General features: G+C 39.4%; 3 protein-coding genes across 3 annotated transcripts; 2 read left to right on the top strand and 1 right to left on the bottom strand.

The window, feature by feature from the left end:
• Window positions 1–23070: 23070 nt before the first annotated feature.
• On the bottom strand, window positions 23071–56493 carry CNST (consortin, connexin sorting protein). Its single transcript, XM_054393070.1, has 10 exons — window positions 56091–56493; window positions 49256–49461; window positions 45164–45194; window positions 42550–42636; window positions 41981–42095; window positions 38586–38607; window positions 38330–38426; window positions 30872–31740; window positions 24237–24372; window positions 23071–23380 (listed from the first exon to the last, which is right to left on the bottom strand). Exons 1-10 carry the CDS (start codon window positions 56476–56478, stop codon window positions 23175–23177), a joined length of 2157 nt encoding a protein of 718 aa, XP_054249045.1. The 5' UTR covers window positions 56479–56493; the 3' UTR covers window positions 23071–23174.
• A 13038-nt stretch (window positions 56494–69531) lies between these two features.
• On the top strand, window positions 69532–78734 carry TFB2M (transcription factor B2, mitochondrial). The gene is made up of 8 exons (XM_054393097.1): window positions 69532–69853; window positions 70793–70881; window positions 71816–71969; window positions 72367–72515; window positions 73934–74023; window positions 75023–75085; window positions 76176–76327; window positions 77723–78734. The coding sequence occupies exons 1-8, from the start codon at window positions 69532–69534 to the stop codon at window positions 77901–77903; spliced, it is 1200 nt and encodes a 399-aa protein (XP_054249072.1). The 3' UTR covers window positions 77904–78734.
• Window positions 78735–86828: 8094 nt separating this feature from the next.
• On the top strand, window positions 86829–505943 carry SMYD3 (SET and MYND domain containing 3). Its single transcript, XM_054393109.1, is given in 15 exon segments — window positions 86829–86998; window positions 87301–87303; window positions 142881–142944; window positions 150767–150874; window positions 152047–152104; window positions 154911–155047; window positions 388244–388296; window positions 388298–388334; window positions 412733–412800; window positions 415249–415351; window positions 430353–430463; window positions 449948–450035; window positions 454350–454524; window positions 498445–498553; window positions 505842–505943. Coding segments are annotated over 15 exon segments (1386 nt in total).
• Window positions 505944–525385: the final 19442 nt, after the last annotated feature.

Raw genomic sequence — 525385 nt, 5'->3', positions numbered from 1 at the left:
AATATCACTGGTTTGCGTTGCTGAAGTTACTACATAACACAAGAAAAACAGAGCGTAAGAGTAGGCAGAGGTGTTGGGAAATTAGGCCAATTAACAATGCATGGATAATTCACTGCAGGGTATGAATAATTATATTGGTGAGTATATAAAGGATTAAAAAAAACCAAGGCAAGCATATACATACCTGCTACAGTTCCTCTGTGCTGTAAGACCGTGAGAACAAGTGTTTCTGGAACAAAGGCTGCAGTTCTTAGTGCCATGATGTATCTTATCCTTAATTTATGCAGAATATTACTTTATAGTCAAGAGGCAATAGGCTCCAAAGATCTACCTCATACAGAATTTAAGAATTTGTAATAGAGCAAACAATTTAGACTGGGACAAAACAGAGGAGCTTGAAATTAAAAACTGCAGAGAATCCCACAGAGTTGCTTTCCACATACGGCAGTTCAGTAATGCTTTATACATTTTATTTTAAAATCAAAAGATCACCTTACCTTTTCAAAATTAAATCATACAATCCCAGAATCATTTAGGTTGGAAAAGAACCTTGAGTTTGAGTCCAACCGTAAACCTTGCACTGGCAAATCCACCACTAAACCATGTCCTTAAGTGTCACATCTACACATCTTTTGAATACCTCCAGGAATGGCAATTCAACCACCTGCTGCACAAGACACCTATCTAGGCCACAACATGTCATCTTCTCTAGGAGAAAGTTGTAGGGAACCATGTCAAAAGCCTTGGGGAAGTCCAGGTAGACAATGTCAACTGCTTGCCCTGCCTCGGTCAAGCAAGTTATTTTGTCATAGAAGGTGATCAGGTTTGTCAAGCACAGCTCGACCCTGGTGAATCCATGTTGGCTTTTACCCAATTATGTGCTTCAGCTGACTTGTGACAGTCCCCAGGAGTATTTGTTCCATAATTTTCCCAGGGACTGAAGTGAGGATAATTGGTCTATATTTACCTGGGTCCTCCTTTGAACCCTTCTTATATATAGGGGTGACATTAGCCTTCTCCAGTCTTCAGGGATGTCTCCTGAAATTCATGACGTTATGAGCTCATAGATTATTGAGAGCAGCCTTGCAACAACATCAGTCAGCCCCCTTAGCACCCTGAGGTGGATGGCATCTGGGCCCATCAATTTGTACCAAGTTTCTGAAATAGTTAATGCACAGAATCACACAGAATTAACCAGGTTGGAAAAGACCTTCAAGATCATCAAGTCCAAGCTATCACCCAACACCATCTAATCAACTAAACCATGGCACTAAGTGCCTCATCCAGTCTTATTTTAAACACTTCCAGGGACAGTGACTCCACCACCTCCCTGGGCATCACATTCCAATGGTCAATCACTCTTTCTGTGAAGAATTTCTTCCTAACATCCAGCCTAAACCTCCCATGGCACAGCTTGAGACTGTGTCCTCTCACTCTGTCACTGGTTGCCTGGGAGCAGGGACCAACCCCCACCTGGCTACAGCCTCCCTTCAGGCAGCTGTAGATGGCAATAAGGTCTCCCCTGAGCCTCCCCCTCTCCAGGCTAAACAACCCCAGCTCCCTCAACCTCTCCTCATAGGGCTTGTGCTCCAGATCCCTCACCAGTTTTGTTGCCCTTCTCTGGACACGTTCAAGCATCTCAACATCTTTTTTAAACTGAGGGGCCCAGAACTGGACACAGTACTCAAGGTGTGGTCTAACCACTGCTGAGTACAGGCCAGAATGAATTCCCTGCTCCTGCTGGCCACACTATTCCTGATACAGGCCAGGATGCCATTGGCCTTCTTGGCCACCTGGGCACACTGCTTGCTCATGTTCAGCCTACTATCAACCATTACCCCCAAGTCCCTTTCTGCCTGGCTGCTCTCCAGCCACTCTGTCCCCAGCCTGTGGCACTGCATGGGGTTGTTGTGGCCAATGTGTAGAACCTGGTACTTAGACGTGTTGAATCTCATGCCGTTGGACTCTGCCCATCTGACCAGCCTGTCAGGGTCCCTCTGCAGAGCCCTCCTACCATCTCTTCCTTCACTGAAGGCGGGTCTGTGTCTGCAACACCCACCTTACTAGAACCTCTTTCCCAGTAGTTGTAGACAGTGATAAGATCTCACTTCAGCCTCCTTTTCTCCAGGCTAAACAACCCCAGTTCCCTCAGCCACTTCTCTAAGTCTTTTCCTCTAGACTCTTCATCAGCATGTTAAACCCACTGCAGCACCTCAATATCCTTCTTGTAGTAAGGAGCCCAAAACTGAACTCAGTATTTGAGGTGCAACCTCACCAGAGCTAAGTGCACCAGAGGCTAATCACCTCTCTAGTCCTGCTGGCCACACTATTCATTATAAAAGCTAGGATGTTGTTTGCCAGCTTGACCACCTGAGCACACTGCTGGCTCATATTCAGCTGGCTTTTGACCAACACCCCCAGGTCATTTTCCACCACAAGTGCAGGACCATCTTAATATATATGTATACATGCAGATATGTGGTTTGTATATTGTATACATATATGTATATTCAACAAAATATATATGCAGCCAAATAAAAATAATAAATTAACAAACTTGTTTCCACCTGTTTTTCTTATTTCTAAGTTGGGAGATTACCAAACAAAAGATGACAGCCTATGGCACCTGCAGATCACACCCTTTTATTTTTTAATAAGATGTGTATACATTCCCATTCATACACAGTGCTAAACAGTCTCTTAAAGGAAGATAAGAAGGCACCATTGACCCATAAAAGGACAGAGCAGAGGTCAAAGATTTTGATTATCACTGGAGTTTACGCTCTTTGTTCAATATTTATTGCAATTGTCATGGCCTACATTGAGCAACCCAGGTAGTGCCTGAACCTGCATATACAACTCAAGATGACAGAGCTCTGTCTAATGAGTTCTGATGGTTTCCTTGGCTCAAAGATCCTCACCAGCTGCCATAGACCTATTGATCTCATAGCTAAATTAAAATCCAAATACTTATAAAACAAATAAACAGGCTAAAGTTCTTTTTACTTGTCCTGTAACAGTTCACATCAATGCTGCTTCACAAATCTAAGTTCTTTTCAGAAGTTTCCATAAAGGTAGAAAAAAACATCAAATGCAGTTTTGAGGTGTTAGAGACAAATTGAAATTAGACTGTTTCCAAGGAACTTGCAAAACAAAAGCAGCAGGCTTGTATACCTTCCTACTGCCAAAACCATAAATATTTTTGCAGATGACACCAAGTTAGGTGGGAGTGGTGATGTTCATGAGGGTAAGAGGCTTTACACAGGGGCTTGGATAGAATGCATCAATAGGCCAATGTTAATAGGATGAGCTTCAACAAGGTCAAATGCCAGGTCCTGCACTTGGGTCACAACAACCCCAAGCAATGCTACAGGGGAAGTGTGACTGGAAAGCTGTCTGGCAGAAAGGGACCTGGGGGTTCTAATCAACAATCAGCTGAACATGAGTAAGCAGTGTGCCCAGGTGGCCAAGAAAGCCAATGGCATCCTGGCTTGGATGAGAAATGCTGTGTCCAGCAGGAGTAGGGAGGTGATTGTCCCCTTGTACACATCTCTGCTGAGGCTACAGCTTGAGTATCGTGTTCAGTTTTGGGCACCTCAATACAAGAGAGATGTGGAGGTGCTGGAGTGAGTGCAGAGGAGGGCAAGGAAGCTGGGGAAGGGCCTGGAGAATAAATCTTATGAAGTGCAACTGAGGGAGCTGGGGCTGTTTAGTTTGGAAAAGAGGAGGCTGAGAGGAGACCTCATTGCTCTCTATAACTACCCATAAGGACGCTGTAGAGAGGCTGGTGCTGGTCTCTTCTCCCAGGTAATTAGTGATAGAACAAGCTGCAACTGGGTATGTTTAGACAGGACATTAGGAAAAAAATTTCATGGAAAGAGTGGTCAGGCATTGGAATGTGCTGCCCAGGGAGGTGGTTGAGTCACCAACCCTGGATGCATTTAAGGGTCATTTGGATGTGGTGCTTGGGGATACGGTTTAGGGGTGAACCTTGTAGAGTAGGGTTGTCGGTTGGACTTGGTGATCCTGGGGGTCTTTTCCAACCTGAATGTTTCTGTTATTGTGTGATTTTCTAAAACACAATAGGGAGTGTGGCAGAGGGCTTTTTCCACCATGAATGCAAAACAATGTTCAGAAATAAGGCCAGCATACGATCTGCTCTTAAGAGTAAGCAAATGAGTAAATTACTTACTTTTTAAAAAAATGCAGACTGCTCAAGTTTTCTCCATGACAAGTTCTCCGTGAACTCTAAAACAGTGCCACTGTGAGCCAAAGAAGAAGATTGTACAATTCATTTAAGTGTCAAGACTTGAGGTCCCCCATGACAACATCACCTTTGCAAGCTTCTAAAAAATGTTTAAAACTGTTTGATTTTTAAAGTAAATAAAAAAACCACACACACACACAAAAAAAAACCCCACCAAAAATCCCCACAAAAAAAAAAAAACACAACAAAACAAAACAAAAAGCAAACAAACAAAAAACCCAAACCCACAAAACCACAACAAAACAAAATATTCAAATAGACATTAAAAATTCTCCTGGAACATGCAGCTTGAAACATGTGTGTTGATCTTGATGATATTTTTCTGCCTCACAGTTTAATTATTTTCTTCTGGAATGAGGAATGGAAGGGGCCTTTGTGTGTAGTGAGCTTAAGCTACAGAGGCCACAAAGTGTTGCCCCAGCTCCACTGTGCAGGCACACACATCTACCCACAACAGGGAATAAGGAATACTTTTACTAAATCAATGCTCAGTTGTCTTGTGGTCAGCATAAGTCCTCCAGCTCTACTGGTGATTAGCTGTGAATTTACTTCACTTGTATCTGTAGCATGTGAGACCCTGTGTTTTGGTTGTAACTTCTTGTCTAGGCACTACTACTACAGCAAGCTGTGGATATCAGCATTGTTTTTTCCTGCTACCGCTGTTCTCTGTCTTCTTATCATTTGTGCTGTATTCATGGGACTGATTTTTATTGCATCATTCAGTCACAATCACAGATGAACTTATGGTCATCTTTTTCCAACATTCCTGTGTCACCAAAAAAATGTTAAAAATTTTTTAAAAATCCCTGTCTCCTGGATATATGCCACTAGCAACCTTTTACATTCCTGCCCCTTCTGGGTTCAGCAGAGTGGTAGTTTCCTCCATAGTTCCTGTCCTGGCACTACCCTGCCCAACTGAGAGCTCATTTCCTGAGTTCTCAAATCTAAGTACACATTTAAGAGTGGGCATGACAGCAGCCATAAAGTTAATCAGAGCAGGATGAGAAATTGTTATCCTATCAGCCAAGTATGAGAGAAAGCTGTAGAAAAAGTTAGTTTACCCAAATGAGGAAGAGAATGAAGAACTGGAGCCTTGCATTTAACATTATTGAGCAGCAGTATTTCCCTGCTCACCACATCAGGCTCATCATAGGCCTATAGAGGACAACGGAAGACCAACAGACGTCATCTATATGAACTTTTGTCAAGTCTTTGACTCAGTCCCCCACAACATCCTTCTCTCTAAGCTGGAGAGATATGGATTTGATGGGTGGACTGTTTGGTGAATAAGGAATTGGTTGGATGATTGCATACAAAGGGTAGTGGTCAATGGCTTGATGTCCAGTTGGAGACAGGTGTCACTCAAGGATCTGTATTGGCACCAGTGCTGTTCAATATTTTCATCAATGATATTGACAGCAAGATTGAGGCACCCTCAGCAAATTTGCAGATTATATGAAGCTGAGTGGTTTAGTTGATAAGACTGAAGGACGGGATGCCACGCAGAAGGACCTGGACAGGCTGGAGAGGTGGGCTGAGAAGAATCTCATGATGTTCAGTAAGGCCAAGTTCAAGGTCCTGCATCTATGTTGGGACAATCCTCAATATCAGTACAGGCTGGGGTATGATGAGATTGAGAGCAGCCCTGCAGAAAAGGCCTTGGGGGTACTGATGGATGAGAAGCTGGACACGAGAAAACAATACACACTTGCAGCCCAGAAGGCCAGCAACATCCTGGGCTGCATCAAAAGAAGCGTGGCCAAGAAGTCAAGAAGGTGATTCTGCCACTCTACTCTGCTGAGATCTCACCTGGAGTACTGCATTAGTTCTGGGGCCCCCAACACAAGAGAGATATGGATCTGCTGGAGCAGGTCCAGAGGAGGGCCACCAAGATGATCAGAGTTCTGGAGCACAGACTGAAAGAATTGGGGCTGTTCAGCTTGGAGAAGGGAAGGCTCCAGGTAGACATTATAGCAATATTTCAATATCTGAAGGGGACCTACAGGAAGGCTGGGGAAGGACTATTTAGAAGGGCTTGTAACGATAGGATGAGGGGCAATAGTTTTAAACTGGAGCAGGGTAGATTTACGTTAGACATAAGGAAGAACTCCTTTACAATGAGAATGGTAAAATATTGGAACAGGTTGCCCAGTGGTTGAGGCCCTGTCCATGGATATATTCAAGATCAGACTTGATGTGACCCTGGGCAGCCTGATCTAGTTGGAAGCGTCCCTGCTGACTGCAGGGAGTTTGGACAAGATGACCCTTCCAATCCAATGCAATCTGTGAAACCGTGAACGGTATTTTTCAAAGCAGCTCTGTCTTGTCCTAAAAATTCAGTGGTAACTGAGACTTCCAAGGGCTGCAACAGCCCCAATCTGCTCAGTCATCAGCTCCACATGCTGCCTACAACATGGAAAGTATCTAGCTTTCATTTTAAGCTGAAATGACTAATGCTGAATGTGCTGTGATACATAACAAGGAATAAACCATGTGGAAAGAAATTTGGACCACCCTAGTCAGAGTCTGTATCAGAGGAAGCAAAGAAATTTGGACCACCCTAGTCAGAGTCTGTATCAGAGGAAGCACATAACGTTGATACCATTTGGCCTGCAGCTATGGAAGGACAAAAAAAAGGGCATAAACCTAAGCTAATGGCCTTGTTAAAAAATTACACATTGCTAAAACAAAGTAAATGCTGATGTAGCACCACCAGAGGCTCTTTAATGGTTCTGGAGACAGAATCCCCTAACCTATCACTGCATAACTAAATGCAATACCTGACCATGCAGAAGAAAGTTTATTTCTAATGACCATTCTCCTATGTCTTATGATGGTTCTGTACCTGTGGTAAATATTAAAAGCTCTTAGTTGTCTTTCTTGTCTTCTATTTTTTTTTTAAATACTATACACTGGAATTTGTTTTTTTCTGAAAAAAATACCAGCCTTCTTTTTTTGGAATAAATAACAAGATGCAGCAGGTGAAGCTGAAACTGAAAGTAGGACGTTCTAGCTTAAAAATAATAACTCATTAGGATTTCAGCAAGTAGTCTGAAAACATGCCAGAGATGTTCATCAGAATTACCAGTTAAAGACAGATGCTAAATCTGCAAGTCAGGTTCAGAGAACATTACACACAACCTGGCATTTGGTCCCACGCATTAATGAGATAAGTGGATGGCACACGGGCGTGCACTGAAATAAGCCAGCGTGGGGCAATCACCATTCGTGGCTTCGACCTGAGGAGCAGGCTTGTGCTGTGATCAGGATCAGCTGTGATAGCCACCCGCGATGGGCTTATCTTCATCTCGATAAATCTTCCGTCTTTCCCTGCACTTGCGTGTGACCGGAATGCAGACAAAAACAGTGTGTCGTTATTCCATGCAGTTCCGTTTCCACCGAACCCAGCATCCGGCTCGCCGGGCCGCCCGGCGATGACGCCGCAGAACAGCGCCCGGAACAGCAGCGCTGAGCCGGGCGGCCGCAAAACCAGCAGGTGGCAGCGCTCGCTTGTGTCGCCTTTGGCGTGCTGCAGCTTGTCCTTTGTGTGCTCTGCTGACGTCGGAGTGCGGGCCGCGCCAGCGTGCTCTGCCCTATTTAGGACGGCTTTCCGTCCTCGGAGTCAGAGCTGTTTGCTTTGATTTAAGTAGGGAGGGAACAGGAAAAATCCAGAGAAGGATAAAGTGTGTAAAAGTGGCTATTTTTAAAGCAGCAGCCTGGAAAGTACCTGCTGTGCAGAGGTCTTCTGTTTTGAAATAAAAATCTGAACGCTTGGATTTGAGGTGTCTGCTTAAACTAGGTGTTGGTGTTTCACTTCTGATCAGCATTCACAGAGACTACAGTTAACTTGCTTTTTGTAGGAGCTCTCTCAGGTCTCAGCCCACACACATATCCCACTTTCCCTGTCTCAAAGGGACAGCATGGAAGAGGGAAGGAATGAACATGCAAATAATAATCTCTGCCAAGAATAAGACTGAAGATGTACACACAAGTAGACTAAACACAATAAGAATGCACTCTTGCTTAAACAAGGTTGACTCTAGCTTGTTCCTCTGTCATCCTCCAGTTCCTAGAAGCCATCGAGTTGTGCCTAGAGCTCATTCCCTCTGTCTCCAGTCTCTACTTATGTCCTCTTCTAATTTGCTTCCTCTTTGCATTCTCTCTGGCACCCCTGAAACTGCTGCATTTGCAGACAGAACTCAGATGACATGACCTCACACAGTTACCCATATTTTACTGATGGACAAAGTGGGAGAAGACGTCTCCTCAGTTTGATGTGGCAACATATTATCAAGAATTCATTTTGTCTTTCAAAAACTGGAAGCACAATTTTTTGGTTGCAAATAACCCAAAAAGTCTTTCTCAGGTATCTTCCTCAGATAACACCTGGGGCATTTCCAAGGACTTGGGGGTTAGGGCTTGATGCAAAACATCTTAAAGTCTTAAGCATTGCAACATCTGTTTTGCTGGCTAAATTATTGATTTAATGCTGTTTTATGGATATGAACAAGTAATATCTGTGTATGCTACAATGGACATTAAATGCTGACCCTGACATATTCATATTCAGTGAATTGGTAGTAAAAATAATCAAACAAATCTAATGAAGATGAGGCTTTTTATATTTAATTTGTAGTTTCTGCATTGCCAAGCTTCTTAAAACATTTGTTTCTCCATAGCCACAAGGGACAGAAATATTTTTATTAAAAAGATTGGACTCTAGTAAGAATATACACCCATAAGACAAGACTACAAAATACTATTGGATCTGGGGTGAAACATGAAATGCTGGAAAAAAACCCACACACAGGAGGGCTTCAGCCCTGATTATTAATCTTGTAGAAGCAAGTGATTGCATAAAATATCTGAAATCTCAGCTAACATATTGTGTAATCACTTAGCAGCAGATAAAGATTCTGGACTGCAAAAAGGATTCCCCTAAATGACCTTTAGGAGGAGTTTCTCATTCAAATCCAAATGACATAGCTGCAATGTTTCAAATTTTATTCACTCCCATTCCCCTGGGCACCTTTTCTTTCTCCTAGGCTGAGCTAGCCTCACTATTAAATACAGCTGCCCCTCTCCCACACTCCCAGTTCCCTACGGCACCTGAACAGAATGGCAAGAGACTCTGGTGGGTATGGGTGGCACAAAGGTCTCCATGGGCTGTTTCTAAATACATGCTTAGAAGGGAAAACAGCATAAACATTTATAGTGAACATGTTATTTCAACTGCATTAATCACCAAGCAATTCCAGGAATGTTGCTCTGCGGATCTTGCCACCATAGAAACCTCCTTGAGGCACTTGGGGAATTTGTCCAAGATTCATTAAAACTTCTGGCCAAGAAGCAATATCTTGGACCTGCATCCAAATATCAAGCATAATCAGAAAAAGATGAACTTCCCTGAAGTCTACTAGCATTTATAACTACTAACAATTTAGCTTTCCTTGCCTATACAAAAGGTTTATGCTGGCTCAACTGTCCAGGAAATTAGCCATGCATTGATAGAACCTGGACAAATTCCTATTATAGGAAAAGTCATAGGCATCACCCTGACAGCTGTAACTTCTTGCCCAAGGTCAGTTTGATCCAGCTACTCCCCAAAACCTGTTGGGAGTTGAACAATTCGCTAAGAAACCTTGAGGGAACTGATTGATCCTCTGAGGACTGCCAAAGGAAAAGCAAGAAAGCAAGATTCAGTCCTCTAGAGGGGTTGGCAGGGCAAGCAGGGCAGGCAGAGCAGGGAGCTGTCAAGAATCACCCAGATAACCTGTTTTTGTCTTCCACTTTTTAAAAGGGATGCTCATTCTGCACAGTGTAGCAGAACCAATTATACAACATAGGCCTTCAAACTTCTAAATACAGCGGATGCTTCTGCTTCAGTGTTGCTGGAGGGAAACATCCATGCAAGGAAGCCATGGTATCTGTGACTGCAGCATCATGTACCATCCTGATCAAATACCAACTCATGGCTAAATTTTAGAGTCACGCTTCCTGGAGGTAATTACACCTTACAATTAAAAAAGAATTATCCTCAAGGCTGTGTACAAACAAAATGTGTTCATGTGACACGAGGAACAGAATAAGCAAAATGCTGTAACGTTTATTAATATTCTATAGCATATATGTTTAAAAAGGCTAATTATTTTAAGGGCCAAGTGATGACACTTCTGTGATAATGGATAGTCTAATCTTTCATAACTGGAACTCGGTCAACAACAAATTAAATTACCCAGCCAGCATGAAAGAGATGAATTGCAGGAAAATTAAAAGCTGCTATTAAAATAGATTTCCAGCCTGTCTTGCTAACCTACCTGGAAGGGAAAACCCAGTAATATCTGGATGTCAGCGTCATGAAAAAGAACTAGGCAGTGTCATGCTACTTTCCAGTGCCTGAACTGCAGTGTTGTAAGTATCAAAGACGTGAAATTTACACCAGGATAGTAAGATATAGAATCATAGAATACACTGAGTTGCAAGGGACCTTTAAAGGCCATCTGGTCCAAGCCCCTTGCAGTGAGAAGGGACATCCCCAACTAGATCAGGTTGCTCAGAGCCCTGTCAAGCCTGACCTTGAATGTCTCCAAGGATGAGGCCTCTACCACCTTCCTTGGCAACCAGTTCCAGTGTGCCACCACCCTCATAGTAAAAGCACTTCTTCCTAATGTGCAATCTAAATCTACTCTTCTCTAGTTTAAAACCATTTCCCCTTGTCCTAGTGCCTCATGCTCTTGTAAACAGTCTCTCCCCAGCTTTCTTGTAGGCCCCTTATATAGCACTAATTTAACTACAGTGTTTGAAGACTTTCTTGTAAATATTGATGTGTTGCCTTACAAAGATTGAAGACTTGATGTCTGCCAACAAGTTTGCATAACTTGAGAGAAGGCTGCACCACAATGCGCCTTAAACTACTGCAAGTTGGGCCAAGTACAGGTATCATGCATAGGCCATTTGTTGGTTTGAAGACAATTTTTGAAATTCAGTTGTAGTTACACTGGAAATTTGCAGTATGCCTAAATAAAATTATTCTTCCTAAGGAGAAAAACTCAGAAGGAAGAAACTAACTTATATAATAGTAGTATGCAATCCTGATGACATTTTAATCCTAGTCTATCAGTAATGTACTTTGAAAAACCTGATGCTGCTCACAGTAACAGAAGCAGCAGGAGACTGTGACTTTTTTGTGGAATGAGGTATCTGAGGTCAAGAGACAAGGAGGAACAAAGCCTAAAGAAAGGACAGCATAGTTACATCTCTTCCTTCTCCTGTTTGAATAAGTTGGCAGCAACGAGTATTTCACCACAAGGAGAATCCCAGTCATGCGACCTATTTTCATCTAATTACATGACCTACCTGTAACCTCCTCAGCTAAAGGTATTCTTTCCCATTTACTCACGTGTGCCTTGGAAATCATGACATGTGCTGAAAAGCAGTACCTCAGGGAGTTGTGCTAAGTACCTCAGCTCATGAAGATCTAACAATAAATTTTAACAGAGGTGATAGGATTATTTATCTAACATCCATTTCTGGTTTTCCTATATGACACAGGGATGGGCAGCATTAAATGGTGGCTTCTCTTTATTTGGTATTCCCAGCATCAACTGAAAAGAATAGGCCATGCGTGGTTCCAAAAAATGAGTGCACAGAAACGTAGTGACAGCGCTGAAAAATGGGTGATCCCTGCTGTGAACGTATTCTTTTTCTGTTTCAGTAAGAGATCAAGATGGCATCCCTGTTCTCTGTCACCAGCTGGTACAAGTTTGGAAGGAAATGGGCAAAAGTTGTAACATCTAACTTCACAAAACCCCACTTACAAAAGGGAAAAAAACACAGAACCAACAGGCAAGATGGCTGAATCTTTCTGCAGTTAAGGATAGTTTCTGTAGCTAGTGTCTGTGACAGAAGGGTGCTTCTGGAGGTGGCTGCACTAGGGATTTTCTATGTTGTGTTTGGACCAGAAGCCATATCTTAATTTGGTTGATTTTTCCTTTTACACCAGCCTTTTGACACTGTTTTCAAGATTTCCAATGAATAGCTTTTTATGGCCTATTTCTCAGTGAACTTGAGAATCTAAATTATTAAACCCCCATGAATCCTGTAACTACACAGTCAGTCACACAGCAGCAAAAAGCTTAATTGCTATAAATGCCAATAGTTTTGGGGGTGGGGGGGGTGGGGAGACTTTCTGAACGATCTCTCAAAGTTTCTAGTAAGAACATTTTAAAAAACAGCCTGATTGAATTTTTCACAGTCTTCCTGCCCTTCCCCTGCCCCATCTCCCAGTAACCACTGATAATATTAAACCATTAAAAGCTCTGCTCCATTGCAGGTAGTATAAAGTGGAAAGAATTAACAAGCCTATATACTGCAGATACCAGATACTGAAATCTGTGAAGCAACTGGTTTTACCCCTCACTCCCACAGGGAAATGTTAAGATGCAAAAGCAGTTTTAGTTCTAAAAGTAGTTCAATACAGCTGCAAAATCTCACAGTATAGTCATTATCTTGTTTAAAAAAAAATAAAAAAAAAAGGAAAAGACAAAAGGTAAAATCAGATGCAAGTTACTCACCTGATGGCACAGCACAAAACCTGGCAGGATTACTAAGTGTATCTTCCTATTTTTTTAATACATCTTTCCTATAGCCCTTCTGAAACTGCTGTCATATTCATAGAAAATACAAAGAGGAAAGGTAGACCCAAGAATTTTCTTCCCTTCTTTTTGTAGATGGCAGGTTCATTGTAATCGCTTGTGACAACGCAGAGTAACCATTTCAGACTGAATAACTAGGAAGTTGCTGATTTTGCTTCAAATGTTTTCCTTCTGAGGTTACCATTACCCCACTCACTATAAGGAACATTAGAATGTGTATTGCTACTTCACTACAGGGAGCATCAGAGGAGAACTGTCCCTCTTACATAGATGGGTTACTGAAACAGAGTTAAGTCACATGCTTAACATCACATAAGAAATGTATGGGAGGCAATTGAATCAAACTCTCCCAAGTTCCAGTTTTTTGTTCTTATCACGTAAGCAACTGTTTCCCATTTATTTCAAACCATGTCACAGAACAGCCTTTTTCAGCTTCAGCCTATTTTTTTCTCCTGGCCATATAAAACAACCAACCAAACAAGCAAAGACAAGAAAATGGAATAATTTGGTTAAAAGGGATGTAATTCAGATGCAGGAATGAAGGCCTGAGGAAAACAAAACAGATAAAAATATAAGGACAGAAAAGCAAGTGGCCTACTACTTAAGAGTGCAGTTCAGAGCAATAGGCAGAAAAAAAAATATTAAACTTGCCCTGTCTCTGTCCTAGTGTAACCTCTTACACCATATTTGAATTAATGATTGTGATGCTGAGTGCTCTGTGATGGCAAGTGCTAGACACTATATAGCCTTTTCCCCTTAAGGAACTATTTGAAGTCTGCCTTTCTTGTTCATATTTGATCTTGAAATTCTCAGGCACTCAGCAGCACTGCTTCCATTCAGAAATTTCTGCGAGTAATTTTTATGGTTTCTGTGGTGCCTTTGTTGTGGGATGCTAAGGCTTTCAGTCCCTCATAATATATATTTCTACTTAAGGTAGACCAGCAGGTTTAGATTCTTAAAACATTTTTGAGAATGCTTAGGATAGCAATTCCTTTGAAATACTTCTGAAAGGACCATAGGATGTACTTTGCAGTCTTGTATGCTAGTCTAGGCAATACAATCTCAGGACACTGCTTGATCTCCTGGTAACAGGGCATCTGCAGTCATAGCTGCTACTCTCCTACAGAGGGAATCATGTGGCAAAGAGTATCTCCTCCAGGCTTGCATGGAGGCATGTGCCACCTACCTCAACTCTAGCTGCAGGAAGTGCATGAACGGAAGACTGTTTTGGAATTCATGACTGAAACGCCAGAAGTCTTTCCAGACAACTCATGGCTGTTCTGTTTTGCTATGAGAGACCTGCAGCTGCTGGAGAAAAAGGAAGAATACTTGCCTCTCTGGCTGCTCTATACTGGGAAATTGTAGCTGCGAAAGGTCCCAGTATGAAGATGAATGAAGTGCCGGACTGAGCTGGCAGCATGGGTGGGCTGTGCAAAGTTTGCTCTGCATTGCAAAATTCAGCCAGGTCACTGAAAATAGTGTTTCATCATCCTACTGCATGAATCGATTGAGGTGGCTCTTTTTAATGGGGCTGTTTTATAATAGATGAGTCACTTACTGCTAATGGCCATCTAGGTAAACCATGGGCCATTACCTAGCAGTGAATTGGCTCAAAAAAGCAATGCCCTATTTATAGAAAAATGTAAAAGAAAGTACATTGCAAATAAAAAAAAAAAAAAGGAAAAAAATACCCTGCTTAATTTTCCTCTTTGCTTTCAACTAAGAGAAAGGTTTTAATAATGCAATAATTGAACAGGAAATAAAAAATACTGTTAAAGGCATTTTGAGGGATGCCAAGGACATTTGAAATTATTTTCATCTTTCACATTTCTAGACAGTGATGACAACATCCACTTTATGGTAAAAACATTTCTGTGCCTCACAAGACCTTCATTTCTGCTGGGAGGCAGAATCTGGTGATCGCTCTTTCTTTCCACATCACTTTGTTTCCTCACTCTTGGCACAGCAATAGTTATTGTGTGAAGCTCAGCAGCGCTGCAAGCTTGGGGCTTGAGTTTTTCAATAGGATTCTCAATAGGGCCTGATCTGCTGAGCATTGTTACTTTCCTGGTACAGAGCATGAGTAGTATGAGCTAGATGGTGAAACATGAAGTGATTGCAGACAGCCTGAGCCTCATTTTCTGATGGTAAGAGCTGCCATTATACTATGTGTTTCCATGCAGTCTGTTGATACAATTTGCTTTAGTACATGTAAATAGCAACCAGCTATCATGGGTATGATGATATCAAGTGCTAAAAATATGTTAAAATAGCATTGGGACTTAGGGCTGCATACTAAAAAAGGAAATTACTCTCTTGAATCAATTTTATTCCTTAAGATCACCACAAAATTTATGAGAACATAAAAATACCTTTAATGAATGTCTTCAAAACTGTATGAAGTCAAAGATATTGTGAAAAAAGAGAGTACTCATTTATCTTCCCTAATCAGTGTTGTCTTAGTGGAAAGCAGAACCAGGCACAAGATCAGAAGATAGGATTTTTAGGTCCTGCTTTGCTTCTTCCTGCTATGTAACCTTGTGCAAACCACTTGAATTCCTCGTATAGAGACCTGCAAGGAATTCAGCAATATATTAACCATTAGTTTCTCCCCTCCCTGATGCCATTAAACTATTGAGCATTTTCCCCCATTTTTATAAAATCTGATTGGAAAAAACCCAGCATCACTGATCAATATCATTTTCAGAAATATTTGTAATCCTTTACCAATACATATTTTTTCATAATCTTTGACCAAAAGTCTTTATTTTATCCTGCAGCCTTTCTGCCCATAATATAATCAGTCTTTAGCTTTCAACAACCTTGAGAAGTTGTTTCCCCTTATTTCGTTTACTAATGTACATGTAAAGCCTCAAATCTTTGAATAGTAAACAAGAAATTTTAGTACAGAAATTTTTTGTTTGTAAGTTTCTTCAAATATGCTCTTGTCTGTTAATTATGGTGGGCCTTTTTGAAGCTACATTGCTAGTTACTATGATGGTAGACACCAATATTTTGTCTTCCAGAAATCGACTGAATAGATCCCCAGTGATTCAAACCTTTTGCTCTCTTCTTTTCTACAAGCCCTTCTATAGTGCACTGAATTCAGCTAGCTCAGGAAAAGTAGTGTGAAAATATTCTTGCTACTCCCATGGCCCCAGAGACTATCTACCAATTTAATTAAAAAATCTGACAGAAATACCAGAACTATTACGCTGTACAAGCGTGAGGATTCTCAGCACATGGCAAGCTTCATGTTATCCCTGTCAGAAAGCATGAACTACAGGTCCTGGAGAAGTGGAGGGATTGACATAATGCTGTCTCTAATAAAAGATGTTAGGGAAAACTGATGAATGGTTCCTAAATGAAAGTAATAAAAGTACATATTCAGGTGTAAATTTATGCGGAAGTAACAATGTCATCCTGTCACTCAGCTTGTAGTGTGTATATGCTTTCATCGCCACTTCCTGGTGCAACTGTTACCTTCTTATGCAAGGCTGCCAGTTCAGGAGAACACAGTGAACACGGCCAGGTGAAGGGGTGCACCGCAGGAAGCATTGCACTGGCACTGCTTGCATGCACTGCAAACAGCAGTTGTGGAATCTGCTCATGGTTTAGCAAAACTGTGAAGACCAGTGAAGTATTCATTGCAGTACTTAGCACATAGCACTTTCTGAAAAAACAACAAACATATAGCTCTCACTCTCAAAGTTGTTTTTGGTAACAGCTGTAAGGTTTATCAGCCTATGAAAGGACTAGAGTGGAGCTTAAACTCATTTTCAATGCCAGCCAATGAAATGGGACACAATCATTAACTGCATTTGACAGAAGAATTACTGGGAACTTCCCCAACAGCCTAACAAATGAGCCCTACATAAGGGGCCCATCTTGACACTTTTGCTAGTTTCTTGGCAAAAAATAAAAGGAGAGCTGACTGGTCTATTGTCATGTGAAGCTGGATTCAGATTTGTTCTCAAGAAAGGGCAGCTGAACAATTTTAGATTAACAGAGGACTTTGGTACTAGACATGCCTTTGAAATTTTGGGTATGCTTCAGTGCTGTCTCTAAAACTTTAATTTTAGCTTGTTTGCCATTAAAAACAAGCTCGGGATGAACCCAAGTCCAGAATTAGACCTTTGGTTGAAATTTGTTCATATACATTCTGTAACATCTTAGTTGTCATGGAGCAGCCCTGTGAAACAGCACACACCTGCTCCCCATCACTGTCTTCAAGACATGACCACAATTTCTGAACATTACTGCATACAGCAAGCCCTAGGCTCATGTTATGCCAAAGAAGGATCATCATGACATGCAATTCAAAGTAATACAAATCACAGATGACATAAAGGAGCCTCAAAGAAGCAATCTCTAAAACCCCCCCTTTTTTTTTTTAATACTTTATAGTTAAATACTTTAGGCTTCTTTAGGTAGCTATTTTAGAAGGACCCCCCCCCCCAACATTTAGATTGGTAGTTTTTAATGTCATAACAATTGCGACTGCTATTTCAGTTTTGCCTGTGGCCTAATTACTGATTTGAAAATCTTGATATTGAATTTGAGAGTGTAAGGTCAGAAGAGGAAAGGGAGAAGCATATAGGAAAATACGAGAATGTTCAATCTCTATCAAGAAAAGATGATGCTGCAGACAAGAGAGAAGGATCAGAAGAACAGTGCTAGAAAAGCATGTTTAGCCTGGAGATGAGTTTGGTGGATCTGGTAGCAGCCTTTCAGTAACTGTATTACTGAAGCTATTCACAGCAGTGCATGTCAGGAGGATGAGAGAAAACAAAATGAAGTAGAGGTTCAGTCTGGGTACAGAGTTTTTCACCCTGAGGACAGCCAAGCAGTGGAATATGCCCAGAGAGGTTGTGCAGTCTCCATCCTTGGAGGGTTTCAAGACCTGACTGGATAAAGCCCAGAGCAATTGGGTCTCATCTCAGTTGACCCTGACTTGAGCAGAAGGTTGGGCTAGAGACTTCGACATCTCTTCTTAACTCAATTACCTTATGATCCTATGAATTATAGGACACGTTATTTCATACTGGGAAAGAAATGGTAAAGGGAGAGGAAAACAGAAGGTATGAAAGAGGACATGGTTAGAGACTGAAGCAGCTCCTTATAAAGGCAGGTGTAGAAGAATGTTCCTGAGAGTTATTGAGGAGTGCCAAAGAATCAAAGTGGTGCCTGACAGATTCAGTGAACTCAGTCTGCAGTAGTACTGAATCAGCAGAGATGGGTCTGCAAGGCTAAAGCCTAAGGCGAAACCTGTTTTTTTGGTCAAAAGAATTTACTGATCAGCTCCGGAAGCCCATCCAGATTCCTCAAGATTACCAATGCTTCTGTTCATTAGTCAGATCAAAAGGCTCAGAAGTGGAAGATCAGCTGCTTGTCTTCCTGAAACCAGATGTCAGTCTTTATAGAAATGTTTACAATAGCAATTTACTTGTACACATAAAAATCACTCTTAGGCTGCAGCTCAGGCTGCCAGATATTACGTTATGTTTTAGTTTGATGCTGTGACATATTCTCTCACAAGTTTCAGTGAAGTTATATGAAAATCTCTTATTTTTTTTCTCATTTTTCATTGTTTTTCTTCCTTTTTCTGACTGTGAAGAGTAACTTGAGAACAACACAAAGATTAAAGAAACCAAAACAGAATGTATAAAACTGCCTCATTTCCTCTTAGGATTTCAGTACTTTTTTAGCAGTCTAAAATTCTGGTGGCCTCATTCTGTGGCTTTTTAGGGGAAGAGCTGGATGGGTTGAATGTTGCAAAATGTAGGCAGAGGCTGTTTGGTTTAGTGGGGATTTTTTTTTTTAAGTAATTTATTTAATCAATTTCAAAGAGCAGACTGACCTGTGACCACTATTCAAGTCACCCACCCAGTTACCAGGAATTTTGAAACTTTATGCTTGTCAATTTGTTTTCAGAATGATGCAGTAAGGGCAACATTTTAGTACTTTAAACCTACCTGTCTAAAGAAATCAGGGTCTGTAGGAAAGTGGGGTTTTGTTTAGCAATTAAAGGAAAAACAAACCAATCACCCAGGAAAACTATGTAACACCAAAACCCAAATCACACCTTATGTATTTGATACTCATTTTCCGTTTGAGTTTGACCATGAAATTTTTATTGGAAGTACTGCTCATTTACTTGAATTTCACAGAACATCTTCTCAGTCTTTTTATACATATAGAAATCACAGTACCCAAAAAGGTTCATATATTTTCTTTGGGACAGTTTTTTATTTTATTTTATTTGTATTTTTTGCTACAGTATTTAAATTACAAGCTTAGGAGATGGTTTCAAACACAGTTATTTACTCCTGTTGCTAAAGGATGCTTAAGTTAAATTTATTACAAATAGTTACTAGTCCTTTCAGATGGGTTTGGTTTTACATTACAGTACAAAGTAGGCAAACGTTTTCTTAGAAGGGTAATATCCCTTTAGGTTATTGAGCCACACAAGAATCTGCACTTCCATTCTACTCTGCTTATTTGAAAAATAGCCCTTTACTTCTGAAAACCCTTAACAAGATTTTCCCTTTTCCTTAGACTACTTCTTACTGCTGGTCACCAGGGCTATGTGTTTTCAAAGTATGAAAGCAAAGGTACTGTAAAATGCTTTAAACATGGGCTGTGTCTAGATTACACACTTCTGCTGGCATATCTGGGCTGTGGACTATCTGCTTCCTTACTGACACTGCTGTGAAAACAAGCCTGTAGTATAGCATGGATATGCTACAGCACAGCACTTTTCTTGGGGCAGTCTGTGTTAGCTGGTGTAAGGGTGTGTTAATTACGCCATCAGAAAGCTCTTTGTGGCAGCGTATGCTGAATCTACATCAAAAGCCTGGTTTTGTTCTATTGTGAGGATCTCTTCAAAATAATTATGCTCAAACTGGAAGGAGGGGGTTCTAGTAGAGTGCTGCAGGTGATTAAGCAGCCACAACTTCTTTGAAGGTTTACTGTTGGCCTGAAATCCAGTCATATTTTAATAAATTACTTTTAACTGTTGTCAAGTACTGAATCATTTCTTCAGTTTTCCTACCAATTACAAACGGTTTTATGCTGGTGTAGTATGTTTCCCCTACTACCAAGCAGATCAGCCATAATGATAGTGGTAGGAAACAGAGTAAAAACTTACGACACGAATGGGTTTAAAATGCGCAAAGAAAAGCTTTTTTCCCCCCCTCTGTTTCCTTCCTCCTTGTAATAACACCAGCTGTTGCTCAGTATTATTTTATCTTGAAATACTCACAACAAGAGGAATAACTATTCAAATCAACTACTTCTTTTAGTCTGGATTTACCTCTAAGACTCTAAGATCCCAACCCCTCAGGTCACCCAGGCAGAAGCAATGTCACCATAAAGAGAAGAGAGCATATAGGAAGGCCAACATCAGGCCTACCTGCACGCTGTCTCAACACAAACCAGATTTGGTTACACTGGTAGCTCTAAGTTTGATAATATATTACGCACAAAATATTTGCACTAACAGAATTGTCATGCAAAGCAAGAATTAGTACCGTCAGCTTTGTATAAAGAAATGCCAACAGAAATTAGATCCAGACTGAACCACTTGGTTGCAACTGAGGAGTGAACAGCTCGGATCAGGAGCTGGGCAGCCTGTGCATATGTGCCCCTTCTGCTCCCTCAAATCCTAAGAGACTTTGCAGGCATGGTACCTTGGTATAGGCAGGGAAGGCTGGAGAGATGCTCCAAGTTACAGCACAAGTGTAAGTAGCTGAGTTACACAGAACGCCAAACCACTCATTCTTCATGAGGTATGCGTTGGCAAAGTGGTACCCAACCTCTTCATGATCTTCTTGTAGGCAATTCTGCTGATACTGGTGAGTCTTTGCAGTGGGAATATAGCACAAAGCAAACATACCAGGATTTGGACCACTGATTTTAAACTGAATTGCGCATTAAAAATCACTTTGACTTTAAATAGCTTTACAGTTATAAATAAAATAATTATTTAAAAATAGTTTTAATTAAATGAACCTAGAAGTAGAGGAACTTTGATGTCCATATCTGATATACTTTTGAATAAATAGTTCTATGTATACCTCTTGATTTTTTTTTTTTTTTTTTGGTGATGAAGTGCACAAAAGCTTAAGATTTTTAACCTGAAATGAACCGTTTTCTCTTTAGGAATAATCTTAATATCCTGAAACACTCAATGCAAAGTTACAAAAAGTCCAAAATATATTCTACTACACAGTCACTATAAATACGTATTTTAACTGAATGCATGCTTTTTAATTACTCTGTAAATTATAAAAAAATTAAAATTAAGATTCTTTTTAAAAGAAAAACTGAATAAATAAGCAAACCCAGACTTCAAATAATAAACTGAACCAGCCAGTAACACTTTAAAATAGAAAAGTGTCTCTCTCTTTCTCCGTTAGATTAGCCCAGCGTTATAATACTCTGAGGGTAACAAAAATTATACCAAACTACTATTCTCAAATTTCATTCTGAAAGCAAAAGTTTTCATTAATTTGGGCATTTAAAATTTGCCAGTCTAATATAAAGCTGCACACGAGGCTCCCTAAGGGATAAATAAACTAAGCTTCTATAGTAAAAATGAAAAGCTAAATCATACATGCAATTTATTCTAGGAAAAAAAGTGATTTTAACTTTCACTTTAAAACCTGTTAAGTATAACAGTGCATTAGGAACAATCAAGCTCACTAGAGAGACAATTTGCTTGCAAATGCCAGAAAGCATGATCAATTAACGTTATAATTCTGAGCAACATCTTGAAGATTTCATTTCATAATACGTTACAAAATAGTATTCTAAACCTGAACACACTGCATCATACAGCGTTAGTAAGCAGGAAACCATGGAGTGGAGTGAAGTGGACCTCTCAAAAATGCTGTTTCTGGAGGTGTAAAGGAGTCGTTTCACACTAACACCTTCAGCAGGGTTAGGCCATTATGCTCTGTGCAAGGACAGTTGTCAGAGTTGACCAGAGTGTGGGACCTTCACAGTCATGTCAGTGTTTCTCTCACATACCCCACAGGGAAGGCTGAGCACCACGTGATAGAAATAACTATTTAAAAGGACTCTTTGACCTGATTTGTTTGTATAGCTGATAGAAAAGTAACAGAGTTTACAATACAGAAACACAGAGCAAACAGATGCAGATGTGCTTTATCTGCAGGAGTGAGTGCCCTGGGCTACTAACATGCTGCAGATCGGCAGTGAGCCTCCAAATCTCTTCTCTTGGACCTGTCCCACTTTACGTAAGCATTCGCTCACTGAGAGAGGCTGCAGCCACACAGTTCCTGATCCTGTGTACTCATCTGGGATGAATCAGACATAAGCCCTAATTGCAATAAATATTCACAGACAAAGGCAAGGATCATTATTCCCCATTTATGGAGGAGAAACTGAGGCACAAAGTGATTACTGCAAGTCAGTGATAGCTGGAAAGACAAACCAGTTAGCCCCACACCTGCTACCATGTGCTTTAAAATTGGCCAAAGCCACTTTACTATTTAACACAAATAAGTTACTATACATCTTATTTTTGTTTCTGTGTTTAGTGAGACCAATGATTTCTCTTTTTTTAACCTTCCATTTCAATAACAGCCTGCAAAATACTGGGGGTAAAATTCCAGGAAATTTAGTGAAATCTGCCAGCAGATTTATCCCACTCATGATATCCACCATAAGCTGTAAGATACAGGGTCAGCCTGTTAATCGCCAAACGAGGGCTCAGTGAATGCTGCTGCACTCTTCTCACTCCACCCAAACAATTACGGGGTTCACCAGGAGAAATAAAATGGAGAAAACCAGAAAGACTTAGAAGAAAAAGAATGTTTCCATAAAACACAGACTTATTGCATGATAGCTGGAGGCAACACCTTTGCACAAACAGCTGTAAATGAAAGCTGTCCTTTGAATAAGCTTCCAGAGATTGCTTACACAATGTGTGGCAATGGGAGAGCATACAGAAGACAGTTAATTTTCTTCTTTGCTTTCTCAAGTTGCCAAAAAGCTACTTGCCTACTCTTAAAAGGGTGAAGAGAATAACTTTATTCTCCCATATCGCACTGCTACAGTTTAAGACGTGAACATTTTGCCACCTGATTGCTAAACTAGAATTTTCTAAGTAAAAGTGTAAGGACATCATCAGGTAGCAAATTTAGAGAACTTGAAATCACAATTTTTTTCTACCCTCTCCAGTAACCACTGGTGACCTTTCAGTGTGCTGCTTCCGCTCATTTCAATTATGAGAAGGCTATCCAGTGTTTAAGTTCTTCCATACGATGCAGTATCTGGGTATAATAGAAATCCATGTTGGCTGCAAAATCAGTACACACAGGGGATTCCATGTCACCAAAGGTGCAGTACAATGCAGTTCCTCCAATGCTAAGGAAAACAGTTGCTATGCACAGCAGGATCAGCAAAATACAGGAGCCACCCGCTACTTCTTCTGTAAATAGAAGAGCAGAAAAGGTGGAAAAGGATGATGTACAAAACAACATGAACATGTGTGATGATCTCTGAGATAGATTTTTACCATGAATAGGTCAGGAGGAACTGTATATTTCTCTACAGTCTTTTCAGAAACCTACATAATTATATAGCTTCATTTCTGCAACCTGTGTACCTGCCTTTGCTGATGTCACTTATGGGGACATTCCACACTGAAGCAAAATACACTTAACAATGAGAATGTTGCACAATCAAAGCCTTCCTTCATTGAAATAGTTGAAATGAAACAAAAAGCTTTGAAACTACAACAAATGGAAAGCTTCCTGCTTCCTCTGTACTAAAAGACTGCAATACCATGAACTGTTTGTGGTTAGTCTCACATTCCGGCAAATATATAAGGTTGTTTAATTATAAAGCAAGGTTAAAACCTGACGCCCTCTAATCCTGTGGTCTGCTAGAAAGGGTTGGAAAGCTACCTGTGCACAAAGCACAACAGACTGCTTTGTTTTGCATCCCTCTTTAACTACAGGGATTAGATTTAGGAAGAAAGTCTACACCTTCTACCTCTAAATATTAATGAAAGAACATCTATTAGATATCACTTGCAAATTATTCAGCCAGAGGTAAAAACCTGTGGCTTCAGCCTCAATCAAGTTTTAAAACAGAAGTGTACTAATCGAATCCTTCTGTAGCCTGGTGTAGAATGATCCTCAGTCACCTTCACTTACTACTTGATTAAGTTTTGAAAAGCCAAGAATGTATGTACAACAAATGCCTACTTTGCTAATGTGAACAGAAAGATCAACATCATTTGCACCCCAAAAGTGCACCCTATGAACTAAGTTTTAAATTACCTTGATCCAATGTGTCTTCCATCTCTTGGAATCGCACTCTTCTCTTTGTTTGCCTTTGTTGGACTTGAGCAACTGGTTTTCCTTCCCTGTCATCTCTCTTCTTTAGTATAGACACCAATCCTTCTGCTGGGGCAATCTATGAGAAAAGACAGTGAGTGGCACAGGAGATGTGAGAAATCCAAGCATGAGATCTACTTAACAATGACTCTGAGAAGGAAATGAGCTAAATAGTTAAGAAATGTTTTTCATTCTACTTTTCTTAAACATTGCAGCATTCATGAAACACCCTTCTCGAATACATCAATTCCTTAACTTGTAGGGCAGCTGCCAAATCATTCTGCTGACAGTACTTGCTCTTAACTGCTATAAAAATGAAATACACGTCAATTTATTGTTTGGATAATACTTAGTATTCACTGCAGCAGTTCCTTTGTAAGCTCACATTATTAAATCACATGGATTGGAGCAATGGTGAGGAGGGTTCATGTCAAAAGCACCATCATCAGAGAGCAAGGAGGAGTCAATGACACACTTGCTGCTGCCTCTCCAAAGACATAATCCTGCAGACCTCAAATACTTATTGTGAGATTAATTTTCCAGCATTGCAATTGGTTTTCCAGAGTGGACTACAAGCCACAGTGGGGTCACAAAGCCAAAAAGATAACACCAGGGAAAAACAGGCTTCAATGCGCTGGGTAGATTCCAGCACCACAACATAATAAGCTCTCTGGATAGAGCAGCAGTTTGGAATTCTTTCCCTACAGACTGGTTACTCAAACAGCTTGCACAAAGAGCAATACAGTCAACAAGTCAATAAATGATAAATTCGCTTTCCTTTTCTACAGCATTTGGCTTAGCTGGAAGAGTACATTCTAAGCCATACTAGGATGTTACATCAGCCTGAGCAGTTTGCAATTTCCCAATTAGAGAAAGCAGAGGAAGAGTATGAGAAGAAAAATGCTTTCCTAAGCAAGCAGTTCCTGATATGCTAGAAATAAACAGGAATTAAAATAGGAAGCATATTTAGACATGCTTTTTTAATCTTAGCTCATCTTTACCTGGAAAAAAAGTCTTAGTCATCTCTCCATAAACCTAAGTAGCACTTTAAAAAACTTATTCTGTAGATCAGCAATAATATTTGTTACATTGAAAAGTAATCTGCATACGTTTGTGCTACAGATAAGAAAACATACTGCATTTTCAACTGTTTGCAACTCATCTATGTAGATGATCCACATGCCTATAATTTTCACAAAAACTCAAAAGTGAAAAAAAGCCTTCCAGATAACACTGTAATTGCAGACCAATGACTGCTTCACTCTTTCCATAATCTAACAAAATGAGAAGACCATGCATAAAAAATAATTTGCATTGCAACTGTAAAAACTGTAGAAAACCAGAAAACCACTGACATCATAACTTACACCCCTAAACTTGCTTCACTCCACAAGCTTATACAATGCATGGATGCATGTGGTATCGGAGAGATGGTGCATTGAACACAGCACCACACAGAGCACAATCCAAGAGGCACTGCACCAACTATAGCATTTAGCATTTGCAACACTTGAACTGGGAAACGTGGCAATTACTTTTGCAGGTCTCTAGCCTGACAGTATTTTATACTCCTCAACTGCACAAAGTGTTGCCCTGAACACCTTACCAAGTTGGTCATTGTTGGTATACGCCTAGGCTCTAACAGTTTTTCTTAAAATCACAGCTGAAAGGATCTCTGCCACACTTCCCCTTTTGATACCCACTTCCCATTTTTATTACCAGCTGAGGAGCTTGAATGGATTATTTAAGGAAAAAATGCAAAGTACTTACAAAGTAGTGAAAGCCTGGAGGTGGTGAAAAGAAATTGTTTCTAACATATGGAGAACCACTATTTGGCACAAATGAACCAGAAATAATAGTCCACAAGTGTCTCATCACAACAGACAAATGTGCTGGGGTGAAGTTTCTACTGGTAATGTTACATTAGCCTTGCAGATCTTCCATGAAAATTTATCAGGCCAGACAGAAAATCAACACTTGGGCTTCCTTGTTGTGACAAGGAAGGAGGATTGTGTAGGAGTGCATTAATATGACTTTTATTTGGGAGGGTGGAGATGAAATTACATCCTTTAAAAGAGCATTATTTTGAGCTTCTGTGTATGGCATTGCTTTCACAAAGAGGATCAATGGCTCCTCCTGCACCACCCACGTGGCAGGCTAGTTGTTGCCTGCCACATGTGTTTGCCAGTGGCTCGGACTGCCCTTGACAGGAATGTCATCCAGGGACAGCAGGACATTTGTACCAATCTTCCTTAAAATTAGTATGTCGTCACCCATTCTGCAAGTAGTAATTTCAAACTGAGATACTCCATTTTGTCTGCTGGCTTTTGGTAGTTTTTGAATGACTGTGTCACAAGCTATGACTTCTCCAAGCTTAAAAGCAGAGGGCTATCACTGACAGGATTATGTGGAAATGTGTTTCAGTTATGTAAAAGGCTTGCAAGGAAAGTCTTGCACCACTGAAGTTCCCTTACTTTCCATGGCAGCCTACATGGCTGTGTTTTGGGTTTACTTCTAAGTGTATAAAGAACTAATTGACACAGTACTGGTTTCTCTGTTCTGAACATCTTTTGCTCAAAAAGGGGGAGCAAGGGCTTTTGATTTTGAAATAAAATCAGTGTGGCTAGCATTACTCTCCTGTCATGACAAAAGCCCCAGACCACATATTCCCAAATGTCCCCTTTATGTGATGTGTAATTCACACCTAGAATATTTTATCTGCCTATGCACTTCACTAGTCAAGTAAATAAGCTTTTTTGTTTTGTTCTGCAAAGGACCTACACAGTTATGCCTCCTAGTCAGGATACAGTTTATTGTTACAATGCAAATACAAGCATGGAATTATGCATACAGCAATATTTATACCTACTTTTCTACCATATTCTCAACTGCAGCTTGAAAATAGGTCATATAAACGTGGGTTGTGTTCCTTATTCAGTTACTTGGCAAAGGCCTGTAGTTTTATTTCTAGCAATACAAGATTTTTTTAAAGCAGTAATCTGTAACTGTACAACAATCTGACAAAAAGCAAGCCTGCTTTGGGTTTAGCTGTAAGTAGCAGAAAAACCCCTCTGCTAATTAAGGACATTAGATACACAAATAGTTTGATTTTGAAAAAGAACTAACTTAACAGATTCAGTATTCACACCACAGCATCAGACTCTAACCATTTTTCTGCTGATATGCCTGCCGTGCAATATTGGGGCTCCTCTGTACAGCAATAAATAGCTCTGATACCATGCAAACATTTTATACTGAAGTGAAATTCTTGCCAACTCAAAACTACAGGACCCAAACCATACAAGAGAACAGGGGATCTCAACAGGACATTATCTCCAGAGCCAGTACAGAGAGGTGGAGACTTCAATTCTGTGACCAAATCAGCTGCTCATCAGCACACACTCAATAATTTAAAAAAAAGTCTTGGTGTACAAACAGTGCCAACCAGAAACTTCTGCCTCATCTTGTGGTAGAAAGTCTCACTACCTTTGCTGCCTGAAAGACATTTCAAATTATAATTCTTGAATACGGAAAACTATTTTGATTTCAGTAATTTCCCTAATCCTCACTCAGACAAAAAGTTTCTCTCATAAACTTCATTTGGCAAAACACAGCTTACGTTACATAGGTTACAATTTGTTTGACTGCTGGTGTGTTATTTCATTCAGAAGTTATAGCAAAGAGATCTAAGATCTGTTACCTGCTGCTGCCAACTGCTGACTGTGCTTTGTTAGCTGTATGAATCTAGTTTCTATAAAATGACACTGATTTCCTGTCACTTGCACGTTGTTGTGCATGGTTTCTACTAGTGAAGAAATACCCAGTAGAGGAACTGTAGAAAATGCAAATTAATATTCAGCAGAGGGACTGTAGAATATGCAAAGTACTATTTTAATTTTGCAATTCTTTAAACACAGAGTCAGAATTTAGTAGATTCTTCAATCTTACAAACAGTTATAAATCGTAGACTAAAAGCAAGTGATCAGACCTAAATTAGAGAACTACATGATTCTTTGATCTCTGTATGGGTCTTTGATTTTTTGACCTCAATATGGGATCAAGCAAAACTTCCTAACCATAAGTACATACACAAGTACTTATCCTTCCCCATTTTTAATAAACTAATATTACACCTCCACTGGTGAATACTGATGAAATTTTGTCGTACCATATGACTTCTGTACTCAAGTTATTAATCTTAACTTCTGCCTTCCATTCTAACATATATATGGCAATTTTGCAAAGACTTATTCCCTTACATGTGGGGTCACAGTCAAATCAGTTTATGTTTTGGTTTTGTGTGGTTGGTTGGTTGGTTGTTTTTTTCTGCCACACAAGTACATTTAATGTAATTAAATTAATTTAATTCCTATGGCTACTAATGAATTTTCTAGGTGCTTTTTTCATAACTAGTGTAAGAAAGTCTGAACAATATAACTTCGAAGGCTTCAGAAGGACAAGAAAGGAAGATATACTACAGCTGGTGCAAGGATCAATCTGCTTGTCAAACATCAGTGGAATCTTGTTTTAGAACTAACCCAAAATCCGTGAAAGCAAATGAACAGTGACGCTTTCTTATGGGTGCCGAACTCTCACAATTCCTGGTGCCTGCCAGGGAAGCTGTAGGTGCTCACCACTTCTGAAAAGCAACCACTTAGGGTAATGATAGATAGTAAAATTAACTGAAAAAAACCCCAAATATAAGTGCAATATAAGTGTATAATAAACCAATACAAGCTCCCCTGTCATCCTTTGCTTACCCTGCTGCACCTAGGTATTTCAAAACACTCCAGATGCTGCATATTACAAATTTTAACTGATACTGAGATCAATCCTTCTTCTTATCTCCATGAATTAAACTCCCTGCATCTCAAAAAACAGACTTCTTGCTAAGAAAATTCAAAAAGACTCCCATCAATGCCAGCCAACATTATGCCTTATATGGCCAGAAAAACTACTATGAAAGACTTAGGGTACTTTTTTGTCTCCAGAGACTCCATTGGCCATCAGAGTATTGACAGTCCTAGCACCAGGATAGCAAACTAGAAATGAAACTGGATTCCCTGTAAGCACCATCATTGGTCACTGAGCCAATCAATACAAGTGTAATTTTTCTAACAGCATCAGTATGCTGCTTCCTATCCCATCCTCTAAAATGCAAGTGCCGTAAACACAGCAAATTATAGTTGCTATAGGATTGAGAATTTTTTTATGTGAAACAGTACAGTTCTCTCCTGTAGATTAAAATGCTGAACTTTCAGTGGGCTCAAAATAAACCTGATTCTGAAGGATGATATTTAAATTACTATTCTATTATATATGTATATAGGCTTAGCACAGACTGTCAACAAAATACTGTTTCTCAAAACCATCCTGCAAGTGAACACAAGCCAGTGGATTTGAATTTAGTGCAAAAGTTTGACTGCATGTATGAACATGTATGTGGGTTTCCAGACTTGCATGTTGTCAAGAGCCTGTGTACCTGGTCCTCAGTCCTGGTATGTGATATACTTCCTGGCATCACACAGGAAAATAAGGTGTTTTAGGGACAGGATGAAGAACCTTGAAAAGGAGGTAATAAACTCCTTAGGTGAGGAGAAAAAAGAAATGCTCTTGTGTCAAGCTCTGGAGATTTTGCCAAACATGTAGTAACATCAGCATGGATCCTCAGTGTTTTAGTTCCCTGCTTGACTGCTGTCCTAGAACAACTGTACGTTTTTGGTCTCTGTGCATTAGCTTCTCATCTCTAGAGAAGTACTGCTATTCATTGCCAAGGGATGTCGTGTTGTTAAATGTATTTAAAAGAAAGATGAACTAAGAAGATACCTTTTTAACAAGTTTTCCTCCTCCAGCATCTGGAATCACATCATTTCACAACAACCTCAGTTTTTTACATGTAAAGGAAAAGCTTTTAAGGTCTCATGGCTGCAAATGTATCAAAACCAGAAGACAAACAAAGCAAATGTCACCATACACTTTCCAAAATCTCCCAAAGCAATAAATCTGTATTTCCAGAAGAACTACTTAGATAATGAAGTACTAATTTCTTATACTCTATCAGCAGTACTTCAGAAAGGTGGGTTCAGGCTTATAAGGTCTTTCTTGAAAGAACAAAACTTGTCAAAATTCGAAGCCTGTGAATATACATATACAGAGTTGGTTACATATGTAGTTCTCACCTATAAGGAATAGGTACAGAAAAAGCAAATTTTACTCCATGAATAGAAATGAACCACATGTTACATCATAGGCATTATGTAGATTTCTGAAGTGAAATAGTGATCTAACAGGAATTGTCAGGCTATGTCCTAACAGTCTCTTTCAGAATAAAAAAAAAAAGGGTGTTCAAACTCATATGTAAATTCAATCTAATTTTCAGAAACACAGAACACTGCTAGACAAGGAGTCAGCAAGCAGGCAAAAAGAAACATTTTTTTTCCCTGAATCAACTCAGAACAATTAAATAAGTATAGACTAATTTTCAGTAATAAAGGGATATTTAACACATTTTGAAGCTAGCAATATTTAAAATACTTTGAGATAAACATGGAAGGTTTTGTAAGATTCACAGCGTTTACCTCAGCAATCTCTATCCTTCTTGCAAGTTCATCGAGAGAAGAAAAGCTGTCATCTAGTGATAAAGTTTCCAGTGAGTTGTAAGATGCTCGTTCAGGTGAAATATCTGGAACAGTGTCAAAGTCCTTCTGGTTTTCAAATGATTCTTCAGTGTCTATTATGTTACCATTTAAAAATCTGAGAAATAAATCTTCTTGTTCTTCATTATTTACCTTCTCCTCCTGTCCTGCTGTTCTCTGTATTTCCTTGCATACTTGTGAATGGGCAGTACTCTCATGTTCTGACACTTTATTACACTCAGAGCATACATTTGATACAGTCCTGTCCCGCAAAGATTTTTCATCATCATTGCCATGCTGCTTCTGTTGCTGCTTTAAATCACTATTTCCAAGGTGGCCACTAGCAGTTTCTGAAGAGCCAGGAGCATGTTTTGATCTGAGCAGATTTCTATCAGCTTGCACATCTTTATCGGTAGGAACCAAATCAGTAGGCATATAATCAGCATCTGTTAAAACCAAAGCCTCTACCATTGGCTCAGGAGAGAGTTTCACTCCAGGCTTCCCACCCGTGTCTTCTGTTTTTTCTGCATCCTTAGAGAGCTGTCTTTCTCTTAGCTGCAAACTGTTATCTTTACCGGCATTTCCAAATGATGAACAGCCTGAAGAAGGCCGGCCCACTGTCCCTGTGGACTGGGTGTGTGGCTCCAATGTTGATTCAGCACTGCAGTGCTGCTCCTCCATGTGGTCTTTTCCTGCAGCTAACCACAGGCTTGCAGCCTCTGTCTGTCTCTCGCGTTTGTTTTCACCTGGAGAACTAGTGCTCAGTTGTTTATCTTCTTTCTTTGGTCCGATGCCAGGACAAGTTTCAGTACCTAAGTGCAACAGGAAAAACAGTTCCAGTGTTTTTAAATGATTCAAAGCATGAGCCCGGGGGGAAAGAGTATACTGTGATTTGATAACGTTGTAACCTAATGCTTTAAAATGCACTCCCATGAAGGGCAGGTATTTTATGCTCCAGAGTAGAAGTTCCCTTAGTAGTCTGCAAAGTCGACTCCTGATTCAGCAGAGTTTTTGTACACATTCTTGCAGGCAAATCACATGTTTTAGTGCCCTCCTGAAAAGAGTTACTCCCATACTTCAAGCATTATATGCATAGAAGTATCTTTCTGAACCGCCAAATTTCTTCTAAAGCATATTTTAAATGAGTGCATCTCACAAAAGCCTGGAGTTCAGACAAATGCACTTAATTACATAAAACTGAATTTTGATGCTGGTGTATCTATCACACAGGAAGATACTTGCATTTCCTATAAAGAAGATAAAGCCATACTAATACAATAAATGTTTAATTGATTCATTTTAAGTGGGTAACTAGCCTCTTTGGTTAACATTAAATTAAATATCCACTTACAATATTTCACATAACGGACTGCATAAAAATATGTTGCTTTTTGCATACATAAATTAGTTTACATATTAAAAAAAACACCCAACAATTAAATACAGTTTATTTCTGCATTTTTCTTATCTGAAACTTCAGAGAGAGATGAGGTGAAATCTACATAGCTCATGAATTCACCTACTATTGGCATGATCTGCTTTTGAAGGACTATGTGGTTAGCCCAAGTTGTAAATAAAAGTATCTAACATTAGATATATGAGAAGCTCAAAGCCAAATCTCCCCTTTTAGGCTTATGCAGAGATAAAAATGGTATTTAGAATTAGAGCACCAAAGCAAGCTAGCTGTGGTGGAAACTGGTTTTTATTCCATATTTCAATAAAAATTGAGACTAAAAATTACAGTAGGACTAGTGTTATACAGTAGTAGTAATAAAATTACCTCTAAAACTCACTCATTTGCATTTTTTTGGTCACAGCAAAAAAGGAGAAAGGTCTTATCAATAGATTAATGAAGAGATCAGACAATGCCCTTATTAACAGTGTGCGTTCTCACAATGACTGAAGACCTTAATGCCAATCTTACCCTTCCTCACCTGTTAAAACCTCACTTAAAATTTGAGCAATTTCCTGAATCTGTTGCATGAAACAGGGTCATATTCATTAGTTTTTAAAAGAAAAGTCTGCATGAGTTCATTGTATTGAACAACTTTATTAAATTCTAAACTATCCCCATTTTAAAAGGTAATGAAATATAAAGGTAGAATTGAAAAGACAGGCTTGGACAAGATTGAAAAAGAGAGTATCTAACCATCTCAAAAGGCAGGAAAGAAAAATCAGAACAACATTAACAGTTAGAAAGGGTATGGGGAACCTAACTTCTACAAAACACTGAAAGAAGAAATGGGTATGAGACAGGGACTTTTTGCAAATTAGACACAGATAAGTAGATAGCTCAAGGGATTTGTAACAGGATACTGAGCCCCTCACATATAGGTCATGAGTTCAAACACAGCCTGGATTATTAGTACAAGATTTTGTTACCATCTGTCAATTTTTTATAGTGGATACATCCACATTACAAAAGGAATCTTTGTTGGCAGCCCCAATTCCAACAAAGATTAAATGGAATAGGAAATTAAAACATATTCTTTACCATAAAAGGTGGCCCTTGAGCTCAGGGCTCTGTTCATAAGAAAGTAACAAATGTTCCTAGCACTGTTATCTAACTACAGATGTACAGGAACTGAGATGTGATGATCATTGTTACATTCCACATCGAATTTTCTGTAGCTTTCAGTCTTTTCCTTACACCTACTTTGATACACCTGCCTCAAACAACTCATGCCCACTGTAGAATCAAGACAAGTACTTGAACACTTAATTAGAAAAGATGCTTTTTCCTAGTAGGCTAAATAAAGATATACCTGCCAACATGGCAGTAATTTTTATCTGATTGTCAGAGATATAACAAAGCGTCTACTGAAAAGTTTATCACAGAGAAAGCCATTGTGATAATTTAAGAAGTGGTTTTTTTTCCTCCTTTCTTCTTTTTTTTCCCCACAAACAGAGTTACTTTAAAATCAATACTTGCTTGGTTCATAAAAGAAATCTGTAGCCACTACTTTTAAAATACTGTTAATCCAAGGCAGCCTAGCAGACAGAGTACTGACCTATGGCATTCTACCAGTGGAGAATTCACATTTCTCCATCTTTGTCCCTCTTCCCACTGAAAAAAAGTCCCTATGATGTAAAAGAAAATAGAGTATAAGCTGTTTCTTTCCACCTTGGAAACAGATCTTTATGTACACACTACAAACTTATGCTAACAATTTTATTAAATTCATTAGGAAAGGTTTCATGAAACTCATGAATTTGATTATCTTTAGGTAACACTAAGGCTATTAAGGCTTTCAGTCAGAAACTGAAGAAATTAATGGATGTAGGATATATCAAATCTCTCCAGAAAGGAACAGACCACTCCACAACCCTTGCTTAGAAGGGATTTGGTGACACTCCTAGGAGTCTTGACTAGCCAACTTATAAAGCTGTCTCTTGGTCACTCTATCCCAAGGAGGGAGCTTCTTAGGCTCAGCTGCCTACAGAGGCTTAAGCTATGTACCTAAATGCCTGCAGTTAGTCAGTGGAGTAATGTTTGCTTCAGATTAGTATGGAAGTGCGATTTTACTTCCAAGATTGCTACCATAGTCCAGTATAACAATCTCTACAATGCCATATCTATGTATAAGTTAATGCTTTTTATCGATAATTGAAAGATAAATTCTTATTTTGGGCATATAAACTCATATGTAGGCCAGTCTTCAAACCATTTGAAAATTTCCTTTCCCTGTCTTAGTGTAAATCAGACCTCTACTACCAGCAGCTGAGTTAAGAAGGTCTCCCTGCAGACTGGCAGGAAAAGAAAGTTTACACATTTACTTCTCCTTATTTGTGTTGTAGAGAAAAAAAAAAACACCCAGAAAGCAGAAGACAAGCATTCAAAGTGTTCACTGAGAAGGCCCAAGCATTTAGGCTAATTCTAAACAAGTTAGTTTAAATATTAGGAACTGTAATGGGTATTGTATTATAAGGTTCTGCTATGGTCCAGGCAAAAATCAAGAACCAACCCCAAACAGCTGTATTGCTTTAGTCCTGAGCTGGGTCACTCAGCCACAGCTTCAGCATTTTTTGCATAGCACCAAGTGGTCTACACAAATTCTGAGTTATGGATCATCTTTGTCCAGTTTCTGTATTTGTCCATACCAATGCCTTCCCTATCTGAAGTCTTCTAATGTCAACGACAGTGTTCAGCCCCACGCTGCTGATGCACTGACACGGTGAGGGACAGCAGTAGTTAACTGACCATGCACTGTGACGAGACCTCTCAGAGTGAGAGGCCATTGCTTCCCCGCCAACGGGCTGGTCTTGTGAAAAGTATCTTTTGCAAATCTGAAACATTTAAACTTGACTTAGACTTAAAAGAGTCACATTAAAAAAGCATTTAGCACTGCTCAAAAATTCTCAGCAGAACCACTTTCTATGGATGACATAGCTTTACTAACTTACTAACATTTTGCAGGAACCCAAACATTATGATAACACTTTGACAAGAGTTACAGTAAGAGAAAGGCATGAAAAAAATTCCATTTATACCATGAATTACTTCCAAATTAAGTTTAATATATCTAGATGTTGTACTACAGGATTTTAACAGTGACATAAAGCACTCTTTAATTCAGAATATTCAAATGTTTAGAAATTCTGCTCTCCAGAAAGCTTTTGTTCCCACTTGGAACAAAGACAATAGAAAAATTTTAAGTGCCTAATTTTTTTCCACAGGGATTTCCAACCATCTACAACTAAAAAGCAGGAAAAAAAGCTTTCTGAGCTGTAGAACATGTTTGTTTTGTCTTTTCAGTGTTTCATGTTTAGTTAGGTTACAAGAACAAAGAGAGAAAAGGCAGTGTCGGAGTCAGGGTAAAAAAGGATGAAGAAAGGACAATCTGCACAACATAGAGAACTGTGACCGTGTCTGTTAATTCCTGAACATCTTGGCTGATACACGCTTAAAAGGGACCTCTTGAGGTCACATAGATCAATCCTCATCTGGTAAGAAATTCAAGCTGGTTTTGAGGAAAGGTACTCAACTTAGGCCAATTTTGGGTACTAGAACGTGGCAAAAGAAAATTTTTACTTAGAGGAGAAAGCACAGCCTGGTGGCCTACCAATGCTCTCTCCTACTCTGTCTCCATTTTAACAATTCACTAACTTGTAAATATTTCATAAACACCAATGTTTTTGACAGAGTACTCAAATAAAACAGCCACTGCCCCAAGGCAGGACGAGGAAAATGAAGCTGACATGAATGTGAGTACTGAAAATAAATTAACCAAAGTATGTTTTTCTCTTCAAGATCCCACCAAAAGCTTCTAATTTTCTGTGCTGTTACAGAAAAATGTGTCTCAAAATCAGTATACTGCATGTAATTAAAAATATTTGCTAGTACTGATAACTGTACTGAATTGCAACAACTCAGAATATTTATCATCCGATTATTTGCCTTATATTTCATATGCATTAATTATGTATCTCTAGTTGTACATAGTTTTGTAGTTTCTGTATGCTGTTGCAAATGCATGTGCATTTAAAAGGCATTACATTGTTCAGAGAGGCCAGGGGCGAGCAAACCTACTGTCAAAACATCTGCAGTCAATAAGAAATGCCAGGTGCTTGTCATCAGGGACTCTCTTCTGAAGGGCTGTGAGGGTCCTATATGCAAGACCTGATCCACTCTTTAGGGAAGTCTGCTGCCTACCTGGGGCCAGGGTCAAGGACGTAGTAAGAAAACTTCCTACCCTGATGCGCCCAACTGACTACTACCCATTGTTGGTTTTCCAAGTAGGCAATGATGAAATTTCAAAAAGAAGTTTGAGATCAATGAAGAAGGACTTCAGAGCCCTGGGATGAATGGTTAAGGGGTCAGGAGCACAAGTAGTATTTGCTTCTGTCCCCCCACTAGCTATGCCTAATGGTGGACTAAACATGAAAATCCAGCAGATTAATGCCTGGCTGTGGGACTGGTGTCAATGGCAGGTTTTAGGGTTCTTTGATCACAGGCTACTCTACAAGACTCTAGGCCTGCTGACTATAGAAAAAAACTGCTTATCTCTGAGAGGAAAAATAATCCTGGGACAAGAACTGGCAGGGCTTTAAACTAATAGGTCTTTAAACTGATAGGTCTGTAAACTAATTTTGAAAGGGGAAAAGGGAAAAACGAGCCTCACTGAGGACATTCCTGGGACCATTGTGAGGCAGGGTACCAGCTCCACTGCTATCCCAGGGGCTGTAGGGGATAGTGGATTATGCAACACCCACAATGGTAACAGATACTCCTCTGCTAAGTCTCTGAAGTCTCTGTATACCAATGCAAGAAGCGTGGGGAATAAGCAGGATGAACTGGAAATCTGGGTGCAGTCACAGGGTTATGATCTTGTTGCAATTACAGAGACATGGTGGGACAGCTCCCATGACTGCAATGTGGTTATGGACATCTATGCTCTTTTCAGGAAGGACAAGCTTACAAGGGGAGGTGGTGGAGTTGCTCTCTATGTGAATAAGCAACTGGAACGTGTTGAGCTCAACCCAGGGGGAGATGCTGGAAAGCAGATCCACAGACAAAGACCTTGGAGTGCTGGTGGACACCAAGTTCTCCATGGAACAACAATGTGCTCCTGTGACCGAGAGAGCCAATGGGATCATGGGGTGTATCAAGAAAGCTGTGTCCAGCAGGTCTAGGGAGGTTCTTCTACCTCTCTACCCTGCCCTGGTGAGACCACACCTGGAATACTGTGTCCAGTTTTGGGCTCCCCAGTTCAAAAGAGACAGAGCCTCTGGAGAGAATTCAATGGAGAGCATCTCCCCTATCAAGAGAGACTGAGATCCCTGGGGCTATTTAGTCTGGAGAAGAGAAGACTTGAGAGGGGATCTGATCAATGTCTATAAATATCTGAGGGGTGGGTGTCAAGTGGAGGGGGCCAGGCTCTTTTCGGTGGTTCACAGTGATAAGACAGGGAACAATGGGTTCAAACTTGAACATAGAAGATTTCAAGTCGACATGAGGAGAAACTTCCTTACAGGGAGGGTGACAGAGCACTGGAACAGGCTGCCCCGGGAGGTTGTGGAGTCTCCTTCTCTGGAGACTTTCAAAACCCACCTGAATGCATTCCTGCGTGGACTACCGTCAGTGATCCTGCTCTGGCAGGGAGATTGGACCTGACGATCTCTTGAGGTCTCTTCTAACGTCTCATATACTGTGATACTGTGATTTCTTGATGGAGGCAAGAACTACTTTAATTACAATTGTGAATATCAATGACTAAGTAAAATTGTATAGTAAGTCCATTGTGCAGTTGCGGAAAAAATAAAAATAAAAAATTGCACAAATGGATGAATCTGCGTGAATCCAACAAATGCTGTAGCTTCAAATGAAAAGCTTCATAATGTTTATAGGAATATGCCATTACAGTACAATACTTAAACATGTTCACATACTCACACACATACCTGATTTAAAAGCAGCAGCTTCTCTTTCCTTTAAATTTTTTGATTCCATTAGCTGAAGCAAATAACTGCTTTCCCATGTATTTTCTGCAGCTACTAGCTGTAAAATATGATAGTACTTCCTGTAATTTTTGGAATTAAACAGACACTCTATGACTTTTTGAGACATCCAAATTTTAAACATATTCTATTTAATAGTATTAGAATATATTTATTAGTAATGTTTGACAAAGCAGAATTCAATTAAACAGCTGCTTACCTTATTTTTGGATACCTGTGGCCTGCAGGAACAAAGAAATAATGAAATTACTTAGTTGCAACATTCTTCGTAGTAAATGTCATAGAAATCTTGTAAGCCTTTGCTCTGCTCTAATATTAGCACACAACTTTTCTTACACTGAAACAGTGTCAGTATGCTATCATTCTTTCAACTACAGATTTGTACCATATGTGAATATCTTCAGAAAGTCACTTAGCCCTAACATTGCTCCATCTTTTCGAGAAAGCAGTCAAATGACAATTTACTGCAACATATCAAGCAATCTAAATTCCTGTAAAACTTTATGCTCAGAGGAAACTAGCAACTAAAAAAAAAAAAAAGACTCAGTATCTACTAGTATTAAAAATACTGCTCACTATAGCGGATTGAGGAATGGAAAGAATCCCACAAAACGTATTTCTCTCTCCACTGGGACACGTTCTCTGTACTGAAAGGTACAACTCTCACTGATTCCACTGGGATTCACACGTAAGTCTATGTATTGGTTTAAGCTGCCCCTGGCCTGAGTGAGGTTACACCAGTGATGAGTGCTGCTGTGCCGACATGCTGGAGCTCCATTACCAGCTGGAGTCAAAGGCAGCCAAATGGTATGCCACAACTGACAGTGCAAACACGTTCTTCTCCATTCCTGTAGCACTGGAATGCAGGCCACAGTTTGCTTTTACCTGGAGAGGTGTCCAATGCACCTGGAATCGACTGTCTGAGGGGTGGAAACACAGACCTAGCATTTGCCATGGAGTGATCCAGACTGTACTGGAACAGGGCGGAGCTCTGGAACACTTGAAATACATTGATGACATCATTGTGTGGGGCGACACAGTAGAAGTTGTTTATGAGAAAGGGAAGAAAATAATCCAGATTCTTCTGAAAGCTGGGCTTGCTATAAAGTGGACTAAGGTCAAGGGACCTGCACAAGAGATCCAGTTCCTAGGGATAAAATGGCAGGACAGACGTCGCCAGATTCCAATGGATGTTATCAACAAGATTATAGATATGTCTCCACCCACCAATAACAAGGAAACCCAGGCTTTCTTGCATATCCCAGACAACAGTTTGATTCTGAGCCCCCTCTACCAAGTGACTCAGAAGAACAATTTTCAATGGGCCCTGAGCAGTGACAGGCCTTTGAACAAATCGAACAGAAGATTGTGCATGCAGTAGCCCTCTGGCAAGTCCAGACAGGACAAGATTATAAATGTGCTCTACACTGCAGCTGGGAAGAATGGTCCCACATGGAGCTTTTTTCAGAAAACATCTGGGAAGATGTGAGGTCGACCCCTAGGATTCTGGAGTCAAAGCTACAAAGGAACTGAGGCCAACTACACTTCAACCAAAAAAGAGATACTGGCAGCATATGAGGGAGTTTGAACTGCCTCAGACATGATTAGTACTGAAGCACAACTCATCCTGGCAGTCCGACTACCAGTGCTGGGCTGGATGTTCAAATGAAGAGTCTCCTCTACTCATCATGCGATTGATGCCACATGGAGCAACTGGATTGTATTGATAACACAATGCGCTCAAACAGGGAGTCCCAAGCACCCAGGAATCTTAGAAGTCATCACAAACTGGCCAGAAGGCAGAGATTTTGGGATGTCATCAGAGGAAACAAGAGGTGATGTGCTGAGGAGACTTCTCTGTACTACACATTGCCAGATAATGAAAAGTGCTATGCTCTGCTCACTGATGGGCCCTGCTGCATTGTGGAAAAGCAACAAAGCTGGAAAGCCACTATATGGAGTCCCACACAGCGTTTTGCAGAAGATGCTCAGGAAGAAGGTGAATGAAGTCAGTTTGCAGAGGTGAAAGCCATCCAGCTGGCTTTAGGTGTTGCTGAGCAAGAAACATGGCCAATGCTCTAACTCTATACAGACTCCTGGATGGTGGCAAACGCTTTACAGGGATGGCTGTGGCAGTGGAAGAGAAACAACTGGCAATACAGAGGTAAACCCGTCTGGGCAGCTGAACTGTGGCAAGATATTGCTGCTTGGGCAGAGAACTTAGTGGTCAAAGTCCGTCATGTGGATGCCCATGTACCCAAGAGTCAAGCCACTGAAGAACATTGCAACAACTAGCAGATGGATCAAGCTGCTAAGATTAGAGTGGCTCAGCTGGATGTGGACTGGCAACGTAAATGTGAATTATTTCTAGCCTGGTGGGCCCACAATACCTCAGGCCAACAAGGAAGAGATGTGGCATACAGATGGGCTTGAGATTGAGGGGTGAACACTATTGCACAGGTTATCCATGAGTGTGAAATGTGTGCTACAATCAAACAAGCTAAGCAGGTAAAGCCTCCGTGGTGTGGGGGGTGATGGCTGAAATATAAATATGGGGAAGCCTGGCAAATCACACTGCCACAAACCCGCCAAGGCACACACTATGTGCTTACGATGGTAGAAGCAACCACTGGATGGCTGGAAACATATTCAGTGCCCCATGCCACTGCTTGGAACACCATCCTGGGCCATGAAAAAACAAGTCCTATGGTGACATGGCACCCCAGAAATAACTGAGTCAACTAATGGGACTCATTTTCACAACAGGCTTATAGACACTTGGGCCAAGGAGCATGGCATTGAGGTGTGTATCATACCCCCTACCATGCGCCAACTCCTGGGAAGGTCGAAAGTTATAACAGCCTACTAAAAACCATCCTGAAAGCAATGGGAGGAGGCACCTTCAAAAACTGGGATGCACATTCAGCACAAACCACTTGGCTGATTAACACCAGAGGATCTATTAATTGGGCTGTCCCTGCCCAATCCGAACTGCAAAGTGCTGTAGAAGGTGAGAGTGATACACATGAAGGACAGTACCATCCCCTATGTGTCACTACCCTAAGTACTGTCCAAGTTCATGATATACTGATTCACAAGGCTGATCAATCAAGCAAAGTTGGTATGAAGTAAGATTTCACAACTTTTCAGAACACTGCCACACTTGGGAACTACAGAATCACTGCTTCATAATGTTTATAAATAAATAAACAAAAAGAAAGGAAATATATAGGGTAAATTTGAGTACTGGAGTCTGAGATACTGGGCAATCGCTTTTTAAAACAGTGATTAAAACAACAGGTACAGTTCTACAGTCTAAGTTAACCTTACTCAATTTTCACTTTCAAAATACTAAAACTCAAAACTCACTTTCTGGCAAACTAAGGATTTGCCAAGAACAGCTTAGATCTAGTCCCTATACATTCCTCAAACCATATTAAAACATTTTAGTTACATGCCAAAAAGACTTGATAACCAAACTTGCTGAAGTCAATGGGATGCAACTTTTATTTTGACATTGACTATTTCAAAAGTTATATGAGCTGTGCTAACATATTAGTATTGGGAAAGGTAGTGATATTTTCTTATGCTTACTGTTGATGTGAAGAGCAAACTCTAGAAAGCTTTTCCAGCTCTTCACCGCTCAGTTCTTTAGCAGAATTCCTCACTGTTGTAACTGGACTAGGAACTGCTGTTTTCCATTTTCTTTCTAAATTAGAACAAAATAATTTTTACACAAAGTCACAATAGTATTTACTTAACATAAAACATAACTGAAAACAAGTAACAGAGGAATGTTGAAAACTCCTCTGTGGATGGTCTACAATCTTGCTTCAAACTATGCAAAGCACTGTATTTTTTCACAATACACTTTATTTTCACCACATTATAGTCACCAACTCTAAATCAAAATAAACTCAAAACTGTGGATCAATCAAAGTCTCAACTAATAGAATAATGAATGAAAACCCATTTGCACCTTTTAATGAAATCTGTGAGAAGAAATCTAAAGCAGGAATACTTATAACGATCTCAGAGAAATTCTCATATAAATGCTCCTTTTGCTAGGTGGCATTTTTAAGCTGGCAAAATACATGCTCTATTATTCAGAAATACAAACCAAATTAACTTTCTCTGACAGTACTAGTTTAGCCTGCACTCACCCCACTGCTCCTGTATGGAAGAAAGATTTGCAAGCAGCTGTTCATGATACAGCCGTTCGAGCTGAATGAACTTCATCGCCTTCTCATCTGAAGGGAAGATTTAAGGAAAATGTGCACATATGTGGACATGTTATAGTTTATGAATATTTTGCATCATATTTGAAAATGCAATGATTATGTACCTGAAATTTGACATAATTAAATCAATATGAATAATGGCTAGCATCCGTATTTCTGTGCTAGGAAGAAAATAATACCAGACACAAAACCAACAAGTAAGAAGTAAAATAAGTTGAGGAAAGTTCCATAAATGAAAATCCTATTATCTTCATCAATTACCTTTTCCCACATACCTTAAGTCCAACAAAAGTTTTTCCAGAAAAGCAAAATCGTATTACACAGACAGTTCATAACAGAAAACAAAATCTCTGGGAAATAAAAAGCAAAACAATTATACAAATACCAGCATGTAACTCTCAAGAAATATAGTTATATGCCAATAACCATGACTACTTGAAAATATATCTCCTTTCTACTGGCTAGCTGAGAGTATTTAAAAAAATTTCCCCAAACCAAACTTCCTCCTTTTCAACCACTGTATTCTACAACTCTGTTGGACACTGGAGTTCACCTTTTGTCTGCTTTCTGAAGATTATGCTTACTTTTCTTCTATATGAAGAACTCTTTCCCTTAGGGTTATAAACATATTCTCAGAGGTATACTGAGAATTACATATTTTGTAATACTCAGGGTATTTCTAGTTTCATCAAGCCCAAATTATTAGTTGTTCTGTTTAAGGTCATGTTTTGCCAACTGTTTGATTGGAATACAATTCTACAGTACAATGAGAATAGAAATACAGTGAATGAGAGTCTTAATAGTATAGAAAAAATATTTTCTATTATTCATGCTAGTTAAAATACTGCAGTAATTATTACAAAAGCACAACCAGTACTTGTTATTCTCGTTAGCCTCATGCAACATATACATAGCATGGCTTTTGAACAACAGTATTAATGGAAAAAATATTCTTTGCTTCAAGAAATCTGTTATTAGAAATAGAATCACAGATCACAGAGATAGCCGTAGAGGATCTCAGAAACAAAGCCTGAATTATTGTTGATATGAAGTTCTACACTGGACGAATTAAAATGCTTGTCATGGATAATTAATATAGTGCAACATGATCAAGTAAGTTCTTTATTAACCCCTCAGGAAACTGATGGCTGCAAGTACGGAGGAGATATCCTTCATAAATATGTATTATATAGTGGTGTTCAATTCCACACATCAGGTGTATATTGCATTAAAATATTTCCTTTGATCAGCTTCCAATTACAGCAACTTCTATGAAAGAGAAGCTGTCTATCATTGAATGCATTTTAAGTGTACTGCATTTCCCCCTCAGAGCCATAATTTACTACAGAATTTTTCCATGCCTTTAATTTGTGCTATGTATTTTCAATACTCTGATAGATGATTTTGAATTAGGATGACCATGACTGAAGTACAGTCTTCTAAGACAGTGATGCACATTTTTTTATATATATATTGATTTTATAATATTGCAACAGTCATTTCTCTGGTTTTGTAGTACAAGCTAATACAGTTTAACTAGATTTCAAGAATACCTTTCCAGATTTCCTATGCTTTGTTATTTAACCATTGCAATTGTGTATTTACTATACTTTGTTTGCAACAAATTACATAATAAAGAAATAATCTGAATGCACAAATTCTGTGTTTTATGACACATCTTAGTGAATCACATACACTTTAAGAGCCTACCACTCCTTTAAGTGCCTACCACTCTTGGTTCCTCATTTTGTAGTCTGATCGCTTTGCCTTAAAAGCAGACAGAAGAAAACCCAGTACAACTTTTCTAAAATTATTTTACTTTATGGTTTAATATGATTATTCTCTCCCACAATTACTGAAATCAGAGTAATTAGCAGCAGCTCAACTATTATAACTTTTGGACCAAACTTATTTGTATTATCTAGGAACAAATCAAAATAAACTACGCCACTGAACTAGTTGTTCCCAGAAACAATTACTCGTATTTTCCCGTGACAGCTTCTCAAATGACCTTGATATGATTTTCACTAATTAGCATTTGCCAAACAACATGTTGCTATTGTTTCCTGGTTGCTGATCTCCCTTAGCTCAGTGTTTGGTGTTTTTATTCTAATCTAGACCCTTGTAGTATGTATTCTAATCATGTTGTCATGATTTTGTTCTTACTGTAACAGTGCCCTATTTGATACAATAGAATAGATACCTTACCTAGATCGGACATATTTCCAGTGACTGATACTTAAAACAGAACTTCTTTGAAAATATTTTCTTACTTCTTTGTTTGTGCATGACTATTAATGATTGTAGCAGCACAACTTTAGGAAATGGATTTATTATTTAACTCATATTTCACCTTTATGATTAAAAAGGACTCTCTAACATATTGTAGATTGACTTGTGGGTAAATCACAGCTGTTGACTTCCTTCTAACCCTGACCCACCACCTGTGAGACAAGGGTAAAGCATTTGTCTTTTACGTTTTATCATGCCAGATCATGCTAACACTGTGTAACAATTTCCACAAGTAAAAAGATACATTCCTCCTCTTGAAAATAGGTCTCAGCTATCTGCAAAAGTAAAAAAAAAAAGAAAAATTAGGATTCTGTGATTTTTATGAGAGCAGTAAGGATGTAATGTGAACTTTTAATCATATTTTTAAACAAGTTTTAAACTGTTTTGTAAGGTCATATTAGTTTGGCTAAAATACAAATGTTGAGACTAAAAGACATGCATTCTTATTTGATGAAAGATGTTTAAAAATAATAACAAACAAGAATGAAATATGAAGTACTCTCTTGCAAATGGATTTGACTAAACATTTATTGGGTTTTATCTTGTTTAAAAAAAAACAAACTACTTTAGAAATATTTTTATTGATCATATTAGTAAGTTTTAAAATTGCATAGAACAAAAGTACTGTGTTTACTGATAGGACTCAAACAGTTTGAATTCTGTTACTGACCATTATTTCCTTATGTTTGACCAAATCAAGATCATTCCTGAGCCCTCCTGAGCAGTGTAGTGTGATAAAATGGAAATATGGGTTTCCTGACTGATGAGAAAAGACCAATCTTTGGATAAAAGACACCTATCACAGCATCAAGGAAATACCAGCGACCTTCCTGTTTATATGCTATTTGCAATAAATATTTACAACAAATATTTCAGATGCATAGAATTTGAAATATTTACAATGTGAATATTTACAGTTCATGAGATAAACATATAAGGACACAAGTTCTTAATTTTTTAATGTATTACTCCTACTCAACCTGCAGAAGCTAGACAATACCAATGCAGCAGCTTTCTGCCACTTCCTTTCCTGAAGCTGCTCTGCTGTTTAAAAAGATTTAAAGACTTAAAGATTCTCTACCTCATGTGTCAGTTCACTAAGCCTAACACCTTTAACAACAGAGCAAATCAGGGAGTCAAGTCAGATGGCAGTTCTTTGATTTGCACTGTGGTTGCTATGACATGGAAGAAATATGTGGCTTTTCCTCCTTGGGCTGACATTTCTGTAACAAAACAATTACAATTAGATTTCTAACAAGACAGCTCCAAAGACAACCATTGGGGAAAAAAAACCATGAATACACAATTCTTCAATTAGACAGATGTTGAAGTAATAGAGATATATTAAAAAAAAAAAGGCAAATATTCCTTGTTGCATTTAGAGCTCAAAGTGCTAAGGAAGTTTAATGTAGAGAACAAAAATCATTCCAAAGCAGTTATTGTGGACCAGGAAAATCCACCATACAACTGACTACATATAAAATACTTGAACAGCTAAGTCAACCATCATTGTATAAGCTGTAACAGCTGCTATCTTAGCCAACGGACAGGAATTGAACAAGGGGTCTGTCTCTATGCTTAAGCTGCAGCACCTTAAAAGACTACTTCACTCTGCCTAGGTAATTTTATAATTACACTGTTTAACAGATCACTGCAGAAAGGAACAGAAAATACATGCTCACCAAGAGTTTATATACTGAGAAGCTGTGTATAAACCAAAAACATGGGCATGCAAAAATAAGAGAAAATGATATTCCAGTATACTGAGTCATTGCTATATCAAATCTATGTATTTTATTTTCAGACTGCTGAAATAGATTTACTAGCTCCTTCCTAGTGATGCTTTTGCTTTTAACCAGCTGTTTCAAAGCCAAAATTACAAGCACAGAAATGGCAAAACTTCCAGGAGAAAAGTGAAGATGTCAGCTCGAAAAAATACTTTATCTGTTAACCATGTAAAGGTATCAGATTTTTGATTTGGTGGTTTTGTTGTTGTTGACAGGGTTGGGATATTTTTTTTTCTTTTTGGGTTGGTTGCCCTTTTCCCCAGAAATGGCGTAACGGATTGTTTCTTGGACTGGAGTCCATGCAATCAACTCAGAGAACGCAAGCATCCAAGGTCAGTCAGAAAATGAGCGTGTTTCTAATCAGAATCAAAATGTTGCTTTGGCTCTCAATTGGTGATAAGGAGTATTATAGAAAAGATAGAGCTGATAACCTGGAAAGGAAGAGGTGTAACCATAACATTTTTCTTCCAATTCCCGAGTGTAGAAAAAAAAGTCTTCGAGATTTTTAACAACAATTTACCTGTGCTTTCTAGAAAACTTCAGAATATCTAGAAACCTTAAGAATACCAATGGCTTTGTTAGCAAATGCAATAGAACAAAAAAAAACCCCATATAAATGTCAAAAGTACCAATATTTTGTTCCACAGAACTCTATGGTATTAGTGACCTTTAAAAGCACTAACTAATCAGTCTTCAAGGACAGTGAATATTGGCAGTCCTTCCTATTTGCCAGGCATGGTGTGGCAAGGGCCATGCTTACAAAATGTGTCCAGTACTTTTGAGTACTCTGATCCCTGAATGTTCAGGATGAGCACCTCTTAGCTGATACTCCAGTGACTTCTGTGGGAGCATACAAACATTCAGTCTCAGAATCTTTGGGCATATCATAATCTGAATGTCTTAACAAGTAGGCACCTTTCTGGAGAAGTCTACAGACATTTTCTCAAAAAAGGCAGCAGCTTGATAGAGGAGTCTAGATTTCAAATAACATCTTGCTGGCTCTCAGCCTTATTTCTAATCACTAGACCATTCTGAGCACTGTACCTCTGAAACATAATTGTTAAGTGACTTTTAAAATTCTTCACTTGCACATGTTGTCTTGTTATCCACAGTAGCCTCCTAGGGATTTCTGGAGCTGCAAAGCTCAGTATCTGTGTTTTGTATGTAACTACCACTTAGATTCTGTAACAAATGCTAAACAAATCACATGAATCCCATTCAAGACAGGAAAAAAGTTACATCCTATTTTAATTAAAAGTTAATCCTTAGAATAGCTCCTAATAACCACAGCTTTTAAATATTTAATATGGACTTCCAACTAACAATGGGGATTGTTAATACCCTAGAACATCTGACACAGCAATTTATTTTACATTGAATTTTGTCATACAGAATATAAAGAGAATATGATAGAAGAGTATTTGCTAGGCTTGGCATAAAACACCATTACTGGCAGGCTGTACTAACAATCAGAAAAAAAAGACCAAAGATGACAGCTTAATTTTTGCCATAACTGTGTTATACAAAACAGACCTTTGTACCGACTCATGAATAATTGCCAAATTCAACATGGCTAGAAGTAAAAATGCTTAAGCCTCATACTAAGTTTCAAATAATCTAAGGAACAATATGAATTGTCTTTGCTCAAACACAGATTAAAAAAAATAAATTTAAAATTCTATGTCAAATGTAAATTATCTATTATTTGGAATACTAAAATGAAGCTTCCTTTTCAAATGCAAAAGTGATGATGCAGGTGTGTCATCACAGTTTGGAAGTTTAAAATTATGACAGTTGTCCAATTTCTACAATAAAGATAATGCAACCAAGCAAAATCAGGCACTGCATGGTATTTATATATATAACCGATATTAGACACTACCATCAAACAAAAAGTATTCTAGTCTACTGTGAGTCTGACACAACTAAACTATGTATTAATACTGTGCCAAGTCCTATCGACATATTCATCTTACAGCATAATCTCCAGAATGAAAAACATCCTGGCCAGTTAGTGAAAAAAGACTGTTTTTCAAATCACTAGCATTTCCTGTGGTCTTGCAGGTGTGGCAACTGCACAACAAGCAAGTATACACTAAGAAACCTTGAATCTTAGCATTCATACGTGGAATTCATGTTAGAAAGAAGAAGTCTGCAACAGTAAGAATTATTTCAGATTTAAAATGTTATTTAGACATCAGCTGTCTTTTATCTACACCAGTGTTTCACAAAAAATATTCAAGCTTTGTTGAAGAGTGATTTTCCTAAATCTTCCTGCCAAACTAGAATGTCATTATACAATGAATTAGAAAACCCACCCTTAGGAGTTTCCTTTAATTGTGCAATTTACTTTTGAGGAAATTTATAATTAAACATAGATTAGAAGACCTTAGAAATGATACTTGTTTTGAGGACCTGTTATACATCAAAATAACCTGTCCAAATAAGAATAATGGCATGTATTGAATTAATGCATCTTTTTTCCTAATGAATAAAAGTCTTAAATAAAACCAAAATTGTGTTCAACTCTCTAGAATCATAGGAAGTACCTGATGGAGACACAGGGGAAGTATCTTTGAATCCATCTGCTCAACTTCCTCACGGAGCAAAGAGAAAAGAGACTGCAATGTTTGTTTTTGTTCTCTTTGGTGAAAGTTTTCATTTGCTTCAACAGCAACTTCAGCATGCACAAAATCTGTATCTCTAATAAGCATATTTTCCTCCTTGATTGCTGTGGTTCCCACTGTAGAAACTCCTTTAAAAAGAACAAATATTGAAGTTAGAACTAAAAAAACCCAACAAGCCATCAATTTGGTTTTCTAGATTTCTATATGAAAGCTATAAATAAAAATGTATTCTCTTACATAACATCTATGCAAGTAAACAATACATTGGTCTTGTCAAAATTAGCTGTGGTAGGTCTGTCTTACATATCTGAAAAAAACCAGTAACATAGCAACCTAATCTAGTTAAAGAAGTAACTGCAGGGGGGGTTGGACTAGATTACCTTTAAAGGCTTCTTCCAAGCCAAACTATTCTATAATACATCAGGTATCTTTGTACACTTCTAGCTGGGACCAGATCTTAACTTCAGGAGAAGAAACTCCTCATCTAGTCAAAACTATTAGAGAGTTTTTATAATGAGACTAGAATAACCTAAAGTAAAAAGTGTTGCAAGTAATGTTACAGCTTCAGCTAAAATAATCAATACTTCGACACAAATGGACAAACTCCTATGTTAAAATTGAATTTCAATTATAGCAGAGACAGAAAGCAGGGCTGTTTGTAAGACAATTTAGCTCAAAAAGGGCAAAAACAAGGTAGATGAAGAGTGTGAATGAGGTTCTCAGTTTGTCTCTTCACACCTGCCAAGGGTGTCTTACAGGGAGATATCCTTGGGAAGGAAGGAAGGAAGGACAGACAGACAATTTGACCTGTTCCTCAGATGGTAACTCAGTGTCAGGATCTTAAAGGACTGAATGAAGGAGATGATGACAGTGGGGGATTCTATTATGGGGACAGATGTCTAGGGGGACTGTTCTGCTGAATGAAAAGAAAGACCTCCCCATGACAGTAGTTTGTATTTCAGAGTCCAGGGAATGAGCCAGTAGTGGAGATCTACGTTGGTAATGAAGACAGGAGCATGTGTAAATTCAGTTTAGTCTCCAGAACTTCTTGCTGGGCAGAAACCCAGGTTTTCCATGCTACTCACTCTGGTAGTTTTCTGTTACCTGTCTCTAATTTTTATGCAAGTCAAAAGTCAGACATGCAGATGGAGGGCTGGCAACATGTATGAAGACTAATGTAAAACATAACAGTATAAAATTGTTACAGGAAAACCCTTCTGGGTGAGAGTCCCACATTTTATTGTAAGAAATGCCATATCTGTAGTACATTGCTGATCATGAATATGGCAGCTATTAGGAAATGTTAAATGAGGCTAGTAAAGAAGCATAGAGCAGGAGTAGTAGTGGAAGAAATTGACTACCCAGAGAATAAAAGCATAAATGATGGCATCCTATAACACAGTCTTAGGAGTAACCAGAAAACTACAGCTTGTTCCACTAACTAATGAACTGTTCTTCCCCATAAAATAACATTGGATACATTTATATAGACTGAGCTTAAAAAAAAAAAAATCCCATAATTAAAAACCCCAACAAAACAGTTTTAGAGAATTTGGCCACTGAAATGTGCACAATAAACTTTTATAAACTCAATATGATGAGTATGTTACTCTTCCTCAGCTACATTCATTTTCTGAAAAGCATGTTATCATTTAAAAGCAGAACAGGTGAGGGCACTGTTTCAAGGAACCATCACACTTTCTATGGCTTGGGCACTCAGAGTATTTCAGACCCCCTCGTGTTTATCACAACTGAAGGCTTACAGTGATGATTCACATTAAAAATTCAGGGCTTCAGAAAGGAATTAGCTTGTCCACTGAAGGCTCCACCACTCTAATTGTTGTTATTTTAACTCTTTATTAAGTAAATTATCCAGATCACGAATACTAATAATCTCTGAGAGTGGCTATTTTCACAGGGCTTACTGCCAGACAAAATATGGGTGTAATTTAACACTGCCTTTTCAACATTAATGCATGTCTCCATCTTCCAGAATTTATTTGGGCTTGTTGTGGGGCAAAGGCAACAAGAAACGTATCTGGATGCAAGACAGAAACCAGGAAGTACTTTTACAGATGGAATGAAGGCTGCCTTAATACGCCTTTCTGTTGAGCACATGATCATGAAACCAGAAAAGAGGGTCCATGTGTTCTGTTGAAGCTTTTCTTGCAGAAAAAACACCCCAAAATGTTACTTCAATCTGCATTTTATTAAGCACTTAATAATCAGCTGTCATATAAAAAAAAGAGTTCACTGAAACATGCTCAATAGCAGCTATAATGAAAAACCTTTATTTTCATGTTATTGTGGTACTGTTGCTTACAGTTACTGTTGCTTTATAAACTGCCTGCTCTTCCTGCATATAGTTAGGCTGTCACTCACTTGGAATCAAATTCTGCTCACAGATTACTCCCCTGATTCTGAAGTGAGGCCTTACAGCCATTCAGGTTAATTCCACTGTGTTCTATTTAAACACAAGACAGCATTTGTGCCTTAGTAGCACTGTAACTGTTTTTTAGGCAGAATCACTTGGTATATGCTATTCCATTATAAAGGTGTTATGGTCTTTTTCTCTAGGTTCTTGAAAACAGCATACAACACTGGGGTTTTTTTTGTGTGTGGAATCAATCTTAATTGTCCAAAGCAGATTTTTATTTTTTAGTGAAGACTGGTATCTTACATATACTTCTGGTATTTTAAGCAGCAAGGCAGAAGGTTTTTCATTTTGCAAAGCATTGATATTTACTCCATACACTGATATTTGGTTCCATATTAGAATGGAACCAAAGCCTTTATGAAAATAAATCTCAAAAACTGCAGAAGAGAGCAATTCTCCAATGTCCAGAGCACTCACTAGGAATGTGGCAGAGAGCTGTGTTCAACTTTCTGCTTTGTCACTTAACAGAGGTTTCAGCTGACATCTTCTATGCTCAGTTGTGTGCCACTGTTTCCTAAGACACTGGAAAAAGCAAACTTTCTCAGAATTTCTCTAAGAGTTCACAGAAGCAGCCACATGTTTGCAAAAGATTCAATTTTGTCAGAATTTGAATAAAAATGACACACACATTTTTCAGTATGTCTCAACTTTTTTTTGTTTTGTTAGTACTGCAGGTATGTGCTTGCCACCTGAGTGAGAATGAGTCAGAGACTCAAGTATGAGGCATTTGATATAAAAAATACAATTTCTGGATATTATCTTTGTTTTTTTAAATTTAATTTTAAATTTCACATTCAGTAGCATTAGCTTAAATCATCAGTAACAGAAGTTTCTAGTACAGAAAACATATGGTAATCTCTTTTTTTAAACATCCTTTGGTACTCAGTTCCAGAAAGCTGCTTCAGACTGATTCATTCAAGAACTACTGAAAAACCTCCAAACCAAACAACCCCAACACCAGCAAGTATTTTAAAAAAAATTCATTTTTAATAGAAAAGATTTTAAGACATGAGTGCTAGCAGTAAAGATAGAATCCCAACTGAGCAAGCTCAAAATCTTTAGCATGGCACAGAGCTTTAAATAAAATAACACTGCTTGAGTTTTCATGTAACTTGACTATTTATATTCATATATTTTATTTGCTGCAGCACCAATCATCCGAACCACTCCCATTTTCTTTCCTCATATTCAAGCTGCTCCAAGGAATAATTTGAATAATTTACAGAAAAACTTTATGTTGCAGAATTTAATTTGGGGAAAAATTAAGTGCAAGTTAACATGCTATACTACCTTAAGTGAGTACACATTGTGATCTTATAATATTAAGTTATTAGTTATGCTGGGACTGATCTTTTAGAAAAAGGATAAAATTATTTTAATAAAATAGAGATAATTTGAAGTTCATGTTTACAAAAAATACATTGAAGCAAGTGATACTTCATGAGTCACTATCTTTACTGCATTAAGGTTAGTACAACTCATTACAAGGAATCAAAGTATGAATAATAACCAAGGTTTGGTCAGATTAAATTTACATCACTTCTTGGATCACCAGTGTCCTCTTTAAACAGATATAATCATAGTAAATTCAAAGCTAATATTAGTGTACAAAAAGAATGTGAGAGAAGTATGGGACACGGAAGCTACAGGCTTGTCAATTCACTGTAATGAGTCTACTGCAGCATTCAGACAGCTAAAAGGAGATGCTTCTTCCAGCAATGCATAGGTGAAATCTTGGAACTAGTTACGCCAACACACTGAGATGAACTCAAAAACCAACTGCAAGTCAGGTGACAAATTCACTGTAAGCTATTACAGTCTATTGGCTCCCACTTGGGGATGTCCTGAATGGGTAACAGTGATTCCAAAAGGTTTGCTTATAGGGAAAGGAAAGAAGATACATAAATCTCTTTTTTAGCTATAAGTCAAAGTACCTCATCCACGACTTCTCAACAGTTAAAAAAATAACCAGGATAGCACATGCCATGCAAATATTTAGCTCATGGCATTCTGCTGTCACCCCCTCAGAGATCTTCCACTCTGGTTTGATTATTCTCCTGTCTACCTCCAAGTGTGTATAAAGACAAGAAAGCTAGTTTGGTTCTTTTATGTAAAGGGATACTCAGAAAATGTTTAAAATATTTGATGCTAAAAATTAGATGTAAGATTCTCACCAAAATGAAGATATCTGCACTATCAAGAAATTTTGAAAATCACTGCATTTTGTGAAAACAGGACAACTGTCATGTGAGGATATCTAAAAAGCAAAATGTAAATGAGCCTGTAGTCAATGGGAGATATAATTTTATATTTTGGTCCACCTTCTGTAACAGTCAAGGTTCTTTATTAATAAGGTTCCAAGAGTATGTTCATAGAAATTCAACAAAATTCTTGTAAGTTTTGCAGGCAGGACATTGTTGTGGTATTTTCTGTTGCTAGAGTTTTCCATAAAATGTTCTGTATTTCAGATTTCTGCTTTTTTGCCTTAAAGCAGCGATCTACTGTGCAGGGATAATTTTGTGGTACTTCTGCACCCAGTGACTGCATTTATCAACAAGAAGACACACTAATAGAGAGAGAATACAAGCAAAGTTTGTAACAGTGTGAGAGCTGAAATCCCCCTCCCACACTGACACTAACCAGGCTAGCTCAGTCTGGAAGCAAATGAAAGCTGTATTTACAAGCAAAACTACAATCTATGATGAAAGGCAATGAATATGTACAAATATACAATATTCACAACATTTACAAACATGTACAATCAACAGAAAAGCACAACCAAGCCCCCTTTGCTTCCCCCAAGGGGCCTCCCCCCCCCAGCCAGAAGGACTCCCCTCAGACCCCCCTGGCAGAAGGCAGAGAGTCAAGAAGCAGGGAGGCTGTTAGACTTAGCTTGTCAAGGTCAGTGTGTTATCTTTGGCCAGAAATGAAGAAGCAGACAGGCAGAAGCCGAGCAAGCTGAGACTGCGACATTTTGCTTTTAGTAGTAGTTCTTAAACATTTCTATCTCTCCAATGGAAGTGTTTAGAATAATCATTATTTTGCTTTCTTACACCCAATAGTGATTTATTTACATTCTTTCACTTTCTCTGCTCAAACTTTGTGAAGAAAAATTAAAAAGACAGTTTTAAAACCATCACAAAGTTTAACTTCCAGTGTTTGGGTGAAGTTCTCCTTTTCTTCCTCTCATCGTACTTCAGATACTTCTGCCCACATGTCTGTATCACATTTCATCAACTCGTTTCCTGTTATTCCCATCATATAGAAGACTGGTTCTCAATTACTCCCACCAATCTCTTGTTTTAATTATTTTATTCTATTTTTAAACATTAAGTCTACAGTTGAAATATATACTTAATGACTTTCTGCATCTTTTAATGAGAACTCATTCTCCCTATAATGACAGATTTCAGGATCCTCTTTTCTCTGCTAGAAAATATAAACTTTCTCTTCCTGATTTTGGCTGTATGTACAAGATATGGAATGCAGGCTTCCTTCTTTTCCCTTCTTTACCTATTCTATACTCCTTTAAGATCACAGAATCTTAGAATGGTTTGAGTTTGAAAGGACCTTAAATATCACCTAGTTCCAATCCTCACTGCCGTGGACAGGGACACCTCCCGCTATACCAGGTTGCTCAAAGCCTCATCCAGCCTGACCTTAAATGCTTCCAAAGATGAGGTGTCCACAACTTCTCTGGGCAAACTGTTCCAGTGTTCCACCATCCTCATAGTAAAGAGCCTGAAGCTTCCTAAGGTCCAATCTAAACTCACCCTGCTATAGTTTAAAACTATTGCCCCTTGTTCTACGACCACATGATCTTAGAAAAAGTTGCTCCCCAGCTTTCTTGTAGATCCCCTTCAGGTACTGGAAGGTCACTACAAGATCTCTCCAGAGCCTTCCCTTCTCCAGGCTGGACAACCTCAAGTCTCTCAGCCTCTCTCAACCTCTACTCTTGCACTTGAACCTGACATTCAAATGAACAAAACTATATTGCCCAAATTTCTGGCAATTCTGACTTGGAAGTCAGTCTAGTTTCCATACCAAAACCCTGCACCTCCCTCAACATCTGCTTCCTTGATTATGTTCCATTTACTACATAGTCAGTGTTTAAATACAGAAGGTGAAAACATCTAGCACTGAATCTGATTTAGGACTATTAACACTCCTGAGAAAAGACAAAACCAAACCTTTCAGCAAAACTTTAAAAACAATCAGTATGACAACTGAAATATATCTTTCCTGTTAGTTCACAGGTAATAAATACAGTGTTATAATTTAAATAAACAGAACAACAATTTTTTTTTTTCAATAAAGTACCTTTAGATTTTTTAGTGGAGCTTCTTTTGCTTCTTGGACTTCTTTTTCCGCATGGCTGTTTTTCTGTAATAGGCTTTTCCTCCAGCTGGGTATCCATATGGACATTTTCAGATCTCCTCTCGGTCTCACTTTCCTTACAGCTCGGGGTACAGTCTCCAGTGTCCATATTCTCATTATTATTGATGCTGTCCTGCTCACCATTATGCTGTTGTCCCATAGCAATGCTACTACTGGTCAGAACCTCATTCCCATCATTGTCAAGTTGATTTTCATTTTCATCAGCTGAAGAAACCAAATGAGATGACAAACTTTCCACCCTATAGTCAGCAGGAAGACTGTCCTTTGAGTCTATGTGTACATCATTTGGTGGAAATTCGCTGTCATCCATTAGAGCGTCACTTGTTGAACCACTTAATCTCCCTCAAAATATTTTTAGACCTGGAATATAAACCCAGAAGAAGCATTTATAATATGTGTATTGTAATGGATAAATAAACTTGTATTTAATGCCAGCCAATAAAGAATCACATCAGCCAAGTGACACATTTTATAGGTATGGGGAAATTCTTTCAAACAGTAATTCATTGCTCCATCGCAGACTTTAAAGCAAAGCATATCTACACGCAAAAACCTATTTATAAACTCGTATTTTTATCCAATTATAATCGCTTCTAGTTACCTGACCAATAGCACAGCTGATCTTTAAGGCAGTGCTCATAGCATTACAGCTGAGCTAATGAGAAAAACATGAAGATAAACAGAAATCACCCCCCTCACCTCCCTTTAATCCATGGCTAAAACAAAAACATTCTTGTCACATAAGATCATACTTTGCCTGAAATAAACTAGGCAGGAATAAAAGCAGAACAATTTTTAATTCTGCATCAAACATGTAGGTATGTGCAAGTGGAACCTGTTTATTGACTCAGATTGGCACTTTACAGAAAACATTCAACATGTCTTCAGTATGCACAGAGGCAGATGGTTTGTTAATTAAAAAGAAAATTTAATCCTCCACCTACTCTCAGAAGGGGTCAACTTTCCTTTTTTGTGAATATGCAACCCTAATCAATGTTCACAGGAAAAAAAAAAAGCGTAACAGCAGCAGAGTTACATAGTACTCTTATTGTATCAGTTTCTGGTTTTAGCTTTTAGAAGCATAGTAATACTTCTGTTTTATATTACAAACTATATAGATGAAATATAGCCTCATTACCTACATCTCTTTAGGTTTAGTTCACATATTGGAAACAGTGAAGCCAAAGACTGGCAAGTGCTCTTGTATTATAAAGGAGCTCAGACAAGCCTCCTACAGCAGTTTCCTACCCTTTCCTTTAAATCAAGAGGCATTTTAAGAAACCTGTTTTCATCAGGCTTTCTTTAGTCTTATGTCCTGGTATATGAAACTGAAGTAACTGAAACAAACACTTGCTAAATATGCAAAATAATATTTTATTTTATTCTACTAGAAGAATTCAAATTGAAGGAAAATGCAAAAAAATGCATTAGAAAGTAAGTAGGTCTTCTTCCACATGTAGAAACATATTTATGTTAAAGATTTTCTCCAAATTATTCCTCCACAGCCACTGTAGTTGCTACAGAGACAGGGGAAAAAAAAGAAAATGTCATTCCTATCTCAGAGAAGAACAAGAAGGGGGACTTCCTGAGTGGTCAACGCCCCAAGCCTGTCAGTGTTTAAAAGGCATTAGGAAAATGCCCTTAGCAACGTGCTATAGCTTTTGGCCAGCCCTGGCTTGGTTAGGCAGTTGGACTAGATAATTATTGTAGGTCCCTCCCAATTGAAATACTCTTCTCTAGAAGAATAATAAATTGTACACTAGAGACACAAATGGTATTCTCATTTGGCAACCAAGTAAGAAAACTGTCTTTCTCAGACCACCAGAAAGACAAAGGGAACTCTAGAGCCTCTATTCATTACAAGGATGATTCTTAATCAAGCCCTTTTTTCTCAAAGGGAGATAAACACAAAATACAAGGTTAAAAGGAGGATGGAACTTTAATCAGACTAGCAATAATCAGAACAAGAAGATACTATTTACAAACACCCACACTATATTTTTGTTGATTTATTGATGGTAACTGTTCTAAAGCACTAACAAAAGAAAAAAGAATCCCGAACAGTAAGTTAAACAAGTTCACTTCTCACTCTTCCTAGCCTACAAACTAATAACTTCTGCTGCCCTCTTCAGCTCATAAATTAAATGATACATCAGACAAAAGAGATTGAAGTAAATTACACAAAGCCAATTAGGGATCACTTTTAAAAGCACTGAAAGTCAGGATGTCCTACCATCATCATCTTGCTTTTATCAGTAGACAACACCTTATCCTTTCAACAGCTATCACAGGGAAACGGAATGCGTGAATGCATTTGAACAAAGTGTTTCCTATTAGATTGTGCAGAATGAGGAAAAGATGCTTTTGGCAAGTGACATTTTCTATAGAGGAAACAAACATTTTGATAGACAATACTAACTCATTTCCTTTTAACATGTGTCTAAAATGATAGTACCTATCTGAGAGGCTGGAGAGCTTTTACAGCAAGCACAGACCAACATTTCTTGGTTTACCATTTGAAATCCAGTATTCTCCAAATAAAAGTAGCCCTGAAAATCTATTCCTTTCTGTAATGCTTATGACTTCTTAGAAAATTAAAATCCAGAAAGGGCTAGTTCAAAGACTTTAGAACAGTCTTGGCCTTGATATTTTCAAAAGGAATCTTTTTTCCCCCCCAGATGAATTTTCCCCTCGTTTTCAATGTTGCCATCTCCAGTTCTTTTTGACTTTACCAAGGCACCAGGCAAATACCAAATACGAAGCTAAATCCTGCAAGAATTAACTTCAGCTCTGCCTAAAAACACATGTAGAAACATTTAAACATTTACTTAAAAACAAAAATTCCAACTAGTAATTCCAGCTGTATTTGTCAGATCATTAACAAGCAGTTACTCTAATTACTCTTCTGTCACAGAAATTACTCAAATTACATAAAAACAATGTGCTAAGAAAAAAATATGTTCATCTCTTCCCAGGCACATCTCTCCTCTCTTCACTGGTTGTCCAAAATAGAAATAAAAGCTAGTACCGAGCAGAACTTCGCTGACCTCTGTTAAAAGGTGTTGATGGAAGAAAGTGCTTTGGTGGCAGTTGCCACACAGATTCATGCAACTGGCATTATATAATCATGGCGTTTATAGTACAAATCAAAAATGAGATGGAAAATACTTGCCAAGTGGCTAACAGACAAAGTCTGTATTGAAGAAATTAGTTGAAAGTTTGTTTGCTTTTGGACAACCATTATGTACATTACAGAAATATCATGGTGTTTGCTTCTATTTTAGGTTGATTTCAATTTTAAAAGCCCTCCCCTTCAATGTTGTCTTTCATGTAGTTCGACATTTTTAGTTGCTCATTTTTGTGTGTATAGAGTCTTTCTTTAACCTATCCTTATTAAAGAAATATAACCTTAGAGTTGTTTGGATTGTTTTCTGAAAAACAAACAACCCCCCCAAAAAAACCCCACAACTTTCCCCCAGCAACAACAACAAAAAACAAACCACACCAAAAGGTGAAACAACTGAGATCTTTCCCAACCTGCAACAGCCAAAATTTGAAGAGGGCATTAAAAACCAAACCAAGCCAAAACCAGAAACAAACATCTCCCACCTTCTAACACTCCTACAGAACTCCTCTATCCTGGAAAGCTGGTGGGGTTTCATTTAGGAATGTTCACTGAATATGTAGTGTAGTATTTAATTTACTGATCTGGTAAGTATCTGGCAGAACAAATTAAGACCATAACAGCGTATCTGCTGACAAAATTCTGGAAAGGTTGCAACATTCAAAAAGTTTATTGGCAAATTACTTTTTTTATTCCATTTGACTGCCTTCATATAGCCCTCCTGCCAAAGGCACTATTTCCCCCTGCCTCATTCTCATGCCATTTAATTGCTGTATGTTAAATAGGGAGATTTAAGTCTTTTAATTCTTTAAAATCCAGTTTCCCCATTGTATCACCTATATTGCTCTATTCAAAATGAATGGGCATTTCAGATTGGTTCCCAGAGTTGCTTCTATTCAATCTTTTCATTAACTTTGATGATAAAACACACAAAATCTGCAGTTATAAGCAGTTACAAGCATTTTTTAGGATTTAATTAAAAATTCATTGTAGCAATAAGTACTCCAAAAGGAGTAACAAGAATTTCATTAAAACAAACACAACCCACTTTATCTTTTAGAATACATGAAGCACATCTCTATGAAATCAGGAATAACTGGTCATTCTGCTCTGATGAAGAGCATCTCATAAAGAGATACTGAACAGAACACTGACCCCGAGTGCAAGTGGTTTTTCTCTGCTTAGATGTAATACAGCAAGAGCTGTGGATACAAGAGAATTAATTATGTCCTACCAGATGCCAATCAATTATGGTCATGTATTTTTGCTTCATGCACAGCCTAAACAAACCAAGATGTACACAAATAAGAGAATGTAGATCACAGTGACATAAGAATTTCAGAGAGGAAGGGTTAGCACTACACGTGGTAACAGTTATTCAGCCTGTAAAATGTTGTCATATAAACAACAGGATGTCTAGAGATGTTGTGGATTCCTCATTCTTTTAAAGAAGAAACTAAGGAAGTTCAAGGAGAGGTGAAAGAAAAAGGCAGTATTTGGGATTAAGGAAATTTAATTTTCTTTATTGTTGCAGGGGAGTTGTGGGGTGTTTTGTTTGTTTGTTTGGTTTTGTTTTTTTAATACAAGCAGCTTCAAAAGTCCAAGGAAAAACAAAACCCAACAACAAGCCCAAGAAAACTGTAGATGACAGAGTAGCTACATGTAAAAACAATATACCATTATCACTTCATTAGCTTGCAAGAGAAAGGATGAAGCCTACTATTCTGTTACAGGAGCTAATAAAAAGCCTGTATGTTCTTCTGAGAAAGTTCAAGTACAATTTCTCTACAACTGTTTGCTGCTTCTCTTGATGTGGAAGTGTTGTGGCTTAGACCCAGCCAGCAGCTAAAGCCCCATGCAGCCACTCACACAGAGTTTTCCCACCCCTGGTGGAATGGGTTGAGATAAGGAGGGTTTAATAAAACAGCACAGAGAGAGAAGAAACAACTGGAATAGCACTGACCTGCCCCATCACAGCTACCTACTCAAAGAACCCACACTTGCCTTGTGCCAGCTGCACATCCTGCCTCCCCTCCTCCCCCCAACCCCTATATAGCGGGCATGATGTCAGTATGGCATAGAATATTCCACTGGCTAGTTCAGCTGCCTATCTTGGCTGTGGCCCCGCCCAGCCTCTTGTGGTTTTAAAAAAAAAAATAAAATTAAACCTGAAGCAAAGATACACCTAAAGAAACCTGGAATATCATCACCGAACTGCCTCAGAGTGCCCTTGCCTCAATGCAGCCAAGAGAAAAATCAGAGAAAAGCACTAGTTGTTGAAGATGTACTTGACCATCACATAATTAGCTGCAGAAGTGACAGGAGATAAGGTAGGCAATTCATTTAGCTATAATAATCTCACAAAGTCAGATCACTTACAGCTAGCAGAATTCTGCTCTCCATTGTGTTTTATGTGCAACAGTTAAAGCCTGGAATGCTGCCATTTCTAGAGAAAGAAAAATAAAAATATTTATATATACACTTCCATTATCCAGCCTCACAGCTCACCAGAAAACAATTACCATGCTGTTGTGCTGCTTATAGAATGGACTCATTAGCAGTTTATCATTTCACAAGACAGTCTTACGTACAATCTCATTACTGGATAGCCTTACTGTGAGAGAATCTCATTAATATCCTCCTGACTGTTCAGTTTGCCCTGTTTGGCTTTGCAATAATGTACTAGGAGTAAAAATATCTTTATACATGTTTTCTGCTTCTGTGTCAGATACATGATTTAGCAGGTCTATCTCTTCAAACATCTTTAGTCTGCTGTTCTTTGAGAAGTATTCAGATGCAGGAATTTTTTATCTAATTTCTCTCAATTTACAAAAATGTCTGAGCATGAACACTGCGGTGACTTGGCACTTTCTGACATTGAAGTGACATTTCTCAAGTGGCAGTGGCATTTAAATGCATGCTGATCTTTATAAACAGCAGGAATAGTGAGGTTTTGAGAGGAAGTTCCATATGCTATTTCCAACTTCTAAGCTTCCTAGTCATACAGCATACTCACAGCTTTAATAAAATATGATAAACATATACTGCCAGGCATAAGCTCCTCTTCCACATTTAACATTACAATAACTGTTTCAGTCATCAGCCAAATATAAGAAGTTGTCTGGGAACAAATAGTTTCTTTTGATGAACATATGACAGAGTTCAGATGACAATTTCACACAAACAAGCTCTTTTTCAGAACTCAGACTAGACAACAATCAGTCCCTCAAGTGTTTGAATATGTTTCAAGCTTCGCTAGAACAAATTACACTGAATGGTACAAGAATAAAAGAGGACCTCACCATTTAATGTATTCATTCGTTTCTTCTTGTCTGCAGCAAAACACCAGAACCTATCTCAGGTAGTGGTAACAGGTAGTAGAATAAACTGGTTTAGGAGGATAGAGAACTCACATCACTGCCTTACTTTTATAAACAGCCTAGACAAACATTGGTTAGGAATAACTTATGAGTGACTTGTCTTGCCTTGGTATGCATGAATCCCATTCCAAAATCTAGTTCCTTAATCCAGTTCCCATCTGACGCTGAGCCCAGTCTGGGACTTCTGTCTCAGCATCAGTGGTGACAGTGACTGTCGTCAGGGAGGTTGGATTCAATATTGGTTTTGTATATAGTTGTTGTTTATTATTATTACTATTATTAACAATAACAACAATTATAGTTTTAGCTTCTTTTTCCAGTTCGTAAGTCTCTCCCTTATTTAATTTCTTTTCCCTTTGGGAAGAGAGAGGGATTAATGGAGAGTGTCCGTCATTCATTTAGAGGCTGGGCCAGCCCCAAACCTTGAAAATAGTGAGATTGAATTCCATAATTTACACCTGACTGATGAGCAAGTTTTATAGCCCTCATTAATACAAAGAAAATTAGCATGGTCCAAATACTAAGTTAGGCCTTAAATCATATGAAAGCTAAAAACAACCACCAATAGAATGGAAACCTATCCATAATATTTATGAAACAATTCTTGTCCCCAAGTATTGTCTTGAGGACATGAATTGTTTGATAGATTTTATTTGCATATTTGCAGTCCCTTTGTTATCAAACCTGCAGATCCAATGGAAAGTTAATTAGGAACAGAGCAAATTGTCAGAGCTTCAGTAATTGGCATCATGAAAAAATCAGAACATCCAGCAGCTCTACCAGTACATTGCATCAGTTTTATATTTCAGAGAGGAAGGATGATCTAGTAGCGACATTACTCAGTGTCAGATACAAATGACGGAGATGAAATCTTTTCTTTGCTCTGAATCTCCTTCATGAAGTTGGTTAAACTGTGACATCAGCTGTAAAGCATTTCTTAACTACAAAATACTGCTTTATTTTACAGGGAAGTAACAAAGATGAATACATTAAAAAGACTGCGATATAAACTTTTTGGTAAAAGGGGACCATACAAGGACTGTAAAGAAGTACAAAATGGACACTTATATTTGCTCAATTTTTTTCCCCTTAAATGCATGAGTGAAAACTCAATCCATGTATAAACCAAAAGAGGCTCATGTTAAATGAATCATAATTGTCCCAAAATTAATCACTGGATAAATTTGATTGAAATAATGAAGGTGCTACAACTTAAATCCGACGCTGAGTTTTGCCTTTAGAGCAGTTTCAATTCTCCTCTTTGAAACAGGAAGTTATTAAGGTAATTCATTTCAGCTCTAATTGTGTAAACATGCCTAGTATATGAGCTGTCTCTATGAGGTTACACACACTATTTATTAACAGCTCATACAAGGTTTTCTGAAGCACACAGTTATCATGCTTTCTATTAGAATTTGAATGCATGTTTGTAATACCTGAGCCTGTAAAAGAGATCTAATTTAGTTTAGATCAGTTTTTCAGAAAACTCTTATTACCAAGGCCACTTTATGTGTAGTTCACATTAAAAAGGGGCATTTTTCCATTAGAAAGTCCTAAATATCACAAGCATTAATAAACACCAGCATCAGTAGTGTAAGAGGGTAAAATCTAATTTTACTTAAAATTCAAGCTATAATAGTTTAAATGATACCAAGACCAGAAGAGATTACAGCCTATATTTCTCCTTGTTCTAATGATGCCATATTTCAGTGCTAAAATAGTAGACTTTAATAGTCTTCCATGAGAAAAAGAGAAATCCAGATAAGAATCTAAGCAGCTACCAAAACAACGCTGGATAAAAGCAATTTCATATGCTGGTTGTCATAAAATCTTCCTGGCATCAAATGTGTAAGCTTGGCACTGTGAATATCATTTTATTTTATAAAGACAGGAATAAAGGAAGACACCAAAATATTACTGAACAACTTATAAACTAAGTTTCAGGACAGATGTGCCCCAGTTTGTTTATTGTTGCCATTATTCATCTGTGTAACACTGTAATAACAGAATGAACAAACACCTAAACTGTGATGAAGGTTGATCTAAAGTGATAAGATCATCATGCCCTCATTTTGAGCCTCAAAGCACACAAAATTCCAAGTTTTAACCATTAGGAAAGAACTTCCAAAAGGTACAATGCAAATTTACATATTATTGCAAAGACTTATCCATTCAGGGAACCTCAAAATCTTCCTGACATGCTTATATTACCAAGATAAAACAAATGCCAGGATTAGATGTTGGGGTTTTTTGTTTTGTTTTGCTTTGTTTAAAATCACATAGTTACTTTGAATTAATCTCAATTTGTCCTATGAAAAATTAAATCAATCCCATGGACAGAGCAAAGCAGTGTTAAAGCTCACATTGTAAGGCCACGTTAGCAATTTAGTTTGGAGAGATGGAGCAACATGCAAAAAACCTACATGCTCCTAGCCAACTCTGTGCCAAAAAAAAAAAAGCGTGCAGCACCCCAAAATTTGTCTACAATTTGTCTACAAAAATATTACACACTGACATAATTTATCCTCTACACTTTCTTATAAGCTAGCAATACATTTGCAAAGACATCACAGTAATACAGCAAGTAGATAAATAAGTAAAAAAGAATAAAATAGTATCTACCACAGCTAGTTCTTGAGCAAGCTAACATTGCCAGTCTTCAAAAGACATGACAAGACATACACAGAAACACAGGCTGAGTGAGTTTAAGAGCCAGCAGAATGTTTTCATCGGAATTCAGTGGAGACGAATTCTGAGAGAAGTAAACAGACGATGCACCTATTTGTATGTTTTCACTCCCGTGCACAAAAGTTTAATAGCCTTTTTTTTTTTTTGCATGCGCACAAAAGAAATATTTGCAGTAAATTTAGCACTGACGAAAGATGCCAGATTGATAGCCCTAGGGACCGAGTTCCTCTGTGTACACAGAATGGATATAGCACAGACTGAGAAAGTTTGTACCCCTGCCAAAATGCCTTACAATACACTGCTTATGCAACGATCTTCACACTACAGAACCCTTTGCCCCTCCACCGAAAATATAAAAATTAGTGCTGCTTGGTGTTCATTATAAGGGAAAATAAGATGTGGACACTGTTAGCATCAGTAGGGACAGAATTCATGACATCAGCTCATTTAAAAGTGCTTAGTTTTGTGCTGAATGGCTCTTTTGTCAGTTGTGAACTTTGCTGTTGTGTTTGTAAGGCTGCAAAGTTAAACTGCACCTGGTGTGAAAATGCTTTCCTGTTAAACGGCATGTTATTACAACACAAAATTTGCAAAGGAGGAGTGGTTTAACACAAATCTTTTCCAAATAAGCTTGTATTATCATAACCATAAAGCTAGTGCTCAGAAAGGATCTCTAAGGAGAATTTGATAGTTTCAGTTAATTGGTACCTGAGCACTCACTCTCCAGTGATCTGCACCACTTTTGATCTAGACCACTTTAAATGGACAGTATTTCCCCATTAATCAGGTTTTTAGCACCAGACTAAGAACTTTGGTTTCTTACTTTCCTTGGTACTAATAAGTTGGCCAAACATAAAAAAAATACTTTGCTCACCCCACCATCCCAAATCCAAGTGTCCGTTGTCAATTGACTGCACATAGAAAACCATAAATTAAGGTTTATAGACCTCTCAATACAAAATTGCTGACCTCTTTGTATAGACTGATTTTCTCCTGGAAGGAAGACGTTCAATACAACCCATAGGTTGCAAACTGACCAGATTTCAAACCAGACTGTATAAGATTAAAATGCAAGTTCATTCTTCAACATTCCCTTTATGCATACATGGGTTTGTAACTAGGGACACCGATGACAAGGGAACAGAAAGAAGAATGCTATTCTCTAGTTGTAAATATAATTCTTTGTACAGACTATTTTCCTGAGCCCTTTTGAAGAAATCTTTTACCACTGTTTTTATTATTTTCTTTAGTCATCACCCAAAGTATTACAACAAAATTGCTGAAGTATGCTGAATGTTCAGTATATACATCTTGGATTCTTTCTGTGCAAGATGGGAATTCTACTGAATCTATACTTAAAATGAAGTATGGGCATAAGAGTTTGAAAAACTGAGAACAAGATGTACATTCTACCACAATCTCCCCCCTTACTGAGAAATGCTGGTCAATATTTAATATGGCTAAGTGGTTGCTATATAGCAAAATAATACTAAAAGACAAATGCTTTAATATTAACTTAAAAGCATGTTTTACATGAAATAAAAAAATGGTAAATGCAAAAGACCACTGAGATGAAAAATACCTCTTAACTGATCTTTTTGACTCACAAAACTAATGAGCTCTTTTTGTTTCAAGCTTAGGCTGGAATCCAATCACACAGATAACCCTTTTGATTCCTGCTCCGATTTATTAAAAAAAAACCCAAATCCAAATAATCAGGAGGAAACAACAATTTTATACCACCCAACAATGCACTTAACTTCACAGAGCCTTATATCTTTGTAATTTAAGACTGCAAATAGCATGGCTGGAGTGGCAATAGCTGGAGTAAGATGGAAAATACATGCCACAATCCGCCATTAACTTAAAAATAACTGTTCAAAATGTCCTTGGGATATGGTTCAATGTATTAAATAACTTTCGTCATTGTAATTTCTAAACAAAAAAAAAGTACAAAACTTACCATTTTCCTAAGTTTTGAACAGTTTCTCAAGGATAATGACCAGGCCAGAAAGAGGTAATCCTTTATGTATGCAAGATTCAGTACATATGTGGTAGTTCTAGGGAGGGGAAAAAATATAAATTCCTATATTTATCCTGTAGAGATAGATGGTTAAATGCTAAGCTAATGTAAATAAAAATATGAAAAAAAGCCTATAATTTCTCATGTATAAATAATGTCAAGGCATTTTGCCTTTACTTAGAAAACACTGCTCTGAATAATCTCAGTTACTCCTAAATCCACTCAAAGATGACCCTAGCCTTCCTGAGTGCTCTGACTGGCAATAAAAAAATCCCCAAATACCTTAATTGACCTTTAAATAAATGAATTATAACATGGTAATATAGTAGCTATACTTAATTTTCTATGGCCATAGGTATCAATGAACTGTGAAAAGGAATGCTAAACAGAACATTACTAAACACTTGCTCTAAGAAAACCAAGTTCTGCTACATGTTCTGAAAGTCCTATGAATTACTGAATTATCAGACTAATTAGTAAGGCAGCAAAAAAGCTATTAAAAACATAAAGTCCAGTTTAAAAAGGGATTGAGGTCTATCTAGATCATCATCCAGCTGAACAGTCTGTCCATTTCCCTTAAGGCACGGGGAAGGCTATTACAGCACTCAGAATAAAAGAGTATTTAAAAATAAATTGCAGCGATTAAGAACTGCTGCACTTGAACATGCCTTTTGCAATCTTTCCTAAATTCAGCCCAGCCCCTCTTGATGCCACATGCAGACCTCCCACACAGAAAATAACAAAGCCCCAATATTCTGTCCCATCTTCTGGTACTAACAGAAATGTGTTGAACAAAATTACTTTGTTTAGTAAGCAGGCATGTGTTAATTTCTCACTTTATAGACATAAAAACGAGACATAAGAAATTATGCAATTTGCACAGAAACATAGTCTGGTTTTGACCTGTTAATTTGAAGATCTGTATATGCTCTGATTCACAGACCCCTCCTTCCTTGTGCACAAACAAACTAGTCAGGGAGCAGAGAAACGCGTCTGGGAGGATTCTCATCCTTTCACCAGAACTCCCATCATACCGTGGCCACTCACCTGCCATTGACAGGTTTTAGCACAGTATCCCTGAAGGCTGAATTCCAGTTTTGCAGAACTTGAATAATTTTTGAAGATGGTCTTAAAATTATTTCTCGTTAAGGCATTGGGGAAACTGTTGAAAGGACAACGTCGCTGCTACTGAATTACTGGTTTTACCTAAAACGTAATTGCAAGGCGGTACCGGGCAGAAAGATGCCGACGAAAATGTCAAAGATCTGCCGGAGCAGGATCCTGCACCTGCTGAGGGCGGCAGGGCGATCCAAAGAACCGAGTCCCGAAGTGACTATTTAGCTGCAGACGCGGAGATCAAAGACTCCAGTGAAACACCCAGGCAAGCCTCAAACTAAATACTTAGCTCCTGGGACTTCCACCAACAAACTGTGCAGGCGTCGCTCCACTGGAGCCCGGCAGAGCGTTTCTTACCGGCAGAAGCCTTCCCCTCCTAAACGGCCCACCGTCGCCACAGGTCTTCTCCCTCTGGCTTGTGCCAGGGGCACGACTCTGGGTGAAGGAGCCGCAGCGCCGGTACCCGCCATCCCGGATGAGGCGGGCAGTGAGCCCATTCCGCCCGGTGCTGGCCCCCGCGCGTGCTCGTTCGCTTCACAGGGAAGCTTCGCCGCCGCCGCCGCCGGGCAGGCAGGAAGGTGTCGTCCCCGCCGTCTCGCCAAGGCAAGGCAAGACAAGGCGGCGGAAACGGCACCCTCTCGCCGCCCGCTCTGCGGCCCTCCACTCGCCCCGTAGCCTCCAGTCACGGCCGGGACTGCGTGGAAGGCGGCGGCGGAGCGCGGCACCGGGGGAAACATTTACCCTTCTGTGGATAAGGCACTGTCAGCCTACCTCAGCTCCGCTGCGGCTCGGGCGGCCGGGACCCGCCACCCGGCATGGCGTGAGGATGAGGAGGGTGGTCCTGCCGCGCTGCCGCAGGCTCCTGGCGGTGTAGGGCTGGCACCATAGAGAGGACGGCGAGACGAGAGACCTCCGACGATAGAGCGGAAAATCGCTAGAGAGGCCGGGAACAGGCGGAAGTGACGCTCCCGTTGCCGCGGCGATCGCGCACCCGGTGGTTGCTAGCGCGGGGCCGGTGGCGGCGGCGTGGGGATGCTTGCAGGCTGGGCCTTGCCGGGCACTGCAGGCTGCCGCCGCCTTCTGGCGACGGCTCTAGCTGCGGGGCTGCGGCCGCTGCTCTGCGGGCTGCCGCTGTGTTTCGTGACAGCGAGGCGGGCGGCGGGGCAGTGGCCGAGCCCGGGCCTACAGGTGCCGGAGGCGGCGGAGGCGGAATGGCTGGTGCAGCAGGTGCATGGGACTGCGGTGTCGCTCCGCCGCTTCATCGCCTGCCCGCGACTGGCGTGCACCGTGCAGCGTTGCCTGCAGGGCGGCGCCAGTCCCGGCCCCCAGCCCGTCTTGCTCGAGTGCGCACCAGGTAAGCTGCTCTGAGGTTCTAGCCGGTCTCCGCTCGCCTTACCCCTGCCCTCCGGGGATTCACTATCCCGCCAGGACGCGGCGCTGTTCGGTGTGTCCAAGCGACCTTGCTGGGTCATCTATCCCGCGGCTACAGGCCCCTGGTCCTGCTCTCCCGGGGCTGTCGATGGGTGGTGGTGTTGAGGCAAGAGGACGAGGCCCTGTCTGTTCCGGGATTTCGGGCGGGGGCAGGCAACTGCGCTGCCTGCTGGCACTGCCTGGGCCCTCTGGGACGGGATACATGGCCCTGGTGTCCTCCCCTGGGTGGGTGTTGACGGACGGCAGGGCCGTCCGGATGTCGCAGTACTGCGATGCGCTCTGGGGCGGGTGCTCAATATGTACAGAGCTTTGTAAGGAATGAGTGATTCTGGAGACTGGAATCACTCGTGTTAGAACTTTGCCATAAAGTTGCGGTGTAAATTTCTGTTCAGGTAGTATTTCTGGTTTTGTACGTGAACTTTGTCAGTAAAAGCATGCCAAAGACTGTGGACTATCACACGGATAGCCCTTTGCAGTTAATGTGGGTTTTAGTTTTGGTTTTTTCCCCCAAAAAATTCTGCAGAGGGTGTTTTAACTGTAGAGATAATATGGGTATATTTTCAAAGTATGTTTCAGTTGGCAGAAGAAAAAGTAGAAATATTTGAAATACTGTATCTAATGTACCTCAGTATCTAGTGCAGCGCTTAGTGTAAATCACAGCACAATCTCAAGAAGGCTGTGTGTAAATCTTTTTTTCTAACTCATTTTGAAGTGTGTTTAAATGAACACGTTACCTCTTGTTGAAGATGATATGTCCCAACTGTTGCATTGGGAAAATCACTAAAGGAAATCACTTAGAAAAAATGGACTTAAAATATTTTTTAAAACAAATTTTAAACTTTTTTTCCCCCCCCCCATTCAGGTCCTGGAATCTTGACTCGGACTCTGCTCAATGCAGGTGTTAGAGTGGTAGCTCTAGAAAGTAACTCAGCTTTTCTTCCAAACTTGCAGGTACACTTTTGATTTGGTAGCACATTTCTGAAGTTTAATTAAGGGCAAATTAAGAAAATAACTTCAAATTGTGTAATAACTGTTGGCTCAAAAAAAGAAATTAGCTGGTCATTGTTACTTGTAACATCTGAAATAATGCTTAACAAGAGTAAGTATTGTTTTGGTTTACGTCGCACATCCAGCAACAGAGTATTTTATAATCAATTGGTTTACATTGTGTGTAGGAATTCAAATTCATAATCTTCATTTGAATAATGCATAAATTTGAGGCTAGTACTAGTCAGATTCATTACAGTTGTGTATGTTTAAGTAAAATGTCTGTATGTAGCCTTAAAAAAAAATCTCTAAAAATAGTCTTGGTTATTCTCATGGCATTCTTTAATCTGTTGTCTTGCAATTGCAACTGACTGGTAATGTTAAAACACTTAAATATGTTGTCCTCTCCTGTTCACCTTGGTGTTGCGTGGTTTCAGAGGTGGTCAGACACAGAGCTGTAGAAGCTGCGCTACAAGGATTATGTTGTAGTGCTGTAAAATAGAGGTTTGAAACGAAAGACTCTCACCTGACTTAAAATGTTTATGAAAGGCATTTTCTTTGTATATATGAAGAATTCCCATTGTAAATCATTAACCGCAGTGGATTGCTTAGTTTGGTATAGCTTTTTTTCAAAACATTTGCAGAACATCTTAGTAATGTAAGAATGTGTTTTAAAGCTCCAGTTGAACAGCATAAATATGTCAAAATGTCCTGCATAATGAAGGAAGCTATTCTCTTTAACAGCTGTGAGAAGTAGCTCTGAAATTTAACTCGGGTTGACTGGGTAACAATTATAGGTAGCGCTTGAATGTTTGCTTGGGGGTTTTTTTTGGATTGGGTGTTTTGCAAGATGGAGTACTACATGCAGATTTTTTCAACTGAAACTAATTGTCTTCAGTCCCTAGAGAATAGCCTGGATGGACAATTAAAGGTAATTTATGGTGACTTCTTCAGACTGGATCCTTTGGGGACTGGAACAGTGAAACCACCTGCTATGTGTTCTGACAAGCTTTTTGAAACCATGGGTGTAGCAGCAGTTCCTTGGATGGCAGGTACATGTATATGTTCACACATTATAAATCCATTCAAAAGATGCTTAGGCTGTTTAGCAAAGTCTTCGGGATTTGCTTGAGAAATATGTTCTATTTAATATATATGATGGATTAATGGATACTGTTTCCTTCATTTCAGCTTTATTTAGGTTCTTGATAGTTTCAAAAATCCCTTGTGACACTGACATTTCATGTATTTGCTCACCCATATTAAAGGTTTAGTAGAATGCAGATTTGGCTTAGCTTTGATTAAAGCTTGAATTGTATATGTTTTTGAACAGCTTGAGCTGATGGACATAATTTTCTTAATTGTTTGCAGTTTATACATTATCATTAATGAGAATGTCTAGTACATATTGCAGAATTTTAAAGATACTTTTACACGCTATTGAAACAGATGTACCTGTGAAAGTTTTTGGAATCTTACCACACAGAAAGGAAAGGAACACACTTTGGAGGCTCCTTTTTGCCCTTTATGAATGCAGTTCCATATACAGATATGGAAGAATAGAACTCAACTTCTTTATAAGTGAAAAAGAGTACAAGGTATGTGTAAGAGATTTTAAAGGTAGTGAAGAATAAAATAGTGCTTCACAGAACACAACAACATTTATATTGTATAGTTAACATTTTTGCCAGGCAATTTCTTCTTCTGCCAGACTTCTAAAGACTTGTCTGTTTCCTACTTGTTCCTTTTAATACCACTGTCAAGAAACATTCTGATGTCACATAATCACAAATCTTAAAAATGTGAAGATTGGTCCTTGAGAAGGATGCAGCAGCAGACTAGTTGCTTTCCATTGTAGCTTGTGAGGTGCTTGTATTCTGTAACCTGCTTTTGCAACAAAATTGTTTACAAGCTGCAGGTAATAGGCAACAAAGGCTGAATTCAAAACACCTTGTGAAAAGAATTCAGAGTTACTAAATGTACTCAGTGAGATGCAGTTGTTCTCTTGAACCATTGTTGTATGCAGCATGGAAAAAAACTGAGGTCCATACAGAGACACAAACCTTTAATTGCTTGAAGCAAGGAAAGAGTTCCTGGTGTACATACAGGACCTGTGTTATGTCTAATATCCTACTGGAAAAAAAAAAAAAGAAGAAAAAGGTCTTGAGTATAGAATTTTGTGAAATGACAGATTAGATAATACTGAAATATCCACTTCAATGGATTTTTTTAAATAGCCATTTTTTTCTTAACAAATAGGCTGCAGCCTATTTATTTAATGTAGTCACTTCATTCTTTTAAATTAAGTTTACTAGTTTTATTGTGAACCCTGTTAAATGAGGTTTGTGTACCTAAGTAAAAGCAATTGGAACCTTCTTTTAGTGGGCGCTGTTGGTTCCTTTTTGGTTTAGCTTGGGTTTTTTTGATTGAGCATATGATGAGGCTTTTTGAATCTGAGAGTTAATTTTCCCTGCTACAATATACTTCTTTCTATGCCCTGCTTGAGAATAGTCACAAGTTTTTCTTTATTTTCTTGCCCTGTGAGTTGTCCACTCTGTAATATTGATCAGGATGATTGTGCAAGCTGCTTGATGTTCAGTGAGGTCACCTGATGTTTGGCTTACTATGCTTGTGTGTCTTACTGGGAAATACTATCAGTGTGAGCTGATAACTACATACGTTTTGGCTTTTATACAAAATACAGTCCTTTTTCTCTTCTGTGTGAAACTTCTCTGTCTTAAAAGCGATCAGAAGGTATAAGGTAACAGAACACAGTTCAGTTACCTAAAGAACTGCTTAGACTGCCATGATGTCTTCTAATCGTGTTCTGACAGGATGTACTAAAATAGCACAAAGTATGTATTTGAGGCTGAATGTAACTTTACCTTGGAATTTTAGGCTTAACTTTGAATTTCTTAACACTTATTATATTTATGTATCTATATAAAATGATTTTGTTAGATAAGGCATTTTTGTTGCAAAAAGATTTTTTTCTTTATCTTTGCTGTTTTGTTAGGTATTAACTGCAAAGCCTGAGGGTACAAAGGCTTACCAAGCACTTACTGTGCTTTGGCAAGTAGGATGTGAAATTCAACTACTGCATATGGTAAGTTTTTTCTACTAGCTGCCACAGTCTAATGCTGTGGATGTGTTTTTAGAAAAGGGTTTATAGTATCTTACTACAGTAAACTGTAGTAAGAAGCTAATTTGACATGTAAACTAGTTGGAGAACTATTGAAAACTTTATCTAGGAAATCTACTATGTGGATGCAGGAGTTGAATGCACCATTACCAGGTTTACCAATCTGGGAGTGCTGTTGATTTTCTTGAGGGACAAGATGCCTTGCAGACTGGTCTAGATAGATTGAGCTATGATTAATGGTATGAAGTCTTAATAAGTTCAAATGCTGGGTTCTGCATCTAGGGCAGAGTAGCACGGGGCACAAGTATAGATTGGAAGAGGAGTGGCTGAAAAGCAGCCCTGCACAAAGGGATCCAGGCATGTGGGTAGACAGCATGCTCAGTGTGGGCCAGTGGTGTGCCCTGGCAGGCAAGAGGGCAAACCACATCCCAGGGCACACATCAAACACAGCATAGCCATCTGGTTAAGAGAGGTGATTATCTTGCTGCATTCAGCATTGGCATGGCCTCACCTGGAGTACTGTGTGTAGTTCTGGGCCCCAGAATTTAAGATGGATGTCTTGAATGCATCCAGAGGAGAGCAACAAAGCTGATGGAAGGAATGTCCTGTGGCTGAGGACTTTGGGTATGGAACAAAGGAGGCAGAGAGGTGACCTCATTGCTTTCTACAGCTTCCTGAGGAGGAGGTTCTGATCTCTTTTCCCTGGAATCCAGTGATAGGACCTGTGGGAATGGTTCAGAGTTGTGCCAGGGAAGGTTTAGACTGGCCATTAGGAAGCATTTTCTTACCAAGCATTCAAACATTGGAACAGGCTTCCCAGAGGGGTGGTTAATGCCCCAAGCCTGTCAGTGTTTCAGAGGCATTTGGACAAATGTCCTTAATAATGTGGTTTCATTCAGCCCTGAATGTGTTCTGTTCTAACAAAGCACTTTCATTCTTTAATACATTTGCCCCCTCCCATAGGAACCCTGGTCATCATTTGCAACTAATTTGAAAAATGGGGGACTGGCAGTACCAAAAACCATGGTAAGATTGTTGTGTGCACTTTTCTCCTTTTGGAGATGCAACTAAACTTTTAGTTAGAGGTTAAAATAACTTTCTAACAGCATTTACACATGTGTTTTTAATAAAGTGTTCAAATTAAAACTTAAAGGCAGTATGTAGATGTATCAGAAGTGGGATGAAAAATTGCTCTATGCTTAGAAGATGAAACAAACTATTGTCTTTGTTGTCTGTGATGGAAAAGGATAAATTCTTTTTCAGAAGAAATTACTGACAAGGTCATGTCTACCTGCTTGAACAAAATAAATGTTTACCATAATTAACAGCACAATCAGTATACTGCTGGTTTTGATTAAAATGGTTTTTCATGTGTCCAGTGGAGACTCTGTGTGCTAGTTATTTGCCAAAGAGTGCAAGTCCCAAAGCTTAAATTTGAGAAGTGGAAGAATACCTTGTATAAAGTTCCTTTCTTTAGAGAAGTAATGATGTTCCTTTGTATAGTATAAAAATATTTCTGTTTAGTACAAATAATATAAAAGCATGTTTACTTACTATTTCATTAAACTTTCCCCAGAAAAATGCTATGGTAGTATACTGAATTTTGTTTGAAATGTTACTGTACAATATAAATGACTGTAAGAGAATGGAAGGGACTGGGTATGCCTTCCACACTTAGGTGTGTTGCTGTAAAGCCACATAGAGAGGCATATCAGGTACATTATGTAAGATGCATTGTCACAGCCTTAGGAGTGTGAGATATATCCACTGCTGCCAATACAGAAGTTCATATATTTCAGCTAAAGACTCCACTGCCTCCCAGTTTCATAAAATCCTCAAGTTGCAACATTGTGTTACACTCAAGTTCAGTCCTTAAAAAATCAAAGTAATAGCTTGACTATTTTGTTTCCTATTTCCTTTCTTGTTTGGGGCATGGGGGAGGTAAAGTATCTTTGTTCTAAAACAAGCTTACAAAGCCTTAGCTTCAAATGAAATAGTTAAGATTTGTAGACCTGTGTAAGAAGTGTTTCTGGTGGTACATATAAAACACTCTTAGCTTAAGACAGACACTGTTTTAAAGATGACTTTTCATTGATTTGTTTTGTTTTTCTTGCAGTGGCTGCCAAATGACCATTTATGTTTGGTACGACTGACTCCTCAACAAGATCTGTTCACAGGAGGCTTGAAGCCCACAAATTCACTTGCCTTTGTTTTCATGGTGAAACAGTGTCTTGCTAAACCTAAGTCTAGACTTATTGATAGACTAAAGTAAGTAAGAATTACTCTCTTCAGAGAAATACAAGAAAATATTAAAATAAATTCTCAAAACTGTACTTATTTGTAGCTGAAATACAGCTTGCTTTTTAAAAATTATCTACATGTAGAATAGAGGATTTCATTTTTACACCCTTTAACACAATATTTTGGGCACTGTTTGTGGCCTGTATTCATAGATGTTAAAAACTTCAGGTTTGTCAGGAAAGTCAACAAATATTTAGAATGTAGATGTGCAGTAACCATCTATGACTCCACAGGAGGTGAAGTCATATATCTGCAAGAAGTTCTCACTGACTACAGACATAATAATTAAGTCAAGTGTTTTGCAGGTATAGAAATCAAAAGCTGAGTGAGTTTCAGTTTATAACAGACATCAAAGGCCAATGAAAACAGCTGAAGGTTATGGAAGGTGGAGTGGAGATGTCCTTAAATGGCTTTCTATTATCTAATTAAAAAATTAGGCTTCAGTCTTATTTATGAATTATACAACTCTAATTATTCTTTTTGGTATTTCATTGGAGCTTTATGACTAGTAGATTTCTGTTTCCCATATATGGCAATTGTTTACAGTCTGGAAAACATTGATTTCAACTTGTTAATGAATATAATTCATGTATTTCTCATTTGCTGCTAGTTTCTGGAAGTCAATTTCCAGAAGGGAGTTAAAAAACAAAACAAAAAACCCAAAAAACGCGGTTAATAAATTCTAGTAACTCATTTAGTGATTCAGTGTAAAGAGCCTTAATGGATTTCTTTCTTAAAGCTCACTGGTGTGCCTAAAGTCCACTCAATCCTTTGGCCAGAAAGTGGAGCTAACCTTGAAGGCTTCTAATGTGTATCCTCTGTGTATTTATATACCCTTTTCTTGTCTGAGTAATAGTTAATGTATATGCACATTTCTAAAAGGTCTAGATTTCATAGCAATGATGGAAAGACAGTGGATATATCTGTTTATATATAGAAGAAAATGCCTATGAAATGTGTCACTAACTCTTGCTGTACTGAATCATCTTCTTGAAAATGACCTTGGCTTTCATGTCTCAGGCATTGAAGAACACCCTCTTTTAATGCTGTAATGCCTGTTACTGAATTGATGTAGGTGGGGTGGAGAATGGAGGGAGGGTACCCACCCTCTAATGAGGAGGCTTATGTGGCTCAGTGTTGTCTGTGTCTGCTGGTGGCTTTATTTGGTATTTGAGTATCTTACTAGCAGAGCAGAGGTTTATTCTTGTTTGCAGCGTGGATTGCAAATAGCTTCTGTAGTAGGAAGATGCTAACTTCCAGAAGCTGGGAAAGAGTGAAAATGACCTTCAGATACTATTTCTTGTTCTTGATTTTTTCACAGAAAGAGATGTTCTCTTAGGACTTTTTGTTTGTTTGTTTCAGTTCATGGAGCTTGCACAAGGGTGGCAAATTGCTGAAAGAGCTAGAAATTCCAAAAAATGCTAAAACACGTGACTTGTACCCAGAAGACTACAGGCGTCTTTTTGAGGCTTTGCAAACCTCTCATCTGTTCGCTGAAACCTGGTTCCATGATGAAGCCTTGGAAAGTATAAGGAACGTATAAATCTACAGCTGCTGTCTTTTGGAAGAGCACCTTTGCTTCTGGAAGATTTCTTTGATAAGTAATGATTTAAAAATGGGAGATGCTGTTAGCTAGGTGATTTCCTGTCCAAATGGGAAATTAAATTTAGTGAGTAACAAAAGCCGTTTTACACAAAATGAAAGTAACGGATTCAGTTATTTGATCACAACCCTATGTAGATTAGACAAACTTTGCATCTTTTCCAGGAGCTTATTAGCAACCTGCTGCTTTTGGATGTACCACTTAAATGGAACTTTTTGTTACATGGCTGTATATTTAAATTTGAAAAAAAAAAACCCAACAGACCAAATATCACTATTTGTGTGGTTTGTATTTTGGTGCTCAGTGATTTGAATGCCTTTTTACATATGTAGGTCTTTACAACCACTGCATGGGTTATATTGTCTCCTGATCTAAAAACCTTGCAGTCTGAAGTCAGTACGAATAAATCAGTAGTGGTGGGTTAGCAGAAGATAAGGTAATGACAGCATGATAAAACACCAACTCGGAGCTGTTTGGTGGTTGTGTTCTTTCTGTTTGCTTGGTTTGGTTTAACTGAGTATTACTGTATCTCAGGGGGGAAAAAGTTGTAACAATCCTTTTGAAAATTTGAAGACAACACTGGGCAGCCTGTTCTAGCTTACAGTACATGAACATCTATAGGTACAGCTTTATCTTATTTTAGGTCTAAGCCCAAAGTCAACAGAATATTCAATGCTGTATAAATATTTTTTTGGGAAAAAAAATTTACCTGTAACCTTTGTCAATATGTATTTGTTTAATGTGTATTATATGTACAAAATAACTTACTTTAAAAACATATGCTATTAAAAATTCTCTTTTTAGTCATAATACTCTATAATGCAACCTGTCCTAGTTTCTCTTCTGTCTTACTGTGTACCTGTTCTGTTGTTGCCTGAAAGTCCTGGTAGGCTGTAGTAGTTTTGTGTTCTATACTGTCTTCTCTGGCAGAGCTATGGCCAAAAGCTTCCTTTTTTTTAGCAGAGCATGAGTTAATAAAATGCCTTTTTAGTAAAGGTTGAGCTATTTTCAGGCTTTGGAAAACAGCAGAATCGTATTTCTTAGGTGTAGTGTGAAGTATAGATGTGACAAACTTTGGTCTCTGTCTTCCTATTGCAGTTCCTGCTGCATAAGAAAAGTTAGCTTCAAGGAGCCTTAGTTCACTCTGCTAGTAAGTCTGCAGCAATCTGTGTAAGCTGCTGGTAAGCCTTTGTGATGTTGTGATGAAGCTACTGGAAAGGCTGAGGTTTAGTTCGCAGTCTGTCTCAGAGTGTTACTGGTATTCTGGTGTAGGTTGTGAAGTTTTGAGGCTTGCTTTCAGTTTCCATCTCTTATTGTTCCAGATAACTTGGATTATAAATTGCCTGAATGGCAAACTTGCAGTTGCACATTTTTTCAGTCTCAGTAGATGGTGTCTTACTTACTGGTCTACAAAAATACAGCATCTCCTGGACTGATTTTCACAACCTGTCCCCCACACCAAATCAAATACCTCACTGTTCTTGCAGCAAGATGTTGTATATCAACACACCAAAAGCATTCAATGCATAAAAGACCTTAATTGACTATATCACCTTCTTTAACTGTGCTGTTGATTATATTTCAAACAAACTGAAAAAAAAAGGAGAATTATTGCTGTGAATTTATTTTTGATGCTATTGAAAACCAGCCTATACTGAGCTAATGCAGAGACTCCCAAAGTAACAGCAGAAGTCAGTAAGGGAAAGGAATATTACATAACCAGGGACTTGAAATGGGGACATTTAATGCTAACTAGAACTATTCCATGAAGCCTAAGTGTAAGCAATATGTTTAGTCCTGATCACAAATGTGAAATGGCTGTCATTATAAAAACTGGTTTAGTACTGATGGAAGAGATGGAAAAAAAAAAGTGAAAATAACTGGTGTATGTGAGCAAATACAGGGAGTGAAACTGAAGCACGTCTATGGATTTGATTAACTGATGCTATTCACTCAGTACTTCCTACTGTTGCAGGTTTGCAGCTTCTGTAGGATAATGTCGAATGCAAACTTTCAGTGAAATTTAAAATAGCATATAAGGCTTCTGCATTTTTGTTAGGGTTTTAACCAACCCTGTGCTACTTTTTGTCCTTGCCTTCACATATCTGCATTTGCCATATTCCCTGATACATCGTTAGAAAATTGAGGCAACATCTCTTCTGATGCTCTTGAGTCATGTAAATGCAAAGACAAAGCTTCCAACTAGGAAAACAGTATATAAATTCAGGTTAGTATTTACAGTTCATTAACCATCAAAAAATGCTATTGAGGAAAAAACAACTGCAAATTCACCCAAAGTTTAAAATTCTTGACCTTTTCAGAAAAGAAAGTCTTCATGTTGACTTTGACACAAAAAAAGTTTACAGGAACTGCTTTTTTTATGGTGTGTAACACCAATCTGTGAGTTACTGTGTCAGATGAGTAAGTAATAAAAAGTATTTCAAAATTAGCACCGAGATTTGAAAATGTAGCACAATTCAGTTTTACAATTTTGCATAATCACAGAATCAACCAGGTTGGAAGAGACCTCCAAGATCAGCCAGTCCAACCTATCACCCAGCCCTATCCAATCAACTAGACCTCAGCGCTAAGTGCCTCATCCAGTCTTCTCTTGAACATCTCCAGAGACAGCAACTGCACCACCTCCCTGGGCAGCCCATTCCAATGGGCAATCACTCTGTGAAGAACTTCCTCCTATACCTCCCCTGGCACAACTTGAGACTGTGTCCCCTTGTTCTGCTACTGGTTGCCTGGGAGAAGAGACCAACCCTCACCTGCCTACAACCTCCCCTCAGGTTGTTGTAGACAGCAATGAGGTCGCCCCTGAGCCTCCTCCAGGCTAAACAACCCCAGCTCCCTCAGCCTCTCCTCATAGGGTTTGTGTTCCAGGCCCCTCAACAGCTTCATCACCCTTCTCTGGACACGTTCCAGTACCTTAACATCTCTCTTGAGTTGAGGGGCCCAGAAGTGGACACAGTACTCAAGGTGTGGCCTGACCAGTGCTGAGTACAGGGGAGGAATAACCTCCCTTGGCCTGCTGATACAGGCCAGGATGCCATTGGCTCTCCTTGCTGCCTGGGCACACTGCTGGCTCATGTTCACAGGCTACTATCAACCAGCACTCCCAGGTCCCTTTCTGTCTGGCTGCTCCCCAGCCACTATTTATATATAAGATAGTAATAGATTTTTTAAAAAAATTGCATTAATTAGCTGCAAGGTTTGGGGCAGATTTATTTCTTCCTGTTGTGCTGTCTTTGTGATCTTGAATAAGATTATTGTTACACCACACATACAACAGTTACTGGATGATATAGAGCATATCATATTCCTTCCATTTTTTCCAGACTCTGAGATTGTGGTTTCTTTTTTTGTTTTCCCCCACAGGACTGATTTAATTAATGACCCTCTAAAACATGAACCACACATGATACATCTATCAAATAGAACTTTTAAGCATTGCTCCTACTCTTGAAATATTGTTTCTTAGAAAAGCTGCCCAGAAAATGGCTTTTGGCATGCCATATTAAAGCACCAACATATCATAGTTTGTACACTGATTGTAACTTCAGAGGTGCTAAGTCTTTTCTAAGGGCCCTCATCATTTGTGCCATCCATCTGCCTGTAAAAGAAAATTATGTGATGGTGAGGGAGTTGCCTAAACTTTACTGCTTTATTAAAATCATAGTAAATACAAACAGAAAGAAACTTGGTCTTTGTGGTTAATGAGAAATTTTGCCACTTGGAATTAGGAGATCGGTCAAGTTGGATACTATAGTTAGTAGTTTGTTTGATCTAAGGAAGGGTCTATGAGCAGGTACTAATTAATACAGTAGATGATGTGATGAGGGGTTGTTAAGATGGAAGGTGTATGTACTGGCTACTAGGTTTGTTCAGCATTGGTCATTGTAGTAATTACAGCTTAGTGTTGCAGGTAATAAAGATGTTGATAGAAATATCAACATGAAACTTGAGAAATAGAATATGTGATATAGTTTAAGATGTGTAAATGTCATAGGCAGAACCTGAGGTTTCCTGAGAAACATGTTGAATTACTAGTTACAGCAGGCTAAACAAGTGCTATGGGGCTGTAGATTGAAAACTCTAATCTAAACTTTGTAAACCTTTAATTAGCAAAATGTACCTTTCTTCTATAAACACTGAGAAAATAGAAATAACAAGTGACTTCTCCAGAAAGGACAAGTAAGTGGGAGGTGTTTATTCACTTACACTGTATCTATTGCATCTTTCCTTATGTATGTTGTTTTAAGATGTCACTGCTAAAAATAGACACACTGGCTGTCCCCAGCTGATAGCACACAACACAGTAAGCATATGAAGCCCAAAGGAAATTCAGGGTAGTTAAGATACACCAAATGAAACAGTCAGCTATTCCTAATGCAAGCAAGACTTATGACTTCATTTAGCTCATCCCAGTGATAAAACACCCCAGTATACAAAGAGCTAAGAAATTATGCTGACAAATTTTGGAAGTTGGTTTCTGCCATCTGAAAGAACTTGATGTGTTCAAGGCAGGGAAGACTCAAATAAAACTAGAGAATTATAGAATGGTTTGGGGTGAAAGATCATGTAGTTCCAACTCCCCTGCTGTTGACAGGGTCACCAGGTTGCTGAAACCTCCATCCCAGCTGGCCTGAAACAATTCCAGGAAGGGGGCATCCACAACTTCGCTGGGCAACTTGTTTCTGTGTCTCACCATCCTCACAGTGAAGAGCTTATTCCTTACATCTAATCTATATATACCTTCCTTCAGTTTAAACCCCTTGTCCTAGCAATAGGAAAAAAAAAAAAGTAAGAAACTTTTTGTAAAGTTCCTAGTCAAAAATCAACAGGTAAAATCTATGTTAATGTGAGTGAAATTTATTGTGAATTTGTGCTTAAAACTGCAGTGAGTTTTTTTTTTTTTAATCTAGAATCAACTTTTAATGAGCGCAGCAACACTGAAGACCACATCAAGAAGTTCCTATGTGTTCATAAAAGATCTGTATATGCTTACAAGCTATTCTGTACTGTTAGTGACAGATTTTGTATTAATCCTGAATTTACATTTTGGTTTTTTGAGCTGTATTTTACTCCCAGGAAAAAAATCAATTTAATGTCACAGTGGTGGGAATGGACATTGCATATTTATGACTGAAGAACAGCATTGATTATTTCATTACTGCACTTCCTGTGAATTCATGTTGTAAAACATGCTGTCGTGATATAGCTAAACTTCCACTGTGATGTCTCAGCTACTAGCAGTAAGGAAGTATGACTAATTCAGCAGCAACAGGCACAATTAAGTGGTAATTCCCACAAAAGTGCCTCCATTACATGCCTTGACAGCTGCTTCTGTCTGGTGTGTGTCATGCATTTCAAATAGCTGTTGGGAAGTCTGACCAGTCTAGGTCAGTGGATGAGTTAGTCATACAAAAATCCCAAAATAATAGCACAGATTAATTGAACTAAATATGGTCAAGGGATAAATGACAATTTACTGCTTATATAACAATACTACTATGTTTTTCAGAAAGTTCAGACTGACGTTTCCAAAAACATCTGGGTTGGACGTTCAGTTGATCACTATTGCTTAAATACTGTGTTCAATGGCTCTCATAGGCAGACCATTCTATAAACTATAGCTGTAGATATCAAGAATTAGCTTTCCAGTCTCTCATAGATGTCAAAATAATCACTGTCACAGCAAATAAAATGTTTATGCTGCGTTTCAAAGCTTATCTATATTAGAAAAGCCTCTGTTATTACAACTATGTCATCATACCATTTCAAATGCAACATCAGCCAGAAGTTGCTCTTGGACTTCTGTGGCTTATTTCACTGCACAAATTATGCTAAGCTGTGCGAGGCGCGTGTGCAAAGACTTGTCACTCTGTTGGACAGATTTTTGTCCTTGGTGAGATGTTGTTGCGCTAGACAAGTGAGAAAACTTGACTTGGAAAACTGAGAAAATAATGAAAACTACGGCTTGTATTGTATGTTAATATTAGCTCTTCCCTGAGTGTACTTTTGCAGTTCATGGGTGGAACTTTAAGTTCATGCATATTGTATATTTGACCGTTCATCTCTTTAAGTTAATGCACCAAGAGACAGGTACTAACCTGTGTTATTACTGAGTTTGCTTATGTTATAGGTTTTGGGCAATGCCTGCTTAGAAAATAAATAAAATTGACAGGGAAATTCAGAAGATTAAATAGGTGAAGGGGAAAAGCATAAGCCAAATACAGAGGTAGTCGTTTAACATTTTAGTAACTGCTAAGAATAACTCTTGACTATCTCACATTATCAATGAAATTGAACACTTAAAAATGTTAGGAGAACTAAAGCTAAGCATAACCATGTGCATACCTTTCTAACTGATAGGCAGATTGCTGTGAATTCTTTTGGTAATGAATTATCAAAAGCAGCATTTAAATGAGAGACAAAACACATATTTTCTGTGGGAATCCTGTGGCTTGGTGTACCTTGGCTCTTCCCAACAGCAGTGTTTTGAATTTGCATATTGCTATTTCTGAGGTTCCTGTTGCAACTTAGATGAAAACAGTTGCAGACTGAAATAATCATTACTGAGAACAAAACAGTACATTTGCAGAACTGGTAGGGCACTCTTCTTCCATAGGACGACTGAACACTCCAAAACTCGAGCTCTAACTCCCTCTGCAGGCATAATAAGGAAAACCAGACTAAGTCTATCTGCAGTTTAGCGTATTTAGCCCACATCACGTGTGTAATCTCATCAATGAATGAAAGCTATATAGACCCATATGGAAAGCACATATTATCTCATGGGCTTTGAGCATCACCATTTCAGAGTGGTGCTCTTAGTTAATTCTGTAAGTGTTTTGCTTTTCCCCTGTCATTTATCATGTGCCTTTAATTGATGGCTCTGACAAAAAGCAATCAAGTATGGGGTGCATTCCCAGTGATACACACTGCCAGAACCTGGATGCTGCATAGCTTCCGGCCCAGCCATACTCCTTTGTATTCACATCACAATGAGATCCAGAAATATCTCCAGCTATTTCATGCTACCTCATAAGTAAAATGCCCCAGTTCGGGATGTTTTTGGCAGAATCATTCTCTCTTCCTTTGTGAACGAAACTTTAATACTTCGATCACAAAGAGAAAAATATATAATTTTCTGCAACAAATGGGGTTATACACAATGAAGCCCTTGCCCAAGTTCCAATTCCTTTACATTATTTTCAGTGTTGCATTAGTGGAGAAAAGTTGCTGACAAGCCCTTGAGTGTCGGTATAAAATAAGCATGATTTTCCCTTTGCAGTACATCGAAGGATGAAGTGGACTTGCTGTGTTCATGGTGTCAAGACGAAGGTGCCAGTCTCTTTTCAGTGGTGCCCAGTGATAGGACAAGGAACAATGGGTACAAAGGAGAACACAGGAGGTACCATTTCCACACGACGAAACACTTCTTTATGGTGAGGGTGATGTTGCAATGCAACAGGCTGCCCAGAAAGGTTGTGGAGTCTCCTTCTCCAGACAGTTTCAAAACCCACCTGAATGGTTTCCTGCGTAGCTTGCCATAGGTGATCCTGCTTTGGCAAGGGCATTGGATTCAATCTCTGGAGGTCCCTTCCAATTCCTAACTTGCTGGGATTCTGTGGTCAGTCATATGGCTGGAGGGGCTTTCTGGTTTCCTGTGGCCCCATGCAGAACATGGCCTTGAGCTGGAGCTCAGGAATGCCACCCACTCTGCATCAGAAGGCCTGGGGAAGTTCCCTTCATTACATACGAAGCTGTGAGTATGCACCCTCCACACGTCCTCATGCCACTTTCATTTTTGTATTTTTTTTTCTGCTTCCTTGTTGAGACTGAGTCTGTACGGCAATGAAGCAGTAATGGTGCTGGACAAGGCTAATGAGACAGCTGGAACTTCCTTTTGCTTTGCATTTCTTCTGAGGTCTGACAGCTGTGTGAGGAGTGTGTCTGGAGGGTCTCCAATGCTGCAATTAACGTTTATGATTAGACGTTTTCTCCTTACCGCATTCCTTTTAAAAACAAATTAACCCACAGAGTTACAAAGTATCTGAAAAAACGCAAACAACATACTCCCTATTTGTAGTTTGCCATAGAAACATTTATAGCCACTTTGTTTAGCATCACTGAGTGATGTGTTAACATGTTAATAGCAGCACAAAATCATAGAATGCTTTGCTTTGGAAGGGCCCTTTTAAGTGTCATCTAGTCCAAGCCCCCTGCAGTTACCCAGAGCATTTCAACTACATGAGATTGCTCAGAGGCCTGTGCAGCCTGACCTTGAATGTTTCAAGGGGCAGGGTCACCACCTCTCTGGGCATCCTGTGCATGTTTTACACCACCCACATTGTACAAAAATTCATCCTTACATTTAGTCTAAGTCAACTCTCTTTCAGTTTAAAACCCTTACACCTGTCCTGCTGCAACAGGCCCTACTATAAAGACTGTCCTCGTCATTCTTCTAGACCCCTTTTAAATACTGAAAGACTGCAATAAGGTCTCCCCAGAGCCTTCTCCAGGCTGGACAACCCCAAATGTCTCAGCCTTCATTTACAGGAGAGGTGTTTAAGCCTTCTAATCATTTCCGTGACCCTCCTCTGGCCCTGGTCCAACAAGTCCACGTCCCTCTTGTGCTTAGGACTAAGTAACTCCTTCTTCAGGCTAAAGGGCTGCGTTCTGCCCCGCGGGCTCTCAGTACAGGCAAGAGATCTGGTATCGGTCAGAGGTACATACTGCAATGCCCGCTCAACCCTGGAGGGGCCCTGAGTTAAGATGGCGGCGGCAGCGCCGCATCACGTGGCGGCGGGCGGGGCGGTCCCCCGCTCTCTATGTGGTGGCGCGCGCGGGAAGATGGAGGCGGTGGTCCTAGAGCTGGAGCGGTTCCTCAGCCCAGGCAAAGGCAGCGGCCTCCGCTCATGCCGATGGGTACTGCCTGGCCAACTGCTTTACCGAGCTGAGCCCTTCGCCTACGTCGTCAGCAAGGCGCAGCTAGGCAACGTATGCGAACGTTGCCTACGAAGGTACTTGCGAGCGGTGGGGACACCGTAGCCGTCTCTCTCGTAGGCCCCGCCCGGCCAGCACCTCCCCTTCCGCTGAGGCGAGGCAGCGCCGGGGCGCTGGGCTGGGGTCACGATGGGGAGGGAAGGGGAGGGCAGGGCGTTTGTCGGGTCCCGGTAGCCATGTTTTGTAGGGCGGCGTGTGCCGCTTTGCCGCTTCCTGCTGCTCTTTTTAGTGAGGTTTTTTTAAAAGAGTCTTTTCTAACAGAGCGTCTCTTCCTGGGTGCGGAAAGTTTGGGCTGCCTGCTGGGGGCGGGTGGCGGGAGTCGGTAGTGTCGGTGGCTTGGCGCTTCACTGGGTGGGCGGTGTTTAGAGGCGCCAGTCTCCCCTCAGAGGTCTTCCTCAGCCCAGCGAGGCATAAGCGGCAAAATGCGGCGGCGGTGGTGGGGGCGACCGGGCCTTGGTGAGCATTGTGATTGCCTCGGCCCCGGGTGTAGCTGGTTGTTATGGTGAGGGTAAAATTCTCACCCCGTGTATCTCTATGGTCACCATCCGTATGACCATGACGCTGTAGTCTACTGATAAACGCTTGGTCCTGAACATTCGTAGGGGTGAGGACAGCAGTTACTCGTCAGCCCTCATGAAACGGGCAGCGTGAGGTGGTTGAGTTTACTGTCACCGGGACGAGGTGCTTCTCTGTAAGGAGTATGTGGGTTTGAGACATGCATTGAAAAAAATGCCTCCCTTCTTCCCCAGAATCCTTACAAGTGAAAACTGACAAACCCACGGTAGCCTTCTGTACTTGTTTAAACAAGCAAACATAACTCCTCTATCCGTTAGTACTTTCCTAGCAAGATAATTTGTGATAGACCTTTTTGTAGGAGGTCTGTATATTAGTACCTGAAACATCTAACATGGTAGATAATCCAAAGCTATATATAGTTATGAGACTTACAGAGCCTAGCCTTTTTTTTTTTTTTTCTTTTGGAAGTATTTCAGCTGATGTTTAATTGAAGATTCTGGGGTTTTTTTCTTCATGTCCTTACAGGGTGTTTCAGCTTTTGTTTAAAGAAATGATAATGTGATCATTTTCTGAGCGAAAAGTTTGAGTGCGTTCTAGGTTATGCTCAGCATATAAAAAGCAAAACCTGGGAAGTTTTTTTAGCTAATATATCTGTGAAGTCATCTAATAAAAGGCAATGGCTACTCATTCAGTGTTAAATTAGTGAGTGATACCTATATCTATACATATGTCTCTTTCTATGTGTCAAAATTAGACAATTGGTGAACTGCTGAATTGGGATGTAGAATTGAACTGTTTTGTGACTATGCAGTGTGATCTTAGAACAAAGCCAGAAAGAAACATTAGTGCTAAAAGTCTATTGTCTTCTATTGTTCCTGTTTTTCACTTTGATCTTTAGGTGGCAGTGCAGGTACACAACAACAACAACAAAAGTTGACATGGATTTAGGTTTTTAGCAGTCATGTATCTATGATTAAAGTTTCAGGCTTTATATTGTAAACTAATTCTGTATTTTGTCTTCCATCTTATAATAAGTGTTGTTGGCTTTGCGAGAAGTGCTGGGTGAAGCAGAAGATGGGTAACGATGTGCAAAATATTTTTGGACTGCCTCATGAGAGGAACCATGGTCTCACTGAGATTTACGGTCAGAGGTTTACTATAGTGCTCATTTACTATGACTTTGGATGTGTCCTTACAGTGAGGGTCTGAGGTGCCTGATCAGGGTAAGGATGACTGTTTGGGACAGGGTTTGCCGCTTAGATTCAGAGAGCAAAGCTTGGCAAGTGCCATAGTTCTGCTTATTACTGTTGATGGAAAATATTAAAATTTTAATAAATATATAATAAAGAAATATATATATATATAGTTGGTGCATTTACCAATAGAAGGACTAACATCACTACTTTGCCTTATTGGGCTACTGGTACTACTTACGTAGTTAAATTAAAATTTTTGGTAAGTGTTATTTGGGTCTGTGTTGTATGTAGACCAGATGGCTCCCCTTTTTGCGATTTCTTTTCTTCAGAGATAGTGCTCTCTTTTCTAATGAATAGATTCATGTTGTTTTTTCACAGAATCACAGAATGGTAGGGGTTAGAAGTGATGTCTTGTAATAAAATATATATATATTCATATATTTCATGTTTCTGGCAGTGGTATCCTCAGACACTGCCATTATTTATTTACAAAGTATGTTTAAAGGTTCTGTTATTTGGTCATACATGAAGACAGCTAAACTATTTAAGCACAAATCTCAGAATTTCTAATACAGTGATTTAAATTGGAAATAGAGGTGCTACGATCTGCAGTTTCCCACATGGGGCGTTATGTAGAAAATTAGCTGGGTACTCATGGCTTGCTTTTTTGTCTGGTATCTTCCCAGATGCTGTAACTATAATTCAAGCGACTCTTGGCTCTGAGAGGGCTGTCTGTCTGTCTGTCTCTCTCTCTCTCCCCCCTGCTGGGGCATATCCAAACATGGCAAGGGACACACTTCACAAGTGTGTTGCAAGGTTAATTACACATGCTACATGTTTATCTGGACCCTGGGAAGTGTCCAGGTTTGCACATTTCACAGGTGCTTAACCCATTCTCTGGGCTAGGACATTTGGGCGTTGTCCCTTCAGGATAGCTCTGAAGTTCATCTAGTCCAACCCTCCTGCTAGAGGTAGATCACCTAGAGTAAATCACAGAGGAACACATCCAAGTGGGTTTTGAATGCCTCTAGAAATGGAGACTCCACAACTTCTCTGGACAGCTTGTTCCAGTGCTCTTCCACCCTCAAAATGAAGAATCTTTCCCTTATATTTACGCGGAACCTCCTGTGTTTCAGGTCATGTCCCTTGCCTCTTGTCTTTTCACTGGACACCACTGAAAAGAGTCTGTTTCCATCCTCTTGACACTCACCCTTTAGATATTTACAGCTGTTTACAACTCCCTCCCATCCCCCCTAGTCTCCTCAACGTAAAGAGTCCCAGCTTTCTCAGCCTTTTCTCATACAGCCTTTTTAATAGAAGGCAGCGCTAAAATATTCTGCTATAGCTGATTTAGTATGATACTGTGTCTGTTTTGAATTATACTCCATTAGCAATTAAAGAAATACTAGTCTGAAGTAGGATATGGCAGTTCAGGCTGGGTGTCTCCTGTTACTGCCACATAAGCTACACCTCTGGTGTCCTGGGTGTCCAACCCAATAAGGTGGGCACAGGAAACGGCGTATTTCTACCCATAAATCCTGCGCCTTATAAATCCATCTGCAAATCCATCCATCGTTCTCTTTCTCTTATGAGGAGAGGCTGAGGGAGCTGGGACTGTTTAGCCTGGAGAAGAGAAAGCTCAGGGGAGACCTCATTGCTGTCTACAACTACCTGAAGGGAGGTTGTAGCCAGGAGGGGTTTGGTCTCTTCTCCCAGGCAACCAGCACCAGAACAAGAGGACACAGTCTCAAGCTGCACCAGGGGAGGTTTAGGCCGGAGGTGAGGAGAAAGTTCTTCACAGAGAGAGTGGTTGGCCATTGGAATGTGCTGCCCAGGGAGGTGGTGGAATCGCCGTCCCTGGAGGTGTTCAAGAGGGGATTGGACGTGGCACTTGGTGCCATGGTTTAGATAGTCATGAGGTTTAGGGTGACAGGTTGGACTCGATGATCTTTGAGGTCTCTTCCAACCTTCTTGATTCTATGATTCTATGATTCTCTTTCTTCCCTCTCTGCTCCCGTGGGAGATGTTTCCCTATCAGGTAATGGTTGTGGAGTATCTCAAGGCCTCTGTGTCGGTGTGAGCTGAAATTCCCCCCCCACCAACAATAACCAGGCTAGCCCAGTCTGGAAGCAAATGAAAAGCTGTATTTACAAGCAGAGTCTAAAATCTACAATGAAATGCAATGAATATGTACAAATATACAAAATTCACAACATTCATAAATATATATAATCAACAGAAAAAGCACAATCGATCTCCCTTTGCTTCCCCCCAAGGGGACCCTCCCAAAGGGGCCTCCCTCTCCCAGGAGCTTCCCCCCCAGACCCCCCTGGACAGAGAAGCAGAGTTGGTTAAGCAGAAAATTGTTAACTTAGCTGCCAAGGTCAGTGTGTTATCTTCAGACAGAAGAGAAGAAGAAACAGCAGCCAGACAGCCCAGCAACTGCCCCCACTGCCGAACGCAGAATGTGCAGAATGCCTACTTTGTTTTGGGTAATAGTTCTTAAACATTTCTATCTATCCAATGGAAGTGTTTAGAACAATCGTTATTTTGCTTTCTTACACCCAATAGTGACTTATTTACATTCTTTCACTTTCTCTGTTCTGAACTTTGCAAGGAAAAATTAAAAAGACAGTTTCAAACCACCACAGTCCACCCTTTCTAAACAATTCCATTGGCTGCTACTATCATTTATCTAACCTAAAATAATATCTACAACAATAGGTGAATAAAGACCATAGTTCATTCCGGCTATTTCAGATGTAGATGATTCAAAAGAGTCAAATCACAGGAAAAACAGCAAACAGCTTGTTTCCTCGCAGATGGAGCGAAGAAAGGAACAGGGACTCTCAGGTGACTCAGGGCTCTCAGGGTTCGTGCACCGTAGATCTCATGAACTCTCCTCTTGGGCGCGATGCTGTATCTGCGCAACACTCTGAATTTAACCTCTCTCAGCCAAAGTTAGATTTCTTTGTGGAATACACTGAATTTCACCATTTTCTTGCATCACCCAATAGGTGTGACCAGGACCTTCAGCAGAAACCACCCCTCGGACAGGTTTGGCCTCTCCTGAAGGAGAAAATACCCAAACCGTTTTGCCTAACAGATTCTTTTCTCTGATAACAGGAACTCTATCACCTTCTTCCTTTCGCAACAAATCTGATTGGGCAGGTCCAGCTCGATTCACTGAACCTCTACTATTCACCAACCAGGTTGCTTGTGCTAAATGTTTCTCCCAGTTTTTCAAAGATCCACCCCCCATGGCTTTGAGAGTGGTTTTCAGCAAACCGTTGTAGCGTTCGATCTTCCCTGCAGCTGGTGCATAGTAGGGAATGTGGAATATCCACTCGATGCCGTGCTCTTTGGCCCAGTTTTTTACAAGATTGTTCTTGAAATGAGTTCCATTGTCCGACTCAATCCTCTCTGGAGTTCCATGTCTCCACAGGATTTGTCTCTCCAGGCCAAGAATGGTGTTACGTGCAGTTGCATGAGGAACTGGATGCATTTCCAGCCATCCAGTGCTTGCCTCTACCATAGTCAGCACATACTGCTTACCCGATCGAGAACGAGGTAGAGTGATGTAGTCAATCTGCCAGGCTTCACCATACTTGTACTTGGACCATCGGTCACCGTACCACAAGGGCTTGATCCGCTTTGCCTGCTTAATAGCAGCACAAATGTCACAGTCATGGATGACTTGTGTGATAGCATCCATGGAAATGTCAATGGATCTGTCACGAGCCCATCGGTAGGTTGCATCTCTGCCTTGATGTCCTGACGAGTCATGGGCCCACCGAGCTAAGAACAGCTCACCTCGGTGTTTCCAGTCAAGATCAGGATCAGGATCAGAGTTTGTGTCCACCTGGGAAACTCTTGCAGCTAGATCTGCCTGATGGTTGTGTTGTTGTTCCTCTGTAGCTTTGCTCTTAGGAATGTGAGCATCGATGTGTCTCACTTTCACTGGGATTCTCTCAATGCGAGCAGCAATGTCTTGCCACAGATCTGCAGCCCAGATTGGCTTTCCTTTCCTCTGCCAGCCATTCTTCTTCCAGTCTTTCAGCCAACCCCATAAGGCATTGGCTACCATCCACGAGTCGGTGTAGAGATAAAGCTTTGGCCATCTCTCACGTTCAGCTATGTTAAGAGCTAGCTGGACAGCTTTTACCTCTGCAAATTGACTGGATTCTCCTTCTCCATCTCTCGCTTCTGCAACTCTGCGCGTTGGACTCCACACTGCAGATTTCCATCTCCGCTTGTTCCCAACAAGACGACAGGAACCGTCTGTGAACAAAGCATATCTCTTGTCATCATCAGACAGATCACTGTAAGGAGGAGCTTCCTCAGCACGAGTTACTCTCTCCTCTGGAGGTTTTGCACAGCTTGTGCCTTCTGGCCAGTTTGTGATCACCTCCACCAAACCAGGCCTTTCGAGATTTCCCATTCGAGCTCTCTGTGTTATCAGAGCCATCCACTTAGACCAGGTAGCATCTGTTGCATGATGTGGTGAAGAACCTTTGCCTTTGAACATCCAATTCAGAACTGGCAATCTAGGAGCTAGAAGAAGTTGTGACTCAGTTCCAATCACTTCAGAAGCAGCTTTCACTCCTTCATAAGCAGCTAAAATCTCTTTCTCTGTTGGAGTGTAGTTTGCCTCTGAGCCTCTGTAGCCACGACCCCAGAAACCAAGAGGACGTCCTCGTGTCTCCCCTGGAGCTCTTTGCCATAAGCACCAGGTTGGACCATTGTCACTCGCGGCCGTGTACAGAATGTTCTTAATGTCTGGACCAGTTCGGACAGGTCCCAGACCCATCGCTTGGACTACCTCTCGCTTGATCTGGTCAAAGGCTGCTTGTTGCTCAGGACCCCATTGGAAACTGTTTCTCTTTCGAGTCACATCATAGAGAGGTTTCACAATCTGACTGTATCCAGGAATGTGCAGTCTCCAAAATCCCACTATGCCTAAGAAACGCAGAGTTTCTTTCTTGTTGGTGGGATTTGCCATGGTGGAGACTCTGTTTATCACATCCATTGGGATGTGACGGCGACCATCTTGCCACCGCACTCCCAGAAACTGGATTTCCCTGGCAGGTCCTTTCACCTTGTCTCGCTTGATAGCGAAACCAGCTTGCAAGAGAATGTCAAGGATTTTATTGCCTTTCTCAAAGACTTCTTCAGCAGTCTCACCCCAGACGATGATGTCATCGATGAACTGAATGTGTTCTGGAGCTCCACCTTTCTCCAAAGCATCATGGATCACTGCATGGCAGATGGTTGAACTGTGAATCCACCCCTGGGGCAAACGATTGAATGTGTACTGAATGCCTCTCCAGGTGAAAGCAAACTGAGGCCTGCATTCCTCTGCTATGGGAATAGAGAAGAAAGCATTAGCAATGTCTATGGTAGCATACCATTTGGCCTGCTTGGATTCCAGCTCATATTGGAGTTCCATCATGTCTGGTACAGCTGCACTCATGGGTGGAGTTACTTCATTCAAGGCACGGAAATCAACTGTCAGACGCCACTCTCCATTCTGCTTTCGCACAGGCCAGATTGGACTGTTGAAAGGTGAATGAGTTTTGCTGATGACCTTCTGACTCTCCAACTGACGAATCAAGTTTTGAATGGGCACCAAAGAGTCACGGTTGGTTCTGTATTGTCTGTGATGCACAGTTTGAGAAGCAACCGGCAGCTTTACATCCTCTATCTCATGTTGTCCCACAACTGCAGATTCATCTGAAAGCTCAGGTCTGATAGACAACTTCAATTTTCCTCCATCAATTTCTACAGTTGCTATTCCAAAAGCCCATTTGTAACCCTTAGGGTCTTTAAAACGCCCTTCTCTCAGAAAGTCAATTCCCAAAATACAAGGTGCATTAGGACCTGTTACAATAGTATGTTTCTTCCACTGCTTCCCAGTTAAACTTATATCAACCTCTATCTTAAACAACTCTTGAGACCCACCAGTGACTCCCTGAATAGTTATAGATTCTCCCCCTTGATAATTTGATGGTATTATGGTGCACTGAGCTCCTGTGTCAACCAAGGCCCTGTACTTCTGAAATTTTGAAGTGCCAGGCCACTGGATGTACACATCCCAATAGATTCTGTTATCTCCATTATCCCTTACCTCCCCCTGGCGGAAGGCAGGGCACCCCTAATGGTGGGGATTACCTCCACATGTACAGCTGGCACAACGTCCAGCACCAGAATTAGGATCACTGTTGGAGCTATCAGAGTTGTTCTGGGAAACTGAGGAAGCGACAGCTACCCTCCTGGTATTGCTACCTCGGGATCTGCCCCTCTGCAGCTCCCGTAACCTCTTGAAAAGATCAGAAGTTGGTTGACCATCCCATCTGTTCATGTTCTCACCAAACTGATCACGCAGAGTTATCCAGATACTGCCACGTGATTGCCTCTGCTGTCTGTTTTGGTTTGACCTATTCTGGAATGGCCTTCTTGGAGCACGTCTGTTCCTAACAGCTGAAACTTGTATCCATCTGGAGGAAGAGGAATTAGAATCATCCCCCTTCATCAAGTTGGATATGGAGGTTTTAAGTTCCTCCTTCAGCTCTTTCATGCAATTCTCCATCTTTCCAGACAGAGTTTCAATGGCTGAAACCAAAGAAGTACGTGTGAGACTATCCTCCAACTGCCTCATTTGGTCAGTGAAATGGCCAACAGTAGGAGGTGCTCCACCATAATTTCTTGCCACAATCCTGCTTGCCAGAATAGTAGCATAATTAGGAGGAGCAAGCTTAATGAGCTTTTTGGCAAGGCCTGTTCCAACAGGAATTTCATCAGGATTCAGAGTCTTATGATCTCCATACATTACTTCTCTCACAGCAAACTCTCTCAGACGCTTGATTCCCTCAGCTATTGTGGTCCAAGGCTTAGGGTTCCATGGTAAATCATCTCTGCTGGGGTACCTCAGCGAGACTGCCAGTAGGAGGCGTGCCCACAGAGAAACTTTACCAATGCACTTGCCTAGGTGCCTGTCTATGCCTGTATCCTTTGAGAGCATCCCCAACTGAGAGGCCGACTTGTCACCTACCACCAATGCTGGGGCTCCCATATCAAAACACCTGGCTAGCCAAGACAGGACTGGCTCATTATCTCCTCTGATGTAATCCTTCCTCACATGTCTAATTTCCTGTCTGGGTGCATTAGCTGACTGTATGTCATCCTCATCCTCATCCTCATCATCATCCTGAGGTCGCTGTCCCCATAATCCTATTTTAATCCTCCGTTGAATTTCTTTGAGTTCAGAGGCACTACCAGCAGTTGCTAATCTACTAGGGTCTACATCCTGACCTACATCTCCATCATCCATGTGGGGTCTCAAGAGGTCTACCAGAGTTTTAAGGCTAACCCTCTCTTCCTCATCAGAAGGATCTTTCTTAACAGAGGGACCCTGAGTAGAAGGACCCTCATCTCCATCTGCACCATCTCCTGCAGCATCTGCATCTCCTCCTGCAGCTCCTTTACGCTTTCTGGTTACAGTGGCCACCAAATTTACTGGCTTGGTTTTCCCATTCACAGCAGAGTTGGAAGAGCAAGTAGCCTTATGTCTTTCTTGACACAGTGCTATCAGTAGCCATATGATTATTCCAAGAAGCAACAAAATTAAGATTAAGGCTAGTACAAGATATCTAGGGTACCACTGGTTACAAAGACCCTCTGTAGTTGTAAGAGGAGTAACAAACTCATATGTGTCTGCTAGCAGATCCATAGTTGAGTTACCATAGCTTCTTAGCCCAATAAGACCATAACAGAATTCACCAACATTCAGTAACTTGTTCTTAACCCAAAGAAACGACTTATATGCCACATATCTCACAATCTTGTCTATCATGCAGGAAACTGCCCATCTGTAGACAATCACACTGATAACAGAGGAAATAAAATTACTCAAAATCCAAAACAGCTTCATTTTGCTTCCTAATCTGAGCAGAAATAAATCAAACAAGCAATCGAGCCCCACGTTGGGCGCCAAAAATAAAAAGTGTGTCGGTGTGAGCTGAAATTCCCCCCCCACCAACAATAACCAGGCTAGCCCAGTCTGGAAGCAAATGAAAAGCTGTATTTACAAGCAGAGTCTAAAATCTACAATGAAATGCAATGAATATGTACAAATATACAAAATTCACAACATTCATAAATATATATAATCAACAGAAAAAGCACAATCGATCTCCCTTTGCTTCCCCCCAAGGGGACCCTCCCAAAGGGGCCTCCCTCTCCCAGGAGCTTCCCCCCCAGACCCCCCTGGACAGAGAAGCAGAGTTGGTTAAGCAGAAAATTGTTAACTTAGCTGCCAAGGTCAGTGTGTTATCTTCAGACAGAAGAGAAGAAGAAACAGCAGCCAGACAGCCCAGCAACTGCCCCCACTGCCGAACGCAGAATGTGCAGAATGCCTACTTTGTTTTGGGTAATAGTTCTTAAACATTTCTATCTATCCAATGGAAGTGTTTAGAACAATCGTTATTTTGCTTTCTTACACCCAATAGTGACTTATTTACATTCTTTCACTTTCTCTGTTCTGAACTTTGCAAGGAAAAATTAAAAAGACAGTTTCAAACCACCACAGCCTCCCAGGCCTGTCTAGGCCTAATGCCAGGAGGAGAAAGGGGGGGATGCATCTCAGACCTGGCCAGCCTGAGACTAGTCTACCAGTGCGGGGTGAGGGGGGTGGGGAAGAAAGAGCTCTGGGAGTTTTGGGTGTACCCTCAGGTGGGGAGAAGGGAAGAATTGGGAGGCCTTTGGGTATTATGTAAGGGCCTCTGTACACTTTGGAATATTCTTTGCCACTATGCTTGCAGTTTTTTGTAGTTTCACCAATTGCTTTTCCATTTAAACTTTCCATCACTCTTCAATTCCTTTGTGTGAGTGTCATTCTTTTGTCCCTCTTGGGGCAAGAGAGGACCTCTCTGGCCTCAAAACAGCACAGTTATAAAGATCTGCTTGGAAATATAAATGTTGATGAAGGATTTCCTGCCATTCGGCATGACTTAGGTTGGAGAGCTGGGCAGAGAGAAATTTAATGAAATTCAACAAGGGCAAGTGTCTTGCACCTGGGAAAGAACAACCCTGTGGATCAGTATAAGCTGGGGACTGACCTGTTGGAGAGCAGTGAAGAGGAAAAGAACCTGGGGGTCCTGGTGGATGGAAGGTTGACAATGAGCCGGCAATGTGCTCTTGTCATGTCTGAACAACCTGATAGCCTTTTATGAAGACATAACCAGGTGGACAGATGGTGGTAGAGCAGGGGATGTGGTTTATCTTGATTTCTGTAAAGTATTTGACACTGTCTCCCACAGCATATTCACAGCTAAACTGAGGAAGTGTGGTCTGGATGGTCAGGTAGTGAGGTGGATTGGGAACTGGTTGAAGGAAAGAAGTCAGAGAGTTTGTGGTCAGAGGGACAGTCTAGTTGGAGGCCTGCATCTAGTGGAGTCCTCAGGGGTCAGTACTGGGACCAGTGCTGTTCAATATATTCATCAATGACCTAGGTGAGAGAGTAGAGAGCACTGTCAGCAAGTTTGCTGACAACATAAAACTGGATGGAGTGGCTGACACACCAGAAGGTTGTGCTGCCATTCAGCAACACTTAGAAAGGATGGAGAGCTGGGCAGGGAGAAATTTAATGAAATTCAACAAGGGCAAGTGTCTTGCAACCTGGGAAAGAACAACCTCATGGATCACTATAGGCTGGGGACTGACCTGTTGGAGAGCAGTGAAGGGGAAAAGAACCTGGGGGTCCTGGTGGATGGAAGGTTGACCATGAGCCAGCAATGTGCTCTTGTGGCCAAGGCCAATGCCATCTGGAGTGTATTAGAAGGGCTGTGGTTAGTGGGTTGAGAGAGGTTCCCCTCTTCCTCTACTCTGCCCTGGTGAGGCTGCATCTGCAGTATTGTGTCCAGTTCTGGGTCCCTCAGTTCAAGAAGGACCTGAGAGAACTGGTTGAAAAGAGTCCAGCACAGAGCCACAAAAATGATGGAGTAGAACATCTTCCTTACGAGGAGAGACTGAGGGAGCTGGGGCTCTTTAGCTTGGAGAGGAGGAGACTGAGGGGTGACCTCATTCATGTTTATAAATATGTAAAGGGTGAGTGCCAAGAGAATGGAGTCAGGCTCTTCTCAATGGCAGGACCAGGGGCCATGGGTGGAAGTTGAGGCATAGGAAGTTCCATGGAAAAATGAAGAAAAATTTTTTTCCACTGTGAGGGTGAACGCTGGAAAAAACTGCCTAGGAGGGTTGTGGTGCCTCCCTCTCTGGAGATTCTCAAAACCCACCTGGATGCATTCCTGTGTGACCTGTTATAGGTGTTTCTGCTCTGGCAGGGGGATTGGACTAGATGATCTTTTGATGTCCCTTTCAGCCCCTAACATTCTGTGATTCTGTGAAAATGTTGACAGTGTATATTTCTGTGGAAGCAATTTCTTGAGAGAACACAACATTGTGTTACATGATGGTGCCCTCTTTGCAAAAGAGTATTTGTAGTGTTAGTGTCAGTGCCTTGCTGAGAAGAATACTGTTTGTGCTTTTATGGAAGTCTGACAATATTTCTATGGCCAGCATTTTCTTCCAACACCTTACTGGGGAAAGCAATAGAATAGATTCTTCCTTTGTCATTAATTACAATTTTCTTTATGGTTCCTTCTATGCTAAAGACTCTCCCACCCCCCCCTTTAATATGGGGCCAGTGGCAGTACAGCTTCGGTTCAGGTTTATGTAGCAGGATTGAGGGGATAAAGAAAACTTCTTTATTTACAAGCTTAGGAGATTTCACTGTATTTTCCATTTGCAGGACATTGGTGAAGATAGTGAATAAAGCTAATTGCCAGTGATCCCCAGAGTCTTCCACCCACTTTCTCTTTTCTGGACAGTGACTGTTAAACCTTATTTCCACGCCTCTGCTATCCTTTACTGGGCATTCAGACTGAAGAACTACCTTTCTTCCAGTCCTGGGCAACTGAACTTTATTTAGCCTTTCCACAATTATGTTCAGTAGGTCCTCTTTATTCATATACCTGTTGATGCCCTCATATAACTTGGGCAATTTAGAAAAGCAGGCTGTCCTTGCTCTGTCCTTGTAGATTTTATTCATTCAGATGATTAACATTCCTATTCCTGATCATGGTCGTTATTGTTTTGGCAGGGTCAAAAACCAGGCTTTGTTTTGGCAGGGTCAAAAACCAGGCTTGCCATTAGTATAGTCCAAGTGAGTGTGATGACTGTGGAATTTTTTTTTTATTTCCTTAAAAAATATTGCTGCAAGCACTGGAATACTGAGTTGCCTATATGTTTGGAGTTCTGCTCTTAATGTTGCATAAGATTATAGATTATATCAGAATAGGTCTGAAAATACTGATACTCTCAACTTTCTACACAAATTTTTTAAGATTAAAGAAAAATACTGTTTGACCTATTTTTCTGCCATTAATTGGTACTATTTTTAACATTGTTGCTTTTAAGTCTATTGTTCATTAGAATTTGCTTTTATGTGGTTGGTTAGAGCAGAAGTTCTGTTAAAAGCCAGTTACTTCTTGATTTAACAAAGTAATCCTGAATCACTATTGACTCTTAATGTAGGACAATTTAACATTGCAAAATTTGCTTGCTCATGCTCATTTATCAGGCTGTCTGTTTTATCTGGTGATGTTGGTCAGTTTACTCAGCTTGTTGAACCTTTACATAGGTTTTAAAGATGTTCTTTGTTTGAAAAGTGAATGCAGAAGTGGCATCTCAGTGCTTGGCAGTTCTTGTATATTTGAGATTCTCTCGACCATAAATGCTTGCTGCTCGTTTCCTGAAAGGTACCATGGTAGCAATGGCTCTGCTTGGTCTGACTTGAGTTTGAATTGAAAATACACCCAGTCTGCTATAGAAGGCTGCTGTTAATGCCTTCTACTGACAACCTGACTTTACCACTATTAATAGCAGAAGAAATAGAGAAGGGAGAGGCATTGTTAAATATAAATTCTCCCAGGTCAAGTGTTTATTGCCGTGTCTGTCGTTTACAGAAATGAAGATTTAAGTTTATCCATGCTTTAAAGGTCCCTAAAGGTCTTACTATGGTGTGATTTTGTGTTCACAATTTCTGTGCTTATGCTGCTATGTAATTTAAAATGTATCAAAATTGTCTTGTCAAGCTGTGACTGACAATTTAAGTTGTAGTCATCTGGTAAATTCTTTTGAAATTAGGCTTTACAGTGTATCTGCAATCCACATCTGATACTATATTTCTTTTTCTGCATGATGCAGTCCATAATATTGTTTTAAAATATTAATACATCCTGCATGAATATGCTTTGCATGTGGTAAATGATAAAGCCATGTAAATAAGTTTGTGAATTGGATTATCTTTAGTATAATTTTCTTAGGGTGAATTGTAATTGTGCAAGTACAAAATTAAAATTAGCACTACCAGGGAAAACATAAGTGATTAAAATATAGGTGGCTATGTAAAATATAATGATACAATTAGTTTAAGATACCTCCTGGGATGTTTTTAATTTTGCCTAAGTTGCTGGACATTTTACACTGTATTAGGAAATTAATTCTTTAAATTCTTTAAGAATAACTAATGATACCATGTCTATAGGCATTGGAATTCATTAATTGTTAGTGATTGCTTCCACTGTGGCTGTACTGAAAAGCTATTACGTACTTCTGACTGTGTGGTGTATGGGATGATGCTATTTTCCCTTGAAGAATCTACTCTCTTCTCCAGAACCAGCTGCAACACCTGTTTTTAATTATTCAAAATTATATAAATGAGGCTTACAGAATTTTTTGCATGTCTCTCCATCTCATCTATTCATGTTTTGAAAAAGGATACAGGTCTGCATGACAGCCTACCTGATGTATTGGCTAGGATATGATGAAAGGTGATGAAAGTCCTTACTCTCCTTCCTGCCTGCTCCTTCTGCTCTCCTTTTGTGTATCTGCTGCTTATCTGACCTATGAGATACTGGTGCAGAGAGATAAACTGGCATTTAGGAATGTCTTCAGGAGAAACAGGGCTTTTTGGAACTTAGCACCGACTGGCTTGTTATTGTGAAGGAGGACTTTTTCCACCTCGGAGCCCTGGGCAATCATGCCCCACTTTAATTCCCTTACCCAGTTGTTTTTCTGCCATATCCTGCAGACATTTTTAGTTGTTTCTTACCACAAAGAAAATAATTCCTCTTTGTCTGCTGTCTTGGTTACATAGCAGTATCTTGACTTTTCTGACTTTATTTTTGTTACAGATTTTACTTAATTCGGGATCTATGCTTATTTCCTGCAGTTGTAACTCACAGCGTGCCTCGGTAGCTGAATGGGAGATTTTCTTTAGAGACTAAGGTAAAGTTTTGAATTGCTCCCAAGGGCATCCCAGTGACTGTAGGGTTATCACCAGGTGGCACAACTGGTCGAACGCCAGTAATTCCTGTGCTAACTCAAGATGTAATCCCCTGTTCATTCAGTATTTAGCTTTCCTGTTTGTCATCTTGGCTACTAGCTGCCTTCAGCTCAGAGTTTGTTCTGCTCTTAGTTCGATAAAACTCTGTTCTTATTTGAAGTTTAGGGAGTATTGATGTGGAACTGTACTTTGTGTAGCTTGCTTTGATTTCTGTGGTGCATTGACACCAAATACTCTATTAAAAGTTAGTCTAAATTTCTGAAGAAGCAAAAACAAATTCAAAATTTAAAAATAAAGTTTGAATTGGACAGAAAACCACATCAAAGATTTATGTTCATAAGTTTCTATGTTATTTTGGCAAATGAGACTGACTATTCAACTGTTTACTAATTTTATCCACTTGTCATATTAGAACTGTCTTATGTTACTGTATAACAGATGCAAACAAAAAATTTCTTGAAATACGGTATGAATCTCAACATGTGATGGGAGATTTATCTGATTTTCTTTTTCCCCGAGGGGAAAAAATCAATGTATGACATCAGATATAAAACATATAGCAAGAAATTTATTTTATCTTTAATAAAATCTGTTACAGAATTATACAAGTTTGCCTTTTTAAATTATTACTATTTTTATTTTTCTATAAAGCCTATAGTTTTGGTTTTATTCCCCCAAATAAACGGAATAGTATCTCTTAAGAATGTCCTTTTCTGTGGCTGAGACTGTAGATGAAAACAATTAGACCCTTCTAAAGACTTGGGAAATTTGGGATGGGATTGTTTTTCAGGGCTCACCTTTCTGCTGAAAAGTGTGCTGACTCAGAATCCTGTTGCATATATATAAAACATAACACAGGCTGGATTCACTTGTGCTAAGTTAATGCCCCTTGTAGGATCTGTGATAAAAAATAAATAAATATTGGAAAATGGTGTATATGTTTGTGCTGGAATATATATTCAGATAACTTCTCATTGTTTAGGGAGTTACTGGATCTATCAAGACTTAAATGAACATCACACAAATAAAACTACCTTCAGGTGTTTCAGGAAAAGTTAATTCTTCTGTTTCTGTTCACTGTCTTTCTAGGAATTCCCTTTGGAATAATATATGTCACATCTGAAGAGCCATTGTAAGATTTCTCACTTTAAAGGGCTGGTTGTTGTTTTCCTCCCTTTTTGCCACAAGACAAAGCCTTCTCAGACAATCTTTGAACAAATTCTGGGACAGGGAGTCTATCAAAGCAAAGAATGGCAGCACTTACCTCCTTTTTAACTTCTCCTGCTCATATATAAAACTGATGGGTGTATTTTAGTGCATGTGGACAATCAAAAAGGAATTCAAGGCCCTCGGACGATTGATGGGGAAGGAGCTCAAGTGGTGTTCTGCTCAGTTCCCTCAGTGGCAAGATTATACACTGAAAGGAACAGGAGAATCCATGCCATCAACAGATGGCTCAAGGGATGGTGCCAGCAGCGGAATTTTGGGTTCTTTGATCAAGGGTCAACTTTCACCACACCTGACCTGCTGGACCTAGGTGGGGTGACGCTGTCTAGAAAGGGCAAGAGGACTCTAGCACAAGGTTTGGCAGGGCTCATTGGGAGTGCTTTAAACTAGGTTTGAAGGGGGTGGGTGATGAAATCAGCCTCTCTGGAGAGGAGAGAGTGGGACATAAACTAGAGTTAGTTGAGAAATCAGCAGCCCAGCTGAAGTGCATGCATACCAGTGCAAACAAGAGGAACTGCAAGTCTTGGTTCACCAGCAAAACTATGATGTAGTTGCCATTACAGAAACATGGTGGGATGATTCACACAATTGGAGTACTGCACTGGGTAGTTAAAAGCTGTATAGGCGAGACAGGTGAGGGAGAAGAGGAGGAGGGGTGGCCCTGTATATTAAGGAATCTCTTGATGCCATAGAACTTGAGGTAGAGGATGAAAGGATAGAGTGCCTGTGGGTTAAAATCAGAGGGAAGGCTAACAAAACTGACATCCTGGTTGGAGTCTGTTATAGACCACCCAACCAGGATGAAGTGGTCGATGAAATATTCTATAAGCAGCTGGAGGCTGTCTCAAGATCATCAGACCTTGTCCTTGTGAGTGACTTTAACCTGCCAGACATCTGCTGGGAACTTAGCAGAGAGGAGGCAGTCCAGAAGGTTCTTAGAGTGTATGGAGGACAGCTTCTTGACACAGATGTTATGTGAGCCTACCAGGGGTCAGGCCCTGCTTGACCTGCTATTCTCAAATAGAGAAGGGCTGGTGGGAGATGTGATGGTAGGAGGCTGTCTAGGGTGCAGCAACCATGAGATAGTGGAGTTTTCAATGTGCGGGGAAACAAGGAGGAGCAATAACAGAACCCTTCCTTTGGACTTCCAGAGGGCAGACTTCAGCTTATTTAAGCAACTAACCCAGAGAGTACCCTGGGTAGCAGCCCTTAAGAACAAAGGGGTCCAGGATGGTTGGAGCTACTTCAAACAGGAACTTTTCGAGGCACAGAACAGGCTGTGCCCATGTGCCAAAAGATGAGCTGCTGGGGAAGGCAACTGGCCTGGATGGGCAAGCATCTCTTGAAGGAATTAAGGGGAAAAAAGAGGGTGTGTCGCCTTTGGAAAGGGGGGGAGGCAACTCGAGATATGTTTACGGATATTGTTAGATCAGGTAGGGGAAAAAATAGAGAGGAAAAAGCCCAGTTAGAACTCAAACTGACCACTTCTGTGAAAGACAATAAAAAGTGTTTTTATAAATATATTAATGCCAAAAAGAGGGGCAAAGAAAAGCCTCCACTCTTTAATGGACTTGGAGGGGAATATTGTAGCCAAAGATGAGGAAAAGGCTGAGGTACTAAATACCTTTTTTGCCTCTGTTTTCAACAGCAAGGCAGGTGGACTTCAGGATAACTGGCCTCCTGAACTGGAAGATGGGGTCAGGGAGCAGTATAATCCCCGTGAAATCCAGGATGAAGTAGTTAGGGACTTGCTGAGCCACTTGGATATTCACAAGTCCATGGGACCAGATGGGATCCATCCAAGGGTACTGAGAGAGCTGGCAGATGAGCTGGCTAAGCCACTGTCCATAATTTTCCACCAGTCCTGGCTCACTGGAGAGGTCCCAGATGACTGGAAACTTGTCAGTGTGATGCCCATCCACAAAAAGGGCTGGATGGAGGAACCTGGAAACTACAGGCTTGTCAGCCTGACCTCAGTGCCAGGCAAGATTATGGAGCAGATCATCTTGGGGGCAATCACAGTGCACCTGCAGGGTGGCCAAGGGATCAGGCCCAGCCAACACAGATTTAGGAGGGGCAAGTCCTGCCTGACCAACCTGATCTCCTTTTATGACCAGGTGACAGCCTGGTGGACGTGGGGCAGGCTGTGGATGTAGTCTGCCTGGACTTCAGCAAGGCCTTTGACACCATCCCCCATAGCAAACTCCTGGCCAAGCTGTCAGCCTGTGGCTTGGACAGGAACACTCCACACTGGGTTAAGAACTGGCTGGAGGGCCAAGCCCAGAGAGTGGTGGTGAATGGTGCCACTGCCAGCTGGCAGCCAGTCACTAGTGGTGTCCCCCAGGGATCAGTGCTGGGCCCTGTCCTGTTCAATATCTTTGTTGATGATCTGGATGAGGGGGTTGAGTCCACCATTAGTAAGTTTGCAGACAACACCAAATTGGGAGCATGTGTTGATCTCTTAGAGGGTAGGAGGGCTCTGCAGAGGGACCTTGACAGGCTGGACAGATGGGCAGAGTCCAACAGGATGGCATTTAACAAGTCCAAGTGCTGGGTGCTGCACTTTGGCTACAACAACCCCATGCAGTGCTACAGGCTGGGGACAGAGTGTCTGGAGAGCAGCCAGACAGAAAGGGGCCTGGGGGTGCTGGTTGACAGCCACCTGAACATGAGCCAGCAGTGTGCCCAGGTGGCCAAGAAGGCCAATGGCATCCTGGCCTGTATCAGGAATAGTGTGGCCAGCAGGAGCAGGGAATTCATTCTGGCCTGTACTCAGCACTGGTTAGGCCACACCTTGAGTACTGTGTCCAGTTCTGGGATCCGCAATTTAAGAAGGATATTGAGACATTTGAATGTGTCCAGAGAAGGGCAACGAGGCTGGTGAGGGGCCTTGAGCACAAGCCCTGTGAGGAGTGGCTGAGGGAGCTGGGGCTGTTTAGCCTGGAGAAGAGGACGCTCAGGGGTGAACTTATTGTCATCTACAGCTGCCTGAAGGGAGGCTGTAGCCAGGTGGGGGTTGGTCTCTTCTCCCAGGCAACCAGTGACAGAATGAGAGGACACAGTCTCAAGCTGTGCAAGGGGAGATTTAGGCTGGATGTTAGGAAGAAATTCTTCACAGAAAGAGAGATTTGCCATTGGAATGTGCTGCCCAGGGAGGTGTTGGAGTCACCATCCCTGGAGGTATTCAAAAAAGGATTGGATGTGGCACTTGAAGCCATGGTTTAGTTAGTTGTGAGGTGCTGGGTGATAGGTTGGACTTGATGATTTCTGAGGTCTTTTCCAGCCTTATTGATTCTATGATTCTATGTGAGGAACACAACAGGTGAAGGATGACTTTGTAGTCCAGTAACACAAAAGGGGCTTAGCGTGCTTGTTGCTGCCTTCATCTGTGAAATTGAATAAAGTCTTTCATTATTTACCTATTTGAGTAAGATCTGAAGTTCATTGCATTTACCTGTGTACTTAGAAGTTGTTGATAGGATGTAAAATAGAAGATATTTTAAGTATATGTTTATGTATCATCTTAAGGGCAATTGTTGACCTCAGCTCACTTGAACATCTTAAAAAGAGATTATAGGCAGCAGAAGACATCTGCTATAAATTTAGTAGTATCACTAGGGGATATGTCTGTTCAGAGCAACTAATTTTAAATTTTCTTATCTTCTTTTTTAACCTTCCCCTGTTGGAGTCTTATAAGCTGTAACTCTCTTTACACAAACTATTTTATGACCCTTGTGGTTGGGGCTGCTTGTGAAGCATGTATTTGGTACTCATTCTCACATGTTTGTGTAGGCTTTAATTATAAAATTAATTTCTACTAAAAAGTACTGTACTAATAGCTTTTTGTTTTTTAATTGAATTATTTTGCTTGATATTCTGCTTAATAACACATAAGGGTTCAGTATCAGCTTTAAAGACTGCATTTGTTAGGACATTTCAGTGTCAATCCATTTTACAGTCAGAAGGTAACAACACTTTTAAATATTAATTTTATTTTCCAGATACAAAGTCACCTGCACTGTATATACCTTTCTCCCTTTTTCTGTGAATTCCCTGAAGCATGAAATAGCTTTCCAATTGTCTCTTATGCTCAGAAGTTAATGAATGGTTATCAGTCTATTGCAGATGATAACTTAGATACAAAGCATGCATAAGCTCATTGTGTAGAATTTTTGCCTTAAGATATTGTTCAGTCAGTGGTTGAGGGATTAGTAATGTCAGCCCAGGCTGTACTTTCCACCATGTCTCTACAACCAAAATATCCATTTTCCCTGCCATCCTGCCCCATTCTATGAGCAGAGGAGTTTAGAAACCTTTCTCAGCTTCAAAATGCTTCAAATTTTGCCACAAACTTTTAGTAGCTTTCAGTATAGCAGTTGTTTTGGCTTTATCTTGCGATGAATCCCGTTGCTCTGACTAGGGGAAATAAATTAGCTTAGTTTTTTTCTAGGCTTGTACCTATGAAGTAAAGTCTATCCTTGATGTGCATATTGCTTGTTTACTGCTGCTGGAAATGTGAGTTCATAATCAGAAACAACAAAATGTCTCTGAACTCACTTCTGCAGCTTTCTCCAGGGGTTTAAAATTTTTTTTTAAACTCTTGTGTCTCCTAGAACTAGTTATTTCCCAAAGTGCATTTATATTTTTGTTGTTGTTCATGTATGTTTTGGTTTTATGCCAATGTATGCTTCTTATGCAATTAAAAAAAACCCCTGGATTAACAAACAGAAAATTATGTTTTGACAGTCTCTAAATAATTCAGTTCTTATTTTTGAGAATTTATTTCTCAACCAAGTTCATCTAAAGCAAATTTTTAAAAAGTCCATTAATTCCTTCTTCTGGTTTTTTATTTTTACAGTTACTGAGGAGGTATTTAACAAATAAATATGGTGTGCATCTGGGGAAACAGAATTTGTTATAGCACCATGGGTACTGCTTGCACTGTGTAATACAAAGTAATGTGGTGGCAGGCAATCAAATGAGTTTAATGAGAGTTACAGCAAAGCTTTGCATGGTAATGCCTTTAATATCAAGATTTTGGAGGAATCCTTCATTAAAATAATATTCTATTTTTTACATCTATAGTAAAATAAATTTCACCAAGGAGTCATGCATTTATTTCAAGATAGGCTCTTTTGGTGTGATTATTTTCCATTCCTTAAATGTTTTCTATGTGAAAAGAGATTGGATTTTTTTTGTTTCGGTTTTGTTCTGTTTTTCTAAACTGGGAATACAGTCGACAAAAATATGACATGACTAAAATAAGAAAAATGCAAAGAATGGAAAAAAATTGTTTTTATAACTGGAAACAAAGTTTAAATGAAATACATGCATAAGCAAGAAAATGCCTACTTAGTGATTTTTTTTTTTTTCCTCTCAGTCTGGAAACTTAAAATATATGCCTGGAGAATTCCTGAGTTGTTCGTTTCTAGAATTAGCATAACACAAGAATTATCCAGGAAATATGATGGCTTTTCTAGGTCAGACAAAGCCACGATTCTGTTTGCTTCTGAAAAGGTGTAGTAGTATACTCAAGTTTTTTTTAATTGCATGCTCAGTTTGCTGGAAAAGATGTGCATTGAAAAGGTCAATGGCTGATACAGTAGTTAGGTAGAATGTAATAAGATGTTGTAAACATACATAATGAATTAGAAACTGACTCTCAAGGATATGAGTTATGAATTGATCAGAACCACTCTCCTACATAACTCTAATTCTTCTGTTGACCTCATGTGGAAGCCACTAGGTTTACTTCTGCATAATTTGTGGTTTAGAAGTATACATGAGTCTAATCTATGGGAATTGGTGATATGAAAGTCACCCTTTTCCATTTGTGTGGCAAGACTGAATATTTGCATACGGTACTCACGTTTGTGGGTTTGAACTATTTGAGTGTGTTTAATCACATCAGAAATGTAGACTGCAAATGGACTGTGTTTGGGAAAAGTATTCCACAAGTGCAAGTATGTTCTACTGCACACTGGATACGCTTAAGGATATTGTGCGAAAAGTGACCTGTTAGCAGATGCATCTTTAGGCACTATGAGATTTAAGGAAATCTGTTACAGTTGATGTAAAGCCTAATGTTTTCCTCATTGCAAATATATGAATATCTTACTTCAATTACTGTTTTTCTAGATAAGATCTGAATTTATTTATTTCAACAATTTGGTGAGATTTTTTTTTTAATCAGTTGTGCTGGTGACTGATCTGTTACTTAGGGCTGTAGGACGTAAGACTTAGCAACTCCATCTTTATTTGATGGGTTTTCAATTTCTCTGAGTATGTAGGTAGATAAGTTAAAAAAAAAAAGAAGAAAAAAGAATGAAATAACAAATGAAATTTGTATATCCACTTGAAAAATGGCCAAATTAGTCAATGGCAAGAAAACCAAGTGAAAACTACCAACATTAAATTATCTACAGCTTGTGGTTTTGTTTTCTAGGTAGCCAGAGTATAGTTGTATATGGTCACATCCAGAGGGTGGTACTCAAGATGGAGTGCAGTGACAAGTGGTATCCCTCAGGGGTCCGTACTGGGACCTGTATGGTTTAATATTTTTATCAGCAATATAGACAGTGAGATTGAATGTACCATCAGCAAGTTTGCAGATGACACCAGGCTGAGTGGTGTTGTCGATAGGCCAGAGGGATGGGATGTCATCCAGAGGGATGACAAGCTGGAGAGGTGGGGCCAGGTGAACTTCATGAGGTTCCACAAGAGCAAGTGCAGGGTTCTGCACTTGAGCTGGAACAATCCTCACTATCAATACAGACTGGGGGATGCAGTGATAAAAAAGCAGCCCTATGGAAAAGGAATTGGGTGTACTGATGAATGAGAAGCTGGACATGAGCAGGCAGTGTGTGCTTGCAGCCCAGAAAGCCAATCACATCCTGGGCTGCATCAAAAGATGTGTGGCCAGCAGATCCAGAGAGGTGATTCTGCCACTTTGCTCTGCTCTGGTGAGACCTCACCTGGAGTACTGCATCCAGATCTGGAGCCCTCAATAAAGGAAGGGCATGGATGTGATGGAGAGAGTCCAGAGGAGGGTCACGAAAATGATCAGGGGGTTGGAAAACCTTTGCTATGAGGATAGGCTGAGGGAGCTGGAATTGTTCAGCCTGGAGAAGAGGAGGCTCTGGGTAGACCTTGTAGTGGCCTTCCAGTACCTGAAGGGAGCCTACAAGAAGGATGGAGAGAGACTGTTTACAAAAGCCTGCAGTGACAGCATGAGGGGCAATGGCTTCAAACTAGGGAAGAGTAGATTTAGATTGGATGTTAGGAACTAGCTCTTCACTGTGAGGGTAGTGGAACACTGGAACAGGTTGTCCAGGGAGGTGGTTGGGGTCCCATCCTTGGAGATATTCAAAGTGAGGCTTGACAGGGCTCTAGGCAACCTGATCTAGTTGAGGATGCTCCTGCATACTGCAGAGGGGGTTAGACTAGATGATCTTTGGAGGTCCCTTCCAATCCAGACCATTCTATGATTCTATGATCTTTTTCGAAGAGAGTAAGAGCTGGTGCTTTAGAACAGTGATTTTTGAATGATTGCCTTCGTCTTGCCTCAGTGGTCTAAAATTTGAAATGATAGTCTATTTTGGAGATGTTTTTGCAGTTGCAAATAGATTTTTTTTTTTTTTCCTCAATGAATATTAAGTTTGTAGCTTTGTCTTCCTTGTGAACACCAGGTCTGACCTTAGGAGATGTGGAGGTGTATCTGCTTCTGTTGAAGTGACTAGACATTGGACATAAGGTGCAGGAAATGCATCATCTTGTAACACTGAGCTGTTTCACTTCATTTGTAAACTAATCAAGATCTGAACTGAAGTTTCAGGAAAAGAATGCTTGTTCTTGCAGTTCCGTTTCCAAAAGATCCTGTGATGAATTAGAAAATTATACTTCAAGAGTACATGAGAACTCAGAACATCTGTTACAGCACTGGTGAAATGTCCATTTCACCAATGCCTGGCAAAAGTAAAATAAATCCTTTGCATCTCCATATATTTTGGTGTTGCATTTTTGTCTAACCTCTTTAGCTTTTTGCTTTTCCCTTGTAAATTTTTCCTCTGTTATTGGCAAAACACCTGAAACAGGAAGATTGCAGCATTTTTCAGGAGCATAGGATTATTTAAAAAAAAAATCCATTTTCTAAAGTTACTTCTGCTTCAAATTTGGACTCTGGATTTGGATTTCAATGCCTGTAAAATCAAGTTTTAATTTTTAAAGCTTCATTTATATGCAGTATATGTACAAGGAAGATCTACTTGTTTGGTTTGGGTTTTTGATTTTTTTTTTCCTTCTTTCTTCTTCTGTTCTTGTGAAATATCACAGAATGTTAGGAGCTGAAAGGGACATCAAAAGATCATCTAGTCCAATCCCCCTGCCAGAGCAGAAACACCTATAACAGGTCACACAGGAATGCATCCAGGTGGGTTTTGAGAATCTCCAGAGAGGGAGGCACCACAACCCTCCTAGGCAGTTTTTTCCAGCGTTCCATCACCCTCACAGTGGAAAAAATTTTTCTTCATTTTTCCATGGAACTTCCTATGCCTCAACTTCCACCCATGGCCCCTGGTCCTGCCATTGAGAAGAGCCTGACTCCATTCTCTTGGCACTCACCCTTTACATATTTATAAACATGAATGAGGTCACCCCTCAGTCTCATCTTCTCCAAGCTAAAGATCCCCAGCTCCCTCAGTCTCTCCTCGTAAGGAAGATGTTCCTACTCCATCATTTTTGTGGCTCTGCACTGGACTCTTTTCAACCAGTTCTCTCAGTCCTTCTTGAACTGAGGGACCCAGAACTGGACACAATACTGCAGATGCAGCCTCACCAGGGCAGAGCAAAAGGAGGAGGAGAACCTCTCTTGACCTACTAACCACAGCCCTTCTGATACATCCCAAAATGGCATTGGCCTCTTGGCCACAGGAGCACATTGCTGGCTCATGGTCAACCTTCCATCCACCAGGACCCTCAGGTTCTTTTCCCCTTCACTGCTCTCCAACAGGTCAGTCCCCAACCTATAGTGATACATGAGGTTGTTCTTGCCCAGGTGCAAGACTACACTTGCCCTTGTTGAATTTCATTAAATTTCTCCCTGCCCAGCTCTCCATCCTTACTAAGTGTTGCTGAATGGCAGCACAACCTTCTGGTGTGTCAGCCACTCCATCCAGTTTTATGTTGTCAGCAAACTTGCTGACAGTGCTCTCTGTCTCCTCATCCAGGTCATCGATGAATATATTGAACAGCACTGGTCCCAGTACTGACCCCTGAGGGACTCCACTAGATGCAGGCCTCCAACTAGACTGTCCCATTGACCACAACTCTCTGACTTCTTTCCTTCAACCAGTTCCCAATCCACCTCACTACCTGATCATCCAGACCACACTTCCTCAGTTTAGCTGTGAATATGCTGTGGGAGACAGTGTCAAATACTTTACAGAAATCAAGATAAACCACATCCCCTGCTCTACCACCATCTGTCCACCTGGTTATGTCCTCATAAAAGGCTATCAGGTTGTTCAGACATGACTTTGCCTTCGTCAGACCATGCTAACTGCTCCTAATGACCCTCTTGTCCTTAATGTGCTTAAGGATAGTGCTGAGCTTGAGTTGCTCCATTACCTTTCCAGGCATAAAGTTGAGGCTGACTGGTCTGTAGTTAACCTGTGTCCTTCTTCTTACCCTTTTTGCAGATTGGAGTGACATTTGCCTTCCTCCAGTCCCCAGGCACCTCTCCTGTCTGTCATAACTTACCAAAAATGATGGAGTGTGGTCTGGCAGTGACATCTGCCATCTCCCTCAGCACCCACAGGTGCATCCCATCAGGACCCATGGATTTATGGATGTCCAGATTCCTTAACTCAGTGTTCATCAACCAAGGAAACCTCCTCCTTTGTCATGCTGTCCTCTGGTTCCTGAGGATAGTCTCCAGCAGTGTAGGCAGAGACAAGGAAGGCATTTAGTAACTCTGACTTTGTATCCTCTGTCACCAAGGCACCCACCTCATTCAGCAGTGGGTCTACATTGCCTCTAGTGTTAGTTTTTTCCTGCAATGTATTTGAAGAAGTCCTTTCTTTTGTCCTTGTCCTCCCTTGCAAGGTTGAGTTCCACTGAGGCCTTAGCCTTCCTGGTTGCCTCCCTACATCCTCTGACAACAGTCTTATACTCCCAAGTGGCCAGTCCCTCCTTCCATGGTCTGTAGACTCTCTTCTTCCACTTGACTTTCCTCAGCAGTTCCCTATTTAACCATGCAGGTCTTCTGACTCCCTTTCTTGATTTCCTACTTGTTGGGATGCTCTGATCTTGAGCTTGGAAGAAGAGGTCCTTGAATATTAGCCACCTATCATGGGCCCCTTTGCCTTCTAGTACCCTGTCCCATGAGTTTTTCCCTAGCAATTGCTGCAAAAGGCCAAATTTGGCCCTGCTGAAGTCCAAGGTTGTGATCTTGCTCAATATTCTGCTCCTACCAGACAAGATCTTGAACTCCACCATCTCATGATCACTGCAGCCAAGGCTGCCCTCAACCTTCACCACTTCAACCAGACCCTCAGGAGGTTAGCTCTGAAGGATTTCTCAAAAAATTCACCCAGCTGTTGAAACAGAAAGATGAAGAGAGAGTTCAATCACTCTGTGTAAGATGGGGCTGGTTGTGTTCAGACATGCACTGGTTGATCTGCAGGTTCTTCCCAAGATGTGAACATAGCCTTAGTGCTTGTCATTATCTTTCTGGCAGACAAAGTTACATTTAAATGATCTCTTTTATTGGGAATTGTCTAGCAGAATGGACACAGGCCACTATGGCTAGAAGATGCTCAATTTTAGAGGTCCAATCTATTACTTATAGTGCTGAAGTGTTTAAAACTTTTGTAGTCACTAGGTGTAGTCTAAATCTCTGTACATGTCTAAGAAATAATTATTTGCTTGATCTGGCTATTGATACTTGATGCTCTGCCAGCCAGGAAATGAAATGACTAATGAGAAACAAAATGGCTATGAAGAACTGAAAACATGGAGTATGATTGAGGTTCTGAAGAAGCTGTGTGGTTTCTGCTTTAAATAAAACCACCCTCATTTGGAATGTATGATGGAAAATATAAAATTTATGCTGTTCTTATGTGGAAAGAGTAACAGGTGTACCTGTGATGTGAAAATAAACAAACCTAAAGTGTGGATTTTATTAAAAAAATATTAGATGATACTGTACTTCAGGTATAACATTCTGTGCACAAAATCTATACGTATTTGCTGCAGTTGCTGTAAATAACTGGATATGTTTTACATCATTTCTGTGTGACCATTTCTGTGATCACAGGACATTCTGTGAAATGGTTTTGGTATATCAGAATGAATGAATTTAAAGCATATAGAATATAGTGGTTCAGTTTCCTCCTGCTAGTATGTATTACATGATTAGATGAGATTTGATTAAAAAAAAAAAAAGACTTTGTTCTTAATTAAGGTATAAACCTTAGAATTTACTTAGATGTTTAGCTGTATCTTATATTGCATGGATCCTTTCTTCTTATGAGTCAGGAATTTTAATGGTATTTTTAAATGAGTTTTTGTAGTGTGTCTTGTTTTAAACCTAGTAGAATTATTACCCAAGATGATCTATGGTTGTCCTCTCCTATAGACAATCCAAGTCAATGAGTATATATGCAAATTTATTAAAAGATTACGGGAAGTTTTCTTAGATATGTTTATAGCTGCAAGTTTTCTCTATTCATAGTCAACCCTATGCAGTGATTTTACTGGTCTGAACCATGGGCACTGCCCCACTCAAAGACGGTTTTGATTTCCTCAAAGAATAACTGATATAAATAAATTATTGCCTAAGGTGTGTATCTTTAACTTGAAAACCGTATTGATTTGGTTCCAGGAGTGGCAAAAGACAAAGGATGAAATAACTTTCGTAGAATAATGTTCAAATTTCCAGTAGTATAGACTGAAACTGCGTCCTCTGCTAAGAATAACCATTCTGTTTTAAAGTCACAATTAATATTTTGGTGTTGTTAGGAAGTTCACTTCTAGCTGTTAAATGTGGACGTTTCATCACTCAGCTGCATCATACACTGATGCAGCCTCCATGGTACCAGCATGGTGCTGATAATCACAGGTTGTGTATCTGGAACCCTGATACCACTGATGGCTGATGAGTTTTGGAGTCCCACAAGTAATTTGGGGGATAGAAAGGATGGCTGTAGTTTGCAAGAGAAAACTTTGCTATCTAACCATTAGAATTTCTTTTGCTGTGCAACTGTTATTTCAAATGTAGCTCTGCATTAAAAGACAGACTTGAGACTCTCAGTAGTTTCTGTTGAAGAGCTATCTGTTGTTACAAATGGAGACATTTTCAAGGATGTACTTACAATAGTAGGGAAAAAAGATAATTCTCTTTCAAGTTAAGTGCATTAATACAAGGTAATGTGTTTAGTTCTGGGCAACAAACTTATTCAGATTGAGTATTCCTTTCATTTTTTTTATTAAGAAAACTATCTTTGTGAAAACATGATTGACTTTCTAATTGATGTGAAATGTCTAGAGTTCTTTCACTGAAGCATGACTTTTTTGCTTACAAGGCAGATTTAAACTTTTAATCACTCTTTAGCGCATTTAAAATACGGTAGTGACCATAAGTGGGAAATTTCGATAGGCTCTAGGCATTTCACAATTGCTACTATCATTGTGTGAGCTCTTCCAAGTAAATGGATACAATTCAAAGGTAGTCTAAAATATTTTTATATTCTTTTAATTATTCTAATCTTGGTCATATGTAGACACTGGGTACTTTTTCTGCTCTATGGTCTTATTTTTAGGAGATGTGCTTTATTTTTTTTTTTCCAACTGAAGTAGAGTCATAGAATCAGTCAGGGTTGGAAGGGACCACAAGGATCATCTACTTCCAAGCCTCCTGCCATGGGCAGGGACACCTCACACTACATCAGGCTGGCCAGAGCCTCATCCAGCCTGGCCTGAAACACCTCCAGGGATGAGGCCTCAACCACCTCCCTGGACAACCCATTCCAGGCTCTCACCACTCTCATGGGGAAGAACTTCTTCCTCACGTCCAGTCTGAATCTCCCCACTGCCAGCTTTTTTCCATTCCCCTTAGTCCTATCACTACCTGATATCCTAAAAAGTCCCTCCCCAGCTTTCTTGTAGGCCCCCTTCAGATACTGGAAGGCAACAATAAGGTCACCTCGGAGCCTTTCCTCTCCCCAACTCTCTCAGTCTGTCCTCACAGGAGAGGTGCTCCAGCCCTCTGATCATCCTGATGGCCCTTCTCTGGACACCTTCCAGCATGTCCATATCCCTCTTGTAATAGGGGCTCGAGAACTGGACACAGCACTCCAGGTGGGATCTCACCAGAGCTGAGTAGAGGGGGAGAATCACCTCCCTTGACCTGCTGGCCACACTTCTCCTGATGCAGCCCAGGATCTGGTTGGCTTTCTGGGCTGCAAGTGCACATTGCCAGCTCATGTTGAGCTTCTCGTTCACCAGCACCCCCAAGTCCCTCTCCTCAGGGCTGCTTTCCAACCAGTCACTGCCCAGCCTGGATTTGTGCTTGGGATTGCCTCGACCCAGATGCAGGATCCTGCACTTGGTCTTGTTGAACCTCATGAGGTTGGCTTGTGCCCACCCCTCCAGCCTGTCAAGGTCCCTCTGGATGGCATCCCTTCCCTCCAGTGTGTCTGCTGCACCACACAGCTTGGTGTCATCAGCAAACTTGCTGAGGGTGCACTCAATGCCACTGTCCATGTAGCCGACAAAGATGTTGAACAAGACTGGTCCCAGGACTGATCCCTGAGGGACTCCACTTGTCACTGGCCTCCACTGGGACATGGAGCCATTGACAGCCACTCTTTGGGTGTGGCCATCAAGCCAGTTCTTTATCCATCTTGTGGTCCACCCATCAAACCCATGTTTCACCAGTTTGGAGACCAGGATGTGGTGTGGGACAGTGTTGAAGGCTTTGCTCAGGTCCAGGTAAATGACATCAATTTCTTGCCCCTCATCTATTAATGTTGTGACCTTGTCATAGAAGGCCACCAGGTTTGTCAGGCAGAATTTGCCCTTGGTGAAGCCATGCTGACTGTACCCAATCACCTCTTCACTATTCTGTCTCAGTAGTGCCTCCAGGAGAATCTGCTCCATGATCTTACCAGGCACAGATGTGAGACTGCCTGGCCTGTAATTCCCTGGTTCTTCCTTCTTCCCCTTTTTGAAAATGGGAGTAATGTTTCCCCTTTTCCAGTCAGTGGGGACTTCCCCAGACTGCCAGGACTTTTGGAATATAATAGAGAGGGGTTTAGCAACCTCACCTGCCAGTTCTCTCAGTACCCATGGTTGTATCCCGTTGGGTCCCATGGACTTGAACACTTTCAGGTTCTTCAGGTGATCACGAACCTGACCTTCACTTATGATGGGCAGTTCTTCCTTCCAGTCCCTGCCCTTATCTTCCATGACTCCAGGAGTGTAGCTGGAGGCTCTTGCCAGTGAAGACTGAGGTAAAGAAGTCATTGAGAACCTCAGCCTTTTCCATGCCACTTGTGACCATTTCAGTAGTAAGTTTTGCATATGTGTTAAATATTTTGTGTGCCTCACGCTTGGTAGCAGTATATTTTTAAAGTGGGTTTCACCCCTCATGGTTGGTGGTATATCAGACTGTGCTGTGCACCTGTTATCTACCCAAAGCTTTATACTCTCATGGGTTGGAGGCAGGGCCCCTCTAATTCTGACTGGAATCACTTGCATCATCTGAACATGCTTTGGGAGTCCCTTCAGGAGGACCAGAAGCAGTGTCAATTCTGCTCTTTTTGGGTGACTTTCCAGTGGAAACTGAGGCAGTGTTCTTCTGTGGAGAATTTCCCTATAATTCACAAACTCGCACAGCTAGGACTGAAGTGGGTTTTCCATCTTGCTTCCTCATGTCCTTCCCGTGGTCAAGTAAGTAAAACCACAGGGTATTGCTGTGGTGTGTACCTCCCAGATTCTCTCCTTTGGTTGAGGAAGTACTTGCTTCCTCCTGGCTGAAACATGGGAGCATATAGGCAGGGAATCAAACATGTTCTCTTCGATTTGCTTGACCTTCCAGGACAGTTCCTTCACAACTGAAAGACAGGCCTGTACATGAGAAGTGAGACCACTCATAGTGCTGGAGCAGTCTAACCATTTCATTCACTGTTTGTTGTTGGCCATATTTTATGGCCCAGGTTGCTATTGCAAATGAGCTGGCATATGATGGTGGTGCACTATGTAGAAGCTTTCTCCACTTGGCTGGTGTACATGCAACTTCATCTAGGTCTGTAGGCTGAAGGTTGTAATTCATGTCATTGTAGAGCGTTTCCAGACAGCTCCTTCCCTCTAGTACTGGGTGCCTGTTACAGCAGATTGGTCATGGACTCCAGTATGATAATTGAAGATGTTTATTATAGTATCTGAGGGCCTTTTATACCTGCCCAAAAATAGCTGATGTAAAGCATAAAAGATACAAAGACCAGAGCTGTGTCAATTAGCTCTTTCTAACATAATTTGTATAATATATGGGTAAAGATAACAAGTCTTGCAGCTACACTAAAATAAACAAGCATACATTCCTTTCCACTTATCTTACAAGGTCAAGACACAAACAGGACAGTTGCCTCTCAGACAGATACCAGAAAGGTTCCATCCCACAGTTTTGGGCCCCAAATACTACTCTTTGTTTTATCTTATCTCTTAAAGGGAACTTAGAAACTGCTAGTTCCAATCCCTCCCCACAGATGCCTTTCTCTGTGGTGATCCATCTTCCCAGAAGACCCATCATGTCTTCCTTGAAGGGGTACCTATCCCTTACACCTGCTAGAAATAATCTCCAGAGGTTGAGGGTTTGTGCCATTTTTCCAATAACCTTGTGAATGCCCCCTTCCCTAGACTAAAACAAAATGCTTATACATAAATCAGACTCTTGATTATTGTAGGCAGTGATGCAGGGACCATTTCTAATAGAATTTGCAGAGAAGTCATCAATTGAGTTTCGACAAGGGTCATGTAGGATCCATAAACTCCCATGAGGCAGTTATCAAAGATGTAACTGTGAGCAATGGAGCATAACAGAGCAAATGCTTTTTACTTGCCGATTCTTGATCGAACAATTAATTTGACAGTGGTCACCATGCACTGTGCCCTTATTAGATAGGTTTGATAGTACAAACAATCTTACAAGACATTTATGACTGTCAAGGTGATTTTAAATTGTGGTAGTTTTCTCGCAGAGTTCTGAGCAGAAGGTAGAAGAATGTAAATAAATTACTCATTGGGTGTACGAAAGCAAAATAATGATTATTCTGAACACTTCCATTGGAGAAATAGAAATGTTTAAGAGTCACTACTCAAAACAAGGTATGGGCAGTCTCTCTGTCTGGTGTTTCTCTGCTGGGCAGTTCTGCGTTTCTCCTCTTGCTTTTTTGAAGATAACACACACCCCGCTTACTGACCTTGAAAAGCTAAGTTCCTAACAATCTCTCTGCTTCTTGGCTTTCTTCGCCTTTGCCTGCTAGCTCTGGGAAGCGGGTGGGGTGGGGTGAGGAAAGATGCAGGGCCCCTCTGGAGCCAGGGGACTTTGTTGTGTTTTTCTGTTAATTGTACATATTTGTAAATGTTGTGAATAGTGTATATTTGTGCATATTCATTGCATTTCATTATAGATTGTAGTTTTGCCTGTAAACAGGGCTTCATTTGCTTCTGAACTGAGGTAGTCTGGAGTTATTAATGTGGAAGGAGAATGTCAGCCCACCACACCACAACATAAGTTCACAGGTAATTCTTAAAAAAAGTGAGGTATTGATTATCAGAGATGTTACTTTTGCTTTATAGACTGTAGTTCATAGTCTGTGTTTGTTCTTTGTACTATCACTGTTTTATAAAAAGTCATCACTGTTTTATAAAAACTTAAGTTATGTGTTTGCCAAATGCCATTGTAAATTTTTGCTTTAATTGGTTGGCTGGGCTGCTGCCACATGGCCTCTGAGAAGAAATAGAACATGTATATTCATGCGTGGGTGGGCATGTTTAGTTTTGAACAAAAATTTTCCTTCAACTGACACATTTTTAGTAAATGGAAGAAACCCCAAGCAAACAAACCAAAACCAATGCCAAATTTCAGGGTATAATCAACAGGCACAGCATGAAGTAATATCCACTGAAATTTTTTTAAAGGTTTACAAAATAATTGCCAGTTTACTTTGGGGCTATTTGCCATAGCTATTTATGCCTGCAGTTAATGTTTACAAATGGTAATACTTCTGTGACTAGAACATTACTGTATTGACAATCCTTATGGCAAAATTGGAATATGACACATAGCTTTTATTTGTTGCATTATAATTCGTGTTGAACCCATTCGTTCTTGATGTGCATGTGTGATTATAATTTCTCATTCAATATTTGTGATTTGATCCAATGTTTATTTTGTGTGTCTTATGTTTAAATGGGTAAATAGGAAGGAAGACTAGAAATTGTGCATCATTTTCAATTGAAATTTTATATAGAGAATCATTTAACAGATTGCTTTTAAAATGCTTTCTATAGCTTCTACATGTGTGATGTATTTCTGGCCAAAAATAGTTGGGTAGTAAATATTTACAGGATCACAGGATGTTAGGGGTTGGAAGAGACCTCTAGAGATCTCCGAGTCCAACCCCCTTGCCAGAGCAGGACCGTAGAATCTAGCGCAGGTCACACAGGAATGCATCCAGATGAGTCTTGAAAGTCTCCAGAGAAGGAGACTCCACAACCTCTCTTGGGAGCCTGTTCCAGTGCTCTGTGACCCTTGCAGTAAAGAAGTTCCTTTACATCCATTGCCCCTTGTCCTATCACAGGACTGGTTGTATTTCACTGCACCAGGATGGTGCTGCTCTCCTTCCTGTTCCTTGGTGTGTGCCTGTCTCTTTCATTATGAAGATGGCCTACAGTTCTGAGCTATGACCTCTGCACAAGCTGGTACCTTGCGCTGACTTGCTGTAGGACATCTCTGAGCCTTAAAAGCTTTTTGGTACCCAGTGCTGTTTAAATGGTCCTGCCAGACATGGCAATGAACACAGCATTGAAATGAACAGCGAAGGAAGCAGTAAGTTGTAAATTGCCCAGCTGCTGTTATGTGGCATCTGCATTCAGTGCTGTTAGTGTTATAGCTTAGTGGGGGTAACGCAGCGGAAGCTTCAAAATGGCCAGAAGCAACTGTAATGTACTGTTTCCTCCTTTTGCAGTGATTGTACTTCTGAAAATGTTGACTTTTCCTAGATGAGTGAACCAATAATTATTAAAGAATCAACAACTTTTTTCTTCCTCTTCAAAATTAATAGAATGATAAAATCTTGTGAAAAAGGTTCATTGTGGAACATTTGTTCATGTGTTCATATGTTTTCAGAAGCTCCTGCACTTATGAAGCTTGGAGGGTTGTAATGGACATTTTAGAAAAGCAGAAAAGTAAACCAAGGAAGATTATTCAATAATCTGAGTGCACAGGATGTGTAATGCCTCTAGTTCTTTCCAGAAGTACTGTATTTAAAAATATTTTTTTAAAATATGATTTTTTTTTCCAGTAAAACTGTCAAGTTTTCCTCTGCAGCTTACAGCATCTGGTATATTTTTAACAGCTTTAATAATTTTGAGGCTAAGCAAAAAGATGCTTTAAAAATGAAAATATTTTGGTTTTTAATTGACTGAAATGGTCAGTACCATGGTTTGCTGTAAGATTCTCCTGTATCGTTGCAGCTTTGTTTGTTACAGGGGACGCTCTTAGGTCCTGGGTTATAGTAAATCACTGTACACCAATGGAGTACTGTGAAAACAGCAGTGATATGTGAAACAATTTAATGTCTCTGTGATCTTAAATTGTAAATTGTCTTTGTGCTGTTTATGATTATTAACCTTGATCTAGCAGCCAGATGACTCTTTGACAGGTCTTGCATAAGCAGTAAATGCCCAGTTCTCTGTACTGGGAGAGGGAAAGAAATTGTACTCTAGATTAGTTCTTGCTATTTTTGATAGCAAATGGTTGAACCTAGATGCAAACTCTATGCTGATAAGGTAATCTTTCCATTTGCAGTACATTTTTATTATTCATTCTTTATAAACCATTTACAAGGAGTATTGACTAATGTAGATTACTCCATAATTAGTGCTTACAGGCAGTATGGTTGGAGTGGTTGGAGCCATGTTGGAGGGGAAAATTTATCAGCTGTTAAAAGCCACAAGACTTGCGTAGAAGAACTGAAGTGCAAGCTCTAAAGTGTATTAAATTGCTGTGTTTGTCATCTACCTAAATGCTACTCTCAGTTCTCCAACTGCTTTATGTGCAACTGTTCCTCAAAGTGAGGCAGGAGTATCATGCATTTTATTTATAACAGATTGAACATGAGGCTATTATCAGTAAGCCATTTGATGGTGAAGCTTACTCCCCAAGTCAGGAACCTAGAAACAGGTATTCTGTAGCACATTGGGAAAGGACTTTTCAAAATGACCACATCGCAGTGTAGATGCATAATGGAGCATCTGTGCAACCATCAAGGAGTCATTTATATGCATTAGTGAGAGCATTGGTCTTTGTGTGACTCCTGTGGGGCATGCAAACACAGTTTAGCTGTTATTTTACTGGAAGATTTTTCTTACCAAATTTCATGAAAGTATGTGGATTAACATGCAAATGAGATAAGATGAAATGGCTTAAAAAGTCTACCTGCAAGTCTGCTTTACTACTGTGACTTGTGTTTGTTCTAGAGTTTTTCTTCCATTAAAGTATAGCTTGGCTACATTTGTCTTCCTTTAAAGTGATTACCTTTGTAGCACTAACTTTAGTATAGCTGCCCCCTGTATAATGCCAGCATTGCTGGCAGGGTGTGGTGATGCCGTTGGAATTTGAGCTTAGTGAAGCTTCGGGCGCATAAAAGGATCTTGTGGCAGTGGTGGTCACAAGAGGAATTTGGAGAGCACTGAATTGCTGCTGTGGAAATGGGAGAGACAAGTGCTGTTGCTCCAGGGCCTGCCAGGTCTCCTTTTTCTTTGGATACTGGCCTCCTGCCAGGACAACCGGCTGCTGTAGCTCTTCCCCTAAATCACTGCCACCCAGGACTGCCACCCAGGATTTTGAACTTGGATTTTCAAAAATTACATGGTTTTCCTGTCCGCTTTGCCTCATTTCTTGCTGTCTGCTTGACATTTTTACCTTTGTTTGTTACTTAATTATGTTGCTGTCCAAATAAATAAAAGTTAAACTCCCAGGGTTCAGTGAGTCCAGAATTTACAACAACGCCACGGTACTTAAAAGTTCATGAGTCTGACCCACTGTCTCTTACAGGCTTATGGAAAATAACTGGTTGCACAGAACTCAAACCAAAGAAGTGAGAGAAATTAATTCTTACTCATTTGCTTAGAAGTTAATTTGCTTAGTGCATGGAAACCCTGACCTCTAGAAGAATCAAACATACGGGCAATTAGCCACAGGGGAGAAAAATAAAGAAATCTCCCCTATCCCTACAAAGTGAAGAGAGGAGGATTTGGGCAGAAAGCTGTTTTGCATAATTGCAAATATTGTATCAGAAAATGCAGCATTTAATGTGAAAATGTAGGTTTTGAAGATACATTTTGTATTTCAGCCATCACTGATATTTGAGCCTCTATTATATCATGTTCTGCAGTGAGCATTTGTATAATTTTTCTTCATCATTTTATGTCCTGAACATGAAGAGAATGTTGGTTCATACAAACTTTGCAACAGCTCAGTGATCATTGGAATAGATTGTGTCTGTTGTGAAATACAGAAGTCAATCATAGTTGTTCTGTGTCTATTAACCTGTATAACCTTTCCTGTGGTATGATGAATGAAGAAATCTCTGCCATGAACATGCAAGGAATGTGGATCTCCATCCTCTTCAGACGGACTTGGTAAATAATTTCAACACACAAAGAACTACTTTATTTTTGAACAATATTTCTGTAGTTATTGAATGTGAGAGGATTGATCTGTTACTAATATTCATTAAGTTTTGTACCCAGTGGGTTATTGCAAACATTTTGGGTTTCTGTTCTAAACATAGTAAACTTCCTGGCTATATAACAAAACATTGCATAATTTCTGCTATATATGTATATACAAAATATTTTTTTGTGTGATTATGTTTGGTGATTATTTTTTTTAAGATGTCTGTATGTGCTGTTACCACTTCTTCTATCTTTTCCTCCCCAAATGCAATTCTTGAATGTGTGGATATATAAAGGGATTTTTTTTCCTGCCTGCATTCCTGTCTGCACTTCATCTTTTATTTTTTTTAAATTTAGTTTTCTTTTCAAAGTCAATGTCTCTATGAAAACAAAAGCACCTTCTAAGGCATGTAAAAGTGTTAATGAATTGGCAATCTGTTGTCTTGTTTTTTATCCTTACCTAAGGCTCTGATTTTGAGGAATTAATTCTTAAGTATTATACAGAGTGCAAGTACAAAGTGGGGTGTTTTTTTTGTTTGTCTGGGTTTTTTTTCTGTTGTTTTGTTTTGGTTTTCCACATGTAATTTTTTAATGTGGTGATCACAGGATGTTAGGGGTTGGAAGGAACCTCCAGAGATCACTGAGTCCAACTTCCTTGCCAGAGCAGGACCATAGAATCTAGTGCAGGTCATACAGGAATGCATCCAGATGGGTCTTGAAAGTCTCCAGAGAAGGAGACTCCACAATCTCCTTGGGGAGCCTGTTCCAGTGCTCTGTGACCCTTGCAGTAAAGAAGTTCCTCTTCATGTTGAGGTGGAACCTCCTGTGCTGTAGTTTATATCCATTCTTGTCCTATCACAGGGTGCAACTGAGAAGAGCCTGTCCCCTGCCTCTTGACACCCAGCCCTTCAGATATTTATAAACATTTATTAAATCCCCTCTCAGTCTTCTCTTCTCCAGACTAAAAAGCCCCAGGGCTCTCAGCCTCTCCTCATTACGCACATGCTCCAGTCCCTTAATCATCCTGGTCGCTCTCTGTTGGACTCTCTCCAGCAGATCCCTGTCCTTGAACTGGGGAGCCCAAAACTGGACACAGTATTCCAGGTGAGGTCTCACTAGGGCAGAGTAGAGGGGGAGGAGAACCTCCCTCCATCTGCTGGACACACTCTTAATGCACACCAGGATCCAATTGGCCTTCTTGGCCACAAGGGCACATTGCTGACCCCTGGATAACTTGTTATCCATCAAGACTCCCAAGTCCTTTTCCATAGGGTTGCTCTCCTGAAGATCGCCTCCTAACCTATACTGGTGCAGTTTATTATTCCTTCCCAGATGCAGGACTCTGCACTTACCCTTGTTGAACCTCATTAGGTTCCTCTGTGCCCAGCTCTCCAGTCTGTCCAAATCTTGCTGAACGGCCTCACAGCCTTCAGCTGTATCAGCCAAGCCTCCCAGTTTGCTATTATCAGCAAACTTGCTGAGCAGACAGTCTGTCCCCTCATCAATGTCATTGATGAAGATGTTGAAGAGGACTGGACCCAGCACTGATCCCTGGGGAACTCCACTAGTTACAGCTGGACTCCAGCTGGACTTGGCACCATTGACCACCACTCTTTGTACTCTATTTTGTAACCAGTTTCTAATCCATCTTGCTGTCTGTTTTTCTGTCTCATTTCCTGAGCTTCCCTGAGCTTGCTCACAAGGATCTTATGAGAGACAGTGTCAAAAGCCTTACTAAGGTCAAGGTAGGCTACATCCACTGGTCTCCCTGCATCTACCCATTCAGTTACAACATCATAGAATGCTATCAGATTAGCCAAGCCTGACTTCCTCCTGGTAAATCCGTGCAGATCACTCCTGATCATCATTTTCTCTTTCAAGTGCCTAGGGATGACCTCCAGAATGAGCTGCCCCATCATTTTTCTAGGGATGGAGGTGAGGCTCACTGGTCTGTAGTTTCCTGGAACCTCTTCCTTGCCCTTTTTGAAGACTGGATTGACATTGGCTTTCCTCCAGTTCTCAGGCACCTCTCCTGTTTGCCATAATTTTGCAAAAATGATGGAGAGTGGTAGAGCAACAACATCAGCCAGTTCTCCCAACACTCTTGGGTGATTCTATTAAGTATATCATATTCTCACTCTTAAAGAGAGTTGTATCATGTTCTTAGTAAAACAACTGTTTTGACTCTGCCTAGCTTATGTTAATCACTGTGATATTTTCACAGGATATATACTTTGGTTTGGGGTTATGTGTTTATATGTATTTAGTTTTTGCAGATGACTGCATATTTATTTATTTTGGCAATATCTTTAATTGTTCAGAAGACTTTTATCCCCAGATTCCTTAGTTTTTCAGACAGACCTAGAACATCTGTTTGTAATTCTATGTTGAACACTGCCAACACAAATTAGTCTTGGAACCTCTGTCTATAGTTTAATTTAAAACATTGACAGACATTTTTTCAGGGTTTGTGAGTTGTACAAGAATGATTAATACCAAACATACACTAATCTGGATTTCCACCCAAGGTTTTGAAAAGTTTTTAGAAATACAAACCTTGCAGTTTCCCAGTCCGGCAGAGTAAGGAATTTCTGCTGTCTCTTACAGGATGAGACATTGCTGCTGTACCCCTAACCCATAGTTTAGGATGAGAAATGCAGAAAAATTATTTTAAATGATTGTATTTTTCTCTCTGTGTGTATTGATCCAGCAGTACTTGGCTTATCATCTTAGGTGTCATTGTTGTGGGTTTTTTTGTTTGTTTGCTTGTTTTTTGTTTGTTGGTTTGGGTTTTTTAGTGGTGCTGTTGTTTGGTTGGTTTCTGTGGTGTTTGGTGGTGGGGTTTTTTTTTGGTGTTTTTGTTTGTTTGTTTGTTTCCCCCCCCCCAAAAAAAAAAGGAACAGTAAACTGAACTTGTATTTTTTGAATTTTAATTAACTAATAAATTAAATTAATTAATGCAGTGGTCAGAGCCTTGCTTTTTTTGTCTTCTGCAGAAGGTGTCATCCTCAGCAGCATGTCACCATAGTATTGTGCTTCTTATCAAATGGGATGGCAAATTAGCTTTATATGAAGTGTAAACACATGGTCCTAACTCAGGAAATTATTCTGTGTTAATGCCTTCTTTATACTCTCCTAGTTTAAAGTGGCTTTGTTTGGAAACATCTGGCATATATATGTAGCATATATTGAAGCTTTTAATCTTTTCTGACAATTCTCGATGTTGTGAAGAATTTCTACAAAGTCTAGAGGTTACTGCTGTGAAGTTAAACAAATTTTTCTTCTTTGTCTAGTCCAGAGTTGGGCCACAAAGATGATCTAAGGGCTGGAACACCTCTGCTATGAGCATAGGCTGAGGAAGCTGGGGTTGTTTAGCCTGGAGAAGACTCCCAGGGGGACCTTATAGCTGCCTTCCAACACCTGAAGGGAGCCTACATGAAAGCTGGAGAGGGACTTTTCATAAGGGTGTCTAGTGACAGGACAAGAGGGAATGGCTTCAAACTGAGGGAGAGTAGGTTTACACTGAATCTTAGGAAGACATTCTTCAGTATGAAGGTGATGGGACTCTGGAATAGGCTACCCAGGGAGCTTGTGGACACCTCTTCCCTGGGGATGTTCCTAAGGCCAGGTTGGACGAAGCCTTGAGCAGCTGAATCTAGTTGTGTGTCTGTCAGTAGTGGGAAGGTTGGAGTAGATAATCTGTGAGGTCCCTTCCAACCTAAGCCATTCTATGATAACCAGCATGTCCTTAGCCTGACCTTGGTAACACTAGTGCACAGCAGAGAGGGTGCCACTACCCAATCCCTGACTGTGGTTATTTTAGAACCATTGAAATGCATACATAATTTTAAGAAGAAAGCAAGAATTATTACTAAGTAAGAAAACAGCTTAATTGAAATGCATAATTTTTCAAATTGACAGCCCTGAACAAACATATGTTCTTTAAACATAACCTGTTCAGTGTGGCAGCAAGCATACCATACCAAATGCTGCACATGTAATTTCCCTAATTTAAGTTAAATAAGTAACACTGAACTGTACGGATTGTCTACAGGTTAGATTTTATATTTGAAATCTGAGTGATTTCTTGGCTGATAGGAATTTTATTCCATGGTCTGGACCCACTGGCTGTCAAATCTCATCTCCTCCAAAGCTGAATTTTTCCACATGAATAGGTAGGTGCATGGTGGTGGGTCAAAGGTATTGTTTTTCACCTTTTTGTCATTATTTTTGGCCTTCCTGTGTTGGAATGTTTTAATTTATTTATTTTATTATGTATTAGTAGAAGTTATTTCCGCAAGCAGCACGTATAAGTGCAAAAGAGTTTTCCTTGAGGCATATTTTAGTACTAGAACTAGTTTTAGTAGAGGACAGAGATGTGTTCCCTTATCTGTGTTCACTGAGAAGTAGTGGATATCTTTTTCAGGTAGTATATTTTGAAAACTCCTGTGAAAGGAGATGTGGAGTCTTTTTACATTGAATTCTTACATCCAGACCATAAAAAATACCTGCTTCAGCCATCTCCTGCTCAGCCTAAGCAACCAGAATGACAGAGGTCAGATGTTTGCATCATGGTCAGCAAGGTGCTTGCTCTTGCAGCTGGAACACATTCTCTGCACCTCTGGTTTACAACCGATGTTGTTGGTGCTTTCATAAGAAGTGCTAAAATCAGCTTCATCTGAAGTACCTTTTGCAGTCATGTAAAAATAGTGGAGACTTAGCATGAACTACTTAAAGTAATTGGTGTGCTGTAACATTTTGAATGCAGTGTGCACAGCAGACCAGTTATAATGGCAGAGTCTCTGATTTGGATGTGAATTTGACTAGAAACCAGCATTTGGATGGTAAAATGAGCTAAATGAAGGGCTTATGTAAATCATTCTGATGCTGTACAGTCAGTCGCATATGCACAAGGCACTTGTGTGTGTGGCAACAGAGCTGTGTTTCAGCTGGTGAGTGATCTCTTCTGAGTTTCATTGTGTTGCCGCTGGGGTAGTGGCAGATATTCAGAAAAGGTGATGAGTTAGAGTGCAGCATTTTCATGAGACTTAGGAGGAAGAAGCAAATATGAGATGAAAAATTCAAAATAGGAATAAGCAGGCCAAGAGAGGTTGTATGTATGGGTAAAAATATATACAGCTATATGCACATACTTGAAAAAAACACTTTTGCTATCTCAAAAGTTTTTACAAAATGGTGTGATTGTGATGGATCATTCCTTCTGACACTCTTTTTCAGTTCATTGACTTTGGTTGACCTTAGAAATTACCAGAGGCGCACGTTTTCCAAAGATGCTACTGCCAGCATTTCTTTTATTCTGCAAAGCAGAACATTGCTGTTTATTATGTAATTCTATGGATGTCTATAAACCATACCAGCTCTGGTATACATTAATAAAAGCTCTCTCTCCCAGTGTTTGTCCATTACAATAAGCTTTCACTTTCTTCTTTTGCAAATAAGGAATAATGTGCTTCTCATTTTCTTGTACTTTGTTCTGCAAAGTCTCATTCCATGGTTGTTGAACTGAAACAAATAATCTTATTTCACTCTTGACCCGTCACTGAAGCTACAGTGTGATGATTAAAGGCTCGTGTTTCATGGCCATGGAAAAAAATGTGTTTAACTGAAGACCTATAGTGATGTAAAAGTAGTATTTTCTGGAATATAAAACCATTTTTAACTGCATAATTGTGCAAAATCCACGGCTGATCTGTTGGAATGGAACTGCTGGAGCAAGTACAGAGGAGGGCTGCAAAGATGATTGAAGGGTTGGAGCACCTCTGCTATGACAGGCTGAGGGAGCTGGGGTTGTTCAGCCTGGAGAAGACTCCAAGGGGACCTTATAAGCTGCCTTCTGATACCTGAAGGGAGCCTGGATGAAATGAAAGCTGGAGAGGGACTTTTTCATAAGGGTGTCTAGTGACAGAATGAGGGGGAATGGTTTTAAGCTGAGGGAGAGTAGGTTTAGACTAGATTTTAGGAAGAAGTTCTTCAGTATGAGGGTAGTGAGACTCTGGAATACGATGCTCAGAGTGGTTGTGGATGCTCCCTCCCTGTAGGTGTTTCTAAAGCCAGATTGGATGAGACCTTGAGCAACCAAGTCTAGTTGAGAGACGTCCCTGCCCATGGTAAGGGGATTGGAGTAGATGATCTGTGAGGTTGCTTCCAGCCTAAGCCATTCTATGACTCTATGATAACCTCTATCAATTTGTGGTTCTCTGTGGTAGTTCAAACCTCCATGCGGTGTCTGTGGTTGTTTAAAGCTTCTTCGATACCAGCGGCAATTTTAAAAATGGAAATGTTTGCACTGATGCATTGAGGTTAGGACAAGTCCGCAGGAAGGTAGATGACAGTCTCTCATCTTATGACAGTTGTTATGGCTCGGTAACTCCTTTCAACATTCAGTGTGGAATGCTGTTCTAAAGAAAAAAAAAAAAAGAGAACCAGTATCTAAGCATAAGGAAACATGTTGTGTTTTGAAATTCCCATAACTTAATCAGGAACTTGATTCTATTAATGAAGAGAATAGCTTCAGATTTTTAAAAGCACATAGTTGATCTCATCTTAATGCAATGTCAGCATTATGTTGTGTAACAAACTAAGATACAAATGGAGAGGCTTCATTTAAAAATACATGGCATCTTTTGTTAAAAAAAAATAGGTGAAAGAACTAAATGATTAGTTCAACAGTTATTTTGAATTTTTGAATTTTGAAAAGTACCACATTTTCACATTCTCTGCTTTTACATTTTCAGCACAATGTATGAATTTTTTTTTGCTGTTTTTAAGTACTATCTGTGCTCCCTCTCTAAAATAAGGACTATTTTTTTTTGGGAGACTCTAAATTATTTGAACTCTTCCCTAGTTGAATAAGTATCATGTAGGAAGGTATTGACTACAGTTAGAAATGTAGCAGTACTAGTAACAGAACTAGTTTGTGAGAGAGGGCTGCCATTTGCAGGCGTGTCTAAGCATGCACAGATCTTCAAGCATGTCAGTTTGTTCTACTAGTATTTTCAGGGATACTCCTGGGGTTAGATGCCTTCCTTGTCAAACTGTTAATTCTTCATGAGGAAAGCTTGTTCTAATGATGACGGAGTTCTAAAATACACTTCTGAATTGGAACTAATTTTTTTTAAAGACCTTGCTGTTGGAAATGGACACATTGGAAACCATGAAGGGTGTATATGTTTTGCTTACTAATTAATTGCTATGTAGAATGAGTGGGCAGTGGACTGAGGCAAATTACACAAGTGCTCTTGGCTGGTAAACTCTAATTAACTTTTTTTTTTTTAAATATATATGTGTTGCAGTAGGCATAGAGGCATTTCTTTTGATTTGTTTTTTTGCTTCTCTACAAAATGGACAAGGGAAACATGGATGACTAATCTTTGAAATTTAAGAAAAATTTATTACACTATTAACCATCAGATGTCACCAGAGTACAGAGAATAAGTATGAGGTTATGTGGAACTGATGTATGGCTTGCTTTGGCTGTTTATTTCGGAGTGGAAAGACTCAGTTTCTACAGGGGTTTTCTCATATCAGTAGTCGCAGCATCTTGGCCAGCTCCACAATAGCTGTGACTCTCTTAGATTTAGAATACTGAGCAAGAAATGTGTTTGGGGCCTTGTCCTGCTCCTCCAGGGATGTTGATACCAAATGAAGTGGGGGGCAGAAGGAAGCAAGAGGTGAACAAATACTACCACACACTTCAGCCTTTATAGTGGAATGCTTAGCAGACACCTTCAAGGTAACTTGTGTCTTCACTGCCCACCTAGCTACAGAAGTGCTAATTAGCTTGTGTACCCCCATTTGCTTTCCACTGTTTGTGTAGTGTTTTGTTAGTGATCTGTTTTGATCTGTGATACGCCTGGGTGCCAACTGCTTTCTTGGGCAGCACTGCACGCTGCCTGTGCTTTCCCATAGGCATTCTGCCCACAATAGTTGTGGCTGAGTTTGGGGCCATTTTCAGGACTTCCACTACAAACAGATTATCTGAAGCATGGAAGTGTCACTGTTGTGGCAGACAGAGCGACACGTACACACTTGTAGTTGTAAACAGAGTAGAGCCTTTATTGCTTTTAACAACACCTATTTATATGCTTTCTATGCTATTGTGGATACTTCTAATCGGTTAACAAATTGTTTTTAGTATTCTTATTGGTTATTGCCATATTGCTATGGTTATTGCTATTTGTGTCGAGCTACACAAAGGTAAAATTCAAACTTTTTATCTCACAGTTTCCCAGGCGCTCTTCATCCTTGCAAACTATCTGTATCAATTCTGCTCCAGGACTTTCCAAGTCTTTATGGATACACAGTGATCTGTCCAAAGTTAATTTCTTCTTTCTCAGGCAAGAGATCCACAGTCTCACAGTAGCTTCCCACAAGGAAGAACCTTGCAAAAATCTTTGAGAACAAGATGGAGGCTCCAGTGACTCTTAAAGCTCTAAGACTCTATTGTTTGAGATGTGAAAACTTTAGTGACTACATCTTTTTACAGTAAAATTTCATTCAGCCAGTCTGGCATTATGAATGTATTTTAGGGCAGTTTAAAGGTTTAACTTCAACTTTAGCTATTATATGCTTAGTCCTGCTTGAGGATCTTGCTTTCCATTACTAATGATGCAAAGCAACTAGTGAAAATAACAATTTGACTTTAACTGCTCTATCGAAGTCGACAGTAGGTATTTAAAGATATCCAGCATTTTCTGAATTGCTGTCCCAGTGTCAGTATGAAATACTTTCAGTCTTCATGGTGAACATTAAAAAAGTAAAACTTTAGAGTGGGATTCACAAAATACACTCTTCAGTGACACGTACAAGAGGGAGGTAGAAGGGGAGGCATTCTTTCTGTATTGACATCCAGAATCTTTTGGAGATAGGAGGGAGAGATGTAAAATACAGATTTTATTTAAGTACTTGCTAGGAAGAAATTCTGTGAAATGTGCTTACATCAAGTTGCTTTAATGTGAGAATGTGATCATCCTGATGTGAAGTGAAAATTGTTGTAAGGAATATAAAATGAAAAATCGTCATTCAGTAAAGTTATTTGGAACTGTTCTTTATAAATAAAAGCCTACTCTTTTCAGGTATTTCCAAGCCATATTTTGTTTTGTTCTTAGAGAGAAATCACTGGGAGAAAAAACTTTTAGGGGCTGATGTGGAACAAAGTGGAAATTCTTTGAGAAAAAACCCAAGGCCTTTGCAATCTAGAAAAGTGGAAAGAGATTCCCAAACAGGGAAGTTCTTAGAACACAGAAAAAAATTAGGGAAAAGAATATAAATAAACTGTGACAAGAAACCCAAAATGTCTGCAAAGCTAGATATAACAAAATGATGGGAAAAGAACTGATGAAATATAGTTTTGAAGAAAAATATGTTTAAAATAATGGTGGAAGATGTGTGTTAATGGTAATTTAAAAGAATGGCCATCTAGCTAGACTGAGAGAGGGCAGTTTGGGCAGCTTTGGTTAAGTTTACTACAGGTTTCTGTAGATCTGCTAAACATGATCATTCTTCAGGTTTCTCCAATGCCTCACAATTGTGTAGAACAGTTAGGAAAGTAAACAGTGATACTATCAGGAATATTCTGCATTTCTAAGAGGTGAAGGTTAGACTTTGTTATCAGAAATGCTTTTATCTGAGGGAATTTTATGTTTAAAGCGTATTCCAAGGAGGACCAAGAACAGCAGAAAGCCATCCTGCTCTGGAGGCAGGAAGTGCAGTTACTGATATGAAGAGCACTTTTGCATTCTTCCAATGCAAAAGTCTTCAGCAGGATTTTTGAGCATCCAGTTCATGACAAGAATGCTTTGGATGTCTTGTAAAACCTCATGATATCAGATTACACCTGAGCAAAAGGGAAACAAGCTGCTTTCTTGGGCTCTGTGCCAGTATATGCATGAATCTCCCCATCAGCCTTCTCTGCTCTCTTGACAGGAATATATATATGTATGTTGTTTTTTTCCCCTTGCATTTCACTCGTTTTCTGGCTTTGTGGGTTCTTTAGTGTGTACATAAGCAGAATTGACTGTCCTGTTCCAGTCACCTGTATCTTAACTTAGGTACAATCTGAACATAAAGGCTAAGCAGGTAAAAATGAGGGGTTAACTTGATGTACGTCCTTACCCAATTCTAAATCTACAAGACAAACTACATCATGATTTATTTTGAGCTCAGCCATATTGCTGTCTGTCCAAGTTTGTTGACAGAAATATTTTATTTTAGATCAGCTCTTTGCAGATGTGTTCCATAGGGAATGAAAGCACTTTCTGGTGTAACTGTTTATATTTAGAAGCAGAAGAGCAAGAAGGACTGCTAAAAAGATGCATATTCTAAAAATACAAATATGGTTAAGAAGGGAAAGGATCTAAGAAAAAGGAAAGCGAATGAAGATATTCCTCTCTGAGAGGGTCAGATGGGGGTTGTATTTCACTGGAAGTCATAGATCGATATAATCGAGGCTGTAATACAAGCAGGATGTAAATATTTACAGCAATATGATATTTTAGAGTAACAACTTTAATTTTGTGGAATGTCGAATTACAGGTCAAAGAAAAAATGCTTGGACGTACAGCAGATTAATGACCAATTTATCATTTTCATAGGGAAAAGTGAAAGATGAGATGTTTTGTTATATTTGGCTTCATTGGATTATAACCACATATTCCAGAAATGAGCATTTCAAAGTATTGCATGTAGCTTTTTTCACATATTTCTAAATTATAGATGTGACTTTTTCATCTTGTGAAATATAATCTTAGTCTTCCTCAGTATTTGTCTGTCTTCTCTGATTAAAATCCCAAGGTGGAATGAATGCACTGTGTGGCTGAAATTAATCTGTTTAAGCCTGAAATTGATGGAGGCATTTTGGCATGCCCACCACAGGTAAACACTGGAGATGGCCTTTATTTGAGGCTAATTGTGTCAAAGTACCTTTGCAAGACAAGTAGGTGTAGGAGACAATTAGTAGTAGTTGGGTTGTGCTCTTGGAGCCAGCTCCTGCCATGTTTCTGCTGTGGTGCTCTCAGTGGGGGATAATTTTGAGTTTCGCTGAGTGGATAATTACAGTATTTTCACACAAATGTTGATTTCTGTGGTGATGGCATTTGTTTTATTCATCATGCATATTGATACAGTGTGTGTCTGTGTGTATGCACACTATGTGTGTGTAATTTATATACACATATACAAATGTAAGAGGTATTTTATTCTAAAGGTAGTCTGTCTTCTAGAACAAAAAGTGGCTGTTTTGGGAGATGCCAAGTGCTTCTCCCAAGCATCATTTTGTTAAAGGGCCTCATACAATTGAAATTACTTCTGAAGTCTCATCTTGGTTTTATTAGAGAGATTTTCTTGTATTTCCTTGCAAATGTTAGGGTCAGAAGTAGAATTCATAGGCAAGATTATTTTTTTTTGCCTGTTTGAGGGCGATATTTTTCATTATTTTTTAATAAGGTCCTTCAGTAATTTTGTAAAGCACTGCATCTAAAGCTTTTTGTCAGTTACCAGCTTAATGGAAAGGTGTCTAATTCTGTTCTTGGCTGTATCAGAATAAATGCTGTATTTCTAGTGGCTCTATTTTCAGAAAATTACCGTGGGTTTTTTTCCAGTTTAAGCAAAGGAGAATCTCTTTGCAGCTCTAGATAACTTTTCAGTTTCAGTGTAGAATGTTGTACCATTCTGTGGGTGTTAGATATTTTAAAAAGAATCTAATATTTTTCAAAATAGAGCAGAAAAGTTCTGAAAAATAAATATTTTTAAAATCAGATTTTAGCAGTGCTGCTATCACTGGACGAACACAAACACTAGCTTCTACATAAGAGTAAATGAAATAATACCCTTTGGTTGTATTAAAATACAACATGAATTGTCAGAAAGTATGATACTGTAATGAAGAAATAGGCAATGAAAAAGTTTTTTTTAGAAAGCATTTTTCACAATTTTGAAACCAGGTATTCTTCAGAAGAAAAATCAAGCTGCAGAATAGTTTTGCATGAATTTTAAGGGCATAGATTTTGATTGGTTTTAATTTGGTTTACTCCTTTTTATTCAGGGTTGCATGGGACCTGAGAGCTGTGTGCAGAAAAACTGGGCAGCCTTATTTCAGAGGCCATTGGCTGTGGGCTACATGGGTAACTTCTGCTCTACCAGCTGATCCACAGTTGCAGAGCCTGTCCAGCGACCTGGCAGAGTAGCTGGGGGAAGTCCTGACCCTGTCAAGCTGCCTCAAGTCATCACACTGGCACCAGAGGTGCTGGTGTGCTGGTTTGGGGCCAGACAGATCGTCTCTTGCCCCGAAAGGGACAAAAGAATGAGACTCACACAAACGGATTGGAGAGTGATGGAAAGTTTAAATGGAAAAGCAATTGGTGAAGCTACAAAAAAAAAAAAAAAACAAACTACAAAGCATAGTGACAAAGAGTATCCCAAAGCGTACAGGACCCCTCACAGTATTCCCAAAGCTTCCCAATCCTTCCCTTCTTCCCACCTGGGGGTAAACCTAAACCCCCCAGGGCTCTTTCTTCCCCCTCCCGCTGCTAGGCAAGTCTCAGGCTGGCCAGGTCTGAGACTGCCCCCCCTCCATTCTCCTCCTGGCATTAGGCCTAGACAGGCCTAAGAGGCCTTGAGGATACTCCCCCGGCATTACCCGATAAGAAAGGACATCTCCCGTGGGAGCAGAGAGGGAAGAAAGAGGAAGAGAATGACTTTGCAGATGGCCTTATAGGGTGCAGGACTTATGGGTAGAAATACGTCGTTTCCTGTGTCCACCCCTGTGGGTGGGCACCCAGGACACCAGAGGTGTATCTCATGCGGCAGTGGCAGGGGGCACCCAGCCTAAACTGCCACAGCTGGGAACAACTGCTGTGGGCATGATTCTCTGGCTGCAGAGGGCTGTTGTTTGCCAAGGGCTTGGATTTGGGATGTTGAGGAGACATACATCCCCAGGGTTGTTACTGACTGGCCCCCAGCACCCTTCGTCCTTGTTCCCCAGAGCTGTGCTATGGCTCTGAGTGTGCTGAAGACAAAACCTCCCTTCTCCAGTGCCTGGTGCCCATGTGGCTCAGCTTCTGCTAGGAGAGAGATGAAGAAAGAAAAGTTGTAGTTGCATTTAATGTAATTCCTCTGCTCTGAAATCTACAGAACTTAAAATGGCTGTTAATTACTCACGTCATTATTTTTATTATTAGAAGACAGAAGCGTATTATTAAAAGAATGACATATTTGGTTATTGTAGGTATTGATCACTTTCACTTTATGGCAGGTCTGAAATGCACACACTTGAGAAAACCCAGGTAGACTTTATGCACTTGGCATGTTCAACTGAATTGCAAAGGTCTAAGAATTGGTTCAGGAAATTAGTTCAACATGACATGCTCTTTTGTTACTTGTATTATAGGGCTGGATTATTAACTGGAAAACAATATCAACAACAAAAATGCAATAGAGGGTTTGTGTGAGATTGCCCTTTTTTTCCTACAAGCTGAGGCAGAAGTGGAAGTGTGAATAAACCACACAGAAACAAGTGTTGAGATATAACAGATACAACTCTGTTACATCTGTTCTGTTATATCTGACACTTAATCATGTACATAGGGCTGAAAGTCAAGTGCCTACAATCAGCCAAGAAGTGTGATGCATTTTCAATATAAACTAAGTAGTCTAACTGTATTTAGCTGTCATTTTACCTTATTTAAATTTAGCTTAGTTTAGCTTTATTTTATTTTGTTTTGTTTTGTTTTCCTTTCCTTTTGTGTTTATATTATACTATGGTCCTTCCCTGGCAAGCAGAAATATTTTACGATGTTTTTAAAAAGACACATTTTATACATTGTGAGAGTTCAGGTGTGGCTCTGATAGTTCCTGACAGTCCCAGGCAAACCCTTGTTAACCTCTTCACTCTGTGATGCAGACTTGGCATGTTCTTCTTAGGATTTTAGCCATGTGTTTTCAGGTTGTCTCTCTTACTGCACTTATACTTGGGAGCGGTTTTCCATAGACCCAGCTTCCTCACCGCTTGTTGTCAGCCTCTCTGTGCAGTGCTTTGCTCTTCTCATACCTTTAACAAAAATAAAAATAACAAAAAGAAAAGAAGTTATTTTCCTGGGGAGAGTGTGTGTGCCACCTATGTTTTTTTCCCTATCGCATAGGTTTTCTTTTGTCTCCTGTCTATATCAATCCCTTGGGTTTTCCTCCATCCAACTATATATTCACATTTATGTTTTTTACTTCTCAGTATGCCTTGGTAGAGCTTATTCCATGAATAGTGTTTCTAGATGATAATCACAGAATCATAGAATCAGTCAGGGTTGGAAGGGACCACAAGGATCATCTAGTTCCAACCCCCCTGCCATGGGCAGGGACACCTCACACTAGATCAGGCTGGCCAGAGCCTCATCCAGCCTGTCCTTAAACACCTCCAGGGATGGGGCCTCAACCACCTCCCTGGACAACCCATTCCAGGCTCTCACCACTCTCATGGTGAAGAACTTCTTCCTTATGTCCAGTCTGAATCTCCCCACTTCCAGCTTTATTCCATTCCCCCTAGTCCTGTCACTACCTGATATCCTAAAAAGTCTCTCCCCAGCTTTCTTGTAGGCCCCCTTAAGAAACTGGAAGGCAACAATAAGGTGAAAAGATTTCATAATAATCAAATTCCTCACAGTAAAGATTCTTCACCTGACCTTAACACCATGCCAGAGGACTTATTCTAATGGACCTTTTTTTTGTTTCTTGCAGGCCAAGATCCTCATTTGTGCTTGCTGTTTCATAAGGGGTTGTAGCTATTTGGAAAATCTTGTTGAAGCAGTATTGGAAAATCTATAATTTATTTTCAATTGCTGCATCTTTATTTCCTTTTCTCTTGCAGCAGAACTTTTTTTTCAGAGATTAAAGTACTACTGAATGCATTAGGTCGAATTCTGTGCATTTTTGCATCCATGAGATTGGGTGGGATGCAGTAGATACCTCATGAGTATCTCCAGATAGTGTTTACAGGTAATGAGAAATGCATGGGAGTATTTGACAGTGACTTTAAAATTGTCTCAATGAAGTCTATAACGTCAGTAAAATACTGAAGACAGGAATAAACTAGGCAAATTGTCTAAGTTTTAAAAATGTTCTAAAATACATGAATCCTATATATGTGAATAACATGAATGTTATTCTTAAATTCTTTATATTCAGATTATTTTAGAACACGCTCTTTTTAAAATGTTATATGACAAGATTCATAGATGATATACTTTTAAAAGATTTTATTTAATCTGAGAGGCAGGAGAGGATTGGAAGAGAAAGTAACAGTTTAATCAGTAGCTTTACTGTTCAGCTCTGTATTTGGTATTCTATATCTGCTTGTCATTTAAAGAAACCCCAATAGATGAATGGATAGTTCATTCATTATACAGAGCCAGCAAGGAGTCACCTTATTCAAATGGTCTGACTGGTAGTGTCTGTTTGAAAAAAATCTAGGTTTTGAGTGATGGTCCTTAGATTTTTGTATGTATATGTGTTTGTTACTGCAGCATCCTTAACCCTTAGGGACAAATCATACGAAGTATTGAAACTTTGGTGGGTGCCGGAGGAGTTTGGTTGCTTTTTGGCAAGAAGTCTACTTACTGTTTTACCAAAGAAGGAGTGACTAAACAGACCTGTAAAAAGAACAGTAGGGACATGATGCAGAGAAACTGTCTTGAGGACTGTGCATGTGAAGAGTTGAAGAGCAAACTGAAGTTCTAGGTGCTTGGCTTTCCTTTTTTGTTGTAGATTGGTAGACAGATTTTTAGAGGATTGTTTTCTTTCATATTGTGGATGGTTCACTGGCAGACTCAAAAGGCAATAAAACAATAGCTAGAGAAGTTAAAGTTCTTACAGTATCTTCTTTCAGTAATTTGAAAGATACGGCTTCAGCAAACTTTTAATCTATTCTGTTAATTGTGAAATATTTAGAAAGAAGGTGTGGATTTCTTATAAATTATTTTTTTCTGTCCTTGATACAAGATGCTGCTTAGTATTAAAAGATATGTCAACAATTGTCTCAGTAGGAAAGAATTTGCACAGTTTACAAGCATACAAACATGTGTTTATACCCAGACTGTTTCTGATAGCCAAATACATGAGCAGGTCCAAGCAGTTGTTTTTGGCTTTGTTTTGGATTTTTATTTTATTTTTTTGTCTACAGTAATTATTCCACTGAACTGTATTTTTTCCAAAATTACTCTGACGTAAGCTTCTAATCTAGAATGAGAAATATGTGCTCCTCCATTATATGCTGGTTAAAGTTGTGTCATTGCTCAACCTTGAAAATGAAGCAGCTGTCACCAGCTGATGTGAAGAAGATTTCACACTTGTTTCTAACTCAAACATTACACATTAAAATAAAAAAAACTGTTGTGCATGTACAAGATCGTAGATTCTGTTTACAGGCAGTTGCTATTTTCTTTCTCTCCAGTTTGCAGATAGGAAGGTAGAGAAGGCACTAGCCAAACATGTTGATATCTGAAATATTTCTAATTTATTTTTCCTCTAGTAGTTAGTGGGAATGCCTACAAATTATTGTGCAACAAGGCAGTGATTTTTATGCAGTAGAAATTAAAAGATTGTTGCTTCATTGTCGTGATCTGAACACAGTGCTCTCTTAATCTTTGACTAATGCAGCTAAACTCCCCAGCTGCTTTTGAGCCCTAATGTAGTGCATAAACTGTTATTTTTACTAACTCAAACATATAAAAACTTGAATATATCAATGAAATACATTTCCACTTCTAGGACCTAAGGGAAAGGAGGGGTTGGTATTCTGCCTGAACTGACATATTTGGTATTGTGGCTGAAAGCAGTGGGCTAAATTCGTCACCCTGAAGTTATGGACTGAGGTTTTGGAGCACAGTGGTGTTTTCTTTTTTTTGGATGTGGCCTTTGGAGAGTGTTCCACCATTGTGAAGTCACTCATACAAATTAAAATTTGAGGACAGCTGAGTGGTATAAATAGAAGAAAGCAAGGTCATGTCATAAAGCATTTCAGCTGGGAATCTGAGTATGTGGTATGCAGGTTCAGGATCACTGATGAGAAGTTTTCTTTCGGTGTCAGCAGAGACAGAATTACACCTTTAGTTGCTTCATTTGGGAGTGTGAGTGAAAAGAGCACACCTAGTACTGATGTGCAGACACTGGGAGTCTTGCAGAAAAAGGCCTTTAATCTGATCATTTAAACTTGCCTATGCAGTTCAAAATGGGCTGTGTTAGATGCTTAGTTATCTCCTGTGGGAATGCCACAATCTTCCAATTAAATTGGAAGGCTCAATTAATCTGTATAATACGATTTGAGGCAGATAAATGCAAAGCACTATAGCAATGAAATAATTACATTACTAAAATTGCCTTTTGAGAGGGAGAGTGGTGTGACTGACATATACCTCCTTCCTTACCTTGCAGAAGGATGGAGAAAGGGGGACTAGGGAGTAGCTCACAATGACAGTTTCTTGGGTGTAATTGAGCTGTGTTCAGCCACAGACAGTGATGCCCAGTCAGGCACTGTGCTTGGACAAGGTCAGAGGGATGGCCAGGAGGAAATCTGAGGAAAAGTAAATGGGAATTGTGCCATCCACACAGTCTAGTTAATTGTTACCTGTAATGTACCTCTCCTGCCTTCAGTTTTAACAAAACCAAAAAATTAGTGTACTATTTTCCCAGCCTAATGAATGCCCATAGTAAGTAACTTTACAGGTTAAAAAAATCAAAGTAAAAACTTCCTGGTGTTATAAGAATAATGTAATTTGTTCAGCATTTTCTACAGGAAAATAAGAAAGGCTTGAAATCTGTCATGTTTTGACTCATCTGAAGTAAATCTCTTCTCTTGAGCTTATATATTTGAGATGTAAGATCTGCTCTGTGTGTACTTTCCCATTTAAAAATTCCTCAGTGTCTAAAAACTTAGAGAACTTCAGTGGTAGCTTCTTAACTCATGTAACTGTGAACTAAGCATCAGAAAATGGTACTAATCAGGAGGTGTTTATCATCTTCAGATTTTGGTATATAGCTCTGATGGTTAAACTTCTAAGCTTTTGCTGAATTTTTATTCCCCCTCCTCAAGTAAATTTTTATTTTGGTCTCACTGTCCACAAGTCAGAAGTAATTTTCTAGAACAGAAATTTCTGTTGACATGTCAACTTAAGGATGTGCTATAAAATTATAAGTTGATGTCAGAACTGCAGGTTTGCAGCAAGGTCTTGCTTAAGATGTTGACACTTGCATAAAAGAAGACTAAAGACAGAAAACAAGTAGATTAACTACCCTTATTGCACAGCTCCATCTACAATGTTATCTACAAAATCAATCTCCTCAGGGATTTAGCTATGTGGCCCAAAAAAGTCTTTTCTGTTGATCCAAAGTAGCCCCAGAGGTGCTGAGTCACATGTAAACCTAGCTTTGTACATAACCATGCAAAATTACCCCTTGTGTAATGGTGTGGTTTTGACTGCTCTTGTTTTTCAGGTATTTTTCTTATCTTGGAATATTTAAAAATTGCTAGTTATGTAGGAAGGGTAAATTCAAAGCTGTATTTGTATTTATAACTTTGTTTTTTTTAAACAGGAATGAACATCTGCTCAGATGCTCTCAATGCAAGATTGCAAAATACTGTGGTAAATCTTGTCAGGTAAGATGAAGAATATCAACTATAAAGTGTTAATGAAAACAAGCATTTGAATACTTTTTTTACAGGGTCTCCATGCATTTTGCACATTGTCATACCTCCACACTGCAATTTCTTATTTGTAGTTATGGACAGAGTGTGTAAACATGCTGCCTTATTATACTTGAATATTTTTATAGTTAAAAATATAAGATTATAGTCAGTGCAATAGGCAAAACTAAGATGAAATGCATGGTATTTGGCTCTGCTTGATTAGACAGGAAGGAATATTTCTTCAGCTTTCAGGCTGTAGACTGAAGGCACTTATTCAATTTTGCAGTAATCCATAAAGGTCAAGAATGTTCAGAGAAGGCCTTGGGTAAAACTGCATCTCTGAGGAAGTTTTCAAGAAGTTAAGCCAGGCTTTTCACAGTGTTGCATGGCAGAAGGATGAAGGACAATGGGCTTAAGTTGAAAGAGTAGAGGTTCATGTGGCATGTACTTCTAAGACCAGCCCTCAGGAACCTCAGTCTCTAGAAGCAAGGGAGCAGAACTGGAGAGATGTGGACATTCCGTTGGTCAGGACAGGGTTAGAGATCTCTTATACCATCTCAAGACACACAAATCCACATGCACCCATGTGGATGCATCCACGGGTGCTGAGAGAGCTGGCTGATACTGTTGCTGAACCTCTCCCCGTCATCTTTGAAAAGTCATGGAGAACAGGAGAGGTGCCTGACGACTGGAAGAAAGCAAATGTCACTCTAGTCTTCAAAAAAGGCAAGAAGGAGGACCCAGGCAACTGCAGACCAGTCAGCCTCACCTCCATTCCTGGAAAGATGATGGAGCAGCTCATCCTGGAGGTCATCTCTAACCACATGGAAGACAAGAAGGTTATCAGGAGTAGCCAACATGCATTTACCAAGGGGAGATCCTGTCTAACTAATCTGATAGCCTTCTATGAAGTTATGTCCAAGTGGGTAGATGAGGGAAGAGCAATGGATGTCGTATATCTTGACTTCAGTAAAGCTTTTGATACTGTCTCCCATAACATCCTCATAGCAAAGCTCAGGAGATGTGGCATAGATGGTTGGTCAGTGAGGTGGATCACAAACTGGCTCCACCACAGAATTCAGAAGGTCATCATCAGTGGCACAGAGTCAACTTGGAGGCCTGTGGCAAGTGATGTCCCCCAGGGATGGGTACTGGGTCCAGTTTTGTTCAATATTGTTATCAATGACCTGGATGAGGACATTGAGAGTACCCTCAGCAAGTTCACTGATGATACAAAACTGGGGGGGTTTGCTGACACCCCCTCAGGCTGTGCAGCCATCCAATGTGACCTGGACAGGCTGGAGAGCTGGGTGCAGGCAAACCTCATGAAGTTTAATAAGGACAAGTGCAGGGTACTACATCTGGGGAGAAATAACAACAGGCACCAGTACAGGTTAGGGGCTGCCCTGCTGGAAAGCAGATCCACAGAGAAAGACCTTGGAGTGCTGGTGGACAGCAAGTTCTCCATGGAGCAACAATGTGCTCTTGTGGCCAAGAGAGCCAATGGGATCCTGGGATGTATCAGGAAAGGTGTGTCCAGCAGGTCGAGGGAAGTTCTTCTACCTCTCTACTCTGCCCTGGTGAGACCACACCTGGAATACTGTGTCCAGTTTTGGGCTCCCCAATTCAAGAAAGACAGAGACCTGCTGGAGAGAAGCCAATGGAGAGCCACAAGGATGATTAAGGAACTTGAGCATCTTCCCTATGAAGAGAGACTGAGAGCCCTGGGGCTGCTTAGTCTTGAGAAGAGAAGACTGAGAGGGAATCTCATCAATGTGTATAAATATCTGAGGGGTGGGTGTCAAGTGGAGGGGGCCAGGCTCTTTTTGGTGGTTCACAGTAGTAAGACAAGGAACAATGGGTTCAAACTTGAACATAGAAGATTTCACCTGAACATGAGGAGAAACTTCTTTACAGTGAGGGTGACAGAGCACTGGAACAGGCTGCCCAGGGAAGTTGTGGAGTCTCCTTTTCTGGTGATTTTCCAGACCCACCTGGATGCATTCCTGTGCAGACTGCCCTAAGTGATCCTGCTCTGGCAGGGGAGTTGGACCTGATGATCTCTTGAGGTCCCTTCCAACCTCTGATATACTGTGATACTGTGATAATCTGCAGTGTTCTCAACATTGCGGAAACCTCTTCTGTCTGGGATTAAAACATATGGAGAGGGAAAGGAGGAAGATATGTCATTTTGATTCATTGTATGACAAAAGTATGCAGCATACATTAGGTGCTTACTGTAGCATCAATAATACTGCCACAGGCAGATTTATTATGGGCGATCATAAGGAAAATATGACTGTAAAGAATATAAAAGACTAAGATATTTGCATGGTAAGTTTAAAGCAAATATCTGCCAGGAGAGTCATAGGTAAAGCTCTTTTTGGCAAGTCTCTGATGTGAAATGAGACTGTGCTGGCAGTGACCTGCACAAGCAAATCTTCAAGGTGTAATGCAAGATCCTGTTCCAACTTAGGTGTATGCAGTAAAGGCTGCATTATGCCCCGAATTATTCCCCACTCAAACTCCACTACCCCCTCCTTCTGGAGTGGGTACTCAGCCCAGAGCTGAGAAAACAAAGGGCCAGGTGTCAACAAGCCAGGGTAAACAACCCAACCTGCCTTGTTGGGGTAAACAAGAGCATGCACTCACCGTGTGAGATGCTTGTGCTGTGTTTGTGCTTCTTCCACGTATGGGCATGTTCTGGCCATATGCTCTGCCCTTGGCTAATGGTGTTTACCAAGATTGACTACTGGCTAAATCCAAGCCTTGAGCAAATGATAAATATTACCCAAATTGTAAACAACTTGCTCTTTTGCTCCTTTGCTCTTTTGCTCTGCTTCTGCTCTTGCTCCTTGTACATGCTCTGCCCTCGTGCACGTGTTCTGCCTTTGTCTGCAGTCTGGAGAGAAGCCTTGCTACCCGGGAAGCGTCGTTGTGCCTCAGTTTACCTGGAAACCAGCAGAGAGTGCTTCACATAAGCTGCACTGAAACTACAGCCAGCTTAGCATCATACCCCAGTCCCTCTGGTAGGAAGAAGCTGCCTAAGTGCACCCTGCAGCAACAGAGATCTGGGAAGCCAAGCCCCAGGGAGAACTTGCCTTTCAGCAGTTCTAAGCAGTTCAGCAGTTCTAAGCATGTCTGCTGCAAGCACAAAGCTGCAGACCTGTGAGCCAAAGCTGGCCTGTTTGCCTGCCACTCGCAAAGCCAGAACCAGGCCCAGCTGCTTCTATGCTGGCCTCTAAGTTGTGGGAGAAGGGAGTGACTGCCTGTTGCTCCACAGCCCTGTAAGCCAAGCGCCAGAGAGATCCAGAATACCATCCGTGTCCTGCCAGACTGCCTGTGAGTGCCCCAGACAGCCACAGTGTCCTGCAAACTCCACAGTGCCACCAGCACCAGGGGTATCACCTGAGAGCCTGTTCCAGGTGATCAGCCCATGATGCACCCCTGCAGCCGTGGGGGAAAGCTGCCTCCCCCGCATCTGGAAGGGACCACCCCTGGAGCCTTAGCAGTGACCAGTTTAGCAACAAGGTTAGCAACGAGCCTTCACCAGTGAAACTCTATCTTTTCAGTGTTCACATGTTTCACACCAGTTTTGGTTCTGTTTAAAATCCTGGGGCTTTAGTGTGGTATTGTAATTTGTGGATTATAATTCAACTGCCCTTGGTGATGCCTGGAGCCAAAACTCGTGAGTAAAAATTGGATTAAGTCTTTGCAAGGTTCCTTTAATTGTATGTGTCTGACACCTAGCCTCACCGCTGTATTCAGCGTCCAGTGCCTGCCGAGTTGCCCCTAGTGGACAAATGGCAAATTATACCCTAGTTCTCTTGCTGAATAACTGTTTTGTATTTTTCTAATTTCACAGTATCACACAGTATCACAGTATATCAGAGGTTGGAAGGGACCTCAAGAGATCATCAGGTCCACCTCCCCTGCCAGAGCAGGATCACTTAGAGTAGTCCACACAGGAATGCATCCAGGTGGGTTTTGAAAGTCTCCAGAGAAGGAGACTCCACAACCCCCCTGGGGAGCCTGTTCCAGTGCTCGATCAAACTCAATGTTTGAACTGTTCCTCTCACACGGGAACATAGCTCAAAAAAAAAAAAAATGGCGTATGATGCCATGTGGTACTGCATATTTAATCTCATTAGGGCTTTATTGGTTGGATAACCTATTAAAACCTTTTGATGGCACCTCTAGTGTGTTTAAAATTCTGTGCAACATTTATGTAGGGGGAAAAATGACAGATAGAGGCTTACTCAAAAGAACAACTTTAAGTGGGACAAAAATACCAATATAATTATATTGCAGAGAACGATTTCTGGACATTTACAATCATCACCTTGTTTCTTCTAGACAAGAATCGTTGTATTCAGCACTAAATACTTAACTTTTATTTGTCAGACATCATGTGACACTAAGTGTATTTGGATTAATTCCTTCTTGGTGTCATATTTTCCCTCATAAAATTAAGGGTAAAGGAAATGAAATCACAAATCTCCCATGTAGCTGAAAGCCAAAGCAGGAAAAAAACACTGAATGAAATAGAATAAATGCTACTGCTGCTGAAACAATTTTCCCAGTTGAATGCAGTTTAAGAAAAAAATTGTGTGATAGCCTTTGTAATCTTTATATCTAGCATGTCAGTGTCTACAGGTGTGATGTGCAGTTGCACATATCACTGCCATACCCTCTTTTTTTAATTATTGCTGAACATGTAATGAATTTTTTTTAACATTAGAAATGTAGACATTTTATCATTTTCTGTGTGGCAGTTACCTAGCAAAAGCTTCTGAGTCTTTGTCATTGTAGCAAGCTTTTGTTGTGCCCTGTTTTTTTCAATTTGCTTTTAAAAAGTATTTGGTCCATTGGAGTGTCTTGAAACATATCCTGTAGGTGTGTAAATAAAATGTGTAAATGTACTGTATTAATAGGATGGGATTGGAATTTTCACAAATTATAAACAGAATTTGTAAAGATAGACGGCAAAAAGAAAAAAAAGATGATAAATTACTGTCTTTCAATGTTTCTTTAGCTGAAGACTCATTCTTTTTGCTCTTTCACACTGATTTGTGGGGGGACAAAATAGGGGGTGGGGGAAGACATATTTCAATATATATCAGATTTCCCTCATCTTATCGTGCTGTTGCTTCTCTGCTATGGAAATGCTAGTCCTTGTCTGCTAATCCTAATAAAAGTGTCCATGAAACAGAAGTTGCAGGTACATGAAACAAAAATATTTTTGTTTCTGTCTTCTACTTTGGTAAATTTTGTTTACAGTTACTATTTGTCTTAGTTTAAAGAGCAAACAAATTATTTTACTCCCAAAGGAAGTAAAATAAAGAAGTTCTTGTTGAATTGGAGAGAAATGCAGAAATTGTATTCAAAGATATACAGGAAGATACAGAATACATGAATCCTTAACATCTACTATATATACAGGATACATGAAAACCCAAAAAACCTTCCCCCCAACCCCAGCTGCTCCTTTTCTCCCCACCTCAGGTTTAACATATGCCCCAGGGCTCGTTCTTCCCCCCACCCCCTCCCATTGCTAAGCTGGATTCAGGCTGAAACTGCCTTCCTTTAGTCCCTGGCATTAGACCTAAACAGGCCAGTATCACACAGTAAAAATTAGTTTGGTTTTCAAGGCCACAGATAAAACTGGAACCATCCTCCTCCCACACCAGATAAGGAAGCTCACTGTGTCCAGGGAGGAGAAAGGGAAGAAAGAGAAAGAAAACTTTGCATCTAAATTTATAGAGATGCAGGTTCTATGGGAAGAAATACAAATATTATACATTCCGGTCTACCTCCTGGGCACTCTACCTTCTGGAGAACTGCAACTTTGTGGTTTTTTTAAGGGCAACCATTTCAAACTGGGATGCTATTCCTGGTTCAAACTCTGAAAATGCCATGACCAGTCCTACCAGCCATGGGGATTATTGACCATTGTGATTTTGCAGCATGGAAATCTTGACTGTTGCTTTAGAGCAGCTGTATTTTGGTGAAGTGATGAAGATTCTTGAAGGTCTTTGTGATCCTGATTGCTGGGTGAATGTTTGCCTAGAGTGTTGTGTATGTTGTTGGAATTAAGATAAAGGAAATTTCAGCTTCGCTTCTATGCGAAGTATGCAGCATTGTGTCTTCTTCCTGGAATGAAATGAGAATCAAAGCTCCTTTATTTATCTAATAAAAATTTCAGCTAGCTGGAAGGGTGATACCAGTTTGAAGTAAGCTGATGATGCTATTTATAGCATGTTTCATGAAGTTAAAGATAATTCTTTGTGTAAGAGACATGTGGGACAAAAAATGAAGTTATTTCTTCTAGATTTTTGTGCAGGTTTCATCCTATCTTTATATGTTCCTTTTGTTCTTAAAAAACATCAGATGCAATGTTAAGAAAATATGGTACAAACTGTGTTGCCAAACAGGAGCGTGTAGCAGAGTGAAGTAAGATTTGTATTGGCAAGGAACTGAACTGGGAACTTGACCATAGAGTTTTTTGTTTGTGTTTCTCTTAGGTTTTCTTAAAGGTAAAGGTAAATTCTGAGGTAACATCATGGTGATACTGTTGTGTCCTGACCCTGCACTACTGTGGCTCCATTTTCGGTAATATCAGCTGCACAATTAATTACATTAGAGGAGGAAGTGACATGATATGGGATTGGTTTGAGTGGATATCCTAGCCTGTCCTTTTCCACAACACTTTTGTCATATCTGCAGTCTTAGACTGTGCTGCTGTTTGTTTGGCAGCCAACATCTGTGGTGATGGTGTTGAAGGCTGCCACAGCTGGTGGATAACAGTATCCAAGGAAGGTCTCCTTCCTGGTCCTTTAAAGCTGACTTTTGCCTCTGCAGTTGTTCCTCCCAGTCCGACTCAACAACTATGATGCTGTTGTGGTTCTGGATTGTTGTGGTTTAAAACTTTCCCCGGTGTCCAAAAGCCCAAAAGGAACAGATTTATATTTCTTCCCCCCCTCCCTTTTTCCTGGTAGGGTAAAAGCAAATTAGGCAGGAGAAAGAGGTAAAATCACAAAAGAAAGGGTCTGGAATTGTTTTGGAAGTAAAAAGGTAATTTTAAATAATATATATATAGCATTTGAGTAACAGGGAAGGTTACAAAGGTATAAGGAAAAGCGTAAATAGAAAAATACACAAAACCAGGCCCAGCTGGCATTGGGTTCCCTTGATGTAAATGGATCCCGTTTGGATGCTGTCCTTAGAAGTCTGAAAGCAACACGGAGGCAGACCATGTGGTAACTCAGGAAGCAGGAGCAGCAGGGATCCTTCTGTTGAGCAGGTGAGGCAGGGGGAAAAAGACTGAACCAAGAAAATGGCTCCCTTTGAATTCGCTTGCTGGACAGGAAGGGGGAGTAGAATAGACTTTTGACCAAAGGGACCTCTGCACCTGGGAGGGGGAACCCCAAATCTCTCTCTCTGCCCACCTGAATGAGGTTTCTTTAGTCCACCTGGGGGACTGGGTTCTTTTCAGCCCCCTCCAAGGATGGGTGTAAGCTGACACGTGGATCCCCAGGTCCAGCCCATGGCAAGGCTAAGCATGCTTGTTTGTGTGCATATATATGTATAATAAGTAAATAAATATGTATTAAAAATATGTGTGTATATATATCTTAAAAAGTATGTGTATATAAAAAGTATGCTTGTGTATTTACATATTAAAATATTTATATATGTTATATATATATATATATATAAAAAGAAAATATAAAATGTTATGTAAAATAACATTCAGTTTTTTCTTTTTCTTTGTTTTTAAAAATCCTAACAGAAAGAAGCTTGGCTTGACCACAAGCAGGAATGCAGGTGTCTTAAGAGTATCGAGCCTAATTTTCCTCCAGACTCAGTCAGACTTGCTGGCAGGATTGTTTTTAAGCTAGTAAGTGACATTCTTTTAGATTCATTCAGTGTAGCAGAGTCAAATAAATACCTTTTCGCTCTACATTTTTAATGTAATTAAGAGCTACAAAGCTGAAGTGCCTGGGATTGCTGAACAAAATTGGACTGCATACTGCATTACAAGATTTCTAATTAACTTGCAGAAATGCTGAAAGGATCAAGAGATACTAAAATGGACATAATTAAGCGCAAGGGACCTGTTTATCGACTTTCTTTTCCTATGACTGTAGGGTGGCATTGTAAACTTAATTCTGCCTAGAAGGAAAGCACATAGCAATAATGTTTTCTTTCTTTGATACTATTGAAGTTATTGATACTTATCTATTAACTTGATTGGAAACCTCATTCAGCCTTTGAATGAGTGGTACAGGCAGAAATACTGTTAGCTACCCCTCTCTTTGGAGGGCACAGTGCCATGCTTTTAATGTGGGGTCTTTTAATCTCAGTTACTTCTTTTATTTATTTATTTTCTTTTCCTCTAAACTCCTTTGGAAGTCCTGGGTGTTTAGCGTTCCTATGGTTTGATTAATATATGTCACAACATTTTCTGTTATGTTAAGCAGCTTATGACTGTGTAGGATTTTAAAATCAAAAAGGATTTGCCCATTTTTTTTTTTGCTAACCCTGCCTTGGTGCTGTTTGTCTTGGATAAAAATGTGCATTTATTGTGGTGCAAGGTGATTAAAATATGATTTAGTATCTTAATTTATACATTTTTGGGAAAATAGTGTGAATGATTGTTTTTAAAGGGCAAATATGTATCTAGCTATAGTATGCGTTAATTATAGTCACATGAAATCTGAGACTGCTAACCTAGTAATTAGCTTTCACATTGAGTGATAAGGGCCAAAGTAAATTACTAAGGGTAAGCTGCCAAAGTAAAAAAAAAAAAAACAACAACAAAACAAACAACAAAAAACCCAAACCAACAAAACACCAACCCCCTCAAACAGTAGGAAGCTTTATAACACCAAGAAAAATTTAGGATTGTTATGATAATTTACAGAATGTATGAAATGACCAGATTAAATCTGATGCTGTTAGTCTTACCTCATAATCTTACAGGCATATCATATCACATAATCAGTCTTGTAGAACATTTTCAAGATAAAGCATGCTTTGTAAGTGTTAATTATCTGTTTTTCTGTACAGCTTAGACAATCAGGATGTCTTTCGGAGAAACTCTACTCCTTTTCGGATCTTCAGTCAAGTAAGTAATTGCCAATCATATTGCACGAAATGCTTCCAAATTCTGCTTTACAGAGTGGCCCTCTGATTTACTTGCAGCTTGCCTTCTGAAGGTCTGCTCTGTATAGCAGGAGAATCAAAGACAAATCCTGATAAAGCCTCTGTGAGGAGGAACATTTTTCTTTTTGTCAAAGATCGAGGAAAAAAAATGTATGTTTTATTCTACCAAAACCTGATTTTTTGGCTTTAATATATGTTTGGATTTTACAGTGTACATCTTGCTTTACAGAATCACAGAATTAACCAGGTTGGAAAAGATCTTCAAGATCATCAAGTCCAACCTATCACCCAACACCATCTAATCAACTAAACCATGGCACTAAGTGCCTCATCCAGTCTTATTTTAAACACTTCCAGGAACAGTGACTCCACCACCTCCCTGGGCAGCACATTCCAATGGCAAATCTCTCTTTCTGTGAAGAATTTCTTCCTAACATCCAGCCTAAACCTCCCATGGCACAGCTTGAGACTGTGTCCTCTCATTCTGTCACTGGTTGCCTGGGAGAAGAGGCTAGCCCCCACCTGGCTACAGCCTCCCTTCAGGCAGCTGTAGATGGCAATAAGGTCTCCCCTGAGCCTCCTCTTCTCCAGGCTAAACAACCCCAGCTCCCTCAGCCTCTCCTCACAGGGCTTGTGCTCCAGTTCCCTCACCAGCTTTGTTGCCCTTCTCTGGACACGGTCAAGCAATTCAACATCTTTCTTGAACTGAGGGGCCCAGACCTGGACACAGTACTCAAGGTGTGGTCTAACCAGTGCTGAGTACAGGGCAGAATGACTTCCCTGCTCCTGCTGGCCACACTATTCCTGATACAGGCCAGGATGCCATTGGCCTTCTTGGCCACCTGGGCACACTGCTGGCTCATGTTCAGCCTACTATCAACCAGTACCCCCAGGTCCCTTTCTGCCTGGCTGCTCTCCAGCCACTCTGTCCCCAGCCTGTGGCACTGCATGGGGTTGTTGTGGCCAGTGTGTAGAACCTGGTACTTAGACGTGTTGAATCTCATGCCGTTGGACTCTGCCCATCTGACCAGCCTGTCAAGGTCCCTCTGCAGAGCCCTCCTACCCTCTAAGAGATCACCATCTGTCCCCAACTTGGTGTCATCTGCAAACTTACTGATGATGGACTCAGTCTCCTCATCCAGTTCATCAACAAAGATATTGAACAGGATGGGGCCCAGCACTGATCCCTGGGGGACACCACTAGTGACAGGCTGCCAGCTGGATGTGGCACCATTCACCACCACTCTCTGGGCTCAGCCCTCCAGCCAGTTCCTAACCCAGCACGGAGTGCTCCTGTCCAAGCCACAGGCTGACAGCTTGGCCAGGAGTTTGCTATGGGGGATGGTGTCAAAGGCCTTGCTGAAGTCCAGGTAGACAACATCTACAGCCTGCCCCACATCCACCAGGCAGGTCACCTGATCATAGAAGGAGATCAGGTTGGTCAGGCGGGACCTGCCCTTCCTAAATCCTTGCTGGCTGGGCCTGATCCCTTGGTCATCCTGTAGGTCCTGTGTGATTTCACTCAAGATGACCTGCTCCATAGTCTTGCCTGGCACTGAGGTCATGCTGACAGGTCTGTAATTCCCTGGCTCCTCCTTCCAGCCCTTCTTGTGGATGGGCATCACACTGGCCAGCTTCCAGTCATCTGGGACCTCACCAGTGAGCCAGGACTGCTGAAAAGTGATGGAGAGTAGCTTAGTGAGCTCATCTGCCAGTTTTTTTAGTTTTTCATTTACCCGTTGTCTGCCTTACTATGTACAGTGTAAATATTTTTATATACATACACAGAAATGCATGTTTTTACATTTTGAAGTTTTACATCCTTATGTGCTGCTGCATGAAGCTTCAAAATAACTTCCAGAAAAAGGAATAAATCTAAAATTTACAAGAGATTTGTGTATGCTTGCCATCTACATGGCTTTTCAGTGGAGAAAAAAATGGACTGGTTTTGTGATTTCACAAGTTTCAACTGCTTGAGTAGGAAAGGGTGCTTGTTATAATCTCTCAGCAGAGCTAATATTGAAATATTTTCTCCAGATTTTGTAGTAGCTTCAGGGTTAAAGACTTGACAGAAATACATCCTTAGTTCATTCTTGCATCTTGCTTAAAGAGATCTTCTAGTGAGTGATGTGAATATTTTGATTGTTTCAGTATTTTTTTTGTGTTATTTTGAACTTTGGCTATAAACCAGCTTGATCTATAGATATAGTCAAGTAGAAATGAAAAACACATAAACCTAAGAAAAAAACCCCAACAACTAGTATTATGTCTTACTTCTGTATATTCTGACATTCTGCCAGGGCAAAATACCTCAATAAGCCAACAAATTAAAAAGGATAGAGGGAATAGACTTTCCCCTATGATCTACTAGCATACAGTGTTTCTGATACATCTATGGACAATACAGTATAAAAATAGGCACTGCTGCTAGGGGGAAGGTACTACTGCATAAATTTTAAATGATATAAATCTAGATATCTAATTTTCATATGTAATGACTAACATCTGCTTTTCTACCAGCTCTTGATCTTTAACTCACCATTCTATTCATATGATTTGGCAGTAGCAATCTGGTAAAGTCTTCTATATGTTGATGTGTGGCTGTACAATGACAAATGCCTGCCTTCTGTCAAAACTGGCCTCTGTCAAGATTCATTCTGGGACTGGAAATGTCTAGACTGTATGGCTACCAGTGGACGTTTTCAAAATGTTGGTGAAAGGTGCTGTTTATGACATAGTATACTTTTTTTTCCCCCCTTCACCTTAAGATATTGAAGAACTAAGTGAAGAAATGAGAGACGGCCTCAGGCACCTTGCACAGACATTGCAACTGTATTTGAAAACAGAGATCCAGGACGTGTCTCGCTTGCCACCTGCAATTGACTTTTTTCAGATCTTCGCAAAAGTAAGTGTTAATTATGATTGCCTAACAGCTCATAAATTCTTCTTTTCTTGGTTTATTTTTTGAGTAGGAATTTAGTAAGTACATCCAGAACATGATATATGACAAAAATGAAATCAAACTATTTAATTTTTCTATTTAGTCAGTATTTAATCATAAGTATAGCTTTTATATAATTGTATAATTTCAAAATTTCATTTCTTAAATTATCATGTCAAAAGTCTTTGAAAAAAATACCAGTTGCATTTGAAAAGCAAACAAGTTCAAAAGCAATTGAGTCAATCAACACGAGTAATTTTCCCACAGTAATAAAGAGCATATAGCATCACTTTTCAGCCTAGATTTTTTTGCAGGGTGCATTAGCTTGCATTTGCAGATATACTCCCATCCTGTTTTGTCATTTAGTAGTATGTGCTAACAGGTGTTTGTGGCAGTACTGTCACCTGCCAACTGTTTTCTCAGGGGTCAGGTAGGATTGTCTGTTCTAAAAGGCTAAAGGTAAAGTACTTGAAATTAATTTCCACAATATGTGAGATGTTTATTATGTTAATAACTAAACTGTGTTGGCTTCTGCTGTATGTATTTTATTGCTTTCAATTCAGAAAGCTTACTTTGAACAATGCTAGCAGAAATGCTTCATGTAGAGAATACTCATAATCGTAACTTGATTTTATTATTTTGGTTTCTAATTGATTGACAAATTTTACCATAACAGTTACCTAAACTCATGAATGTTTTCATTGTTTTAATAAACATTTTCTTGTGAGGTATGTAAAACTCATAAATGTTTTACTTCTGATATAAATAAAAGGAAGAGCCTTCAAAAATTAAATAAAAATGCAATATATGATTTTTAACCTTTTGAAAATAGGTTTGCACAATTGTGGAATCCTTTTTGCTCTGGGCAAAAGAAGTAGGAGTAGTACATTCAATTGCTGGTTTTCTGGATTTTTTTTTTTTTTTTTTTTACTAGTGAGTAGACTGCTATGAAGTAAAGTTGCAATTTTCTCTGAAAAGCTACACAGGGTAAAATATACCAAGTCAAAAGGACTTGTAGATAAAAATCCTTATGCAGTATGTAGTGTTCGCTCAAACTGCATTGGCATGCTGGTTTGGTCTGAACTTCAAGAAGCATTTCACATGAAGTACATGCCATGTTACCTGATTAGGGAATTTGTACAGCTGAGGATAAAGCTGACTATCAGAAGATAATCACTGCCTAACCCATTTGAACAGACTTGCAGCTTGCAAGAAATGCTTTACAAATGTTCTGGCTTTCTATGCTTTCAGCTTAAGATGGAGACTGAGTATAGTGCCTTTACAGGAACAATGTGATGATTGCTCAATATATTGAAACACTGGTGAAGAAAACATGGAAGCTTAATTTTTTTTTAATGTACATGCATGCACAAACATTTGCACACATATGCACCTCCTCATCCCTCCCACGTATTTTACAAACATGATGCTAGGGGGCATCTAAGGCAGGGTGAAAATCAAGACTTTAGGCTGGGTGCCTCCTGTAACTGCCAAATAAGTTAGACCTCTGGTTTCCTGAGTGTCCAGCCCCATAAGGTGGACACAGGAAACAGCCTATAAATCCTGCACCCTATAAATTCATCTGCAAAGTCATTCTCTTCCTCTTTCTTCCCTCTCTGCTCCCATGTGAGATGCTTCCTATAGGGTAATGGTGTGGGAGTATTTCAGGCCTCTTAGGTCTGTTTAGGCCTAATGCTGGGAGGAGAAGAGGGGGGCAGTCTCAGACCTGGCCAGCCTGAGACTAGCCTAGCAGTCGGGAGAGGGGAGGAGCAGGGAGAGGGGGGTGGTAGAAAGAAAGAGCCCTGGGGTTTTTGGGTACACCCTCAGGTGGGGAGAAGGGAAGTGTTGGGAACCTTTGAGTGTGGCATAAGGGACTCTCTATGCTTTGGGATATCTTTGCCACTATGCTTTGCAATTTCTGTAAAACACCGATTGCTTTTCTGTTTAAACTTTCCATCTCTATCCGATCCATTTGTGTGAGCGTCATTCTTTTACTCCTCTCAGATCAACAGAGGATCTGTCCGGCTCTAAACCAGGACAGCTTCCTAGCTCCAAGTCCTGTTAACTGGAGGACTAGGAATGCTCCTGTTAACAACAGTTGTCCTACTATAGCTTTGCTATCACGAAGATGTCTTTAAGTCAGCATACTCCTGATGTTGAGTGTGAATTTTTCCCTACTTCCTTCAGTGTTCTGCAAAGTGATGAGATTTTAAGTTATTCTTGCTATATGTTTTTCTGGCCCCCTCCTCCCACCCCTCCCCTTTCAGAAATTCAGAGACTCTTAGACCATTATAGTAGGTCTTTTTTATTTTGCTCATGTTACTGAGTCTGTGTGATGGTCTGCCCAAGGAATATGGAAAGCAAGTGACATAGACCTATCAGGGGTTCAGGTACTTCATATCACTTTTAATAAAAAGAAGTGACAGAAGGGACAGAAAAATTTGACTGAAGAGGTGAGTTGGTTGGGAGAAAGGAGCCACCAACTAAGTATAGCCATATGCTTCACATGTGAGTAAAATCAGGATATTGTTCAGAGTTCTGTCATGCACAATGCTTTCTGGAAAGCTCTATTGTCATTCTAATTTTTTCATGTGGTAGTTTATAGCTTTCAGAATTTGATTGTCAGATGAGTGTGTTATGAAGTATGGCATTATACTACAATAGGATTTAAATGTGTCCCCATCCCTAGCGAGATAGCTGCACTATAGGCATTTTCTGCAACTCCCATAGAATGTTTTTAGAAGTGAAATGTCAATGGAGAAAACACTGACTTTTTTTTTTTTTTCCTTTTAAGATCAGGAGGGATACTTGTTCCCAGTAGGTAAAATGTAAGGCTTTGGAACTCTGATAAAAGACCTATGTGGTCTCTTCTCTGTAGTATAACTCTAAAATGCAGACCAGCTGGGATGACTTCTCTGATGTGGTCATAGAATAAAGAAATACTTCAGATACATGACTTCAAGATGTAATCTTGTTTTCCCAACCTCTTCAGTAGGTGCCTATTCTGACACTGAACATTTTTGGGTCAGTTCTTTAATTGCATGCCACAAAAAGAACCAGTCAAAGGTTATTTTTTTATTCTGTTTGATGCTGGTTCCTCAAGAAGGAAAATAAGCAGACAGCCAGACAAAAGAGAAAAATGGCCTTGCAGTGACATGACCAAGTTGCAGATTTCTTGGAAAATCTCCAACCTGATTCAGGTCAAAAGACATTTGTCTTTCTCTGCTGGCTCCTGCTCTTGTCTTTGTGAAAATTAATTATAGTTATAAAAATCTATAATTATAGAATTTTCAGTACAATTCACTTGCTCATGACACTTAATAGGCAGAGAGTCCAGTTGAGTGCAAATTTCTGGAAACTGTACACTGAAAATCAAAGAAAATTTTGCCATTTCTTTCCATGAGAACAGAATTTCACCCCAATATATTTTTGGTTTGCATAAAACATGTGGAAAATATCAGCTGTACTAGATGGGAAAGTGTTTCAAAGGGGTAATGTGCCTTCTTTTTTCACAGTGTTGCCCTGTCCTTACTAGACAATTTGCTTTTGTATCAACTGTCCTTTGAGGCGGAGTTGGATTTTTTTTTCATTCTTGCTATCTGATCAGTCTTCAGAAGCTCCAGTTTATTTAACATGCCATGTATCAAGGTTGTGACTGTTTTAAAATTCTGATCCTCTGTATTAAACAGAATTATCTGAAGTTAATTACGTGATAAGGTTTTAACTCCACTGAGACATTTTCTAATGTCAAGATAAATTTTTGACACCATGGTTTTGTGGTTTAATGATGTTTCCATAACCTTGAGATAAAATCAGTCCTTGCTGTTTGTTCTTTGGCTTTTACTTACATGTGTGAGGAGGTGGCCTGGAATCCTCTGAGACATTTAACAGATGCAGGATAAAGAACTAAATTTTTTTTTGGGGTGTAATTTGTGGTTCTTTTTTTCATAATAGCCAACAGAACTACATAAACTACTGAAGGCACTGAATGAAATCTGTCTCTAGTATGTTGAGTGTAAAACCACGAGTGACTTTACTGACTGGAATAAGGCCCAAGATTACTACTTTTTAATTTTTTTTTTTAAAGACCAAATAGAGACTTGGTGCTTTTTTTTAAAGACCAAATAGAGAATTGCAGCTACTCATCTTATCTCAGAATTGACTTGGAGAATTTTCAAATTGTGTGAAAACAGATTGTTTATTTATTTATTAAACTACTAAGAAAAAAGAAGAGATTAAGATGGCTACCATTTCATCCAGCATCTGAATGATTTCCTAATTTCAGATTCTCACATTTATTAAAACAGTAAGATATACACAACCTCTGTCATTAAATAACAGTAAGGTAAAAGCCAGTGGCAGTTAATGAACTGTAACATGGCAGACTTCTAGAGAATGTTAGTAATCTTAAAACAGAATTCTGTTGGAAAATAAAGGGTTTATAAAGGATGTTTTGATGAAACAGCTGATAACAAGCTTTCAGGAAAATTATGCTGATTTGAAGATTCCTGGGAACTCCATAGAGTAGAGATGATACTTTACTCGCTAGACAGCTATTGCCTTAATTTTTTCTGCTGTGCAGAATTTCACTTTTTGGACAGTATCTTAAGTGTTCATGGGGTGATAGAGATTAGAGAGAGAATTTTTAGCTTTCAGAAGGTTTAAGTCTTTCCTGCAGTTCTCAGCTTGCCACTTTCCTTCCTGTGTGCAGATTCTACTTGTGTATGAGCTCTTCAGTGAACTGGATGAAAGTAGCAGATGATATGCTCCTCACTACTTTCTTGTCAAGTGCTATCCTACTCTTTCCTTTTCAGGGTCAGTTTAAAATTGACACAGATCAATAACAGAGTAAAAACAGGTATAAGTAAGCGTGGAGCTACAGGATAGGCCAAAAAAAAGATCAGTGTCCATATACATTGGAGATATGCATATTATATATGTCAGACTATTTTTTCTGCCTTGTTTTTTTGGATATTTGCAAAGTTGAAATTAAAGTGAAGAAGAGTTGGATGCTTGAGATGCTTTATGTTGTCTGCTAGTCTGTGTACCCACAGACATCTTTAACTGGAAGACCGGTTGTCTACTTAGACTTTTGGCATAATTGATTTTATTTTTACTGTAAGAAGCAAAGAGGCTACTGTAATGTACAGAGAGGTACATCTCTCATGAGACAAAGTGTGCTGGTTTCTTTAAAATCTTTGTTTATTCCTGATATTAAAGTTTAAATATATTTTGCTTGTTCTTCTAACTGTTCAGTAATTCTTTTTATTCCACTCAATGCTTTTAAAGAGTTTCTTTTCAACATAAAGAATATTCTTACCAATTAAAAAAAAAAATCTCGTTAGAGCAGTTTTGGTATGTATCTGCACAGGCAAGAGAGAAGAGGAAGTTGAGCGGTGTCACTTGGCCTTTTAAAAGTCTGAATACTGGGTGATGGTAATCGATGGGAAACATTACACCCATTTTTAAAAAGTGTAGAAAGGAGGACCCTGGAAACACCTGATCTGTCAGCCTCACCTCTCTGCCTGGGAAGATCATGGAACTGGTCCTCCTAGAATCTTTGCTAAGGTGTATAGAGGACTAGCGACCACCCGCATGGATTCACCAAAGGCACGCCTGACTAACTTAGTGGCCTCTTGTGATGGAGTGACTACATCAGTGGATGAAGGAAAAGCTATGGATGTCATCTGTCTGAACTTCTGTAAAGCCTTTGACTTGGTCCCCCACCACATTCTCTTTAAATAGGAGGGATATGAATTTGATATGTGGACTGTTTGGTGGATAAGAAATTGGTTGGATGGTCACATCCAGAGGGTAGTGGTCAATGACTTGGCAGGGTACAGGTGGATGAAAATCTGGATGTGAGCCAACAGTGCAGCACAGAAGGCAAACTGCATACTGGGCTGCATCAAAAGAAGCATGACCAGGGAGGTGATTCTACCCCTCTAGTCCACAGAGATACATCACCTGGAGTACTGTGTCCAGCTCTGGAGCCCTCAGCACAAACAGGACATTAACCTGTTGGAACAGTTCCAGATGAGAGATGCAGAAATTATCTGAGGGCTGGAATACCTCTCCTACAAGGACAGGCTGAGAGAACTGGGAGAAGAAAAGGCTCCAGGGAGACCTTATAGCAGCCTTCCAGTACCTGAAGAGGAGCTGCAACAAAGATGGGGATGATATCTTCAGCAAGACCTGTTGTGACAGGACAAAGGGTAATGGTTTTAAACTAAAAGAGGGTAGAAGAAATTTACAGAGAGGTTGGTGAAACATTGGATCAGGCTGCCCAGAGAGGGGGTAGAAGCCACATCCCTGGTAACATTCAAGATCAGGTTGGACAGGCCCCCCAGTGCAAGCTGAACTAAAGATGTCCTTGCTCACTGCAGGGAGGTTGGACTAAATAGCCTTTAAAGTGTCTTCCAACCCAAAGCTTTCTATGATTCTCTGATTCTCTCTGGGTATATTTTTAAGTGTAAGTTGAAGGAAATTGTCTCACTTAATGATATGAACTGGAAAAAGTATGTTTGATCTTCACATTTCTCCCTCAGGTCTTATAGGAATCAGGTAGCTCATCTTTTCCGAGAAGACCTTTGAAGAAAAGATAGGTCTGCCTGGTCAACATATTCTTTATCAGGACTTTCAGCAGGGTATTCTTACTTAGGTTTCACTATTTAAATTAGTAATCCATGTTAGCAGGGAAATGCAAGGAATTTATCTCCAAAAAGTTAAAAAAAGTATCAGGATGAACTTTAAAGTTAAGAGCAAGATTTGTTAAAGGTGTACAGGTATAGATTGTTGTCTGGTGCCAGATTTGGTAATCTAATTAATTCTGGAAGCACTTGTTTGGTTTCCCTATGATTAGAAGCCCATGAAGTTCTTTTTCTGGAGGTGTGTGTATATCCATCGTTACTCTTTGTGTAGTTTAGACATAATTGCTACCCTGTGTCATGGAAACTTGTATGTTTATGATAAATTTAAGATGAGGCCAGTGCTGAAAAAAAATTATTTTTAGTTGTGGCCCAGGAAAATTGTTTTGCAAAAATGTTTTGCTTTTGATAGTTCTTTTTCTTATAATTTCCAAAGTCTTGTGATTTCTGGAAATCATTATACCTGAAAAAACAGTGACTAAGCCTAGATGCTCAACATAAAATTACACTTACATCAATCTTCTTGACTTGTCTGTTTTTATTTTTGTCTTGGTTTGAGCAGACAGAAAGGGATTTTACTCCAAGGGAGTAAAATAAAAACACTCTCACAGAACTGGAATACTATTTACAAATATATAGGAATACAATACTATAGGAATACTGTTTACAAATATATACAGAAATACAACAGGTATTTAGGGGAAAAAGGGAATTTATACACAAACAGAATCAGTTTGGGCCTAGCTTCCCAGCTGAGCCCAGCCAGGCCTCACTGCTAGGCCAAAACCTTCCAAGACCAACCCCTGCACACTAAGCCTCCGTAGGCACAGGAGTAGGGCAAACTGCCCCCAGGCAAGGCAGGCTTACCAAACCACAATGCCCCCACTAGGCCTCACTCACCCCCCACACTAGGCCCAAACTGCACAGCAGGAAATTAGCTTTCTGAGAAGGCTGCAAACTCCCCCACAAACCATGGGAGATAACAGCTGCCTCTCGCCGGGAGCAGAGAGAATGGAGAAGGAGAGAGAACTGGCTGTGAGCTCTCCTTATACAGGGGGATGCAGGATTATGGGATGGAATAACGATTTCCTTTGTCCACTCCCTGGGGATGGACCATTCAGCCCCTTGTACTTTCTGGCACTCCTGGAGGAATTTCTCTGTGGTCCTCAACCTGTAACAATTTTGGAGTTGGAGGGGTATATTCCTGCTGATCAAACTATATTCCTCCAACTATTGCCATCTTTAAATCTGTTACATGAGTTTTGTGATTATCTGTTTATCTAAAGTGTTATTTAGTATTTGATAAAGTTTTGTTTGGTGGAAATATGGACATAGTGTGGTCTTTCTCCTGTTCTTCATGTAGTTTTAAGCCATTGTAAGCTTCACACTTTCCAACTGTTAAGAACCGACTTGTGATCATCAGAAATTTTTTCAGCAGGGACATCCCCAACTAGACCAGGCTGCCCAGGCTCTCGTTGAGCCTCACCTTGAATACCTCCAGGGAAGAGCCTCAACCACCTCCCTGGACAACCTGTTCCAGTGTTCCACCACCCTCATAGTGAAGAACTTCTTCCTGATATCCAATTGAAATCTGCTCTTCTCTGGTTTGAAGCCCACTGCCCGTTGTCTTGTCACCGCAGGCCCTTGTAAACAGTCTCTCCCCATGCTTCCTGTAGGCTCCCTTCGGGTACTGGAAGGCTGCTATTAAGTCTCCCCAGAGCCTCCTTTTCTCCAGGCCGAACAATCCCTGCTCCTTCAGCCTATCCTCATAGCAAAGGTGTTCCAACCCCTGATCATTTTCGTGGCCCTCCTCTGAACCCTCTCCATCAGGTCCATGTCCTTCCTGTATTGAGGGCTACAGACCTGGATGCAGTACTGCAGGTGAGGTCTCACCAGAGCAGAGTAAAGTGGCAGAATCACCTCTCTGGATCTGCTGGCCACACATCTTTTGATGCAGCCCAGGATGTGATTTGCCTTCTGGGCTGCAAGCACGCACTGCCTGCTCATGTCCAGCTTCTTGTCCATCAGCAGCCCCAAATCCTTTTCCACAGGGTTGCTTTTTATCACAGCATTCCCCAGTCTTTATTGATAGTAAAGATTGTTCCAGCCCAAGTGCAGAATCTTGCGCTTGTTGAACTTCATGAGGTTCACCTGGTACCACCTCTCCAGCTTGTCCAGGCACATCTGGATTACATCCCGTCCCTCTGGTGTATCGACAACACCACAGAGTGTGGTGTCGTCTGCAAACTTGCTGATGGTGTGTTCAATCTCACTGTCTGTCATTGATGAAAATATTAAAACGGTACAGGTCCCAGTATGGATCCCTGAGGGACAACACTTGTCACTGCTCTCCATTTGGACTTCAAGCACCACCATCTGGGTACGACCATCCAGACAATTTCTTATCAACAGAACAGCATCTTAAACTCACTTTTTGGGTGATGATTCAGTAACTAATATGTTAGAAAGATTCAGGTATCTGCACATGCTTCCTGCTGAAATGCCTCCCTTTGGTTTGTTAGGCAGCCTTGCAGAACCCTGGATGAGCCAGTGTCAGCTGTTTGACCCCCCACAAACTGAGTTCAGCACTAGAAAAATCCATGATGCAGACTAATTTCTGGCACAACTTTAATTCTGCATCTTTTGAGGAATAGTGACGTTTTGTAAATATAGGAAGGGTCAAAAAGTTAGGTGATTGGATTTTAGTGAGGAAAGGGTTTTGAGCTGTTTTATAACAGTTCATTTGCTTGGTCTGGAATCACAGGGTTGTCTACCTGGTACCCTTTGTTCTCCATGTTAATTCTGCTATTCTTGAAGGAGTGGTAGGACATAGAAAATCTGACTCTTGTTTTTTGTTGATATTTACCAATGATTTTGGCATGTTTATTAATGTTTATCACTTGCTTAACACTTCTGCTAAGTTTCAAGAAGACCTTAAAGATATACCAATGTTTCTTTATAGTTATCTTCTGTAGCAGACTAATATTATTTCTAAGAAAAAATATTCAGGTTAATAGAGAATAGTCATATCCCTGTCTTTTTGTAAGAGGTCTATAGGACAATCAGAACTAAGCCATATCCCTTCCATCAGACACTGTAGCAGTTACTGTGTTTCCTGTTTCCACAACATTGCAACGAATAATAGTAGTGACTATTGGAATAGGAACAGGTCTGAATGAGTCTTCATCTTAGGCTGTATCTTTATAATTTTGCAGAAGTAGTTCTATACTGCTGCTAAGATCCTTACTATGTTTGGTTAACTAGATGTACATTCTTAAAGTCAAGATTGCAGAGGAAGTGGCATCCACTGTGCATCAGCTCTGGAAGCAATGGTGTAAATAGAAATTATAGAAAAAATAGTAAACATTTTAATAAAATGGGAAGAGATGTTGCAGCAATAGTCCAGAATGAGGGTGATATTCCAACTCTCTCTAGTTCACAAATGAAAGTTGCATTTTCACAGGAATATGTTTTTGTTTAACATGATTTTTCAGGTTTAGTTATTTATTGTTATTTCCCCATTAAGTTTCTCCTGGTTTAGAGCAAGACAGATCTTCTATTGTCCCGAGAGGGGCAAAAGAATGACACTCACACAAACAGCTTGGATAGTGATGGAAAGTTTAAATGGAAAAGCAATTGGTGTTCTACAGAGCTACAAAGCGTAGTGATAAAGATATCCCAAAGCTAACAGAGTTCCCTTGCACCACACCCCAAAAGCCCCCAACATTTCCATTCTCCCCACATGAGGGTACACCCAAAACCCCCAGGGCTCTTTTCTTCTTCCCCCTCCTCCACTGCTAGGTTAGTCCCAGGCTGGCGGGAGACTCCCCTCCTCCACACCCTGCCCCCCTCCCCCTCCCTGCTCTTATCCTGGCATTAGGCCTAAACAGGCCTGAGATACTCCCCCACCATTTACCCAATAGGGAAGGAGCAGAGAGGGAAGAAAGAGAGAGTGACTTTGCAGGCCACCTTACAGGGTGCAGGTTTTATGGGTAGAAATATGCTATTTCCTGTGTCCACCTACTGGGTGGATGCTCTGCACACTGAAGGTGTAACTTACGTGGCAGCCCAGGAAGCACCCAGCCTAAACTGCCACAAAGTTATAATTTTGGGAGATATTTTTCCATAGCATTTATCCCATCTTTTAGTCACAAGAATTACTTTCAAGAGCCATAGGGTATTGTACCAGACCATGAAACAAGGCTTTAATCATCCTATCTGATTTTTAAATTAGAGCAGTGCAATTAAAATTAAAATGCAAGCTTTTGCTAACAGAGCTTGGTGCAGTGGAAGTAACACCGTAAGACTACAATACTTCAAACTGAGTTTATGGTATAATTTGAATGCCCTTATTTAGTTGTGTGCAATATCTGTTGTACAAACTGCCTGTAGTATAACAAACCCCAAAATGGGATAGAAGGGTTCTGAAAACAGAGAATGGATAGAATTTGTAATAATGTGGTTGTGTGTCATAGGAAAGAAAGCTTTGTTCTTGCAGGGTGAGTGGTAGAGAAGAGAAGACTTTTTTAAGGAGTTTATTTCGGCCCTGATTGAAAAGCACAATCTCATAATCTTCTAGAAAAGTTACTTTTTTGGGAGGGAGAGAAAGTATGTCTGCTTCTTATCCAGTTGATGTTTTTTCTGTTGTGCTAAGGTGGAAGTAATGATAGAAGAGAGTTTGGAGAAATAAATCGGAGGGTAGTGTATGCTATTTTGTAATTCTCCACTTTTTCCATCCTCTGGTTTAGATTTAGAGCTGTGATAGTGCTGTGCAGAACTGAAAAGGTTCCGTGTGGACAGGGTCTTAATTGCCATTATTTTGCTTAATGCTGCTCGGAGCAGTTTCAAAACTGCTTAAAAAGCTAATGGTCTTTGACATGTCATATATATCAGCCTCTTTTCTGGCACCCTTATGGAAGTGAACTGGAAACAGTAATGATAAAAAACTTTAGTAATTGTGGTGATTGGAGTATAGGCACAAAAGTATGCAGGATGGTGCACTATTTACGAAAAGCCAGCATGAGACAAGTTCGTGGAGGCATTTAGTAAAGATCTTATTAGTAAATTAAAAACACTTACATCCTTTATCAGCAATTTTAAAAGCCTGTAATTGAGGAGGATAAGCCTGATAACTGCTCCTAATGCTGTTGGCAGCAAACTGTTCTATACTTCTCTTTAGGATGACCTGCAGTGGGGTTGCTTAAAATGGTTTGCTTGTTTGCTTTGGCTGTAAGTAGAGCTAGAATTCTTTGTGGCAGGATTATTAATCATCTCTGAGTCTTGTTTAACATGTTTAATAGATCAAAAGGATAAAAATTGTTTTCCTTCAAGAATGGTGTTGGGAGTAGATTGACAGTATGTGGGAAAAATGCCATGCTCTCTGAACATAGGATGTGGAACCATCTATTTGTGGGCTTATTATTGACTTGCTGTTATTTCAGCTGTTGCAGAGCCTCTTGATGGGTGAAGGTAACTTTCTCTAAGATATCCTGTAGAGTTAGGTATCTCTATGAGTCTAATTATCAACAGAAGGTGAGACAACTTGTGTCACATATAGACATTTCAGTTGGTATCATTTAAATGACACCTACCTACATGAAATTTAGCCCATAAGATTGTGTTCTCTCCCTATTCCCCAGTATATGAGTGTATGTATATTTATTTTATTAATACTGTAGTGATGTTACTTTTTTTTGGGGTGGGGGGTGGCCTTTTTCATTAAAAATACTCCTAAGTTTGTTGTGGAAATAAGGTAGAGAAAGAAAGAATAGTCATACTGGGTCAGAATCACAGTCTAATTGGTCAGCTATGCTGTATTTTAGTATGAGTGAGCAGCAGTCACAAAGTGGTTGTATCTCTGTGAGCTGGACTGAGATCACTCAGCTGGTACGGTAGCTTCCTGGCATGGCAGTGCATATAGCTATTCTGTAATAGTGTCTGGTAGGGTAGATACTACTATGCAGGGTGCAAGAACTCTGCAACCAAGAGATGTGATGATCTGTCATTGCTTTCATGCTTGCATCTCTCTGGAAGTTTTCATGCTATCCTCAGGTAGTTAGATGTCAATTAACTGGCAGTCAGATCCAGGAATATTTCCTTTGGGAGCTCTTCTCATTTGCCTTAGTGATTTTTTGTTTGTTTGTTTGGTTTTTTGTTTACCTCCAGGGCCACCCTTTTCCTCTTGATTTTGTAAATATTGACTAGATTTTTCATACCTATAACCATCAGTTAATTGCATTTCTTCTTGCATATCCTTTGAAACTTCATGTGCTGGTTGTCGGCTTTTTGAAATTTTAAATGTTTGCTCAGATGTGTCCCTAATGTTATCAGTACTGCAGGTGATGGATTTGAACATATCTACCTTCTGAATTTTAAATAATTGTGGGCTGTTATTAAGGCTTTTATAATCACTTTTGGAAATTTGGGGGCATATTCCTAATTTAAAATAGAAAAACTGGAGGATTAAAGCTCCCTTCCTTCTCCCATTCCACAAGAACATTTTTCAATCTGTCAGTGAATGTGGTACTTGCCTGTACTCACAAGTATAAAATTAATCTTCTTTCTACTTCCATTAGCATTAAGGCCAAGGTTTCACTCAACTTTCAGAGGAAACTGGATTGGACATCCACTCATTAGTGGATATTTCTATGCATCACAGAATCACTGAAGTCAGAGTTGTCTACACTCATCATGTAAATAGGATGTGGTTATGCGTTGCTATTAATATAGCTAGAAATGGTGTAAGTGTCAAGCAATTGGTTTGTCAACATTCATTCAGTGTTGTGTGAGAGAAATCTTCACCTATTTTTGCATCTAGCCTGGGAAGATAATAAAGGAGGGAGGGGCACAAATGGTTTGATGTCCCTAACATCAATCTCCTCTGCCATGCAGAAATTATGTAAACTAAGTAATGCTGCTGTTTCTCATTCTGTAGTTATTTCAATTTTACTGAAAAAAGTTTGTACTCAAATAAAAAAAACAGCAGTATTTAAAACAGCATCTGGCACTGTGTGCATTTGTGCTGTCTTAACTTTTGAAGAGTCATGAGGTTTTTTATATTTTGCATATAGAGTAGAATTATAGAATTGTAAAGGTTGGTAAAGACCTCTAAGATCATCAAGTCCAGCCATCAACCCAAAAGCACTATGCCCACTAAACACTAAACCATGTCCTGAAGTGCTATGTCTATGTACTTTTTGAACACCTTCAGGGATAGTGACTCTACCATCTCCGTGGGCAGCCTCACCACTCTTTCAGTAATGAAGTGTTTCCTAAGATCCAATGTAAACCTCCCATGGAGCAACTTGAGACTATTGCCTCTCATTCTATCACTATTACTTGGGTAAAGAGACCAACCACCACCTTGCTGCAACCTCCCTTCAGGTACTTGTACAAAGCAAAAAGGTCTCCCTTCAGTCTCCTCTCAGCCTCCTCTTCTCCAGACTAAACAATCCCAGTTCCCTCAGCTGTTCATCAGAAGGCTTGTTTTTGAGACCCTTCACCATCTTCACTGTGCTCTGAACATGCTCCAGCAACTCAATGTCCTTGTAGTGAGCTGCCCAAAACTGAATACAGTATTTGAGGTGCAGTCTCACCAGTAGAGGGGCATGATCACTTCCCTACTCTTGCTGGCCACACTATTCCTGATACAGGCCAGGATGCTGTTGTCCTTGTCCACCTGAGCACACTGCTAGCTGATGTTCAGATGGCTGTCAACCAGTACCCCCAGGTCCTTTTCTGATAGGCAGCTTTCCAGCCCCTCTGCATAACTTTGTATGGGGTTGTTGTGACCCAAGTGCAGGACCTGGCTCTTGGCCTTGTTGAATCTCATACAATTCACCCCGGCCCATTGATCCAGCCTATCCAGATCCCTCTGCATAGCCTTCCTACCTTCAAGCACATCAATGCTCCCACCCAATTTGGTGTCATCTGCAAACTTACTGAGGGTGCACTCAATTCCCACATCCAGATCATTAATAAAGATATTAAAGAGAACTGGCCCCAGTACTGAGCCCTGGGGAACACCACTAGTGACTAGCCACTAACTTGATGTAAGTTCCAGTTAATTTAACTGAAAAGCCACGATTCTGAAAACAAGCTTCAGTAAAGCTTAGCGTAGTACTTCACCAGTTTGCCCCAATCTGTCAGTTTGCCAGCAATGACATACACCACCAAAATTTTTGCCATTACCTGGATGACGTAACTAAACAGATTCTACAGTTGACTGATGGCAGAAATGACCTAGATTGGAATTCAGCCTGCTGTCTTAATACCCTTGTATCTGTTAGTTAAAACAGGAATAAGTGTATTTAACCATCTCCTGTAAAAAAGAATATACTTGAGATGAGTTAGCTGTGGGTGCTGAGAATTCCAGCAAGATTTGTACCATCATCTTCAATGTGCATGAACGACTCAGTATAAAAAGTAGAAGCAATTTTTGGGGTAATTGTCTTAACTGTAAATTTGAAAAATGTCTTTTCCTGGTTAAATAACTTTACACAGTTCTTGACTTAATGAAGATGTTAGTGCAAAAGGTTCTTTTATTTAAGTATCCTTGTAATATCTTGCTGTGGCATGAAATTAGAGAATATAAGAACCTAAGCCCAAAAAATAGTCTGCGTAGCAGCAGAATGTTATGCAACATTAATGGCTCTTATTTGTAATACTTACATCTTTTTGGAAGCAGCTGAATTTGGGTAGATTTGCTGGTGCCTTACAATGGCTCCTGCTGCTGCAGGTGGCATCAGTAGTGAATCATAGTGCACGTTCTCGTGTCAAAAAGACGGAAGCAAATCTGTGTGTTGGGTAGGAGATGAGAGACATAGCGTATCTCTGTAACCAAGCAAGTTGTGTAGATATAGAGAAATCCTGCCAAATAAATAGAGATGTGTCTGGTAGCTTGTGTATTCTGGAAGATATTATGATCCATTGATATGGCTTTGCTGGGTCAGTGAATCAAAAGAGCCAGGAATGTTCACAGCTGTGAACAGTATGTTTTTAGCAAGAGATTCATGTCTATGAAGCAGCTTACTGTTTGGGAGAAGAGTAAGCACATGCACATCTGCTTTCCTAGAATGTGGCTGCCAGGTATATTTCTTTGAAAGTATTTATCTGCTAACTGGGGAATTGCACCACAAACAACAAAATGGATATAAATTATGATGGCAAAACTGCCTGTGATATAAACCAACCAAACAACTCAGTTTAGTAGGTCCACAGTTGTGTGGTTTCTAGCAACTCTTTTTAATACTATTTAAGTGTTGTAGAGTCACAAGAATTTAAATTTGCAAACTCAATTTTCTGGTCAGTCCATTTCTAGATAAGAGGCATGAGGGAAATGTGTAGTCCCATGTGAAAGGCACAGAAAGACAAACCCAAGCCTGGTTATCAAGGGAGAATGTGCTGTTTTCCAGTTAACTTTGACATATTTGAGCACAGTTATTTGCTGCCAAAGCATGTCTTGTTTGGGATGAGAATACAGATATTTCTAGAAATTTAATTGAATATGTCTAGTGTGACAAATTAGGATGCTGAGGGAAAGATTGGGCTAGTGGATTTAATTTTTGTAGTTCATATTTGTATAGTTATTTACTAGTGTTAAACTGTATATAAAGAGGGAAGTGGGAACTTGTGAGTATATGTCACAATATGGTTTCAATCCTTCTGTCTTGCTAATACAGACTTGACTGGAGTTTTGCTGTCAGTGTGCAGTTGTAGAAGGATTTCCCTGGACTGCATTTTTGCATTGGTGGGCTGGAGGGGAAGGATGCTACATAGGCAGAAGTGAGCTGAAACCTTTTGTACCAAGCTTGTTGGATCAAACACATGTATAATAACAATAATTTTCTATTTATTTATCTACTGCTGCCAACTGAGTTGCTTAACTTCACAGTTCTCACAGTCATCTTTCCAAGGTGCAAAGGTAGGAGTGTGTCAAAATTTGTCATTCTGTGGCAATTGATATTTAATTCAGCTAGGATTAAATGGGGAATACTTGACTGTCTGATGATAATTCTGTAATTAATATTGTTAGTGATTAGGAATCCCCTTGGGTTTCATGCAATGATTTATATTTTCATGTAGTAACGTGAAATAAGGTGTGTAGTTGCAGTTAGGCAAGGTTTCTTCTGGCATCTAATATTTTCAGTGGGTATATGTTGTACATCTCCTACTATTTTAGTGGGGAGATATTAATTGTCTTAACTCTTTATGGCAGAAAAAGGAAAAACTGTTTTAGACAAAATTTCTCCATCTACCTTAACCTGTCATTACAGTGCTACCAACAAAACTACTCATGAGTGAGTCCTTGGTATATGAATGCTTTTTGGCACTCTTTAGAATAAAAATTGCACAGAAAATTTGGAAGTGGAATTTAGATTACTGAGGCAGACTTGGATATATTGTTCCAAGTAAAGGTGAGTTCTCAGAAAAAAAGACAAAGTAAAAGATCTGATCATAGGATCCTGCAAATTTAATTTCACATTTTTGAAAACTGTAACTATCTTTTAAAAAATAGTCTTAACATTGTTCTTCTCCCAGTAATGCTGATTTTATAACTAAGTCTAAATGGAAAAAAGGACAATATATTTTATATCCAGAATACCTGAAAGATTTTTAAAGCTCAAAAATGAATTTTGCGTAGTGATGTTTATCCAGCATTCTGGCTTAGATTGTGAATTCACTTGCAATTCCACTTGATTTACTCTTTCTGAATTCTGAGAGGCAGGGGTGATTTCTACAACTTCTTTATTTTGCCCATGTATTCTGAAATTTTACTCTAGGAACATAGGCCTTGGCCACTGGATTATACCTGCACAGGCTTTCTTCTTCTCAAGATTGTGTGTAGCCTTTTTTTTGATGAAAGACAAGCAACAGGAGCTAAAGCTAACAGTAATTCACTATGTTCATATTCAAATTCAAGAGAATTCTCCAAAGCCCCCAAACTAGGGTTCAGATTTTGACCTTCCTGAGGTGTACCCTCAAATTTCATATGCAAGGGTGTGCTTGTCTGCAGTCTTTTCCATGTTCAACAGTGAGGCACATTCATTTGCTGCATTTACAACATAATATTCATCTTCTCAAAGACCACCACGTGCTAGATACAGACACAGGGAGTCTACCAAAGCCTCCTCCATGGGATCCTGGAGGAGGTGCTGCTGTGCAGCTAGAAGGCTGTCCTGTTGGAATTCACAAAGTCCAGCTCTTTTTGGGCTTCAGGGATCTTGCTGTGCTGTGTGCCTCCATGTGTCAAGGCACAAGTTTGTCCTGGGCCTATGTGCCCAGACGTGTATGTACTATTTGACTGGCATCCATCACCAATGAGTGGCCTTACGTTGAACCTTGTATGCTGAGATTTCAGTAATGTGAGATTCAGTCATTGGGAGTCCCCATCATTGATCTCATGGGATTGGTAACAAGATCTGAACGTACTCATTGCTGCTTAGGAACAGCTGGAGAACTAAACTTGAATTTTCCCACTTGATTTGTTGCCAGAAGCTGCTTGCATCCCCTCACATGTCATTTTCTCTTGGTAAGTCAATCAGCTTCTATATATCTGCTTTAGCTCTCTGTGTTCTGGGAGATTTTATATTTGAATTCTATTCAGCACAACGAGAAGATATTCAGTGCGAGATGCACACTGGGAAATAACCACTAATGCTAGCAACACTATGCATACTCTTTTGCTATGGGTTGATGAATTAGCTATTATTATCCATTCCTTAGGATGTCCTACCTATGCCTACCAGGCATTGGAGTAGGTTGCCCAGGGAGGTGGTAGAGTCACTGTCCCTGGAGGTGTTCAAGAAATGTGTGGACATGGCACTTCAGCATGGGGTTTAATGGCCATGGTGGTCTTAGATTCATGATTGATGGTTGGACTCGATGATCTTAGAGGTCTCTTCCAACTGAAACAATTCTATAAATCTATAACATTACTAATTAGTCTTACCCTATAGTCTTGTGCTATAAAAAGCTTTCAATAATCGCTGTTTCATGTAGGTAACTGGAACGTGTCAGGCAAAACAAAAGTAAATGAAAACAGAGTTGCTTGGGGTTTTTATTTGATGTAGGATGCATTTTCAAGGTGAAATGAAATTCGAATCTTATAGAGCACAGGAGAATTCTGTACATGTGAGTTATACAGAAGGGTATATGTGAACCTGTGAACTTTGAATCTCTAAGAGGAGACCTTTATAACTGTCAGGAAACTTGATTTCATGCCAGGACATTCTGAAAACACTTTGAAAACAGTACTGATGTGTTTGTTATGAGTTAAGGCACTCAGCAGCTTACAGAAGTGCTGGTGTATTTTGGAAGATAAGAGGAAAACTATTTAAAACCTGTCTCCTCTGCAAAGACTTGCTCTCTAGTGCTTCCATATGCCTGTGACGTGCTGCAGCTCATTTTTCTAAGCTGTGAGGGAACCTGTAATTAAAATATAGAAAGATACACTGGAAAACAAACTCAGAATGCCACCGGATTTCCTAGCTATGGGGATATTTTTATTTGTAGAAAAGTAAGATCTGCTTGGAAATGCAGAAGGCTGCTCTGATACTCTCTTGAGACATCTGTCCTTTATTAGCTGTTTTAATCAGTGGTGGTCTGTGTTTGTGTCCTGTTGACAAGGAAGATATCACTGATAGTTTCTTTTGTGAAAGAATAAGCAGCAGAAGAAAATGTGCTCATTTACTGCTTCATTTCAAGGTTGAAACATTGCCCAAATGAACTCTTAAGTATTTCAGCTTTTGAGTGCTTTTTGGCTCTGTGACTGAATAATTGGGGAATAAATTTGAAGACTTTTATAAAAAAGCATAAAGCATAGAAAGTACACTGATCTTAAAAAAATGAGCTAGGGTTCACACATTTGTAACTACCACGTGGTCTAAAAGACACCTTGTAAACAGAATTTGGTTGTGCAGTTATTTATATTAATGAATTTTACCAACAAAAGAATTACTTTTAGAGATTGTTAGAACTTGCTTGAGTATAAAGATCTGGCAGTGCCTAAGCTGAAAATTAAATAGTGAAATAATAGTGGAATTAAATAGTGAAGGTATTTGCTTCTTACTTATTTCCAGGCAAATGGAGAGTTGAAATTTTAATAGATCAATGGCAGTGAAATAAATATTTAATTTATTAAAGCTTATTCATTTTTATAATTTTCCATCAGTTCTCTCTTATGCACATGTAGAGTCAAAGCTAAGATGATGAGACTGATATTCTTAGAAGGGTGAGTTTATTAAAGAAGAATTGCCAAGGACTTTCAAGCAGTATTTTTCAGCTGAAGTACACCATCTTCTTCATAGAAGAGGGCCATTTTGTTACTTAAAACTTCATAAATAGTGTTGGTATCGTTGCTTTTATATGAAAGATCTGTCTGTCTCTTTGGATCTAAATGACATACTCTTGGGTCTGTCTGAATGAGCCTGATAATACCACACGTACAGAAATGTGTTTGGTGGGAATTGCTGGCTGCAGGAAAGCCTCGTTGCAGGCAGAACAGATCTGTAGGCAGGAGTATCTCCTATGGGCTGGAAAGGACTGAAAACAGCAGAAGGGGCAGTCCAAAGCTTGACCATGGTTACAAAAAGGGATTTTTATATTGTTCAAAATAAAACAGACATTTCACTACAGTGTTTAGTTTATCTTCTTGCAGTGTTACTGCATTACCACAAAATTATTAACTTTATGTGTGTAGTGGGATTATTTCTGCCCTTTAGAAAGTATCTTGTCACAGAAGTGACATAAGACTTAATGGGTCTCTTCTTCCTATCATTTAAAATGTATCATTGACTTTCAGTGGAAGCTGAGCTAGAAACAGGAAATGCTGATCATATGTGATATGGTCTAGGATTGAATCGTTTGTGTTTTTAGCCCTTCTATATGTAGTATTTCTCTGAAATGTGCTTGTTTTAGCATTAGAAAACACCGTAAAACACAATCTCAATATAAAATTATTATAATTGGTATTTCTGTGAAGGCTTGGCTTTGTCAGGAAAACTAGTTGTGACTACTCGATAATTATACAGTTGAGCTTGCCCTTGGGAATCCAGATGCAGTACATAGCTGTGCATGACTTAAAAGCTGGTGGACTTCTTTAAATGGATGTTGTTGTTGATAGCGTCTTTTTTGTCTTCTTATTTCCCCCTTTTTTCTTTTCTTTTTATTAAACACAGTCCAATGTGATATATTAGTTTTCAAGCTCATTTGCCTTCATTAAAAAGGGACTATTCAACTTGCAGTCCAGTTGGGATTGTTTCGAATTACATGACTGATGCTTAAATGGTGCCTCCAGAAACTGCTTTGTTAAGGGAGGCTCTGTTTGTTCTTGTGCTGTTATTAAACAATTTGAAAGGGGTTACACTAGTTCCCATGAAAGCTCTGGTGTCTCTGATGACCTGTAAACATCATAAAAAGTAAGCTGAGCTAGTCAGTATATTGTGATCGTATCATGATAATGCAATGATTTACTTTTGTTTATTGCTGTTATCATTTAAAAGATTTCTGTTTCCTGAACTTTGAACTTGAAAAAATAAGCTTGTTTGTTTGACTCCAGCCCTTTTTTTCTGTTTCTGTTAGGAAAATGCAAACTGTTCTGAAGGTGAGAGTAGAAAGCCAAGAAACCCTTTGACACACTTGGGGAAACAATGAAAGAAAGTCAAAACTAAGGGGGAGGTGGCTTTTTCCTATTCTCCAACTAGCTTCAGGTAGAAACATAGCAGATCACTGAGAAAATGGCTGGAGTTCCAGGCACAGTTGCATTTTGTACAGCATTTCACAGTAAATGACCTTTAGATCTTACGGAAATGTTTTTATCAAGGTTCTTTTAAAAAGAAGTAAAATTTTGCACTTAAAGAGTTTAGAGTTTTCAACATGGAGTTCTTTCCTGGATTGGTTACTATATCAAGCAGACCAAAAGATTTATGAAATTCTGAAATGCTATAGAACATTTTAGAATATTTCTACTTACAAGTATTTTGGAATGCATGATACAGAATAAATTTTATCAAAACAGAATCTCTTCTTTTTATGTTCCTCTAACAGTGGAATTGTTAAATCTGTGATAATTTACATTGGTTAAAATTGTGGAAGAAAAAAGCCATTGATAATATAAAGATACCACATGTAGATTGCAATGTGATCAAGATGCAAATCAGTGAAGCTTTGGAGAGTCTATAAACAGAGTTTCACCCAATGTAGCACTTGTCTTGTTCATCTGTTCTTCCCTTAGACTCATGTGACTGCTGAGATGCTGATTTGAAAAAGAAGTCATGATCATTTTTAAGATGAATACAGCCTTCAGCTCAGGGAATTCCTAAGGCAGAGGTTGATAGGTGCTGGGATGAACACATCAGTGGAAAGATCCCTCTATATCTGTGTGATTAGTATGCCTTTTCACAAAGAAGCTGATGTGAGCAGGTCAGAAATGTGATATTGTGTGCAGATTGACCTGTAGTTTGACCTGTAATAGATATCCTTAAATGATGATTTGTTAATCCTCTTCTATCAAAATAGAAACCCGGTGTTCTGAGTGCCTGCCTCTGGAATTCCTCAGGTCTCTTTTAAAATAAGAGAAGAATGATTTTTCTCCATATTAGTGAGCAAAGCAATGATCTTACTTGAAATGGTTCCACCCATCCTGTTCCAAACCCTGCTTTGCTTACAAGACAGAAGATTGACACTATCTTTTGACTATGTTAGTAAACCTATTTGGGCTGCTTGCTTCGTTCTCCAGTTTACATCTCTTCCTTCAGTGTCTTGTGATGCAGAAAGCTAATTATCCTGTAATGCTTATCTTTTTACCTTGATTTGAAATCAGAACTGATTGAGACCTACTGTCTCATTACAAAAATGCCTGCAAGTATCCATAGTTCTTAATTTCAATGTCAGGGTTTTTTATTTGAGAAGATCACTTCTGTAACAGATTCCTGAAGTTGCATTTTATTATTGTGCTGAAAAAAAGGTGAATGGCACTGTAATGATTAACCTTTGGTGGTAGATTTAGGGGGGAAATTAACTTAAGGTGAAAATTGTGATATACCTACTTGTATTGGAACTCACACTTGTAGCAATAAGAATGGAAACTTCCTGACAGAGTGAAATTAAATTTTATACATTTCAAATACTTTAAAAAAATCTTTTAAATAAATGGCATTATTAAACAGGAAGGACAAAATTATAATGATCACTGTAAATCCTTCTCCTTATAACATGCACTGGTCATTTTTATAATCTAATGTACTCTCTTTATTACGTGAAAAAATTGTTAACTGATATGAATTCAGATAGCTTTGCTGATGTCAGTGGGTAGCTGTAATAACTGGCTTTAGGATCTACTGCTGTACACTTTTGTCCCCCAGAAACAAACTATAACGGTTGCTAGCAAGAAGGCAGCTGATTAGTAACATGAAAATTTTATAGTCACTAGGTGGAAATGATCTGCATTTGATTTTTATGTGGGAAAGTGAACAAATTAATTACTTCACTTTTGTTGTTTCACAGAAATCATGTACATGCCTGCTACACTATGCTGATCTCTGGATGAGAATATAGAGCTTTTGGATAAAATATCAGCAGTAACTGTTATATTTATGAACAAGGGACTGTTAAATGAAAAATAGTTTGATTGTTAAATATAATTATTTATTTTTTCTGTATGTGATCTTAAAAAAACCAGCATATCACATTTTCTGTGCTTGCTTTAATGCCACATTATCATATTTGAAAAAAATGGACAAAAGATGACATTCAATCAGTATTTAAAACAAACAAAAAATATCAGACTTTTTGTAACAGAAGAAATTATTGAAACCAGTCAGCGAGCAGAAATTGTCTTCTGTTATAAAAGCTAGTGTGGTAGATAGTATTTCCTCCCTCTATCTAACACATTACCACAGAACTGTATCTTACTGCAGCTGAGTGTTTCCATGATGCTTGGAAGACCTTTCATGGTCTTTATTTGCATTTGTTAATGTTTTTGTTACTTTTTAACAAGGACATGGAGGTCAGAAGTTTTATGCTTCTCACTCTGAAGTTAAAGTTTTAATTAATAGCTTCTTGTTACTCTCTTTTGATGATTCTTTACCAAAATATCATATGTGCCATAGCAGAAATAGCTGTGACGCTTTCCCTCTTAAGCTGTTCCCTAGGATGTAAAGATTTCATTCTGGGTGTTGATGAGAGTACCAGTGATTTGTATTCATCAAAAGCAGAGGGGGTGTGTGTGTCCTTTTGTCCAGCTTTTTTCACATCATGGTATGTATATCTGGGGGCAGAGAAGGAAGATATTTTAGGTAACTTTAGATAAGACTAGCTTGCTGTTTACTTGCATTATAGATGTTGTCTAAAGTGTTTTATTTCGAATTAATTAAAATGTTCCCTTCTAGTAAATGAAAGACTTTCCAAAATATTTGACTTCTTTTCCAGTTGTTGTGATAGCAAATCATGGACTTGTGTAAATATAAGCCTTTTCTATTAGGAAGTCACAAAACTGCTTGAAGAAAGGATATTATATAATAGCTTTTTAAAAATCTGTAAAACCTGGCTCATAGAAATAATTAAATATGAATAAGTTGCACGATTTCTTAGTGGACTTGAGACTATCAGAAGAGTTTGAAAAATACAGTAACATTTTTTTCTTTTTTTTGTGGCTGACTGTCTAAATTTATTCTGAGGCCATAGTTGGAGATAAGTAATCTTTTAATGTTCTTCCAGATAATCAAATTGTCTGGGAAAATTCTCTATGTTATCGTAAATTCATGTCTGTAGAGTTATTTTTTGCAGGCATTTAAAAAATAGCTTTTTGACCTGATTAGAAATAGAAATATTTTTTAGAAGCAAGAAGGGAGCATCACTGAGGAATATATGTTTGAGATTATACACTACAGCTTCACATCTCAAAGAAAACCTGGACAATCTCATGCAAAGATGATTAATCAATTTTCATAATAAGCCATTCCCTATCACTTAAGGAGAAAATAACACAGATTTGGTGCTGGTAAATTTGGCAGGCTCTCCCTTCTACAAAGTGAGCTCTGAACTTGAGGATATTTCATAGAAAACACCTGAACATTAATGTTTTTTCTCTAAAGACAGTGATACTGCATAGTGTTAGCTGGATATTTGCTAGCAAACAAAAGGTAGCCTCTGTAGAGCTTTAAACAGTAGATGGCATTTGAAAAGCAATATATAGCTAGAGGCCAGTCTGCAGAGAAGTTCAATTGTGTTACCAGCATATAGGAAAATTAAACAAGCAGCTGTTTATCTGCACTGGCTTCAGTTTTTAGCTGGTCTTGTGTGGTCTGGTTGGATTATGTTACAATTATCTGTTCCTGAAGTGACAGTCTTGGGTAAGATGTAATGGTTTTGCATAAGGGCTAAAATCCCTGCTCCCCCAACACAAAAGTGAGAGGAAATGTAACACACAAAACTCAGGATTGAGATAAAGTAATATGAGTTTAATATAACATGAGAGATCATAATCGCAATGCATAGTTACATTAGCTAATAAGCTAATTAATCTAATAATACAATTCATGATTACCTTATTTTAGCCTATTTGCACAAGAAGCACAGTGAAATACAGAAAAAAAACCCCAGCATAAAACAGAAAATCAAACCCAGCAGCTACCCAACTCCCACTCTTTCTGCTGCCTTGCCTGCAGGAAAGAGCCCACACTCCAGAAGCTGGAACCCAGAAGCAGCAAGGAGAACAGGAAGCCTCCTGTGTTGCAATCTGAACTTCAAGCTCCATAATACTTTGCTCCAGTTAGGACTTTAATTTTTGAAGCTGTCGTGACTGCAGCATGGTATAAATAACAGCAACAGGTTCAACTCAATCCATGACATGTGTGTAACAATGAATCTAACTGCAGCTGTCTTAAAGATTTATTTGAAGGCATAGAAGAGGTGAAAAAAATGGTGCTTACAACTCATGGCTATCCATCTGACTAGGAGTGTCTCAAGGATTAATGTAACCTCAGGTGCGATCCTTTGGGAAAAGAAATGAAGTCTAGCTTGTCCTTAAGGCAGTCATGTGCATATGGATTGGATATTAGGCTGGTTCTGGGATTTTTGTTTAGTATTTACTTAAAAGTTGTGAAATACTAATCATGTATGTACTCCAGATAGAGGAAAATTTCCTTCTGTCCTGTTGGAAATCCATTAAACCAGCTTAATAACAGGGACAATATTTTCTGCATTGTTTTCACCTGGCCACTGTTCCTATTAAGTTTGCCTTGGTAGAAGCTGTGGCACTGTGACTTTACTGCTTCAAGCAAGGCTCCATACTCTTATGACATTTTCTTACTATTACTGCAAACAAAAACACTTCTGCTGGTGTTTTGGTTAATTTCCACAATTTTCTGGTGGTATTTCAGTTTTGCCTTAGCCAGTGGCATCAAGTCCAAATTCTGTCTGTATTCATGCATGAGGTCAGTAGCTCTAGTGAAAGACAAAGGTCTGCTTCAGGTGCTTCAAGCCTGAAGAAGTGATTGCAACCCTTTGTTCTTCCATGATATAGTCTAAGAGAACTAAGGGTTATATTATATCAGTGTAGTAAAACTGTACTCGGCAACAATTCCTTTCAAACATACCAGTTATGTCTTTATTGAAGAGTGCCATAAAATCGTTTGCCTGTTGGGGTGCAAATGCATTCAACCTCTGCTGGGAACTATTTATATGTCAACGATTTATTCTTGTATGAAACGACTTAATGCTTCTTTTAAAGCATGTATGCATTACATGGATGGAGGTCAATTCAATTTGTCCTTCTGAACAAGTGATTGCAAAATCTCCAGTAGCGATAGTCTGTCTAAAGTTCATTGGATCCCTATAAGACATGACTGGTTTAGTTTGTATTATGAATGTATGTTTGGTGGATTTTTATGGTGACATTTTATGCAGCTTTGCTTTTTGTTTCTTAAACGACAGAGGGGAACCACTCCCTCCCTCAAATTTTTTTTGGTGGAAAAAAGTGCTCTGTTATATTGTAGGTGGTAGGGTGTGGAATATGGTGGATGCTTAAAATGTGGTCAAAAGTCACAGAAAATCTAAAAGAACAGGGAGGACAAAAAGACTTAGTATACTAGCTTATACTTGCTGTACGATTTGGCTAAGTATTTCAAGTTTTAAGTTACGGCAGAGTTCTACTGTGCTGATTACATGCTTAGTAATGGTTTTTCATGGACTGCTTGATTATAGATTATATGGATGAAGCTTCATGCCTGAAAGGCAAAGTACTGAATTAGTGTTAGTCCTTAGTGGTGCTTTTCCTTTAGGCCAATGCAGAGTAGAGCATTTTCCAAACTATTCAAAACTCAAAGAGCTGAAATAACTTCCTATATCTTTACCACCTCATCTCTCAGGACACAGGTCTCTTTCATCTCCATTTAATTCCTTAATGAGAGGAAGAGGTAAAATAAGCTGTTGCTTCAATCTTCCTTTTTTATCACCTTACTTTCTAATATTCTGCATATGAAACTCCAGAATGAATTCATGCTAATTCTTCATAGATCTTATTTTATTGCCAATTACTTATCTTCTCATATTCTCATTCCTTTTCTTGTTGGTGCTTCAGAAAATGTGTTGTTGCCAAACTTCGGTATTCTGCAACACACAATGCAGCCTGTCACACAGAAATACCAGAAAAAGTGAGATTTGTTTAAGAAAAATAGAGTACTGAAATCAGTCCTTGTTAATCAACTGAAAGAGTGTGTTCCCTCTGCCATTAACATTCTTCTATTAAAAAAAAATACAAATTCTTGAGCTACTTGAATTAGCTTTATTTCCTAGTTTATATCCGTAGTTATGAATAAAAAATATGCCTTGATATTTCTAGTCTGTTACAGTATGCTGTATCGATTTGTTTCTAGCAAACACGATCAATGATTTTGATATAGCAGAGACAGCAAATTATAGTCTGTACTCACAATCTTATTTCGAAATCTCAAACAATGAAGTGAAACTGTTGAAACGCACATTTTCCAATTAGATTTCTAATGCATTCACTATGATGAAAAAATCTTGAGAGCTTGCAGGTGAAGACAGATACTATAAAAAGTGCCAGTCAGCTACCAAATTAATATTATTTTTGGATATTGATCTAATGTTCTTTAATTATATCAGAGTGGAATTGACAGTTTTCAATTATCTTGTTATAGGACTAAAGGAACTTTTGCTTGCAAGGGATTACTTATCAGTGTATGTTCCCAGATGAGCCTGTATGCAAATCACCATTGTGAAGTCATTTCAAGTGTATGTTTTTAAGTCTGGGTTTTTTCCATAGGTGACTATAAAATCATAAAACAAAGATAGATGAAGTCTGTCATGGAAAAACTACTTAATCTTTATTCTACTCGACTCTTAAGGAACAGCCCCCCCAAGATAGTAGTGCTTTCTACTAATTAGTGTGACCTTTCAGTAAGTTAATTGGTCTCATATGTTTGCCTTTGGTTCATACCAAAGCACATTCTTCCTGTTTTAGAAATTGTTTATCAGGATTCTACATTATGCGAAACAAAGTGACTTCAAGATCTGATTCTAAATGTCTTTTGTTAGAAGTCCCATTGACCATACTGATATTTCTGAGTGAAGTTGAGAATTTGTTAAATCTAATTCCCTTACATAGCAATCACCAATTGTGAAGTGGCAGGGAAAAAACCCATGGTTGTTATAAATGAAGTGGTATTTCAGTGTTTTTTGACTGATGGGAGTATTTAAAAGTAAAGGTAAAAATACTAAGCTTCATGGTGCTTCATTGAGAGGAATATTCATGAAGCCATTTAAGGTGGGACTGGTGGAGTAGAAGGTCCTTTGAACAAGAATTTAGTCCTATCTTGAACCAGTGTTAGAGAAGATTTCAACTGTTGGTACTTCCACTTACAAAGAGAAATTTGATTTAGTCATACTAAAATTAGTAGATACTTTCATGTTACTATTGGGTGAGTTCTTATGGGGTGGCAATGATTGTAAGTAAATTTTCTGTTCTGCTTCTTTGACACTAACCTAAACTTACAAGGAAAAAAGAAGTCTTGTAAACAATGTCATGAAGCCTTGTAAGCAATGGTAATGCATGTGGGAGACCCATCATTTAATTTGTGTATTTGCCTAGGGCTTTTTTCACTGGAGCACCATCATGTGTCAGCTATAGTAATCACTGCTGACAAAAAGTGATATTGCTAGTTGTCATGAAAGTGAATATTTATTAATAACCCTTCAACAATAATAAACGATATGGCAAACGGGTATTAATAAAAATAGTAACCCTTTATTAATGAAAATTGCCAAAACTCGTTGAATAGGATTGTTGTATGGTTGGAATATATATTTACAATGGGAATATACAGTCTCTGGGCAAAGTACAAACAATTCTATGCAAATTAGGAGGCAATAACTTGGAAAGAGAAGGTCCCCGAGAGCAGATAGCGCTCAATTACATTGGAGGAGGCTCAATAAGAACCTTTAAACCCAAAGGCCAATGAATTAATTACTCACAGCTTGTTTTACCCATACGGGGATGCTGTTGCTGCTGCTGTGTTAGCTTTGGGGCGCTCTCGTACAACGCGGGCACGGCAGATTGCCAGCAAGGAGAGTTTACTGTGTGGTCCCAGGCTGATCTGGCTTCAGTGGATGGCGGGCAGTTAACGATGCTCTTCACAACGGGTGCTTGCTTGGTTCCTGGGTAAACTAAGGCACAGCACGATTCTTCTAGCAAGGGGAAGCAGGCTAGGCAGATCTGGCTTCTAGGCTTGTGGCTTCTCAGGCTTGCTGTGTATGGCTCATGGCTTTATCCCAGGCTCTGGACCAGGCACTTGAGGCAGGGCAGGGCAACTCGAGGCAGCTTCTACAAGGCAGGTCCAAGTAGGCTTCAAAGCAATGTAAGGCTTAAGCAAGGTTTGAGGCAAGGCAAGGGTGACTACCAAGTCACTTGTATATATAAAAATTGCCAGGGATCGATTAGTCCAATGGGGCACTGAAGCTAACGTGTATCTGCCCAATGGAAAGGCGTTCTGCCAGGCCATAACCATAAAGGGCAGAAACAAAACTTTGTTTCTGGGGAGCAGTGGTCAGCTTACGTTCTCTCATCCCAGATAAACATCTTGTTTACCAGACAGGCAGGAGTCCTGTCCCCTTTGTTCTTTTTCCCACGTTGCCCTGTCTTTCTGCAGGAAGGAGGGGAGAGAAAGGGACTCTGTCTAGACATCTTAAGGCGTGTCTGGGTTTGTACTGGGCCATGTCATGGCCCTACCATGACACTAGTTCATTCTGGTTTTTAAATTTTATTTCAATACTATATAGGTAAAAGAAAACGAAAACACCAGCTTTGCCTTAATTGAATACATCTGGCCTTTTACAAGACTTGTGTTTGATTACCAACTGAAAATGTAGTGCAGGTGCATGCAAGTTTGGTAAACACTCTGAATGGGCAGTTTCCTTACCTCCCATGATGAGTGTGCTTCTTAACAACTTGATTTGTGTTTCTACCAATTCAATAAATGGGAAGCTTATTATTTTTCTGTGTGTTTTACCCGCAGATGCTGCAATTACTCTGTGTAACTCTACTTAGAGAAGTAGAGCATGAAGAGTTTAGTGAAAAATTCATTGATTTTGATCCCCATACTGCTTATATGTGCAATGTCTACAATGGGGTGCAAAAAGCCTTTGATTAAACCATACAGTTCAGCAAAATATATCTGTAATAGTTTTCCTTAACATTGCTCATTATGACAGGCTTGTGAGCTTACATGGCATCATTAGCTGTTTTTCTGTTGTTTTAGTTGCCATGATTTGATTTGATTTTTATTTAAAATGGAGAGAAGATGCATGGCTGAACCTTAATGATTTACCTGACAAATATTTTTAATGTAGCAAAGAAATTTAAATAAGACTTGGCAATTTGAGCCATGATGTATGACAGAGAGAAGAGAAAAATACTTTAAAGGTACTGTACTGCTAAGAGACATTCAGAGAGCTCCGCAAATGAATGCTGAGAGTGACGGACTCGTATATCAACCATGACTCTACATCTGCTTGAATGTAATAAGAACTTCAGTAATTTGGCTCTGCTATGGTTGAATGGTACTTCTGGGTGAAATTTCATGAGTGTGTTAAAAGTGAGACCAGGCCTCTTCTGTCTTAGCAGACAGAGGTAATTTTCAAAATAGTAATATTTGCCCTAGAAATAAAACATGGGTGAAGAGCAAACTAGTTGTATGTGTATGTGAAAATAAATGTATGCGTTACACTTCAGCTGTTTGTTTCCTTCTTTTCTCTAGTGTTTTTGAATTACCATTTCCTTATCAGATTGATTTGAGGGAAAATCTGTAAATGAAGGGATTAAGAAAAGTATTGAGAGGTGAATGATGAGAAAATGTTAGGGTTTATATTCCAAGTTAGTGGAATAATTCATTCTGTTGGAGATGTTAAAAAAAGAAGAAAGACAAATGAAGAGAGAAGAGAAAGAAAGAAAAAAAAAAGGAAAGAAAAGCAAAGAAAGGAAAAAACAGTCCCTTAATATGTGTGTTTGCTTTAAGAAATTCTCCTAATGCTGTAGCACACAACCAGTGCATTCTGATAAGGTTAGAATTACTTCTATGTAAGTATTCTCCATTGATCTATCAAAATAGATCAAAAAGCAAGTGATATTTGCATAGCTGTAACAGTCCAGCAGGGAGCCTCTAGAAGCCTTATGGAGGAAGAAGATTGACTACTGTTAACAAAGACAAGCTATAGTTTTAAAAATTGGCAGGAAATCATGTTAGAATGGGAAATCACTTGAGTGAATAATAGGAGGGTATGGTGTGGGTGTCCCCGCCATGGAAAGCATCTTTCTGTGGTTGCCAAGATACAGCTTGTGCTGTGTGGGTTTCACTTACTGCTCTCAGATATCCAGAAGGCTCCTAGAAGTTACAGAAGTTTTTCCCCATGGGCTGAAAAGTGGTCTGTTTCATCCATTCCTGTGTCTTGTGCCAACCTTAGTTTTAACCAATATAAGCCCAATCTTGAAAATTAGATCTGAAGGTCATATCTCATTGTCCTTGATACTGTTAGTGCACTTCCCAGCAGATGATTTCTCATGAGCTAGTGCCTCCCTGACCTCTACAGACGGCTAATACAACGTGCTTTGTAGTTTTTAGTAAGAGATGGATGCCATTTACCACCTTCCTGTTCAGCCACCTATGATAAAACTAAGCGTGCAAAGCCAAAACTAAATGTAAATCAAGCTGCATTAGGAAAAGGTGGTGTGTTGGGGAGAGAGTTGACCTATTCCCATTTGTTTTCTTTTAAGAAACACTGCTGGGGTATGAAAGATTGCTACTTGTCAGGGATCTATCTTCTGTTTCATCAGCATGCTGTTGTTTGATTTCCAGTCCCTCACGTTTTGTGACAGGCTTCTAAGAATCTAATGCTGCTCAGAAAGAAAAAATGAAAGGGATGTTATCTAGAATTGTGTTGCAAATGTTCATTCACTTAAGAACTCCACTGTGTTGTTTATGGCTCTTATCTTCCAAAATGTGCTTTGTGTTTTAATCAGACCACATCTAATTCAGTCTTGGGGATTTCTTTATTTTATTCAGCCTCTACTGGAGAAGATGATTAATGAACAATATCTATGGGTTGTTTGGTTTGTTTTTTTTCTACCTGCTGTGTATGCAGTGCTGCATACCCCTGCAGTTTGTCTCTTCATTTATTTATTTTTATTTTCCCCCTCTTTAGGCTTGCTGATAACCTCCCTGGAATGTTAAGCCTCTCAAAAAGCTTGTGTGTGCACATGTGTGTATACATATAAAAAACACACCTGCAGATGTTTGTGTGTATTTTAAACTGAATTCATACAGTATTTAGTATTCGGATGTAATAGTTTGTTTTGGACATATAAAAATTAATTATATAACAGATTGTACTTGTCTTTAAAAATGGAGCACAAAGCAAAAGGCTACTTATTTTTTTTTCCTACATTAACTGTTGCAATAAAAATTCAAATTTGTAGAATATTTGTCACACAAGCAACTGTTCCTACAGTAATAATTCATAAATAAGTGCAGCAATTAAATTTCAAACAGCCTCTTGGCAGATGCAACAAAAGGGAAAATTGTCTAGTTCTCTAATGGGGAGGCTGTTGTCCTCTGAGACAAGGCTGAGAAGAGATAGCGTGCATATGGGACTGATATGGAGGTCATGTAAGGAGGAATCTTTTAATTTAATTAAAAGCATAATTAACCCTGGAGAGATTCTGTAGCCCTCTACAGTCAGATTTTATGGGCTTTCACTGTTTGCAAGACAAAAAGCGTGAATGAAGTTTTCACATTTAAAGATGAGAATTTATCACTTTTTGGCCAAGAAACTTATCTGATGGAGAAAGAATTAGGAAAACATTAAATGCCAATTTGCTGGCAGATACAAAACAGGCTATATAAACCTTTGCCTCTTACAGTGAAAAGATAATGATAAAACCAGGGCATTTTTTTCCACATTGATTTGTTCTCCTAAGTTCTGCTAAGGGATTTTCTATAGTAGTTATATGCTACAATATTTGTAAATGGTGGTATGTTCCAGTGTTCATTAAAGCTAAGACATTAAGCATATATTTTCTAAGAGCTAAGGTGTATGCATTTTAAATCAAAATGGTAAGAATGCAACAAAATAATGTTTGCATTGTGATACTGCCTTGCATTTTCTGTGAGCCTGCTGAACAGTGTGCCCTTGTGGCCAAGAGAGCAAATGGTATCCTGGGGTGCATCAAGAAAAGCGTGTCCAGCAGGTCTAGGGAAGTTCTTCTACCCCTCTACTCTGCCCTGGTGAGACCACACCTGGAATACTGTGTCCAGTTTTGGGCTCCCCAGTTCAAGAGAGGCAGAGACCTGCTGGAGAGAATCCAACAGAGAGCCATGAGCATGATTAGGGGACTTGAGCATCTCCCCTAGGAAGAGAGACTGAGAGCCCTGTGGCTGTTTAGTGTTTAGAAGACTGAGAGGGGATCTCATAAATGTCCATAAATATCTGAGGGGTGGGTGTCAAGTGGAGAAGGCCAAGCTGGTTTTGGTGGCACACAGTAATAAGACAAGGAACAAGTGTTTCAAACTTGTACATAGAAGATTTCACCTCAACATGAGGAGTGAGGGTGACGGAGCACTGGAACAGGCTGCCTAGGGAGGTTGTGGAATCTTCTTCTCTGAAGACTTTCAAAACCCACCTGGATGTATTCCTGTGTGGACTACCCTAAGTGATCCTGCTTTTGGCAGGGAGGTTAGACTCAATGATCTCTTGAGGTCCCTTCCAACCTCTAATGTGCTGTGATACGATGATATTGTTAACTATTTTAACAGGAACTGTTGCCTATGATGAAGTGAGAATTATTTGCTTGATGAACCTTCATTGTATCAACTGCTAATGAGCCTCAGCTTCACTTCTCCAGATGAGAAAAGAGAAGGGGTTTGTTGTTTCACAAGGCTGAAACACCTTAGCTACTGTCATGCTGCTGGTTCAAAATTTCCTTAATTGGTCTGGTAACAAAGGGTCATCCTTTACAAAGCTACTGTTCTTCACCTCCATCTTGCTAGAATTACATCAATTTATGTATCTATCATAAAGTTACTGGACCAGCAGTCTTGAGACACTGGTGGCTTATTTCAACATATAAACATCCTGAGATGTAATGGATTTTACTTCCTGTATTTCTCAGATGCAACAATAGTGAAATAGTGATTAGCAAAATTGACATGGTGCAAATTTGTTTTGTAGACTGTAACTTTTTAGGCATAACATTTACATATTTTACTATGTTGTAAAGAATGATTAAAATGTTGTTTTTCTTTCAAATTCTGGCATTGCATCCTGATTGCTAAGAAAAGCATCAATTCTCTTGAAACTATTAACAGAAACTGATCATTATCAACACTGTTTGGAATAAGTTACCGTGACTGTAGGAAAGGCCAGACTCCTGATCTTTCTAGCACAGTATCTTTAACCTTTTAGGGTGACTCCACAGTAACATTAGCTCTTGTCAAATCACAAAGATTTAGCCCGAATTCCTGGTACCAAGGATAAATGTCTGTACTGACTAAGGGAAAGGAGAAATTCCTCATAGGCCATGATCTGGTTGCAATGGGTAGCTCCTTCTCTCCCCCCCACATTGTGCTATGTGCTTTTGCAACTCAAAGAAATTATTCTAGGTTTCTCAGGCCAACAAAAAAATGTATTTCTTTTCTGCATCACTGCATTTTGATATTTTCTGCATTTAAATCTTCTATTCTAAGCGTAATTTTGTATTTAAAGTTGTGGTTACTCTCCATGGTTTTTTTTTTTAACTAAAACCATTGCATTCTTCTCAATCATTATTAACAGTATCTAAAAATTGAATAACAAGCCCCTGAATCTATAGTGTGGTTAAGTCAGTTCATCAGTCTTGGGTTTTGGACAATGTTGGAAGTGTACAGAAAGAAGTTGCAAAGTGTGGATTGTTAAAATAGACCATCACAGGATCTTGTCAAAATGGATATATTGGCACACTTAGATAATCTTGTATAGTATATGTATTGTGAAGAGAAAGAAACAGTGGAACAAAAAGCCTGGTGATTTTCATCCAGGTACCAAGAGGAGTCTAGCTCAAAAAGGGCTGTGTATGTGCATCCATGCACCAGCATGCAGGCAGCATGTGAGTCTACAAATGGAAATGTTTTTATGCTCCCAACTTTTGAGGAATGGAGCAAGCTTCCATACCTATGCTTTATTCCTCACCCATTTCTTTAGACACATTGGACAGCTTTAGGTTTAGTGATGCCAGTGCTGCTTCTGTTTCCTCTGCCACTGTAGGTTCATTGAGGGTTGAAAATGAGTCTGAGTACTCAGCATGCCACAAAGCTTGCGTCCATGTTCCTGTGTCAGGAGGGGGTTTGGAAGAAAATAAGGAATTATTACCTCATATTACAAACAGAAACTGAAATTTTGCACTGTAAAGCACTTTCAGTACAAAGGAGGATCACAAGTGTCACATTTGGTAACTTGCTGCAGCCTGAATTGGTCTTTGCAGTATATTTTATCTGCAAGAGAATTTTTTTTTGGAAGGTTGGGCAGCAAAGCACGAGAAGATGACACTGATGTGGAGGTCAGTAACAGAGAACCTGTCAAAAAGAGTGGGATTTGAGTAAATATCAGAAAAGGTTGTTTCCCAGGGAAAGAAGAGACCATTTGAAATATAGGTGGCTGTTGTAGGGGAAACACAAAGTAACATGTGGGCCTAGGAGAGAAAAGGAAAAAGCGGAGCAGAAGGTGGAAGAAATGGGTAGCAAGAAGAGCTACCCAGGTTACAGATTGTGATTGGAAGTGATACAAAAGAAGACAGAAAACATGGAAAACATGCTAGATGAAATGATAAAATTAGGAAGGTAGTAAGAGCTGAGGAGAAATATGATGGTAAGAGATGGTAAGATAGGAGAGATGCTCCTTGCTTAGTTTCATGTGGAAGTGGGAGGATGGCTTAGTGGATTTCTGTGTTAGGCCAGCCTAATCACATTCTGTGATTCTGTGATTTTCAAAGCCCTTAGTCAATTGGTGTACTACGTAGTGTGTATACTGTCAGTGTGGTTTGACTTACAAAAACTCAGCTGTGTTGATGCATTTACAAATGCCATTGAAATATTTTTGAAAATCTGTTTGAAAGCTGGGACAATCTTAAAGCTAAAAAGCACATCTTAGGGTGCAAAAATGAGCTCTGCTTGTAAAATTTGTGAGAAGAGCAATTTTTAAAATCTCTGATTCCTCTGAGCCTCATCTTTTTGTTCTGCTTTTATGAATCCAGATCCTTTCCTCCTCCCCCTCTTTGGAGCAGCCCTCAATTGTTTCACAATTTGTCTTTGCTGCCCAGGGAATCCAGCTGTCTGGGGCTGGTGGCCTCACCCTGCCTTGGTGTCAAGGTTGAAATCTTTTAATTTTGCAGGTAAAGTTGGTATCATGACCCCAGGGTCTGCTGCTGTATATTTAAATCCTGTCAGTGTTCTCAGAATGACAATATCATGGCTTTTTGTCTGTCAACTGCTTTACTAAGCTCTTTGGCAATATTTTGTCTAATTTCTCTCGGCAAATATATAGCAATGTTTTCTCATTAATACTAAGCTGTGGCATTAAAAACTTTCAGATAAATAGAAAGAGCTTGTTGCATCCTTATTTACAGATGGTGAACCTCACAATTTTGGTAATGTAATAGAGTTTAGTTTGCCTTTTCTACAATTTCTGCATCATCTTTAATCAGTGTTGGAAGTGTTAGCTTTGTTAAGAATGCCTTGTGTTTATTGCCATTCATGGAAAAGTCATTGCAGGAGGGAAGAATTTGAAATACCTTCTACATCTGCAGAGTTTGGGATTTTAACAAGAAATTGAGTTTGTCTTCAGTCAATTTTTACCTGTGAGGAGCCTAAGTACCTAAACTTTGTGATTGGATTTGCCCCTCTTTGGGCAATGAGGTGTAGTAGGAATGTAAACTGAAACACACTCTCTCTTGTGCAATTAACAGCGGTGCTTAAGTGTTAACAACGATCACAATCGGTACAAATTCACTGAAGTAAATGCAGTGGCTCTTTTGCACTAATTTGGTCAGCATACTGACACATTCTGAAAAACTACGAGATAAGTAAATTAAGGAAGGTCACATGGAAATCAGTTACTCCAGAAGTGACAAGTGTATCTTCAGTTGCACACAGGAGTTGAGAGGCTAATGCATATTTGGACCAAAATTAGAGGAAATTTCAGCTCTTAACGAGTTGGTAATCAAATTCTTTATGCTGATGTTTTCTTCAAGTCTTATGAATTTGGCTTCTGGTGAATTATTTTTAGACACCTCTAACAGATTTTATCATTGCTCTAAGGTGTAGAAGCAGTACAGTAACCCAACAAAATATGATTTTTTTTTTTCTTCTATGGGCAGAAGAAAGTATTTCTGCCAACTTCAGAAATGTTTGAAGTGTTAAGTCTTTCACTTCTGGTCCCCCACCCCCCTCCTATCCGCTTCTCCTTTCCCCAGAAAAAGAAAGCCTGAGCCAGACAGTATGATTGGAAAATTTCAGACAAAACAGATGACTGATATGGAAGAATTACAAGACTCTCAGAATAGCTTATAACTTCAGTGGCCTCAGATCTGTAGTTGCTGAGAACTCTGATATTAAGCAAAGGAAAAGTAGAACTACAATTTCTTAAAATTATTTAGATAGTAATCTTGTTGATATGCTGTTTGAACTGCAAGAAAGCAGTTAAAAAGTCTAAGTTAGACATTTATATGTGCAAGCTGACCAAATATTTTGAAAGGTTGTCCGCAAGTTAGGAAATGTTAATGTGTTTTTTTTGTGTTCTTGTGAATAACATACTTGCAGAAACTAAAAAATTGTGAATTCACAGATCAGCCTTTTCCAAACATTTCTGAAGTTGGCAGAAATACTTTCTTCTGCCCATAGAAGGAAAAAAAAAAAGTCAGTTCAAGAAAGACAGGGAGCTACTTGAAGGAGTCCAGCACAGAGCCACGAGGATGATTAAGGGAGTGGAACATCTTCCATATGAGGAGAGACTGAGGGAGCTGGGGCTCTTTAGCTTGGAGAAGAGGAGACTGAGGGGTGACCTCATTCATGTTTATAAATATGTAAAGAGTGAGTGCCAAGAGGATGCAGTCAGGCTCTTGGTGATGCCCAATGACAGGACAAGGGGCAATGGGTGGACGTTGAGGCATAGGAAGTTCCACGTAAACAGGAGGAATTTTTTTTCACTGTGAGGGCGATGGAACAGTGGATCAGGCTGAAAAAAACTTTTAGAAACAGAATCTGTAAGTATCCATAACCCCCCCCAAATCCTACTGTTTTGTTCAGTTGAGTAGCTGTGTTGACTTTTAAAGAGTGTGGCGTATTTATGTGGGTAAGACAATTTATTTCTGGCCAGAAATGGTTTTGTGTCTGCTCTGTTTGGAATAAGACAAATTATTCATGCTGTATGTGCAAATTGTGGTCGTACTCAGCAGTCCAGACATATGGCCATTTTTGTTGACTAAGCTATCTTATCAACTCTTATCAAATCAGCAAAAAGTTTACACATTTTTAATGTGGTAGTATTCCAAGTTTCACAGCATTCACTACCTTTCTTATCATCTGTAAAGAAGATTGCTGTGTATTTTTTTAAGAATTATTATTATTCATCTTAATTTAGGAAATTACCTTATCTGAAACTGAGCTGAAGTCCACATATAAATAGGCAACAAGACCTAGATCTTAAAGAGAGACAGATGCAATGGACCTCTTACACTCCTAATGGCTTCCAAACGTGTGATCTGGGACTTCTTGCTAATTACAAGTTACAAATTAGGCTTTCACTACAAGTTTTGCTCTGAACATGTAAATGATATCTACAGAGCAAAACATTGTATCTGACCTAGTCTTTAAATGTCTCCAATTAAATGTGTCTTAAGGTTTTCTAAGTGATTCAACCTGGTAGTTGTTGGGTTTGATTTGTGTGCCTTTTTAACAGTATTAACAGTATAAAATATTTTTAAAATAACCTTAATTGACTTAAGTTTGCTTGATGCTCTGAGCAAAATTAGCCTTTCTGAAGACATCAATTCCAGCATTTTGGTACAGTGTTTTCCAGGCAGCTTTGAGTACCTTTCAGCTGTAAAGCCAAACAGGAGTCTCTGTGACCAGCACTATTAGCATGAAAGGGATCCTAAGCTGTTCCCTGAGTAGGGTGGGTTAGCTGGGATCCAGTGCCAAGGCAGTCCTGGCATCTGAGTTGGAGTATGAGCAACCTAAGCTTGTGCTTGCTTTCAGAATATGGTTTATCCGTTTGAGAAATGAGGCTTATCTTGTCCAGCAAGGTGCTTAAGCTCTAATGCAACTGAGCTAATAGGTGAGAAGACTTGCTTTCTCAACTAGCTGAAGAAGCATTTGTCTTCTGTAATTCAGCAGCTCAGCACTCTGTTATATGAATCTATGTTCTTACTCATGTATTTAGACTTTAACCTTTTTTTTTAGGTAGAGTGTGATTAATAGAAGAATCAAGATGACAAAACAGAGACAAAAAAATAATTAAACTTCTGGTTTTTACTGTGGAATGATTTGAAATGTTATTTGTATCTTCAGAATGTTGCTGTTTAATTTGTTGTTGCTATTATTTACTTCTTCAGTATTTTACTCATATTGTTGAGAACCGAAGCAGAAATGTGACTGACAATACAGCAGAAAGCTGAGTGTATTGGAAAATCAATAATGTAAGCTAGAATTCATGCTGACCCATCTTGTGATTGTTGGGTCACTCTGTCTTTAATTCTTGGCTTGTTGAAGATGTTAATATGGAATATTTTTTTTTTTTTGGTGGGTGCGAGGTGGGTGTATGTGTTTGGACTTTTGTCTATTTTTTAAAAAAATTAATTAATTTTTTTTGAAAAGTTTATTTTGCACTATGTATTCTCTCTGCTTTGGCTTTTCCCTTAAGCTGTGGTAGTTAACTTTAGGCTGTTCTTAACTGATTTTCTTACTCTACATACAGTTCCACTTGAACGCTTAGAAATACAAAATACTTACCTCGTAGAAATGAGGTTGACACATGACTAGAAAAATATTACAGCTTCTAAATGACAGCAGCAAGCTTTTATTATACAATTTAAGGAGGTTCATAGGTTTTCCCATATCTCCCATTAGTTTGTATTGTGGTATTGCAAAAAAAAACTGGAGTATGCATGAAAGGCATTTATTTCTTTGTATAATCATTTGTAAGCATTTTTGTAGACAGCTCACTCTAGTAATGGGGCAGTTTGCAATCTGATGTCACTTAATCAAAACAGAATTTGAATCTAAACCTCTCTGGTCTTTTCAGTACTTTTGCACCTTGCAGACAACTGAGAAATTTTATGTGCTGAATTACTTCAGCATTTGCCCAGGACGATTGGAATCCTGCTAGACATTTGTATTTGCTGTAGTATATATTTGTTCTGATTATATATGAGACTGGATATAGGTATCTCCAGTAGTATTCAAAATGTGGAGTAGAAAATGTGCCTCTTGAATGAAGAAGCATGTATCACTGGCTGGCTGCTAACCTCAGTGAATAAGACTGAGTTCAATAATTAATTGAATTACCAAACTGTAGAAGTAAAACTGAATACAGTATCTTTAAAATAAACTAATGCTTAAAATCATGCTTTTCTAAAAAAGTATGATAAATTAATAAATTTTTCTTTTTCTACTAAAGCATTTTTGATATACAGGGATGACTTTCAGTCTTCAAGAAGCAGCAAAATTTGTTATCAATTGGAGAAGCCAAGAAATGATTCAATAGCTATGTTTAAGTTTGTATGCTGGGGCAGCTTGCAAAATGATGGATGGGAATAGTTGTTTATCCAGAAAACAGATTATTGTTTTCTTCTTTTTTCCTCTTTTTGCTAAATAATTATGTTTAAAGCTTTTTCTTTTTTACTTCAGTACTTTATGAAAGGAGAGAATGGATATGCATAACTGATGTCATCTGTGGGGGGACAAATGTCCCTCAGGTATAGGGAGCTCCTCAGTTCCATATATGAAGTAATTTTTCCCCATCACTTCTAAAGATGTTTCTGTTCTGACTATTGTTTTTCCTGTGCATGCACTATTACAAAGCCTTGATAGCGTTTGTATCAATCTTGAAACAAAACAAAACAAAACAAATCTTCATTTAAGGTAAGAAGTTAGATCGTCCTAATAATTTCATCATAACATTTGTTTGTGTGAGTATGTATTAATTCTCTGTTGTCAGCCTTAATATTCTTAAATGCTAAAAAAGAGTAGGTAGTATTTCAGAATGTCCAAACACACATGTGATAACCTACAGATCACAGTAACAAACACAAGGCCTGGCTAAAGAGTGTTATTTAAACTCATTTATAGGGTTGTGGTCACATCTTGTAGCCTGCATCTAGCAGTGCCTGGGCAATTGTTTGTTATGAGGGCTTAGTAATGCTTTGCATTATCTCAAGCATATGCGTGCCCACAAATTACAGGTCATCGATCCCCATCATCCAAATGTTTCACGTATATTCTTGAAGCTTTTTATAATTATACTTCGCACACACAGGGCTGTGACACTCCAACTCGTATATGACAGCTTGCCTGTAGGTTTTTGGGGAGATATGTGCACTTACGTTTATAATAACCTACCCTGAGCAGAGTAAATCAGAGCAGAGTAAAAGCCTACTTCACAACATGAGTTCTTCTTCTTGTTTTCCCAAAAGTGTCTTTGAAGAGTTTTAGTCTATAATTAAACTTCAGCCCCCATCTTCCTGTTCTTAGTATCTTTGTTCCCAAGCATATAGAGCTTCACCTGCCACAAATGCAATTGTTTGAAAGGACTAAAATGTATGAATTGAATGATGATCTGAGTTCTTTTTGAACTTATTTGAGATGTAGAAAAAAAATGAGTGCTCTGAGAAGTGGAGTGGTTTTCGACACAACACTGTTATTTCACTGTTTTCAGTTGCTTTGTGCTGTTGTACTGCTTTCTTTAATAATTCTGTTCTAAGGAAAAAGAACCCAACAAACTATGACTTTCTAGTGTTTTTCATCAATAACTTCCTTTTTTGCTTCTTTCTCGGTCTTTATTTTCAGTACACATGCATTTTTGGCTTGGCTTCCTAAGAAAATATATGACTTGGTTAATGATGACCTGTGTTGCCTAACAGTAATATCTTCTCTCCCCAGTTGCTTCTGGAACTACCAACCCAACACCACTCGCATTTCATAGAGAAACAGAGGTTTCAAAGCTATTACTGCAAGTTACACATGTAGGTGAGAAGGAAAGAGCCCCTTCAGTGTTTTGAATAGAAAATGACTGCGACAATATAGTAAGAAACACAAGATAATTCAAAGCAGAGACATGCTGTGAATAAAAGACAAGGAGGCTAGGCATTGTGAATTCTGTTGCTTGTGGATTCAGTTTCTTTGTCAAAGTTTTCAGTGTCAGAACAACTCTGAAGTATGAATGTTATAGAATCATAGAATTGTTAGGGTTGGAAGGGACCTCAAGGATCATCTAGTTCCAACCTCTCTACCATGGACAGGGACCCCTCACACTAGATCAGGTTGCCCAGAGACACATCCAGTCTGGCCTTAAAAACCTCCAGGGATGGGGCTTCTAGCACCTCCCTGGGCAGCCTGTTCCAGTGTCTCACCACCCTTGTGGTGTAAAATTTCTTCCTAACATCCAGTCCGAATCTACCCACTTTTAGTTTTGCTCCATTCCCCCTTGTCGTATCCCTATCTGACACCCTAAAAAGTCCCTCCCCAGCTTTCTTCTAGGCCCTCTTCAGATGCTGGAAGGCCACAATAAGGTCACCTCAGAGCCTTCTCTTCTCCAGACTGAATAGCCCCAACTCTTTCAGTCTGTCCTCATAGGAGAGGTGCTCCAGCCCTCTGATCATCCTCGTGGCCCTTCTCTGGACACGTTCCAGCACCTCCAGATCCTTCTTATAATAGGGGCTCCAGAGCTGGATGCAGTACTCCAGACGGGGTCTCACCAGAGCAGAGCAGAGGGGGAGTTATATTCATATTTGTTTCATCACAGCTACCATGTTTATTGTGGACTTCTGGAAAGCATTGTGTGCCTTTAATTGTACTTGTTTTTTAAAAAAAGAGACGTGGACCAATCTATTTACACATGTACTTCTGTACATGAGAAGAAACTTTGTTTTAGCTCAGATTGCCTTTTCTGTGCATCTTGGAGGCTCCCATTTAGCAGAGAGGAAATAGCAAGAAAGGAAATTTGCAGGAAAAGAAATGGGGGAGAAGTGCAATCTGACTTATTAAGAAACACGACATTTCAAGACCTGTAGAAAAATATGGCAGAGCTTTCTCAACTTTTGCATGGCCTTTCTCCTGATGAATATTTTTATTTGCATGGAGTGCTGAAGCTTGGGCCAGGCCCACAAAATCAGCTTTCCCTTTGAGTTTTTAACTGAGGTTATTAACTGAGTCATTATTTCAGAGAAAATTTTGTAATACTATCTATTTGGGAGAATTTTTACTCCACAACCTCCTTATGTAAATGTTCTCTGGGAAAACTAGCCTAACAAAAGAAAAAATCTCAAAGAAAAAAAATCAGTTTCAACACTTGCTGTTGACATTAAGATACTTGACTTTTTGGGGGTTTATTATAATTCTCAAATAACACAACTTAAAGAATATATGGTTTGATTTGGTTTGGTTTTTTTTAAAGTGACATAATTTTGTTATGGTTTAAAGTTTGGGTAGAACATATTATCTTTTATGCACAGACTTGCTGAATAGACACATAATCTTGTATATCTGCCTTTATTTTTCCTCCCTATACTCTGGTTGCTCCTTTCTGGCTCATTAGAGAAATTAATTTAGTGAGTTTTGTGGGTGATGAGCATTTGTATAAGGAGGTGGATTAACACAGTCTTGGGTGCCATGCAATAATTATCTCCATCCTTGTAAACCTTTTTAAAAACCCAGATGTTTTCAACAATTACAAATCATGCCAGCAGGGGGCAGCTTAGTACCAACGGAAGTTGAAACTGCAGCCCTGTACGCTTGAACAGTTAGAACTGATGTGAAGCTTGTATGATCAGATTACAGATAAACTGCATATAACTTGATAGATAGCCACTAAAACCATCTCTGCTATTCCCACTGGATTTTGGGTTTGAGTCTTTTTCTTAAAAATAAACTAACAAACAATGTTTTCTGGAGTTCTGTTGATTTCCCACAACATTTTCACTATTTTGTCCTTTAAGTATTTGAAGAACACTTGCAGAAAATGTGCATATTATTTAAAAAAAATAATATGAACAGTAGGATGGGAAACAGACTCTTTTCTGTGATGAATGACATATAAACAGAAAGATTTTGACCTAATATAGGTGCCTGAAGGTCTTCAAATATATACATATATATTTGTACATATATATAAAGGCTACCCACCTACTGAAGTTTCATATCCTTTCTACCTTTATTATGCACATAAAGAAATCTGCATTGACTTTGTTAGGACTTTTGAATTTCTAGTGTTTCCCTAAGATCACAAATAGCCATCGTCATTCATTAAACTAAGCATGTGTGACATACAAAATCAGAAGGCAGGAGGAGGACGAACCAGAGAAAACTATTAAACAGGTGTCTGATAAGGAAATTCCCTGTTAGATTAATGTTTCTCATGCAGTTGTTTTTTCTGCAGGTATCTAGCTTTGTATTCTTTTTGCGCAGCCCTTGCCGCTTTGATGCACACTGTGTGTATTGGATAGCTACCTAAGTACATCCATTTTATAGATGATTGCATTCCAGGGAAAAGTAAATGGTAGTGTATATATTTCAGAAAGGCTTAACTTTCTTCTTAGTTCAATAGTGACACCTACAGAAATTCAGTTTGCTCTTTCCCCCCATGAACTTTAAAAGCTTGAGTGAATATCAAGAGCCATGTGAGACATTTGAGCTCAACAGAGTAACTAAACTTAGCTTGCTGTATATTGGTTGATAGTGTTAACTAATATTAACAATAAGAATGTTAAAATGATATTTACAAGGTATTTTGAAAAGGAGTAATTCCCCAATTTTTTTCTTCTCTGTGTTTGTGTTTTGTTTGTTTGGTTGGTTGGTTTAGTGTGGGTTTTTTGTTGTTCTGTTCTGATTCCTAGCCATCATAGTTCACATTAGGTGCAGTATTTGTTTTAATAGTACCATTGATTCAATGTAATGATGTAACTGAGGCGAGGAATATCATTGATTCAATATAATGATGCAACTGAGGCCAGGATTACAATGGGCTGTGTTTCAATGAAAGTATAGGAGGAAATATAATATTGAAAACATTGAAAAATTGGGGTTTGATTCAAGCTTGTTGCTCAGTCAAGAGTGCAAGAACACCATATATCGCAAGATTGAAGAACTGGAATAACATCATATTAATGGAAAGTTTTACCACTGTTCTTGCAGCAGCAGCAAATGTAACAACTTTGAATTAATTTTGATTATGCTTTTTAACCTCCTTTTAAAAAAATCTCCTTCCCCCCCTGTATATTCCTTTTGCTTTTCCCCATACTTCTATTTCCACTCTATCAGACTCTGCAGATTATGTAGCTGAAGTGGGTATGACTTTATACATTACAAAAATATCTCTAGATTACAGAGAAATTCAGAGAGAGAGTATGGCAGGACTTAGGGACTTGGCTATGTTTCTCTAAAAAGAGGTCATGTATTACAGTACAGCTTTATTCATTGCTACCTTTTAAATATTTTCAAGGGAAACATTTTCCCATTATAATATAGTATTACTTAAAATAATCTTAGGTGAAGTTTTGCTTGGTACAAAATGGAATAAATTAGTTTTGACCATTTAGAGGCAAATAATTTTGCTTTTTAAAAACTACACTGTTGATTCTGCAGCTCTTGACTGACTTTCCATTATAAAGTTAGCTTTGGGAGGCTTATGAAAAATTGCTGGTTGAAGGATTGCTAGTGCTTGCAGTATATTGCAAGTGTTGAGTCCCATTTTGCTTCCTGAATTTAGAGTGTAGACAAATCTTCGTTAAAAAAACATCTGAGAGCTGTTGCCTCTCTCAGTTGTCCCATTGAGCTACCACAATTCAAATATCTTCGCCCCCTTCATGTCATTCCATGTGTTATGTGTCTGCATTGCCCCTTGTGGGTTTTTTTTCCTGGACAGACAACAAAAGGATGCTTTTCTTGCCAATCTAGTTCTCCTAGCATGGAACTAGCGGTCTTGGACACAGGCCCTAAACTCTTTCGAGTCAGCTGAACCCTTGAACAAAAAATTAGAGCTGACTTTCCCTCTCTCCCAGTATTTCATCTATTCCTTCCTCCATTATGCCCTTGCACTGTATTAAGTATACTGGGAGCCAGCCTTTCAAGATTTGTCCTCTTATGTGGTGTCTTCATCTTTGTTTAAGTCTTAGCAACAGAGCTGCTTGCTCATAACTGCTTGTAGCTCTCAATTTTACCTTCTGCAAAGTACAAAACCTTCTGTTTCTTGACTGTTAGTCTCCCTTTGCATCGTTAAACTTTATCCCATAGCAAGTATTTATATTTCAGTTCCTTAGTTACAGAGAGCACCGTGAGTGTCTTGAACTAGAATAGCTTCAATTAAAAAAATTCCAGCAATTAGACTTATGGACAACTGTCTCTCGTGTTTCTGTTCATGGACCCAAAATGGGCTAGGGCCTGCCAGTGTTGCATGCTAGGGTGTTAAAGGACTTCCTGCATAGAGGAAGTGAGAAGGAGTACCAAAACTGCTAAGAGTCTTGAATTCCTGTTCCAACCCCTGCTATTACCTTGAATGTCTCATCAATCGGTACATAACCTAAGATGCTTCAGGCTCCACTCTGTTGCAGAGCTTTTTGCTTTGCAGAACATATGTCAAGGACCACAGAAAGGGCTTCTTCAAGTACATTGCAGGGAAAACTAACACTAGAGGCAATGTCGGCCCATTGCTGAATGAGGTGGGTGCCTTAGTGATGGAGGATACAAAGAAGGAGGAGTTACTAAATGTCTTCGTGTCTCCATCTATATTGCTGAAGACTGTCCTCAGGAGCCCCAGAACCCTGAGGCCCCAGAGGAAGACATGACAAAGGAGGAGTTTTCCTTGGTTGATAAGGACTGGGTTAAGGAACAGTTAAGCAATCTGGACATCCATAATCCGTGGGTCCTGATGTCATGCACCCATGGGGAAGTCATGTTTGACCAATCTGATAGCCTTTTATGAGGACATAACCAGGTGGACAGATGATGGTAGAGCAGTGGATGTGGTTTATCTTGATTTCTGTAAGGCATTTGACACCATCTTCCACAGCACCCTTGCAGCTAAACTGAGGAAGTGTGGTCTGGATGATCAGGTAGTGAGGTGGATTGGGAACTGGTTGAAGGAAAGAAGTCAGAGAATTGTGGTCAATGGGACAGAGTCTAACTGGAGGCCTGCATCTAGTGGAGTCTCTCAGGGGTCAGTACTGGGACCAGTACTATTCAATATATTCATCAGTGACCTGGATGAGGGCACAGAGAGCACTGTCAGCAAGTTTGCTGCCAACACCAAACTGGGTGGAGTGGCTGACACACCAGAAGTTTGTGCTGCCGTTCAGTGAGACTTAGACAGGATGGAGAGCTAGGCAGGGAGAAATGTGATAAAATTCAACAAAGGCAAGCATAGAGTCTTGCACCTGTGAAAGAACAACTCCATTATCGCCTCTTGAAATCGTCCAGTTGTCCATCCATGTTAGGGTGCCAGACATTGCTCCTCTGGTCTGGGGGAGCTGAATGTAGTTATAGTAGCCCCTACAATGGGGCACCATTGGGTGACGAATGTACAAACCTCATTACTGCTCTAGCAATGGAATTCCAGAAATGCAGAGAGCAGAGAATCCCAGAAGTCTTCTTGGAAATCCTTTATTACAGAGTTGTAGAATGCCCAGCATTGCAGAGTTTCAGTGTCCTTAACAGCAGAAGTCCCAGAAGCCCTTAACAGATAGAAGGAGCTAACAGAAGTCCTGAGCATATCCCTAGTAGCATCCCTAAACTGAAGCCCTAACTGAATTCCCTAACCAACATCCCTAGTGAAGCCCTAAACCCCCAATCTCTGGTATTGCTCTGAGTAGCTGCTTAAATTGTCTTTCTTATCAATTACTTAACCAACAAAACCCAACCACATATATTAGCTAAAATATTTTCCCAATAAGAGGGGCCAGTGTGGCAAGGGGGTGGCTTCTGCAGCACATTCCAGTCAAAGGGTGCCAACATGTGAAGATGTTGCTCTTGACACACATGGAAAGTTATTGTTTTGCTCTTCACAGCATGCAATTGGTCAGCTAGAAAGTATTTTGCAATCCCATGCACTCTGCATGCATCCCAGCTCTTGTTTGCAGATTAGTGGCTGCAACACCCCATGTATCAGTATAGGTTGGGGACTGACCTGTTGGAGAGCAGTGAAAGGGAAAAGGACCTGGGAGTCCTGGTGGATGGAAGGTTGACCATGAGCCAGCAATGTGCTCTTGTGGCCAAGAAGGCCAATGCCATCTGGAGTGTATTAGAAGGGCTGTGGTTAGTAGGTCGAGAGAGGTTCCCCTCTGCCTCTACTCTGCCCTGGTGAGGCTGCATCTGGAATATTGTGTCCAGTTCTCGGCCCCTCAGTTCAGAAAGGACAGGGAACTGGTTGTACAAGTCCAGTGCAGAGCCACAAAAATGATGGAGTGGAACATCTTTCCTTACAAGGAGAAACTGAGGGAGCTGGGGCTCTTTAGCTTGGAGAAGAGGGAACTAAGGGGTGACCTCATTCATGTTTATAAATATGTAAATGGTGAGTACCAAGAGGATGGAGCCAGGCTCTTCTTGGTGATGCCCGATGACAGAACAAGGGGCAGTGGGTGGATGTTGAGGCATAGGAAGTTCCATGTAAACATGAGGAAAAAGTTTTTTCACTGTGAGGGTGATGAAACAGTGGGTCAGGCTGCCCAGGGGGCTTGTGGAGTCTCCCTCCACAAAACCTGCCTGGAGATATTCAAAACCTGCCTGGATGTGTTCTTGTGTGATCTGGTGTAGGTGATCCTGTGATGCTGCTCTGGCAGGGGGATTGGACTAGATGATCTTTCGAGGTCTCTTCCAGCGTCTAACATTCTGTGATTCTGTGAGGCATACAGTGTAGTACCTTCAAGATGCAGAAAATAGTTCAAGAGCATAATATGTTAAAAAATTGGCAAAAGTCTCAATGATATGGAAATTGATATGGATAATTTGCTATAATCAGCAGGTTTTCTGTTGCAATCACTTGATAATTGCATACTTTAACAACGTATAGTAACAAAGAACAGGAAATCACTACATCTGTAAGTGGAAATGTTGGTTGAAAATGTGTGTAAGCCCACAGTGCATAAAATGCCTCACAGGCTGGGAGGTGGTATGTGGGAACTTCTTTTTCTATTTCTTTTCAAATCAGATTTAATAAGCTAGGTGGTCTGAGAAACAATTTGTAAGGGACTCTGATCCTTAGGACTTTGGCATTTCAGTGCAAACCTTGAAAATGAAGCATTTCCTTATGAAAGCATCTAGGATAGTGAAGTCTTTACTGCTGGGTTGAAGGAGTTTTGCACAGGAAAACATAAGACACTACTATGTGCATTAAAAGCACAAAAGCCACATGTATCCAACAACCATTATGCACCCATACACCATTGTAACTGGAAGGTAGCATATTTCAAGTGACTGATTTCAGTACCTTGCAGTGACTAGTGTGTGCTTGTGTAAGCTGGAGGACCTACAAGGCATCAGTAACAATGTGTAACTTTTGTGGCTATTAAAACTTAATTTTTCGGTCTTCATCTCTTTATATCTATAGGGCTAATAGTCTGGGAAATCATCTTAATCAGGACTTAGAAAGCAAGTAAGCCATGATCTAAGGTACGTAAGAAGATTCTTGGAAAGAGAATGCTTGTCTTGTTTTTGTACTGAACACAGTGTGGGCTTCCCTCAGAAACACAAGGAAGCTATATGCTGGAGAAAATATGAAATTAAATAGGATAAAGGAGAGCAAATGGACTGTAATGCTGACAGGATTTGCCACTGCATTTCTTGATATTGCCAAATGTTCCTTCAAAGTGGGTTAGGGTAGTATACCTCAAAAATGACCTCCTGCGTGTGGAGAATGCAACGGTCCTGGATGTTAGCATTCAATTATGTTGATAGCTCCTCCCATCAAACAAAATTCAAAGATACTTGCTCAAGGAGAAGACAACAGAAAAAGAATATGGAGACATACTGGGTAGGAGGGCATGTAGAAGCACTGAAGATAGGTACTGACAAACCTAGGGCAGGATTTTCAGCAGTTGTTCTGCTGATAGGTTCCATTAAGAAAGCACCCTGACTTGTGAATTCCTCTTATCTAAAACAAAGCAAATATATTGACCTTCATATTTCAGAAGTAATCTTAGTTAACTATATTGGTGCTTGACATTACTTCCAGTGAACAATTAATTCTTCATTTTGGAGCAGGTATGGTCTCTTGAAGAGCGAGGAATTAAGTAAGACCCTGGGATTTTCAGCTGTGATCTGAGTCAGAGAAGCTCATATTTTCACTAAGGTCAAGCCAAAGGTGGGCAAAAATCATGAAGAATGTCTAATGGCTGGAGAACTTCAACATACATTTTTGACACTGTATGTAAGACACTTTTAGACCTAATGGTTTAAGCACCTCTGTGTTTTGGCCCTTGCTGTGCAGAACGAGAAGTAACTATCTGTACTGCCTGTAGTACAGTCCTTTATTTTGATTTCCAATGCTCCTTAAGCACTCTTAGTAGAATATATGAAAGGCAAATTATGAGACTTATTTTTCTTCTCTGCTTTAACATGCTGGCTAACCTAATGATTTAAATTTAACCTTTAAAAAAGTTACTCTCCAGACATCCTACATGCCAGCCCATGTACTTCAGAAGTGTAGCTTCAGGTGAGACAGAAGTGATAGTACCCACAACTACCTTGTGTGGGAGTTAAAAAAGAGATGCTGACAGACTTTACAACCTTTGGGATAAATTTCTTATTAAAACAAAAAGCCTTTATAGAAAACTGTGCTTTGAATTGTCCTCTGAAGAGTAGATTTTTTTTTCCCCCTCGACTAGTGAGAAGAAAGACTTCACTAATATGAAGCCTGTACGTGTGATGTGTTCTTCCTGGCTTTACCTTCTCATTTTCCCCTTAATGTTGTTAATTAGTTTAGAATAGTTGTATTTCTAAGGCAAGGACAAAGAGTTCTCTGTTTTTCTGTGTATGTAAAAGATGTGTTTTGTGATAGTATAGTATAGTGTTTATGTAGAAAGATAATTTTTCTGTGGGCTGAAGGAATATTCTAAATTGTATTAGAGGATGTCTTCAGAAAAAAAAAATCAGAGAATCACAAAAACATTCAGGTTGGAAAAGATCCTCAGGATCACCAAGTCCAACTGATAACTCTACTCTACAAGGTTCACCCCTAAACCATATCCCCAAGCACCACATCCAAATGACCCTTAAACACATCCGGGATGACTCAACCATCTCCCTGGGCAGCCCATTCCAGTGCTTGACCACTCTTTCCATGAATTTTTTTTTCCTAATGTCCAGTCTAAACCTACCCAGTTGCTGCTTGAGGCCATTCCCTCTTGTTCTATCACTACCTATGAGAAGAGACCAGCACCAGCCTCTTCACAATGTCCTTTCAGGTAGTTGTAGAGAGCAATGAGGTCTTCCGTCAGGCTCCTCTTTTTCAAACAGAACAGCCCCAGCTCCTTCAATTGCTCTTCAAAAGATTTATTCTTGAGGCCCTTCCCCAGCTTCATTGCCCTCCTCTGCACTTGCTCCAGCACCTCCACCTCTCTCTTGTATTGAGGTGCCCAAAACTCAACATAATACTTGAGGTGTGGCCTCACCAGAGCTGAGTACAAGGGGACAATCACCTCCCTACTCCTGCTGGACACAGCATTTGTAATCCAAGCCAGGATGCCATTGGCTTTCTTGGCCACCTGGGCGCACTGCCTGCTCATATTCAGCTGCTTAGAACACCCAGGTCCCTTTCTGCTAAACAGCTTTCCAGCCACACTTCGATGGGACACTGCTTAGCTACTAGCAATAATTTGTGTAACCTTGTGTTTTCCAGCATTTACACGTATTTCATACCAAACTAAAGAAAAAAAATCCAAATCAGTCTTAAGGCAGTGTCATTACATTGATTATATACATTATTTCCTGCATTGGATTAAATTCATGGGAGAAATCCACTGGTTTGGTCCACTGTTTACCCAGCTATGCAAACAAATATGTAAAGAGAGAAGAGGTATAAATTAATGCTGAGTACAAGCATGACCTTGCTTTCTTCATGCAGCAACATTTGAAGTCCAGAGACAAATCAAAGCAATTGCTAAAGTGACCAGGATGCTGATTAATAAGAGAAAACACTAAAGCATTACTGATCCAGTAAACTGAAGGCTTTTTAGTTTATTCTTATTTCTTTATGCTTTATGCCTGATGACAGATTTTCCAAGTATAAGCAAAAGAAAATTTGGATTTTGTTTTCCTTTTGAATTCTTTCAGAGCAGGAATGAACATTATGATGGTCATTGCCATTCTGACAAATCTGAAGGATCCAACTTCCTCCTTTAGTTAAACTAGAGGAAAATCTTAAGTGAACACGTCTAGATTTGTTTATGGCTGACATGAGTTAAATCAGTATGAACTACATGTGCTGCTTTTTTTTTTTTCAACCAGATGTTATTACTTCAGCTTAACAAAGAGTTTTCTAACTAATTTCAAACTTGTACATTTCGATTTTGACGATGTACAGAAGTCTGTTTTCAACTCTTTTATTGCAATTCAATTCAGCAGAGAGGTATGTCAAGTAATGAAATTTTTCATTTTCTCATATTGTTTTTGAAGTTGAAATATCAAATTAAATTTCATTGTAAAAAGGAAAGAAAAGAAAAAACAACCAACAACAAACCTCACTGAGTCATTTCAAGCTGTGAGAGTGTAAGCATTTAGACATATGAAGAAAGAGCATGTTGTTGACTGCTCCATGGTAGCTGTCTATAAACATATTTTCTGAGACTTCAAGGTAAAACATTGTTAATGATCTCCTATGTGGAGACTGGTTTCTCCAGTAGGAACTGATGCCCTTTCAACTTGATCTATGATCAACTTACCTTTGTAATGCTGTCTCCAATAAATATTTTTTTAAGTATTTGTGCTTTGAGAGCATGAAACAGATAAAATATCTAGCTATTTGAAAATTTATGAAGGCAGTTTGAACAAACATTTTCTGTTGTTTCTGCTGAAGATCAGAAGTTGGAGTTTTTGCATCTCTTCCCTTTCTACCTTGAGCTGTTGGCGATCCTGCAGGGAGTATTGAAATGGATGTCTGTTTGAATGATTGCAAGACCAAATTAGTTTAGATCTGGTGGCCATCTACAGCAGTCACTAAATTCCATAACTAAGCAACTCTAGCTACATTGTTAGAAGAATAGATGAGGTTTTATTAGACAGATATTTGGACTTATTTTCACCAAGGGTTGATTTAAGGGACATTAACACCTCTCTTATAAATTAATTTGAAATTCTAAGGGTATTACTGACAAATGCCTGACTCTCCATTTGTGTCTTGAAATCTGTTAAGTTCTTCTTTTCATTTACTTTTTGGTGGAAGAATCACATAATTTGAGGATATTATTTGTTTTATCCAGTTTGAGATAACTCTCTTTTGAATGTTCTCTTCAGTTTAGAATTCTTTGTTGATACATTATGAGAAGCTCGTGACTGATTTCTAACTTTTCACAATGTGGTGGGTTTTGTTTGTTTGTTGTTTTGTTGTTTTTTTTTTTTTTTTACTATGCTTTTGGGTTTTCCTTCCAAAGGTAATAGTCACAATTTGATTTTCATATTATGTGACTTGGAGTTATTTTCTTCACTCTCCTTTTTCATCTATTAATTCAGTAGTATCCTTCAAATTGTAATCTGCATGCTTTTCCATGGCACTCCTTACACATTTTTTTTTTTAACCATAACTAACAGCTGATATTTTTTCTCTGCCATTGGTCTCTCTGGTGCTGGCTTTCTTGAGTTGATCATTTGGATGGTCATTTTTCTTCCTTATTTTGCATTCATCAACATGGGTATATTTTGGTTTTGCTTTACAAATTCATTTAGTGTGCTCTGAGGTGCCTCATTGTATTTTCTGGCTCTGTGTGGAGTGACTTTCTCATCTGCGACTACTACTACTGTTTTTACTTTCTTCTTTTTTCCACTTTCTTTCCTCTTTTAGATCATTGGTAAGCATGCTAATGATGAGAGATCTAAAGTGTCATCTGAGCTGAGAAGGTACTGCTATGCCTCTTTCTACAGCCACTGTTTCTTTCATGTTGGCATACACGTATGCATTAAAATGTGACAGAATTCACCATGCAGCAGATCTGTTGACTTGTTTCTGTGGTAAAATGTGTGGGAGGGCTAAAAACTATGAAAGAGAATAAAGCTGCCATTTTCCTTCTTCCAAAGCATGAAATAGGTAACAAAAATTTTCAGTTTTAGCCTAAAGATTGTGTTTCCCCATATGTAATTCAACTGTATTGCATAATAATTTTGTAAAGCCCAGAAAACAGGAAATAGAGAATTGCTTTAAACAATGTCAGCTAATGAATTTGGACTTGAGGAATTGCTCTGTTCCCCATGTTTGATTTTCTGCATCAATTCAAAACTTTTTGACGTTTCACAGTCTCTGAAGCAATTAACAGTGGTGTCTCAAACTGCAGTTGTGAATTTAGATGAAGTATGAGCTGCAGGGACAGAAGAGCTATGAACCAGTAGTCAAGATCTTGGTTTGCTGTTAATATTTCTTGTAATTAAAGAATGAATAAGAAAAAGATCTCCCAGCCCAAGTGTCCAAAAGAGTCGTTTTTCCTAATTGTTTCTGTGCCATCAATAGCAGTTTTATAGTATTGTTTGTATGTTTCATCTCCTTTTTCTACTAAATGTGTGCCTAAAAATACTGCTTGCAAATCATAGACCAGTCTGCATCCAAAGACAAAGCAGATAAACACAAACACACAGGTGTATTTTCATTGATTCAAAGCACAGCTCTGTGCTATACATGTGTGCTGCCCTGTGAAATTTCTAGATGGGAGGCAGTTTCCCATGTCCAGTAGGTTTATTTTTAAGTGACAGCTGCAAAAAACAGTGCTGCTGTTTGTATCATTAATTAGACTCTTTTGTAGACTTGATTTCTGCTGCAGTTTCTAGAGAAGAAAACCAGTACATATCCAGTGAAAAGGAAAAGGGATGACTTATTTGTATTTCCTAAGCTCGGCTCATAAATTGCTCATTTTGTTTTACTATTTCTTCTCTTCAGCATTATTAACGTTTCTTGATCTTTTCCCCTAATTGTTATTGCTCTCTATATTGTTTGATACACATTTATTAAAACTTGGAAATAGATGTCCTTCCTAGTGAATGTCATTCTTTGAAGATTATATAGCTTTGATGGGAGAAAATAGGAACTTTATTTCTGTAAGTAGGTTTATTGGCCATTTCGAGATCAAATGATGGATTACTAGCAGAACGTGGTTTAAAATAATTATTTTATTACAGCTTTAGTCCATGCATTTTGTAAGTAGTTATAGATAAAAATATAATACTACAATACACAGCAGGTGAAAATATTATCAATTTGCTTCAAAGATCACAATGATATTCAATATGAATATGTCAACTGATGTAGTACTGCCTTTGTCCAATTGACCTAGTATTTTAAAATTATATTGGATATGAATTTGACTTATTATTTTGAATATGATATTGCTGATGGTCTGTTAGCTATTTTCATGTGCCTGATTTAAGCTTTATTGGTAAATCATTTAAGACCCTTTTTATAAAGATCTTAAAGTATAGAAGTTCTCCAACTTAGTTATATTAACTGGTACAATTTCTACTGGAGTTTTTACTGATGATGTTAAAGGGAACTTTTATCTTAACCTTTGTGTTTTTCCTGCTGCTTTCCTGATGCCCTTGTTAAAAGTCCATTTTTTTTACCTATGCCATCCTACCAACTTCAGTGAATCATGGTGTGGTATGGAATGATAGCCATCTTCTAGAGGATGGTTTGAAAGCATGACTTCCCTTGCTACCTTCCACACCCCATTTAATTATTATAAGTTATTACGTAAATCTTGCATGGATACTATGAAACTAAAAAAATTACTTGCAATTTTTCTTATCTATGTTCTTTATGTGAGACTTTAGTCTTTGAAATGTTATGTTTGTTTAAGTGATATTTTGGATATGTAATCTGAAGGATATTTTAACAGGAAATTGTGCTCAGGGTTACCAACTGGAGTAATTGGGAGAATGACATCATTGTCCAGAGTGTCACAGAAGGAACCTTGGTTGGAAATAAAAGGCAAAGGACTTTGTTGCAGGTGCTGTAGTTTGTGTCTTCCCAAGCATAGCTGAATATGGATTTGTTCAAGGGGCCTAAATTTACTTTTCTCAAATTAATTAATTATTTTTCCCCTGTAATTTTTTTTCTGCAGCATTCTACAGCAATACAGTTTGTAATGTGATTATATAGAGCTTAATTTGTTGTCTGTATTTGGCATAAAATACCTTATTCGTTCCTATTTCTAATATGAAGTATTTCTTCATTCACTCCCTTCTGTGTATAATTTTGCCTCATATCTTTTTCAACAGAGGTGAGTCTGTTGAGCTTCTCTCAATATAGACATAAGTCCATAACTTCCACCCACAGTGCTACTCCTGTATGTAACATTTTCACTTCTGTTACATTCCCTTTGAGACAGGATGACCACAGCCTCATGCTGCATTAGATCTGGATGCTTTAGGTAGTCATTCATTGTCATATTGACCTTCTTTTACTTTGCTCTCTCTTCCATTCCTAATAGTACCTGTCACTTTTCGTGGCGGACTGAGTGTGACATGTACACACACAGACCGAGTAGGGTATCATAGAGCACATCTTATTATTATTAACAACACACATTTATATGTTTTCTATGCTACTGTGGCTACTTCTAATTGGCTAACAAGTTGTTTTTAATACTCTTATTGGTTATTGCTACCTCACTATGGTAATAGCTATTCTTGTTAAATTACACATGGGATGATTCAAACCTCTTATCTTAGGGTTTTCCCAGACACTCTTTGTTCTTGCACCTCTGGGGCCTCCCATATCTTTACTGATACACAGTAATCTGCTCAAGACCAAGGTCTTCTTTCCCAGGCAAGGAATCTGCGGACCTGCCGCAGTCCCCTACAGTACCTACTTCTTAATTCGCTGTTTTCACTGATGCTTGGCTTTCAACTGATATTTTCAGAGAATTTTAAGCAAAGACAGAAAGATCTCTGTTCTGGAAGGTGTCAGGATTTGGACTGTAGAGCCCACTATGGTACATGCCTTTAATCTGCTAGTTGGATTTAATCTGCTTGTTTATTTTCCAATTGCTCATTATAGAGCTTCCACAGATTTTCATGGTCAGCCCTTGGTCAAGCCATGCTGACTGTACCCAGTCACCTCTTCATTATTCTTCTGTCAGCAGTGCCTCCAGGAGGATCTGCTCCATGATCTTACTGGGCACAGAGGTGAGACTGACTGGCCTGTAGTTCCCTGGGTCATCCTTCTTTCCCTTTTTGAAAATGGGAGTTATGTTTCCCCTTTTCCAGTCAGTGGGGACTTCCCCAGACTGCCATGACTTTTGGAATATAATAGAGAGGGGTTTAGCAACCTCCTCTGCCAGTTCTCTCAGCACCCGTGGGGGTATCTCATTGGGTCCCATGGACTTGAACACTTTCAGGTTCTTCAGATGGTCATGAACCTGATCTTCTCTCACAATGGGCAGTTCCTTCTTCCAGTCCATGCCATTATCTTCCATGATCCCAGGAGTGAGGCTGGAGCCCTTGCCAGTGAAGACTGAGGTAAAGAAGTCATTGACAGTTTGAAGGTGTTCTTTTCATAGATGCTTGCTGAAACTGATTTGAAAAACTATTCCATATTATTCACCCTTCATTTGTCTATTTTCTGATGTTACATAAAAAATTGGATTTGTCACTGACACACTGTGTTGTGTGTGTATGTGTATGTCATTTTGGTAAGCAGAAGTTAATTTCTCTGTGTTTCCTGAGCAGCATCTGTTACTGTGAGAAACACCTTTGCCAGAGATCATTCTTCTCCCAGAATGCTGTGGTGGTTGTAGCTCAGTGATGCAATGGTTTTGCATAGTTCCAAAGGTGTTTTCTGCTCTGTTGTCCCTGTCTATCTGTACCTGCTGTACTGGGGTAGACTTCATCCTATTTACAGCAACTCTGCCATAAATTCTTTGAGATAGTGTTCTGGATCAACATGCATCCCTCTAAATAATTTTTTCGCACAAGTCTCTCTCTTTCTGGTTCATAATGATTGACATCCTGTGCCACATGCCATATGACCAAAGATTATGGCTGGGAACAGGGGAGAAGAGTAGAGAGTCGATAAAATGCTATTGCCATCAAAGTCCTTGTATTGTCAAATGACAGCTTGTATGAGCTGCACTCACAAAGAGTACTTGATTGGAAAAAAGAATTTGTTTATGATAGAGCATAGTTATAAACACTATTCTCTATCACAGTGCTTTTTACACCTAACCAGAATACACTGTTAAAAGCTGCAGTGACTAATAAATGTTAGCAATAAATTATATAGTTTATAATTTACAATCTCTTTGTAACAATAGCCTGAATATTCAGTGTTAGGGTTATAAAAAGTTATGAGTATCTAAGAATGGCAGAAAATACTCTGCTGAGCCCTAGTATCTGGCGAATCACAGAAAATTCATGTAGCAATAAGACCTCTAGGTCAAATTCTAAGATGGTTGTGGGTGTGGTGACTGCCTTGTCAATAAAACCTTTCTGATGGATGTTGCTCGTTCAAGAGTTGACTGCTAACTTGGTTAAGGATCAATATTGCTTACTTTCAGATTCCCTGGGTGGTGATAGATTTCCCATAGCTACAGTGCATTATTTGTGCAGATCTAGATGCTGTAAAGCTGGTAGTTACAGTACTGTATGTGGAGCTTGAAGGTCAGGCTGCATACCAACCACCTGCACAACACACACCTTGATATAAAGCACAGCATTTTTTAGGAGAGCTACCAAATATGATTGACAACTAAAAGGTAAACACTCCACGGATACATCTCTCCCTATGGTGGTAATTGACTAGACTGAAAAGAGAACAGTTGTCACAAGAAACCACATTAGCTGACTAAAAAGTCTTTCACTGTGTAGTGACATGGTCAAAAGCACCATGATAGAGAAATGATGATTGGTAAGAACCCTCTTTGCTTGGAAAAGAAAGTGTAACCATACCAGTACACTCCAGCCATTTCATGTAGTTATTTTACTTTTATTTGTTACTAATTTTTATTGATTTGTTTTGTGGAAGGTTTTCTCCTTCTGGGCTGTTGTGCAATTGTTTAGGTTGAGGGACTACTCAGAAACAAATGCGAGTCTTTACATAGAAGTATTTTGGGTTTGTGGTTGAAGAGTTCGGTTAAAGAAATGCTTTGCTTGTATAATAGAAAATGTCACAGAATCACAGAATGTTAAGGGTTGAAAGGGACCTCTAGAGATCATCTAGTCCAAGCCCCCTGCCAAAGAAGGACCACCTAGAGCAGGCAGCACAGGAACACGTCCAAGTGGGTTTTGAAAGTCACCAGAGAAGAGGACTCCACAACCTCTTTGGGAAGCCTGCTCCAGTGCTTCGTCACCCTCAGGGTGTCCTTGTCTTGATGTGGAACCTCCTGTGTTCCATCTTATACCTGTTGTTCCTTGTCCTATCACTGGGCACCTTCATCTTGACACCCACCCTTCAGATATTTACAGATGGTGATATGATGCCCTCTCAGCCTTCTCTTCATAAGACTAAATGGCCCTAGTTCCCTCAGTCTTTCTTTATAGGAGAGATGTCAAGTCCTCCAGATGTCCTTGGAGGTCTCCACTGGACTCTCTCCAGTCAATTATTCATTAACAACTAATGCCATATAGAAAAGCTGAAAAGTCTTCTAAAGCTCTGAAAGTTTTCATGGTGCTGTGTTGTTGATAAGGGTTTGGGGGGTTTCTCAGGTTGTTTTTCGTTGGTTTGGTGGGGATTTTGAGACCGTCACCAGTGACAGACAAACATCATAATCAGTCAAACCCTTATCCTAGATAAATTAGAAGAGATAAAATGGCATCACAGGAAAACATGGATGCATCTCAGTGCTGCAAGCAGAATCTGGTCCGAGGTTGGATCAGGATTGTTAGGCCCTTTGAGGACAATGAGACAGCACAGCCTCACTGAGCAGCCTGTTTCGTAACCTGTAATCTAATGTGAGGCTGCCATTGCAAACTTTTTATTAACTTTTTACATTTTCTCTTGTATTTCATGACTGCTGTTTATGTTTGTTAGTGTGATGCTGCACCAGCTGCTGTGCATTTTTGAGTTCCTATATGTTTCAAGAAAGCTCTGTTAGCATCATTCTTAGTTATGGCCGGGTAGTACAAGTCAGAATTGAAAGCTTCACATTTTCAGTGATGCCAAAAGGCATTTATCAGCTTTTGTGAATTGTGTGTTGGATTTCTAGACCTTACTATATTTATGGCAAAGAGATAACTATCTTGTGTAGTTCTGTTTTGTGCCTGAACTCTACTCTTCTACAAAGTTAAACTGAAGTGAACTTTAAGGATTGATCCTCTGTAGAGGTAGCCAAACAAGATTAATGTTAATTAATTTCAGGCAAATATTAGTCCTAAATAATATAGTTAGATTTAATTTTTAATATATTTAGATTTACAGTTATGGATAGATGAAAAAAAAAAGATTTCAAGTACTTCCTTGCCTTAAAAAGCTTCTAGCATTTCTTGATTTGTAAATTTAACAGAAGATGCTTTATTTGTGTGGACTGTTTGTGGAAAGAAAAAAGCAAATTATTTAAAGTCTCCTAGAAAAAATTACCCTAGAATGTTATTGAAACTGAGGAGGAAAATCAAGAACAAAAAACGGCACTAGTGCAGTTGTTCTGCAAGTAAGAATTATAACTGGTAATTAGGAATTTTGATCAGTTACAGAAATTATTAAATTATAAAAAGTAGGTACATATAAATCACCAGAATACCTTCAGTTTGATTTCCAGTAGATTTTATGCAATTAGAAAAATTACTGTGATAAAGCAAATGTTAGTGTTTGTTGAATGTAGGTTAGATTACAATGCCTTGATATTTGTCTGAATGTGAGCCAACAGTGTGCCCAGGTGGCCAACAGCATCCCGGCCATTATCAGGATCAGCGTGACCAGCGGAACCAGGGAAGTAGGGAAGTGATTGTGCCCCTGTACTTGGTATTGGTGAGGCTGCATCTTGAGTACTGTTTTTAGTTTTGTGCCTCTTACTACAAAAAAAGCATTGAGGAACTAGAGCATGTTCCAAAGAAGGGCAACAAAGCTGGTGAAGGGTCTAGAGAAAAAGTGTCATGAGGAGCGACTGAGAGAGCTGGAGTTGTTTAGTCTGGAGACAAGGAGACTCAGGGGAGACTTTATCAGTCTCTACAACTACATGAAAGGAGGTTGTAGTGAGGTGGAGGTCAGTCTGTTCAACCAAGTAACAAGTTTTAGGACAAGAGGAAATGGCCTCAAGTTGTGCCAAGGGAAGTTTAGATAGGATATTAGGAAGAATTCTGTTAGTGAAAGAGTTGTCAGGAGTTCAAATGGCTTGCCTAGGGCAGTGGTGGAGTCCGGACGTATTTAAGAATCTTGTAGACATAGTGCTCAGGGATGTGCTGTAGTCAAGGCCTTGTCCGTGTTAGGCTAATGATTGGACTTGATGAACTTAAAGGTCTTTTCCAATTCTGTGACCTTTTAAACAATGCTGTATCTTTTTTAAAAAGATAGTTATTATTTATTCTATTTGTTTCCTGGTAGCCTCACTTCCTGTCAGACTTGGGTTTGTGTTTCTTAAATAGCATATATATATATATATATATATATATATACACACACACAAAAACTTTTAAAAAACTTTTAAAAAATAAAATAATTGTAATCACAAGTCTGAATTTCCAGTAGTTGCAATTCCCTGGGCTTTTAATAATTTTAATGCCTTGCATTTGTTATTACCACTAAGATTTGATTTACAATTTTTGCTTTTACATGTAGCATAGCTTATTACTGAAATGTACACAGTAACACTAAGTCAGAAATTTTAAAGCATGCTGCTTTATGGTCTATTCAATGACTAGGAGGTATTCTAAAAGTATTTGTCTCTGAACAGCAGAAATCATGCTTAGTGCTGCACTCTCCTAGCGTAGCACTAGCCTCCTGGCCCCATTGTGACATCAAGAAAGTTCACTCTTTGCACATTAGTGTGCTGTCTGCTAAGTGTGAGATGCCTGAGCAAAACTGCAGCCCACTCTTGAACCCCCTTCCCTGATTTATACTTGGCTGGTCCTAGAGATTCCTTTTTCCAATTTCTAACACTGAGTTCCTTCATTCCTACCCAACTGTCAGAATCTTGGAAGGAGAAGATTTATTTATATTTTCTGCATTAACCAAATACTGCTTTCTGTGAGAAAAAGCAGAGTGGAGGAGAGGAAAACTTGGAAAAAAAATATCAGAAAGATTTATTCTGAAGTAGTTACAGAGAACCACTTTTCTACAACTCTGAACAGGAATATTCCCAGTATCAAAGTTTTAGGGTAAAATAGATTTTTTTTTGTTTAATAGTGACAACTTTCTGCTCATCACAAGTGTGTAGGGCCCAAGCTGTTGGAGCATTGAACATCAGCTGCTTCTGTTTGTAGTGCCACAGTGTGTTTGCCACATTGCTATCTCTGCCACATCGTCTGCTTGTAGAAGTCAGCTCTTGGGCGCATTCTATAGTTTTTCTAATTGACTTGTTGTTAGTTGAGTTGCTAGGTCCATGTTGACAGACACTTGTATTTCATGGCTGCCAGGTCCTGGCTGCAGCTCTGTGGGACCAGGAAGCTCCTGCAGGGTTTTAGAAACCTGGGACAGAAAGATTTTTTTCTGCTGGCTTCAGGAAGGAAGCTGCTGAATCTGCCTCTTTGTGCATTTTTAGTGCTACCAGGGATGCCACAAATGTTCGTGAGACTTACCCAGTCTTGCTTCTACTATGTCATGGTTTGACATGGGTAAGTTTATGAACCATAAAGTTGAGGACCTTCAGGAGGTCCAGAGCATCCAGGGGTAGACAGGAAATTTTAATCTTTTGTTTATTGCATTCCCAGAATGCCTGCATCTAGCCTTTACAAGGGGACAGCACAAGCTGCCTCTTCCCCTTCTCCTCTCCCTGCTCCCTTCCCCTTCTCCCGTTTGGTAATGGGGGAAGGTTTTGCCCTTGAGAGGCCTGCTAGTGGCCTAGGCCAAGCTAATGTTAAGATGCATCATTTTGGGCCTGGTATGGGGGGTGGGCAGAGAGGCATGGTTGGGGGGGCATTTGTGACCTGGATCTTTGGCCTGGTTTGGTGGAGGCTGGGGAGAGCTTTGGTTTAATGTGCTTCTGTATCAAGCCCAGACTATGAATTTTGTGTATTTTATATGCTTTGCACTGTGAGTTATGAATAGCACTTCCATTTCGAATTCCATTAATATTCTGTATTTCTATCCAATCCAGTATGGAGTTTTTCTTTGACTACTTTAAGAAGAGTTAGAGAGACTGTCTTGCTCCCTATAAAACTAAGACCTACTAAAATGTGTGTCTTTAAGAATCAAACGCAACTGCAGAAAAAACTTCCTGTGTGCTACTCCAGCATACTTTCTGAGTAGGTAGTTTTAAACCGTGTTGGTGTCAGCATACAAAACAAAGAGGTTATGGTGTCTGGTTACTTTCTTTAAATGAGGAAATTTCTTACTACCTGTGACCATTAGAATTTTTTTTTCTCACTGCAGAAGTGCTTTCCCCTCTCCTCCTTTGCCTCTGTCTCTTTGCATCTGCATCTGCCCCTTATGCATTGTGCACTCCCATTTTCACATGTAAATGCAACATTAAAATACTGAAGGCTATGTGTTTTTTCCCTTCTCATTCTCTCTTTTCAGGCTTCTGCTATTTCTTTGATCCTCTAATTCTGTCTTTGCAATCTTAGTACTTTTTTTTCCCTGCTTGTACATTTCTGTTGCATACCTTTTCCACCATTCATGTCCTGTGAAAGCTCGTTCTATAATGTTGACTGACCTCATTATCCTAACATTCCTTTCCCTCCCTCCCAGCTCTCATCCCACACAACTTATCTGTGCTTTGCCAGTGCCACTCCTGTGCTGAGCTGCATTGATGCTGTGCTCCTTTAGCCGTGTATCTGTGTCTTCGAGGGTTGGGGGAAAGGGAGCAAAGCTCTCAGCAGTGGCTGTGTCTGGTGAATTTGGACAAATTTTGCATGTGGTAATTTAGTCGTGGTATGTGACAAGTATGCAGGACAAAAGGATAGCTGCCTGCCTCTTGTACTTAACTGGAGTACTAGAAGTATTTCAGGAAGTTGCTTGGTGGTTTTGTTGTAGTTTTGCTTTTGTTTGTTTGGTGTGTTTGTGGGTTTTGTGGTTTTTTGTTTGGTTGTTTTTTGTGTTTGTGGGGCTTTGTTTTGGTTTGTGGTTTTTTGTTGTCATTTGTTCTGGAGTTTGTTTTTGTTGTTGTTGTGGGTTTGGCTTTTTTTTTTTTTGTTTGCTTGTTTTAAGCATTTTATAACTGGGAGTTGATTAGGCAAAACAAAACCCAAAAAAGTGAATGTAGGATTAATGTCCCTGACTATGCAAGTCTATTGATAATAGGAGGACTATTTTTATGTCACTTAAGTTTCCTTAGAGCCATCACAATAAAATTGTAAATGAGAATGTAAAATGAATAATTGTCATAGGTTCAACAGGCAAAATGCTTTTTGTGTGACTGAATAAAAATTAAATAGAAGTATCTAACGACAACATTTTTTAGTAGGGAAAAATTTAGCAAATATGTTTTGTGATGCCTGATTTTATAGTGTTTTGGATGAAAAATACTTCCAGGCTGCTGTGTTTTGTGAGATAGGTGAACACTGAATGTTAAACTGCCTGAAGTCCCTGTTTGGCGTGTTTCATTGAAGGGCATTTCAAACTCATACTCTGAAGCAAAGCAGACAGAAAATGCAGCTAATAGCAGTCATAATAAAAGTGATATACTATAAATTATTTAGTTGTGAGGGAAGACTAAGCCTTTGTTGACAACTACAGGTTGCTTTTACACTGCTGCTCCTTGGGAAGGAGGCAGACCCTAGAAGGAGGCCCGGTGCCCTTGGACCTGGGTCTGTCCTGGGAAAGCACATACTCTCATGTGACCATGGGTGCCTCTTTGGAGGGCTCTTCGTCAAAACCCCTTGCTGCAGGCAGCTCACAATCAGTCTTCTTTCCTGTCCCTTTTCACTCCCATGCATCTCCCAAGGGAAGCTTGCTCTAGTTGCTGTGCTGTCTGTGAGCTTGATGTGTGCAGAAAAACATGTAGGAAACAAAATTTTAAAGTTAAACAACTCATTAGAGCTGAAGCAGATGTATTATTTTGCAAAGTAAGAGAACAAATATGAATTATTTACAAACATCATTAAGGAATCTAGACAAAAAATGAGTTTGTGAGGTGCCTAGGCTAAGTACCTTCTTCTTCTCCTTCCCTTCCCTCCAATGCTGTAAATGCACCTTGAAATGCCATTACCTGCTATAGCTGAGAACAGGGTAATTTGTAATGTGGAACAGCTAATTTTTCATTGTGGTTCCACTGGGGCTTAATGCAAAACATTACTGTGGTAGTGCAATAGCCTGCATTCAGAGCAGGTACCATGTCAGTTGCTGTATCCTGTCACCTTTGGCTAATAATGAAACTATTTGCAAAATTACTGTGGGCTTTTGAATGTATTTGACATATTCTAATTTTTGCAAAGTAGAGAAGCCTGTGCTGGAGTTAAAAATTGAGCTTGGCCCATGATAAGAGAATAAATGAAAATGCAAATTATAGTTAGTTGATATCTGCCTTAATCACATTAAGGAGCTAATTTGGTAAACCAGTGAAAAAGAGAAAAGGAACTGGGAAATGCCTGCTCTTCTAAGCTGGCAGCAACCTGTGATGTACTAGCTTTATGAAGAATTCAACTTGTGACTACTTTCAGTAGGACAGTGAGATGCTGTATTTCAGAAGTGTTGGTGCACAGTTGCCCATGAATATTGTTCTGCTGCTTGGAAAACCAGCATTCAGGTTAAAAAAGAAAAAAAAGTGTGGTGAATACGGATGGAGGAGACTGGTTATTAATTTATGAATTATGAATTATGAAATTAATTGTTTATTAATTATTACAATTATTAATAACCTATTAATCACCTTTATATATTGATTCTAATGCACGGTTGTAAAAATATATTCCATAACTGGTTTAGTATATATAATTTGGCCCAATTATAATATTTACAGAATCAATTTCGATTAAGGGAACAACAGGTGCAGTTCTGCCACTTGCCCACTAGATGGGGAGACTCAACAAGATGCTTGGCGGCTGTAACTATGTACAGACATAATGCTATCAAGAGGTAAATCAAACTGGAATACCTCACGGCCAGGCAGGGGTGCTTTGAAATGAATGTTACTAAGTGTTGAACACGTGAAAAGATACACTGTGTCTTTCTTTGTAGCGAAGGAAGTTGCTGGGTTGTGCTGGCTGCTTGCTGTCTGTCGGCCTGGGGCTGGTCCATCTGGGTGGTGACTCTCTTTCTCTTCCTGCGGCTGTGGGTGGGGCGAAGCTTTCCGCTGGTTGGCAGTTTCCCTTGGCAAGGCTGTCCCCCAGCGCAACTGCGGCGGAGGGGACTGGCAGGATTGGTGTGGCTCCCTGAACAGGGTCAGCCCAACAGGGCCAGTCCGGAGGAGTGGTCCTGCACCGCAGGGTCGGGTCCTTTGGGGTCGGCCCTCATGATTGAGGTGACGGTTCCCGGTAGGCAGGGTTGGCTGTCTCCGATCCCGGAGACGGGATTCAGGGAAGGGGCACAGTGGAGTGACTCTTCCCCCTTGCTTGGCTCGAAGTGAGCTGACTATGCCGATCTCCGCGACTGCTTCCTATTTAAGGTTACAGTACAGTCCCTGGCTTGATCTCAAAGGAGAGGATGTCTCTCTCTCTCTTTCTCTTGGGAAATCCCGGGTTACATTACCCTGATGACACAGGGCTGTGGAGTGGCGACAGTGGGCAGCTCCATTTATGTACTGCAAATGGCGGGGGTCACGCAAGATGTGTTGCTGCTTGGTTAGCAGCTTATGGCTGGACTGCCAGGCTTGGACTAGTCCCTCCCCTTCTGGGCCAAAGCTAACCCTCGGGGTTTCCAGTCCTCTCAAAGACACAACTGGGCTTACGACGCTGGCTTTCTGTAGCATCAGCGAAGGGATCTCCTATGCTGGTTCCTCGAGCGGCTCGGGGAGCTGGCTTCTTTCAGTGTTGCAGAGGCCTCTAGTGTGCTTGCATATGGGAGTGAGAAGACTTAGGGGCTGTGAGCTGACGTAGCTCAAGCAAAGTGAGAGAAAGCAAAAGGAGAGAGCAAATTGGTAAACAAGAGGGGAATACTTATAGATTTCTCGAGGCTGGATCTGGCCAATGGGCACACTTGTCAACAACCTGCTTTACCCTATAGTGAGAGTGAAGCTAGAATTATGCCCTTAGATGGAAAGAGCATGAGCATGCCATGCGATGGGTGCATGCAGTTGTTTACCCCTGAGGAGACAGGTTGGTGCCTGAGCCTTTGTCCCCCTCTCCAGGAAGGAGGGTGGAAAGGGGGACTTACCAAAACATGCTGGGACAAGTTAGCTGGTATCTGGGGGCATAATTCTGGGCATGTGGTGCCTTCACCACAAAAAGTAAATCCTCCTCCACCTTAGAACTAGGTCCAAATTCCATTTGTTGCATTTTGGGTCTCTTCAAGGTCACCTAAGTGAAAAGCACAAAGGTAGCACACCCTGTGTCCAGCCAGAGCACTGATACCATGATTTTGCTGAACATTCCCTCAGAGGGACGATTTTTATATTTCTCCTGTTTACCAAGACTCTAAACTTCCTGTTAACTAGCTGATATGCATGGTCTTACAGACCATTGTTCTGTTGTCAAATTAAGCTAAAATTGGCCAGAAAATTTGGGAGATACACCTGATTTTGTGTACCCTATGAATAAACAACAACTCCAGCCACCAAGAAAAGGAACCCCTTAATTTTCCTACAAAGGCAGTATTCAAATATCACCGTGTGTTTGCATGTTTGGATTCAGCAGTCAAAATATTTCTGTACACAGCAGTATCCATATCATTAGTACACTGGTACTCTGCAGTGGATTTTTCTTCACAGCAGAGCAAATTTTACTGTATGTGATTGAATTCCTGGAGAATCCCTGAAAGGTGACTGAAATTTTAAATCTCAAATTGCAACATAATTCCTTCCTTGTGAGACAGTCAGAAAATCCATTCTGCACAGCCAGAGTCTATCTCCTTTCTGCAGATAACAGGAAAGACCATATTTTTTTAAACTGTGTAATCACAATCCTCTTACAAGGCTGCCTGAATTAGCAGTTCTGATAATCTTAAGTGTTATACTTTCTCAACCCCTGTATTTACAAATTATTTGCTTATTCATGGCTTGCATACCTGAATCAAAACTGACTTATCTGTCTTCAAAGAGAAAAGGATAACAGGCTCTGAAATCTCCTTCTAGTATCAATTCTGTTGTATGGAACCAATTAATATTTTCCTGGCTTTAATCAAGGTTGAATTATTTCTGGTATCATTTGATATGAGAAATAAACTGAAAGCTCTTAAAAATAAGAGTAGTAAAGATAAATTCTCATTATAAGTTGCACTCAAAAATTTAAATCAATGTAAGTTAGCATGCCTCGAGTGAGACTGTCTCATTAATATTAATCTCTGGACCCTAATGAGAACACTAAGGTACTACGTAATGCTACAAGGGCACAGGTGTGACAGTCTTGGAGGAGGTGGGAGCCCCAAATCCCATGGCCTATTAAACTATAAATTGCACTACCTAATTATTAGGCAGGTTTTGCCTTGTTATTGAAAGGGATGAGGGTTTTAAGTGTTTTATCTGTGAAAAATAAATGCCCACAGAAGAGAATTTATTGTACATGGAATGACAGATCACTGAATTCCCTCTAACAGAAAAATAGGATGGAGAGGAGTCTGTGAACCGACTGCTTTATAAGTATACTAATTCATATCCTAGGCAGGAGAATCTCATGGAATGTTGTCTTTTCCTCTTTTTCCTTCTATGGATTCATGATAATCCTTACTGCTCTGTTTGGGTTACAGTGATGATGGGCTGGCAGTGTTGAAACTCTACAGCTCCCAATTGCAAGCTCTTAAAATGAAATGCATCAATTATAAACATTTTGGTAGAGGGCAACCATGCCAAGGAAATTACAGGAAAAAGCAGATGCTTATATTTGGAAAAAGTGAGGATATATTTTCAAACAGTAAACAGGTTTTAGTTAATGTTTGTTTCTATTTTCTTTTCCAAGCAGCTTGCTTATTTATTTATTTATTTATTTATTTTCCATTTCCTGTCTTTCCCTCACGGTGTATCAAGGTGTTAAGAAAACAAAAGTTTTGGAGCTTGGGTGTGCTCTCCATAGCTGAAGCATCCATCACCTGGTTTGTGATTGACACTCAGTAAATAGCATGATTTAGTGTCAGGAAGGAAAACTCACTTCATAGTTTCCCTGCTGTGCTCAGATTTGTAGGGATAAGAGAAAATGGACTCTGCAGTTGCCTGCCTGAGCAATGGCAGTGACAGCAGGCTGGATGCATGCAGGGAGCGTATGTAACCTGATTGTGCTCCTGGACTTTGCAGTGATGGATTTCATACAAATAAATAATGACTCAGGAGATTTAGTAAAGTGCCAGAGGAAGGTAATAACAATTTGTCTTTACTAGAAGCCTTGTGGTAGAAACATCCATAAACTGTATACTAATATGTTGTCCACTCTCCCACCCCCCACCTACCCCCCATTTAAATAAAATTGAAGGAGAAGAATAAACTTTTTTAGGTGTATATGTCCTTTCATTCTTCTGCTTTCTACTGTAGCTCTTGAGTTAATTGATAGTTTTTAATAAAGCCTCTGGTGTCAGAACAGAATTGAGGTGGGAATGTGCTGTGTTTGTTAAAGCCACAAGTGAAGTATGATTTGGTTGCCTTGAACAGAGAATTATTTACGTGATGAACTGTACACATGGCTTGTAAAGGAAAATTACTCTTCCTTCCTGAAAAACCACTTGATAAATTACAGGCTTCTCTTTATGTTTACTTCTCTCTTAATGTCTAGAAAATCAAAATTATGCAAATGTGTGGTACTCCAATCACACTAAACACCTGGAAAAATGTAATAAGTACTCTTACCAGATTACCTTAATATTCACCTTTTTTATTCTTAACATTTGTTGAAAAACTCATGAACTCCTAGGCTATGTTTTTAATTGGAAATGCAGTTAGTGAATATTGCATCTTTTGTAATAGTCAGAACCAACCTTTCGGAGTGGTCTAGTAAATGCAGCTTATTAATCTATTGCTTTTTTTTTTTTTTTTGTTGGTGGTGGTATTTTTTTTTTTTCTGTAATAGGCAGTGGTAGCACAAAAAAAGTCAATCCACAGGTTTTTTGCTACTTAAGACTGGGCTTGATTTTGATTTATGAGCAGCGAAGTGATGTGATTTTCAGGTAGGGCAAAGATTGAGATCCTAGCTCCTGGTTGTTAGTGAGCACCAGTAATGCAGTGGACTGCCTTGGAGTCAGGAGGTATTGCTGTCTTGCTGGTGGGTGGGGACACACCACACAATTGGTACCTGCACTAAGAATTCCTCCTGTCATTCCCTATGGGAGTGCAGTGTGTTTGGCTGCCTGTCCTGAAACATTTGGTGTAGTTCTGCCCCCCTGCCATTGCCTCACTCCAGGGCAGCCGATCTTTTGGACATGCATTTGAAACATGGTAGTTGTGACACTGGTATTTCTGCTCTGCAGTCTTTGAGTGTTTCAAGGAAAAAAACTTTACCCACTGAACTGGAGTTTATGAAGTGAATTTTAGGATAAGGTCTGAAGGTTGTTTCTCTGAGTTACGGAGAACAACTGAAGTAAAATATAGTGGATTGTTACTGCATCAGGATTGCTTTTTTATGCATGCTGGATTTCTGTAATCTCAAAGAGAATCCGTTACTAGTCTGTCATCTGTGCCTATCTATCTCCTCTGTCCTTAATTTTGCCATGATTGTTGGGCTGGCTTTAGCCAGATTTTTTAGGAATATCAAACTTTTAAAAATCCCTCTGTGTTGCTGTCTTCTTCTCCAGGAATGTTTTAAAACCATCAATTAATTCTGAGTGACTTTTGCAGGAGGATGGAGGTCTCACAGTTATATTTGCACAGGCTTCCTCATTTGTGATAGATTGGATGAGGAGTGTCAAATGGAGGGAGATGTTGTGGTGTGGATTGCCTGTAATACCTGAGATGACAGTAAATCCATGTGAGCCAGGGCCTCAGTACCAGGCTTTGTACTGCCAGACAACCAAGGACTGCCCTGGGCTCTCTGACCTTTGAGAGGTGGGACAGACCTCATGGATGGGTTATCTCCTTGTTCATTCAATTCAGTCTATGTATGAGCAACAACTTCATTCTCATGAATCTTCCTCATGAAATAAGCATCTGCTGCAGTTAAAATACGTGAATTTAGTAATTTACTCTAGCAGATTTTTATTTCATGATGTGATGAATCTTTATTGATGATGTGATGATCTTTTTTTCATTATATGAAACCACCAGTGGTTCATCTTGTCCTTTGGTATTCTGAAATGAAAGCAAATTGTAGCAGGTCTAGTCATGATGGATCATATAGTGTCTTTTCCCTGCATCTCCCATCCTCACTTGTCGCATCCTCAGTGGGGCTGTGACTTTACTAATCCCTATGAAAACAGAAAATATGGGCATGTTCTCCACCTTGCATTCCTGTCCTTCCATTGCCACTGAAGTCCAACAAAATTCCGGTATGTAAAGATACATGCTCTAAAACAGATGACAGCATTAAATCTGATTAATATTTGGTGAAATTTGTTTCTTCAGTAAATGTTTCGTACTAAGGACTTTGTAAACAGCTTGCTGTTCACATCTGGTGGGAAAAGTGAAGAAGGAATCCTATTATGAAAAAAAGCTTCAATGATTGTTAATTGCATTCTTTAGAACCTTCTGCTCTTAGCATAGCTGGTTAAAGACAATCTTCCCCTTTAAGCTCTGCAGGAAAAGTATAATGCGCTTTTCACTTCCCTTTTGTAAAAATTAAAAAAACCCAAACAAACTAAATCCCTCCCCTCCCACTTTTACTGAGAATGTGTCAGTGCCACATCAAAACTAGATGGACAGGATTGGAGGAAATGTTAAAATTTGAAAATAGCAACCCAAAACCATGTCGTGCCTTTACTTACCCTAGATTACAGCTGACTAGAGAGTGTATGAATAGTGAGTCAAAATGTCAGTAGTTTATATCTCAAGTTGCAAGTCAAGATGCTGCACATGCACATGCATTAATATATGCTGTGGACTGATTAGTTGGAAAGCAGTCCTGCAGAAACAGGCCTTGAGATCCTGGTCTACAACAAACTGCCCATGAACCACCAATGCACCAAATGCGTTGTGGGCATCATTCAGAAGAGTGTTGCTGGCAGGTTGTGGGAGGTAATCCTTTCTCCCTGTGCAGCACTGGTGAGGCAGCACCTGCAGTGCTTTGATCCAGTTTTGGGCTCCCCTGTCAATGAAGCGTATATGGACTTACTGGAGTAGGATCAGTGTAGGGCCACAAAAGTAAGTAAGGGACCCGAGCATCAGTCAGAGCAGGAGATGGTAACAGAGCTAGTATTGTTGAACCTGGAGAATAGAAGGCTCAGGGGGATCTTATCAATGTGTACAAATACATGAAGGGAGGGAATGAAGAAGAGAGAGTCATGCTCTTCTCAACAGTGTCCTTAGATGGTACAAGAGACAATGGGCACAAATGAAAACCCTGTGAAATTTTACCTGAACACTAGAAAAGTCTTTTTCACTGTGAAAGTGATCATGAGATTGCCTATAGATATTGTATAGTCTTCATCTGTGGAGATATTAAAAAACCTTATGGGACATGGTTGTGGGCAACCTGCTTTAGACAACCCTGTCTGAGCAGAGAGAGATTAGAAAATTTCTAGGTCCTTTCCAAACTTTGTGTTTCTGTGAATTACACTGTAATGTGAATTACACTGTAATTCATTATATGTGGAAGATGTCTAAATGTCCATGTAGTGTGGTATAGGTAATTGTTTAGGAGGACAACAGTTCGTTTTCAGTACTTTCACGCTTTCTAAGACCTAATGGCTTGAATTGAGATAGGCTCTGAGAACACGCTACATGTTCTGCGTGTGATGCACATCACTGAATTCATACCAGAGTCCTCCCAGTGGTGCACAGCTGGCTGGGCTTCTTAAGAATGAGAGGCTCAGGCTTTTCAGAGGTCGTGCATGTTGGTCTGAGCTTGAGCTTCTAGATAGTGCTAGACAGATGAAAGTAAAGGCCTGTGCACAGCAAATGCTCCTTTGATTGTCTGACCATAACTATATATTCCACAAATGAGTCTTTGGGAAGTTCAGGCTGAGACCTGAATTAACTGAAATCTTCCTTCAAATGCAGATGCTGTGCTTATTTCTTAAAGAGTGATATTAGTAGTGGTTTCAGAGAAATTCATAGTTCTGTACACAGAAGTGTGTTTATCTCTTTCCCAAGGTGATTGGTGGTATGATATGGTACTGGTTTGGGCTGAGATAGAATTAAATCACAACAGATACATGCTCTGCTTGCCTAAATCAGTTTATTTAAGGGTTGCTTGTTTGTTTGATTTCTCATGAATAGCTAACTACCAGCAGAACAACCTTCTATATTAGAAGCTTATATCAGCCTGAATTTTTGTCCTCTTTTGGCTTTCTGTTATCTTCTTAATGTTATCTTCTGCTGTTCTTATAACGAAAACTCAGTACCTCCTGTCCAAACTTAAAAAATATCCTCCTAGTGAAAAAATTTGGAGCAAAATGGTCTTTCTTCAGATTTATATCACTGTACATACTTCTAAACACATATTTACATTGCAATGAGATTCATTTTGAGGGCTGCTAAACACATATTGTTTCGCAGGCTGTATGCAGCATTCAGTAATGGAGAGAAATATAATTTCTAAAAGCTAAAATGCATACCACTATATGCAAACCAATAACCAGCACAGTATGATTTGAAGAAATTACTTCCCTCTATATAGTGCATGTTCTTTAAGCAGAGCAACCACTGCTTTTCTAGCTCATTGTAATTCACACTGCATCTAGCACTACTGGAAAACTAATGAAAATGCTGGGAGTACAATGCTTTATTTTACTGTTGAGAATTCTCAGTGGTTACAATATTATGTTGTGCCTAATTCTCATGGTATCACATTTTTTTAACAGCGATTTTTATTTTCAGCCCAGTGATCCATTTCATGAATTAACCCCCTCACTACTGAATGTGCCATGTAGCACAAAGGAGCTTTCAAAGCAAAATACCTTTACTAAGTTAATTATAAATCGAAAAAATCTCAATCAGGTAGAAGTCTTACATGCATAGGCTCACTGGCTTGGAAATCTAGGAGGCAGAGGCTTTTAAGTCCACCTCCAAGAAGATCAAACTGCAAGGATAGGAGGAGGAGGTGATGGTTTTATTTTTCATCTGAGACTGTGTGATATAAAGCGATGCAACTGTTTCCATAGTAAAGTTATACTGAATTGACTAAAAGCCAGTCAACAACACTGTGTAGTCTGTCTCCTCCCCAAAACCAACCAACCAACCAAACCAGAAGGATAAACAGGTATCAACTGATTGTTTTCCTTCCAATAATAGGGAATTATAGGAGCTGATTTTAGAACTCTCTTTAAATATATATATATATATATAATTGCTGTCAATGAAATATCTAATATCCTAATATTTTTAGAATTTGGGGTATATTGTGTTTCAGATACAATTCATGTTTTTTCTAAAAATTGTCATTCACAAAGCACTTTCATCTGTCAACTGTGTGATGAAAGAGTCATCTCTTCAGTTAACTGGGGGAGTAATAAAATGCAGAAGATATTATCATTAGAATATTATAAATGGCATCTTTACACATCCATTTAAGTTTTGGAGGCATTTACTTTCATCCTTGCCTTGTTACCCCAAAGTAATTTATAATGCATCTGAAGAATTTCCTTATCTGTACCTAACATACACATATTTGCAGGGACTGAGAGACCAGAACCTTCACATGTTTTGGTCTCTGCTCTTCAGCATCCAGTTTTAGGCAGACATCTAGGAGTGTGTGGCAATGAAATAAAAGAGAAAATAACTTTTGTTTGTGTTAGTATTCATACTTGCATGGTTCAGGAGTTCTTTTAAAGGTATACACTGAAGCCAGTATCTGAAGCATTACTACACTATTAAAAGAAGCCATTAAAAAATCTAACAAACCTGAATTCTTGTGACCAGTGCTGCCAGACACACAACACGATGTCTCTTTCAGACATTGCCCTCTGGTTGTGTAGGAGGTGAGGGAGGAGAGCCTTATTATAGACACCTTCTTTTAATTCAGAGGTTCTTAATTTCCCTTTGTTGCAGCACTTGGAAACTTTAAGTAACATGTAAGTGGCCAGGTGATGTAGTGTGAGCCTAAGCATTCACTGCCACTTGGGATGGTCTTGAGCATCCTACCTGTCTTGAAGTTGCTGATTTCTCTCAGGTCCTGTCTCTGTCATGTCTGCCCGCCTTGGAGGTTGTTTGAGATGCTTGCTTCAGGCAGCTAATCCCCTCACTAATGTGATTTGCTCTTTCAACTTTTTCAGAGGGGCAAGTGTACTTTGAGGAGCTTTATTTTATTTGAAGGAGTTTCATGTGTTTATTTTGTGCTGTGGCTTTAGGGGGAAGGCAAATTGAATAAGTATTTCTTGTTCACTGAACGCAGGGATGCTGATGTTTCTCATAAACTTGTCAAGGAATTATCTCACATTTCTACAGACATTATTCTCTGTTAGGGCTGAAGGCTGGCCATGTCAGGAGACTTGATCATAAGCCCTTCCTTTTGAAGAGCAGGTGGTAACTTCCATGCATAGAACCTGTGCCCTTGGTTGTCCCAAATGTCCAGGTTGAGAAGAGGTAGCTCACCAATTTTGAAAAAAGAGCACTCCAGCAAAATCCTTCCTAACTTATTAGTGTCAGAAATCACAGGTTTTTCTGCTTTGGCTGTGAAGTCATGCAGGTGTTAAAAGCTGCTACTTTTTGACAGAACTAAGTATCTTAAATTAGCAGCAACATGCTGAAATCTCTGCTCCCATTTGGCCCCAAGACCAATTGAAATTGATTTGATTCTTTAAAGGGAGGAGGCTTTAAAACCAGATTTTTGTATTAGAAGCTTAGAGTCCACCTAAAAGATGAGAAACAAGAAATTAAAGAAATAAAAATATTAATTGAAGTGGGCCAAGGAGAGGGGGAACAACTGAAGATACTTGTGGCATACATCATGTCCTTCAGAGGGTGCAGTGAAACACAACACTGTGATTCAGCATATTGCATGGTGATAGCAAAGCCCTAGAAAGTGAACTGAGGTACATATGTAAGTGGAGATTTGCAAATTAAACAAATAGGCAGAGGATCTTACTATCATTGGCAACTAAAACATCAAGGATTTGCAGAGATAATAGGCCATAGAGTACTTTGACACTTTAGGAGTTTGTGTCTGAGTGGAGAGGAAAGAGGAAACCAAAGTGAGCCCAAAGATGGATACCGTGGCCAAATGGATGGAGTTAGGATCCTGTACAGCACCATGTGGGAATGGATAAGAGTAAGGAACAACTGCATTTGTCAAAGGCAACAAAAAAGACTTCTTGCAGCCTGAGTATACACCTAACAAAGAAGTTTTTATTGCTGATGTCTGCACAAACAGATAAGGTTCCTGCTGTGAAAATATTTGAATATGCTTTAAAAGAATGATCGCCCTGAGTGTGTTTCCATTTCAGTTCAAATTATTTGAAGCAAATGTCTGGTAAATAGTTTTATCATTTTTATTTTTCTCTGTATTAGAGAAATCAAAGAAGTAGCTACTCGGATGTCCCTTTTCTCCAGGAGCTGACATTCCTCTGCACTCTCTGAATGCACATCAGAATGCTGCAGTATTCAGCTGCTTTTGTCAAGTTACTCTATAAGTCCATCTGCCTCATTTTAAAATAAGACTTTGGTAGTCAGAACTGTCTCTTGACAGTTATTGTCCAGATAAAAAGCTAATTATCTGCAGTATATGTTGAATAAACCTTGAAGACTTCATGTAAGGGTTAGTTGTAAGCAATAAAATACACATAGGATATACTGTTAGTTTTCCAGGTTTCATCTTTACTAACAAGTTTTCAATTGCATACTTTCTTTTTTTTTTTTTCATTTAGAGAAGGCTTGTTTTTAGTGAGCAGATGCAATTCTTTTCAAATCAGTGGATTTTTCTAAGCTTTGTGGTTTTGTACCTTTTAAAAATAACTAATTGTTCCACCGTTACAGCAGATCTTTCTTCTGCAAAACATAGAACAGATTTTGTCATGAGTAGTAAAGGACATGGTCCTGTCCCCATTTCTTCATCCTGTTGATCTGTAATCCACTAAGAAGATTATTTACAGCATTGGCCTGATATGATTGTACTGGTGAGTTAGGAATTGCAAAAAGAATTGTTGAAGAAACATCTGTTATCTAAATTATCCTGACTTATCAGTATCGATTGGCAAGTGCTTATCATGCTTGCTATTGACTACTTTTGTGGACTGGCTGTTTTAAGGCATTATTTTATTTTATGGCATCCTCTGGCTATAACTGGTAAGATAAGACCTCCTCTATGTAAAATAAGCTCATCCATTATTTTTCATTGTCTTTTCTATTATAGCCAATTACCTTAGATCATGTCAGTGTAGTAGAAAGAATATTTAGAGGAGACAGTTCAATCCTTTATATTAAAAGGAAGCCTTTCCAGTTGTTATCCTATATAAGAAGGAAAGATTGTTGTTCTCTTGTGGAGATAAAAAGGGAAAAAAACCCAAAACCTGCCCCAAACCCCACATATGTATTACAGAAACACTATCATGTTTTTATATATATATATATATATACTTATTTCTTTATTATCTTACTTTACTATAAGACTTTATTACTTTTATATAGGTCCCTCCATATATTCTTTATATATACATCTTTAAGGCAAAATTTGCACTCTTAATTTTCATACAAAACACCATTAACATCAATGGGCTGACACTGGATCAGAATGGTATGTGAAAGTTTAGCCTTCATCTGGGTAAATGGTGATGTTGGTGGAATATATATGTTAATGAAGAGCTCTGTTTATTTCATGGTTCAGATTATATTTTAAAGATCATAATGTACCTCTGTATAAAGAACCCATTTCTCCCAACTGTCCCCACCCCTGCAAGGATTTTCTTAGGTCTTTTTTCCTATTACCTCACTTCACTTATAATAAGAGGGATTGTATAGTGTTGTCATCTTCACCATTAAACCTTACTGGATTCAACACTCATATTCTGGAGAAATAACTCAGACATTAAAAAGTTAGATGTCTCCTGTGGTTAGTCGTGAGAGCTATATTTTGGGTGATAAAAAGCAGAAAAGATGCAAAGGGTTCCTTCACTAGAAGAGGACAGCAGGAACAAATCTCTTGAGGACTGTTGCTGTCTGTAGCAGTCGCTGAGAAAGAAGACATTGCTAAACCCTGTACATAGGTCAGAGGCTTTTCTCAGCTTGAGAATTGTTAATGGGAATCCATTTTCCTTCTAGAGATAGCCAAGCAGGAGTGAACTGACTGGCCTTTAAATGAACATGGTTTTAAATGTAGACAGGCATTTAAAGTATTCTGATATATAAATTAGAATTGCTGCTTTCAGGATCACATTTTCACAGAATATCATTTTTAATAAAAGATGCAAGAAGTCTAACAGCCACACTTTTAGACATTATTTAGAAAGAAGTGTTATGCTTTTAGAAAGGAAAGTAAATGTCTGTTCTTTCATGTACACTTTTGCTTTGCAGGCTTTCTGCATTCACTGTTTCATTTATTGCAGGAGAGTATGGTTTGTAGCAACTTTCTCTTCTTATAAGACATAAAAATAAAAGAAAAATCAAGACTTTTTGGGTCTTTGTTTGTTTGGCTTTTATTTTATTTTTTTCATTAATTGGTCTGGATAAAGAATATGCTTCAGACAATAGCTATCTGCATCACTGATCTGTCTGCACTTAAGTGAAACTTAGCTAGTGGTAATATAGTTCTTTAGCTAGTGGCAGTATCGTTCTGATTGCTCAAAAAAGGACTTAGAAAAGACATTTTTTTGCCAAGAAATACAGAAGATTAAATGGATTTTAACTCCTTTATGAAAAGCTGTTATGTCATTAATTCAAAACTTTTGTGTGATTGATGAGCCCACATGTTATACAGGAAAAACTTGTCAAATCTTACAGGAAACTCTCATAGAAACTCTCCGTATGGAAAAGTGCTACCATAATAACTTTTTCAGACCAAAGAACTTAGAAGTGCATGCCATCTGTATCTAAGACCACTGACAATCAATACAGAATTAGATCCCAGTTCTGCAGTTTTGTCTTTAATTTTGCAGATGCTGGGATTTGGCAGAATTTTTTTCCCATTCAAATCTCACCACAATAGGCTAAAGGATTCTTGCCATCCAGGGAGGTGAAATAGAGGGCACTAAAATGTTGGTAGCCTAGCAGTTTTCCCCCTTGTCATGAAGGTTTCATTGTCCTGTGATTCTTTCAGAATTTTCAGGCTGCTTGGCAATGTAATACTGACATTTCTCTAAATGAAATAAGCTTTCTTTTAAAATTATTGTTATTTTGCTTTTTCTTTATTTTCTTCTCTTTATTTCCCCTCCTTTTTGTCCTTTTTTCTTCAGTGCTAATAAGTGTAACAACTCCTGGAATATAATTTAGGGATTATGAAACAAAGTCTTGAAAGATTTCTGAGGTTTGAAAAATGCTGAAATGTCCAGCAGACCAGAGAGGCTGATAAACATTTGGCTATAAAATATGAAAATAGCTGTTTATTCCAAAGTTATTGTTATTCTTACCTCTTCAGCATTCTTCAAGAGTACTTTCATGGTTGAGTGGCCTTTGTCATTTAAAAGAAGTTGTAAAATATTTTTGCTGTGAGGACTGAAGCTACTCCCACAATTGCCTTGTCTGTCTGTACTGGGATGCAGAGGGTAATTCTCTTGCGTAGGCCCTTGTCTTGAGAGAGAGAGAATAGTTGCTGTGGGGCTGGTATTTTGTTTTCTCTGTAGGAGTGGACAAATGTATGTGAGATAGGATAAGGTGCTGGAGGGTTTTGTCCTGGTGAATGAGAGAGGCTGAAGCAGCGTAACTACATAAGAGGGAATTTTCCATTGATTTAATATTTGCAAAACTGAAATATTTCTAAAACCCACTGCAATTTAGAGATAAAACAATATGTAAGATTTAACTCGAGAAAATTTAACTTTTACTTCAACACAAAATTAATTTTTACATCTATTTAATTTTTATATTATTAGTGTCATGAAAATAGTAGTTCATAACATGCTTGATGCTGTGTACAGTGTCATGGATTGAGTTGAAAACCTGCTGCTGTTATCCATACCATGCTGCAGTCATGCCAGCTTCAAAAATAAAGTGCTAATTGAAGCAAAGTATTATGGGGCTTGAAGTTCAGGTTGCAATATGGGAGGCTTCCTGTTCCACTTGCTGCTTCTGGGTGTGGTCTTTGGTTTTTCTGGTGGTGGCAAAACGAGTGGGAGTCTGGTAGCTGCTAGGTTTGGCTTTCCGTTTTATGCTGGGTTATCCCTGTATTTCACTGTGCTGCTTCTGCAAATAGGCTAAGCTAAGGTCATCATGCATTGTATTATTAGATTGCTAGACCCATGTTTTATTATGGATTATTAGATTAATTAGATTATTAGCTAAGGTAATTATGTATTGTGCTTATGATATCTCACGTTATATTAAACTCTTATCTCTTTATATCAACCCTGAGTTGTGTGTGTTACTCTTCCCCTCACTTTTGTGTTGGGGGAGCAGGCAGCTTAGCCCTTGTGCTAAACCATTACATACAGTCGAAATGATAAATTGAAATAATCAAGTGGTTGTGGTGTCTTGTCATCCTTCCACATCGGTGGAAGTTTATCTATACTATCACTGTCAGTGATGGTATGAAAGAATGTTGGGAACACTCCTGAGTGAGCAAAGTGAAGTGTTTTGCAACAAATGTTGCTGTGAAATAAATTATTTTCATTTAAGAAAAACAATTTGAGTGTTATTTCAAATTAGTCAATAATATTTAGCAAAAGCACAGTGCCTTCAAAGACATACTGTACTAGAAAATTGTTTTAATTGAAATTTTTCTGTCAGCAGTAGTAGCGATTTTCTGTTGCAGGAAAGCTCTTGAGGTAATTTATATATATAATTATATATACTGAGTCTCTGACAGAATTGTGGAAGTCAACAAGACAGGATAGGTTAAGATAAGAAAAGCAAGAGTAGGATCATTTCTCCCTTATAGGGTTAAAAAAGTATGAGGGAAGTCACCAGAGATAAAAGAGAACAAACAAATTAACAAAAAAATAAAATAGTGAGCCCTCCTCTGTCCTTTCTTCTCAGGCATCCTATGTCTGGCATCCTTTTTATTGTTAGGAAACTAATTATATGGAGGTTGCTAAGCCAGTTGTCTTTCAAGTACTAGAATAATGGAAAATCTTTTTCAGTCCAGGTAGCTGAATTAGCACCCACCTACTTGTAAGGCTGGTGCTATTCTTCTGGCAGTCAGCTCAGGGAGTCCTTCTTCCTTGATTGGAATAGGAGCCATAGAAGAGGACTTCCAATTAAGTCCTGATTAAATTTTTGAGTTCTTTATCAGATGCCTAATTTCCATGGCAGGACACTGTTTTTTCTCATGTCACCTCTAGCTACTGTTCCTTTTACTATCTCTAGTGTAAATTCACTCACAGAGATCATGGTTCTGTGAATGTGTAGTCTTATCTGCCTTTGCAGGCTCTTTGGCACCATCAGACCCAGGTCTGAGGACTGTTCCGGTCAAGTAGTTGTGAGCAAGAGGAGCAGTCTGGCTTTCCTGTTCAGTGTGAAATGTGCTTTTAGTACCTCATGCGATGGTAAATAGATAAGCTGCAGTTTTTTAGCATGTAGCCAAATAACTATGTCTAGAAGCCTGTTCCATATTCTTAATGTTTTTGGAAAGCCAGAGGTTAATTAACTCCACTTCTGCTGGAAATAAGAAATTTCAGCAGTAGCTACCAAACATATATTTAATTATTGCATGCTCTGAAATCAGAACTGTACATGGTTGTACATAGTTTATGAGTCTAGCTATTCTTCAGAAGTATCTATTTTAATTAGTTTATTGAAATGAAGTTTGAAGACTCACCAGTGGAGCATATGGTTATGGTTGGCCTTGTTAATCATAACTGGCTGGCATATTCCAGTGTGTCCTTTCACATTCTCATTCCTTTCCTCTTTACCCAGGGACCATAATTAGTAGGACACTTGTGCTAACAAGGGTATTTACAGAGCTTTAGGGCTGATCGTGTGTCTGTCTGAAAACACAACTTCATGCACCTGAAATCAGTGTCAAGATTTCATCAAAATTCTATAGCAGATGGTCTGTAAACATGATCTGCTTGATGAAGTAAAAAATTAGATGAGTGCTTATAGTCTTTAAAAAAGAAAGGATTATTTTTTACCCAAATGACAGAAGAAGCTTTTAAATGAGTGAAAATAAAATAATTCATAGAATTTTTCATTTCATTTTGAGCTGCCTAATTTTAAGACTCGCATATTACTGAGAAGTCTGTGACTGTAGGAAAATGTGATAGAGAGGAGAGACTGTAGGTAAGGCCATGCATTCTCTAAATCTCTAGAAAAGAAGTGGAGAAAATGAAAGGGAATCATGTGTGGAAAAAATAAATATAAAATTATTTTTTATACAGGAATAATGTGATTTTCATGTGATTCAAATAACAGCAGAAATACTTTGGTTGCCTGAACTTACTTTCCCTTTTATTCTACTGGTACGTATTTTATGGAGATGACATTTGGTGGTATGGATTACTAGAATATGCATAAAAGTCCTGGTAACATGAACCAGTCCCCAGGAATTTGTGGCCAAACACCCAGCCTTTTCTGGGTCTGCTGTGGAACATCATGTGCTCCTTTTTTTTGCTGTTTAGCATTGCTCCATTTGGAGAAGGAACACAAAAAGTGAGAAGTCTGTACTATACTTAAGAAAGTCAATGTCACTGAAGTGCTTTCAACAGTTTCTAAATTTTGTTTTCAGACAAGAGTGGCTCATGTATTTAACTTCTTTAATTATTTATGGATTCGGAACCAAATGTTAATTTCTCTGTAAATGATTCTTCAGGAAAACATAGACTCCCTGAGGACCTTGAAACATGGACCACTTTGTGGCAGTGCTTTCTATTGAAAGTCTGATTTGGATTGCTGTCTTTTATCAATTTTAATATTTATGTTTCATACTGTGAAAATCAGTAAGTCATAATTCTCAATGTAAATTGTTTTGAGGCCTCTGGTAGCTTGCCTAAGGATTTTTGAAAATTGATAAAAACTTCAGAGGACTCTTAAGGGGAGAGAGGGGAAGGCAGCAGGCAGCTTTACCAGCACTAGGCTTGACTGGGTGCTTTTGACTTTGTATACTTGGGTAAGCTCTTGTATATGTACGGTATTTATCCACAATGCACATAGATGTATCTTGGTTCTGCCTTGGGCTATTCTGTAGGCAGGACCATGTTGCACCCTTTTAGCAGCAGTAACAGCAGCAGAATGCGGAATCAGTGTGTGCTAGCAACAGGAGGCAGCCACAACAGACAGTCAGTTATCTGGTAGCTTATGTGAAATGCTTGATATTTCTTATCCCAGTTTCAGTGTGTAAGTAACAGGTAGTTAAGAATCACAGAATCATAGAATTGTTAGGGTTGGAAGGGACCTTAAGGATCATCTAGTTCCAACCCTGCTGCCATGGGCAGGAACACCTCACACTGGATCAGGTTGCCCCGAGCCACATCCAGCCTGGCCTTAAAAGCCTCCAGGGATGGGGCTTCTAGCATCTCCCTGGGCAACGTGTTCCAGTGTCTCACCACCCACATGGTGTAAAACTTCTTCCTAACATCCAATCTGAATCTACCCGTTTCTATTTTTGCTAATTTCTTGCTGCTCGGGCAGCTTCCTTGTATGCCCTCCATTCTAGTTGTCCTTTCTTCCACTCCTTGTAGAGTTTCTTTTTGTGTGACGTGTCCAGGAGCTCCTTGCTCATCCAGGCAGGTCTTCTAGCATTCTTTCCTGCTTTCCTCTTTGTGGGCATACTTTGCTCCTGGTCACGGAGAAGGTGATCCTTGAACACTGACCAGCTGTCCTGGGCCTCTCTTCCCTCTAGGGCCTTGTCTCATGGTACTTGGGCCAGCAGATCCCTGAACAGAGTAATTATTCATCATTAGCCATTCTGTTGCCAACCTAGAGGATATGGAAAGCAACCCACTTCTCTAGGTTACATTTAATTTTCAAGAGCAGTGCTTATACTTTATGCATTTTTATAGATAAATATGTGTTGGGCTTTAAACAATGGTTACCCTACTTCTCCCATGAGCAGTGTGCTTATCTTAAAATACATGGATAAATAAACCCCTCTTTTCTTTAAGCTGTTTTGATTCTCTAGTTATTCTTTGGAGATGTAAAATGTGCAGCTTTGCCTGTTCCTATCTAAAGAAGTATATACTTCTAGTGATTGAAGGCTTTAATAGTATGAAAATTTTTAACTCTGACATCCATAAAAATTGGTATAATATATATTCAGTATTATCTTCTGGTTTTGGTGTTCTCGGTGGTTGTGTGGGCTTTGGGGATCAGCTTTATGCCATTATAATTGTTGGCAGGTATTCAAGCCTTAAAATAATTGCCCATCTGTGTAACTTCCAGTAAAAAATTCAGAAAATGTAGCTGTGACATAATGTGAAGTCTGATTTGACAGCATGTAAGATAACAGAGAAAAGAGATAGGTTACACAGTATATAGTCTATCAAGTAAGATTGTTCACGCATCTCTGAATTTACAGAGATAAATTCAAAAATCAAAAGCTAAAAAAATGCAGGCAGAATGAAAAGAAAATTCTGAACATCAAAAAGAGGTAATTTAATGTTTCCTGGCAGAAGGAGCCATGTGGGAAGGAATGCAAAAATCCAGTGGGATGAGGGGAGTGGTGGAGGTGTGTTATAGTTTATGATCAAATTTATAAGCTGGAAATCTGATAAAATATGAATATGATTTATTAGATATCAAAATTATTTTTCCAAGCTAATTTGATCCAAGTTCATTTGCCCAGTTGATGATAGGTTGATTACACATGATAGGACACTAATGAACAATGGAATAACAGTCTGGAAAAATCAGAAACTTGGAATACAGAGGAACAAACTGGAAACTTTTATAATGCGAAAACAAACAGCAATACCGCCTCGGGAGGCAGGACAGACCCCCTCAGCCTCGCTGTGGAGTTAAGCTATAGAGAAACAGTCTGTGAACTTTAGAAATAACCAAGTAAATTAGCTTTAGTTACTCGTGAACCACTGAGCTTCTAGTCACCAAAACCTTTGCCGAATGAAGAGATACATGGAGCTGCAATTTGTAATCCAAGGGCAGGGGTAATCCCAAAACAAATCCCAAAACTGGAAGAAGTGAGGGAGAGAAAGAGAGCACTGCTGCTGTGGTGTGGCTCTGGACCCAACACGCTGCTGCTAGGACAATAGCAGGTAATCGCCCTGAAGCCAGGCACAAAGTGGGTGCTTGTCACCGCCTCGAATTCCGCTAACGAACAGGATGTAGGCTCTCGAATCATCCCATATATATTCCCCTTTTGAAAACTGAACAGCCCAATGGCAGATTACCTTTTCAAATATTGCAAATCAGTTCAAAGTGCTGCATGGCAGGCAAACTGCACACGCCTTCTCGACTAGCCTCTGACACCTGCAGTTGTCTGTGTGAAATGTGAGGCACAGGGTCCAGCTTCCACTCCCTCCAGGCAGCCTCAACACTGCCTGCTTATTGGCTCTCGACCTCAAACCTGGATCCTGCAATGTGGAGGGAGGAGAGAGGGCAGTGGCCAAACGTGTTTAGCTGATTCATTAATGCCTTTTCTAGGACAAGGTGATAGTGAGAGGGAAAGAAAATGTAGTATTTTAGAGAAATGGTGAGAGAAAAAAGTGTGTGCCAGTGTGGGCAGCTAAAGTTTTGTGAGAACCAGCTTTCTGATAAACAACTGTTGTTTCTACTCAGTGATTAAAGGAAGATAATACCAGAAAATGCTCTTTCTCTGAACTTTAACTCATTATTTTGATAAACATGAATATGCTGAAACAGGTTTCTTCTGTGGCTGTACATCCCAATATTACCTGTTTGCTCTACTCCATTCAGAGTGAACTGAAGAAACCCAGACTTGCCCCTGGTAGGGCAGTCAGTGCTGTGTGCAGCATCAACACATGTTTGAAGTGGATAGACTAAATAGGAATTTCTGTCTTACAGAAATCAAAACTCTTTTACTATTCGTGTTCCTTTCCCCTCCCCCTCCCCCCCCCCCCCCCCCCCCCCCCCCCAGTATATAACCTGATGTTTCTTCAGGGGCTGAGGGAAGCCCATCATTGAAGAAAATGGAATGGTTAAAGACAGAACACAAGGGTAAGGAGTTCCAATATGTGGCCTTCATGAATTGAACGATTATTAGTAAAATGTCATCTAGGTCACAAGAAATACATGAGGAAAGAAAAAAAAATCCCTAAGAAATCTACTTACTAACTAATAAGTAGCTTTATATGTTTACTGACTTGTAAATTTGTGTAGTTTTACTAAACATAAAATCACTGTATTTCAAACAACTTTTATTTTTTTCTTCATTAGACTTTTAAGGAAGGTTATCCTGTTGCATTAAGTAAACAGAATAAAATGGTGAAAAGAATTAATGATGTAGAGATACTAAATATACCTTGCAATAAGCGGCCAGAGCTCTCATAAGGTAGAAGTAGTGAATTATTTTCAATATATGATTGCATTCCAGGTTCTTTGACCAGTGTGTCAATCCCAATCACGGTTTAAATAGCTCAAGTGTGTGCAGGATTTTGCAAGAGCAGCACATAGTGAGTATATATATATATAGTACATTAATTTAAATATTGGTACCTTATTGTTTCTATTCCATTTCCAGGAAGATATGTATTGGACAATAGAGATTACAGTGGGATAGTAGTTACTGGTAGTTACTGGTTGTAGTTACCAGTAGTTACTGGTTCATTTTTGTTAAGATTATAGATCCTTAGTTATTTTTTTCCTTTCTCTCTTATATGTAGTGCACCATCTGAGGTGTTGCACAAGTTTGGCAATAAAGGCCAAGCAAACTTGTAAGAGTCATTCTGTTTAACCAGTAATGATATTTGACTGATCTGTTTAGACATTCCCAATGTGACTAGAAGCAGTAGACAGCCTCACAGTGATATAACCACATGAAATGCTTAGCTTAAAATCACATTTGCTTGCATTGGCTTAGCAGAATTATTCTGAATATATGACCATGTTCACCTCATTACTCATCTCTTGAGAACTAGAGTGATGCTTCTCAGAAATTGTGCTTTCTTTCACCATCTATGCAAATTACAGAAATGGGTTGTTTTAAGAGATCCACAGTAGTAAAGGTGTCACTGCAACACTGTAACTGCTGTGTTAATCATGTTAACTGGATCAGCTGTTATTTGAGATGTTGAACACATGTATGCAGTAAATAATGCCATTTAAAAACTTCTCAAATGTGCAAAAAGGATCAGGTTTTAACAAAACAAACCATGTTCCAATTTAACAGATGTTGACCTAAGTAGAGCTGTAATGTCCCACCACCAAAGAGTACTGATGAGCTTTCTTTCACTTGTGTGAACTAAATCAATAAATCAGCAAGAAGCATTTGTTTTAGAACAAAGAGAGGATAATGTAAGTCCTTGGATGTTGGATTATATAATGCCACTGACAAGCCAAATAAAGCCGTCTTGTAACATTGCTTTATGTTCTGAGCAATATAACCTACTGATTTAGATATAAAACTGTTTGGGTTTTTTTCTGATATATTTATCTGGAGTCCAGGTAAGCTGAAGAAAGTAATGTTCCATTTCATCTCTAAAACAGCACATGTCAGCATATTTCTATCTGCCTTATGAGCTTCAGATGGGGACTTATGCGAGGGATCCCTCTGAGGAGAAATTTCTGTTCAGAAAGGTTAATGGTGTGCCCCATTTGCTCGTATTTTATAGTTCCAGTGAGTGCCAGACTTTTCACATGACTGGGAGTTAACATGAATTTTCTCTGGCCTCTCGCTGTTACTGCCTTCTAGAAGCATTGCAAACGCTGCAGTAAGTCTGGTGCTTGGGTGCTGTGCAGTTTGGTGGTGGGGTGCTGCCCCAGCATAGCCACGCATCCAGCCCTCTGCTAGTAGGGCTCCCCTGCACCCCAGAAGGCTGCCACACTGTTTTACCCTTGGCTTGCTCTGGCGTATTTCCTGTGCCAGGCCTCTCATCCAGCTTCAGAAATGGTGTTTCACTGTCCAATTTCTGTTTACTCCTTCTGTGGCTCTGGCAGGGAGCACAGCTTGTGATTTGCATGGATTTCCAAACACTTTTCTAATGCTATTAAAGGGTAAACATAAGATACCATGGAATGGCTAAGTAAAAAAAACCCAAACCTTTCTACATATAGTGCCATTCCTCTAACTCACCAGTGTCCTGGGGCACCATCTGTGCCCAGGAAGGCAGATTAACTTTCTCCTTCTAAGGTGCTGAGGAGCACCTTGGGCATGAGGGTGCATGCCCCGCTGGTGTTGCTCTGTCTAGAGGTGGTGGTCACAGGTACCATACTAGTGAGCAAGCCACCAATGGACAAACTTCTTTAGTGCCCCATTTCTCTCTAGATGAATCAGTCTGAGGTGAGAATATCTGCTCCAGGGATGGATGCTTGGCCAACCCTCCTCCTCAGGTCCTGGATGCCAGCACAGGGTCAGCACATACTACTGGAAAAGCAAAGTGGGCCTGCTGCCATCTCCCATCTCTGCAGCATGAGAAGCTACAGCTCAGGGCTGGCACTCACGGCCAAAATCAAACAGGGTTGGCACCTGACCTTGTGCAACAGGCCACTCAGTTTCTCCCTCCTTACAGCAGAAATGCAGTTGTCTTTCTCGGCTCTATGCAACTTTCCTGTAGGGAATAGCTTTTGTCTCCTTCTCAGCTGGTAAATCTGTAGGTGTTAATAACCTGAGATACACTATTTTGCTAATTTTGATTAAATCATGGGTCACCAAGCTGTCAACATAGAAAAATTTGTGCTTTTCATTGTTCTTCAGAAAGGACCACAAGAAAATGTGACAGGTCATAGTTTGGTTATTAAAGATATGAACTGGAAAAATGAACTATATGAAAGTTATTGGATTAAAAAAAAAAAGAACTTGTGAAGATCTTAATATAAATGTTTTAATGAAATAATAGAAAAAGTTAAAACACTATAGAAGCAGTTAGTAGTATAATTCCTACACGTAATTATTGCATGATAGGAAAATAAAATAATGTCATATAAGAAAGATATGGGAGTATGATGCCCCACAGAGGTAGGAACAGAGACTATTGAAGTATCTGTATGACTTTTCAGAGGAAATTACAAGAGAAACTGTTGAGAGAGTAAACTCATTTTGAGATCTTATAATCTAATACACCATCTGGGAGTGTGCATGGTTGCAGCTGAGCAAGAATTCTTAGTGGTTTAGTGTGATAAATTGTAAAATTCCATTTTCCCAATGTTGTTAATTTATTTCTTCTGTTGAGGGGAAAAAATAGAAATAAATGTGCATAGATTTATTTCTGAAAAAGAGAATAGTAAGGGTAGAGAATAAATAAAAATATTTTGGTACTTTAAATTGCTGAAAACACCATTTGTCAGGAGCAATAATTAGTGTCTTGACTGCATTATACCATGTGAACTACACTAGTTTAAATGTTGGGTACAAAATGCATATTTTCATTGATATATTTTAACTGAAGTTGATAAAATTTACTCATCTATGGGATGCCTATAAAATCCCCTCCCCAAAATTTGTTATTTTCAATATACTTATAGTTTAACATTTATGAGAGAACCTGGATCAAGTCCTTAAAACTGAATAGATTAGGTTGACATTTACATTAAATGAGAAACAAGGTGTTTTGCAAATCCTGGCTTTTGGATGCTTTCAATCCCAAGTTACTTACCTTTGCCAAGGCAAATCTTTTTCCTTGTGGATTAACAAAATGAGAAGGCCTCTCAATTGTTGGATAAACAAAAGACTTTAGCAACTAAATATATGTTGGTGTTCACTAATTGTTATACAGCATGCAATTTATTTTTTATCATACAAAGGGCACATAAGATCAAATCATATTGTCTATAATAAAGCAAAACACTGGCTGATCCAGATGCTTTGCTCATGGAGGCTCTAAAAAGTTTGTTGTTAATCTATATATTAATGTATTTTTAAACTTGATTTGTTCCATCAGCAAACTATTTTTGAGAACAGCTGCTGGGTCATTCTCCTGTGCATACGTGAAGCTGTTGCAAAGCTTTGTGTATGGCTTGATCTGCCCTGTTGAGAGGTACCAGGCAGGGACTGGCTGGTCTTGCTACCCTCCCATGCTGCCCCTGTTGCTTGAGGATTGCAAGAACATGTGCAGCACAAGGTGGTTGTGAGGAGCCATCTGAATCATCTTCTGGGCCATATCACTTAAACTACACTATCACCTAGAAAGATTGGATCAGATGATCCCTGGGTTCCCTTCCAACCTGGCATTCTGTGATTTTCTGTAAACAGGAATCCCAGTTGCACTCAAATTTGTTTTAGTGGATGCTTTTACTCATCAATGTTATTTAATTAAAAAAAAAAACAAAGTGGATCCCCTCTTCTTTCTGCCTGCTTTTTTTTTTTCCTGTTCCCATGTGCATTGGAGTCTGCTCCTCACCCATTCTTTCCTCATTTTCACACCCTGCTGAGTGCACCCTGGGACTCTGATGCCATTCCTGACTGAGAAATACTAGAAGGTTGCTCTCTCCTTGGCTTCCAACCTTACAAAGGGACAGAGAGCCCTCCTCACCCTCATTGCTGTTTGGAGGAGCAGAGGCGGAAGATGAGGGTGCTGCCTGTGACCCATGTCATGCAGGAGGTCATGTGAAATACAAAGCAGAAGCAAACTGCCAAGTTGATTGTCGAAAAGGTGTCCAGTATAAGAGTGTGGCAAGTCAAGATTGCGTTTGAGGGTTTTTTACTGAGCAGCTCTGAAGCACACCAAGATGAATCTATGTCCTTGACCATACTCTCCACTGGCCCCAATACAATTATTTCCAGGGGCTGCACTGAGTAGATCAGGTTAGGTGATAAATAGAAGAGTAAGAAAAGAACATTGAAGTTTTGAAAGAACTGTGCACACAATTAGATTTGAATGTCTGAAATATGGAGTTCCTGTTTGGCTTGACCTTGGCCTTCCTTCTAGTGGAATGCATCCTATTGATCTTTGAAGCTGACTTGGCTGAAAAACTGTACCTTATTTTCAAAGTTTTTTTAAGAGCAAAATATAAGTTAAGTTGTAAAATAACAAAATTATACCTATTCTTTTTTTAATACTTTGCTTGAGTCTTTGGTAGTTTTCTAGTGGTTGAATGAGATTAGTGATAAATTTGTCTCATCATTAATTTTTTTGTATTTTCTCCTGGACTGCTTAAGAACCTAGATTGTGGACAAAAACTGAGAAACGCTAGAAAATGCAGAAATAAATAAATAACATCTTCCTTGCAGTCAAGAGTTCAGTCCCGTGTCTCACTCACATCAAACAAGCTCTTAGAATATTAATGTTGTTAATTGCCTGCTAATATCTGAAGTTGTATAAATGGCAGAAGATCTGCAGGTGAGGAAGAGTAAATACTATGCCATGAGAAAATATTTAATTACAGTACAAAATTGAAATAGCAAGCGTTTGTTTTTTCTTTGTGAAGGGAGGATTGAAATTGATTACTGCAGCTATAATTCATGATAGGTCAAATCATATATGAAGAAAAAGAGTTCATTTGTAAACATTGTCAAGCCCAGAGGAAAGCAATTACTGATGAGAAATAACTTTCTTTTGTGTCAGTCTCATCATGACTTGTTTTTTGTTTTTAGATAAGGGCTGCTCTTTTTTTCCTGTTTCCCTGTTGTGGTTTAACCCCAGCCTGCAACTGAGCACCACACAGCTTCTTGCTTACCCTGACCCCCTCTCTCCCCCCCGAAGCAGGATGGGGAGGAGAATTGAAAAAGAAAAAAACCAACCAACCAAACAGACTTGTGGGCTCAGATAAGAATAGTTTAATAGCTGAATTGAAAATAAAATGTAGCAATAATAATACTAAGAAAAAGGAAGGTAACAAAGAGAGAGAGAAACAAAACCCAAGAAAGGCAAGTGATGCACAATGCAATTGCTCACCACCTGCAGCAGTCCCACCCAGACAGTCCCTGAGCAGTGATCCTTCCTGTCTTGGCCAGCTCCACCCAGTTTATAGACTACGTGTGGCATCCTATGGTATGGAATATCCCTTTAATTAGGTTGGATTACCTGTCCTGGCCATGCTCTCTAACAGCTTTTTATGCACCTGCTTGATAGCAAAGCATGGGAAACTAAACAACCCTCAGGGTAATTGCTACTTAGCAACAACTAAAACGTCAGTGTGCTATTCTCATAATTCTCAACTTTATTTGCCCACTAAATAAAACACAGCACTGTACCAGCCACTAGAGAGAAAATGAGCTCTATCCCATTCAAAACCAGGACATTTTTCCAGAGAGCAACAAAATTGACATGTAATGTAGTGTAGATTGATGAAAAATTTGAACTGTCAGCTTCATGAAAAAATTAGTATTCATGAACCAGACTTATATCTCTGAACATACTTCTTGCAAAGGGTGGGGCTAGATTTAATTTCTGAGCACAGCTCTGAGTCAGTACAGCTGCCAAGTATTACTAGCCTGGTAAAAGCCTTTGGAAGTCCTATTGCCATTGAGGCATCCTCTAAGGTACACCTTTGTCCCATTTTCTCTTGCTGTGCATGTGTATAGTAGTTTGGCTTTGGCCTATGCTAATCTCCAATTATCACAGCTGTGATGGCTGACTGTTTTGGAGGAGTAAAACCCAGTATCTATCTCCTCTTACCTGTCTGCTTGCAGGGTGAAGCCTCAGTACCTGCTGCTTCTTTACTCATGCCCCAGAGGGATTTACTCCAAGTAGCAGTTCTGCCTCAGGGAAGGAGACAGAGTCTGGTAGATCTGGCTACCGAGACAAGTGAATTTTTGCTAACTCTTTAGGGGGATTAACAGCTTGTAGAATTCTGTTTCAGATGATTTGCGTTCTGTTGAGGTGTTTCTGGTGGTCTTTTATGTTAGATCAAAGTAAAAAAAAAAAAGGCAGCATCACCTGTGTGGCCTGCCCTATGTGATCCTGCTTTGGCAGGGGGGTTGGACTTGGTGATCTCTAGAGGTCCCTTCTAACCACTAACATTCTGTGATTCTGTGATATTATTGCTACCCTGTGTCTTTGACATAATTAATTTAGCAGTAGTTTTTATCTCAGTAGAAGACTCTCCCCCAGTCCTGAGCTTTTATGACTCTCCTGCTTATGCATACATCTTTGTGAAAGAACTACATAAATAAGGTAAAGAGAGATGCTGGGTGTGCTGTTCTGTGCAACATTTTCTTTAACATTTTGAAAAATGTACTAGAATATATTAGCACCAACTCATTTACAGGAAAGATTTGCTTCAATTCAAACAGCTGATAGATGAAGGTGTGGATCTTATAGGCAAAATTAGCAGGACCTCGTTACTAGGAATGTGAAGAAATAATATTCAGTGTGCAACCACTTGGCAGGATTTCAGAGGAATTGAATAGAAACTGTAGCAAAGAGTGACATTTATGGACATATGGTCCAAAATGCATGGGAATGTACAGGCCATTCAGAAGAAGAGCCAAAACAGCCTTTGTAAAGCAACATCTTGCTTCAGAAATCAGAAAATTATTTCATGGTCTCAGCAACTGTGTGTACAAGTGAAGCCTCTCATTAAAGGGGCTCAAAGAAATTAAATGCCCATGAAGTAAGAGAAGAATCCATTGTTTAAAAGATGTAGAAAAACAAACAAAAAGAATTATTCAGTTTGGTCAAAGAGGAAGGGACACCAGTGAAGTCCAGTATGGGTGCATGCAGCACAACATATTCATAAATGGTATAGGAAAGAGCTTGTATACTGTGGTGATTAATGGTGGATCAACATCAGTGCAGAGAAATCTTAAATGATACACAAGGGATAGGAAAAAGATTCAAAACCTCAAAAAGAAAGGTAGAAATTATTGGAAAAGAAATGAAAAACAGAACAGGAAACATCAGTGCCAGTTTGTAAGTCAGTGGTGCTCTTGCATTTGGACCCTTTTCCCCTGTCCATTCATAAAGGTGTTGTAGATTTGAATTAGGTACTGAAAAGATGGTTTGAAATAATGGAGCAGTTTTCATTCTGGAGAATCACCATCTTGGGACTCTCCAGGCTGGAAAAGTCAACTGTAAGGAAATGCATTTTCAAGCTGAGTTTTGTCAGCAGTTACCAGTGATACTTTTCCTGGATTGAAAATATGGTAATTTAATGTACGTTTTTAAACAAACAAACAAACAAACAAACCCTCCACTTTAAAGAACTTTGTTATAATTTCAAAGTAAATTTTTCAAGACAGTTGTGCAATTGCTAAACAATCTTGTTAGACTCTGTGATCTGTAGTAATTAGGGCCATGTCTGTTACCTGTTATTCTCATAGAATATGCCCTAGTGCTTCTGCTGAGGGGTAGTGCACAAACACAGTGGGTATTTTAATAGGATGAAAACTGATATAGACACAGACAGTGCTAAACTGAGGTAACTGTATGGCTCAAACCTCTACTAGTTTCTGGAGGAATTAAAAGTTCATCTTGCAACCTACAGCATTGCTGGTTTTGTGTGAACTCCTGACCTGGGGTAAAATGCTGTTTACACTAAAGTCCATCTTTAGGCAGAGACAAACACAGCAGAAAAATCCAGGAGCTGCTTTTGCTGGAGTTGCACATGATCTTGGACTGCATGGAGCACAGGACACTGAAGTGGAGAGAAGGGGAGGTGTGGAAGTTTCTGCTAAGCAAAGCACTTCAACTTCTTTTATCTGTTGCTTCTTCATGCTTGCTTTTGTTTTTCTGTCACCATTTGGTAATGTCTTGCTCCATTAGCTACTCTCTGGTGAAACACTTGAATCTAGCAGATAGCAAAGCCGTTTTCCCTTTAAAAAGTAACACATTGAAGGTTGGTGGTGAACTAAAAAAAGTGCATAGCATGTAAATACACATGGACGATCTGTGTGGTGTGGAAGGTCGAAAGCTAAGGGCAGCTTCATCAAGTGGTCAAAATGCTAGCTTTGGGGATGTTTTCAGGCTCAGATGTAGACCTGCTAAAAGTATGTCTGGCCGTAGTGGAGGAGAGGAAGTATATAGGCACATCTCAGTTTTACCAACCTGTTTGATCCTTCCTGCTACCAAAGATAGTTGGTTTTGTGATCAGGAGAGCATGCTTCCTTCAACATTCAGCAATAAGTTCCAGCCTTTTTGGTTTGAGATCTGCAGTCAGTCTTTTAAATCAAAATTCTACTCCTGTTTCAGCATGGTTGGAAATAGAACTTGCTAAAACCCAATGAATAGGCTCTACCAGTTTTCTTTACTGCACATTTGATTGATTTTTTTCCCTCGCTTGTGTAGTCTGTTTAATATCCTGGATACTAATTTCTTTTTTGTGTGTTGACACACACTCTGCAGTATGTCTTCTGGTGTTCAGCTATTGCACATATGATAAATGAGCACTGGTAATGTCAGGCATGCTGAAAATCATTATTGTTAATATGCAAACAAATAACAGACCTGTAGCCTCTCTAATGGAAAAGTATCTAAGTAACTACAGGAATCGAAACCTTCACAGTTTCGTATTACCTTGTGAAATTTGCATTCAGAATGATAATTCAGGCTAATGGCTTCAGGCTCCCATGGGACAGCTGAAATAGATCCTGAAATGGCAGAAGAAAAGGGTGTAGTAAATAAATGCAATGAGCTGTCAAAGAATATTTCTACATAAAACAAGCCTGAACCTTTTTGTATTTCATAATCTGACCTTTTCTGGCCACTCCATTTTTTTGACTAAAGCAGATCATGAAATGAAACATTATCTATGATATATAATTATCATCATAATAAAAAATATTTATATAGCCACTAAAACATAAGGTGTTAGAATACTGTAGAGGGATTTCTATTAATTTACAGTAGATTGGTGAAGGGAAAACAACCTCTGATTGCAGTTGCTAGGCAACCCTTCTCCAAGCAGATGTAGGTACCATTCCTGTTTTTTTACCACCAGCCATACTGAAGTCTGTCAACAAAATATGCTACAGCAGCAGCAGGGAATAGCAAAGAAGAACAATTTTAGTATCCTGGTGCTAAAGTATCCTTCTCTTGCATCCTTCAGGCATGAATAATACAAATGAGGCTGCATGAAGAAAGCCTGATGCAAAGAAAATAAGCTTGTATTAGCTGGCTCTATGTTTATACCTGTTGATTGTGAAGTGCTTGTATAGAAAAATGCCATTATTCCCATTCTGCAGATGTGGAAATGGGGCATAAAAGGGTTAGACTTTTCTATTAAAATCTGCTGTAGCTGTTTGTTAGGCAGTGATAGGGCTGGAAGCAGACCCCAGCTCTTCTTTGTTCCATGCTCAGTGGGCTGCATAGCATTTGCAAGACATGTTGGTCCTCAGACTACTACAGTCCAACCAGTTACATAGGATTTTGTGACATTACTTTTACAGGAAACATGATTCCTATTCACAGGACTGTATCAGTGCTTAGAAAGAAAATAACTAGTGAAATGTGATCTGTGCTTCCGTATAACACTGGTGGAACATATGTTTTTGTCATTTATACTTAACTTCCAGAATGTTCTTGTGGTTTTTACTTTTGCAATTAAAAATTAAGGGAGAAGTCTGTTTGGATAGGAACATTGAAAATTCATATTCAATGTGTTAAAAAATGGTTTCCTTCAAAGAAAACCTTGTCTTAGAAGGACAAATGTATACAAAAGCACTTGTTTCAGATATTTGCCACTGGGAGTGGTGAAAATAACATGTTTTTTGCTACTTAGTGGTGGTGTAGCCTGGTGTGATGGCTTCTGGCATGAGGATATGCATAAGGCAAGGAAATAAAAGATAAAAGGATTTCATCTTCTCACAAATAATTAAATATGCAATTTAGAGAACGCAGGGTCAAATAACTGTAGCTGATGCTGAATACAAAGTAATAAGATCTGTGATAGTCTTAATTTTGTTTCACAAGTGAGTATGTTTTTGTGGGGTTTTTTGTTTGTTTTTGTTTTGTTTTGTTTTTAACAAAAAAACAAGGATCTGCCTTTCCCTTTGGGGAAAGAAAGACTTTGGAGACAAGAGGTTCCCCTCTGATATTCTCCCTGCAGCTTAAAAGGAGTAATGGCCTCTTCAGAATAAATGAATCTGGATCTGCACAGCATGCATACGGTTGTAGCGGCTGGTAGGACAGCTGGGGTGTTCCAGGAATTTCCAGGGCATCCCTAGTTACTCTAAGAAGTGCCTATTCCACATCTGGGGAGGGAATGGAAGGACTGAATTCTGGGGGCAAGCTAGGAGCAGAAGTCCCCAGATAGTTTTAGCCACAGATATTCTCGTTTCATTTTCCTGATTAATCACTGTATGGCAAACTTTCTTCTCAGCCTTGCTCTCATTTGAGGATTTCTGTGTACTATAGCTGAGAGTCCACTGAGTGATAAGTGTTCTCAGTGGCATGTACTCAATGTTTATGGTGACAGCTCTAGGGCTGTGGACAGCCCCATAAATAGGTCTGAACTGCTACATTGGTGAAGTCCAGTAAACAGAGAAAACATACATGCCCAGATTTATTATATGAAACAGCTGGCTTAGAGTTTTATGATGTTTATTCTGATTCTAGTGTTTGCAGGAGTTATTTTAAAATTAGTAATACTGCAAACTATAAGCAATAATGGCCTTGTCTGAGACTTCGAAATAGAAAGAGGAAGTGGGCATATTGACTTGTGGTAGATATTTTTAAGACTTGTAGAATTCCAAAGGAATGGATTTGATGTCTTTAATAAGTTTATACAATAATACCATCTGTATACTCAGAAGAGAAATGCATATGTAAGTAGGAATGAAGTTTCAGTACAGCTGCAGTTTTGCAAATAGAAAAAGTAGTTTTCTAAGATCTCACAGAAGGGCCATGCAAGTTGATTATTGATTTTCCCATCAAATCATCATTATGCCTTCATCAGAACTAACGATGCAGATGTTTTATAAACATAAAATTACAAAATCTATTAATCTAGCCTTGCAATTATTTCTATTAATTACAGTCTTCACCACATTGTTTATCCTTTACATGAGTCTTTCTAGTTTCTGTTGTGTAGCACAATATCTGCCTTTTCTTTTTTTTCTAGTTAAGCATTTCATCAGATGGGGATTTACACGTTGCACTAATCAGCAATAAGAATTAGTTAAAGTTTTCTGTAACGAAGATGATTTACATTACTTTTATATATTGCACATTTTCTTCTTTTTCCTCCTTAGATGAACTGCCTCTGAGGTAGGACAGAGAAATTACTGTGCATTAAAAAAATAAAATTAAAAATGCACATTTATGAGCTATCTTTTCTTTAAATTTGTATTTAACATGTTTCAGTCATGAAGTTTAAGGGAATAACTCTATTACATCAAAGAGGACCTTTCAGAGCTTAGTTTTTGTTATCTCAACTGTTAAAACCTCGTGAAATGAATAGTACTCTCAGGAAAATCAGCAGCGCTGAAGCATGCTTTTTTATGTAGTATTGTTATGATAGAAAAGAAATTCTTATAACCACAATTGCTTGGTATGAATGGCAAAAGCTTCCTTTTCAGTTTCATGAAGCCTTGCAATATGGCTTGTGGTTTCAAGGTGTATAGTTTCCATTCCTTCATACATGTATTTTACATTAATAATAATGAGAGTGACACATGGATTATGGTCAGGATATTTTGAAAAGACATTGAATAAGTTCTAAGGTGAATTCTTATTTAGTGTTTCAAGTGTGTGGAAAAGTACAGATGACTTCAACCATGAGGGGAAAAAAAGGAATTATAGTGAAATTGGCTGTTTTCAGTACCTTATTTCAATTGAGAATCTGGTAATATATTTAAAAGACAAAAGCTAATCTTTCCCAGCCTGTAAAAGTCATTACCACTTGACAGCTATTGGAGGACTTGCATGAAATATGCTAGAGGTCTCAGTTCAGTTTCTAGTGTAATTCGGTTTCTGGTGCATGTCTCTGAAACACCACAAGCATCACAAAAATAATGATGCTGCAGCTCTTGTGTCTGGAGCAGAAGATCTGTTTGGTTATGGGCATAGAGAGGGAATTTGAATACTTCAACTAAAGCAGGCGTGTCTTTTGTCTGGCAAGCAACATACATGATATTCTGGGTGCTGGGGCAGCAATTGTAATTATCCAGTTAAAAACAAAGCACAGGGAGAGGGGAAAAATAATAGAAGATGGTACTTAAGTTTTGGACATTAGCTGCTGTGCTAACGTGCTATTTCAAGAGACAAGAATGTGTGCATATATTCTGTCCCTGAAATTGTTTGCTTGGCCTAATAAACATTGCTGAAATCATAACTTGCCTGTAAGTTCATTCCTATTGCATTGTTGGGGAACAAGGAAGTCTTACTCAAATGCAAGTAAATCAAGTATCCCAAACCTGATAAGGGATAGGAATAATGCATCCAGCTAGAGCTGGGTGTCAGGTTTCAGTAGTGTGACCCATTCATATGTTGCTTCGGATCCTAAGCTCCAAATACTGTGTTGCGCATTCGGAGTGCCTTAAGAAAAAGGGCATGACAATGCTGGTTTAAAGCTATTTACTGGAAGGCCTGCTCAGTCAGCCATCCACAGTCCAGGAGGTTCCTCCAGTGCATTGGTGATAACTTCTTGATGCAAACTAGGAGAGGAGTGCTGCTGGACCTGCTATTCACTAGCAAGGAGGGTCTGGTTGAAGCGGTGAAGGTTGAGGGCAGCCTTGGCTGTAGCGATCATGAGATGGTAGAGTTCAGGGTCTTGTGTAGCAGGAACAGAATACCAAGTAGGATCACAAACTTGGACTTCAGCAGGGCCAACTTTGCCCTTTTCAAGGGGAAATTTCATGGGACCGGGTACTAGAAGGCAAAGGGGCCCATGATAGGTGGCTAATATTCAAGGACCATTTCTGCCAAGCTCAAGATCAGAGCATTCCAACAAGTAGGAAATCAAGAAAGGGAGCCAGGAGACCTGCATGGTTAAGTAGGGAACTGCTGAGGAAAGTCAAGTGGAAGAAGAGAGTCTAAAGACCGTGGAAGGAGAGGCTGGCCATTTGGGAGGAGTATAAGACTATTGGCAGAGGATGTAGGGAGGCAACTAAGAAGGCTAATGCCTCGTTGGAACTCAACCTTGCAAGGGAGGTCAAGGACAACAGAAAAGGCTTCTTCAAATACATTGCAGGAAAAAAATAACACTAGAGGAAATGTTGAATGAGGTGGGTGCCTTGGTGACAGAGAATACAAAGAAAGCAGAGTTATTAAATGCTGGACTCCATCTGTACTGCTGGAGTCTGTCCTGAGGAGCCCCAGACCCCTGAGGCATCAGAGGAAGGCATGACAAAGGAGTTTTCCTTGGTTGATGAGGACTGGGTTAAGGAACAGTTAAGTCATCTGGACATCAATAAATCCATGGGTCCTGATGTCATGCACCTGTGGGTGCTGAGGGAGCTGGCAGAGGTCATTGCCAAACTACTCTCCACCATCTTGGGGAAGTCATGATGTCAGGAGAGGTGCCTGAGGACTGGAGGAAGGCAAAAGTCACTCCAGTATTCAAAAAGGGTAAAAAGGAGGACACAGGTAACTACAGACCAGTCAGCCTCATCTCCATCCCTGGAAAGGTAATGGAGCAACTTATCCTTGGCGCTATCCTTAGGCATATCAAGGACAAGAGGGTCATTAGGAGCAGTCAACATGGATTTACCAAGGGGAAGTCATGTCTGAACAACCTGATAGCCTTTTATGAGGACATAACCAGGTGGATAGATGATAATAGAACAGTGGATGTGGTTTTTCTTGATTTCAGTAAAGCATTTGACACTGTCACCCACAGTATCCTCACAGCTGAACTGAGGAAGTATGGTCTGGATGATCAGGTAGTGAGGTGGATTGGGAACTGGTTGAAGGAAAGAAGTCAGAGAGTTGTGGTCAATGGGACAGAGTCTAGTTGGAGGCCTGCATCTAGTGGAATCCCTCAGGGGTCAGTACTGGGACCAGTACTGTTCAATATATTCATCGATGACCTGAATGAGGGAACAGAGAGCACTGTCAGCAAGTTTGCTCATGACACAAAACTGGGTGGAGTGGCTGACACACCAGAAGGTTGTGCTGCCATTCAGCAACACTTAGTCTGGAGAGCTGGGCAGGGAGAAATTTAATGAAATTCAACAAGGGCAAGTGTAGAGTCTTGCACGTGGGCAAGAACAACCTCATGTATCAGTATAGGTTGGGGACTGACCTGTTGGAGAGCAGTGAAGGGGAAAAGGACCTGAAGGTCCTGGTGGATGGGAGGTTGACCATGAGCAAGCAATGTGCTCCTGTGGCCAAGAAGGCCAATGCCATTTTGGGATGTATCAGAAGGGCTGTGGTTAGTAGGTCAAGAGAAGTTCTCCTCCCCTTTTGCTCTGCCCTGGTGAGGCTGCATCTGGAATATTGTGTTCAGTTCTGGGCCCCTCAATGCAAGGATAGGGAACTGGTTGAAAGAGTCCAGTGCAGAGCCACAAAAATGATGACAGGAATGGAACATCTTCCTTACAAGGAGAGACTGAGGGAGCTGGGGATCTTTAGCTTGGAGAAGATGAGACTGAGGGGTGACCTCATTCATGTTTATAAATATGTAAAGGGTGAGTGCCAAGAGGATGGAGCCAGGCTCTTCTTGGTGATGCCCAATGACAGGACAAGGGGCAATGGGTGGACATTGAGGCATAGGAAGTTCCATGTAAACAGGAGGAAAATTTTTTTCACTGTGAGGGCGATGGAACAGTGGATCAGGCTGCCCAGGGGAGTTGTGGAGTCTTGCTCTCTGAAGGTATTCAAAACCCTCCTGGATGTGTTCCTGTATGATCTGGTACAGGCTATCCTGCTCTGTCAGGGTGGTTGGACTGGATGCTTTTTTGAGGTTCCTTCCAGCCCCTGACATTCTGTGATTCTGTGTGATTCTGTAATAATTTCCTTCTGATTTTACTGATTCTTGTGCATGGTCCTACCTTTTGTTGTTTCTTCTCATCTGTCATGGGTGAAGCTGAGTATTTACTGCTCTTATTCAAAACCACCCTGCCTCATGCTAGTTTCCTAATTACAGTGCTGGCTGGAGCAAAGTATTATGGGGCTTGAAGTTCAGATTGTAACATGAGAGGTTTCCTGTTCCAGTTGCTGCTTTTGGGTTCTGGGGTTTTGGTTGGTTGTTTGGCTCTCTTCTGCTGAAATGACAGCAGGTCAGGGAGGGATGGGGGAGTAGATCCCTGGCTTGGGTTTTTAGCTTGCTTGCTTCTGCTTGCTGTTGCTGTCTGCTGTGTTTGGTTTTGTTTTTTTTTTTTTTTCTGAGTATAGGCTAAGGTAATTGTGCATTGTATTATTATGATCTCATTTATTCAGTAAACTCTTATCTCAGCTCTTTATCTCAACCTCAATTTTTTGTGTGTGTTACTTTTCCCTCACTTCTGTGTTGTAGGTAAAAGGCTGTGTTAAACTAGCATATCATCTAAATCTCTGCAAAAACACACTAAGCAGATCTTTTCCTATTCAAGGCAAAAATGATCCATCTGACTTTCTAGTCATAGATTTCAACTTTCTCTTTATTTTCAGTAGCAGCCAATTTCTGTGCAGGCCTTTGCTTTTCAATGGGGAGCTGTGACTTGTTTTCTTTACATTGTGCTACAATTTCACTGAAAACTAGACAGTAATATGTGAATTTTATACACATCCTACTGTCTGCTAGAAACATGATGACAGGAATACATTCATGCAGGACAAAGATGAAAAAGCAAAGAGTCTGAGATACAGGCAAGAGGCCAGTGCTTGGTTATTTGTAGTTGACACCATTAAAAAGAGAGAAGGGAAAATTAATTTAAAGAAAACACAATTTAAAAAAAATCTATTTTAGGAAAAAGTTCTCTTAGTTGTCCTAAGGCCTGGTCAGATAATCTTCCTGCAGTGACAGACCTGAGTGAGAGAGGCTGCCATTCCCATGTTAAGCAGGAACTGTTATTGGAGGAGAAAAAAAAATGTATGGGAAAGAGCAGCTAGGGACAGTTGTATCTGAATGTGGATCTGCTGCTGGCAGAGTGTGTTTGCTAGCTACAGCAAGAAGGAGAAAGCACAACATCTAATCTAAGTTTGGTGTTATGACCGCAGCCAAAATTCAGTGCCAAAATGCCTTACCCTACGAGGTGACCAGAATCTTGTGATGAACTTTGTCATTAAAACTAATTCTAATTTCTCCTCTGTAGACCAACATAAATCTTAGAGTCTTGTTTTAATTTACAAAATAGTCAACACCAGTGGCAGAGGACAAGCGATGTTCTTCCTGCAGAGTGACTAAGAACATGACATGCAGTGCATATTCAAGGTCATGAGGAGGCAGCTAATCATGTTGCAAACCTTTCTTTCTCATTTTCTAGCACAGGGTTTTAGAAAACCTGTGGACTTCTGAGTTACAGGTGGTTTGGTCATCATTGATAACAGCTGATGTTTTTTCTGACTCTTGCTATTTTTTTAGCATGAGAGACTAAATGTATTTCTTTTAAGAAAAGTTATCTGTTAACTTTTTACATTGCTTACATTTAAAAAATGTACTAAATATAAAACAATCTTGGTTTGCCAACCTGTTATCTATTGTTTGTCACAGTGAATGACAAATATACTCATCTAAGAAATGCTGAAGTAAGGATTCAGTGCAGCCAGGACCTAAATTGCTTTTCTGTACTACAGTGGATAAAAATCTAGAAAAAAAAGAATTGAATATTGATTTTCCTAATCAATATTTTTGTATTTGTACCAGCAGACAATGCATACACATGTAATATCCATACCAAAAGAAAAGCACTTCTTTTCATATATTATACATATATGCATAAAATATATAAAGATCTCATTTCTTTCACTTTCAATGAGGATTTGCATTACATGAAGATTTTGCATTAAATCCTCATTTAATTTGACATAGAAAACCATAAAGCATTCCCTGAAACTCATTACAATTTTTGTTACTGTCACCAGACTAAAATTACATCTTAGGTTTTGCTGAGTCTGTTACTTAAGAAATATTAGTTTGGCTTAAAGATTGAATCTCAGATTGTGCTTAATTTGCTTTCTTCATGCTGAGTCTAGAGTGGTATATGGTTCTGCAAATGATCTGGGTTTGCTACTGCAGAGATTTATAGATATCTTCTTTTCCTTCAACAGAACAGCAGAAATTAATACAAAATGGATGCTTTACCTGCACATAGAAGTATTTCTTAAATACTTTCAAACTAAACAGAAAGCTTTCTGCTTTGGTCATCAGTTAATATATTCCGATAGTCCCATAAGATATAGCCTTGCTCTAACCTAAACTGTGGTCATGAGGAGCCCTGCCTTTTGGGGAAATTAATTTAGAAAACTCTTACTTTGATTTTCTGTTGTGATAGGACCTATCAGTTTTACTGGGTTAAGTGTTCTACTCTTCTTGACTGCACTCAGCGGTTGATGCAGACAAGTTAGGCTGTAAACAACTTTAAAGCTGCTTGTGTTTGATCTGGAGCTTGATGAAAGATGGTGGAAGGTTTGCAAGATTAAACCAGATTAAAGATTAAAGATTAAAGATTGAGAACAGTAAATCAAGAGGTCTTTGCAGAGGTACCCTGGTAGTGAGAAAGTGTGGGGAAAGCTAAAGAGAGTCCTGGGACTGCTGTGCCTGAAACCCTCCAAATAAAGATCTCAAGCTGAGAACAAGTTTCAGGTTTGAAGAAGTTTGAATTTGCCTTTAATTTGTGGAACACAAGTTTATTTTTAATATTTTGCACCACCACTTTATTGTACTAAACACATGAGAAGAAGTGAGATACTTGCAACTTGGTATGATTAACATGCTGCTAATTTAACACTGTGCAAATCATATTCTTTTCCACTTAGCTCATTGAGCACTGTTATGTGAGGTGTCTCTCAGCAGAGTATGAGTCCTCTTTCTGTAGCTGTTTCATGCTTTTGACTTGCAGAAATTAAATGTGCTTTGTGTTTACCATGTTTCTCTTGTAGTTACTTGGAATGAAAGATTTTAAATGAGAACTACAAGCCCAACAAATAATTATTTGAAGAAATAAGGCTCTGTGAAGGGTTCAGATTTATTACTTTGCCCCAAAGGCTTGAGGACTTTGATTTTGGCCCAGGCTATCAAGAATTTTTTTGTTTACAGTGTGCTGAAGAACGTGGGTGTTGTTTTGATCTCCTATGGGTGTAAATCAAGACAAATTTTAAGTTTGGCAGAGCTAAAACCATCACAACTCTGATAAGACTCAAACTCCTGTTTTTTCTTTAAGTGGTTTAAGTGATGGAACTGTGGCTTGAGTTACTGTGACCGGTGCCAGAGCTACCTCCCGCAGATTGCTGCCTCTCTCTTGCCACCAAAGTGCCATTTCCTTTTTTGTCTGTAATGATGTGTACATTCGCTTACAAAATGTCTGAAAGGAACTGAAGTACTGCTGGCATTTTTCCTTTCCTTCTGTTCAAAATGGACAAAACAGCACAGGGTCTTCAGTGGAGTGCTTCATTATGAATTACCGCCATCAAGGCTACCATTAAAGCCCTGCTTTACAACCTGACCAGAACAAAATCAGAGGTTTCCCTGACCAATCATACAACTCTGCATTCACTCTAAGCCTTGGGGTCTAAGGGACAGCAGTGCTTTGTGGGGAGCAACGAAGCACTTTGCAGTTGTTACACAAACCAAAATATAAATCCCTTGTGTTAGCAAAAAGCTTGGGAGAAAATGGCCCCATGCTGAGCCCAACTGTGAGTTTTGTGGCATTGGGATTCCAGGTGAGTGCAGGGGAGAAAGCACTGTTCTTCTGCTGAGACTTCGACTGTGGGAGTCACTCCATCTTCCTGTTTTCTGTCAGTTAGGCCCACAGCAGGTTTTGTCTGTTATGCATGGTTATGCCACAGGAACTTTCTTGGCTAGAGATGTATTTATTGGGAGTGTTTTCACCTCAGCTGATGTAGTTGAGGTCACTTCTTACTGCTCTTGTCAACAGCAGGTACCCAGACATAGGCTTTGCAGTTTTCCTGGTTGGGAACCTGGGTTTCTGCCTTTGAAAGACATCACAATAATGGCACACTTAATGTGATCAGGTTGTGGAGAAAGGAGACCCTACAACCATCAGTAAAACAGGCATGATTTTGAGTAACACCTTCATGGTCAACTGTAGCTGTGATAAACTATGTGAGTATCTTCCCCTCTGGCAGGGTTTTTAGTCCCATAGCTGTAAATAGAGGGAGCTGCTAAAAAGCAGTTTTGCTTTTGAAGCTTTTCCAGTAACACACCTGCCTAAGTAACTTTTTGACACTTGAGAATGCTATTTAGGAGCTACCCTTGCAAATGAAACATTAGCATTGCACTGTGTTTACTCTCACCCTTTTCTGCTTTCAAAAGGATATTAGTAGATGTATGTCACCTGCTGGCACTGCTTTTAAGTTATATCTGTTTGCCTGTTTTTCAACCAGTTTTTATTGGATCAGGCCAGTTTCCTTGACTTCAGTTTATTACTCCTATGTTTTCTGTGCTAATGAAATTAATTCAGTATACTGCCAAAACTGCCATTTTTGCTTGTGTGTGAGACAAACACCTGCAAAGCTGGTTGGACTTCGCACGTCCTGTGAGTAAGTGTGGCATGACTGAGAGGGGAAAGTTCTAGATGCAGCCTTTTGTTTAGTGAAGCACTCTGTGACCCATAAAGATGAAAGAGAGTGCAAAAATGTAAAATATTATAATTACTGGAACAGGATCATTGCCAAAAGCCTCTTATTGTTCTCATATGCAGGAACGTGTGTGACTCTCTTAATTTGAAAAGTAATTCAGATAGCTTAATGCAGGCTTATTGGCTCAGTTAGTGAAAGCCTGAGCTTAGGGGAGGTGTTAGAAGCACCTTTTGTTGGTTCTTGTAAAAGAAGCTCCAAATCTAGGAATTTCTTGAAGTATGGAGGAAACATTGTCTGGTAGCAGCCACGTGACTTTACAAGATTTGTTTCCTCTATTTACTGAGAACATGTGGTTAAATCCAATTTTGTGATGTAGTGCGTGCTCATTACAAAGAGCTTCCAACTATTTTGACATTCCCAAATGTTTTTTTAAAGATCATTACTTTTCGCAAATCATAAAACTGGAGTCTGTGCAGCTAGCTGTCAGTCTAAAATGCAAGTAGTTCAGCTTCAACCCATGCAGAGAAGTTGAGTGAGCTGTGAATGCTAAAGTCAGCCTGAAGTATGAAAAACGTTGTGAGGCTAGCTTTAAAAATGTAGATTGAAGTAACTTCCCCCAAATTTTGGGTTAATTTATTTTTTGGCTTATTTTGTAATTTTATACTATTCTGATCAGCTGTTAAGGCTTATGAGCTTTCTAGGAGTTACAATATTAGGAAAAAGACATGTCCTTGGAGTAAAGGAAAACTAAGAGCTTTGTATTGGTGCATGAGGTAGAGCATCTCTAACTCCCCTTTATTTGTGTATCATCATCTGCCATGTGCTTTTGGCTGGAAAACCTGGCCCAAGGGCACTGTCTGATCCTGGCCTCTCCACTGTGTAAGCAAAGGATGCTTACACATGGCCAAGCATGTATCTTATCAATTCTTATTAAGGAGACACAGTTCTTTGCTTGCCTTTAGAGGTGACATGTAAGGAAGATGAAACGGTTATCTCTAGTATCCTACCAGTTTATCACCCATATTTCAACTGCAGAAGAGCACTTGTGATAATTTATTGGTTGGTTCAGCTTGTATAATTACCTGTAGCCAATTCTGGTCAGAATTAATGCACTATACAGAGATTTGGGTAGGATAATAACACTGTGAAGGCAGTACTTTTAAGTACTAAATTAATTTGCGGGTGAGGTAAAATGTGGGTAATGCTTCTTACATCAACCACATATTACTCTAATTTCCTAGTTTTAGCTTCTGTTTTGCAGAAGTGAGATGAAACATGGACTCAATAGGGAAAAAATAAAGTAAAATGACATGTATCTTTCTTTCAATGTTATCTAAATTCCCCCAAGGTCAGCAGGCCAGAACAGCTGGTATTACTGTACCTTGTCTGGCATGATAAAATGTTTTGCATACTGTTCATATACCATCTGTTTAGTTGTTCAGTGATACAATGACCAAAATGAAAAGGAGAGACTTCTGTGCTGGCTTTGTGTAAAAATAGGCTGCTGGAAATTCAGAGCACTTCCTAGCTGCCTAATTTGAGTTAGATCCCTTGTTTATTCTAATAAATTACTGTCTTGGCCAGTTACTGCCAGCCTGTTGGAATATTGCAGGCCCAGGTTTTCAGGTGCTGAAAGTTCAGCAGATGTCTGCACAAACTTGTTATATATCTGGCACTGGCATTGCAGTAGGGTCAAATTTTCAGAAGTCGTTAGCTAAAGTCACATTTCTGAAAAGCCTGAATATCAGCAAGAACTCATATTTTTAAAAACTTGGCTGCTTGGAATGAATTATTTGGCTGCCTAAAATGAAACAGAGCACAAATTTGGTTCTTGACAGCGTCCACAGAGCGTGGGGAAATTCTGACCAGGTTACGTAGTGATAGACAGTGTTTCTCTTGGTTGCCCATTTAAAGTGTGAGCACTCAGGAGCAAAGTCCTAAAGTGAACTCTTACACATAGAGTAGTGGGAATCTACCATGTCTGAAAAAAAAAAAAAAAGAAAAAAGTGTAAAAGTCACGGTTTTAGGGATCTGACAAATAATTCATATTCTCTGTATTGTTTAGACAAGTGCAGATACCGTCTTTCTTTAAGTATATTGAATGAAAACCACTCCCCTCCCAAACACCAGGAGATTTGATGCAAAACACTGAGTTGAGAGAAAGCTGTCATTCAGATGTGCACTGAAGTGTGAAGTGTCAGCAAATGCCAAAGTTAAGTTTACGTGCTGGATCTTTCTTCTGCTGTCCAAGCAGTGCTTTTAAGAAGACCTGCACCCAGAAATGAAAGATTCAGCAAACAGAACTGTGGCATTATCTCAACTTTGTTTAAGTTAAGTCAAAACTGTGTGGCCCTTGACACTCAATTATTTGTTCTACTCTTCCAGTTCAGACAGATGTTACGGAGAGGCATCAGAGGTCACCACCACTAATGAAAGCATCCCCCATCTTCTCAGAAATCTTCCCAGAGGCTTTCTGTATATGCTGAGCTAGCATATACAAAGAGCTTGTAGAAAGCTTGAGCAAAATTCAACCTGTTTGGAAAAAGGAAAAGTATGAGAAGTTCCTAGAGGGAACTTCTTTCCCCCTTTACCAGACTATTTTTCACCTTTTCAGACAGTAAGTTGCTGTTGCAGTTCCTTGGTTTTGCACCTCTCACTGTTACCTGAGCATGTCTCCAGTTCCTAGGTACCCAGCTGTGCTGTTCAAGGATATTTTCAAGGCTCACAGCCTCCAGGTTGGCAGGAATTTTGTCTGTTAGTGATTTTTCAGCAGACATTTTCTTTTGTTCAGTACATTTCCTTTTAACCAATCTGTCTTTATAGCTGCTTACAGCAGGCAGGCAAAACAACATCCCTCCCTTCCTGTGTTGCCTTTCCACTGCTACTCCAACACACCAAATGTGGTGAATGTGGGGCAGCAGTAGCTTTTCATCCAACATGATCTTAAGACATGCTACCTGGTACACTGATCATGTAAGGACTCCCCATGGGGGACTGCTCTGGATCAAGAGAGCTTTGATTCTCACTTTTCCCGCACACAAACCGGTGTTTGTTTGGCCTTTGCACTGAGTAATTTCCACAGAAGGGAAGGCAACTGAACCTTAATTTCACACAAGTTGTTCTGTAGCACTTTGCCTAATTTAAGATAATAAATGGTAAGACTTCTGGCATTAGTAAGAATATTTATTTGCTGATAGTGGCAATTTCATGATATCTAGAAACAGAAATGTTAATATATTTAAAGTTTTTCTGATTGTTTGAACCAGTCAAGGATAACTTATTAGTGTCTTCTAATAATGCTAAATGCATGCTGGAGGTACGACAAAACTCCCAATTTTCTCATTTAAATTACAAACTTTGATAATTGATGCCAGGAATTTATTTGCTATTTTGTGCTGAAACTAGCACTTGCAGACAGAGTTCATAATTTACAAGTGCCAGAGGCACTGCTGGACTATATTGACAAGCCTTTTAATGACTCTGGTAGGCTTGATACTAAGCAAAGCCACTGAAAGTGCCAAATGAATATTCACAGTAATGACATATTGGTAGGCAAAGAATTGCAACTTGCAAGATATAGCTGTCTCTTAAAATTGAAATGAACGTATGGTAAAAGATAGGCATTCTAAAGAAGCTCCAAACAGTTTCATTACAGTTAGCTGGCAGTGATGGAATTAAATACTAATAATAATGAGAAAAATAAAAGCCTTCCTTCTGTGTGCTGACTGAAATGGTGATTACATTGCTAGCATGTGTATAGGATAAGTGAGAAGAGATTGCCCATACCATCTGAAATTGCTGACAGCTGTTAAACTCAGTCTTGTACCATGCACAAAGGCATTAATCATGTTGCTGACTACATCTGTTCTTGGGAAAGGGGACACATCTCGCTTTTGAGGACAGTTACCTGGCTAGAAAGGGCTTGTTTCCAATCGTTATGCAGAACCATGTGTCATACTATTAGCACAGACTGTGAGCTTGTGATAAGAACTAATTGACTAGCAATTCCTTATTTGCATCACATTTTTGATTCCTGGAAATCAATGAGCAACCTGAAAGTCATGACATTGTAGAGGTCAGTGTGTGCATACACACCGCAGCAAGATACAGAATTTGATTAACTGAAATGGTAACAAGGTTTTTCTACATTTTTTTTTACATTTAATGTGCAACACAGCCAGCTGAGGTAGATCTGGCTGAGAGCTGTTCTTCTTTTCTCTTTTATAAAGCCAGAAGCAGTGTACTTGGGTGTCAGTAAAGCTTGTGCTGCTGACATCAGTTGACGATCTTGGAGTTTCTGGTGAAGTGTCGTTATGCGGAGGAAGCAAATTTAATTATTTCTAACATTTCTGACGTTTATGCTGCCTAAAGAGTACAGGATTTTCAGGACAAGCCTAGGAAAAGAAGGTGGTCTACTGAGGAAGATGATGTAATACCAAACCCATGTGTGCTGAAAAGCTCTGTTCCTCCCGAGCAGAAACCCTTGTTTTGTACTCAGCAGGGTTTCTAATACGGCAATTAATCTAGATTTTCAGGTTCCGCAATGCAGTGAGTGGTACTCTGTAAGAATAATGAACACTTTGGAAAAACAGCCGTTCTGCAGTGAACTGAAGATCTAGGAATGTCAGTTAAATGTAACGCACTGTACATACATCATCATAAATGATCTTGATACCTGAGAAAAGGTTTCTCCACACAGCTCATTTTCATTAGAAAATTGCCTGAAAGGGAAGGTCAGTAATTGTTTGTATAGTGTCTCTAAGCTGTCCATTAGAGCACGTTAACAGGGGGCATTGTTTTTAAGAGAGAAAGGCTGTGTGTTTATTATCTCTGTTATTGCTAATATACTGAACGGGGTGTTGAATGAAATGAGGTGGTAGCAAAAGACAATAACGAGGAAGAGAAACAGAAGAGAAAGAGAAACAATAAAGAGAAGTGGAAGTAGTAGAAAGTAGGCAGCTGTATGCACATGGAAAAAGATCGGGATGTCTACAGATAATTCTGGCGAGGTGACACTGGGAGAAGCAGGCTTCTGAAGTCTTCCGCTCAGCTTGCGTTTCTGTTTTCCTTAAACATGCAAAAGTAGAATAAAACTCCTGAAAAATATTGCCATATACAAGAAATGCTGACAAGAATCTGCAGCAATCAAGGCAAATATAGTAAGAAAAAAGAGGAAAATGCTCTTAAACCACCAAAATTGCTATTCTTCCTGGTTCCAAGCCATATTAACTAAAAGAATCAATTGTATGAATATTGGATCAGGAAGAGACACCACAGCAAAATCTAAAATTAAGGAGGGGGAATAACAGAAAACACAAAATATGGGAATATATGTGAAAATATTGTGTAGACATAAATGTCTCTGTAGAGCTGACAAAAGCTAATATTATTTGAGACAAACCTACATGGGATGTGTTCATAAGATACAGGCCTTATGCTCGTACTGTAGCTTCAGGAGTACTGGACACCAGGTCACATGAGTACAAGCATCTAGATTGGCATTGGATGCCTTTGGGCAGTAGAAACAAATGCCTATTAGACATCATAAAGCCTCACAAAACCCCCAGAGGCTCTATAGATACATTGGTGTGCATAATGCATACTTAGCGTGTGCTGAGATTGTCATGCAGTAATGGTGAGCAGGACTGAAGAACATTGTTTATAATTTGTTTTTGTTTGTTTAATAGATAAGTTAGATGCAGATGTATACTCAATTTTGCTTAGGACTTAGGAGATTCTTCAGCCTTTGAAACCGCAGCTCAAGGAGCTGTCTTCCCTGCCAGGCTTTTGGCCAGATCTGGCTTCTGATCAGGTCAGTGTCTCAGAAGAACATCTTGGTGTGTTCTCTTTGCTGCTTTTGTCTCCTGCCCAATATGTGAAAAGGCAGTAGGAACGTAAGCGAGAGTGTCACAGCACACTTGCTTTCTTTGTGTCACTAGTAATGTTTTTGAATTTAGTACAATTTGTAATTTGGATCAAAATCAGTGTTTATTTTGTGTACTTTTTCAGCTGTCATGCTATGTACTGGTGAGGAGTTAAAGCATGTATACTGAAGAGTCACCTGTTTGTCAAATGTTGTAATCTGTGGACTATATATGTGGAATTGGCAGGTGGCTTGCAGCAGTAGGTAGTCACAGGGGTTTCTTTACAGCACCTGATTTGGTGGATGTTTTTTTCTAGCTTGGCAGATCTTCTTGTATCGTATCGTAATGCTGTTTTCCAAAATTGAGCAAGATTTTCAGAAAAGAAAGAAAGAAAAGCTTCTGGAGGAGAGTGGGTTTAAAAAACCCAACAACCCCAAACTGCTAACCATTTCATAAGGAGGACTGCTACCATTGTGAAATATGCATTAAAAAGGGAGAGAATGATGAAATGCTTTATGACCTTCAAACAAAGATCAAATGTGCACACAAAGACAAATCTCCTTGCATCTGAGGTGCAGAGGATCTCTTCTGCTCTATGATTTCTGTGAGAATTGGTCAAACATTTTGGGGAACCAAGACAATGCTCATGTACTGCAACAACACGGTAATTCAGACTGTGTGTGGAAACTGTAGTTCTTTCCTGCCTACTGGAGATTTTGCATGGGTTTGAGAGTGCCTGCTCAGAAAACAACATGATGGGTCCAAATATTTTAAAACAGTGATGGTCTTTTTCATAAGGTATATGTAATTTACTGGGATTTTTTTGTTACATATTTTCATAGCAAGGTTTTAGAAACAGAAGGATTTCATTCTGCAAGCCTTTGCTTTTGTATCCAGTCCTGTTAATTTAAGTGAATTTTCCACCTTTCCCAACCATATTAAAGATGAAATTGAAGAGATTTTTTTTGACTACAGTTCATAAATGTACCACAATCTACAGGTTGGTTTTTTTTTTTTTTATTGAATAGGATTTGAATTCAAAAGGCCCTGAATGATTAGTATTGGAGTCATGTAGTATTGTATCTCAAATATCCCTTTCTTTAATATGGGAGATGACTTCAACTTTTGTAATACTTAAACCTTCTGCCTTGTAAATAATGCATATGTACTATGCCCCTATTCAGTATTCAGTCCATTGTTTTCTACTAGCTTTCCTATTTATACAGTCTTCCTGCTGTAAAATGATGAAGATTTTAGATATAGTCCCCCAGGACAGGGAAACTGTAGAATTCAATCTTCTCTCTTACAGAAATTTGAATATAACTTGAATACATTGAAATTAATTTTGAAAAGCAGCATTCTTTGCAGAAAGATATCAATAGGCATATTGCAACAAGTTAAGAAAGTATTTTGTATGGCCTTGTAGTTAACTGCTTTCAACATCTATAAAGAAAAGTCCAAAAACTACTTTCAGAAGTCATTTTACGACATTTGAGGTTATGAGTATAGCTAAAGTTTTACTTGTTGCAAATACTATTTTTGGTATGATTTTGCAAGTAAATCCACTGTCTCCAGTGCTACAGTGTACATTGAGAAATTACTTCCTGGGGACTTCAAGGAGGCAGCTTCAGTTTGGGCTGGTTTCCAATGTACTGGCTAGATCTGAAAACTCAACATATGACCTCTGCCAACTTCTCTGTTTTCCAAAGGGATGAACTCATGGACACTGTGTGTCTCATGGCTTCATATGCTATTCTATAGGCAATGTTCCCAAAGTTGTAAAATCTGTGAAGTAAGGAAATCCTCCCCTGAGGCTCACAGTGGCATACTGTATTTGTCTAAGTAAATCTTGTGCAGTCTTTTCAAATACAGGCAACACAAAATTGTGAATAAATTACACCTATCTGCATGAGGATTTATAGACTAGGTATCTATCTTTGCACTATAAAAATGACAATGACAATGGAAGTTGAGTCCAGCTGGTTTATATGCAAAAAAACCGAAAACACCAAACCAAACCAAATCAAAACCCACAAAACCCCCATGAAGTGAAGTAGAATGGAATTAATCTCTCTTTCATTGGACTCTAAACTGTCCCAGATGCAGTAATATAAAATGGTAAAGCCACTGAAGTGGAGCAATATGTCTGAGACAGGACAGTGTGTAACAGTAGTTTCCTGAATAAAATGGCAATAATGCCAGATTCTTACAGTCCATTACTCGCAATTCAGAAGACAGCTTTCTAAATATTTTTAGTTTACAACATAAAAATAAATCAGAGAGTAAAATAATTATATGTCAAAGCATATGCTATCAAAATAGTATACTGTGTAAAGGGATTTAAATATCCTGTGTCACTTAATCATTTTGTAAATACAGGTTTTCATTGAATATGAAATATATGCACAATAAAGGCAAGTAATACAGACAGTACCAAAGTGAGACATACTACAGTAGTAAATAATCCAGATAGTTGAATTTATCTCTCAGGGATATTTAACTGTCACACTTTGAGGTGTACCAAACAGTTGGAGTTATGGCAGTATAATATATCTCTTATTAGAGGTGAACTTTGACTCAGTTTCCACCAGTTACTATTTATAATGTTGAAGAGTGACTGCTTTTAAACTCAGCTAATTAATTATTGGCTTAATACTTGGTAGTCTTTTCACTTTGCAGCAGGGTCTAAATCCAAGTTATTTATGATGGTAGTTCAGGCACTGGAAGTGATCAATTTTCATGAGCTCCAAGTTGTTTGTGGATCGGCACATACACAGTCACATGTGTAAGAATAAAGGAAAGCAAAGCAGTGACAAAGAGATTGATGCACAAAGTGCAGTTCTCACTATGATGCAAAAGGACCAGCAATTGCATCAGGCACACACAAAATACCAGCATTTTGATTTTTAGAGGCAAACCCCTATTTTACAACCACAATTACTTTCAACTGGACTGTGCAGGTCCTCTGTCTCATTTTTCCTTTTATGCTTGTGCAAGTCTTGCTTCAAGCGAAGGTGTTAAAATACAGTAAGAGAGAAGGAATGAAACTCATTTTTATCCGCATTATATAAAACATTGTATGTTATAAAACATTGTAGCCTGCAGTATGGCAGTGATCATATGCTGCTGACTTCTGTAGGTGCTGTTCCTATGAGGGAAATAAAGAGACTTTCAGTCTATCTAGAAGATGTCTTCTGTACATCACTGTGCTCATACATTATTGCTGATGACCCCAAGCTGTGTGCTGCAGCAGACACACTGGAAGGAAGGGATGCCATCCAGAGGGACCTTGACAGGCTGGAGAGGTGGGCCCAAGCCAACTTCATGAGGTTCAAAAAGACCAAGTGCAGGGTCCTGCATCTGGGTTGGGGCAATCCCTAGCACTGATATAGGCTGGGCAGTGGCTGGCTGGATTGCAGCCCTGAAGAAATGGACTTGGGGGTGGATGAAAACCTCAGCATGAGCCACCGGTGCGCGCCTGCAGCCCAGAAAGCCAATCACATCCTGGGCTGCATCAAGAGAAGCATAGCCAGCAGGTCAAGGGAAGTGATTCTTCCCATCTACTCTGTTCTGGTGAGACCCCACCTGGAGTACTGCATCCAGTTCTGGAGCCCCCATTACAGGAAGCATCTGGACGTGCTGGAACATGTCCAGAGAAGGGCCACAAGGATGATCAGACGGCTGGAGCACCTCTGCTATGAGGACAGACTGGAAGAGTTGGGGCTATTCAGTCTGGAGAAGAGAAGGCTCCAATGAGACCTTCTTGTGGCCTTCCAGTATCTTAAGGGGGCCTTCAAGAAAGCTGGGAAGGGACTTTTCAGGATGTCAGGTAATGATAGGACTAGGGGGAATAGGAAAAAGCAAGAAATGGGTAGATTCAGATTGGAAGTTAGGAAGAAATTATTCACCGTGAGGGTGGTGAGACACTGGAACAAATTGCCCAGGGAGGTGGTAGAAGCCTCATCCCTCGATGTTTTTAAGGTCAGGCTGGATGTGGCTCTGAGCAACCTGATCTAATGTGAGGTGTCCCTGCCCATGACAGGGGGGTTGAACTAGATGATCCTTGAGGTCCTTTCCAACACTAACAATTCTATGATTCTATGATCATACACACCACTTCCTTTAGATCAAGCACACAATACTTACTTAGTTTCTTAGATTTCTTAGATCAAACTTGAGAAGAAGAGTGGTGTCCTCTGTATTTACATAACCTAGGTTTTATTTTTCTAGTCGTAAAATATAAGATGAATGTGTCTGAAAAGGCAGCTTCAGCCAGTCTTGCCAGCAGAGCATCATTCAGCTGCTCCTCTGTTCAGCTGAAAAGAAAAAGGCACAGAATGTAATTGTTTCCAGTGAGCCCAGACCCTGGGCTCTCCCAGTGCTGGAGAATGGAGATAAAACAGATTCCCATTTGGGCCAGGCCTGGTTTGGTGGCTTTTATTTTTTGGTGTTTTTGTTTGTTGGTTTGGTTTTGTTTGGTTTTTGTATGTGTGTGTTTTTTATCAGCAAACCTAGTCCTAGTTTGTACCAGACACAGACTTCCTGGCAGATACCCTGCTTGTTCTGTACGCCTCTAGGTATCCTTTCCCAAGACCACAGAACAGAATAGAAAATACACTAACTTCTTGTTCTTATGCTGTAAAAGAGGTAAGGCCCAGCACATTTACTGGTGCCTAACAGGGCACAACTGTCTGAAGATACTGCACATGTTAGTGTCAGCACATTTTATTGTTGTAAGGGAAAACAAAGTTCAAAAATTAAAATCCCGTGCTATTTTTAAGCATTAACAAAGCTTCCCCCCAAACCCCTTTTTAAATAAAGCATAAAATAAAATCAAAAGGGACTTGAAACCAAAATGCCCTATTGCTTTTAGAGAATTCCTGGCAAGGTATCTGGGTCTGATGAGTTAGTACAGCATGGAGTCTCATTATATAAATTATTTGATTTGAAAGTTTCAACTTGAGCTATAGATACAGATGCCTTAAATCACAGGAGATAAAGACAGAGCAGACTTTACAGTATTGAAACTTCTGCTTGTAGAATTATGCCGATGTTGCTTGTAAATATGCTAAAAGCCTCCTGTAGTGTCTTGTAAATATGCTAAGCACCCCCTGTAGTTAGTTCTCCCCCTGCCATTTTAAATGAGAGCAAAGAAAATGTATTTCTTGTGTTATATCTTCTTTTCCCAAGAGTAAATCTGCTGTTTGCTTGGCATTAGCCGCTCCATTCCTTGACTGACATGTTTCGGAGTTTGCCATAATTGTGAGAGCTGTGCTCGCAGTCACTGTGCTTTAGATCCATCAGGGAATGGCACTGTGTGCTGGTATTTCAAAGAAAGGGCATTACAGTGCCAACATTTAATAAATTCTGAAAAGCTCCCCCTGCACCACTGTCCTTTCCTGCCTTGGTATCTTTCAAGTTACTGTAATGGCGCAGTTAACTTTACATTGCGACATCATAGTCTGAGCTTCTCTAGTTATAATTGTTTTAGCACTCCCCTTATAAACCTGAGTTTCTATGTGTTGTTGAAAGAAGGTTGGCCTGACAAACTGTCTGTCAAATACAATAATATTGTGCTTGCTTCCTAATATTTGTTCTGGGAGCAAAACAGTATAGGTAGAAAAAAAGAAAATTATTTCCAGGAAACCCTAGTTAACAAAAGTGTAATAGGAGCTGACATTTAAGTGCTGCATTGTTGAGAAGATGCCAGAGCTTTCCATGGCCAGCCGAAGAGCCAGTCATAGAGAAAAGTAAAATGTTTTCATGGTGCAAAGTCCTAGCAGTGCAAGGGGCTGCCTGCAGTACAAGATGCTTTGCTGCAGAAACTGCTACGTGGTACTTTGAATTTGCTGTCTGCAACCTTTCTGTGCCCAGATCTGCTGTGCCCTGTGGTCCAGCAAAGAAAGTCCCCACAAGGTCAGTCTAAGAAGTATTTAGGGGCGGTTTGGGGGTCAGGAAAAGAAGAAAATGTTATATTTTCATTGTGCAAGTCTGCTTTTTCGATTGATTACAAAGGCCAGCTGTACTTTATATGGTTAAAATACTATTTCAGAAATCATTTATGATGAACTAAATCTGGAATCTCTCTATTGAGTAGCATATTGTGGTCAGTGGAGTTTACCTGAAATGACGTCAGCTTAATGAAGGACACTGTATGGTTGGAGCTCTGTGTTTTGTGTTTAAACATCTTCCTTTTCCCTTTTAAAGAATTACTGTGGCTTTTGAGAACTGGCATCTCTTTGTTTCACAGTATTGTTGAAAATTTGTTATTTTAACCAAAATGTATTATTTTCTTTTATTGTTTTACAAATGTAAGGTTCCAAGTCTCAGAGCAGACCAAACTACTGGGATCCTACTGTCCTTTAGGTTCTGCTAAAATCAGATAATATATATCTTATTATGTTCTTTAATGGTATAGCATACTTTGCATTCTATTTAAATACTGTCTTTCTGCTATTTATTATTTTATGTGCTGGTTTTCTGCATTCAGCACAAGCCAATATGATTTCCTTTGTGTAGTTTCAGGTGAAGGATGAGTTATTTACCAAAAAAAAAAAAAAATGGCATAAATAACTTCTGAGTGTGTCCTAACATTCTCCTATTTATTACAGAGTCAAGAGAGAGTGCTGCCTAGTTTGAGAGCAATCCTTTGCAGAAAATAGATTGCAAAGAGTACAGCATGTGTCTAGAGAGTTTTCAAAAACACAGTGCTATTTGTGGTACATGGAAGAAAGATCTACAAAAAATGTAGTAAAACATAATGCAGAATTACTTTTACATACCAAAGGTACTGACAAATACTAAAAACGTGTACTAACAAAGACCTCAATTTTAAATGTTTGTTTAAAAGCTGAATAAAATGATTTGGACTGGAAATGTTCAGAAATATATTTTAAGGGCTTAATAAACTCAAGATGTTCTTTTGTGGCTTTCAAGGTTATCACTGATGCTTCCTGAAAACTTTGCAGTTATTTGACAGTATAAAAGATGTGAATTATAAGATAAAACTTGGAAAGGCTTCAAAGTCTCTCGGTTCCTGCAGTGTCCGAAGATACCTTTTGGTGCCCTGAAGGAGTAACTTTGCCACTAACTGTTTACAATATGTGTTATGTTTCAATAAATCTGCATCTTTCTGTTGAGATATTCTTACTGGTTGTTAGTTTTAGTAGTGGATATTTTTTGGGGGTACAATCCAATTTGCTAATCTGTGCAGTTGCCTACTGTAAAACTCTTTCCTCCCAAACTTTGCATTTTCACTCAAGTCTTCTGAATGCATCCGCATGGCTTTTCCCTCTCTTTCTTCTGAGTTTCTCCATATTAATATCCATCGCTCTTGCAATACCTTCCAGTACCACTCGGAATTCTGCAAACATGTGATTATACTAATAGCTTTTCCTGGTGTCTTGGCACAAGTCTGTTCAACTCATAGCGCTGATGAAAAGCAATTTAAAACAACTTGACAGCCCTCCCAAGTGAGTACTGTCAGTCACTCTGCCATTTCTTTCCTTCAGTTTCTAAATGTAAATGTTCAACAACATTCATTTTCTATAAGCTTCGGAAAGTTTATACATGTTGTGACCCTGCAATACTATGTATACCTGAGCGGATAAGGAGCCAGGAGAGATATTTTTACCTATTATTTTCTCCACTTCCATCCTCCTTCCTCACAAAGATCATACCAGTGTTTATACCCTTCTTCAATCCTTTAAGGACAACATGTCTTCTGCTTTTGAAAGTTCTCTGTCATGTCTGGGGCAAAAATACCTTTTCCTGTTGCCTTTGCCTGTTTGGGGTCACTTCTGCCCAAATAATCCAGGATCAGGAGTTGGGGCTCCTTGTCACTTTGGCTTTGGGAGGTATATCAATGCTTGCTGAGTTTTATCTTGCTGCCTTTGGGAGACATTTTCTTCAAAGCAGTCTTGCTTTTTATGAACTACCTTTTCTTTATTTCCCAGGCACCAGGATTTGGGGATATCCCTTGTCCGGGAAACCTGGGTAGCACAATTTGAGGTCTGAGGAGAGATGATAAGTATAGAGTTCGAAGTCCCTTGGCCTCTGCAGTATATGAAGACACTTTCTGCTATATATAACTACTAATTATTTGCACTAAGTAGTACTACTTTACACTAAATTACTACTAATTATTTACACTAAATAGTTCATAAAATGTGTTACATGTAATATCTGCATACAAGAACAACTAACTGAAATATTTTCATGTATTTATATCCTATGTTATGTATTTCCCAAACCAAAAAATATAGTGGGCAAGTCAAAACTGAACAGCTCCTTTTTCCTCACTTCTCCACAAATTCTCTGCTTAAAGGCTTTTAAAACAATTTTATAAGCAGTACATCTTAATTAATACAGAATAATGAAAAATATTTTTTTCTTTTGGTCTTAGCTGTTGAATATCAATTCTGACCTGCTGATATGATGATAGAAAATGTGATATAAAGATTTTGATTGACAGCCTGTACTGAATCACTATGCCTGATAGCAAGCAGAGACAACCCATCCTGATAGTGTTCCTGCTGGTTTGTCAGGTCCCTCAGTGATCCCAAGGAAACAATTGTATCTCTATCTGCCAAGTTATTTATATGTATTTTGGTGTCTAAGCTGGCAGGGTACTGAAGTCTGATTCTATTCCCACCCCCTGCCCCGATCGCTTAGCCTTAATTTTAATGCAGAATTCTTTGCTTCATGTGTCTGCATCTACAGAGGAAAAAAAGTAGTAAATAATTTGTCTTTCACTGCTTTTATGTGATTTGCTAATTTGTGGTGCTATGCCCAAGCTGTCAACCTTCTAAAAACCGTTACACGTACCGCGTCAGGTCTTGCTTGTGCAGACGATTTGGGCTTTTGACTTCACATTTCTCCACAGTTTCCCCAAGGTTTCTCCAAAATGAGTAATTTCCTTACCCTCCATTCATGCACTTTTGCTACTTTCTTGTGCAATTTTTCTGCTTATGAAAACAGATGTTTCTTTCTTTTAACTGAAATACTCTTAGGTCCATGTGCAGTTGCAGGATTCACATGATCCAGCCTTCCCCTTGCTGTTTGTGTGGGGCTGCTGTCATTCCCTGAACTGGCCAGGGTCAGGTAGACCCTGGGGCTGGGGTGGCCACAGGCACACAGTATGAGCACTGGGCAGCACCCACACAACAGGCAAATATGGCAGAGTTTTCTTGGGATGTGAAATGGTATATAATCATAGTTCATCAGTCTTCTTGTTTGTAAAATGGGCATAATAAACTTCCTCATATGGTCAATTGTTGAGAAACTTTGGTGAAAACTTCTATAGGACTTGTTCATAAAATACAAGAAAAAGACTAATGATGACTTAATTAAAAAGTAGGTGTTTTGCTGCATACTTTTCATGTTGTAAACTAAGCTAGTACAGTCAGGCCATTACAACGAGAAACTGTGTCTTGCTTGAAGTCGTCTTCTATTTCTTTAGTTCTGTAAATATCTTGTCAAATATTATAGGCAAAGCCATCTTTAAATTTGTGTCCCATGTATCATATGAACACATTGCTGCTAGTCTCCAGACCTCTGAAGTCAAATGATGTCTCAGTAATCCAATTCTGCTTCACAAAGTATTATGTATTTGGCTATTAGGGTAAAAATTTGGAATCTGTTCCCGCTCATAGCTTTACAGTGGCAGGTTGCGCTGCTGTGTTAAAATCAGTCATAGAGACTGTAATTATAAGAGTTTTACTGAGCTAATGACTTAAAAAAGCAGAGCAAATTTTCAGCTGATGGCTTCAGGCATATCTTTATTAAAATCAGTTAGTCTTTCCCTATTACTTTGTGGTGGGTTGAAAAATTCCCCCCAAGATTAAATTTGCCAGACCATCTCGGTTGGAAGCAAATGGAAGCTGTATTTAAAAGCAAAACTACAACCTACAATGAAATGCAATGAATATGTACACATATAGAATATTTACAACATTTACAGATATTTACAGTTAATAATCAGCACAAAGACCACCCTGACCAAATACCAGGGGAAGCTAATAGCTTCTCCCTCCATGCTCACCCTTACCCCCCTGTACACAAAAGGGACAAGTGAAAGAGCAGAGAGACATTAGACTTAGACAAAACAATACAGCCATGGTCAAACAGAAGCCAGGAGAAGCACAAAGTTAGTATCTCCCAGCCTGAGGAAGCGAGAAGAGATTGTTCTGGGGTAGATATTTATCCAATGGGATTGTTTAGAAATATCATTCTTTTCCTTTTTACACCCAGTAGTGATTTTTTTACATTCTACTACTTTCTGTTCAAGATCTGTGAAAAATTTTTAAAGGCATAGCCTGAAACTATCACATACATGAGTAGCAAAATAATCTTCAGTGTCACCGTGAGATAAGTAATAATGTGGGATTATGATCTTTCTGTGGCAAAATGGATAAAGAAAGGATCCAGAAGTAGAAAATCAGAATTTGATGATAACAGTAGGAATAAAAGAACAAATGGGTGAAAGAACTATAAGATTTAAATAGGTATATTGTAAATAGAAATATGACAGAAGTGTATAAAGAACTGGTAATGCAGAACAAGGAAATGTGACATATATGATACAGATATATCATATATTTCAAGGAGATATTTCAAGGAGATATTGCAAAGAAATATTTGTTGAAATAAAAAAAAAACTTTAACAAAGCAGTCTTTAAATGTCACAACCACTGTTTTACAGAACACATAATTTTCTCACGGTATGCGTGACTTCTGGGGGAGTGGAGTTTAAGTTAAGTAGATATGTATTTATAAATCTGTATTACAGAACATATGCCTATGTGCTCCTCACACATCAAGCTTTGTGTAAACACACTCTGAGATCATTGAGGTCTGATGGGAGGACTGTGAACAAATACTGTCAATGCACATAAAAATAGTGAAAAGGAAGTGCCTTTGCAGCATATAAAAAAAAAATTCTGAGTTAAGGAATAAATTCTGTCCTTTTGACATCACAAGTGTTGGACCTTTGTATTGTGGATCTGATTCTGGCTTGCAAGGCAGGAGATTTCAGTGTTTGTGAAGCAGACGTCATGAGTTTAGATAGGCTGGACTCTTGCCAGGCCTCCATGCACTGGCCAATTGTTTCTTGTGCAATGCACTGAAGTATTCTCTTTTTTAAATTAGGAGAAATATTTTGTTTGCAAAACACATAGCTGCATATTTGCTTACACTTCCCAAGTATGTGAATGCATGGGGTGAGATGGATGACAGTAATTTTCTCAGCTTAAGTTGCCACTTTATCACAAGGAAGCAAATAGGGTCCATCTGATGTACATGTTATTGCAGAGTATGTTCTTCGTGTAGCATGTGGCTGCAGTTAAAGCCCATAAAATCTCCTTTATGACTCCTTATATCTCAAGATAGTATTTGCATCAGATTTAGGGTGTGCAATTCACTAGTGGCTGCATGCAAAACAACATACTCCTGATCCAGGAGATCGGCTGCTGGCTGCTGCCATGCTAAGATAGTAATTCAGGTGGAGAACATCTGCATAAGCAGGGAAACAGTTCTATGAAAACCTGAATTCCTAGTGCTAAGGAAGATGTCTGATTCAAGAAAGAGTTTTTCTTTAATAGTTCTCACTTAGAATTACTGGAATTTGCTGTTCATTAATCTCATTAGGACAGACAAAGTGCATCTGTGCCATAGTTTGAACGATAAAGCCCCTGAATGCGCAGGTGGGGGTACTCTGTTTGGTGTGTCCTGCATCACCCCCAGCGTGAGGATAGGAATTTGCTTCAGTGGCCCTCTCAGAACCTGTGTCCAGGGCTGTGTAAATAATTAGGTGGAATTACTGTTTATTACAATATGCTTATTCATTTGAAAAGAGGTTACTAAAACAATGGGATTTTTAATAATGAAAATTGTCTGCAGCATTTCAGGGCTGCTGTGGCCAAAAGCTAGCCTAGTGTGTTACACAGACAGCAATGACATGGTTTTTTCAGGATTTAGGAACCTGAATTTCTGCTACAAAAAGATTTTACAGCTGTCATGTATCTTGATGAGGATAATCTTTAGGCAATTTATCCTTGTAATCTAAATTGGTAAATTATTTGCTGTATTTTATCCATACAGTAATCCCAGTTTACAATTAACTCTCAACCTCAAACCTGGACCCTGCAGTGGGGAGGGAGGAGAAAGGGCAGTGGCCAAACAGGTTTAGCAGGTTCATTAATGCGTCTTCTAGGACACTGCAACATGCTCTATTGACTACTTCAAATGATATAGTTATGTAAGAATATGTAACAATATTGTTTGTTGGAGGCAGAGTTGTAGCTTACATTACTTTCTCCCTAGTAAAGGTCTGCTCTTCTGCTTCCATTGGCAAACATTTCAAATGGTTAATATAAAATCTGATCTCTTTTCTGTGAGGTAGTTATGCACAGATGTCGTTCACACTCACATTATCACATCAACTTTTAGCATCTTGCCATTCACTTTCAGAGTATCTGAAAAAAGGCAATAAGCTACCTTAACTCCTCTCCTTCCCCTTCCACACACAAAAGCACCGTGCAGCCTTGCAGCTGCACAGTGTTGGCATCATGTAGTTTTGGGCTCCCTGTACAGTGTGGACAGGTCAGGAATGTGATAAGGTGCTGGCACCAATTTCTGAGAAACGGTGAAACAGTTAGTGACTTTTAGCTGAAGAGAGAGTAGAGGTGAGGTGTTGTGATAGTCTCAGTTTGAGAGACAAATACTGAGGAAATGCAGGAGGAGGAAATTGAAAGAGGTAGGAAGAGGGTGAGAGGAATGTCTGGATATACTTAGACTATTCTATTACAAACAGATTTGTGAAAAGTGAATTATGAACTACTCTCTACCACAGTAGAGAGAAAAGATGTAATAAAGCATTTCTGCATTTGAAGAAAACAACTTTGCTGCTTACCTGAACTCAAGTTTAATTCTGTTTTGAATAATGAAGGAAATTATGCATCATGTGACAACAGCACTTTTCAGATGCCTCTGGTAGCTTGCATGATAAATTACACCTTAATCAGTGATATTGTGGCAGTTTTAGGCTGACACCTGCAAAATTTTTCCACAGATGGAGTAGAAAGTGGTAGAATGTACATAAATTACCATTGGATGCAAAAGAAAAATAATGATAAGGTCTAAATAATCCCATTGGTCTGATAACTGACATAAAGTTAGTTGCACAAGCTAACTCTCTTTTTGGCTTCTTTGCTCTAGCAGATACTAGCTGGTGCTTTTGCTTGGCTCTTGCTGACCTTGGCTGCGTTCTTGTTGTGGCTAAATACTAACAAGCTCCTCTCTGCTCCTCTTGTTCCTTGTACAGGGTGGGGGGGAAGGGAGTTGGGAGGGGGAAGCTATTGGTAGCCCCCTGGTTTTGTCCAGGGGGGTTTCTAGTGTTGTGTATAAATTGTAAATACATGTAAATATTGTGTATTTCGTACACATTCATTGCATTCCATATTTCTAGATTGTAGTTTTGCTTGTAAATACAGCTTCATTTGCTAGTCTGACAATTTTATTCTGGGAGGTAATTTCAACACCCCCTCCAGATATTTAGTTCAGAAAATCTGGTAGGCTTGCAACTCATGCCTACTAAGATCACACATTTATGGGGGATATAGTCCTAGTCTAGAAAAAGATGGTGCTGAGCTAATATTTAATTATTCTGATTTAGCATTTCAGTGGAAGTTGCATGGTAGCTCTGAAGGCAGGTAGGTAAGGGTGTCTGCCAAAACAGCTAGGTTAGAGTGTGGAAATAAGTTTCAAGCTGTTCTGCACACAAGAAACTGTACTGTTGAAATGTTAATTCTCACAGAAAGCAGGCAAAGCCCTTACTGGGAAATTGCTCCCACATCCAAATGGAGAAAATGTGTATTTGGAGTTCAAGTTGGGCTCCTCTGTAATTACTGTTCTTACTGGATGCTCTTGGAGATTGTCACTATCTGAGAGTGGAGATGACTCATTAAATTCATGGGAACATTCAACACTCCCTTTTGTACATATGCATTTTTGGCAGCTGAAAAAGTGCCACCCTCTTAAATGAGTATATTCTGAACAGGAAATAGCTGATCATGAGACAAACAATTACAATATATTATATTTCATTGTCAATCTCTTTACTTAATTGGTGCCTTTTTTAATTAACAAAGGCTATAATAGCAAGTTTAGTTTGAACTCAGTTTATTTTTTTAACATATACTGTTGAATACACTGAAAATCTGTAGGTAATTAAGTTTTTGTTTGTTTGTTTAATTTAGAGTGAAATATTACTACAGATCCATTAATTTAGTGACAGACACACCTAATACAGTCTTGTAATTTTTAGGAATGTGGAAGTGCTTTAAAATATGTATTAAGTCACAAACAAGAACTGTTGGCATTTGAACCCGCTTGTTGCTTTGAGGACCACACAAAGTTACAATACAAATTCTTGATATCCACACTTGCCAAAGAGTTGATTTGTGACTTATCTGAAACAAAATTGGACGTGTAAATGTGGTTGCTCATTACTGATGAAATCCTTCCCAGCTTAAAGCACATTCCTCCTGCAACACAAAGAGCAAGCTTAGCCAGGTGTGTGTCCCACAAGATCATGGCAAGCAGAGCACTCTTCTAGTGTGACTGCAACAAGTGGCCTCAGCCAGCACTTAGTTAAGAAGTTGTTATAAGTAGTGGCAGAAACACTAAAGTCATTAGTTAAGAGAGCTTTGATGATGGAAATAAAAGCTTTGATTTGCTACTCGATCATCAAAGCTGACTGTATAGGCAGGGAACAAATGTGCTGCAAGTTTTTGTTTTATTATTTTATTCACTTTAATTTTTTCACAGTTGTTTTTTACTCTGGTACTTTATTTAAAGAGGGCTTAGGATGTTGGTTTTAGTGCACACAGACTGATCAAAACCCAGGGGGAAGTGTGTTTTTACCATGGGAAGCATTGTACTATCATAGTTAATGTTTTGTTATGGCAGCTGAAATTTTGTATTTTGATAAGGGAGAGGACATCATCACTCCAGTTCTATGAAATCTTTCTGGGGATCATTATCATGTTTGTCTACTCAGTTTTAAAGACAGGTAGAGCGTTAATGAATATTGAGAAGAAAACATGATGTGCTTACTTTACCAAATCAGTAAGCAAACTTTTTCAACCCATTTGATGAAGTGAGCTTGTGGAGTGGTTTGAGGCCAAGAGGTAACTTGTCATCAAGGTGATATTTTTCCATTTATTGGTTTATTTTTGCCCTTCCAAGAGGCTGGCCAAATAAAATGTTTTCTTCATGCCCTCCTCACCACTTTGGTGGAGCCCAACCAAAACAAGCCAACAAACCATGGGAACTAACCTTTTAACATTAGAGCAGTTATTAGGTACTGAAGTCATGATCTAGCTTGGAGATTCAGCCTCCAGTTCAAAGCCAAGGATAATGTCCTTGCCCTGTGCCCTGTATTCTCATTGTTAGACTTAGTCTGAATTTGGAGATTTTGGATGGGTTAAATGAACCATGCTCATCTTTGGGCTCTGACATTGCTGATAAGCTCTGCAGTAAGGTAGGGATTCTTCACCAGTTTCAGAGCATGTGCCACCTGCTGCCATTCCTTAAGCAGTAAATGACAAAAGGAATTTATAACAGATGCTTTATAAGGCATTTTCATAATGTGCTGGTTTATGTTTCCTTTTAATCTCTCTATTAAACTGCAGTTTTAAAGCTGGTTTTTTTCAGACATGAGAAAAGTGTATCAATAAGTAAAGGTACAGATGCAGGCAGCTGACAGCTCATGAAGACAACAATCCAGGGTACCAACAGCAAATCTGTAATTCTGATTTATACATTGCAAAATAGTGACAAATCCTAGGAACAGTTGAATAGTCTTGGAAATTTCTTGTTTAAAAATAACCTTCCCCTGTGTTGCAAAGGAGCATTATCAGCTGCTGCTCAAACATGACCAAAAAAGAGGACTGGAAAATGAATTTTGTTTTTACTTTGAGTTCTCTCTTCATTATCTGTCAGCACTACAGCTCTCTGCTCTCTGTTTCCTGTGGTTTCTGAATGATTCCTGGCTCTTCTATAGGTCTGTAATCCCTGCCTCTGCTTTGATAATATTATTTTAGTGAAGATCTACTCAGATTGTTTGTGGCATAAAGTGATTACTAAATCCATTGTATTCTAGTGCTGAATTCTTTGTTGGTGCTGAATGTTTCTCTGCACATACAGTTGTGCAGCTGGTGCTGAAGATTCTCTTTGTAGGGAGTTTCTGTGGTTTGGATTAGTGATTGTAAGGCATGTTTTACCTGGTATGCCAAAGTCCCTCCCTCAGTAACACACTGATGCCAGGGCTCCCTTTGAACTCACTGCTGGAAATACTCTGTGGGCTACAGAAGTTACATTTTCGTCACCCCATTTGTTGCCATATAGGCTGATTAATCAATATTCCTATAGTAATTTCTCCATCTCCTTACCGTGTATTAATATAGTGAAAGTTAATTAGTTCAGCTGACTATAAGATTAGTTGGAATTGTTACCTTGAAAGTGCATTACTTCACAATTATTTTAACTCATTCAGAGTCCTATGCATTGTTGAGTGTTCTAAAGTTATTATTTAAAAATCATCTGTCTAGAATTAGCCAACAGCTCAAGGACCTCCTATAAATTCTCTTAATGTAATCAGGAGGATGAGATTGGACAGGTTTCCTAGCTGCAGGCTGGTAACACAAGGACAGATGACCCCAAACCAGATGATAGTCTGAGGTCCAGAGATAGAGAAGGAACTTCTTGAGGACTTCTGTTTTTTCCACATTTCGCCGTCCAGGTTTTTTTTGGTTGTTTTTTTTCCCTTTCTTTCCACGCCCGCTCCCTTCCTTCCTTCCTTCCTTCCTCCCTTCTTTCCTTCCTTCCTCCCTTCTTTCCTTCCTTCCTTCCTTCCTTCCTTCCTTCCTTCCTTCCTTCCTTCCTTCCTTCCTTCCTTCCTTCCTTCCTTCCTTCCTTCCTTCCTTCCTTCCTTCCTTCCTTCCTTCCTTCCTTCCTTCCGAATTCCTTCCTTCCGAATTCCTTCCTTCCTTCCAAATTCCTTCCTTCCTTCCTTCCAAATTCCTTCCCCGAATTCCTTCCTTCCTTCCTTCCTTCCAAATTCCTTCCTTCCGAATTCCTTCCTTCCGAATTCCTTCCTTCCTTCCTTCCGAATTCCTTCCTTCCTTCCTTCCGAATTCCTTCCTTCCAAATTCCTTCCTTCCGAATTCCTTCCTTCCTTCCGAATTCCTTCCTTCCAAATTCCTTCCTTCCTTCCTTCTGAATTCCTTCCTTCCTTCCGAATTCCTTCCGAATTCCTTCCGAATTCCTTCCGAATTCCTTCCTTCCTTCCGAATTCCATCCTTCCTTCCGAATTCCTTCCTTCCTTCCTTCCTTCCTTCCTTCCTTCCTTCCTTCCTTCCTTCCTTCCTTCCTTCCTTCCTTCCGAATTCCATCCTTCCTTCCTTCCGAATTCCTTCCTTCCTTCCTTCCTTCCTTCCTTCCTTCCTTCCGAATTCCATCCTTCCTTCCTTCCGAATTCCTTCCAAATTCCTTCCTTCCGAATTCCTTCCTTCCTTCCGAATTCCTTCCTTCCTTCCTCCCTTCCTTCCTTCCTTCCGAATTCCTTCCTTCCTTCCAAATTCCTTCCGAATTCCTTCCTTCCTTCCGAATTCCATCCTTCCTTCCTTCCGAATTCCTTCCTTCCTTCCTTCCATCCTTCCTTCCTTCCGAATTCCTTCCTTCCTTCCTTCCTTCCTTCCTTCCTTCCGAATTCCTTCCGAATTCCTTCCGAATTCCTTCCTTCCGAATTCCTTCCTTCCGAATTCCTTCCTTCCTTCCTTCCTTCCGAATTCCTTCCGAATTCCTTCCTTCCTTCCGAATTCCTTCCTTCTTTCTTTCCGAATTCCTTCCTTCCGAATTCCTTCCTTCCTTCCGAATTCCTTCCTTCCAAATTCCTTCCTTCCAAATTCCTTCCTTCCGAATTCCTTCCTTCTTTCCTTCCAAATTCCTTCCTTCCGAATTCCTTCCTTCCTTCCTTCCTCCCCAAACCTTCCCTTCCCAAACCTCAAAACTTCCCTTTTTCCTGCCCCACCCTTCTCTCCTTCTTATTTTTTATTTTCTTTTTTTTTTTTTTTCTCTTTTTGTGACATTATTTTGCTTCTTCAGAGAAGATTTTGCCATGATGACTGTGGCTTGATGCCAGCTGGTCACAACCTGATTTTCCGTGAGACTAGACTGGGGACTGTTCCAAGTAGCTGGCAGCTACAAATATCTGCAAAGCAGGGACAGGCAACCTTGCTGCCAGCTGTCTCTGTCTGACAGAATGCCATCTTGGGTTATATGTACAGAAGACAATTAATAAAAAAGTGGTAGATTCTTGTTTTTGTTTTGTTGTATTTCAAAGCCAGATGAGCTGAAGAATCAGAGTTTTGAGATCTTACATAGGGTTTAAGAGGGATATGCATCATGGCTCATGTTTCACTCTTCAACAGATTCAATATCTTTGTGGTGATCTTTACTAAACCAGGGCTATTTTTCTTATTTATGTTTTGAGAACAAATAATTTAAGTGTAGATGCTCCATAATTTAGAAGATCTTCAGATAAGTACAACTAAAATTTACTCATGGAAGAGAGGGAGGAGTTTAAGATAAATGTGCTTTAAATATAAGCACATGCTAATAAATGGGAAATTTCGTTTACCACTGTGTGATGGTGTGTATTAAGGCAAAAATAAATGGGGAATTTGGTTGCTTTTAAAAGTTAAGTAGATTGTTTTAAAACTGAAACCCAAGTTTCTTTATCATTGACCTATGTTTAAAAAATGGCTAAAACGTTTTAAACAGTCTAACCAGAGTGGGACATGCTGTCTCATCATCTAATTATCTACTTCCTTGTACACTGAAAGCTAATCAGAAGGACGTCTCCTGTTGTTCCAGAGACATGAGTCTAGCCCATTACCTAAGCTGTTTGTATTGACAGAAAATATTTTTACTGCTGCTTTTGTCTCTTTTTTGTTATATCTAAAAGGATTATTTACAGTAAAGTACAGGGAGGGGTTGGTCTCTTCTCCCAGGAAAACAGTGACAGAATGAGAGGACACAGTCTCAAGCTGCTCTAGGGGAAGTTTAGGCTCGAGGTGAGGAGAAAGTTCTTCACAGAAAGAGTAATTGGCCATTGGAATGTGCTGCCGAGGGAATTGGTGGAGTCACCCTCTCTGGAGGTGTTAAAAAAAGGGATTGGATGTGGCACTTGGAGCCATGGTTTAGTTGTCATGAGGTGTTAGGTAATAGGTAATAGGTTGGACTTGATCTCTAAGGTCTTCTCCAACCTGGTTGATTCTGTGATTCTGTGAAAGTTCTTACATTTACAATAGGAGCCAAGTGATGTATAAAAGCAAGTATATAACTGTATAGCTCAAAATGGATGTTAGAGCCAGATTTCTTGTTCTGATACGTGTCTCTCTTGCCAATTTTTCTCAGAACAGTCTTACAAACTCTCTGCCCATAAATGTCAGTGTCATTAGCATAGATTTCAAAAATTTGATCTGTCCAAATCTAAAATTGTAAAAGGCCTAATGGGTTTTCAACTTGAAAATCCAAATCCAACCCTGAAATTTCTCAGCCTATTTTTAATTTACAAAGAAGATAATCATGTCATGTATGTTAACATCATAACCCATGCAAAATTCAGAGGCCCAAATCCTCAGTTGCTATTCACTGCAGGATTTTACTGCCAGCATTATGAGGAACACTAACTTACCCTAGCTGAATATGTCATCCTGTATCCTGTCTACTGAAGGTCTTTTCCTGAACCAGTTCTGTGCTCTGGTGAACATAATATCTGGATGAATCTGCATGATGTTATGAATATTCTGTCGCTTAATTGGGTTATAGAAATGTCTGATCTCTGACTGATTAAATTCATGTATACATAGACTGTTTTTTAGTAGTAGGTGTGTTATGAAATGATTCTTGCAGTAGTACAGTGGGCCAACCTTCTTCTTTAGGTGTAATTACACAACTCTGATCTAAGTAGCAGGGTGGCAGAGCTGGGCATTGTGCCACCACAGGGTCATGTGGAGGAGTAGCTCTAAGTCCCCTAGTCCCCTGGTCAGAATGGGGAAACACTTTTTTTACCAAGTCATGAAAGGAGATTTAACTTCTCTCTTTTCCCGAATTTGTACCCACAGGTGTGCAGACAGCTGTACTGGTTTTGAGTTTAGGCCCTTGGCTCTCTGATCTTGTAATGGCCTACCGCTGCTGGGCAGAGCAATGGGAAGGACTGGAGCAAGTGGTTCTAGATGTCTCATGTCCTTGGGTCCTGGATGTCTCATATCTTTGGTCCTGGATGTCTCGTATCTTTGGACCTGGATGTCTCATATCTTTGGGTCTTGGATGCTTGTTCTTGTTCTGTTAACAGTTGAAGCCATCTCTGCCTTTGCTGCTGCCCAGGAAATCAGCTGATCCTGCTGATGACCACTGTGGTTGATTAATTCTGCTGCGAACAATGTGTAGAGGTTTTGCAGGCTAGAAGTGACTTTTTGTTTGCATAGTACAACTCTGCTGGAAAGAGGTTGAATTTTACTCATAGTAAATGCTGTGCTACATGTTACATCAAAAGCTTGTAGCCAGCCTCGCACAGTGTGACAGAAGCTAGGGAGTCACTGACTTTTTATACATCCTAGAACTATCCAATGGTCTCATAGAAGGCTACTACTGACAGAAAAGCATAAAAGGTTTTAAAGCTTAGAGGAATCACCTGTTGCTTTTTTGATATAGAAGTCATCAGTTTGTGGAATTAATTTTTTATGAAGAAGGACAATCCTGTATTTAAAGTTCAACTCACACAGTCACCTGCTTGCATTAATTTATGCATGTTGCATGTGAGCTTTGTAGTTTGAACACATTATCTGACTGAATTCCACATATTCTTTCTCAACTTCTGGTTGGGAAAAAGCTCATTGCTTGTTAAAGGTGTTGGGTTGATGACTGGGGAGCCTTTTTAGATTAAAGGGTAGGAACAGTTGAAGTTCAACAAAGCTTGTGGACCCTGAACCTGCAAGATTGCTACATGGGTGTGAAAGGTACTCTTTTGACTAATGGCAATTCTATTTCACTCATCAAACCAGAGCATGTGTTTATGTAATTTTTATCCTAGTCAAAGACCAATGCCTACATATCTCAAATCTTCTGATGTAGGCTGTCATGAGCTATTCTTCCAGTTCTGAATATCTCTGAACTGGAGGTCCTGTTTTAAAGTGGGCTTGTTTTTAATCTTTAAGTTTTTCCAATTTAATTTATATATTTTAGTTTTCTAAATTGTCAGGAGTATTTTGATAACTCTTTTTGATAAGACATGAGCAGAGGCAAAAGTCGGTTTTCACTTTGCCAAATATCTGCTCATTTGTGGTTCTGGACTTCAAAAATCTAAGGCAAATTCTTGGTATTTCTCCCTTTGTCATCTTCAGTGAAGCAAATGCAAAATTGCTGAGATTAAGAAACTTGTTCTATGATAGGAACTCCAGCAATTATCATAGGGTTTTTCAGTTCTTAATGCTCCCTTTGTTTCCTATGAAAATTAATATGTTTAATAGTTTGCTCTCTATTGTAAATATAGTATTTGATAGTTTAGAGAGACACTTTCTTCTTCTGCAATATACAGTTTCTCTTCATATACTAGGATCTTTAACATACTCAGTTGGCAATTCCTATGATAGCTGCTTGTTTGGACCAGGCATATTGCCGAATAAAAGGTTTGTAAATTATCTTCTTTGTATTTGTACTGTCCTCAAAGGACTGAAATTTGCTTTGGGGAAAAGCAAAGGACCAAGTAATAACATTTTCTTTTTTAAAGCACTGCCAGAAACTTAATTTCATAAGACTTTTTATTATTAAATTTCCCAGCCTTCCTTTCAAGCACTTTATTGGGAGCATGGCTCATTTATTTGGGAGGAGAAGGAAAGCATCAAAGAAGGGAGAGAGGAAGCTGAAAAGCAAGCTCATTACTTGGTATTGTGATCTAAGTGTAGTGTTTGTATGAGATGGGTTGAGTTGAATCTGCTGCTGATGTTCATATCATGCTGCTGTCGTGCCAGCTTCAAAATGAAAGTGCTGTCTGGAACAAAGCATTGTGTGCATTGAAGTTCAGATTGTAACATGAGAACATTCCAGTTCTGGTTGTTGCTCTTGGTTTCTGAGTTTGGGGTGTTGGTGTTTTCCACTGGGCTGGCTGCAGGTCAGGGGGTGTGGGTGTAGATCACTGGCCTTTGCTGCTGCTCTTGCATTTTGCTGTACTTACTGCAAATAGGCTAAGGTAATTGTGCATCTTAGCACCTCATTAAACTCCCTTTATCTCAAACCAGAGTATTTTAGTGTTGCTTTCCCCCCAGTCTGTTTGTAGAGAGGGGGGCTTTTGAGGGCAGGCTGTATTAAGTCCGGGCATTGTGTTGGCGACAATTTCAGTTTTCTAGTGTGCAGTCATGGATAAAGGCTGGTTTTAACAAGGAAACCTTAAAGAAGTGGGGAAACTGTTTTTCTTGCTGAACTTTTTGCTGAGCTCATTTATACTGGAATTTTTAAGTAGTTTTCCTAAAGCAGGTTTGATGTTTTATCAGAGGGAACAAATCAAACCTTTACTTGTTTTAATTACAAACTAGATGCAGCTTTGAGCACTGGGCTTGAGTCTGATGCTGTTAGAAAAGGGAAGTCTAGGTAATAGAGATAGTGTTAGGGGGAACTGATGTTGCTTTTGGGTTGTGTTCTACAAATGTCATTTTGTTAATTTACATCCAAGTCTGAGCAGATGGCACCTGCATTTAAGAAGGGACCATTTGTTTGCAGTCTGCAAAATAAAGATATCCTAGTAGGTGCAACAGAAGAGGTCAGTGACTGCTCTGAATTATATAATAAATGCATAAATTTTCTCAGTGAAAGACAGAAATTCTGTGAGGCCACTTAAAGAAAACAGGTGTGAGAACAATCCATATTCTAATTTTGCCAGTTACACCTGAGAGAACTGACTGGAAATGGGAATTTCCATACCCCAGAAGAGTTGGACATTTTAAAAAGATCAGTCATTCTAGTTTTAGGCAAAGTCTGGCAAAATTAGCATTCTGTGATATTCTGGTTTAGGGGCACAGAAACATTTCAGCTTTAGTATTGTCCAAAGAGGTGAGAATGCTCTTGGGTTTTGTATTTAAATGTTTACCAAACCTAACATGATTAAATTAAAAATTTCAACAGCAAATAGTGCTCTCCAAAAATGCCTTTTGCATTTCTGGGGACTGAGGACTTGTCCCTCTGAGGGAAGGCCTTCGTTTTCTGCCAATTTAATATAACTTTTGTTCTGATCTTTCTACTAACTGTCCAAGCTGGAGCTCTAAGCCATTGGCTGCCCTTCTTCAGCAGCTGCTTCTATAGTGTATAGGTCTTGTCAATGAAAACATAGAAACACTTTTAGCACCATTGATGAGGTGTTTCTAGCTTACTGAAATAACTTTCAGGCATGGGTAGATCTCTGAGGAGCCTTGTGTGTTTCTGGTGTTTTTAAAACTTGAGATCAGGAATGTTCTACTCTACTTTTTGTTTAATTGTTTTAACTCTTTCCTCAAAAAACCATGCTGCTGCCTTATTTATACACTTTGCCAGGCTTCGTTTTCTTGTTGGTGATCTTGTCTTTCACAGGGTTGAGTATTTTTACCTGCCTGGTTTGCATTTTGCATGTTTTCTGTGTCTGACTATGAGGCATAATCCTTCAGGAATTATTACAGTGCAAGCCTAAGGACAGAGCAGCTCTGCAAGTGGTCTTTTTTAATGGAAAGGGATGTGTCTGCAATGGCATCTAGGTGGAGGGTGCAGTGCAAACGTTTTCCAGGTGCTAGTTGTAGGTTGGGCAAGTGTTGCAGACAGTATGAATTTTAAGGAATACACCATACTGATTTAGCCGTTACAAAAATAATAACAGTCAGCTGAGTGGAAGCAGCCAGAGCAAGGCAGAATGGGCACATCCTACTTTTCTGTGTGACAGAGAACCTCTGTGAGACAAAGCTGGAGACCAACTGTCAGGCATTACCTTCAGATGTTTGAGAGATACACCATTATAGTGTGTCAAGGGTTAGAGCTAGGCTGGCCACTAAATGAGTGACAGACTCTCTCTATTAACCCCTCTCCTTTCCCAAAGGGAAGAGACAGGGAATAAAGAAAAGAGACTTGTAGTTTGGAAAATAAAGCTAAAGCTACTTTTATGAAAATAATAATAAAATTAAATACATATAAATATATACAAAACCAATACAGAACTCAGCTCCACGATGGCTGTTATGTCACCATCACCACTCACGCTGTGGCAAGCACCAGGAAAGTCTAGACGGTAGACACAGCAGCAGACAAGAACCAGATTCAGGAGCTGGATTCTGGAACTGTATTCAGGAACACATAGATAAGGCAGAACAGATGGAGTCCTCTTTGGATAGTTGCCATTGAAGGCATTGGGGTCCCTCATCTTTATACTGAATGTGATGCTTATGGAATGGAATACCTTGTTGGTCAGGTTAGGATCACCTGTCCTGTCCACTCGTGCCTGCAGGTGCAGCTTTCTGGTTTCTGCACCCTCAATGCAGTACACAAGATTTATCAGTGGTGTTGGTCTGCAAACCAGTCCTTGGCACTAACTATACACATCAAGTGTTATCACTACCAGAAGCAGACAGTGTCTGTGACAACATGCCATTAATGTCAGAAAGTGCAGTTACTTAGAAGAGACTGAGCTGAAAATTAAAATCATCAATCAGAATTAGATCTGATCTGACTCAAACCAGGACATAGTGTTAGTGTGGAAAGCAGAAAAGCTATTGGCTCTTTTGCAAGAAATGGAGGAGAAATAACTTCCCACTGCTATGCAAAAAAAATAAGCAAATTTTGTGGACGTTTGCTGTAGAGAAACACAGAGAAAAGTGTTAATGATCTAGTGATAATTTGTAGCATACAGGTAGTAGTTTTCATACTCTAAATCTGGTTACATGTCATCAAGTTTACTCCCCTGCCCTTTGCTTTTCTATGAACTTCTCAAACCCCATGTAAACTGATGGGACTCTGATGTGGAGGCAGTTCCAGAACTTTGTTGCTACCTATATCTATATATTTTTTATTTTCTTCTAAAATTTATACCTGTGCATCTTTTAGCTTAAAGCCCCCCTTGGACTGTTTAATTTGCCTGGTAAATGACCAAACAGGAATACTCACCTTGCTGACCTAGTTGTCTAGGTCTTGATAGGATAAAAGGTGAGGTTGTTTGTTCCTGTTGTAAAAGAACATTGCCTTAATAATTTCGAAGCCTATTCCTGGGTCTGTTGTGGTTGCAAGGTCTCTCTCTGGAGCATGACTGGCATTGTACATAATGTTTCAAAGAAGGAGCTCTCATAGGGAACTTTACCATGGGAGTTAATCTGCCTTTGCTCTGTTGAGGATACATCATCTGATGGGTTTACTTTTTTCATGGCTGATGATTTGCAGGCATCACGTATTCTACAAATGTACTTCTCCCCACTTGTCTCCTCCAGCTGACAGCCTCATAGTTTATAGGAGAAGGGAGAAGGTCTTGTTATTAGTTCCAAAGCTTCTGACCTTGCACACCGCTATTAAATTTCATCCCATTTCTTTTACCCCTCCAAGATAATCCAGTTCTTGCTGTGTGAGCCCTGAGTCCTCCTTCTGTTGACAGGGTCTCCAGGTCTCAGGAAATTTATTTGTTTGCTTTTATATTTTTGTGCCAATCCCATTAATACTAGTATTAAGTGAGATTGGTCCTAACACCAATCTTCAAGCATTTTCGTTGTCAAACTGCCTGAAATTTAACATTTTTGCTCCTGCTGCAGGCTGTATGCTCCTTTAACAGGCTATGTCTGAGAAGCAGAGGGGAAATCTGCCCTAGCCCATGCATTCCCTCTTTCAGTGGATGCTTTAGGGGCACAGGGGCTTTCCCTGAGCACCACCACTGTGGAAACTCACTGGGGAGAGGCTGGTGGAGCAGAGCTGACAAGCACACATGGAGAACACTGCCTCTGTAGCTAGACTGTTGCCAGGAGAGGCAGTGAGACATAGTCATACTTTTAGGATGGCAGACAGATACATATGAAAGTGCATCAGCAAAGGGTTTGTAGCATTTGCTTTGATCCAGGAAATGAGCAGTTATTGCTCAGCTGAGAGCCCATCTGGAGGAAAGGATCTGCCCTGCAAGGGTGAGGAGAATGGGGAGAGACTTATTTTCAGTGCCTCCTGCTTTAATTCTTTCATACAGCAGAGCTGAGGGTATACATTTCTGCAGTCTGTAACATTCACTGCTCTAGCTGGTATTCAAACAAAACTGACTTTCTGGGGTGTTGGGGTACTCACTTTAGGCCATAGATCTTGGCATTTCCTCTAAAACCTTGTGTTGATTAGAAGTCTGCTACCATTATGAAAGAATAAAAGACAATTAATAGAAAGGGTAGAAAGCGGAGAAATAGCCTCTCTTTCCTCAGGTGTTGGACCTAAGGCTTTGTGCAAGGCACTGTACCAAAACTGACTAATGGTATTTTAACAATACACACCTATGTAGCCTTGCAGTGCCAGCTGTGCTAGTTCAGTGGATTGATCTGGCTAATTTGGAAGAAATAAATTGCTCAGGGTCACAATATCTACTGACGATATCAAATTTCTGAACTTAGTTTCACTGGTTAGTAATGATGTAGAGAGACAACATGCTAAAGACCACTTTTCATGGGTAATAATTGTTATGATTCAAGTATATTTTTTAATTATGAACATGTCAAAGTTGAGAGACCATGCTGATATCAACACATGCCTGAGCTGATACTTAGCATTTTGCATGTTCACAGCCTTGTACAAACATTAATGAACCAATGTAAACAGCCACTTTCATAATGTGGCTTAATAGAATAAGGCATTGTGAACCTTGCCTTGCCTCCATATGCTCAAGGGATTGTAATTTGTTTCCTTTTGCATGTGCAATAAGAGCTGTAGCTGTCATCTACCCTCTCCCATTCATCTTTTTCCTGTGCAGTTGCCACCAAAGGGGTGAGCAACTTTTATTTTCAGATAGGGCTTTGAAGAGCCTGGGACATAATTTGTCTGGCTCTCATCCAGCTTTCTAGATTGTGCCAGTTTGCTCCAGGCTTCCTCTGTGCTGTAACATTGCAAATTCTTTTTTCTGGGAGGTCAAGTTTCTCACATCTGGAACTACCACTCATGTTGCACTGCCAGGAATAAAAGCCCACCTGCATTTCAAAAGTGCACGTCTGCTACATTGGTTTACACACTGCCTGCCTCATGCTTATTTTACTTTAAAATCTTAGTTATTCTTTTGCGTCAAGTTAGAAGTACATACATCTGTTTTGGCAGCATGATTTGAAATAACTGTATTTTGGATATTAAGAACTGTGCAATCTCAGTACTTGCAAGGTATGAAAGCAAGTGAAATAAGCAGACTAGAATTAAGTCAAGTAAAGTATTGAAAGGTTCAAGTCACTTTTGGATTACAGCAGAAGACATGAGGGGCATGTCTCCCAGTTGTTGAAAATGTCTTTGGAGAGAGCTGAGAAATCAGGTACTAGCAGATGTTTTGTCTCTTACTAGCTGGTGTTAACCAGGACTCCCACAGCACTGATTACAACATGAAGTAATCTTTATTGGGGGGTGTCTCTATATGATGCCCACTTGCACACAAGAAATGGTCTTGGTAGCTGAACTGAGCACATCCTGTGAAGCTGGACTCTGTAACAGCCCAGCCTGCTTTGCCTTCAGGAATGGTTGGCCCTAAAGGTTAAGGTGAAAAGTGTGTGTGTGTGTATGTGTGTGTGTGTGTGTGTTAATTTTATTATTCTGCAGAATTCCATGCCAGCTAAAATGTGATGAATTGATCAGAAATAATTCTGTATCATCAGTTTGTTGAGGGAAGACATGCAGCTGACAGCTGATAGAATTAAGTGTTTGCAGCTTAAAGGTATAGATCTTCAGTGTTCTGAATAGCAAACAGGAGTTGAATTATTTAAATTATTCAGTGCAGATGTCTGGTTTTTAGTCTCATCCTTCATCATTACTTAGCAATCACCTGTGTTCATGCATTGCATCAAAAATACGGCAAAATGGATATGTAATTGTACATTCCTTGAGTATGACTCTGCCTCACAGCCATATAATGACATGCACATCAGACATGCTGCATTAGTTGTTAAATAGTTATCGAGAACGATCGTTGAACCCAATTATTCTTGTATAGGAGGTTTCTTTGCTTAACAGCCCCTGTGGCAACAGGGGATTGTGCTCTTTTAGGTTGGATTTAGGCATGCCGGAGTCTCCCTTTAATTCTTCTAAGTTTGAAAGCATAAACTTCAAGAAGTCTCTTTCAATGCTGATAGCTTGCAACAGTGAGCTCAAGAGCCAAACATAGGGCCAGACCAGAATTCCGTTGGTCAGAGGTACAAAACCTGCAGGAAAATCTGAAGTCTTCTTGTCTTGCCTAGGAAGAAAGGTGAAGGACTCTACCATCCAGGTCTACATGGATGAATAACCACCTCCAAAACAGACCTTAAGAAGCTGTCATAAAAACTTAAAGCAAATTAAAAATTCATCTCTCTTGTCACAGTCAGGAGAGACAAGAATAAAATGAAATCACCACACTGGTTTAAATCTTGCAAAATAAATGTAAGGAGTAAATTATATGTAATGACAACAACACTTCATCAGTCAGAAGCAGCTAGCTGATCAAGTCACTAGAATAAAGGAAACCTGGAATAATTAAGGTAGAAAGGGACCTCCAGGAGTCATCTAGTACTACCCACTGTTTCAAAAGCAGATCTGATTAGATCAGGTTGTTCAGAGCTGAGTCTGGTCAAATTCTGAATCCTCCTAGGAAGGAGATCTACAACTGCTCTGGACAAACTGTTTCAGGATTTGGCCACCTTATCTTAAAAATAAATAAATTAAAATTGATTATGACTAATTGGAATTTCTCACTGTCCAATTTGTGCCTCTTGCTGTGGAGTAGCTGGGGATGGATAACAAGAGTGGGAGTCACCAGCCCTGGTGACTTCCATCAGTCTGGAAATGACTGGTCTGCATGTACCAGCAACTGCTCAGCCATACAAGCAGTTTAAGTTAAATTGTGAAACTGCAAGTTGAACTAGGGCTTGTTAATCTAATTAACAGTTTTGTTTTGGACAGCCTGGTTCTGGAACAAATGAAATGAAAGTGAATTCCAGTGGAGAGCCAGTTCTACTATTTCTGATTCTGAACTCAAGATTTGAATTTTTCAGTTGTTATAGCATTTCTGTATTTTATATTTAATTTTATAACTGTTCTGTATTTTATAAGCATAAATGGAATAGAGCAATGTGAGGGCATTGATGAAGCAGAAAGATATTTCAGTGTTAAATGTATCTATTGTAACATTAAAAGGGCTTAGGCAGAATACAGGAATACCAATAAGTAAGTAGATGAGAGAAAACGAGTGACATGGACTTCAAATTAAGGAAAAGCATGGAAATACTCAAAGATATTGAAGAGGATTTTTTGGAAGAGGAAGGTGTTAAGGAGGTTAGCAAAAGAATAGTTTTCCTTCCAGTATTTAAAAATCAAAAGCAGATAGTAGAAAATAATGGTAGTGATGATAGATGGAATGAACAATTGTTTGGAGAGGCATATGCTACTGAAAAAGAAACAGAAACTGCCTGCTTGAAAAGGGGATGTCTGGCAGATTGTCAATTAATGTTTACATCAAGGTCAGCCACTGATGATGACAGTAGTGTTTCTGAGTTTTTAGATCAATAAAATATCTTTTCACCATAGGATCCATAAGAGTATTTACACTAAATTAACAGAGCTGCAGACAGGGTTGTGTGAGCCCCTATAGTTTTGGTTTAGATCAGGTTTTGCCTAGAAAGCTCAGCATTGCTGTATTTTGTGTCACTAGGAGTTTTTATTAATGTGCAAAGCTAAAAATGATGACATATCTGCTGCATTTCATGTGTCACTTTTAGCACAAGCACTGACTTTCAATCCCACCTACCACTGAGTTTCTGAAATTATTTTTTGGGATGAATTGCTTTATCCAAAGCATATATTGGATAAATCAATACAAACTGGCTAGCTTCCAGAACAAAACTTTCATCAATTTCTTGTAGTGTAGTTTGGTACCTGATCACAGCTATTATTGTAGCTGTTTATAAATAGTTTTTGTGCTGGTAACAAGGGTTTGGTGGTTGGAGAAAGTGTTTTTGACAATGAGATCTGGAGTCATCATATTGCTGTAGTGGGAAAAGCTGAAAGCAAGGCGTCCAACCATACTGAGGCTTTCATCTTGACACTGATTTCATTGTGAAGGAAGAGAACTCGTTTATTGGAAAGAGATGCAGATTTCTAAAGCTAATTAACTGAGTTTGTATCTTAGGAAAGAATTGTTGTGATACACATGAGAACTCACCCAGATTAAGGCAGACCTACAACAGAAATCACACTATTACTTAAAGATCTGTTGGCAAGAGGAGTTTCCCTGTCTGGGTCCCCTTCTGAGTCTGAGCTCCACATCTGCATTCCTTGGTCCAGCAAGCTTAGTTCATTATCTGTTTGAGTAGGAATTTTAGAGTTTTACCCCAGAAGTTAAATAAATATAAGGATTTTTAGCAAAGAACTGAAGCGCATTGTTACGGCAAGCATTCAGATATACAGAGAATACACTGAAACCTACATTTAATTTGCAAATTATTTTTAATTTTTTAGTTCTGTTATCATGAAAGCTGTTGAGTTTGATATAAGCCTTTTTACCTCTTACCATTACCTGTTTGCAGCTTGTGGATGGAGAGAGTGACATGATTTCTGCTCTTTGATAATAAACAAAGTTCTGACTCATGCTGAAACACTAACTTAGCAGATACAAGTTCATTGATGCTTCTTTTTTAGTGACCACTTAAATACTGTTTTTTAAAAAATTACTATTATTTGTGGAAAGCTACCTTTATGAGATAGCTCCAGAACTGAATTAGACAGTCTCTAGAAGCCAGGGAGCAGAACTGGAGAGATGTGGGCATTCACTGGTCAGTCAGGACAGGGTTAGAGATCTCTTATACCATCTAAAGACACACAAATACATGGGCCTCAATGGGATGCATCCATGAGTGCTGAGAGAGCTGGCTGATACTGTTCCTGAACCTCTCTCCATCATCTTTGAGAAGTCCTGGAGAACAGGAGAGGTGCCTGAGGACTGGAAGAAAGCAAATGTCACTCCAGTCTTCAAAAAAGGCAAGAAGAAGGACCCAGGCAACTGCAGACCAGTCAGCCTCACCTCCATCCCTGGAAAGATGATGGAGCAGCTCATCCTGGAGGTCATCTCTAACTACATGGAAGACAAGAAGGTTATCAGGAGTAGCCAACATGGATTTACCAAGGGGAGATCCTGTCTAACTAATCTGATAGCCTTCTATGAAGTTATGACCAAGTGGGTAGATGAGGGAAGAGCAGTGGATGTCGTATATCTTGACTTCAGTAAAGCTTTTGATACTGTCTTCCATAACATCCTCATGGAAAAGCTGAGGAGATGTGGCATAGATGGCTGGTCAGTGAGGTGGATTGCAAACTGGCTCCACAACAGAGTTCAGAGGGTCGTCATCAGTGGCACAGAGTCAACTTGGAGGCCTGTGGCAAGTGATGTCCCCCAGGGATGGGTCCTGGGTCCAGTTTTGTTCAATATCTTTATCAACAACCTGGATGAGGGGATTGAGAGTACCCTCAGCAAGTTCACTGATGATACAAAACTGGGGGGGTTTGCTGACACCCCCTCAGGCTGTGCAGCCATCCAACGTGACCTGGACAGGCTGGAGAGCTGGGTGCAGGCAAACCTCATGAAGTTTAATAAGAACAAGTACAGGGTCCTACATCTGGGGAGAAATAACAACAGGCACCAGTACAGGTTAGGGGCTGCCCTGATGGAAAGCAGCTCCAGAGAGAAAGACCTTGGAGTGCTGGTGGACAGCAAGTTCTCCATGGAACAACAGTGTGCTCCTGTGGCCAAGAGAGCCAATGGGATCCTGGGGTGTATCAAGAAAGGTGTGTCCAGCAGGTCTAGGGAAGTTCTTCTACCTCTCTACTGTGCCCTGGTGAGACCACACCTGGAATCCTGTGTCCAGTTTTGGGCTCCCCAGTTCAAGAGAGACAGAGACCTGCTGGAGAGAATCTGACAGAGAGCCACGAGGATGATTAGGGGACTTGAGCATCTCCCCTATGAAGAGAGACTGAGAGCCCTGGGGCTGTTTAGTCTTGAGAAGAGAAGACTGAGAGGGGATCTCATCAATGTGTATAAATATCTGAGGGGTGGGTGTCAAGTGGAGGGGGCCAGGCTCTTTTCAGTGGTTCACAGTGGTAAGACAAGGAACAATGGGTTCAAACTTGAACACAGAAGATTTCATCTCAACATGAGGAGAAACTTCTTTACAGTGAGGGTGATGGAGCACTGGAACAGGCTGCCCAGGGGGGTGTACAGACTCCTTCTCTGGAGACTTTCAAAACCCACCTGGATGCATTCCTATGCAGACTACCCTAAGTGATCCTGCTCTGGCAGGGGGGTTGGACCTGATGATCTCTTGAGGTCCCTTCCAACCTATGATACACTGTGATACTGTGATATTTTTGAGTGCAACAGAATATATTGGGGAAAAAAAAGCTTACTCTGAGCATGAAAACTTGATCCAAAAGCCATTTAAAAATCGTGAAAGTTTGATTTCCATATATTTTTGATTAGGCCACAGTTTGTAACGTGTTTGAAGTTAGATGCCTCTTCGATACCTTTGAAAGCTGGAAAACTATGTTTTAGTAGTTAACAAAAGCATGCTTTTTAGGCAGTAACTTTTATTTGTGTATACTAAACTTAGATGTAGCCAAGTAGAGCAGTTACAGCATATATGAGGGTATTTGTAAAGCAGAAATACAATATCCTATCAGAAAAATAACATACACTCACTACAGAGATATATACTGAACTAGAATTTAACTCTAAATTATTTTGTTTTGTTGTCCAAACAAATTCTTCTGTTTGGCCATAGATGGGAAAAATTAATTCATGGGATCTTTTCTGGGCTCAAAGGTTGGTGTTGGTTTTAATAGGAGATTTTTGGTAAAGCCCAAGTATTGCAGATTTCTATTGGGATTACAGTATAAAACAGTGGGAATTTAGAAGGAGAGTTGCAGGGATATTCCATACTCTATAGGGAAAGCTTTTCTGCACAATGAAATCTCTTTTATTTTTTTACCTTTTTTTTTGCCAGTGTTACTGGGATTAACATGGAAGCTGGAGACCCTCCTTTGTGAGTTAATTAGAAATCTGTAGCAATGCAGGTTTATTGTGCCTGTTCAAAATGTGGAGAACCACTCACATGTCTTGCAGGTGACGAATTATAGCCTGTTGGACAAATGCACATCCTTGCATCTTGTAGCCTCACGTCAGATGGCTATGTGATGGACTAGACAACAGATGAAAAATGGCTTATAAAAAGGAAAACAAGATCACCTACAGTCTTTGTGTTGTTTTCCCCTCTTTCTAAACCTGGGAAAAATATAACTTTTGCTTATTTCCTGAGATTGGCAAAGGCTTTTCAACAGCTCTTTATAAATCATTGAGAGTATTATATTTCTGCTTCCTGGAGGGAAACATGCATGGTAGGATTCAAGCCAATCACGTAAGTGATCCTCAGAGGCATGGAATCAGATTGCACTGTTGGTGCATTTTTATTGTCATTGTGTAAATGGAATTTTAGATGAAGAAATTCTTGAGAATTCTTGGCTGTGTTTTCATGGTCACCTTGAAGCTGAATTTTTCCACTGGGCAGGAGGGAAGAACAGGACCTGAGCTGCTAAGAAAAGACAGGTCTGGGGAGGTTTTGAAGCCAAATCAGGTATGTGTGATTGCTTGTGTGGTGTAAGAGCAGATGCAGAATTGCCAGTCAGCTTTCTGTTGGAGAAGATGTGTAGGACTTGAAGAGTCTCTCTTCCGACTTCAAGTGGTGAACAGTGGGCAGAATTATTTACAAATAACATGTAAGTAATGACCCTGTACAAACACCAGGTCTGTGTCTCCTGGGAAGATAAAATTGTTCCCGGAGTTTACATTGATCAGAGCTTTTCCTAGCAGCCTTTCCTTCCTTGCAATTGGTTTGTGAGTTCAAATTTTTCCAGTTTCCTGAAGACACAACAGTGCTCATCACTCATTGTGACAGGGATCTGTGTGTCTGTGCCACCCCAGAGTCTTCACTGTCACTTGCTGGCACTTTTTGTGGGTGTCCCCAGGGGTACACTCATGCATTCATGGACACCAGTATCATGTTATACCCCTGGAGCCATGGCTGTGCAAGGTCTCAGAAAGCTGTTTGCTCAGGGTTGGTGTTGGGGGCAGTTTGTCCTGGAGTGGTAAGGCTGATCTCCTCAGGACACATTTCTATTTTCATGGTAAAATGTGTTTCTGAATGCTAATTACCATTTGTAATTATTTTTCTGCCTGAGGGATTTTGCTTGAGGGGAGCAAAAATAAAATATAGTAATAGTTTCTAGAGAGTACAAAAGCCACATTTTTAGTTTGTAGTAGTTTTGAAAAAGTACAAAGGCTGCATTTTATAGCAAAGTATTTCGCTTGCTTTACATTAAACATGCCCTCAAGTTCCATATTTATTTGTAATATATTACTTCTACAACTTCACTTCCTCCATAGTGATTTTTCCTTTCTGAATAACATCCATTCACCTTTCTTTGTCCCAAACAGAGCTGTCAGTCTTCAGGATTAAATTGGCATCATCCTTTCCCCAGTTCCAGCTATCCTTGAGTTCCTACAAGTTCTTGTCATTGTGATCAAGTATAGTGCACTTGTACCCATATATTTTAAAATCTATGCTGATTTTGTTTCTCGTGGATAGTACTCAGTCCATCCAAGTGGTCAAAATTGTTTCTGGCATCCTTGGAGATAATAATAGTGTGTCCTAATGTTGTGAGTAGCGTGTTGCATTAATCTCTCATCACCAGGGCAATTCTAGATAGGAAAAATAAGTGTTGGGCTTACAGTCAGAAATCTAAAGATTGCTATGCCTCTATACTTTTTAGCATGATTGATTAACAAACTGGTCTTAAAAGAAGAGCATACTTATGAACTTTTTCTGGATTTATTTAGACTGCACATAAGAACCGTTTCAAATTTTGAGCTGAGATAAAAGCATCTAACAGGAATTCTGACATGGTCAACGAGAAACGTATCAGGGAGAATGTCTTGGCATTTTATGGCTCCACTGCTGCTTCTGATTTAATCCCAGTGATTTTAATTTATTTATTTTTGTCCCCCAAATATAACTTCTCTTTTTGACAAGTTTTATTGTTGAAATTTTTATTCTGTTTTAAACCTTCAAAGCAAAACACATCATTGCCGTGGTGGATTGTAACAGACAATATTTACAAGGGCATGTATCAATAGCATGAGGGGCAATGGTTTCAAACCAGACCAGGGTAGATTTAATTTGGAGGAAGTTCTTTACAATGAGGGTAGTGAAATACTGGGACAGGTTGCCCAGAGAGATAGAGGCCCCTGGAGACATTCAGGGTCAAACTTGATGGGACTCTGAGCAATCTGATCTAGTTAAAGATGTCCCTGTTCAATGGTGGGGGAGGGGGGGTTGGACAAAATGACCTTTAAGGGTCGCTTCTGACCTGATGAATTCTATGATTCTATGATATTTGTCACCTTTGATAGAAACCAAAGTAGCAACAGATGCTAGAAGTGTAGTTTTAAGAAGGAAATAAGTTTTGAAAGAAAAATGAGGCCAAGACACGGCAATAAGATCCAGTGATGGGAGTACTCTTACTCAGCTCTTAGTGAGTGTGTACAGTGCCTCAGTGGAGTTTTTCCTGTGGTTATTCTGGAAAAGGAACATGCTGGAGATTGTTCCTCATAAGGAGCTTGTGTCCCATGTTACAGAGGCTCTTCTTAGGTGGGAAAGAAACAATTCTGTGAGTCAGACCAAACAGAATTTCGTCTCAGCATCACCTTGGGGACAGTGGAATTAAAGTCATAAGACATTTTTCCTGAGACTGAGCTTTGCACAGCCCATCACAGTATTCACTCTGGAGTTTGTAATTCGTATTTCCTTTCTACTAACTCCTTGGTTCAATCCATTCTTCCCCCTCGCTCAGGTATTTAAAATAGGAATAACTTGTGTCCAAGCCACCTAAATTATATCTGCTGTCCTATGCAGTTCACTGTCCTGTTAAATAACTCTCTGTTTGGTTTGTTTTGCAGGTAAGTAGCACTTAGTGCCTGACAGTCTCCAATTTAGGGTAAGTATATTTTGTACTTAGCAAAACCAAATTTAAACTCATGTTTTCTTTTTAAAGGGAATATATGAACTAGGAAGTCACTTTTACAACAAAATTTGTTTCAGATGCTTGTCTGTGCTCAGATTCTTTGCAGATGTTATGAGTTTAAAATGCTTTTCTCCTCAAAGAATTATTCATCTGTTGCAGGATGAAGTAAATATAAATACTTAAGGCAATATTGCAAGGAAGTTGAGCAAACAATGTTTACTTTAAGCAGAGTAAACATATGGGTCTTCTTTCCTAGTCTCAACTTTTTTCAGCAATGGTAATTTTCTAAGTTGTTTATAAATAAAGGAAAATCTCACACACAAATGCAGCATGGAAATGTTAGTATCCCTTTAACTTTTTTTGCTACAGGATATTTCATAGACACTTCTGCTTATCCTGTCTTTGGCTTGAGGAAAAGACTATTAATGTTTAGTTCAGTTTTGTCTAGTTTAATTAATAGATCTCAGTGTGCTTCCTAAAAGCTGCCAGTGTCATCACCCTTATTCAGCTGGGAAAAAGGATGGTGAAGAGACCCTACATGCTCAGTACAGTGAAAATGTGTTCTAGGTCACTATCAGAGCTCTGGCAAGGTTCAACATCCTTGGTGGGTGCATGAGTATTCTAAAATAAATCTGATTTTTCTAGGATACATCACTCATCTCATTAGCATTTAGTTGCTGTCTAAGCAAACTTTAAAATCTGCCTGTTAATTTTTAGCTTTTTTTACTTCTTAGCCCCTGAAGAGGCAGTTGTTATGCTGTCAATATACTGTGAAAGATGTTACAGCTTTGCACTGCAAGTGTCTGAAATTTTGTAAGTGGACATGGCACATTTTTTCTGGTGGTAAAAGTTGATAGACTCTCAGCACTTGATACAGATGCTGTTTGAGCATATGATCCTCTTAGAAAGTTGCTATGTTTTTTCTCTTTGTAGTTTTACCTTAGTAGAACACTTTGTAGAATTCATACAATTCTTAATTTGCTTTTTTTGTTTAGTTTTGTTCTTGTTTCATTTTGTTTTGTTTTAACATTTCCTCCTTTCTTCTTATCATAGGACCCATTTTTTTGTCCTGGAGCATTTCTGCTTTGAACTTGTATTGTTCTCTTCAATGGCACACACAACTCAGTCACAGAGGCTTTTCCTTTCATCTTTACTGTATCTCAACAACACCTGTAAGTTTATGATCTAGTCTATGTTTATTTTAAACTCTAGTCATTCCAATGTGTTTGTTATACCAGTGCTTTAATTAGCTGATTTTCTTTGATTATGTTTTCTCAGTTTCCCATAGTGTCTTCTCCAGAGGTTTACTTGTTCTGCATGCTTCCTGTCATCTTCTGTAAAATATTTTGCCAGAGGATTATTGTTCTACATCAGTTATAATTTTCTTCCTAAAGATTTTTCTAATACATGCTTGTGCATGCACATGCAAAAGTGAGGAAGATATGAAGACACATTTGAAGACAGGCTGTCAGAGAAATAAGATGTGCCTGCTAAAACTGTGTAGACCCAAATCTGGACATGGAGTTACATGGTCAACTCTGAATTCCTTCTGCCCTTAGAGATGCCATTATCACCTTGCATCCCTGTTTCATGTTATGTGCTAAGTTGGTTGCCTCACTGTGTTTCTGTAATTTAGTCTTTTGGGGGCAGGTACAGGGATGGCATGGTCAAATAAGAAGGATGAATGGGTGCTTTTCATTCATTTTTTTCACTTTTTCTGTCTGGTCAGGGATGGGGAGATGGGTCTTGGACTTACAGCTTTTTAGCAGAAAAGGTTACCTCTGAACAGCAGAAGTAAGAACACTCACTCTGTGCAAATTGACTTGGACATATATCTTTGGGGCAGGGTTGGGGTAGGGTGGTGTTAATATCTTTTACATAGTTTAACTTTCAATAGGTTTTCCTAAGATTTAACATATTTTCTAGAGTATTTTTCAACTTCCAACAGAAACAGAGTATACTATAAATGCAGGTCATACTGCTGAAGCAAGTCTTAGGATGTTATAGTCTTAGAAATTTGTAGCATGCAGTTCTGCATATTGATTCTGAGGCTGTAGAAATATGGAGACTTAAGAAAGGCTCATTTAAAATGCTGTTCCAGGAATACATTGGAAATAGTAGCAAAGGAGGCTTATTTGAATGCAATAATCAGGAAAAAAAAGTGTGAAAGAATGATCATTCTTCAAAGAAACTAATGAAGATTTGTCCTCTCCAAAATTGTTTTTTTACCTCCTGTTCGGGTAGCCTATTAATTAAAGATAGCCTTAACAAAAAAAATATCCCTCCATTAATCTGTGGTTTGGGATGGGCACTGTATCTGGTTTGGGATGCATCTTCCCTAACAGGCTTCCTGACTGTGACAGCGTGGGAAATGAAAGTTTCTCCTCATTTCCAGTGTCAGCAAGAAGCAGCCATGATCACTTGGCCTGTCACCATAACATTTCATGCACTGTTTATCTTTGCTGGTTTTCCTTTGCTGCCTGCTTTGCTGTTGTTTCTTTATTCAGAAATTATATAAATTCTGTTCAGAGTTTAGGCTTTACATTTTCCTGAGACTATTATCAGCATTATAACAAAATATGTAAAACAGTGAACATAATGGAAATAGTGGTTCTGTTTCCTTTGTCTCAGTAGTTGTATAGTACCTCCCTTTTATAGGCAGTCAAGATTAGATCTTCTGTTGGCTTTAGATGGCAGGGATTTACTCTTATATAACACCAAAAACCATAGGCAGGTTGTGTCAATGAGAATAATTACACTGCATCTGCTACATCCCATTTCTTGTCTTATCTAGGTAAAGCAGCTAGATTATGTATTTATTAAAATAATAAAATACTAGTTCATCTCTGTGTGACATGCAACTGTCACATTCACTATTTTATAACTTTCATTACTGTAGTTTCATCAGTGAAGAAAAGATTAAAAACGGTGCCTGACTGAGAGGTTTATCTTTGACTTTCTGTTCTCAGTGAGTTAACCTGATAGATTTATGTCTTGTGGTTCTTCTCAAAAAAATTTGCTAGCTACCTTTTTGCAACATGTAAAGTGAAAATTTAGGTGCTATCTTGGAAGTGTGAAAAGTCTACTCTCACTTTCACTAGGCTTTCTGAAAACTTGGGAGAAGAGGTGAGAGCAAAAGGGATATTTTATATAGCAAGAGGACAAGGCAGTAATGTCTTCCATCAAAAATTTAAAATCTTATTTTCACATCAGAGGATAACTATTGGGGAGTTTGTTCTTGTAAAAAATTGAAGGGATTGATTGAAGATTTTGTAGTTCAGTAATTGTTGAACGTTACAGATAACACATTGTTTTCCCTGTTTCCTGCCATTTCCTTTAGCATCCTTTAAAACAATGTCTTTTTAAACTGTTTTAAATGTTAAAACTTGCAACAAGTTGATTTGTTTCCAAAGCGTGGAAGGCTTTCAATGTGATATTGTTTATATTTCCCAACTGCCAGGTTGGAGGAGTGTACACTGTTTATAGAACAGCACAACTGGCAACTTCTCTGCACTGTTTAATCAGTTTGCCTCAAGAGGAGGATCTGAGGGTCCACAGCTGGATGTACGAGGTCCCTTTTTCTACATCTTTCATCCTTTTTTTTCTATCTGCAGGCCCTTTACACAGTGTTACAAATTAATTCTAACTTCAGTGGTGACTTTGCTGATGTTGAGTAGTTGCCTACAGGCTGGGTCAATACTGCTTAAGATAATGTCACTGAGCAATCAGATTCTGCTAGATCATTGTGATGATCAAAACAGTTGGTTGGACCAAATTTCTGTTAAGGGCTTATGGAGGAATTTGTGTTCCCACTTACAATTTTTTGAGGGAAGATTTTCTGTGTGCTTTATAATGCCTTCAAAACAACAGTCATTCTGCTAACCAGACTTACAAGCTGAAAATATCAAGTTACAAACTAGAAACAACTTACATGATACCTACACCCTCACTTAGAGCAAGAAGGCTGTCTGGGCTCTGGTGCTGCTGCTCTCCTCTGCATCCAGAGTATTCTGGAATATGAGTGAGAGCAGGTCCTCATCTTTTAAACAAACAGTGCAACAGTGCAGGGGCACCCACAAACAGACAGCAACAGCCACTTGAAAACTGTGGATTTATTGCAATTAATCTGCTCTCCTTCTGATGCAATAAAATGACAGATCTGGATGTCAGTTGGGAAAATAGTGTTGCACAACTCAATAAACTGTTTGGAGAGATGAACCAAAATGTGCACACACTCACTCAGAAAAGGAAAATCTGCCCACGGGTACTCAGGGTGTAAACATATACACTAACTAAGGTGGGGTGATGACTCCTTAGATGAAGTCCTGTTATAAGGGGAGAAGATCTGACTGCCAGGCTGCTTCTGTGTGGAGGAAACTCTCTCCTTAGCAGGACTCCATTTATACCCTGCAAGTTGTTGTGCTGTGGTCAACTTCTTAATTAATTGGGGGGCTGTGTTCTCCAAGCAACAAAAGCCTAGTGTAAGGGCAGTATGTACCTGCCACAGATAGTGTTCCAGACAGTGGTATGTGCCACAGTATAGGTTTCCAGCCACGCAGTGGTTGCTTCCACCATTGTGAGCTTGCCTTGGTGGGTTTGTGGGAGTGTGACACACCACAGGGTACCCTGTGGTTTTACCTATGTGATCACAAAGAGGACTTGGGGAAATGGGATGGAAAACTGACTTTAATCCTACTTGCCCAAGTACATGAACTGTGAGGAAAACAATCACAAAGAGAGATTCCTCCAGTAAAATCACTGCTCCAGTTTCCAGTGGGAAATTTGCCCAAAAGAGTAGAAAGGCTGAGTGTATTTCTCATCCTCTTGAAGGAAACTCCAAGTCATTTTCACAAGTGAACAACTCTGGTTAGGGTTAGAGGGGCCCTGTCTCCTGCCTTGGCCAAGGGAACATCTACTACTAATAGCTGAGATACAGAACCATGCAGGTGCAGAGTAGGACATAGCCTCTTTGAATTGATGGAAATCCTGGGACAGATCCTTCATAATTGAAACACAGACCCCCACAGAGAAAGAGAGACTTCCCAAGTACTGCTGGAGTTGGCCAGCCAATTCATCCACTGTTTGGCTGTCTTTCCAGGTCACTACTACCAATGAGTTGGCATATGACGATGGTGCACTGCACAGAACTTCTGCCACATTGGTGGTGTGCATTGGGCTTCTTCTGGATCTGAGGGTGACTGCTTGTCATTCTGATCATTAAAAATCACCTCCAGCATGGCTAAGGATGCCTCTTTTCATGGTGGTCCACTTCTCTAGGTTACATGTAACATTCTCCTTGAAGGGGCACTTTTCCTTTATTCCTGGCAGAAGCCACCTGCAGAGGGACTGAAAGCCTCTGTTTGTTTTCCAATTGCCTTGTCAATGCCTCCTTCCCTAGACAGGGATCCCAGCTGCTTTGCTTCCCAACCCTCTAATTCCAAAATATTGGTCCATTATCTCAGCATCAGAGCAGTCAGGTGATAATGTGCTCACCTGGATGGTGGCTGAAATCTTTTCACATGTCTTGCAGCTCACTCAGGGATAGGTGTCTGGTGATTACCTTTCAATTTGGGTCAATAGGGCACCTGAAGCAAGCAACAGTTAACCAATGAAATGGGATTCTGCCAGGCTGTGACCATAAAAGACAAAGACATAGGCCTGGTCTAGGAGAAGCATGGCCATTGCACGTGCTCTGTAACCATAAAGGGAGAACATATCCCTTTATTTACCAGACTTTCTGGTGCCTGGGTTCTATTGTTCTTTTTCCGTGTTTTCCCAGACTCCTGCAGGAGGAAGAGGGAGAGGGGGATCATGACTGGACATACCAGGACTTATTCTGGGTTTGTGTTGGGCCCATTTGCCCCCACCACCACATATCCAGAAACCAGCAAACACCAGTTTGTGGCTCTGTGGAATAAGGTGGACTCTGCATGGGGGTGCTCATTCAGCCTCTGGAATATGCCACCTCTCTGGTGGTACAACGCTAGATCTGGGATAGGGAAGGGAAAGGCTGTGGAGGGATGACTCCTCCTGTTTCTTCCAGAGATGACCAATATTGTCAGTTGCTGCCAAAAGTTATGGACAGTCATGCAAAGTTTGTAGGTGATCTAACTCTGTATTTTAAAGAGTTTATATGAGCTACCATGAGCTCCAGTTTTTGTGGAATGGCAATACTGTCAGTTAAGTTGTCCCTCATAATTTTGTAGGTATTAGCAAGTTCATGTTGTGTTCTTTGATAGTGCTTATCACATAATTTATTTTAAATGATTTTTGTCAGTTCAGTAAATACTGGTTCTGATTTAAAAAGTGCTTTTACAGATACTTTGCTACATTTGTATTCAAGAGACACATGCTCCATCAGATCTAATCACATTCATACATCATATAGATGTGCAGTTACTTTCAGAGGCAGATGTTTCCACCCACATATGGACTATTTCTGTAAGATGAAGTTGAGACTTCTCTATCAGAGGAAACCATTGTCACTCTCAAATTCTTTGGTCTTGTAGCTCTTCTGCAGCTCCCCGGAGTGTTAAATTTGGTTTCAAAGTGTGCAAATGGTTTCCAGACAGGAGGAGAAATGATAAAACATCTCCAGAAAGTCGTTGTAACTGTGCATCAGGAACATGATCCAAGGGCTTCCCTCTGTTAAAATGCTGGAAACTAGACAGCATGTGCATTATTTGCCAAAGAAGCCCCAGGCTCTAGTACTCCTGGAAAGGCTTCAGACTTGGGCTGCATTCATGGCATGGGGCTGGGTTATCAGATCCACTTTCACACCTTTATACTGGCAAATTTCAGAGGCAGGTCAGACAGTCTAGGATGGGTGTGTGGAAGGTGAAGGTGAAGCAGGAATGGGGAGAAGAAGGTTTTATAGGATTTCTTGAGAGACCTAGCAGTCTTTTCACTGTCTGGATGTCAATTTTCTCTCATTCTAGAGCTGCATTCTCCCACGTGTCCAGTAGATGGTAATGACGTGATAAAAATGCTGCTTGAGCTCTGTTTTGATCGGAGGAAATACTGGTGCCACAATCTAAATGGGTGCCCTAGGTTCCCAAGGATTTTATACCTGTGATTAATTTTTACTTAAAAACAAATAAATCAAAAACTGTTGTTATTATTATTGGGTTTTAATTTCTTGTAAGTTAATCAAGCTGCAGTGATAACAAGGTATGTGTTGCGCACTCAGAATATTTTAGCTTAAATTTTGTTAATTACTTTTACAGATGTCACTTATTCTGTATTATCTACAGAGCTTTTATGAAATATTACAATAAAGGAGGACAGGCTATATGATTTAATGGCCCCTTCCAGACCTGAAATTCTGTGAATCTTCTATGGTATATTGAAAAGATAACTAAGACTTCCTACACTACAAAGGAAGAAATGGAATTTTTTTAGGCTAAAATTACAAATGCATTTGTCTCACTTCCACAGCCACAGGGATGACTGCTTTTGGTAACTGGAACAAGCATTTCAATTTTGCTTAACCATGAACAATTTTGGTTTAGACTAAAAACAAGCTACTGTTGGGAATGCCTTCTAATACCTATTTTTAAGTATTAAAAAGTACATGAATTTTTGAAATGCTGGCACTTTCTAGGCACTAGTTAACTAGGTGAAAATAGGGCTACATTTGACAAGACCTGTCCATAAACCAAAGTTTCACTCTTTAGACGGACTACCCAGTAAAAAAAAAAAAAAAACATGATAGAAATGATCTAATAAATAAGTAAATAGTTACCATGGAATACGGTGAGAGCAGGTTTTAAGGATGAAAGGATTGCTCCCTGGCATTTCTGTCCATCTATTTATTGAGGTTTTTCTATACATTCTATTGACATAACACCTAAGCAAATAATTTAATATAAAACCAGCATTATAGGTTCACTGGATTTTGATACATGATTTAACAGTTATGTGCTTATCCTGTAAGAAATACTTATGAAGACATATGTGTATATATATATGTACACACAGACACAGAGAGTGTTATAAAGATAAGTATTTTTTGCTCTGTCAGCTATTAGGATTTTTTTTGCAAAGATGTTGATGTTGTTTTTGTAATGCAGCTCTTTTAAAGCTATTCTGAAAGGAGGTCTTGTCACCATTAATTCCTGTGTAAATTAAGCATAATCACTCAGAGAACAGATCCTTTATTTAGTGAGTTTAAAGCTCATTATACAATTTTGTGGGGGGAAAATTACTGTGCCTGTAAATTAGCTGCATTTCCTAATGAAATAACTTGGCAATTTTTTTCAGCTTCCTTTGAAAGGAATAAGAATTATAGTGGTACTGGAAAATACAATCACGCTATTCCTGCTGGCAGTTTTCCCAGTTCTAGAAGAAATTATAACTATGAACACGTTTTGATACAGATTCATCTCAAAGTGTAACAAAAGCATCTTTTATCACAATGGTTTTTTTCAGCTTCTCTTTTCCACATCTCTTAGTAGAGCCTAGAGCTGGTTCCACCAGCCTAACTCATGGCATATGATGACATACATTCTCTGGGGGCATGTGGCTTTCTCAAGCAATAAAGCATCATTACAGTTCTCATTCTTGAGGACACACAATTTCATGTGTGAGTTGTGTTTAGGGGGATGAAACAGCAGAACTCACCACGCTAATTTTCCTCAGAAATGAGGCTTGTGTCTTCCTATCAAGCTTGCAAAGGCAAGAGTATTTACCATAGGTGTCTGTGCTTATCTAGTTTTACTCTGACATACAGTTGTAGATGACAGCAAATAGATGGCATTTTAAGTGCTTTGGTTGTAGTGGTAAATGATAAAATAATTTTTCTTGAGCAGACTGGCCTCTTCCAACCAGCAGCACCCTCATGTGTGGGAATTAACAAGGCAAGCCAGTGCCTGTAGCTCTGTGGTGTGTGCATAGCCGTCTGCTAAGCCAGGTGTCATGATTGTGCTTCAACAGCTAAAAGAAGAGATCCATGAACCTGCTGTAAAATTGAAAATAATTTTAAGAGTGCCTGAAATAATTGCCTTTTCCCAAAACTGGTTATCCATTTTATAATATGGATATTAATCATATGTACTCATTGAATGTGACAGTTTATCTCTCATTTGGGGAAGGTATAAATATATTTAGGGGCATATGGATTACTACTCTTAAAGCTTCTTTTCCCTCTTCCTGATTTGGTCAGTTTTCATCTGTATAAGATAAAGATTTGGTAGTAGTTTGGTTTGGAAAAAAAGAACTAATGCAGGCTATAAAGTAGTGTTCAGAAAGGTCAGCTTCGTGTGTGTGTGTCTTCATTTTTTCACACAACAACTTTGTTCTATGGTAATGGAAATATGCAATGCTCCTTGGAGTCTTTTGCAGTGTGATTTTGGCTCAGGCTGCTGCAGGAATTCGGTAATTATGGTTTCAAACTTGCTCATGGTCCAGCACAGAAAATCAAAGCCGTTTCTCTAATATCAGTTCCATTGATATCTGTGTAGAGTCCCATTTAAAACACGGAGCTGTCCATACTTGTCAAACAAGTCATCAGTATGGATGGTATCAGAATGTAGCTTCCCAAAGTTAGTGTATGTAGGTCTGAATTTTCAGTACTTTGTGTATGCACACTGCCACTGATTTTCAGTGTCAGTTGTAGATGCTCAGCACTTCTCAAAGGTGATGTATTTCTGCTTAACACTTTCAGCATCTGAAGATGGATCCCTGAGATATTTACAATGATAAAATTCATTCTCTTTGAAAACGTAGTGAAAATGAGATAATGTGAATTTCCTAATGCAGCCATTTCTGGGGGAAAAAAAAAAAAAACAAGAAAAAAGATTGAAATATATATTTCTGATTAAATTGGAGTTTTTGTAGTTTGATTTCAGCCTTGATGTGCTTCATCTTTTATGAACTAAGAAGAGAAATGACGTTGGTTATTGCACAGAACCAATAATTAGCATTAACAAAGCTCTAGGATGGGAGGAAGGCAAAAAGAAAACATGCAAATTTGAGGTGAAGGGCACATTACTCCATCACTACTCTGATAATTAGAAAGAAAAAAATAATTGGTGCCATAAAGTGTCTTAAATATGGAAGTCTTTTACTATGATCTTCAAGAGTGTAATTAATCACTTGCAGCAACATATGTTCTCTGGGTAGCAGTGTACAGTACTAGCATTTCATTAAAACCCAGTTCAATAATAATGGGTCGCTCAAGCTGACATTTTCTCTGGAGAAGGTTGGGAAGCTGAATGCATGCTGCTTCATGTCTCATCTGCTGTGCCAGTGCTCTGAGTTGGGCAGGAGGAGAGTTGTGCAATTTGAGCCCCCATGGGCCATGTTTCAAAAACTGTCTTTGTCTGGGTACCAATATTTTTGCTAGCCCTGGGAGCAGAGGAATGTGTGTCGGGCAACAGACTGGTAAACATGCAGCATGGTAATAGATGGACAATGTGCCAGGCTGGCCCAGGCTCCTTCATGCTCTTGGCCAGGATCATAACCTTCCCCTCGGGCAGTGCAGGAAGCTGTGTCCCCAGTGGGCACTGCTGGCCTTGGAACATCTAGTTGTGGCTAATGTGGGATTGTCCACATGCACACAGGCACCATTCTGATCCTCACCTATCAGTGTGGGATTTGTTTATCTCTTTCATCTGGTAGTGGATGTGCTATTGACCCTGTGGTAATGCGGAGGTGGAAGTGCCACTGCTGGAGCTCTTTAAGGATGTTTATTCGTTCTTTGTGTAGCTACATGCAAAATTAAAGGAAGTCTTTAGGTCAGAATGCTATTAGGTGGTTGAATTTACACATTGCTAGCCTTGGTGGTCTTGCCTCTTACAGACTTCTGGTAAGGAGAATGCAGGTTACAGTCAAATTCCCACCAAAAGAAAATACCATGTTTGTGTAGAAATATTTAATCAATAACATAAAGTAAATGCAAGTCATACATTTCTCTAATGACAGATATTTTTTTTTGGTGTGATGTCTTGGGTTTTTTTTTAGCTACAGTCATGGGTTAGATACTCATAGCTTTTGTGCTACCCTAGTGTCCTAGTTGGTTTGCACTGACCCTGGAGTTAAGAGAAAGATATGTAGACAGGGTTTTGGAGATCCTCTGATTGTTACTTAGTTTTATTAATCTCCCATGGAATAAGATAAACTCAAGGGTCCAGATTTTGCCCAATATGTTCCATGTTACTTCTGAGGGTTAGATTGAAATGTAAGCAAGGGTAAGAAGTTGGTGCCAAATAGAATTTGGGAACTGAGAAACATTTCAGAGATGTGCTGGAGGCTTAGATGTTGCTGGTTTCCTGAGTAAGTCCTAACATGAGGATGGAAACCACTTCACAAGTTAATCATGGCATCCTCACAATGTGTAAGGTGGTGTGGTGGGTTGAAAATTCTCCCCCAACATTAACTTTGCCAAACCAGCTCAGCTGGAAGCAGATGAAAGCTGTATTTACAAGCAAAACTACAATCTGCAATGGAATGCAATGAATATGTACAACATACACAATATTTACAATATTTACTGGTATTTACAATTAACAAACAGCACAAGGACCCCCCTGGTCAAAGACCAGGGGAGCTGCAACAGCTTCTCCCCCCTCTGCCTCGCCCTGAATCCCCTGTACTAAAGGGAGAAGAGAAAGAAGCAGAGAAGTTAATACCAGTCAAAACAAAAGCAATGCAGCCAAGGTCAAGCAGAAACAAGTTAGTCTCTCCCAGAGCAAAAAAGTGAGATCTGTGGAAAAAAATTTAAAGGCACAGCCTAAAACTACCACAGGTGGCCTCTCATAAAGCATCCAGTAAATGAAAGACATTTTCCCATGCAGCTGAAGGAACCTGAAGCTCTGTCCTACATCATCTTCTGCTTCTGACCTACCTTCCTTTTTAAATGCATCTCACTGGTGTTACAAGAAAACACATTAGTCTCCTGGAGTCATGCTTGGAGTAAATGAAGAGCAACATATGTTGTATAGTCTCACCCTATTATTTTATATCTTACTTTGAGAAAAATCTTGTGCAATTACCTTGTGGCTGAAGTCTACAAAGTGCACAGGAAACAGTGGTTTTGATAGGGAGGGGACCTGTCAGAAGCTGATCAAAGATTGTTGGTTTTTTTTAATTTATTTTAAATATGATTTAATGCTCTGTGAAAAGAATTAAGAATCCCATTTTATAATGAAGCATGCTGTTAATGTGCATATAAAAACCTCAGCAATTTTATTGACAGTTATAAATTCACAGCTGCTCTTGGTGAATACTTTTAAAAGACTGCTTCTCTTTCCCCAGTTCTTTGTGGACCATTGTCATCATTTGCAATTACCTAAGGCAGATACTTATTTAGCAGACATGCACAGGAGTTCAATTTCACTGTGTGTATCACAAAAACAAAAAAGTGAAAATCAATGTGAAGCCCAGACTCAGTCTATTGATGCCAGAAATGACTATCTTCAGAATACAGAAATAAACCCAAGCTCACACTTTGTTAAAGATGACTGAAAAAAGGGCTACAGCTGGTGACAGTTATTATGACTGTTGTCTTCTGGTCAAATTTGGGGTTAATCCTAGACACTCTCAGTGTGTATATCAAATATTTTAAGTACTTAGTATTAAGTTCTGTTTAACTTAATTGACAGAAGCATGACTATTAAGAAACAATACGTGTTTGCAGTTTCATATTGTATTGTTTATCCATTGTGCATATGTACAGATGATTACCACACACCGAGGGATGTATGTATAAGGGTATCTAGAAATACACGTGAATGTTTCCATGTGTCTGTATACATACATCTGGCCTTCTAGTCTTGTGGTAGCTTTAGGCTGTGCCTTTAAAATTTTCCACAGATCTTGAACAGAAAGTGGTAAAATGTAAATCACCATTGTGTGCAAAAAGGAAAATAATGTGAAGTCCTAAAGGATCCCATTGGACACACTATCAATGAAGTGGGATTGTATATGCTATCTTTCTCTCTTTTCGGTTTCCTCACTCTGGGAGACAGTAGCTTGGTTCTGTTTAGTTTTGCTGACCTTGGCTGTGTTCTTTGCTTTGGCTGTATATCCTAACAAAATAACCCTCTGCTCTTTTCTCTTGTCCCTTTGTGTTCAAGGGAGTAAGGAGGGGGGCAGGGAGTGGGAAGCATTAGCAGCTCCCCTGGCTTTTTGGGCCAGGGGTGTTCTTGTGACGTTTATAAATTGTAAATACCTGTAAATATATGTAAATATTGTATATTTTGTACATATTCATTGCATTTCATTGTAGATTGCAGTTTTGCTTGTAAATACAGCTTCATTTGCTTCCAACTAGCCTGGTCTGGCAATTTAATAGTTGGGGGGAATTTTCAACCCACCACAAGTCTATATATAAGAATGTAGATCTGAAAAACTCTTTAAATAGTGAATGAATGTTCTTGTGATATTTGTATAATATGTAATCATTAAGAGTGTAAGTGGGAGAAGAATTTTTATTTTCAAACCAGAAATCTGAAAAACCACAATACCCAGCTTGCAGAGCTGAGGCTCGTTACAGCACCAAAGGTAGTTCACTTCAAACACAGCTATAGATACAGCAGCAGTGAAAAAAAGCTCACAGGAGTATTGTCTGACTAGAGAAATCCAGAGAAAGACAATGGAGATATAAAGTGAAGGGTTGTATGATGCTATTAATTTTGGGTCTAGGTTCAGCTTCTGTTAAATTGACCATTACTGAGCATTACCCTTACAAAAGATGTTCTTTAGGCTGCTCAAAAAACAAGGAATAGATTTGGTGAACTGGAAAAAAAAAAAAAAAGTTCTTGCTTCGTTGGATTTAAAGTAGATTTGTTTTCTTTCTGGATAATACTTGCCAAGATTTTTTTTTTTTTACAGAAATGTCTTTGAAATTATGTCTCAGATGTGCACACTGGCCAAGAATATACTACTTAGCAAGAAATCATGCTGAATGGTGAATGAGAATCTTTAGTAAGACATTAAGAAAAATTATGGAGCTTTCGAGGAAACAGAAAGGAAGAATTGTAGCAATTCTGCTTTTGAAATTAGAAAGGCTTCTTTATTTTTTTTTTTCTAACCACACTGAATTTGCTCTTCTGGCCTGAGGAAAATGGCGTTGGCTGGTCTCTCCACAATAGTGTGGATATATTCTTTATGAGTATACATCAAGAAGAAAATGGATCCTCCCAGATATTTCTACTAGCCATAATATTAAACGAAATAAAGAATCTCACAGAATTTTGTGATGTAGTTTCCAACAGTTCTGTTCAATGCTAGGTTAGTGTAATCACAGTCTGAATGTCTCTTATGCTAACTGTTCTGAAAATTTATATAATTGTTGCTTTTTAATTCTGAAGCATTACCTATAGCTGCCTGTAGAAGTAGACTCTGTAGATTCTGTAAAGCAATTAAATTCAGTAATTAATTTCAGAGGAATTTTGTGCTGTTCTGTGCCTGAACTCATTCTGTGTTTGAAAAATGTCTTGGAGACATGAGCATACCAGAGTAGTAAAAAATTCTCTTTATTTCCAAATATGCATATGTCCATAACTTGGCTTGGGAATTCAGCTCTGACTTGGAGCTCAGAAGATGATGATTCTGGATTGTGTCCTGACAATCTTGCCATCTGACCCTGATTTGTTAATCTAATTTCTTTGAAGTGCTCCAGGATCCCTTTTGAATCTGTGTTTATTGTTTGCTTGCTATGTAAAATTATCCCCTCAAGATTCTGTAGTTTGCCATAGTGCTTGAGATTTTAACAGAAGTCTGAGATACTACATAATTCAGAAAACTTTCTAAAACTGTTCCACATTTTAACTTCTGCTGTTACTCATGCCTCTTTTGAAAAAAGAGAAAGATTTGATTTTTGAAGGCAATTAATTTTGAAGATGTTTAGGCTTCTTTTAGAAAGGGGGTGTGTGGTGTGTGCATTTTCTTTATTTTTTTTCCCAGAAAGTTCTTTTATCTAGAGATTAGCTTAGAGGTACTAAAACATTTTCTCATTCTTTCAAAAATATTATGTCTGTATGAAATGAACCCATAAGAAGCATGACTATTACTTCATTATTAAATACACAGAATATGAGTGATGGAGAAAACAAATGCAAGGACCTGCATCAAATGCTGTGTGAGGTATTTTTCTGTACCTAATAATCTGTGGTCCTTTCTCAAAGATGACTATTAAATTTTCAGTGAGAAACACTTCATTTAAATATAGTGATTTGAATTTAAATGTCAAACTTTTTTTTTTTAATTTTAATGATGATTCAGCCTTAGAATTGGAGGAGTTGGTTCCTTAGCCTTGGTACAGGAGGAAAACTATGATGTTGTCACCATCACAGAAACATGGTGGGATGACTCTCACAACTGGAGCACTGTAATCAATGGCTGCAGACTCTTCAGGAGAGACAGGAGAGGGAGAATGGGTGGAGGAGTGGCCGTGGGTATTAGAGAGGCTTTTTCTTTTTACTAATTAAGGATCAGAGCAAAACATTTGCACCAGAACTTATTAATCAAACTTTGGTTTTGTGTTGATGGCAACAAACTTGCTGAGTTTGCAAGCAAGCACCTTAGCATAGTTAGAGCAGCATGAAGTGTGCTGTTGAAAAGAATCCAGGACATCCTCAGCCTTTCAGCTTTCCTTTGTGGGGTGGGAGTTATTTCTGCCACTGTTGCTACTTTTCTTCATTTCTTGTACTGCAACAATTTATAAATAAGTGCTGTTTGATTTCTCCATTAGTTATTTCTCACTGCAATGTTAGAGTATTTGATGATCCATTGAACAATATAAGCTTTTCATCCAGGACAACTTAAATTAGAACCTCCTCCCTTCGCCTAACTCTAGTACTTGACAGCAGGCTTGCTAGTGTCTTTAAATAAGACCTTTTGCTTATTTGCCAACCATACCAGTTTGCTAAGTAGAAACAGGCTAATGAGGCTGTGGTGATTCCCACTGCCACAAAAATCCATGAGGATCTGTGTGGGGATGAAAGGGGAGGCTGTTCTGTGGGCACCATTCAGGCTAGGCATTGGGCACTGTTGGAGCTAGGGAGAAGGCATCACTGGGGCTAGGCAGGTGGCGCCCTTGGGCCCGGGGAGTGGACACTGGCAGTGGGGTGCTAGTTGCCCATGGATCAGCAGTGCTGGGACAAGTATGCATTCCCCAGCCTCCTCCCAGCTCTGAGACAGTGAGGATTTCAGTAAGTCATTATGTCTTAGGGTTACTTGGTCATGGGCTTCTGCTGCTTTTCCCCAAGCTTCTCTCTTTCATCTTCATAAAGTCTGTACAAAACCAGTCTGTAACTGGCACATGTGCTCTATTTTAGATATGAAGGCTGCTGTTTGTGTCTCTTTCGAATATTGACACAGATCATTACCTGGTTAGAGATTTAAGGAAGAACCTGTCTTTTAAGAATGAAAATTTGTCAGTGATAAGAACATTTGAATTTTATTGGACGAAGCAGTGTGTACTGTTCTGTGTTTGCCAATGGTATGCCCTCTTTTTTGCTTTTAACAGTGTGATGAAAATTCATGAGTGCATTCTGAACAACTACAGAGGTTACAATGAGAATTGTGACATTATTTTACAAGATGATGCTTCCTGGCCATAGTTTCAGTGCTCTTGCATATTTCACTTAGTTGTGCTTTATGTTTAGTTTTGGATGTCAGTGAATGTATAACGACATATCTCTTGTAGAAAATCAACATCTTTGTGCAGGGTAGAAACAATGCTTAACTAAGCAAGAAAAAAACCCCAACACATCTAATTAACATACTTCCATTTCTGTCTTAGGCAAATGCGCACATGATTATTTTCAAGAACAGCTTCTGCTTGAAGACATACTGAGATGCTGGGTTCTGTGAATGCATTTATTGCATTTTAAGGAATCACAAAATTGCTGTTTTAAAGGCCCTCTAGCAGTCACATAGTCCAATGTTCTGCTTGGAAGAGGGCTGTTGCAACACAGGACCAGATTTGTCTGGATGAACCTTTCTAAGGACAGAAACTCTCTCAAACTGTTTGACAACCTGCTCCAGTGCTGCTAGGGAAAATATTTTCCCATCTGTCTAACTCCTGAAGCTACTATGTGTGATTGTTTTGCTTGTTATGTGTGCTGGTGTTCAAATACCTGCCCTTCAAATAGTTGAAAGCCTTTAGCATCCTGTGGTTTGCTCTTCACCAAATCTTACTATGCCCAGCTCCTTCAGCCTCTCTGCATAGAGCATAGGTTAGGCACCTTACAGGCCCTTTTTTGAATGTTTTCCACTTTCTCTGCATCCCCAGGTGCCTCACCACTAGCTTCCCTTGGTCTGCTGCAATGGTTCTTCTAATGCCATCGACTGTGTAATTTGCTTTTTTTGTAGTGAGGGCTCCCTGTTTTAGCCTGGTGTCTGCTGTAATATCATAGACGTGTTCTTAAGATCTGCTGCTTGGTAAGGTATTTCCCAGCCTTTATCAATGTATGGAATTACTTCACACTGTCTGCAGAATTCTGCATTTTCCCATATTAAAGGTCACATTTCAGTTGGTCAGTCCTTAACTCTGTTGAAGTCCTTCAGGATCAAGGCTGTCAGCCACTCTCCCTACCTCAGTGCTGCCTGAAAGTTTCCTGAGTGTGTTGTTAACTTTTTATCTGAGTGAAGGTCAGGCTGTTAAAGCCTACTGATAAAGCCCATTCTGTTATTTTTATTACAATGTTCTCCTAAAATTCTCAGCAATGCTTTTAGCAGGAAAAACCTCCATTATATGTAACATTATACCCATAGTTTTCTAAAGAGAAGGAAGGACTCAGTAGTAAAGCAAGAGCTGATATTTAATTACTTATGCAGGGATGTTGTAGATATATTTAGGTTAATGCATGAAATAGTGTAATCCCTTTTTTTTAAAAAAGTCTTTTATTCTAAGCACAAAATCCTCTGTTCTCTTTATTTCACTGGCTAATCAGCAGTGTCTGGATTTAGATGCAATTTATTGTGAATTGGAACAAAAAGTGTTTGGTTCACGACAAAGAAATGTGGTGTGTGTTAAGAAAGTGTTTTCAGGACAGACTCCAAGTCTCCTCTAGGGAAGAAATGCCAGCATCACATTTGGGCTTCTAATTTTAGTCTGAGTAAAGGACACTGACTGAATTTCTGTACCATGTTAAAACTTGTGGAATAGTAGGATTGTCTTTCATTCTAGCCCCAAGCCAGACATGAATTTATTAAACTCTTTATATTTGCAAATTTTAGCATAACGCAGAGAAGAAAACAGTGTCAAAACATGAAAAGCTGCTTTAATCTAATCTATTTGTTTTGGTATGGTTTTTGTTATTTAACTCTCATTATTTGAACCCATTAAATAAATGACCAAGTGTTTCCAACTCTCAGTTTATGAGCTAGGTGGTGGATGCTGCAGTATTATAGCCATTATTCTGATATAGTTATTCTTTACAAGGTGGGAACTTGTGCTTTGTAACTGAAAAATGGTTGTGGTACATAATGGGCATGTTAATGGAACTGGAAGGAAGTGGAAAATTTGCATAAATTCAGAGAACTTTAAGGCTTTCTGGAGGAGCTCATGGAACTGAGCCTAGTCATAGCCCCACTGGGTCTACATGGACATCTTTTGGTATTGTGTGTAAGATGTGTTTTCTTCAGGTTATCCCCTTAGTCCAGTAAATTTAGCTGAAGAAAAGCTTCTGTCCCTTAACCTGGTCAGAAAAAAATGAACAAAATCTGGTTCACCTTCTGTGATGGGTTGAAATTACCCCCCAACTAATTTGGAGAAACTACCCCCCAAAATAAATTGCCAGAGCAGCTCAGTTTGGGATGGAAGTAAATGAAGCTATATTTACAAGCAAACTAAAGTCTAGAAATATGAAATGCAATGAATATGTACAAAATATACAATATGTGTACTATATCTATCTATCTATCTATCTATTTACAATTTATAAACAACACAGAAACTCCTCAGAACCCCCTGGATGGCTCCAGGGGACCCACTCACTTCCTCCCCTCCTCCCTCCCTCCTTACAGTTACCTCACACAGTAGTCAAAAGAGAGATACCCTGGCAAGGCTGTGGGAGAGAGAGAGAGGAAAGTTGCAAGCAGAAGCGAAAGGAGAAGAGAGAAAGAACTGTTTATGCCTCTGCTCTATATTCCCATTAGCAATCCAATGAATTATATAGACCTTATCATTATTTTCCTGTTGCATCCAATAGTAATTTATTTTACTTTCAGTCTTTGCAGTCAGGGACTAGGCTAAAGTTCCCCCTTCAAACTGTAACACCTTCACCCTTAAATTCATCCAGATTCCTCATGTGTTCAATGTGCAAATTACTGTGAATAGAAGGCTAAGTAAGGAATGTGTTTATAAAAAACTCTCTGAGGAAATGTGTCGTGCTGTGTAGACACTTGTTCACTGCCAATATTTCAAGCCATAGTAATGGAGACTGTATATAAGGCACTACAATAGTATTAAAGAAGATGAACAAAATTATAACTCAGTTTACCTCCCAGAACTACAAATCTGGGACTAGTCTTACAGCACAACATTAGAATCTGGATTATAATTTATGACTATGTGATTTAAATGCTCAGCGTGGTTGCCATCCAGTACTTTATGCATTTGGTTTGTGTGTTTTCTTAAAAAAAAAAACCCAACACCCTAATGTGAGAATTTTATTGTGGTGGAAGGCTGCAGCTTGAACCAGATGGCAGTAATTATCCTTGAGAGAGTCTGATTTCATCATACATGGCAAAGCTGTAAAACCCAAAGGACATGCTGTGTCTTGGTTGACTACTGAAATCAACAGAAACAACCATTATTGTGTTAGTTTAGACTGGGGACTTTTTTTTTTTAATTTTTATTTTCCTTTTTTTTTTCCTCCAGAAAATGTAATCTCCCTCCCATGTCAGAAAAGGAAGCAAAATGAGTCATTATTTGTTTAAGAATGCAGCATTTGGTTTAGACAATTTCTTGCAGCAATTCCTTTGCCTACAGCTTCTGTGGCAAGTGGATACTGATGATAGCAGGTTCTTGACAGCAAAGCTTTAAACAAAGAGAAGGGGAGCAAGCAGGAATAGCTGTAATAACAGTAAAATATTTGCTTTGTTAACCTTGCATGGGCAACAGATAGGTGGCTGGGGCTCAGTGCTTCCTTCACCTGAAAGCCTTTGTGCTGCCTTGAGTGCTAAGGTGAAAATACAGGTGGCTTCTCTTTGCTTGCTTGGGCAGCTAAATGGTGCTCCTGATTATGAAGACAAAATGTTGGCTTCTGGCTGCTTGCTGGCAGTCTCTGATGGGCTGTTTTCATACTGATGGCAGCATCATAGTGTTTTCTTTTTCTTCTAGGATGCTGATATGACTTTGTGGATTTTTGCTAGTGAGATTGATATTATTAAATTGAAACCATGTATAGTTGCATGCCATTAATACAATGTTTGAGTTTGGTAACTTCTGTTTTGCTTTATGAATTTCTAATTGAATACAGGAAACCATATTCAGCTAAAGGTTTGTTGGTTCCTTACGAACCAAAAAGGTAAAACAAACTAGCTTCTTTTGCTTGGACTTTTAAACACTAGCCACTTATAATAAGCCTTTGCAAATAGATGTTTATAATGGAAGCCACATTTTTAAGTAAAAAATAGATCTGTGATTTCTGTTACAGACTCTCCACAAACTATCATTAACTGGTTTAGCTTTATATCCATGTAAGTGGGGCAAGACATTGATTTTGAAAGGGGTCAGCTTGACACCTCAAGGAAAATATTAAGATATTTTAGAGTGAACTGAACACACATGTCCTTTCATAAGGTAAAATCCTATCCTCAGATTTTTCCATCCCATTGAACTTGAAAAACTATTGGCAATATTGTTTCCAAACATAAAGAGCGAAGCTTTCCATTAAAGTTCCTTCATAACAACCCATAGCATAAATGAGTTTAATTTTATTCTCACAGGCAAGACCTATTGTCACCTGAATAGTCTCACAGACAACACTAGAAAAAGTGTGTACTGTTGTGTTGAGAGGAGGAGAGAATAAAAAAGCTTTTGTCATTGGGCAGTTCTGGGCATGCCCCCCAAAATGAAAAGTCTTTTTTTATTCTCTCAAAAATCTCTTCTTTGATAAGGGACTGCCAATGATGTTCTTAAGCATGTGTAGAGAAGGATGCAAGTTTGAATGCCATACTGTATCAATTGCATATTATTTTGTCTCTTCAAGTAGCACCTTTAGCTTGGAAGTTGTAGATCACTCTTTTACATGTCTGCGGACAGAGAGTTGAGCAGGAGGTGATGTTCACTGTGTTGTAGAAACATGCAGATTTACCTGACATTTATATGTAGAAGTAGCTGAACCTTTGCAGTGAACTTTTGTTTCCAGGGGCTGTTATACTCTGCACAGGTCGATGGGGTGATTGGCAGCAGATGACTGTCCTACACAATACAGGACCAATCCATCTGTTTCCCTTGGAATGATTCCTTCTGTTAGCATGCCATATATCTCACCAGCCATTGCCTGTATACATCATACAGTTTTCACTGTGACTGAGAAGGCCCTGCCTCTCCAGTCACTGCCCTAAAGGACATTGAAATTCCTTAAGGCTGAAATGCTAAGAGAACTCCTGGTGTCTGCTGCTGAGCTTGGTCAATGGCAATAGCCCTAGAGATGTCTTGAACTGATGAAGAGAAGTCCTCCTGAAATTAAAAAAATAAATTCTGCTGTCCTTGTTTTCTTCCATCCATGTAACTCTGACCTCATTAATATTTTTGTTGATTCATTACTGTGCATTTACCTTGGCAGTCCAAGCATGATGGGGCTGTAACCCAGCTTAGTAACATTAGCCACAAGTCCTCAGGGGACATACCTGATCCTCTGAGATGACTAGATTTGCTAGAAAAACTCCTTCTGAATAAATGTGTCTGTCTTAGTGATTACAAAGTAAGTGTTGCTAAGCTCCACTGGATTCTGCCAGCATCCCTGAAGCAGGATACCGCAGCGATCTTTGTCACTGCTGCAGGGATCCTTGTTATAGCAGTAGTAGTGATCCCTGTCACAGCCAGCACGGCTGTCACAGTGATGTGAAATAACCATGGCAGCCACAGCCTCTGCCAGCTCCATCTGGGCCATGCCTGCACACGGGCAGGGAGCACAAGCTGTTTGTCCTGCTGGTGACCAAGCAGTAGCACATGATCTAAAGCCATCAACACAGCCCCAAAGAGGATGTACTCACTAGAAAGCATTAGAGCTGAACAGTTATCGCTTACTACATCATCACATTGATTTGGAGATTATACTAGGCACTGAGACCCAGATCAACCCCTTGGCAGGAGAGAAGAGGTTGTCTTCAGGGCAGCCCTGGTCTGTGGGCGCTGGTTGGTCTGACCTGTAAGGAAATGTTTAAAGACCTAAATGTTCACAACTTGTTTCAGTGATCACTTAGGGAGCACGACAGTAGTGTAATTGATTTGAAGCATGGGAAAAATTTGTCCTGCTTTTCTGCCCCTACATGTATAGACTACTTTTAGACCCACAGCTTACTTTGCTGTATTGTTACCGGAGCATCTCTATGTGTCATGAGCTGAACTGAACCTGCTGCTGTTATTCATACCATGCTTCAGTCATGCCAGCTTCAAAAAGTGAAGGTGCTAATTGGAGCAAAGTATCATGGGGCTTGAAGTTCAGATTGCAACATGGGAGGCTTCCTGTTCTGGTTGCTACTTCTGGGTTCCAGCTTCTTGGGTGTTGGCTTTTTTCTGCAGGCATGATGGTGGAAAGAGTGGGAGTCAGGTAGTTGCTAAGTTTGATTTTCTGTCTTATGATGTTGTTTTTTTACCCTGTGTATTTCATTTCACTGTTTCTGCAAAGAGGCTAAGGTAATCATGAATTGTATTATTAGATTGATTAGATTATTAGTTAAAGTAATTGTGCATCGTGATTATGATATTTCATGTTATATTGAACTCTTATCTTGTCTCCTTATCTCAACCCTGAATGTTTGTGTGTTACTGGGTTCTGGCTTCTTGGGTGTGGGTTCTTTTCTGCAGGGATGGTGGTAAGGCATGTGGGAGTTGGGTAGCTGCTGGGTTTAGCCTTCTGTTTTATGCTGGGTTTTCTCTGTATTTCACTGTGCTTCTTCTGCAATTAGGCTAAGATAAGGTAATCATGCATTGTGTTATTAGATTATTCGACCTGCATTGTAGTATAGATTGCTAGATTAATTAGATTATTGGTTAAGGTAATTATGCATTGTGCTCATAATATCTCATGTTATATTAAACTCTTATCTCTTTATCTCAACCCTGAGTTTTCTGTGTTACTCTTCCCCTCACTTTTGCATTGGGGGGCTGGTGGGGCAGGTAGGTTAGCCCTTGCACTAAACCATTAAACCCTCAGAAGCAAATGCCCTTAATGTGTGCCTGCACTACATAGTTCATAGTGGTTCCGCAGTTAAGTATGTTTGCCTGGTGTGTCCTGATTTTTTCTGTTCTTTCCTCAGTATTGCAATGCAGTGCTGTAAATCAAAATAGCAAAAAGTATCTCTTGAGCATTAATAGCTGCATTACCCACAGATTTCACTGCTTGGAAGCAAACAATAACAAGCAATCTTCATGATAATTGTTGCTCAAGTTGCTTCTTTATACAATTGGAAAAGATCTTTGATTGCAAGGTATAATTTCTGTAACTATCAAGAGAGATTCAAAGTATTTCCACTTCTCTCTTGGAAGCTGAATAATATGTATATTACTGTAACTATTATAAGGAAGTGAGTGATTCCCTCCCCCCTGCCCCCCCAGTGTATGTAGAAGTATTATTGCGGCATTATTCTGATTACTTTTCCAAAAGACATTTTCAGTTTGTACCTCCTCTTTTTTCTTATGTGGGGTCTAAGACAGCTAGTACTGCTGTGTAAGTGTATGTTCAAGCTGCTCTGAATGAATCCTGTGTTCTCTATGAACAGCTTCCCTTTTCTTTCCTTACCTTACTTGGGTTCTGTGAGGGTTTGATCTGAGGCACCAGTAGTAGAATAGATATAAGGATCGCATCAGTTGATAGAGGCACCTAATATACTTGCTGGACATCAGTTACTACTCAGTAACAGAAATAGTTCAAGGGAATGCTTCATGAGACTGCAAAAAAAAGTATTACAGTTGACCAAGAAGCTAGAAACCTAGCATTTTTCTTAGAGGTACATACCAAGTTTTTCATGTCCTCATTGCAGCATGAAGTGTGGGAAAGGGTGGGAAAGTAGCTTGTCATCTCTTTCAGATTTATTTGTGTGTTTTGTGTAATTTACACAACGTCCAAGATATAGTCACTCTTTGGGCTCTTTTTGGGCAGTTACCCTGTCCCAGGCTCAAAATGGGAATGTCTTTGCTGATACCACATTTACTTTGCCAGAGATGTAAGCTGGTGGTTGCTTCTTTGTATAATATACAAACCAAAGCAGACTTCTTTTAAGCCATAGTCATTTTATGAGGTAATAGTAAATAAAATTACTTAACAATTTAAGAATTTAAAATTCTGTTAGACATGATGTAGTTTTAGTATGTATTTTTAATATCTGTCATCTCCTACAAGTAGTAGGTATAATGTATCTATGCAAACATTAGTAGAAAAAGAATACTCGGGATTTTTCTGTTAACTATTTTAAGAGCTGTCTTTTTTCTCTTGTGTTTTGTCTGAGGATCAAATTTTAGTTCCACTTATGATTTTACTGAGATTTATATATATTTTACTGATTTTAATATAAGTGGTGTTTTTAATATTTTATTTTTATTTAAGAAGTTATATCAAATTAAGTTCCTCTAGAAGGTGGTAAAATTGTCTGAATTCAAACAGCTCATTGTGCAGTATGATAGATCTTTCCTGCATCACTGTTCACAGTAGCCTTTCACTCATTCATGTCTAGCAAACTGCACAAATAACATATCAATACACTGAGCCACAAATAGTAATTGATCAGATCCCCAAAACATTTACTGTTTAATTCGTGCTATTGAGATTATCCTAACAGAGTGACTCCAAACAATTAGCAAATATTACATTAATCAGAAATTGTTTGCAAGGACTTAAATGGTGATGTTCTTAAATTGCTGAACAGATTCCTACCTGCAGGCACAGCTGGTTATTTATATCTGCAGGACAACATCACCTGTATTGGTGTGAGCAGGAGCAGAGGAGTTTCATATTTTCTGCTAAGGTTTCATTCTGCTTTATAAAAGCAGTGCTTTGTTGCTTCTTTTTGTGATTAATTTTCAAGAATAAAGTTAGGACACAGATGAAGAAAGGAGAGATTGATTATCAACAAATGTCAGTGTATATGGATCTTGAATTGTTTTTGTCTGCTTCCCTCTTAAATCCCTTTCATCTCAAAAACAGTCTGTCAGCACTTGTTCTAAAAAGGTAGTTGAATTAGAGACTGACTAGCACTGCTGGTTTTGTATTTCCAGGTACCTGTTTGAGTTGAAAACTGGAGAATTTTAATATTTGACCCCATACATTATGAGATAAATAATTGGAAATTGCCAATAGCTGAAATAAACTTTCAACCCTTTCTTCTGTGAGTAATCCACACCCATAGAAGTGTCCTCATCAGCTTGAGTCAGGGGAGGGTCACAGAGTTATTCCACATTTGTTAGAAGACTTTGTGTATGAGCTCATGCTCTTTGCTTGTTCCTGGAGGCTGCCATGCAGCTGAGAGGCTGGGAGCGTGAAGATGACTGTAGTCCTCCAGCTGTTCAAGGTCATGTTTTACATTGGTTCAGTGAGAGCCAAGAGATTCATAGTGTTTCCAAATTTAGTGTATTTTCCTATTCAGATGCTCATTCTGCAGGTTCTGAGTGTTGCTGTTGGAGCTCTTGAGGCAGCAAAGCTTTACTCATCTAGAAGTGCTTGCATCTATGTACTTATACATCCTTTACATCAGAGCATTACCTGCCTGCTCAGGTTTAACAGGTTGAAGTACAGTGAATACTAAGTGGCTGCTAAAAATAAGAACTAAAAAATGGGGTATGTGTTGAGTGGAATGGGCTTTTGAGATGATGAGCTAAATTGCATGCAGCACAATGTGCAAATGTACAACTACTTTCACAATATAAAATGTGCAAATATATAGCTACTTTCACAGTATAAAATGTGCAGCACTGAAATAAAAGCCAAGGTTTGCTAGGAAACCAGAAGGCTGATTATTGATTTGTTTCTATTTTGAGCATTTATATTTTTATCTCTGGGTCACTGGTAGCTCTGACAAGTTCTTACTATCACAGAACTAAATAATTGCTTATTTGCCCCTTATAACTAATTCAATTTCAAGTAGCAGCGTATTCTTTTTTGTATTTTTTTTCATTTCCATACATAATTTCTGGTTTTAATTTGATGCTTAACAGAATTAGAACTGATCCTGCTATGAAAAGATGTCCATATTACACTGGTGGTACTGAAAACCAGAAGTTTTCAGTATTATTTGTAACTCTTAACTGGGTCTAATTGGTGAATGGAACATCTTATAAAACTCAGCCTTGTTATTTATCCATGTTGAAGCTCAAATGTTATGAGAAAGGCATTCTAAAATTTATAAACTCCAAACCGTTATGAAAATGTCATTCGCATAAGGTCTGTACCATGTTAAACCTTGTGACAAAAGAGTGCCAGTGAACATTTTTCTGTTTAGTTCCTCTGTTATCATAATACAAGACGTACTGTGTGTTTCATTTTGTGCAGAGAAATATATGCCACAATATTCTGTGTGCTATTGGTGTGAAAAGCGTTGAATTTACACATGGATTTGACAGAATGAATCAGAGAACCATAGAGTATTTCTGGATTGAAGGAGACCTCTTGATCAGAGGAGTAGACCTCTGGGGCCAGCGGTTATCTGGTCCTATCCTCTCTCAAACCAGGGCCAGGGACACCATGTTGAACAGGACCTTGCTCAGGTAAGATATTTTCAAAGACTTCACTTTTTTTGTTTAATTAAGTTTTGGAAATATCATTCATCTTTCTTTCAACCCGTTAATGTGCTGAGGCAAAGTCAGGTTTCCTTCAGTAATGTTGTTGCAGAGCAGTTTGATGATTCCAGTACAAAAACAAACAAACAATCAAAAACCCCAAAAATGTTCCAAAATGATTGTTCCAAGGGCTGCATAAAATTAGTGCAATTATCCAACCTGTCACACACTCCTTAGCTTCTTGGTTGTGGTTAACTTCTGCTGTGGTCTGATAGAAGCAGATTAGTTTCCATCACATATCTGCCATTAAACTCTTCCTCTCAAGAAGGTTTTTTCCAGGGTTTTTTGTTATGCAGAAACCTAGGAGGGGAATTGGGGCGTCCTTTCTAAGACTCTGAAGTGAAGAAGTGTGCAGCTTTGGGTGCATAAAGTCCTAGAGAATTGGCATGGTACCTTCACAGTCCAATTAATTTTATTTTAACTGCTCAAGAGATTTAACATTGTGAATATCCCAGTTCATGACTGGGCTATGTGAAAACTATTGTTCCCATCTGTTTAGCTACAGCCTGAACTTTGGGAGCTTGACAGTGGTCTTGCCACATGTGAGGTTTTTTTCAATTTTAATGAATCTTAGTGTGATAGCTTGCCTGGCCTTTCGAGTTAATGTGTTAATCCCTGTTCTTGGTGTCTAGGTGTGGAGCCATGACTTTATGCAACCCTTCACATTCAAGGGACTAAGGAAGCAGAGCACTGCTTAATAGTTTGCTGGTTTTAAAGAGAAGATTTAAAATTAGCAGAAATCGTAACTGAACTTGTATTAGGTTTCCACATGCATTTTTCATTGCCTGAAAAGAAACATCTTCTCAAACTAACTTTTTAATGAGAAAGCTTCTAGTGTTGCTGGTGGCAATGAGTGAGTGTCTAACTACCTTTAGCACTTCTTGTTAGTTCATTAAAACGCTAGCCTTACTAATTACATTTGCATGTCTTTGCATAGTTTGTACAGACCTCAATAATTAAATAGGTGATAATCTGTCAGCAGAATTGCGAAAGAGCTTGATCCCGAAATATGCAATCCCTCTGGCAGTATTTGCAGTCATATAATAGTACGTTGCCTTTCTTACTTGATTTTTAACTGACTGTTAGATGCTGTTGCTTGTATTACCTTCACAAATGGTGTGTCATTGATGAAGATACCTTGGGGTGGATAGAGACAGTCTGTCCTCTTGCTCCGGTCATTGTAAAGACAGACATCATTTCTAGTTTAATTATTTGAAACTGTCAGTGTTTTTGTTTGACTAATAAGTAATTTTAACATTTGAAAGGAATGTTATTTTTTTACTGTTTGAAGGCTAGTTCTCTTTGTGACGCTTAGGTAGCCAAAAGATGGTGAATAAAACATGTATTAGGTACTTGCAGCATCATTTCTAAAGATGTAGAGGTGAAGCTGAGGCATCTGTGCTCGCCTTTTGAAGGCCAGAATACAAGCTGAGTTGCATGGCTGGAAATGCTTGGGGCTTACAGTGCTGATCTAAATAAATTTACTGTTTTCTCTTTTATTTGTCCTTTCCTTCAGATCGATAGAAAAATGAGCCATCCTAATATATTTTGCTTCATCTTTTTTTTTTTTTTTTAATCTGGTCTTCAGTTCTAGTGTAATTTTACCTCCTCTTCTTTAATACTCATGTGTGTTAAATGCTTTATGTCTATATTTCATGTGGGAAATGCCTCCAAGACATTCTTTTAAATACAACAATTTCAATGCATTGCTCTCTGAATAATTTAGACCAAAACTATCCATCATTAGATGAAATATGTGCATGCTTCTTTCTGATCATGTGAAAAGCCTTCAGACTCTCACCCGTGAGTTGTGTAGTCATCAGGTCCACATGTGCTGCCTGCTCTTGGCTCACCAGCTCCCCTCTTAGTCTTCCCTCAGAGCAACATAGGGTGGTTATCTTTCTGACTCATTTGGCTCATCACATTTAAGACCATTCTTGGAAAGCACAGTCACAGCTTTACATCTGCATCATTATCTTCTGAAATACTTTTAAAATGTGGCACTTTATTGCTATATTGTGCATTCTGTCCTCAGAACAAGGAAGCTGAACTGGAACAGGGAGAAAGGAAAATGACTGCTGTGCTTGAAGTTAACATTCATACCTGCTGGGATGTGTGTTTGAAACAGGGTCATGTGAAGGTAGTGCAAATGGTGCAGGAAGGCACTTTGCTGCGGTGGGAAAGAGAGGTCACAAGCTCAAAGAGTGGTTTCTGACCACCTGCCTGGACAAAGCAATTTTGTCAGTGCTTTCTGCTATTGGAATTGTCCTTGCATGGTTTGGCAACTGTTTGAAGCATCCTCTTCAAATTATTTCAGTTTGTGCATGTGTTGTGAATAAAAATAAACTAGGAGAAAATAAGGAGTAACTTCTTTTCCAGAAAATCTTGTAACCTATGGCAAATTCCTCCAAATCACTGCAAGGGGCTGACCATATAAACAGTAATGATAAAACACCTGAGGAGAATTAGCTAAGAACCATGTATTGAACAAATACAATTATTAGGAGTTTTCATAGTGAGCAAACCATGTATTTTATAATTGCTGCTATTTCTTTTTTTTAAATCACATCATTGAAAGTTAATTTATCCTGATGAAGGGATGTATCTGCTACCTATTGCACATGTGTATTTTGTGAGTTGTAGTGTAGTGTATTTTGTGAGTTGTGAGTTTCATGTTAGATTGTTATGCATTGCCACCTTGATATTTGAAAACCAGTCTCCATTTTGAAAAAAAAAAAATAAAACAAACCATGAACATTATCAGCTCCTAACTGTACTTAGCAGAGGTCCTCTGCATCTCTGGCAAACTTCATGAGCATAGCAAACAGAGTGGGCAGGGGGCTTTAGTGTGGCAGCCAGGGCTGCCAGTCCATGGGGCCATCACTGTAAAAACTAACAGAAATATTTTTACAAATATATTAGCAACAAAAAAAGAGCCAAGGAGAATCTCCATCCTTTATTGTATGTGAGTGGAATCATTGCAACAAGTGATGAGGAAAAGGCTGAGGTACTTGATGCCTGCTTTTTCTTGGGCTTTAATAGTCGTACTATTTATCCTTAGGGTATTCAGCCCCCTGAGCTGGAAGACAGACAAGAGGAGCAGAGTAAAGCCACCATAATGCAAGAGGAAACAATGATCTGCAACTCTACCTAGATGCTCACAAGTCTACGGGGCTGGATGGAATCCACCCATGGGTGCCAAGGGAGCTGGTGGGCATGTTCACCAAGCCACTTTACATCATTTATCAGCAGTCCTGGTTAGGGAGGTCCCAGCTGACTGGAAGTTAGCAAATGTGGCACCCATTACATGAAAGGTCAGAAGGAGGATCGGGGGAACTATAGGTCTGCCAGTCTGACCTTGAGGCTACTGAAGGTTATGGACCAGATCATCTTGAGTGCAGTCACACAGCATGTGTAGGACAACCAAAGGTTCAGGACCAGACAACATGGGTTCAGGAAGAGCAGGTTCTGCTTGATTAACCTGATCACCTTCTATGATGAGGTGACCCAATGAATGAAGGAATTTAGTAAAGCTTTTGGCACCATTTCCCATAGTATTCTTCTTGAGAAACTCACTACTTGTGGCTCAGAGAGGTGTATTTTTTGCTGGGAAGCTGGATGTTGGATGCTTGAGCCAAGAGAGTTGTGGTGAACAGAGTTAAATCTGTTTGGTGGCTGGTCATGAGTGATGTTCTCCCAGGGCTCAGTTTTGGGGTTAATTCCGTTTAATATCTTTGTTGATGATCTGGACAAAGGGATTGAGTGCACCTTCAGTAAGTTTGCAGGCAACACCAAGCTGGATGAAAATGTTGATCTGCTTGGATATAGGAAACGCGTACAAAGGGATCTAGACAGAGTCAATCAATGTGCTGAGGGCAATTGTATGAGGTTCAACAAGGCCAGCTTCTGAGTCCTGCACTTGAGTCACAACAACCCCATGCAACTCCTCAAAAGAATAACTGGAAAGCTGCCTGGCAGAAAGGGACCTAGAGGTGCTGGTCAACAACTAGCTGAACATGAGCCAGCGTGCCCAGATGGCCAAGAAGGCCAACAGCATCCTGGCCTGTATTAGGAATAGTGTGTCCATCAGGAGTAGGAAAATGACTGTGCCCTTCTATTCAGCACTGGTGAGGTGGTTCCTTGAACACTGTGTTCAGTTTTGAGCTCTTGTCTACTAGAAAGACATTGAGTTGCTGGAGTTGTGTCCAAATAAGGACAACGAAACTGGTGAGGGGTCTAGAGCACAAGTCTTCTGAGGAGCAGCTCAGGGAACTGGGGTTGCTTAGTCCAGAGAAGAGGAACTCGAGAGAGACCTTATCTTTCTCAACAACTACCTGAAAAGAGGTTGCATCAAGGTGGGGGTTGGAACCTCCCAGGTAAGAAATGACACAATGAGAAGAAATGGCCTCTAGTTGCACCAGCGGAGGTTTAGAATGGATATTAGGAAAAAATTCTTCACTGAAAGAGTGGCTAAGTGTTGGAACAGGCTGCCCAGGGAAATGGAATCACAGTCCCTGAAAACGTTCATAAAATGTGTAGATGTGGCACTTAAGGACATGTTTTAGTGGTGGACTTGGCAGTGTTAGGATAATGATTGGACTCAATGATCTTGGAGGTCTTTTCCAATCGTAATGATGCTATGATTCAATGAATCCTTAGGCTTGCACTCTTTTTTGCTCTCGTGTATTGAACTGACCATACAGTGGAGCTCCGTTCTTCCAGTATCGTCAGATCGTACGAGCATCACTAGTAGAAGAGCAGAATGACATTCAGACTTTAATTCCTAGACATATCGATAAATTAGCAGTAGAACCTGCCAGCAAGCTAATATATCGTGGTATATGGACTGTGATGTTAGGTATAAAGATCTGGTTTGGCAGGATTTATGAGTATAAATCAATTGACTTGTAAGCAAATAATACACTGCCTGCCTCGGTGTTTCCCCCAGTACTCAGACGAAAATAACAACACAGTTTGTGCCTATCAAAATATTGGCACAAAAGATTAAGATGGGTGCCTGTGTTATGATAGTGAAAGGATTGCTCTTCACATGATACTGAAATGGTGTGCAGTGGAGCATAGCCCTTGTTAAATGGTGGGGCCACAGCTAAAATCAAGCTCAAAATCATTAGCTTTTAAAATGTGTTTTTCTGCTTGCATGAAGATTTTTTTAACCTTGTGACTCCTCATCTTCAGATACAATTCATATCAAGGTTTTAGGCATTATCATTACCTAGGCTACCCTGGCCTCCATTAGTGCCATGCCTACAGTGCAGTCTTTATGCAAAATGCCTAAAGCCACTAAATATTATACTTCTGGAAATGGCAATAATATTAAATAGATAATATTAAAGGTAAAAATTACAGCCATTTAACAACATTTTTTCATCAAGATGAAGAAACTTGTATTTCAGCTTCCTTAGTGCAGTAAGCATTGGCTAAGGTGAATTTAGCTACTTGGCTGTGTCGTTATAGATAAAGAATAGAACTACATAAATTAAATACTAGGCAAAACGGTTTATACTAACAAGAAGGAACAGTTAAAAAGTTGGGACTTCTACATCAGATTATTTAGTAGCTTGCCTCATGTCCAATTATCTTACTGCTTCCTCGTTTGGTGAGGCTTGATTTATTTTACCAGGCATCAGCCACCTCATATTGGTGCAATATTACCCATGGAAGCTTCAGCACTGGGGTCCATTGTTCACTGATATTGCATGTCCCCTGTGGCCAGTCCCACCATGGCCATTATTGTACAAGTTACTCTAAGTTTATATAGATTTTTTTTTTCCTTCCTAAAATTTATCCAAGGCATTTCAAATACTTTGTCTCAAGGGCACAGCTGATTCATGTGAGAGCTTTTCAAGGCAACAATGGTAGTAATGTGCCCAAATTCTAGTTTCTGCTGTGAGAACAGGGCAGTGAAAGGACTCTGTGCCTTTGAAAATGCTTTTCCTTTAAGTTCCAAATTTATTTTCATTTTGATTGCTTACATATTTTCCAATAAATGTCTGACAGTTCTTGATTGAATTATGAGCAGAGTGAGAAAAAAAAAAAGTTCTTTTATGCTTCTTTGTGTCATTCAATAGCTCTGATCTAAGTTTTGAAATATATTTAGAAGTTCTTCTCAGAGTTTCATGGCATCATCACATCTGTATATTTAGAGGTTTGCTGTAAATGATGATCTGATTCTGTTAAAATAATCAGTCTGCCAAAGTATTAATGTTTTGTATTCTCTCCATCTGCTATATACCTGAACACATCCCAATATTTTATTTATGTTATAGACTTTGTTTTGAATTAATTTATTTTGCTGCTTTTGGGAAACAGGTTGTTCATTTAAACAGTAGCATTTCTGTTTTCTGACAACATTTTAACGTCATGTCATTTGTAGTTAATTTTCCTTACAAATACAATTTAAAGGCAGCTGGGAACGGGATAAAGTTACTGGGATTAATTAATCCCTCTTCAAATTCCATCGACATGAAAACATGTATATTGTAGGTCAGTATAGCCCTCCATTTTTCTTCATGTCTACATGTAATGAATAACTTCTTTTTACAGTATTAATAATGTATAATGTAATAAATACAGTATGGGTATTAACTTTCACATCCTTCTCTTGTGAGCTCTAGTAGGAAAGAGAGAAGAGATATTGCTTGGGTTTAATTTTAAGAGGAGTGCCTAGACTGTTGTAGGAATAGTCGCTAAAGATTATTGCTTAACAGTTGTTTTCAGAACACTAAACAAATACAAGGTATGAGGAAACTCCTTTACCATGCAGCCAAGTGTTTCATGAAATATATACAGTTTGTACTCCCACTTCAGCACAGAATGTAAGAAATCCTCTTTAGATTGCTACCAGCATAATGTATCTCAGAGTAGTGCTTCCTGGTCTAATCAGAAACGTTAGCAGAAATGGTATCAGGGGTTTCATGGATTGGTATTGTGATCAAAAGGTATTTTTGCTCGTTGGTATAAAAGAAGTCATCCAGTTATTCTGTTGAAAAGGTCTCATTTGAGCACTGATAAAGAAATATTGCACTGAAACATAAATAGATGGCTTCAGAATAACTACTGTAAATGCAGTTATGCCTCACTCTACAATAATCTTAAATGAGATGTTTTATTAAATGTTAATAACTTTGGGAACTACATTCGTATCTACTTAAGTCTTTCAAGGAAGAGTCACTCTGTGCAACAAGATGCCTTCAATATAAAGAAGGTGGAATTTGTACCAAGGGATGTTTCTGAGAGTTTAAAACCATTTGAGATTTATTAACTTTCTGGATTTGGGTTAACACGGTTCCATGAATAGGCACAAGGCCTGGAGAGTGGGATTAGGAAGGTTTCCAGAGGCTCTGAAGTCATGTCAAGCAAAACTGTCATGCCAAGCAGCTTTTCCTGAATAGGGAAAAGCCTTGAAAGTGTTTAATCAATGTGTAATGTTTGTAAATTTTATTCAATTAATGTACAGCTGCAGGGCTTATGAGTCTGAAATTTGAGTTTTGTAAAATTTTGATAAAGAAGCAGCCAAAACCAAAAGAGTTTGATTAGCACTGAATGTTTTTAAACAAGTTGTCAGGGGAACAAAATTCCAAGCAAGTGTTGCAGAAGAAGATGCATCTAGTCTTAGGAATTACTGTAGCTGACTGGACTGCTGTCAGAATGCCTGCTAGAACCCTGCATGGAGTGCCTACAATTGTGCTTGCCATTTGCTTTCCCTTCTGCCAATAGGTGCCTCAAAGAGAAGTCACATCCCAAAGAAAAGCCTCTGGAAGCTAGTGCTATCAAAAATATTTAGCAAATAAATTTTCTGCTTAAAATTACTGCTATTTCTGTGACAAGATTAAATGGGATTTAGTTAAGTCAAAAAACAATGGTGGGAAAAGAGGATATGCCAGGGGACAACAGGGTCCTAAAATATGAACTTTACAAAGACTATCAGTTCCTCTGTGGCAGGCTTGAAGATGACTCACTCTGAAATAAATGCTAGATATGACACTGCTTATTTCTTTTATTATATTTTTCTTCTTGCGATGATCAGGGAAACCTTTCTCTTCCCCAAGAACCCTTTGGCTGTATCTTGGGAAGATCAGGGCTGCTGCCCTACTTCTCTCTTTAGAGTTGGAAGTGGTGCTGCCCATCTCACTTTTGTTTCTCACACACATTCACACAAATTGCATCAGTTTGGAAGGGACCCTCAAAGGTCAGTCTTGTCCAACCACCCCTGCAGTGAGCAGGGACACCTCCAGCTAGATCAGGCTGCCCAGGGCCACATTATCTCACGTGGGGCTAGGATAGCTGATACTGTTGGAACCAAGCTTAAACTGAGCCCTCCCTCTCATATGCAATGTGTTGCTGAGGTAGTAATTTCTATTATCTTAGTCATACGTATTTATTATGTCATGTTTTCATTAGTGAAAAGAGAAATATTGTTGTTTTATTACATGCATTGTAAATTTTTAGACTTGAGTTCCCATCTCAGTATTGTTTCTTAAAATAAGATTATCGAAGTGGATTATCTGTAGAGCTTTTTCACTTCTAGGCATTGTGAAGTTTGTATTTTATTTGGAACCTTCTGGCGGTGTGCATCTACAATGAAAGGAGAAATTCCATTAAAATTAAAATTAAAATTTCAGATGGGAATCCATCCACTTTTGCTGAAATATTTTTATTTACTTTGAGGAAATCTAAGCAAAATACTTCATGTCACTTTAAAAGCAAACATCCCAGTTTGTTAACAGCATTGTTTAAGGGAGTAGTGAGTGGTGTATAGGTTTGATGCACTCCTGTCACATCAAAGTTGCAGCAGATGCACTTAGAGAATGTTGATCTGTCTGGAAACATGAGCTTGAACTCAGTCAGAAGCTCAGCCTGCATCTGGAAAAAATGTAAACTGCCTTTTCTGGGAACAGAGCAGCAGCTTGCAGGAAGAAAAGCAGCAGCATCCTTGCTTGAGTTTCTGCTTCATCTGTCCTTAAAGTCCTGCAATTTTTGAGAGAGACTTAAGGACAACAGAAAGTTACTGAAGGTGTCAGTGCTGGTGTTTGCTAGCACCTTTTTTGCAGAGGGCACAGCTACCTGTGTGCACTGGGGACACCACTCTCCCACCTTCAGTCCTTTCACCGGGGCTTCAGGGTTCACCATTCTTGTAGACAATTACACCAAAATAACTCAGATTGTATCTGAATGGTAGCGAATTACTTTCAGAACTTGGATTAGTTTCTGAGGTTACAGTAATTGGATTAAGATCTTTTCTGCAATGCTATTGTTCTGGAAGAACTTGAAGGCTAATCTCATTTCCATAAGTATTTGAATATAAGCAAGTCTTCCTGTATTAAGTAGTTTCCTTCAGAAACTCTGCTGACATTTTTGGGATTGGAGGTCAAAAAGTGGAGAAAAACAGCTTTCAGTGAGCTCAGAATGACGTTAGGAGGGAGTACCCCATTGGGAGTGAGTGCCCCAACTTTTCTGGTGGATGTTTGCATGCCTGCCAGTGAGTCTTTTACATTGTGACAGGCATCTGGGCTTTCTACAAAGTCTTGAAGGACATATTTTAAGGTTATACAGAGGTTTAATTTTTCCCATGTACTCTACCCAAGTTCACGATTGTGTGGATGACCATTAATTTGTGCTTAGCTGTATAATTTATTTAGCTTTCAGAGTTTGTGAACAGTCCTTAAAATTTAAACAGTACAGAAAAAACCTCATTACCATGACTACTTGTGATTTTTTTTTTTAAGTATAATAGCAATAATTCTTCCAGAAGGCAATAGATACGTAATTTAGGATCTTCCCCACAGACTGGATTTTAGCTATATTTAGCTATGTTTAGCTACATTTTGACAAACATATTCTCAGCTTCATAGCTGATAATATTTTTTATTTCAGTCCCCCTCTGGAATACAGAAGAGGTACAAGAAGTTCATTATTTTAATGGTTTGGTGTGGCTATTTGTGGTTGTACATGCTGTTTACCAAGTTTAATTCTGATGTTCTTTATTTCCTTCTTCAAATCTCTGTGTGTATTGTTCCAAAATAATTTAGAAGTTGGCAGAGTTCTATCCTAAAATTGAAAGCTGAAAATTTTGATACAGAATGACAGCTTATCCATTGGTTTCTGCTGTTACTGCTAAGAGCAAAACAACCTTGCAGTGCTGTAAAATTGCACACTTAAAATCCAGTATTGTCTTTATCTGGAGCTATAACTGATCTGAAGTTAAATATATACACTGCCAAACTTTGGACAAAAATCAGGTTTTCGTATCCTAACTTTTTATGAAATACAGAAGCTTTCTTTGAAATCTCTGAAAATACTTTGTTTGGTATTCATTAATGTATGTGTGAATATATAGAAAATTTCTGCACTTCTAAAACAGGCTCCAAAAGCCATATTTCTTTTTGGTGTTTAGAATTATCACGTTTTTTATCTTATTCAAGTGACAGTAAGTTTCTTAAAATGTAGTAGTGTCATATTGACTCCTTAATCATAGCACTAATTGCAGTTCGGCCTCTTTCATTCTGTGTCAGAAAATACATTATGTTTGTATATCTGACTCTTTAATGATGGTAGAGGAAAGAAAGCAAAACTCTGGTATAACTGGCATCTGCTATTAAGAATCTCAAAGTACTACAGGCATTGGAATAATAACCTGTTACAATATACCTATGAATGACCTAAGCCCTCTCTTCTTAAAGGGGAGAAAGTCTTCATTCATCATGCAGGGATAAATATATGGCACAGAAGTCAGTTATTTGATATTATGCAATATACAGTGATTCTGTGAAATTAATAAAACTTTTAAACCAAATATATTTAAACAAGAAAATAATGAACTGTTTGAAATACCAGGAGTCATGGGAAAGGTGGACTTGTCATCATGAATAGTGATTTGGTCAGTGCTTAAACAACACAATTTTATAGCAGAAACACTGGACTATTCTGTCCTTTATGCTGACGATATTATGAGATGAAAATGTTTCTATACCTGCACAATACGCCTACTTTCTGATAGCAGCTGTAATTTGTTTGTGTGATTTGTATAGTTAATCCGTTTTAAAGTCTGTCACCTTTACTCCCAGTATTACAAAATGCCCGTGTACTGTTAGTTTCTGTTTTAGAGGGAGAAAATACAAACTGTGTCTGTTAAGTCTAACCTAGAGACTTGGAAGACATTTATGGGCTTTTAATTTGATTGTATTTGCCTGTGGCTAAAAAAATAAAAGTTGAGAGCAGAGGGAATACTGTTCTTCATAAGTTACCTTGAGCTCTGTCTCCTGGTGAACTTGAATTCAGTTCAATGTGACTGATCATGTGTCTAAGGGCCCCCAAGCTCTCTGATACGCAGTTTCTCTCAGTCTTAGAAACAGCAAGTCTTTGGTACATATTTTTCCTTTAAACTTTAAAGTCTAAGACGTGCAGCTTTTTTTAAACAGGTACTGTCTTCATATGGTTGCATTTGCTCTGCCTTTATCATTCTTTCGTTGTACAGATACTCCAGTTCCCTGTAGCCAATGCACTGCTCTTAGTTCTGCTTTTTGCTGGGCTCTGACCCTCAAACCATCCAGATACCTGCAGGTGTCAAAAAGCCACCATTTGTTATCAGCTGCCACTTTTGTCTCTGGTGCCTTGCTTGTTGATGCTGACCAGTGCAGCTTTCACTGACAGCCAGGCTTGGAAGCATTAGTGACTGTCAGAAGTGTGGTTAGAAAATGGTTTATTTGTGGAAAGTGGGCATTGGACACAGACACTGCTGACATCATTTAGTCATAAGACATTATTGCATGAAGGCTGACTTAGAAAACACATTTGCTCAATAAGGAGGTGGTAAGTGAGTCTTCCCACTTAAGAAATGTCCATCCTAGGGGAAAGTAAGAGTAACACAGTAAGCAGCTGAGCTGACAGTTTTTAATGAGATTTTTAAAAGTAACTATTTCACAGCCATTTCTTTTACTTTCTTTATGCTCTTACAAAAAAAAAAAAAATCTGTTCAGAAATGGTAGATCATGTGAGGGAGACATAGTTGCCTGCAAACTTTCTTCTAGAGAAGTTTAACTCTGAGTTCAAGATAGTCTGAACAAAACAAGATAAGTCATTATTGGGAATGTATCTAATAGCACAGAGATCTTCCTGCTACAAGGCCACTAGACAAGAACCAAAGAAGGCATGTGAGATACTAAACATATGGCAAGATTTTTTATATCTCTGTGACTATTCATTTATGAATAAATCTCTGAGTTTTCAGTCTTTATTTTTCTTTGATTTTATATAACTTAATCTAGGATCACTTATGGCAATTTACAGTCTCTTTATAGGGCAAATGTTATAGTCTCTGTTATGAGACAAGTTTACCCTACCAAATCAATTTCTTACCTCTATGCTAATGTTTGTCCTGCCTCAAGCGGGAACTGAGTGAGCAGATATACTATATATATTTCTCTTGTCTGCCTGCAATGTTTTTATGTTAATGATGCAGAGAAACTCAATGTCTTGGAATAGCAGTTTAATATTGTAATAGTTTATCTTGGAAAGAGGAAAGCAAAGATTAACAAAAGCTTTACTCTCAACATTATTGTGTAAGTGATCTGGATTTGCTGGCATATATCTCAAAATTACTAGTTGCATGCCAACTAGAATGACATCTTTGGCTTCTTTTCAACATACATCCTCTCTCTCCACTATGTAATCACTTACAGTACTTCTTCAGAAATATTAGCCAAAATCTTGTGCCTGAAAGGCATCTTGGATTAACATTTGTCTTTGTAATGCAATAGTGACAACATGTTGCAGAATTTGTCTACATTGAGTCAATCAGAAAGGATTTTCAGTTCAGTCTGGGAGACAAAAATTGCACAGTCCATGAGGGACCTTCCTATAACTAGCTGGCCTGTAAAATATATTAATTAAAATTGTGAATTGAACCCCTTTCCTTTTTATAATTTGATTAAAGAAAAACCAAAAAGCCTGGTAAGGCCAGAGAGTAATGCATATAGTTTTTCACAAATCACAGTGTGCCTGTGATAGCTCATCAGACACCAGGCTGTACCATGAAGATGCCTGCAACATGCTGTTTGCAATATGTTTCTAGGAGGGATCATGCATGGTGTGTAGTATGTGTGCTGTACATGGTACTATCACTCTAGGTAACTGGGTCATACTTAACAGGCATAGTAATGGCCACGCCAGAAAGAAAGCTAGATTGGCATTCAAGAAGTTAATTAGAACAGGAAAGGACAATTAAAGGAACATGAGGAAGTCTTCATAAAACTATAATTGAGTGCTCTTCATTAAATGATCTCATTAAATGAGGCAGAGGGTTTTTTTCTGTTGTGGAAATTCTGAACGTCCCAGTAAGATTGTCTAACTGAAGGATTGTCTAACTTTGTGAAGGAAGATTTATTACAATACCATAATTTTCGAAACCTTTTGTTTTTCTCAAGATACTGCTAGGTATGTTCTATGTGGATGTGTTTTCCTTGGGCTCCAAACAGGGAAATAGCAGTGATAAAATTGCTTCAGTATATAAAGTCACAAGTCCATTATTTTTATTTGCCCTGGCTATAAGCGAATTAAGTTTTGGTAATTGCATGTATTGTGTGGTAATGTGGCTACATGTGCAGAATACAAATACCTCAACAGCAAGTAACAGATGGATGGCTTCTGCAAGAGAACTTTGTTGTCCATTTATTGATCACTGTTCATAGTTTACATTAGCAGAGCCATACCAGAACTACTGATGCCAAAATAAACATCAGTTTGAATAATGGTCTAGTGAGAACAGGTTCTTGCTGCTTTACTTGTTAGATGTAGCTGTGTTGAATCCTAGAATTACTCTTTGGTTGAACTTAAACAGCGCAAGGACTCATATAGAAAAAGGACCAGAGAATTATTAATATTACATTTGTGTTGGTGTAAAATGCCTTAAATACTGTGAAAAAGTAAATTATTTAAATCACAACAAATAAAGGCTGTCAGGGAAAAAAATGAATTTAAACAGAGATACAGTGAAATGCTGCTGGTTTAACACCAGCAAAAGAGTAAGTAATAGCTTTGCCTAATGTGATGCCATTCATATTCCGGTTGTATAATGTGTCAATGATTTCTGTTGTTTTTCTTTTCTATCTCTGGATGAAAGACCCACAGAACTGCAGGAGACTTGTGGAGACAGGATGCAAAACTTAGTGTACACAAAATATTGTCATCATAGAAAGTATGCAAAATGAAAGCAGAAGGAAAAGCTTCATATCTCTCTACTTCCCTTGCCATGACCCTGGGTGCTATGTGTTTTAGCACTAAATGCCCACATCATGATTAGATCACAAATTGTTTTTGAAATTATTGGTGTCCTTCCAAAATGTTTTAACAGGATTTACATGTGTGAGTGTGTGACACACATCTCACAGATATGTTTATGTTGTCATTTTGGCTCACTCTGTGTTTAGTGCTATAGCCCTGGCTCTTTGATTGTTTGGTGTCAGTTATCTTCTGGCCTCCTCTTGGCACAAAACCAACTTGTTCTCGCTTAGAGGAAACCCTGGCAGTTGAACAGAGATATATTGACATATTTTCCACATATCCGCTGGGGTCTGCTTTCTACAGAGCAGTGTAAATATAATCAACCTGGAACAGCATGGATGCAAGCCAATATATGCCATTTGCTGCAAATTTTTCTTCTATATTGCAAAAGCAGTCTAGAGGCATCCACAGTATGCCCTTATTCTAAATGGGGTCGCTCTCATTAGTCACAGAAATAAAAGTCCCTTTTTAAAAAATGACCCTTCAGTGAAGTAATAATTAATTCTAAGGACTCTGGAATCCACATTGTGTAATTTGTGTTTTCTATTACCAACATATGTAGTTTATTGAAAAAATACACAGGGGGGAGGAAAGAGAGAGAAACAGTACTTTTAAATATACCTTTAAATGTACTGTATCCCTTTTCTCCCACCCATGAAAATGACAGGGGAGGTAATAGGTTTTACTCTCAGTCTCCTAGACATAAACAAAGAAGGACCCTGTGGAAAACGTGGCTTTTCATTTCCCATCAGTAGGAGATTTTGAGAGTGCCTTGCCGGTGTTTACTCTTGCCTTTTGCTCTTGAAGTTCAGCAGAAGCCATTACCCCTCAGTTGTATCCTGTCAGCTGCACTGTCTACATTTGTATCCTCAGAGTTTTGGGAATATGGGAGATTAAAGGGGTAAAGAAGTGTCTCAGAAATATAGCAAATGTTTTCTGTCCTCTTTTAGCATTTATATGCATTATCTGTTTTATTTAAGTAAAGTACTGAAGAAACTGTGTATATATACCCTTGCCCAGACCAGCCACAATTACTAGAAAGCAGAGGTGGCAAATTCAAACAGAAGGCATAGCATATCAATTCTTACCCCTTCCTGCAGACTTGGCAGCTTTTTAAGGATTGAATCCTGTAGTTTCTTTAAGGATTAGTAGGGTTGCAAAGATCACTGAACTAGTGTTTTGCTTTTGATCCCTTCTGTGTAAGGAGAGTACAGGACATCCATCTGCCATGTTGGATGCTGTGCTGTAAATCATGTATAGAAATTATAAAAACCACTGCTCCTCTCCTGACAACCTGCCTTTTTGAAGAGGGCAGCATTTTTTTTTCTATAAAGGTGCGTTGGGAAGCTCAAAGAAAATGCAATGATTTGCATAATAAAGCATAGTGAGAAGATACACAGAATTCAGCCTGATGTACAGGTCACATCTATGGGAGAAACAGACAAATCCCATACTCTGTTATTTCATCACTACTTTATATTGTCAGTTATGCGCATTACTTGTAGCTGTCTGAATTTGACTTAGAAATGTGGTGTACTCTTTAGCCCTTTATCTTCTGCTGAGGAGGAAAGAAACAGCCACTCCATCCTTAAACAGAGGTCTTGAATAGGGGAACCAGAGGCATGCAGCACATATAACCTGGATAATTGTAATAAATAAAATTTGATTTTAATTTTTTTTTTCTTGAATGCCCTTGCTATCAGGGTGATAGCAAAGCTTAATTTGTGCTGTTAATTGCTTGCCATCATTTTTTTCCATCTTTGAATGGACCATATATATATCTGTAATACTACTGAACAGAAAACACCTTCCTAGATGAAGTGGGGGGAAAAAAAGCCTAGCATTTCTTCTCTTAATAATTCTAATGTATTTTAAAAGAATAAGTATGGATTATGACACCATTCAGGTGTAAATGCCAATTCAAACAGACTGTAAAATCTAGCAAAATTATAAAGGCAGCAGCTCAGAGAAGTCTTTCCAAATTAATTTCTGGAATCTTTCTAGATGAATTTCAAATGTTTTGAAATATAAAAATGTTGGCTCTGATAAAGAATTTTCATTTAGTTGTGAGCCAGAAAAACAATTCTAAAATAATTCGATTTTTATAGTATGACCTATTAATGATGTCTAATGGGAATAATTGAGGAGACAGCATAATGTAGCTATGCAGTGAATTCTCTGAAATATTCCCTGAAAGCTGCTGAGATGACAAGCTGGATACAACTGCTTTATACAGATAGCTTTCACTGTGGAGTGCAGAAAACATTTTTTTTTTAATTAATTGTAGATTTTGAATTAGTGGTACTCATGCCTTATCTGTTTTTGCTTCCTGATGGAGGTAAATGTAACACTTTGTGAGGATCCCTGTTTCTCTTCTGTGCTGGTGGAAAGTGAGGAGTTGGGTATAACTGGAGAATGGAAGAAGGCTGCCAAAGTGATTTTTGTTAGTGAGATCATTACAAACCTTAGGGAGGCTTCTGCTGAAGTGGTACCAGGATAGTTACTGAAGTCTGTTTATTTTGGGCTGTGTAGCTGTGAGAGCTTGTCAATAGCACTCAGAGGTGGGGAGCCAGCTCTTGTGCCGTCTTCTTGCTGTGTTTGCAAAGTCGTCGTCCAGCTCCAGTGCTGAGGTGATGTTGATTTCTGTGAAGAGTTAAGAGTCTTCTCTATAGTTTGCACTTACTCAACTCATTGGCAAGTTCCCTGCTGAGGGACAAAATCATTTCAGATGCCAGAGGAGCACAGGTGTGGATGTTGTCCCCCTGCCTCTCATTAGTGCATGTGCATAGGAGTGTGCTTGCTGTGTGTGCTGAGGGGTGGACCAGGCTATTAATCTGAATACTGTCACCAAGAACTCACAGTGTGGTGCTGGTGAAATCTCTCTTGATTTCACATAGCTCTGAACTAGAATTTTAGACCAGAGGGTGCTTGTATTTTACAGGTACAGTTAGTATCAGCTCCCTCTGCATCTAATTTTCTCTAACCCAGTAAAAGATAATGTAACCAGAGCGTACTTTACAAGTACCAAAGTTAAGTAAGTAACAGCTCAGCATCCAAACCTAGCCAAAGCCAAAGTAGAGTCTGTCAGTGGGAGCAGATTTTGTCTTCCTGGAGTAAAGGTGGCCCCTACTCTTCAGGTACTTACGGGTGCAGCTGCGGTATTAGAGCAAGGCTAGCTATTTCCAGCACTCATTCTCTGAACTCAGCTGTAAGAAAGAGCTTGTGATTGCTACAGGAAAGGTTGCCACTGCTTTGATAAGTGCCAGAAGTGTCCCTCAAAGAACTGTCTGAGTCCTGCTGGACTCCCTGCAGCTGGTGGAACTCATGATACCTGTCCTGAATGAATGTGGGAAACTCTGAGCAAGGGGATGGTGCCTTAGGGGAGAAAGTTAGACTTCAGCAGTGTTTATCTTTCTTAAGAGTGTTATAACTTGAATATTGGTAAGGGATGCACAATGAAATTTGCAGACGGGAAATTCAAAGCAAAAGAAAGAAGCCGTTTCTCTGTGCTGTGTTAATCAGTGGAAATTCTTTGCACAGGATATTGTGGATATTAAAAGGTTGCACAAATTCTTGCAAGTATTCTCTTGAAAAAATAATAAATGCACGAAGCATGTTTGGCTTAAGAAAAGCTCTGGCTGGAAATGTTTGGAGAACAGGAGAGTGCTTGGAAGAAGTGTTGTTTGTCCTCTTCATATGCTTGTTCCCAAGGCTTTCACTTAGCCCCTTCCTCATGGCTGTTTTCTTGGGGCTTTGTTGAAAGCCTTGGCTGCTGGATTGATCACAAATTTACTTCTGTAGTTATTTTTCTTACAGTGTCATGTATCTGTGTATCTAATGGTTTATAGTCCTGAACAGGTGACTGGTTTCGTTTAAGTAGGATACATTCAGAAAATCATTTCCAGATAAACTGTTGCAGAAACTGGAGTTTGGGAGACCTGCAATCAGCAAATGTTCTATAGGAGAAAAGTAATATTAGGAGAACATGAAAGCAGTGATTAATTTTTTTCAGGTGCTGATTTGAAGAGGAAAGCTGAGACAGAAACAATTCAAGGGCTCTTGACACTCCTTTCCTTCTACAAATGTTCTTATGCATTTCTTGCTTTTACACCTGCTACAGTCTTACCCTCAATATAAAACCAAAGAGATTTTGCAAATGATAATCAAACTTTAAAGCATTTTTGAAGTATTCTAAGTATTTTCAAGGATATTTTGGCTATGCCCTATCACTTAAAAATAGGCCTTAATTTCAGTCTATGTTACCATAGAATTATGTCAGAAATGGCTGCACAAAGAAAACAGACATTGTTACTGCCTGTGGCCAGCTAACTGAATTTCACATTGCTCAGTTCTATGGGGAGTTTATTGTAATGATATTTTACCTAGTTTATCAATAATTTCTGTCAATTTCACTTATGCTTATTAGTTGGTGTTGGGGTTTTTGTTTTGGGTTTTTTTTTTTTTTTTTTTTGAGGAGCAAGTTCTCTGCTTTCTATTCACATATTGTGAACCGAACTATCCAAAAGGACACCCCTTCTATGACTTATCTGGAATAATTTTAAAAGCATTTCAGTGGCTACTTCCCACCATTCCTTCCAAAACAAGCCAGGTTTTTCCTAGCTTGTGATAAACAGGCAAGATAACCGCTCTCCAGTAATGACTGTCACTCCAGACATTTGCTTTATTTGTATTATTTGTGTATTAATAATTATGATTGGATTATAACAAGTGAATCATTCTTCTATTAAAAAACCACACCTACTCACAGTATAAAAATGGATGTAAAACTATCCTAGCAAAAACATCTTAAAATGAAGAGTTTGTATCTTTTTAGTCTTTGTTGCATGTTTAGGCTAGTGACTGGACATCCAGACTGATTCATTTATCATCTGACATAGTGAAGGTAAAATGAATAGCACCAGCGATTAAAATATTCTGTGGGTAGAGTAAAGCCAAGATCTTCAGTGATATCCTCTATAATACTGGACAACAAACCACAACATTAATTGCTATGTCAAGCCTGTGGATGTGTGTCTGCATTGTAATACATCTTTGTAAAGATAATCAGTTTTGATTTAAAGGCAACAGGCAATGATAAAGCCTCTGCATTTCAGTGTGGTGTTGCAGTGATTAAACTTCTATCCCAGACGTGGTTAGCTTCAGCTTCCACTGATGAATTTTTAAGAGTTTGAGGAAAAAGCGAAGAGTCTCTTCCACACTGAGACTGTACACTAGCTGCCTCCTTGTACCTTAAAAGAAACGGACTGTTTGAAGTAGATGCTTCCAACATGAGTAGTCAGGTTAGTCCTTGAAGATTGATGTGGGGAAAAAAATGCACACCTCAATGGCATGAAAGTCAGTATTTGTCTGGTGGTGACTGAAAAATATCTGTAATTTGATTTCCATTTTGTTAGATATTTCCATGGAAAGGAATGTCCCCAAAACTGTAAGCGTGAATTAATAGTGCCCAAGACTGATAGGGAAGAAAGGAGCTGCCCCAAACTAAAATTTTCCTCTAAATTTTCTGGTGCTGGAGCTGTCAGCATCTGTTTTCAACAAAGTAGAGGATGGTCATCTGCAGGACTCAGTCTTTTGCCACTATGAACCTGTGAGAGTGAAAGATGTGTGAAAATTTTGCTCCATAGATGTTGACCAATGTCAGTATTGTTCTCTGTGGACCTCCCTTGTGATCTGCTTATTTTTCAGTTGCTTAGCTAATCTAATTCCTTTTGCAGTGTTCATCCAGACCTTATTGACCTTGCTTATAGTACGTGCTGTGACAGTGCAGCTGAGCAGAAGAGGTAAATACATGGCTTTTGCCATCTTTATGCTTAGTCCTTACATCCTCATATCCTAGAAACAAGCTGGAAAAGATGCCTGTTAGCCTTTCTCCAACTCAGGGCTGACCACAGTTATGTTCCTTCTGCAGCAGCTGTGATTTTCCCTTTTGCAAGATGAATTTTATTCCTTCACTGCTGCATATTTCTAAAGCAAGGTGGACAATGCACCGTGTGTTGTCATAGCTCACATCCTAGCGAGTATGATACAAAAGCAAAATAACTATTTGGCTATTGTTATCTACTTTTTTATAGTCATTATCTTATATAATTAACTTTGAGGGATGGGTCTTGACATCACTTTTAAGGTCTTTATATCAGGAAAGAAATTTTTAGATTTCCATTTGTATTTGCAAAATTGATGACAATGTGTCAGTAAATACTACTATTCATGTTGAAGGGGCAATAAGTCACAGTCAGATTTTTGGATCTGTGAAAGAGTATTCTGCTATTGAACTTTGGGAGTGTAACTGACTTGGAGGTCACAGTGATTCTGTCTCAGTCATCTTTCATATGTATCATGGAATCACTGGTAAGTTTGTTTATACTGGCATGAGGAAGAAGACAATCTACTGGAAGCTGACGTGAAGGATACAAATGTTGGGAGTGAATGAATGAACGATGTTCCCTCTCCCGAACCAGTTACTTTGAGAGAGTATGAGCAGCTGTTTCTTTTTCTTGCAGTTTCTTTTAGTGGCCCAAGGGCTTCTCTTTGGATGGGTTTGTGTACCTGTGTTTTAGGGCTGTAACACTTCCCTGTTGCTAGTTCCATGGGAGGGAAGAAGTGACTCTTCATTGTTAGTTCATCCAGGTAGACTATCACTGCAAACCACTTCAGCAAAACTCAGGATCAACACTTGCCTTCATCTGTACTTTCATCCAGTTAAGTTTGTGTAGTGGTGTCTTGATTTTCCTATACAACGTGTAGAATTATGTATGTGGCATGGAAGCTGGGGCACATCTGATGAAATCAGGCATCCACAGATACTGCTGCAGTGTCAATAAATGCTGTAACTTCAGAAGATTGTACACTGCTTGAAGATTGTACACTGCTTGATCTGCACTTACTATAAGGTTTTGAAATATTTTTGTTTATCATATTTCCAAATGATATATTTAATTTATATTACTCAGTGGAGGCTCAGTTTGTATGAATGTTTATCCCACAGGCAGTTTTAAGTATCTTGAAGGCAGATCTGTCTGCTCTTCATGGTGTTCTCTGTGTAGTTCACTCAGGGCTGAGTCTCTGAAAAGGAAGTGCTGAAAATGCACAGTAGTTCAACAGTGTATATCAGCTGTTTATCTTCAGGTTTGCATTTCTGTGTCTGGTTTCTGTGGCACACAGAAGAAATGAGATCAAAGCGACAGATCCTGTAATTTCATTACCTTTGTGTTCCACAAATTCTGTTTGTGCCTGTTCTCAATAGAATAGCATTGGGACCAAAACAGGTTTGAAAAAATCTTTGAAGTTTGAAACATATGGGAGGAAGATCAGTCTTGTGACAGTATACTTTGCTTGAAAGCTATACTGGTAATTTAATATACAGACTATATTATGGAAACCTCTTGTATTTGAAAGCATCAACAAAGCATCAGTTCTTAAAAAACAAACTCTGTATTAGATTTACACAAACAGTCTGTACTTGTGTTGGCAGTGAATGAGCATGGAGTTTCTGTTCAAGACCATGGTGTTGAACTGTTTTGTTTATTTTGAGGCAAGGAAAAGGGTAAAGTAACTTTGCAGAATCCAGTTCTTCTTTAAAAACAAAAAAGTATCTCTCTTCTACCCAGATTAATGAAAATGAACACATATTGCTGGTGGGCCTGTTTTTCACAGAGGAAGAAAACAAGGGATAGTGTTGAAAGCTGTGAGGAGCCCACTCCCTTCCAAATATCCAACAAGACTTTAATATAGCCATGTCTATCCTAGAATCACCTTTTAATGTTCTTCCTTAGTGCTTTGCATTCTCTCTACTTATTAGCATCAAATTTCATACTGAACTCAGAAATGATGCATTACTCTGCTTTACAGCCTTTTAAGCATGTTTAAATAATGTGCAAAGAAGATGGCTTCCAGTCCAGGTACCTAATGTCATGACTTCCTAAACTAATATTGTTAGCTTTAATGTGTTCTCATCAAGTACAGCAGAATACACAATGTGATGAGGAATCCTATAAGAAGTCTGTTGCGCTTTTAATTCTCCTTGACATCAGGAATGACATTAAAGATCATGTTTTCAGCTGAGTCTGGATTTTCTTGGAAGGCAAGATCCCTAAATTTGTGGTGTCATGTTTTACTTTGATTTCTCTGAAAAGCAAGCTAAATATAATTCATAACACAGTATATTGTTTTATCTGTAAGTATTGAAGTGTGTATTTGTAGTTTTAAAGTGCAGATTTATCTTTTAAAATTCTTAAATGCATGGTAATTTTGGTGTAATTATTCTGAAAAAAATGTCCAGATTAAGTGTAGACCAAATTGTAAAAATCATAACTCTAACCTCAGTTTGTATAGGAATAGGTGAATGAGCTACAAAAAAAGACCACATGACAGTTTGCCATTTTTGATAACCTTCAAAAATAGCTCTTCATGGATCAATATTTGGTCTGATGCAAAGTGTGAGATGTAGTTGATTTATCTAGCCATTTTCACTGAAACTGAATAGCCTACATTCATTCTTAAAGCTCAGAGAAAATATGACTGAAAAGGAGGAATGAATTAAAAGAAGGCTTTGAAAATAATCCTTCACTAGTTAGTATTAAATTCTCTACTTGATTCAGGGAAAAAAATATATTCAGCTCTGAGTTATTGTAGTGAGAGCTCTGCATGTCTAGGAAAACCCAAAAAATGTTTGATTGATGAGCAATGTTGTCTATGCATGATGCTTTTAAATTTAGAAAAAAGTTAATTTTTTTTTTTTAAATTATTATTATTATTTTAAAGCTGAATATAAATGAAACATGGCAAATGTGATTCTTACATGATCTTATTTCAGATTATGTTAAAGTTAACTTTAATATCTGTGCTTTGGCTGGTCATATGGTTTGTAAGGAACACTTCATGGCCAGTACGTTTTCCTATTTTGGTGTTTCTGAACATAGGTGTATGATATATTACAATAATTAAATTAGATATTATATATTTTCAAACAAGGAAACTAGATTTTATGTGTTCTTCTTGATTGTGGAGAATTCTGCCTCTGTGTGCCATAGAAAAATCTATTTGAGTTTATTACCTTTGTGAAAATAAATATTCATAAGATCAGGTTGTGATTGACTTAGAATTTGAAGTGATCTGCAGTCCTTTCCCTCTGTGCTCTTGGACTGTAACCTCTTTCCATTTTAAGAATATTAGTATGTTTAGAGCAGGCAAGTCACCCCTCTTCACCATCTGCATGGCACCGTATCACCTCAGTGGATAGAGAAGCAACGCAGCAGAGGCCATAAAGTATCCAAAGCACTCAGTAATGTATCTGTGCTTTTAACCAGAGACTTCATCTCTGGGATCTCTCTTTGTCTCTGTGGTAAAGCAGAGTCCAGCCTCAATGCCTGTGGGATTATGAGGCCAGTGCTGGTCAGGCAGGTGCAGGCAGTGCTTTCACCCTGCTTTGAAAATCTAAGAGTGGTTAAAATTGTCCAGTATTTCCTGTGCCATGCATTCTACCTTCACAAGATAAATGCAGGTTTGGTCCTTGCTTGTTGTTTTGCTTGAGCGAGTCCTTGATTCCCTGTGCAGGGGCTGGATGAAGAGACATGCTTTTACTCCTCAGTTCTTGTCTCAGGTCAGTTAGCTGGCCAAACTTCTCAGTGATGTCTCCCAGACTGCATCAGACCCCTTTCTTCTACTCATGCCTCATATTCCACCTATGAAAGAAGTGGAGTAGTTGCTGTGAAAGTCAATGCTTTAAAAGACTGTTTTCACTTTGGGAATTGCAATATTGGTTTTAGTTAGGACTGCTCACATTAAGCACTAGTTTCTTGTCATTTAAAAATGCTTTGGAGATTGTATGATATATGAGCCAGCAGTGTGCCCAGACAGCCAGGAGAGCCAATGGCATCCTGGCCTGTATCAGGAATAGTGTAGCCAGCAGGACAAGGGAGGTTTTCTTCCCCTGTACTCAGCACTGGTCAGGCCACACCTTGAGTACTGTGTCCAGTTCTGGGCTCCTCAGTTCAAGAGAGATGTTGAGGTACTGGAACATATCCAGAGAACGGCAACAAAGCTGGTGAGGGGCCTGGAACACAAACCCTGAGGAGAGGCTGAGGGAGCTGGGGGTGTTTAGCCTGGAGAAGAGGAGGTCAGGGGTGACCTCATTGCTGTCTACAACTACCTGATGGGAGGTTGTAGCCAGGTGGGGGTTGGTCTTTTCTCCCAGGCAACCAGCAGCAGAACAAGGGGACACAGTCTCAAGTTGTGCCAGGGGAGGTATGGGCTGGATATTAGGAGGAAGTTCTTCACAGAGAGAGTGATTGCCCGTTGGAATGGGCTGCCCAGGGAAGTGGTGGAGTTGCCGACCCTGGAGATGTTCAAGAGAAGACTGGATGAGGCACTTAGTGCCATCGTCTAGTTGATTGGATAGGGCTGGGTGAGAGGTTGAACTGCTTAAGCCTTGCTTGTGAGCCTACCTGGACCCGCCTTGTAGAAGTTGCCTCGAGTTGCCCTGCCCTGCCTCGAGTGCCTGGTCCAGAGCCTGGGATAAAGCCATGAGCCATACACAGCAAGCTGGATAAGCCACAAGCCTAGAAGCCAGATCCATCTAGCCTGCTTCCCCTTGCCACCAGAATCATGCCCTGCCTCAGTTTGCCCAGGAACCAAGCAAGTGCCCATCGCAAAGAGCGTCGTTAACTGCCCATTGTCCGCTGCAGCCAGATCAGCCTGGGACCACACTCTCACAGCAGGAGCAGCAGCATCCCCATGTGAGTAAAACTAGCTGTGAGTAATTAATTCATTGCCCTTTGGGTTTAAAGGTTCTTATTGAGCCTCCCCCTGTAATCGAGCGCTATCTGCTCTCGGGGACTTTCTGTTTCCAAGTTATTGCCTCCTAATTTGCATAGAATAGTTTGTATTTTGCCCTAAGACTGCATATTCCCATTGTAAATATATATTCCAACTGAACAACGATCCTATTCAATGAGTTTTGGCAATTTTCATTAATAAATGGCTAATATTTTTATTAATACCCATTTGCTATATCGTTTATTATTGTTGTGAGGGTAAATAATTAATAATTCCCCCCTCGACCACAACATCTATATATGTATAGGAGGATGTTTGTAATTCAGTGGCCTCAAGACTTGATCGAGCAGGTGCAGAGCACTCTAATCCTGTTTCAGATGAGCCCTGAACGATGTGCCTGAGTTTTTGCTGAGATTATTGCAACACTCAACACGTAGCAGAATAAAGAATAATTAAAAATAAATCCAAAAATATTGTATAAAGATATTTTTTATATTATAATTTTATATTATAAGTTATCTAGTACATAGTGCAGTGAATGGTATAGGTGTGGTTCATGATCTTTAAGATCACATGAACCTGATGCATTTGCTCTTATAGGGAATGGGATCTGTGGCATTTAGCCTCTGACATGCCCCTCTTCTACCACTAAACTATATTCTTGCATTTCCACACCATTCACGTGACTGAATACTGTAAGCAATGACTTCATCTGTTTTGATTAAAAACCAGAAAGACAGGAAATGAGATGAGAGACACAGATCTCAGCTCTCACTTTGAGAAGAATGTTTCTTGTTTAAGAATGAACTGCTTTCTTGGTTAAAATATTGTGCCAAGATCAGTGATTCAGAAGAGAGAACTGTATGAGCAGATTTATCTAAACAAATGCAACTCTCTCCCCCTTCCCTCGAAAAAAGCCATTGACGCTGACGAAGACGTTTTTAAAAAAATCTTGAAGAGAGCAGTAATGTCTTAAATTGTGTTTAATGTCAGTTCAACCTACACTATTTATTTCTCATAATAATTCATAGGTTGCGAGAGCTGGGGCTGTTCAGCCTAGAAAAGAGAAGGCTTTGGGGAGACCGAACAGCCTTCAAGTACCTGAAGAGTACAAGAAAGCTGAGGAGGGACTTTTTGCAAGGGCTTGTAGTGATAGGATGAGGGGCAATGGTTGAAGCTTGAGGAGGGGAGTTTTAAACTAGAGATTAGGAAGAAATTCTTTACAGTGAGGATGGTGAGATACTGTGACAGGTTGCCCAGGGAGGTTGTGGATGCCCCATTCCTGGAGGTGTTCAAGGGCAGGCTGGATGAGGCCTTGAGCAACCTGGTCTAGTGAAAGGTGTCCCTACCCATGGCAGGGGGTTGGAACTAGGTGATCTTTGAAGTCCCTTCCAACCTTAACCTTATATACACATACTTTATTGTGAAAAAATACTGTAAAAGAAGGCCCTGTAAACTTCACTTGTGATAGCATAGCATCTGGCTTTATTTGTTTAAATAAAAAGTTTCACTAATGTTCCATCTGATGTAGAATTTAAGGAGTCTACAGAGTTTCCAGTACTATGCTTTTGTTCTGCTGAATATTTTGATAAGCAAAGAGACAAACTACTTCAAACAATTTATTCACTGTCCACTGATATTTTTTTAGGAAAAGAAGACCTAAACGTGAATCTGGCTTCCTGTTTCTTTACAGGAACATTCGAGTACTTGCCATCTAGCATCAGCAAGCCAAGTAATGCTGAGTCCCTTCTATTTTGCATTCATTCAAAGGATTTACTTTAGAGATTAACCATAATATCTTTCAACCACAGGCCACATATTCATGAATAATAATAATAATTAAAAAAAATTAAATCAATACTTAACATGTAATTTTATGCTGCATTTTCAAGAGCAGCACATAAGCAACTGCAATAGGACTCATTCTATAAGCTGATTATGAAATAGTGCATGCGTACCTTTGGGTTTTTTTAAGAGTTGTAATATTTAGGTTTGGGAAAATAAGGTCAGATTGGGTTGCAGGTCATTATTTTGAAAAAAAAATTATGAAAGGAGGGAATTTCAATCTTTTTCATAGTAAAAAGATTGAAACGTTTTGTACTACAGAGTTCAAATGTTTATGACAAAAAGAAGCAATACAAGGTCATTTCAAAATAAGGTATGTTGGTATGGTATATGTGTGCTTGGAACCTTGCTTGTGCTCAGGTTTGATTTGCATTCAAAACTGATAAAGACTTGTGAGCACTTTGACTGGGTGATGGAGTACAGTACAAGAGAAAACAGCCTTGCTACAGTCCTGCCTCTTTAGTGCAGACCTCAGGAGTCAGACCCACTTGTCATGAGATCACCACCTTTTTATGACCCAATTCCTTGCTGGTGTGCCCTGAGAAACTTCTGCAGTGTATAAGTCACCCATGTCACAACATGTTCTGTGGTACACAATGTATTGTTATCTTGGTTTGGCAAATTTGGAACAGATCATCATTCATGTCATGATTAATTTCTTAGCCTTTCCTTACACATTTCATGACACTGATAAACTGCTTGTGAGCCTTATGATTGTCAGTAGCCACCCTGTAATATGACTTCTAACGACAGTGGCCAGAGCACTGGGTCTTCAATGACATCTAATAATAAGCCAAATAATGTAGATGTCTAAGAAATACAGACTTAAGGTGTTATTTTAGCCAGTATTAAAGACACCAAATACCAGAAGTACCCAACTTCAAGGAAAACAGCCTAATGATTCTCATTCTGGCCTCCTTTATATGAACTTCATTGAAAATATCTGTTCAAGACCACAATTCTCTATTTTCTAAAACTGAGAAGAGTAAATGAAGAATAAAATTAGTGCTAAATATGGAGTGAAATTTTAAAGCATTATTCATATATCCTGGGTGCAAATATTATATATATGCATAATGTGTGTGTGTATGTATTTGAATGTTTAAGCTATTCACTGTATACGAATACTGAATTAGTCATTGCAAGCATCGGTATGTGCAAACTGAATAATTCTAAATGCTTATAAAATATTCTGACATATTTCTTTTACAGTCTTGTCTTTTTGTTCTTTCTTAAACAATTATGAGATTGGAGATCTGAACGTTGCTTTTCATGGATTCATTTTTAGCAACATCAGCATTTTCATTTCAGCTCTTAATTTTGTCTATTATACTACAAAAGCAATAATTTTATTTTTACATTATGTAAATTACAATACAAAAGTGAAAAAGAAATGTTTTCAACAGTAGAAATAATGAAAGTCACACATTTCTATTAACATCTGATTCTGAAGAATCTGTATTGTGTGTTCATGGAAATGGTTTTGAATGAGGACTGTTGAGAGTAGAGCATGGGCAGTTTGTGAGTTTGAAAGAAGTCTTGTTTCCAGTATGTTTTACTGTGTGCAATAATACTTGCTCTTTCACATAGGATCTCAGGTTTGTTTCTCATACTATCATGGTATTTTGGCATATGTGTTGTTTATTTTTTTATTAATGGATCAGTTTGATTTGCTCAGAATCAATCTTCTCTTTTCTTAGCTTCAACTGGAAAAAGAGAGCTTGCTGAATAGATCAGGTATTAGAAGTTTCAGAATTGAGCTCCACCTTGGGCTCTTTCAAAGAGCTGGCAGAGTCTTGAACACTGTCTGGTCAAAAGGAGTATCCTCTTCCAGGGAGTGTAAATCTTTGCTACGTATGGAATGATGTAATCAATGCTCCTTGAACAGTGTTCCATGGCATATCTTTCTCTAATTTTTCCTTTCTGAAGGAGTTATTTATGGTACATGGTCTATATAATTAATTGGATTGCTAATGGGAATATAGAGTAGTGGCATAAACAGTTCTTTCTCTTTTCTTCTTCTGTCGCTTCTGCTTGCAACTTCTCTCTCTTTCTCTTCTGTGGCCTTGCCAGGGTACCTCTGTTTTGACTACTGTGTGAGGTAACCAGAAGGAGGGAAAGAGTGGGGGTGAACGATTCCCCTGGATCCATCCAGGGGGTGGTGAGAAGTTTCTGTGTTGTTTATAATTTGTAAATTTATATATATATTTGATTACTCATATTAGTTCTGTGTGAGTGTGTGATTTTCTGATGAAAAAAGCCCTGGCTAGAGGTTTTCTTGTGTCTTTGCTCTGTAACTCTAGCTTTGATCTCCTTGTGTCTCCTATCCAGACTGTAAATACTGTAACACCCATCTTCTCATATATGAAACTTCAATGTCACCTTTTTTTGGCCATTCCGTGGTCTGTAGCTTGCAAACAGGCAATGAGACATAACAAATAAGACAGTATTACCATACCAAGTATTTAGAAATCTTGGTTTTCCTTCCAGTGACTGAATCAGTGATCCAGTTGAATCATGTGTCTTCTTGTGTTCACACCCTGAGCATATGCACTAAAGGTAAACAACACAATTAAATATTCCGTGTGGCACTTAAACCCAGAGCTAAAAAGAAATTAAGACAGGTATCCCCAGCTGCTTAATAGGTTTGTATACAAAGGATTGCACATTCCTCTGCACCACTCATATTCAGCTATTTCCAGGGCTGCTCCTTGGGATGTGGGAAATCATGCTCTTGACAGCTAGGCTTCAAAACCAGACAGAATGGTTATTCAAGAGAAACTTACTGGCACCAGAACTGCTGGTGTGTGCTTCTGTGTTGGTAGAACACAACTCATCAGAGAACCACTCACCTTTGTGTGTCTAAACAGAAATGTCTAGCAGGCCCCTGTTCTTCTCAAAAAAAAAAAAAATCCAGCACAATCAATTTCTTCCTATGTAAGGGAACACTATCAAATCATGGATTGGGATTCTCTGCTCCCATGAAGGCCAGTAGTTTCTTTATTGCACAATGTCTGGGTAGTCAGCAGAGCAGCTGCCTGGAGCAGCAGTCACGGTTTTGTCACTCTTGGTGTCTTAGGACCAATGCTGCACTTGGCAGGGGCCGTGCTTTGGTTTTTGTTCACATCATGGCTTTGTGAACCACCATCACTACTCTGGCTGTAGTCTTGGGGTCCTGGCTGGAGCCATTAACAGAATGACTATAGATGCAGCCAATTCAAAGGAGAAGGGGTTCCTTGCTTGTATATCTTCTACTTTGAAGCGTGTTGATAGTGTGTACAGTTGCAACCTTTTCTCCTGTTACAGTTCCCCTGTTGACAAGTTTGATCTCATCTTTGAATTCTCTGAGAGAAAGGAACCCTTTCTGCCCTTTTTCTCACTGCATGAAAGGAGGGCAGCTCACAGCATGCCCTCTGCATCAACTGCTAAGATGCAAGTTGTCCAGGTACCAGCACATACCATGCCTGAGAGTTACATATGGCATCACATCTCAAACAGCTAAAGGTCAGCAGCATGTATTTTTATCTTGGCACTTACCTTTTACTTTTACAGGATCCATCCTGTACCCTTCTGGGCTGGAGCTTTTGTGTGGGTGTGAACTTGGCAGCCCGAGTTGTCAGTTGCTCTGTAAAACCCTGTAACTGCAGTAAGGGTCGGGACCGGGGGGTGGGGAGGTAAAGGATAGTGTCTTTAGAGAAGAAATTGGCAATGTATGGATGATATTAGTAATACAAACATCTACTTACAATTCATTCTACTTCATTTCAGAAAATAAAATCTCCCACTTGTGTGTCAGCAAATACTTAACAGAAACGGGTAAAGAGCGATGTAAGTCACAAGCCCTGTCAGCCCAGCTGAAATTTCAAACAACTTGTGAGATGTGATTTTTCGTAGCATTGTGGTCTTGTTCACATAATTGCTGTGCCCATGCACACCCAGTCACACACATGCTGATACACAGCTACTTTAAATTGCCTGGCGTAGTACATATACACAGCAAGTATGTGCCTGCAAGCCTACTATGGTGGTGTCTGCTCCCCATACTTCCTACCTGGGAGAGGGCTGTTTGCAACATTGGCAACACATAACAGTGCTTTAGGGAAGGAATGTGCAGGACATCTGGGTTTCCATCACACAATAAACTTTGATTTTTTTTGGAACATTTTTCATATATAGTACAATTCCCAATATTCCAGTTGTTTTCTATTTACTCTGTTGTAGAAGTTTGTTATGTGCATATGTTTTTTGATTCAGATGGAATAATAAGGTATGGTTTAAATCATGTATTTTTGGGAAATTTTCTTGTTAACAGAAATTATCTCCTTTAAGGGGTTTTGTGCCCAACAGCAATGTCACCTTTGTTTAGTATATTTGGAGGCTTGTTCCTTGTTTGAATGCCCAGAAGGCCTCAGCACAGAAAAAAATGTTGTCTAATCTTTCACAGAACTCAGAAGTCTTGCTGAGAAGTCGAAACAGGATTGGAAATCTCAGTATTTGATCCTTTGAGGACAGCTTCTTCAAAGCAACTGTATAAAGCCAGGAAAAGAGAGTGAGTGAGCAAGGTTGAATCCTTTCAATTATTTACTGTTCAGTGAGTTTGGAGAGGAAGGGATAACAAGATGAGGCCTTCCCTCTTCTGAAAGTTGATAGTACCTTCTTGTTTTATTAACAAGAAAAAGATGACAATACTACTTTGGGGTTTGTTTGTTTGTTTGTTTGACAAAAGCTGGAGACACTAATCTACTATGTACCATGCATATGTGTGTGTGTGTGTATATCTATATATTCACACATATATGACACTGGTAGGAAAAGGTTGTAAAAGTCCCATTTGTTTCTAAATATTCTCAGGGTTTTTTTCCAGGAATAGTTCAATTCCCTGTAAAGCACACTCCATGACTGGATCAATAGATGTCATATATTGAGTATGAAACACTAAGAATCATTCTTTTGCAAGGTTTACCCTATAACTTAATGTCCTGGCAGAAATTTTTCTCAGTTTCAAAGTGATTGTGGAGCTTGAGCTTTTGTTTTGACTTGTTGCATTAGATGGTGATCTGCATGGTCTGAAAAAAGTTTAAGACTTGGCAGGAAAAGTAGTCCCCTTGTCACGCAGTGTGTATCTACTCCTGCACCTGAATTTATTTATGCAGCCACTATTTGCAAAGAACTGTGTGGTTAGCCTCCAGTTTCTTCTCTCCTGGTAGTGATATTTTTTTTTTAATTGAACCCAGGCTTAAGAGTTTTGTTAAACTTGAATGTTTTCATGATATATTCCCTTATGTACCTCTTCTGACAGCATTTTATAGGCTCACCTGTTCCATTTCTCATTTTGCTATTAAACTATAGTTACATGAAAATGAGAGGGCTTGAATCTCTCCAGGTGACCATTTTCTCATCAGGACATCTCTCCAAACGACTCAGTGTAGCAGACATTGGATGTCTAGGAACTGAGTCAATGCTAACCATGCAGTGCTGTGTTTATATGAGATCCTAAATGCCAGGGCAACTTTTTCAAACATAACCCAAATATAATTTTGAAGTTTTTGTTAGGGAATTGTTGTATGGAGCCCCTGAAACTCAGTGTGGAGGAACAGCTCTTGTCTTCTCAGCCTGATGAGGAACCCAGTGACTGGGCCTTTCCTGTGAGCATGGTATTGGGTTTTCAGTTGCATTTAGTTTAAAAGTAATCAGAGCTTGCTAATACATTTAGGAAAAATAATTACTGAAAAGCAAACTCAGTCTTGAGTTAGAAGTTTATTGGCTTTTAGAGCACTGTAAAAATATTTCAGGGGAGGGAGGCCCTATATTCTTGAGTGGATTGCCATGTGTCTATGGTCATGCACATGCTAAATAATGATAATAAATAAATTACTCTCTTGTTAGGTTGTATAATAATGTAAAGCCTTCCAGCTATATAAACAACACTATATTTTTCCAGCATTTTGGAATAAAAAAGGGAGAGGTGGCCTTGTGTGTTGACTATTTGAGGTTCATAACTGAACAGCCATTTTCAAAGCTGAGCCTAACTGTAATGATATGTTATGCCTTTTGCTGTGCACATTCATGCAAATTAAGGTAACATTTGAAGAACCTGTGCACATTAAATTTCATATTTGCTAAATCTTGTGGTTTTCCCATCATGTTGGATGGAACTGCCAATGTTTTTAAAAAAAGCAATTTATTTTGCTGGCTTTGAAGTAGCTGATGCATTAGTAACCCTGCCACCTTCTAAATTAAATGGGGTTTTTGCTGCAGTTTAAGCACTCTGAAGTGTCTTCTATTTTTAAATCTCATATAAGCATTGGAAATGCCTTCAGCTCTCCTGCAATTTAATGATTGCTGTTGTTTCTAAATGGATCTTACCATTTCTAGTCAGCTTGTGATTGAAGCAATTATTTTTGCTAATTGAATTTACAGGGACTTAGGACAAGGAGGAAATAGCATGACATAGTCACGGACACTTTGGGGTTGAGAAGGTCATTCAAAACATGGGATGATGGCCTTTGTATTTCAGCTTATAAATATCTCGATATATGAGTAGTTTTAAAGTGTGTGATCCAAAGGAAAGTGAAATACTCACTTTACAAGGGTAAAGCTTGCAACAGTAGGATACTAAGTGGAGTCTGCCAAAGCACATCGGTTTTAGTACACTGCTCATTATCATTAACTACTCAAGCATTACATTAGTGAGTGCAAAGAGTAGAAAGATAGATAAACTGTCAGATCTTTTGGATTACCTGAGCTTTTTGAGCACAAAATCAGAGCAATGGAAGGAAAAATGGCTTTGAGCCAAGCCTGTGGGTTTCAGATGCTTGCACCAACAGAAGTTCATGCATGCTAGGAACACAGATCTCTTCCTTTCTTTTCCCTCCCAATTCCTCACTGACTATAGCTTAGTGCAGTGTGAAAAGTGCCATACTGTTAGTCCTCAGGTGTGGATCTTCACTAGACATATCATTAAATATTTAAGTTTCAGGCTGAATTGACCATTTGATTCCTTCAAAGAGTCTTCAAAACATACTAATTTCTGCTGAGTTATGTTGGTAGAAGAAACTAAGGAAAGAAAGAAGCATAATAATCCCATAGCAGATGAGCAATGGGATTGCAAAATTAACAAGAGAAAACTGAGCTATTTTTAAGAAAGCTTTAGCTCACCAAGCTGGAATAGTCTTGTTCCATGCACATCTGTTGCCAAGATAGGAAACTAAACTAGGTTGTATTTGGGCTAGCAAAATAAGTAGCATTTGAAAATACCATACAAATAACATTAGTCACTTGGTACTGGACAAGATGAATTTTGAGGTTAATCTAGTTTGGAAAATCCCATTGAAAATGTTCGAATATACGCCACAAAACCAGCTACCCAGGGAACAAGGACAGATTGATCTGCTTAGTGTGTGGAACAAGAGACCTGGAGCAGTCAAAGAATGTGATTACTGAAAGGTAGTACACAACCAGATAGCAGGTATTCACAGAATCACAGAATGTTAGGGGTTGGAAGGGACCTCCAGTGATCATTGAGTCCAACCCCCCCGACAAAGCAGGAGGCTGGACCACACAGGAATGTATCCAGGTGGGTTTTGAAAGTCTCACTGAAGTAGCATGTGCTTCACAAAGGACTTGTCAAATTTCCATGTGTAATGACTGGATTTAGAGTGTGGTGTATGCATCACTAGATTTCCTAAAATTGCTATGTGCTCTACTTTTAGGGGAGTTTCTGAATGTTGCAGATTATGAAGTACTGATTCTTAGAAACTGCCAGAAAAGAGCATAAAAGAGAAAGCAAAAGAATGCCTTTAAAATATGCCAAACAAATAACCAAGGACAAAACCAAGGTGGCAGAAATTGAATTGATTTTTGTGAACAGGCAAAAATGAAATTTTGCTGTAAGCAAAATTATGCTTGCCATCACTTAGCATGGTTATTGCTACACTAATGTTCCCTGAACAAACTTTCTATTCCAATGTATTTCTGTTATTTGACATCCTCTCAGGATCTGAATCATAGAATCTGAATTATAGAATTGTTTTGGTTGGAAAAGAATTCTAAAGTCACTGAGTCCAGCCATCAACCAAAGGCTGCCATGGCCATTAAACCACGTCCTGAAGTGCCATGTCTAAATGTTTTTTGAACAGCTCCAGGAATGGTGACTCCCCCACCTCCCTGGGCAACCTGTTCCAATGACTGACTGCTTGCAGTAAAGACATTTTTCTGCTACCCAACCTAAACCTCCCCTGCTGCAACTGGAGGCCATTTCCTCCTAGTCTATCACTTGGTACTAGGGTGAAGAGACCAACATCCACCTCTACTTTTAGGTAGTGGTAGAGAGCATTAAGGTCTCCCCTCAGCCTTTTCATCTCCAGGCTAAACAATCCCAGTTCCCTCAGCAGCTCCTCAGAAGACTTGTGCTCTAGGTCCCTCATCAGCTTTGTTGCTCTTCTCTGGACACACTCCAGCATCTCCCTGTCCTTTGAAGCTCTTTCTTTCCTGTGTATACTTCATGCTCTGAGCTGCAGTCATTAGCCCTTTGGGTGTGAAAAGAATAAGACTGTGGCTGAAGCTGAGCTCGTTGCCTGAGCCTCTTTGGTCCTGGTAATAGTGCAGATATTTTTCTGCACTCTGAGGGCATGCAGGATGCTGCAGTGTAATTTTCAGGTGTATTTTCAGGTGTATGTAAGAATCCCTCAGTACCAGTGTGGTTACTATGAGCCCTCTCATAGACGTAAACTAAAACTTTATTTATAAAATAAAACTTATTCTCCAGAAAGTTACGGACTTGCTAGTTGAGGTAAAGCTCACTTATTTCATGGGTGTAGCAAGTCCCATCAATTTATCTTAAATTTATCTTTTTTCCAATCTGAACAATTCTATGATCGTATGATTCTAACTTCATTTCCTGTGATCTAGCTTGTTGGTCCTGAAAGTGCCTTTGAAGGTTTCTGCAAAGGAAAGCTTTTGCTTTCTTGCCACCTCCATGGTTTACAGAGATCTCTTTTTTAAAGCTGGTGATATTATTATGCTGAATTACATTAAACGAGAAACCTTTATAGGGTGTGGGAATTTCTCTTCAGTGCTGCAGAGCAATGATTAGCCCCAGTGTAAATCCAAGAGTGGCAGCACTGCCAAGGTTATGTAATACTATTTTTGTGGCATCCTATATGTTTCACAAACTGCTGTTTCAAGGGTCAGCCTTTTGCACCTGCCATTTTGGCTAGTTTTCCTGCCTGCCTTCACCTCCTGGCCAGGCTGGCCATGGTGGTTTGCTTATACTAATTTCTGAGATGAAGGCAAGTAGCAGGGATTATCTGTGATAGCATATGAGGTTGTTATGATGAGACATTAGCTAGGGTTAGGAGACAAATGAGAAGATAATGTGTTTATTTCTTGTCTGATAATGATGTGGCAGTTTCTCTTTGTGCACATATATCTCCAGTAAGTCACCATGTAGAGAATCATTAATAAGAAGGTTATAAGGCCTGCAAAGTTGTTCTGGCTTCAGAACACTATAGATGCTTTACAGTATGAAATGTGGAAATTTGCTTTTAGCAAGTTTTGCTTCCTCTTATTTTATACTAATGCGTTCTGTTATAAAATTCCATTTCATGTGACCCATAGAGTCGTCTATTTTTAATGTGCAGCAGCTTTCTCATAAAAAGCAGGCACGTTTCCCCCCCCAATTGTTTCAGCAAAAGCAGGGAAAGGAGTGTATGATATTGAATTTCATATACAAAAGTGCATCAAAAAATATCAGAAGTAAGACTTGGAGGTGTGACATACATAAATCCCTTGGTTTATGATTTTTTCTCCTTACTCTTATAAATTTTATTTCCCTTTTTCCAAGTCCTTTATTCAAGATTGGGAAGTTAATATTAAAAGGTGTATGTGAGCACAGTCTGATCCTTACTGCCCAGATGAAATTACCATGACATCCAAATGCAGAATTCTTCAGTCTACTGACTGCTTATCAAGAAAGTGTTTTAGTAAAGATTGGGAGGACTGTAAAGGTCCATTAAGATAAGAGATTTTGGGATTGTTTTTGGTTGGTTGGTTGGTTGGTTGGTGGTTTCGTTTGGCTTTAATTTTTCTTTTTGTAAATGTGATGGCCAAATAAACAGGCCCCAAAAAATATTTGTTTGAAAGTGAAACCATTGAATCATTACAGTTGACCATTAAAGATGGCATCATAGTTTCTCAGTGAAGTTATTTTTACTGCTGTAAGGTAAAAATGTACTGAATGCTAATGGAACATCACTGATTGCTAAACATGGAGGTAAATGCAGCATATTCATGCTTTAGGAGAAGATAGCGGAGCAACACAAGAGATTTGTGATTATTGTTTAATATTTTTAATTTTTGATAAAACTTCTGAAAGGATATGGTGTTATCTCACTTTCTATTAGAAAGTATGTATGTATATGCCAAAGATAAATGGTTGCATGTTGTCCACTGTGGCATTTTCCTGCCATTCTCCAAGTCTCTGTTTCTTTCACTACTCTCTTATTGCCTGCAGACAGCTTTGCTAATATGTGGCAAGTCATCATCTTATTCCTGAATTTAAGCAAAATAACTGTCCCTTTGATGTGAACACAGGTCTGAAAACCAAGAGAACTCTTTAGTTTGGAGATCTGTCACAAGTTGCACATTTTATCTTCACAAGATGGTTTCACATAAGAATGAAGAATGCAGTCTACTACTGCCTCTTAACAGATAGCAAGACCAACCTGTTAGCAAGGATGGATGTATATCTGAGGTAGCCAGCATGCTAATTACCACATCCTCAATTTGGGAATTCCATCTTGTTCATCAAACATGAAATACCCAAATCAACAACAGTCTGGCATCTAACATTTTCATATTACCATCTTCAGAGTTCCTGCTCTGTTTTTTTAAGTCATATTTTACATGACTAGTTGCAAACAAGAGTTGATATTCAAAGTGAGAACAGCTGGTAACAGCAGATTGCGAATGTGGGAAAGCAGTGATGAATTGCCCAGGCCTATCAGTTGCACACCAAAGGGATATAGGAATTAAAATGTCACTGTTTTGGAGGGGGGTGATCAATGTGATTTTGAAGCCTGTCTCCACCTCACTGCAGGTGACAAAAATATTCTTGACATCAGCATTAGGAAACACTTGTGTTATGTCACCTGTGAATTGGTTGGAGGCTTCCTTGTGTGGAGAACCTTTTGATATATCATCAGCTGACATTCTCATCAGATTCCTAGACAACTGCAGGATACAAACTCATCAAGATTCAGCATTTCATAGCATGGACGACAAGAAAATGGAAATCTCCGTGGTAGACTCATATTAAAGGAAGTAACTGAAGGGTGTCAATCCCACCTCACTCAAAGATGAAAGATTTTAAGGTCAGCTCTTCTACATCCCAGTTTGCACTCAGCAAGTGGCCATCTGCTTACTGCAAAAAAAAACGAGAGTGAAAGTGTGAATTGTTGGTATAATGTTATGTCAGATACCCATGTCTGTGATACACCCAGGTCTTACTACTGGGAAATAAAATAAAAGAAAAAGACCTCAGAAAAAACTTCAGCCTAGATTAGTTGTGTGTTATATATATATATAATTAAATATTTTTAAAATAATTACAAAGCAGCTAGTTTTTTATTTCCCTGATTAATGTTATAGTAAAGATTTTTTCCCTCTGTAAGTAAAATTGCAAATACATAAATTAGTGCCACGGTGTATGTCCTGTTGAGTCTATATCTATATATAGATCTATATATCTAGATATTTGCTAGAAGTACTGAAATCAGCTAGGGTAGGGATCACCAGCCTATTCCTTGCATATCTTTCTACAAGCTGAGCCAGCTGGGAGCTGTTCAGCCTAGAGAAGAGAAGGCTTGTGGGGGACCTTATAGCTGCCTTCCAATACCTGAAGGGATCCTACAAGAATGCTGGAGAGGGACTTTTCATAAGGATGTCTAGCAATAGCACAAGGGGGAATGGTTTTAAGCTAAGAGAGAGCAGAGTTAGACTGAATCTTGGGAAGAATTTCTTCAGTACAAGGGTGGTGAGACTCTGGAATAGGTTGCCCAGGAAAGTTGTGGATGACTCCTCCCTGGGAGTGTTGACGCCTTGAGCAGCTGAGTCTAGTGGAGAGGCATCCCTGCACATGGCAGGGAGGTTGGAGTAGATGATCTCTAGGGTCCTTTCCAACTTAAGCCATTCTATGATACCTGTGAGTCTTTTGTGAGTCACATTGCCCACAAGCATGACTAACTCATTTAGGGGTGATGCTCAGGCTGGAGACATGTCCTGAAACACTGTATGTGCAACTGTGGATAAACACCCTGAGGTACTAAATTTGAGCATAAAATGCAGTTCAGAAAATCAAGGCAGAACAAAAACACAAATCACTACCCTGGTAAGCAGAGTCTGAAAAATCCTAGTGGCTTTTGTTCAGCACATTGCCAGCTTCTCTGTTAGATTCTAAAATGTACCTGTAGGATTTCTCCAGATCTTGGTAGAGTTTTCTGCATGAGCAAAGACTGCAAGATATGATTCTCCTAATGTCTGTACTTTTTGAGATGTATCACTGCTTCATTCTGTGGGGATTCTGTGATCTTGGAGGTCCTTTCTGGCCTGGAGGATTCTGTGAAAAGCAGTGTGGCCAAAGCCAGACCTCATAAACAGCAGGTACTTGCTCAAAAGGAGTTTCTGTCTAAACTACAGATGAATTTAAAGCCAGTGCATTAGACACAGATACTGATACCCCCACAAGTCTGGTTGAAGACAAGCGTAGGAGCTGTGTTTGCTGTGATGCAGACACAAGCGTGTGTCCTAGGTGTGACTCTGGCTGTGTCTTAAAAGTGCATTTGCAGGTGGAGAGTGTCTCTGGCTGGGAGTGAATACTTCTCCTTGAGGGGTCCCTCCCTCCTGCAGGTGGGGATGAAGAGCTGCTTCAGCTCCAGAAGAAGCTGGTGGGCATGGTCTAATGTTGAGCCTTCACTGCTGGGTCAAGGGTTGGACTGATGATCTCTTCCAACTAGACATATTCTGTGAGTCTTTGATTTGTACTGGTCGTAGCTCTCCATAAGCCAATTGAAGTATGTAACCTTAAGAATTTATGTTGGTTGTAAAATTTCTTGACTGAAATGCAGTATTTCCTGTGAATTATTAGTGTAAGCCTTTCCAAGGCTTACATCCGACACTACATTTCCTAAATTCATGGCAAAAATTAATGCTATACTTCTTAGGCATCTATTTCAAAGGTCGGTACGACCTTCCATCTGAGTTCATATATAAGAGAGAAAAATAACAATTGCAAGAAAGCATTGCATTCCATTGGCTCTTCCATATATCTACTTTTTTTTTTTCTTCAGCCACAGTGTAAGATTTCAGGGCATGAAGCCAAAGCAGACCCTTGCATCAGCTAGTCTAATTTCTACATAGTGATAATTCCTTAATTATCACTTAGCTTCTCCTTTATTGTGCTGTTTGTGAAGATGGCTTGCAGGAAGATAGTGAAATGCAATATGAGATATTGGAGATGCAAAACCTGCCTGTTAATTTGTTCCGAGCTCCTCATCTTTAGTGTTAAAATTGTACATCATGTAGGAATCTGAACACATCTGATTTTGGCTTCTAGCTGTTGCTTCTTACTGCCTCCTAAGATTGTAAATCAACACAAGAACTTTGGCTATACAGACTAAAAAATATAAATATGGTTTGAATGCTAATTGTACTTTTTTATTTTTAAGACATCTCACTGTAGGCCTTATTAGTCTTTATGTTGCATTTCTGTGCCAGTATGAACTGAACAGGGAGAATTAAATCATAATTTCCCTTCTTCTGGGGGCAAATATATTTTATTTTTATTATTATTATTGGAATCACTTAACAGGAATTAAGACTCATTGCATTAAAGACACATGCATTTAATAAGAGGGATCTGATGTATTCTGATCTCAGTGCCCATATGTAGTCTCCTACAGATCAGAAGCAGTGCACAGCTGGAGATACTTGTGCACATGAAGTGCCTTAAGGACCACAGCCTAGAACTGTACATTTCACATGCTTTCCTTCTGATATGGATCTAAAGCTGCCAACAACAGCATGGGAGCAGCAAAAATGAAAGGGAAGGAAAGGAATGTTTCCAACAAAAGTCTGCCTTCCTCGCATAGTCTAAGTGACAGTAAGCATTCCAGCTTTGAGGCCTTAAAGTTGGCATTGTACGCAAAAATATTTCAAAGTGGGGAAAAAAGACAAATATAAGGAAGGAGAAAAGGACTGTAGCACCACTAGTCTTCATTCACATTTGCAGCCAAGACTGTGAAGAGGGAAGCGATGACAACTGTGGAGTTACATGTGTGTAAAAGCAAAGTTTCTCACATGTGTTCTCATCCATATCACAGTTTGGGGTGCTTGGTTAATGGAGCCTCGGGCTCCAGCCAGAAGGGAGGCAATGCCAACCACAAAGATTCGAAGTTTTGCATATTTGTGAATAGTTAGCCCTTTGGGCTTGAGGTTTTACTCGCTTTAACAAAAATAAGTAAGAAATATGAACAAACATGATTTTCAAATTGCAGCTGTTAATACTTGAAGCCCTTTAGCAGTTTTGATTAAGCAGAAGATTACACAAGATTTTGCTGAGTGTTTTATTTTAACAAAATTATATATGAGAAATCATTTGTATTATATCTCAATGTTACATGAGCTTGAAATCAGGTTTGGAATGATTGCCGCTTGTGCCTCCACCCTAGGTCTTGTGCTTTAGGGAGCACCTGGTGATTTCTAGAAGACAATGAGCTGGTTGGGAGCCACTATGCTGGCAGTGGTGTGGCAGCCACTGGCCAGTGTCAGAAAACCATGAATCCTACTGAGGGCTGAAATGGCTGCATTGAGAAGCAGCACATTGAGGGCACCACTGACTTTACTAACCAGCCCTCCTTTCTGCTTGGGAGTTTTTTACCACGTTCCTGGGGACTCTGCTGCTATAGGCATAAACACAAACATTCTCTGCTTATCTTCCTAACCTAATTTAATGAAGTAGAGGATGCAGAAGATGCTGGAGACTGTTTTGTTTCCCCCCCCCCTTCTTCTTTAAGAGAGCATAATATTTTTAATGTATACCAAAGTGTATTTTTCTTGGTCATTCAATCACAACTCGTCTGCATAGTCTTCATACCTCTCCTAATTACACCAACTATTGATTTTGGATTAATGTAGTTCATTCCAATACAGACTGCAGTTGGCATCAAAGTAATCCTATCTTGTGACTCCTACTGTATATGATATAATTTAATGAAGGAGTAATCCCTTTCAAAATTGGTCATTAGCATTAGCTAGCAATTTGCCAAGTTTGCTTCAGAAGGTTAGTGCTACAGCTAACTAATCCTTAACTAATTTCATGGGGATTTATTGCTATTGAAAATTATAATAAATTTCTAATAGCAATACTTATTTTTTTTTAAAGGCTGTAGGTTGGTTGAGTGCACTCAGATTACTTTACAATGGATATTTTTCTGGCAGATGAATAATTCTCTGCTAGTCAATTTGGTTTTGAGTTCTCAGATTTAGTACTTCAGTTATGCATTCTTCATTTGTTTTATTAATTGTTTGGTTATATTTGACTATGCTGAACTATACATGCATGCATAATATATGACATATTATTCATGAAGTTTTCCAATGTGACAGGCTCTTGGTTACTCATGAGTTATACAGTATCCATTAATACAGTATCTGTCACATAATAAAATGACTTTATGTAAGCTTGGTCTAAATTCTTAAACATAATTACCTGAATTGTTGAAAGGAAATAAGTGTTGAAGTTACTCTGATGCATATTGTAGTAATTTGAGGAAAGAAAATCAGGTAGAACACTCCTAAATAAATTTATGACAGGAACAAATGAGATAAATGGAGATATTCTGTACTTAATACCAGGACTGAATTTGGCTGAGATTGTCATGCTAACCCTTGCTCTAACTAATTAACTGTTCATTCTTTCTGGGCCAAATTTTATCTGCTCCTGTAGATTTCTGCGGCTTTATTAACTTCAGTAGAACTGGATTGAATTGCATGGGCACAGAGTTTAGTTGTGAATAATAATTTTCTTCTGGTGTGTAGAGCTGAAGTACTTACAGGATTGGCCTTGCATGGTAAGAAATATGACTGATGAATTCCATGAGGTGCAATATCCTGATGTATCCTTTCCTCATCAGCTGCAATCAGCTCAGTTCTCAGTGCCTTCAGATGCAAATACTCTGCCATGGAAATGAAAAAGGAAACCTTCTGGCCTGATTTGAATCAATCACAATGAAAACATTTCTGTTTGCTGAATTGCAAAGTCTCATTTCAGGTGAGTTTGAGGTCTGTGTGGCTAGTGTATGCCACTACTGACTGTGTAGTTAATTTCTTAGTGTATAAAACTGCAGTTAAATTGCAGCATCTAGTTTTGCCTTCCTGGTGCAGTATAAAAGAAATATGACTTCCCTGGAACTATGCACAGGAAACTGGCATACCCTAAGAGAGTGAATTCAGTGGCTTTCTGTGATCTTCTTTATTACATATTCCATTACAGAATTCTCAGAATAGCAATACTTTTATCAGAAGTATGTTAAGATTGTAAACTGGTGAACCACAATTCATTAAAAAAAGTTCTGCATGAGAATACATTGCAAACATAAAGAGCAGTATCTCTATTGACTCCATTGGCAGTGTGCGTTTCAAGAGACAGAGCAGTCTAGGGAGACAGTGCTCATACAACATAAATTAATGTATACTTCCCTTTTAGTCTCATTACATTAGACATATGATTCAGCTTGTATCTCTCCTTTGGTTTTCATGCTACAGATGCTTCAGTATTAGTTCCAGTGGCACATACATGCCAGTTCATCCGTTATCCTGACTTTACTGACACAGATATGCATGTGGTCATGGAGAGTTTATTTTAAAGAGCACATTGATACATTAGCCATTTAGTCACACAACAGTATTGTGTCTATTATTTTATTGACCAGTGTGTATGAATGGAATGCAATGTGAGTATTGAATAAGTAAACTTCTCTATGGCAATTTCTATGTATGGAGGGTATGAGAGGAAAGCTGACTTTCTGTAACATCTGAATAATAACCCTGAAAGGTACCAAATGACTAGTGGAAATGTAGTTCCTCGAGGTGTTCTCTTATACTGAATGCTAAATACAGCCTTTGGAGATGGAAGCAACCAAAGCATATCTGTTTAGGGCTGTTAAGATTTACTATCCATTCTCTACTACATTTTTTCTGTCATACTTCTCATCTGTTTACCTACAGACTCACCAAAGGGCTTCATTTTGTGCCCTCTGTCATCAAGCAAATGTGCTGGCTAGCAGAAAACCAACAAAAACATTACTGCATTGATTTTCTTTCATGCCTACAAGGCATGAAGTTTCTATGATTAATATAAATCAATATTTGTGGTAAAGCAGAAGGTGATCTGCATAACTGCTGATGAAAGAGAGAACATTGAAACTCATTCAACACTGTTATTTGTAAGTACTTCAGAGGATTCCCACTGCAACAGGCTTTGTACTGTGAAGCTTGAAGATTTTCATGTGATAGTGGCAGAATTTCCTCATCTGTGACTCCCTCAAAAGATTTTAACACAAATATGTAAAAAAAATTAGAGAGCTATAACTTGAGCTAGATCTTCTGCTTTCTTACTGCTTGTTTGAGAGAAGTTGTGACTGAACAGAACAGAATACAATGGAATATTTAGGTTGGAAGGGACCTATGGTAAACATCTAGTCTAACTGTCTGACCAGTTCAGGTCTGACCAAGTTACAGCCTGGTAAGGGCATTGTCCAAATGCCTCTTAAACACTTGACAGGCTTGGGGCATCAACCACCTCTCTAGGAAGCTTGTTCCTTTGCCCTCTGGATAAAGAATTGCTTCCTAATGTCCTGATGAAGACCATTACATCATTCCTTGAAGAGACTGAAATGACTGTGCACATATTGATGATGCTGGGCTTTTTGAAGGCTATAAAACTGCAGTTCTCTAATAACACAGGAGGCCCTGTTCACTGGCATTTTCTTTTTGCCTTTCTCATGTAGAATTATTTCCAGTCTCTTTTATACTAACCCTCTATAAAGAAAATCAAAATCGACTGTGAACTTTGTAACGAATAAGTTAATCTGTTAGAGGTATGTGCTCCTGTATTACATGTACACAAGTAGGCACACTAGATGAGTGTTCTGCAAGAGAGAGAGCGAATTTCAGGTAGCCTCTGTCTAGATAGTAAAGACATTATTCAGTGTTCAAGTTTCAGCTAAGCATCTAATAGAAGTTTCATTCTTCCTTTGCTCTTTTTTAAGGATAAAGGGCTGTGAACTTGGCCCTTCATTTTAAGGCTTAAAAGGATGTGTATGGATTTTGGAAACTTCATTACTGTTTTTCAAACCAGAACTCCAGAGCATGGTTCTCTCCCACATTTTTTTTTTTTTTCATCTATTTGTACAAATTCTGCATCAAAAACTCACCTAAAATCACATGGCACAATGCACATTAGAAACCAGCTTTTCAGGACTTCATTTTGCTCAGACTGGCTTACTGTCAACAAATCTACCTTTTAAAACCTTCACACTTTAAGCATTTACGTCGCTCAGTGAAAACAGGTCTCTTTATAGGCTTGTAACTGAGCATACTGGAAGTAAATAGTGGTTCTGTATCTAAAATTTTACATTACTTGAAGGAAAACTATATTACAGCTAAGCTAGCTATGCTTATAGGGATACATATGGCTTTTAATGTGTAAAGAGCATGGCATAGCAAATGGTCTAATCTGACTATCATAACCTGTCTTTAAACCTGGATAAGTATGTAAAATGCAGGTATCACAATGATAATCTTCGGCAGCCTGTTGTCTGTCAAAAATGCCCAGAATTAAATAAACATCAGTATTGTAACACTTCGTATAGAATACATATACTTTAGATATGTAGTTTCAAAGTAATGAACTGAGATGAGAAAGAAATAAATGGTTATATCTTAGAATCATAGAACTGTAGGATGCTTTTGGTTGGAAAGGACCTTGAATGATCATGTAGCCCAACACTCTTGGAGTGAGCAAGGACATCTTTAACTAGATCAGGTTGCCCTAGTCCTGCCAATCTGACCTTGAGTGTTTCCAGGAATGGGACATCTACCACTTCTCTGGGCAACATTCATCAACTTTATACAGATGTCTGATTATAACAATAACTTCAATTCTTTGTTTCTTGGTGTTAGAAATAGAAATTTGGTGCAAATAGGATGCATTATTGATAAAGTCAGACTGATTTTTTTTTTTCAGAATTAAGTTTGAGAAATGTAGAAGGTGAATACTTGCAAGTTAATCCAATGGTGTGAATTGTGAAATATGCAAATTAAATGTTACTCCAGGTAGTGATTTCCCTTTAATGTTAAATATTTTTCTCTGATAGTGCTTGTATTTATGTAATTTGTGTGAGCTGAAACAACTGGTGCAGCAACAATTTTACTTGTGCAAGATTGCTGCACAACTCAGTGATTCACCTGAGACAGATACCATTCACAGGTGATCTGATGCAGAAACAAGGTTTGCACAAGTCCCAGTGGTTCACATCAACAGTCTGACCACAAAACCATCTGCAGTTTCATTGCTCTTGTTCTGTACTTGTCTTTTGATACACTGGCATTCATCCTCACCAGTCAGTCCAGTACTTCTTGAATGATGACCTTGTCATCTTTTTTTTTTTTTTTTAGAAACAGCAAAGACAGAGGCAGCATAGTTTCCAATCAAAAAAGAATGCTAATGAATTATTTAGAACTTCTGACTTGCATTTAGTAGCACCATGACATGTTATAACAGTCTGCTGAGCCAATAATTTCTTATAAATCACATGCTGAAGAGGAAAACTATCCATATGTCTTAGCTGAGGCCTCTGCAAGGTCAGTGTTTGAAGATGACATGATTTGCTCCACGTTGTAAAGTACCTTTTTATGATAGATGTTTTCTTTTGTAATAGATAATTTAATATTTTCTTTCTGCTGCCCAGCCAAGACAGAACTGTGCACTTTGCTTCATTTCTGGAAACACCCTATTGTTCTTTTGGCAGAAGAAAATCCATTTCAGGGATGGTGTTTGAATAATAACTGGCAACATGCCCAGAGTATTGACGTTGTCTGATCAGGACTCTGTATACATGCGTGTCTACGCAATGCCGAATCTTCTTTAGCAATATGTGTTTGCTGAATGCTATTTTCACATGCTCATCACTGTGGTCATCGAGATGACCCGGAGTGCAGACGTGCCATCAGCAGAAACACTGTAAAGGCTGACAATTTATATCCTTACAAATGCTGGCAAAATTTGTGGGTGAAACATAACAAGCCACATACAAATTCTTCACTAGACAGTGATGTGTGTCCAGAAACATTAAATCAAATGGATAAAGAGATTTTGTGATGTAAAACAGGGAGTGTTTGTTTCAGAATTTATCGTCAGGCCTTTGGGTAAGGAGTTCTTTATTGTTTTCAGAGGATCATAACAGTAAATTTTCTCCTGCAATTTGACCCGATTAGCAGACTTCTGTACAGAAAATTTTGTCTTTTTGAAGAGGTCAAGTCATTAGAGAGTTATTTCTGCCTTACAAATGAAATGAGCAGGAAGGAAGTGTTAGCCCTCTGAGGAAATGTTCAGCCATCTTAGAGCTTTCTACATTTTCTGTTACCTACCTGTATAAGAGATCTGTACAGTTCTATGAAATACTGTTGAAATTCATGGAAACAAGAAACACTAAATCCCCAGCTGGTATAAATCAGCCTTGTTTTTACTGAATCAGTAGAGGTATGCACTGGCTTTACACCAGCAGACAAGCTGGGTGAAAGTGCATCTTGGAGAAAGGAAGCTTAGGTGCCTGCAGGTTTTACTTAGTATGTGTACTAGTGGCGATGATAAGTAATATAATCTCAGTGCCTCCAGGGGATACATTAATAAATTTTAAAATGGAAATAATTTTAGAAGTCAAATATATTTGAAAACTTAAAAAAAGGATTAAAATTTAAAAGTAAAGCCATAGTCGTGTACAGTTGCTACTAGAAGCACAAACCTGGCATTTTATTTGCATATAAGGCATATATATGCCTTATTCTGCAATATAATTCAAAATTTGGTGTATGCTAGTTCTGGGCTTTATTTGTTTAAGAGTAAATTGTACTACATTTTTAAAAAATATTTTTATTGAATTGTACTGTTGCTTTATGTGATCAAAAATCCTCTCTGGTCATATTGCCTGGTTTCTTTCATGTTGTCTAGTATTATTTCTGCAGTGCATAAATTCAGTACTTGAATGCTTCTGCATTTGCACAAAAAATCTTAAGAGAATGCATTAAAAATGAAAGAAGGGGGAAAGGAAGTGTTACTTTCACTTGTTTTTCAATGTACTCCTTAGGATAAGTCTAAATTCAGACTTCATTTTTCCAGGAACAGGTGGGGAATATTGTGTGCAGGCAAAACAAGGTCACGCCTGCCTCTTTTCCAATGGTTCACTCCTCAGACCACTCCCAAGAAATATCTCTTGGCAGCAGACTCAATGCATTGTGTCAACAAAGGATGCTACCCAGCAGAGAAAGATATCCTTAACTGTATGAAAGCCAGCTACACCTAGCAAAGTGTTTCCTGCAGTCATCTCCATTGCCCTGTCATTTGGATTGATGCATACGTTGATTAACTAGAGAGTTTTTGTGAGGTGAATTTCACTAGAAAAAGGAGGAGGTTGGCAAAGATGCAATAACAAGGAACAATACAGAAAAATAAAAAAATGTGTGAGTGCATGCACCATGAATTAATAGTAATAAATCTATGCAATGAACTCCATGTGTTCAAAGATGATGGAAAAATACTTTAAATATTTTTCAATTTCCCTGTAGAGTTATGCTTTTCTTACGTCAAACCGTGATCTACAATTCTATGGAGAGAAGAATCATTTGCAATTTTAAAACAAACCCTGTCACTTTAGATCTAATACAAATATTGTTTTTTTCTTTTGGAGGGAGAGGAACAAAAGTAATGTGAAATCCTGAATGTAATTTCAAAGCCAGCCCCTTCACCCTTATTCTGAAAGTTTAGTCTTTTACATGAAAAAAGTGCCTGCTGACATTATTGATTACATAAGTCAGTGACAAATCCTCCACTACATTAAATGGAGCCACAATTTCATCTCAAGGTATAAGAACAGATCTTTATGTATGTGCTCATTTTATTTCTGTTTTAACTTCAATTGAAAGCTTAAGAATTGCATAGTATGCTGTAAATTTTCTATAGCAATAGCAATTACTATTTGGCATGTATTATAACAGGAAGAAACTGAACTGGTTATCCCTTCCCTGGAATATTTTGTATCACTTGCTTGATCTTCTCTGAAATTCAGTTCTTCAGATTTTTGATTTATGTCTGTTCTGCATCATTTCTCATGGATACCATGACTTACAAATGGACACAAACTTACAGATAATGTTTGTATTTATAATACTGCAACATAAGATACTAGTGGGACTGAATTCACCATGATGCCTGCTATTTGTAACATTCTTAGCAGAGGGCTACATTGGCAGAAAGTCAAAGCAATGTAATTCATTCACACTCAATCTAGCAAAGAGCAAGAATAATATTTCATTTGGAAACCAGCATGTGAGCAAAAGAACGTTTTTACGTGATGGACAGGTCTGCATAGATGTTTAAAGCCAGGTGACAGCTACAATATATACTAGACATGTACTTCTTTTTTAGGAAAGAAAAACAAGCATTTTCCCAGATCATGTTTATATTCTGTCTGGGAGTCATCCCACCTTGCGAGAATCCTACATGCCCCTTCCTGTCTTTTGGGATTGTTGAGTAAGCATCCTTGACCCACCCTGTGCGTATGTAACACAGAGGTGTCTTCGTAATCTCTTTACACTTAGCTGAGACACGTGCATTGCACCTGTAAAGTTGACCAAGTGGATTCAAGCAGCTTAACTCTCATAGCATATACCTCAGTCCAGGATGCACAAGCTCACCTGCACACAGCCAGCTGGACAGCATCACAGCAGGGCGGTCAGTATAGAACTGTTTCCTTGATCTTCTGGAGGGCATGGTTGACAGAGTCCGTTGGAAAGCAGTCCTGAAGGGTAAAGGCCTCCAGGAAAGCTGGACATTCTTCAGGAAGGGAATCTTAAAGGCACAGGAACATATGCCAAATGATGAGTTGATAGGGAAGGACACTGGCCTGACTGAACAGTGAGCTTTGGCTGGAACAAAGGAAGAAAAAGACAGTGTTTGACCTTTTGAAGAAGGACAGGCAACTCAGGAAGACTACAAGGATGTTGTGAGATCATGTAAGGAGAAAATTAGAAGTGCCAAAGCCCAACTAGAGCTTAATTTGGCTACTGCTGTAAAAGACAATAAAAATGTTTCTATAATTACATTAGCAACAAAGGAGGGCTCAGGAGAATCTCCATTCTTTATTAGATGTGGGAGGGAAACCTAGAGACCAAGGATGAGGAAAGGCTGAGGTATTTAATGCCTTTGCCTCACCCTTTAATAGTAAGCTCAGTTGTTCAGCCTGCTGAGCTGGACGAAAGCAATGGGGAACAGAATGAAGTCCCCATAATCCAAGGGGAAATGATTAGTGACTTGCTGCAACACTCAGACACACACAAGTGCTCACCAAGCCACTTTTCATCATTGATCAGCAATCCTGGCTAACCGGGGAGGTCTTAGTTGACTGGAGGTTAGCAAATGTGATGGCTTTCTGCAAGAAGGGCTTGAAGGAGAATCTGGGGAACTACAGGTCTGTCATACAGTGCTTGGGAAGGTCATGGAGCAGATCATCTTGAGTGCCATTATGCAGCACATGCAGGAGAATCAGGCAATCAGACCTAGTCAGCATGGGTTCATGAAAGGCAAGTTGTGCTTGAATAACCTAATCTTCTTTTATGACAGGTGACGTGCTTAGTAGATGAGGGAAAGCCTGTGGATGTTGTTTACCTGGACTTTAGTAAAGCCTTTGACACTGCTTCTCACAGCATCTTCCTGGAGAAACTGGCTGCTGGTGGCTTGGGTGAGCTTGTGCTTTGCTGGATAAAAAAACTGGCTGCATGGCCAGGCCCAAAGAGTTATGCTGAATGGGGCTCTATATTAGGCCCTATAGTATATTTATCAATGATCTGAGATAAAGTATGTCCTGAATAAGTTGCAGATGATACCAAGAAAGGTGGCTGTGTCAATCTGCTTGAAGCTAGGGAGACTTGACAGAGGGATCTGGACAGACTGGATCAATGGGCTGAAGACAGTGGTATGAGGCTGAAGGCTAAGTCCTGCACTTGGGTCACAGCAACCCCTTGCAACGCTACAGGCTTGGCAAAGAGTGCAAAGGATCTGGGAGTATTGGTCAATAGCTGCCTAAATATGAGCCAGCTGTGTGCCTAGGTGGCCGACAAGGCCAACAGCATCCTGGTCTGACTCAGAAATAATGTGGCCAGCAGGAGTAGGGAAGAGATCATGCCTCTGTACACAGCACTGGTGCGGCTGCTCCTCAAATACGATGTTCAGTTTTGGGCCCCTCACGGCAAGAAACAGATTGAGTTGCTCAAGTGTATCCAAAGAGGGCGACAAAGCTGGCGAAGGGTCTTCTGAGGAGCGGCTGAGGAAATTGGGGTTGTTTAGTCTGAAGAAAAGGAGGCTGACACTGAATATTAATTGTTGAAATTAATCGGACCTGCTTAGATGCAATTGTCTGAGTTGTAATCCAATCGCTTTGTAGATACACCATGAAAGAAACTGAAGTGTGCTTTGTTAGGCAACTGCTAGGAAGCACACACCTCCTTTCTTGCTTAAGAGGATTCTTGGAAATATTTAAATAAAAATCTTGGTCCAGAAACACCATGGTAGTCACAGATCCAGAAGAAATACTGAAGGTCACTCAAGTGTCCTTAGTGTTGCTACAATGATTCATTCTGTTATTGAAATTAGAATTCCAGTCAAGTTTTGTCTTTTAGGCACAAGCTTTGCAACTCACTGTTACATAGTAAAAATACAGTCACTATAATTGAGGATGATAACTGTTAGTGAAGATACTATGATCGAATAATGAGCAAATTATACAAATCCAGGATTATGGGGATTGCATTATTGCTGTAAATGCAGAAATAGCTATTGTCAAAGATAAGGAAAATTCTCTGCGGGTATATTCTATCTAATCAAAACATTTCCCACATGAAAAAGTAACAAAAGCAACAAAGTGATAAAAACAACACTAAGCTGCACAAAGATGTGATGTGCAGACAATGAACCACTTTAGAAGAAAGGTTTCCAGTTATGAAAGACAATGATGACTGTTTGGTCTGCTCAGAGTTCATTAACAAACACTTGGGAGCACTTATTAGGGCCTATGTCTTTGTTTTTCCACTGGCATAACAGAAATAATTAATGGCAAAAATGTGAAAAGATTGAGTAAGAACTTTGGTATTAGTTTATGGGACATATTCTTAGCTTTAGGCTAATTAAAGTGGAACTCTGAAAAACTCTTCTGATCCTCAGCAGCTGAAATTTTTCTTTTATGTTATTTGAAGACCATTTAACAATATAGATATCATAAGGGAATAGCAAAATAGTTACTACATTTGTTTACTTTCTCTGCTGAAGAACCAGCTTTTAAGACCTTCATTAATTTGGGTCTTTATGGGGCTGTAAGAAGACAAAAGCATTATTTATATATTTTTTTCTGTCTCTCATTCTGTTTAGGCTTCAGAGTTTAGACAAAATAAGAAAAAAATATTTAGGTTTTTAAAAATAAAACAAACCCAAAAAACTCCTAAAGATTCTGCAGTTTTAAAACACTCTTTTTTTGGTCTGTTCCTTCCATTATCAATGTCTTTTCCATGGTTCATAAATTTCCAGTAAACCTCAGAGAAATATTCCAAGACCACAGTTAATGTTTAAAACCATGTTGAATTAAACCCAGCCCATAATGATTATTATTTTAAGTGCTTTCTTTTTAGTCTTGATTTCCATTATTGGCAGGCTGGTTTTGAGAAAAGCCAGTGATATGAATACCAAGGAATGCTTGCAACTTAAAACAAGGGAAATCAGCAGAATTATTTTTTATCTAAACTTCAAGCAGTGTCAGTCTGTTTTGCTGCATGGACTTGTCTGCAGCTTCCCATATGGGATCTGATTTAAGGACCTGACTCAAAGGCTCCCAAGTCAGCAGGTTCACCATGGACTTTGGGAGACTTTAAACTATTACACCAAACTCTAGAGTTGTTCTCACATTTATGGATTTTGCTACGGTAAAAGGCCACCTTCCCAGAATCTGTTGCTTGAGGAAGGCACATGAATTTTTCCAGCGCCACCTTCAACATCCACATGTCCCTGCCATTCCCTTTGGTGCACTTTACTGCTTGAGATAAAGACACACTTCACAATCTCACAACCATAAAATAGGTTATGGAAATCTGAGTAGTTTTGCAATTAGGGTAAGCAGGATGTTGGTGTGTTGGGTTTTGTTGGGGTTTTTTTGTTTGTTCCCCCCCCCCCCCCCAAAGAGAGTTCTCTATCTGTACTTATATTGCTATGAAAAGTTGAAGAACATAATCAGTCAAGTTTAGATTAATGAATTGAATTAAAGAATGAAAAAAAAAAAACTTATGCAAAGGAGAAAAAGAGAAAGCATGTGTTCAGGTGTACCTGTGATTTAATTCTGTACTTTGTTGGGGTATCTCATGCAGGTTCCAGAGCTGAGGGCATTGCCTTTCCTCACATGTTGCCCCAAAATGTCATGCATCAGCACCTCACCTGAAGAAGGGCTTATATAGAAAAAAGTTTCTTGTTTCCATGCCCCATTCCCCCAGCCCCCTACAGTGTATCACTCATTCTGATGAAAAGCGTTAGCTTACAAATTTTGCCTTGCTTTACTTAACCTATTGGGAATACAATGATGCCACTACTCAGTCTCTGGACTTAGCCTCTTCCTTAGTCATGATTTCTTAATTTTGGCTGGAATGACCTTGGCTATGCTTGGACTGTATCTGCAGTGTGAGCTGCTGAGAAACCACTCTTTCCCTCTGCTCTGAGCTCTGCTCCCTCACTTTCTCTGTTGTTCCTTTTGCCGTCTTTCTTTTCAACTTCCTTCCTAGATCTTTGTCAAAAGGAAGGCTGCCTGGGGACCTGCACTAAATAGAGATGGGAAGGATCAGTGTTTCCCTTGCCTGCTAGCTGTGGCTGGGCCCTGGGATATGATATGCAAATCTATCAAGGGGTACACTCACTCCTTCCTTCCTGCTTGGAGCCAGAATTTTCCCTTCTTCTTATCTGCCTGCTTTTAATTTGTATTTCCCTTGTATTCTTTAATTAGCACATTCCTTCTAGCTTGGCTGGCTTTTTCCTGTTTACAGCATGTCCACAATTGGAACTCAAATCTATAAATCGTGCACTTCATGAGAAATACTCATAAATGTGTGTCATACTAGGCTCATCAATTCTGGTTCACCAGAAGCTTTGAGTATGAATTCTGTATTACCTATTAATAATGCAAATAGTAACTTACTCCTGCAAGTGACTTTCTAAATGGCCTTCATTTTTACTGTGTTTAGGAGTGGTGTCATACCTGAGTATCTATTTGCAAGAAAGAGAGTAATGCCAAAATATATTGTGTGGAAAGACACAAATTAACTATTTTGAAAATGAAACCACCAATTTTTTAAAAAGGACTAAGTGACAGAGTGTAAGCTTCTTAAAGGCAGAATTTGTTTTGTTACTTCTCATGAGGAAGAGGAGAGACGGGGGTTATGGTATAACCCACTGAACGTCTGCAAATAATAGTATAATGGAGAGATAGAAAAAGAAAAAGGAACGTGGTAGTGCTGTCCTTTTGAGGGCAGTGTGTCCACTTCCCCAGGCCAAATGTGCAGTGTGATGGTTGGTTATGATAGAGGAGCCTGTGCAACATTAGTTGATGTGCTGCTCCAATAATTTCTCATTTAATAAATACCAGCTTCCATCAAGGGACATGTGAAACACCTTGTGTAGTGGATTTTAAAATACTTTTGGATGGAGTATTATGTACAAATGGCTTTTTATTTCTTAAACAATATGGCAGGATTATGGAGAAATCCTAGTAAAGTTGGTAATGAGCTAGCAATCAGAAAACTAAATTATGTCTCAGAAAGGTAGAAAACTTTCGAAAGTAAATTTCATCTGTGATTAAGTTCATAAATACATTACTTACATCAAATTTCCAGAAATATATTCAAAACGTGAGGTGTCTTTCCACACCGTACAACATCATTCTCAGCAATAACAAAATACAAACCTTGTGTGGGGGCAGGGGTGAGGATGTGGTGTGTCTTTCAAGATAGCTGTTGCTTGGATCCTGTCTGGGCATTGATTTGCTTGTGTGAGGTGGTGAGTGATTGCCTTTGCATCACTTGTGGGTTTTTTTTTCCCCTTCAGTTATTAATCTGCCTTCAACTCAACCCATAAGTTATTCCTTTCACTCTTCCCACTCTCTGCCTCCTCCTTCTGAGGTGGTGGTGCGGAGTGAGTACTGGATGGGTGCTTCATTGCTGGCTGGGGCTGACCCGCCACATGGCCTTAATTGCAGAGGTTAACAGACTGCTTTCTGATACCTGTGATCTGATTTCCATAATAAGTATGTAGCCATTTGGCAGTTATATATCCTTAAACTCTGAGTCACTGGTGGTCATTTTTAATCAACTAGAACAGCAGGAAAAAGACCTGTGCATGTAGACGTCAGTGCATAGTGCTTCAGGATATACATTTGCATGGGTGAGTCATCTAATTAACATCCTCTATTCTTCCTATAGAGTTGAATGAAACACAGAAGTTTTTCCACAGCAGGTGCTTTTGTTGGATAGGCTGATCTCATAACCATTCAATAAATAAGAACATCCTTCCTTTTTAACTGCTTGCAGCATTTATAATTTCCTGTCAAAGTGATGCCACAACTGAATGCCTTTCCCTCATATTATTTCTCTAAATGAACTCATGCCACCATAAAGTTCCTTTGAGGAATGATTCTTCACAAGAGGAAATGGTCATAAATGTGTGCTCTGAGGCAGAGCAGGAAGAGCAAGGGCACTCTGTACCACAGCCAGTTAGCTGAGGTGACTGGTGGAGGACAGCCTGCCAGCTGGAAAGGTTATTGCTAGTGTAGGAATGAAGCTGGGGACTCCTACCGCAATAGGTCATTTAAAAAAAAAAACAGATGGAAGGCAAATAGAGCAAGACTTAGAAAATGTTGCAGCATCATTCAAAAGAGCAGTGTGGTTTCATCTTTGGTTTGCAATTTCTAAGCTTTCCTGTATTGATTGAGTTTTCTTGTCTTTCCTCACTGTCTTGCCATGTGCAGTCAATTAAAAAGCCTCTAAAGCCTGACATCAACACTAACAAAAGGAGGTATGGTTGAAGTTCATCAGTCAGGAATGTTTCTATGATGCTGAGCAGGTAGCACCACCTGGCACCACACTGCTTGCAACTCTTATAGAGAGCAAATGTATGATGTATGGTTGTGCTAGCCTCAGTACTTAATACTGTAGCTGAGGAGGAAGTGATGGCAGATATGGGCCTTATATCTCTCATATCAAAACAGAGGCAGTTGTCTTGGAAACACTGATTATCATCCTAATGGTGGGTTTTGTAGTGATACATTGAATTACTTTCTGGAGTAGAATAAAATGGTCTGTGATAAGGTTCGTAATGATGAATATACCAGCAACTGATTTTTTTTTTCCTTAGTTCCATAGGTGATTTTAATACTGCCCTACAATACTGCTGAAGATTATTTAAACCCAGATTTGTTTTTTTTCCCAAGAGATTTTTTGGTGTATGTAGGATTGTTTGTTAAGAAAACAGCCTTGTAACAGCAGTGGTTGAAATACTGTTTAATAACATAGCAAATATTTCACAGGCTGTAATCTGTTTTTTACAAAGGTGTTTGCTATTAAAATAGAATGATTATAAACAAAAATTAGAGGAAAAGGCCTTAAAAGTGGGAGTAAATTCCTTTTTTAGGAAGCAGATGCTATTCTGCCAAAGAACTATACAATATGGGAGGTTTTCCACTGAGTGACATGAACTTTGTGTCAGCCACTTGTGGTTTATAGCTTGTGCTAATGTGCTGGACATAGGAATGCATTTCCCTAGTCTTCTAATGCTGAAAATGGATAAGTAGTGTTGTTTTTCTGCATTATGGGCTGCAGTACAGCTGATAGGTATTGTCTCATTTTGTGCTGATGATAAAACTAACATTTTTAAGACTCCTTTCAGCCTGTGCAGCAACCAAGTTTAATGTTCCTAACTTCTTCTGATGGTGTTAAAGAACAAGGACAAAATGATCCTTAAAGGAAGAATTACTTGACAATACATCAACTAGTTTGTTGAGGGAATTTTGAGACACATCAGTAAGCAATTTTTTAAAGGAATAGAAATTTCTCACTACTCATCCACATGTTACCACATGCAGTAAAAACCACTGTTTGCTCAGTTATGGCATTCTTTCATGATTACATTTCTGTGATCTTGTGAAAGGTAAGGGAACTCCTTATATCAGCTGGTTTTAAGCAATCAAAGTTGCAGCAAGTATTCAGGACCTCTTTAGAGAGAACTTTATCTCACACTGTTATTCCCACAAACCACTAAAAGTTTCTTTAAGCACTTAATGTCTGATGCTTATATTTGTTTTTTCTTTTCCTCTTGGTTGGAAGTATAATTGAATTAAAACAACCTTTCACTGATGAACGCTTCATTTACAATAAACATAGCTGTCGTAATTTTATCTGTAACTCAAGATGCTGCTACCTCATAAAGCTACATTCAAGAAAACCTTCTGTCTCCTTCCTTCCCTGGTTAAGCAAAATTACAGAAGGTCATTGTTCTTACAAATAAAAGATAGAATTATTCCAAATAGCTGAAGAAAGACTTTTAGATATCTCTTTCACATAGATTTTTATAGAGCAGTGTATAGTACATTTTTATAGAACAGTGTTTGGCATCTGTCAACCACATGAGGCAGTCTAATCAGTTAATTATGGTCAGCAGGTCAGATATGTTTGAAACACTGATATTTAGCTTGTTTGGTTTTATGACAGATGAACAGAATTCACATTCCAAGAGGTTTGGCTGTAGCTCAGCTCTGGGCTTATTTACTGCAGAAAGCAGTGTATGACACAGGGGCAAGTTCTGGGAAACAAGAACAAAGAATCGGAGCTTTCTGTTGTTACATCACATTCTTACAAAATGGTATTGTTGTCCTCACAGGACAGGGAGAATAGAAAGAAAACTAGAATAAAGAACTGTAGAGTTGGATCACACAAATATTTCTATTAAATGAAGAACTGTGGGTCACAGAAAGGGTAAGTGATTTGTTGAGAGCCACAAAGGAAGTATGTTGTGAGTCAAAGGTTTGAAAATTGGTGCTTAGATTCTCAGTTACTCTTCCTTCACAGCAAGAATTAGTAAGTGTTGCAGCCAAACACCACATCGTTTCTTTCACTTACTGTCTCTATCTTTCTATATTTGATACCTTTTTTGTTTTAATTATCTTATGTGACACTGAAAAAAAGATCAGGAAGACACTAGCTGCTATATTTGTGTTGCCATGCCACAGTTTTAGGAAGCTCTGTTTGTATGATATGTATCCTATATTCTGCCCCATTAGAATAATGATTTGTGACTGAGTGTATAGCCAAGGGCCTGTCCTAATTTGCATTGTTAAAACTTTAACTAATACAATAATATCCCTGGAGGTCATTTGCAACCTGTGTAATCTAAATCTGTAATTGCTGAAGCAATGTCATGTAAATTAGAAATGTGAGTAGATGATTGTAAATGATTAAGTTAGCACGTCGTAAGAAGTTACCACTCTTGAGCTGAGATGCAGTAACTGATTGTTGCATGCTTTTATTTCATGACAGGTGAAGTCTGGCTAATTTAATGCTAATTTAAGTCACTATGCAGTGCACAATTGTCTGACCATAACTTACAATCTATTCTTTCAGATACCTAAGTAATTTTATTTTTCTCATAAGGAAGTCTGAAGTCACATCCAAACTGCCTAAAATTCTGATTCATCTGCTATTGTTAATACAATGCCACATTGTCACAAAGGGGGAATTACTAATTAATTACCCTTACAACAATAATAAATGATATAGCAAACGGGTATTCATAAAAATATTAGCCCTTTATTAATGAAATATGCCAAAACTCATTAAATAGGATTGTTGTACAGTTGAAATATATATTTACAATGGGAATATGCAGTCCTAGGGCAAAATACAAACTATTCTATGCAAATTAGGAGGCAACAACTTGGAAAGAGAAAGTCCCTGAGAGTAGATAGTGCTCGATTACAACAGGGGGGAGGCTCGATAAGAACCTTTAAACCCAAAGGGCAATGAATTAATTATTCACTGCTGATTTTACCCGCATGGGGGATGCTGCTGCTGCTGTGTTCGCTTTGGGAGGCCCTCGTACAGCACGGGCACGGCAGATTGCCAGCAAGGAGAGTTTACTGCCTGGTCCCAGGCTGATCTGGCTTCAGTGGATGGCAGGCAGTTGACAACACTCTTTGCTACGGGCACTTGCTTGGTTTCTGGGTAAACTAAGGCACAGCACGATTCTAATAGCAAGGGGAAGCAGGCTAGGCAGATCTGGTGTCTAGGCTTGTGGCTTCTCAGGCTTGCATGTGTATGGCTCGTGGCTTTATCTCAGGCTCTGGACCAGGCACTCGAAGCAGGTCAGGGCAACTCGAGGCAGCTTCTACAAGGCAGGTCCAAGTAGGCTCAAGAGCAAGGCTTGAGCAAGGTTGGAGCAAGGCAAAGACAACTACCAAGTCACTTGTATATATACAAATTGCCAGAGATCGGTTGGTCCTTTGGGGCACTGAAGCTAACGTGTAGCTGCCCGATGGAAAGGCGTTCTGCCAGGCTATAACCGTAAAAGGCAGAAACAAGGACCTTGTATCTGGGGGAGCAGTGGTCAGCTTATGTGCTCTCACCCAGACAAACATCTTGTTTACCAGACAGGCAGGAGTCTTGTCCCCTTTGTTCTTTTTCCCACGTTGCCCTGTTTTCTGCAGGAAGGAGGGGAGAGACAGGGACCTTGTCTAGACATCTTAAGGCCTGTCTGGATTTGTACTGGGCCATGTCATGGCCCTACCATGACAGTTACATCCAAATTGCCTAAAACTCTGATTCATCTGCTATTGTTAATACAGTGCCACACACTTGACATTTGAATTTTGTTCAGACACTGAAGGCTGCTGCCAGTTTTAGATTCTCTTTCCAGTGCAGGTGCATGGCAGCACACCAGTCAACATGGTTGCTCTGGCACGGGCAATGAAAACTCTGTCCTGGAGGATAGCGTGGCCTCTATACCCTCTCTAGTGGCTTTGGGGTTTCTGTCTTTACTTCAAGTAAACAGTGTTAGTTGTTGCTATCTTTATAATCAGTAGAGAAGCAACTAAAGGGCAGTGGAATTCTCTTGGAAATCTCAGAAAAGTTACTATTCCCTATTAAATGGTGTTCTGTACATATAATTTTGGTACATTTTAGAAGGAAGGGCAAGGCATGAGCCAAAATGCTCACTTAAGACTGCTTTATCCAGTGTAAGACGCTTAGATTGTCACAGGCAGTGTTTTCATGGTTATCAGTGAAGCTCTGCATAGCTACAGAATTACTCTCAGAAGAAACAATTTTTCTGAATGGGACCATAAATAGATGTATATGCTGTTGGGGGAGCTTTTGGGACAATACAGGCTTCTGGAATACAGAGTGCAGACTGACAGTCAGGAAGTGCTCAGATGCTACAGTGAGTGCTGCCAAAGTAGGGCTCCATCTAGACAGTTTGAAAACCTAGACAGAGATTGTATCTGGTGTATTTTTAGAGAATAATTATGCACATTCTATTTAATATTTAAAATTATGGTGAAAACTGTATCATTCATCAGGCATGTTGGTTTAAAACCCAACATGCTGTTAGAGCCTGAGAACAGACATCATATCTTTGTGAGAGATTCACAGACGCTTGATTTCATTCATCCACCTACACAGTTTGAGATAAGAATAAGAAAAATTTTCTACTTCAAGACAGAAAGTTAACTAGTTTGAAAAGCTGTTTTGGAGGTTAAGTGCTTCTGTGATAAATCTTACACAGAATCACAGGAATATTCAGGTTGGAAAAGACCCCCAGGATCACCAAGTCCAACCGGCAACCCTACTCTACAAGGTTCACCCCTAAACCATATCCTCAAGCACCACATCCAAATGACCCTTAAACACATCCAGGGTTGGTTGACTCCACCACCTCCCTGGACAGCACATTCCAATGCCTGACCACTCTTTCCGTGGAAAATTTTTTCCTAATGTCCAATCTAAACCTACCCAGTCGCAGCTTGAGGCCATTCCCTCTTGTTCTATCACTAATTACCTGGGAGAAGAGACCGGCATCAGCCTCTCTACAGCGTCCTTATGGGTAGTTATAGAGAGCAATGAGGTCTCCTCTCAGCCTCCTCTTTTCCAAACTAAATGGCCCCAGCTCCTTCGGTTGCTCCTCATAAGATTTATTCTCCAGGCCCTTCACCAGCTTCGTTGCCCTCCTCTGCACTCACTCCAGCACCTCCACATCTCTCTTGTATTGAGGTGCCCAAAGTTGAACGCAATACTTGAGCTGTGGCCTCACCAGAGCTGAGTACAAGGGGACAATCACCTCCCTACTCCTGCTGGACACAGCATTTCTAATCCAAGCCAGGATGCCATTGATTTCTTGGCCACCTGGGCACACTGCTTGCTCATATTCAGCTGCTTGTTGATTAGAACCCCCAAGTCCCTTTCTGCCAGACAGCTTTCCAGCCACACTTCCCCAAGCCTGTAGCGTTGCTTGCGGTTGTTGTGACCCAAGTGTAGGACCTGGCATTTGGCCTTGTTGAAGCTCATCCCATTAATGTTGGCCCATTGATCCAATCTATCCAAGTCCCTCTGTGGAGCCTCCCTGCCCTCCTGAAGATCAACACTCCCACCTAACTTGGTGTCATCTGCAAACTTACTGATGACACTCTCTATGTCTTCATCAAGGTCATCAATAAAGATGTTAAACAGAAGTGGTCCCAACACTGAGCCTGAGGAACCTCTTCCAGCCTTCTTGATTCTATGATTCTATGATTCTATGATTCTATGAACACCACTTGTGACCGGCCACCAACTGGATTTAACTCCATTGGCCACCACTTCTTGGGCCCTTTCACCCAGCCAGTGCTTTATCCAGCAGACTGTCTGCTCATCCAAGCCATGAGCAGGTACTTTTGTCAACAAGAATTCTGTGGGGAACAGTATCAAAGGCTTTGCAAAAGTCTAGGTAGACAATATCCACAGCCTTTCCCTCATCCAGTAGTCAGTCATCTTACCACAGAAGGAGATCAGGCTGGTCAGGCAAGACCTGCCCTTCATAAACCCATGCTGACTGGGCCTGATCCTCTGGTTTTTCTCTACATGTCACAGTATCACAGTATATTGGAGGTTGGAAGGGACCTCAAGAGATCGGTAGGTCCAACTCCCCTGCCAAAGCAGGATCACTTAGGGTAGTCTGCACAGGAATGCATCTAGGTGGGTTTTGAAAGTCTTCAGAGAAGGAGACTCCACAACCTGCCTAGGCAGCCTGTTCCAGTGCTCTGTTGCCCTCACTGTAAAGAAATTTCTCCTCATGTTGAGGTGAAATCTTCTATGTACAAGTTTGAACCCATTGCTCCTTGTCTTATTACTGTGTGCCACTGAAAAGAGCCTGGCCCCCTCCACTTGGCACCCACCCCTCAGGTATTTATACACATTGATGAGATCCCCTCTCAGTCTTCTCAAGACTAAACAGCCCCAGGGATCTCAGTCTCTCTCCATAGGGGAGATGCTCAAGTCCCCTAATCATCCTTGTGGCTCTCTGTTGGATTCTCTCCAGCAGTTCTCTGTGTCTCTTGAACTGGGGAGCCCAAAACTGGACACAGGATTCCAGGTGTGGTCTCACCAGGGCACAGTAGAGAGGTAGAAGAACTTCCCTAGACCTGCTGGACACACCTTTCTTGATGCATCCCAGGACCCCATTGACTCTCTTGGCCACAAGAGCACATTGTTGTTCCTTGGAGAACTTGCTGTCCACCAGCACTCCAAGGTCTTTCCATCAGGGCAGCCCCTAACCTGTACTGGTGCCTGTTGTTATTTCTCCCCAGATGCAGGACCCTGCACTTGTCCTTATTAAACTTCATGAGGTTTGCCTGCACCCAGCTCTCCAGCCTGTCCAGGTCACGTTGGATGGCTGCAGAGCCTGAGGGGGTGTCAGCCAACCCCCCCAGTTTTCTATCATCGGCGAACTTGCTGAGGATACTCTCAATGTCCTCATCCAGGTTGTTGATAAAGATATTGAACAAAACTGGACCCAGTACCCATCCCTGGGGAACACCACAGGCCACAGAAAATAAATAGCATTGAACGTTCTCCTACATAATCTTTTTTCCCACATGCATTGTTTTCCTACATACATTTATTTATGTCCTATGTGTATTCTCTCACTTTCCAGACTATGAATTACTTTGGGTTTTTTTTCCCTACAGTTCATTATAGATAACTTGCACAGGAGCCAGAAACTGCACATGCTTTCAATATATAGGGAAGAGTATAATTTTGGAAAAGTCACAGTTGATGATGTGTTGTTTTTCTTCTGTAATAACAAGAGTTTGACATTTGAGGGCTATTTCCTCATTGAAGAAGAGGAAGGGGGAAGACAGCCTTTAAGGTCTTGTCACACTTTCTTCTTTTAGTGAAAAAAAATAATATTCCAGAATCATTGTTGTTTTCTTGTGGTATCTGTTTTGGAGACATCTGTATGTTTATGCACTAGTTTTCTGCTAAACCTGCTTTCTGCAGTATTTTGTCAGGAGTATTCCTCTGTCATGGAGGATGGAGAGGAGAAATGGAAAGTATCTGCTGTCAGGCTGGTATAATTATATTTCTGTTGTGATTATATTTTAAGTGTTGTAATCATTTCATAGTAGTATTTTGCCATGGCCTGATTCACTGAAGAAAGCAACTAATGTAAATAGGCATTGTGTGGTCTGGGCACTAAGGGTGGTAGGGACTTTGCAGACACCCCAGGGCAGGGCTGGGCAGCCCAGGCTCATCCCACTTCCCCAGCCAGGCGCAAGCCAGCTGCGGGGCATCAGGACAGCCCCAGCAGTGGGGGCGTTAGCGAGCAGCTCTGATCCCAATGTTATTTTGGCAGGGACTGGCAGTCCCAGGGAGGGCAGGCCTGAAGTGGGTTTCCTGGGCAGTGGGCATGCAGGGGGAAGCCTTGCAGGAGGCCTGCCAGTGCTCTGAGGACACTTACAAGAAGCTCTACCATGTTTATACTCTTGACTGCTCCAGGGAGACCTGTAACAGCTTCAGGGCTTTCTGGTGACTGCCACGTCAGGGCTTTTCTCAAGCAGTCTGCACTCCAGAGCATAGGTGCCTTTCTTTCTTGGTTCACTGGGAGGCAGGAGCCCACGTGGAGCTTTTCAGCTCACTTAAAGAGTGTTTTGAGAACATGGCACATGCCCTGCAGCAAGTGGACAAGGTGGGCTGTGAGGTCTCTTTGTGGTAGTTTGGTTGCTCTCCTCCCCAGTTCTTAAGGGATTCCCCCTCCTGATTCACAATTGTGCATTTAAAAGTGCTCTGATGCTTTACAGGGTTTGGCTTCTAAGGAAAATTCTTTTCCTCCCCTTTGTGTTGGTTACTTGTGTGATGAGTTCACTGTGTAATGGCAGATAACAGGCATGCAGTAATTTGCATAAATTGAGAAAGGCAAATGCAGAATTAAAATGCACCAGAGAAGTGCATTGGAACTACTGACAATTTCACAGCATCAGGCAGCCAAGATGGAAGACATGACGTAGTACATGGTCCCTTAACTGGCATAACATCACCCACACTGTGCCTGCATCTGCGCTGCAGTATGGCACCATCGACATATGCCACGGGGAAGTGAACAGAAGCAGATTTCATGCTTCTGTTATTTCCAAAAGAACTTTGTTTGGTGTTTTGTTTTGTTTTGTTTTTTTCCTTTTCAACTGTAAACCTTTTGGATACAGTCAAAGACAAAAAAAAAAAAATCCATTGTAAACCAAACTGCTTCTGATGTGCTTTGTGGCCTTGGGTGTTACATTCAACCTCTTTATGATTCAATTCTGCATTTTCACGTGCCTGTTATACTGCTTAACTAATTAATCTCTGTACATTGTTTGATGTCCTTGCACAAATAGATACACAAAGCTACGGATAAATAGACAAACAATAGTGTTTCAATTTGTAGTCACAAAACTAAATTGCCAAAGCAAGAAGCAGGAAAGAAGCTCCATGAGAAGCTGCAATGAGGAAAGAATATTCAGCCCCCTTTTTTTCCTCCCTCCTGATGAAATGCTGCATTGTTTTAGTTTCTGGGTTTGAAGCATTATTGTTTTTAATCCTAGTTATTTTCAGAAAGCATATAGTGGTTGTTATTCCAATACAAAGATGAAAATGGGAGAAGAAAAATAATTTCTCCCCAGAATCATAAATTTCAGGATCTGGTTGATAATTTTTATTTGGGATAAAAAATTATTCAAATTTTCCATTCCATTAATTGCTACTATGCTCAGGTAGTACTTCTTGGAACTTGTCTTTGGGGTTGTGATTTATGTGTATCACCTATGCTGTAATGCAATCATAGTAAAACTATGGTATTTCCAGTTTTAAAGCCAGCCAATGTGTCTTCAGACTCAGCAACTGTCATTGTTTTAATATTTGAATGTGAATTTTTACTACCTGGTTCATGATTGATTCAGTGAGTTCAAAAATAGAGAAAAAAAAAAAGATCTGAGAAGATTTTGAATGAATTTTGCCAGATTTACAATCTACTTTCATAAATTCCAAAAGACAGAAACTGCTTTTGGAAGGTAAATGGTATGTTGAAAATTATTTGCTTAGCTCTAATTAGGATAAACATTTTTACTCATGGAAATGAGGGGAATGCACAAGCTCAGATAATTATTAATTCAAATATGTAGGATTTTTGTTTGCAAATAATTTTGAAACTGTTAATACCCAAGTTCAATTATTGTGCCATTAGTTACTATCGATACTTGGTTTGCAAAATGTGGATTTATGGCTAAATTTCTGCCAAAGACTTCATTGTTAAATAGCATTTTTTTCTTTTTTGGACAAACACATGAGGTGGAATGAGGATATGTTCATAGTCAGACACACAAATCTGGCAGAGAGAAGTCTGAATAAGTACCAGTGAGCTTTATTTTGCAATCATCTCTTTGTGTGTCTTGGAGTAGATTTCTCAGATTGATATAAGTAGGGCTTTTAAAATAATGACTTTTATGAGGAAGTTCAATAATTATTCTTGTTTTGACAGAAACTTCCTTGCTTGTATCTCCCCCCATGCCAGTACTAACGCAACTCTCCTAAAGCCTGCTCAGCTTTCCTGCCCCTTGCTGTTGTTGCCCAGTCTCATGGAACTATGAAGGTACAAACAGATCAACCTGTAGTTATCAAAACTAAGTGTTCTTCACTTGGTTTCACACTTTAACTTGTTTCCTCTGGTCAAAGGCTTATGCATTAGTTTCATTAAATATTGTCGAGCATCACTTAGTGACATGTTTACCAATAAGCAACATGTATAAACGCCCATCCATGCAGTTATTGTCATATCCCCATGTCATGCACAGGTCCTGTGACTGTTGCTGTCTCTTCTGCTTTGAAAATCCTCACAATAGCAAGATTTTGCATGAAATCATGTCTATTCAACACAAAAATAATTTTAAAATTAAAATTACCTTTTTTACAGTAGTCATATTGCAGGATCTTTAGACACAGTTAGATACAAATAGCAATTCTCAGGTGAATGCAAGAACCTTTTGTGGGGCATGGGTTGCAGGCTGGTTTGCTGAAGAAGGTAAGAAATGGTAGCAGTAACCTGTGAGGCACCCCTTTGTGGTCAGTGGGGAAGCTCAGCAGAAGAGAGCTCTGAAAGCACTTATAAAAGCAGGGCCTCATTCTCAAATTATTAATTTCTCCATATTCAAATATCTGACTAATTTGTACAAAGTCAGGTTGCAGTCTTAAACTTTTTATGCATATGGTAGCAGAAGAGAACCATTGTTCAGTCAAGGTTATTATTCCTACAATATGAGAATTGAAAGTGCAAATCTCCATGTGTAGTTGCTGACTGGGTGAAAAGTTGTCAGTGGATGTACCTTAGTATTTATGTAGCTCCTTTGCAAAGCAAGGCGTATGATTTATATAGCCTCAGTTATCCCACAGGAAAGGATGTCCTTAGGTAACAAGAGGTGGGTTTTTGTGAATTGATGAGCATGGCTTGGGGTCAGGACCATGAGATCCACAAACAGGTGAAGCTTCAGCAGCATGTAGAGGCAAACTGTTAGCTGCACTGGCACTTTTCAGAGTGTACCAGTAGGTGCTTAAGAGCAAGCTTCATGTCAGAGCTGGACTGATGTTTAGAAATGCTGCGTGAAGTAAGATGTGTTGACAACCAAAACCCTACCTATAGCTACATCGTATTGGGGCCTGCATGTTGTACTACCTTTGAGCAACATGTGGTGGAAATTAAGCACCACTGGCCTTGACTGGTATTTTGCCAGGTCCTCTCCTCCATACTCTTTTCACAATCAAACTGTTCATAAATGCTTGTTAAGAAACAATTTACCTGTTATCTGTTTGAACATGTTTTTTTTAATACATTATCCCCTGTAGTTTTGGTTTCTGTTTTATTTGGTTTTACTTAATTCAGTAATTTTATCGGTTTTGTTCCTTTTCTTTCTGCTGCTTTTTATTGTCTTTGTTAAAGATCATGGACATGTAACTGGAGGGTTGAGAACATGGTTTGGAGAAATGGAAGTCTAAATTTTGTCCTAGGGGATAATTATTTTTATTATTTTTTTTTTTATCTCACACAAACAGAATGTTTGATTTAAATGACCCATCAAGTGGTAATAGCTCAATAGGCTGTTTGATGCAGTGCTATCACAATGAGTATAAATACAAAAAAAGTAATAACAAAAGTTTAAGAGCAGTCATTCATGACTAGGAAGAGCCTTGACAAAAAGGGACACCTGTTTCAGCTTCACTGAGAAGGTGATGCAACTGCCTCTGGGAAAACCTGTGGTCTCAGTCTGGAAAGATTCATCACAAAGACTACATCATGGTTCAAACTTGCAAAATGTTTTATATCTTCATTAAGAGGAACTCAAAAGAAAAAAGTTGGAAGTATTTTGTATTTGAAGGCTTAATATTTTGAGTTCTTGTTAGATGGCCTAAAGATTACAATTTTATAATTTTATGCAGCTGATGAGGTGAGTAGCCAAGAGTAGCATAGCATGTAAAATATTTAAAAATACATTTTAATTGTAACTTAAGTAGGAATTAATGGAATTAATTACTCTTTTCTGTCATAACATTTAAAAAAGATTATTTCCACATTTGTTGGTAAAAAAACATGTGTTTGTTCTCTTATGGCTTTCATAATAAGAGCTAATAATGAAGCCTTACCTAGTGTGATTTTGTAACTTTTGTTTTAAATACTTGTTGTATTATGAATGGATCCTGAGGATAAGCCATCTTGATTTTAGAAATTATGTTATAGTTTTATTTCATTCTTTTAGTGAAAATATAACAATTTAATGGTAGTTTTTTTAATAGGCGATCAAATCAGATGAGAGATAAGGACAAAAGGAAAATGTGCTCTTAAATAATCATAGCCAGATCAGGATGAGTTTATCTTGGCATGTAGGTTTTTGGCACGTGCTTGTGTAAAAACAGTGTGAACATAAGGAGAAAAGTCATTGTCAAAATGCAAACTGTCAGGAGGAATGCAACTGTAGATCTGAATAACCTTGTGCCTTGTGGTTCATATTTCTAATCCAGTTTTGTACTTTCTGTAGTCCTGTGATGCTTTTAAGAGCTTTGAGGTATAAAGTTTTCATGGGAGGTGTAGGTGAGGTATTTCCTAGGCTCCACTAGGATTGTGTCCAAAAACTGGTATGTTCTTTACTTTGACCTCAGGATTTGTCAGGAGTAATAGAAATGCCAGCTGCCCCTTGTTGCTTGCTGAAATCACTATCTAGCTGGTTATGTAAAGGTCCGGGTTACACAAAGGAAAAAAAAAAACAACTCAAAGTAAGTAGTATGAAAACTGTAGATAAAGACATGCTGAGGGTGAATCTGCATATCAGAAAACCCCCCCAACAGGATGCTTTCTGGAGTATACTACTGGTGTTTATTTTCCTGGTCTTGCATATAGAAGGGAAGATGATACAACCTCTGCAAAGATATTTTGATGCTTGTTGATACGCAAAAGTGACACTTTTACATGAAAGAATACATGATTATGGCAGTTGCTATGTAAATGGAAGTGTATAATTTGAATGCTGGAAAAACACAGACATTTTTGATAAATGCAGCTTTTCAGAGCCTTTCAAGCTATCTCAAGTTAGGGAAGAAAAAAGTGAAGTAAAACTGCATGTTATTTTTAAAAATGTTTGCTAAGCTTTCAAGTTTGACTACTCAGTCTATTTAATGATACCACATCTACACTCTGGGGTTTTGTGAATGTCTATCTTTTTATTTTAGTATTAAGTGTGAACTTGAGGCATTACAGGTGAAGAGCTTAGGTTAAGAATTAAGCAACCCCAAAGTTTGCAGATGTTTAATGGCAAGGATTTGTTTTGTCTCAGGTGTACAGAATTTTAACCACATGGAGTTAAATCACCCAACCTCAATGCTTATAAACATTTTAATTCTAGTTCAACTTGTTAACTTTCTTCTTACCTGATTGTTGTTTTGTGTGATTCATCTGACACCACTGAAGTCACTACAGGGAGTAGATAATACTGTGTCAAGCTTATTTGTATAAAAGTATATCCTTTATCAATCAATACTTGCTAAAATACTGTTTTGAGAAGTTGACAGATTCTATTTCTATTAAATACAGTTCATATTGCAGAAGTGGGGAAAGTCCTGTTCCTTGCAGAAATGCTCTTAGGAGGTTTCTTTGCTGGTGAACTTGTGCAAGGGCAAAGGTGAAGGAGTGAGAGAAAATTCTTTCACTAACTCAAGTATTTCCTGTAGACAGCAATTACATTCAGGTCTGTGAACTTCAGTTAGCTACCCACAAGCATTTGAGCTGTGATCTCAACACAGTGTTTGTTTAACCTTCCTTTATTTCTGAATTTCCAAAATATCTGGTCGAGACTTTTCAACATTAAATACCATTTTTTTCCCCTTATGATTGAAAGATCAAATGTAATTATCTGACTGTCTCCTGTCGTGGTTTGGATTTGCACCGCCTTACAAGTTGGAATTTACCCCAAGGAGTAAATAAGCACATTACTCAGAATTTAGAAATTAAATGAAGTTAGTATTTTAAAAAGTAGGCTAAATATTAAAGGTAATAACCATATACATATATACATACACAACTAGACAAGAGCCCAGCTACCCCCCTGTACAGAGCCCAGACCCTCCCCCCTGTATTCCTCTCTGTACACAGCAGCCTGAAGGCCACTCTGCCTTGCCTCCCCCACTGATAACCCAAACAGTGGTTGTCAAGAGAGAAGTAAAGGCAAGGTTCAGAAGGGAGTAAAGAGGGAAAACAGGATAGAGAAGAGTACACTAACCCAAATATTTAGCATTTGCAGATGAATGGGATGGGATAAACATGATTTTTGTAGTATCTTGTCCAACCCCTCTGTGATTGTCCAGCCTCCTATGTTCTGGAATTCTCTGGAAAACCTTTTATTTATCATATAATATTCAAACTATAACGTTTCCTCACCAATTTACAGTCTGTGTGCCATAAGAAAATTCTTTTGTAGGAAGCCTACATATGAGTTTGGCTTTTTCCTGACTTTTTCTGCAAGCTATGATTCTAGCTGTGCTGTTAAAAGCTACTCTATGTGTAGTTTTTTTACAGTTCTTTTGTCAGCTCATTGTTTGATGTCACATTGAGCAGGAGTTCTCTGATCTTAATTTAAGAGCTTATTTTGGAGTAAATAGTTGTATTTTTTTTATTCTATGGCTCTTACTCAAATGAAAGTGTAGCTTAATGCTGCCTTGAAGTATTGTGATGTTTTTTCCTAACTAGTTCTATATTTCATATAGTAACAATATGGAAAATCTATATAGTGGCTACTACTAATCCAACAAAATAAAAATCCCCACTATTTCAAAAGAAAATCTCTTCTATTTAGTTGTAGGTAGAATAATATACTGGGGATCTATTATCTCTTTTGTTGAAGTAATGCCACTTCTAAGTGCTAAGGATGGATGGGATAGCAACCTTCTGTCTGCAGTTTTTTAGGGTACCGGCATTGTGTGTGCTTTAAGCCTTGTTCCCAAGTAATCACCCAAAATATGTACATGGTTCCTTCTCTTGGGAAAACAAAACAGTTATTTTCTGCTAGAGCTTTAAAAAGTCACAAAGGAATCCAAACAAAATGTGAAAGGGAGGTTACTCTTAACTTGTACCAACTATGACAGCATTTCTGAATGGAACAGATTGTAGCATACAGAGCCTCTTTAAGGGAAATCCTCCACCCTGGCTTACCAAAGGGAAATTCAGCTGTAAAATGCTCTGGATTAGATCCTGTGGATCCAAATTGTAGAGTAGGATTATTATATTTTTTCTGACTTAACTCCGTGTCACTTCCCAATTACAGTCCAATATAGCACACAATGCTAGCAAATTGTCTTTGGTACTGTTAGAAGTGATTGACTGACTGTGGTTTATCATCAAATGAAATTGCCCAAGAATGTTGAACTACCATGATAGGAATGAGAAAATGAGTGGCATCAGCATGAAAGCTATGCCTCACAGTAACTAGAAGCATATGTACTGTGTTGAGACTAAACATGTTCTATGTTTTGGAATTACAAAAATTAAATTATTTCAACAGTTTCCTGACCAGAGCAATTTTTGAAATAGCCCCAAAAATAGAGAACGGTCGGGGGGGGGGGAGGGAAAGGATGGCTGAACCCCCTGGGGAGTTAATTTTTTAGGAGTACTAAGAATGAATACAACTTGTCATAATCTGAGAACTCCTTGATTGCTTAACTTATACATGCCTTAAAACTACTGCTTTAGCTTTAGTTTGTTCTATGAATCACATCACATCTTTTCCTTAAATGCAATACTGTTCTATTTTGTCCTGAGAAGGAAGTTAATTTTTGCTTATATTTTCTGCCTTATCATATCCTGCTATTTTCTGATATGGTCATAGTCATCCTTCTCTGCCAGTGCACACATTCACAGCATAATCAGTTTTCCCCATCAATCTAAAAGTGTGGTGTAGATTTAACCATCGCTTCAGTGCTTATGATAAGCAGTTACCCTTTTTTCCTCCAGAGACCTCTCATTAAGGCAATCCTCTGGATATTTCAGTGTTTCAGGACTAAATATGTAGTGGGGGTTTTGTTTCATAGTTTTACTTTGTCCTGTTAAACTTCTAATGTACAGAATTCAAGGACTAAGGGTGACTTCAAAAGCAGTTTGCCAGCATATGCTAATTGATTGCTAAAACCTTTAAAAGGACAGTTTATGAAATCACATATTGTAATTTTGTGAACAACTCAGATGATTTTCAAGTTATATTTTTCATGTAAATTAAATGACCTGCTCTCAGATATTTGATGTGCCAACTATCTGGAAGAACCTAGCTCCTGTTTCCTATTGCCTTACTTAAGTATTTCTAAAGGCTTTTAATGGGGAGAAAGCCCAACAGACCAAATCCGAACACATACAAGAGATAAGTATACTTGAAGATCTAGCTCAATAAGCACCTCCAGAAGGAATATCAATTATATTGCCTCTGTGAGAATAAATGTCATCAAATTCTGAAACCATTAGGCTAGGTTTCATTTCACCTAACTTAGAGTGCCTAGCAGTTATGAGTCTGGTATGAGGAAATCATCCGGGTAATGGAAGGAGATGACAGATAGTAATTTATTCTACCTGTATTATTAGCTGAGGTTATACAAGATTAATTAAGTAATGCTTTTGCTCATGTAATTTTAATACCAGCAACCATAGCTGAATCTCAGTGTAATTTTTCGTATTAAGTCCAGTGTTTATTTTTTGAATATACCATTACAAAGCAGATGAACCTCTATCTGTGACAAAATATCCAAGACAGACACAAAGTCAATTAACCACTCCTGGATGTCCACGAAGTTTGATCTCAGTCAATAAACAAGCAGTTTATTTTTTCAATAGGCAGGCATGCAGTGGCTGTGGAAATCAAGTTAGTAACTTGCCCAATTTCACAGGATTGGAGTTAGAAGTAGAAAAACAAGGACGAAGAGGAGGATGTCATGCCCCTACTCCACCCTGATTAATAATGCCATATTCTGCAGGTGTACTGTAATAGGACCCATTAATGGCTTTGCAGCTCTCTCTCTCCAGTTCTGCTCCAGAAATAGATGCATTTCAGTTCTGTTCCGAAAAGCAGGAAGAAGGATAACTTTTGCAGAGATGGAAAGAAGCTAGAATTTCACCAAAGGGAACATGAGACTTGCTTAGGTGAATTTTTTGAAAAGATTAGGACAGGTCACACAAAACTTTTAATAGGAGTTCTACAAACTTTCAGTATACTTAATTTTACCCAAAGAGTGCAATATTTTTTCATGTTGCAGGCTTTATGTGTTCAGCTCTCAGGTTTGTAGCTACATCATGCACACACTTGAAAAAAAAAAAAAAAGGAACAAAAAAGTGCCCATAGCAAACATAACATTTGTCCTAGTAATGGCAGCCTTTAAATTCTTAGTAACCAAATCTATTTAGTTGCATAGCTAAATATTTTTATTTGAAAGAATGGAGAAATATGCGTGAGGTTAAGAGAGGAGGTAATTTGCCATAACCTATTTTTATACCATTCCAGTCAAAATTGCACCACTTAGCTGAGCACTAAAAAAGGGGTGCCTGAAGCATACTTGCATTAAATCATCTGTTAGTGTCAGGCCAAATTTTTGATCTACAGCCTTACAGGTGGTGACAGCCTTCTGCAAGGGATACCTGTGTCCTGCGCACTCCTCAGAAACTTTTATGTGCTAGGATAGCAAAAACAGGCCTAAAATGTTGATAGTGGATATGAAGAAAGATCTCTGGAGACATAAGATGAAGATCTGAGGAAACAAGTGGAAATACACGTCTTTGCTGTAACTTGCTCTGAAGTAAAGGTAGTCTCTAAATCCATTGTAGTCTTTAATTAGAGATTAATAGGAAGGATTGTTCTTGAAGTAAAATAGTAGAAATATTTGTGAATTGAGTTATGGTGTGAAAGAAATATAATTTCTCCAAATATCATGGTATTGCAGCAAACTTTGGCTTCTGAGCATGTGTCAAAAACAGTTAACTACTTGTCTTCTTTCCTTAGTCTGTATGGAATGAAACACCAAATAATCTTTTTTTTTCCCCCTCTCAGTTTATTTTGATCCTTCTGATATCTCTTTCATCTAGTTGTGTGGCTCCCAGTAGTTAGGTCCAGAGTACAATATAACATAGAACTGGATTCAAAGTTTGGGTTTTAGTAAAACATTCAAGCATGCATATCTATAGGACTGAAAGGTCTAGTTTGCAAATATACCTTCTAACAGAGCTCCTTTCAGCACAGCATTCTGGTAGCAGAGAACCCTCCCACCTTGTTTTGCCTCCTCTCTCAGTCTCTAGTACCCTGGCCGGTGGACAAAGCTGAAGTTTCAGAGCAAAAAGCTCTGTCTTCATGGGAAGCCTGGGTGTCATGGGCTGTGGCCATGAGTGGCTAAGTGAAATACACTCAAAACAGGGGCTTGACAGGTCTGTCACTACTGTGGCATATTGTGCCATACTGTGCATTTACAGCTTAACTCTGTTGCCGTGTTTAACACTGTTGCTCTATCACTCCGTGTGCCAAATGAAGTCATTAGCAGATTTGAGATCTATCAACCATCTGTGCCTGGTATCTGTTCATCCTCAAGTGGAAAAGAGCTATTGGTGCAGAGCTATACTTGGGATGTAGTGGTATTAGAATGTCTCTGGAGTATGTCTTGGTCATTTAAACTAGCATGCCCCTCACATGGCATTTACTGCTCACCCTTCCCTCCTGGATAACATTTGAGTCTCTGGAGAAGCCTATAAAATGAGAACCAGTTTGCACGGGAGAATGGTACAGCATCTTTTGTTAAATATTTGCAATGACTAGGAATACTCAACCAGCTTTGGTGTGAATGAAAAATGTAATAAACCATGAAGGTTTTTTTCTAACTTTAATTTCCCCTTACATAAAAGAGGGAAAAAAACTGTTAGTTATGCTTTCTTCCTGGTGCTGGGTTAGAATACACCAGCTGTGACACACCATTTACTGAAATGACTGGAGTCCTTGTAAATTAAAGCTGAAAATAATATTGTCCCTATCATTACAATACACCCCTTGGCAGTCCTTCCTGCAAGGTTTTCTTACGTGTTACAGGAGTTGCCTCACTGTGTTGCAGTAACATACAGGAACACAGAGACAAGATAATTGATTATTAGTCACAGTGTTTGATCTATGTGGCAAGTGATAACCAATAATGATTTGCTTTCTTCTTACTTCCCTATTGACATTTTTCATTGTTGTAGTGTCTGAAATTCTGAATCTGGAATGTCCTACTATCACCTGTAAGTCTGCTTTATTTAACCCAAATTAAAATCCATAGTATAAAGCAATATGAATGAAGCCTAAATTAAGAGCAAATCGAGCTCGGTATGTTGCCAAACTAAAGCCTTCATACCCTGCCACATGCAAAATGCAAACACTGAAATAAATCTTCACGGTGAGTCTGGCACAGACAAAGATTGCTCAGACAGTAGCTCCAGACATCTTGAGAACAGAGATCTCTTCATGGGGTAAATTTACAGTTTTCATATGTTGCTCAGACAGGAAATAAAATGTAACTAATTGCAGTGTGGCAGTTTAGGCTGGGTGCCGCCTGCCACTGCTGCATGAGATACACCTCTGGTGTCCTGGGTGCCCACCCACAGGGGTGGACACAGGAAACGACGTATTTCTACCCATAAATCCTGCGCCCTATAAAGCCATCTGCAGAGTCATTCTTTTGCTCTTTCTTCCCTCTCTGCTCCCATGGGAGATGTCCTCTCTTATCGGGTAATGCCGGGGGAGTATCCTCAAGGCCTCTTAGGCCTGTCTAGGCCTAATGCCAGGAGGAGAATGGAGGGAGGGGCAGTCTCAGACCTGGCCAGCCTGAGACTTGCCTAGCAGTGGGAGGGGGAAGAAAGAGCCCTGGGGGTTTGGGTAGACCCTCAGGTGGGAGGAAGGGAGGATTGGGAAGCTTTGGGAATTCTGTGAGGGGTTCTGTACGCTTTGGGATACTCTTTGCCACTATGCTTTGTAGTTCTCTGTAGCTTCACCAATTGCTTTTCCGTTTAAACTTTCCATCACTCTCCAATCTGTTTGTGTGAGTCTCATTCTTTTGTCCCTTTCGGGGCAAGAGACGATCTGTCTGGCCCCAAACCAGCACATGTAGTAATTTCTGTTTGCTGATAAAGTATGCCTCAGAATAATGGTCAGTCAGTAAAGCTGGTTTACTCTCCATGTGTTTACCAGTCTGGAAAAGATTATGTCTTCTATTTGGGTTACCTTATTGAGCACAGGATACCTCTCTACAAGATATGTAGTTTTTCAAAAGAACAAATATTTTTAAAAAAACTTGACTTGCTTTATATAATATTGGTTTTTGGTTGAAATAGTAGTTTCTTTTAAATAAACTTGCAAGGTTTATTGCGATGGAGCCAACTCAAACACTGAGAACTGATTCTTTAACTTTTTAGTGAATGGCCAATTAGGCTATGATGATAAGCCTTGAGAACTCTAGAGTACTCCTATGTAAGCTTTGTACTGGGAAGGTTTCAAAATTCTGTGACTCTGCCCCTGAGAATTTTCCCTCGATTTTCATGCTGGGAGATGTGTTATTTCAGAAATTTGGAAATGGCAAGGAATTAATCTTTTTAACTTTGAAATCTGAAACGTGTAACCATTTTTCCTTGTTTGTGGGTATGACAAATGCTGTGAGTACTCTGTCTCTGTATGCGGATATGCAGTTTTAGTGCTGTGTAGCTGGATAGAGAGGAATTTTTAGAGGAATCAGAAGGGACAAGCTGAACAACAGCACAAATTAAATAACTGAGATAAATGATTCTGCAGGAGTTAAGATGACAAGGGCAATGCCTTTGTAAGGAAGAACCCATTTCTTGAAGCACCAGATTGCTAAGAATTTTTTATTCTTTCTTATTTTAAAATCAGAATCAGAACCTAATTTGAGTCTAAGGAGTCAAGGGTCAGTTAAGGAAGAAAAAGGACAATACAAGGTGGCCACGAAACCTGAAAGAAATAATGTGATGCATGGGGAAAATGTTCTTTGTATTACCTTGCTTTTATTTTTTCCCTGGAAATGTGGTTAGTTAACTTCCAGTCTATCCTGGTTTCAGCTGGGATAGAGTAAATTTTCTTGCTAGTATCTGTGACAGTGTTGTGTTTTGGATTTAATGTGAGAATAATTTTCATAACACACTGAGCTTTTAACTGTTGCTAAGTAGCACTTATCCTTGCTGCAGGGCATTGGTCAGCCAGGGGTGAGCAATTGCATTATGAATCACTTATCTTTTTTTGGCTTTTATTTGTTACTCTTTTGCTTACACTAATTTTCATTACTATTGTTATTATTGTTGTTATTATCATAACATTTTTTAAAGTTATTGGTGTAATTACATTTCATTTTAGTTACTATACGGTTGTGTTTTGGTTTGGTTTGGGGTTTGTTTTTTTTTTTTAATTCTCCTTCCCATCCCACTAGGACTGGGAAGGAGTGAGGGAGTGAGTGAACAGCTGTGTGGTACTTAGTTGCTGGCGGTGTGTGCCATAACACAGTCCCAGTAGATTTTGATCCATAAACGATTGCCTTGGCAACATGCAGCTTACCTCTGCTCTCCTGTAGCAGTGTTAGATACTCCAGATTTAGTTGCTATTTTAGCTACATATCTGAGTCCTGGGAAGATAGGAAAATGAATTTTTTTTCATTGCCCAGAGAGGTTATGAAGTCTTCTTCTCCAGAAACTTTCTGAACCCTCTGGGATGTGTTTCTGTGTGGCCTGCCCTAGGTGCTCCTACCTTGGCAGGGTGGTTGAACTTGATGATCTCCAGAGATCCCTTCCAATCCCTACCATTCTATGATTCTGTGATTCAGATGTTCTGTAAAAGAAATTATTTCTTCCCCTTTGTTTCTTGGGCGTTGTAGTCTACAACATCAACTCTTGTGGTAGACTTCTGGATTGAAATTTCAGAACTCTCCTTGGTAGGACTGATCATTGAGCTTTAAAACCTCCTAAAATTTTACATAAATGGAAATATAGAGAAAATTTCATAGATTTTAGAAACTTTTAAACAAATCTAAAGCAAACCAAACCACCCCATCCTCAGATGACATACTCTGGAGATTTTCTATTTGATGCCTGTTACCAGCTGCCATCTGTGAAGGATTGTCATTGTATCAGAACTTCTCTCACTGTAATTGATGAGATCTTCCACCACCACCATCTTAATTCCTCTCGCTCCATTTGCTAAGGACAGAAAACAGCCATAACAAAGGTTACTTGTAGCACTATTTATGGGTTTTTTTCATACATGAATTTAAAAAGAAGAAGTATTGTCTCCTAGGAGGCTAATCAAACCTCAAAGCACCTGAAACTTCTTATGCCTCTGTTAGGACCGTGCAGAAAATCATGTAACTCCGAATTAATGGAACCAGTTAGACTTCTGCCTGCGTTTACATGCTTAAATGCATTTTTAGATCTGGCCCTGTATAATTCAGATTCCCAGTCTCATATCTGAAACTGCAAAGTTGTTGTAAGACAGCATTTTGCTACCTCACTGGGATATTGAAGTGCAACTAGATACTGTGAAAATACCTAAACCAGAGGGGTGAAAAAGTGCTTCATGGCAACCTACTCTTGAAAGAAGCTCTTAATGTCTGAATCTCAGAGCATGCATTCATCTCACATTTTTCTTCACATATATCCTGGTATAAAAAGCTAATGCATGTTTACAGCAAGGAAAAAGTAAAACTATTTAAACTTCTCTGAGTAAAACTTTTCACATTGTAGAATACATACCTTTAATAGAAACAATGTCTGTAACTCTACAGTGATCAAAAATCAATATTGTTAATATAAACAATTTTATAGTAATAATAGGCAATTTGCAAGCAAGAAGGGTTCATTTAGTTCTAAGAGATGTTTGACCTCTTCTACTTCATAATCTGTTAGAGTGACCTAAGGTCCACATGGGTTGGCTTTCTTTCTCTTTTACCTGGAAGGCATTATTTTTTCAATAAATACCAAAATTAAGTCAATATTTTTTGAACCAAGAAAATTACCACTTTAAATAGACTAGTCTTTGCTTAGAAGTTGTCTGACCCTTTATATCTAGTGCCAGCAGGAAAGAAATAATGAAGATGTATACCTTTGGTAATTGATCAAGAATGTTTGAACGGTTTACATAAATAACAGACTAATCAAAGTATTGTCTAACCATTTAAAAACCACGTTCCCTACTGCGTGTACATTTGTTTAAATTAATGTTGCTGTCAGAATTTATGAGAAACTTTGAAAGCAGATTTCATTTTCACCTTATGGTTAATACTCTCATAAATAATAATTTGTCAATTTATAGGATAATATCTGCTATTAAATTGTTGAGTGTACCTCTTTGAAATAAAGGTGTTTACTGTTCTGGGCAATTATTCTAGGATAAAGCTACAACTTTCAAATCTCATTTTAATGTCTGCCAAATCCTACTCTAACTCATTTTCTGTCCTAACCAGCATAGATGTTAATAATCTAATGTTATGCAGGAGACCTGGAACTTTTCTTGTATATTCAATATCGTGCAGCGTTTTACTACGTAACATGTTAATAGTGTGTCATTGGTAATTGACCAACAGATTGTCCAAAAAAAATTTAAAAAAAAAATCACCAAAGCCAAAAAAACCCCCACCACAACCAGATACAGAATCAACTACTTCAAAACAAACCAGATATTTTAAAAAAATATATCAGGAACTGGATTTTGGTTCTTGCTTAAGCACGTGAGAATGATAGTTGCTAATCATTTACAAGTAGTTTATCTACCTTGGAATTGAACACCAAGAAACTTCAGTCTGATAGGCTGGAGTAGGGCTGTAGCTCTTTGAAAGCAACCTCTACTCTTTTTCAATTGTGTCTAAAACCACTTTAGCTTTGTATGAGGGAAGAATACACTAGTGAGATGAATATTTGAGCTAAAATGAAAGCTTGTATTTCTCTTGAATGGCAATATTCAAACATGCAAATGATGAGCAACTGTCCTTTTCATGTGCTTAAGCTGCTATTTACTTCAAAACTGACCCATATATATTATTTGGGCCCCACTGATACTCATTAAAAGGTGCTGTGACAGCCTGACATCTTTGACAGCTTTGTCCCTGCATGGAAACAGCCACTCTTCTCATCAGTGGTTACTGTCATCTCTTGCCTGTGGGCTGAGTTTCTCAGGCTCTCTGTAGAGTGGCTTTTTTGTTTCCCATCTGGACAGGAAAGCAGGGCCTCTGCATCTGTTTAACACCACATTTTTGCAAGATGCAAATATTTCTGCTTTTAATTGACTGCAGTTTCACAGGAGAGTGTGTCCCAGATGTGATTTCTCTAAAATGAAAGAGCACCAGTGTTGGGCTTGAATGTTTCCCATCCAATTACCAATTGCCTCTTCATTTTATTTTGAAAGTTTTTTTTCACTTGAGTATGGAGTTTCCAAATGATCCTGGTAATCCTGGATTTTTCCCCTTGTTTTTACAGGTGACCTGTAACTGTTTCACCATCAGTAATGGAGAGATGCAGGATGTTGGTGTTGGCCTCTATCCCAGGTACTGTGGACACTATTTCATTCACAGGCAAAACCTGTGTTAGTTTTTTGTTTTGTTTTGTTTTTTCTTTTTTCCTAGGTAGCTGAAAAGGCCATCAAAACAGCAGGTAACATGTCTAAATGGAAAACTGGGAAATGCAAGTAAATTAAAGGAGAATAAGAATGTGATTAGGTTGAAAGCATTCTTAATATTCCTGATTACAGAGTTAAAATTGTTTAACTAAGCTATGTCTTTATATTTTATTTTACTGGAGGTGGTTGTCTTTTATAAGTAAGAATAAATGCTGACATCAAAAACATGTGACTGGGACTACCAAAAGGACCAGCAACCAGCGTTGCTTTAGAATTCAGATATTTTGCAGCCAGGAGCCTTCTGAAATAGCAATTAAAAGATTGAACACATTTATTAGTAAGTGACCATAACTAAGAAACCACTAAGGTGAAAAGATAAGCATACTGAGAGATGAATGTTAATATTTGAACTTAGTATTATTTATTATTTCTATTAGATAAGAAGTACGTACCAAGGAAGGTTTTGCCTTCATAGAATTAGTTACCTGTAATTATTAATGCGGAAATATAGTATGTATAATTTAAATTTATATTTCACTGTCTTATTTTTTGTGTGTGTCAACACACAGTTGAACTATATCGTCAGTACCTCAGTGGGCCTGTCACTGTTGTTTCTTTTTCTACTAATGTCACATGTGTAAGATTAACTAAGGACACTTAATATCTTGAGGCCTGCCTTGTGGTAAAGACAAGGGAAAAGTGGTTAGGAGGACATGGGAATTAGTGTTCTGAAAAGTATAGAACAGTCATTTGATTTGTTGAATGCAAATAAATCTTTTCTCACACTTGGGAAACACTGAATATTATTTTGAAGTATTATTATTAGTTATATATATTTTTTCATGGAAAAAAGCCCCTGAGTATGAAAAAAAAAAAGTGGCTATCGATATTCTATGATAATGCACTTCCAAGAGATTCAAGAGACTCTTTCCCAAGTCAGTTCAGAGCAGTTTGAGTTTTACTGTAACCAAATATCTCTGAGCTGGGAAAACTGTGAACTTAAATCTGTGGTTACCTAATCCTAGTCAAATGCCCTTCTGGGTGAATTCATATGCTTCTAGATGAAATTGCCATCAAACCCATGAGTGTTTCCATGAGATGAAATGTGATTAGAAGCGGTTCGTTTAGTCTCATTAAGAGGTTGCATATTGTTGCATAACCTGATAGCTTCAGCATCCCAATATATTTTAAAAGATATAAAATCCTGTGGTCCTTCTCTGCATCACCTTGCCAGCAGATTTGGGAGTATGCCCAGGGATCTCACAATAAGTGAAATAGATACTTTTCCCCAGTGAACATTACTGGGTTCACGTGGAGATTAGGCACAGCTATTTTATTAAGCCAGAGGGGATATCAAAAGAGTGAAGAACTGAATAAATGTGGCTTGGTGCAGGGCTCTGACCCTCAGCAACATCCTCTATTTTGCCAACAACAGTTGAGATTTTTGAGTCACTGAATCAAGCAAAGCAAATAAAGGCAGCCAGGAGCTGGATAAGACAGAAGTTCTTCTTTCAGCCTGATGATGCCAGAATTATTCTTTCAAAGGGTCGTTCCCATAGTGGAAGAACTATCAGTCCCACATCTGACATTGGCCTGACAAAGTCAGTCACTTCTCAGCTGGTGAAACATTGGACTCAAAAGTATATAGCAGATGTTGTTGATGTTGCTCTTAATAAAGAGTGTGTAGCTATGTCAGGAGATCCACCAGTGTGTGTGTCTCCTGGGGTTGACTACAACCAGTGTGCTTGTCACAGCTGTGCTGATTTAGCTGTGAAATGGCACAAGAACAGAGGCTTAACCAAAATATGCACAGAACAGAGGCAATGGCTGTATCTCTTCTTTCAACTCTATGCACCAAGTACTTGGGGGGTTTGACATAGTATACTCCACTTACTGGCAAATGTGAACTACAGGTTGATTACTATCCCCTTTGAGCTGTGATTTCATTCACAACTGGTAAGATTAGTGCCCTGAAACTGAGCATAAGCAGATGAAATAAAACACAGTTCCAAGGTACTAACTTTTTTACTCTGAAATGTCCTGGTTGCCTTGTTTGCCCTTGCTTGCTTTGCCATCTCCCCTGAGACAGGCCTCTCAAGAGAGTCACTGGGAGGCCATCACCTCCCTCCCACTCTGAGTACACAGAAGGCAGAAACATGTGAAGAGATCCAGGCATGGCTCCCATTAGCAATGGATATAAATCCTCTAACCAAGAGCAGCTGAATTACCAGGGATTTTATTTGTTTCATAACCTAATTGCTTGATACTTCAGATGTAATCATGTTAGCTACTTTTAAACGATTAAAAGGAAATGGCAGTGGAGACTTCTCTGTAAAGTTCTTTCTTTCTCTTTCTCCCCCTTTACCACCCCTTACAGCATGTCATTACTGAACCACAGCTGTGACCCAAACTGTGTGATCGTTTTTGAAGGATCCCAGCTTTTACTTCGCTCTGTTCGAGAGATCCAGATTGGCGAAGAGGTAATTAACTTGTCCTCCCTTCCATCACAGACACCTGCAACAATGACATCTCCCTAAATAAATCCCAGACTGCAGGGCCACCAGCTTAATATTTTGATGATATATTGATGCCATTTTCTAGCACATAGCTATCAGAAGCAAAATGATAAATAGAATCATCTCTTCACACTGCCTGGGCCCCATAATCATTACTTCTCATAAATCACTAGCAGTCTTGATAAATTCTTGTTCCTCCTTTCCTCCTCTAGGCACTTCATTTTGTTTGTATTTGAGCGTCCTTACCCTGATGGAAACATGATATTTTTGGGTGGAATGCAGTGTTCACTAGGTCACTGCAACAACAAGCATTTGTCAGTCTGCAACCATACTGTTGTAGTAAACCTTTCATGGACAGTGGAAGTAATACAAGGTTTGTTTTCTTGTCCATTTCACTAGAAAGGACTTCAAAATACCCCTTTCAAGAGATTTCTGATTTGATCTAAGGTATTCTTAGCTTTTGTTTTTACAACAGCATTTACTTTGAAAATAGTCATTTCTGGCTAGGTAAGCATTTCAAAGTAAATGTCTTTTGCAGCAAAGCACTATTGAATTTGCTTAGTAAGGCCTGCAAAGATGTGTGTGTATATGTAACTTACATACACTGATGACCTCTGTGGTCCCTCCTGTTGGTCATTTCAAAATCGTAACTAATGTAAATGATTCACACATGTGCTTCAAACTCTGGGAAGACCAAGGGCTTACGTATTCTAATTTAGAAACAGTACCTCTTTTCCTCCCTCTGAAGAGGTGGATTTTGGTGTGGGGGTTTGTTTGCTTGTTGTTTGGTGTTTTGTTTGGTTTGGTTCTTTAGTTTATCTTTTCTGTAAGATAGTAGACCATCAATATAAGTAAATGTTACAATATTTTTTTAGGCAAAGTATTGTGGACAATCAACAGAAATGCTTTTGCATGCTCATTTTTTTGCCAAGAGAAATCTTTTAGGAGCTACTAAGTGAAGCTATTAAGTGTAGATATCTTTCATTCTGGTATTCTTCTTCAAGAATTATAGAATTATAATTATAGAAATCATAGAAAACTTTCTTTCCATTTTATCTGTATATCATAGATTCATAGAATCAGTCAGGGTTGGAAGGGACCGCAAGGATCATCTGGTTCCAACCCCCCTGCCATGGGCAGGGACACCTCACACTAGATCAGGCTGGCCAGAGCCTCATCCAGCCTGGCCTTAAACACCTCCAGGGACGGGGCCTCAATATATCATAACTTTCCTTTTGGCTTCCCAGTTCACCAAGATGGATTGTTTATTCAAAAATGCAGTAGATTTTAATGTCTTTCCAGGATGCATTTGGCTTAATGATTAGAGTTCTAACTTCTCAAGCTATCTTCTTTTTTACATGCATGGATATATTTTTCTAGGTAAATTTCACAAAGCAATTTTTTGTAACAAGCAACTTCTACAGAGTGGGAGAGGCCCTTGGGTAGCCCTGGGTGGTTTTGGAGTAAGAAGTGAAGTAGAACTCCCTTGCAGGTATGACCACTGTTCAGACTGTGCTATAGCTATGAATCTATGACTCAAATTTTGGATTTAGTGTTAGTGGTCCATAACCCACAGAAGTCTTTAGGTTAAAATCAGTGGTGAAAGAGATATTGTGGTAAGTTACAAGCCATTTCTAAGGCAGTCAGGAAAAAAATATGTTCTAAAGCAAGGCAGCTAGGACCAGTTTGTCTGCAGTGATTTTGACAGTTGTGTGAATACAGGCTTTAAAATGACTGCAGTTTTTGTCAGAATTTTCCAAAGACCTGAGGTTGTGGTGTCTTTGTTGTCACTTCTGGTTTTGGTGCTGAAAAGAAAACTTGCCTTAAGAAACATATAAGATTTTGTGTGTGTGTATATATATATATATATCTCTCCATATATGCACAGTCTGTTAAAACAGTTAGCCTCTTGGCTTCCCTGGAAATAAAAATTTTACTCTGAGGTGCATGCTTGTTTGAACCAAGATGTGTCTAAAGAATAAAATAGGCATAAGTGAGAAAGCTAAGATACAAAGTGCACATTAGTTTTGGTCCGTCATGGGAAGGGGAAAAAAGGAAAATTATGAGGGTTTGTACAAGTCAGCAGCTTAATATTGTATTTTGAACACCCCAATTGCTTTTTTTCCTCCTACACAACTGCTACCACTGTTCATTTTGTCTACTGTATGATAGCTTTGATACAACTTCTTTCCACAGTGCCTTTCTGCTTGCCTGCTTCAGGGTGAACCCAGTTTTCGTAACAGCCATGTATTCAATTTACACACCAGTGTACATTACCTTCCTTACCTGCTATGAGATGAGTTTTTACTTGTATTACTGGGGTCATAATCTGAGCTAATGGGAGAGAAAGTACATATTAGGGAGAAATCCAATTTGGTTTTCTCAATAAAGTGTGCTGCAGTGTTAAGATGAACCTTGTTTCAAGTAAAGAGGCAACAAGAAAACAAATAATTATAAGCCATAGAAAACTTGCCTATTCAAACTTACACTAGATTTAGACTAATGAAACTACCTGTATAATAGCTAACAGAAAGTAAATACACACAGAGATGTGTTAGAAATAAGAAGCTAAGTAGGAAGTAAAGCTCAGCTTAGTAGAAGACGACTATGGCTTTACTATCAATACAGAAACAAACTTGATAGGGATTCTGGACATTTGCCAGGGAAATATCAACCACTGCAGTATGATGTGTTCACTAGACCAGTGATAAGTAAAATAATTTTGCACATTTATAGTGCTTCCTATCAGAGGACACTGCAAGATGTTACTCATATTAAGGTGTTGTTATCCACCTGCAGTCACAGAGAAAACAGAAACACAGGGAGTAGAGGTCACTGGCCATTGTGGTAATGTCACATTTGTATAAAGAGGGAGTCATAAGTAGACCTCTGGAAACCAGAAGAGATATTATTACATTGAATGTATCTCCTGCAGTGTGATGCAGATTTATTCAGGAAAAACATCTATGCCTCAGTCATGCTTTAGAGTGCTCATACTGTACACAATAATTATCAAATCAGAAATAAAAAGCATGCAGGATTATGAGAATCTCAAAAAGTTTCCATGTCCTCATGGAAGCTGTTTCAGTTCCATTTTAGTCTTATGTCTAGGCAGATTTTGTTGGTTTTGCATGTTTTTGACATGAAGGCATGTAGCATGTAGCAGTTTTAAATTGAATTTTGGTTTGGGCTTTGAAATTTGTTCAAATCATAAGGCCAAAATATATCTCAGGCAGTAGAAATGATCACCATAAAGCTGAAGTGTTTTCTGTTCTGCAGCTGGCAGAAACGGAATAAAACAGGGAGCAGCAGAGAGGACAAAAGAAGTGAAAGGTGAACAAGGCTTGGGAGCAACTGTCGATTTCCACGTTCATTGGGTGTTAAGGTGGCTAGAAAAGATTTCTTAACTCTCTGTAGGCTCTACTGTTTAGCAGGATTTTGTGCAGAATTGAATCAAGTAGCAGGAAGAAAGAACAGATCTTTGTAGGGATTTTTTTCTATGTCCCTACTTAAAAGACTACTGGACTTTCTAAAATACGTTTCCAGCAGCTCAAAACTAATTATAACACCTTTTTACTCTTTAAGATAATGTTAGTTGTAGTCCTGACTGTCACAGCTTTTGTAACTTCAGGTGATCTTACTTTGATAGTATATAAAGATTTCCTTTTTTCAGTTTCTTCTTTGCAAAAATGAAATTTGTATTGCAAAGAAAGATATGGTATGGGGAAGGATTATAAGAAAGCAAAAATAATTCACCTAGACATCACCAAGGATCCTTCAATGATAGAGTAACTAATTTACTTTCTCAGACAGACAAGCAACCTGCTCTAAGAGGTTTCTCTACTCTTAAGTAACCATTTTAAACAGCGTCAAGACATATGATATAATTTAAACTGACTTTTTGTTAATAACTGTATCTCTGGAGTTTTTCAGGCAGGCTTGAGCTCATTTTGCCTATTTGCCAATCAGAAATTGTGTAGCTCTGGTTAGTTCAATGCACAGCTCAAATCAATTAGTCCTGCTGGAGACAGCATGTATTAGCTGAGGTCCAGTTCCAGTGCATGTCTTCTCATCAGCTTCAGAGTTCAGTTAGAGCAAATTTTTGTCTTTTTAAAATTAATACTTCATGCAAATCATAATTTCAGATGACTATCACTTAAACTTGTTTTCATGATAGATTTCAATCACATATGTAATATTTCTGTTATTATAGTTCTGTTAGAAGTTATATATCTGTATGCTTGACACATTAAACTTTGTCACATTACATTTTTTAAAAACAAATTATAGCTTGAGTTAGAAGACATTTTGATCATATATGCCAAACCAAAAAGAGCACAGACTGTTCATGACTTCTGTAATTCTCTCTCAGGAACAGATTTTTGTACACAACCCTCCCTAAATCCCCAATACCCATGATTGTAAAACAAGATTCAATTCTCCCCTCTCCCCCTGCTGTGTGCATTACTGTAATTGATTTTAAATTTCTACAGAATCCTCTGTCTATAAATTTCATACCTTACAGTCCACTACAAAACCCTATTAATTAAGTCCACTGCAGCGTGGTAGTACTGAAAATTTGCATCCACCTCATTTGGCAGATTTGACTATGAGAAAGTAACCACCAAACACATGGCTAAAGAATTTCTGTGTCAGAGCAAGAAGCAGAGCTCAGGCAGTGCTGCATTTCCAAGGAGAAGGTCTTGAGAGTCAGTAAGTCTCACAGCTGTTAAATAATTCCCTGCCTTCATAAATGGTATTTAATATATATGCTCCATTTGGGGGGAAAAGATTTACTGCATCCTTTTTATGCAATGCAGTAAAGAAGCAAGTTTTGATCAGCTGAAATAATGTTTTAATTAATACCCTGCATGCATTAATACCCCATATTAATATCCCACATGCAAATACCATTAAGGAAACCTTTGATAAATGGGCATATTTCCTAAGTATGTACAAGTTAAATGAGCCTTGCATCTAATGAAGGGATCCAAAATTAGAACAAGTGTAAGAGAGAGACTTGAATACAGAATTTTTGTGTTTAAACGATTAAATGATTAGTATAGACTTAGTCACCACTAGGTTGGTCATGTTTCTAAATATTCTAATTACATTTTCTTGCTCAGTCTGCTAGCTACATGCGTGTTTGTGAAATTTCTGCTGGCAGGACTGAGAATTGAGCCTCTGACAGCAAGAAAAACCCTGAGTTGTTAAAATGCTAGAAGGGGGTATCAATGTGATGAAGACTCTCATCTTCCTCCTTCTACCTAGTCATATGTTTTAATTTAGAGCAAGTTGTTATGTGAGTGTTCATACTGACAGCTGTTTGGTAACCTCTGGAAAAGAAATAACTGGTTTCAAATGTGTGCTTGCTTCCTAGGTTTCTGCAACATGGTTTAAAAAAAAAAAAAAAAAGCAAGCCAAAAAAAGAAAAAAGGGTGAAGCTTGTAGGTTGAAGACAAGATAAACCATGTTTCATGTTGGTTGTTTGTTTTGCAGTATTAGAACTGAACCCTAATGGTGGGCTTAAAAGTAATGATAGTGTCTCAACCACTGTCTGAAGTATTTTGGCAAAGAACAGACTAATCTCACATGAATTGTTTTTCCCAGAAAATTCAGGTGCACAATGCACGCTGATGCCATCAGGGCACAAAGACACTGAATCCATCTGGATTTCTGGAGTGACAGGAAGCTGCCAGGAGCTGTCTGTACTAGAAGTTGGTGTGAGCCTAACAGGGAGTAAGTGGGAAAAACATCCCATTGTGATTGGCCCAGAGGCCCCTTGTGTTCTTGGTACAGATTACCTCAGGAGAAGGTACTTCAAGGACCCAAAGGGCTATCGATGGGCTTTTGGCATGGTCATGGTGAATACAGAGAAGATCAGACAGCTCTCTACCCTGCCTGGCCTTTCAGAGAATCCCTTTGTTGTGGGATTGCTGCAGGCTGAAGAACAACAGGTGCCAATTGCTACCACAACAGTGCACTGGTGGTGATACCACACAAACCAAGATTCCCTGGCTCCCATTCATGAACTGATTCAGCAGCTGGAGATCCAGAGAGTGATCAGCAAAACACACTCGCCTTTTAATAGTCCCATCTGGCCAGTGCAGAAATCCGATGGAGAGTGGAGATTAACAGTGGACTATTGAGGCCTGAACAAAATGATGCCACCACTGAGTGCTGCTGTACCAGACATGCTGGGCCTCCAGCGTCAGCTGGAGTTGAAGGCAGCCAAATGGTATGCTACAATCGACATCACCAATGCATTCTTCTCAGTTCTGTTGGCAGCAGACTGCAGGCCACAATTTGCTTTCACCTGGAGGGGTGTGCAATACACCTAGAATCGACTGCCCCAGGGGTGGAAACATAGCTCAACCATTTGTCATGGACTAATCCAGACTACACTGGAAAAGGGTGATGCCCCTGAATGTCTACAGTACATTGATGATATCATTGTGTGGGGCGACAAGGCAGAAGAAGTGTTTGAGGATGGAGAAAAAAATATTCAGATACTTCTGAAGGCTGAATTTGCTATAAAGGAAAGCAAGGTCAAAGGACCTGCACAAGAAATTCAGTTCTTGGGAATAAAGTGGCAGGATGGACACTGTCATGTACCTGTGGACGTGGTCACCAAGATAGCAACCATGTCTCCACCATCTGACAAGAAAGAGACACAGTCTTTCCCAGGCCTTGTGGGGTTCTGGAAAATGCATGTTCCAGGCTATAGTCAGCTTGTGAGCCCCCTCTATCCAGTAACCCAAAAGAAGAATCATTTTGAGTGGGGCAGTGAGCAGCAACAAGCCTTTGAACAGATCAAACAAGAGATAGCTCGTGCAGTGGCACTTGGGCCCATCCACACAGGACCATCGGTGCAAAATATCCTTTACACCACAGCCAGGGAGCATGGTCTCGCTTGGAGTCCCTGGTAGAAGACAGCAGGTGAAACCTGAGATCAGCCATTGGGGTTTTGGAGTAGAGGATATCAAAGATCAGAAGCCCACTATACAGCAACTGAGAAGGAGATCTTAACAGCCTATGAAGGAGTTTGAGCTGCTTCAGAATTCGTGGGTACAGAAGCATCTCTCCTCTTAGAAGCCAGGTTGCCTGCACTGGATGTTCAGAGGGAACGTCCCTTCTATGCATCATGTGACCAGTGCTACATGGAGTAAGTGGGTAGCACTGATTATGCAGCGAGCTCGACTGGGGAAACCCAGCCACCCAGGGATTCTGGAAGAGATTATGGACTGGCCAGAAAGCAGAGATTTTGGAGTGTTGCCTGAGGAAGTGGTTCGTGCCCAGGAGGCACCACCATAGAATGAGTTATCTGAAGATGAAAGGCCTTGTGCTCTGTTTACTGATGGATCCTGTCATGGATCCACCATCGGAAGTGGAAAGCTGCTATATGGAGTCCTACACAACAAGTTGTTGAGGCTACTGAAGGAGAAGGTGAATCAAGTCAATATGCAGAAGTGAAAGCCATCCAACTGGCTCTAGAGATTGCTGAGAGAGAGAAGTGGCCAGTAATTTATCTTCACACAGATTCCTGGATGGTGGCCAATACCTTGTGGGGATGGCTACAACAGCGGAAGAAGACAATTGACAACACAGGGGCAAGCCCATTTGGGCTGCTTCATTGTGGCAGGACATTGCAACTCGAGCAGAGAACATGACTGAAGGTATGCTGTGTTGATGCTCACATACCTAGGAGCTGTGCTAATGAAGAACATCAAAACAATGAGCATGTAGACAAGGCTGCCAGACTTGATTTAGCTCAAGTGGATCTGCACTGGAAGCGTAAAGGTGAACTGTTTGTAGCTCGATGGGTCCATGAAACATTAGGGAGAGATGCTACGTACAGATGGGCTCATGACCTAGGGGTGGACTTCGCCATGGAAGCCATCACCCAGATCACACATGACTGATCTCAGGATCATCAGACCTTGTCCTTGTGGGGGACTTTAACCTACCAGACATCTGCTGGGAACTTAATTCAGCAGAGAGGAGACAGTCCAGAAGGTTCCTAGAGTGTATGGACAACAGCTTTCTGATGCAGCTCTTAGGTGAACCTACCAGGGGTAAGGCTCTGCTTGATCTGCTGTTCTCAAATAGAGAAGGGCTGGTGGGAGATGTGATGGTTGGAGGCTGTCTAGGGTGCAGCGACTGTGAGATAGTGGAGTTTTCAATATGCAGGGAAATAGGGAGGAGCAGTAACAGAACCCTCACTTTGGACTTTCGGAGGGCAAACTTCAGGTTGTTCAGGCAACTTATTTGGAAAGTTCCCTGGGTAACAGCCCTTAAGAAAAAAGGGGTCCAGGATGGTTGGACCTACTTCAAACAGGAGCTCCCAAAGGCACAGGAACTGGCAGTTCCCACATGCCGTAAGACGAGCCGGCGGGGAAGACGACCGGCCTGGATGAGCAAGCAGCTCCTGAAGGATTTAAGGGAAAAAAAGAGGGTTTATCGCCTTTGGAAAGGGGGGGAGGCAACTAGTGATATGTTTAAGGATGTTGTTAGATCATGTAGGAGAAAATTAGAGAGGCAAAAGCACAGTTAGAAATTAAACTGGCCGCTTCTGTGAAAGACAACAAAAAGCATTTTTATAAATATATTAATGCTAAAAAGAGGGGCAAGAGGAGCCTCCACTCTTTATTGGACGTGGAGGGTAACATTGTAACTAAGGATGAGGAGAAGGCTGAGATTCTAAATACCTTCTTTGCCTCCATTTTCAACAGTAAGGCAGGAGGACTTCAGGATAACTGGCCTCCTGAGCTGGTTGATGGGGTCAAGGAGCAGTGTTGTACTCCTGAAATCCATGTGGAATTAGTTCGAGACTTGTTGAGTCACTTGGATATTCACAAGTCCGTGGGACCTGATGGGATTCATCCTAGGGTGCTGAAAGAGCTGGCAGATGAGCTGGCCAAGCTTCTCTCCATCATTTTCCACCAGTCCTGGCTTACTGGAGAGGTCCCAGAAGACTGGAAACTGGCCAATGTGACACCCATCCACAAGAAGGGACAGACAGAAGAACCTGGGAACTACAGGCCTGTCAGCCTGACCTCAGTGCCAGGGAAAATCATGGAGCAGATTGTCTTGAGGGCAATCACTGCGCACCTGAGGGATGGCCCAGGGATCAGGTCCAGCCAACATGGATTTAGGAAGTGCAGGTCCTGCCTCACCAACCTGATCTCCTTCTATGATCAGGTGACCTGTCTGGTGGACGTGGGAAAGGCTGTGGATGTAGTCTACCTGGACTTCAGCAAGGCCTTTGACACCATCCCCCATAGCAAACTCCTGGCCAAGCTGGCAGCCTGTGGCTTGGACAGCAGCACTCTGCGCTGGGTTAGGAACTGGCTGGAGGGCCGAGCCCAGAGAGTGGTGGTGAATGGTGCCACATCCAGCTGGCATCCTGTCACTAGTGGTGTCCCCCAGGGATCAGTGCTGGGCCCCATCCTGTTCGATATCTTTATTGATGATCTGGATGAGGGGATTGAGTCCATCATCAGTAAATTTGCAGATGACACCAAGCTGGGAGCAGGTGTTGATCTGTTAGAAGGTAGAAGGGCTCTGCAGAGGGACCTTGACAGGCTGGACAGATGGGCAGAGTCCAACAGGATGGCATTCAACAAATCCAAGTGCCGGGTGCTGCACTTTGGCCACAACAACCCCATGCAGAGCTACAGGCTGGGGTCAGAGTGGCTGGAGAGCAGCCAGGCAGAAAGGGACCTGGGGGTACTGGTTGACAGCTGACTGAACATGAGCCAGCAGTGTGCCCAGGTGGCCAAGAGAGCCAATGGCATCCTGGCCTGCATCAGGCACAGTGTGGCCAGCAGGAGCAGGGAGGTCATTGTACCCCTGTACACAGCACTGGTTAGGCCACACCTTGAGTACTGTGTCCAGTTCTGGGCCCCTCAGTTTAGGAAAGATGTTGAATTGCTGGAGCATGTGCAGAGAAGGGCAACGAGGCTGGTGAGAGGCCTTGAGCACAAGCCCTATGAGGAGAGGCTGAGGGAGCTGGGACTGTTTAGCCTGGAGAAGAGGAGGCTCAGGGGTGACCTCATTGCTGTCTACAACTACCTGAAGGGAGGTTGTAGCCAGGAGGGGTTTGGTCTCATCTCCCAGGCAAACAGCACCAGAACAAGAGGACACAGTCTCAAGCTGCGCCAGGGGAGGTTTAGGCTGGAGGTGAGGAGAAAGTTCCTCACAGAGAGAGTGGTTGGCCATTGGAATATGCTGCCCAGGGAGGTGGTGGAGTCACCATCCCTGGAGGTGTTCAAGGGGGGATTGGACGTGGCACTTGGTGCCATGGTTTAGATAGTCATGAGGTTTAGGGTGACAGGTTGGACTCGGTGATCCTTGAGGTCTCTTCCAACCTTCTTGATTCTATGATTCTATGTTTCTATGACTGTGAAACCTGTGCTGCAATCAAGAGAGCCATCAGAGCTAAGTCTCCCTGGAACAGAGGGTGGTGGCTGGATTTTTGCTATGGTGAGGCCTGGCAGATTGATTATATTGGACCATTGCCACGAACATGCCAGGGCAAGCGCTACATCCTCACCATGGTAGAGGGAACTACCATAGCTGGAGACATATCCTGTAAACCATACCACTGCCCAGAACACCATCTTAGGCCTTGAAAGGCAAATCCTGTGGCAACGTGGTACACCTGAACAGATCGAATCTGACAATGGGACTCATTTCAGGAACAATGCCATCAGTTCCTGGGCCAAGAAACATGGCATTGAGTGGGTGTATCACATTCCCTACCAGCCACAAGCCTCTGGGAAGATTGAGAGATACAACGGACTGTTAAAGACTACGTTGAAAGCATTGGGTAATGGGGCATGGAGGCACTGGGATGGAAATTTAGCAGAAGCTACTTGGCTGGTTAATTCCTGAGGATCTGCTAACCATCCTGGCTCTGCCCGAACAGAACCCTTGCATACTGTGGGGAGAGATAAAGTCCCTGTAGTACACATGGGAAAGTGGCTGGGAAAGGCAGTGTGGGTTGCTCCTTCCATGGGGAAAGGCAAACCCATTTGTGGGACTGTCTTTGCTCAGGGGTCTGGATGGACTTGGTGGGTAATGAGAAAGAATGGGGAGACCCAGTGTGTGCCTCAAGGAGATTTAACACTGGGGGGAAAATAACTGGGAATGTGAGTAATGTCAGTTGTATGTTGCAGAAAGTAATGCAGTAAGAAGGGCCCAGACTGATGAAGGCTTGCAAGAAAAAAAAGCGACACAGTGTCTGAGACCAAGCTGGTGTTGGTGTCCAAGAGTAGAATATCCTGCTTCTCGTGTCCTGAATATTCATAAGTAACATCTGGAGGAGCAGAAGAACATCTTTCTAATAGAGGACTGAGATATTGATAAAGGTCTGTGTGTGTTGAATATAGAGATGATTTAAGTATGTAGACTAAGTCGTGAGTGTAAGCAAGAAAGGATTTTAAGCGTTGGAATCAAATGAGATAGTAAAATTTATTGAACTGTAGAACCTTAGCATGATGTAAATGGTTTGGAATAAGGGGTGGAGATTGTATTTGGTTTGGCTGAGCTGGAGTTAATTCTCCTCACGGCATTTCTAGTGCTGTGTTTTGCAGCAGTGGTTGATAACCCAGCAGTGTTTTGGCTACTGTTGAATAAGTGTCCAGGCTGTGTCTTCTCAACATTTCCCTGCCTCAAGAGTATGCTGAGGGATGGGCAAGATCTTGGGAGGGGACACGGCAAAGCCAGCTGACCCAGACTGGCCAAAGGGGTATTCCATGCCATATGACGGCAGCTCAGATATAAGAATGAAGTGAAAGAAGGAAGTGGGGGGATTTGTCCATGCCTTCTGTCCTCCTAAGTAACCACCAAGCTTAGAGAGCCCTGCTTCCCGAGACCAACCATAGTCCTGCTGATGGGAAGTAGAGACTAACATCTCTCTCTCTCTCTGGTTATGTAGAGGATCGATCAGATAACGTCAACAAAATGACAGTATCAGGCTGCTGCTTCGAATCTGAAGTGATGATTGGGTATAAAGTGGAATTTAGTTAAGTGTAGGAGGCAGATTAGGAGGAAGGAGGATCTGCTGATGACGTGTAGACCATGGAGTCCTGTGGCGATGAAGGTTGAACTGTATACTCTGCTGGTGATTGAGAATGGTCCTTCATGGTATTTCTATTGCCTGGAGGACAATGAAGTAGAATCCAAATAGGATTGTCATGGTTAGTGCATGGATTGGCACAAGGTCATGTAATGTATTTACTAATGTGCCATAAGAAAGAAGCATAAGTGGTTTGTTGGGGTTGGCTTGAAACCAATGTATGAGATTTCAGTTCCTTCCTTTCTTGGACCTGGACGAAGGCTGGCTCTTCAAAGGTGTGATATCGGGGTGGGCAGCCCTGGATTCATTCGATATTAGTGTGAGCTAGTTCTGATTGCAGGATTTATCATTTAGAAGTGAATGCTTCTCAGATAATCACAGTAGTTATTGAGATTAATGAGCTGATTGAGGATATGGTATTTTATAGGGTGTAGGCATCCAGGCAGTCTGAGTATTGCCAAGGAAGTGTTGTGGGAAGAATGTTATGATACACCTGCAAATATAATTCCAAATTGAGCTTTTGCCCATATGTTATTGAGGGTGTATCTGGTGAATAGGGAGAATCAGTGGGTAAATCTGGCCAGGATAGAGAATACAGCCCCTATTGAGAGGACATAGTGGAAGTGAGCAACTACCTAATATGTGTCATGTAGGGCAATGTCTAGGGAAGAGTTTGCTAGGACAATTTTGGTTAGACCCCCTACTGTGAGTAAGAGGATAAAACCTAGGGCACAGAGCATGGAGGGGTCTCATTTGATAGTTCCTCTGTGGAGTGTAGGTAGTCAGCTAAAAATGATTATAGTAGTGGATGTGAAGCATGCTCAGGTGTCTACATCTATTCCCACTGTGAGTATGTGGTGGGCTCATAGGATGAAACCTAGGAATCCAATGGATAGTATAGCTCATACTGTTCCTCTACAGCCAAATGGTCCTTTTTCACCGGTGTAGTACTTTACTATGTGGGAAACGATGCCAAATCCTGGCAAGATGAGAATATAGACTTCTGGGTGGCCAAAGAATCAGAAGAGGTGTTGGAATAGGATTACATCACCTCCTCCAGCAGGGTCGAAGAATGTGGTGTTCAGGTTGCAGTTTGTGAGAAGCATGGTGATGCCAGAAGCAAGGACTGGGAGTGATAGAAGGAGCAGGATGGCAGATGAGAGATCAGCCCATTATGGGACTGGCAGGATGAAGAGATCAGCCCATTGTACCAAGGAAGACTGTGTAAGAGCTGGAACTGAAGTCTAGAAATCAGGTTTAGATAACCCAAGTATGGAGAATAAGACTGGATAATGTTTCTAATGTCCAGGGTCAGAGAAGAGGGAGAATAAGAAGAGGGACAGATTGGAAAGAGTATAACAGAAGAGACCAAGCTTGTGAGAAAAGAATAGAAAGGCAGTAAGCAAAACAATTTCCATTCATTCACTGCAGGAAGCTCAGAGGAAAGCCTGCAAGCTCCTGTGTACAGACTATTCTCCTGTAAACTAGCGAATCCCCTCTCAGTTCAGACATACACAAGCTGGGATAGAGCATTATTTAGAGTGCAAAACCTAAAAAAGTATTCACACTTTCTAACTTTTGATTATCTGTGGAACTTTGTCTCTTTCATAATTGATACTATTGTCTCTTTCATAATTGATACTATTGATCTTCAATGATGGACCGTATTTATTTTTTTCTGCAAGCTTTCTGCTTATGGTTGTTTTAAGAGCTTGACTTTGTCATCTCAGTAATCATTTAATACAGTCTTCCTTAAGTATATAATCAAATTATACTGTAATAAAAAATGAAAAAAAAGTGTGCAGGCATTGCTTTAATTGCTTGTCAATTGCTTGTTTAATTGGAACACTCACTAATTTGCAAAATGCAGGTTCTGGCAATACATAGTCATTACTACAAATCGGTCAGGTTTTCCTGTAATTTCTTTGAGTGGACTCTTGTGATTTGACTAAGAATCATGTGAAAATTCTCCCAATTAGCTGAAGTGTCTAGGCTCAGGATGAAATAATGTGACCTGTTTTTTTTTCTTTAGCTCTGACCCCTCTGGCGTATTTCAAAATGTGTTGGGCGTATAGTGTAATCATTCAATAGCATGTGTGACTGAGGGCTGCTCTGAGCTGGGCTGTTATTTTGTTGTGTTCTTTCCCTTATCATCAGTTTGTGCCTCTGCAGCACTTTAAGCTTTTGAAGGACTCTACAAATGATTAGCCCTGTAAAATTCCTTCTGGCAGCCATCAAAGTGAACAAACTACAGACTTCTCTGTAGTTTTTTGGAATTCAGTCTGTACAGCATTAAGAGGTGAAAATGACACCAATGTAAGCATTTTCTTTTATAATTGTAATAAATTTTCTTGTTAATAATTTCAAAAACTTTTACAGCAATGCTTTTGTGCTTCCTTGGTTGCAAGGAAAACATCACGGGCATACTGAAGACAGGTGTGAAGTAAGAGGAGTTTTCCTCAGGCTCAAACATGTATTTGTGAGAAAGTCACATACTGAAGTTTGAATCTCTCCTTTCCTCCCTTTCTCTCTCTTACTCTCCCCTCCCCTGTCACTCCTCTCCATTCTCTCTCTCTCTTTCCTTTCTTTTTTATTTTGCTTCCAAATTAGGATGAAAAGTTGAAATAGTGCTAATTCTTTGAGGATTAATAGTTTCAAACAATATTAATGTGGAAATGAAAGAGTGTTCCTCCATGGAAGTTATTTTGGGCCTTTTTTTTTTTTGTTTTGTTTTGTAAGAGTATTAATTTTTTTCTAGGAAATTATTTATTAAGAATAACTTTTGTTTTATGCTGGAAAAATGTATCAAAAAGCATACACATACACTGAATACAGATTTTTTGTAAAATATGCCAACTCTGGTTGTGTATATATTGCACACAGCTCAACATCAGCTATATTGAATCACTGATGCCCACCAGTGAACGCCAAAAGCAACTGATGCGCCAGTACTGCTTTGAATGTGATTGTCTTCTCTGCCAGAATGAAGAAAAGGTATGTTGAGCAAAAACATTCCTTGACAATGAAACAGAGTTTTCCAATGCCAGTCAGAAATTTCCTTTGTATAATACTTATCTTTTGCTACTAATTGTGTAGCCAGAATTTAAAAAGTGACCTCTGCCCTCAGTGCTGTTTTTGTTGCTGTGAAAGACAACCATGAAGGAAAGGAAAGCAGGAAATGTTGGCAACATGATAAGAGGAATTTCTTGCTAATGCATGCATTGTTCATAAAGATAGAAACTGCTTTCAGTTCCAAGATGTGGTTTGGGGTGAGTCACGTGCTATAGCTAAATGTGCTCCCAGCAGACTGGAAAAGGTAAGAAAGGATGCAATTTCAAGGAGTATAATATGATGCAAAAAATATTTGTTGTACAGCAAAAAGAAAAAAGAACAACAAAGTTTAAAGTCTGTGTTGGTTATGACAGTTCTTTGTGTGTAGTTTTGTTCAATACATAATGTATCCTTTGATTCATCAGTAAACTGTTCAAAAGTAAAGCTAAATTACTTCCTGTCCATGTGCAAAAGTTGTTGGCATCCTCTCCCTGTTAAAGATTGCTGCAATGCTACTCAGGGGCAGTGAAAGCAAGTTAAGACCTCTTCTTTTCTTTTTTTTTTTTTTTTTTTTTTTTTGAAGATGATATTCAAGTGCCATGAAATCTTAGATTAGTTTTGGGGAATTGCATCCTCACAGATGCCGTGATAATTAAGAAGGTTAAGGTGTCAGTAAGGATCACTTAACAGTTTGTGCAAAGGTAGACTACTGATGTAAAGACCATCCAGCATGTGGAATGTTTTAAGATTCACAAGATGGAATACACTTCACTGTAAGATTCAACCTACAGCAATCAAAAAATACTGTAGTGAAATTATATGTGCATATATTGATGAAAGCAATAATCTTATACATAGGTTGAACTTAATTAATGATTTTTTTTCCTCTTTGAACATTTTAAGTGCAGTTTGAGTTTATATGCTGGAGTCCTTTATTGACCATTGGCAAAATTTCCCTGTGGGGATGATACTGCAAAATGTTTGGAAAGCTCTTTGAGACTGTATTTTGAAATTCTGTTTCCTTATTGCTGCCACGTAAAGAGGTCTGTAAAGGGCTGGGAACCTCCTGTTAACTTTGTCTGTTGATGTCTATGAAGAAGACCTCTTTATCCTCAGCTTTGATCTAGGACAATGAGATACAATCTGCAGCAGTCCTCATAGCATTTCATTTCTCTGTGACAGAGATTTTGTAAATACAACTTTTTACATGACTAACTTGGAAATTTGTCCTTGAGCTTAGTCACTGTTGGTAAGCCAAGAGTCACATCACACTGCAGCTACAGTGAGAGAGAATGTTTATGGAAATTCTGTCTTTAAATTACAGAGTGGCTGGATTTAGATGCTTAAAAGTCATCAGCTGGCAGAACTACTCAATAGTCTCTGATACTCAGACAAATTTTTCAAGACACCTTAGAAACTTTTTAAACAGCAAAGACTTTGTCAACAGGATAGGCAATGGATGAAGCTTTGGGTTGTAAAGAGTGGCAGATTCAACATTGCAATAATTTCCCATACTACAACATTGCTTTGCAAATGCAATGGTTCAGCCAACACCAGTCCAACACCAAATCTTTATAACAGGTGAAAATGTAAATTTGTTTGGCTAACAAATGCTTTTTGGCTTCCAATAAGTTCTTGGGTGTTGGGAAATTTTTCAGTTGTAGTCATCTCATAAAAAAAAAAAAATCTAGAATCCTTGTAGAGATCATATCTTCCTCTTACTCCCAGAATCCAGTCTTGCTGAGTGTGTCTGTCAGCTGCTGAGCACATACTAGGGGCCAGTGAAAGCAGAGGAGTCACTCCTGGGTTGCACATATAAATTTATGCTAAAACTATAAGTCAAGTAATCTCCATTGCAGCTTTTGTAATGTTTTAAAATATGATCCTGAAAATCCTATGGGAAATATAAATAAAGTTTATATGAAGGGCATATAAACCTTATATGTACTAGTACTTAGCTACATGTATGCTTATGTACTTATATTTATAAAAATACTTTGCATGTTTCTTGTCAATGAAATTCATGTCTCCTGCTATGTTTTCTAAAGGCTTATTCATTTAATCTTATATGCCCAAGTGGGGTATATAGTATTTATTTTATATATATATATATTTTTTTAATATATTTTATATATAAAAATATATACCAAGGAAGGTGGTATCAAGTTTCTGTTCTCAAGTCAGTTACTGACTTCAGAAGTGACCTTGGGTAATTTATTTTATTCAAAACCAGCCTCTGTTTTCTAAGACTTTGCTCTTTTTTATTTGTAATTAACAAGAAGCTACCGTTTCAATTGGAACTTATCAGATCTTTTACTAGAAACCAGATCAGTCTGTCTAACCTAGGGACTATTTTTGTGAGTGTTCTGTGAAGCTCTGTTTCTCTCAGTTTCCCTAAAAGCCAGATGAAGATGACAATTTGTACTTCTGATGGGTATTTGATGTCCAAAGTATAGTAATGATGCTGGTATAGTCTTTTAGCTTTAAGCACTGGGTTTGTTTTAATGGGAATAGTTTCTTGAAATGGCTTGAGTTTTAGTTGTTTATGCAGTTCCTATTGCCATGCGGCATCTTAGTGTTATGTAAAAAATATACAATTAAAAAAAATCATATTTAACCTCAGGGACACATGCGTGAGCAAATAACAGGTTTAGCCTACAAAATGACACTAACTTCTAACTTTAGTTAGACATCTAATATAATCCAGTTTTTAGCTTCACTCCATACCCAAAGAAAAGACAAACAGCACATTCATACTGTCTTGCAGTATAAATCTAAGAAAAATGTAATGATTGTAGGAGGTTAAAGGATTCCTTTCCAGTAAATGCTCACAGTGTGGCAGGTAAATTTGGGTGCCATAAATTATACCACTTCGTGAAGTACATATAAACATAAAATCAAGAATCACTCCATTTCTTTTCTGTGCTAGCTGACATGGATAGTAGAGTGCAGTTGCCGCAAGATAGTTTCAGCATACTAGCCTCCAGATTGTCAGTAAAATTTGTTTATGCAAATCACTTCAAGCATTTGTCTCTGGCTACTGCCAGAGTCACTGTTTCTTCAGTGTTATCTCTGCTAAAATTGATTACACTCAGATCACAGTGTCAAAGTGCTCTTTTGACATTCTAGATTACATGATTCTGCAAGGGCTTTCCCTGGGATTTCAGGTCTCTGGTGAACTAGGATTTAAGAGACAATTTATCTATGAAGAAATGTTCTTTATTTCTCGCTCTAATGTTTCATGTCACAGCTATATAAAGCAGCAAAATTCACTCTGAAACCAGCAATGGCTTTGAAATTCACAGCCACTTGGTCTTTCTAACTAGACACTGCAGCTTCACACAGCATAAGAATCTTCTATAACCATTTCTTAGGTATATACAATTCACTTGCACAATTATCTAGGCTACATTTTCAAGTATACTGCAACAAGGCTGCAGCCCAACTACAGAGACACTGTTGAAGTTGTGACACATCAGCCTCAGCTGATGCACACTGGCACACTCAGTGTGAGCAGGTGCAGCCCTTGACTGAATGGAGAGGTCCGTGGCTGTTCAGTCAATATTGTATTGCACATCATGAGACTAAATGTTTCTCACTGAGGAGGACTCATGAAGAGACTTCAAATTGAATCCTTGCTTGCTATACAGTATTTTTTTAGCTGATTATCCAACTGTGAGTACAGCCATAGAATAATCCAGGTGTGTAGCTGTCATCAAGGATGACAAAAATATGGAGACAAACTGTGGCAACTCTCTGGACCTCAAATAATATATGGTACCTGGACGTCAAATTCAGCTGCATTTTGATTGACAAGGGAAGAGTAGCAAGTGTTAACAGATCAGCATAAACCTGTTAAGATAATACTAAGGTGAACCTTTTGGTGGTACAGTTGTGGCCAAACTAAATGGCACTTATGAAAAATCTAAACCGTACTTTTAATTGATTTTGACCCACATTGAAGAAAAAAAAATGGTAACCAGGTAAAAACCCCATGTCTTTCTAAAAGTCACTTATAGAACATTTCCTGATTGTCAGTACTTTATTACTACCATAATATCTTCAGTTCCTTTTTCTCTGACAGCTTTATACATTATTATTTACCCCATTTTAAGATCAATCTCCACTGTAATTTGGAAATTTGTGCCTTCCTAAAAGCTGAACTCTTGGCAGTGTATTACTATTCCAGCACATGAAAGCCCCATACTGTAACTGTAATTAAAGATGGGATTACATTGATGACAAACATTTTAAATGGAGAACAGTTTTTCCATAGTCATGAGCCAGGGTATTGTTCATATTCTGCTTTTTCAGCCAAGGATTTCAGGGAGATTTGTGTTTATAGAATCACTTTGTTGTGAGTTGTCTTTCTCCTTCGGAGCCAGGATTTAATATTTCAGTGTAGCTTGGGTTGTGGAAGGCTTTTATTTTTCGCAAGGTGTTTGAGTAATTTTTATATTTGGCCAGTATTTGATATTTGCCTGAGTTAGTAGTAACGTAATGCCAACAAGTACATTATTCCTTTAATCATTGTAGTGCTTTGCTTGCTTAGTTCTTATGTTGCATCCTGAGTTTTGATAGAGAACATCGCAAGTCTGGTTTCCAACTTAAGGGCTCCCCAAACTAGGTCATTTGAACAGCAGCCAAACCATCTACATCTATATAAAAAAAGTTACCTGCAGTTCTTTAGCTGGTGTTGCACTTCCATACATCTACTGTCTCTTTTATAAGGTTTCCAAACCTACGAGAAGTTTTGACAGGCTTTTCCTATCCTAGGAAATAACATAACTGTTTAGGCTTTTCATCAAATGGTAATAGTCCTCTAAGTAAGCTGATAAAATTTTTTGCTAGAGGATATGTCCGTGGTTGATTTGCCTCATTGAGGTTTCTGAGAGATGCTTGAATACAGCCAAGTATAGAATTTCCACATTTTCACCTTTGATCTTCACGTTTGGTTTCAGCAATGCCATTGAAGAACGTGTGCTTAAGTCACAGGGGCATTGTTACATGGAAAACATTATTATTGACTGTTGTTTTGAATTAGTATGTAAAGGCTTTATGTAAGATCACTGTACTGATGTTAGTACAGAAATATTACCTCTCCCTTAGGGAGCATGTGTTTAGGAGAAAGGAAATACAAAATTATATGTTAAGAAGTGCCTTTTTAAAATTGCTGAATTTAAATTGTTATGTTCCAGAAGCTTTTGTCCCAGTTTCTCCAATATTTATTTATTTTCAGGCTTTTGCATTCTTACCAAGTTTTCCAAGTACAATATGAAAGATGAGATCACCAAATTAGTTCAAAAGATGGAGTCTGGGAAACAAGGACTAAATAGGATTGTTGAAGCGAAATCTATTCATACATCTTGTCTGAACATAAAACTCCTTGATAAAAGCAAAGAACAAATAGCATCTGTATTTCTAGTCATTGTTCTAAGGTGCCTGCTAAGTACTCAGGTAGTGTTAAAAATAAATATATCAGGACTTTGTTCCAATAAAATGTTGGTTTAATCCATATCATATGAAAAGATAGTTAGAAATAGTTTATTTTAGAAATCATCTGTTCATGCCTCTTTTTACTGATTTGCCACAAGGACTGCCTTTGAAGCAATCTATAAAAGAAAGTTCAAGCCAGAGCTATAATTTTTCACCCACCTTCACTTTCAGCCCAGTGTTAGTATAACCAGTGCCTACAAAGCCAATGGCAGTAATTAATAGTCCACTGGGACACAATGCTGATTTTTGCCATAGGTGTTGGGCTGATTAACAGTTCCTTCCTACTGGCAAGACATTTGAGAGTGACATAACCCCTGGATTGGTTCCTGAAATCCAACAGTCAGTCTAAAACTCTTCCATTCCCTTTCAAAGGATCTTACCCTCTTGGGATGTATTTCCAAACAGTGAAGTATAGAGGGGTGCTTTTTTTGTGTGTTTGGTTTTTTTGGTCGGTTGGGGTTTTTTTCTCTTTTTTTCTTTCCTGGTGCCAAGAATGACACTAAAAAATAAGGCAACTGTTTCTAATTTCTGGCTTTCTTATTTATTACAAAGGCATCATCTCTTTGTCTTCTTCACATTTCTTTCATGACTTCTGAGTCTTTTGGCCTCTTCCATCATTCAGTGTTATATTTTTTTGTCCGTCAAAGGGCAGTCCCATGGACAGTGATAAATGGACTGTGATAATTTTTTTCTGTGGCAACTTACCTTTCCCAGTTGCTTCATAACTTGTTCAATATGCTTTGGTGATGACTTGGCATAGTCACCTGGAGCTCACAGGTTTACAAAGGTCACAGAAAAGGTACTGATGTTCTTATAAATGGGCATGAGTTCAAAGCTATATGCAGACTCCTTGCTTGTTCAGGGGATTCTTTGTAGGGAAATCTGAATCAGTTTGGTCCAACAAGTTTGTATTTGGAGCCAATGGAGAAGTTTGGAGTGTGGCATTCTCCCAGGAGTCTGGCTTTCTGCTCATCTAAGGGGAGCATAATCTCATTCCTTTCAGACTCAGCCATCTAAGAGGAAATGTAAATCTTCTGACAGATGTTTTAAGCAGAAACAGTCTTTTGCCAAGGGAAGGGAGTCTGCTCTTATCACTGTTTCAGGCTGTAGCAGCTACATTTAGGTGCCCAGTTAGCAATATTCCCTTTCAGTACTTAAAAAAAACGAAAACAAGGGGACAGACTTTTTATCAGGTCCTGTTGCAACAGGACAAGGAGTGATGGTTTTAAACTAAAAGAGGATAAATCTAGACAACATAAATGGTGAAACATGGAAAGAGATTGCCCAGAGTAGCAATGCCCATCTGTGGAAATGTTCAGGGTCAGTTTGGATAGGGCTCTGAGCAATTGCATCTATTGAAAGATGTCCCTGCTCACTGCAAGGGGAACAAAATAATATCTGCATCAGAGCAAGAATGATAATTTATCCTAGGTGTCAGATCATTTCCTGTAGGGTAAGGGGAACCCATGACTGTGTTGTTGCTTTAGGCAATGGGTGAGGTGCACTGAGGTGCAGTTGAATTTCAAACATTTGTCTCTGGCTACTGCCAGAGTCACTGTTTCTTCAGTGTTATCTCTGCTAAAATTGATTAGACTCAGATAAAAGTGTCAAAGTGCTCTTTTGACATTCTAGATTACATGATTCTGCAAGGGCTTTCCCTGGTATTTCAGGTCTCTGGTGAACTAGGATTTAAGAGGCGGGATTGAACGTCTCTGATCCCCAGTGACGACAGGCTTCAAGGCTGGCGGAAGCAGCCCTGGGGAAGGGGCGCAGCTATGCAGAGTGGCAGTTCCCCTCGGTTTGAAGTCAGCTGGCAATGCCAATTCGTTTCAGCGACTGCTTCCCGTTTAAGGTTACGATGCATTCCTTTGCTTGAACTCAAAGAGCAGATGGGACTCTTTCTCTCTCGGGAAGTCCCAAGTTTATATTGCCCTGGCAGCATAGGGCTGAGGAACGGCGAAGCAGGTGGATCCATTTGTCTCCCACAAATGGTGGGATCACGCAGGGTGGCTAGGCGTGATTCCTGCTTATATGAGTCAGTACACACGAGGTCGTGGCTGCTCGGTCTGCTGCTTATAGCTGTAGCAGATGTTGGACTGCTGGGCTTGGGCTAGTCCCTCTCCCTCTGGGCTAAAGCTTACCCTCGGTGTTCCAGTCCTCTTTAAGACACGGCTGGGCTTTCAACGCTGGCTTTCGTAGCTTCAGTGAAGGAATGTCATTTGCAAATTCTTTGGGCAAACTGAGACACGGCAGCCTTCCCAGGATGCTGGCTTCTCCCCATGTTGCAGAGGCTGTAGTATTCATGCATGTGGGAGTGAGAATACTTACAGGCAGTGGCTTAAGCACTGCAAGCTTACGAGCTCGGGCAAAGAGAGCAAAAGGAGAGAGAGCGACTTGTTTACAAGTGGGGTAATATTTATAAGTTTCTCAAGGCTGGATTTTGGCCAATGGGCATTCTTGTCAACAACCTGCTTTAGTCTATAGAAATCGCGAAGCTAAAATTATGCCCTTAAATGGAAGAAGCATGAGCATGCCATGCGATGGGTGTGTGTAGTTGTTTACCCCTTAGAAGGCAGGTTGGCGCTTGGGCCTTTGTCCCCCGCTCCAGAAAGGAGGGTGGAAGAGGGAACTCGCCAAAACATGTTGGGACAAGTTTTCTCGTGTCTGGGGGCATAATTCTGGGCATATGGTGCCTTCACCACAGGCAGGCTCCAGAAACTGCTGGTTTTGTAATCCAGTTCTGTGGGCGATGTGGCTCAAATCCAAGAGGGAGGGAACTGCCAGAAATCAAAAGTGTCCATAGACACAGCTGACATGAGAGAAACTTGTGTAGTGCAAGGAAAAGCCACAGGATCCGTCCCAGGCAGGCAGCATCACGACAGGCAGGTGGGCCCTGGGAAAAGCCTGTTGAGTGCCAGTTCCTCCAAAGTGGCCAAAAATCCAGGGCAAAGTGAGTAGAGTCCAAAATGAATGCCCAAATGGCAGAGCTGAAATGAGCAGGCCTCCAGAAATGGCAAGAGCGTCGGAAAATGGGAGCCCTGACTGCTCTCTGCTCACCCTATTTAAGATATTCCTAGACACTTGGCCAGGCCAAAATTTGAAATACCCCCCTTATCACATTTCCAAATCCCAATGGGCTTCCCACCCCCATGGAACACATTGGCAAATTTAAAGATATCATATCTTTTTAGTGAGCAATATATTACATATGGAGTACATGGTGGTGGTTGTTATCTTTTGTTTTGTGATCTTTGGTATGTAATGTGCAGCCCTGTTTCATATCTCCCTCCATAAAATAGTTATTGAAATGCCTGTTATACAAGTAACAAATATGAAACTTATTACAAAGATTCACACTGTTATTATTTCCCATACCACATTGTGGAAGTACTTCTTTCACTCTAATCTTACTTAAATGAAGAAAGATGGCTTTCCTGGTTTAGACAGTCTTTGCAAGCCAAATTTTATTTTTTATTTTATTTTTCAAAGATTAATTAACTGATTGATTGATTGATTGATTTCTTTAGGACCCTGTGGCAAGGTCATCAGGTATCATGACTTCGTTCTATTTTCTTTGTCACAGTGTTCAGACTTTGGGTCTTCAGCTGAATTTATAGGAAACTAGACAGAATCAGACTCTTCAGTGCCTAAATCAATTCCAGTCCTTAACTAATGTCCTCTGAGGTCTATTAAAGCAAGTATGAGCTCATTTGAATAGCAAGGAAGTCTATAACTTTTGAGACTGTGAATCTGCAAACTGGATGTGTTGGACTGAAAAAAAGCTATGGCAAGAAATGTGCCTTATCAATTTCTTGACATTCATTTAATTAATATCACAACACTGCATTAACTAAAGCTGTATTTATAACTCTTGCATTTGTGAGTTTTACTTATAGACATGAATAGGAACTTTTTATTATGTGGAAGCCAGCAGGCTTGAAAAGACTGAATTTAGTTCAGCCACATGAGTTACAGCAGAGGACTGTGTAATTTGTTGCCCTACTGCAGGATGTCCTGTTATTTTCCACTGGATTACTCACTGAATTGTATGAAAGCCATCAATCACACTACAAAGAATGATTTGAATTGGGGAGCCTATTAACACAGCGTATCACAACTCTGCCCAAGATTTATCTGACCATAGTCATTAAGAAAAATATGTTGCTACATCATATTGCTTTAGACAAGATAAGCCATGAATATTTCTCTTAGTGCTAGTAAATGCTGGATGTAAACTAAAGTTTCTACACTTTCTTCAACAATAACTAGACAACTGAAATTTTACTGCAAAATATCTCTAATGCACAACTTTATGCTGTTTGTGTTGTTCCTGTACACAAAGTCCTGAGTTTTGAAAGCTGTTGGTGTGCTTAGCTACTGCCTAATAATTCAAACCCTCACCTGCAAATTTAAGAAAGTTGGGGACAAGACAGCACTTGTCCCACTTATATGTCTGACTGGGAAAAATAGGAGAGTTTTAAGCAATGAATTAAATACTAGTGGAGAATATTTATCAGGAGACAGAAAAATAGATTATTAGTACCATCAACTGTTTTGGAAAATTGGATATCCAATATAGATTATGTATCACTAAAAAACATTGGTTCCAAGAGGCTCCATAAACAGTCACTTTTGTATGACTCAAGATATTTAACTCTCAGTAGATGTTCTGTGATCTGGACATCTCCTTGCTTTGAATCACTTTGGCCCATCACCATTGATTGCTAAGGCAGGTAAAAACTTGTAACAATGTCAGTCAACAGGAACCAGCTGCATGATAACTATTCAAATGGTAAATAAAGGCCCTAAGAAATATTCAAAGGTCTTATAATAGTTCCCCTGACATTATGAGAATGTACTTTTCACTCTTTGAGATATGATAATTTTCCCTTTTTTTTTTTTTTGTGTGACAGTAACTAAAATGTCTGTATTACTGAATCAGAAAAATAGAGAACTAGAAAGTTACTGGAAACAGGTTTTTTTAAGCACTCGATTGCTTGTGGAGTGCTTCTATCTGCTTCCATTAAGGGCTGGGAGTTCTACTGGTGTTAGTTTGAGGATAGTCAATAATCACTCTCCAAAGGTGAAGTTCTTGAAATGACTAAAACACAAAACAACACCTTTTGAAGGTATTTTCCTACATCTCCTTTGATTATATGAAAGGGGATGATCAAATTTGTTGGCAAAATTCCAGAGGAGGAAACTCCAGATACTGTGTTCTCGAGAGCTATGGTTTGGACAAAATGAATTAAACCTTTTTTTTATTCATGACTTTAATAAACTTTGAGACTGGTCAGTGTGGTTTTGAGCATTCATGCTGAATATTCAAGCAACTTGCTAATGAGTTAGGCAGTCAGTTTTTATCTGCACTCTAGGAACTGCCACTTTCACTTCTGAGATTATTTTAAGGTATAGATTAGCTTGACCAACTGTGTATGATCTTAACCATTTTGCGTGTGCTTTTCTAAACCCTAAACTCCCTGTGTCACATAGCCATACATTCAGAAAAGTACATTGCAGTAAATATTATTTTACATTGCAGTATACATTAAAAAGCATACTTACTATAGGTACCATTTGATATTTTGTGCATTAATATATTAATGCTTTTATATTAGTCTTTATATATAATGTTTTTATATTAGTGTTAAAAATAAATATCTAACTTCATGTCAGTATATCTTCAGTTAGGACCAATAATTTAATGGGCACAAATTCTTCAAATCACTGAAGCATAAACTGAACTTTGATTCACAAATAACTATACCTCTACTTAGTGGTTAGTAATTTGCATAAGTATTAACTTTAATGGGATTTATGCATGCATTAAACTTAAGTGCACATTTCAATGTGGATTGGATTGTGCATTATGAATACCTACATATACTGAGGATTTTGAACCTACATATCTCTTCTGAGCCACTAAATGTCTTCAGTGGCATTCTGTATCTCCACAGGTTGCAGAATTAAGGAATAAAGCAGATTTGCCTTATAGCTGTCAGTTTGCTTGGTAAGATGGACTGGAGATTGCCTTAACAAACATGTGATGTCTAAGTCTGAAATAGCAGCCTCACAGTTGCTAGGGATTAAACTGAATAGCATCCTTCCTGAGGTAACTGAATTACCCATGGGGTGTTTTTGGACTGATACTGGAAATTACAATGGAATCAAAAACGTGCCAGGAATTTTTGGGTGGTCTGGCATAAGGCCCTATTTCTCTGATGCTAAGCTGTAAGTACTTTGCTTTTCCTCCCTTCCTCCCATCCTCTGGCTTTTATCAGCTGATAAATAGTGAAGATCTATTTATTGCTCTTGCCATGGTCCAGTCAATTTTTATTTCAGCTTGTAACCTATACAGCTAGATGGGAATTTTGCAGTCTCTCTAAACCCTTGAAATTAGGAGATTTATAAAGGCAGTGCTGTCAGAGACAGGAATTGTCTACGGCTGCCCTATTGCTTTTGGAATAAGCCACAGCTGCCATCATTTTGAATGGGGGCAGGCATTGGGTTCTTAAGAAGGCAAAATGCTGATCGTCCCTAGGTGTCAAGCTACTGTGGCACAAAGATTTTGTAAAACAGTGTGGAGAAAGGGCAATGAATAGGATAGCCTTTGTGTTATGATGACTCCTCTTTCCCCAAAAGGAGTAGTAGCATTTGAGGGTCCTAGTTTAAAACTAAGTGTGGGAAATTATTTGGTCAGCAACCATAACGACCAGCACTTAAGTGAGTAAATGTTACTTGTGTTAAATACATGTGCCTTTCATCTGAGGAATCTCCAGCTCCAGGCAAGATGCTGTAGTGATGTTTACCTGCTTAGCTTGGTGTGTTATTTATATTTTGACAGGTCTCTTTAGGTACTTTCTTAAGTAGCCTAGTATCCTTGTACACTATTTCTTAAGAGAGGAAATAGTACCCGTAATATTATTTGCTTAGATTTTTGTTACAAGGAGTGCTTGTCAACCAGAAAAGCTTTAATAATAACACTTGATCTGTGAGCATTATTGGTATTTAAACATTCAGTTGGGCTGAGATGTTTGAGTCTAATGAAAGTTTTGAGCTTTTTTTGGTCTTACTATAGAAATTTATACATATATGCTTTAAATATATATACTGTACACTCTGAAGATTGTTCTGACAGCACACTTAAACATTAAATCACTATAATCATCAGTTATACATAAGGCTTACCAAGTAGTTTCAGAGTGTGTCCATAATAACCCTGTTTCTACAGTAGCCACCATTTTCATGAATGAATTGGAAGTAATTGCAAAGTCGTTGACAGTAAAAATTGTGGATGACAAATACTGAGAGAATAACAAACATTTACAAAGACAGATAAATAGTACAGAGTAACTAGAATTGCTTGTTAAATCAGACTTCTTAAAATAAAAGGCACCAACACTGAAAGGGTAGAACACATTCCACATGTGACATGGATGATTTATGTCACTACAGCTCAGACAGCTACAGAGTAAATGTCGGCTTCCTTTATGGATAAAGTGGAGAACAATGGACGCACTTTGTTATTCATCTGATGTATTTTAGAAGCCTCCTTTAGGATAATACAAAATACACTCTGAGGGTGCCTCTTTGTCAAATAGAAAGGTAACCCAAATGTCTGCATTTGTTCAGACGAATCACAGGATAGTTAACAGAAATAGAAAACATTTTGTTCTTCTCTAGCAAAGAGAGCTAATGAGACCCTTGAATCCACAAAAAGGGGAGTCAGTAGGAAGACTGATGTCAGTTTGCTTCACTATAAAACATTTATGAGATTGCCTCTCTAACATACAATGTACAGATGCACTGATCTTTGAGAAGGCTGTTTAAAAGATATGTCTAAAAGAATCACAGAATTTAGTATCTGAAGTGGAATTGCAGTGGATGAAATGTAGTACTCACACAATTGCACTGGCACAAATGCAATTACTGTCTTTGGTGTGCAGAAATGTGAGCCTGACCAATATTGGACTTGGAAGTGGAAAGATTGAGAATTGTCTGTTTGCTCCTTTCTTACCTTATACTTTAAGACTTAATTAAATCCAAGATGTTATTGGGATAAACATATCTTTGTTTTATTTAATTTTATTAAATTAAACATGCTTCTTAAAGTGCAGTTGCTGATCTTAATTTTTGCTTTATTAAAAGCATTTCAGTTTAATAAATTTCCCATGGTTATTTTTGAGGCATCTTTTTAAGTTTTTGAGTAAATATTGTAATATCTAACTAAGCCGGATAATGTTAGGGGAAGGTTATTTATGCTGCCATGTGAAGGTGCTTGGGGTTTTGCACTAATTGTACACAGGATCTGGGGAAACCTTCATCTCAATTTGAATACCTAAGTATAGCACTTAAACATGAATGGTGTGAACATCAATGGTGTGAATTTCTAATGCCTATACAATTTATAGTACTACTATCCTGCACAGTTCTTACGCATTTCCAGATGCCAGAGTCAGTAATCCATGAAGAGCTGGTATTGATTATATAATGTAATGCAACCTGTCTAACACTGAGCTAGGTACTGCACAGTTGCAATGTGGCATCCAACTGCATATGTCTTTATTTTACTTTCAGAACTCAAAAATAACAAGTGCTCATTCAATTTATTCTAAAGCCAGGTTCACACCCTCACAGTAGCCTCAGCGGGAATACAATGATGTTTTTGTCTGCAGACAGAGTAGCTTTGGAATTACCATGTGTCACATCCACTCTCTTCAGGGCCATATGACTGCAAATACAAGGTCCTCTCTTCTGACAGTTCCACTTTTTGGGTTGTAAAAGATGGGTGAACTGGCATTCGTGGAGCTGGCATTATTTTTCATAGGACAGGGCAGTGGAGCTTGTGTAACTTCATAAATCAGATGTAAATCTTGAACCACTACAGGGCTCTGTGTACTGATCATTTTGCTACTTGTAGTTCTTAAAGTAGATATTAGGAAGCGTCTCAATGTTGTACTTTGCTTCTGTCCTGCATGACTCTGCTGATGGGCCATCACAGACACAGCTGAGCCAACAGTGAGTTATACTGTCAGAGCCCTTAGGCTCTTCAAGGGCTTGGTCTGTGATCAGCAGTATGACCCCTTTTAGGATAAGCCTAGATTCTACACCCACATTGAGGAGCTCAAGGTGTACCTTGTCAAACTTTTCAGGAGTAAGCTTATTTAGTATGCCTTTTGCTTTCCTGAAGATTAGAGGAACTAGTGAAGGTGAGTGACATCTTCAGCTGAAGCTGTAGTCCTCTATAAACCACAGCCCTCATGTTTTATGTACCCTAAATCTAAACTCAAAAAGACATGAAAGTATGCAGTGTCCTTCCCTTGAGAGGTGTCAGGAGTGAAGACCTTAGCTTATAGCTTGTTTCACTAGAACCAACTCTAACTGGAAGGTGTTCTACCTGAAGGATCAGAAGCACAGATCTAAGCATTCAGGGATAGGTGGTCCCTGGAGATTTCTGAAAGCTTCAATATTATCAAGAAAGCTTTAGCAGCACCTCCCATGGTGTTGGAAAAAGGAAGAGATGGAATTGAAATGTTGCTGTTGCATCTTAACTCACCTTTAAATGAACAACTTTCCCCTACACATGCTTGGAGTAAGTAGAAAGGAGACACTGGAACCACCTTCCATCTAGAATAAGTGCTCAAAATAAGTCACAGGATCTGTCCTTGCACCCTAGATTCTGAGTTTGGCTAGAACAGCCAGTGAAGCTCCTGCATCCAACAGATTATACCTGTGCTATTAAGAGTACTGAGGGGATTGAGTGTACCCTCAGCAAGTTCACCAATGATAAAAAACTTTGGAAGGGGGTGGGGAGGAGGATGGCTGACACCCTGTCAGGCTATGCTGCCATCCAACAAGATCTGGACAGGCTGGAGAGCTGGGTGCAGGCAAACCTCATGAGGTTCAATAAGGACAAGTGCAGGTGCCTGCATCTGGGGAGGAATAACAGCAGGCACCAGTACAGGTTAGAGGTTACCCTGCTGGAAAGCAGCTCTATTGAGAAAGACCTTGGAGTGCTGGTGGACAGCAAGTTCTCCATAGGACAGCAATGTGCCCTTGTGGCCAAGAAAGCCAATGGGATCCTGGGGTGCATCAAGAAAAGTGTGTCCAGCAGGTTTAGGGAGGTTCTTCTCCCCCTCTACTCTGCCCTGGTGAAACCACACCTGTAATACTGTGTCCAATTTTGAGCTCCCCTATTGAAGAGAGACTGGGATCTGCTAGAGAGAGTCCAACAGAGAGCCACGAGGATGATTATGGGACTTGAGCATCTCCCCTACAGTGAGAGACTGAGAGACCTGGGGCAGTTTAGTCTTGAGAAGAGGGGACCTGCTCAATGTCTATAAATAACTGAGAGGTGGGTGTCAAGTGGAGGGGGCCAATCTCTTTTTGGTGGTACACAATAGTAAGACAAGAAACAATGGATACCATCCTTGAACATAGAAGGTTTCACCTCAATATGAACCTCCTTACAGTGAGGGTGATGGAACACTGGAACAGGCTGCCCAGAGAGGTTGTGGAGTCTCCTTCTCTGGAGACTTTCAAAACCCACTTGGATGCATTCCTGTGTGGACTAACCTAGCTGATCCTGCTTTTGGCAGGGGGTTGGTCCCTTCCAACCTCTACATTCTGTGATTCTGTGAGGTTGTGTTCTCACCAGCATGTGTTACAGCTCTTTCCTATTATCCCCATGAGCCTTCAGCACTTCTACTCTCAGTTTTTTCCAGTGCACCTGTGTGTGCAAAAAGCTAAATTGTAAAGCATGCCAGTTTCAGCTGCTGTTATGATTTGTAGGTAGAACTTTTTCGTAGGTCCTAACTGCAAAAACAAGAATAGGAACTTTCTGGACATTTTTGAGTAAAAGGTAGATAAATTATCATTGGACACAGAACAATAACATAGACAGGTATTTGTCATTCCTTTTGCTTGCTAATGTGGATAAAAAGCAGTTGCACAAACTATTCTTTCTCTTTTTGCTTCTTTGCTTTTTGTGACCTGCATGGCTTGCTCCCTTATCTCTCTGACCTTGCATGCAAGCTGAACTATCTTCTGTTTAGACTGTATAAGGTGTGGGGGTTCGTAATTCTCCAAATTCATGTTGGGGGTAATTTCAAAACCCACCACAGCTGCCATAAGGTTATTTTGCATTTTTGTGACTAGATTACCTAGTCTAATTATTTTTACACAAATGTTTTGTTGTTATAAAGAACAATTCTTATGTTTGGTGTTAAAAATACAGAAAACAGTTATGCACAAGCTGGTGACTTTTCCTTTTTCTATTTTCCAGAAGCTTGTTCCTTTTCTTCAGCTAGATTTCTCCTTTCCTACAGATGGAAAAAGTCTGTCTTCCTTTTTTGTTGGCAGTTCTGCACACCTGGAAGTTTGACTGGGAACGTGTTCTGAAAAGAGATGATTTGAATGGGTGCTACTTTGTGGAAAGCTAAATATCCCTTAGCTGTTACTGCCATGCTCTTAGATTAAATTAAACAGTTCAGTGTAACTATTAATCACCTCAATAATTTCCATAATTCCAACTTCAAGGCACCTTTGTATTTTCAGATGGCTTAGTCGTATCACATGGCCATGACTTTCAAGGTATTGTCTAAGGGAGGGAAACAACTTACTTGGAAAAAGCTTATTGGGTTGGAAGGCAGAAGTGTTCTCAGTGACAAACTCCCCTGGTTGTTTTGCAGCCACTGCTTAGCTGCCTATTTAGAAGCAGCCTTCATGTCTTGAACTGGAGTGTTTAGGAAAGGACAGGACTTCTTCAGTGTATGTAAATCTGATAAAGAACAGTAGAGATGTGAAAGGCCCAACTAGCCAGGTCTTTGCTTGTTCTTACATCAACCAATCCCTTAAATACCTCATCTTGAGAACACAGAAAACATCTCATTGAAACCTGTGACTTCAATCCTTACCAGAGCTGGGAACTGCCCAACTCCCTCCATCCTAAATTCTTTTTTCCAAAAGTGATAAAGCCCAGAGAGGGCTGGGAGATTATTGATCCAAGAGACACTCCCTATTCTCTACCTGGATATGAAGCCTGTGTTGACTTAAACCTATGCACTAGTGTAAAGGTTAGAGGAACTCCCAACCTTGTACTGCTTTGTGGTGTTAACAAAATGCTAGAAGACAGTGGAAAGCAACTCAAAAGACTGCACAAGAAAGAGAAATATTAATCCTGTGTCAATGAACATTTTAACCAGATTTATCCATCAATCCCACTGTGTGTGAAGAGAGCCCTAATGATACATGAGTCATTGGCCTGTAACTTGGTGTATTGTTGTTTGGGGTTTTTTCACTTACAGATCTGTCCCAATCCCCATGTTTTTGAGGTTTTAGTTGTAAGGCTTATAGTCTGTTACAGAAATGCTGGGAATTATAGTTGGGCTACTGGGAAAAGACAGCTTAAAAGAATTTTTCTTTTTCAGTAGCTCCTTAGACCTAAGATTTCACAGATATTACTAGTATCTTACAGAACAGATTTAATTTTTACATCTATCAGTGAGCAGTGTTTGATCTACGAAGACATTTTAGAGACAGATTGTTAAGGGATCACAGGCTGAGTTCACAAATTGATGTAGTCCCATGAAAACTGGTGGAGGTTATGTTGAAGCTAACAGATTCACTCTAAATCTATCACAAAGCTGTAAGAGGGCTGGCTATGCCCACTTACTGTACTGATAAGAAAAGTTCATTTGTTCAAACCTTATGCCTTCTGGTGGCAATGTACAAAATGATTTCCAGGCGATCTCTTTTGACCACAGAACGATTTCATCTTGATTTAATCATCCTGGGAATATACAGAGGTCTGCTGTTTCATGGGGCAGATGGAGAGATGAAATTTGCAAATTAAATGTGAAAGGGAGTGCTGATTCACATTGCAGACATTTTGTGCTCTGAATTTAACTTAAATAAGGTGCAGTGGAATAAGAAAATCATGCAGTTCTAAATGGATACATCTTACAGAGTTTTTAACAGAGGTAATCCTGTGATGCCTGGTGATCATGTTGGTTACTAAGTGCTTGGTTGGATTTTCAAACACCTTCTCTGTTCATCTTCAGGCCTCTGACCCTGCTGGAGGCTGATTTTTAATTTTTTTTTTTATTTTTAATTGTATACAAAATATTCCTCCAAGAATTTGGAGTTATGAAACTCTTTCACAAGTAACAGGGCCTTTTATAAGAGAGAGAATGAACTGCAGTGTCTTAAAGGCAAGGTTTTTAAAGGTGTTTAAATGGAAATTGAATATCTAAATTCTTTTGGAAATCACTCAAGGTGTTTACCTGTATCTGTAGATGCTTTAGTAAATTTGTTTCATGTGGTTTGCCTAAGGTGTGGTTAATAATTTTTGCCTTCTTTATGACAAAGCAAAAGGAAAATATAGCTGTTTATAAAATCTGATAGAATAGGTAAGAAATATCAATGAATTATAAAAGAAAACAAGAAGACCAAAGTTCAGCTTTTTCTAAATAGTAGATTTTCCTCTAAGCTCATGCTCAAAATTGTAATCATTACATGGTTAATCAAAATTATTTGCTAAATCATTTCTACAACGTGGTTGAGAATCTGTGAATATTGGGTAGAAGGTCTTTGAGGGAATTTGATCTGCTCAATGCATTTTGCTAGAAAAAATCACATGCTATTACTTACCTTTTCTGGTTGATTATAGTTCTTGTTGCAAACCTAATGCCTGGGTATTTAGCATTTCCAAATTCACATTCATTCTTCTTGATATCATCTCCTTTACTTACAAACACAGGGTGAGTATGAATGCCAGGTGAAATTATTTTTTAATGCATTTACAAAAAATCATGATACAATCCCCACAAATAGCTTTTATCTGTGTAATCTTTTTTTCCTGCTTTTCATCATTACTCCATATTCTCAGTTTGCTATTTTACTTATCAAATGCTTTTGTTTCCATTAACCAGGATGCTGAGAAATTAGCTGGTGAAGAGCATGCCTGGAAAGAAGTCAAAGATGCTCTAAATGAAATGAGATATCCAAAATCAAAAGAAGGTATCCTTTTAGTGACAGGCTACAGTCTGTCATTCAGTTGTGAAAACAATCCAGAGAGTGCCTTAGTATGCAATTTGTCTTTTGAGATTTATTTCCTAAAGGTTTACATTTTTATGTTGCTTTAAAGGATATTTTTAATAGATTTTGTTTAAACCATGTATTATTCTTAACTGTATTAGTAATAATAGAAGTTCTGATTACTTGGACTGGAACTGCTTCATAGCAGGGATAGTAGGCACCTAGAATGTGAAGGAATATTTTGGCTCATGTTTAGACTTCTGCCAGCACAACCCACAGCTTCATATAAATCCATTTCTAAATGAAATAAAGCTTAATCTGAAACACTGTTAAATTATTTGTCCCATTGCTCCCATTGTGAGCACTCCCAGATTCTCATTCTTTGCATAGCAATAACAATGGGAATGGCATAATCACAATCAGGTGCACTGCAAAAAATAGATTCATTGTAATAAGTTAGAATATTAATAGATAAAAATAATTGTTAATTAAGCAAATTGATTTGCACTAATAAATAGAACTGAAGCCTAATGGCCATCATGTAGATACTCAGCCCAATTAAAAAAATTATTGAACTGCAACGACCAAGAAAAGATGAGGAAAACAAAGGTAGGAATTTTTGCTAGATGATTATATTGATTCTTCTCTCATATTAGTTTATGCAGTGGAATTTTACTGACTGTGAATTTGTCCTGCTGTAGCCTTACAATTTCCAGAAACATGGACTTTCTCTGGAGCTAGAGGTAATTAAATTTTCCAGTGCTCCTTTCAGCAGCATAAACCCCAAGTTTGCATAGGGATATTCCAGGCTGGAATCAAGTGATCACAATTTTTGTTTTAATAAAAAACACCAACCAACCAACCAACCAACCAAAACCAGAAAACCCAAACAAAACTCAAAACAAAAACACAAATAAAAACAAACAAATAAATCACCACCAAAAACAAAAGACAATTTGTTTCTAATATGGAGAGATTTGTTTATTAGCAGAACAGGAAAACTCATCCTACTTCAATTTTCATATTGTTTCTAGTCTGTCTTAAATTCCTCTGTGGTCACTGGATTGACACAGACAATTCTGAAATAGATCTCCAGGCATTCGGTTATACATCGATGCCTATGGTTTATCCTGAGAGATAATTTATAGATCTGTAACACGTAGTTGCAATAAATTTTGTACAAAAAGTATGAAGCCAGAGTCCTGAACCTATTTAATGGTCTTACATTTAATTGCAGGATAAATTGTGCCTACTGTACTTTCCTAGGGTCTTTAATTAAGATTGCTGATTTAACTGACATTAAAAAAAATGAAACACCTTTTAGTAAAACGTATCAGGTTTTGTCTGATCAGCTTCCATTCTCAGACATGGACTACTTGAAATGTATCATCTTTCCTACCTTTGCACCACAGTACTAGTGCTAATTAGCATGCAGTGGCAAGTGCAGTACCTGAAAAGGGAAACTGGAGTTTGTCCACTTGGCAAAAAGGAATAGTAGACCTTCCTTGCTGACTGAGGCAGTGATTGGTTTCTGCAAATGTAAAATTTTTAGCAAATTAAACCAACTATTTCTACAGTTGAGAATGTTAGTGACTTCCAAAGTTTGAGTTAGTGATTATCACAGATTAGTTGTAATGCTAAATCTAGTTAGAGAACATGAAATAATATGTATGTATGTATGTTACAAGTAAGCTGTCTTGGACCCAAATTCCAGTTTAAGCATACAAACTGAGATGCTAAAACCCAGTGCAAGGGGATTACTGTGCAGAAAATGATTCCTCTGCATCCCAGACTACACAACATTAGCAGAGATGCCTGAGGGCTGCCATTCTGCTCAGGCAGATACAGGACAACCAGCTTCTCTCTTGTCCTGTTGTAGCTGATAGTAGGCTTTCTAGTTTGCAGCTTACATACCTGGTGGTTTGGTCACAAGAGCACTCCTGCTATTAGATGCTTGTGAGCAAACAAAGCAGTGTAATGAGAAGCAAAGGCAGGCCAATACTGTGCATGAGCTAAAATGGTTATCTTTCAATAATGCCAACTCTTTGTACTTTCTACAAAAATTGTATCAAGTGGAAATAATATCTCTCATTCTTCTGTTTGTCTGTCTATGATCAGTTGTGAAGAATAGATGGACATTTGCTAGAGATATAAAGGTTAAGGTACAATTTAATAATAACACATTCTTTCCCTCATATGGTTCTTTAAATCCAAGGGCAGGAGAGCAATTCACAAATAATTAGTTTAGCCTCGTAATGTTCATGCTATAAATCATGGCCCAGACATATAGTGGTCTCATTCTTAAATTTAAGTATGTAAATATTCCCATGTTCAGAAAGGAGGGATTATTTAATCACAGGTTTATCACTGTACACTTAAATCCATTGCTGGATTGGGGTGAATAGTGTTTTCAGTGAAGATGGCTGGTGAGCTTCCTTGGGTTGATTGTATGGAAAGGACTGTATGCAAACAATTTTATCAGTTCTCTCACTATAAGTCTAATTTATTATTGTCTTTTAATTTGAGTTGTTCTTACTGCTGCATATATCCTTTTCAGTGTTTAGACTGCTTGCATCCTGGATTCTCATAAAGTTCTAGAGGTCAGTACTGATTTAAAATCTGTGATTATTGGCATTCATCCTAGGTGTGGTCAGAGGGAGAAGAATCTGGTCCACAGAGATGTCAAAACAGTATAGAATTAGTGATTTGTGGTAAAGATTGTCAAACCAAATTGAATACAACGTGACCTGGACAGGCTGGAGAGCTAGGCACAGGCAAACCTCATGAAGTTTAATAAGGACAAGTGCAAGGTCCTACATCTGGGGAGAAATAACAACAGGCACCAGTACAGGTTAGGAACTGCCCTTCTGGAAAGCAGCTCCACAGAGAAAGACCTTGGAGTGCTGGTGAACAGCAAGTTCTCCATGGAACAATAATGTGCTCTTGTGGCCAAGAGAGCCAATGGGATCCCAGCTGGGATGCATCGGGAAGGGTGTGTCCAGCAGGTCTAGGGAAGTTCTTCTACCTCTCTACTCTGCCCTGGTGAGACCACACCTGGAATCCTGTGTCCAGTTTTGGGCTCCCCAGTTCAAGAGAGACAGAGATCTGCTGGAGAGAATCCAATGGAGAGCCATGAGGATGATTAGGGGACTTGAGCATCTCCCCTATGGAGAGAGACTGAGATCCCTGGGGCTATTTAGACTTAAGAAGAGAAGTCTGAGAGGGATCTGATCAGTGTCTGTAAATATCTGAGGGGTGGGTGTCAGGAGGAGGGGGCCAGGCTCTTTTCAGTGGTTCACAGTGATAAGACAGGGAACAATGGCTTCAAACTTGAACCTAGAAGATTTCACCTCAACATGAGGAGAAACTTCCTTACACTGAGGGTGACAGAGCACTGGAACAGGCTGCCTAGGGGAGTTGTGGAGTCTCCTTCTCTGGAGACTCAAAACCTACCTGGATGCATTCCTGTGCAGACTACCCTAAGTGATCCTGCTCTGGCAGGGGGGTTGGACCTGATGATCTCTTGAGGTCCCTTCTAACCTCTGATATACTGTGATACTGTAATACAAGCCCCAGTTTACTTTTCCTCTCCTGTAAACACACAAAAATCTTCTAGTACCATTAGAGGTAAAAACTTTTGCTGCCAAGATCCTTAATCCTGAACTACAGTCAAACGTCAGAACTGTGATGCTTCATCCTGTTTGTTTTTTTGTTTTGGTTGGTTGGTTGATTGGTTGGATGGTTCGGGTTGGTTGGTTGATTTGTATGTTTGATTTACCACGAAGCATGCAGCAAGTGAAAAAAAAACAATTGTCTCAACAAGTTTTTCAAGGAGAAAGAAAATTAATTAATTGCAATAAAAGGTTGACATTTCTGGAGAATTCTAAACCAAATCCTGGGCATCTTGGAAATATATATCATTATTTGGAGAAATATCTTGATAATAGTTTCAGCAGCTAAATAAAGAGTATTTGAATTTTAGTTTGTTATGTATTAAAATACACTTTCAGGTTGTCATCTTTTACCCATTTATTGTTGAAATACTGCCTCCTATAAAAATTGGTTTGCTAAATGTAAACATATAGTTACCTAAGTATAGTATAGTTACCTAAGTGTAGTATAGTTTCCTAAGCTAGCACTTCTGTGTTAAATATGTTTTCAAGATTTAAAACAGAGGCTGGAACTATGGCAGCTTTTCTATCTTAGTGACCTGTAGCTCTTACTCCTTGCTAACCACATTTAGAAATTGTATTTTTGTTTGATTAAAGACATTTCTTTAACTAAGGCTAACAACAGAGTGGGAGCAGGTTCTGACAAGATGCCAGAATTTTTTGAGCAGCAATATGGGTCGTCTTCCAGACACAAATATTTATCAGCTGAAAATGCTTGACTATGCCATGGATGCCTGTATTAACCTTGAATCCTGGGAAGAGGCTTTGTATTATGGCAGCAAGACTCTGGAACCATACAGGTAAGAGATGTGATTGGTTGAACTGTTTCCAAAGGTGGGGGTATATGGGGCTGTTTCATTAAAAACAAAGGCTGTGTTTTGTGTAGATTATTTATATTGGTTTTATCTCTTGCTATATGTCTTGCCTTGCTTTCCAGGCTAATAGATGAGGTAAAACTCCCATTCTGATTCCACAGACAGCCTGAAAGCAAATAAAATGGTAATAGGAACTACAATAATAGCTGGTTATTAGCTCCTCACTGTTTCATGCGTTCAGATGCTGCCCCACCCCTGATCAAAAGGTGATTTTCTGCTTCAGACTCCATTGCTGTGAGGGTATTAGCATTTTATGATGAACTAGGTCAAGCTTGAGGACAGGTGGCTGTCTGAAATAATGTATGTTCACTGTATACTCTATACATAAAGCTTACAGGAAGAATAAAAGACAGTCTTGCAGAGTGCAGTATCAACTGGAAATGAAAAAACACCCAGTTCCTCGTTTGGGAAGGGGCTGAGGTGGTGAAGCACTTGCTGTTCTTCTCTCGTGGTCAGTACTCCTATGCCATGTGCTGGGAGAGTCTCTGAGTCTGATGGCCTTTTTCAATATGGAGAGGTGCTCTAGGAGATCATGCTTCATGTGGTGGGTCTTAAAACATGATCAGAGCCTGCAGTTGGTCATCTAGTGAAGAAAGAGCAAGTGCTTCATGCTTTGATGTGTGTTCTGAAAGCTCTAAGACTCAAACCCCTGAGTTCTGGATATTTGCGTTGTTTGTAACTAATTGTAAGCCTTATGTTGAATGCCCAGGTGTAATGTGCTTCATAAAGGAACATTCATTCTTGGTGAGGGCTTTTTTAGAGCATCCATTTATTCTCTGTTGGTTCTTCTACACCATGTGGTGTTTTGGTACCCAGCGTGTTGTTGAGAAGTGTGAGGGGTATGCTAGTGCTGAGCAATATATGCCACTGTGAACATGAACATCTCAAATTTTGCATGTCTTCCCTAATCAAACCAGAATGCCATCAACAGTCAGCATTTTGCCTGAGGAAGTTTCACCTGGCATAAAATTTCATCTGAATAAAACTCTGGGGTTTATTTGAGAAAGAGCACAGCATTTCAGGGCTTTCCATATAAAGTAATTACCAAGACATCTGCATAGTTTGTGCTACATCAAAGGTATGGAGAAGCTTGGTGTTCATAATGACTGTTACTTCTCATAAAGGAGGACATGAGTCCCTCCAGATTCCTTCTGGGTGAATTTTGTGTCATGCATGTTCTACTTAACCTTTGAAACATGGCTTATGTAGTACTACAGCAGTACATGCTTCCTGACAGCCTTTTGCCATATGGAATGCTCCAAATAAAGAGAGTAGTCTACCTGTGTAAATGTTCCCTTTTAAAATAAAAAACCCCAAGCAAACCAAAAACCCCTCACCTGTTTTTTTTATTTTATAACTTGTTAACTTAGTTCTTCAGAAATGAAAAGGGAGGATTTTTCTACAGACATTTCCAGCAGCAGAGATGACAGTGAGGCCAAACATAATTTTACCAGATAATTAATAAAGCTTTCTCTGTTGTACTTACGAAAGTGTTTGGAGATGGAGGAAAGGTTTTGGCTGTTCACTCACTTAGCATCTCTTAAAGAATGCTATTGGCATGAAATGTTTGACCTTTTTGCACCTTGAAGAGCTTGTCTTTTTTTCTCTCCTCATACAGAAGCATTATTTAAGAGAGATTTTCAGATGCTGTGCTTTCCTTATACTTTCAACTCATTACTACAAGCTTTGACACACCTGAAACAAAATCCTCAGTTTTTCATTACAACAAATTGTGGCCTGAGCAGCAGGAGAGCAAATCCTGGGAAATCTTCTGGGATGCATTGAGTTTCTCCTGTTGAATCAATCTGCTGCTTGGCTGCTCCTGCAGTTCCATTATAGCTATCTATTTTTCTTTCCCCACCCCTGGAAAAAGTATTCATAGAGCTCTCCACAGGGAATCAACTAAGAATTCGAGCAGTCCATATAAATAGGAAATTATTGTTGCAACTTTAAAGGCTCCTGAGATTTGGTCCAAAAAATTTTTAATTTCATCTAATGTGTTTATTTTGCACTTTCCATTTCTTTATTAGGTGTATTACATTTCAGTGCTGTGTGACACATTGTATTGTAATGTATGTTTTCATTATGATGGTTGCTGACTTTTTCAGAATCATCCGCTTTATGTGACTGTCAGAGACAGATGGTTAAACTGATTTGTCATACTAAATACCAACATCCACGTCTTAAGCAATTACAATAACCTGTGAGGAACCTCTCAGATACTTTTAGAACTTCCAAAGGAAGGGAAGAGAAGGTGGGTATGAAAAGCTGCCTTCTCCTTTAGTGCTGTCCATTGTTTGTTAAAACCTGTGACACGTACTTTCACTTGAATAGCCTAAACCAAATGTACCTACATAGCTTTTCCTATAAATGTCACAGTAGTAATCTGTCTGTCCAAATACCTTGACAAAAGTTCAGATATTTGCCTCAGTGAAAATTGTCCCACATAGTAGTCAGCACTCAGCAGCTTGCAAAGATAAACTTCTTTTCAAAAATCCTCACGAACCTTAACCACAGAGTAACAGAGTATCAGCAAGAGGTGTTACATGGTTTTGCCATGTCTCAACACATTCACGCTGAACTGACTGCAGCTCTTGGAGGGTTAGATACAGAGATACTGAGTAAATCAGACTTCCCTTAAGTTACCTCTGAGGAAAGACTCCAGTATTTAGCCTTTAAATTGAGGAGAAGGCATACACATTTTGGAGATTGAGTTTGGGGTGTTTTTTGTTTTTTTTTTCCCCTTGTGTTAAGTATTCAGTGTTTACACTGAAAATAAAGACTGGACAGATGCATGTTATAAAACTGTTAGATACCCTCAGTTATTGCAATAAGAGAATAATAGGAAGAAAAGAAAAAAGTAGCCAAGTGACACCACAGGCCTGCTGGATTTATGAATCAAGAAGGAACTGGCTGGCTGGGCTTCTGCGGAATCAGGTCTGTTGAGTTTCCAATGAGAGTACAAACATCTTCATCCGTTTCTGTTCTGCACTGCTCATAATGTCCTGCAGAACTTAAAGAGAACATCAAAGTCCCCCTGATTTTCAGATGGGCTGTTTTAATTAATAACCCTTCATTTCCAATGCTACAGTGTTAGGACTTACCAGAGGGTTCCAACATTAACAAGAAGAAATTCCTTCTTTTCATCCTGTACAGGGGTGTTGTGCAGAGGCACAGTTCTGTCTCTTCCTTCAGCAGCCTTGTACATCCTTCCCTCTCCATCCTCCCTCTGCTGAGTCAGCACCAATACAAGGCTTGTGCTGATGTGGCTGTTCTGCTGCTGGGGTGGGAGGGAGCTAAGTAGGTGTGAGTATCCCATATTTGTGCTAGATACGCATCATTTGTCAGCTCTTCTCACTCCTTCTGTTCTGTGCCCCTTCAGATGACATTTTGCAGTATGCCATTACTACAGTTTTCCTCAGTGAGTGAGGTCTTTTGGGGAACAGGGAAAATAGTCAATTCCATTTTGGTTTGATTTGCATAGGGCTATGTCTAAGAACAGTGACAGAGGTGTGCTTCTTGTGGACTATTTTCTGAGAACATGGTTGAATTTTCATTGTGTGAATGAAATGACAGCCAAGAATTTTTGATTTATGTGGTGGGTTCAAAATTCTCCCCCAACATTAAATTTGCCAAACCAGCTCAGTTGGAAGCAAATGGAAGCTGTATTTACAAGCAAAACTACAGTCTACAGTGAAATGCAACGAATATGTACAAATATAGAATATTTACAATATTTACAGGTATTTACAATTAATCATAGAATCACAGAATCAACAAGTTTGGAAAAGACCTCAGAGACCATCAAATCCAACCTATCACCCAGCACCTCATGACTAACTAAACCATGGCTTCAAGTGCCACGTCCAATCCTTTTTTGAACACCTCCAGGGATGGTGACTCCACTACCTCCCTGGGCAGCACATTCCAATGGCAGATCACTTTTTCTGTGAAGAACTTTCTCCTCACCTAGAGCCTAAATTTCCCCTGGTGCAGCTTGAGACTGTGTCCTCTTGTTCTGTTGCTGGTTGCCGAAGAGACCAACCCCCACCTGTCTACAACCTCCCTTCAGGTAGTTGTAGAGAGCAACGAAGTCATGCCTGAGCCTCCTCTTCTCCAGGCTAAACAGTCCCAGCTTCCTCAGCCTCTCCTCACAGAGCTTGTGCTCGAGACCTCTCACCAACCTCATTGCCTGACTCTGGACATGTTCAAGTGTCTCAATATCCTTCTTAATTTGAGGAGCCCAGAACTTGGGCTGAACAGCACAAGGATCCCTCTGGCCAAAGTCCAGGAAAAGCTAATACCTTCTCCCTCCCTGCCCCCCCCCTCCCCTTACCCCTGTACAAAAAGGGACAAGAGACAGCTTAGCCAAAACAAAGTAGCCAAGGTCAGGCAGAAGCCAGCAGAAGCACAAAGTTAGTGTCTCCCAGCCCAAGGAAGCGAGAAGAGAGAGATTGTTTTGGTACAACTAATTTAAGTCCCTTGGGATTGTTGAGAATTATCATTATTTTCCTTTTTACACCCAGTAGTGATTTATTTACATTCTACTACTTTCTGGTTAAGATTTGTGAAAAAATTTTAAAGGCATAGCCTAAAACTGCCACAATTTAGAATTCTAATTCAATAGATATGTTGGACTATGTAGTTTCTAAGTATGTGAACTTCAATCAAGAGGGGAATTCAAAGTTGATGGTTGCCATAGTGTCTTTTGCATGAGTCATGATCTTGTAAGAAAGCTAAAAATAGCTGCAGAACCTAACATTCCTGGAAGAGATTCTGATGCTATTTTCTCCTCTTTGAAAAGGCTCTCCATTAAAGAGTTTGATTTGTCCCCTGCTTTAAATGTGTTTTACAAAAACCTCCTTCCACTACAGCTATGTCTTTTGCAATGCACACATAGCGTATGCAATGACTGGAAATGAATTAAAATTGTTCATCTTTACCTATGATCAAACATATATGGTTCTTTACTGAGTTCAGCAGCTTCCTGACTACTGGCTAGTTCTGAGACACTTGAATTTACATTGAAAGAGGACCTAGAAAACTCCAGAGTGAACTGCAGTGATAACTAGGACCACTGGGAGATGCTAGCGCTTAAGGGTTAAAGTTAGATTCACCGCCAGTCGGCACTCTGGTTGTGCGAGGTCCCCTGGGCTGGCAGATTTCTGAACCTACAGATAGCAGTAATTCAGTGACCAAAGTTCAGTGTCCTAATCATAAAACATCAGTAGTAAACATAAATCTTAGCTCAGGGATCACATGAGAGGGAGACAAATATGTGAAGGTGGAGAAAGCAACTCAAAGGAAGAGTGAAACAATGAACAGAAAGAATAAAATCCACACTACTCACTTTTCTGGAGTTTTAGAAAATGGCTAAAGGCATTTGTTTCCAACGTTGTTAGCAAAATGTATGGAGAGAAGAGGAAAAAAAAAATCTTACCAAAGAAGTGTAAGGGATTTTAAAAACAAATACAGCTTGTGGGAAAATCTGGATAGCTGGGTTGTCTTTCTGTTGTCTAAACAAAAATATGTGATTTAAGATAACGGAAATTATTTGTGATTCATGAGTGGTTCCATGGATGGTAAGATAGTAGTCCCAAGTAAATATCAGACATTTGTGAAAAGAAGAAGGAGACACATTTGCTAGAAGAGTAGATTGTGTCTGTGGAAATGTGCAAGGCTGGGGACATCACAGCTCATTGGAACCTCAGTGAGCTGTTACTATAAACCAAGTGAAGAGCACTAAGCAGCCTTGGTGCACCTTCAATGGAAGGAAATCACAACAGGGATGAGACCTTGATAGTGAAAAACTGCTAAAACAGGTAGAAACAACGGAAAATAAAATCACCTCTCCACTTTCCTCCCAGGTTACTGATAGCAGATCAGTCTTCACTGCTTGTGTTTAGTGAGTTATACGAAATTAGCTGACACTATTAGCATAGATCAGTGACCAGGCCTTCTTTACAGATCACCACAACTCACGAAGCAATTATAAATCCTCTTAAGACATTGTTGGTGTTACATTTGTAGCCTACCAAAAACATTCCTCACTTAAACACATGTCTCGTAGCACTCTGTATACTGCCATATTATATTCTATTTTTAAAAATAATAAAATAGGATATATATGAACATTTGTAAACGTGTGATAATTGTTCTTACTTTATTCCACACTTGATCTCACGTGTCATTTATATGAGCTAACACAAGCTTCACAGTAATTTTTTTTTGTTGTATAATTTTAATTTTTATCAGAAACCTAAAAGTGGTTTGTGTTCTGGAGAAAGTACACATCACAATACCATGAAAACTCTAAACTCTAGTTGGTTCTTTTTTGCTGGTCCTCTGGGTAGGAAAACATGGTATAAATTGGAGAGTCTATTGTCTCTGGTTAATTGTAAGTAATTCTTCCAAAAGACAGATGTTTGCAGCAGTATTTGCACAATTTCTGGCTTCAGTACCTATTTTATAGATAAACAGGGAGCATGTTTGTCCCTGCCCTGTTTTCTTTAAAAATCTCTTAAAGCACTTCAGCAGCACACTCCTATCTTTCATTACTCCCTACTTCCTCCCCTTCAGAAAAAAAAAATTGGTTTATGTCTGAAGTCTGGTGCCTAAATTATCTGTGTGCTGATCAATCCATTTCCCACATGGAAATGGATTTTCTGCTTTGCTACTCGCTTGCTACATACATCTGGATAGCACCAGAGCCTTTGATTCTTTGGTTCTTTCCTAGTTGTTTTTCTTGTTGCCTTCCATTACAATCATGTGTTACACTCAAAAGTGATACTGAGCTGTGTAATCCTCAAGGACTTCTGTAAACGCACACTTCCATAAATGCTCCACCATCTATCTACCTTTCCTCATTTACACATATTTTGCATATGGGTAAAATTCCTCACTTATTTAGTCATGCCAGCTGTTTTGCAGGCATAACTTTCATGTTTCTTTGTTGTCCAAGGTACTCTATCACATATGAGCAGAAGTTGGGCAACATCAGTGTTAATTTACAGTACCATGCTTCTTCTGTCGGCTAAGACTATCTTAAATAGCCTCATTGCCACAATATTTTTTCTGACAGTGTTCATCCAATAGCTCTGTATTTCTTTACCAGTGCTTACTAGCTTCAGCCTTAGCTTCTAGTTTAAGTTTTAGTTTCTAATTTCACCTTTCACTTGTGCCAAGAACTGTCTCAGTCTGGATTTTACAGATGGTGATCTTCTAGTGATGTTAGTAAACTAAATTTTACCAACTTTCCCAGCTTTTGTTTTTCTCTGACAGAAGTGTTGGTTTCTCATCTTGCACATAGCATTTCCAAGATGTTTTAAGATACTTCTTGAATGATCAGTGTTCTCTGTCAATGATAACTTCACCTGTGGAAATTATTTTTTTCTCATTGTAGGATCTTTCAGATTAAGATGTTAGACCATTCAGGGCATCAGATGTTGTCTAGAATAAGGGTTTCAGTCCTAGTCTACATGCTTACCAGAACTGAGAGATTCGGTTTGAATTTATTTTGCAGGGGGGAGTGCTGAGGTTTTTTTGTTGTGTTTTTATTTTTGCTTGTTTGTTTGCGTTGATGTTGTTTTGTTGGTTGTACTAGGCTAATGCGTATGGTCTCATCTACCAACCTACAGAAATAAATGCAGCATAGTTATTCAGCTGGAGTGATTTGAAGAACATTTTTTTGGGAATTCATAGTGGCTGTGTAAATTTTGCTAAGGAGAAAAGCAGGAAGCTGATGGCATACAGATTCAAAACAAAGGTTGCAACCTGGCCTAAGATGGAATTCAGAAATAATATCAAGGGAACAATTAATCATTAAAAATAGATATGAGGCATACGTGGAATTTTGTATTCCTTTGACATTAACTGAGCATTGATTTGAAGAAGCTATTTTAGAGGCATGGTGAAAAAGGAGACAAAGTGGGGGAGAATTATTTAAAAAGGAAGATAAACTTACAATACTATTTCTGATGAAAGAGGCAAAAAAAAGAGAGGGCATGGAGAAAATAGCAGCAGAGAAGTTGTAAGGAGCGATGCATTCTCTGGGGAGGAGAATTAGCAAGGGTCTGATTTTAGTCAGAAAATAACTATTTATTTGTTTGAATAAATTGTCAAATAGAGTTGAGGCAAAATGGGAAGATATGGTAATACTTCTAGGGAAGAAATCAATAAGAGTTCCTAGCACTGGAGATGCGAAGAGTGGCAAAAAAAAAAAAAAAAAATGGTATTTAAGCAAGCAACAGTCTAAACAATCTTAGAGAAATGCTGAAAAAGATGAAAAAGCAATCATTTTTTCTATTGAAAAAGTAGGAAAATTACTGAAAAGGAAAAACACAGGGGAGAGGGAAGAGGAAAGGAGAAGAAGATAAGGAGAGCAAAGAAATTTAAGAATGTGGAATCTGTTTAAAGGGTGAATCAATGAGAATGGCCAGGGAGAGTGAGTGATGGGAAAAGGGTGCTTTGGAGAGGATTGTGCAGAATCAGAAAAAGGAAGTATTGTCAAACAAGAACCATGACAATGAATGACCAAATTCCTAGTGAGGTGATCCATCCATCAGAGAAATAAAAAATGAAGGTCAAAAAGGATCTGCAGCAAAATAGGTGATGCTGAGTAAAGCCAAAATTTTCCACACTGATGTTGACAGGAAGGGAAGCAAAAAAACCTGAACATGCAGGTGAGAGGAAAAGGTGAGTCCATGCAACAAACAAATCCTAGAGACTACTTGCTAGTGTGTTGGTACACTACAAACTCACCAACTTTTGAGTTTACCAGTTCCTGGGTCAAAGAGCTAAAAAGGGAAGATCTCATTAAGAATTAATTACTCAGATATCCCCAAACCCCAGAAATATCCTCATTTTCAGGTCGTGCTTTTACTAAGCGTGTGCGTAATGTTACCTTAATTAATAGGTTCATGCATATTCCTGTCCACCATATCAAATCTCTGTAATCTGTATTTCTCTTGACCTGGTCAAGATCTATAAGTCCTTTTTCTTTAACTGCATTAAAGCAAAAATGGAGTCCTTCAATACTGAGTACATTTGGAGATATCAGAACTAGTTCTAAAGTACCCAATCTTGGTTTCGGAAATGACACAGCCATGTTATAATAGCACTCTACCTCAGGTAATTAGCAGTTGAATTGTACCATAGGGAGCTACTCAAGGAAATGCTGAGAATATTGGCTGCTATGCAAAAAAAAAAAAAATCATTTCATTACTTTATAAATACTACAGTTCCTGGCCTTCAGAAATTTAGTCAATGGCTAATCTTCTCCTTCTCTTTGCAATGTCTAAATGTTGTGTTATGCGGTTTAGAGTGAAAGGGCTAATGGTGTGTTGTGACATTAGGTTCATTTGCAAAACCCTCCTGCATGTATTCCCTTGGCTGCCACCAAAGGTTCTTCTTTCTTCCTTTACACTCTGGTTTCCTACTAGAATATCTCTCTGCTTTAAGCCAGAACCCAGAACATTGTCTGCTAGCATCTCACCCTGAGAGCACCAGATAATCCAATTCGATAGTTAAACAGTCAGTTCAGTGCTTCTCTCCCTACCACTATACCTCTCCTATATGCCCTTCTCTTCCCTTGAGTATAGTGGAACCTTTTTTCTCAGATTTAGTTTGTCATTTCATCATCAAAGGAGATGCAGATTCCTGAATCACCCTTACCAATGTGACTTTCAAGAGGAAAGCAAGAAGGAAGAAAGAAAAAGCAAATTACTGTGGGCAGAGAGCTGAACAAAGATGGTAACTAATCACAAATATTGGAGGGCTATGAAAGACAGGCATTGCAAAAGAAAAAGGCTCTGAGAAATAGAAAATGGGTTGCTCAAAGGGCCGTGAAAACTGACAAAAGTGAGAGCAATATATCAGAAAAAAATTACCTTCAGAAAGTATGATAAAAGTCTACTAATTAATAATTAAAAATATGTATTTTATTAATAAAGTCATCTTACAGGAAAACTGACAAAGGCAACACAACACAGGACCAATAAAGGGAGAGAAGGAAAAGTATAAGCAGCAAAAGAAAAATTACAAAGAGCCCAGAAATATCAAAATTAGGAAGAAATCTTTTAACTCCTCCCTATCACCACAAAAGGTAAAAAAAAGAGAGGGCAAAGAAAACAGGTACTGCTAGTTTCAAGCATTTTCCTGAGAGGGAAATGATCTTTCTCTAGCTGTGCAGTGCACTTTTGGAAGATATGGCTGATGGGCTGCCAGAAGTGAAGATAAAGTTCTGGAATCGAAGTGTGTTCATTACAGCCACATCATGAATACATTTCCATATTAATTCAGGTATGTCGAATGATGCACACCAAGGGTTTAAGGTACTGCTGAGGCTGGCCAGCATTTCAGAATTCTTCTGAAAACTGGCAAAAGCAACAGCCAACAAGTAGAAGCATCATAAACCAGGACTTTCTACTTGATTCATTGTTGATGAAATAGAAAAAGGAAAAAGAAAGGAAAGTTTTCAAGCAATAGTATGCTTGGCAGACTTCGAAAAATTGAATTAGATCCTACATTGCTAGAAAACAAAAGCCTCAGTATATTAAAAAGAAAAACATTTAGGAGATTAATTTCCTTGTCATAGAGGAAATATGCAAGATTTACCACAGCTTTTTATGTAAATAAAATTGTAGACATTGCTTGGGAAGAATGGGAAATTGCTGTATGTTGTCCCATTTGAGGTGTTATGAAACACAGACGCTGTGTTCTATCAAACATAATGTAACATCTCAAATCTTACCAACAAATCACACAAAGTAACTTATGACAAGGTGAATGTCCTACTCGTTGGTTGCCTGCTCTCATGGCAGTAGCTATACTGCACCAGAGTAAGGCATTCTGTTTTCCAGGGGATTTCAAAATGTCTAACCAAGTTGGGTAATATTACCTTTACTAATTCAACATCTCAGAATTCTGAAATGAAAATCAGGTTTACATATTTACAGTAAGATAATATCCTGAATGCATACTCAAGCATTATCTATTGCTACCCATTGGTATTTGGTTCACCTGTCTGTTGTATTGCTGGCACGTGTGCAGTGCAGGTGAACTCTACCAATTCTGGATATTTATCAAGAGATGCTGTCAAATTATGCAAGGTTGTTTGTACCAGTAAAGAAAAAGAGGGAGAAGGAGGAAAAAAAAGATGTTTCTCATGTAACAGATCATTAGCATTAAGCTGTGACACCAATAAAAGAATACTGACCTTCACCAAAGTGTTAAATTTTATCAAGTATTCCATGTTTTCAACCATCTGTTTTGCTCTGAGAGCACCATTTTATCAGGGAAGTACTCATGTCCTCTGATATCTTGAGGAGAACAAGAAAATACAGTGATTATACAGCTCTCGGTAAACTGTGCTCATCAGTGACCAACCAACTCCATATATTGCAGTAGGATATGACTTTTCCCAACCTGTTTGCAGTGGTAAAGAGTGGTGTCACTCTGCCTGATCTTTGAAAACCACTTTGAGGGACAATGCATTTCCTGCATCCAATGACACTAATAAAAACTCACCATGAATTGGGACTCAGACTGTGCTACGTTAAGCAAGGGAAGAGTGAAAATAGATTTGCTGATAAATGAAAACAGCATAGATCTATAGAAATCAGTGGTGTTTTGTGGATCCTGGTTTCATGAAGGTCTCAGCAACACACACTTCAGTGTGTTGGCAATAATAGTGTGGTGTTATATAACTGTGTGTGTGTGTGAGTCTGCTTAGGGAGTTATGCACTGTTTTCTTCTATAAAATCTATTTCTAATGTCAGAACTGGACAAATATTTACCAGGTTCATTGTGGAAGAAAATTCACTTACAGTATCTCTGATATTTACCCTAAGATGCTATCCCTTCTGGTTTTGTGCCCTATAATCAAACATAAGACTAAATGAGATGCTTGGATGCTCTAAAATAATTGAACTTGCTTGACATTAGGTAAGGATGTAAAGGATTTTCTGTGGAATATTACCTTTCTTCCAGGCACAAATACAGATATTTATTCTGTATATTCACATTTTCATATACTCATATTGGTTTCTCTTGCTGCTACTTTTTCCTAGCTGGGTAAATGCACAATTAACTGTATTGCTGATGTCTCTAACAATCTGAGTTGTATTTTACTTCATTTACTCTTATTCCTGTCTTTGAAGACATTTTATCAAGATCTATTTGTACTGAGTTTAAACAAATATGTGCATGCTTAAGCCATACAAGTTGCATTGCAGTAAACAGCACAATCCTTTGGCCATTTCTGCACACTCCTCAGGTGGCTCATTCCTAGATCCCAAGGATAGCTTTTGGCAAATTTCTGCTTGCTTTTATTTAACTGATGTTGACAAAAGTTATTTGATTTCCATTGTCTTTGGCAGTGCTAGTAACTGCAATGTCTTATATAAAGATACCTTAGCCAGTTCCTGAAGCAAAGTTAGTGTGTTGTAGTCAATACAATAACACCACCCCAACTTGTGATTAAGTGCTTAGTGACTTCCATTTCCTTATAAGAACATGTATAAGAACCCAAGAATGTATGCCACAAGTGAACTAAGCATTAATCTCTCAGCAGCTTAAGTGTGTTTGGGATAGTGCAATGGAAATATGCAGTATAGTGACACAGTGTTTGTTGTCTGGGAAGCACTTAAGAGCAGATGGAACCTGTAAAATAGACTGATTGATGAAAGCATGCAGCTTCTATCAGATTTTTTGTATGCTTCCTCTTTTTTTTAGCCTAAATAAACACAGACCACATATGCTTCAGCTTTCAGCAAGGTGCCAGTAGTTGCAGGTGGGAAACCCAAAATTAATAGGTGCACAGAAATTCATCTGGAACAGACTTTTACTTAAAAAACATACTTCTCTGCTAAAATAATGTGATGGGTAAAAAGTACAGTATCAGTGTCTATATATTGTAAGGAACTGAAAAAAACCCAAAACCCTAAGGATTCTACAGCAGCATAAAGAATAAGATACTGGAGTCTTATCAGTGTTATGAAATATAGATATTTCCATTTAATATTTCAGGCAGAGATATATCAAAACACCACCAAAACTTTTTTACAACCTATATATACAGGTACTGATATTCAGTTGTGGGTAACATATTTCACACAAAGGTATGTGCAAACAATTTAAACAATTTAAGCAAAAATCCAAGGCTTACAATGCAACGATTCAAATTGGACAGAGACTCGCCGTGCTCTGCAGTTTCCCACAAGCCGGACTCTGTAGCAAATTCGCTGGGTTACTCCCGGCTGGCTGCTTTCGGACGGCATCTTTCCGGATGCCTTTGAATTCACATGGGTAGACAAATAAAGATGGCACTCCACCATGTGGAGTGCTGTGCTGATAAAAGGTCTTCCAGGGCTTTGCAGCTTTGCTTCTCTGAGGGCACATCCCCCTGAGCATTGATAGGAGGGTACTTCCAGCGCTTAGGTCAGACTCTCAGGTTCTTCCTCTCTCTTGGGTTGGACTGCAGTAACTCTCTTTGGGGGCACATCCCCCTGTGTGTTTCAGGCAAGGCAGCTAATGCGGCTGGCGGATGGGCTGGGGCTTTGGGGTTTTCCGGTGCTCAGGATTGCTTGCCAGCTTGCATGGCAAGGCTTATGGGTTTGGAGCAGCTTGTCCCTTCCAGCTCTTGGCTTGGCAGCTGTGTAGCTTGCCTGCTATGAAAGACTTTTCAGCTGCAACTTCAATGGCAGCATGGCTGTTGCTGCTTTCTTGGTAAACAAGGCAAATTGCTTACCACTTGGCTGCTATTAATAGTGTCCGAAGACAATTAATGGCCAGTGGTGAAAAAGAAAGATAAGATAGAAACACGATACCTTAACCTATAGAAGCAAGTCTGTCCAAATATGGCCAGAGACACACACAATCCTTAGGTGTGTCACAACATACACTTGGTTGTCTGGACCCCAGAACAAGTCTGGACAAGCCACGTTTTACGGTCTCACAGGAAACTAGCCCATTGTCTGGTTTAGGGCATGTTTGGCCTTGTCTGTCCAGGACAATCAGCAATTCCAGTTCAATGGAAAATTAAGTCCACATCAGGCATGCCTTAAAATTCTAGCATAAATCAATAGCATCTATAAAGATGAGGTAGTGTTGTATGGGAATTACATACAATCTGCAACATTCCAAAATTTGCATCAAGTTGATCCTTTGGATGAAATTTGCAGCCTAGATTGACATTTATCCTTTTGTTTTATACTGAACTAAATCAGCTTAATAACTGAATCGAAAGAAAGGCTACATTTTTAGAAAATTGGGGGAGAGGGGGGTTTCTTCTTTTTCTTTTTTTTTTTAATGATCAAATCAATATGTATCCCAAAATAAATTTAAAAAGAGAATGTCTTCTTTTCTGTGTAGTGCAGAATTTCTGTACCTGTAGCAGGATCTTGTTTCAGCTGATGGTGAGAACTTTGCATGATGTGAGTGCAATAAGAAATAATATTAAAAACATGTCTCTGGAAATATAGTTCTACTCTTGCGAATTATGTGTTCTGCAGTCTCCAGTTACCTTTAAAAATACATTTTTATGTTCTTCAAGGTATAGTATATAATCTGTTGAGCTACTTTGCATGTGCTGTTGGTAAGAGGACACATCCTTAGTGTGCTTTTGAAAGGCTCAATAAAGGTCATAACTCTTCAAACTTAAGTGAATGTAACTATGCAAAGTATGGCAAAACCTGCTTATCTACCAAAAAAAACCCCGACCCAAACCTGTCAGTTATTCCCAGCAACAGAGCATCATGCAGAATGGCCGGGGTCAGGGGTATGCTGGAAGAATGCCATACATTGTCCCAGTAAATGCTCAGTCTTGCAGTAGCTATTGAGAAATTAAAGACATTTTGGTGTTGGTGAGGCTTCTATGATTGAGTTGTCTGTGCCTTTGCTCCTTAGTGCTACCTAGCAACTTGCACAAAGACAAAGATGTCAAGTGCATGAAATTCCTACAAATTTGTAGATAATAAGAGGCCATGTATAGAGTGTCTATCTAGAGAAAAGTTTAAACTCGTGTTCAAATATATTAATAGACAAGAATGTCCATGCAGCAAAAAGCACTTCTTAATGTTGCAGTGATGGGGAAAGAGCTTCACACCTATCTTACTATGGTAGCATAAAATAACCACGAACCACAAGGCGTTTGGTAAAATTTGGTGCTCCCACAATGAATTGAACTTTGTCACTCTGCTGCTCACCTCAGCATCACAGCTATGAGCAGAAGCTAAGCCCTTTGTCACACTACTAGGAAAAGGGAGATGATACAAAGAGAGCAAGCCACAAATAGCAACCAATATATTTATGTGTTCTGAGGCCCATATTTCTCTTAGAAATGATGTCATCAGAGTTCAACATCTGCATTTTATAGGCATAGTACTCAGAGATATTACATCTCAGTGGATGTTTTAAGTTAACAGAAATTGCACAGTACCAGTGCAAATGTTTGCTTTCTGTTTGCTTTTTGTGCTACAGAATTTTTGATTTAGTTTCTTGTGCTGGTTTGGGGCCAGACAGATCGTCTCTTGCCCCCGAAAGGGACAAAAGAATGACACACGCAAACGGATTGGAGAGTGATGGAAAGTTTAAATGGAAAAACGAATTGGTGAAGCTACAAAAAACTACAAACTACAAAGCATAGTGGAAAAGAACTTCCTAAAGCATACAGAATCCCCTCACAGGATTCCCAAAAGCTTCCCAGTCCTCCCTTCCTCCCACCTGAGGGTCTACCCAACCCCTCAGGGCTCTTCCTTCCCCCCCCCTCCTACTGCTAGGCAAGTCTCAGGCTGGCCAGGTCTGAGACTGCCCCCCCTCCATTCTCCTCCTGGCATTAGGCCTAGACAGGCCTAAGAGGCCTTGAGGATACTCCCCCGGCATTACCCGATAAGAGAGGACATCTCCCATGGGAGCAGAGGGAAGAAAGAGGAAGAGAATGACTCTGCAGATGGCCTTATAGGGCGCAGGATTTATGGGTAGAAATACGCCATTTCCTGTGTCCACCCCTCTGGGTGGGCACCCAGGACACCAGAGGTGTATCTCATGTAGCAGTGGCAGGGGGCACCCAGCCTAAACTGCCACATTTCTTTTCATTATTTCATTATTTTGATTTAATTTTAATCTGTGGAGCAAAAAACTTACCATGGTAAAAATAGGGCAAGAAAAATTTAGACCAAGGAAAATCTTGATCTTGATTCTGTCTGCAACTTCAGTGTTACTTGAGCATTATGTTGATTCTATACACAGTAATTCTGACTACACTGCCTGTAGCTGAGAGGGCTTTTGAGTCTGCATTCTTTTATAAATCAAAGTAAACACAGCCTTTGCTTAATATATTTGCAAAGAATTCAGAGCCCTCGGGTGCAATATTTAGCACCATTGTAGTTATTGGCAAATTCTCATGGCTTCATTAGGGCTAGAGTCTCATCTGTTGTGATGACTGTAGATCCATCAGTTGTAGATCCTTGTGGATGGGTCATATGGAAGTGTCCCCATATCTTCAGAGCTGACATCTTACACATTGGGTAGGAAACTTGCCTTTCTGGCCTCTTCCCTGTACTCCCCACCTCCAGTGAAACGGCTGTTGCTTGTCTCCATCTGTCTGTAGATCACATCTGACAAAGGTCCCTGGGAAAAGTCATCTGGAATTGCCTGATTCATTATCCAGGAGCAGCACAGTGACGGGTCCTCCTCTTTCACATTCCTGGAAGTGCAGTCACACACTCATTCATTTGTCATCCAGTGCATGAAGTTTGTGTGTATGGATCCTGTAGCATGTTTCTCTTCCACAGTTCCTTATGGGTAAAGACACTTTCATAAATTCAAGACCTGATTCTCCTTTCTAGGACATAATTTTTGAATTAGTGAACTTCTCTCGAACTGGGAGAGCTGCACTTAAGACTTTTGTTCACTGTGGAAGTTTTCATTATGATATATTGACAGATGTTTCTAATTCCAGAGTTCAGTGAATCATCATCTGCTCCTTAATTTTACTGTAGCCATGTTTTGCAATTGTACTTTATTCTCAGTAGCTGAAGATACTTGCTTTTCACAGTCTGATAGAGATTACAAGTTATTTTATCAGGTAACACAGAAGCAAAGAAGGATTTTGCAAGTCATCAATAGAATGTTTTTCACTGTATAAAACACCTTCTTCTCCTAGCAAAGGGGTTTGAATAATGCAAAGAAAAACCATTATAAAGTTGTTTGTTTTGTTGTTTTATTCTGGTATGTTTGTTTTATTTTGGTTTTAATGATCACTGTTTAACTTAACATCAGTGAGGAAAACTCCTGAGTGAGAATTGAGGGAAATTAAAAGGGAACTTTTAATTAATATTTTAGAAATTATCCAGCTACATTACTTTACTCTTCTTGAAGAGGACACTGTGCATTGTAGGATTTTGTCATAAATTAAGATTTTTTTTTAATGGTATCTTAATGAGATTATATTTATGTATTTAACATCTCTCAGAAAGTTTTTAAACTTTTTGTTTTTTACATAGAGATTATGTGGATCCAACAACATCATAAGATTGTGTATCCAGTTTTGTGAAAATTGATATTTGCATGACTTACCCTCTTCCTTGCTCTTTGACAGCTTTTGTTTTTCAATGACTTCAGCACAGGGACTTTTGATTTCAGAATATTTTTTAAACGAAGGCAGAGAAAAGTTGGTGGATCAGAGGGGCTGGGGGTAATGAAGGGATAGAAAAATGAAGTGAGTCTAAATAGAATAAATCCAGCTTCTGGCTGATGCTAGCAATATATTTGGTAGTGGAAGTGTTGGGGGTGGCTCATCATAGTATAAAGGAGCAAGCCTTGATTTATACACTACCTTGGTTTTGATAGTTGTCACTATTGTTCCTCATCCTGTGTGAAAATACCTTCAATTTTGCTCACAGTCTGCCTTCCCTGTGACTGCGTGTTGCCCTGTTTCAACTCTGTGTGCCCTTCAACCAAGCCTATCAATGATCTTTGACTTCCTGATTATGCAGATCAGTGACCAGTGGCCAGAGTCTGGTGATATTTATGTTAGATATATCCAGCTCTCTATGTCCAATAAGAAGACTACATTATTTCAGAATTAAAAATAATATTAAATATACTTCATAGAATGCTGTCTGGTTTATTCTCCTCCTGAAGACAGCTTGCTAACAACAGTCACTCAGGAGACCTGTTTTTCTTCTGTATACTTAAATGTTTGTTTTTGTAAGCCACAGATTTCCCATAAATGTACAAGCATACAGAAAAATCAGCTGCAGACGTGCAGTGAGCATGCTGGAAACTTGCAGTGTGTGGACTTCAAATCACAGGATTTCAGAGGCTAACTCAGTATGTTCTTGTACCCTTTCCCTGTTTGTTAATGCACAAGTCCTTCATGATAGCTGTGAGCTACCAGGACAACTGGCTGTAAGAAGCTCCAGGCAGTGGCATGTGAGGTCTAAAGGAAAAAATACCACCATGCCAATGCTCAACAAGTGAGTTGTTCACTAGTCTCCAGAACTAAGAGAGCTATTTTTCCATTACATTTTTGTCTCTGATTGACTGAATGATAGCTATGCTGCAGTGTTCACGCACCACTTATTACACATCAGAGCATTCACTAGGGAGACAGCATAATGGGTTTTACAGTGCACAAACTACAGTTTCCCATGAGTGGAGAATTGATAACATTTTGCCTCATGTACACAATCATGTCTACCTTAAGGCAAGCTCACACTGTGTTTTTTACTTTGAGGAATGTAGTATTGATATCTTTAGCTTCTGTTATCTCGGGGTTTTTTAAGTATTAAAATGCTGAGATTTCTACTTCGGTGCCAAATTTAGCTAAAATTGGCCAATGGACTCAGAAGTTACTAGAGAAGAACTGGAAGACAGATGGATGGTAGATCCATAAATCTTGTTATCAGGCTTAAAAAAAGGATCTTTTTCTCGAGCTGTCAGAGAAGATAAAGCCAGCAGCTCAGGGAAGGACAGGCTAGCAATAAGACAGAGTAGGACCAGGACATCAGTCCTTTTCAGCCTTAGATGGTCTAACTACTGGTGGGCATGAGTGACAAGTTATCAGTTTCACATAATCTGGGCATTATCCAGGAACTGTAACAAGGAGAAATTTCAATGAGAGAGTTGGTGAAAGCTTTTGTATGTAAAGGTCAGTATGAGAGAAAGTATAGCAAGAAAAAATGGGAAGTTTAAGCTTTGGGGACAATGTTTCTCCTATTTGTGTAAATAAGCAATGACAACTGAACATCTCAGTTAGGTACTCTAACACTGACTAGGAAGCTTAACTAATCAGTTTATTAATTGCAGTGGAGCATCAACTTCTTTTTGCAGTTTTGGCAGCTGCTGTATGTGCAGAAGTTGCTCTCTTTCCTACCTTGCATTGAACTGTCTCAAGTAACAGCAAACAGTACCTTCCTATTTCCCCATATACCTGCCCAGTCAGCTACAGGTATGCATTTTCTTTTACAAATATCAACCTTTTTTCAGCTAGAGAATAAGCTACAAATGACAAGCAGCAGCACAGGAGTTTCCTTCCTCCCTATGTTTACCCACAAATGCATTCTCCACTTCCACTACCTGGGTGGTGCCCCTGCCACAGACAATATTCATCTTTGAATGCTTTCCCAACATTTAAAACTGAGATACTTGTTTCAAGGGTAGACTCTTGCATAACCGAAAGCAGTCTTCAAGGGACTGCATCCTGGAAATTGCCACATTAGAATATATCACTGTCTTGCATTTTTTTACTTCCCCATAATGGTTTTTCAGCAAATAAACATATGCCAGTCTCAAACAACAGGGACTCAACTCAGCCAGAGGTTACAGGCTTCTGTTGCTGATATTAGAATTGTGCTTGAACAGAGAAAATCATAATGAGGGATGATAAAACAATGAATAACAACGCATTTATTTCCCAAATTTCATTTCTCTTTTGCCTTCAAAACACCCATGAGCACACTCGCAGGTTTTTTTGGGTTTTGGGGGGTTTTTGTTTGTTTGATTGGTTGGTTTTTGGTTTTTTGGTTTTCAGATTTATTTTAGTGGAGTTCTTTAAATTAATGTATTTTAGAATATTTTAGAAGATTTTACTTTATCAGTGTATTGTCAACCTTTAAAACCCAAAGCTCAGTTTTTTATCCTTCAGGTAAAAATGCTTGCTTGCATACTAGCTAAACATTAAGGTTCTTCCAGCCAAATGCTAGTGTTAAAAAATTGAGGTAATTCTTTTGCAGGGTTCTGCACAAGCATGAATGCATCTTGGAATCTTTAATAATGGCTTTAATTATGGTAACCAAGCTTTAACTTTGACAATTCATGCATACAACTGGAGTGTATGTGCTGCGAATATTTATTTCAGTAGAATTTAAGTTGCCATTGACTGTGAAATAAAATCAGGAACCTGATAAATTTAGTTAAAGTGCAGGCAAATATATTCCACTTCATAGCAAAGAACAGAATATTTTGTTCTGCTTCTAGCACACTTCTGAAATGAGAAAAAAGAAGCACTGTGTGTGTTTCCAGATGCTGTTTAGATGGTCAAATATTTAAATCTATGCAAAATGATTTTTTTTTTCAATAATGATTGCTGTACAGTTTAGTTTTCAGATCTAGTTTATCTCTCTTCTGGGGTTTGGTCTCTTCTCCCAGGCAACCAGCACCAGAACAAGAGGACACAGTCTCAAGCTGCGCCAGGGGAGGTTTAGGCTGGAGGTGAGCAGAAAGTTCTTCACAGAGAGAGTGGTTGGCCATTGGAATGGGCTGCCCAGGGAGGTGGTGGAGTCACCATCCCTGGAGGTGTTCAAGAGGGGATTGGACGTGGCACTTGGTGCCATGGTTTAGATAGACATGAGGTGTAGGGTGACAGGTTGGACTCGATGATCCTTGAGGTCTCTTCCAACCTTCTTGATTCTATTCTATTCTATTCTATTCCTAACCCTGGCACTTCACACTTTCCAAGCAGTTCCTGAATTCCCTAATCTACCTGAAATACTCCATCTAAGCAATTCACTCTGAAACAAGATAGTAACATGGTGTGTTTGTAGTGGATCCTGCAGTACCACTAATAGCAACAGTGATTGAAGTCAAAATGCAGCTCTTCAGAATTTCCTGGTAAACTTGTGAGTGAGGTCAGGGCAGTAAACAAGCCTCATCTCAAGGCTGCAATACCTGGTATTAGACCTGAGGGAGTTATGTTGATTCACCAGTTGCACCCACCACTGTACAAAACTTTTGACTCGGGATGCTTTTTTGTTAGCCTGAGAGGCAGGAATTGTCAACAGGCGAAGGTATTCATGACCCTGTGGAGGAGAGTTGACAATGGCAACTGTCTGCTCAGTAAAAAAGGCAGGGGGATGTAGAAAAAGTTCCAGAAAGGAACATGGTGCATTTTCATTGTGCTCTTTAAAGTTCTGTGAATGTTTTCTGTTAGTGTTAGAGGCATTATGTGTCTTCTAGGAACCCTCGGTTCACATTCTATTTTTCCCTCTTTGTCTCGGTAGCTAACATCAATGAGGTGTTTTGGATCATGTTTCTTCGTCACCCAAATTATTCTTATACTCTTTACTGCTTCTTTGACCTGTTTATTTTCATTTCTTTGACTCCTTTCTCTGTTCCTTGATGAAGAATGAGTTGGGGGATGTGAGAGTGTGTGTGTTTCTGTAACTTCTTTGTCTCCCATTACCTGAGAACTTGAAAGTGACAATGTGTGTTGTCACTGGTGGCACACAGAATGGTATTTCTTTGGAGAGTAGCTGTACCTTTGTTATCCTTCTTCAGCATTGCCTTCCCCAGGTTGATTTGCTGTCTTGACAAAAGGGAAAAAAAAATTAAAAGACAAAACCTGAGTGTAGAAAGGGATTTCATACACTTATTATGTTAAATGAGATTTTTACCAATACCGAGATCCCTGTAGATTGCACATAATTTTCCCTTTTACTTACGTTTAATTGGACCACACTCCCTGGTTACCGTTAACATTGCTGCACAAATTTACCACGTGGATGATGCAAGAAATGCTTGCATGGCATTGTTGCTGGGATGCAGTGATTGTGTGTGCATGTGCTTCAGTGGGTGGGGGAGGGCTGGATGCATTGCCTTACAGTACCTGCTTCCTTATGAGTTTTCAGAGCATTTACAAAGCTATTTTCTTTTCACCCTTACATCTATTTACTGTGTATGCCCACGTGATCTCCTGAAAATACAAGCACACTCTTTGATTTGTAGAGCCCATTATCAGCCTTGTCTTTAGCCTCATGATAAAGGTCAAGTAGATTAGTTCATGAGACTCTTGCCTTTCCAAATCCATGCTGGTTATTTCCTCTTAGATAATTACTATCCATGTACTTCTCTAATGTGCCCCAGGGTATATAGGCGTAAATTCATCTAAATTCATTATAGAATACTGTAGGCTTAAATTCATCTACTTTTGACACATTTTGCTGGGTTTCAGCTCTGCTAACTGATTTAATACCAGTGCTTTTGTGATTAGTCAACCCAGACAGGGCAAATACAGCAAGTGCTCAGGAAGAATACTATTCTACAAAGCAAATCCTCCAAGAAACACTTCTGGCAGAGCAGCTATGTTTCTGACTTTTCATGTAACAGTTCTTCAGCTATCTGTGCTCTAATCTCTTCCTTCAGTGCTGTATTACCTATGTAAACTCATGCTGTTTATGAAAAACCTGTGGGAATAAAGAAGTACAATAGTAAGAAAATGGTGACTAATAATAATCTCCCCATAACCTCTACTTAGACCTGAAATGCCAGTGAAATATCAAAGCTTTCCAGGTTATTACTTTTTAAAAATAATATTCTGATATTAAGAAGCCTGTATTTTACACATATCAGGAAAAAAAGAAAAAATAGTACATTTCTTTCATTTTGTACTCTGTATTCTTGATAATAATTGCAGCAGAATCTTCAGGGCTTAGAACACGTAGAAACATGCAAGATGCAGCTCAAAATTACTTGCTTTTAGTAAATGTTCTTTATCCAGTGAATTGTCAAGGTTGATAATTATGCTTTAAAAGGTACTTTATCCATAGTTAAACATATGCTTTTTCCTGGTTTTCATTACTACTCTTCATCACAGTAGGACATTTAAAATGACATAAGGAATATGGAGATAATGTAGTGATCTTTACTTGGTAATTTGCTAATGAAAGTATCTAGTTCTGCCTCATTTACACTTTCAATGTAATATCGATTCCTGATGTGATAAAAAGAGTGGGAGCGTTTTGATATTTCAGGTTTGGCAGTTCTGTAGAGGCTAAATGGTTTTGTGTATGATGTATCTTTCCAGGAGATCAGTAGTGAGGATGTATCACAGCGAGCAGCAGTGGTTCTCTAAATAATTTGTAACACTGTTTAACTCCTCCCTTAAAAAACAGAAAACATAATAGTAGTAGTAGTAGTAGTCATAGTAGTAGTAGTAGTAGTAATAATAATAGAGTCCACATTTCTGTGTCTGGTACAGACTTACTAAAGACAAAACTTTCCTCATCCCCAAAGGGATATTTTCATTTGTTACTAACGTTCATTTGTCACTAATGCAGGTGTCTTGTGGTCAGACAACTCAGTTATGGTAGGGAATACCAAGTGTCACACATATTTTCCTCTCATCCTCTTCCCTTGAGCGTGGAAAGACAAGTAATTTCTCCTTATCACACACTTCCTGTTCTTGCTATTTCCCCAATGGTATGTTTTGAATACAACAGCATGTTTTTAATTAAATAGTTTAGCCATAATTTTATATTTAGGAAGCTCTCCTGTGTATAAGGTCAGCATGAACAAGAGACATTGAAGCCCAAATGAAGACATACTGGTTTGCTTCTTTCCTCTCTATCTCTAAACAGAAACCCTTTTTAAAATGTAAGTTTGTTTTCATTTATAAGAAAATTTAAGCACTATAGAGGTGTGGTCAACACTGTCATTTTGTATGCTGTTAAGATTCGACTGTGTGTGGTATAAAAGCTATAAAAGCTGTGCTGTATTCTGCTTAATATTTTTCATTGGCTATACACACATTTAATGAAATCCTTCAAAATGCTGGCATGTATTTATTCATAGTGTTTCCTCTATATATGCAATATTCTCTGCTATTCCTGAATGATTACAACATCTCTGCAGAAGGAAATTAGGTAAATATTGCAATATAAAAGATGTTTTTCAAATACTGAAGCTATGACCTTATAAAACAAAGAATCAACCTTGAGTCAGCAAGCCAAAAGCTTTTGATCAGTTTAATGTTGCAGAACTCAGCCAAAGGGGCAAATTTGTCATTATCTTGCCACTGGTGTGCATGCTGCAGATGCATTTGTATATCCATATTCATTATTGCTAGTGTTCCTCCTGGATTATGACTGATCCAGAAGAATTTGAATTTTCATTTTGAATTTCTTACATTTTTTAATTTTGGTAGAAGCAGTCAGAGAGTATACTCAGGGCATCCATTATTTCTTTCCACAATTTTCTGGAAGTGGCAGAAGCTATTAAAAAATGAAGGCATAGATATCTCATGCTATTCAGCAGACTAGTAATTAAAATGCAATTAAATTTTTCATGGTGTAGATTGTGTCACTTTTCCAAAGAAATTAGGAACTGTGGCCCATTCAGAATTATGCTTTTAGTCTCCAGACATTTATTGCTATAGCATTTATTAAATGGGATCATTGATGAGCTTTAAACATCCAACATACTTATAAGAAGATCTTTGCAGTTAGGTGGCTTCTTTTTTGCAAGTGTGTTCTTATAGAAATGCTCTGTCTTGGGGCTTTTCATATGTGTCAAAGATCAGTAAATTGCAAGCAAAATCAGTCATTCTGTATGCCTATTTCAATTTGCAGAGTCAAAGTGTGGCACAAATTGCCCCACAGTTAGGAGTCTGAGTTAACATGACAGAAAACTGAGCTCATAAAGTGGCACTGAATTATTAATGCTGAGAAATATTCAGCAACGTGAATTTGGTATTCTGAATTTCCTTCTCAAGGAGCCCTTGACTCTGCACTGCCTATACCAGGAACCTGGGAAGATTAAACTTCCTGTCCATGCATCTAATGTTAGGTGTCTGTGAACTGATAGCATGAATATACTGTTGGGATAAATCCCACTTTTACTGTAATTTGAGAGTTTTCTACAGTTAAATTCAAATATAGCAGCACAACTGATTATTTGTTAAGTATGTAGAACCAACGGCAGTAGCTCTGGAAAAGATACAGACATGCTCAAGGCCCACAGAAGTCAGCTAAGCAGGTGTTTATGCACTTACTTTAAGTGCTTTCCTGAGTAGAGATTTGAATTAGTGCTCAAATGCGTAGAAGGTACAGTGCAATGTACAGGAAACTACCTCTGACCACAGACTGAAAGACAGGTGGACAGAATCTGATGTCTTCCAAAACACATCCAGTGAGAGGGGTTACTTCTAGGGCGGAAAAAGCTTCAAATTCTGCTTTCTTCAGGCACTGCAGAATATGTGACTTCCAAGAGGGATTTAAATGAAGCAATGGTGGTATTTTGGCAATTTGGCATGAGATGAAACATAAGGAGATACAGAGAAAAATGCCCAGAAATGAAACTGGGAAAACAACCAAACAACCACCACCCCACCCCACCCCCAAAAAAAAAAAAAAACAACCAAAACACCAAACACAAAAAACCACAACCCAACACCACAATCTGGTATCATGAATAGACCAGATAGGATCTGACAGGAGAAAATTCAGTAGAATGGAAAGCTTGAATTCTCCACCTGAAGTGTTTAAGGCCTTTCTCCATGAATTACAAGTAGATTTTCCAGTAGATTTCAGTAGGTTTTCCTTTATTTCATAACTAAGCATGTATCCAAGTAATTAAATACTTGTCCAAACATTTCATATCTCAAATTACAAAAATTGTTTCTATTGAATTCTGGGGATAAGTAAAGGTTCCAGATTTCAGAATTCTACCTTCCTTAGAAATAATGATTAATGCAGAAATGTAAAGGAATAGAGAAACCTGTAATTACTAAGAATCCTTGAATCTTAAATAATTGCTCATCAAATTGCAACTCTTTATATAATGCAATTTAATCATGCATTTAAGATTTTATATTTATGTGAATAAAACAAGTAATCGAAGGCTTGTGTGTCTTGGGAGCTTAGTACAGTATTTGTCCTGCCCTGCATTTCCTGACATACAAATGAATTTTATTGAGTACCAGTAAAACCTCTTCCTTTAAAGGGATCAAGAGAGAGAAAAAAAATCCCTTTCTTCAGAGAATACCATCCATCTTCCTCTTTACAGCAGCTTAAATTAGAAAATTTAGTACTACAGTTGCAGTTGCTTGCACTTGCTTTGTGCATGTAGCCACTTTGTTTTGCTGTGAGGAAGGGAAGAGTGACAAATACAATTGAAGTAGCGATGTCTGAAAATTTCAATTTTGATTTGCTAACAACCTCCTTAATGTTCAGATTTCAACTACCTTGACAGGTGTATTCATAGAGGATGAAATTCACATGCAGACAGACAGCCCCAGGCTTATATACCGTGTAAACCCTGTCTAAGCCTTTAAAATGTGTTTTAAGTGGGCCTAATTGATGTACAGGACCTTTACTGGCCCCTACACACATGGGAGAATTGCTCCCAGTTTTTTAGGCTTGCAATAATTAACTATTGTACTTTGCTTTAACAATCCTTTATTCTTTTGGATCTTCTTCTATTTTTCCTAGTGAACTGCTTTCATGCTGCCTTCTTTTTCAGCATAAGCAGAGTGGGATATTTGATATCACAATGTATATATTAGAACCAAACACAAATGCATGCTGGAAGGGCCAGAATTCAATTAAAATTCAAATCATATATTTGGATTTGATTAGACACTGTGTAATCTGTGCAGTATGCACATGGGGACTGTGCAGATCACTAAACATGATTATGGGAAAACACATTTTGAAAAGGGCAAAATTCATCATATCCCTTAACAATTCTTAAGACATAGGAGGAGACTAGAATTACTATAGCAACTGATCATGTGTCTTTTGATAGTTTAGTATTTGCTAGCACATTAAGCACAATATGCCATTCTGATCAATACTTTGTGATTTATATTTATTGTATCTCAATTATGGATCAAAATCTAGTATGCCCAGCTTATTAACTTAATAATGCAAAATATATTCTTGTATCTAGTTTACACCTTCCTCCATTTTGTCTAGTATCTGGAAAGACTAAATTTTTCTCCGCCTTAGCCGATTTTCTAGCTACCTCCTGTCCTTTAGAGCAAGTCATATAGAAAACAAATTTTATCCTGAAGACAGGACAGTTACACAACCGTTATCATAGTTTATCTTTACATTCATTTCAGACCAATGTTCATCAATTCATTGAAAGGTTTGTGTTTGTCAATGGATCTGTCACGAGCCCATCGGTAGGTTGCATCTCTGCCTTGATGTCCTGACGAGTCATGGGCCCACCGAGCTAAGAACAGCTCACCTCGGTGTTTCCAGTCAAGATCAGGATCAGGATCAGAGTTTGCGTCCACTTGGGAAACTCTTGCAGCTAGATCTGCCTGATGGTTGTGTTGTTGTTCCTCAGTAGCTTTGCTCTTAGGAATGTGAGCATCAATGTGTCTCACTTTCACTGGGATTCTCTCAGTATGGGCAGCAATGTCTTGCCACAGATCTGCAGCCCAGATTGGCTTTCCTTTCCTCTGCCAGCCATTCTTCTTCCAGTCTTTCAGCCAACCCCACAAGGCATTGGCTACCATCCACGAGTCGGTGTAGAGATAAAGCTTTGGCCATCTCTCACGTTCAGCTACGTTAAGAGCTAGCTGGACAGCTTTTACCTCTGCAAATTGACTGCTTGCATTGAGAGAATCCACTGATAAATTCAACATCTTCCTCCTCCAGGATTTGAATATTTTGCTCAATTGTGTGATAGCGAGCACTCTGAGCCTCTGCCCCAGGCTCAGGTAAACTTAAGCCGTCTTCAATGTTTTTGCATTACAAGAGTTTCCAGTTTGTTCCTCTGTATTCCAAGTTTCTGACTTCTCTAGATGCTTATTCCATTGTTCATTAACATCCTATCATGTGTAATCAACCTATCATCGACCGGGCAAACAAACCTGGATCAAATTAGCACAGAAAAATAATTTTTGATATCTAATAAATCATATTCATAATTTATCATATTTCTGGCTTATAAATTTGATCATAAATCACATCAGCCCTCCTCAAGCCATTCCCTCTCATGCTATCACTAAAAACCTATGTAAAAAGTCCCTTCCCATCCTTCTTCTAGGCCCGTTTTAGGTACTGGAAGGATGCATAAGGTCTCCCTGGAGCTTTCTCTTCCCCAGGCTGAACAGCCACAGCTCTCATCCTGTCCCCATAGGGGAGGTGCTTCAGCCCTCTGGTCATTTTGTGGCCCTCCTCTGGACCTGCTCTCGCGGTTTGATGTCACTGTTATGCTGGGGCCCTCAGATCTGGATGCAGTACTCCAGTTGGGGTCAGCTTCTGAAGAAATATGGGCTTCTCGGTTTTTAAGCATACCAGTTTTGGTTGACCAATGCTTCTGGCCCAAGGGTTAAAAAAAAAAAAAAAAAGTAAAGTGCTTTAATTAATCTTTTCAAAAACCTGTGTTTTTTCAGTTTAATGAGTATGGCCTAATTTACCTTGGAAAATTATCAAGCTGAACACTAAATAACTCTGTTATTTTTTCAATGACAGCATCTACAGCATGGCTGAAATGATTACTTTAAATTCACTCAATTAATTCAAAAGAACCTTAAAAATCTGTACGTAGACAAGTCATCTAACTCCAGTATTATGCAAAATAATTATGTCTACCCAAGAATTGCAGTTAGTTCCAAACTCTTCCTGAATGTCATTGTACTTGCCCACATATTATAAATGCTGAACATTTGAAATTATAATCCAAAAAGTTTTTCATATTGCAGCCATAATTTCTAATCAAATCAGTTCAGGGTTCATTGGTACAGTCCCAAATACACTGGCAAATATAGAACTGAGGTTTGACCAAACACCCTTTCTTTAAAGGATGTGTAAGAAGTTCTTCACCATGAGAGTGGTGAGAGCCTGGAATGGGTTGTCCAGGGAGGTGATTGAGGCCCCATCCCTGGAGGTGTTTAAGGCCAGGCTGGATGAGGCTCTGGCCAGCCTGATCTAGTGTGAGGTGTCCCTGCCCATGGCAGGGGGGTTGGAACCAGATGATCCTTGTGGTCCCTTCCAACCCTGACTGATTCTATGATTCTAAATTGTCTTAAATCTGTTTGGAGCTAACCTTACAGATGTAAGGTAGAGAGATTTGTTGGAGTTCGTGGAGTTTTAAATAAAATGTTAAAATTAGATGTGAAACAGTAATACACATACTCTGAGGTAATCAAGAGCAATGATGCATGATGGTTACTGGGTAACAAAGACACACTGGATAAGCTGCTCTGTGGTTATTAAATGCCTAGACTGGCATCCGTTTGTCTACTACTCTAATTTATGGGATTTATTCTTCATGTAAATGGTCATTTGCTGCTTTTAAAGGTAGAGGTTTTGCTTGTAAAGTCAGGCTACTGAAGCACTGACAATGAAGGTGTGTGATAGAAGTAGTTCAGTACAGTGTACCAAGCTTATATTTTAGGCTTGAAACTTTTTCTCTGTATATGAGGCTTGTGATGCAGTTAACAAATCTGAGGTCTGTGGATGTTAGCAGTCCTGTTAGGAGTCATCTGCAGGCAAAGATGCAGGAAAGATGTTCAGGGATGGAGCCTTGGCCTTTGGCAAGCTGAGTTGAAAGGTAAAGGAGACAGTGGTGGGGATTCAGAAGAGGGTTGGCTGTTCCTAGAACAAAAGGACAAGGCTGCCAAAAGAAGACAGAACAAGAAAAGATGAGTGTATGTGCCCTGGAGTGGAAACAAAACAAGACATTTTGTACTCTGTAACCCAATCATCTCTCAATTTCTTGCTTCTCTGTTGAGAGGAAGATGGCTTTTTTCAATGGTTGTTTTCTGTTTACCAAGGGCAAATCCTACCTGACAAACCTGGTGGCCTTCTATGAACAGATCACAACATTAATAAATGAGGGGCAAGCTACTGATGTCATTTACCTGGACCTGAGCAAAGCCTTCAACACAGTCCCGCACCACATCCTGGTCTCCAAACTGGTGACACATGGGTTTGATGGGTGGACCACGAGATGGATAAAGAACTGGCTTGATGGCCACACCCAAAGAGTGACTGTCAATGGCTCCATGTCCCAGTGGAGGCCAGTGACAAGTGGAGTTCCTCAGGGATCAGTCCTGGGACCAGCCTTGTTCATCTTTGTTGATGACATGGACAGAGGCATTGAGTGCACCCTCAGCAAGTTTGCTGCTGACACCAAGCTGTGTGGTGCAGCAGACACACTGGAGGGAAGGGATGGTATCCAGAGGGACCTTGACAGGCTGGAGAGGTGGGCACAAGCCAACCTCATGAGGTTCAACAAGACCAAGTGCAGGGTCCTGCATCTGGGTCGAGGCAATCCCAAGCACCGATACAGGCTGGGCAGTGACTGGATAGAAAGCAGCCCTGAGGAGAGGGACTTGGGGGTGCTGGTGGACAAGAAGCTCAACATGAGCTGTCAATGTGCACTTGCAGCCCAGAAAGCCAACCAGATCCTGGGCTGCATCAGGAGAAGTGTGGCCAGCAGGTCAAGGGAGGTGATTCTCCCCCTCTACTCTGCTCTGGTGAGACCCCACCTGGAGTACTGCATCCAGTTCTGGAGCCCCTATTACAAGAGGGATCTGGACATGCTGGAACGTGTCCAGAGAAGGGCCACCAGGATGATCAGAGAGCTGGAGCAGCTATGCTATGAGGACAGACTGGAAGAGTTGGGGCTGTTCAGTTTGGAGAAAAGAAGGCTCCGAGCTGACCTTATTGTGGCCTTCCAGTATCTGAAGGGGGCTACAAGAAAGCTGGGGAGGGACTTTTTAGGCTATCAGCTAGTGACAGGACTAGGGGGAATGGAATAAAGCTGGAAGTGGGGAGATTCAGGCTGGAAGTGAGGAAGAAATTCTTCACCATGAAAGTGGTGAGAGCCTGGAATGGGTTGTCCAGGGAGGTGGTTGAGGCCCCATCCCTGGAGGTGTTTAAGGCCAGGCTGGATCAGGCTCTGGCCAGCCTGATCTAGTGTGAGGTGTCCCTGCCCATGGCAGGGGGGAACCAGATGATCCTTGTGGTCCCTTCCAACCCTGACTGATTCTATGATTCTATTCTATATATATATATATAAAGATATATATATAGAAATATATATATAATATAATATAATATAATATAATATAATATAATATAATATAATATAATATAATATAATATAATATAATATAGAAATATAGAAATATTTCTCCACAGGAAACTTACTTAAAATAGTATATATTTTGTGTTGTATCATGTTGTATGACACACTGTATTGAAATTACTTGTTCTGAATTCCGTCGTGTAGAAATAAAAAAAAAATGGGGTGTAGTTACATTTCATCTGTCTGGGCTCATACTTTTTGAAAGATAAAGCAACCTACATATCTGCACACGTTCGTTTTATATCTATTTATGTCATGGTGAAAATACTTTTACTACACAGTAGTGTTCATGCTGCCAGTGTACTTCTGTGCACAGCAAATTTTCCCTTTGGCTCATCTCTGTTCATAAAAAATGTCACAGAAAAGTTAATACTCTGCAGTTTTAAAGAATCTACTGTATCATGCCTTAAAACAGCAATGAAAAATATATATGTGTTTTGCAAAACTTACTTGCATTGTTGGCATTGTTTGTATTTTATAACAACATATGAAAAATGTTATTTCCTTGGGTAAACTTATCCAGACCTTCTGCTGTCTTGTAGCTATATAACTCTGTGTTTGGAAGCAGGCTTTATTTTTACCTCTATTCTGAATGCACACTGTTAAAAAGACTGATAGCATCAAGAAGTGCGTTACTTTGTGTTTCCTTTTCATGTAATTACTGTCTCTTAATATTTATCACAAAAAATAGCAACAGTAATTGAGATGCTTTCTGAGGAGTAAGAATGTTAGGTCTCAGAACTATGACATAAACACCTGTGCCAGGTTACACCCATCCCTGGAGGGGGTGAAAAGAACACAGTCCCCAAGTGGACAAAGAAACCTGGCCTAGGAGGGCAGAGAGACTTGGTCCCCCTTCCCAGGGGGAGGGGTCTCCGAGGTCAAAGTCTGTTTTTCTCCCCCTTACTATCCAGCAAGCCTATTTAAGGAAAGCCATTTTCTTGGTTTGCTCTTTTCCCCCTGCCTCGCCTGCTCAACAGACATACCTGCTGCCCTCCTGCTTCCTGAGTTACAGTGTGGCTTGCCTCCATGCTGCATCCACACTTCCAAGAACTGCATCCATTTACATCAAGGAATCCAATACCAGCTGAGCCTGGTTTTGTACATTTTTCTATTTACCCTTTTTCCTTACACCTTTGTAACTTTCCCTGTTACTGAAATGATATATATATATTGTTAAAATTACCTTTTTATTTCCAAACCAATTCCAGACCGTTTCTTTTGTTGTTTTACCTCTCATTTCTCCTGTCTAATTTGCTTTTACCCTACTGGGAAAAAAAGGGAAAGGGAAGGCAGTCTAAATCTGTTCCATTTGGGCTTTTGGACTCTGGGAAAATCTTAAACCACAACACCACCAAAGCAGTGGTCATTTGGCTTTAGAATGGGATCTAGAACATATCTGGGAGGGATAAGTGCATATGGCAAAACTGCTCAGAAATGTCAAGGTGGGAGCTCAGCCATCAACATGTCCACCCTCTTGCCTTTCTGTAGCAGATCTGGGTGAGAACATACCTGATGATTCAAGGCTAAGGATGGCAGTCGATGGTAGCACCAACAAAGGGCTAGAACCAAGCCATATACCTTCTTCTATGAATAAATAATTCTCAGCAGCTCTTTGTCTGATAAAGGAACATGTAAAGAACTGTCCTAATATAAAGACCATGGGATAAGGTATTTCATCATTTTTGCCCCCAGAAAAGTCTGCAGAAAGCAATTAGCAGAGCCCATTCTAAGAACTGGTCACTCACATGCATCAAAGTTGCTGGTTCATTGACAGAGTCCTATGAGAAAGGGTAGGAAGTGAACCAAGAACATTACTTAATGTAGCACCATGAACACAGAAATAAATAAGATACAGCTCTAAGGAAGGACATGAAGTTCTTTACATTACAAAAGTTTGCAGTGACATGATGTGCATCTACAAGAAGACTAGATGTACATGATACATCTGCAAGGAAAGATCGTCGTTTGTTTGGGAGAGAAGCTGTCACCTAGCAGAGGTCTTTTTCTGCACTCCATTGAGGTATATCTAGTCCAGCATGAAATATGAACTGAAAAGTAATACAAAAATCCTCAGAATGGATACTATGAAAGCCAAGAGCCAACTGACAAACAAATGGTGAGGTCCTATTTTGCAAAATCAAATGAGACCATGACATTTTGCTTTTGCTCAAGGAAAGTAAATGCCATTTTAGATTTTGCTGCCTGCCTCATGCCATGGATTCATATTTAATAGTAAAGACTCAGTATATGGTTTTCCTTTGCCTCACAAATGAGTATTGACAGATTCCTTCTTGTGGCTGCCTTCTGTACCAATTTACAAAGATGCCCTTTAGGCCGAAGAGATTAATGGATGTACAATAGATCAATGGGTAGTTTCCTGGGGCTTTATGCACAGTACATCACTGCATGTTTTAACATGTAACTTTTTAGTGCTACAGGGACTGTGACTTTGACACCTTTCACAGTCTAACAGTTGCTTCAAGTTGTGTATCTTGCATGTAGCTCATCCAAATAAGCAGTCAGCCTCCACAGGACATACCATTTTGGTTATGCATAGGTAGGACCTAGGAGTGGAAAAAATAGAGAATTATGAATAAAAAGATGGTGAGAAGCAGTTAGAGGGGGCAAAAGGCAACTTGATGAGATAGAGGATAGTGAATGAACAAAATGTAAGGGTAATGATAGAGACACTAGGAAAGAAAGATTGAAAAACTGAAAAAAGACAGGAAATAACTATCTGGGAAGAGGGAGAAAAAGATTTCTTCGTACTGTTCAAAATAGAAACTTGTGAGATAGACTGGAGGTCTACAAGCCATTTATTCACGTGCTTTAGGTGTGTTAGTGCAGTTGTAGCTCTTCCTTTGTGCATGCTGTTCTCAGTGATTAGGGTGCAATGTCAATATTTATCAAATAATTTCAGAAGATTACTGTCAGAAGTGTGCTGCACAATATAGGTTATCTACCTGTGACCTCAAGGAAGAGGATGTTGGACATGAAATTTCTCTGCCTCCACTGGTGCCTGAGCAAGTACCATTGCCATGGCTGGACTGATCAGGTCCCAGTCAAGTTCCTACACAGGATTTCCTCTGCAGCTTCCAGAGGTTTTCTTTGGCTAGTTGGTTTGGGGTTTTGTTTGTTGTTTTTATTTTGAGGATTTTTCCCCTTCTGGTGAGCTGATGTCTATATTACTCAGTGTCATGTTCAGCTACCGAACTTGTAGTCTGCCACAGGGGAGATGGCCACCTTTCCACGACCCTCCTCACAAGGGCTGAAGTTCATGATTGGAGAAAATGTTATCCTTCCAACAGATCCATCATGTATTTCTCCTAAGTGGGAGAAAACCCAGCTAATTCTTTGGGAACTGAGTTTCTCCATATCATGTCCTACGTTTTCAATATAAAAACTCTTTGTTTCTGTTTTTACTCAAGGGCTTTATTCATTAAGTCCCTGAATGCATTGCTCTTTGGCTTGAATGGAATGTTGATTCCTTATCTTGCATACAGAAATACATTCTTGTCCTATCAAGACATGATCCTCTAATGACCTAATCTAGAAATACAACCAAAAACCTCACACTGAGGAAATGAAATGCAAAATAGATCATATCTTTTATCCTCTTGCTTCACACACCTCTAAACAAGCTCCCAGTGGCTGGGTGACATAACTATAGCTGGGTATAATTTTGCAAAACCTCAGGATCTTTTATGGCAACAATATGTGATTACAAAATGGTGGATTGAGATTACAAAGAATTTTGAGCCAAAATCTGGGAATAAAACTCTGTTCTCTGTCCTAGAAAGCACTGTAGGGAGAAAACATCATTTGAATAAAAAGTGAGACAAAAATTCCTTTAATCCAAAGTACTATGCATTCTGAGTGATGTTCTGATTCTGTGATGCTGACATTAACATAGTTTTATAGCTCTTAGAATTATGATGTTCCCTGTGCTAGCAAAAGCTGAAATAGCCATGGCAAGCTATGCATTAAACATTAAAATCAGTGGCATTGTACTGCTTTACGTCAGTAGAAAGTGTCTTGAGATGTTCTGCTACCTATAATAAACATGTTGGATTTACCCATTGGAGGCAGTAACTCACATATTAAGCTAGCTACTGATATATCATGTAAATCTTGAAATCTTGAGAATTACTCTACTTTATATGAACTGAAATATTCATTTCATGTATCTATTTCCTCCTCAAGCAATCTTCTCTTAAAAACTTTTTACCCCCGGCCTGTTCTGTCTAGGTAAAAGCATACTCATTAATCAAGGTGTACAATAAACATGGCTTTGCTTGAAAAATGCTTGCTCAGGGAACATGCTACTTTCAATTACAAACAGAAAGTTCAAACATGTCTTGGTCTTTTGAAGCATTGTACGCTGCTTTCCATGCCATGAAGAGGCATAGTAGTGTTACCTGAAAAAAAATCTCTCCTTTATATCCAGCCAACATTTCAGGAAGCACTATAGAGCCTGGGAGAGATTATTGTTTGTTCTGTTCATAAAGTTCATTGCCGGTTTCCTTCCCTCCCCTGCTCCCCCAGTAGAGAATGCTATTTCCCCCCTTCTCTTCCTTCCATATTATTTTATTTCCTAGGAAACTCTGAATAATTGAAGATTAATGAATTAATGATCGCACAGAAATATCCATTAAAACTCTAAGATTTGTTTCCCAACTTAAAAAGGTGACTTCTCATGTATACTTACTGTATGTATAAATGCCTATTAAGACACTAATCTATGTCTATAAAATAGCCAATACCAATAATGATAACTCTCTAGTCCCCAGAAGTGGAAAGTGACAGCAATCCAGCCAAAGAACATGCTGCTTTGATTGTTTCCTGACCAACAGCTGTCATGAGAAAAATGATTGTCTCTCCAGATTTCAGCTGTCCTGTCTGAAATTAGTATTTGCAATTATCTCTTTAAAGAGAGGGTTTGTTCTTACACTGCACCTGGCAGTTTCTCTGGAGAATTACCTGGAGATGAGACAGAAGAGGGAACAATGGAGTTTGATACTATTGCTTAAATCAGTGTTCTAACTCATATATTGGCAGTCTTGTATTACAATAGACTTCTGAGGTGATCTGAGACACTAGTGAGTGGAGACATTTTGCACTGAAGATGTCAATACTACCAGCTGTGTCTGTCTTTTAATGTACTCTATATGACTTTTAAAATATTTTTTTTATAAATCCATTGAACTAAACTCTTGACTTTAATCTCTTGCTCTTCTGGTTATGCAAGAACTGAGAGAGTATGTTCATATCTGCAGTGACAGTGCATCCTACCATCTTTAGCTGTAAACATGGTGAACTCATGACAAAAAACCTAAGAGCTACAAGATGCCTTGAAGATCAGCCAAGACACAGAGGCAATCTATATAAAATCTTCTCCTACTTCCATTCCAAATTGTTCACTCGTTCTTTCCTTAACATCTTTTAACACCCGAAGAAGACAGATCATTGGAAGTGGGTAGTTCAGAGTGTGTGAGCATTTGAAGTAGGTGAGTTAGACAAATTGAGAGCCAAAATGAAAACTGCAGTATATACCACTTCATCACTTTATTGAAGTTATCATTCAAATGTTGGCAGAGCCAACATCTGGAACAATATCCATTTTAATGTGACATAAATTATCACCATAAGGAATATGGCAGAATGATGAGGAACCAGAGAGAAATTATTTCTGAGATGGATAGCTAACATTTCTTGAGAATTCAGGCAATTAAGAAGTGTAATTGCTTATTTGATCACATCAGTTAAATTACTGAAACAAACAGTGATGGAACAGTATGAGATACAGATGTGATGAAAAATATTTTGAGCCATAATTTCACAGATCTAAATCCTGAGCTGTTCCCAGAGGCAGTTGTTTCACTGAAGCAACAGGCCTTTTCTTGAGTGAGGACAGGATGAAAAAAGAGAAAAATAAATTGGCAGTCTGTCACGGAAGTTTCTAAACAAAGGTTACCCTTTCTACATTTCATTTGCAAAATACAACAGGCCTGTTAAGCCTGGCAAGGTGAGACAGACAAGAAAGCATGAACACAAGAACTAGGCTCTACACAAACCAAAAAACATCCTAAAGTTACAATAAGATCTGCGTTCAACTCTTGGCTTTCTCAGAGATTTTCTCTTCTAATATTGCACAAAGCAATTTGCCTAAGACTGTGCCTTACCCGTGCAAACCAAAGGCAGTCCTGCCATGCTGTTCAGTGCTTAGAATAACCAGGCTCATACGTGAGTTGTGGTCATTGATGAGTGCTTCAGTGTTGGGGGTACTGAGAGTTTTCACACAAAAATACAGATAGAGAGCACATGTAAATTAGACTGCAAAAACGTACAGCCACGATATATTGTGAGTGTATGGAGACTGCCGGGAAAATTCTGATCAGAGATGTTAGGTGCACACATCTCTACTGATATCATACCCCCAGCTCTCTCAGAATTAGGGGTGATTAATAGTTTCATGTAATAGTAACACAAGGTAACTTTTCCTGCTTTAGTTTGTAAAAGATTTTCCAGCATGAGGCTTCTCATCACTTCTTCTCACCACTGCTAAAGATTTTTTTGTAATGCCTTAGGTGAGTGCACTAAAGCTTACATCCAGGAAAACCTCCAGGCTAGTGCTGAGGAGCCAATCCCAAAATCAAAGTGAGAGGCCAAGTCTGGGTAAAAATAGAAAAGAGTGATGCCAACATTAAACTGTTCAATGGTGCTTTGATTGTCTCCATGAGACACTGTGATGAGGAGATAAAATGGACAATAACCATTTCAGGGTAGCTGGAGTATTATCAGGTCTGCTACAGGTGAAGGATTTGGTCTACCACTCCACAAATGACATGACTGTTGCTTAAGGTAGAAGAGGAGTTGCAAAGTACTAAACTGATTTAAACTTACCTTATTACCCAGAATAAATAGGAAGTTTAAAAGAAGAAAAGAAAGGAAGAAAGAAAGAGAGAGAAGGAGAAGCTAGAAAGAATAATGGGTCAACATTATTCTTATTTCAAGAAAAAAAACATGTTTTTAACATGAAACCCAGGCCAGTGTTATTTCGGAAGGCTTTCACAGGGAACCTGAAAGATTATACACATGTTAATTTGGACATATTGCCCTTAGAACTTTGATGGTTTCAAATAGATTTCTAATACTTAACATGGAACACAGTCACTCAGGCCAGTATTGAGAACATGTGCCCACTTCCTCCAAAAATAGCCCTCTAACCTTGTTCCATTCCAAGCAAAATGCTTGCACCAGGCTTGTGCAAAATGCTTGCAGAGGGCTTGTGCATATGGAAAAATACCATTATTAAGTAAATTGTGTATAAAGCTAGTTAAGATTATTTTCTATAAATAGAACATTGCTTGTTAAGCACTGTTTTAGCCTCAAATTGCTGATTTGGGAGCAAGAATTGCTAAGTGGAATTTTTTATAGGAGATCAGACTGAACAGCAGTAACACCTTTGGCATTAAGATCTGTAAGCTAAACGAGCAAGTTAGTTTGCCTCTTTTATGTTCCTGAGGCACATGATTTCTTTGACTATCCACAAAATAACTGGTTCCTTCATGGAAATGTTGCTAGATACCAAATGCTTCATACTTTTTAGCATAAATAATAATTTGTCCTTAAATTTGTCCTAAAACTCTTTCTCATAATTCCAATATTTAGAACCCATTGATCATCCCAGCCTAGGAACAGAAGTAATATATGAATTAGGTAACCAGCCTCACACCACTGAACAACTGAAAAACAAATAACTGGACAGCACAAAAATAGTTTCTAGGCTGCAGTTCAGTGAACAGCTTTAATGAATGTACTCAAATATTGGGCAGCTCAGAAATCAAGAATGAGCCAGAGGAATAAGAGAAGGTTGAACTTACTGGGTGCTATATTTGCGGTGAACATTTCCACCAGCTGTAGCAAATATGTTTGTTTCACTGTTCTCTTTGCATTCTGGACACCACCTTTGCAGAAACCCAGGAGCATCTTCTTAATTCCTTCTCTGTTTCTGGGACTCCTAAAACTGCTTTATGTCTTTTATGCTGTCATATTTACTCTCACTAAAAGGTGCTGCAAACCAGTTTAGCATTGTATATAGCATCAATTTTTATATGTCACCATATTAAAGAGCCTGGTAACATTGCCATTTTAAACTCTTACTTCAGGTTTTATAAATCCTGCTTGCTTCTGATTATATCAGGATGAAGACAGTGCAAATGTTAACCCTGCAGACTGATTTACAAGGAACAGTAGGAGTCTATTTATTTTAAAGTATGAGGCTTCACAAAGGGCAGTGATTTTGCATAGTCTCTTTCTTTAATACTAGGATTTAATTCACAAGAGAGCACAAATGCTCTTACTATTTACTCTGCAATGGGAGATAAGTTCACTGGAAAAAAAATAGAACTGCAATATTAAGAAATAGAAGAAATTGACTAAGATCTGTCAAGGGTGCATTGTCCTTTACATGAGAACACAAGAGATTGCTTGGAGAGATTCAGAGGCACTATATAAAATGAAGAATTTTTTTTTTCTGTATATAGTGTATGATATGATCAGTGACAGCTCTAGGGGTTAATCAAGGCAAACCTTGTGGCTGAGTTACAAATAGCAGCTATTGATTCCACGGTGTATTAGAAGCAACTGTTTTCTTTCCAAAATATGGGCCTAGTGAAAACTGATATCCATCTGTTTTGTCAATAAAATGCAGGAACTGCTGGGGCAAGCCAGATGAAGACTAGGGAATAGCTCTCATTTTAGGTTTTGGATAGTAAGCTAGACAGTGCCTTCTTTGCCTCACTCTTCACTTACGAATTCTTACAGGCACATCCCAAAACAAGGCAGAGCCTGGGATTACCTGAGTGAGTCTGATCCCTACAGGCACATCAGATCCAATGCCTACTTCCAGCTAAGGTGCTAAGAGAGCTGGGCTATTAGCTTTGCAAGGTCAAGAAGATATGGGAGTTAACATCCAAGTTAGGATTTTACAGTCCAAATGAGTAGAGAAATAGGTAGGTAAAAAATTGGTTGAGTGGTTAGAGGTGAGAGGATGTTGCTGTTGCATGCTGCCCTGTTGGGATGCAGGGGGATGTCCTGGGACTCACCCTGTTTAATATCTTTATCAATTACCTGGAGGGGGCAACAGAAGGCATTTCTGTGGGGTTTGCAGATGATGCCAAACTCGGAGACCCAGTTCACAGGTGGGAAGCTAGGCTGGAGGGACAGGCCAGCATGAATGCTGTTGGTCATAGATGAGGACAAAGCTGTGCTGTCTTATATAAGAGGATGTGATACAAAATGTAGAGATCTTTCTCAGCCTTCTCCAGTTCTCTTATTTACAGCACAGCTTTACTTGTAGTTGTTGTATTCTGTTTAATCTCTCTTTGCAAGTGAACTACTGGGCATTGACCAGTGCCAAGGGCCAGGAAACATCACTCCTCAGAATTATCTTTATTTCAGCTTTCAGTACATTACTGTTCCCCTTCCTGTCCCCCAGGCCCTTGTAAATCTCATAAAATCCTTTTCAGATTGAAATCCTACTCTTTCAAAGCTGTAACATGCTTTACAGCATGTATTTCTCTATTGTTGTCTTAGTCTCCTGTTGACAGTCTTTAGATACCCATTCCTTGGCTAGTAAATGTCTTTCTTATTCTTAAATTTATCCACTTTGTTTTGTTCAGAGCAATGTGTGGGGATAATAAATTGGTTTTCAAGTACCTGACACTGCTTCTTAGTTCTTTCTGCCATGCCAGTTTTTCATAATACTGAATCTTAGGAATGCCTGGAAGAAGCCAGCAGCATTTTTCCCACTTACATGTCTCTCAGAAGAGCTGCAAGCTGTCTGGATTTCTCCAGTAAACTTACTCAATGGATGTGTTTCCACAAAAGGTGTTCAAATAGCTTAATAGATTTATTCCAGAATATGATAATAAACAGTTGTTTCAAATGTTAATTTTAAGGCTTACAAAGTGTAACTGTGTACATGCATAAGATCAGGCCATAAATCATCTCAGTAAAACAGCTTTGTAAATATTTATGAGCACAAGGCTCTTCGTTTCAGACCTAATCCGTCCATGTGCTCATTTTAAATTTTCACTTGCTTTAGTTTATGTATGGTAGTCTGGCCTGACTATCTGACATTGCTAAATTGCTGCCAACTTTCTCTGGTATTGCTAATACCACAATACTAAATCTTTACTGACTGCAGGTGAGTGTATGATCTATAGAAAGAAACATGTTTGCATAAAGGGTGGATTCTGAACTCTGATGGAACCTTGTGAATTTTAGCAGGTACTACATTGCTGAACTAAAGCGTAGCCTGAATTTGTGTATGTGAGTTGCCACCCCTGTGGTGGCTGCAGGCAAGGCAGGACCCAAGTTCCCTGTTTGGGTTGGTACTTTGGATGGGGCTGGTTACTTATGAGGGAGAGGAAATAATTAAAAAGTTGAAAGGATGAAAGGCAAAGGTGTGGAACAAAGGAGATGTGAAGAGGCCATGAAGGAGCAATGGGAATTACAGAATACAGCAGAGACAATGTAGTGGGGATTGCAAAGACGAATTATCATCTCTTGCAAAAATGTTTGTCTCCCTGGCTCCTTCTCCTGTGGCTGTGATCCTTGTCCCAGGCATCCTGGCATTTTAGTGGTCCAGAGGAGACAGAATGACCTTTTTACTCCTCCCTGTCACAAATGAGGGCTGAAGTATGCAGTCATATCAGCATCATTGTTTTGCAATTTAAAAAACAATATGCATTTGCTTACTACTCCCATCTGTGCTGTCTTACTGCTGCAATTTCTACTCCTTTTCACAAACACACACCATATCTACCACTTAGTTGCATTTTTCCCAATTTAACCTGTAGCAGATAGTAGCATGTTAATCAATATAATAGCCAGAAATAAAACATAAATAATGATTGCTTAACCAGATCCTGGCAATTCCTGGGTGGTCACTTTGGACTGAGATAAGTGCTATAATTTTCCCTGTCTCTTGCCTGCTGGCTCTCCAGCCTTTTTGGACTGCAACCCACAAGGGATCTGAGCAGTTGGTGCTTGTGGCAATTCATTATGGATTATGCTTATTGAGGAGTTGGTATGCACTTTCTCTCTTTCATGAAAGGCTTTGGCAGATCAGGAGCTGTTACTCCTGAGACCCTGCCAGGTAGGCTTCCTGTGTGTTCCTGTATGTCCTTACTGAAACTACATAGAAGTAGCAGAAAAAAAAGAGTTTTGAGTGTGGAGACATTTTTTGTTTTCAGAATATTCCTATACATTGTAGAAATTGACATTATTTAATGTCTTAGTGTGCTTTTATGCACACAGTAATGCAGAAGTGTCTTTCTGACAGCAGTGTTACTGTTTCTTGTCAGTTCCCCTGAAGTGTTATGATCATAGGTTTGATGTAAATACATAAAAAAATTCTTCCAAATGTAGCTTTTGGGAAGCTTATTGGATCTTCTTCCTGCAGCTGTGACAAGTTTTGTATTTTTTAGACACTTTTCAAGCACGCCACTGGTGTATTTGAGGAAATTTGGTCAAGCAGGATGTTTGTCTTTAGTGAGTCGTGCTTAAGGCTTTTATTCTTTCATTTCTGTAGTTAGCAAAAAAAACATCTAAGATCTTTAGCAGGTAACTTATTTTCCAAGTGTGTCCCTTTCACCTTGTGTTTCCTGCTGGCCAGCTCCAGACAAGTCACAGCCACAGCTTTCTGCAGCCCTCCGGGTTGCTCTTCTGAGATGCCACACTCTCCACATGTAGAACAGAGGTGATGCACAGGAGATCCAGGTGTTGTGAATCAAGGACTGGCAGGATTTGGAAATGCAGAATGACCACCATGAAAGCATGGACATTTCAAGAGCATCTTGAGAGGAATTAATAATGACATTGCCCTCCATCTACTTCCTAGAAAAAAAGGAGAGCATAATTCCATTCTTATTATTTTCAGTGAGATTGATGGAAAAGCTTTGCTTCTATTAATTGACTAAGAATGGGAGAGTATCCTCACACTAGTAGTTATCTTGCCTAGATGTACAGGCCAAGTTCTTTCTGCAGTGAGGAGCAGCAGGCAAACCTTCAGAAATGGTGGCCTCCATGTTATATACCTGCTTTGTCTGTACTCCTTCTCCTTCATCTTGGAGGATCCAGGACTAGGTTCCTTGCTGAAGTTTCCTCTTAAAATTGTACCTCTCCAGAGACCCCAGGATTGTGAACAACCTTTGTTTGCAAGACTAAGTACAGTAAATGCTATTGTATTATCCAACAGTAGCAAATTAAATAATCCCACTCCCTTCACTTTTTAACTGGATAATATTAAAGGCATTCCTCTGAGATGAAGAGTAATAATTTGCTAATTCCCCTCAGTATTTCACGCTTCTCAGTAGCATAGCTAATTTTCTCTGAGTACCTTATTAACATTCACAATGACTTTGCAGTCCCACCCTAATAGCTCTCTGCAGAGGCAATGACTGTGAAGGTGAGAGCTGACAGTGATATTTTCCTCATTTTTCTCTGCAGACTGTATTATCCTGGTTTTCATCCACTGAGGGCTGTCCAGCTGATGCGAGTGGGCAAACTGCAGTACAGTCAAGACATGTTTCCTCAGGCACTGGAGACCTTGAAACAGGTCAGTATTATGAACCATTTCTTCTCTTTCCCACTCCCTCACCTCCCCCAAGCCTGCCACATATACTCCCTCGTCTGCTCTGACTGCACCTCATGCCTCACCGCTTTTTCCATCAGTGGTGTTTCTCCAGGCTCCAGATAAACGTGGTGATGGGTCGCTGTTGCTCAGTGTTTCAGGCACTGACTTCCTCCAGTATCTGTCACTGATGATTACAGTTCAATAGCTCAGTGATGTCTGAATGAAAAATTATTAGATCCGAAGAGATAAAAATATCTCAGCACCTTCTTACTATACCAAAATGGGAGCACTTAAAAAGTACACAAACCAGGGTAGACTCTATACCTTCCTCATTACCTAGGATCTGTGGTTTCAGATTGGATAAATTTGCCTTTAATGCTTATATTTTTTTGTGAGTCACACTCATATCAACACTCATGCTTCTTAATCCCTCCTGTTTCTACATCATTCATCATCTTTTATTTGATTTTGCAGCTGGTGCTATGCTAGTTACCTCCTTGGTTGTTCATAGAATCACAGAATCATAGAATGGTCTGGGTTGGAAGGGACCTCCAAAGGTCATCTAGTCAAACCCCTTAGTTCTAGGTTAACAGTTGGGCTTGATCATCTGAAAGGTCTCTTCTGAGCAAAAAAGATTCTATGATTTCACTTTAATTCATCTGTCTTTATCTGATCTGACTTGTAGGTTAATTTCCTCCTACATCTTATTTGTCCTGTCGTTATATTGCTGTTAGTATCACAAATGTATCAAAGAATCCCCTTCCATGTGCCCAGGACATAGGCTCTCATTTTCTTCCCATCTCAAGCCTTCAATTATTTTCTCCCCCCTGAAGATGTACTGCCTCCACTTTCCCTCAAAGACGTCTTACACTTATTCCCTTGTATTGTTGATTGTTCTGTTGTCAGCTTGGCCTGAAGAAACTACATGCTCTGTGTGGTGGTTCTTCCTCTTGTTTCTCAGCCATCCTCTACAAAACATAGTATTTGTACTTAATTTTTGGACCCCCCATATATATTTGGTTTTAACATCTAATTATGCAAGCAAAATCTCTTAAATAATTCATTAATATTTAATACAATGTCAGTCTTACTAAATCTTGGTAACATAAATCTTCACTTGATATATTAATTTAAATTATGGCCAATTCTGATCATTGGAAAGCAGATGGAAGAGTAATCAATTCTATTTTCCATGTATTCTTTAGAAGTGGTATCTCTCTCATGTGCCAGATAATCTGCTCTGCTATTTTCCCCATAATGTTTATAATTTCCAAACATTCAGACTTTCCTTTTCCTGAGGTGTAGTGAGACCCACAATATATCAACAGGCAGTCTTCTAATTGTAGTTCTAATATGATACTGCATTAAACTGGAGACAATTCCCCCAGAAATGTCTGAATGCTCCTCATCAGTGAAGGTGGAATTTTTGAAGGGCTTTTGTATGGTTTTAGTGAATACATTGCCCATTGCAATCCAGATTACTACTGTATTATATTTTCAATACTGAGCAATGTCTAACACAGAAACTTCTTTCAAGCTGTGATTTCCTCTTGCCCTGAAAAGGGAGAATAAGGTGCTGCTTACTGTTCTATGCTGTACCTCAGTGCATCTGTAACTGTAGTCTCCAAGCTATTAGTGGTCCACAAGGACCATTTACAAACTAATCCTGTTGTAGCTTTGCCTGTTCCCTCTTCACCCACTGTATTGGTACTGTAACAGTGTGAGAGCTGAAATCCCCCCCATTGACAATAATCAGGCTAGCTCAGTCTGGAAGCAAATGAAGCTTTATTTGCAAGCAAATCTACAATCTATGATGAAATGCAATGGATATGTACAAATATACACAATTCGTAACATTTACAAATATGTACAATCAACAGAAAAAGCACAACCAAGCTCCCTTTGCTTCCCCCAAGAGGGGACCTCCCAAGGGACCCCTCTCCCTCCACCACCAGAAGAAATCCCTCCAGACCCCCCTGGCAGAAGGCAGAGAGTTAAGAAGCAGAGAGGCTGTTAGACTTAGCTTGCCAAGGTCAGTGTGTTATCTTCAGCCAGAAAAGAAGAAGAAGCACCCAGAAGCCGAGCAAGTTGTGAACTCAGATTCTGACTGCCCCAACTTTGTTTTGAGTAGTGGTTCTTAAACATTTCCAATCCAATGGAAGTGTTTGGAACAATCATTATTTTGCTTTCTTACACCCAATATTGACTTATTTACATTCTTTAGCTTTCTCTGCTTGAACTTTGAGAAGAAAAATTTAAAAGACAGTTTTAAACCATCACACCCACTCCCTGGGAGCAGAGCTGAGAGGAGGAAAATTTTCCTGTCAGGCAACAAAAGCCAAATGGTGCGGGACTAGCAGCTGAAGAGCTTGCCCTAGCAGGCCACCTACACCCAGGCTTTGCACCTGGACCAAGGCAGAAACGGGAAAAGCTTCAAGAGAACTGAATCCCAAAAGAGCCACAGAAAGACTACAGCCTGGTGATGGAGCACAAAAGATAGAGAGAGGCACCCCAGCCCTCTCTGAGCCAAGGGAGAGCTCCAGACCGTGAACTGGGCATGAGAGGAGAGAGGGCCCTGGCCCTCTCCAAGCCAAGAGTCGCTCGAATTACAGTCACAGCATTTGGGAAGATGGCAGACAGAAGAGCAAGCCACAAGTACCCAGATAATCTACAGAATGCCCCTTGTGGGAAACCACTGATTGCAGCCCCTTTATTTCCAATTTGCATCACTGTATTGGAAATTCTTAGATCTGTGCTTAAATCATTTAACTGTCTTCATATGTAGACTGTAGTACCCACAACTGAATAATAGAACCTGTAAATATACTTTGTAAATAAGTTACAGCAGTGTTTGAAGATACCACCACCAGGAAATATTAAATATAAAATATATAAAAAGATACATTTTTTACATTAATGGTGCAGCAAGACCTATGGTATTCAATGGTGGGATACCTTCACAAGATAAATTGTGTAATTATGGCCTCAGATTTGGAATGGGTGAAAGAAAATTGCAAAGCTCCAAATTGCATTATTAAGAAACTGGCCAAAAGCTCTAATGAGCCAGGCAGCAAACGTGCTGTAGTTATGGGTGCTTGGACAGTGTCAGCACTAGGTGAATTTAAAAACTATGAGGAAAAGATTCAGTATTATAAGGAAAAGGCTCAGTCCTATGATGAAAGGATTTTTTATTTGGAAAAAGAATTAAAAGATGACAGGACGGTGACCCGGAGACTTTCCGGTTCAGTTGCCATGCCAAGGAAAGAACTGGCTGCAGCTTTAAAAGCACAGCGTCATGTGGCTAGATTCTTGCCGCCGACTTTTCCTGTTTATGGGTGACCGGAACCACCACCGTGCAGGGAGAACTTTAAAGTAACAAACTTTAAAGCAGCTGATCCAGGCACCACAGACTGGGAGAGAAATCCTGCCTGTCCGCGAACGGGGGAGAAATGCTGCTTGTTAATCAATGCTCTGTCTGGTGAGCTCAGCAATCTTCTCACCAGATGGGAAACCATCAGTCTAAGCGAACCAGATTGTGCACCAAGGAGTGGTGATTCATAAGGGTGAGTCGGAACCCCCTCACTCCAATAGCCAGCTGTCTAGAGCCAGCCAGGAGGGAGCACTGAGCTTTAACTAGGATGTACCTGAAGTCATACCCATCACCAGGCCTCAGCAGGGCTTGTTGGAAGATTCCTCAGAGAGCCACAAGGATAATTAAGGGACTTGAGCATCTCCCCTATGAAGAGAGACTGAGATCTCTGGGGCTATTTAGTCTGAAGAAGAGAAGACTGAGAGACTGAAAGGGGAACTCATCAATGTCTTTAAATAAGAGTGCCTGAGGAAAGACAGCTGCCATAGCCTGCGAGCTATGAGAGTTCCACGCCGGAGCCCGAGCCCTGCTTAGCCCAGAGAGAAGCCACCAAGACACGGCAACACCGGCTCAAGGAGCCATGAGAAAAATTATGTTTTATTGCAGGGGTACAGAAGGGAATGCTTGGATTCAAGGCCATGACTTCATTCCCAAACACCACCTCCTCAAAGAGAGCTGATTCAGCACACTGTCTCAGCTGCTTCTCCATCCTCTGGGCTGAGGTGATGGTGGCTGACTGTACCCATGCACTTTTCTGAGCAGGGAAGTGGTATCTAGCAGATGAGCAATGTCTCATGTGAACAGGGGCAGGCAGGCAGGAAGGTGCACATATGTAAAACTCTGACCAGCCACCTTCCCCTGCAGCCCCTGCACTCGGCTGGCACAGTTGCGGCACAGGGGATAGCTGTAGCTGTCTTGTCTCATGAAGACCTGAAATCACAGAATCACAGAATGTTAGGTGTTGGAAGGGACCCCTAGAGTTTATTGAGCCCAACCGTACTGCCAAAGCAGGATCACCTAGGGCAGGCCACACAGGAACACATCCAGGCAGGTCCAGAAAAGGACACACTACGACTTCTCTGGACAGCCTGTTCCAGTGCTCTGTCACCCTCACCGTAAAGAAGTGTTTCCTTGTGTTAGGAACTGTAATCACTGATGTGGAAGCAAAACACACAGGAATTGGAGTAAAATCCTTCCCAGAGTCCCCTTCAGACAAGAGTAATAGAAAAACATAGATACTGCCTCTGAAATGGCATGTGGCCATTTGCTTTCTGCTTTCCCTGTGACAAAGCAGTGCTGTCCTGCATCTGCTCAGTTCCCTGCAGCTGTGGCAATGGGCATCCAGTCACATCCCTGTGCAAATCAGGCACTACATTTCGTTTGCATTCATGGAGCAATAGTCAGTCTGATGGGGTTTATATTCTTCAGGGAGACAGTGTGTGGTTTAGTGACACTGTGGCCTGTGTCTTGTGATAACTAAAGTTTTTCATAATCAGAGTTGTTCTTTTATCTGAGAGGAAGACCACACAGACCAACAAGTCTGTGCTCAGCCTCAGCTCTGCTGCTTATGTGTGACTTAGTGGAGCAAGAGAGCATTCAGAGAGCCTGCATGTTCCTGATTCTGCCCAGTGAAACAGTTCCTTTCTTTGGAGGTGAAATTATCCCCAGTTTTGCACTGACCTTTGCAAAAACAGCTGCATAACTTAATGCCAGTTTAATTTGGGGATTACAGAAGTCATTGCTATTCTAACTTTAATGCAGCTGGTTCTGACTCATACTGCAGTGTGTGACAGCACATTGTATGAGACTTATTTTCTCCCTGAGGAAACAAAAGGAGAAAGACTTGGTGCATTTATTTGCTACACCAAGAGAAAAAAGGGTATGGAAAGGAAATGCTGGAGATGAGAGAGAAGTCAGCAGTGGTAGCATTATCTCAAGGTTAGATTTGATTTTAAGGGGTTTTGCCTGTTAACAGAGGCATATCCAATATCCATATCCGTCTCTGGCTGTGCATCAGGGTGTCCAGGACCATCACTACCTGCCAGACCTGTGTCCTGTAGGTGACCTGAAGATCAAGGTCAGCTGCCCTGGGACTGAGACTTAGATGTATCCATTGCACAGCTCTTAACATATGTCATTCACAATAAATCCATCCATTCTCTTGATCAGGTCATGCAAACACTGTGCACCAATTCACATGGCCAATTTCCTCTAGGGAGATCCTGCTCTCTCCTAGTTAGCCCAGGCACAGCTATGTATTGCTGCATCGTAACACACACAAGATCCCATCACAACTATCTTGTTCCACACCACCCAGGGATTCCTATACCATGCAGTGTTCATCTTTTTTATCCCACTGTCTCAGCCAGGGAGGATTGGCTCATATCCTTTCTTTTTGCATTACTTTTTCAATTATTTTTTATTTTAAAAAACCCTCTTGTATAACTTAGTACCTTTAAGTTCACTGTGCTGAAATAATTCTATGATCTGTTCTTTACATTTCCCCAATATGTTAAATTATGAAAAGCAGAGCACTAAGAGCATGTTAGGTAGTCTTCTTGGAGAGTATAATTATGACTGCCTTGCAAACATTTTGCAAATGCAAAACCAGCTTTGTATTTCTGCTAGAATAGAAATATGCAAAAAATTGAGGATTTCTGATATTATTTTACATTTCTTGAGCATTTCTAGTGGTGATGAAAGCATTTCCATTGTTCTGTTTAACTGAGTATTTTATCATTTAGTAGTTTGGCATTGTGGTAGCTCAGAATATATTTGACACTTTTTTAGAGCTCTTTGCACACTCTGATTTGTTTTGACTGCTGTTTAAATTTGTTCTTTCAATCTTTTGCTGTCTCCCCCTTCTTTTAAGAATTACCTCATTTGAAGAAAAAGGAAAAAAAGTTGTGCTAGAATTTCCAAATACCTGACAGTCTCTAAAATTTGGAAGTAGTCTTTCATTCAGTCTCCCAAAGAATATATGTACTTTTGTTTTTCTCTTTCCAATTTAAAGGGACCCATTCTTCAACATTTATTTCCAGAAAGATCTTTTTCCTGCAGCCCAAACCTGATTTAGCTGAATTTTGTCAGCTGACTGGAGCAGGAACCTATGGAAACAAAGGACACATTTTGTTCTGACAATTTCTCAGTTTGGGATGAGTTAAAATCACTGATGTCTTTTCTCCTGCCAGTACATTTCTAGCTCCCTTGTTCTCCATCAGGAATGCTGAAGCCATTTCTATCTGGTACTTCTCTCCCAGCAGAAGGAATTTAGTGGAAGGAAGCAGGAATATTGTATAAAAAGTGATGATCTAAACATGAAATGGACAAAGAGCATTTCAGACACATCTGTGGCAGGGAATGGGCTACACTACAGGCAATAGGAGAAGATATCCACACGGAATAAATAATCCCTGGAAAAAGCAGCGAAGACCCATTCCCTGCATACCTTACTAGAACAACACTATTAAAGTAGTTATTTGTTTGACGCTATGCATAGTTTCTCTGGATACCCTTAAATCACTTTATTCTTTTGGTTATCTATTAAGCAATTTTACAGGACTTTGAACAGTCATCTTTTAAATAAATTATAAAAACTTTGGGTGCTGTAGTTGACCAAAACTTAAAATGGCCTGCATGCCTCAGTGCAAAAGTATCTTTGTCTGCTATTCCAGACATCCATCTGCACAACATATTCATGGGCTTTAATACCTAAGAACAATGTGTCGGTACCTCCTCTTTTCTCAGGGGCAAATCACTGTATGCTTTAGGCTGCTTTGCTCCGTGCCATGCATTCAAGCTCCCTGCTGCCAGCCACTTGAGGACCAGTACTAATATCTCTGCTCCTTTTCTCACAGTTTGCCCAAAGACTAATGTGTCCCTTTCTTTTCTTTTGTCAAGGCCTATAACATTATGAAGGTGACCCATGGGACAGAACACAGCCTGATGCAAGCCTTGATGGAGATAAAGGAACAGTGTGAGGCCATCATGAGAATACAGTGATGATAATGTCTAGTCTGGGAAGCAAAATATTCAAGGAGAAAAGAAATTAAATGCTTTTTATTGCATTAGGAAGCTTCTTGATGATTTTGGTGTCTTTTCATTAGGTCCTACTAGATTTAGAGAAACATTTATTAATTTTTCTGTATGATCTGAATTGAGTTGATATTTGGAGAAATACCTGCAGTTCTCAAAGGATTTTTTTCCCCTACCAATCTGACTGGCAATAGCTACGTATCAATTTTCAACATGTAATTTAATTAATAATAAGTATTGGGAAATGCATACAGAGTCTTTGTAAGCTATAAATTATTGTAATTCCATTGGTATCAGAAGTAAATTTTTTATACCAGTTTATGCCAGCAAGTAAGGATCTCATGTCGGACACATTGTAAGCAGAGAAAATACATTTTTAACCTTTACCTTGCTCTTTGGTGTGGTTTCCAAAAGCCTAATCCCGTGCTCTTTGACATGAAATAAGTTTTCCAACATTCTAAATGAGATTTTTCTCCTTCTCAAATATCTCTTCTGGGCTCTGTTTCTCTTCTTCTCGCATTTCATATGCTACAACGTCAAATATTAAAATAGATGTAATTAAAAAATTCACCAAAACTGTATTGTCATGGGTTGAGTTGAATCTGCTGCTAATATTCAATACCATACTGCTGTTATGCCAGCTTCAAAATTAGTGGTGACTGGAGCAAAGTATTATGGGGCTTGAAGTTCAGATTGTAACATGAAAGGTTTCCTGCTCTGGTTGCTGCTTTTGGTTTCTGGATTAGGGATGGATCCTGGTCTTTTCCACTGGGCTGGCTGCAGGTCAGGGAGTTCAGGGAGGTCACTAGCTTTTGCTGCTGCTTGCTGCACTTTACTGCAAATAGGCTAAGGTAATTGTGCCTCGTAGCATCTCATTAAACTCTCTTTATCTCAATCCAGAGGTTTTTTTGTGTTACTTTCCCTCCTGTCTGTTTTTAGAGAGGAGGGCTTGTAAGAGTGGGCTGTGTTAACCCAGGACACGTATCTATATGGAAATTGCCTACACTGTTTTCTCCTCTCGACTGCTTCAAGAGTTTCTAGGTTCATACAGGTTTTCAAATGAAACTTGGACCTGTGAGTCAATGGGGTGGGTTTTAGACCTTTCTGAGCCTGTGGGGTTTGGATTTCACTTCCCCAAATAGTGAAGTTCTGAATGCTACAGACAACCACTGAATTAGGAGATTATCCCTGGGGAGAGCAGAAGCCCTTGAAAAGAATTTCTCCACACTCGTTTGTAAGAAATTGTTCTTGCAGAGCTGCTGACTTCCATTTTTAACACAGAAACAAATGTTAACAAAAGCCAAATATTTATGAGGAACATTGAAAACCAAATAATTTAAGACCTTTGAAAACATCATTTCAGGTGTGTCACTAACAATTTATTACTGCTACTCCAGCCATGAGTGATATTTCGTTAATCCATTGATGTTGTAAAGTCAGGCTTTTTTCACACCAGCAACTTGACAACATTAATTATAATACAAGAACACGTTTAAAAGAACATGAATTCTCTGGGTATAATTTACAGCCATGGCACGTGAGCGCCAGCACTGAGGAAGATATCTCATTTCAAGGCATTTCAATTTGTTCAAATAACCTAACGCTAACCCTAAATGCTAACACTGACAATAAACCTAGCCCTAAAACCTGACCCTAACCCTAACCCCTAATCTTTAACCCAAACATGAACACTAAACCATAACACTAACCAAAACCCTAATCCAATTGCTAATATTAAACTTGACCTAACCCTAACCCAAAACCTAACCCTAATCATAACCCCTAACCTTTAACCCAAACCCTAACCCTAAACCATGACCCAATCCTAACCTTGAACCCTAATACTAACAATTAACCCTAACCCTAACCTAGCATTCACTTTCACAGCATTAATATGGAAGGAATAGCCTACGAAATACAGTGCATTTCTGGAATATGTAGCATGACTTGATGCCAGAGGCCAAGTCCTACCAGCCACCCAAGAAGTGCAATAATTGAAATACCCTGTTTGGTTGGGTCTTCTTGAAGCTATGAAAAGGAAGTGATCTGGGGGAAAAGGTCAGACCTTTCTATTTTCGAGATTTTTGATGAATTAATGACATCACTGATGGACAGTAAAAAAACTGGGAGGGGTACCCAGTCTTCAAGATTTTTTTTTGTTTTGTTTTATAGGGGCACATACATGTTAGAAGTTATGTGCTTTTGCACAACAACAACGCTTATGTTGTCTCATGATTATGTGTCTAATAATAAGCTTTGTAGATGGAAGGGACATCAGAGGTAAGGTAAGATGTTGCATTAGTTTTTGCAGTATATACTGGGAGACAGTCCAACAGCTCTTGTGTATACAGACACTCCTGTACGTATGAAGTGCAGCACCGTTTTCAGGGGCTTCATGTATAAGGACACCTCAATTGTCCAAGTTCAACAGTAGACAAAGATGGGCACTAGGGGAGGTGCAGAGTTATCTGATGTCAGATGAAAAAGGCCACATTGCATCAAGCTGGAATCTACCTGACCTGGCATATTATCTCCAGCAGCAGTCTATGGCAGGTGTTTAGGAAAAATGTACACCAAAACCAGAGCAATAACTGTTGGGAAATGGAGAAAGAAAGTGCTATGTGGGCTGCAGAGGAGCACAGCAACAAAGCAGCCATCTGTACAGGGCTTTGGGAAATGCATCTGCAGCCCGCTGAACAATGTGAGAAACCAAATTGGTTCCGGGATAGTCTGTGGCTCAGGTTTCTGGCTCAGTGTCTTGAGGGCACTACTGCATTGCAAACACTTCCTGGCCTTCTCTGAGCTAGTCTGTGGAGATTCCTTAGCACAGGGGTGTAATTCATGCTTTATATTCATTACTGTTGATGCAAAATGTGCATTTCTTTCAGCTTAGTCCAGGAAAGAGTGGCATTCTCCAGCTAGTTTCAGTCATTTACTGTGGTTTTGTTGCAGGCAGATATTCTCTCCAGCCTATTTTCATGAGGAAAGCTGGCAGGTGACTGCAAAGAGATTTATCTAAATGCATTATTTCAAAGTTTGGTAGCAAGCAAGTATGCCAGCAAGGAAGGAACATTAGATAAGCACTCATTTCAAATCAAGTAATCTTTTTTTTTTTCAGCTCAAACTCAAAGTACCTGCAGTTGTCTTTGTGCAGACATCATGTTTCACTCTTAAATAATATCTGTCAAATTTTCCAGGTGGTATCAGCTTGCTAAGATGAAGATGCTAAAGTGAGAAAGAGGCAAATTGCAACATTATCTGTAATGATTCTGGGCTTGCTGTTTGCTTTGAACAGGTCAGAGACTTTTCCAGTGTCTTTTGGAAATAAATGGTAATTTGAGTTCACCTCAAATTTTAGAAATACATTTTGAGTTCCTTTTGATTTGTCACTCTCTTTTAAATAAGTACAGGAGCAACAATGTTAGATTGCACTTAGGGGTAGTTGAACTGCCTTGTAGTTTGTATTTGGAAGTAAACCAGTATGAACAGTTTGGGGGAAAGAAGCATGGGCGATTATACAGTTTTGCTAAGAATAATTGATTCAAATTGGACAAAATATCTGTCTTTAGAGGAAAAAAATTAGTTTGCTAAATTGTGCTATTTTGTTAAGCATGGTGAGAATCTCTGTATGAGTACCCTTCAAGGAATGCTGACCTGATGGTCCAAGGAAAAGCTCTATGGGCCCTAAGCAAACAGAACTTGCAGTGCACAGCTGGCAGAAAGGGGAGGGGAAAAAAGGCAATGAAAGAAAAATGCCTCGAACCATTTTTTAGCTTTTACCTGCTCAAGTCTATCAATCTCTGTGTAGAGTCCATCATGCATGGGTTTATGCCCACAAAACTCATCCACTACTCAGCCCTTTCTGTGATTCTCACTGTAACACCATTCTCTGATGGCTCTTTTGTTATTTTGTTCTTCCTTAGACTCGTTATTTTTGCATAACACATTTATGAAGCAGAGAGTCTATTTCCCTGCACAGTATATTCCAAACAGTCTCAGGCCACGGTAAGGCTCTTAATGAACACAGTTCTGTTTTTCACAGACATTGTGCCAGTTTTGAGGATTTTGTTTGTTTGTTTTCCTGATTGAAAATTAAATCTCTCATAAGACTAGGCAAAGAAGGAAGGTCTTATGGATGTGAAGTTCTGGCTTGGCCTTTCTGCTGCACCAGAAATTGCGTCTGACCTTGGGCAGATCAGCCAGGGTTAGACTGAAATCCATAGCTGGGCTTTGCTGTTGTTGATCCTTGGGGAATTTCTCAGCATTGTTAAAAACAAAAATCCCAAACATAACAAACGAACAAACAAAAAGGAAAATTAAAAGGGAACTGGATAATGCACTACCCATACATCTGCCTCTCTACTTTCCTACCTGTAAGGACTATATGCATTATTTGTGACAGCAGGAGAGATACATGCAGAAAAGATAGGTCTCAAAATACCTTTGAGAATTTTAAAGAGGCTAAGTACTACTTCACAGTTGAGGAAAAAAGAGGCCAATAAGTGACTGACCATGCTCAAGTTCGTGGCAGAACTGCAAATAACCCCCAGGCAGCAGCTGGTGTGGTTCAGTACGTTCCCTCAGAACAAGGTGTTCATGAGAGCAACAAGCTCAGGGACAGTGTTGCAGAGAGGGCCCCCACTTGTAGTGAAGGCACCACATGCTCAGAATTATGTCCCCAGATACCAGCTAACTTGTCCCAATATGTTTTGGTAAGTCCCCCTTTCCACCCTCCTTCCAGGAGAGGAGGACAAAGGCCCAGGTGCCAACCTGTCTCCTCAGGGGTAAACAACTGCATGCACCCATCACATGGCATGCTCATGCTCTTTCCATTGAAGGGCATAATTCTAGCTTCACCCTTTCTACAGGTTGAAGCAGGCTGTTGACAAGTGTGCCCATTGGCCAGATCCAGCCTCGAGAAATCTATAAGTACTACTCCATTTGTTTACTACTTGACTCTCTCCTTTTGCGTTCTATTGCTTTGGTCGAGCTACAGAAGCTCACAACCCCTAAGTCTTCTCACTCCCACATGCATGTGTACTAGAAGCCCCTGCAACACGGAAAGAAGCCAGCTCACCGAGCTGCTCGAGGAACCAGCAAACAGGAGATCGCTGAGCTACAGAGAAATCAGCTTCGTAAGCCCAGTCGAAAGGATTGCAGAAAAGCCCCGAGGGTAAGCTCTAGCCTAGAAGGGGAAGGACTAGCCTAAGCCTGGCAGTCCAGAACAGCTGCAGCCATAAGCAGAAATGCATCTTGCGTAACCCCCACCGTTTGCGGGAGAGAAAAGGAGCCGGTAGCCACTCCACAGCCCTGTGCCGTCAGGGTAAAGCACTTGGCATAAACCCCGAGAGAGAGAGAGAGAGAGAAGATATCCTCTCTGTTGAGATCACATCAAGGACTGCATTGGAACCTTAATGAGGAGCAGTCGCTGGGATTCAGCATAGTCAGCTCACTTCGAGCCGAGCCAAGGGGGAAGCGCTCCACTGCACCCCTCCCCCGAAACCCATCTCCGAGATCGGAGACGACCAGCCCCGCCTACCAGGAACTGTCACCTCCCCACGACCGTGGGAGAAGGAAAGCCTCGCCCCCTCTGTGGCTGCAGGAGAAAGAAAGCCTTGCCCCACCCGCGGAGGCGGGAGAAGAAAGTCGGCGCCCAAGTGGGAGCAGCCCTGGGCAGACAAGCAGCCAGCGTAACCTAGCAATTCACCTCGCTTTCCATGTATGCAGCAATCAGTACCATTCTATTCAAAGCGCCCGCGCCTAGCCGCGTGATATTTCCAGCTTAACTTACCTTGTGATGACATCATAAATATCTCTGTACATAGTTGCAAGCCGCAAGTGTCTTGTCGAGTCTCCATCTAGTGAACAAGCAGCGGAACTGCACCTTTCATTCCCTTAATTAGAAATCAGTTCTGTAAATATTATGATTGGGTAACATTGTATATACTGAACTAGTTATGGACTATATTTTTACAACCGTGCATTAGAATCAATATATATATGGAGATTAATCAGTTATTTATAATTATAATAATTAATAAATAATAATTTTCATATTTCACAATTCATAATTAATAACTATCATCTTCCATCCCTAATCACCCTCCCACGACACCACTGAACAAAATAACAGTTACAGACACTACTAATTATAGGGGGGGAAATACCTTTCCAGCCTGGCTTTTGGGGAAAAGCAGCAAACAGCTGGTTTTCAGGTTAGTTTACAAACATTAACCATGTCCCACATGAACACATCCAGATTGGCGACAGCTGTAGCCACATGCAATGTCTCCATTCCAGTCCTGCCATCACTGGTTGCGGGTTGGGCGGAATGGAACGGTATCATACTTTCATCCAGGTGTTGCCTGAATTTTCATCCCCAAACGAGTTGCCACAGATGGGTAGGGTGTTGTGAGCTGCCCCTGCCTAAATGATGCCTGCTCCACATAGACAATGCTCTGGTCTCCACTCACAGCATTTGAGCAAAGTCTGAAGAATAATTTAAAAAATCCCAAGAAAATGCTTTTGTATATTTCAGACCAAATCCACGTTAGGCTTGTTTGTTTTGATTTGTTTTTTTCCCCTCTTCTTTTTAAATGGCTATTTTCTCTTGCCTATAAATACACGTTCTCCCATACAGAAGTCCTTTTTCATTTCTGAGATTACCAAGTTAATCAACCTGAAAACACATTTGAGATGGCTGTTTTGTGAAATGCTCCCTAGAAGAATGTATTTTTCCTGCCTTAAACATAAAGAATCTGCAGTCTGCTCTTCTTGCCATTCAGCACAGTGGTTTCTGTTTATCCCCACAACAGTGATGCATAAGCCCTGCTGATATGGCCCACAATTAGTATTTCATGGGGAAAGTTCAATGTTTTTATTTGCTCTGCACTTGTGATCAACATGGACAAATCAATTCTAATTCCATCATTCTTTAGAATTTTTGTAGGTTTTAATAAGGACCATAGAGATTCCTTCCCCCTTAAAAAAAGAATAACTGAAGCTTAGTAATTAGGCTTCATGCAGCCACCGCTTACACAGAGGAATCTAACAAGGTCTTTATAGTTCCCAGGAGACCAATTAACCTTCTTTTAAATATATCTCTATATAGCTACAGAGACAGGCACACACAGAAACGCACATACACACAAGATTTCAGTAGTCTCAGATGCTCCAGCTCCTTGTTAACCAAATTCTGATGGGGCTCACAGTAAGAGAGCAGGGCTGAAGTATCCCTTCTGAGTCCTTGTTAACTCCAAAAATGCCTCAATCAGGACAAAGCACAATCTCTTCTTCTAATTTCCTTGCCCCCCAGGACAAGAAAAAGGGAATAATGACATAGCTCTTTCTTAAAGTCTTTCTCCATCTCCTGGGCTCAGGCAGACAGCAGTTGCTGGTCTTATATGGTGCTAAGGAGCCTGCTGCCCTGTATCTATTCCAGCTAAAGGCTGGTCTAGTGGGGCTGATGAGTTTGGAGGAAAGAGCAAGTGCTTTCTTCCTCCATCCCTCCGATTCAGCATCTGATTCCCAGAGGCTCTGAACAGCAAGGTGTCAATTTTATATACCTCTTGGAGGAAAATAGCATTTTAAATCACAGGTGATTCCTCTTGACAATTCCACTTGACTTTCAGAGCAAGAGTCAGGAGATGATAATAGAGAAGGGCGTCTGATGAGAAAATCAGCAGAGCTCCACGCTTCCCCTCCCCCAGGCCCTGTGCTCTGCTCCATTCTATACTCACCTGTTTACTCTTAATGGAGCTCCTCTTAAATTAAGCCTTTTATTGTTGTTTTCTTGCTGTAGTGGGTGCTCGGTGTGGTGCTGAGCACCTGGTGATGATAGAGGTAGAAGAGACGTCTGACCTGATCCTCCTCCTCCTGCTTTCTCTTGATGAGCTTGGGTCACCCAAGTGATGCATTATGAAGTCACAGAGCTGCATGTCTCCCACTAGCAGCAGCACAATACAGGAGCCCAGAGTGAGGTACAGAAAGGCTGCTGTGGTCTTTGGAGGAAGTTGTATGCATCATTCATTGCCGCTGCAAGGAGGAATTGTTCTCCATACCTATAGCCACACACCCAATGAGCTGGAAGCAGCCATGATGGGGACTGCATGAAAGGGAGCAGTTGCTGCCAAGAGTTTGCTTCTGCTTATCCTGGGCAATCCCATGATCCCATTTGGAGACAAGGAGTCTTCAGTGACATCTTGGCAATGCATGGATTTCTCCTCTCTTTAGTGTCATTAGCATCTTGTATCCAGCTTATACCCTATACAGGAATGCGATCAAGATCCTATTACTGGGGAATGATGTTCCCTGTCATGCTAACTGGAATGCTGGATGAGGGCAAGGCTTTATCACAAATTGAGATTGTTAATTTCTGAACATCTCCAGCTGAATACACTGGTAAAGAATGGTATTTCAAAAGATCAGTGTAATGAGAATATACAAAGGCTGCTTTTTGGTTTTGATTTTTTTTTTTTTTTTGCCCTTGCTGAGTATTTTCTGTGGAGACTGTTACATAAATTGTGAAAAACAGACAAAGAATCTGATTTTGTATTTTCTGCAAAGACCAGAGGAATGCTAATCCCAAGTGTGGGATCAGGCAGCTTGCCATCCACCAGGCAAGGATGATTCAGATGGGCATTGTCCAAGTTCATCTCATCGGAGCCCCAAAGCCATTTGTGCAATCTATGTGAATTGACTGCGATACACTCAGGCCACAAAGCTGTTCTTTTCACCATTCAAATCTAAAGCCTTGGCAAAACGTCCTTCCAGGGAGGTGAAGAAGCTCATCAATAGACAAACATGGTCTGTGCTGTTACAGCCCAGCAAAGTCTGCTAAGTCACAAGAAAACATGGTTATTGGATGTGGAAGCAGGGAACTTGTCCTGCTTGTGAGGTGGGAAAAGGCCTATCTGCTGTCAAGCCTATGGCTTCTGAGGGCGAAGCTGCAGAACCAGCATAGATTTAGACCTCTACAGACTTACTCAAATCCAGCCCATGACGCAGACAGGCTTTAACCTGAGCCTCTTTCCTCTTCATTGAGCCCTGTCAGACAGTCATTTAGCCAAAGTGCCTCGATTCAGAACAGAGACAAATGAGGAGCCAAGGGAGGATTTTGTTCCTGCCTGATATGACTCCTTCAGTGAACACCTTTCCTTTATGTGTGGGGAATGTGGCAATGTTCCAAAGCCCACTCTAGAGCATACTTTGTTTTTCACAGTAAACAATAAAGGTACCTTAGGGCACTTTTTTGAGGCCCTCCACCTTATGTGGCTGTAAGCCTTTCATGAGCCACAGGGAGCTTCCTGCTACCTGACTCTGCACTGGAAGGAATCTGGTGCCTTCCTCACCAGCCTCTTTGTGTTCTTCTCTGCCAGTGACGGAGCCTCTCGTCAGGGCCATCACTCTTGAAGCTGTTAAGGTTTGGCCATTGAAAAGATGTCAAGTGTCCAGGTTCTGCTGGTGGGGGGAAACAAAGAGAACAGAGAGCAAAAAGCTGTATAAAAATAAACAAACCAAACCCCAACACAAATAATCATTTCTGAAGTGGCATGGAGATGTTTAGCTTGCTGTTCCACGCTTGAAGAGTGTCAGAGAACCACAGTGAAGCAGGATAAGTCTTCAGCTACCACACTGGCCTTGGATCATGGCAGCTTCTTTGCACCCATTGCTTCCTGGTGCTGGCTGAGCCTGGCCAGTACTGGCACCACCTGCTTTCCCCTAAAGCCCTGCAATGGGAGTTGCAGTGAGGCGGCCTCAGCTGCCACTACTGTTTTGTGGAGCAGGGCTTTGCAGCCTGGTGATAACCACCGAGTGGGATTTTGGAAAAGCCACCTGAGGAAAGTGAATCATGTCATTAGGCTTGAATTCCCTTTGCCATCTGCAACTCTCATGAAAGGCTTACACAGTCTGCCAGATGAAAATGGTGGAAAGCCTGAATTGCCTCAGGCTGGCAGATGGTCCCAGGCTGAGAAGCCCAGGTTTGACACCAGTGCTCCCCTGCCAGCCTTCATCTGGACCTGCTATACACCTCAGGCACCCATATGAACTTTCTCACAGCAAAAGCTCACTACATGAAGCAGCTGACAGAGACTGAGCCACTTCCAGGCCAGCCAGTGTGTCCTCGCAGCCAAGCAAAGCTTCTAGGATGTGGTCAGATATATTATTTATCAGAGAAATGGGTTTACAGCTTTCCCATATAAACCACTTTGATTATTTTGGGTTAATTACAAGTCATCTCAGTGTGTGCTTAAAAAAAAAAAAAAAAAGTAAGTTTTACCCTGTCTTGCCTGGGGAAGAATTTCTGGGGTCATAGAGGCAATTTAAAGCTCAAAGGTTTACAATCCCAGCAAGATGGCAGTATAAGTCTCCACACTTTATGGTGCTAGCTTACAAAGAGGTCAAAATGGCTTTGGCTTAGCATAAGGGTCAATTTTACTCAAAAGTTCTTGTTTGAGGAAGGTAAAAAAACATCTTCATAGCTAACTTAAACATAACTGTTAGATTGTAGAGTTTTGAATATTTTACCCCTAGCCCAGTGGGTTTTCTGCTTCCAGTGTGACAACAAAATTAATCCCAAAATGAGAGAGTGTTTCTGTTGTAGGCCTCTGGCCAGGTGATGCCACTGCATGCCCTGTGCCTTTGTAGGTGCAAGCAAAGCACCATCTCTTCCATTCTCTCTGCAGCTCTTCTCATATTGCTCTGTTCTTAAATTGCTGACAAGTCTATGACTGTCCAACCACCTCCATGAACCTGAACTGGTTCTGTCATCTTTGTCTCACCCAGTCTTAATTCCCTGTAGTGCAGCGCTGCCTTGTCCTCGCTCCAGGAGCACCGACCTCAGTTACAGAGTGGAGAACAAGTCCATAACCAAGTGACTGGGACGTGTCATGAGTGCTGTGCACAGGCAGATCACCATCCTGGTGTCTATGGGATACACAGGGATGAAAATGGCCAGCTCAGAATAGCCTTAAAAGCTCCTTAGGAAGAAACTTAATGATAGCTTTGCAATCCTGCTGGGGAGGCTCACCAGACTTGACTTTGATGTCTACAGTAACCTCTCACCAAGAGCTGAGAAACCTGCCTCTTGGGCCAGTGTATGTTGCAAATGTCAGGAAAAAATGGAAAGCAAGCTATTAACAGGACATAAAATCAAGCCAAGCATTGTTCAGAGGAGCAATAAATGTATGTCACAGTGCCTAGGTGATGTTACTGGGTAGAGAAATCAGTCCCAGAACAATTTTTTCACTAAGTATTTTGGTGACCCAATACTCTCACACTAACTGCCTCCCCATCAGAGATTTCAGGCAAAAAGTCCTCTTGCTAGGCTAGGGGTATATTTGGTATGTACATAGATTGTTCCTGTGACTGACTATGCAGATCACTTCAGGCCACTGCAATGCTAATTTTCAAGCAGACTAGGGTTGGTGCTCTCATTGTTTTGGCCTTGTGCGGACAGAATAGAATCCAGAGGATATAAAGCCTGCAATGCTGAGGCTGTCCAGATGCTTTTCTGTGGATTTCACAGCATCTTAATAGCTTTACATATAACCTTCAGAAATGTTCTTTCAGCCTCTGGAAACTCAGGGCATGTGTCCCAGCTTTACCAGTCTCCTGGGGCAGCACAAGTCACCAGCCACAGGGCAAGAAGTTGAACTGTTATCATTCTCATTACTCGTGTCATTACCATGCCTTCCATTATCCTTGAAAATTAGGAGAAAATTGTGTTTACAGTGTCTTGCTTGGCTCCTGTGGTGTTGCTTGCTGGGTGTTGTGAGATTTCCACCAAATATGGTTTAGGAGCAGGCAGCTTGCTATTTAATAAAACCAGAGCTGTGAATCCTTCTGCAGCTGTCATGACTCTCTTCATAGCTTTGTCCCTGGGCATCCAGATGAAGTGCAGAGATGTGAGCAAGTTGGGCTGCTATGTATAGATGGGCACCAAAATACAAGGTGGGTAAAAGCACTGCTAGTCCTTGGGCAGCACTGGGCAAGCTCCAAGGGGCAATTTGCAAGAGGCCATGCTGAGTGGCACAGAGCATCCACTGGCATTGGTATGGAGGAATTTGCGAAGCACAGCTCAGTGAGTGGGGTAGGTCATGTGCATCTTAGAGCTTTTCCTAGGTCAGCACTTCACAGGGATGTTCTTGAAGGGAGAGTGGATAGGACCTCTAAGATACCCATTTGCTTTTGGAATTTATCAAAGCTGTCTTTGAGCAATGTAGAGCATGCCTGTGGTCACAGCCAGTATAGCTTTGCTCAGTGGTTAAACAGTAGATGTCAGCCTCCCAAACTGCCAGACTGGCAACTGTCAAGAACACTAACAGATATAAAAAAATAAATCCACTCACAGATGGCCTTTTTCTAGAGGAACTAAACATCGATTTTTGTATCCATCTGATGCACTGTGACATAAATTTTCTTGCTCCCCTCCATTTAGATGCTTCCAGGTAGTTAGTGTGGCCCACCAAAACGACAGTGAGGTCCCAGGAACCCCAGTGGTTTCCCAGTAGATGTGGGACAGCTTTAGCAACTACTTTCACTTTTCTTTGTTTTTCAGTAGCTCAAGAGCTTGTTCAGGACTCCAGAAGGAGATGGAGGCTTTCACATTCCCACACCAAACCCTCTCTTGTTTTTTAGCCTGACAAGATATTGGTTATAAAGGCAAGATAATTCTTGGTCATAGCTGGGGCATTACTTTACAAGAGGTGCCAAGAATTTCAAGAAGGCCTCAAAAGGACACCAGCCTTTTCCTAGGCGTGAACCCTGACTGTTGTTCCACATTTGAAACCTTTCCTGGCATTTATGTTTCAAACTGGAGGTGTGCAGCATCAAGGTCTATAAGTCTTCAGAACTGGCCAAAAGTGAATTGATATTGTTTTCAACTCATATAGAGATCCTCACCATCAGTTCTGCCTTAGATAGAGTCTAGGACTTGCACTAACCCATTTTTCTCTTTTTTTTTCACTGTAAGGCACTTCAGGCTCTTTAATACTGATGTAGCTGCATGATACAGCAATGAAGATAAATTATCTCAAAAATAGGCAATAAGCCTTTTAGCTCTTTAGAACAAATCAGAGCTATTCTGAATAGCCCACAGATGAAACAACTGACCGTTTATCTCCATTTTGAGCTACTGTGGAAAAGCACCAGCATGCAAATTCACTGGCCCAGGGGCAAAAGCTAGGATACTACTAGAGTCATAGGGTTTGCTTCTGGGAGAGGAGACACTTCCTTCTCCCCCTACTCCACACCGTCTTATTACATGCCAGACTTTGCCTCTGAATCCATGCCCTGCCACTGCAACTGCTATCTGTGCCACTGAGCTGGTATAGAAACAAGAAAAATGACTGTATTAAGTGCACAGAAAACTGGCAACCAAATATTTAAATATGTAGAATGCTAACAGGCACATCCTAAAGTAGGGCCATATGAAGGAATCATGTGGCATGTCTTAAAGGAGATTTTAAATAGTTTCCTTTTTTCACTTCCCCACAAGAAGAAAGACCTGTTTTCTTCCAATGGGAAGTGCACAGTACCTTTATCAGGGCTTCCTCAAGTGTCAAGGAACAGATGTAATTTACAACTTTCCCTACAAGTTAGGTGCTCCTTTAATTATCAACGGGGAACACCACAAATGTGAACCAAAGGCAAGCAGATATTGTGCACGACTTACCAAAAAGCTCAGGTATCAGCTGAACCTGCTACCATTGCCTCTGTGAGAGAGGAGCATCTATTTAGTAACGGACACAAATTCTTTATAACTTTGCATTGTGTTATACACCTGCATGGTGGCCAAGGGAAAACTGACACAATTTCTGGAGATGACAAAAAAATTATACCTATAAACATATTTTCATAATTTTTTTTTGGTTTCAGAATTTTCACTTGCTCACAGATGCAGATGAAGCAATCCCAGCTAATACAGGGAGGCAGGGATGCATAACCAGCTCATGTGAAAACTTGACCAGTTCAAGCCCCAAGACTGTTTTCTTTCTGCTTATGGATAGCAGCAGGGGAGAAGTTAATGGTGTTATGCTTGGTTGTAATATTTCTGTCGTTGCTACTAAACTGTGCAATTCTTTCTTTGCTGTCTTCTGGTGAATTTCTATCTCAGCAATTCTTGCTTGGTAGAACCTCTCTATTTATTTTGTTTTCAGACCTTATATTGCTCACTCTCACTATTATAACAGTACATTCTCCTGTGGGTCAAAAGCACCTTCTCTGTTATCTCATAAATGCTGCCATCCAAAGTGAAATAGTTAGATGGAGGACGCAGATATATTGGTATGATAAAAGTAAACATTTAATGCCACTATAGTTTGATTTCTTTTTTTTCAAACATCATATTTTTGACAATGTTTCACATCTCAGATACCACAAAAGGGATATTTTTTTTTCTTAGCCAGCAAACAATAAATTTACAATTTTAATGGCAAAAGGCTCAATGCATTTGTTGACCAACTTGGAAATGGCTGTGACGTTCCACATTTTGAACTTGTCCTTATGCTGTTCCTTCTTTTTCTTTCTTTTATTTTTCTTCTTTTTTTATTTCTTCATATAATTTAGTTGATAAAATATATATATCTACTGCTGATGCATCCTCTTCTCAAATTACCCACTGGTGGAACCAGCATAAGTTCTATGTCCATCAATTTGTCTCAACCTTACAATTTTGTACCACTGTTATAATGTGAAAGAACATAGCCACAGACAGAGTGAAATGGATTTAGCAAACATACACTTCAATGCATAGCACTTAGATACGTATTTCCAACCATGATGTGTAAATAAATTATAAAATACAAGCAACTCTATAAAACAAGAACATCCTGAGTTTACAAATAAATTATATCCTTCATACATAGAATATGATGTGGATGTTAGTAACCAGCAGTTTCAGCTACGGGAGGGGAAGAAGTAAAACTTAGAAAAGTTAGTATCTATGCATACATAAAACATATATGTATGTGTGCTATATGTAAATACTCACACATACATATACAATACAGAGGGTGAATACATCCATATCTATAGTATATCTAGAATGTGTAATATAGCTGAAACTGCCTCAAGCACCAATTTATTACCATAATTATAAAGTTTGCTCAATACTTAAGTAGGACCACTCAAAGTAAGACAGTTTGGGTTGTGGTTTATTTCCTGTCCAGGAGGGTTTGGGGTTGAAATGGATTTGATGTTTTAAAACATTATAGATGAAAACTACTATTTCACTTTCAGCCTCCATTCTTTACAGAATCATCATGCCCTCTGTGAGCTTCAAAATGTCGCATAAGTGAGAACGAGTCTGCTGTCTATGAAGCCGGTGGCAAAATCCACATTGACTTCAGTGGAGTTAGGAGAAGAAAAGATAAAAAGATAAAGACAATAATAAAATGGTTTATTATTTCCAAGAGCAGGCATGCAAGTTCAGATAACCCTGGAATGACTGCGCAATAAATGCAAGAGATAGAGATTATTAACTTTGCATTGAGAAATCATTCACAGTGTTATTTGCCATACTTACTTGGAAATCTGTTGCAAATCTGGTGATAGCTAGCAACAGCCAGCCTTGTGCCCCCAAAAACTGCTGGGTGTCGTCAATGCAAAATACATTGGAGCAACAAAACAAAGACTGTGAGGACATCAGGATTAAGCGAGGTATGTTATTTATCAGTGGATCTGAGAAATAGTGCCTCTCTGTATGGTCATCATTCACTACTATCTGTATTTAGTGATAAAAATGCTTTGATCTCTGCAGTAGCTGATGCATCCCTAATGCTCTACGACTGTCCCTCCCACATGAGCTGGCATCAGGGGGTTTCTCAAACCACTGGCTTATGAAAATAATATTTGTTCTGTCCTACTAGTTACAATTTTAAAGCTATTAGGGCTAGACAGAAATCTCAGAAAGTTTTATCTCAAAGACAGCTGAGTCCAGGCTTTAAACTGATCTAACTATGCTTTATGCCTCATATACATGCAGAAATTGTTGTATTTAACACCTGTGATTGTAAAATATCTTCCCTTCAATCCATGACACTGTGAAATACAGAGTAGTTCCTTTAGATTACTTTTACAGGCTTTAACATTTCAATGACAGGCTCTACATGGCAACTGCAGCAACTTGGCTTTGTAGGTTGAAGAACATAAGGAAGAAAGGACCTTTAAAAAAAATCTTCAAAAGTGTTTCAATCATAAGTTTTCCCTATAGTGTGGCATAAGTCAGCTGCATACTGGTGAGTGCAAGGAGAACGGTTTTTAAAAGTACTTCTCCTTGAAGGAGGAAGGGGAAGTGATGTTGTTGCCATTTGTGAAGAGCTATCCTACTTCTCCACAGTAATGTGTACGGGAATTCTATCTCAGCCTGTGAACATAAACGTTTGTCTGCATGTATATATACTTTATTTTTATGATGATTTCTACATCAGAAAAAAAATGCAACAAAATCACAAGCATTTGTAATAGTGATGTTTGTCTACATCCTTCAGCAGTCCTAAAATTTGAATTCCATGCCAGAAGTGATAGTTACTATTTTAAGACAAGCCATATTATCAAGACAGATTTAAAAAAGAGAGAAAAAAACATCACTTCAAGATGGACTGAGTCTATCCTGTGAGCAAGCCTGGGACTTGATGTGCATTCTTCCTCTGTAATTGCCATGTCCAAAGATGAAAGAGAAAAATTACCTTCATCCTTTTCTGTACATTATCTGCTGCTGTCACTTAGCTTGCTTCATGTCAGCGGATCATGCTGTTGCTCTTTACCAGCTATTATTACTACATGGAGCTACAGGTTTCAGAAGTTATGTTGTATGGCAGCAGCAGTCTTCCAAGACTGGATCAAAGCCAGCAGATATTGAACAATATCCCTGTGAGTGGCCCTCATGCAAAAAAGAGGGTATCAAACAGGAAAGAGGAGCATATTCTTCAACTAGGTAACTAGCAGCATGGCAAATGCCCAAAGAAATGGCAGGTGGATGTACTTTGCTTTTCTTCTCAACTGCTATAACTCTCCTGACTCTTAATGCTGTTGTGCCTCAGGTGAGATGAGAACAGGCCTGGCGAAGACCTAAGACAGGAGGTCATGAGCATTGGTTCGCTTCCACCTTTCTGTAAAATAATACTTTGGACTTCTTAGATCACAATGAATTGACAGGGAATCGTTTTAAGGCAAATACAAGGCATGCACAGCAGAAGAGAAGACACATCATATGACAAATGCTCCATGAATTAGGACTCTCCCACACACCCTAGGATATGAAGTGACTCAGCATCCAGAGTTGGTGGGCGTGTGAACCAAGGCTTTCTGCTGGCTGCAGATCTTATGTGGACTACTAGGATGTTGGAATCCAGGTTGCCACCAAACTTTCCATTCTGATGTTTCACTTGAATTTGTGGCAATAAAGCAAGATATACTCCTTGTATAAATAAAGCTCACATATGCCAAGATGAGCCCAGATTGTCCCCACAGCTACCTATGCCTGAGCACAGCAGTAGGAATGCAGAGCAGTGGGGGTATTCTTCAGCCATTATACAACCCAATGATGAAGAACTGTGATCTCCTGATACACAGGTAAAAGAAGAATTAATCTTCACACCAAATTATGTTTACATTGCTGTCTCCTACTAATGCTGTCCCAGGGAAATAAGATTGATTTCTGAATGTGCAGATGCTTAAGCATTACATTCATGTTGTGCTTATGTGGTTTGGGCAACTTGATGCTTTTCAAAAACTCAGCATAAAACTAGTATTATGCTGGCAACCGCTTAAATGGGATTTCCTGGATGAATTGCAGAAGTGTATGGGTATTCTGAAAAATGGTGGCTACTGTAGACTGGGATCAATTTCATAAAAAGGTTCTGATGCTTTTAAATACCTGTTTTGCAAACACTTGAAGTATAATACTATTAATTCTGAAGTAAAATGCTATTTTCAACAAGAAACATTGCATAGATGTAAAATCTCCACAAATTTGTATGCATTAAGTCACAAAAATTCCTAAAAATATAGTAACAAATTCTGAAATGCACTGACTGAAAGTCAAAAAAGAGAAGATGAGTATGGATTTTAGGATATAATACTAATATATAATGAAAGAGATAATAAATACTCTAATTAAAGTTCTCAGAAATAATAATATTTACAAAGACTGTGATTCTGGTCAGTTAGTACATAATCTTTAGTGTCCCAAATCCACTCTTAGCATAATCCATTCAATTTCAGGAATTAGCTTTGGTTGATTGTGATAAGCAGGGCAAACTTCCACAGAAGTCCCAGACTATGTAAGAAGGCATCCCTTGTTAATAATGCATTCTGCACATGCACCATTTGCTAGGATTTCTATCAAGAGTATGTTTGCTTTTACTTGCTTTTACTGTCTCAGAGCAGGTCCTTAAGGAGCCCAACATGCCCATTTTGGGCTGCTTGTTTTCAGCAGAGAAAGGGCAAAGAGTCCCAATTACCCAGTGACTACCCTCCAAGAAAAACATTTTCAGCGATGCTTACGCTTAAAGAAGACAACATTTAATTTCATGTGCTCAACTTGGCAGGGGGCAGGGTGTGTGGGAGGGGGTCTGTCTTGAATATGGGGGCACGACCTGGGACACAAGCTTAGCATGGTGTCACAAGTGCAAGTGGTGCAGGCCTACCTAGGGCCACAGGCAAGCAAGAGATGGCAGTTGGCTCCGAATGTCCCTTGTCTCTGTGTATGTAGAGCTCCACAAGACTAAGCCAGAAAGGGAGATGCACTTCATGTCTCAAGGCTGATAGGTCTTCATCCAGCACAAAACTGCTGGGACCATTCCCATAGTTCTCTGGAGCTGTACTGAACTCAGGCGGCTCCACAGAGAAGAGACAGACTCAACAGAACCAATATGTAACAAATGTTACTGAAATCGTTACAAAGAGGGGGAAAATAGATAAATCCAATTGTCTGTTTTGTTTTTTTTTTTCAGAGTCTTTTTTTTTGCCTTTAGTGAGAACGGGAGAGATATCAGATCTACATCTTTAATACTTGGAATATGAGTTTCATGATAGGATAATGCTGTGAAATAGACTACAAAGACACTTTCATATAGGATCTTTTTCCCACCAAATAACCCTATAGAATGTAAGAAGTATCTTTACAAAATTGACAAGGCTAAAAGAATTAATAAGATTTGTTATTGCAAGTTTTAAAGTATTAAAATAAAAGGAAACTCTAGATATATATGTTATTTGTACTCCTTTTAAAAAAGCTTTTGTTTGGTTGTTTTTCTGTTTTGTTTTGTGTTTTTTCCAGCTAACCACTGCAAAATATGTCAGTATTTTTGAAAGGTTATTTTTTTTATTGGGACTTGCTGCTGGGGATGTTGTAAGATGACATTAATAAGAAGGTGCAGGTAAAAGAAGAGCTTCATTTAATTACA

Source organism: Indicator indicator, chromosome 2 (assembly GCF_027791375.1).
Source record: "Indicator indicator isolate 239-I01 chromosome 2, UM_Iind_1.1, whole genome shotgun sequence".
Taxonomy (NCBI): Eukaryota; Metazoa; Chordata; class Aves; order Piciformes; family Indicatoridae; genus Indicator; species Indicator indicator.
The sequence above is the reverse complement of the archived record's forward strand: the minus strand, read 5'-3'. Positions and strand labels throughout refer to the sequence as shown.

Bases quoted from the DNA above. Each gene is read 5' to 3' on its own strand.
- CNST (XM_054393070.1), bottom strand. From the start codon at position 56,478: ATGGATGACAGCGAATTTCCACCAAATGATGTACACATAGACTCAAAG. The intron at 38,608-41,980 runs GTAAGCATAAGA...TTGTTCCTGCAG, and splicing joins GTTTGCTCTTCACATCAACA to GCCACAGGTATCCAAAAATA. The intron at 38,427-38,585 runs GTAAGCAGCTGT...CATATTTTACAG, and splicing joins CACAGGTATCCAAAAATAAG to CTAGTAGCTGCAGAAAATAC.
- TFB2M (XM_054393097.1), top strand. From the start codon at position 69,532: ATGCTTGCAGGCTGGGCCTTGCCGGGCACTGCAGGCTGCCGCCGCCTT. The intron at 70,882-71,815 runs GTACACTTTTGA...AATTGTCTTCAG, and splicing joins CTTTTCTTCCAAACTTGCAG to TCCCTAGAGAATAGCCTGGA. The intron at 72,516-73,933 runs GTATGTGTAAGA...CTGTTTTGTTAG, and splicing joins TAAGTGAAAAAGAGTACAAG to GTATTAACTGCAAAGCCTGA.